This window comes from Crotalus tigris, unplaced genomic scaffold (genome assembly GCF_016545835.1).
Source record: "Crotalus tigris isolate CLP2741 ecotype Arizona unplaced genomic scaffold, ASM1654583v1 scf7180000020588.15403103151:6194809, whole genome shotgun sequence".
Taxonomy (NCBI): Eukaryota; Metazoa; Chordata; class Lepidosauria; order Squamata; family Viperidae; genus Crotalus; species Crotalus tigris.
The window spans coordinates 2,996,867-3,527,391 of NW_024098092.1; the positions used below are offsets into that span (position 1 = coordinate 2,996,867).

The window sequence follows — 530,525 nt, forward strand, 5'->3', positions numbered from 1 at the left end:
AGGAAAGCTCAGGTCTTTCAAATACCTTGCTGGTCCCCACACACCCCATTTAATCCATTTTCTTGCTGCAGAGAGAGATTCTGTTAAGCTCTAGCTGGAACTCCACGTCTCTTATTCTGTTGGTAGCCGCTTTGCTTGGGTTGGTCGTAGCCGAGGGATATTTAAAAACAGTGAGCAAAGTGCACAGGAGGCCCGCTTAGGCTCCCATCGGCTGTTTCCAGGGAGAGGGGAAGTTATTTATTGAGACTAAAGCGGTCAAGTCCTCTGGGAAGAATTGAGTCCTACAGGTAAAGAAGGAATACCAGCCACAAAAGGAAATAAACCGTTTTAATATGATTTTAAGATTATTATTATTTATCTATTGAATGCTATTAAGGGTCAAAAAACAGGGCCATCCTGTGGTTGAAGCAGGTAGAGGAGCCATTACAAAACTTTTCAATGGCATTTTAAGGCTATTCTTTATTATTAAAACCTTATTAATATTACTAGGGCATCATAGTCCTCCTTAACCAGGTTTAAGGCTTTTGAAGCAGATTTCTTCTTCCGTGCCTGCGTTGTAGCAAACGGGCCTCCCCTGGCCCTATTAATAAGGTATTAATACCCTTAATAAAGATAGAGAATACCGTAATCTTAAATTGCCATTAAAAAGTATTTATTTCTTTCGGCGGCAGCAATACCCGCTTTTGACCACAGGAGGGCACAGTTTTCCGTCCCATAGCATTAACGTTGAGGCCGTCGTAGGCCTTTTGCCCAGGATCGGGACACCGAGAAGCTAAGCTCCAAAGCGCAGAGCGTCCGCCAAAGCGTCGCCACTCTATGCTCCTCCGAAAGGGACGGGCCGCTTCCCTCGGCCTTCTGCGCATGTCCGCAGTACCGCGCATACAGCACCGTACGTACGGCATCATAGTCCTTTTTAATACCGTTAATAAAGATAGAGAATACCTTAATGTTAAAATGCCATTAAAAAGGCTATTATTTCTTTTGGTGGCCGCAATACCCGTTTTTGACCACAGGAGGGCAGGGTTTTCGGTCCCATAGCTTTAGCTTGGACTCCATGGTAGGCTTTTTTTAATGGCCTCCATCCTATAGCCAAGGGACGGAAAACTAAATAAATAAACTAAAATAAATAAACTAAAATAAATAAACCTCTTTAATGGCGTTTTAAGATTATTATTCTTTATTATTAAAACCTTATTAATATTAATAAGCCACGATAGGCCTTCACTCGGTTTAAGACTCGAATCAGGATTACCTCTGCGCCCGTGTCGCACCGACCGGGCCTCCCGTCCGCCGCGTTAATATTAATAATAAGGCATTAAGAATAAAAATAGAGAAGAATAACCTTAAAATGCCATGAAAAAGGTTTATTTCTTTTGGTGGCCGCAATACCCGCTTTTGACCACAGGAGGGCACAGTGTTTCGTCCCATTGCATTAACATTGAGGACGTCGTAGGCCTTTTGCCCAGGATCGGGACACAGAGAAGCTAAGCTCCAAAGCGCAGAGCGTCCGCCAAAGCGTCGCCACTCTATGCTCCTCCGAAAGGGACGGGCCGCTTCCCTCGGCCTTCTGCGCATGTCCACTGGCTGGTTCTTCGCCAGTAATGTCCGGCAGACCTTCCCGACATGGCGGACCTCCTGTCCCTCGATATCGGCCGTCCCCCAGGTCCTGTGGGGAAAAGGACCTTTCCATCATGGCCGACTTCCGGTCCGTCCTTAGTTATCCTCCAACTTCCTTTTGCGGCGACCTTCTAGGCACGGCGGACTTCACGTCCGAGCAATGAGTTAGGCCGTAAACTTAAAACCCCATTAAAAAGGCTTCTGTCTCTTGGCGGCCGCAATCCCCGTTTTTCACCACAGGAGGGCAGGGTTTTCCGTCCCATAGCATTACCATCGAGGCCGTAGAAAAGGCCTTTTCGACGGCCTCAATGCCGCTATCGCTGAGGGAGGGAAAACAGCGCCCTCGCGTGGCCCAGGCCGGGTATAGCATCCACCAAAAGAAATAAACCTTTAAAACGGCAAAAGGGCCTCGCGTCGCCCTATTAATATTAATAAGGGGTTAATAGTAAAGAGGGGGAAAAATAAATAACCTTAAAATCCCACTTAAAAGGTTTATTTGTTTCGGCCATTCCCAAATGGCTTGGGAGTCGGTCTTCCTATTTATGGCCGACTTCCTGTCCGTCCTTCTTAGTCTTCCCTGCCAACTTCCTTTCGCAGCGACCTCCTCGCCAAGGAGGACTTCCCGTCCGTCCGCTGCGGTCGTCCCCCGGTGCCTTCGGCTACGGCCGACTTCCTGTCCGGTGCTGGGGGTAGAAGGAGGTGGGCGAGCGGGCCGGGTTGTGTCCCCCTCTGCCTTTCTCAGGGGCTGGAACCGCCAGCAGGCCCAGGCAATGAGGGACTCGGTCCAGGAGGAGGGGGAAACGCAGGCTTGGGGGTTCAGGAGGGCTGCGCTTGTCTCGAGGCACCGACGCTTCTTCCCGCCTCTTTTTGGGGGGCGGAGGGGGGGGAGAATGCAGAGCACATCTGTCCCTCTGCAGAACGGGTCGCAGAAATAGCATCCCTTGGCGCAACCTGGAGTAAGTCAAACCGGTTTGAGGCCATCCTGTCAGGGTAGGCCAAGTCCTCAGAAACGTGTGCTTTGAAAAGCAACACAAGGACCTCGTCTCTCTCTGGCTTTTCCTTTGAGAGTCGGTCTCTGTTTATAGTTGGGACCTCCTCCCAATTGTTGTGTTTGTGAAGTTTTGCTTCCTCACTTGTTGCGACGCTGCTTGTCAGTTCTACCTTTTCTGCTTTCTTTCCAAGGTCCCAAAGCACAGAAGAAATTTCAGCGGCTCCCGTTACACCGAATAAAAGGGGATGAGCAGACGTCGAACGCAAAAGGAGATGGTAAGAAACTGCACTTCTGCTCGGGGCCGGCCTGGAAATGCTTATCAAGAAGTGATGAAGTCAGTGAAAGCGATTGACTGTGGGCTACCAAAATGCTGAAACTGAGAAATAAACGCCTCCGCAGGGTGATGCGCTGGAAGCACATATTGTAAGCTCTGGCAAGGGCCCCACTTGGAACGGGGGGACGGGGAGGAGGCGAGGTTGGGGTCCAGGAAGGCTGCACCTGGCTCAGGGACCAGCTGGTTCTTCCAGTTCTGTCCATCTGCAGAACAGGTCACAGAAATAGCATCACTAAGAAAAGGGACCAATTCTGGAAAGCAGTACGCTGCGGGCCCCCGATCCCAGCATCGTCTTCCAAAGATGTAGAACAGACAGAAAAGCGCCCGGTGCCATTTCTTCTTTTGGGGGTTGCAGGCAAACCTTGGACCTCCTGCGCCCAGGCTTCCTTCAAAAGAGCCTGGAGAAGCAGAGAAGTTCCCCTGTTGGGAACACGCTGAAGATGGAGCTTTGAATGCCAGTTGTTGTTCTATCAGTTGTTGTATTGTTTTCTATTGAATGGATTTGTATGACTATTTCACCATTGGTCTCGGTTGTCCTAAGAAGACAATCGACTTATAGCAGTTTTAAAGTAATCAAATGACCTAGAAAGGGCAGCCCTCTTTTACAGCAAGCTGGTTCTGAAATTGAAAGACTAAAAGGAAGTTGGGGGCAACTGAAGGGAACTTGGATGGCTTCGTGAACTGGTCTTTTACTATCGCCAAAAGTTTGCTTCTTTTCATGAGCTACTGAGCTTGCAGAGATCTATATCCTGCCTTTTCTAAAGGAAGGGCAGAATTCTCACCTTCCGTTTGAATAAAGGATGTTTCCGATCTGACCGATCTTGAATGTACTTTCTCATAGACAAATAAATCCATCTTCAGTTGTTTCCCCATTCTTACACCCTAAGCAGTTTATTTTTCTTGCAGATGATGAGGAATCGGTGAAAAAAACCAACAAATGTTCCCTGGTTTGGGAGGTGAGTAATATTTATGGTCTAACTGAGACATTTGGGGATTCCCAGTGTCACTAAGAAAGTCCTGGTTTTTATTATGCCCCCTTACTTCACCAGTAAACCACGGGCAAGGAAAGAGGAATTATCTGCATTACGCGAGCTTCCAATACATGCAGTGCAACCCTCCATACATAGGCTGGCTCAGAATCTCTCCTGCCTCTCTCTGTGTCCTTCTAGGGCCCGGCAAAGGAGCGAAGCTTTGGAGAGGTGACGTTCAAGCAGTGTCCTTCTGAAAACATGGCACGGGAGCATTTTAAGAAACACGGCACTGAGCATTATTGGGATCTGGCTCTGAGCGAGTCAGTCCTAGAACCCACAGACTGACGGCCTTTTCTGGAGCCCCTTCTCACATTTCTGGGCGTTTTGACATAAAGAGCAAGAACTGAGCAGAAATATTAGACTCTAAGCCCCGCCCCCCTCATTCCCACAAATTCCTCACAGTACAATGCATACAATTAAAGGAAATATTTTTCAGATCCAAATAACAGGTTTTGATTTTAATATTTGGCTTTGGACTAACAGGACACACGTGTGAGAGAGAGCTTCAACTTCCCCTCTGCCACAAGTACACCTTCACTCAGTCTTGGGGTTTTATTATTCCTGCCCTGCAGGAGTGCCAAGGAGAGGATATTAAAATGTCTGGCTCTAAAAAATGCTATTCTACTCTTAGGAAAGCTCAGGTCTTTCAGATACCTTGCTGGTCCCCACACACCCCATTTAATGCATTTTCTTGCTGCAGAGAGATATTCTGTTAAGTTCTAGCTGGAACTCCACGTCTCTTATTCTGTTGGTAACCGCTTTGCTTGGCTTGGTTGTAGCCTCGGGATATTTAAAAACAGTAAGCAAAGTGCACAGGAGGCCCGCTTAGGCTCCCATCGGCTGTTTCCAGGGAGAGGGGAAGTTATTTATTGAGACTAAAGCAGTCAAGTCCTCTGGGAAGAATTGAGTCCTACAGGTAAAGAAGGAATACCAGCCACAAAAGGAAATAAACCATTTTAATATGATTTTAAGATTATTATTATTTATCTATTGAATGCTATTAAGGGTCAAAAAACAGGACCATCCTGTGGTTGAAGCAGGTAGAGGAGCCATTACAAAACTTTTCAATGGCATTTTAAGGCTATTCTTTATTATTAAAACCTTATTAATATTACTAGGGCATCATAGTCCTCCTTAACCAGGTTTAAGGCTTTTGAAGCAGATTTCTTCTTCCGTGCCTGCGTTGTAGCAAACGGGCCTCCCCTGCCCCTAGTAATAAGGTATTAATACCCTTAATAAAGATAGAGAATACCGTAATCTTAAATTGCCATTAAAAAGTATTTATTTCTTTCGGCAGCAGCAATACCCGCTTTTGACCACAGGAGGGCACAGTTTTCCGTCCCATAGCATTAACGTTGAGGCCGTCGTAGGCCTTTTGCCCAGGATCGGGACACCGAGAAGCTAAGCTCCAAAGCGCAGAGCGTCCGCCAAAGCGTCGCCACTCTATGCTCCTCCGAAAGGGACGGGCCGCTTCCCTCGGCCTTCTGCGCATGTCCGCAGTACCGCGCATACAGCACCGTACGTACGGCATCATAGTCCTTTTTAATACCGTTAATAAAGATAGAGAATACCTTAATGTTAAAATGCCATTAAAAAGGCTATTATTTCTTTTGGTGGCCGCAATACCCGTTTTTGACCACAGGAGGGCAGGGTTTTCGGTCCCATAGCTTTAGCTTGGACTCCATGGTAGGCTTTTTTTAATGGCCTCCATCCTATAGCCAAGGGACGGAAAACTAAATAAATAAACTAAAATAAATAAACCTCTTTAATGGCGTTTTAAGATGATTATTCTTTATTATTAAAACCTTATTAATATTAATAAGCCACGATAGGCCTTCACTCGGTTTAAGACTCGAATCAGGATTACCTCTGCGCCCGTGTCGCACCGACCGGGCCTCCCGTCCGCCGCGTTAATATTAATAATAAGGCGTTAAGAATAAAAATAGAGAAGAATAACCTTAAAATGCCATGAAAAAGGTTTATTTCTTTTGGTGGCCGCAATACCCGCTTTTGACCACAGGAGGGCACAGTGTTTCGTCCCATTGCATTAACATTGAGGACGTCGTAGGCCTTTTGCCCAGGATCGGGACACAGAGAAGCTAAGCTCCAAAGCGCAGAGCGTCCGCCAAAGCGTCGCCACTCTATGCTCCTCCGAAAGGGACGGGCCGCTTCCCTCGGCCTTCTGCGCATGTCCACTGGCTGGTTCTTCGCCAGTAATGTCCGGAAGACCTTCCCGACATGGCGGACCTCCTGTCTCTCGATATCGGACGTCCCCCAGGTCCTGTGGGGAAAAGGACCTTTCCATCATGGCCGACTTCCGGTCCGTCCTTAGTTATCCTCCAACTTCCTTTTGCGGCGACCTTCTAGGCACGGCGGACTTCACGTCCGAGCAATGAGTTAGGCCGTAAACTTAAAACCCCATTAAAAAGGCTTCTGTCTCTTGGCGGCCGCAATCCCCGTTTATCACCACAGGAGGGCAGGGTTTTCCGTCCCATAGCATTACCATCGAGGCCGTAGAAAAGGCCTTTTCGACGGCCTCAATGCCGCTATCGCTGAGGGAGGGAAAACAGCGCCCTCGCGTGGCCCAGGCCGGGTATAGCATCCACCAAAAGAAATAAACCTTTAAAACGGCAAAAGGGCCTCGCGTCGCCCTCTTAATATTAATAAGGGGTTAATAGTAAAGAGGGGGAAAAATAAATAACCTTAAAATCCCACTTAAAAGGTTTATTTGTTTCGGCCATTCCCAAATGGCTTGGGAGTCGGTCTTCCTATTTATGGCCGACTTCCTGTCCGTCTTTCTTAGTCTTCCCTGCCAACTTCCTTTCGCAGCGACCTCCTCGCCAAGGAGGACTTCCTGTCCGTCCTTCTTAGTCTTCCCTGCCAACTTCCTTTCGCAGCGACCTCCTCGCCAAGGAGGACTTCCCGTCCGTCCGCTGCGGTCGTCCCCCGGTGCCTTCGGCTACGGCCGACTTCCTGTCCGGTGCTGGGGGTAGAAGGAGGTGGGCGAGCGGGCCGGGTTGTGTCCCCCTCTGCCTTTCTCAGGGGCTGGAACCGCCAGCAGGCCCAGGCAATGAGGGACTCGGTCCAGGAGGAGGGGGAAACGCAGGCTTGGGGGTTCAGGAGGGCTGCGCTTGTCTCGAGGCACCGACGCTTCTTCCCGCCTCTTTTTGGGGGGCGGAGGGGGGGGAGAATGCAGAGCACATCTGTCCCTCTGCAGAACGGGTCGCAGAAATAGCATCCCTTGGCGCAATCTGGAGTAAGTCAAACCGGTTTCAGGCCATCCTGTCAGGGTAGGCCAAGTCCTCAGAAACGTGCGCTTTGAAAAGCAGCACAAGGACCTCGTCTCTCTCTGGCTTTTCCTTTGAGAGTCGGTCTCTGTTTATAGTTGGGACCTCCTCCCACTTGCTGTGTTTGTGAAGTTGTGCTTCCTCACTTGTTGCGACGCTGCTTGTCAGTTCTACCTTTTCTGCTTTCTTTCCAAGGTCCCAAAGCACAGAAGAAATTTCAGCGGCTCCCGTTACACCGAATAAAATGGGATGAGCAGACGTCGAACGCAAAAGGAGATGGTAAGAAACTGCACTTCTGCTCGGGGCCGGCCTGGAAATGCTTATCAAGAAGTGATGAAGTCAGTGAAAGCGATTGACTGTGGGCTACCAAAATGCTGAAACTGAGAAATAAACGCCTCCGCAGGGTGATGCGCTGGAAGCACATATTGTAAGCTCTGGCAAGGGCCCCACTTGGAACGGGGGGAAGGGGAGGAGGCGAGGTTGGGGTCCAGGAAGGCTGCACCTGGCTCAGGGACCAGCTGGTTCTTCCAGTTCTGTCCATCTGCAGAACAGGTCACAGAAATAGCATCACTAAGAAAAGGGACCAATTCTGGAAAGCAGTACGCTGCGGGCCCCCGATCCCAGCATCGTCTTCCAAAGATGTAGAACAGACAGAAAAGCGCCCGGTGCCATTTCTTCTTTTGGGGGTTGCAGGCAAACCTTGGACCTCCTGCGCCCAGGCTTCCTTCAAAAGAGCCTGGAGAAGCAGAGAAGTTCCCCTGTTGGGAACACGCTGAAGATGGAGCTTTGAATGCCAGTTGTTGTTCTATCAGTTGTTGTATTGTTTTCTATTGAATGGATTTGTATGACTCTATTTCACCATTGGTCTCGGTTGTCCTAAGAAGACAATCGACTTATAGCAGTTTTAAAGTAATCAAATGACCTAGAAAGGGCAGCCCTCTTTTACAGCAAGCTGGTTCTGAAATTGAAAGACTAAAAGGAAGTTGGGGGCAACTGAAGGGAACTTGGATGGCTTCGTGAACTGGTCTTTTACTATCGCCAAAAGTTTGCTTCTTTTCATGAGCTACTGAGCTTGCAGAGATCTATATCCTGCCTTTTCTAAAGGAAGGGCAGAATTCTCACCTTCCGTTTGAATAAAGGATGTTTCCGATCTGACCGATCTTGAATGTACTTTCTCATAGACAAATAAATCCATCTTCAGTTGTTTCCCCATTCTTACACCCTAAGCAGTTTATTTTTCTTGCAGATGATGAGGAATCGGTGAAAAAAACCAACAAATGTTCCCTGGTTTGGGAGGTGAGTAATATTTATGGTCTAACTGAGACATTTGGGGATTCCCAGTGTCACTAAGAAAGTCCTGGTTTTTATTATGCCCCCTTACTTCACCAGTAAACCACGGGCAAGGAAAGAGGAATTATCTGCATTACGCGAGCTTCCAATACATGCAGTGCAACCCTCCATACATAGGCTGGCTCAGAATCTCTCCTGCCTCTCTCTGTGTCCTTCTAGGGCACGGCAAAGGAGCGAAGCTTTGGAGAGGTGAAGTTCAAGCAGTGTGCTCTGAAAACATGGCACGGGAGCATTTTAAGAAACACGGCACTGAGCATTATTGGGATCTAGGCTCTGAGCGAGTCAGTCCTAGAACCCACAGACTGACGGCCTTTTCTGGAGCCCCTTCTCACATTTCTGGGCGTTTGACATAAAGGGCAAGAACTGAGCAGAAACATTAGACTCTAAGCCCCGCCCCGCCCCCCTCATTCCCACAAATTCCTCACAGTACAATGCATACAATTAAAGGAAATATTTTTCAGATCCAAATAACAGGTTTTGATTTTAATATTTGGCTTTGGACTAACAGGACACACGTGTGAGAGAGAGCTTCAACTTCCCCTCTGCCACAAGTACACCTTCACTCAGTCTTGGGGTTTTATTATTCCTGCCCTGCAGGAGTGCCAAGGAGAGGATATTAAAATGTCTGGCTCTAAAAAATGCTATTCTACTCTTAGGAAAGCTCAGGTCTTTCAGATACCTTGCTGGTCCCCACACACCCCATTTAATGCATTTTCTTGCTGCAGAGAGATATTCTGTTAAGTTCTAGCTGGAACTCCACGTCTCTTATTCTGTTGGTAACCGCTTTGCTTGGCTTGGTTGTAGCCTCGGGATATTTAAAAACAGTAAGCAAAGTGCACAGGAGGCCCGCTTAGGCTCCCATCGGCTGTTTCCAGGGAGAGGGGAAGTTATTTATTGAGACTAAAGCAGTCAAGTCCTCTGGGAAGAATTGAGTCCTACAGGTAAAGAAGGAATACCAGCCACAAAAGGAAATAAACCATTTTAATATGATTTTAAGATTATTATTATTTATCTATTGAATGCTATTAAGGGTCAAAAAACAGGACCATCCTGTGGTTGAAGCAGGTAGAGGAGCCATTACAAAACTTTTCAATGGCATTTTAAGGCTATTCTTTATTATTAAAACCTTATTAATATTACTAGGGCATCATAGTCCTCCTTAACCAGGTTTAAGGCTTTTGAAGCAGATTTCTTCTTCCGTGCCTGCGTTGTAGCAAACGGGCCTCCCCTGCCCCTAGTAATAAGGTATTAATACCCTTAATAAAGATAGAGAATACCGTAATCTTAAATTGCCATTAAAAAGTATTTATTTCTTTCGGCAGCAGCAATACCCGCTTTTGACCACAGGAGGGCACAGTTTTCCGTCCCATAGCATTAACGTTGAGGCCGTCGTAGGCCTTTTGCCCAGGATCGGGACACCGAGAAGCTAAGCTCCAAAGCGCAGAGCGTCCGCCAAAGCGTCGCCACTCTATGCTCCTCCGAAAGGGACGGGCCGCTTCCCTCGGCCTTCTGCGCATGTCCGCAGTACCGCGCATACAGCACCGTACGTACGGCATCATAGTCCTTTTTAATACCGTTAATAAAGATAGAGAATACCTTAATGTTAAAATGCCATTAAAAAGGCTATTATTTCTTTTGGTGGCCGCAATACCCGTTTTTGACCACAGGAGGGCAGGGTTTTCGGTCCCATAGCTTTAGCTTGGACTCCATGGTAGGCTTTTTTTAATGGCCTCCATCCTATAGCCAAGGGACGGAAAACTAAATAAATAAACTAAAATAAATAAACCTCTTTAATGGCGTTTTAAGATGATTATTCTTTATTATTAAAACCTTATTAATATTAATAAGCCACGATAGGCCTTCACTCGGTTTAAGACTCGAATCAGGATTACCTCTGCGCCCGTGTCGCACCGACCGGGCCTCCCGTCCGCCGCGTTAATATTAATAATAAGGCGTTAAGAATAAAAATAGAGAAGAATAACCTTAAAATGCCATGAAAAAGGTTTATTTCTTTTGGTGGCCGCAATACCCGCTTTTGACCACAGGAGGGCACAGTGTTTCGTCCCATTGCATTAACATTGAGGACGTCGTAGGCCTTTTGCCCAGGATCGGGACACAGAGAAGCTAAGCTCCAAAGCGCAGAGCGTCCGCCAAAGCGTCGCCACTCTATGCTCCTCCGAAAGGGACGGGCCGCTTCCCTCGGCCTTCTGCGCATGTCCACTGGCTGGTTCTTCGCCAGTAATGTCCGGAAGACCTTCCCGACATGGCGGACCTCCTGTCTCTCGATATCGGACGTCCCCCAGGTCCTGTGGGGAAAAGGACCTTTCCATCATGGCCGACTTCCGGTCCGTCCTTAGTTATCCTCCAACTTCCTTTTGCGGCGACCTTCTAGGCACGGCGGACTTCACGTCCGAGCAATGAGTTAGGCCGTAAACTTAAAACCCCATTAAAAAGGCTTCTGTCTCTTGGCGGCCGCAATCCCCGTTTATCACCACAGGAGGGCAGGGTTTTCCGTCCCATAGCATTACCATCGAGGCCGTAGAAAAGGCCTTTTCGACGGCCTCAATGCCGCTATCGCTGAGGGAGGGAAAACAGCGCCCTCGCGTGGCCCAGGCCGGGTATAGCATCCACCAAAAGAAATAAACCTTTAAAACGGCAAAAGGGCCTCGCGTCGCCCTATTAATATTAATAAGGGGTTAATAGTAAAGAGGGGGAAAAATAAATAACCTTAAAATCCCACTTAAAAGGTTTATTTGTTTCGGCCATTCCCAAATGGCTTGGGAGTCGGTCTTCCTATTTATGGCCGACTTCCTGTCCGTCTTTCTTAGTCTTCCCTGCCAACTTCCTTTCGCAGCGACCTCCTCGCCAAGGAGGACTTCCTGTCCGTCCTTCTTAGTCTTCCCTGCCAACTTCCTTTCGCAGCGACCTCCTCGCCAAGGAGGACTTCCCGTCCGTCCGCTGCGGTCGTCCCCCGGTGCCTTCGGCTACGGCCGACTTCCTGTCCGGTGCTGGGGGTAGAAGGAGGTGGGCGAGCGGGCCGGGTTGTGTCCCCCTCTGCCTTTCTCAGGGGCTGGAACCGCCAGCAGGCCCAGGCAATGAGGGACTCGGTCCAGGAGGAGGGGGAAACGCAGGCTTGGGGGTTCAGGAGGGCTGCGCTTGTCTCGAGGCACCGACGCTTCTTCCCGCCTCTTTTTGGGGGGCGGAGGGGGGGGAGAATGCAGAGCACATCTGTCCCTCTGCAGAACGGGTCGCAGAAATAGCATCCCTTGGCGCAATCTGGAGTAAGTCAAACCGGTTTCAGGCCATCCTGTCAGGGTAGGCCAAGTCCTCAGAAACGTGCGCTTTGAAAAGCAGCACAAGGACCTCGTCTCTCTCTGGCTTTTCCTTTGAGAGTCGGTCTCTGTTTATAGTTGGGACCTCCTCCCACTTGTTGTGTTTGTGAAGTTGTGCTTCCTCACTTGTTGCGACGCTGCTTGTCAGTTCTACCTTTTCTGCTTTCTTTCCAAGGTCCCAAAGCACAGAAGAAATTTCAGCGGCTCCCGTTACACCGAATAAAATGGGATGAGCAGACGTCGAACGCAAAAGGAGATGGTAAGAAACTGCACTTCTGCTCGGGGCCGGCCTGGAAATGCTTATCAAGAAGTGATGAAGTCAGTGAAAGCGATTGACTGTGGGCTACCAAAATGCTGAAACTGAGAAATAAACGCCTCCGCAGGGTGATGCGCTGGAAGCACATATTGTAAGCTCTGGCAAGGGCCCCACTTGGAACGGGGGGACGGGGAGGAGGCGAGGTTGGGGTCCAGGAAGGCTGCACCTGGCTCAGGGACCAGCTGGTTCTTCCAGTTCTGTCCATCTGCAGAACAGGTCACAGAAATAGCATCACTAAGAAAAGGGACCAATTCTGGAAAGCAGTACGCTGCGGGCCCCCGATCCCAGCATCGTCTTCCAAAGATGTAGAACAGACAGAAAAGCGCCCGGTGCCATTTCTTCTTTTGGGGGTTGCAGGCAAACCTTGGACCTCCTGCGCCCAGGCTTCCTTCAAAAGAGCCTGGAGAAGCAGAGAAGTTCCCCTGTTGGGAACACGCTGAAGATGGAGCTTTGAATGCCAGTTGTTGTTCTATCAGTTGTTGTATTGTTTTCTATTGAATGGATTTGTATGACTATTTCACCATTGGTCTCGGTTGTCCTAAGAAGACAATCGACTTATAGCAGTTTTAAAGTAATCAAATGACCTAGAAAGGGCAGCCCTCTTTTACAGCAAGCTGGTTCTGAAATTGAAAGACTAAAAGGAAGTTGGGGGCAACTGAAGGGAACTTGGATGGCTTCGTGAACTGGTCTTTTACTATCGCCAAAAGTTTGCTTCTTTTCATGAGCTACTGAGCTTGCAGAGATCTATATCCTGCCTTTTCTAAAGGAAGGGCAGAATTCTCACCTTCCGTTTGAATAAAGGATGTTTCCGATCTGACCGATCTTGAATGTACTTTCTCATAGACAAATAAATCCATCTTCAGTTGTTTCCCCATTCTTACACCCTAAGCAGTTTATTTTTCTTGCAGATGATGAGGAATCGGTGAAAAAAACCAACAAATGTTCCCTGGTTTGGGAGGTGAGTAATATTTATGGTCTAACTGAGACATTTGGGGATTCCCAGTGTCACTAAGAAAGTCCTGGTTTTTATTATGCCCCCTTACTTCACCAGTAAACCACGGGCAAGGAAAGAGGAATTATCTGCATTACGCGAGCTTCCAATACATGCAGTGCAACCCTCCATACATAGGCTGGCTCAGAATCTCTCCTGCCTCTCTCTGTGTCCTTCTAGGGCACGGCAAAGGAGCGAAGCTTTGGAGAGGTGACGTTCAAGCAGTGTCCTTCTGAAAACATGGCACGGGAGCATTTTAAGAAACACGGCACTGAGCATTATTGGGATCTGGCTCTGAGCGAGTCAGTCCTAGAACCCACAGACTGACGGCCTTTTCTGGAGCCCCTTCTCACATTTCTGGGCGTTTTGACATAAAGAGCAAGAACTGAGCAGAAATATTAGACTCTAAGCCCCGCCCCCCTAATTCCCACAAATTCCTCACAGTACAATGCATACAATTAAAGGAAATATTTTTCAGATCCAAATAACAGGTTCTGATTTTAATATTTGGCTTTGGACTAACAGGACACACGTGTGAGAGAGAGCTTCAACTTCCCCTCTGCCACAAGTACACCTTCACTCAGTCTTGGGGTTTTATTATTCCTGCCCTGCAGGAGTGCCAAGGAGAGGATATTAAAATGTCTGGCTCTAAAAAATGCTATTCTACTCTTAGGAAAGCTCAGGTCTTTCAGATACCTTGCTGGTCCCCACACACCCCATTTAATGCATTTTCTTGCTGCAGAGAGATATTCTGTTAAGTTCTAGCTGGAACTCCACGTCTCTTATTCTGTTGGTAACCGCTTTGCTTGGCTTGGTTGTAGCCTCGGGATATTTAAAAACAGTGAGGAAAGTCCACAGGACTTCCTGTTTCCTTCCTTGCCTGTTTCCTGGGAGAGGGGAAGTTATTTATTGAAACTAAAGCGGTCAAGCCCTCTGGGAAGAATTGAGTCCTACGGTTAAAGAAGGAATAGCAGCCACAAAAGCAAATAAACCCTTTTGATATGATTTTAAGATTATTATTATTTATCTATTGAATGCTATTAAGGGTCAAAAAACAGGGCCATCCTGTGGTTGAAGCAGGTAGCCATTAAAAAACTTTTCAGTAGCATTTTAAGGTTATTCTTTATTATTAAAACCTTATTAATATTAATAGGGCATCATAGTCCTCCTTAACCAGGTTTAAGGCTTTTGAAGCAGATTTCTTCTTCCGCGGCTGCGTTGCTTCAAACGGGCCTCCCCTGGCCCTAGTAATAAGGTGTTAATACCCTTAATAAAGGTAGAGAATACCGTAATCTTAAATTGCCATTAAAAAGGTTTATTTCTTTTGGTGGCCGCAATACCTGCTTTTGACCACAGGAGGGCACAGTTTTCCGTCCCATAGCATTAAACGTTGAGGCCGTCGTAGGCCTTTTGCCCAGGATCGGGACACCGAGAAGCTAATCCCCAAAGCGCAGAGCGTCAACCAAGGCGTCGCCACTCTATGCTCCTCCGAAAGGGACGGGCTGCTTCTCGGCCTTCTGCGCATGTCCGCCGGCTGGTTCTTCACCAGTAATCGAGAGGCCTCGGCATAGCGTACTTCCTGTCCCTCGATGTCGCCGTCCCCCATATCCTGGGGAAAAGGACCAAGGCCGACTTCCGGTCCGTTCGTTCTTAGTCACCCTCCAACTTCCTTTTGCGGCGACCTTCTAGGCCGTAAACTGAAACCCCCATTAAAAAGGCTTCTGTCTCTCGGCGGCCATGTCGAGAAGGTCGCTCTGTTCTTCCTGCCTGAGGCTGCGTTCGGCTGCCTTTGCCCCTAAAGTAACAATCCTGGTCTTTCATCTCTTGGGAAAGCCTGACTTTTTTGCCCTCTCTGGGGCGAGGAGAGGGGAGGGCCTGAGGTCTGAACCATTTTGCAGTAAGAAAAGCGTTAGGTCGACGTAATGGCGCCTTCTGATGACTTTCTCCCCAAAATGACCAACACAGTTTGTGACTTTTTTGCCCTCTTTGGGGTAAGTATTATTTCCCTGGGTGGCTGCTATTCCAAAATAACTACTGGAGGGCTCTCTCTGCATGCCCTGTGTTATATATGGTCTTTGTAGTCCCCTTCAGACTATCACGCCCAAAATAACCACAGGAGGGCTCTCTTTGCATGCCCTGTGTTATGTATGGTCTTTGTAGTCCCTGTCAGGCCGCTATGCCCCAAAAAACCACAGGAGGGCACTTTTTTATGCCCTGTAGATGGTCTTACAAGCCCCCTTCAGGCTGCTATGTCCAAAATAACCACAGGAAGGCTCTCTTTGCATGCCCTGTGTTATATATGGTCTTTGTAGTCCCTTTCAGGCTGCTATGCCCAAAATAACCACAGGAGGGCTCTCTTTGCATGCCCTGTGCTAGATAGATGGTCTTAGAACCCGCTTTCGGGCCGCTGTAGTCCCTGTAGTCTAAGCCTGAATCCCTGAAATTTATGTGCCAACATATGAACTGTATCTCTATGTTCCCAATTTGGCCTCTTGTTTTTCTCCCTCTGAAGTGGAAAGGGCACAAAGAGACGCAGTCTCTCGTACCGGCATCCAGCCGCCTCCTTCGGGACAGGAAGTCGGCCATGCCGAGAAGGTCGTTCTGAACGGAAGTGGAAGGACAGCCACAGAAACGGACAGGAAGTTGGCCAGGTCGCTGTGGAGGACTACTGCGCATGTGTGACAGGAAGTGGCCAGGTAAGGGTGATTTCCTTGTGTGGCTGCTATTCCTGCCTAAGGCTGCGTTCTGCTGCCTTTGCCCCTAAACTAACAATCCTAGTCTTTCATCTCTTGGGAAAGCCTGACTTTTTTGCCCTCTCTGGGGCGAGGAGAGAGGAGGGCCTGAGGTCTGACCCATTTTGCAGTAAGAAAAGAGTTAGGTTGACTTATGGCACATTCTGATGACTTTATCCCCAAAATGACCAACACAGTTTGTGATAGGTTAGGAAAGCCTGACTTTTTTGCCCTCTTTGGGGTAAGTATTATTTCCTTGGGTGGCTGCTATTCCAAATAACCACAGGAGGGCTCTCTTTGCATGCCCTGTGTTATATATGGTCTTTGTAGTCCCCTTCAGGCTGCCATGCCCAAAATAACCACAGGAGGGCACAATTTGCATTCCCTGTGCTATAGATGGTCTTTGTAGTCCCCTTCAGGCTGCTATTCCCAAAATAACCACAGGAGGGCTCTCTTTGCATGCCCTGTGTTATATATGGTCTTTGTAGTCCCCTTCAGGCTGCCATGCCCAAAATAACCACAGGAGGGCACAATTTGCATTCCCTGTGCTATAGATGGTCTTTGTAGTCCCCTTCAGGCTGCTATTCCCAAAATAACCACAGGAGGGCACTCTTTTCATGCCCTGTGTTATATATAGTCTATGCAGTTCGCTTCAGTTTATCACGTCTAAAATAACCACAGGAGGGCTCTCTTTCAATGCGCTGTGTAATATATGGTCTTTGTAGTCCCTGTCAGACTGCTATGGCCAAAATAACCACAGGTGGGCACTCTTTACATGCCCTGTGCCATAGATGGTCTTTGTAGTCCCCTTCAGGCTGCCATGCCCAAAATAACCAGGCTTAAAACGCTACTCTTCTCTTAGGAAAGCTCAGGTCTTTGAGATACCTTGCTGGTCCCCACACACCCCATTCAATCCATTTTCTTGCTTCAGAGAGAGATTCTGTTAAGTTCTAGCTGGAAGTCCACGTCTCTTATTCTGTTGGTAACCGCTTTGCTTGGGTTGGCTGTAGCCGAGGGATATTTAAAAACAGTGAGGAAAGTCCACAGGAGGCCCGCTTAGGCTCCCATCGCCTGTTTCCTGGGAGAGGTGAAGTTATTTATTGAGACTAAAGCGGTCAAGCCCTCTGGGAAGAATTGAAGCCTACGGTTAAAGAAGGAATAGCAGCCACAGAAGCAAATAAACCCTTTTAATATGATTTTAAGATTATTATTATTTATCTATTGAAGCTATTGAATGCTATTAAGGGTCAAAAAACAGGGCCATCCTGTGGTTGAAGCAGTAGGTGTGGCACTGTACGTGCGGCACCGTACACACAGCACCGCACGTATAGTACAGTGCCGTACGTACAGTACAGTGCCGTACGTACGGTGCTGTACTGCTGTACGTGTGGTACTGTACGTGCTGTACTGTACTATACTGCATTAAGCAAAATATTATTTTGCAGACATGTTTCTTTGCCATAGTGTTATTTTGGCTAAGAAACCATGAATGAAACCGTGATTTGCTATAAGGGTGGACTATCTGAAGCTACATATGGCTTACTTTTTTCTTCTTCCTCCTCCAAAATCTGGATCTTCCTCCCACCTTTTTGGAAAGGTTTTCTGATGTATTGAAGAAAGACACAAATACCAACGGTTTAAAGGAGTTGCTACTAAAGAGAAGCTCTCACATGGGGATCTAATATGCAACAATGCACCATTTGTCAACCCCCCCTGCTCAAGGAGGAGACCCGACGCTCTATTTAGTGACCTGAGTTTTTATTCCATCCACTGATAAACCACAAGTACACCTTCACTCAGTCTTGGGGTTTTATCATTCCTGCCCTGCAGGAGTGCCAAGGAGAGGATATTAAGTCTGGCTCTCAAAAATACTATTCTACTCTTAGGAAAGCTCAGGTCTTTCAGATACCTTGCTGGTCCCCACACACCCCATTTAATGCATTTTCTTGCTGCAGAGAGATATTCTGTTAAGTTCTAGCTGGAAGTCCACCTTTTATTCTGTTGGTAACCGCTTTACTTGGCTTGGTTGTAGCCTCGGGATATTTTAAAACAGTGAAGAAAGTCCCATTTATGCTCCCATCGCCTGTTTCCTGGGAGAGGGAAAGTTATTTATTGAGACTAAAGCGGTCAAGCCCTCTGGGAAGAATTGAGTCCTACAGCTAAAGAAAGAATAGCAGCCACAAAAGGAAATAAATCCTTTTAATATGATTTTAAGACTATTATTATTTATCTATTGAATGCTATCAAGGGTCAAAAAACAGGGCCATCCTGTGGTTGAAGCAGGTAGCCATTAAAAAACTTTTCAATGGCATTTTAAGGTTATTCTGTATTATTAAAACATTAATATTAATAGGGCATCATAGTCCTCCTTAACTAGGTTTAAGGCTTTTGAAGCAGATTTCTTCTTCCGTGCCTGCGTTGTAGCAAACGGGCCTCCCCTGCCCCTATTAATAAGGTGTTAATACTGTTAATAAAGCTAGAGAATACCGTAATCTTAAATTGCCATTAAAAAGGTTTATTTCTTTTGGTGGCCGCAATACCTGCTTTTGACCACAGGAGGGCACAGTTTTCCGTTCCATTGCATTAACGTTGAGGCCGTCGTAGGCCTTTTGCCCAGGATCGGGACACCGAGAAGCTAAGCTCCAAAGCGCAGAGCGTCCGCCAAAGCGTCGCCACTCTATGCTCCTCCGAAAGGGACAGGCCCCTTCCCTCGGTCTTCTGCGCATGTCCGTAGTACCGCACATACAGCACCGTATCTACGGCATCATAGTCCTTTTTAACTAGGTTCAAGGCTTTAGAAGCAGATTTCTTCTTCCGCGGCTGCGTTGCAGCAAACGGGCCTCCCCTGGCCCTAGTAATAAGGTGTTAATACCCTTAATAAAGATAGAGAATACCTTAATGTTAAAATGCCATTAAAAAGGCCATTATTTCCTTTGGTGGCCGCAATACCCGTTTTTGACCACAGGGGGGCAGGGTTTTCGGTCCCATAGCATTAACATTGAGGCCGTCGTAGGCCTTTTGCCCAGGATCGGGACACCGAGAAGCTAAGCCCCAAAGCGCAGAGCGTCCCCCAAAGGGTCGCCACTCTATGCTCCTCCGAAAGGAACGGGCCGCTTCTCGGCCTTCTGCGCATGTCCGCCGGCTGGTTCTTCACCAGTAATCGAGAGGACGGCATAGCATACTTCCTGTCCCTCGATATCGCCGTCCCCCATGGACCACTTCCGGTCCGTTCCTTATTCACCCTCCAACTTCCTTTTGCGGCGACCTTCTAGGCCGTAAACTGAAACCCCCATTAAAGAGGCTTCTGTCTCGGCGGCCATGCCGAGAAGGTCGCTCTGTTCCTCCTGCCTGAGGCTGCGCTCTGCTCCCTTTGCCCCTAAAGTAACAATCCTGGTCTTTCATCTCTTGAGAAAGGCTGACTTTTTTGCCCTCTTTGGGGCGAGGCGAGAGGAGGGCCTGAGGTCTGACCCATTTTGCAGTAAGAAAAGAGTTAGGTCGACGTAATGGCGCCTTCTGATGACTTTGTCCCCAAAATGACCGACACAGTTTGTGACTTTTTTGCCCTCTTTGAGGTAAGTATTATTTCCTTGGGTGGCTGCTATTCCAAATAACCACAGGAGGGCTCCCTTTGCATGCCCTGTGTTATATATGGTCTTTGTAGTCCCCTTCAGGCTATCACGCCCAAAATAACCACAGGAGGGCTCTCTTTCCATGCCCTGTGCTATAGATGGTCGTTGTAGTCCCTGTCAGGCTGCTATGCCCAAAATAATGACAGGAGGGTACTCTTTTCATGCCCTGTGCTATAGATGGTTTTTGTAGTCCCTTTCTGGCCACTATGCCTAAAATAACCACAGGAGGGCTCTCTTTGCATGCCCTGTGTTATATATGGTCTTTGTAGTCCCCTTCAGGCTGCCATGCCCAAAATAAGCACAGGAGGGCACAATTTGCATTTCCTGTGCTATAGATGGTCTTTGTAGCCCCTTTCTGGCCGCTATGCCCAAAATAACCACAGGGGGGCACTCTTTGCATGCCCTGTGTTATATTGTCTTTGTAGTCCCTGTCAGGCTGCTATACCCAAAATAACCACAGTTGGGCACTCTTTGCATGCCCTGTGCTAGATAGATGGTCTCTGTAGTCCCCTTCAAGCTATCACACCTAAAATAACCACAGGAGAGCTCTCTTTGCATGCCCTGTGCTATAGATGGTCTTTGTAGTCCCCTTCAGGCTGCTATGCCCAAAATAATGACAGGAGGGCACCCTTTTCATGCCCTGTGCTATAGATGGTTTTTGTAGTCCTGTCAGACTATGCCATGCCCAAAATAGCCCCAGTAGGGCACTCTTTTCATGCCCTGTACTATATAAATCGTCTTTGTAGTCCCTTTCTGGCCGCTATGTCTAAAATAACCACAGGGGGGCACTCTTTGCATGCCCTGTGTTATATATGGTCTATGTAGTCCCCTTCAGGCTATCACGCCTAAAATAACCACAGGAGGGCTCTCTTTGCATGCCCTGTGCTATAGATGGTCTTTGTAGTCCCCTTCAGGCTGCTATACCCAAAATAACCACAGTTGGGCACTCTTTGCATGCCCTGTGCTAGATAGATGGTCTCTGTAGTCCCCTTCAAGTTATCACACCTAAAATAACCACAGGAGGGCTCTCTTTGCACACACTATGCTAGAGATGGTCTTTGTAGTCCCCTTCAGGCTGCTATGACCAAAATAACCACAGGAGGGCTCTCTTTTCATGCCCTGTGCTATAGATGGTCTTTGTAGTCCCCTTCAGGCTGTTATACCCCCAATAACCACAGGAGGGCAAAAGCTGCAGCAAAGCAAAAGAGCTCTTGCGAAACTCAGCCAATCGGCTTCGGCCATGAGACCAGGCACCAAAAAAAAAAAAAAAAAAAACCACTTCCGGCTTCTCCTCCCGGAGCCTCGTGGCTGCAAAGGCCCGTTTTTGGTGGCGGTTTTGCTCGTCTAGCAGTGAGTCCCTTTTCTGAATTCGTAGGTTTTTATGAACCCTGGACAAACAGTGATTACGTGTGTATAGCTATTCGTGTTAAAATTAAGAATTAGGTCCCAACTTGAATAGCTGCCCCCTGCTTTGAATTAAGCAGCCAGTTGCATGTCCGCTTCCTTTAAACATGGCGACACGGTTAAAGCGCCTCTGATAGACTCGCGGGCTCCCTTTTTCTTCCAGGCACCCAGTGGAAAGGCTTTTTTTAAAATAAAATTAAAATAAAATAGACTCCTAGGGTTTTATTTTGCATTTGTTCTGATTTACTGTGCGCTTGAATAAGCGCACCTGCTTTTAATTAAACAGCCAGTTGCATTTAAACATGGCGACATTGTTAAAGAGCCAATGATGGACTCTGGGGCTCCCTTTTTTTCCAGGCACTCAGTGGAAAGGTTTTTTAAAATAAAATTAAATTAAATAAACTCCTAGGGTTTTCTTTGCATTTGTTCCAATTTACTGTGCGCTTGAATTACTGCACCTGCTTTTAATTAAACAGCCAGTTGCATTTAAACATGGACGCCGTCTTGAAGAGCCACTGATGGACTCTCTGGCTCCCTTTTATTTTCAGGCACCCGGTAGAAAGGTTTTTTTAAATAAAATAAAATAAAATCCTAGGGTTTTACTTTGCATTTGTTCCAATTTACTGTGCATTTGAATAACTGCCTCCTGCTTTTAATTAAACAGCCAGTTGCATGTCCGCTGCATGTAAACATGGAGAGATTATTGAAAAGCCACTGATGGACTCCGGGGCTCCCTTTTTTTCCAGGCATCCAGTTCAACTTCCGCTTCAGCTCCCACACCCTCATCATGGCCAACATCCCCAATGGGGCCAGCATCATGGACGACGACTTGACCGCTCCCCGAAGGTGAGAGCTGACCCTCACAGTGGTACTTTGATCTTAACCAGCAGAAGGAGCCCTGTGACACCACTCTCAGGGTTGCTAGACTACAATTCCCAGCAGCCTTAGCTAGACAATATTGTGGGACGCTGGGAGGCATTCCCCCAAGTTGGCTTTCCTCAGTTTAAACCAAGGGTCTTCAAACTTGGCCCTTTTATGACTTGCGGACTTGAACACCACCAGTCATAAAAGAGCCATGTTTGAAGACCCCTGGTCTGGAGCAACGTTCTTCAGTCTGGGCAATTTTAAGACATAAGGGCCAATTCCCAGAATTCCCCAGCTAGCTTGAATTTGAAGTGCAGACATCTTAACGTTGCCAAGGTTGGAAAGTTGCTCCAGAGGGTTTTGAACTGCTGGGAACCAGTCTGGTTGAAAAGCGCCCTGCTTAATTTCTTTTCCCTTTTCTCCCCTTGCTTCTCTCTGAACAGACACAGAGGCATTATCTACGCCTACGAATTCTCCACAGACAAGCTGGTGGCAGAGAGCGTCCTTCCTATCTGCTGCTCCTCTTACAACGATGTGGCCGGCTACAGCTACAACATTCCCCTTCCCCTATGACAACATCTAAGCAGGGTGGGAAGAAGGGAAATCCAGCTGAGCTGGACCCTGGAGAAGGAGAACCCCAAGGCTGGCGTTCCTGCAGACCTCTTTGGAGGGCTCGGAAGCCACGGGTTGGCCAAGCAGGCAGCAGAAAAAGAGTGGGTGAGCACATGGGGGTCTCCCCAAAGCTTTAATAACAGCGCTGTGGGAGCGAAGAAGAGATGGTGGGTAACAGGAACCATGATAGATAGGCTAGAATCGGGAGATGATAATAAAGGCTTTAGCCCAAGAATCAGGAGGTAGTAAGACAGGCTGTAGCCCACGTGTGCAGAGACCATTCTGGGGGACGGGAGGGCTTCCATTCCTTGCACCTAGCTGAAATAGTTCAGTGCTGCCTTTCCGAAACAGCCGCCGATGCTACCTGCAACATCTGGAGATCTTAAGAAGAAGAAGAGACTTTGCGAGTGTTTTTCTTGTAAATAAAATACCTTTATTAAGTGTTGGTCTCGGGATGAGGGGGTTGGTGTGCTTGAAAATGGCTGTTTCATTGTCAGGGGTGCTGGTTTTCGAAATCCCACATTAGGAGAAGATCAGAGGCCATCCCAGTTGGAGAAAATCCTGCCACAGGTAAGTCAAGCACGTGTGTAAGTATCCTTTCTTCTCCAGCTCCACTGGCACTTTGCCTGATTGCACCAGGACTGCTGAAGCAGCACCCCTCCTTAACCGTGCTGCCTGGGGCTGCTGGGAGTTGTAGTACATCTCTAACTTGGTGCAGCATGGGGATCTTTGCCTGATCCGTTCTCCATGCCAGTTTTTGCTGGCTTGGTCACAAGTCATCTTGTGGGGCCTCCCTGCTGGGTGGGCTAGGGCAGCTGCCAAGCCAGCAGGGAGAACACCACAGTTATTCCTCTCCTCGGCCGTTGCAGCATGGACTGAGGATGATGGGACTCGGACGGGCAAGGCCTCAGCACCCGAGACTTTGCAGCCCTTGTGCAATCAGGAGAAAAGTGACTGGTATATATGGGCAAAAGGGTACCTTCTGGGCAATTTTAAACGTCCTTGTTTTCCTCATGCCGATTGGGCTAATCCAGCAGTTTCCCCAAAGGAATCTTTCCAGAACAGGAAGATGGTTTTGGTATTCTGGAGGTATCCTGATGCCCCCATCAAGACACTTCCTTTTCTAGGAACTTCCTTCTGGAAAACTGTTGCCGTAGAGGCAAATTGTGACACGAAGGAGGGTCCCTGGATTGCCCATATATATATCTATCAGTGGAACTGCAGAAGAAAGATGCACACATGCAACTGGATGTATATTGTGTATAAACCAGGGCAGTGTTTTGCAAACTTGTCAGATATGGGGGACTTCAACTCCCAAGTAATTCTGGGAGTTGAAAGCCATCCATCTTAAAAGTGGCCAAGTTTGAAAAAGACTGCTCTAAGGTTACCAGATCTGGGCTGCAAAAACATGCTAGGCCACTAGATGATGCCAAATGTACTTTGCTGCCCTCTAGTGGCTTTTTTTTTCTTTTGCTGCCTAGAGCTGGTAACCTTAGTATGGTATACACCTTAATACAGTGTTTCTCAACCTTGACAATTTTAAGGCATGTGGACTTCAACTCCCAGAATTCCACAGCCAGCATGCCTTAAAATTGTCAAGGTTGAGAAACACTGCTTTAATATATGGTAATATGTAGATTATAAACATACCATATATTAGGGAATATGCCTATTACTGTATATGCCTGTGTACGTTAACACAGTTGCATACAGTCATCTAGGCTTAAGATCTATTGGGATTTTCCTAATAGATCTTAGCCTATATTGTTCTATGTGTCTGTGTATCTTAACACAGAAACAGAACAATAGATGACTATGCAACTATGTTAAAGTACTGTATGTGCCTGTGTACATTAACACAGTTGCATACAGTCATCTGGGCTTAAGATCTATTGGGTTATTCCTAATAGATCTTAGCCTATATTGTTCTATGTGTCTGTGTATCTTAGCACAGAAACAGAACAATAGATGACTATGCAACTATGTTAAAGTACTGTATGTGCCTGTGTACATTAACACAGTTGCATACAGTCATCTGGGCTTAAGATCTATTGGGGTTTTCCTAATAGATCTTACCTATATTGTTCTATGTGTCTGTGCATCTTAACACAGAACAATATAGGCTAAGATCTATTGGGACTTTTTTCCTAATAAATCTTAGCCTATATTGTTCTATGTGTCTCTGTTGAGATACACAGACACATAGAACAATATAGGCTAAGATCTATTAGGAAAACCCCAATAGATCTTAAGCCCAGATGACTGTATGCAACTGTGTCAAAGTACACAGGCGGGGGGGGGGGGGAGGAGGAGAGAGAGAACGAATGGACCGGACACTCTGTGACTTGACTTTATACGTGGATCAGTGTGTGGTGGGCGGTGCTTGTGTTTTGTTGGTTTTTTTTTTTTTTTTTTTTGAGCCGCCTCGCTTCTCATCCAAGAAGCTTCTTCAGTTCTGGCTGAATGGTGGGGGTGTGTGGAACGATTTATATTCTTTGCAGTCATCTGGTCGTTAGTACTCCAAGAGCCCTTGAAGCCACCTGGGGGTTCACCTGTACCCTCAGAGTCACCTGGACCAGTGTGGAGATGGGCCTGGGACCTTCTTGGAACTGCTGAAAAGACTGTTGGAGACAGGAGGTGTCGTATCCCTCCCCCTTTTGTTGAGAGAGGCCTGTTAACACAGATGGCCTCTTTGACCCCTCTTTCAAGCCAGGAGTCCTCTCCATCCAGAACGTGGACTTTGCTGTCTTCCAGAGTGGCCTTCGTCTCTCAAATGCAGATGGACCGCTGTTCCAAATGTGCTTTCCCAAGAGGCAACTGGACTTCGTTTTTCCTTGAAGATGTTTCACTTCTCATCCCTCAAGCTTCTTGGATGAGAAGTGAAAGTCTTCAAGAAAAAACAAAGTCTAGTGGCCTCTTGGGAAAGGACCTTTGGAGCAAACCATGATCTGGCTGGCTAACAATCTCCTCAGACACATGAAGTGCTGAATCTTGTCCTGATGGGTTTGTTCTATGTTGTGCCATGCATTTGTGAACAAAACTACTACTTCACAAGCGCATGGCACAACATAGGAGAACAAACCCATCAGGACAAGAGTCATACTTCAACAGTGAAGTATACAGAAAACCCATTGTTTACCTTCACTGGAGGAAAAACACGGAAGTCATCACAATCCTACACTACTGGGCTGAAGGTTTACCTACCATCAGAGGGAAAAGGACTAAAACACATCAAAGAAGCCCTCAGAACCTATGGCTATCCCAAGTGGGCCTTCATCAAATACAAAGTTCCAGTAGGATCCTTTGTCCCCCCCCCTTACCCCCAATAAGGAGAAAAAAAACAACAAAAGAACCAACATCAATCCATAAAATGCAGGAATTATCTGAAAAGCTCAGGATTTTCAACTAACTCAATGTACGTGCACACTACCAACCCCAAAATACACTAAAGCAATGTTTCTCAAAACCTTGACAACTTTTAAGATGTGTGGACTTCAGCTCCCAGAATTCCTCAGCCAGCATGCTCACTCAGGAATTCTGGGGGCTGAAGTTCACACATCTTAAAAAGTTGCCAAGATTGAGAAGGCAATGTTTCTCAAAACCTTGACAACTTTTCAGATGTGTGGACTTCGGCTCCCAGAATTCCTCAGCCAGAATGCTCACTCAGGAATTCTGGGAGCTGAAGTTTACACATCTCAAAAAGTTGCCAAGATTGAGAAGGCAATGTTTCTCAAAACCTTGACAACTTTTTAAGATGTGTGGACTTCGGCTCCCAGAATTCCTCAGCCAGAATGCTCACTCAGGAATTCTGGGAGCTGAAGTTCACACATCTTAAAAAGTTGCCAAGATTGAGAAACTCTGCACTAAGGCAGAAGCTTGTCCACCACAAGGATAAAACACTCACACACAAACTGAGCAATGCAATATGTGCAGTAGAATGTGGTGAGACATGTACAGATCTCTACATTGGAGAAACAAAACAAACCACAATTGCATAGCACAACCTAGGAGAACAAGCCCACCAGGATGAGGTTTAGCGGTCCATCTGCATTTGAAAGACAAAGGCCGCTCTTTCAACGACAGCAAAATCCACGTTCTGGATAGAGCACCGCTGGTTTGAAAGAGGGGTCAAAGAGGCCATCTGTGTTAAAACCAAAGGCCTCTCTCAACAAAGGGGGGAGGGATATGACACCACTTACCTTCTGTCTCCAACATGGTCCTTGCAGCAGTCCCAAGAAGGTCCCAGGCCCACCGCTACACGGGTCCAGGTGACCCCGAGGATACAGATAAACCCCCGAGAGGCCTCAATGACTCTCGGAGAGCTAACAACTTACCTTTGGGGTACTAAGGACCAGATGACTGCAAAGAATATAAATCCTTCCACTCCCCACCATTCAGCCAGAACTGAAGAAGCTTCTTGGATGAGAAGCGAAACGTTGGGGCATGTATATATACATATATGCACATGCAGAGACTTGTTGGCATAATTGGTTTATTCTGGGAATAGACGAATTATGTCTCTCTGTGTTCATATATATACATACACATATATGTGCATATTAGCATATTTTTAGTAAATACAACTATCTGTACGAAATGCTAATATGTACATAGAAGAATGCCTATATATATTACTACCTAAAAGCTGGTATAGGTAGTCCTTGAGTTAAAACAGTTCATTTAGTGACTATTTGAAGGTACAACAGCACTGAAGGAAGTAACTTACAATGTCAACATCCTCGTGGCATGTGATTAAGTTCAGAAGCTTTACAACTGACTCATACTTATGACGGCTAGTGTTCTGGGCTCAGGTGATCGCATTTTGTGACCTGACAAGCGAAGTCAATGGGGAAGCGACATTCGCTTAAGAACCATGTTGCTAACTCAACATTTGCAGTTAACAAATGTAGCAAGGAAAGTCATTAAATTGGGCAAAACCCACTTAACAAAATGCCTTGCTTAGCAACAGAAGCTCTGGACTCAAATGTGGCCGTTAAGTCAAGGACTACCTGTAATATATATACCATTCGCCCCGAAAGCTAGCTTACCATGGGCACCCCCTTACAATGGCACCCCCCTATAACATGGGGGGGTTCCTTTTGGTGTTTGGGGGTTTGTAACAGCCCAGGAAGCTAGAAATAAAACACACAACAACTGCACAAATATATCAAACACTACAACACTGCATCAAAGCGGAGGTCCTTTTACTGGACACTGGAAGGTTGGTCTTCAACTCAAGACAGGAATCCGTGTGGCTGGTCCAGATGAGTCTGAACTTCGTGGATCCGTGGCAGTTGCTCCAAGAGACACGTGGCCCTCCCACCCACCCAAACAAGCTCAGCCATCTCACACCGCCGCCATCAGGAAGCAGATGGGCATCATGGTCTGTCGATTCCTTCCTATATCTGGGGTCGGAAGGAAAGAAAAAAACAGAATTAGAGGAGAAGACAATTTCTGATCTTGCAAATCTTCAGTCGTACTTCAGAAAGGAGCAAATGTTACATTCCAGAATGCTGACTCACAGTTGACTTGGCCTTAGGTTTTTCCCAAAGAATAGCTGGTGGGAGATTCACCCCAAAGGGGATGCATGGACCTTTGCTTGGTCCTGCGTGAGGGGGCTTCCTCTTGTGAACCTTTTGCCCACCTCCCTTAAGGAGGACTCTTTTCTGCTTTCCTTGGGCCAGTTAACCTAACCCTACCACCCTTGTAAAGTTCATGACACCTTTCTCCAATTTCAAGCTGAGCTGAAACAGACCCCTAAGCAAACAGGCACCAGGGTTGTCTACCCCTACAGAGCTGAAAATAGTTGGGATTCCCATCCTCCCTTCTGGCTCCTGTGCTTGAGAAGCCACAAGGGCAGTCCTGGGAAGACAAACACATGGCTGCAACTCTTCTGTGGTTTGCACAATTAATGAATATAGATTAGGTATGAATGTCTGCAATGAATCATCACTTCCGTTTATGGATATAGACGTTCTGTAAGTATATATCCTGCATGTATTCATTTCTTTTTTTAGCTTGTCCCTTTAGAATTTGGTGCTTTCTTTCTTTGTATTTATTAATTAGAAAAAGGGAAAAAGAGGCTGTATTTTTTTCCCTTTACATAAGACTCTAGAGGGCACTTGAAAGGTGGGAAAAAAGTCACAAAAAAGTCAAAGCCTGCCTGTTTTTTACATGGGTTGCATGAAGGATTGTGTTGTTAACTTTTATTAATAAAGTTGCTAATATTTCTGCAAAAGTCTTTTTTATGCCATTTGTCCTGTACATTTATAGTCAGCGTGACACAACATAAGGAAAAAGAGGCAAGGATGGAGAAGGAAAACTTAACACACTGGATAATCTACTAGTCTCTTAAATTATTCAACCAGTGAGATATCACACAACCAGTATTTTTACTAGAGTTGGTATATCATTTTAGCAGCAGTTATGTTACAAAAAGTGTTTTTTTTTCTATTTATGATACGTATAGTACCCCCACCTCTCTCCGTGGATTACAAGAAAAAAAAGATATATTGCAGGGAGGGAGAGAGAGAGAGGAAACAGAGAAGAGATATAGAGAGATGGATAGACAAATGGATAAGATAATGAAATACAGATGAGCTAAAGAAATATAAACTGACAATGACAATATAGACAAGAGAGATACAGAGATGAAAGAGAGAAAAGGTGGATAAAGATATAGATGAAATAAGAGATGGATGGATGGATAGATGATAGAACGAATACAAAGAACAAAACAGTAGCAGGTTCAGCATGTTGCTGGTTCGCCTCGCCTGGTCGAACTGAGGAGAAAACCCTAGGAGTTTATTTTATTTTATTTTTAAAACTTTCCACCGGGTGCCTGAAAAAAAAAGGGAGCCACAGACTCCTTCAGTGGCTCTTCAAGACGGTCTCCCTGTTTGAATGCAACTGGCTGCTTAATTAAAAGCAGGTGCACTTATTCAAGGGCACAGTAAATCGGAACAAATGCAAAGTAAAACCCTAGGAGTTGATTTTATTTTATTTTATTAAAAACCTTTCTACTGGGTGCCTGAAAATAAAAAGGAGCTACAGTGTAGTCCTTCAGCGGCTCTTCAAGACGGCCTCCATATTTAAATGCAACTGGCTGTTTAATTAAAAGCAGGTGCAGTAATTCAAGTGCACAGTACATTGGAACAAATGCAAAGTAAAACCCTAGGAGTTCATTTTGTTTTATTTTATTTTATTAAAAACCTTTCTACTGGGTGTCTGAAAATAAAAAGGAGCCACGGAGGCCTTCGGCGGCTCTTCAAGACGGTCTCCATATTTAAATGCAACTGGCTGCTTAATTAAAAGCAGGTGCGCTTATTCAAGTGCACAGTAAATCGGAACAAATGCAAAGTAAAACCCTAGGAGTTTATTTTTGTTTTATTTTATTTTATTAAAAACCTTTCCACTGGGTGCCTGGAAGAAAAAGGGAGCCCGCGAGTCTATCAGCGGCGTTTTAACCGTGTCGCCATGTTTCAAGGCGGCGGACATGCAACTGGCTGCTTAATTCAAAGCAGGTGCAGTTATTCAACTGGGAATTAATTCTTAATTTTAACACGAATAGCTATAAACAGGTAATCACTCCCTCCCCAGGTACGAGCGTTTGTTTAGCCAGTGTTCCCAAAAACCAACTTAATTCAGAAAAGGGACTTACGGTTAGACGAGCAAAACCGCCACCAAAAACGGGTCTCTGCAGCCACGAGGCTCGGAGAGAAGCCGGAAGTGGTTTTTTTTTTTTTGCTCGGAGAGAAGCCGGAAGTGGCTTTTTTGCCTGGTCACGTGGTCGAAGCCGATTGGCTGAGTTTTGCAAGCTCTGCTTTGCTTTTGCTTTGCGGAAGACCTGCTGCTTGCTGGGTTTGAGGACTAGAAACCTGGAATGACTTCTGTAAGTATTTTAAATTATTATTATTATTATTTTGTTACTGCATGGTACTGTACTTCCGTCGTCTGCAATCCCTTCGGGAACTGCTCTGCTTCCTCTTGGGCTGGTTAAAGGCAGCACTTCGCAAGATGGTTTGTTTGCATCAGCCTGACATTGGTAGCTTGTGGCTGCCGCCGCCTCCTCCTCTCCCTGGCACAGACCCAGCAGAGATTCTGCTGACCCCAGAGATTGTGCAGGGGTCTTCCAGCCTGGCCCTTGGATGACTGGTGGACTTCAACTCCCAGAATTCCTCATCCAGGCATGCTGGCTGAGGAATTCTGGGAGTTGGAAGTCCACCAGTCATCCGAGGGCCACGTTGGAAGATCCCCGCCTTACTGGAAGGAAATCCCCCACCCCATTTTGGATTTTGCCTGGAGAGGCTTCTGCTGATCAGGGGCAGTGGGTTGTTTTTTTTAAAAAAAGGTTTTACATTTAAATTGCCTCCAGAAGTTGTGGGTGTTCCCTCCCTGGAGACTTTTAAGAAGAGACTGGATAGGCATTTATCAGACCTACAGTACAGAACTCACTCTCTTGAGAGTAGTGGGTTAGACTAGATGACCTCAAGGTCCCTTCCATCTCAGTTACTGTTGCAAGCTGGCAATTCTGTAAACTCTACCCCATCTCCCTCTGCATGCCTTAATGGAGACTCTTAAGATAGTGGCCAGCAAGTGTTGTTTTCTTTAAAAAAAAAAAAAGGTTTTAAATTTAAATTGCCTCCAGAAGTTGTGGGTGTTGAGAGGGACAATGAGAGGGAGGGAGGGAAGGAAGGAAGGATCAAGAAAAAGAACAGAGGGAAGGTAGGTAGGAAGGAAGGAAGAAAGGAAGAAAGGGACAATGGGAGGGAGAAAGGGAGGGAAGGCACCCACCCCAGTTCCTGCCCCCTCCACCAAAGACCCACAATCCCCCCATCCCTGCCTGCATCTCCCACAGACCCCCCCCCCACAATCTGAGTGACGAGCTGGTCACGCCCCCCCATTGTCAAAAAGTTGCAAAAGGTGATCACGTGACCCTGGGACAGTGACCGTCGTAAGTATGAATCAGTTGCCAAGCATCCGAATGTAAATCACAGGGCCCTGGGGATGCTACAACAGTTGTAAGTGTGAAACATGGTCGTAAGTCACTCTTTCCAGTGCCGTTGTAACTTCGAACAGTCCCTAAGCAAATCGTCGTAAGTCGAGGACTGCTTGTACTTTATCGTTTTTTCCCCTTTTTTTATTTTTGGCCATCAAGTTTTTGACACCTGGCTAGGCCACCAGTGGGAGTCGGATATTGCCTTACCCTCAAAGTGGTACAATGGGTGAAAAGGTTGACAGGCCCTGCCCTGTGCTATAGATGGTCTTTGTAGTCCCCTTCAGGGTGCTCTGCCCAAAATAACCACAGGAGGGCACTCTTTTCATGCCCTGTGCTCTAGAATTCTGTTTCTCAACTTCGATAATTTTAAGGCATGTGGACTTCAACTCCCAGAATTCCACAGCCAGCATTGCTGGCTGTGGAATTCTGGGAGTTGAAGTCCACATGCCTTAAAATCGTCAAGGTTGAGAAACACTGCAAGTATAGATGGTCTTTGTAGTCACTTTAAGGCCACTATGCCCAAAATAACCACAGGAGGGCGCGCTTTGCATGCCCTGTGCCGTACAGATGGTCTTAGAAGCCCCTTTCGGGCTGCTGTGCTCAAAAGAACCACAGGAGGGCACTCTTTTCATGCCCTGTGCTATGGAGGGTCTTTGCAGTCCCTTTGGGGGGCTAAGCCCATCCTGCCCAGGGCTTCTCCTTTTTGACACATTTGGTTTTGTGAACGGAAGCTGGAGGGTACGCTGCCCCTGACGCAGGAGGCTCCCTTCATGCTCCAACAAACAGCCACGGCCCTACTGGAGGCCTTGCCTCAATCGGTTCCCAAAGGAGCGCCATCTGACTCCTATCAACGGCTCCCAGGAACGTTTGCTTCACTCTTATCCGTGCTTCCCCGGCCAATTTTTCATCTTTTCGTGGTAATTATGCCTTGGGCTCTCAGCTCCTTTCCACTCGGTGTCCACTGAACCTTGTGGGGGACTTTGTTCCGGGATGGCCTTCCCTCCTTCCTGCAGGGGATCAGCCTGGTCTCCAAAGTAGGGAGGGAAACGAACCAAGGAGAGAAGCAGCCTAGAACTGAGGAGGAATTTCCTGACCGGGAGGACGAGTCACTGGAGGTTTTAAAGAAGAGATTGGGCAGCCATTTGTCTGAAACAACGTAGAAAAGTTTCCTGCTCGAGCAGGGGGTTGGACTAGATGACCTCCAAGGTCCCTTCCAACCCGGCTACTACTGTTAACTAGCTCCCTCACTGAGAGCCCCTCGTTGTGAGACTCAAGTAATTGCGTGTTAAGGAAGAAATGCTACCAGCCCGTAGAGGAAGGCTTGTGCAGACGTGTTGTATTTTTTTGGCCAGCAAACATTCACGACTTCACGTTGAAGGACACACCCGTTCTCTCACACACACACACACACACACAAACACACATGCGCACACCCATCCCTCTCTCCATCAGGGCTTCTTCGGCCCTGAAAGATCCCTTTTCCATTTGCCTTCCTGACACCCAGTCTGGTGCTGCTGCACAACTCTCCTGTGGGCTGAGCGCCCCCCCCCATGGCAGGAGGGCGGAGCCAGACCCAGACCCCGCCTTTTAAAGTGCAAGAATATTGCTTTCCCGTGGGACGGAAGGAAACATGCTCTTTTGGGAAGATTGCTCCTCTTTTTGACACTTGGAGAAAGCTAGGAAGGAAAAGCTGTTATTCCGCATCTCCCAGCCCAAGTCTCTGTAGTCTGGATCGTCTTCTCTCCGGCCCGCTACACACTCTCCCAACCGAAGCGGAATTCGAACCCAAAGGAGGGAAGGGCAGGATAGCGGGGTTTTGGGGGGGGGGGCAAAGCCAGAGCCGGCCCTCAAACGAAAATCGGGATCCTCTCACGGATGGCCTGTCGGCAGATGGGACAGACGTTCAGGGATACGCCGCACTCTTGGCAGGAGCCGTGTCCGCACTGGTAGATCACTTTGATCTGGCTGTCGATGCAAATGGGGCAGGTGATCCGTTCCTCCATCTGCCGATAGCGGCTCTGCAAATCCTCCATGAGCTTCTGTTGGTTGGTGACCTCGGGGCCCGACCCACCGTCCACTTCAGAGTTGTCTGTGGCGGGGGGGGGGGGAAGGGTAGGGGTGAGATGGGGAAGGCGGTGTGAGAAAGGAGACACGGACACACACACACACACACACACACCCTTTCTAAGCATCTTTTCGTTCCATGTGCATTTCCCAGCTGGCGGGAAAATCCTGCTAAAATGTGAAATGTGTGGCTTGTGGCTAAGGGCAAAAGTGCAGAAAATCATCTGGGGGGGGGAGAGAGACAAGCATCTAATCCCCCCTGATTTATTTTATTTATACATCCTGACTTTGGGGGGGAGCTTTTTTGGCCTTAACTGTGGTTTATCTCTCGTTTGTTTCTGGACTGTCTATTCTGGGAAACAAATGTCTGGTCTGAAGCAACACTTAGACCAGTGGTTCTCAACCTTTTTAATGCCGCGACCCCCCAACCGGTCGTAAGTCGAGGACTACTCAACTGGGGCAGCACCGTTTGCAGAATGGGACTTTTGGTGGGCTCAGCAGGGCAGAGACAGCCTGGACAATTCCTATGGGCTTTTGAAAGCCAATCGAATTAGACTCTATTCAAGAGCGTCTATTCTATTGGCTTTCAAAAGCCAATAGAATAAAAGGGAGTAGCACAGCTAAGGAAAAGGGGGAAAAAAATGGCAGACTGCGTTGTTTGGCGACCCCCCGTGAAATGGTCGTTCGACCCCAAATGGGGTCCTGACCCACAGGTTAAGAACCACTGACTTAGACTCACATGCCAGTCCAAGCAACAGCTGGCTTGTTTGCCTGACATCGTTTGCAAACTGCATGTACAACCTGACTAACGCGAACCTAAACGAAATGCAAGGGTAGCATTTGTGCGACAAAAAAAAAAAAAACGGGTTCGGGAAACATGCAAACAAGCAATTGTGGCTTTTGTAAAAAAAGAAAAGCTAGCTGTGCCCTGACGCTTCCAACTGACAACAAAGGCAACCCACAAGGAAAACCAGTGGAGGAGGGGGGGCAGAGGAAAAGGAAGGGGGCTGAATGCTGATTGTGACCATGGGATGTTCCCAACGCAGCCTCTACTCCACGCGGGTTGGCTGAAAGCAAAGGGGAGACACGCCTGCCCAGCTACTCAAGCCATCATGCTCACCTTGTTTTAATTTTTTGGTAATCGTGACTTGGCATTTGATGCACTTCTTCATCCTTCTGGAGCATTCTATTTACAGGGAGAAATTGGGAGAGGGAAAAGGTGGGAAGAGAGAGATTAGCTTGATGCAAGCTCCCCACAAACTCTCATTCCTTGCTTTAGAGGAAAAACACAAAACCAACCACCAGGAGAAGTCAGAGACAGATGCTTCAGCTACGGGATACGGAAGACGGGGCCAAGGGCAGAAGTACCTTCGCACACGATGCTGTGTTGACAGGGGAAGAAAAGGACCAGCAGCGCCAGTTCCGAGCAAACCAGGCACTCCGAGGGGGCCGCCACTTTTGGCACGCTGAGGTTCGTCATGGTGTTGGGGGTGGTGTGGACTCTCCTCAGGCTGCTGGTCGTGGTGGAGCTGTCCGACGAGGACTCCTGCTCCTCTCTGCAGAAAGAGTCGGCCGCGTAAGGTGAGAGGGCAGCGTGGCCTCCTCGGGGCTGGCTGCCCACCAGCAGAATCAAACCCCTTTGGGCAGCTCAGCCCCACTTCCTTCAGGAGAAGGGTGCAACGACCACTCGGGGCGCCCAATTTTGAAACGGAGCCTTGCCGAGGGATCCGGAAGTGGTGCAACCGCGGAGACTGCACCAATTATCTCAAATCTTTGCAGGAAATTGTCAAAGCTGATTCGGATTCTACCCCTGCCTGCAAATGTCCTTGCAGCTTGACCGCAGAAACAGAAGGGGGCGGGAGTGAAATCCTTGTGGGGGGGAAGAGCTGAGAGGGGCCGAGGAATCAAGGGAGCTGGCTGGGCCCCGTGAAAGTTCCTTCCCTTTGGAACCGTGCTATGGGAACTCTTCGAGCAGCACAAACTGTTTTCCAAAAGGCAAAGGAAGTCTTGGATTGGTGGACAATGGGCAGCGGCTGGCCTAAAGAGGAAATTTACCTAGGCCAGGGGTAGGCAACCTTGCTTCTTTTATGACTCATGGACTTCAACTCCCAGAATTCCTCAGCCAGCTTCCATTTTGTTTGTTAGATTTAAGACAGGGGTCTTCAAACTTGGCTCTTTTATGACTCATGGACTTCAGCTCCCAGAATTCCTGAGCCAGCCATGCTGAGGGGAAAGGGAGAGGTTTCCAAGCTGAGCCATGCCGGCTCAGGAATTCTGGGAGTTGAAGTCCACGAGTCATGAGGGGGCCATAGTTTCCCCCTGCTGGCTCAGGAATTCTGGGAGTTGAAGTCCACAAGTCATGAAGGAGCCATAGTTCCCCCATGTGGCTGAGGAATTCTGGGAGTTGAAGTCCACAAGTCATGAAGGGGCCATGGTTCCCCCCTGCTGGCTCAGGAATTCTGGGAGTTGAAGTCCACGAGTCATAAAAGAGCCAAGGCTGCTTACCCCTGACCTACAGGAACATATGAAAGCATAATTAATGTTAATTAATGTAGACTTTATTAGTTTAGAGCAGGGGTAGGCATAATCTAGACTTTATTAGTTTATAGGCAACCTTGGCTCTTTTATGACTGGTGGACTTCAACTCCCAGAATTCCTGAGCCAGCCACGCTGAGGGGAAAGGGAGAGGTTTCCAAGCTGAGCCAGGCTGGCTCAGGAATTCTGGGAGTTGAAGTCCACCAGTCATAAAAGAGCCAAGGTTGCCTACCCCTGGCCTAGGCTGCTGTCTGCGGGAACCTTTAAAATGGGCTTCGCTTCGTCTGCACCTGTATGGATCTGTCAGTAAAATTATGCGCTCTCGGTAAACTTACACGCCAGGTGTGTCTTTTTCTGCCTATGCTCCGCAAATATTACAGCCGGACCATTTCTGGGCTCGGAATGGACACCTTATTTCCAGCCACAAAGAACATTCCAAGCCAGGGGAGGGGGGGGGTCTTCCTGGCAGTTGCAAGGAGGACGGGGTCAAGAGCAGGAGACGCTGGGACTGACCCCCACCTGTATTTCTGGGAGAAGGTCTGGATGAGGTGCGCGATGCTCCCGTCCGAGACGAGGTCAAGCGGAGACTTGCCCCGGTGATTGGCATAGTGGACGTCGGCCCCTTGCTGGGCCAGGTAGCAGGCCAGGGCGGTTCCCACGTTCAGTTGGGTGTTGCCGAGAAAGCCGGAGGCCTGGAGCTGCGGGAAGAGGGAGACCAGAAGAAGAAGGGGGGAATAAGAGAATTTGGGGCGGGAGAGCCATGAAGGGGAAAGGAGCTGCTAAAAGGGAGACTCGGAGAAATGAGTAAAGCCTAGAGGCAGAAGGAATAAATTCAGAATAACCCTGCCTCAGTTTCACTTCCTGAGCCAGCCTACCTGATAGGGCTGTGTGTTATGGAGAAGCGGATATTTGGCTAAAACTTTGATTTGTTGTTGTTAATTGTGAAGTCGTGTCCGACCCATCGCGACCTCATGGACAACGTTCCTCCAGGTGTTCCTGTCCTCTACCATCTTCTGGAGTCCATTTAAGTTCACACCTCCTGCTTCAGGGACTCCATCCAGCCACCTCGTTCTCTGTCGTCCCCTTCTTCTCTTGCCCTCCATCTTTCCCAGCATTAGGCCCTTCTCCAGTGAGTCCTTCCTTCTCATTAGGTGGCCAAAGTATTTGAGTTTCAACTTTAGGATCTGGCCTTCTAAAGAGCAGTCGGGGTTGATCTCTTCTAGGACTGACCGGTTTGAACGCCTTGCAGTCCAGGGGACTCACAGGAATCTTCTCCAGCACCAGAGTTCAAAGGCCTCCATTCTTTGGTGCTCAGCCTTTCTTATGGTCCAACTTTCACACCCATACATTGCAACTGGGAAAACCGTGGCCTGGACTATACGCACTTTTGTTGGCAGGGTGATGTCTCTGCTTTTTAGTATGCTATCTAGATTTGCCATATCTTTCCTCCCCAGGAGCAAGCGTCTTTTAATTTCTTGGCTGCAGTCCCCATCTGAGGTGATCTTGGAGCCCAGGAAGATAAAATCTGTCACTACCTCCATTTCTTCCCCATCTATTTGCCAGGAAAGTGGCACTAAAAGCTTTACACAGGCCCTCCCTCACCTTGGAGAAGAGGCTGTCCTCCCGGCCCGGCTGCTCGTCGACCAGGACGGACACCAGGTGCTCCCTCTCCAGGATGATGTGCATGGCGGTGTCGCCGTCCTCGTCTTCGGAGTTGACGTCGGCGCCTTCGCTCACCAGCAGCTGCACCATCTCCAGGTGGCCCTGGGTGACGGCCAGGTGCAGGGGCGCCTGGTTGCGGTTGTTCCTGAGGTTGACGTCGCAGCGGCCCTGGGGGAGGACGGGAGGATCGGCCACCTTCAGCTCCACAAAGCGGCACCTTGAATCTGGGCAGATTATTTTCCCTGAAAGGGTGGCAGGCAGCTGACCCTCTTCTACGGTGGGACGGGCTAGAATGGGCTTTTAGGATGGGCTTTTAGGACGGGCACTCCTCGACTCATCTGAAATTACTGTGGTGTCGAAGAGACTGACGACCGCTGCCCACAGTTACAGCCCCACCCCATCCCTGCGATCGTGGGGTCAAAGTTCACGCACTTGGCACTCTGTCCAAGCTTACAACTGATCGCTTATCCACCACCACCACTTACGAACAAAATTCCGGGCTCGATTGTGGTCATAGGTCAAGGACTTCCTATTTTCTTGGTTTTTTTTTTTTTTCCCCCAGGAAGATGGGAGAACTTTCCTCCACTGATAAAAAGATTAGCTGAGCCGAAAAGCATCGATCTCGCCTCGCTGGCAATTTTGCCTCAAGAGGGAGTTGGGGGGTGTACGTTTCAGAAAGCTCCTCACCCTTCCTTTCGAACCTAAGCAGAGCAGGCCTGGTTGGGAGGCCACTAGGAGATCCCAGGCTTCTGAACAGCCCTTATAAATAGCATCCTCAGCCGGCTGGGCAGACGTCTTCCCCAAACACAGACAGTCCTCTCCAGGGCCCCCATCACCCCAACAAGTTCTCCCCCCATTTTACCTCTTTGATTAAAATCTCGGCCACCTCCTTGTGATTGTTGAGGGCAGCCAGATGCAGAGCCGTGAACCCGTCGTCCTTTTTGGCGTCCACCAGCTGCCGAGCCCTTGCGAGGATCTTCTTGATCGCTCTGGCCGGGGTGGGGGTGAGGAAGAGGACAGCAAAGGAAAAAAAAGAAAGAAAGAGAAGAAAAGAAGAAAATGTGCATTTAGGGTACAGATTACAGATATACATTTTGGGGGTCCCTCCTGGCATTTAAAAAGGTGTATCTGGGGGTAGGAAACCCACCTAAACCTACAATGTAGGTTTTTTTTGGGGGGGGGGGGTTTAAAAATCAGCTCAGACATCCCTGGAAGTGATTTTGGCATCTGCTTCAGCAATTCTGTAGGATCGGCCCCGCCCTGTCTCTCCCCAAAATCATTAAATGATGCTGCCAGATGTGAAAAGATTACAGGATCCAATCGGAGTCGATCACCGAGGACCGGAGGGGTAATCTTCCGAGCTTTCGGATTCGTGCTGGTGCCCACCATCCTCAGGGAACTTCTGTCTCTCTCTCTCTCCACGTTCTGGTGAGAGGCAAGTTCCCTGAGGATGATGGGGCTCCGGCAGGAATCCAAAAGCTCGCAAGACGACCCCTCCGGTCCCTCTAACCGACTCAGACCGGATCCCGCAACATTATCCTGGGACACACAGGTACATTCGCCTCCATTAGGGCCAAAAGATCGCTTGCCTCCCCTTTAAAAGACGCATGGAACTTTATTCGGACGGTGACCTCTGGAAGAAGCAGCACATTCCCCAAGCCAAACCCCCCCCCCCTTTGGCCCTTCTATGCTCTTTGCATAATTCTCTTGGCAGGCCAAGTGACCTCTTCTCTGCCCTTTCAGGGGTTTGATGTGTTCGCCGGCATTTGTGTGTCAGACAAGTTTTCCCGGGGACCTCAAAGCCTGCCTGCGCTAAGGTCCTGGAAGTCAGCTCCGATTAGATCAGCCTTTGCTTACAGCTTGTTTCCTTTTAGGGCTGCGTGGTGCAACAGGTTGAACCCTTGTTGATTCTGGATGGTAAAATCGATGCCAGGGACCTCAGTGAGGGCTTCGATGATGCATTTGAAGTCGGCATTGATGGCGTAGTGAAGGGGGGTCTCTCCCGAAGAACCCTGAAGGGACAGCGAAGGTGTTGACACAGCCAAACAGTGACTGCTCAATGTAGATTAAAAAAAAAAGGCAAGCTTCCACTCAAACTGAACCCAAAAGCTAAAAAATAAAAAAAAATTGGGGGAGGGATGGGAGACCACTCAGAGAGGCTCCAGGGCTTCGGAGCTGCGATCCCCAAAGAGAGAGAGAGAGAGAGAGAGAGAGAGAGAGAGAGAGAGAGAGAGACAGACTCACCGGCAAATTCACATCACAGTTGTTTTCGCACAAGGCTTTCACGACCTCGGTGAAGCCGTTGTTGACCGCGACGTACAAGGCCGTGCACCTGGCGGTGTTCAGAAGATTCGGGTTGGCGCCTTTGCTGACCAGGAGCCGGGCGACGTCCGCTTGATTCCTGGGTTGCAGACAAGCGTTAAGCAGCAACAAACTAGGAATAAAATCCTTCTCCTGCTACGCTCATTTCTTTGGGTTTTTTTAAAGGCTAGAAATGGGGAAGAATGGCTAAAGCCGTCTTCATCATCTTCCTCCCGCTTCGCCACCGCCCCAACTCCGTTGAGTGAGAAATAGGGGGCCCCGAAGGGCAGCCACTTTGGACCCCCCCCCTTCAGCTGTTATCTAGCAGGCAACCGTCCCATCATGTTCCTGGAGGAGTCTCCATCCTAACTGGCTAAGGTCAGAAGTATAACCCTGGCTTTTTTTGGACATCGGCTTTTTTTTCTCCTCATCCCTCCCCATCCCTTCTTCCTTGTATGACGTGCCTTCTGAATCGAAACCAAGGGGAGCATTTATTCGTTTGTATGTTTTATTTGGGAGCCTGGCTTTTAAAGAGCAGCTATTTCTTTTGGAAGGAAGTCTTTCCCATACCCCTTCTCACAGTCATGCCCCCTGCAAGGGAAGCCCTACCCCATAGCGCTCAGCAAGGACCACTTACCCGTAGGCTGCATAATGAAGGGCCGTGTCGCCTTCTTCATCCCACAGGTCGACATTTGCGTGCGCTTGCAGCAGGAGCTTCGCCACTTCCATCTGCCCCACGTACGACGCCACCTGCAAGGCGGTCCTGCCCTGGTTCTGCACATCCACCTGGGGAAGAAATTTAGCATCCGTTACAGGATTGGCCAGCTGACACACTCAAGGCCAACTCCGGCTTGTTTTGACAGGACAGCTGCCATTGGCTCCCCTCCATCCAGCTAATTCTGGATTCAATGCGTTATTATTCAATCTCAAATGTATTTATTATTCCTGGCTCGGGACGTTTTGGATCTGGGCTGCGTCAGAGCCACACCGAACCAGGACAATTTGTGGCAGAGACTAAAAAAAAGGCATGCAATCTATTTTTCTTTATTTATATTTATCCCACTTTTGTTATTTTTATAAATGAATCAAGCAGCAAGCATAACTAATACTCCTTCTCCTATTTTCCACCTTTGAGGTGGGGGTTGGGGCTGAGAGGAAGTGACTGGCCCAAATTCACCCTGTCATCTTTCATGCCAATGGGGGGCACTAGAACTCACAGATACCTGGTGATTGGCCAGTCAGCTTCCATGCGTAAAGCAGGACTAGAACTCAACCGTCTCGTGGTTTCTATCCTGGTACTTTAACCAGTGGATCAAGAACGCGAAAGAGGTGATTAATTTAGTGGTTCTTAAATGTTTGACCCCCTTTTCCTGGGTTCAAATAATGCCCTTATCCCAGCAAAAAAAGAAAACTTGGTGCTTTTACGTAAGATCTTAGCAACGGGAGTCCCAGTCTGGATTCACAAAAAAGCAGTATCTGTGCTTTCCCTCCTCATCTCCAGTTTAAGAACCACTGGTTTAAAAGTATTTCCACATGGTTCCTCTTACATGGATTTCTCTCTCCAGAGAGACTAGTCTGCCTCCTGCACAGAGATCATTTTTAAATAAGCTTCGACAACATTTTGGCTTGCTCTTGGGGTAGGCCAGCGCAGGCGAGGGGGTGTCGTTTTCCCAATTCATCTGGACCTGACCCAGAGAACAAGGCTACTTGCCTTGTCGGGATATTTCTGAATCAAGTCCCGAACTTTGCCGACGTTTCCGTGAGCTGCCTCAACCACCAGACGGCCCGGGCTGTCGGCCTCCATTTTTTGGGAGAGTAAGCGTCCCACCACGGAAACCAAGGAACCTATGAAAAGGGACCAAAAAAAAAAATAATACAAATATCACCAGCCAGTTGAGAAGGCCAGCCTAACCTCTTCATCATTTCCTGGGCAATTTTGATCGAAAAGCTTTTGAAAATGTTCGGGGCTGCCCCTCAGCTAATTTCCGATGTACCAAATATTACAGAATATTTTTTTTGCAAAGCATCGGGGTCAAAGTTCTCCCTCACTTTTCGACTCCCTGGTGTCCTGAGTGGTCATAAGGTTTGCGTCTTCCTCTCTTTGATAAGCTGTCAGGCAGGCTGGGTTGAAGGTCCAGGACTGGCCGGCAAAGGACACGCGCAAATCTCCATCCCCAAAGATTTTGATCACCTTACCGATGTGGCCCAGAATCTGTAAACCAGAAGAAGAAAGAAGTTGGCGTGGTCTCTTTCTTGCACTCGGCCAAAGCGAACAGGCAGTGAACCAAATGCCCTGAACCAGAATCATTTGTATCCTGGCCTCTCCTGTCAGCCCCTTCATTCGGTTGAAAAAGTGTTGAGGACATGGTTGAGGTGGTTTTAAATGTGTTGTTGTTGTTGTGTTGTTGTTAATTGCGAAGTCGTGTCCGACCCATTGCAACCCCATGGACAACGTTCCTCCAGGTCTTCCTGTCCTCTACCATCTTCTGGAGTCCATTTAAGTTCACACCTACTGCTTCAGGGACTCCATCCAGCCATCTCATTCTCTGTCGTCCCGTTCTTCTATTGCCCTCCATCTTTCCCAACATTAGGCTCTTCTCCAGTGAATCCTTCCTTCTCATTAGATGGCCAAAGTACTTGAGTTTCAACTTCAGGATCTGGCCTTTTCAAGAGCAGTCGGGGTCGATCTCCTCTAGGACTGACCGGTTGGATCGTCTTGCAGTCCAGGGGACTCGCAGGAGACTTCTCCAGCACCAGAGTTCAAAGGCCTCCATTCTTTGGCGCTCAGCCTTTCTTAGGGTCCAACTTTCACAGCCATACATTGCAACTGGGAAAACCATGGCCTGGACTATACGCACTTTTGTTGGCAGGGTGATGTCTCTGCTTTTGAGTATGCTGTCTAGATTTGCCATAGCCTTCCTCCCCAGGAGCAAGCTGGTTTTAAATGTAGATCGATGCAAAGAAAGGAAAAAATAAATAAAAAGGGTGTTACGGGAAGGGAGCTTACCGCTGTCATCTCCTCCGTCCATTCTCCGTGACCGGCTTGCAGCTGTTTCACTGTCTCCATGTCGTCGATCACCCTCACGACATCGTCAACCCAGAAGGTGTTAAGCTACAAGGGAGAAGAGAACGGCAATTTTTCTGCGTTTTCTGGCTTGGGACTCGGATCACGTCAGAGGAAATCGAGAGATGATGATGATGATTTTCTTTAACAGATGAATTCTCCAACAGGGGGCATTCTCCAGGGAGATTTCCTGGTGGCCTTCCTTCCCAGTGCTAAACACCCCGTCCTGGCTTAGTATTTTGAGATCGACAAAGAAAAGGTTAGGAATTACTTCCTGGCTGGGTTTTATTTTGCTAGCTGTGATACTGAAGAACTCCTTCAGATGTTCCACCCAAAGAGCTATTTTAAACAGAGCTGAGTACAGATAGTTGCCCCCGACTTACGGCCACAACGGGGCCCTGAAATTTCTGTTCTGCCCCATTTTACGACCCTTCTTGCAGTTAAGTTAATCACATAGTTCTTAAGTGAGTCTGCCTTCCCCATTGACTGGTCAGAACGTTGCAAAAAGGGGTCACCTGACCCCTGGACACTGTAGTGGTCACAACTATAAGTCAGTTGTATTTAAATCTTGATCACGTGACCCTGGGGATTCTGCAACGGTCCTAAGTGTGAAAACCAGTTGTAAGTCCCTTTTTTCCCAGTGCTGTTGTAACTTTATATGGTCACTAAATGAGACCTACCTGTAATAGCTATTCGGCTCTGCGTAAAGACCAGTGGGTTCTTTAACTTGAGTCATGGTTATAGTGGGAAGGACTGGATACTCTTTTGTAGGGATATCCAATATAATTCATCCCTCTGGGAATCCTTTTCTCCTGCGTCAGCCCACATTCCGAGTTCTAGAATAATTTGCCCAGGGAATGAACTTGACCCACCTTGGTCAGCGCTCCAGGATGAAATGTCCAACGAGTGTCGTTGTTGAACTGGACCCTCACATCTCCTCGATCTGTGATCCTGTGTACTGTTCCTGTCTGGCCAATGAACTTTGGGAAGGAAGCAAAGAGAGGAAAGAAGCATGTGGCAGGGAAGAGAACAACTGAAGAAGCAACGAACAAACAAACAAACAAAAAAACTACCCCATCATCTTTGCTCCTCAAGAACGGGCTGGTCATTTGGCATTGTCCTCTAAAAGTGACCGACCACACATCTGTAGGAGATCCTGCCCCCTTGCAACCAAAGGGTGGACATTTGCACAAGCTTACCTCGGCCATTTTGGGGTTCCAGCCTCCGTGGCCCTCCTGCATCTCTCTCAAAATGTCAATGTCAAGCAGGCATTTCACCTTGTCCCCATGTTGGAACGGGTGCCCCTCCGTGCTCTCCTTTTTCTGCAGCTCGGCTGGCTTGCCTGGAGATAGGACCAGGGAGGGGAAGATTTTTTAAAAAAAAAGACAAAAATGTCAGACCTAATTCGAAGGTATTTAAGGCAGGGCTGTCCAATCTGGGCAACTTTTAAGACTTGTGTTAGGTATAAATTACAGTCTGCCCGTGACAGCCGCCTCTTCACTTGGGAAGGGACTGGATAACAACCCCCAGGATTCCCAGCAAGGCCCAGCTGATGATTATGGAAGCTGTAGTCCACTAGAGGGGGGGCAGAGTTCTCAACAAGGTCCAGCTGTTTATGAGGAGGGGGCAGAGATTAAGGATAGCTGATGCTTCCTATATTTTTTTCTTTTTTAATGGTGCACACGTACCTAATTTAGGAAGATGTTCCTTGTAATAAAACCCCCCAGATGCTTCCGTGATGCATTTTAGATCCACTTTCCCTTTGTGACCGACTCGGTAGACGTTGGTAGTACCATCAGCCCAGGTGACACTGGCCACGCTCCGCCCCGTCTCCACATCCCAACCCCGGATATCCACCACGCGGCCAATTTTGCCATCACCACCTGTAGACAAGAGAATGGCTCAGTATTCCAGCTGCAGAAACGTTATTCTACCTTCACTTAAGGAACCGGCATTTTAGCACCCAAGTTTTATATTTCAGCGTGCATTCACCCAAAAGCCAGAAGAACGTGGGCTGAAAAATACATTCCTTTCCAGAATTTCCTAGATGAAACGGGTAACTAGGCCTCAATATTCAGGCTGTCGATATGTTAAGAGGGGTTTCTGGCACCCCTGGAACTGATCTATTCAGAAAGTCAGCTGATAGGTCCTTACCATCCTGATTCCCCCATTCCCAGTCAGGTCCCCGGACGACTTTTGCATCTTGGAATATCCCCTTTAAAGCAACGCGTGGCAAATTCTGTCGCGGGCTTACAGTGACTCTGGAAGGCAAAGCATAAACTTCCATTTTTTCATCTGACGCATGGATAAGGAGATGCTTACCTCTGAAGCTAAAACAATTCAGGGTCCTTAAATAAGGCGACGTATTCCACCTCTAGCCAGCTCGATCAACCCTAGGATTGTGTCAGAAGGACCGCCTTTTTCCTCTTGATGGGGCTTTTAAAAGCGAGATTGGAGCACAAAAAAAATGTCATGTAAAAATGGTGCGGTTACGAGGTAGAGACAAAATGATTGCTCACCGAGCTGTTTTCTTATTGCAACAATTCATTTGGGGAAAGTTTATCACCTGAACAGTAAGGGAGGGAAGGAGGAGAAAAATTTGCATATAGTTTTTACCTGCTAATATACAGACATCAATGCAAATTTAGTGAAAAATTGAGGAGCAGAATTTAAAGACCAAGCAAGACACACACACGTAATTTTAATAAATATCAACTATAATAAAAATAGTATATTATGCACACTCACAAATATAGAGGCGGATATGTGTGCAATAAAACGAGGAGCTCTTAATAAAAAGGGGGATTAAAGGCCTCTTTTAATCAGCGGCAGCCGTGATGGATCTTGTGGCCTTGCTGGGCTTGGAAAGGAAGGATCTGGAATTGGATTAAAAATTGGCAGGCTTTTAGCTCAAGCTGCCAATCTCGGCCTTTGTGGGCTGATGGGGAGAAGGGTTCAAATCCAGGTGGAAAAGGAACGATGTTTGCTTCTAGGTCAGGGTTTTTCCACCTTGGCAGCTTTAAGATGAGCAGACTCCAAACTCACGAAGCATGGCTGGCTGGGGAATTTCTGCAGTTGGAAGACCACACATCTTACAGTTGCCCAGGTTGAGAAACACTGTTCTAGTGTGTTAAAACAAAACTACAAAGTTATCCGAAGGCTGCACGTGCCTGGTTTGGTGGACGAAACAGATGGCACCGTTTAATGAAAACTAAAAATAGCTAACAAAAGGGTCCTCTTCATTGGCTATTTAATGCTTTTCCCCCCCCCCTTTCTGTCACTTCATAATTTGCTAGTCTTTTAGAGGGTTATAGAGGCCACTCTTACTATGGGATGGGGGCAGGGGAGTCAGATGCCGCAGGAATAAATGGACAGTATATTCAAATTTGGTTATCAACTAGAAGAAGAGGAGAAAAAAAAAAAACAGAGCTCAAAGGAAAACTTCCAGGCATGTCCAGCTCTAACCACCAGGAAGAAATCTAATCTGACAGAGCAACGGAGACCTCTTGTAACCGGGGCCCCCATGAGGACTAGCAACTTACCAATGAAAAGTTTGAAATGCTAAGGAATTCCAAGGTCAGTGCAGGTTCCTCCCTAAGAAATTACTGGGTCACCTTGTACATGTTTTACATTTATCACCAACGCTCTTAAAAGGGGGAGGGAGAGAGGGAGGGGCTGTCTCTCCAGAGAGGCCACTCAGGGAGAGGGTGGGCGACCGAGCGGACTTACGGCTGCGAGTGGGCGGTTTCGTAGCGCTCGAAGGCATGGGAGAGGTCGTGCTTGTTGCTCATGTAGCAGTGCAGGCACAAGTCGTAATCGAAGCAGACTTTGCACTTCCATCGCATTCCGCGAATGCCGTGTTTCTTGCAACAATCGCAGATGATGTTAGGGTGGCGGACCCCTAGGGGGGAGAGTCCAGACATACTTTGGGTTACAACGATGTCCCAGAGCAGAAAGATGCCTGGGTGGGGAAGGTTTAAAAAAAAAAAGGGGGGGGGATAATTTGCAATCGTTCAGACCACGCTTGCAAAAATAGGATTGTTTGGACTACAGTCCCCATAAGCCCCCAAGAGCAAGAATGGCTGGGACTTGCAGTCTGCCCACAGGTGACGCTTTGCAAACGAACCCCGGAAGAAGAGAGGGAACGGAATCTTAGTTTTCTTCCCGCACGGAGCTCGTCGTTCAGTGCCCAGGATTTACAGAAAGAGCCAAGAAACCTCCCCATGTAATTTGGGCTTGAAGCAGGTGGGAGGGGCGAAAAAGTACCTATCTGTGCATTATCATACAGCAGAAGATCATACGCTCCCTGGAAGCCGGTCCGGTAATTAGTGCGAGTCCCGTGATCCCACTGGACCACCACGGTTTTATCGGGGGTTGCTGGGCTGCCTTGCCGGCCAATCTCCACCACGGTCCCCACGTTGCCCTCGCCGTTGTCCTGGCTTCCCCACCTCCAGTCGGCCCCACGGACCACTCGCATGCCAATCTGCATGCTGGCATAGGGGTCCAAGTCCATCGGTGTGCCGGGGACCCTCAGCTTGGCCACTGGCAGGCGGCGGCACTTTGTAGAGAAGACAACATGGACGACACCTAGATCATTTTAAAAAAAATAAAAATAAAATTATCGTCTCTTCTTTGCTGCAGAGAGGCAAAGCATCCTTTATTTTAGCCTCACAATAACCCTGCAGAGTAGATCAGGCTGAGAGGCTGATTAAATCTGACTGAAGCCGAAGCTGAATCCAGATCTCTCCCGCCCACTTAGAACGACAATGCCATTCTGGTTCTCGGAACGACATTTCACTTAAACCAAGGATTGTTCAATAAGGTTAAAAATGAAGATTGGCGATAAATAAAATTGGAAGGGGCTACTAAGGTCATCTAGTCCTCTCCACTCTGTTCAGGGCAGTGGTTCTCAACCTGTGGGTTGGGACCCCATTTGGGGTCGAATGACCATTTCACGGGGGTCGCCAAACAACGCAGTCCGCCAGTTTTCCCCCCTTTTCCTTAGCTGTGCTACTCCCTTTTATTCTATTGGCTTTTGAAAGCCAATAGAATAGACTCTCTTGAATAGAGTCTAATTCTATTGGCTTTCCAAAGCCAATAGGAATTGTCCAGGCTGTCTCTGCCCTGCTGAGCCCGCCGAAAGTCCCATTCTGCAAACGGTGGTGCACCAGTTGAGTAGTCCTCGACTTACGACCAGTTGAGTAGTCCTCGACTTACAACTGGTTGGGGGGTCGCGGCATTACAAAGGTTGAGAACCACTGGTTCAGGGCAACGAGCTAAATTAAGGTGTCAGCCAGTGAACATATTGGTCAACGCTACTCCAATCCAGGAATCACAGCGTCAAGCTTGGCTTGATGGTGGCTTGCATTCTGATTTGGGTAAAACATTTGCAAACAAAGAATGAATTCTGGTTTCACATAACCGGTAACGTTTGGGCTTTGCCAGAAAAAGATTCCCATCCTAACAAGAAGCTTCACAGCCTTGCATGCCTGCCTATCCACTGTGATGCTTCAAAGGGGAAGTTATTTTAGCTTCAATTTCCCCCATTTTTTTCCCCCATTTATTTTTAATCTGGCCTAAAATTAGACTGGGTCCTAAAATTATCCCAACCAGGAGGGCACCTTGCCTCTTCCGCATTACACCAAGTGTAAAAATAACTCAGGATAAGTAGCTGCTCCACACCCCCGCTCGGTCACATTTCAGAAGTCACAGGTAGGCTGGGCTGAATGCCTTCAGCAGGTTTTCTTTTGACATGCAACAGCTGGAGTCATAAATTTAAAACAACAGAGTGGCTACCCTATAAGTCCTTCGCTTTGAGGACCTGGTTTTGGTAAAAATAGAGGAGAGAAGGTCACACCGTTTGATTTCAAAAGGAAACAAAAAAAAGAAAGGAAAAAACCCTCTTATTGTCTTACAATTTTCCTTGAAGCAGGATCCACCTTCTGGCTTTGGCAGGCGGTCTGAAATCAAGAGTCAAAGAGGTTGTTCTACCGCAGCGTGTAAAAAGAGCATTTGAAAAACAAAATATCTGGGATTTATTAGGCAAACTAAGAGCCCTGTAGCCAAGCAGAATTGATTTCCTGGAAATCGTTGGGTTAAGGTGAATCCCCAATCAGCGGTAATGAGATATACTATCTGCCGCTGCCTGTCAGTTTTACGTGGTTGACACTGCCTGTCAGTGACACCCCGACAGCGAAGTAAAACTGCAGAGAGGAGCAGCAAGGAGATTTTTATTTATTTATGAGACTTATATACCGCTTTAAGTGCGAGCACTCTCTAAGCGGTGTACACCAGTAAGCAATGTCTATATATATATTTATATTGCCCCCAACAATCTGGGTCCTCATTTTACCTACCCCGGAAGGATGGAAGGCTGAGTCAACCTTGAGCCGGTGAGATTTGAACCGCTGACCTGCTGAACACAGTCAGCTAAAGGGAGCGAACGTCTCAGGCTACAGGTGGCGCTCAATTTAGGACCACCACTAAATTCTGTTACTAAGTGAGACATTTATAGGATTTGGTCCCATTTTACGACCTTTCCGGCCAGTTGTTAACTGGATCACTGCAGAGGTTAAGTTAGTCACACCGTTATTAAGTGAATCTGGCTTTTCCCCCCGTTGACTTTGGTTGTTAGAAGGTCACAAAAGAGGACCCCGACACAAATACACACCAGTTGCCAAGGGTCCAAATTTTGATCCTATGACCGTATGGTCGTGATTGGGAAAAACAGACCTAAGTCCTTTTGTTTCATCAAGACTGGCTCTCGTGCTTCAGCAATTTTATTTAGTTTTCTCTATTGAAGGGTTTGTACGGATTAAATAACTGAGCGGCTCACCACATGGTGGATTCTACACTCAGCAAGGGGTTGGACTGGATAACCTCTAGGATCCTTTCCAATTGTGGGACTCCAGCTGGCCTGTTAGGATTTCCACAGAGGAAAGGAAATGACAGCTCAACCATTTCTCCGGCTGTACTGAATGCTGCCCCTTCCTTTCACACTTGTTCCTTGCCTGTGCAGTTGCAACAGGCAATTAGGCATTCTCTCCAACTGGCTTTAATCAAGGTTTGAGACAAACTGAGAAAGCCACCCCCTGAGGGTTTTAAGCCAACTGTGGGAAACATAAACTTCCTTTCTTTCCAGAAAGGGAAGGAGGGAGGGAATGGAAAATTCTTAGAAAGCCGTGTTTTTTACAGAAGATATCTTTGTGTGTGTCATATTCGTACTGCTATATTCATGTACTGGCGGAAAACAAAACGAGTGTGCAGATCTGCTTTGCAGATTACCTTCTGCTTTAAAAGATCGAGGGGGAGGGTTTTTTAACACCAGGAAGATTTTTAAATGAGAAAACCATGAAAACCCAAGCCTTAAGAGAGATTACAACTGGCAGGAGTTAACATTAACATTAAAACCCGCCAGAGATTAATCCAGTTCCTCCTTATCCTACAAAGTAAGACATAAAGCAGCTGGGGTAGAACAAATTTTGTAAAGGAAGGGGCAGAGTGATGTGGGGAAATGTTGGTTTGTGATGCAGGAAGGAAAGTATTTTTTAAAAAAAATAATAATCATCAAATTTTCAGATGTATAATATTAGCACAGAACCGAAACAAAGCAAGCTGAAAGTTCCCACACATTTATTATCTGTTCCGGAAGTGAAATGTCGGTGAAGAAGGAAAGGGACAAAAAAGTAACCAATTTGGCCTACCGCTGTGTTAGAAACTGGTTGGCATTTCCAGGAAGAAAATTCTCTGGGTTTTCCCCTTTACTATTCTGTATAGCTTCATGGTACAGTACATTTTCTCAAAAACATGAAATGCTATTTGTGCGTGTGTGTGTGTGTGTGTTTGTGTGTGTGGATACCATAGTGTTTTCCATAAATACTGGAAAATGTATTCAGTCATTCTTTACATTTTCAACATAAGCTTCTAAGCATATCCTCACAACAACAAGGACTAGAAACATGATTCTCTAAAATGTTGAAAGAAAAAAAAAAACATCTGGTTTTCTTCCTGCCACCCACGGGTTTTTAACACAATGAAGACATCGCTACCCAGAAACAAACTTATCAGAAATTACCTCTTAAGACAGAGCTTGCAATCTTTTGCTGACGACGGCCTGTTGCAGGTTTTCGGTCAAATCTTCAGTTCGCATCCCCCTAAAAGATGAGAAAAGAGACGTTCAACGGGACAATCTTGTGCTTGAAGCAACATTTTTGAAAGGTCCCGCATTTCAAAACAAGAGGAAAACGCTACTTCTTTAGCAATAATAATAATAGTAATAATAATTCTGCAGTTTCAAAGTCAGACACCATAAAAGCAAATCAAAACCTGATGCCATTTGGATTTTACCGGGCCGATGCCCGTAAAGAGGGGAATGAGGTGAGGGTTCAAAATCCAGAGGTGCAATCCTTTTTTTTCAACTGCAGAATTCTGGGATCCAGGGGGATTTGACAGCCTTCCAGGGAATTTGCAAAGGTTTTGTAAGGCAGAGAGAGAGAATTCAATTCAAGAATACGAGGAGGCCTCTTTCACCCACATTGCTCTCAGCAGTTTCTCTGTAGGCCCCTACACTTGTCAAACAGGCCTGTTTGGATGGAGCAATTCTGCCAGCAGAAAAAGGTTAACATGGGGAAGGGGGGGGTCTATCAGGCAGCAATGGGGTGGAAGTCTTCCTCCATCCTGGCAACGGATCACAGCCGGGACAGGTTTCCTTGAAAGAGGCAGAACCAAACTAGCAGCGGGGCCTTGCGTTTCGAAGCCAGATTGAAGTCCAGCTTTTCAACTCCAGAGACTCATCCAGAGATGCGCCTTCCCAGTCTCGGAATACAGACAGCCCTCGACAACTGCTGAGCCCAACATTTTCCGTTGCTAAGCAAGACCGTTGAGTTTGGCCCCATTTGACGGCCTTTCTCGCCACCGTTGTTAAGGGGATCGTCGCAACTGTGCAGTTACAGACACGGCCGTTAAGTGAATCCGGATTCCCGCGTTGACTTTGCTTGTCAGAAAGTGGCAAAAGGGAATCCCCTGCCCCCTCCCCCGGGACGCTGCGACCGTCGGTTGCCAAGCATTCCAATTTTGATCACGTGACCACAGGGATGCTACAACGGTCGTTAAGTGCGAAAAACCGCCATCGGTCACTTTTTTTTAGTGCCATCGTAACTTCGTACGGTCGCTAAACAAAATGCTGTTAGTCGAGGACCACCGCTACTCTTTTGAACCACCAGCGCGCTTCTTTTTTAAAAAAAAATCAATCCATGCAGCAGGGAACTCCACCCCTCCTCCTTTAGCTCCTCCCTTTTGCCTTTGTCCCACCCCATCTTCGTCTAGCTCCTCCCCTCCTACTTCAGCTCGTCCAAGCTACAGCCATGTCTTCAAAGGAAGCCCCAGAAACTATAGTATCCATGCGGCAGGGGCGTTTTCTGCACCACGTAACAATTCTGGCTTTTTTTGAACCGTTTTTCTTTGGACTGGAGCAGTGGTTCTCAACCTTTTTAATGCCACGACCCCCCAACAGGTCGTAAGTCGAGGACTACTCAACCGGTCGTAAGTCGAGGACTACTCAACTGGTGCAGCACCGTTTGCAGAACGGGACTTTTGGCGGGCTCAGCAGGGCAGAGACAGCCTGGACAATTCCTATTGGCTTTGGAAAGCCAATAGAATTAGACTCTATTCAAGAGAGTCCATTCTATTGGCTTTCAAAAGCCAATAGAATAAAAGGGAGTAGCACAGCTAAGGAAAAGGGGGGGAAAATGGCGGACTGCGTTGTTTGGCGACCCCCGTGAAATGGTCGTTCGACCCCAAATGGGGTCTCGACCCACAGTTGAGAACCACTGGACTGGAGAAACTGACCCACTGATGGAGTTATTTGGGAGCAACACATGGAAAGTAGCAGTTTTTATGGCAGGTCACACCGAGTTGGGTTTTTCGCCCGTTGTTGTATTTTGCTTTCTCTGTTGCCAGTAGCGTGTATTTTTATTTATGGCTGAATGTATCTGTTCAGCAACTTACCTCCTCATCCGTTTTGAACCTGAACTCTCCCTGTTTTTTCCAGTTGTTGTTGTCTGATCATGTTAACGTTTTCATGAAATGTTGTCTGTTCGCTCATGCCGGTGTGTAAAGCATTTCAAAAGGAGCCAAGCCCCACAATGCAAGAATGGCGAGTTGGTAGCAGTTCCTACAAAGCAGTGGCAATCTTAACAGGTTGACCAATTTGGCAAAAAATAAGAGATTTTTGCAGGGGGTCTTCCTGCATGTTTTGGTGCTTCTAATTGTGTCAGGCCTCTGCAGGGGACCAGCCTTGGTTGGGAAACTCAGCAGGGTTGGGCATGACTAGTTTTTGGAGAGGAGACCACAAGGAAATCCACAGATTGGAGGCTAGGCCGTGGAGTCCAGCTCTGCCCGAAGGGGATTTTTTATGCTGTCCCCCATCAGAGGACGAAGCATTCCGTTGGGAAGATAAGTCATCTTTAGCGTCAACAATTTGTTTCAAGCAAAAGAGATGGCAGAGACGGAACTTGCTCACACATCAGTTACTGAGGCTGCAATTTGAACTGACAACGTTGCAAGCAATCAAATCAAATCTCTTGTGGTTTTACTTTTAGGTGGAATAACAACTCTGCTCCTCTCTGTCATACATTTTTTATCTTTCTTTCTCTCTCTCTCTACCCGCAGCGTTCACGAGAGGCAATTTAAAAACCCAGAAAGCACAATCTCTGTCCTGCTCACATGTTGAGGTTGAGCCCTTGAGGATATGCCAATATCTGTAAGTTTTCCCTATAGTGATGCAATGTCAAGCTCATTGATACAATGATAAGACTACTATAGAGCAACTCAGCTTATATTGTAGTAAACAATAAGCATTTTGGTCCAAAATCTGCTCCTTGCAGCTTAAAAACAAGGAATTATACACACACATAACACGTGTTTTCATGCAGCTGTGAAGAATGGCAATCACGATTATGATACTAGCAATGCCCAAAAATGCAAAGCACCACATCAAACAAATATTATGGTGGCCCCAAAGCTGCCCTTATGTGGCGCAGATAAGGTGGTATCTCAGTCATGGGAATCTCAGTCTGAGAATCAGAAGAAGCAAGCTCCTTTGTGTCTTGGCTCTAGAGGTCGTCCAATCGTCCAAAAGTTTGGGCCTACAGATCTTAGGAAATTCAGAATTAACAAGAGTTGGAAGAGACCATGAAGGTCTTCTAGTCCAGCCCCCTGCTCAAGCAGGAAAACCTATGCCATTTCAGGCAAATGGTTATCCAGTCTTTTCTTAAAAACCTCCAGTGTTGGAGCACCAGCAATTTCAGAAGGCAAGTCGGTCCATTGGTTGTTGTCATTGTCTGGAAGTCTCTCCTTAGTTCCAGGTTGCTTCTCTCCTGGATTAGTTTCCATCTGTTGTTTCTTGTCCTGCCTTCAGGCGCTTTGGAGAATAGCTTGACTCCCTCTGCTTTGGGGCAGCCCCTCAAATATTGGAACATAAATTCAGGAAAAGTCTTAGGAGTTGGAATCAAGTCAAGGCATCAGGAGCGTGAAGAAGCAAGGGAAGTTCACAATTAGTTGCAGAAAAACATTGTCCATCATCCTGTGCGTATCAAGAAGCGGGGATGGGCAGCTTGTGAGATGTCATCCTCATCTCCTGATGGCTTTGCGGATATTTCGGATGCTTTCTTGGTCTCCTGCAGAAGTGGTTTGCCAGCTTTTCCCCAATAGTTTTGACTCTACAGCTTGACCGATTCTCTGGTGTGACCCCATTTACTTTGCTGAAGTTGGCTGAGGTCAATTCTACGCTGGCATCTGGGATAGGCGAACTCAACCCTGTCATTACGCCATGAGGGAATTATCCAGATCTTGTATATCGCACTATTTATTGATTTGATTTTTTTTTTATTATCCTGCCTCAATCTCAGAGAGTTACGTCATGGTAAAATCATGCACAGAATTAAGGCAACATATGACCCAAACTGCAGACAGAATCAAAGTTGGGGAGAAAAATGACAATAAGAGGGCAGCAGATGTGACTGAAAGCCTTCATTATTGAATTTAGTTTTAATTCACTTAAGTTGCTGTGTTCCGTTTTAATCAAGAGTGGTGGCAGCTCAGAGTCCCCTCCGACTGTATTAGACAGCCTGCAAAATAAATCAATTTGGCAGGCGGAACACCCTGCCACAAGAGTGGTGTGATGCTTCCTAGGCTCCGATGCAGAATTGCCCCTTTGCAAGGCTTTTCAGACTGCCACAAAAGCCACATCAGTGTGTTCATCTCAAGCTGAACCTGACTTGAAGGAGATCTTAGTCTTATCTTTGGTATGTGCTTATTAGATTTTATACACCAGAATCATAAGACGTTACAGGACTGAAAAGTCAAAGCTGGAAGGAGGAAAGGCAGTTTTAAAGGTCCACTCTTCAACTAATGGATTTTTTTTTTTTAAAGTAGCAAAGCCAAGGAATTTTGCAAGAGAATCCACAGAGCAATACACTCAATAAAGATGCTGATCAACTGAGCGCTCACCGATGGAATAGTCTAAGAAATCTATAATTCTTCAGCCCTTCAATTTGAGTTTCGGCACTAAGGTAACCACCTCTATGGGAAAAGAGTGGAAAAACAAGACTGGCCCTGCACTTGTTCCAAAAAAGCAAATACGTGATTCATGCAGGATCAACAGGTCTCCTGGCTATTTTTCAGCGTTATCCCTGAAACAATCTGCAAAGACGGGGGGGGGGGGAGAGATTCCAGCAGGATCTCAGCAAAAGCATCTTCAACAGTGACCCAGAGGACCAGTTTTCAAACCCTGAAACTTTGTGGAAAAGAAGGGGCGGGGGAGAGGGAATGACCTGCAGCCTTCCAACCCAAAAGAGGATGCCGGGCCTCGGGGAAAGAGACCAGACCGGCCCATCCTTGCCTCTTTCCCCATGGACCAAACCAGCCTCATCCAAGTGAGGACCAGGAACCAGATAAAGGAGGATAGATAAGGCAAGGCAAGGAGGGTCGGTTGGGCTCGGAAGCAACTTCAACCCGGAGCAATTGGGGAGGGGAAGGGGTGATCTGCCCATCCAAGAAAGCGGGGGATCCCCTCCTTTCTCCTCCTCCAACCACCACCGCTACCATCATCATCATCACCACCACAGCAAACACTCCAGATTGTTGGGGGCAATGTGTGTGTGTATGTATGTATGTATGTATGTGTATATATATATATATATATATATATATATGTTTTCTGAGGTTTTCGCGGGTATTTGTATGTAGGTCTTTGGTTGTTCGGGTTTTCTCCCACGTAAAATTGGAAGTGTCTTGGCGACGTTTCGACGAAGTCCCATTCGTCATCTTCAGGCTGGTGCTTTCAGCTTCGTGCTTTGAGCAGCAAAGCACCACCACCACCATCATCATCATCATCACAGCAAACACCCTAACGAGAAGCAAGTGATGATCTGTCCATCCAAGCAGGGGATCCCCTCCTTTCTCCTCCTCCAATCACCACCACTACCATCATCATCATCATCACAGCAAACACCCTAACGAGAAGCAAGTGATCCCCTCCTTTCTCCTCCAATCACCACCACTACCATCATCATCGTCATCATCACAGCAAACACCCTAACGAAAACCAAGCGATGATCGGTCCATCTAAGAAAGCGGGGATGCCCTCCTTCCTCCTCCTCCAATCACCACCACTACCACCACCACCACCATCATCATCATCACAACAAACACCCTAAACGAGAAGCAAGCGAAGGGACGCGGGGGACCATCCGCCCGGCCGACGGAGGCCTCCCTGCCCCATCCAAGAGAGGTTGCCAACTTTCCCAGCGGCCCTGCAGCTACGATAAGCCCCCTGGGGGCGCGAGGGAGAGAGAGAGGGTGCCCCGAGCCAGCCCCGGACTGCGCCGCTGGGCTCCGTTGGCCCCCTTGCCTCCAAGGCCCCGCTTCCAACCCAGCCGTCGTCCGCAAAGGCAAACTTACGGCAAAAGTTTGCGTCTCGCCTTCTCCGACGCCTTGGCTTGGCGCGCCCGCTTCCCTTCCGTCGGCTGCTGCTCTGGGCGGGCCTTCGGGCTTCCCCCCTTCCCTCCCCGGCGGGAACGAGCCGTCCTTAAAGAACCCCCTCGTTCCGGGTCTATGGCGCGCCCGCTTCTTCGCCCCTTTGCTTTTCCAATGACCAGCCTGCAAAGAGCAAGGCTTCCTGGGAAGGGTAGTTCCGCCCGGCTGCTCACCCGGAGAGCTGCCAGGCTGCCCACGGCGAAGACTCCATTTCCCAGCACGCTCCGCGGCCAGGGCTTTTTTTTTTTTTTTTTTTTCTCCCTCGGCCCGGGGAAGTTTCCCACGGCGGTGACTCTGCTTTTGTCTCCGACGCTGGGAGGTTTGGGGGGGGGGGAGTCAAAGCGAGGGCGCCCTCTGGCGGGGAGTCTTCGTTTTAGCACAAGTGTTTCTCAAGCTGGACCGTTTTAAGGCGTGTGGACTTCAACTCCCAGAATTCCACAGCTGTGGAATTCTGGGAGTTGAAGTCCACATGCCTTAAAGTGGTCAAGCTTGAGAAGGAGCTGCCCGGGAGTTTCGTTTTTCACCGTAAAACGAGAAAAGGGCGCGAAAGGGGGAAGGAAGTCAAAGGAGAGGGAAGGGACAAAGGCAGGACGGAGAAAAGAAAGAAGGGGGGAGGGGGAAAAAGCAGAGGAAGAAGAGAGAGAACAGGAAAGAAAAAGACGGAAGGGGGGAAAAGGAAGGAAGGAAGAATGGAAATATTTTTTTTTTTTAATGCCAGACCCAAAATCTGCAACTAATTCACAAAGTTTCAAGTAAGAAAAAAAGTAGGTCGTTTGTTAAATCCATATTTTGCAGAGGCCTCCCCTAAACTCAGTCTAATAAATAAATACATAAATAAACTTTATTGTATGTGTATACACAGTGCACACATACAACGAAATGGGAAATCAAATTTGGGGCTGCAGATTGAGCCAAGACCGTGTGTGAGCCTCCAGGCAGAAAAAGTTGCAGAGGACCAAGAAGAAAAAAAACAACAACAACATGAAAACATTCAGCAAGAAGCAACTTCTGCGCAAAACAACAACAACATGAAAACATTCAGCAAGAAGCAACTTCTGCGCAAGGAGAAGCCCTTTTTCTAAAATATGCTGCCGTTCTGCTCCTGTGATCCAAGGGCCCGAAATTACAGATCAGCCTGGATGAACACTGACAATCTAAACCAGTGGTTCTCAACCTTTTTAATGCCACGACCCCCAACCGGTCGTAAGTCGAGGACTACTCAACTGGTCGTAAGTCGAGGACTACTCAACGGGTGCAGCACCGTTTGCAGACTGGGACTTTTGGCGGGCTCAGCAGGGCAGAGACAGCCTGGACAATTCCTATTGGCTTTTGCAAGCCAATAGAATTAGACTCTATTAGGCTTTCAAAAGCCAATAGAATAAAAGGGAGTAGCACAGCTAAGGAAAAGGGGAAAAAAAACTGGCGGACTGCGTTGTTTGGCGACCCCCGTGAAATGGTCGTCCGACCCCAAATGGGGTCCCGACCCACAGGTTGAGAACCACTGATCTAAACTAAGAGGGGACCACAAACTCTGTGCGAGTGAGGAATTCCGGGACTTGGAAAGTCCACAAGTCTTAAAGTTGCCAAGTTTGAAGGCCACTGCAATAAATGCAATAAGGTCTGGCAAATGGTTACCACTGGAGTTAAAGCAGGAGGTGGTTAAGTGTGAATTTGCAGAAGGGGACTTTTGGCAGGCTCAGCAGGGCAGAGACAGCCTGGACAATTCCTATTGGCTTTTGAAAGCCAATAGAATTAGACTCTATTCAAGAGAATCTATTCTATTGGCTTTCAAAAGCCAATAGAATAAAAGGGAGTAGCACAGCTAAGGAAAAGGGGAAAAAAAAATTGGCGGACTGCGTTGTTTGGCGACCCGCGTGAAATGGTTGTTCGACCTCAAATGGGGTCCCGAACCACAGGTTGAGAACCACTGATCTAAACTAAGAGGGGACCACAAACTCTGTGCGATGCCGGCCACTGAAATGACGATACATTCCTTTTAATCATTTTTCCTCCAGTGAGGAATTCCGGGACTTGGAAGGTCCACAAGTCTTAAAGTTGCCAAGTTTGAAGGCCACTGCAATAAATGCAATAAGGTCTGGCAAATGGTTACCACTGGAGTTAAAGCCGGAGGTGGTTAAGTGTGAAGGCAGCATGATACAAGAAATTGGAACCCAGTTCCACGGAGAATTCGAAGCATTGACCCCTACACTGTGAAAACCATAATGTCAGTCTATATTAAGTCTTGTCTTTGGAACCTAAGGTTTTTTTTTTTTCCTCTCCGCCACCTGCTTTTCTTCTTAGGTTGCGTCTTTTCAAATCATGAGGTGCCTAATGTATGCCATTCAACAATACAGTCTCAACCTTTGCAAGGTCCAGGGTCATACACAACAGAAAGCTTGCAGGGAAACAGCATCTCAAGGATAAAAGCTTATCTAGAAGCCCTAGTTTTCCATGTGAAAATTGAGTTGAGGGCTACCGTCCCGATGCCATTTGGCGAGGATTCCCCTGCACATGCAATCAAACTTCCAACGGCTTTTCTGACGAACCGGTAAAAATTGACTTTGTCTCCTCCAGGGGGTTGCTATGTAATTGGGCCTTTCAGCCAAGATTAAAAAAACGCCCAGAATTTTAAAACAATTAAATGAGAACAAAGACGAGAGCGCCACTGAGAAATTAGAGGAGACCATTTTGGACCAGTTTATGAGCCTGATGTACGGTAGGGAGGTGATATCATACAATGTGGCTTAGTAGGAAAACAAGTTATTTTGTCCTTGCCATCTGCCTTTCAAACTACCACGTTCCAATGGCTCCATAAACCCGTATTACAATTTGGCCTCTTTTTTTTCAATCGCCTCCCCTTTTTTGAAGCATCCAGCTTCTCTGCATTTGGAGACCAAAATATTAGCTTCGCTGTTGCTTGCCCGCAATGGCCCAGGCGATTTGACTTTGTCTGGGCTCAAATGAGCGCGCGTCGCCTTTGCAGCTCAAGGCATTTGCAATTACCTTCTCCAGCGCTTCTAAAGAATCCGCAAAGGAGAAGGGGGGGGGGAAAGCCCTCTCTTTTGTCCTGCAAGCTTTTGGAGATGCTTTGGGCTTTTGTTGCAAATGGAGTGGACCCATCCTTCCCTATACTTAGAACAGCAGAAATGCCAAGTTAGCTTTTCCTCGGCCATTAAGCAGAATTGCTGTTTGGCTCCCAGCAAGCATGGCTGGAATTACCATGGAGCCCTTCATCTGCTTCTCTCAATGGGCCTTGCCAACAGCTGGCTATAAATATGACAAAATAAACCCATCTCACTGTCATTCTGAAATATTGATTCACTCTACAAGCTGGAGCTGGCTTGGACTTTGCTTGCCTGGGGCTTGATTTTTGTAGCTTAGTCACTTGGGCTTCAGTTGCCACTGGAAAGGCATTCTTGAGAAAGAAAGAAAGAAAGAAAGAAAGAAAGAAAGAAAGAAAGAAAGAAAGGAAGGAAGGAAGGAAGGAAGGAAGGAAGGAAGGAAGGAAGGAAGGAAGGAAAGAGTCCCAATTATTGTCAGTCTATGGAATATGTAAAGGGCTTCCTTTAAAAAAACATTATTTATGATGTAAAATAGGGCATCTTGTGGCCTACAATGGAAAAGCTGTAGTTCAAAGGATTTCCAAGATGGCAGATATTAGCAAGAGTTTGCCTGAGAATGTACGAAGTGTCAAGCCGTATATTTTAGATTCATGTCACCCAGTTTTCACATAGGAGCAAGTTTGCATCATGACATCAAGCTATGATTTATCTAAGCAGGGTTGATTAAATAAACCAGTTAGCTGAATTTACACATCAAAATATAAAGGGTAATTTACCAACCATTGTGATATCCACCACAAACAGTAAGACAAAGCAAACCGTGTTATGAGAAGGGCTCATCTCTACAGAGACTCAAGCCATGTTCTCGTACACACTAAAATCAACAACATTCCAACATTTTTGCAGTAACAGAACAGCTGCCCTAACGAAATATACGTGGATGTGTTTTGTTTTACTTTCCAGTTGTTCAGCAGACTTTAAAAACAAAAACAAAATTTCATCCTTTTTACAGCCTGAGCGATACATTATTTAATATCCAGCATGAGGAAGCGATCCAGGGAACTTAAAAAAAAAGTGTGTTGCTAGTTTTGTGAGTGTCCTAAAATCAATAAACGGCCTGAAGTGGCATTTTCCCCAAACAGCCAAACGCCATTTCCATGAAACTTCTTTTAGCATTTCAAAAACTGCTCCTCTTGGGAGGGAAGAGACAGAAAGCTGAAAGACATCGGGCATTAAGCAAAGCCATTATTTGGTCAACCATGGTTTGGTGCATAAGTAAGTCAGTTTTGGCTAGAGAGTCCCACAAACCCAAACGCCAGCGTCTGCACTTCCAACGGGCTGGGATCGGGCAACTTGCTCAGCCAACCCTTACCAGCAATTGCCGGACGCCAGGGTGAATCTGTGCCTCCGAAGCACCCCGTGGCCAAGAGAGGCTAGTAGTCCGAAGCTCGGGAGCAGTCTGTCCGCCAAACCTCCCTCTCTTTCTCTGCTTGGGAAAACCCTGAGATTTCAGTCCTTGTCTTCTCCCGGTGGGAACTTTGAAGGAAGCCTTCTCCGGGATACCTAAGGCATCCCGGGGGCCGGCTTCTTTCGCCCCTTGCATCCTCCCCTCCCTTTAGCCCTTCAACGTCCGGCCCCTTTTTCTCCCACCGCCTCCCCTTTCCTTCCTAGTTCAGCTCCGCCCAGCTCCGCATCCTTTGCTCCCTTCTCCAAACTGCCAAACTGTTTTTCCTTCTCTTTTGCCTGCCTTCCACGCTTTCGCTGCCCCCCTCCGCCCAAGTTGCCCTCGCTGGGGGCTCCAGCCATCTAAGGAAGGAACGCAGCAGCCTGGGAGAGGATCCCGGTGGGTTTCCTATTTTTCCCCTTCAGCCCCTCTTCTTCTTCTTCTCCTTCTCCTTCTCCTGTGGCAAACTGAACTGAGACTGGCCGAGGGGGTGGGAAGAGTAAGCAGCCTCCCCAAAAAACCCCTTTAGAAACGGAATTTCTTTCTTCTGCTTCCCGTGTCTCCCACCAGAAAGAATTGCTTATGGATCCCAGCAGCCAAGAAACTTTTATCTTCCCTGGTTGCTAGCTTCTGTTCGGACTGGCACTTTCTAATTTTTTTTTTTATTTTTTTTAAACAAACAAACAAAGCAACCAACTCCTCTTCTGCAGCCCCAAAGTTCCTGGAGCTTTATTTGCACACCTGGATCTGGGTGCCTGGGTGAGGGAGGGGGAGAGAGAGAACATTCCAGCTAAGGAGCCAATATTTTAGAAGAGAGAGAGAAAAAAAGAAGCTCCTTCCATTTTTCTGTTCTGTTTTTTGTTTTTTTTTCCTCCTTCCTCAACTCCAAAGCTTGGCCAGAGATACTTTTTTGACTGAAGCCAACCAATGCCTTTTTCCTTTTCCTCCGGGCACAGGGGGTGAGAATTGCCCGGCCTGCCACCCGGGAGAAAGAAGACTGGACAAGTTCTATTTTCAAACCCCTTTAAAGGAAAAGAGCATTTCTCTCCTCGCCGGCCCCGGAGTTCAAGCCAGATGGCAGACTGGTGAGAAAGAAGACCAACGGAAGGGGAAAGAAAGAAAAAAAAAAAAAGGAAAGAGAGAAGGGGGGAAAGTCTCCACCGGTTTCCAAGATGGGCACTGCCCTTTGTGGCAGAAGGCAGAAAGGTCTTTTGCAGACGGGGTTTTGCCTCTTGGCGCTGGCCTGCCTGGGCTCCGGCGTGCTCCTCTACAGCCACCTCCAGCAGAAGGTCAAGGCCGCCGAAGGCTCAGCCTCCAAATTCAGACAGCAACAGGAAGCCCTTTCGGCCCAGCTGCAAGGTGAGGGGGGGGGGAAGCTGGGGTTCAGGGTGTGTGCGGGGTTGCTGTTGTGTTTTTTCCCCCTCCCCCCTAAGTATCCATCTGCCGGGAAGTTGCCTCCCTCCCTCCCCACATGGGCTGCCTTCCTTAGTCTTGCCACAGTGGGATGAAGTCAGAGCTCCAGCCCCGGAGCTCCCTTTCCAAGTGAGACAGTCAGAGGGGCCTGAGGCTACTAATTGAGTAGGAATCTCCCAGGATGTCAGCTTGACATCCTCTCCCCCACCCCAGCATTTCCAGGTAGGAGGATCAGGTGGGGAAGGTAACCTTGGATAAGACCCTCAAGGAAGGAAGGAAGGAAGGAAGGAAGGAAGGAAGGAAGGAAGGAAGGAAGGAAGGAGAAAGATTTGCATAGTTTTTACTTTAGGAAAGAAAGGGAGAGAGGGAGGAAGGGAGGAGAGAACAAGGAGGAAGGAAGGAAGGAAGGAGAAAGAAAGATTTGCATAGTTTTTACTTTAGGGAAGGGAGGAAGGGAGGAGAGAACAAGGAAGGAAGAAAGGAGAAAGATTTGCATAGTTTTCACTTTAGGAAAGAAAGGGGGAGAGGGAGGAAGGGAGGAGAGAACAAGGAAGGAAGGAAGGAGAAAGAAAGAAAGATTTGCATAGTTTTTACTTTAGGAAAGAAAGGGAGAGAGGGAGGAAGGGAGGAGAGAACAAGGAGGAAGGAAGGAAGGAAGGAGAAAGAAAGATTTGCATAGTTTTTACTTTAGGGAAGAAAGGGAACGAGAGAAGAAGGGAGGAGAGAACAAGGAAGGAAGGAAGGAAGGAAGAAAGGAGAAAGAAAGATTTGCATAGTTTTTATTTTAGGAAAGAAAGGGAGAGAGGGAGGAAGGGAGGAGAGACCAAGGAGGAAGGAAGGAAGGAAGGAAGATTTGCATAGTTTTTACTTTAGGAAAGGGAGGAAGGGAGGAGAGAACAAGGAAAGGAAGAAAGGAGAAAGAAAGATTTGCATAATTTTTACTTTAGGAAAGAGAGGGAGGAAGGAAGGAAGGAAGGAAGGAAGGAAGGAAGGAAGGAAGGAAGGAAGGAAGGAAGATTTGCATAGTTTTTACTTTAGGAAAGAGGGAGGAAGGGAGGAGAAAGATGGGGAACGAAGGGAGGGAGGGGGCTGTCTTTTTGGGGAACTGCCTCCCAGTCCCCCCCCCTTTCAGCCTTAAATGACTCTAAAAGGAAAGTGAAAGCAGGGCTGGAGGATAAAGGCGCTATGAGAGGAATCTTTCGGGGAGGGTCTGCCCGTGGGCACCATCTCGCCTATCCTGGCATTCGAAAAGTAAGAATGGGCCCAAAGGTTCATCCAGGCCAGCCTTTGGCCACCACGAGAACCCTGTGATTGCTCTGGGACATCATCTAAGCCAGTGTTTCTCAACCTTGACCATTTTAAGGCCTGTGGACTTCGACACCCAGAATTCCACAGCCAGCAATGCTGGCTGTGGAATTCTGGGAGTTGAAGTCCACATGCCTTAAAATGGTCAAGGTTGAGAAACACGGATTTCTAAGCAAAGAAAGTCAGGGTGATTGAGAAGGTGGAGAGAGGAGTGCTGGGGAAGGCTTTCTAACCTAGCCTTTGGATCCCAAATCCCCATAACGACAGTACAGGGAGTCCTCGACGTACGGCCGAAATTGAGCAAGACCCTTAGGTGAGTTTTGACCCATTTTACGACCTCCCCTGCCACAGCCATTAAGTGAATCACTGCAGTTGTGGAGTGAAACCTGGCTTCCTCACTGACTTGGCTGGTCAGAAGCTCACAAAAAAGGGGGGATCACATGACCCCGGGATGCTGCAACCATCGCGGCGGTCGCCAAGCACCCCACTTTTGATCACGTGACCGTGGGGTCATACTTGTGAAAAACGGTCTTTTTTTTCCCCCCCCAGCCGCACAACAGTACATAAATGGTTGTAAGCTCATGTCTTCCCACCTGATATGGCTTAATAGAAAACCAAAGTCCAATTGAGTTATCATTCTCAGCACCTGGTGGTGCCCTTTCCCAAAATGTCCGACTGAAAACAAGCGGGGCAGCCGTCTCCTTCGTGGACCCTAAATCGCGGCCAATTGCAATCACGACGGCTGGGTTTGTGCCATGTGCAGCTCACCAAAGACAGACGTAATGTGTTGGCCCGGTTCGTGCAGTGTGGAAAGGCGAAATGTGGATTGCGTTTCAATTTGGCTAAGTCAGGGTGTGATGCGCAGTAGTTACGCAAACGGCCTTTTTGGGAGCAAATTCCACAGTTGTCTGTCTGCTGATTGAAAGAGGATTTCCTTCTGTCTCCAAATCCTGCAGAACTCTCTTCCTGTCTGAAAGGTTAAGCTGTCTCCCCCCTAGGGCAGGGGGGGTCTTCAAACTTGGCCCCTTTAGGACTTGTGGAACTTCAACTCCCAGAATTCCTCAGCCAGCTTGCCCTGCCCTACGGTGTGGGTTTTGTAACATTATTATTAAATGGAAGACTTGTTGCTGCCCATTAGCCAAATTCTAATATTATGGGGTGGGAGTGTAAACAGAAGTTCTGCCATCTTCTCTCCCCTTCAAAGTGGCCCCCATTTTATTCGAAGCCTGTATTCCCAGCCACGAGGACTAGAAACATGACCTGAAAATCCTTGGGACCCATTGCTTACATCCGCGTGTTTATTTCAGCCTGCTAGTTTGTGCAGTGTTTTTATGTTTGCTTGCTTGGCACAGGACTTGGCTCTCCGTTCAGAAATTCTGGCCGAGTGCCAGTTCCGGTCATTCTGGTTGGAAAGCCTTGGCCTGCTTTTCCAGCTGTTTCCTAGAATAGATCCGCAGAGACCCTCAAAAGCCTATTTTTTTCAGATCCAGTTGAGCTTGAGCAAAAACCCTACCAAAAGGCTGTCCAGCTTTTCCAGGCTAATCCCTCGCAGCAAAACCGGCCACCAAGTTAATATTTTGCCTATAAACCGGATTCTTCAAACGCCACAACGCTTTTTTTTTGCGTGTCGTGCAAGGCAGAAGACCCGAGTTAACGAAACAGGTAACGTCCACATCACCGGACGGTGCCGAAAGAAAACAATCATGTTGGAGCTTTAAAGGAAGGCCTCATTCATCCACAGTGTCTTCACAAGGCTGGGCTTGTACAACACAACACACCGCCAATGAAACAACCCGGTTTTTTTTTTTACTTAGTCTATACTCTAGCTTGTTGTGAAAACCTCGCCTCGTTGTAAAGAAAACCTGCTGCTAATACTGAGGTTGGGGGAGCATGCAGGTGAAAATGCAATTCTAGCTGTAAAGTAAAAAGTGGGGGCTGGATTATCACAAAGCCCCCCCCCCATCCACAGAGAGAGCCTGTTTGGTATAATGATTAAGGCACCAGGCTAAAAAGAGGGAGACAGTGAGTTCAAGTCCTGCCTTAGCCTTAGCTGGGTGCCTTTGGGCCAATCACCAGGAGACTGTGAGTTCTAGTCCCGCCTTAGGCATGAAAACAAGCTGGGTGCCTTTGGGCCAATCACCAGGAGATTGGGAGTTTTAGTCCTGCCTTAGCATGAAAGCCAGCTGGGTGACTTTGGGCCAATCACCAGGAGACTGGAAGTTCTAGTCCTGCCTTAGGCATGAAAACCAGCTGGGTGCCTTTGGGCCAATCACCAGGAGATTGGGAGTTCTAGTTCCATCTTAATATGAAAGCCAGCTGAGTGACTTTGAGCCAATCACCAGGGGACTCTGAGTTCTAGTCCCGCCTTAGGCATGAAAACCAGCTGGGTGCCTTTGGGCCAATCACCAGGAGATTGGGAGTTCTAGTCCCGCCTTAGCACGAAAGCCAGCTGGGTGACGCTGGGCCAAGCACTCTCTCTCAGCCCAACTCACCTCAAAGGGTTGTTGTGTGGAAAACAAGAGGAGGAAGGTGTGTTGGATATGTTTGCTGTCTTGAGTGAGTTGTAAAAATAATAAAGGCGGGATGCAAATTCATTCATTACAAAATCCTAGGAAAGCCTCTCTCGCCTCCTGAATTTTGAAGAGCGTGTGGGCTTTTTCTCAGGAGGATCTCCTGCTGCTTCTCATCAAAAGAGAACCATGCAATGTGCAGGTTGGATGGAGGCTGTAGAAATGGGAATACTCTGAGCATGTTTTGAGTGCTCAAAAAAAGATGCGTGCCTGGCATGAAATGTGGAAAAACTTACCAGCAGTAGCCTGGTCTGCCACATTCCCCCCTCTTGCCTCACAAAGCTTTCATTTTGGCATGTTTCTAGTCCTTAGGGTGCTGCTGCCAAATGTTCTCTGAAACTTCAGATCTGATTCAACTGTTCTGTTTCCCTGCCAGGCTATCAAAATTTGATCAGGTTTTTTTTTTTTTAAACAAACAAACAAACCAAACTTTGCAAAAGGCCCAACTCCCTTTTCGAGCTTACAAAACACCATTGTTAAATATCCAGGTTTTGAAAGAGGTCTCGGTCTTGTTTTGGCTTAGCGGATGGAAAAAAAGAAGAACGGCAAGGAAGCCGTCTCCATTTTTTTTTTAAAACTCAGAGGTAAAAGCAACAACCTCTAGTGCCACGTGCAAACTGTAGCTGGCTGAGGACAGAAGCTTTTTGTGTTAGGTCACCATCTAATTTCAGGCTGCATTGGGAGTGCTTGCCAAAGTCAACTTCCCATTTCGTTTTATGTGCCATCAAGTCATTATCCACTCTTAGCAACCACCTAGATAAGACCATCTGTCCCTAATCTGGTTTTTCAGGTCTTCCAAAGGTGCAGCTATCCTAAGCAATAATAATAATGATGATAAAGTTGAAAGGGACCTTGGAGGTCATCTAGTCCAACCCCCTGTTCAGGCAGGAAACCCTATACCATTTCGGACAAATGGCTGTCCAGTTTCTTCTTGAAAACTTCCAGTGTTGGTGCATTCACCGCTTCTGGAGGCAGGTTGTTCCACTGGTTAATTGTTCTCACTGCAGGAAGTTTCTCCTTAGTTCTAGGTTGCTTCTCTCCTTGATGAGTTTCCCTCCGTTGCTTCTTGTCCTGCCTTCAGGTGCTTTGGAGAATAGCTTGATTCCCTCTTCTTTGGGGCAGACCCTGATATACTGGAACACTGCTATCGTGTCCCCCCTCGTCCTTCTCTTCGTTAAATTAGACATACCCAATTCCAGCAACCGTTCCTTATATGTTTTAGCCTCCAGTCCCCTGATCATCTTTGTTGCTCTTCTCTGTACTCTTTCTAGAGTCTCAACATCTTTTTTACATCGTGGTGACCAAAATTGGATGCAGTATTTCAAGTGTGGCCTTACCAAGGCCTTGTAAAGTGGTATTAATACTTCACGTGATCTTGATTCTATCCCCCTGTTAATGCAACATCTCTTAAAAATCCCCAAACTTTTGGCTGTAATTTTGGTGGCAAAAATTCCGGGGTTTAAATGAAACATAAAGGCTAAAAGACTAAGACAGTAAACTAAAAATACAGTGCAGGTTTGATTAACTATTAAAGCAACCCTGGATGTGGTTTCTTAATCCAGTGGGTCAAACTTTATATTTTTTCTTATATATAATTCCTTTGCTTTGAATGAGCTGAATAGGGGAGCAGTTCTGGTGCAGTTATCTTTATCCTCCTCATCGTTAGATTAGCATTTTGCTTTTTTATTTTCCAGCAAAATTCTGATCCTTAATCGCTATGGGGCAGGCAGGAATAATAATTCTTCATTATTCATTAAGTAACTGTATTTGCTGAATTTGATGGATGGAGATTTCAGGTAATTCATTTTCTGAAGCAAACTGGACTCGTATTTTTTTTAAAAAAAAGAAATAGAACTGTATTTGTTTGTTATTCCGTGCACTTCTCTTTTCAACTCGGTTGCAGTCGTTTACGAACACAGATCCCGTCTGGAACGTTCCTTGCAGAAAGAACGCAGCGAGCACAAGAAAACAAAAGAAGGTGGGTTTTTCATCTCAGATCATGATCAGTTCCAGTATGATTGAATTCTTGACATTTAAGCAGACAGAGGCAGGTTCCATGGGTCACAAGGCAGAAATGAATAGCGAAATCTTGCAGGACAGAATTGTCCAGGTCACAAAATATCTTCTGTGCCTCTTTAGCAGAATGATGGCTAAGTTTGTCTGGCCGTGAAGAATTCATACGATAATCTAGGGCGGGGGTGTCCAACCTTGGCAACTTTGAGTCTTGTGGACTTCAACTCCCAGAATTCCCCAGCCAGTTGAAATCCAAATATTGCCAAAGTTGGACACTCCTGGATTTAGGGCCAGGGTTATCTAAAAAGCTGATGGCAGAAGGGCTAGGTACAAATCCTAGAATTCCAGATGAGTCACCAATTATGGGGTACAACAAAGCTCTCCAACAGCTCGATGGGGTTGCATTGTCAAAACTCAGAAAAGTAGGTCTCAGTCCTGGAAATTGTTGCAGCATTGAATTGCTTTTTCATGGAAATTGTTGCAGCATTGAATTGCTTTTTCGTGCTACAAAATCCAGGCCCTCACCTGAGCACATCTGATATTGGTCGATTCTGTTTCCAGAAGTTGAACTACAAAGGAGCACAAGCAGATGCTGGAGAATAGAGTGTAAAGGTGTTTAAACAACTGGAAGAAAGCATTTCTCTTGGGCTGCCAGGATAATTAGATAATATCCAGGTGGTTACCAGGAACTGTGTATGTCTTGAGGGAGCCTTACCTTAAAAATAGAAGACGAAGAAAAAAAGAAATCAAGCAGACATTATGCGGTCCAGATTACTAGCCCTTTCACTGGAAGGGCACTTGTGATTGTAAAATAATCGTACAGATAAAGAAAAAGCAAGCAGCTCATTTTTAGACCATGGAAGAACTGACTTAAGAACTTTAGTAACGGTCATGATTTAGAAATTATAAAATCCTTTCCTGTTAGTTGCAAGATCCCAAAGAACCTAGTCAGTTATTAAAACGATGAATCCTCCAGGACAAAATGCAAGGGCAAAATTACTTGTGTCTCAAAGAAAGTTGCTTTGGAGGATGCACGCTTCCTATAAACGGCTGTTGGGTTTTTAATGCTGCAGTGGTACTGAACCAACGATGCTACCCTAAAAAGGCATATATGGGTATCTAGTGGATGTAAATACTGGTCTTTAAGTCGTCATAATATGAAATGTATGGAAATGTATACATGCTAAATCTTCCATTAAGATTCATCCACTGGGTTCTCCAGTTCCTTACTTGATAACTCCCAGGAATGCAGTGCATTCCAGTAACCGCTCATAAATGGGTATTATTAGACTAAAATTTTACTTGCTTGTCCAGGAATTATTCTGTTTAAATAGTAGGGACATTCCATCCTATTAACTTCATCAACTTCTCGGCAAGGTAAACCAAATTTCAGTAAAGCTGCATCTCACTGATTTCTCCATTCTTTCCTTACTTTTATGTTCTTTTTTTGTTCTGCTTTGCCTTGTAGATTTTTTAGTATACAAACTGGAGGCTCAGGAAGCACTCAATAAAGAAAAGGTAGGTAAAACTGGATCCCTTTGGAGGGCATATGTGTGTTTAAGAAAGGGAAGGAGAAAGTTTTAGAGGACTGGTCTAGATCCGAGGCATGCTGGATTCCAAAGAATATTTTCTCTTCTTTTGCTAACCCATCCTTACTTGAGTTGTCGGAAAGGGAAACTGGGAAATTCAGTGTGCAAAACCAAGTTATCCAGCCACTGTCATCTTTGCATCTTTGTGGCAGGATTTAAAGTTGTCCTTAATAAAGAGAGAGTGTTCACACAATACGTAGACCAAGAAGTTGTATTTTTAATGGGTTAAGTTTGATTTTCTTGAACCTGCAAGGGAATCTTGGTAAGTTAGAAGATTCTAGTCTTATCTGCTCAGAGGGTGATTCGATGCACTGTGTGAGTTTGGGAGGGGGTTAATTCAAGACTAGGTGCAACATTCAGTTGAAGGCCATTAAGCGATGCAAACCCAGCTGGAGAGTTGAGGAGGGGGGTTCATGCAATGTTTAAGAGACAGTAGTGAATTATTTGCACCATTAGTTGCAATCCTTGTGATTGTGATTTTCTCACTGCAGCAAGATTCTATGAACAGATATGGTGCCTTAAGTTCACAGCACAAGATACTGAAGGTAAGGCTTCTTCGTCTTGTACTTATAAATTAGGCTAGTCTGGGTAGACTCTGGCTATCTAGACATGCACTGGAGAGCACCATTCAGGGCAATGTAATCCAGCATCTTGTTTTTCAACAGCATTCAGGTACCCACAATTCAAACCTGAGATAAGCTAGGTTTCTTCAAACTCTTTATTAATCAGAGGTTTGCTGCCCTGCCTGGGATAAGAACAGGAGTCTGTCGAACGGAGCCTCCTGTTTCCAACACTGGACAGCTCAACCACTTTGGGAACAAAGGGATTTTAAAACCACAGGATCTGACTAATGTTGGCAACTCTAATTATCCTTTGCTAATTGCCACAGACCACAGGGGGGTTGCAGAAACAATGAGGAACACTGCAATCAAGCAGAGCCAGAATGGCAAATATTCCTACCTCATTCAATTTAGCACACACACACACACACACACACACACACACACACACGCAATCCCTGCGCACCAACCAACACGCTGGAGGATCCATGGATAGAAACGGGCCAGGCCAGTAAGACCCCATAAATCTCCCCCTCCTGCTGTTCAAGTAAAAGCAGCAATTATTTTGCTTGTAAACTTGGCCATGTTAAGTAGCACTGCGCCATTGCGTCATGCCATCGGGGTATCGATTATATGTCAGCATTGCTTGATGGAGCAGTGGCTGCAGCCCTGCGTGCCTTTCCCCAAGACTCACTCAGGGAGGAGAGACTTCAACGAATCTCCTGGATCAGCGTGTTCGGCTTAAATTAGAAACCGGCCCCAGAACCAGTTGCAAAATGGGCTCAGTTGGATAAGTACACATTAAGATGTAAGAAAGACAAAACGTGCCCGGTTCCGTGAGAATCTGAACCCAGCAAGTTCTTTTACAGGAAGAATTGCAATCCTACTTTTTTTTTTCTCTCCCCAACTGGATTTTATTCCTTTAGGGTGGAAATCCTCTCTGGCTGCTACTGTACTTAAATACAGGTGGTCCTCAACTTGCAACCACAATTGAGCTCACCGTTGCTAAGTGAGACATTTGTTAAGTGGGGTTTCGCCCCATTTTATGCCCTTCCGCAGTAGTTAAGGGAGTGGCTGCAGTTGTTAAGTTAATAACATAACCTTCCCCATTGACTTTGCTGGTCAGATTGTCGCAAAAGAGGATCACATGACTCTGGGACATTGCAACAGTCATAAATACAAGTCAGTTGCCAAGCGTCCGAACTTTAACCACGTGACAATGGGGATGCTGCAACGGTCATAAGTGTGAAAAACAGTCATAGCTCACTTTTTTCACTGCCGTTGTAACTTTGAATGGTCACCAAACAAACGATTGTTAAGTCGAGGACTGCCTGTAGCTTGGACTCTGCTTTTCATCTGAACCCGCCCAGTTGGGCTTAGGAAGAACAGATAAAAGTACGCAGTATAAATTGTGAAATGTTGGAAAGGCAGAAATGAGACACTGCCTTCTGTCTAGGGCAGTGGTTCTCAACCTGTAGGTCGGGACCCCATTTGGGATCGAATGACCATTTCACAGGGGTCGCCAAACAACGCAGTCCGCCATTTTTTCCCCCTTTTCCTTAGCTGTGCTGCTCCCTTTTATTCTATTGGCTTTTGAAAGCCAATAGAATAGACTCTCTTGAATAGAGTCTAATTCTATTGGCTTTCAAAAGCCAGTAGGAATGGTCCAGGCTGTCTCTGCCCTGCTGAGCCCGCCAAAAGTCCCCTTCTGCAAACGGTGCTGCACCAGTTGAGTAGTCCTCGACTTACGACCGGTTGAGTAGTCCTCGACTTACGACCGGCTGGGGATCACGGCATTAAAAAGGTTGAGAACCACTGCTATAGGGTTTGCTCCCCTGTTTTGGTCTGCTTCTCCCCAGAACCAACACGAAGAAGTCAAGAAGCAGTTTTTGGACCTGCAGCTCCAACACAACGGGCTGAAACTGGAGCATCGCAAGGCGGTGGAGACTCACAGCCAGAAGTATTCCCAGTTGCAGAGGGAGAAGGCGAATGAGGTGGTGGGATTACAAGGTGGGGAGGCCAGAGAGGGCTCTCCCGGCTCTGAACTGAGCCCAGGGTTGCAAGGGGGTGCCCCTCTTAAAGATGGTATCTGAACCCCTCTAGCAGGAAGAGGGGGGGCGTGAAAGAAGGGAGAATGCCTTTTAACCGAATTGAATTGAACTTCTAGATACTATTTTTAAACTAAGGGAGGAAAGCAAACTACTTCGCAAAGCTCACCAGGATGTTCACTCGCAGCTCCTCAATGCTCAGGTAACTCCATGCTCGGTCCTCCGTGAAAGCCCTTGGCCCTGTCTGGAGGTGCTGAACCTCAGCTCCCATGGTCCACCGCTAGCATAGCCAAAGCTAGCAAGAAGGGTCTCCCTTAACATAAGATAACTCTCCCCGAGATAGCAGATGGGCAACGGGGGACACTCCAAAGGAAAGGCCGCTTTCCTTAACCTGGGGGACTCACTGCCACTGGATAGGAAGACCATTCTGGTAGATGGCTTCTGAAAGTGGTTAGAGAAATTTGGGGAGGAAAGGCAGATCAAGGACAACTTGGGGGCCTGGATAACTGCTGTGGGGGAACGGTACGAAGAAAAAACGATCAGTCTCAGCAGCTTTATTCCCTAGAGCAGGGGTAGGCAACCTTGGCTCTTTTATGACTCGTGGACTTCAACTCCCAGAATTCCTGAGCCGGCCATGCTGAGGGGAAAGGGAGAGGTTTCCAAGCTGAGCCAGGCTGGCTCAGAAATTCTGGGAGTTGAAGCCCACCAGTCATGAAGGGAGCCATTGTTCCCCCATGCTGGCTCAGGAATTCTGGGAGTTGAAGTCCACAAGTCATGAAGGGGCCATAGTTCCCCCATACTGGCTTAGGAATTCTGGGAGTTGAAGTCCACGAGTCATAAAAGAGCCAAGGTTGCCTACCCCTGCCCTAGAGGGACTCAGGGAATCCATGGCGTGATCTAATAGGTCTCTTCTGAAGCAAGATCTAAAACTTTGGGAATTTTGTGGACAGCCTCTTCTTCGCTCTCCCTCCAGGTCCAGATGGAAGAGTTCCGGAAACTCAAGGAAACCTTTCAGAAGATGCCAAGTTTTAAGGATGCAGGAACAGCCAAAGAGCAGCAGATGCCACAGCGTTATGGTCGGCCTCCGGGATCGAGCGTGTTGCAGTTTGCTAGACCCATGGTACAATATTCCCATTTTAAGTTCCCTTCCAAAGGTTTGACCACTTGCTTTGAAATGTCAGGCTGGTCCCAGCTTCCTTTTTTTTCTAGAACCAGCCACGATTTTGTGAATAAGCAAAGAATTAGGCTAAAACAACACCTACTTCTGTTTCTCCACTGCTCACCCACCAAACTGCTTGGGAGGCAGTTTGTTTGTAGCAAAGTGCTGCTGACCCAGCTTGGAAAACAAATCCATCATGTAAGAAAGCAATTCAGATTCAAAGAGGTTGAAATTCCACGCTGGCCCCTGGCTAATTTGGGGAACAGCAGTCTCAATAAAGCTGGGGCCAGTATCCTCCGGATGTTTGCCGGAGTTGAAATCAGCCGAGGGCCAGAAATGCCTTCTCTCCAGTTTTGGCCTGCTTCATTGCAGAAGGTGAAGAAGGTTCAAGGCTGACCTTAGAGAAAGCAGTGACAAAGTCCATTTCTTCCAGATGTATTTTCTCTCCCCCAACACCATCCCCTTTCTTGGCACTCTGTAGGATACATTGTGGTGGCCTGTAATGTTCTCATTTCATTGCCATTTTTTTTTTCCACTATGTACATCTGGGGGAGGATTTGTAAGTTGCACGGGAAGACAGGAGACATGTCACTGTAATAAATAAACAGGAGATGATGGGCAGGTTATTTAACAAACCTGAGCTGCTCATAAATTTGGCAGAGATGTCACGGTGAGTTACGAGGCTTAGACTTGTGCTAGACAAGAGACAAATCCTTAAGGGCTAATCTGGTGTGGTTCCAACATCTCGTCCCCGTTAGTAGCCCAGTCCATCAATGCCAGCCCGTATTTTAGAAGACATCTTTCTCCAAATCTGAATTGTTTATGGAGCCAAAACATGATCAGCAGGACTGGGGAAACCCCAAGGTTTAGAGCAGGAGCAACGATGAAAAGAGGAGACCGAAAGTCAGCAGAAGAGCTCAAAAAGAATTGGATTTGATTCACGGGCCCTGGAAAAGGAGAACAGAATGGAGTTTTATGGAGGAGGAGTTTGCCAGTCTTTGCGGGAACCTTCAGCCGAGACACTCTATCACGCCAACACTTGTTTTTTTTCCTGGACAGTCTTTCTCAAGTCTACTTTATGCTCCCCTTTCTAGGCTTCCAAGGGCGATGGCATTAAAGCACCTTTGGGACCTCAGGACCAAGCTGTGGTTCCAGGTGGGAACTCTTTTGCCATTCCACCCCCTGGGATCAAACGTCAAGAAGAGAACCTGGTGCACGAAAACCGTATTTCACATAACAATGGAGCCAGACCCCAAGGGGACAAGCTGTTTGGTCAACTGGCCCCACCTAAGGAAGTTAATTTGCCTTTTGCAGCTCAGCCACCAGCCCAGCATAAAGATGCACCCATGGTTCGTTACACCCGGATGATGAATAGTGTGCAGAACCAGGTGAGAATATTCACATGCTTTTGGTCCAAGCATAAACTAAGTTAAATAAACTTGGACAGACAGAATCACAGAAGCCAAGTTGAGTGGACTAACGAAGTCAAGTCCATCAGCACCATGGACAGCTTCCATTAGGTGCTGCTAAGATAGCACCCTTCTACACCACACTTCCCTGCAAGCCATGGAGACTTAGAAATTGAGGACATGACGTTGTTGGGATAGGATTTATGCCTCCATCAAGCTTTTCATATGAATGTTGGCCTCCTTGCTACCATTCCAAGGTGTCTGGTTGAATAAAAACATAGTTATTGATTTCTTAAGCGAAGATAACATCTCTTTTGAGTTGAGCTCAGTGGGTTGACTCTTTGGGGCCGCATATGGAAGTGGTTTGATGAGGTCTCCTTTGATAGAGCCACCAACTCTAGAGTTTCCTCAGGGTCTCCTATCCAGATCTGGCACTCTGTAGCTTTGAAATGCATTTAAATGAGTTTGGTTAAATCAAAGTAATAGGTTCAATAGTCATGGCTGTGCATGTCATACAAATAATGCAGAAAAATCTGTTCTGTTCAATTTTCCTTCTTCCCTTCAAGGGAGGTGAGGCTGAGAGGCAATCACTGATCTAGAATCTTCCCGACGATTGAGAATTAGGTCTAAACACCACACAGTTCTTGTTTTATACTCTTTTTCATTTCAGGATCCAGAAGCAGGGCAGAACACGCGGGGGCAACATCCAGCCACTTTGGAGGAAAGTCGGGTTTCAGAAGAAAAACTCTCCAACAAGCAGAAGCAACAGGTGCAGAGGTATTTGCTCTTTCTGAATGGAAAGGCCCGGTCTGGCTATGAAACAACAGGGTGTGGTTTGCTGTGAAACAAACAGCAGTGTCCCAGGGTGATGTGATCACCTTTGGTGACCTTCTGACAACCAAAGTCAATAGAGAAGACAGATGCACTTAGCAGCCAGGCTACTAACTTAACATCTGCCTTCATTCACTTAACAGCTGTGGCATGAAAGGTCATAAAATGGGGCAAAGCTCACTTAACAAATGTCTTTCTTAGCAACAGAAATTGTGGTTGTAAATCAAGGACTACCTATACACTAAGTTACAAGCAAGCAATCTGCATTAGGGCTTAGTATACTATGTGACCTCAATGTTAACGCTGGGCAAGGGCAGACAAACAGTTTGACTCAAGCATCAAATATTTGAAGCGTTGCTATGTAAAAACTATGGCCATCGTTATTTTCCCAGATTACTCCCCTTCTTCAGATCAGCTGCAAGCTTGTTATCGCTCCAGCTCTGCCTTCTTTTCACTTAAGAGAGTTCTTCCCCTGAGCCACTGCCAAGATGCAATGCAATGTTCATGAAAGCTTGAACTGTACGTAATATTAAAAATAGACCAGCCTAAAAGACAGAGGCGCTGAGAGTGAAATGAGTTTTGTTTTTTTACAAAAATTAAAATGACGTCTGCGTTTTGATCTGGGATTTGGGCTCACGGAGGGTTTGGACCCTCTTCTTTTAACAAAATTTGTTTCCTCCTTTCCCAACAAATCTTTTATTTCCCCCCCCCCCCGGGGATGTTTTAGGGTATTTGGGATGAATGTCTTCTTGCTCCGTTAGGCACTAAGTGCAGACATTCAAGAATATCCTTGTTGAGAAAAGCATAGTGGAAGGAGAGGCAGGGAAAAATATTATGGGGTTGGCAGACAACCACTAGGCTTTGCAGGAATGCCGGTGTGCGCCTCTTGACTCCAGTTGAGAAAAGCAGCAATGCACCGCACACTGCTGGCCTTATGTCACTTGACCCCAAGATTAGTTCAAATGTCCCTCATTAAGCGGCATTAAGCAGCACTTCCAAATTGCCATGTCCTTCTGCTGGCCTCTAATTAAACAGCCACCCATCAGGCCTCGTGGAAGAAATGCAAGGAGCGATGGGACCCCCACTTCCATCCGTTATTCTGAGATTGTGATCCTCGGAAAGCAAATACAGGAAAAAAAGCTAACAAGGCTAATAACGCGCATTTCAAACATTCCTGGCCTAAATGCAGGTGACGGAAATAAAAATGTGGGCTTCAAGGTTGTGAGGATCTCCTAGCCAGGGCCACGTTTTTGCCTTCTATCCATTCGGCTGTTTCTAGCTCTTGTGGTATGTCCAAGAAGGAAACACAAAATTGTTTGATATTGATGCACAACAACAACAAAAAAATCTGAAAACTGGAGATTCTCTCCTGCAGTCCTGTGCTCAGTTCTCCCTGGCTGCATTCACATAACTCCTTTAACCAAGTCATAGAGGGGGGGGGGAAAAAACCCTGGCAATTGGTATATGCACAGTTATGCTAAATTTGGTGTTTATCTTGGTTTGCTTGGGAAGCGTTTGAATCGGCCCTTTCAGTCAGTTGATGTTTACAAGGAATCAGAAACTCTGAGTGAGTCCAGAAAATGGGCTAATTCAAAACCCAGCCCTTGTGTGAAAACAGTGAGTGTTTCTGTGCTCAGAGTTGACAAAGTCTTTTGTCTGTACCCCAAGAGAGCGCTAAGGGACCACTTTTGATATAAGAAACACGGCATTGTCCAAAAGGTATGGGAAAACAGTGCTTGTAACGGTCGCTTGCCTCCACAGCTTGCAAGAGAGAGTCAGCAAAGGCAACTTGCAGATGAACGATGGGAGAGTTTTTCCTTACCCACAAAGCTATCGACTGGATGCCACCGTATCTGAGCAAGGCAGGACAGATGGCAGTCAAGCACAGACAAGGGGGCCTCGGCACACCATCTGGGGAACTGAAAAAGGAGGAGCAGATGACAGAGATCTGCACGCCGGTAAGACTGAAGAGGATGGATTGAAAATGTGGCGAGGTTGGTCCCATTGTCAGAGACGAAGGAGAGGAAAATTGTGTAGAGTTTCTTCAAGATACAACGGGGTCTGAGTTATGAGGATAAGGTTGGGGTCCTGTTATGTATTGTCTTAGATCAGTGTTTCTCAAGCTTGACCATTTTAAGGCATGTGGACTTCAACTCCCAGAATTCCACAGCCAGCAATGCTGGTGTGGAATTCTGGGAGTTGAAGTCCACATGCCTTAAAATGGTCAAGGTTGAGAAACACTGTCTTAGATGGACAGGTAGTGAGTGGGACAGCCCAAGTAGATCTTATCCAGCTTCTAAAGGTCCTTCTCCACCTTTTCAAGGTGAGCCAAGGTGGACTTGAACAAGTTTCCAAAGATACCAGAAGTTGGGCTGACTTTAAGGCTTCTTTTGTTATATTTATATCTCACTTTTCCTCAAAGTGCGTGCTTGGTTCCATCTTCAGCTGAGTCTTCACTTCATAGCGAGGGTCAACCCATAGGCAGCCAGGACAGGGGACTTGACCTTATTTAGATATCCTCATTCTTATTCCAACAATTTAGCCTTGATGATCTCCAGAAGCATGGTCTTTAACTCCCAGAATTCTCAGCCTTGGCCATCCTGGTTGGAGAATTCTGGGAGCAGAAGTCCTTGTATATGGTAACTTCTCAGCTTGGGGAAAAAAAACTGCTGTGAGGACATAGCACACTATCTTTTACAATACATCCTCCACTTTACAATCTAAAATAATTTGGGATTTCAAGCTGTTGTCTTTCCGCGGTCCGAAACGAACTCTTCAACTGTGGCTCCATTCTTCTGTGTGGAAGCCATAGCAGCCTTCCAGGCAGAGGCACAAGGGACAGATGCCCTGCTGGCCCAGAAAATGGAAAAAGCCAAGAGAGAGTTATAAAAGCTGCTCAACACCTACAGAGAACATCGACCTGGCAGAAAATGGAACAGTGAGAAAGCAAATCTCCTCTGGAATGTGACCGGCCCCAGGCAGGTGGCTCTAGTTTTGCAATGTAAGCTGTCTGCAAGGAGTATAAATCCTTCCATTCTCCCACCATCCAGTCAGAGTTGAAGAAGCTTCTTGGATGAGAAGCGAAACGTCTTCAAAAGAAAAAGAAAGTCCAGTTGCCTCTTGGAAAAAGCACCTTTGGGACAATCATGATCAGTAGCTCCAGCAACTAAATTCCAGGCACGCCTGTGCTTTTCTGGGTAAGCGGCGGTCACTACAGAGCCAGCCACCGCAATGTCAACACTAGAAAGAATATCAACACACCCTCAGATACATCAGTTGGAAATTGGATGGTAGGAACAATAGAAAAAAGACATTAAGAAACTGGTAGGGTGGCTTGGGCCAAGAAATCTGGAAGTAGGCAAAGTCTTATTAAGTTTTTTTTCCACTCTTTTAATTCCCCCCCCCCAATGTTTATTGACTTTGCTTTGTTCAGACGCTGGCCTGATGAAGAAAGAAAACCACACATACCTACAGAAGGAAGCAATTATCCAGAAACAGATGGTAAGCAAGGATGCTTTTCTCCTCCCCATGTGTAAAGAAGCAACTTGGGATTTAAAGCAAGGTCTGAAAGGTTATTTTTTTCTGAAATGCTCAGGAGTTATTTAGATGGGAGCAAACTCAGGCTTCAAATGAATTAAGAACTGCCAAGTCCAGCTGGCAGTCGCATTGGGCTACAGTTGAGAGGGGGGGGGGAGAAACAGGATTTAAGGCCCTCTGGAACAGCTAATAGCTTTCTTTCTCAATTTCTTTAGCCTCTGTTCAAAATCATCCATGCTAGTAACAACCGTCACATTTTCCAGTAGAGAGTTCCAAAATGTAATTAAATGGAGGGGGATTTAGTGTTTGCCCAATTCAGTTTGCTAAAGAAAGCACTGTGTGCTGAACATTATGCAAACACCGTTGTATTTTGCTAAGGGAGAGGGGGTAAGGCGTGGTGGGAACCAACCATGGTTTGACTGGTTCAGTCTGTCTCTTCAGATAGACCGATGTTAGCGTGATTTAAAAAAAAGGGGTAGGGAAATTCATTTCTACCCCACCACACACACCAACACAACGGTGTACATTTTATAAACTACTGACAAATTCTTTTCCCTTCACAACTGAAATTAATCCGCGTTACGGACATAGTTGTATATGGCCTTGCGTTGGTAACACAAACATTCCTTCGGCACAGAAATATTTTTAACTAAAACCAATACCATATATTAAAACAGTCTCCCCGGCTTCTCTAGGGCAACAGTTCTCAAACATTTGGGGTCCCTTTACATTCTTCAAAATGACTTGAGGAGCTTTGGCTGATGTAGGCTATGTCTGGAAATTTTAAAATGTTTGATTTTGCAGACCCCCCTCTGAAATGGTCTTAGGACCTAACCCCCCCAGAACTGCTACTCTAGGCACCAGGATGTGCGAGGCTAAAATTTGTGAGGTGAGGATGCGATGGCTCAGCAGTTAAACAGGTGGAATTGTCAGCTGGAAAGCGGGCAGCCCCGGTTTGAGACCTAATTGCTGCACAATGGGTTGAGCTCCTGTTGCTTGCTCCAGCTCTGTGTTCCCTGGCATATCGTCACGCTGGCCACATGGCCACGGAAAGGGTCTTCGGACAATGCTGGCTCCCTCGACTAAGAAGCAGAGATGAACACACACACACATCCCCTAGAGTCAAATACAATTAGACAGGGGAAACCTTTACCGTTACCATTTATATCTAAACTATCCAAAAAAAAAAACCAACAACCACAAATAGATTCCCTTGCTGTCTTTAAATTTCGTTATACTGCATTTGTCTCAAGAGTTCAGGATCCCCCTCCGATAATTTACCTTTTAAAATGAGAGGGTTGTATTTGATGGGCTGACAATGAAGCACAGGGGTGGAAGTTTTCCTTCCATGATCTTCCCTTTTCTGGGTGAGTAGAGTCACTTTTAATTCTGATTTGTTTTCTTTTGAGTAAATGTGGGAGAGGCAACTGGAGCAACAGGGAAGGGTGGTGTGGAAATAGAGAAAGCGGAGTCGTATGAGATGGTTTAAAAATGCCCATACCAGAAGTTCTTAAATTACAGATACCCGTTCTGTACAAAAGTGAGCTTCGACGTCATTAGGCATCAGGTGACGCCTATAAAGACAAGCAGAGATAACCTCGACAAAGATATTCTGGAACTGCCGACAAAAAGAAATGACACCTCGGTCCTTGAATAGGAAAGGTGTGACCAAGACACTCGAATAACTCCACTTTGATTTTATTTGGTCTAAATGGGGGCAAAACCTCTGGCAGGCTTTCGAGATTCTGTTATTTCAACACTAAAGTAGTGTTACTGGAATCCGTGGCGAACAGTCCCTTTCCTGACCTGGCTTTACCTCGAAGGGCTGACCCCTTTTATAAATGACCCTCCTCTTCTCTCAGGGACCTAAAGATGTTGCTGATCCAGCTCAGGATCCCAACAATCAAGGAGAAGATGAGTTTGAGGAGGCAGAACTGGAACGGCCCGGCTTCGAAGAAAAAACGGATCCGGCTGAACAAACCCGCCAGACAAATCGGCCGGCGAACGCTGTGAGCAAGGAAAAGCTTCCGGTTCGTTTTATCCCTCTAGACTTAGAAGGTGGGTGGAGGGACACAGACACCAACATGAAAAGGGAAGATGTTCGTAGTCCAACCGACCGCAGAATCCCCCGCAGGGTGGGCACTGGGATCCAGAGCGCTGGGATCCTTGGTGATCCCTCCGGAGAAAGGAGCTTCTGGTGTTTTCCGATTTAAAACAAAAGTGTCACAGTTTGAACGTGGCCTACTTGGGTTCCTTCAGTTGTAAATAGTTTTGAAGGGGATGTCTTGGCCTCAAAGAGGTTTAGTTTGGCTGGGCTGAATTTTCAGTCACGTCAAAACATATGGGGATCCTGAGGCCGTTGGCCTTTAGCCATCGCAATCCCGGCATTTTAAAGACCTCTTTATTTCTTAGCATTTCATGTGACTAACTGTATTTTGGTGTGTGCTTTGTTTCCCAGGGAGCTGATCGGCCAAATAAAGCCACCGACAGTTTAATGGATGATTATCAAGAGGATCAAGAACAAGATCCTGTATGAAGCTTGGGCGGGTTTTTTTTCCCCTGTTTTTTTTTTTCTCATAGGCCATCTTTCTGTGAGCATGCTGGTTTATGGGTAGAGGTTTCCTAAGTGCGGATCTGCTTTCAAGCGAGACTGGTTGCTTAGGGCAAGTAAGGGCCCTTTCCAGGTGACCACGCTTGCAAATTTGGAATAGAACGTGGTTCTTTCCTTCTCTTGGTTGTCGCAGATTTCTCGACGACAACATTCCCTTTAGGTAGCTTAATGTTACAAATCTTCTCAACGATCACCCACAAAGATAGGAGGGTCAGGCAACCGTGCAGCTTCCATCGCGTGTCCATTCATCATCGTTCAGATTGTTCTTTCTTCTCGTGCTGGCTGGGTTGTGGAATCATCATTCCCAAAGCTTCTGGAGGGCACCAAGCATGGAAAGGCTATGAAAGCGAAGCAGCTGGGATCAGTCCGTCCTTGAGCAAGGCGAGGGGACAAGGAGTTGTGAGTTGGGCGACTCTTTGGCACTTGGGGAAATAAGCCAAGGTCTGTCTGCCTCACCTTGACACCCAGGCAGGATATTTGGGAAGAAAGCAAAGGAAGTGTCTGCTAGGGCTGTCCATTTGATTCTCTCTGGGATTGATTGGAAGAGTAACAGAATAGAATAAAAGAGAATAAAAAAATTGGAAGGGACCTTGGAGGTCTTCTAGTCCAATGCAGAAAGCCCTAGACAAATGGTTGCCTAATCTCTTCTTTAAAACTTCCAGTGTTGGAGCACCCACAATTTCTGGAGGCAGGTTGTTCCACTGGTTAATTGTTCTAACTGTGAGGAAGTTTCTCCTTAGTTCCAGGTTGCTTCTCTCCTTGATGAATTTCCATCCGTTGCTTCTTGTCCTGCCTTCAAGTGCTGTGCTCTTCTTTTTGGCAGCCCCTCAGATATTGAAACACTATCATGTCATCCCCCAGTCCTCCCTTTTCTTTAAACTAGACATCCCCAATTCCTGTAACTGTTCTTTAGGTTTAGCCTCCAGTCCCCTAATCATCTTGGTTGCTCTTCTCTGCGCTCTTTCTACTTCCGGTTTTCTTTGCAGGAGGACCATGGAGGCGAGGTCGGTGACCCTGAAGATTTGGAACAGTTCCATCAACCCAAAGGCCATGTTGGAGATGTTGACCGAAAAGAGGACTACTTTTGACCATGGGCTGGGAGGCAGCACCAAGCCACCAAGTCTGATCCAAACCAAAGACTGACTGTTGCAATAAACTTGGGCTACTTTAGTTGAAACTGCCCAGAGAGGTGGAAAGTTAATTCCCATCTGTCTTCAGAAAGTCACTGGCTGCGTTGACCAATGGAGATACGATATTTCCCCACCTCCTGTTAGTGAGGGCAGGACTGACACGCAGTGCCAACCTGCCCGAATGCTACCGTGAATACAAACATCAGAATGTTTCTTCAGGGGGGTAAGGAGCTCAAAATATCAAAAAATCAAGGATTGTTTTTTTTTTCCCTTTGGAAGACTCCTATCCTCTTACTCTCACTTGGACCATAGGCAAAGCCTTGATGTAACGCAGAAGTACTGTTACAGTTTGGGCTACTTGCGTTTCCTTCGGCCCCGTTTCAGATTTACCTGACTTCCGTTCCGAGCAACCTCATCACCTTTCTATGTATGTACATATATAAAAAGAGGGTCTATTTGGTAACAAGGTGTCCATTATTTGTCCAGTTTTGTTATGGATCAGTAGCGAGGGGGGGAACTGTCATTGTTTCGATATAACGGGAACAGAAAGAGAGCTCAACCGGAGTCTGCTGCTGATTGACAAATGCGTAACAAATGCAAAGGCAGGCATGTTTATTCAAAATGGAGTCATCCTTCTGCAACTGACCATGTGGGAACTTGTGCCAGCAAGCCATTTCCGATTCTTTAAAGGGTTGAGAAATATTTGCATTTTTTTTTTAAAAAAAAAATCACATTGGGAAAACATTGGCATCTCTTAACACCTTTGTGGGAGAGTAATTTTCAAAGGCCGAGGTTTGTATAATGATTAGGTTGGGCAGCTGGGTGTGAGCTGTTCGGAAATGGAGCGCCCACTAAATTGCAAAATTAGACAAGGCTGGCCAGTTTATCAAAGAGGAAAAAAAAAAAAGAATAACAAATGTGTCATGGTTCCGACTAATGAAACACTTCAAAGAACTTCCAGGCATGTTTATCCTAAAGCCTTTATTACCAGTGTTACAAATTGACGGCACATCATGGAGGTTTATGCCAGAATCTGAATTCCTCTTGCTGGCATCTTAACTTTTCTTGCTAAACCCCTCCCTTATCTTGCAGTCACAAGTTTGTTATTTCCTCTCCCTTTTCTCTGTCATCTGAATTAACTCTAAAAATACCAGACAGTTCTGCATATTTTGTCAAAGCAGGAATATTCAATATTAGCAGCGTTGACAAAATACCTTTTCTCCCGTTTCCGACTTTCAATCAAAGGGAGGGGAGGGGCAAAACTGGTTCACGTATTTATACCATTAAATGTTGTAACACTGCTGGAATGGAACTGGAAATTAGGACGCTGTTGATGGCTCATGGTCTCTATGGCAATTCCCCATGTTGGCTGGGGAATTCTGGGAGTTGAAGTCCATGAATCTTATAGTTACCAAGGTTGAGAAGCATGGCACTATAGGTTGGGGGATACACTGTGCTCTGTGTGGAAGATCAAAATAATGGCACATTGGAGGGGAAAAAAAAATTGAGATTGGAACCCAGAACAAACAAGTATGACTATAATGGGCATGTAGAACTAGAAGACTAACCATTGCAAATTACCTACGTGGTTGAATCGCTATGGAAGGCCAACATAGAACATAGAATTATAGGGCCGGATGGGACCTCAGAGGTCTTCTAGTCCAGCCCCCCTGTTCAAGGCAGGAGACCTTATACCAGTGTTTCTCAACCTTGACAATTTTAAGGCATGTGGACTTCAACTCCCCGAATTCCACAGCCAGCAATGCTGGCTGTGGAATTCTGGGAGTTGAAGTCCACATGCCTTAAAATTGTCAAGGTTGAGAAACACTGCCTTATACCATCCCGGTCAAATGCTTGTCCAAATGCTTGTCCAAGACAAACCAGAAGTTAAATCAATATTTGTATTTCTCCGCAAGCGAATGTATATTCTCCTCTTTGAGTGTCTGCCAAGAGACCTTGTGGAAATGACCCTTTTTGTTGCTTTTGAGAGAAAGGCAATGAGACTGTACAGAAGAGGCAGACTAGACTGGGCTGTCTGGAGGGCTCCAAGTTGGACATCAAAGGAAAAGTGTTTCAAACAGAACGACTTGGGACAGCATCAAAGGTCACCTCTGCAGCCCCTCGGAGACCACCAAAGGATAACAGGAGCTGGAGTCTCTTAACAAGAGAAGAAGTCGGATTATGGAAATGCTGCTAGGCTTCCATAAACGTGTTAACCAGAGAGACGAGGCCTCTTCCAAATTTTGATTTAATGCATCCCAGTCCCTGGCTGCCTGCTATAAATAGCGCTTTCCAAACAGATTAATCCGAAGCTAAGTCATCTGCCTGGCCACGTAGCAGGCAAGCCACGTTTCCAATTCACTCGGGGGTTGCAAAGATGTGAGGCCTTTCACCAGCTGCCTGATCAAAGCTGACGTAGGCTGGATGGATTCAGGGTGGTTGGCTTCCACCCAAAACGCCCGCTGAGAAATTAAGAGCAAAGGCCGATTTCCCACTTGGACACTCCTCCTTCCCTCCCTGCTGTCCATCCCTTTTAGAGGGCATTTGTGGTGGGACCAACAGGCGGAGTCACCGTTCGGAGGGAATCTCAGATTTGTTCCGAATTGCTGCCAGCAGCAGAAATAAATACCACAGGTGGAGCTGGTAGCCACCTTCTCCAGTCCTATGTTCTCTGGAGGCATTAGCTGACATCTCTGGCCCTCCCAGCTGGGGAGAATGGGAGATGTAGTCCAAAGGCCTCAGATCCTGTTCCAAGATCCTGTGCCTTTGGAAACCGTGATTGAGAGGATCGTTGCCGAGCTGAACAGTAACGCACAGTGGAAGAAACTTCCTGGCACCATTGAAGGAAACTCTGAAGGCAAACGGCTGAGGTCCTGAATGAAGTTTACAGTTGGAATATTGTAGAAAGGTTGCAGGGAAGCAATCCCATGCCCTGCAGATGTTTTACACTATAACTATGTCCCCGACTGGGGCCGGGGTTAATGGGAGTTGATACCCATGTTTGCCAACCCTGTTTAGGCAGAGCTGCCTTTGCAAGTCACAAACTTCAACGGGTAGAAAATCTGCTGCCGGAAACGCGGGCGCCAACTGGCAGAATTAATGAGCGGGTTGTTTCGGAATAAAATTTCAAGGTTGTTTTTTTTGCTTTAAATTGGAAGTGCACATTCCCTAGGGGGAAAACGGTAAAACTTTTGGGATTGGGGGCTAGAGCGAGCACAGAATATATGAATTTTTAAAGTATGTGTTGAGTGACCCCTGGTGGGCATGTCACAAATCACACTTTTTATCAAAAAGGAAGCTGGGACCCACCAAACTGCTAAAAAACTTTCTACCTTTCCCACAAAACTTTTTCCCCCTGCCGTTTTTTTTTAATTGCCAAGGGATGCTCGGTGAATTTTGGAAGCTTATTCAAGACACCAGTTAGCTAAACCAAGGATGTTGTGATGTGAATTCAGCCTTTAAGCTCATAATTGAATCCGGAGTAATGGCTTCCTTTTTAGAGCTGAAAGGGAAAGAAATGGCCCGGCTCTGAAAACTATTATTTTAATCTCACAAGTCTGCTGAGTCTCTTTAGGCCGAGCAGATTCTAAATTTGGCTTCATTTATAGTCAGGACAGCTCGGTGTCCCTGACAAGGTTTTATTAATGTCTGTTTGCAGAGAGCTGGCTGTTCCTAGAGCAGGCACTTTCTGCAGAAGGAGCCAAATTCTGCCTGGCCAAATTCATGCAACGGCGGCGGGCATTTTTCCAAAGGCCCCCAAAGTTAAACATTGCTCTGGATGACAGCGAGAGAGAGGATCTCCTACAAGTGGAAATAGAATCTAAGTAAGGCACTTCCAAGCAGTTTTCTTCCCAAATATTTGGGCCCTTCCCAGTCTAACCAAAGGTCTTCCTAGCTTAAGCTTCTGGAATGAGAAGCGAAACGTCTGGGAAGAAACAAACCAGGAAGTCCAGCTGCCTTTTGGAAAAAAGCATCTTTGGGACCACCAGGATCTGAATGACGGAGCATCTCCACCGACATGCAACCCGCTTGATTTTCACGCGCTTCCGAACGTCAGAGGCTAGCTTTGGGCACCACCGCAGAGGGTGCGAGCGGCTGAGTTCACACGCAACCAAGCTTTGGAGAGCTGGAGCAGCCCGGGCGGGTTCTTCGGGGGCCGGAGAGCCCCCCCGCCCTGCAGCGTCCGGCAAGCGGCCAAGCTGGCCGAGAAGTAGCGCCGAGAACATTTCCAGCCACTTCTCCCCAGCTCCGCGCCCCCCCCCTCCACCCCCGCCCCCGGGAGGCAGGGAGGCGGGGTTGGCCCGCCCCTCCCCGGGCGGAGCTGCCAGGAGGTGTCGCGCCGTCTCCAAGCGGCCACTTTGAAAATGTCTCCGCCGCTTTGCCGGGAGAGGCGAGCGGGGTCGGCGGTCGGCCCGGCCTGCCGAGCCGGCTTTGCGGGGGCGCCGCGCTAGAGACCTCGATCCAGCCCTGCCCATGCCCCGGCCCGGCCAGCATGTGGCCTTTCCGCCTCCTGCTGGCCCTGCTGCTTGGCCCGGGACGCGCGCCGGGCGCTTGGGGAGCAGAGCGCAGAGCCGGGGAAGAGGCGGCGGGAGGCGGCGGGGAGCCGTGGTGCCCTTACAAGGTGCTGAGCGAGGAGGGCAGCCCGGGCCGGCTGTGCTTCCGCAGCCCGGCGCGGGGCTTCCAGTGCGCTCCGGAGCGTTGCACGGCTCACCGCTCGCCCGGCCGCGCCCTGCTGGCCAACGTGCTCCGCAACGGCAGCGTCCTGCTGCAGTGGGCCTCGCCGCCGGCCGAGCGGCTGCCGGCGCTGCGCGGCTTCGCGCTCTCCTGCTCGTGGGAAGGCGCCTACACGCGTTTCCAGTGCGACAGCGTGCGCCTGGGCACCGCCTGCCGGGATTACTTGCTGGCCGACGCGCACGGCAGCGTCCGCTACCGCCTCTGCCTCCGGCCGCTCTTCGCCCCGGCCAACCGCAGCGGGGCCGAGGCACCGCCGCCGCCGCCCGCCGCCGAGTGCGTGGAGTTCACCGTGGAGCCGGCCGGCATGCGGGACATCGTGATCGCCATGACGGCTGTCGGGGGCTCCATCTGCGTCATGCTGGTGCTCATCTGCCTCCTGGTGGCTTACCTGACCGAGAACCTCACGCCCGCCTCGGCCAAGCGGGGCAACTGAGCCGGCCGGCCGGCCTCGGCGGCGGAGTCCCTCCCCGGGGCGGCTCAGGGCTTCTTCCGCCGCTTTGGATTTCGCCTCTGGCCCAGATCCACCCACTCCCGGTTAAGTGTACGTTGGATTGCAGTACTGACCGTCCGTTGAGTAGCCACGGCTACCTACCTATTCATGTGCACGTAGGAATGTAAGAGACTGCGAAACGGGTGGAAACTCATCCAGGAGAGAAGCAACCTAGAACCAAGGAGAAACTTCCTGACCGTGAGGACAATGAACCGGTGGAACCGCCTGCCTCCAGAAGAGGTGAATGCTCCAACACTGGAAGTTTTTAAGAAGAGACTGGACAGCCCTTTGTCCGAAATGGTGTAGGGTTTCCTGCCTGAGCAGGGGGTTGGACTAGATGACCTCCAAGGGCCCTTCCAGCTCTATTCCTGCTCTGCTCTGCTCTGCTCTGCTCCGCTCCTCTATTCCATTCTATTCTATTCTATTCTATTCTATTCTATTCTACTTTCCATATTCTATTCTATTCTATTCTATTCTATTCTATTCTATTCTATTCTATTCTACTTTCCATATTCTATTCTATTCTATTCTATTCTACTTTCCATATTCTATTCTATTCTATTCTATTCTATTCTATTCTATTCTATTCTATTCTATTCTAACCAAGGAGAGAAGCAACCTAGAACTATGGAGAAGCGTCCTGACCGTGAGAACAATTAACCAGTGGAACCACCTGCCTCCAGAAGCAGTAAATGCTCCAACACTGGAAGTTTTTAAGAAGAGAACTGGACAGCCATTTGTCCGAAATGGTGTAGGGTTTCCTGCCTGAGCAAGGGGTTGGACTAGATGACCTCCAAGGTCCCTTCTAACTTTATTATTATTATTATTATTATTATTATTATTATTATTATTATTATTATTATTACTATAAACAACATGGAACATAAATGCTGACCAAAGTAGGCTGATCGCCTAAAAGGGGCAATGGCAAGGCCATTTCAGCCACAACAAACGAGCGAACGCGTTGATTAACTTCTATCCCAGTTTTTCCCATCCCATCAAGGACCCCAGACGTCTTAACAGTAAAAAAAAAAAATACAAGCAAGGAAAAACCTGTGATTAACACGCCTCTTGGGTTTTAATCTGAGCAGTTGTAATATTCCCCCCCCCCCGATCTATAATCGGACTCATATCCCAGTGCGTGATGCAAATCCGAACGGCTGTGGTTTATTTTAATACTTTATGGTTAAGGGATGACTTAAGCGGTTTTGGGAATCCAGAACTCTAGCCGTAACTTCAATGTTCAGCTGGGGGAAGAATAGCTTTGAGGACATTTTTTTTCTTACAAAATTGCACATCAGCTAATTAACCTTGCAAATATGTATATATAACATGAGAAGCCGTTACCGTGAAAGAAGAAAATTAACTTTGCAAGGAATGACAAAGTGGGTTTCTGGCTGAAGGTGTCAACATCTCACTACTTGCAGGCGCTTGCTTGCTTCGGCTTCCATTCTTGGCATCTTTGGGGTTGACATCCAAGTTCGAAGCTGAAAAGAAAATTAAAGTCAGGACCAACTCAGATGTTCTACTGCCTGAAGCAAAGGGCAAAAGGCTAGAATAGTAGGGGTGATACTTGTTTTGTATGTGTGTGTGTGTTTTTTTTTAAAAGCATTGATTCATCTATATAGCCTTTTTATTCTGTCTCCAGGTAAAAGGGTGACAGAATGATTAATATAAAAAGGCAGCTTCTATCAGCTTGTTTACAATCTAAAAGAACCTGAAAGGAAAACAAAACGGGCAGCAAATGAAAAGCCCAAATGCCAAGTTAAATGTTACAAGCGCCTGATAGAACTTAGTCTTTCAGCTGGCTGCTACGCAGGATGTTTAAGGGCTCTGAAAACTGAGATTATATCACAACATTCACGTCAGATTGTCATTCTCTGCTCTACCCCACTGCTTCGGTGATGGCGCCAATGTAGCCAGGCTATGTTAATCATCATTCTGTGCCTTCAGGCTGAATGTTGTCCTTGCTTTTCCCGGTTTTTGTTCTACCGCATAACCAAACTTCTCCACTACTTGTAGTCTCTTTCGCTAGGGGAGTTTGTGCACTTTTAGATTTGATGTCCACTCGTTCTTTTCCCTTGTGATCCCAGTGGAAATTAAGGGAGCCCAACAAATGTGTTGAGTGCCTGGCTGCATCTTTGTTTTGTTATGGTTACTGCTAGGTTTGGTTTTTTTAAAAAAAAAATAAAATAAAATAAATGCTTTGAGGAGCAAGATTTTTCTTTATTACCATGCAACATGAAGCAATGGGTTGAGAGCCACGTAAAGAAGGGAAGCCTATTGGCTCTCAGGCTTCTCCTTCAAGAACAAATAAAAGTGGATTAAAAAGAGAGAATGGGTCAACTTTTTTTTTTGTTTGCTTTTGCATGTACCTTGGTACAATTGAACCACAATCCCAAGTTTACAAAAGATGGGCCTCAGATGCATCAGTAGGGATGTGGTTGCTCAAGTAACATTTGTAACAACAAGAACTTGAGGCTGTGTCCTGTGTCAGCTTGTGTTGGATGCCATCGTCTCACGTTGTAGTCTTAACTTCCGGAAGGATATGGATCTACTTCCTGTCTGCAGATGGGTATTTGAGCTTTCATCTTCTCATTTTTCTTGAACTCGGCTCCTCTAGTTTAGGGGTGTCAAACTCAATTTCATGGAGGGTTGTGGTTGCCCTCGATGCACCCAGGGGGTGGGGCTGACGCAGCAGGGGCTGGTTCCTCACTGTTTCCAGATGGCCTTGTGGAGCTAAGACTGAATGCGTTTCAGCACAGAGGGCCACCACAAAATTGTACATTGGCTCCTGGCTGGCCTGGGACAGCGGGGGCTGTTTCCCTCACTGTTTCCAAGATGGCTTCGTGGGCCACATGAAACCGCTTCGCGGGCCGCATCCGGCCCCCGGGCCTTGTGTTTGACATGTCTGCTCTAGTTTAACCTGGCCTCATCTCTAGCTCAACTTTGGGGCTCTGTTCCTCCCACCTTCAAAAGAGCAAGCAGTTTGTTCGTGCTCCTATTATTGTTTTCAGACTGTACAGCACATTGCTCTGACGGGAGCAGAGATAGGACACCTGATGATGTTTCCATGTGTACCCCGCCACATGTTGAAAGCCAGCCCCTCAAGGAAAAAGGGCTGATCATCCCAACTTGGCCTTCAACTTGATAGAGACGAATTTCCCTTTGTTTTTGAAGCCAATCTTTTATGCTGCCCAATAAGTAAAGGATGGCGCTTGGAGGAAGCCAGCAAGGAGGAGAAATCAGAATGTGGTGTTTGCATAGTCCTGGGGATGGAGTCTTGTTTATGTTTTTCTGTTTGGTAGGCAGAAGGTGCTGGGGAGAGGAATAAAGGCAGTAATTTACCAGGGAAGCAAATCAGAAATTGGTGGCTATTGGACAGCGATAGCTCCCTGCTCAATAGATCAGCTTCCAAATGCATGCTGTCCCTCAAAATATATAGCACCCACTGCAGGGTTGACACAGATTTAAGCAAGGATCTTAGTATCTTTAAAAACAACTATCACTGGCAAGGAATTTTAAGTACAAAAAAAACCATCATATTCCTTATTCACTCTTGTCGTTTTCTCTCTCTCCTGGTCTACCTAGTGCCTGAAAATAACTTTTTTCTCTCTCTCATCTTTCCTTCCTCCTTCCCCTTCTCTCTAAATAAAGGTTTTTTTCCCCCTTAAAAAGGGGGTGAGATAGCCAGGATGGGGGAAGAGAAAGAAAGCACCTTCCTCACCATTATAGACAAATAGAAAACCGGATGGGAATGGATGTCTATTTTTAAATCGGATGATGAGCACGTGTGAGGCAGGAATAAAAATGCAACTGCACCAGACAGCTTCCTCAAAGAGCTGTAAATAAAGGCACACACACACACACACACTGCTTTTCCTCAGTCCTAATTGCCAATTCAGGCAGAGGAAAGGAATGGAAAAAAACACAAAAGAGAGAAGTGGGATTTAGGGGAAAGGCAATACACCTGAAAACAGGGAAAGATCGAATTGAATTGTTGGCAGAGGAGAGAACGGCTCTGGAGTGGTGTAAAATTTTAGACTCTGGTCAGAATGATTTAAATGCCACTCTTTTAAAAATGATATATATCTTATTATTTCCTTGATTTCAAAGTAGGCTAAGCCAGCTTTGTTCTCTTTGGGGGGGCTTTGTTAATAGTGCTGAATGGTTGTGTGTGTGTATGTGTGTGTGTGAATTTTTCTGAAACATTCCTCAGTTTAGATTTGGGACTTCCTTGTTAGCTGCATAGTTGTGTAAAAAAAAACAACACCCCAAATATTATGCAAAATGCAGTGCTTGCTCACTCTGTTGCACTGCTCAGCCCTTCTGGTGAATTGATACACCTCTTCCTTCATTGTTACATACAGATGGAGGCAGTCTGGATAGGTTGCCTTTCCCTTCTTCACCAGATAATCTTGATTTATGCTTGTCATATTTTTTTTAAAGGTGTGGCGGCTTATTAAAACGAAAGTGGGCATTTGTGCATCACTGGAAGATATCCCCACCATCTCAAAAAAAAAAAAAAAAAAGCCCACTGAAAATCTTAATGTGAAGATGGAGACTAGTCTAAGACTTTTTAACTGTTTCTTTTCTGGGTAAAGGTCTCAGTTACCTAAAGTTGCCATCCTAGACAGAAACTTAAAAGTTCCACGAAAAGGCAAAGTCAAGCTAGGAAGGCTAAATGAAGCAAGGCAGAGATTGTGTTGCAAAGGCTTCGGTCCAAGAGAGAAATAAGCACCATGGATAGCTCCGGTGCCCAAGCTGCGCGGCAATCCTGCTAGGACAGTGGTTCTCAACCTTTTTAATGCCGCGACCCCCAACTGGTCAGAAGTCGAGGACTACTCAACCGGTCGTAAGTCGAGGACTACTCAACTGGTGCAGCACCGTTAGCAGAAGGGGACTTTTGGCGGGCTCAGCAGGGCAGAGACAGCCTGGACAATTCCTATGGGCTTTGGAAAGCCAATAGACTCTATTCAAGAGAGTCTATTCTATTGGCTTTCAAAAGCCAATAGAATAAAAGGGAGCAGCGCAGCTAAGGAAAAGGGGGGGAAAATGGCGGACTGCGTTGTTTGGCGACCCCTGTGAAATGGTCGTTCGACCCCAAATGGGGTCCCGACCCGCAGGTTGAGAACCACTGTCGTAAGGTAAAGGCTGTTTGTTCGTCATTGTGTGTGCCGCTGCTCCTGCCCTTTCCCTGCCAATCGCAGCTCTTTTGGGCAAATGGAACAGAGTCAAAAGTTTATTTATGTTCAGATGTTTTAACAACTGGTTCATATTTTATGGCATTTGCAATGCCCTGCATCTTTTGCGACCTTTTGACAAGCAACGTCAATGGGGATATCGGATTCACTTAACCACCATGTTACTAATTTAACCACTGCAGTGATTCACGTAACAAATGGGGCAAGAATAGTTGTAAAATGGGACAAAAGTTAACTTTCTCGCTTAGCGACATAAGTTCTGGGCTCAATCATGGATTACCTGTGGTACATCCATCACAATAAAAATCTGGTAGTTACTTCAACTAATCCCTCCATCAAACACTTATGCTTGGAGGGAGCATCTTTTAATCCTCAGCTACCTATATTTCCCAAAGCTAATAATTAAACCTTTAAGTAGATATGTATGGGGTAAACGCTGCAAGAAATCTTACAAAGCACAGAATGGGCCAGAATTCTTTTCATTCCAAAGGGACATGCTCAGCTTTGTCCTGTCCATAATTCCTGAAGAAATCAAGAAGAAATTTGTATTTTCTAACTAATGAACTTTTTTTTTTTTTTGAAGAAAGCTACTGGGATCAAAGTTGGGAATCTGTCAGTGAGCCTCAGTGTTATTAAAAGCTTTCTAGAGACTGATTTGTGCATTTTGCATCTCTTTTAACAATGTCTTTGCTGGCCGATTGACAACCTTAGCTGAATGGAAACCATCCATTGTATTTCTTTCATTCTTTTCCATTTTTTTTCCCCCTGCTCCGAGCTTGGCAACATCTGACTGCCATCTAGCGGAGTCAGGATCTCAAGATTTGTTTAACAGAGAAATCAGAGATGGGAAGTCTCAAAAGAGCACCAAACAGTTGGGATGGTGAACTAGGATTGGAGAAATTTAGGTTTGAATCTATTTTTGGCCATGGAATCTTATAGGTGACTGTTTACTTCTTCCTTTCTCATACTAAGATTTTGCACAGAGAGAAATTCTCCTTTCATAAAGGACTCATGAGAGTTCTTTGTCAGTGTTTGCTTAGGCTAACACTGATCTCGCTTAGAAGGTGAGGCATTTGTTCAGCCAACCACAAGCTGACAGAATTTATTAAAGGAGAGAAAAAAAAAATCTTTCTCTTCTTGGATCTGTTCATCTTTAGGATTTTCTATGACTTTTCTTTCAATAGTCGTTAAGTAAATCACTGCAATTGTTAGATTAGTAACACAGTTAAGTGAATCTGGCTTCCCCATTAACTTTGCTTGTCAAAAGATTATAAAAGCTGATCACATGGCAAAAATAGGTATGATCCAAAGCTTCAGGGGTCTGGAAACTTGTCTGTTTAAAGGAGTAAGCTGGGACAGAATCTGTCCATTTGTGATGTCAAATATCTAAGAATGTTTCATTAACTGTCATTCCGAAAAAAAGCCCAGATCCAAATCGTAGTATTTGGGGCTCTTTCAATGACAGAGCCATGTTGAATGTCAGAGTCTTACAAACACCAGCTGTAATCATTGATAATGGATCTGGATCTTGCAAAGCTGGGATTTCGGGTGAGCCTGAACCAAAATCCATTGTCCCATCTGTGGTTGGTCATTTCAAAGAGAGACCGGAGGAAATTTATATTGGAGGTGGAGCCCTCTCCAGGAAAGGGGCCTTGTTGAGCTATCCTGTTGAACGTGGGATTATTTCCTCTTGGGATGATATGGAGAAGCTGCTGAGATACATCTACAAGTATGAACTTAAAGTGAAACCCAGCACAAGGCCTGCCTTTCTTTCGGAGCCCCCCCGGAATCCACTGAAGAATCGGGAAAAAATCACCGAGCTCATGTTTGAAAGCTTTAAAGTTCCGGCTTTGTATCTTGCGATCCAAGCTACTCTAGCTTTGTATACCTCGGCTCGTACCACCGGTTTGGTGCTGGACAGCGGAGACGGAGTCACCCATGCCGTCCCAATTTACGACGGATACTGCTTACCTCATGGGGTATCCAGACTCCCGGTGGCAGGAAGGGACGTGACGGACTACCTTGCCAATCTCCTTCTGGAGAACAACCCTGCTTTAGTGAGCCGAGCCAAGAAAACTGTGCTGAGGCTCATCAAAGAGAATTTCTGCTATGTGGCTTTGGATCCCAAACAAGAAGCTCAGAAGAAGGTGGAAGAGATTGTGAAGCTCCCCGATGGAAATACCATCAAAGTCCATCTGGATCTCTGCCAAGCGCCAGAAATCCTTTTTACGCCCAAGACCATCGGTGTTGAGGCACCAGGCATCCATACCATGATCGTCAGAAGCATCCGGAAGTGTGACAAGGACATTTGGGCTCCTTTATACGGGAATGTGGTCCTCTCAGGGGGGTCTTCTCTTTTCTGGGGCTTGGACGAAAGAATCTTTAAAGAGATCGAGCATCACGTCCCAGACGGGGTTCCCATACGAATCATAACACCTCCGGAAAGGTCTTGCGCAGCTTGGGTGGGCGCATCTATTATTAGTAACTTGGTATCTTTTCAACCAATGTGGTTTACCCAGGAAGATTACAAAGAATTTGGGGTGGCTGGGATTCACCGGAAGTGTTTTTAGGAAGCCGGGAGGTTAAATTCTGCTGATGAAAATGTAGGAAAAGTGTTTATGGAACCCAAAGCAATTTTTTTTAAAAGCTGATTGGGGAGACTATAAAATGATTAAAAGTGCACAAAGAACAGTCAATTGAGCAACATGTCTCTTGGTTTTGGACAAGGTCTTCATATTTGGATTATTTACATGTGTTTAGCCTTGTTTGAGAAGAGGGGTAGTTTTTATTTATTACTTGAGAAAGGGGTCCAGAATAGGAGAATTTTTTTCAGGCTTCTCCCAGTTTTTCTATTTTTTTCCTACCGAGAGGAAAGTCAAACTTCGTAAGACAGAAAAGGAGAAGGGCAATTTAATGTTTTCTTAACCCTGATATTTTTAAAACTTTTTTGCAATTTTCCAAGTAGAGGATTATATATTTGAAGGATTGGTAAAGCTATATTACAGCTACTTCGGTTAAATCTCTCTGGTTTGTTTTCTAAGGATGCTTGGGCTTACATTTTAGCAAATCTTGGACTTATGTTCCTGGAAAAGTTTGGGAAAGAAACCTATTTTTCTAGGTGCACACCAACACACCAACCTATATTGTCCAGGTTTGCACACAAAACAAGCCAGCCCTGTTACAACCTAGCCGTTGTGTTGTCCTCATGGAATAAACCACGTTGCATTTCAAAACATAAGTTTGCTCAAGCCAGTCCCTAAACTAACCATGAAGGTCCACACCACACAACTAAGCTCAAGTGGGGCTTGGTTAGTTAGAGATGGTGTGTAGAAACAAGATATTCAATATTAACTCTTTAAAATGGCATTCACACAATAGGCTACTATTGGTTAAGATTGAATTTGAGTCTCTTTTTTTTTAAGGGTTTAACATGGTGTACCAATATAAATTTAGGTTAGCTGACAGGCCACTTAACTGTAGAAAAGTTAGAGAAGGGGGTTCATTTCACGATGAGGATAAGCGTCTTGTGTGAATGCAACCTGTCCTGAGAACTCAGCTTCAGAGTTGACCTGTCCTCCAAAAGAGGAGAGACCATAACTCTGGGAATACCTAGCCAAGCATGGAAGGTGTAGTCCCAGTCCTCTGGAAGGCACTGCTGGAAACGAAAGTCTGTCAGGAATCTTCTACCCCGCTCTTCCGGACTCCATTTCCAGCGTTTCTCTAAGGTAACCGCAAGTGGTCACGGGAAATGTATTCCTCCGGGCGGCGAAAAGGCCGCTTCGCGCCGAACGCTCGACGCTTCGCCTACAAATCCCAGGATGCCTTGAGCGAAGCGACGGCGGTTAAACGGATAACCATGGTGCGGTGTACAAGAGGTGCTCCACGGCCGCCAGGGCGGCGCTGTTTTCCCCCGCCTTCAGGCCCTCCCCTTCTATGGAGCGCCGGAAACGGCTTCCATAATACTCTAGAAACGCGAGTTATGGGAGTTGTCCCCCATAATCCCGTTTCTCTTCACCGACCAGGCTGAGAGGACAAAAAACAAAACGCTGATCTTACGGAACTGCAATAAAACAAGAGGGGGAGGTTGGACGGCCGTTCTTGCCCTTCCCCTCTATGATTTGGCAGGCCGGACGGCGGAAGTGAAGGGACGGCGGAAGGGCCCGACACGTCGCCGAGCCCCGCCTTTTCCGCTCTGCGCGGCCGCCATTTTGTTTGTGTGGGAGAGGGAGAAGGAGGAAGCCGCCGCCGGGAGGAGCAGCAGCGTCGTCCCCGCCGCCGTCGGAAGCGTCGCCGCGGGCCCTTCGCCGGCCCCCACCCCTCCCCAGCCCCTCTTTTCTCTCTGTCTTGCCGGGGGGAGCGCCCCGCCAGCCAGCCATGCCCTCGTCGCCGCTCCGGGTGGCTGTGGTTTGCTCCAGTAACCAAAACCGCAGCATGGAGGCCCACAATATCCTCAGGTAACGCCACGAGGCCCCGCTCGCCTGCCAGCCTCCGACCACCACACGGCCCTCCTTCCCTCAAGGCAAAGGGATCCGGGGTTGAAGCAGGGGGGGGGAGAGAGATTCGGGCAGGGAGAGGCCCTGATCGTCGTCACCGGTTCCTCCACAAAACATGACGCCATTTAAACCGTGGGCCAGGGATTCCTCTCCCTTCGAGCGGCAGGAAGAGGACTTTCTCTGCTGGGTTTATATAGATATATATAGAAAGCAGCCAGCAATGGGGGTGTTGAGTCCTAACCCCAAGTATCTGCAGCCTTCCCCCGGCCTGGTACCCTGCGTGGTTTTGATTATTTATTAGAATTATGTATTTATTAGAATTCTGATTATATTTATTAAAGCAATGGGAGTAGAATTCCAGTAAACTATATTATATTTATTAAAGCAATAGGAGTAGAGTTCTAATAAATTATATTTATTAAAGCAATAGTAGAGTTCTAATAAATTATATTTATTAAAGCAATAGGAGTAGAGGTCTAATAAATTATATTAAAGCAATAGGAGTAGAGGTCTAATAAATTATATTTATTAAAGCAATAGGAGTAGAGGTCTAATAAATTACATTTATTAAAGCAATAGTAGTAGAGGTCTAATAAATTATATTAAAGCAATAGGAGTAGAGGTCTAATAAATTATATTTATTAAAGCAATAGGAGTAGAGGTCTAATAAATTATATTAAAGCAATAGGAGTAGAGGTCTAATAAATTATATTTATTAAAGCAATAGGAGTAGAGTTCTAATAAATTATTAGAATTCTACTCCTATTGCTTTAGGAGCAAATGGTGGTCTACATAGATGAGCCCTCCTCCTATTTGCCCCACAACAACCCTGTCAGGTAGCCAGGCTAGAAGAGAATCCTCGCCTTGAAATGATCCTTTAGGTATGTATTGAGGCTGCGTTTCGTACCAAGTTTAGTCAGCTGCCTCTGGATAGATTAAGATTCTTTTTTTAATGCACTCACTCCACAACTTTTTGCCCCTTGGTACATCTTAGATGCTTTTGATTAAAATCTCCATTCTCTCCATTTCCTGTTTGGCATTTGGATTAGGGAAATGGCCTAATTCCAACACCAAACAGGAAGTGGGGATAACACCAAGGCAAGCTCAACTCCTGGGGCCTGTTAGGTCCTGCTTATACTGCTTTATGGCAACAGTACAGAGACAGCTTGCTGTTATTTCTTTCTGTGGTATGTTTAATTCCCTAAGTCAAGACTTTGAATTAATAATCCGTTCGGGGGCTGACCCCACTTGGCTATTTGTGAAGTTAGTTTAAATGCTGCTGCCTGGATTGGACAAAAGGTAAGACTCCCTGGATTTGAATTTAGGTTGTGGTGGTTATACAGGCACATCATCCATGTGTAGAAATTATTTTTTTTTCCCCAAGATGTTTTTTATTTCCTACCTTACATTTCCTGGTGGCCTCCGCTCCAAATAATAACCTGATCTGACTGTGCTTTGGTTTCTGGGATCACCCACAAATGTCTGGGGGTTACCACAACTTCTTTTACCCCTGTCATTCTTGAATTCCACACTTCTAGATCTGTTGCTACATCTTGCCAGGTTTCTTTCAGTCTTCCACCCCCACCTCAGCTCCACCGTGTAAATACTGACTTAAAGGAAAAGGCACACTGTTGTAATTTTAATACCACTTCCTTCATAGAATTTGTAGTTTTTTTCTTCTTTAGATTCATATCTAGGTCAGCGTGTTCTCTGTTCTCAGCCTGCCTTCTGACACAGTTGCTCAACGTTTCACATGTTTTGTTTGCTTTAGTGTTATTCAGAGCTTCCTGTGCACTATTCCCTTTACAAGAGAGCTTCAAATATATGCTAACCACAATTTAAACTGAGTCACTGAGAAGTAAGAGGTGGGGGTGGCAAGTACTTCAGACTCAGAAACTCCAAAGCATTCAGTTTTATTTTGGGGGGGGATGCTTAGGGGTGGCATTTCCCTAACTCAACAAAGACTGCAGAGTCCTGGATGCTGGTTATTTGCTTGGATATTTGAATGTTACCTACCCGATTACCTAACATCATGAAATATTTGCAAGCAAACAGCCAAGCTCAGCACCAGGGGCTCAACCCCAAGTTACAAAAATTCTCTTCTGTTGACATCAGCAAGGATTGGGCATGTGAATGCAATGTTGGCTTTAGTTGGAAGAGGAAAAATGAAGGGTGGGAGAAATGGAATGGAGTACAAATATTCCTCAACTTAACAACAGTTTGTTTAGTGACGGTTTGAATTTACAAGGGCACTGGAAAAAAGCGACTCATGACCATTTTTCACACTTACGACCGTTGAAGCATCCCCATGGTCCTGTGATCAAAATTCAGGCACTTGGCAACTGACTTGTACTTATGACAGTTGCCCTGCCCCGGGATCAAGCACTTGCCTTTTTCAACCTTCTGACAAGCAAAATCAATGGGGAAGCCACATTCGCTTAACAACTGTGTCACTCACTTAACAACTGCAGTGATTCAGTTAACAACTGTGTGGCAAGAAAGGCTCTAAAATGGGGCAAGACTCACTTAACAGATATCTCACTTAGTAACGGACGTTTTGAGTTCAATTACAGTCATAAGTTGAGAACTACCAGTAGTACTTACTAGCTTACTAGAAAGCTAAACACACTTGCTTCAGCAAAGGCAATCACTTGTTTCCCAAACTTCTCATGGTATACTTTTAAATTAGGACAGTGGGAAGAAGACCAACAGGTGATCATTTTCAGACCACTCAGCTTTTCCTGTTTTAGGAGAGGTAGTATTGTGCCTGAGCTTCTCAAAGCCAGATTTTATACCGAACAGATTGTTTTTGCAGTTTCATGAGCTCTGGGCGTAAAGCTTGGTGTCTCTCGTACGTGAATCACTCAAACAACCATGCGAATTGATCAACGTTAACATAATTTTGCAACTGGTTCGTTGAGTATTTGGGTGCCACCCTAGGAGAGCCCTTGAACCCAAGATCTAACCTGATTCTTGCTCTTTTGTTTAATCTCCCTTTTTCTCCTCTGCAAGTGCAGTATTAACAGTCAGCAAAATCGGCTCCCAAATGGCACGTTCTGCCAGAACTTCTGGGTATACGCATAAGTAAAGGCGCCTGGGGGCCGAGTTGTCACTGCAAATTTACCGTGAGGCTGCCAGTAAAATAGCTGTAGATGGTACGAGGTGCAATTATATTTTTGAAGAAATGCCAGCAGAAACAAATCACGTGGAATGTATGTGTGTCGGACTTCCCAGCCAACACTAATAAGGGAGGTGGCAGGGAGTAAGTAGCTCTCAGCAAGGAGTGGCTGAGATTTTTGTTTCTGGAAACCATCGGAGGCCTGTTCCTTTGCTATTACTCCCATTTGGGATTCTTTTTTATATTTGCTTCATTAAGTTGCTTTGATATGTGATCATAACTGAGTGGCACACAGTGGATTGTAGGTTAGGAAATCTACGATTCAGACACCAAGTCTACCTGCTATGTGACTTTGAAGACCTGTTGTAGGGGAAAACTTGGTGTGTATTTTTGAATGTACATATTGGCTGAGCCAAAACTAATGGTTTGCTGCTTAATACGGAAACGTACAATGAAAGAACAAATCAGCATTAGCCCCTTTCAAACATTTCCCTTTCCAGATGTGCTGGACTACAGCAGGGGTGTCAAACTGCCGGCCCACAGGCCGGATGCGTCATGCCATGATTTTGATCACGCATCATCATTTTAGTCTCCCACAAGTCCTTTTGGAATGGCAGACCAAGAGGAATTAGAGACAGAAGGTAAAAGAGATTTCCCTCAGATGCTTGTATCAAAGTCCAAGGGGTGGAATTAGATTCCAGGTGTTTATTCTCTATAATAGTGTTTCCCAAACTTGAGAACTTTGAGACCGTTGGACTTCAACTCCCAGAATTCCCCAGACATGTATCTCTGGCTGAGAAATTCTGGGAGTTGAAGTCCAACGGTCTCAAAGTTCTCAAGTTTGGGAAACACTGCTCTATAAGAAGCCACTATCCCAGGGGTGGGGAACCTTGGCTCTTTTGTGACTTGTGGACTTCAACTCCCAGAATTCCTGAGCCAGCCATGCACTATCCTTTCTCGAGAAAAATGATTTATTTGAGGCATCCCTTGTTTCATCCTGGAATATTTCCTCTCTGGATTGCTCCTTCCTTAGCCGCAGGGCTGATGATTGGTTGCCTTTAGTGGTTCCCACCATTCAATGCAGTCATTAACTCTGTTTCTGGGTGGGGCCTTAAATTGAAACTGGTGCCAGTGGCTGTTTGGCTCAAGAAAAGGCAGATTGTCCCTGCCTGCTTGTTAATCATTATTAGCTAACAACTGTTTGCCCAGTGATATTTGCCTAGCAAATTCCCTTGCCGGGAAGTTGGGCTCTTGGCATTACTCACAAGCGGCTGAATCCAGTTTTGTGCCTAGAGAGTCTCCGTTGGTCCTTCCAAACGTTTAACAATATTGCTGACACAGACCTCAGTTCAACAGCTCATACAAAAAAACCCCCCATCTGCCTCATTTCTGGCGTAGTGGACAGAACGGAAGATAAATTAGTCCTCGGCTTAACGACCACAGTTAAGGCCAAAATTTCTAATTGAGACATTTGTTAAGCGAGTTTTACTCCCATTTTATGATCGGTGTTACTAACTTAATAGTTGTGAAAAGAAAGGCTGTAAAATGGGGCAAAACTCACTTAACAAATGTCCCAGCGCTAGAAATGTTGTGCTCAGTTGTGGTTGTAAGTCAAGGACAATCTGTAAGACACATGTTTATGAATAGATTACACTTGTGTAACTCAACGGGTTTTGCAGGCATGTTGAACTTGTTAATTGTTAATCCGGTTTCTGGCATGAGTCTGATAAAAACACATGAAACACTTGAAATGCATTTCTAAAGAGATTCTGGAAGCTGCAGAGGCTGGATTTCAAATGATCAGACTCTGAAATTTGGAAATTGAACATGCCTACTCACCAGATTGTATTTTCACAGAAAAAATAAGAGTCTTCATAGGTTATTCTGATGATTCGTACATCACGGGTTTTAGGGAAGGTACACTATTTCCTAGCTGCAACCTACAGAGAAGGACATCACGTTCCTACAACGTTTTCAATAAAAGGAGGCTTGAAATTTGCACGTGTGTGTTTTTTGTTCCTAGCTAAATTTACTACGGATTGTTGCTTTATTGCAAGGATCAGGACCCGAGGTATGGCAGATGTCCTCAAACTCTTTACTAGGGAGTATAGCTTAATGGTGAGGAATTTGTAGTCCAGTAGCATCTGATCTGCAGGTTACTTCCTTCTACTTTACTGACTGAACAAGCAGCATTCCAAGCGTATTAATGAGTAATATGGCCATTTGGGGGAAGAAGGAGAATGCTGACTTATAAATAGCTCAAGCCAATCTAGTCCACGTATTGATTGCAGTTTCCTGTTTTCCATCTGATGCCTGGGTTGGAATAGAGCAGTGGTTCTCAACCTGCGGGTCGGGATGCCATTTGGGGTCGAACGACCATTTCACGGGGGTCGCCAAACAACGCAGTCCGCCATTTTTTCCCCTCTTTTCCTTAGCTGTGCTACTCCCTTTTATTCTATTGGCTTTTGAAAGCCAGTAGAATAGACTCTCTTGAACAGAGTCTCATTCTATTGGCTTTCAAAAGCCAATAGGAATTGTCCAGGCTGTCTCTGCCCTGCTGAGCCCGCCAAAAGTCCCATTTTGCAAACGGTGGTGCACCAGTTGAGCAGTCCTCGACTTACGACCGGTTGAGTAGTCCTTGACTTACAACTGGTTGGGGGTTGCTGCATTAAAAAGGTTGAGAACCACTGGAATAGAGGAAGGTGGGGATTCTGTGTTTTGCTCCAACGCAGAATTCGTTTGGGGGGGGGTATAAATTTGCATGATCCCACTGTTGTGGTCTAGCCAGAGCTTGCTTATGATCCCTTGTGTTTATTATCCTTGAGTCCTGCTTTTTCTGCTCCCTTTTTTCCCCCTTCAAAATATTATCCATGAAGTTGGCTGGGTTGAGAAAGCGATTTCACATATCCCGGGAAGCCAAAATACAGCTTGTCGGTTTCAAGGGAGTTACAGGGTTGTGGGTGATACGTTTGACCTCTTCCAGCCAGTGTAGATTTGTGAAACTTGCCGTGACTCATTAAGTCAAACCACATGACTTTATTTGTCAAGCAATTATTAAGCAATTCACATTTAAGCAGGCCAGTGATACAGTGTCCACACCTTTATTGGGAAGCTTCATGTCTATAAGGGGGGATATTAGCATGGATTGTCTCTGTCTTTGACTTCCAGCTGTTAAATTCAAGTGATTGTCCACAGGTAGTCCTCGACTTAACGACCACGATTGAGGCCAAAATGGAGCAAGGCCATAGTTAAATGAGTTTTCTTGCCACCGTTGATGAATTGACTCATTGCAGTTGTTAAATTAGTCACATGGGTTGTTAAGGGAATCCAGCTTCCCCATTGACTTTGCTTGTCAGGTCACAAAAGGGGGTCACATGACCCCAGGGACACTGCAGCCGTCATAAATACAAACCGGTTGCCAGGCGCCTGGGTTTTGATCACGTGACCCTGGGGATGCTCCCAACAGGCGTGCGAAGAAAGGGCCTAAGTCACTTTGAAACTTGGAAGGACCACTAAATGAAAAGTGGTAAGTCGAGGACTGCCTATATTGTGAATTGCCGTTCTCTGCTTTAGACGTCCCAGCAGTTTTATTCTCCAAACATACCCCAAATAGAAGAGATTTTGAATTCTATAGGCCTGTACCTTCTTCTCCATCATTGGCAGCGATCCCTTTATTTCTTGCCTGTTGAGTTAGGATAGAGTTTGCAATTCCTTGTTCCAATCAGTGTGATTTTTTGGGGCTGTGTTTCTCCCCACCCCCGCCACCTTATCAACATGCCAGGAAACAGCAGCAGTCTCCCCCTGCTGAATATATAGAACTTGAAAACACAGTTCTCTCTTACTAGAAGGCTAGTAAGAATATTTAAGGGGTTTGCTCAGTCCAAAGGCTTAATGCTGTTTCTCAAGGATGCCAGTCTGATACGTCCCATGCTGAGCCCAGAACGCCGTCTTATAATACTCACTTGGCTACCAGCACTGCAGGGTCAACGTTGGCAAATCCATGGTTCGCTTTCCCTATCCAGGTAGCGGACCCTGCATAATCGAGGGAAAGGTTTAGATGGCCAGGATAGTGGGATAGTGATCGTATTTCGGGTTTTACATTGTTGGCGCTTTCACAAAATGGCCCATCTACCAGAAGGCAAACTGGCAGCATTCCACGACCCACCCAGAGCAGAGAATCTAGTGGGAAATTGTTCCAAGCTCACAATCTGGAAATCGCTAACGTTCTCCTTGGCTTCATTTCAGTATCAGCTGCCTCCAGTCTGCCAGCCCACCAGTTCTTCCGGCTGTACAGAAAACCCCAAAGGAGAGCTATCTGCTTGATTAACCTTTTCATGAGTTCAGCACTCAGCTTCATGAACTGATTCTGCCCACCTTACTATGCAGGGACTTTGGCAATAAGCGTCAAAAACCCAGCCTGTTGTTTTCCACTAGCAGCAAAAGTTTCCATGCGTGTTAGGTTGTACTTTAGCTTTCTTAACCAAGGTCGGTGCGGTAGCTAAGGTGTGGCAAGTAGACTCCTGTCTCAAGCCAGCTTTCTCCAACCGGGAGCTCCTTGAGGTGGGTCAGGGGCTACAGTGCTCAGACTTCAGCGTTGATTTGACATTGTCCAATATAGGGTGTGTGTCTTGCATGATGACCTTGAAATGACTCGGTTGAGTAGACGGTCTGCAGATCATTTTGTCTGTGACTTCCAAAAGCAGTGGCCCATTTGTCCGTTTCGTGGGGAAAGCTTTTGCGGCTTCACACCAACACCCTTTGTTGTGTCAAAGCTGTGAACCCCAGATCTCTGGTATCCAAAGAGGAAAGGCCGCCACCCTCTTCTGTCACTCGTGAAGGCTTATAACCGTGAAGGCTTATAACCGCCAGAGACGAAGCACAATTGAACAAGCTTAAAGTGCCGAGTGTTTCAGTTGTCAAAGCAGCTGTCCATCTGGAGCCTGACTCACTTCCTAAAATTAGCCCTGTCATTTGCATTCGGAATGAGACAAAATGTTCTCGCTGGAATTCTCAGTTGATGGAGCAAGCATTGTGTTAGTTTGGGGTGCGTGGAAGACAAACGGTGGCGTTTCTGAGAGTTGGTTTCTGTTGCTGGTCCTTGCTTTGAGCAAAAAGAAAACAGGTTCCTTCACAGGAGAAAAAAAACCCCATTTTAACAGAAAAGGCTTAGTTTCCTGCATGCTTTCAAACAAGGGGGAAAATGAAGGGTGAAAACGGCTAAAAACACTATTTGGCACTCGGGCATAGAAAAGTGTTTCCTTCTCGGCGGTTTGTTAAGATTTCAATTTATTCTCCTGAGAGGGGATAGCCAAAAGGAATGGGCTCTGCTCTGAATGTTTTCTTTTTTTTTTTTTAAATAACTGGGAACAACAAGCTGCTGTCCGAGGTCTCAGGACAGCAAGATGGGCATCAAGTAAATAAATTAATTTTATATGGCTGCCCACTCACTCTCAATGTCTCTGGATGGCTTACAAATTTAATAAATAAATTCTTCGGACTCAATCTTGGGCGTATAGGAAGAATCCCAACGGCCCGAAGAACCAAGGAACCCACTGCCTACTTACTGCCCCCCTAAGCCTGGCTTGGCTGAACCCAGCCAGGATTCTGAAACTCTAGTTTATGCTTTCATTTTGATGTATGCCAACTGGTGTACATTCAAAGTGACAATAAAGTTGTTGTGTGACCCCAAGCAAGTTATGTTTTATTCTCCAGCACAGGAGATGGAGAATCCACCAATGGGTTAGCTCTGTCTTCCTGCTCATTAGACCAAGTCAGCCAAACTTGCCACGCCCGTCCTGGGCTAGGACACACCCAGTTTTGACTTGGTCCCCAGCTCTAACAGACGGGGCAGTCTTGGCTCCCAGCAAGCAGGTTGTATTGAGCGTCAGTCCGCGCCCCCCCCCCCCTTTCCACTCTGCTACGAGGCAAGAAGGCCTCTTTGGTTTCATTTTGAGATTTGCTTCACCGGATTGCTGCGGTGGGGTTAAATAGTGGCTTTGTGTAATGCACAAACCAGGCACAGAGGTGTTAGTATCATTTAACACCCATACGTACCGTGCTGTCCTCCTTCAGGATTTGAAAATGCCATCTTAAGGAGAAGTATCTGGGCAGTGCCACAAATGTGGTCTTGAATTAAATTCTTCTTGTGAATGGAGTATTAAGTTAGATGCTCCCTTGTATTGGCTACAGTGCTGTGTAACTTCACTCGGAGCTGACTTAGGGAATCCACTTCTAAATGATAGGAGCATCTCTCTTTGGGGCTGATTATCTCCACTTTGCAGTAAATGAAAATGGGGCCTCTTTTCTCTCTGGGCAACTTCCAGCAGAAAAAAAGAAGAAAAAAAAAAAGAAAAAATTATTTGAGGAAACAGTGCAGTTGATCTGATGCCTCTTCTCAGAACTTTTGATTGACCTGAAAAAGACAAACAGCAATATGGTCTTTGAAGGGAATCTGGAGATTATGATAGAAATCAGAAACTTTGAATTAGTCCTTATCCGCTCATTGGGGGTGGGGGCTTGCCACTGGGCAATATACTTTATATATCAAAATTCAGCTTTGGGGAGAAATACCTCTTAAGCCATTTCAGCCATTTAAAATTGTTCAGCCCTGTTCATAACGTAGACCCGAGCCCTGTCCTCGAGGTGAGGAGGTAAATGGGAAACCAGGCAGACAACAGGTGCGCGGTGATGAAAACAGGGGGGGAATTGATTTAATGCCCAAGGAAATGGGGGCGGTATAAATAAATATTTACATCCCGATTGAGCGAGGTTAATTTCTGTGGTGCTGAGGTCACTTGCCCCTTCCCCAGTCTGGATGCCTTGTGGCTCAAAATTTCCAGCTGACGTAGCCAAAGGAGTCGCTGAAGTCGTGCTGTTTGGCTGAAATGTATATATGATCCTTCCATTGAATGAGTGTTTTTTTCAAGCTTCTGTTCAGGCAGTCTTCTCTGTCATTGAGATCTTGCTTGGGTGCCCAGGGCAGCATCAGTGTGTCCCTGCACAAGGTATGCTGTTGTCCCACAGGGCTTCCTTCCCTGTTCCTTTTCCCCTTTTCCTTCCAACCTAAGCTAATGAAAGAAGCAGCGTGCAAGAGCTATTCGTTTTCCAAATTACTGGGGCGGGCAAGGGCATCCAGAAAACCTTTTCAGGCAGGGCTGAGCAGGACAGAAATGGTTCTTAGTGCTTTGCCCAGAAAGCCAATGCCCAGGCTTCTGAAGTTGGCACGATCTTCTCTGTTTTAAGTTCTGAAGCTCAGCCTTGTTCCTTCGCCTTCCTCTTTGGTGAGACGGGGAGCTATATAAATTTTATTAATAAATTCTAAAAAAAAAAAAAAGCGTTCTGTAAGACTGATTGCACTTCTGTGCTTGAGAACATTTCCATCCAACTTAGAGATTACAAAAGTTTCCCTGATGTGCAGCTTGTCAAGAGGGGATATTGCTTGGGCAGTGGGTTGGGGCCCGTGCTGCAGTCTTTGTAGCATGTTACAACTTGGGGGTTCTGGCGTCTCCCATGAAAAGAGGCCGCAGCTGTGTCCGCAGTGCCACGTACGTGATTTTCTCAAATGTTCGTTGTCCTATATTGCAAGAATATGGGTTGTGGGTGGGTGAAATGGTACCAAAACCAGTAACGCACCTCTTTTTTATAGTATTTTTTTATACCGCCCCAAACTAACCAACGCTGATTGTCCACAGCAGCAGCTCAGATCCTGATACAGTCTGGGTAGACCCATTGAGATTAATGAAACTAATCTCCATTTTGCATTACTTTATTCACCTTTGTTTTGCTGCTTGTGTTGTGTAGGATGGAAATCTGAGTATGGCTCAAAGCAGGCTTCAAAGAAGAGACTAGTCCACTTTATTTTTATTTTTTAATAAAAATGAGCTATGGGAGTTGTATTCATTTATAGTTTGTACTTGTTTTGTTGTGAAATGTAAAAAATCTTAGCAAGCAGGTCACAGAGCTCTATTTATAGCATGTGCTTGCAATTTGCGTGCTAAATTTATCCAGAGTTCCTTGAAATGATCACAGATGTAGAAATGGAACTATGATCATAAACTGCCGGTAGCTAGTTAGTTTCTTCTTTGCTGTATTATATGAGTGCAGATGGTTGGGTTAACTGGATTACTAAACTCTGGGTGTGAGGCCCTTGTGGATGAGAAGGCAATTCTGGAGCCAAGTTGGCTTTGAAGGGTTGATACCTTGGCACTTCTTAGGTGAGTATGTTACTCAGTTCAGACACCTTCAAACAGCCTTTTGTTAAGTGGGTAATTAAAGGATGTTTATACTTGGCCTGCAAAACTCAAGACAGTCACCAGGTGACAGCAAAGAGCTACACAAACCTAACTCTTTTCCACCATCTAGCGCTTGTTTTAAGCAATGCAGTCCAAATAAGGCTAGCAGGCCCCCAGTTAGGAAAAAAGTTTATTCCTGCCTTGAGCAGAGCTAGACTTGCTTGACTAAAATGTTCCATTCTGTTGCTGAAAGCCCGGCTGTTGATGGTTAATTAGGCTTAAAAATTGTCCAACTTTTTAAGTGAAGGGACAATGAATACATTTGACTGGAGGCAGCTATTAGTCAACATATTAACATGGACAGAGATTTGCTGCTTGGGTGAACAGGAACGTGTAGGCTTTATTTAAATTAGAGGTTCTTTTACAGAGCGAAGAGAAAAAAATACTTCTCTTGTACAATTCACATTTCTTGGGTCTTTTTTCAGGAGTCATAACAGCCGAGGAGCTCCTGAGCATATCAAAACTAGGAAGTAGCTTTATAAATTTAATTAGAGAACGCAAGGACCAAGCAGAACACCCATCAAAACTTAACCGTGGCCAGTGGGCAATCTTAAGTAGGCTAGCCCTCTTCTGCAATGTTACGCATGCTTAGACACACCACTGCATATACACATGCAGCCATGATTTTTTTTAAAACTGTCGTTTGTTAAAGGAGCCATGATGTCAGGCTGGCCTGCAGTTTAACGATTGCACCAAGCCCAAAGCAAGCTACATTATGGCTTCAGCTAATCAGCATCTGTACAGCAAAGCAGGATTATCCTTACAGTTGCAGCTCAGGTGTCTTATTTGAAGCTAGTAGCTGACACTGAGAGTGGAGGAGGGGGGGACATGGAGGGATGGAAGGGCAAATTTGAAAGCTTTTGGGGGGGGCAATCTCTTTGACGCCAGGAACAGTAGGCACTTGTAAGAAATGTGCACTTTACAGGCAGAACTGCTGGGAGTGACAATGTTGGAAACTTATTCCCAGCCTAGGTGAAGGACACTCGGTTGGGGAACGACGTCTTGGGGTTTTTTTGGGGGGGGGGGGAATCAGCATTTAGATCAGCCAGGCTACAATCCGAGCCAATTGTTCTAAAAGTGGCCTCAAAAGACACAGCCGCCCAGATCTGAAGAAGAGTTGAAAATTGCTTTCCTGTGTACAACCAGCCCTGGTTAGCGTTTACGCAACTGATGCTTTTTGGGTCCCGCTGAGATTCATTAATGCAGTTCCAAAGAGCCCACTTCCTGCTCCTGGGGAGCCGGGGAGCGCCTTAGGAAATGACAGAGCCAGCCACAAACAAAGAACGCGCTCTCAGACTTACGCTCTCCTGCCCAATGACTCCGCCGATTTGCCGGCCGATGCTCCAGTTCCTTTCAATTCCATCCCTTGCTTTTCCCGTAGTTCTGAATAGAGGCAAGTAAGGGAATGAAATGAACAACAACAAAAAGCTGTTCAGATGCCGAACGAAAATAGAGAATAAATCTGCCGCTGGACCGGTGGGGCTGTGGATTTGCAACGCTCTTAGAACAAGCCTAGAAGGAAACCCTGTGAATGAACCCAGGGAATGGGGAAAATGTTTGCCTCTGGCCAGGTTGCTTCATCTCGTCCGTGCTGGGTCAAGCAGCAACAGCTAACCGTAGATAATCTGTGTGTGAGAACCAGAGGATATGGTTTTATTTCTTTTTTTAAGAATTACATGCCTAAAGTTCGCAGCGAACAGCAGGGGAGGTGGGCAAATGCTCCTGTTTTGAGAACTAACCAAGATCTGGACTTCCAGTATTTTATCTTGTTGTCACCTTAAGTGGTATCCGATAGCTGTTGTCAGAGTTCCCCCTTAATGTAAGTTAAAGCACAAGTAGATACCGTTGGGATTATAAAGCAACACAATCCGCGAGTTGTGGAATTCGGGTCGTGAATCGTCCAATGTGGTGTCCATCAGCCCAATTCCTCTGTCCAAACTAATGGCGATCTCCCCCCTCCCCTTTCTGTTTTCCAGCAAACGTGGTTTCAGCGTCCGATCCTTTGGCACCGGGACTCACGTGAAGCTGCCAGGACCCGCCCCAGACAAGCCCAACGTTTACGATTTCAAAACGACATACGATCAGATGTACAGTGACCTCCTTAGGAAAGACAAAGAACTGTATCCCTGCGGAAGGGCTTTTCACAGTCGTGCTCTCGGCTCCTTTTCCGAGGCGTCTCTGTGCTCCTTTGCATAAGGAACACGTGGCTACTTGACTCTGGCCAAGTCTGGTGTTTCCAGGTCTCAGCAGCAGGTGCTTCACACAGTAGAAAGGTCTCCTAGCGCCACCACCCCTTAACCGCCACTGAGTAGAGCAGTTGTGCAACAGGTTGGTTAGAGCAAAGGGGGACACCGGTGTCTCTCTTGGGGTGCGATTGCCTTGCTGTGCCGATGACACTAGGAGCCCCTCGGTCTTTGGAAAGGAAGGGCCTATCAGTCATAGTGGTAATAAATTGGGAGACACGGCCTTGAACACGAGCCTTGTGGTTGAGAACAACCTTACTTTCACCGTCCTTTTCTTCTGCCTTGGGAATGCTTCTCTCCGTCAAGTCCCCGAGGCTGTAGGCTTTATGGCTTCCCCACATAGAATCCCAGGCTCATATTTTGGTTCCTTCATAGAGGGCTGGGCTAGATTTTTGTCTAATTCCCCGGGGGGGGGGGGGGCTGTTTAGCGCAGGCAGACTGAGCTGAGGCACCCCATGGTTCGTGTGTGAGATGACTTTCTGATCATCTGAGCTGCCTCTTCTCTGAGCCTACTCGGACTCAACATTCTCTTCATCCTCGCTTCTCAGATCCTCGTCACTTTTTTCATGCCATCTTCCTCCAGGACCAGCTAGTGAATTGCTTTGCTGTATAGTCTAGTCAGGATAGCTGCCCTCCAGTTTCTTTCTCTCCCTTCCCCCTCCCCCTCGTGTCCTTCAAAAGAACCTGGAGAGAGGTAGACTCCCCCATTTGATCTGGGGTGCTGGGGAAGGCCCCTTCCCTGATCCAGGAGATGGATCGGGACAGTGGCTCCCCTAAGAAGGACGAGCCTTGCTGGATTCAGGGCTGTCTGAGATTTACATTGGAGCTTGACTTGGGGGCAAAGCGTGGGCTTTGCTGCAGGTTCCTCTAGGACGCCCAAGTCTTTCAGTCAAGGAAGCAGGTAAGAGTTAAGCTGTCTCATGATCTGGAAGAAAGATCCTGGCTCCATCCTTCCGGGACAGCCGGACAGTGGTTGCCTCTCTTCAGCTCTTGTCCTTCAGTGCAGACATCTTGCGGTCTAGTATCCCGCTCGGCCTTCTATCAAGCACCTTTCAGGGCTGAAGACCCAGTTGGGGGAACCAATAACAGGAGTTTGCTAGGCAGGCAGCATTTTTTTCCCCAGAATCTCAGCCGACAAAACTTTCCCCCAAAGCTCCTGGTCTTCTGAGGCAGGGAATTTGGTACCCTTTAGATGGCATGCTTGCTTGGAGAAGGGCTTCTTTGTCTCAGCCCCTTCTGCTCAATCATGTTGTGTAATTTCAAAACCAAGAAGAGCTTTCATATTCTTTGGAAATAGGCCCCGGGTTGAGAGCTCAACGTCCTAGAACTTCCATCTAGGTCTGTTCTATAGCTCAGATCCTTAAAAACTTTTTAAATACCATTGGCCAAGGACAGAAAAAGGCTTACGTAGGAAAAAGGCTGCCTTACATATCTCTAGATCAGTGGCTCTGTGGGTCGGGACTCCATTTGGGGTCGAACGACCATTTCACGGGGGTCGCCAAACAACGCAGTCCGCCATTTTTTCCCCCTTTTCCTTAGCTGTGCTACTCCCTTCTATTGGCTTTGGAAAGCCAATAGAATAGACTCTCTTGAATAGAGTCTAATTCTCTTGGCTTTCCAAAGCCAATAGGAATTGTCCAGGCTGTCTCTGCCCTGCTGAGCCTGCCAAAAGTCCCCTTCTGCAAACGGTGCTGCGCCAGTTGAGTAGTCCTCGACTTATGACCGGTTGGGGGTCGCGGCATTAAAAAGGTTGAGAACCACTGCTCTAGGGGCTAGCCTGCAACTCCTCTAGAATTTGGAGCTTTCCTTGGGTGTGAGTGGCGGGGAATGCTCCAGCAGAAAGCTTTCACCTCCCATCCTCACCTTTATGTGGTTCTCCAGGCCCCACCTGGCCATAGAGCTTGGGCCGGTAGGGCAGACCCCAAAACAGGTGCTTTTTGGGGGGGGGGGGCTGGCTTCAGTTGAGCTTTGCTCTGTGCTTGACTTCATGAGACCTTTGAAGGGAGGCGTCTGATCCTTGGACACTGTACCAAGCTTGTCTGCTAGGCCGCATTAGTTCTCACTGAATTGATAAGCCTGCCATTTCAGACCATGAGTGGGGTTGGAGGCTCGTGTGATGGATTCCCAGACGAATCTTTTTGACCAAAGACTGCAAGGCCCTCGGAAACAGAAATTGCTATCCTGGGGGGGCCCAATGCCTGCAGGGGACACAGCGTGCACGCTGGCTGAGGAATTCTGGGAGTTGAAGTCCACAAGTCATACAAGGGCCAAGTTTGAAGACCCCTGTTTTAGACCTTTTTGGAGCCATTGGAACCAATGGCCTTCACTATGGCTGGATTCCACCATACTGTGATAACCACTCCAATACATATCTCTCTATATATGTATATGTGTATATGTATATACATACACATATATATGTGTGTGTGTGTGCATATACATATACACACACACATACACATATACATAAACATATATACATATACGGCAGGCTGACCTTGAGCAATGTGCTTGGCTTCCTAATTAAAAGAAAATTAAATTAAAAAGACATTTGGAAAAAAAATCAGATGGGACATGGAGCCTGGAAAGCGCCACACGGGGCAATAAGAATTTAGCACGTTGTGTGAATGCAGCCGTTCTGGTTTGTGGATATAAATTCATCTAAGGAGGTTGAAGTAAGCCATAGCTTAGCAATGTGTGACCCAGCCTTAACTAAAAATGGCCATTTCCAAACAATCACACACAAATTTTGGAGGAAATGCTAAACCTTGTCTCCTCCGGTCTTTACAAGCTTCCAATTTCTCTGGACAGCCAGATGTTTCAAGCAAACTTTGGATCATGGGTAACCATGATCAAAATTCCTACAGTAGGGCGGTTATCTACACATCGTCTCTCCTGTCTGTCTCCCCCACTGAATGAGTCACAGATAACCTAGCAAAACTGGGAATCTTTTGCTTTGATGTCCATATTTTCCACATTAAGTGTGCTTTGGGCAAGAAGCTTTTTGTCATACAAATTTCCACCAGTAGCCTTGTGTAAGACCCCCTTGTTGCCTCCAAACTGCAGACTTAACATCTCAGTGAGAACTAGCACACAAAAGCTTTAGAGAAGAAAGCGGGGGGGGTCCCTTACATCCTGGATACAATCGGGCTATCCTCCCCCCAAGGTTGCAGCCTCGATAGGATGAGATCCACCATTTCCTCCCGTGCCCCTTTAAAATAATGTTAGATATATTCTAAGGATCTGCTGACTGGCTGGCTTCACTCGTGAAATGATTTGTTTGTACCGAGCACTCAAACGCCATTAAAAAAAAAATGCCTTTGGCCCCCCCTGTCCATTCTCTTGGGGTTGCTTTTTATTGGTTTTGGTAGTTCTGCTCTAGAAGGGGCTGTCTGAGCACCAAGCAAAAGAGGGGGGGCATACGGACCAGTTCTGAGGTGTTGCAGAAGACACCTGGAGGGCAGCAACTGCAAAGTCCTGCACTGATGGTCAAATGCTATGGGAGAGACCCTCCTTAAGCTCAGGGTTTGGGGAGGGAGAGCTTGGCTGAATCTGAACAGCCACAAAAATCTCCGAAAGGGGGATGGAGACTGCATCTTGAGTCAATCTGCTTTTAAGATGGAGGACGTTGCTGGAGTAGAAGGCCGCCAACGGAAGCTGTTGGGCATTCTTGGGGCCTGCTACCCTTCTCTGCTTGCTTTCAGACCGACAGTGGGTCCTCCTGAAGGCTGAAGCAGCAGACTCTTGATCCATGGGGAGGAAGAGTCCCCCCCCTTCCCCCATGCGTAAAGGAGTGTTGGCCCCTGCTTTGATTCGAGGGGATCTTCCAGGCGGTGGAGGATAATTTATGGTGAGGGTTTGGCTTCTTTCCCTGCTTCCCCTTCCAGTCCGCGTGGTCAACCAAGAAATCGTCCAGGCTACCCAGACAGGAAGCACCACAGCCAGGACCACCCGAGAGAGTAAGGTAAAAAAGCTGCTTAGAATGGCAAAATGTGTATTCCCCCCACCCGCCCACCAACCCCTGGAAACCAGCACCAAGCAACCCTTCCATTTCCCCTCTCTAGGAAGGCTCTCTGGGTTGACAGAAGTCCTGCACTACAGCTGCAAGGGAGGATTTTAGAGAAGGCTGCCCTGATCATTGCTAGTCCTCAGGAATCAACTTGTCTTAAGACAGTGGTTCTCAACCTTTCTAATGCCGTGACCCCATTTATTTATTTATTTATGAGACTTATATACTGCTTTAAGTGCAAGCACTCTCTAAGCAGTGTACACCAGTAAGCAATGTATATATATATTTACATTACCCCCAACAATCTGGGTCCTCATTTTACCTACCTCGGAAGGATGGAAGGCTGAGTCAACCTTGAGCCGGTGAGATTTGAACCGCTGACCTGCTGAACACAGTCAGCTAAAGTGGCCTGCAGTACTGCACTCTAACTGCTGCGCCACCTCGGCTCATAATACAGTTCCCCATGTTGTGATCCCCCAAGTGGGTGTGGCCACCAATAAGAGGGAGTAGGACAGCTAGGGAAAAGGGAACAAAATGGTGGACAGCATAGTTTGGCGACCCTCATGAAATGGTCGTTCGACCCCAAATGGGGTCCCGACCCACAGGTTGAGAACCACTGTCTTAAGAGAATCCTGGGAGGCAAGGTTAGAACAGAACCCTTCTTTTAAGTTTGAAGGAGAAGTAGACCCTTTTGTGAGTTGACTGGGGGAGTCTGATTCCCAAACAGATTCTAAAACATGGCACTTTCTTTAAAAGAAAAGAGCAGTGGGGTAAAAATCCAAGCATGAAGTATCGAGAGAGGCAAGAAATTAGGAGCTCAGAAAACGTGTAGGAGAGGACCAGGCTGAGCCCGAGGGAGGGGTCAAACATGTCATCAGTCATGAGTTAAGTCCAGCCCAACTTGAATTCCTTCTTAACTCCCACTAATTTTGTTTGAACATTAGTGGTTCAGACTCTTGTAGAACTGCCCGAATCTCCTGATTTCCCCTGGCGCTTGACACCGCTATTCCTTTGACCACCTTTTGCACAAACCTGTGTCTATGACAGGCTAGCAGTCAATAGGGAAGAAAGTTGCAAGGAAGATCATGAGGTAGAGTGAGCCGTTGAGGGTCTGAGCCCAGATTTGACCTCTCCTGATTGGTAATTGCAATATATTTTTTTTTAAAAATGGACCTCTGCTCCCTCTTCATATCACACAAGTTTTAAATTTGTACATAACAAGAGCAGCATAAATGGCTTTATTTTGTTTCATTTTTTTGAGATCTCAAAGGAGGCAGAGATTGCTCCCTTCATTAAGACGTGCGAGATGTCATTTTCCCATTTGGGATCCCCAACCCAGGACCAAAATTGACCAAATAGCCCATTGGGTTCAAGACTTCCTCTTCGAAGCTGTTCCACCTAAATGAGTGAGAACCACTTATTTATGGGTTTAAATTCTGATTAAGAGATTCCCTGATATTTTCACCTAGATCTGCAACTTCAGCAGTTCTGATTTTAGCCTATCAGAAGATTGAAATTATTCATCTGCCTTGAGAAAATGGGAAATCTTTCTGCGATTGTTTGCTCATTTCTGGATTTTCTCAAATTACACAACCACAAAAGAGTGTCCTGTGGTAGAATTAAATCAAGGCCTTGGTGTTTATATTCACTGCTATGTGAAACATTAGCTGGCTTTAAAAACTGCCAGGAAGTAAGGAGACACTTCCTAAATTTGGATTTCAACCCAGAAGTGTATCCTGCACCATTGGGCTGGAAAGACGCCTGCGGAGGTGACGTGTTTGAGCAAAAATTAGAGAGAGAAATGCAAAAAAAAGAAAGCTTTAATAATCAAAGCTTTTAAAATGATTTTATCTAGGTCAGGAGACTATAGTTTTCTTTTTACAGGGAATTCACAGATCCCTTTAATTGGGCACAGGCCTGGCATGGCTCTGTAATTCTTGGATGACAACTCCCATCGTCCCTTAGAGATGGGCTGGACCTCATGCAGGTTCAAAATGTGAAAGCCACACATCACCTCTTCCTGCGTGGTAGAGAGTTGACCTTGCCACTGACCTCATCAACAATAGTGGTGGAGGACACTGTTGTACTTTCCTACACAGGTGTGGGAAGAATATTTTCATACTGGTTTTCCAGAAACACCTCAGTTCATCCTTTTATTAATCATCCCACAGCCGTAATTACACATGCAGGAGACCTCACTTAATCCTGGATTTGTGTAGTAGACAGACAGGCACTGCATCTCATTTTCCCCGGCGGTCTTCCCACGCCAAGCGTGGACAGTATTTGGGTTGAGTTTCTAGAATGGTGGATTCTGAAGTTGGGGTACGCTCCTGGCCTAAGCCTACAGTCTGGCCTGGGAGAAGACCCAAGTTCTGGTTCTGTGGACCCCAAGACAAAGGACTTTGCTATGCATGCTGAAGATGTCAGATGTCCCAGACCAGGTTCAGCCTGATGGAGAAAGATCTCTGCGCAGACTTTTTGAAGCTAGTGATAACCCTGAGCCAGATGAAATGTGCTTTTAAGTAGTGAGGTATTTGATACTTGGAAGATCTTGGAATAATCGTTCCACCTTGACTCTTAGTTTCTCCCATCCGTTGCAGTGACATAACTGGTTTTCCTCCACCAGCTTTCCTCAATTTGCTGCCTTGCAGAGATGTGCTAGTTAGGAATGGAAATTGAAGCCTAGCTCATGCAAAGTCTAGTTTGCGCCGTTGCCCCCCAAAAAAGTACATTTTCAGTAACTGGGTTTAGTCATCCCCCTCAATTGCAGACTAACCATGAGGCTCTAATGTAGCTTGTTGTGCAGATCCAGCTCTTATATTTACAGGAAGGCCTTGAGTTACAGCCACAGTTGGGACTTAACTTCCGCTGCTAAGTGATGCGGTGGTTCAGTCAGTCCTCACATGACCACACCCAACTTTACCTTTTCTGCGACAGCCGTTAAGCAAGACCGCCTTCTCCGGGTGATTTTCCTTGTTAGAAACCAGATGGCATCCGTGGGATGCCGCGACTGTCACCAACATATGCCAGTTGCCCAAATCACGATAACGTGAGGGTGGGGACACTGCAACAGTTGGCTGAGGCTCAATCATAAATCACTTTTTTTCAAAACGGTAGCTAAATGAATAATGGTCGTAAATTGAGGACTGTCTGTTAAGTTAGTGAATCAGGCAAAACATGAGTTAGAAATAGCCGAGCCAGCCTTGGGCAAAGACAACTACTAAGAACAATTAAGGCTAAAACCAGTCTTGCTTATAAGAGATGAAAAGTTAGATTTAAAAAGCCTGGGAAAATAAACAGGAGAATATCTGCAGCTTGGGTGGAGAATGAGGGTGGAGGTTAAAAGTTTATTTTGAGGGTGAAGATTCCTTCTCCGAGCTTGTGGGTTGGTTTCCGAACGTTTCGTTACCAGGCTAAGTAATGTCTTCAGCGGAGTTTAAGGGATGTCAGTGTCCATGTTCTTCTGTTTATAAGGGCTTCGGGTATGGGTGTGTCAAGTGAGGGTCACACCTGAAGCCCTTATGAGCAGAGGAACACGGACACGGACATCCCTTAAACTCCGCTGAAGATGTTACCTAGCTTGGAACAAAATGTTCGGAAACCAACCCACACGCTCGGAGAAGGAACCTTCACCCTTAAAATAGACTTTTAATTCTTGCTACCTTGATAATCGGGAAGACATCTGGTGAGCCTTTTCGGTGTCACGTAATCTCTAGATGTTCTACTGCCCTTTGCCTTTGGTCCTTTCCCTCAAGACACTTCAATAAAAAGCTGCAATCCAGAAGAGAGGACTCCTATTGGATTCTCCAGGATTGCGGTTGGTTAATTGCTTTGAAATTAGGACTCTGGGCCTTTGGAAGAACCGTTTAAACCTTTTATTCTCTTGTACTTTGATTTCCTCCTTATTAACCAGAAGCAGAGGCAAGAGTCAGTCAGGGAATTGCTTCAAGTGCACATTTTGGAGCTCCTAATTGGAGCCAGGTACAGTACAAATGCAGGCCACTTTTTCTAGATGTAGAGGAAAAACACAACTGAGAGTTAGCCTTTGGGGCAAATTCTCTGGCTTTTACCCAAAAGTCAGTAGCAGATTTGTAACGCACTTCTCCGGGGGAACCATGTTCAGTTTTTTTTTTTTTTTTTTTAAAGTAAGATATCCAGAAGAAAAGCTTGGGCCTTTTGTCTTCGCCTATTTAAGAACCACATGGTTTGAACTACCGTGTTCAAAGAAAAGAAAAACAATTGAGAAAATTGTGAGACGCAAACCCCTTTTTCTGTTTTTTCCCTCCTTCTCTCTCCCTGACTTAAATGGCTTTTCCCATTATAGATTCCGGGCAAGCAAAACTAAGCAATGACATCTTGATCTGATTTTTTTTTTTTTTTTTTTTTTTTTGGGCGTCTTGCTGCCTTTGTTTCCCATGCCATCGACACCTCCGCCAGTCAAAAACGCTAATGTCTCCCCTCTCGTTTCTTCTGGCAGACTTTTTTCTTTCTGGTTTGTTGGACTTCAAATCCCATCAGGCTCAGCCAACGCAAAGTTCACCTCCGGAGGGCCCCGGGCTGGGGAAGAGCTGTTCTAGATTGTCTCCCAATTCACATGAAAGGACTGGGGAAAGAGGTCTCGTTTTGGGGAAGACAATGCATCATCTCATGGTCTTTTCCCAAGCCTGGGAAATCCACAGGTTTTCCTTGGGAAAAATCCTATCACGTTTTTCAGAGGGGAGAAACTTGATGGGTATCACCCCTGCCGGCAAAGAGGTATTGAAATGTAGGACAGCCTTCGCAAGAGTGAAACCCCCCCCCCCAAAAAGCAGTGACCGGCTAGGGCAGCTTGCATTTTCCATCTGGCCGGTTGAGAAAGAGCCAACCCGAATGAACGCCAGTCCATAAGGAGTTGATGAGGACAAGCAAAATAAGACGGTAGGAAGAAGGCTTAACATTAAAGCAGATTTCCGCAGGCTCAGCTTCGATTTTTGGCAAGCGACCCCTCACGTGGTCCTTGCTGAAATGTTGATAAGTTCTTCTGAATGTTTTGTCTCATTCCTCCTCCTCCCAGCTTGACCTTGTTCCTCTGGCCCCTTCAAGAGAGAACACATTCTCCCCCCCCCCCTCCATCGTTTGAGATAGTCCTTGGGATCTCTGGAGGCGATTCTCATAACCATCCGTTTCTTCCTGAGACTTGGCAACCTGCCACACTAACCCTATTGAAAAAGCACAGTTGAGGTTGTCCTCAGGATATGTTGCTGCTCCCAGGTGCTTTGCCATTGGTTAGGATGGCTGGAGCCAAGGTCCAAAACATCTGATTGCTTGTCTCTTCAATAGTTACCACGGAGTGTCATTTTTAAACAAAAGAAGGGCCAAAGCCAAAGCATCTCAGAAGGATCTCCATATTTTAGATTAGATGTTAGGTTTGCTCTAATCTTTCAACTGCTGAAATATCCATGTAGCATTCATTCTGGATTTTCCCCTCAAGATCCTGATTTTCCCCTTTTTTTTTGGGAAAAAAAAATGCCTTTCTCCTGATCAAAACCAAGCTCCTTTGCTTTGGTATCGTCTGACCTTGGAGGGCGCTTCCCTTTCTAACTTGGAGCCTTGCGCTGGAATAACAGCTTTCGTGTTCTCCTATCTTACATTGCGATATCAGTGTCTATTGAGATTCTCCCACGCAAGTCAGTTGGCACTTATCTCCCGAGTAGGCCTTAGGCCTCTCCTAGGAGTAGCAGACTTTCTTTGCCTCCTTTCTCTTTTTTTTTGCATACAGGGGTAACGCTGGCCTGCTTGCCCTCTGTCCCTCTTCACTGCGTCTCCCTTGTTTGCTGTGGAATTCTCCTCCTGCAAACCATTATTGGATCCAAGACATCAGCTAGGTGATGTTCATCATCCACAGGGAAAATTGGCAGTTGGGATGGGTGGAGAGGATTTACAGCAATACCCCTCCCGTTCCTACTTTGCTTGGAGACTGTTGAGAGACAGCAGTCTAGCAGATGTTGGAATTCAGTTGCAAGCTTCCATCTTCCTTCGCTTGTGGAAATGCTGGTAGCTGCAAGGACCCCTTTTTATAAGTGAAATTTTAGGGGCTCCCATGGGATGTTTCCACCGCCCCCGTAGGTTCTGCACATGGCAGGATCCCCACCTTAGATTCTCTGGCAGCTTTGAGGATAGGGATGGGTGAGACTAGTTTGTGAGATAATTATTGGAAATGTGTTTTATTGTCTCTTCATTTCCTTCGAATTTTATAGCATTCTTCAACCTTGTTTGCCACCCGAGGTTGCTTGGCTACATAAATTTAATAAATATAATCTGCTAAGAACTGGAGGTTCTGGGCCAAATCTGTCTTTGGTGTGAGGGGGGCACTTATTCACCATTTTAGGCAGGTTGATTGGATCAACTCGACCCTGTTTACTGCATTTCTGGTTGAGAAATGAATGTTTAATCATTTGAGAAGTGACCCAATTTTCATCCTCTCCACCCCTGGAACTGAAGAGAAACGACTTGAGTGTTGCTTGCTGTCAAGTTGTTTTGATCTGTAGCTGAGAGCAGAAGATCGACCAAGGTAAGCTTGGAGACCACCTCAAAGGTGGGACAGACCAAAGCGTCGCTCCTCTTTGGGGACAGAAGAAGGCAAGCACGGCAGAAGAAAGCTAGATGGGAGGCTGAAAGTAAAAAAGAGGATCTTCCTAGTTGTGGAAGAAGGGCGTTTTGGTTTCACCGCCATCTCCTGACTGCCTGACTTGTCAAGTTCCTCCTTTCAGCTGCCAACAATGAAGGCAGAAGTTCTCTGTTGCTTTAGTTCCCCTCCAGAGATGGGCCTACACCAGTTGAAAGCACAAACAGGGTAGATTGTAGCCTTGGATTTCAATGTGTGCTGTAGATGCAAGGAAGCTGAACGTGAGAGAAAGCCACTTTTAAACACGCGCAAGACGCTGGTTTGATCCTCAATGCCAGATGCTGGTTTTTGTTTTTTTTTGTTTTTTTTTTTTGTATTTGGCTTAATATGTTTCGTAAACCCAGCTAGCGTGAGGCTAAACCAAGCTTTGTGGCTTAACGTGTCTTGTGAAGCTAGCCATTTGGGGTTCATTCAGCAAATTGGGCCTTCAAGTCACTCTCTCTTGACGCCTTCCTCCTCTGAACTTGACCTCTGGGACATTGCATGTATAAAACACTCATTAAGATTTTGTTGTCAGAACAGCAATGTCTGCAGTTCCTTAGGGAATAAGGAAGTCAGATTAATTTTTAAAAAACATTTCCTCTAGCTACTGGGAATTTATGCTTTTGGCACAATGAGAGCCTGGGGGTGCCCTTCTTGTCTCCTCAGACACGTCTCACGTAGCAACAAACGATGCACAAATTCCCATGAGGAGTCCAGCAATCCATGGGGTTTGATGGTTGTAGGGATCCAATCTGATACAGGACTTAATAGTTGGCCCAGTTCTTGTCTAAAGGTCTATCCTGTTTTTCAGCAACCCAGAGGTCTACTGTTTTTGGTTTTAGAGGCACTATCTAACCATCTTGACTAGCAACTGTTGATAATCTTTCATCCTCTGTGCTGTCTGAGATGGCTACCATCGCACATCTTACTACAAGGTCTTTCATACAGAAACATGCTCTGCAAGCAAGCTACGGGACCTTTCCTCTCCTTCGTTCCATTGGACAACCAATCTTCCAAGTATTTTGAGAGAAACAATTCCCTTTGTTTTGTCTCCACTGTCCATTCCTCCAATTCTTGTCCCTCGCTAGGCCAAGTTCTTCAACTCTTTCTTTTGTTCCAGCACCACATTCCCCAGTTCTTTAGTTACTTGATTGAAGTCCCGTACCCAAAACGTAGCCCACCTTTTCCAACTGAATGTCACTCAGTCGTCGTTGCCATCTCTTGATTCCCCCGTAGGGATATTATGAGGATGAAAGGAAAAGGTTTACTGTTTCTGCTTTGTGTGCAAGCGATACCGTAGCATGCTAGCAGATAATCAAAAAAAGACAATGCTTTGGAAGTGGTTGTGGTTATAGTACAATTGGGACATTTATTTATTTAATAATCACAGTCCTTCAGACCACAAGATGTGGACCTTCTACCGTGAGGTAGGTAGACATCAAATCGTACCTTAGTTTCTTGACCAAGCAGGTCCTGGGATAAATAATCCACCTTATTTCCCATCTCTGCATGGAATTTGCTCCTTTCCACTCCTTAGAAATTGGTCAGATTATTTCAGCACACTTCACCTCTCAAAATGGCCTAGTGAGACACCAGCCTTTCAAATACCAAGCCAAACTGGGGCTGCTCTTGTGTTGGTGGAAGTCATTTGTCTCTGCTCTCAGATCTTATCTGGTCCATCTGGGTTTTGTTTATAGAATGTCCCCAGTCTGCATGGTTTGTGGACCTTGCTCAGTGGACCTAGTGTGTTGGCAAAGCTTGAGACTGACTCAGTAAACTATAATTGAGCAGAGTAGGTATGCTTAAACAAACACTAGAACACCAAGAACCGCACATTGCTTCATTGGGTTGCTAAAGCCTTTCTCCCTCAACAAATGTGGGTTCTGCTCAACACAAGTAAGAAAGGCATCATAGAATAGTACTCAAGGAATGCGGACTGGTTTCCAGCTTCAATCAAATGTCTGTTTTCTTATCAGATGGTTGGTAGATCTGGGCTGGCATTGTCAATAGCTGTGGGAAGAAGTTGGACTCGTGTTGAGTCTTCAAATTGTCTCCGTGTCTACAATTCATAACTATCTGTAATTGTGGCCTTCGCCTGATCAGTCCCTGGATTGCAGCAGAGATGTGGTTTTGCTATTTGGGATTGTAGATGTTCCTCAACCTCCCCACATAGGTCATTCTGGGATCTTTGAATTTGTTCCATTGCATCCTTAGTCATGCTGGAATTGATCCGAAGCTTTGTGAAACCAAAAAAGCTAGAATTGAGATGCTGTCATCCAAGAATTTTTTTTTTTCATTTAAACATTGCCTTCCTTGGACCATGAAGGAATAAGCAATAACAATAATGTGTTTTAGAATAAGAAGATAGATAGATAGATAGATAGATAGATAGATAGATAGATAGATAGATAGATAGATAGATAGATAGATAGATGGATGGATGGATGGATGGATGGATGGATGGATGGATGGATGGACGGATTGATTGATTGATTGATTGATTGATTGATAAGAGTGAGTGAGCAAGGACATCTGTTACCCCTAGCCAGGCTTATTCACCAATAGAAAGGTTTCTGCCTTGAGACAAAAATGCCAACTGACTAAATATTAATATTAAAGCTTTTTAACATAGATAATTGCAAATCATCCCAGTTTAACAACATGGTGATCTAATCAATGAAACCCCATGGGGAATTGTTATTTTCCTAATTGTTATTTATTTATTTATTTGATTTATAGCCTGAGTTTTCCATCCAACCAGATAGTTGCCAGATTTCTCATTGCTGAGAAGGTTAAAAGTGTGTCCTGTATTTCTAAAAGGATAATGGGGCTTGGGAAGGTTTTTTTCAGGGGCAACAGGCTTCCTGTTTGTGAAGTCAATTTAAAGTTTATTTCCCCCCCCCTTTCTGGATTACTGATCCCCAGCCCAGTCCTGTTTGCAATAACAAAAATCAGTGCCGTTCCACTTTTTGAGTTCCTTAACCCTGATCCCTTCAGCTATACACAGAACGGGATTTTGCACATGTTAGACAGAAACAAACGGATCAAGCCACGTCCGGAAAGATTCCAGAATTGCAAAGACGTCTTTGATTTGATCTTAACGTGCGAAGAAAGAGTTTACGATCAAGTGATAGAAGGTAAAGGCCTGGCCTTGGGGAGGGTCAAGAATGGGTGGGTTGGATTTGCACAGAAAGTCAAGCTTTGGGCTTTATAATGCTATGTGCAAATGACCTTGGGAGACAGGGAAGAGCCGTAGCTAAGGAACAGATAAGAGGCCACTGTGCCCACAGGAAAAAAAAAATGGGATGTGGCAAACATCTCAGATTCTTCGACTATAAAGGGGGCGGGGGGGGCGTGCTCTCAGATTTGCAAGACTCTGTTAATGTAATCTTACGATAAAGTAAATTTAGTTCTACTAATTAAGTGGAACAGTATATGGAAGGAAGTTTGGGGACTGGAACTTACATCTTTCAAGTTTGGAAGGCAGGTTTCTAGCTCTCATGATGTTCTACACACACACACACACACACACACACACACACACACACACACACACACATTAAGTGAATCCCTCAGAAACCAAAAGGGATTCTTTGCCTTTTGCTTTGATATATCAGCCCCTCTTTGTCCAACTTGCTTAAATGATGCAAACCAGACCTGTATAAAATGTGCAGACTTGGGGTTTTTCATTAATTGGGTTTGGAATTCAAATCCTGGGGCCGAGCACACACACACACACACACACACACACACACCCAAACATGCACAGTCTCCATTTGGCTTTCCTTCTTTGCCTATAGTAAAACAGAAAAGAGGTGGGTTTTTTTCCCCCCATTTTCATAACCTTTTTTCCCCCCTTTCTGTCACTTTAGATTTAAATTCTAGAGAACAGGAAACCTGTCAGCCTGTGCACGTAATAAATGTGGACATTCAAGATAATCACGAAGAGGCAACCCTGGGCGCTTTCCTTATCTGCGAGCTGTGCCAGTGTGTAAGTCAAACCATCTCTCCTTGAAATCCTTCTGATGGGTCTGATCCCACCCCCTGCTAGCCTAGCCTTCTCCCAATGTATATGTTGGTCTACACGTCCCATCCGCTTCATCCAGCTTGGCGAAGTGCCTTCCACCGAAGGTTATTCTCCAGCAGCAGTGTCCTCTTCATACAACATGTGCTCACAGCACCAGCTGTGTCTTAAGTGGGACAAAGACACAGACATGGAACGAAGCTTTGAGTCCCAAAACACCATTCATACTTTAAAAAAAAAACAACACAAAAAAGTCCTCCCCCTCCCCAGTAACATTTGAATGAATTATCTAGAAGAAAGAAAGAAAGAAAGAAAGGCATAGAGCAAAAGGAGAACAGTTTCAATCATTTTGGGAAAAGGAGTATATTTTTTTGCTTATTGTTATTTGGCTGAGATTTACTTTTTTCGTTTGTTTTTTTTCCTTTTTTAAGCAACTTGCTAGTCCTCATGGAGAGACGTTAAAAACAGAGGATTCAGATAGCTTTGAGGGCCAAAAAAAAAGAAAAAATTCTAGGCTCACATGTGGAGGGGCGGGATCTTCTGGACACCATCCAGTTATGATCAAGAATGATAAAGAATAGTAACTATTTCTCTGAGGGTGGGGGGGGAATTTGGAAAAAGCATACGGCAGGGTTGTGTCCTGCTGGCATTTTATGATTTGTTGTTGAATTAGAACCTTTATCTTAATAAAAGGGGAAGTTACTCTCTGTGTATATTTTGGAGGGGGGGAAGTTGAAGAAAACGTTTATTCTCTAGTTTAAAGCAAATTAAATATCTTTACTTTGTATGTTCCCCCCCCCCACTCCTTTCTGCAGATACAGCACACGGAAGACATGGAAAATGAGATAGATGAGCTATTACAAGAATTTGAAGAGAAAAGTGGTAGGACTTTTCTGCACACAGTCTGCTTTTATTGAAACCAGTTCAGACAGACCGACCCATCTCCTCCAGGCCTTACTGCAGACAAACGAGGCATGTTTAGTTTTGATCCAACGGGACATTTTTTTTCTCTCCTTTTGGAGAGCGAACATCCAACCCAATTCACTTCCTTGTTGCTTTTTTTTTTTAAATTTCCTTTGGCCCACTGTATTTTTTTTTTTAATTTTATTTTATTAATATTATTATTATTTGCAGTTCAAGGGAGTTGGTTTCTATACAGGGATTCAAATGAACTCTGCCGAGAAAAATGGAAAAAAAGAACTTCTCTTCCTTTGAGGCTGCTTTATTTAAGAGACTAAAACACCAAGATTTGTTTTAATCCCCCTCTCCTCTGCCCCTTTCCCCTCCCGCTCTGGCTACCTTACTTGAATGGTTATAAGTAGGGTTTTAATTATAAACTGAATGCTTCTCTAAAGATATCATTTATATGTGCCAGTATAAAATCTTACATTATTTCGGTTGGTCGTTTTATTGCCGGGGGGGGGGGGAACGGACAAACAGAACAGCTGGAATATAGAAAGATTTGACTGGAGCAGCGCATATCTGTATAATAGTAGCAATGAAATTGGAACCCTGTAATAAATACAAATCACCTCTACTGTCGTTTCTCCGGCCGCCTGCGTGGGAGAATCTCGCCTTCGCACAAGGGTTAGGCCCCACGGCAGGTATGGCCACCGTCGAGCCCAATTTCCTGTGGCTAAGCAAGACGTTAAGTGAGCTCATGACGTTATTGTGTCACGGTTGTTAAGCGAGTTGCTTCAGTTATTAAGTGAAGTGTGCGGTCCTTAAGCCTCCCCCATTGATTTCGCTTGTCGGAAGCCATCCAGGAAGATTACAAATGACGATCACAAGACCCCGCCACAACAAGTGCGGCCGTCGCAAACACATGCCAGTTGCCAAATGCACACGTTTTGATCACGGGGAGGGTGAAAAGGTTGTAAGTGTGCGAACCGGTCTGGGTTTTTTTTTTTTTTTTCCCAGTGCTGTTGTTAAGTCCACTAAACAAATGGTTGTAAGTGAAGAACGACTTGTGACGATTTCGGGATTACATCTATGTGCTTCTCTCGGCTTCAGTGCATACATGGTTTCCATTGTTTTCTTTCATGGTGTTTGTAAAAATTACTCTTACTACGAATCTATCTATGCAAGATGAAGGTTTCTTAATTGAAGATTATGGGCTGTTACCTCTCATGGCTTGGCAGATAATATTTTCTGACTATTTAGTCTGGGGCTAAGAGAGAGAACGATGGGCCCAGCATCGCCCAACTCTCTTCCATGCCATGGATGGATGGATGGATGGATGGATGGATGGATGGATGGATGGATGGATGGATGGATGGATGGATGGATAAATAGATAGATAGATAGATAGATAGATAGATAGATAGATAGATAGATAGATAGATAGATAGATAGATAGATAGATAGATAGATAGAATGAGAGAGAGAGCTGTATCTTATTTGACCTGGTAGTCTCTTATTCCAGTATATACCAACTCTGCTTGGTTTTGGAGATCAGTTTGGGTTAATTAAATGTTGGATTGATTATGTATGACCAGCTCCAAAAATACATCAGGAGAATCAGCAGAGCAGACAATTGTAGGTAGGTAATTGGTTCAAATCTTAAGCGCTCATGGAATGAGAAGACCTGGCCTGTGGAAGCCTACGTGATCCTCAGAGAAATGTGTGTTAAATTTAAATTTACCGACAGAGAATTAAAGGGAGACTAGTATAGCTATTTCTCCCTTTAACTTTTAAAGCCTTTTTCCACCCTGGGGGTCCTTGGTGCTCCCTGAACTTGGTGGTTTTCTTGCAGACGTTTCATTACCCAACTAGGAAATATCATCAGTGCTAGTGCTAGTGGTCTTGTTCCACCATTGGACAATGGGTAGACTTGGAGAGCGTGGATAAAATATCCACATCTGATGGCTACTTCTCAGAAGTTCTACTCTTGTTTTCAAGGAAAACGGCATCTCCTTGTCTCTTCTCTCTCACAAAAAAAATAAATAAATAAAAATTAAAAAAATCCTTGTACATTCCAAGGAAGACCCAAGGTAAAATTAACATGCTTCCCAAATGAGTTCTCCTTGATTTTTGAGAAACCTCTGGCTTATTTAAACCCAGTTCGCAAGCCACCAAGGGCACCTGTTCAAACAGACTTAAAGTGCTGAGTCTGAAACGGGGTTAGCATTTAGGAGCAGGGACGCTTGGTATATGTGTATGGCGCTTGGTATATGTGTATGGCGACCTGTTGCATTCTCTTCAGTGCCTGGATGAAGGAGGGAAAAGACTCCTCCATGTCAGCTCGGAATTAGCCGTGCTGCAGCCCAAGACTGATCAAGCTAAGCCGAATCACTTTGAAGACTGACCAGGACAAGGGCCGAAGCACGCATGAGTTCTGCTAGGCTCAACCCAAAGCTTTGGAGTGGCTGGAGCCAAGCGACATGATGGTGCCCTGGAGAAGGCAGGCATTTTTTTTTATTTTTATTTTTTTTGCAACTTGATGCTTCCGAACTCTTAACTTAGGACTGGAGGTCTCCTCCTGGGAAACTGCTGGAGGCGGAGACCAAAGAGGTGCACCCCTCCAATTCTGACCCCCCCACATTTCCTTTTATATTGTATTTGTGTGTTTCTGTGTTATTTCCCCCCCCCCTTAAAATTAACCTCACTTTTGAGGGGGTAGAGTAAATTGCACACAAATGCAATTTATTCTGAGAAGTGTTACCTAAAAGGTGGATTTTTCTTCTTGGGGGGGGGGGGGCAAAGAGAAGGGACTTCCAAAGCAAGGTGGGAGGCAACGGATTTTGGTACTAAGATCAGCCGCTGGGAAGAGGAGCAGAAAGAGAGCGAGAGATTCCCCTTCTCTCCCCCTCTCCCCCCCCATTTTGATCAAACACCATTTTGATTAAAGGAGATAGGAAAAGGGGGTGTGTGCAGCTTTTTTTGGGGGGGGGAAGAGGGGCAGAGAGTAAGGAAAGGAGTCCAGATTGTAAACACAGAAAAGATACGCAGCGGCGTCGCGCCCCCCACTTCCCTGCAAGGACCTTTTTAAGATGGAGCATCAACGCCACTACAAATAGGTAAAAAAAAAAACACTTGGTTTCTTGGATGGGGGTGGGTGGGTGAAGGAATGGGAGGGGGTGAAAAGGAGCCCGTTTGTCAAAGCTCCCTTAAAGCTCTTTTATTTATTTATTTTTTCGATGGGGGTGGTTCACGGATGTCCCATTATTTAAAAAATGCTGGACTGGGTGGGGCTGAAGTGTGTGTGTGTGTTTGGGGGGGGGAGAGATACAATATGTAGGGAGGATGATGAAGGTGGGGAGGGAGGAAACAACCCGGTTCTGAAAGGGGGGGGGGTGTTAAGAAAAGCTTCGGTACTGACCCTTAAAGATGCTTGCCTCTCTGTATGGTGTATGGCTTGATTTGAGGGGGGGGGAGAAAGCTATCCATTCCTTTTTATATTCTCCTCCTTATCATTATTATTATTAACATCCTCACACACACGCACAGAGAGAGAGAAACGCTCGCTCGCACTCCTCTTTGCCTGCATAATGCCCAAGGTGGATGGCCAAGATTTCATAACCTCCCCCTGGAAATGGAGGGGTGGCACCCCCTCCAAATCCATCTCCAGATTAGGTTTTGGGGATTGCTTCTTCTATCAACCCCCCCCCCCCACACACACATACATACACACACGTCCTTCTGGAAGACCCCCCCCACCATTTAAGAAGCCAGGAAAACAGCAAAGGCTGCTCCCCTACGTGGGTGTTTTTTTTTGGGGGGGAGTGTTCCCCGCTCTCCCCCCCTCCCCAAACTCCGGGCTTTTGCAATCTCTTTTGAGGAAAGGAAAGGAAGGGGCTTCGCCTAAGAGTGGCTTATGATGTCAGCCCGTCCCTTCTGCATTTTCTCAGGCTGATGCTCTCATTTTTGCCTCCCCCCCCCCGAAAAGGAGGGGAGGAAGGAGAGAGAGAGAGAGAGAGAGAGAGAGAGAGAGAGAGAGAGACGAAAGGGGAGGGGAAGTATTTATTCTCTCTCAGCCCCCCCCCCCACCTCCAGGACACACCACCTGCTTTGCACCAATCGCTTCCCCTGTTTGGAAAGAGAAGAATTTCATTTTGGGGGACCGGGTGAAGCGGGAAGCGATGCCGTGGGGGCCGCTTCCCTACCTGCTCGGGCTTGGGTGGCTTGTTGGGAAGCTGGCCTGGCTCGGCTCCTCGCCCTGACGCGGCGGCGGCGGCGGCGCTGCTCTCCCCCGGACGATGCAGCAGCCAGGAGAGATGCTCAACCTGCCGTCCGCGTTCGGCTCGGCGCATCACCTGGCTACCCCCGGGCACCTGCCTAAGCCGGCCAACATGCTCCCTCTGGCCGGGCCAAAGGGAGAGAGGTTGCCCTAAGCCCGAGGAAGCAAGTTCAGTGGAGGAGGAAGGAAAAAAAGCAAGACCCAGCTGGGGTGGTAGGGAAGGGAAGGGAAGGGAAAGGGGGGGGGGGGTGCAGAAGCAGCCTGCGTTTTGTTATGCTTTGCAGGAGGGAGGGGGGGCGAGGAGGTTCCCCCCCCTGCCAGAATTGCAGTTCAGGTTGAAGAGCTTCTATGCAGCCATCTCTGACCTCTGCGCGCAAAGCTGGCCCCCCTTTCTCTCCTTTTTCCTGTGGGGAAACCGGCTGGGGGGGGGCGGCCTGCAGGAAAGTGACAGAGGGGCTGTCAGCTTCCCCGCCAGGTCCATGAATACGAACACCATGATATTTCTGATCCTGGGGGCTTCGCTTGTGATGGTAAGGATGCTTTTCCTTTTTTTTTTTTTCCTTTCCCCTCCAGTTTTTTTTTTCCTGGGGGGGGAGGTGTTCGATTCCCCCCTCTTCCTCTCTGATCTTGCCTTCCCCCCCCCCACTTCCCTTCCCCAAGTCCCTGGTGGAGAATGGTCAATGCACGCATGACGGGTTGTGTTCCCCGTTTCAGGGATGCTCGTAACCTCTACAGGTATCGTTAAGAGGTGACCAATTGAAAGAGACACTGATGCTTGTATTAGCTGGGGGGGGGGTGGGGGGGGAGAGAGAAAAGGCATCACTTTCAGGGTAGTTTCTCCTTCCGGCGTTCCTCTAAAGGTGGGTCAGTGTGGGGTGTCTTTTTAAAAAAAAAAAAAAAAAAAAATTCCCAAGACCTGATCACATGTTTTTGGCCTCTTTCAGGCAATAGCATGTTTAATGGACATGAATGCTCTTCTTGACCGATTTCATAACTATATCTTACCGCATCTAAGAGGAGAAGATAGGGTCTGTCATTGCAACTGTGGAAGGTAAGCCCTACATTTAGCCCGTTTGTGTCTTGCGAGTGGGGGTGGGACAAGGGGCAACTTCGGGGAGGGGAGAGGAGGGGAGGGCATGCCACTTTTAGCCCTCTCTCCGATGTGAAGTACAAGCGGTTGAGTTTGAATGTGAAGGTTCTTTGCTGGTGCATTTGTTGGGCTTTCGATTGTACGACGGGCCTGCAAGGAAGGTCAGAGTTATAAAGGAAGGAAGGAAGGAAGGAAGGAAGGAAGGAAGGAAGGAAGGAAGGAAGGAAGGAAGGAAGGAAGGAAGGAAGGAAGGGATTTTGGCTGATTGCATGGATGTTTTTAGTGGCAAACGTCAGCCAATGGTGTCGAATGTTTGCATACCACAACAGCACTTTGGATGGCGTTCAAAAGAGCTCTGAGCAAAAGCAAGGCGTAGGGAAGACTAGGCTGTTGACGTTTGAGAGCCTACATCTGTAAGGGCAGTCTACCTTGTAGCAGGGAATCCGGAAGCGGGCAGGAAGGACTGTTGTCCTTGTCGCCCTGGCTTGAAAGTTTTCTCCCCGAGAGCCCCAGTAGAAAAGGGAGGATAGAGAAAAATCTACCTGACCCAGCAGAACACTTCCTCCGTCTCGGCTACCGGCTTCTAGTCCACTTGGAAACCCCAACAGAGGCTAGGAAACAAGTTTTATTTCTAAAGGTAGGTTGGCAACTGACCTGGTCAGTAGATCACTTTGTGAGGATACTGGGAAAGCGGGACGTTTTGCTCAGCTAGCATTCAGCTGCTCCCTGAATGGCTTTGTGGGCCACAGGTCAGCTGGGGCCTTGTGTTTCTTGGTGAGACAAAACAGTGGCCAGTTTATCCCACAACTGCAGAAACAAACCAAGCAGGCAGGCTAAGGGGCTTTCTAACCCAGATGGTGATGTTTGTATGAGGAAACCACTTTGCGTTTGTTTCCAAGCAAACAATTTCTGCTTAAGCAGGGGGACCAAACCATGCCAGTTTGCTCAGAGGCTGCTACCTGCGGCAAGGTAGACTGTCCTTGCAGATGTAGGCTCTCAAACATCAACAAGGGTGGCTGGGGAATTCGGAGAGTTGAAGTCCATTCATCTTAACGCTGCCAAGATTGGGAAAACGTGACCTAAAAGGACCCTTTAGTATTTGGATGCATTGATGGCTAGCAGTTCCAGCAACTATTGTTTTTTTAATCCTTTTTTCCACAGTCAAGGCTAAAATCACTTATTTACTTCCTAATTCCCTAAAGGACAGATCAAATGAACGGCTCGTGGTAACAAAAACGCCGATTCCAAGTTTGGTCTTGGTCTGTCCCTTGGCTGTCCAAGGGTTGTTGTGAGCTGAAAAGGTGTTGTTGTTGTTAATTGCGAAGTCGTGTCCGACCCATCGCGACCCCATGGACAACGTTCCTCCAGGTCTTCCTGTCCTCTACCATCTTCTGGAGTCCATTTAAATTCACACCTACTGCTTCAGTGACTCCATCCAGCCATCTCATTCTCTGTCGTCCCTGGAAATTGAAATACTCCAGTGTTGGGGTGAGCAGTCTTTTCCCCAGGGACACATACATTCTGTCGACTGAAATCTTGTAGGTCCTGTTCTAGTAGCAAATAGGATGCCTGTCAAAAGAGAGTAAAGCTCTTTTCTAAAGGAACATTGGCCTGTCGTGAGGTGTGCATCAGTTCTTGATTTTTTTTCTATATTTATATATAGGTCCCTTTGCTAGAATAACAGAGCTAAGAGGATTCGTTGCCATTTGCAAATGAATGAACGTTAAGACGGTTTGAATCCTGCAGACCGCCCTGAAATTGCTAAGATTAGCAGGATGTGTTTCACGCTGTCCTAAAATACTGTCATTTGCTGAAAATTGGGAAAGGGAGGATCCGATGGTGACAGGTGACTGAAGTACGTACCACAGTGGCAAGAAAGGGCAGCTTTATTTGACCAAGTCTGAATAGTTAGAGACTAAATTTAAGGCCATTCTTCTTTTCTCTCTCTTGGATTGTCAGTTTGTGTTACTTTGATTGTGAGGGGGCAATCCATCTGTTTTTGTTTTCTTGCCTTTTTTAAACTCCGGTCTTCCTGGCTGAAAACATAAATTCAGTTTGTCCTTTCCAGAGAAACTGGGAATTGAAGGTGGGCTGGTCTGCCAGTGAAATATCAATGCAAACTTTTTTTTTTTAAATGCAACTTTGCATCTTCTAAATTTACAAGCTCGACTTGCTTCAATTCCCAAGTCGCAAGCTGCATGGGAATTTTGGAACTGTAATTCCAAAATTTGCAAAGGAGAGAAACAGGATGGACCATAGGATGTTCTGCATTGCCAAGCACGCCCCTTGAACACCAATGGCTAAGTAGTCATCAGATCAAAGAATCTTATGATTCTTCTGGAATAATGTATTAATTGGTATGAACTTACTTGAGACGATCACCTGAACCAAAGGTTTAGCCCATAGCTATGTCAAGGTCAAAGCAGGATTTTCTCCTGATTAAGGAGAACCTCAACCAAGTGGATGCCTCCAATGGTGGTGTCCATCCTCAGTTTGCTGTAGTTCCATATTGGTTTCCAGTTAGGGGAATACTGGAAGCCATGCTCCAACACTGGAAGTTTTAAAGAAAAGATTGGACAACCATTTGTCTGAAATGGTATAGGGCAGTGTTTCCCAATCTTGATCTCTTGAAGATGTGTGGACTTCAACTCCCACAAATTCCCCAGCTGTGCTGGCTGGCTGGGGAATTCTGGGAATTGAAGTCCACACATCTTCACATGGCCAAAATTGGGAAACACTGGTATAGGGTTTTCTGCCTAAGCAGGGGGTTGGACTAGAAGACCTCCAAGGTGCCTTCCAGCTTCTATTCTATTCTATTCTATTCTATTCTATTCTATTCTATTCTATTCTATTCTATTCTATTCTATTCTATTCTATTCTATTCTGTTCTTTATTACCCAGAAATATATTTGCCAAAGACGGCAAACCAAATGCTTCTCTTGATCATATAACCATGATGCTCTCTTCTTCCCTCATATCCACTTGTCTCTTCTTAATTCTACCACCCAGGCATCACATTCATTATGTCATCCCGTACGATGGAGACCAGTCGGTGGTTGATTCTTCCGAGAACTACTTTGTGACTGACAACGTCACCAAGCAAGAAATTGATCTGATGCTGGGACTCTTGTTGGGATTCTGTATAAGCTGGTTTCTTGTGTGGATGGACGGATTGCTCCATTATGCCGTACGAGCATGGCGGACAAGCCGACGGTATGGTAAGTGGAAATCCAGTCAACGTGCAAAGATTTTCAAATGATTGCTGGCTTTGTGTGAGGGAAATTGCAAGCATGGAGAATGTTTGAACCTGAGGTCAACAACTAGAGATCCAGAAGTTTAATCTACTTGGGGAAAAAATTCCCAGGAGAGTTTTTAATCCTATGGACCTAATAAAATATACAGATAGTAAATTCTAGACTGAGCAAACAATGGAATTTTTTCCTGCAATCTGCTTCTCCAAGATGAATGGAATTAATTTATGGAATTTACCGGGCTCTTTTCTCTAGAAAATAGTTTCTTGTTTTAGAAGACAGCTGTATATGTTTTTGGAACAATGGGTCATAATGTGGGAGGCAAAAGAGCCAGATTTATTTTATTTAGGGAATGTACATGCCACCTCTTTCCTTAAAAAGTCTGGGTGGGCTATACAGATAAAATAACAAGGTATATAAAAGCAACATTTATCAGCATAACTGATACAAATAGAAACTAAAACTCAACCAATAAAAGATTGGCCTGGAAAAACCCTGCTAAAGTTAGACACTAGTTTAGCTAACCAACAATCCTTTAAATTTATTGACATTTGGTTTATTTTGTCTTGAATACAAACTGCATTGGATAGTTTTTGAAGAATCCTATTTTGGGAGTAGAACAGCCAAACAGTTGGCTAGCTGGACTTTCACATCCAGCAGCTAAATGAACTTTCCATTATTATTATTTTTTATACTGTTGGAGAGTTTTTCTTACCCCAATATTCAAACAGGGAACTGAGGCAGTCACCCCCCTCCTGTTGTGCTGCATTAAAAACAGACAACAACTTTGCAGCCCAAAATTGCCTATATGTAGATGCCTCATTTGAAAGAGGAAAACTCGCTATACTGTTAATATGTGTTTTAGAGGGTTTTTTTTTTCCCAATTGCTTCTGGCCTAGAAGTATTCCTAATTCCACTGCCGTTCTTGTTTGGTTGACTGAAGCTACCTTTGTGTCTAGTTCACATGTAGGAGGTTTAAGTGTGCCAACGTTATAAAACTGGAACATTTTGTATGGAAGGAAACAATTGTGGGAATAATTGTCAATGCCCAGATATTTTGGAAGACAGAAAGCCATTGCAGGTAGTCCTTCAACTACAGTCATTCATTTAAGAACCATTCAGAGTTACAACAGCACTGAAAAAAGAGGGCCTACAAGCAGTCCTTCTATTTACAATCGTGGCAGCATCCTTTGAATCACCTGATCAAAATTTGGGCGCATGGCAACCAATGTTTATTTACAACAGTTGCAGCACCCCAGATTCACGAGATCTCGCTATTTGCAACCTTCCCGACGACTTTTGAGAAGTCGGGTCAGTGGGGCAAGCCAGATTCAGTTAACAACTGCATGATTCACTTAACAACACACTGATATGCTTAATAACCGGGGCCAAAAAGGTCGTAAAATGGGGCACGACTTACTTAATCAACCCCTTTGCTTAGCAAAGGGAAATTCTGGTTCCCATTGCAATCGTAAGTTGAGGACAAACTGTACGGAAATTTAGAAGTACTGTACTTTTAGATTTAAAGGATGGGGTACTATAAGCTAGGAGTAAGGAACCCTGGCTTCTCGTGGCATTCAGCCAGGGATATTTCGAATCATAGTTCAATAACATGTAAAGGACACTAACTTAGCCTAGTGGGGACACTGTCTATGGTGTTGTCTCATCAGTCGGAAGATTGTAAAATGAGATTAGGTAAATTCATAAAAAAAAAATAGAATGTTTCTTTGTTAATGATAGATAATTCTTCTAAAAACTGGATGCTTTGCGACACCAGCTATTAGGAAATCCCAACCGGAAACTTTCTTTTGATGTTTTGTGGCTTCTTCAACATCATTTGGAGCGGCCAGACTTTTCTCAAAAGAGAACCGTGGCCCCAAATCATCAAATGGGTTTGCCCACCTCTGTTGGAAGTCCTGTTGGGTGAAAGGGGGAATCTCTTGTTCCCATCATGCTGAATCACATTTTTGTCTCTCTCTCCTTTCCCAGACAATTCATGGTCTTGGTTTCCCAAATTTTGTAACTTCAAGGAGTTCCGGAAACGCCATCACAGCCAATATGACGAAGCCGCGGGAAACATGGTGCACATCAAACAGAAATTGTATCATAATGGGCACCCCAGCCCAAGACACCTTTAAGGAAACTCGGGACTGATCAGTGGTCTATTGAACATGCCTTTTGCTGTCTACCAAGGGGAGATGTCCAGCTGCTTACTCCCTGGTGGACGCCACGTAAAGACACCCTCTTAGTTCCACCAACAGTGTGTCTGCAGAATTCTCTGCGCCCAGAGAATGCACAATTTCCCCCCTGTCCTGGATCCAAGGCTTATGAGACATTGCACTGTGGTTACCATTTGACTGGTGGACCTGTACATATGACGAAACGAGACAAACAACCCAGCACAGAAAGAGCGCGCGAGAAAAATTTGCATTTCACTTTTAAGCCCTCGCTTCTTTTGGTGTTGATAGCAACGGCAGTATCTTTTTCTCCCCGTTGGTTTTCCTTGTTGATTTGGAAGTTTTGTTTGTCGTCGTCCAAGGTCTTTGTAGATGAATTTGGCCAGATGTTGCCCTGTCTAGCCTTCAAGTACTTCTGAATCTGTTTCCAATTGTATCTGACCCTCCCATCCCTATTTAGGTTCTTTGCTGTGCTCCAAGATCTCATTTCTAATCTAGATTTGGTTTGGATTTTAGATGACCCGGTAGGTACAATGCGTCATCCTTTAAGGACCCACTTCTGTTATTTATGAGTTGAGAAATAGTTTGGCTTTCTCCAGCCTCCACCTCTGCTTTGCTTTCTTTCCGAATCAGAACCTAGGGAGATCTTTCCTCCAACTTGCCCAAAGAAACATTCTGACATGCAAAATCTGCAACCACCAGGCTAAATGTTGTCATCTGTGGGCTGGAGTGAACTGTCTTCCAGGAAACACCAACCCAAAAGGTCTACCCTGAGAAATTTGGTTGAGCAGGTCATATGAGTGAAAATATGCATATTTAAGGTCCCTTTGGTCTATCAATTGATCCTGTGAATGTTTCATCCAGGTGTCTCTTGGCAAGACAGAAACTTAAGACTGTTTAGTTTGGTGCTGTGTTGATGATGCTTGATATAATTGTTTCAGTTGTAGAGAGGTCACCCTTTTAAAGAAATTGGAGAAGGCCAAGTTGGTTTTAGCAGGCAAAGCATACTTCTTCCCAGGTATGGTCCCTTCCTTGCATTCCATGTTCATAGGTTCTTCTGTGCAATGGGCATCGTGAGATCTTCAAGATCGCCTCACGTTCCATATCCCATCAGCCTTGGTAAGCATTGCCCGTGATGAGGCAGGAGGGAGGTTATGATCCCAAAGTATCTGGAGAGCTCTCAATTGGTCTATCCTACACCTGGATCCATCTGAATAATGGCAATTGCCTTCTTGGCGCCTCAACCCTGTTGCATTTACAAGACCATCTACCTCAGAAACTGAACTGGGCAGCGGCTTCAGTGAAGGGAGTCGCGCAGGGAAGGCCAGGGATACTTAAGAGTCAAAAGGGCATTTGAACTGGGAATCAACCCAGTTCCAGGGTTCCACCAAGTGGATCCACATGCTGCGCTTCAGCAGGAGGCTAGGATGTTGAGCGGGTCGAGCTGCTGGGGTTTGTCAGCCATGCAGGTCAGCACAAATGCAACCCTCAATTGTGGTTTATTCAATACATCACGGCTACGCCAACTAGAGCTTAGTATGATCCAGAACGATAATCTTCACATTGTCATCCCCAAGACGAACAATCTCTTCTGTCCCACTGTGCATCAAAGCCCACACTGGCTGAAATCATTATTGTAACGATGGTTAAAATGCACATTTCTTATGATCCAGACGCAGAACATGCTGGCTTTTTAAGAGGCAGATTTCTGTTAAGATGTTCCTCCATGTAGGAAAGGAGGACACCTGGGAAGAGTTAAGAGGCAGGTAGAAACCATGCCCACCATGTCTGTTAAACCTGTCTGTTCTGCAACTCAAAGCACCTTTTTAACCCCCTCCCCACCTTTTTAAGCTGATGTTGGAGAACCCTTTCTTTTTATTTCCTTGTTACAAAGCCAGATGTTGCCCAACATTTGTCTACAAGTCTACCCTGCCCATCTGAACATCAACGTTAGGTGGCTTATAACTCTTCTTCCTATTACTACTAATACAGTGGATTTGCATGCATGAATTAGGGCGTACAGAAACCTGTGCTAAACGTAGTTGTATCAGGTATGATGTCATCGTGCTAATTGGGGGGATTTGTGGGGAACAGTTCTGAAAGAGAGCCCAGCATGGTGGGGTTCAAGAAGACCGAGCTGAGTTTGTCCTAGCAATCAGGCCTGGGGGGGACAGGAGGATGAAGCAGATCCTAGTTGGGGGAGGGGGAAGCAAGTTTTAGTTTAGGACTTCCATGCTGCATTGTTCTTGGAGACTAGTATTCTGTACATGAGGAATTCAGGAGGGGGAAGATACACAATCTGGAGTCCTCCGTGACTTGGTTCAATCACCAGATAGCATGCTCAATGGTTACGTATCAGGGCAGATCAGAAGATCAAACAGGGCACCAGGTTGCCAACTTTTCTGACTATGATCTGCAAGATCTTTTCTAAAGAAACGGAAGCCCTGCCTTGTTAAGTCATGTTGAGTTAACCTGTGGTTCTGGTTGGCTGGATGACTGTGTGGTACAAACCCAGCCAGTTACGGTTTAATCAATAAAACTTTATTCCACTCACCATGGCTTAGGGCTTCGCATGAACCCAGCTTGTGGTCAAAGCCTATTGAATTCAGTGGCCTAAATCTAGACACATTTTCTTTGGAACAGAGAGGCGACTGACCAACACTAGTGCATGTCAAATTAGTTTTTATTACTTTTTTTTTTTCATTAGCAGATTTTAGGTTTGAAAAAGAGCATTCCCAATTTGTTTTACCCAGAGAATTAAAAAAAAAAATTGGGATAGACCCCTCCGTAGGAAAATACTGAAAATGTCTGTGATTATTCTATTGTTTGATTGCAATGTCCGTGTGATTAAAAGGAAAAATAACAACTTCACCAAGAACCCAAAATGAAAGATGAGAAATTTACTGGTAACCTCGCTAATTGTATGTTTAATTTGCTAATATTTGTCAACAATTGTGTGTGTGTGAGAGAGGGGGGGCATGTTTAAACACACATTTTTGGAAATGCTTGAATGTTCCACAATTGTGCTTTGTATACTTTTGTCATTCAAATGTTTCCCATGAGATATTTAAACCATGAAGTTCATTAATTAGATTTTTTTGAGGTGGGGTGTAAGGGTAGGTTGGCAACAATGCTCATATACTGTATCAGAAAATGTTAAAAAGAAAATTCTTGGTTCTTAGCTTTTTAAAATAATTCTCCATCCATCCCATTTGATTTAGGCAAACTAGAGAAAGATAACGTCTTCTAAGAAGCCTTTAAAAAATGGCCGATACTCTGCTTTTAATTTTAGTCTAAAAGACATGTCACAAAATGAAAAAAGTAGGGAGGGAGAAAGGGAGGAAAAGCCAGCTGGTGTAGAACGAATGTTTTAAACCAAGAGAAGCTTGAGACAATATCCATCTTTCTTTTATCTGCTCTTCTACTTGGTATAGATATTATTTGAACTGGTTGGTTAAAGAGTGGAGTAAAGATGACAAGCCGTAGAACTAATTAAATCGGTTAAGTTTAAATTGCTAGTTAGGGAACCAATGGAAGAGATAACTTTGCAACTGCAGGTTTTATGGAAATAAGCCTTCTTATTAGAGGACTGGAAAAGAAACCAGCATTGTGTTCTTTCAGCCACGATATCAGCTGAGTATGATCAAGATATACCATTTTTTTTTTACATGGGAAAGGGTGGAGAGCTGGGACAGACAGGCCTCAATGTGATTTTTGTAAAGATAAGTCCTGCTCTGCTCTTTTTATTCTTGGAATCAGTCACTGCACCATTTGCCAATCTGAGGCCCTCTGGGCATGTAAGACTATACCTCCTATCAGCCACAGCCAGTGTGGCCAAGTCTCAATGTATGGCCCATTAGGATGCCATGCTATGCAGCAAGCATACATTCATTCCAGATTTATAACGTTTGTCACTGTGACAGTAAAAAAAAAAAGTTGCTGCAGACAAAAGGCAAACCTCCTAGAAAGGTAGCAGGGTGGAATGGTGGAGGGCGCAGGAGGGAGGCAGATTCGTTCGACTTACAATCATTAACTGAGCCCAGCGTTTCTGTTGCTAAGTGAGACATTTGTTAAGAAGGTGTTAAAATGCCCCGTTTTACCTTCGCTGCAATTGTTCAGTTAGTAACACGGTTGTTAAGTGAATCCGGCTTCCCCCCCCCATTGACTTCCCTTGTCAGGTGACACAAGAGAGATCATATGATCCCCGGGACACGGCAACCGTCGTAAGTATGAGTCAGTTGACAAGGGTCTGGATTTTGGATCACGTGACCCTGGGGATGCTGCAACGGTTGTGTGAAAAACGGCGACAAGCCCCCTTTTTCAGTGCAGTCTTCGAACAGTCACTAAATGGACTGTTGTGTAAGTCGAGGACTGCGTGTTCTTCTATTTATTTGAACTTATTGGCTGCCCAATTCCAGGGGACTCCATTTCTGCTCCTTTCCTACTCTGGAAAGTGACTTGGGCTGGGGGGGTCAGGAAGTTCAGGAACGAGACCTGTCTTTTTTTCCCCATGGCTTTTGCTTTTGTTGAATTTTTGGGGTGTGGAACCATTGTTGTGTTACTCACGTTTTGTGTCTCTCTCTGTGGTGCGGAGACAGCAGTCAACCCTCATCTTTTTTCTTCTTCTTGCTTTCTATGGTTCTCAGTCTCTCTACTTTGACTAGTTTGGGCTTTTCTGGGGTTTTTTTTTGCCTCAGGACGTCATGTTTTTGGATGGTAAGGGTTGAACGTGAGGGAAATTTCTTTCCAGAGCTGTTTGTTTTGCCGCCATCTTGGCAAAAGTCACTACTTGCTTCTCATTGGCCTGGCAGGCAGACGTAGGCGTGGCTAGGCCCCGGTGCAGCCAATCGGTGTTTGGGAGAGATGCTTGGCACTCTAAGGCATCGAGTTGTAGAACAGAGGCTTTTTTCTGCCTCTCTGGATCCCCAACTCTTTTTCTTGGAGGACCGGATGGGTCAAATGAATTAACTGGAGAAAATTGAACTCTGTTTAATTAAGTCCTTGGGGTTTGCTTGGTTGATAGCAGTAGTGGCATTTTAATGAGCATGGAGGACAGGATGCTATTCCTCCCCCCCTTTTCATATATTTATTTGATTTGTTCTTTTCTTTGTCCAAGTGGGTTAGAAACAAAATGGTCCCCAGCGGTGTTTGGAGACGGTTCCTTTTGCTTTTAAAAAATCTAGCTCTTCTTTCCTAAAGTAGAGGTTGGCTGCCGTTAGCCGATGCCCTAGTTTTGAGAACTGCAAGAGATCAGACTGCTGAGCAAAGCAAGTTCTCCCTCCGTTGCAGATTGGGCCCACAAGAAAATGGAAGATGAGAACAGTGGCTATCACACAGCCCCAGGGAGGCTGGGGGGGGGGGTTGTTTCCAAATGGAGGGAATGCCCATCTGTTAACAGCTGATTTTTTTTGTTCTGCACATAAAATTAAGAGCCAAATAGGTTGCATTAAACCTGCTTTCTTTTCTTTTTTCTTTTTACTAGAAATAGCAATAGCACTTAGACTTTATATGCCACTTAACAGTGCTTTACAGCCCTCTCTAAGCGTTTTAAGAGTCAGCCTATGGCCCCCAACCATCTGGGTCCTCATTTACCGACCTTGGAAGGATGGAAGGCTGAGTTAACCTGGAGCCGGTGAGATTCAAACTGCCGAACTGCTGATAGCCGGCAACCAGCAGAAGTAGCCTGCTGGTTGTCACCACCATGGCTCTTGAAACTCTTGAAAACCCAGCAAAAGGAAAATCCTTTTGCTTTTAAGGCATCTCTCCCAACTTAACCTTTCCTAGAACCCTCTGGCAGGTGGCAATATGTTTCATTTATTTAGGAAATTAATACGCTGCCCATACCACTGCCAAGTGAGTCTTGGGCAGCTTAAAAGACGTAACTGGCACGAGCACGTAACAATTTCGACAAGATGCTAACCAATGGCTTACCTACCCATTATTTCACTTGGCTTTTAATTTTTTAATTGCTGGGTCTGCCTTTTTTTTTTTTTTTAAAGCACCTAGATCTCATGGTAGCAGATATATCTACCCTGGGTAATTCTGATTTCACACAGTGCCAGGGAAGAGGCCTTCACTGCTGGGGCCTCTATTGAATGAAGATTTTCTAAAACTAGGACATAACCAGCATCTCCAAACCAATGAAACCCGGATGCAAAATGTGAAGGCTGTTAACCTTTGGCAAAGGAATTCTCTTTTAATATATTGTTTTGTGTGATACAGACCCATTTGCTCATAATTATTCCAGGAGTCCGCTTTTCAAAAAAAAAAAAAATCAAGGAAATGGTTCCTGAACTCAGAACCCCGGCCTCCTTCAAGAAGCGGGGCTTTCGATTCTCTCCTCGGCATGATTCCAGCGGCACAAGGCCTTCCCCTCATCAATGAATCCCACCCAAAAGTCTGGGATCTCTCTCAGCCCCCTTTTGGAGGCTCTTCATGCATCCTTCCCCAGCGTAAGTGGCAGCGGTTGGTTCTTGCCTGCCTCCATGCCTTCGGCTTTTAGCCACTCCATCTTCTGTCTGTGCTGCTGAACCGCGTCTGCTACTCGGGTATCAATCATGGCTTCTGTCAGGACACCATCCTCTGAGGCATAGGCTGCAGCCTGGGGAAGTGAAGAGAGATGATGAATCCTAGTTTGAAGTTACAGGTAATCTTCAATTTGCAACAGTTCATCTAGTGACTGATCGAAGTTGCAACGGCACTGAAAAAGAAGTCACTTATGGCTATTTTTTACACTTACGACCGTTGCAGCATCCCCAGGGTCACGTGATTTACATTTGGATGCCTGGCAACTGGCTGCCAGAATGATAAAGGTTCTGGAGACTGGAATCTAAACAACCCTCTGCAAACATTTTCCACGGTCAAGGAAAAGAAACATCTTGCTGGATCTTAGCGAGACTGCAAAGATGTTGTGGTTCCTTTCCGTCCCACAAAACTCTCATCGCTAGGCTCAGGATGATGGGATAGGTCATCCAAACAGGGTCTTCTGAGCCTTACCTGCCAAGCCACCGCGAGCTGCGAGATCTCCCGCCCAGACATGCCTTCCGTCAGCTTGGCAATTTCCGAGCATTTTTCCCCGTAATCAAACTGGGCCAGTTTTAAGCGCCTGGGTGCAAAATAAAATAATAATTAAAAACAAAAACAAAAAACAGATGAATCAGCTACAGTATGAAAACATTTGTCCCCTCTCCCCTTGTTCGTTTTATTTTTAATTTTCCACTCAGTGGGAAATCAGAGCACGCTGGCCGCAGGGGGAAGGAGACAAGACTGTCTTGCCTCTTCAGTTTCTCTTTCACAAGCCCTAGTTCGGGGTTGTGGTCTCCCCGCTTCCTGTTTTCCCTGGTGCTTCTTCATTTGAGGTGAAAAATAACTTTGCGCAGGCCACCCAGTGTCAGAGGCAAAGAATCAGGATTTGTTAGGTTGCATTATAGGTGATTATTCGAGCCTGTTTGGTTAACATTACAGTGGCGCCAGATAAGAATCAATGGACTGTAGGAGGGGCTGGGCTTGGAGGCTTCTGGGAACGCAGGGACCCTAAGCTGGTGACACGCTTCACTCCGCCCGCCAGCTCTGCCTGCTCTTCTTCTACAGAAAGTCCTCCATTTACAGTTCATTTAATGACTGAAGTTACGACGTCACTGAAAAAAGTGACTTTATGACTTTCCCCCCACACTTACAACCGCTGCAGCATAGCCCCATCCATGGTCACACGATCAAAATTTGGACGCTTGGCTATCGGTTCATATTTATGACGGTTGCAGCGTCCCGGCACACTTTTGCGACCTTCTGCAACTGCAGCAATTCACTTAACAACTCTAGCCAAGAAGGTCGTAAAATGGGGGCAAAACTCACTTAACAAGCGTCTCACTTAGCGAAAGAAATTTTGGTCTCAGCTGTGGTCGTTAAGTGGAGGACTACCTGTATTAGAATCAGCAGTGAACTTGAAAACGCCCGACCCAACCTGCAGTCTCCTTTTGTGGCTCCCGGCCCCTATTATGTCTCTTACGATTAGCAACCAGGAAGAATATGGGGATCTGTACTAACTGTCTGCCCTCGGTGGCCGGCTGGAGAATGTGCTTGTCGAAGTACATTCGGACCAATCTCTCCCGCTCTTCTAAACGTGGCAGCTGGAAGTGGACCATCTCATCAATCCGGTCGTTGATGGCCCAATCAAATTGCTCCGGCTGGTTGCTCGCTAAAACCAGCATGAACCTGAAAGATAAGAGAAGACTTAAGAGAGGCAGGGAGGAAGTGCAAAATTGGACATAGTACTCCAAGCGTGGTCTCATCAGAAAGCAGTGCTATCACCTGCAGTGTTTCTCAACCTTGACCATTTTAAGGCATGTGGAATTGCTGGCTGTGGAATTCTGGGAGTTGAAGTCCACATGCCTTAAAATGGTCAAGGTTGAGAAACACTGCCTTACAAGAATCTTGAAACTATCCCTCTGGGGATGCAAGGTAGGCGGGCATCCTAGTTCCCTTAATGGCAGGAAGCTGAGGCACATCCCGTCTTTTGATTTTATGGCCGTTCTCTCGTGTCTCAATTCCCCGGGTCCTGTTTGACAATGGCGCCGTTGTTCTGTTCTGTTGTTTTTTTTTTTAAGGCTGCTGCTGACAATGCTTTTGGCTTAATGGCGCATTATGAATCGAAATGAGTTTTCGGATGGCAAAGATTGCAGCAGCAGCAGCAGCAGGCAGTACTATCATCTGTGATGATTCAGCACTTTTGGGGATAATTGCAATTTAACATTCAATTCCTAGGGGCTCCTTTTAGAGACCTCCCCCTAGGATAAAGGTTATGGCTCCCGCTGGCCTTTCCCAGACAGTTAAGGGGGATAATTTAACCCGTTATGGACATATGGTTTTCCCAACTACTGATCAAGATTCTCCTTTGCGCCGTCATTTTCCTCTTAAGAACTCTCCGAGGTTGGCAACGGGCATCCTGGAGAGAGGGTGTGTACCAAACTTATCCTGCTTGTTTTAAATGAAAATCCAAACTCTTAAGAGGAGTTGTATGATTAATAATAATAATAAAAAAGCAGGCTGCGTGAACACGTAGGGACAAAGCTGGAGTTTTAAAGAATTATAATAGTCTTTAAGTATTCTTTTCTGCAATGTCTTGTAGGAGATCTGTTGCAAACTTTGGATCATTTAACAGAAAATAGTTTAATGTAATTAAATTTATATGCTGCCCATCTTTCTATCTAGTGACTCTGGGGTTTAGATGTACATACAGAGCTGTAAGTCAAGAGTCTAATTTGGGATCAGCACTCCTCGGAATCTTCTCCGGGAATAACTAAGCTGTCCCTAGCAAGAGCTGTCCATCTGCGCTGGAGTCCCAAGCTCCATGATTCCCAGCCAGTGGGACTGATTGAAATCCTGCAAGCCTTTGGTACTAAAGAAGCAAAGGCAGGGTAGCCATTATAGAAGCTGTAGTGGATCCCAGTGAGTGGACAAGATGACCTTTAAGGTCACTTCACCCTCTAGGATTCTGGGATACATTTGTGGGTCGTCTACATCTGGTTTAAGGCAGATCTTTCTCTAATTCTCTGCATCCTCTTGGAGAGAAGATCAACCCAACAAACCAGACTTAATTCTGGTTATACAGTAAGTGAACTGATCTTCTAGGCTAGTAAGGCTAGCGGGGGAATTCTGGGAGTTGAAGTCCAGACATCTTCAAGCTGTCAAGATTGAGAAGCACCGCTGAGAAGCACCCTCCATTACTTGATTGCGTTGGGAACTCTCTTACTTGCTGCTGTGCTGTCCTGTCCTATGAAGGAAAGCATTGAGCGTCGCTCGTAGGTCCTCGCTGATTTTTTCCTGCCAGGATAAGCAAACTCAGGGGTCAAAGTTGAGAAACACCGATCGATCCAAATTAAATCCAATCCCTGCTCTCCTTTCCTACAAGTATATCTCCCCACTCCTCGTTTTTGCTTTCTATAGTTTCAAGCCTGCGAGGATTTCAGATGATTTAAAAAAACCAAAAACCCGCTGATGCTACCTAGTTGAGTAATGAAACATCTGCAAAAAAGCCCAGACAGCAGCAAGGATTCCTCATTTCAACCCTCAGCTACAAATATTATTTTTTTAAAAAATAAAAAAAAATACTGCTTTCTAGAACCTTATTCGCACCCTTAAATATATTTGAAGGTTTCAATTGTGTCCACCACCCCCCCCCAACTTTCCCTTCTAGGGTTTAAATATTCAATTCTCCCAATCTCTCCTGATATGAAGTCCTGGCTCTCTTCTCGTGATCTCCCCATTTACTCCTGGACTAGAAAAACCAACTTGAGCCATTTGGAGTCCCTTAATGACGCTAGGCGGAAGGAGTGGAGGCACTTTTGCAAACTGCAATGTATTATTAACTACCGGACTCGCTAATCAAATTAAAATGAGAAGGCTTTTGACCAACCAAGCCATATCCATGAATGAGCATACGGATGGGAGAAACACTTACCGTTGCTCTTTTCCGCAGGAATGCATCAGCTTCATCCACAAACAGCAAGAGGCTGGAAAGGGAAAGTGTTATACGCTAAAAATAACAAAACCCACAGTAAGGAGCTGAAAGGTTTGTCTGGAAAGCTTCCTGGGTATAGATAAATTTGGGTGCCTAGTTTCAGCTGGGAAACGAGGAATTTAGCCATCAGCAGACCCATAGAAACAAACATTTACACACCATTAAAAGAGGCAATAAAACAGCTAAGAAGGAAACAAGACCACAGCATTCCAACCACCAACACCCAGATAAACTGGTATTAATACCAGACAATCAAGCAGAAAACAATCCCCTAATTGAGAAACCATCGAGAAAAACCACGCCCCCACGAACACTGGCAAAGCAAGCTATTGTATATAATCAGGAAGCAGACCCTACACTCACTCATACAAGTGATGTTACCTAGTTGGGTAATAAGACGTCTGCAAGCATCTAAACTCAGAGCACTAGGAACTCCACAATTACAACTCCACAGTTACATATATTCTCTTCTCCTCAGACCCTAATTAGCTGGAGAGCTGATCGCTCGCTACTATGTCACGCAGAGAAGCAATTTTTCCATTTCTCATCCTGGCATTTTTTTTAAATCTGGGAATTATACACGCTCACAGGCCTGAAGCTATATCCTTCAGCTTGCCTCGAAATATGAGATTGTTAAACAAGATCACACCTGCTTTAGGATTACTTTAGAAAGCAATGGGTTTTTCTCAAGGGAGGGAAAAGATCATGAGCACAAAAGCTCCCGATATCCATCCCGAAGCCAACCTACCCTCTCCGGCTTGTGTTGGCCCAGTCGAAGACCTTGTGCATGGCAGTCACGCCTTCACGCCCCATAGGGGCGACATCGCCACCCGTCATGATGGCATAATCCATGCCAGAATGCATGGCTAATTTCTAGAAAGGAAAAGAGAGTTTAAGAACAAAGGTTGACTTGGTGAAGGTCATAAGTATTTCGGAGCATCTAGTACAGTGGTTCTCAACCTTTCTAATGCCGTGACCCCATAATACAGTTCCCCATGTTGTGGTGACCCCCAAGTGGGTGTGGCCACCAATAAGAGGGAGTAGGACAGCTAGGGAAAAGGGAAAAAAATGGCGGACAGCGTGGTTTGGCGACCCCCGTGAAATGGTCGTTCGACCCCAAATGGGGTCCCGACCCACAGGTGGAGAGCCACTGATCTAGTATGAAAACCCACTGTGGACTTTGGGTGACCCCCTCCCCCCCAAAAAAAGGAACTTAATGATTTGTGGGTTTAAGGACTACAGAAGATAAATTCTGGGAAGATCATGTGATGTAACTTTAAACCGTAATTGTAGTTATTACTGCTGTGAAGAAGTTCAGAAGCTAGAAAATCGATCCCACATGGGTTGAGGGGGAGAAAAGGACGGCACAAGATTTGTCTGAAATAGTAGATCCCCAAAGCTGGAAACATTGGGGATCTCTGGACTAACAGACCTCCACGGTTCCTTCCAGTTCTCTTTCTCTTATATTAGCACAACCAGATCAATAACCTTCTTTGGACAGAACAATGACAAAACTGGGATGGCTACCTTGGCAAAAAGGGTCTTTCCCGTCCCTGGGGGTCCATACATCAGTATATTGCGATACAAACTTCTGTTATTCCTTGTGTTCCGGGTCGCAATGGCTATGTCTCGCACCCGCTCCTCCAGCTTTGGCTGCAAAGAAAGGGACACAACACCCGGCAAACAACAGTAAGGTTCAGCAGGTGAAACGTTCAATCCTGGGTATTTCCTGATCCTGCACCGTGTTTTCAAAATGGCCAATCTTTTTTTTTTTTTTTAAACCAGTGGTTCTCAACCTTTTTAATGCCACGACCCCCAACCGGTCGTAAGTCGAGGACTACTCAACCGGTCGTAAGTCAAGGACTACTCAACTACTCAACCGGTCATTAAGTCGAGGACTACTCAACGGGTGCAGCACCGTTTGCCGAATGGGACTTTTGGAGGGCTCAGCAGGGCAGAGACAGCCTGGACAATTCCTACTGGCTTTTGAAAGCTAATAGAATTAGACTCTATTCAAGAGACTCTATTCTATTGGCTTTCAAAAGCCAATAGAATAAAAGGGAGGAGCACAGCTAAGGAAAAGGGGGAAAAAAATGGCGGACTGCGTTGTTTGACGACCCCCGTGAAATGGTCGTTCGACCCCAAATGGGGTCCCGACCCACAGGTGGAGAACCACTGTTTTAAACCCTCATTAAAGCAGCCGTTATTCACAGATCTTTTGGTCACAGGCATGTATACAGAGCTACATTGGGCTAGCGATTAAGGTACCAGGCTAAAAAGCAAGACCCCGTGAGTTCACGTCCTGCCTTAGCCATGAAAGCCAGCTGGATGACTTTGGGCCAGCCACTCTCTTTCTCAACAGGGTTGTTGTTTGAAATAGGAGGAAGAAAGTGTGCTGGATAGGTTAGCCCCACCTTGAGTTAGTTGCAAAAAATAATAAAGGCAGGATACAAACAAATAACTAAAGAGGATGGAGTTTTGATCATGTGGTTGCTAGTTTTGACCCGCAATTAATGAATACGCCCAATGCCAGTGGCTCCATTCTGGTATAGCCATCAAGGGGAATGGTTAACACTCACATTGAGGACGACCCCTTCTAAAGCGTCTTGGGCCTTGCTGGTCAGTCGCCTCCCAACCTAGAAAACGAAGCAGACAGGACAAGTTATCCTAGTCTAGTGAGAAGGCGGGGATAATCTGAACACAGACATGTCTGAGCTGTTAAGAGGCAACAAATGACAACTGATAAAGGGGAAAATATGAGAAAGAGACTCCCAGGAATCCCACCTTAATTCTGCCTGATGGGCTGAGAGAAATTCTAGCAAGCCATCAGCCCTTCAAAGGAGGTCAAACTTGGAAACCGAAGACACATAAGCGAACGCTCTTTTTATTGTAAGTTTATAGTAGCCAAATGTTGCAAGTCTGAATGGGCTTAGAACAGAGATGGCGAACCTTTTAGAGACCAAGTGTCCAAACTGCAACCCAAAACCCACTTATGTATCACTGGGTGCCGGGTGGGCGTAGCCCATTGAGTGGGCGTGGCTTCAGTGGTAATGTCAGACTGGGTGAGACTAAAAAGTTCAATCAATCAATTTCAACTTTGCGAGATCTTTTTTTTTCCGTGAGAAGTTGAAATTGATTGAACCTTTTTTTTTTTTTTTTGCACATGGTGGCAGAGGCCTAAAGCAAAAAGGTTTTATAAAACCCCGCTGAAGGCCTAGGACTGGGGCGATGGCACGCATGCCCACAGAGAGGGCTCTGAGTGCCGCCTCTGGCACCCGTGCCATAGGTTCGCCACCATGGGCTTAGAAGGTTATTCCTTCTACCCATTACTACGGGCTTTTAACATTCCATTCTCATACCCAATAAAGTGGCCTGTCTAGAATGCGGTGTGTTTCCTCACCCGGCCTACCTCAACGGCAAAAAGTTTTACCTGGATGGGGTGCTTGAACGCTTCAAGGAGGGTGATACGGGAGGTTTCCCGCACCAACGAGGGCTTGCCCAGACGAGCTTCGATATACCGCCCAGCCACGGCGGTGGCGTTTTTGGCACTGTAGATGCCGACGGCCAGCAGACTCAGCCCTGCCACCTGCCGCAAATCAAAAAAGTGTTGTTTTCAGATCTTTTTTTTTTCCAACCACGCGTATAATTCGAACCATGCGAGGATTTTTTTAAGGAACACTCTAAATTTGATACGGGGCTTACCGTGGCTGTTACTTTATCCCAGTCAGTAACAAAGGCACGGAAACCTTCTCCCAAAAGAGTCCCAGCTGTCCTAAAGAGAAAAAAACAGCAAACCTTTTTAAAAGTGGCATATCCTGACATCAATCTGCAAACCGGTAACCTGATAATGTTGCTGTGTTTATTTGCTAAGGGTTACGACTTCCAAGAAACTGATTTTTGTTTCCTTTTGCTCCCTCTCCACGTTCTCTTTTCCTCTTGAGTAATGCTTTTATATAGCAAGATTGAAAGTTGAGACTGCTCAGTTCAGAGCGACCCCCCCCCCAAAAAAACCCCCACAAAATTATATTTATCTATATTAGATTATTTTAACAAGGGAAAAAATTGAAACCTCCGCGTTAAGCGCCCAAATGTCCACTATTTGGGTGTACCACCAATAGAAAAGTGAAGAAAAATCTATTAAAAATATTAGTTTTTTTTAACTTTCCCTTGGTTGCATCCCAACTAAAGTCCAATATTAATAGGCATTTAAAATTTGCTGAAGTGCCTCTGATTTCAATTCTTTAGAAAAACCGTATCCTAAATGTTTATATTGTTGCAAATACGAACTGTTCATTTTGCCTAGTCTTCCACAAACCTGCCCGTTTTCACGCTTCTAAGCAAACATACTTGAGGGAATCCAACACAGTCTGGCGGTGCTCGGCGGCTTTTAGCCGGATTTGTTCCCGGATGAGATCCGCGTTCTCTCGCTCCGCCCTGGCGCGAGCCTGGGCTTCCGCCTCGATCCGCAGCATCTCGTTCTTATGTCGCAGTTCCATCTCGCGCTCCACCGTCGCTACGAAGGAAACCGAGAACTTAAACCAACGGAAAAATGGTCCTTTGGGATCGCAACGGCCTTCGGAATTTCACCGGCCGATACAGCTACTGGCGAAGGATTGTGAGACTCTGGGGGAGATGGGCATTGTAGTTCAACCTCCTTTCCCAAAGACCACTTAGGTAGAGCGTGGTTCTTTCGTGCTGGGGGCGGAGCAGGGGATTTGCTCCTCCAACCCAGAAATGAGAAGCTACAGAAAGCTGCCTCTGCATGCTGGCTGGGGAATTCTGGGAATTGAAGTCCACACCTCCTAAAGATGCCGAGGCTGATGTAGCAGATAACAGGGCGGGGAAACACCCATTTTTACCTCCGAATTTCCCTTTCTTAAAAATCTACCCACCATCCCCGTACTTCCCGGTTACTTTCTTCCAATTTATACTGTTCCTTGGGGAATTCTTCCCCCGTCCCTTTAATATTTTCTCCAGTCTCCCTTCTCCCTTTTGCACCTCAACTCTAAAGGTCTTTTGGGAGACCCGAAGCCCCCAAATCTGTCCCTTTGCCACCGTCCCCTACCTCTCCTCATGGCTTCCTGCTTTTGAACCGATTCTTCTTGCTTTCTTAAATTCTCTTCGTTAAGGAGTTGCTGAGGGAGAAGAACAGAATTCAGTCTGCGGACAACTGGGCTTAAAAGAACTTTTTCCTTGGTTTCTATTCCCCTGACAAACAGCAGCAGTATATTTTCTAATGTCCAACTACTGGATATATGTCCCCCCCCCACCTTGTTTACACTGCAGGCCATCACCTCCCTTTCCTTCCCTCCGAAACGTTTCTTAACTAACCCAGACTCAGGATCCGTGCAAGCAGCATTCCTATTTATTAAGTAATTTTTAACCCGCTGCCCCACCCCATGGATGTGCCGAGCAGTAGATGGTTCCCCCTCTGTGATCTCAAACTTCCCTCCCCACATTTAAGAAAGAAAGAGGACCCACCTGCTGTCGTAACTGGTCCTCGTAACGTTGCCGAGCTAATTTGTCCTGGTACTGGGCTCTCTTTAAGATAAAAACAGACAGAGGAGAAACTGAGTGACATTTAAGAGGAAAGCGAGACAAAGGTCTTGAGAGTTAAAATTCTTAGACAGGGAAGACTGCAACCCCACTCGAGCTGAATTTAACACTGAAACGATCTATTTCCCTGATTTATGTTATGGAGGATTGAACCTGGGATGGCTTCCCTGCAAAGCAGCAGCTATGCGGCTCGGTTGTGGGGAGACGACCATGGTTAATAGTAATGGATGTTAGGTCAATTCTTCCTTCCCCCAGTTGGACTTGCTAATAAAATTTAAGGTCACTGGGGGAAGCCGACCTGCTTGGGTAAACCTCTGCAGATGTAGAGGAGTGGCAGAAGCCGGGGCTGGAGTTAAAAGAGGGATCAGTCTAGAATCTTTTGGTAGCCACAAGCAAAAGCAGTCCAACCCCCCTTGAATTCCATTGATCCCTATCTAACTCTAACCAAGCGCTGACCATTGAGAATGTTCCTGTGCACAGGCATGAGTAGCGACAAATCAGTATAATTGGACCTTCACGTATGGACCTGATCTTTCATGCCTGGCAGGTTTCAAGCATTTGATGGGAAAAAAGGAGAGCTCGCGTCCAAGCATTGGGTTTTAGCCCGAAGCGTTTTAAAATTCAACTGGGGATTCCAAGGATGCTCTGACAAGTGACCGGACAAGTGAGGCGGTCCCTGTTAAGTCATTTTGCTCTACATAGACAGTAAGAGAGCTGCCAAGGGTTCAGGAATGGGGATCCTACTCATATGAGCCGAGGTGGCGCAGCAGTTAGAGTGCAGTACTGCAGGCCACTTTAGCTGACTGTGTTCAGCAGGTCAGCGGTTCAAATCTCACCGGCTCAAGGTTGACTCAGCCTTCCATCCTTCCGGGGTAGGTAAAATGAGGACCCAGATTGTTGGGGGCAGTGTAAATATATATATATTTACAGCTTTGGGTAGAGCACTTTATTCATCTGGTCATCTTAACTTTACGTGGTTCAGTAAATAGTAAAATAGCAAGTTACCGCTTGTTGTTGCCTTGTCTCTTCATTAAGGGTTTTTCTCCTCTCTTCTGCTTGTATCCGGACTTGTTCGTTCTTCAACTGTTCTACGGCAGCTTCGTATTCCTAGGGATAAGGAGAAAAATTAGTCAAGAAGAACCTGCGAGAAGATACGTTCATCTCCAGCTTTTTCATGCAAGAAATTCTGTTAAGTTCCCCAACTGAAAAGGAAAAAAAAAAAAAAAGCTGCCTCTCTAATCTAAAGGCACGGACTTGAATCATGGTGATCTTAAAAGTGCCTTAGGGAAAATTTGATCTAATAATAGCAACTTGCAACATCAAGATGAGAATTTTTACAAATAACGGAGTAAGAGAATGGGAAGGGACCTTGGAGGTCTTCTAGTCCAACCTTCTGATTGAGCAAGAAATCCTGTACCATTTCAGACAAATGTTTGTCCAATCTCTTCTTAAAAGCCTCCATGGAGCACCCACAACTTCTGGAGGCAAGCTGTTCCTCTGGTTAATTGTTCTCAATGTTAGGAAGTTTCCCCTTAGTTCCAGCTGCTTCTCTCCTTTATTAGTTTCCATCCATTCTTCTTCTCCTGTCTTCGGATGCTTTGGAGAACAGGTGGACCCCCACTTCTCTGTGGCAGCCCCTGAAATATTGGAACACTGCTATGATGTCTCCCCTAGTCCACCTTTTGACTAGACTAGCCATACCCAATTCTTGCAATCGTTCTTCATACGTTTTCGCTTCCAGGCTCCTAATCATCATTGCTGCTCTTCTCTGCACTCTTTGTAGAGTCTCATCATCAAATATGGGGAACGATCAAGCAAAACGGAGGGGGGAGAAGGGGAATCAACTGATTAATAGCACAGCCTGAACTGTGATGTTTTGCTCACCTTTAATTTAGACTGCTGCTCCAGCTGTAGTGTCTGCTCCTGTAGCTGAGCTAAGCCTAGGGCTTCTTTGGCGTGTCCTGAAAAGAAAATATTGCCCATCAGTTGTTTTCCATCATTCAAAAAAATAATTCTTACAAACCACTCCACCTAACAGTAATTTTGCCCATGATAATTTGTTGCAATTCTGGTTTCCCAATGGTTAAACTGGATGCAGGTAAGCTCTGCTGAAAATTAGACAACGTTGTCCGAACCAGAGATTCTGGCTTGCGCATTGTAGAAGAAAGAGAAATAATAAAACTGTTGTTTAAAAAAAAAAAAAACAACAACTCAAAAGGATGCTCTTTTCTGGTTTAAATTTCGGCTGCTCCTAAAAATACATTGAGTTTAAAAACTCTTTTGGCCAGCCCTTCCTGGCTTTGCTTCCAGGGGCAAAAGCCACACTAGAAGCTGCTGAAGAAAATCACATGGGAGCTAGGTCAAAGGTCACTGGTGCCTGGGTGGCTCAAAGCAAGGAGACAAGGAGTGTCTTGTGTGCAGATTCCGCAATGTGGTAAATAAGCTGATTCTCGTCCAAGCATTGAGATGGCTTCAACGCCACCAATGTCACTTCCCAAGAGGAGATCCTGGCAAGGGCTTCAGTTCAAATAGTCTTCCACTTACAGCAGTTCATTTAGTAACCGAAACAAAGGACTTAGGATGAGTTTTCACACGCACCGTGGTCACGTGATCAAAGTTCGGGCGCTAGGCTCATGTTTATGATGGTTGCTGTGTCCCAGGGTCACGCGATTTCCCTTTTGTGACCTTCTGACAAGCAAAGTCAATGGGGGAAGCCGGGTTCGCTTAACGACCGTCCTGCTAATTTAACCATTGCAGCGATTCGCTGAACAAACGTGGCAAGAAAAGTTGCAAAACGGGGCAAGGCTCGCTTAGCAAACGCCTCGCGCAGCAACCCAAATTTTGGCCTCTAATGTGATCGTAATCGAGGACTACCTTGTAGTCGCCGTTCAAAATTCAGAATCAGAGTAGAGCTGGAAGGGACCTTGGAGGTCTTCTAGTCCAGCCCCCGGCTCAACCAGCCACGAAGATCCACTGAGCTTTTCCTCGGGGCTAGACCCACCGAAAGCTTTCCTCGGGACTAGATCCAGGAGGGGGTGCCTAGCCAAGGGATCCCTGTTAATCTAGTCACGGGATCCAGAGGATCTCCTCCCAGCAGGGGATCCAGGCAAGAGATCCCGCCCTCCCCTCCGACTCACGGGAAGCGTCGAGCTCTCGGGCGGCCTTGGCAGCGCGCTCCAGGCCGGTGGGATCGAAGTTGCTCCATTTGTCCTTGGGGCGGCTCCCCTCGCCCGTCCCCTCTTTCGATCCCCCGCCGGGCGGAGGCGGCAGCGGAGGTAGCCCGGCTCCGGAGCCCGCGTCCCCGCCGCCGCCGCCGCGGTTCAGCCCGAAGAGCCACGACATGTTCCCTCACAGGCGCAGCCCAACCGGCAAGCTGCGAATCCCCCTCAACACACACGTGGACCCCGTGCCGCCGCTTGTGCGCAGGCGCCGCCCCGCCTCTTCCGTTCTCCGCCGCTGCTCATTGGCGGACAGCTCAGCGGAAGCCATAGAGTCGCGCTGTCAGAGAGGGCAGAGCGCGCAAATAACCTCCTTCTTCCCGGCCCCACCTCAGTCACGTGCGTGAAGAGGTTAGCGATTGCGAAACAAAAAAAAAAGAGGCGGGAACTCCGGGTCGATGGGGATAGAAAAAAAAAAAGAAAGAAAGAAAAAAAAAAAGCACGGCGAGGGACGGCGTGCGAAAAGGGCCAATCTTAGTCAAGCGCAGTCGTCCAGGAGGCGGCCCTTTCACCCTAGCAACGGGGATGTTGAGGCCGTCGCTAAGGGAGCCTGAGGCGATGCCTCAGGTAGGCCGCGCATGGCGGAGGCGGCCGCTTTGCGAGTGCGAGGCCGCGGAGCCTCCCTCAGGTAATTGGACTTTTGAAGGAAATGAGGGAGAGGACCACCGTGGAGGTTTCTGAGGGGATTCCCTGCTTGGGGGTTGTTGGCTGGGGACGATGGGAATTGCAGTCCCTCCGGTCCGGAAGGCCTTGAAGGCGGGGGAGTATGGACCCCTGACAGAGAGAGAGGTTGGATTCCCAGCCCCATTCCCTCCAGCCACCCACCCACCCACCTATCTCCGTGCCCATGCTGGCTGGGAATGATGGAGGTTGCAGTCCTAGCCCTAGAAAGAGAGGGTGTTATTTGAAAGCAATTGTTTTATTTTACTTATACATTTCTCAGCCACTTCCGTATAAATACTTGGGTCGTTCACAAAGTTGTTGTATACTGAGGAACTGGGCGCCTCAGATTTTCTTTATTTCTTTATTAAACCATTTTATAGGGCCGCCCTAACTCATTGACACGTGAGCATTTTTTTTGCACTCGGGGCCTTTCTCAGCCTTGTGAGAGGGAAAAAAAAGCTGTTCTCGGTCCTACTTTGGTTGCTACAAGCATAAAAATGCTTATTTTTTAAAAAAAGAGAAAAGAAAGGGCCCCAGCTATGTCTTTGGGGTGAGCTAAGATAAGGAAAAAAAAAAACATATCAGAATAGGATAATTCATAAAAATATATGGAGACGGTTGTTGTTTCTGGATTAAGTTTAACAGCCAACGTTAAAGTGATGTCATTTTGTTCTTTCTTTTTCTAGAGAGGCCTCAAAGGAGCTCCTTGGCAACAGCCAAAAAACCAACACAACCCACAACATTGACTTTCTAAACCTAGGGAGGCGCCCGGCTCTTCCTGGGGATGAGCAGAGAAAATCGTTGTTGTTTGAGGAAGAAAATGGTAAGAGTGCTGAGTGGACCCAGGTTCGAAGCCTCGTAGTTCCGGGGAGCATGCAGAGTGTCTCTCAGCCTCACGAAGACCACGGGGTCTGTAAGGTGGGGGAGTGTTTCAAAACAAGCAAGATGGTGTCCACCATTTTGCTTGTTTTGATCTTCTTTGGACTATACAGGTAGTCCTCAGCCTATGACCACAATTGAGCCCAAAATTTCTATTGCTAAGTGAAACATTTGTAAGTGAATTTTGCCCCATTTACGACCTTTCTTGCCACAGTTGTTAAGTGAATCACTGCAGCTGTTAAGTTACTAACACGCTTGTTTCTCCCACTGACTTTGCCGTAGGGATGCTGCAACGGTGGTGTGAAAAGTGGTCATATGTCCCTTTTTTCAGTGCCATTGTAACTTCGACCGGTCACTAACTGAATGGCTACAAGTCAAGGACTACCAGTATTCCTGAAAATCTTGAAGTCCTCAAAAAAAAACTGTTTCTCTCTCCCTCCTAACAGTCAGTGGTGACATTTTGGCTGCCTCCAGATCCACATTTATTTCTCAGTATTGGAAAAGAAGAGGGAATGATATAAACGCATAAGAAATCAGCACAGTGTCTCCTTAAAAGCGAGGCAACAAAGAATAATAATTGGCTGTCATTTTGATTGAAATTTGGTAGTCTTCATTGTGGGCCAGTTCATATTTTCGGTCTTCTAACTGCATGGATTTTTTTTCCCCTCTCTTCTCTCATCCCACTCTGTGACAGGGATCTCCACCATTGAAGACTTGGAAGAAAGCTTACGAAAACTGAAGGTTCAGGTGGACAGCTTAGCCTCCAGTCTCACTGTCCATCCAGATCGAGATGACACTTCTGCTCTTGAACATGTGGCTGACCCAGGTCCCTTAAGTTCCAAGTGGCGTCCATCAGGGCCACCCACTGAGACTGAATGCTTACTGAAACCAAAGCATCTTGCGAGACCATTAGGGAATCACTTGAATTTGATGGGTTGGGCTATTCCAACCTTAAATTCATCCCTACCGAATGAAAATTTAGGATTATTTGGCACTGCGACTGTGAGTCAGAACTCTCTCCTCTTGGGAGACCTTGCTGTCCCTTTGAAACTTGGGGCCCCTCACGTGATTGGTGTCAAGTCTTTGCTGCCCCCCACGATTCCAGTCCGAGCTTGCTTGCCAGAAAGATCCTCTTTCACGTTCCGCAGAGGCCGTTCACTTAGTCATTCTGAGGTTACCCGCTCCTGCTCCTTCTCTCCGGATGCCAAACGCCCGCGCTGGCTCCGATCACACTCTCAGTCTCCGAGGCCTGTCTGGAGACCCACCTCGGCTAAGGCTAATGCCTGTGCTCAGCCTCCGCCTCAGCTGGGGAAGGCCAGGGGAGTCAGGAAGAAAAGCATATCAAGCAGACCATCACGGTTGAGGTTCTTCAGGCCAGGAACATTAGCATCGAAATCCTGGACTTCCACTAAGGCAGTTGGACAGAGGACACCGAGGGAGTCTTGGAGTCCTTACAGTTTGGCTTCTCCGGTCATCTCCTCACCCACGGCAGAGGAGATCAACAAACGGTAAGAAGTGGCCTCTAGGCCTCAGAATTGAGAACTAGTGAGGAACATCTGGCTTCATAGTATATGGTGGCTTCGTTACCATACCCTGAAGGAGCAGTTTCCTGGGATGGAGTGATAATAAAAGTTGAGCCTCAGCTGAGCTCAAGAGATTATCTGAGAAAGCAACCAACTTTGAGGAGCTCAAGAGAGGGAATAAGCCTGGGATGAATGTTTCTTACTATTTAACGCCCCCAATTTTGTTTTGTGGGTTTTGGATTAGAGTTTGTTTGTTTGTTTAATTTACTGACCTCCCATTTTACCACAAGATAACTCTGGGTAGATTACAATATTTTAGCATTTTAGTGCCAGCTGCCTGTGGTTGTAAGAGCCGAGGTGGCGCAGCAGTTAGAGTGCAGTACTGCAGGCCACTTTAGCTGACTGTGTTCAGCAGGTCAGCGGTTCAAATCTCACCGGCTCAAGGTTGACTCAGCCTTCCATCCTTCCGGGGTAGATAAAATGAGGACCCAGATTGTTGGGGGCAATGTAAATATATATATATATATATATATTCATTGCTTACTGGTGTACACCGCTTAGAGAGTGCTTGCGCTTAAAGCGGTATATAAGTCTCATAAATAAATAAATAAATTGATTTAATGTTTCTCGCTGTTTTTATGTTTCCTTTTAGCTTTGTATACCATCCAGAGTCTGCTGGAATTGGGCGGCTAATACTTTTTAAATAAGTAATAACACGTGAGCGCAGTAGTGTGTTGAAACCTCAGTTCCCAGACTGTTTTAACAACAAAGACTGGAATTGCTTGTCCTAGGAAATACTTAATTAGGCCAGAAAATCTTTTACTAGATTGTCTCCTGCCTGACGGTAGTTTCTCATGCGATAGTCCTTCGCAGCCCACCAGCAACAAAATAAAGTTGTGCGTAGAGCAGCGTTTCGTAGAGAGCAGTTGACCTGGAGAAACTGCGAGACATTTAGCTCTGCTTTTTTTATTCGGGGTTCAGATTCCTGCAGACGCTTTCTGAAAGCACGATGGGGAGAGACCTGATTGAAATGTCTCCGTACCAGAAAGAGCTGGCTCGTCTCCGACTCCAGCGCCTGCGTGTGGAAGAGGCCTGGCTGTTGGAAGTAAAGAGACAGCAGGAATTGGAACGAACCCGTGGCCCCAGACCCAAGTGGTGAGGACACGCTCTCCAAGGCTTGGGCTGGAGCTGTTGATTCTTTGGATTGGGGGCTGAGAGCAAATTCGGCAGGGCCATGTGGAAATCTAGTGAGATTTGCTGGATTCATGAGAGATATTTTGGACATATGGATTCTGTGGGCAATATTCATTTGTAAGCAGAGTGTCAGCAAGACCCCACTGTGGCCTGAATTAAGCCTCTTTCTCCTTCCTTCCTTGTGGTTTTAGGTACGAAATAAGGGACTCTCAATTCCACTACGAAGCCCACAAGAACAACGAACTTCTGAGAAGCAGCCCAGAGATACAGTCTGTCTGTGGTTACAGGGAGGCCCTGTCAAGAGCATCGAATGAGTTCCAGCAGCAACAGAAGCCCACTTCCACCTCCCTCAAGGCCTACTGGTAAAGCGCCAAAGGGCATCAAAGGAGATAGAAGAAAGGCAGGTCAGGATAAACAGGGCCTTGTTCTGTTCCCAGTGAATGATAGTGGCTTGTTTGGAGGGATGGCGGTGTGATTCCAAGTGTCCAGCCCAGCCATTTTTGTGCCTTGTTCTTGATCACTCAGAGGTGATTTAAACCTTGAGAAGTGCCACAGGACAGGGTCACTTTAGTGGAATGAAATACAATGAGCAAAGATTCTTTGCTAGAGAAAAAGGTGACCAGATGCCCTGGTTTACTGGGGAGAACTACATAAAACATCTGACATCTCTGTGTCAAAGGCATTGTGGGCTATTTTCTGGCTTGGTGTGTGCAGATTTGATGTGTGTGTGCGTGCCTTTTCCAAGACATGATTTGATTATTATTGCCTGCAGTCTCAAACTAGTTCAGCAAAGAACATTCACTTTGGATTTTCTCTCATTTGTTTTAACTTTTTGATTAGGAAGGTACTCTGAATAAAAAAAAAACTTGATTACCGATACTTCTTTGGCTCAAAAAAAAAAAAAGATAAATATTACACTAGAAGAAAAAAGCATGTACATTTTCCATCTTTTATAGAATGCTTTTATGCCTGGGTGCTTTCCTATTTCAATGTAGTGGTAGTTTTTAACATTTTTTGAGGTTTATTTAATTCTTAGATTTGCAAAGAGAAGATATTTAACCTGTTACTGACATGCCAGAGGGGTTCTAGATGTATGTATTTCTTTATTTATTTTTATGGCTGGCCCACAAGCATTTTCGTATCGTCCTTGGTGAGTAACTGCAGAAACCTTTTGACATAGAATGAATCTAGCCGGGCAACCAAAGCCATCTCTTTACTAGCAAAAATTATTCTGTGACAAATTATCTTCATTGATTAATCAATGCCCATCCCCTGAATTTGTGAGTGAAACGGCAGATCTGAAAAAACAAAGGCAGCCTGCATTAACAGCGAAGATTCCTTTAAAATAGCTATTCAGACCAGCTTTCCCAAACTTCTTTGCACATTTATGGAATCTTTTATCCCATCAATCCTTTATACCTTAATAGGATAGCAGTCTTGAGTACATACGTTCCAAAACATTTGCATTTTATCCAGTTTCATACTTAACAATTTGCCGGTTGACAAGAAAATTCACACTGGCCAAGGATGGATATCTTTCTCTGCCAATCAATTTTGTTGGTAGACGCTCTCCTATTTGTCTGATTTTGCTAGCTCACTCAGTGGAATGATACTTCTTTTTATTATTTTCAAACTTGGAGATTTTTAACTGGTCTTCTGCGTTCACTGTACAGACGTCATTACACTGGCAATTTCCTAGCAAGCTAATTAAAACTACAGACTTGATCAGCCAATTAACAAATCTCTTCCCTTCCTTTTTAAACTTCTGCTTCTCTGCCCCCCCCCCCACTCCCACTGCATGGCTGTTTATATACTTCTGCTGGCTTGATCTTTCCTGGCATGACACAGGATCTGAGTGCCCTCAAGTACCCTGTAGGAAATTAAATCTCTCTTTCTTTCCCCAGTTTCTGCTCTCCAAAAATCCCCGTGTCGACAGATCACAAGGTTCCCGAGTCTCATACCTTGAAAAATGAACCGTGAATGCCACGGCATTGCCTTTGGTGGGACCGCATCCAAAAGAAAAAAAAAAATATTCCAAATTACTTGGCTCTTTGTTTTCTCTTTTAATTCAGCTTATTTCAAAGGATACATAACAATGTTTCTGAAGTAAGCTGGGGAGACAATGGCTACTGTATTAGTAAAACCGTACATGAAAGAATTACAGAGAATATGAAATGGTTTCTGACTCGCAAGACGATTATGACCATCGCACACATTCTGAAGCAGGAATGAAGCCACCGTAAGCTTTTGAGTTTAAAACAAATAGCAACGAGCCACAGTGTTACTTGCATTATTACAATTGTGTCTTTTTTTAAAAAACAAACAAACAAAACAAAACAAAACACTGCTTTTCTGTTACCTACTTCGGGCCGAGAAACTTCAGTTAACTGGGCTAATTCAGTTCTCATGCAGGTGGAGGCTCACATGATGAAACCGTAAAACAAAACATGCATGGAAAAACAAGCTTTTCGGGATTCTAGCTGGACTTCATCTTGAGGGGCTAGTTGTCTAAGATGCAGGGATTAGTGGCAGAGACTTTTGCTTGCGTATCTTAGGTCCACCATCTCCAGTTGGGTGGTCCCCAAATCTATTGGGGTCCGCCTCCCAGGATGGTCATGATAATACTGTTATTTTTCAAACAAGTTTGTTTGCTGTGTAACGAGAAGCCCCAAGCTCCAATTGGCTGGCAGTGCCGTATAAGCTGGTGAGATGATCTCAAAGTCCAATTGTCAACTTGCAAACTACTTTTTTCCCAAAGGGCCAACACAGCTTGGGAACAACGTCTCCGGTGCCCAACACTTTTTGTGAAAAAGTGCTTCAGGTTGTGTCTTCGGAACAGAACATCTGATTTTGCTGGATGATCTCAGGTTGGAGGCAGCCCAGCCATTTCTCTCACATTTCCATAAAAGTACAGTACGTCTTCTGCATCGGTCACAGTTCAGTTCAGGCAGTCCCAGATGGATCCAGCCACGTGTAATGATCACTGCATTTGCACAATACACGCTACCTTGTTCCCAAAGTGACCCCTCTGAGCGTCTTAGCTATCCTTTGATATCTATCTTTATCTCTGTTTACGAGGTAACTGTCTCTGCTACTCCCTAGTATCTATGGCGGGGTGCTCCATTTTATTTCCTTAAATTATTGCATGCCCCCCAAACAAATGTAATTTCTGATGCCACCCAAAGTAGAACCGGGATTAAGCACGTTCATTGGCCAGCTAGCTTACGGTTCAGTAACCGTATCTCTCAATTTTATTCGGTCATGTATAACTATATCCTGCCATTGCCAAATCCGTTATTCTGATCCACCTATTGGATCCTGGCCCACTATTCAAAAGGGTTAATGTGACACTCAGCCCGAAGAAGAATTTTGCATCCTTTAACTGTTTCCTTCCAAGAACAGAGCAAAGGTGCATAAATAAAACGGGAAATACCGGTGGCCAGGGGTTTTGCTCTCAGTCTCAAGGAAGTCTTTGGAATTCTATTATACGTGATTAATTCAGATGGCAACAGTGTTCAACAACTAAGATTTTGGGCCACTACCAAGGAATCATTTGGGATCTGCTTTGTGCTTCTAATTACTTCCCCCCCCCCCCATCAAATGCAATAGCTTTTGAAGCAGAAGGACGTTCTTAGAATTCAGAATGCGGATTAGAAGGTGAAAGTTCTCACTTGCATGTGAGAAAGGAACCAAGGTTCTTCCTCCCTCCCATTTAATACAAAACACAAATAAATAAGAATGCAAAGGAAGCGGGAGAGGGTTCCCAGTCTTTAGCTGGAATTCCAAGGAAAGGAAACAAAACCCGGTGAGCAAGGACTCCTTTTTCTAGCAAGATCCAATATCCCCGTGAAGCTGTTTTGTTCCTAACTGAGCCAGATTGGGGCGTTCGTAGGCCAGTCAGTTGCAAAAGAGAACGGGGGTTAGCCGGAGGTTGAAAAGCCTTGGGACCGTGATCTTCCTCATCCTGGTGTCTTGATACCTTTGTCCCAGGCCATCCTCGCCTTCTGACCCACAAAAAGTTCGTTCGCAAACTCTCACGCTCTCTGCCGGTGCCTGTAGCGACCTGCGGCTGAAGCTGCAAAACGGAAAGAACCAAAGAATCAATCTTCGTCAGATGGACGAATCAGGTTGCCTTGCAAGTCTCTTATTTGCAGAATACGCTGAAGCAGGAGAAAAGTTTTAAAAGATGACAAGTAGCTACATAAAGTGAGAAGAAACTCAGGAAATAGCTTCTGCAGAATTCCCTATGCTGTGTACCCGTTCGGATTAAACTTCTATTTCACAGGGAAGTTTTCAGGGACGGCCACCAGGGGGAGCGCGTCCCTTACAAATCCCTTATCTGAATTCCTTATCTGCTCCATCAGTGACACTGGGCTACACTGAATTTCCTGTGGGATTTTTTTTTTTTTAAAAAAAAAAACTTGTGCCATGTTCTTCCTGATTAAAACTGGAAATGCTTGGCTACCTGCCACGCACAACTGGAGACTTGGAAAGAGAAGTCATAAATGTCTTAGGGGAAAAAAACCCCCTAAATTTCTCAGGTGACCTCGTTCGGGCACCTTGCACCTTGCAAAAATATTGTCCTGCCCTCCAAACCGTTGTCTTTTCTTCCTCTCCACTGTATTCGGTTAGAATATCTCTTAAGAAATTTTCATTCAGTGAGGATTCAAATTGTACAAGCAGCTGTGCATTTAAAAAAAAAAAAACAGCGAGGACCCTTCCACTCTCATGTTTTAGCCTACTTTGTTTACCCTCCCTTCATCCTAGAGATACCTACTGAGATAGCAAGACCAATCAGTAGGCAACAGAAAGCCCTAAATTATTTCCTTTCCTGCTCGCCTCTTACCAGGCTGCCGATGGATCACTCGACACAGTTTTTTCCCAGGCTGGGTTTTGTACACAGGCTTCACACACACTTTGTTGGTGCTGCCGGGGATCAGATCTGACAGCAAAACGCTGTGGATCTGTGGTGAGACGCTGAGGAGGGTCGAAGGGCCGGCTTGCCGCCGACACAGAACGCGGTAGCCCAACACGTCTCCTTCTGCTGGATCCCAGGAGGCCTTTACGGAGCTGGGGCTCAGATCTTTAAAGTGGAGGTGCTTTATTTTGGAGTATTCTGTCCATTGGAGGAAAGAAGAAAGAAGGATGAGGATGACTGCGTGGGCTTTCTCCAGCGATGGAGGCAGAAACGGGGGGGGGGGGAGGGAGGGAATCAGAATTTGTGCTGGGATCAGCCAAGTAGGCAACCCAGGAGACCATCGGGCGAGGGATGTTGGCATCCTAGCCAAAGGGTGACAATCCATCAGCCTTATTCTGCAGCTGTTCTTCCCTCCCTTCCTCCGTCCTTCCTTTCTCCTTTCCTACTCACCTTCCCGTGTGCAGGCTTTAGCGGAGAGAGCCTTCTCCTTGCCAGATTTGTAAATGGCAGACACTGTCACTAGGTAGCTGGTGTTGGCCAGAAGGTTTTCCAGGACGGTGCTATTGAGCCTGCCGTCCACCTCTTGCAGCTGGACTAAATTGTCATTCAAGGGACCATACATGACTTGATAGGCAGCCACGCTCTCTAGGATGGGAGACCAGCTGACCCGGATGCTGTGGGGTTTGGACTCTGAGATAAGAATCTGGGCTGGGCTGACTACCTCTGCGGAGAGAAGCAACGCAATAAGGAAGAGAGCCTGACCGGATCGAAGTTTCCCGTATTTTTTTTTTTATACACAATTTTTACTGCAGAAATGTTTAAGGAGAGAAAAGCAGCACAAATGTGAGGAAAGAAACAAAGGAAAGAAGACCGAAGAATGAAGAACTAAGAGAGAAAAATGAGGACATGGCCTTCTGATCTTTTTGACAGCAGTTATAAATGTGCAAGTAGCCTTTGACATACGACCGCAGTTGACCCCAAAATTTCTCTTGCTAAGCGAGACGCTTGTTAAGTGACATTTGTCCCATTTTATGACCTTTCATGCCACAGCTGTTAAGTGAATCGCTGCACTTGTTAAGTTATTGGCACGCTTGTTAAGTGAACCCGTCTTCCCCATTGACCTTGCTTGTCAGATGTATATTCTTAAAAATTAACCCCCAATGGGGTCCTTTTTACCTTCCAGCGTGGTGACCCTGGTGGTTTGTGGTGGGATGTATTTCTCGTTGGATTCTGGGATGAGAGCAACCTCATAGGTGGTTTCTGAGTCTAGCTGTGTCACCACAATGCTGGTGTGGTCACCAGGGAGTTGTCTGGTCACCTTCCGCCGGGGTTGGCCACTCGGGGCATACTCCAAAATGTAGTAGCCGGTGTCCCGTGTCAGGAGCTGGGGCCACGTGAGGCGGAAGCTGCTTGAGGAGATATCTGTGGCTCTCAGGCACTTGGCTTGGATGGCAACTGGAAGGGAAGAGAAGAAAGATTTGGTTGTCTACCTGCCACAGGGTTAGCTTAGATTAGGGGGGTCCCCAACCTTGGCAACTTTAAGACTGGTGGACTTCAACTGCCAGAATTCCCCAGTCAGCGTGGGACATTCTGGGAGTTGAAGTCCACCAGTCTTAAAATGGCCAAGGTTGGGAGATCCCGAAGCTTAGATGGATGTCGCTTTAGTTCCTCTCTTATTAGAAGTTACTAAATCTAGACAGCATACTAAAAAGCAGAGACATCACCCTGCCCACAAAAGTGCGTATAGTCCAGGCCATGGTTTTCCCAGTTGCAATGCACGGCTGTGAAAGTTGGACCATAAGAAAGGCTGAGCGCCAAAGAATGGAGGCCTTTGAACTTTGGGGCTGGAGAAGACTCCTGCGAGTCCCTTGGACTGCAAGGCGTTCAGACCGGTCAGTCCTAGAAGAGATCAACCCCGACTGCTCTTTAGAAGGCCAGATTCTGAAGTGGAAACTCAAGTACTTTGGCCACCTAATGAGAAGGAAGGACTCACTGGAGAAGGGCCTAATGCTGGGAAAGATTGAGGGCAAGAGAAGAATGGGACGACAGAGAATGAGGTGGCTGGATGGAGTCCCTGAAGCAGTAGGTGTGAACTTCAATGGACTCCAGAAGATGGTAGAGGACAGGAAGACCTGGAGGAACGTTGTCCATGAGGTCGCGATGGGTCAGACATGACTTCGCAATTAACAACAACAACAACAACAAAACTTAGTTTTAACGCGAGTTCTTTTTTTAATCTGGGGCTTAGTTATATGAAGTCAGGCCCTTTGGTGGAGAGGTGATTGAAGGTGCAAACCCATAATTATATAATGTTTTTTGGTAGACCAAATCTAAGAGTTTATAATGCTTATGCTAGATCACATATAATAAGTTTTCATACACGCTAGCCTGAATTAGATCTACCGTGCCTTGTGTACAAGTCTGTGGTGTAGAAGATAATGCAAAAAAGTGGGTAGGATTATGTTACCTGTATGATTTTATATTCAGGTCTAGTGGGTAATGTTGGTTCCCCCCCTGCAATATTTTTTAACCTCCCTTTCTGCTGCTTATCCACTCTTGGGTGTCTACTCGTGCTTCCTTCTGTTTGGCGCTTCTGAGATCTGAGGGAGCTGTACCTTCTAGAGAGAGCCTGTCTCTTGTGTGCAAACCAACGGAGCTAACTCCAGTTTCCACCCTTTGGGAACTTGGTGTAAAAAAAAGGAACAAATGGGGAAGGGCTGGAGTGTAATTTGCATTATATGAAATGTGGAAAGATGCTTTTAGAAAGCAGGTGTGTATCTCCGATCTCGCCAGCAGATGGCAGCAAAGACAGCAAACTGCAAGGATGGGAGATTTTTCTAAGTTCGCCCTGAGCCCAAAAAATATAAGCATTAAACAAAATGCTAGAGAGTCTTACCATCATCTACTGGATTGAAATGTCTCTAAGTCTCAAATTAGATCTCCAAGGAGACACTTACACTGCGTTAAATGTGTAAGTCCCATATTACATATGTAGATTTATATAATGCAGGAAGGAAGGAAGGAAGGAAGGAAGGAAGGAAGGAAGGAAGGAAGGAAGGAAGGAAGGATAAACAAAAGTATCTTGTGGAACTTGAAAGAGCTTATTATTGGTTTACTATCACATGTGCCTTTCTGGATTGCTATGCAGTGATCCTCTGGACTGACAGAAACACCACAAAATTAATGGTTTTTCATCCACAGAAGGAAAGAAAAACGCTCTCTTGCCAATGAACTGTTGCTTTTGGTTATCTTTGGCAGCTAACTCCAGCAAGTTAGTGCCAATGAGCTGTGGCCACTGAAGTCCAAACCACAAAGCCAGTTTGGTGAGCTGGGAGGCCTGTGCCTTGAATACAAAATTACAGCCTCGGGTTTCATGAATGTGAGTAACCTGTATTTGCTTTGGATGAAGCTTCGCCTAGCCCAGAATATTCTAACCGCATCCCGCAGGCCCTGGATTTGTAGGTTTCCCACCCAAACAAGCCGCCTGGGCTCATGTCTATTCAGGTCTGGCTGCTGAATGCAGGTCTGCACAGTTTAAAGTTTCAAAATGCCAGGTGTGGCTCCCATTTCCGAGAAACAGACTGCAGTGGGTCACAGCTCAGTAGGTGTAGCCTAATTCGGTGTGCGGGATGAACTCCGGTGGGAGATGCTACGAAAGACCAGGAGTGACTTTTAGAGATGCCAAACCTATCAACAGCATTGCCACTAAGCTTTAGCCTAAATGTGCAAAGCATCTCTTTGGAGACAAGCTGCATGTGGCTCATAGAAGAATAAGCCCCACCCCGCCCCACCCCTCTTCCTCTGGAGAGCTGGTTATGGTCCCTCCGCACTAGTGCTACTAGCCTACCCAATGAGAGGCTGCATTCCAAGGGGGATGGGCAGGCAGCTATGTCTCTTCAGTTCCTCAAAAAGCTGCCCGCACGCCATTGGCAGATCTGAGGAATTCAAGAGAAAGACAGGCCCCTCTGAGAAACAATGCCCTTCTGTGCTCCCACAAAGGGAGCCTTTGATAAGATCTCATATGATGTGATACTACAGTGCCATTTCTGGGCCTCTTCCCAAGCTGCCAAGTCTTCCAGCCCTGGAGCCCGCATTCCAGTCTTCCATCGCTTTGTGTCCTTCAAAATGTACACACGGGAACTAGCCGGAGTTGGGAAAACCACAGCCCGGGGACAGAAAAGGAGAGTGCTTGGCTGTGTCAGATCCAAGTTGGCTGAGGGTTGGGCAGGAACCTCCCTGAGGGCTTCTTCCCCGATGCGATGAGAACTATAGTTGTGGGTTGTTGTTTTTAAAGATGGCTGTATCAACTACACAGAGAAAGGGTCTGTTCATGCCTCTTCACTGGGCTGATTGCAGTCCACCTGAATACGAGACACTGACCAAAGGGATATTGGATGGCCCTGAGGTGGACAGAAGCTTTTGACGCGTGGAACAGCCAAGTGAAAGTCTAGCTTAATGAAAAGAAAGACTAGAGATGGCATAATAGTGGCGTTCCAACATCTAAGGGGCTGCTACAAAGAAGGAGGGGTCAACCTAGTCTCCAAAGCACCAGAAGAAGGCAGGACAAGAAGCAATGGATGGAAACTAACCCAGGAGAGAAACGAGCTAGAACGGAGGAGAAATTTCCTGACGGTGAAAACAATAAACTAATGGAACGGCTTGCCTTCAGAACAGTGGTTCTCAACCTTTTTAATGCCGTGACCCCCCAACCAGTTGTAAGTCGAGGACTACTTCACCGGTTGTAAGTCGAGGACTACTCAACTGGTGCAGCAACGTTTGCAGAAGGGGACTTTTGGCGGGCTCAGCAGGGCAGAGACAGCCTGGACAATTCCTATTGGCTTTTGAAAGCCAGTAGAATTAGACTCTATTCAAGAGAGTCTATTCTATTGGCTTTCAAAAGCCAATAGAATAAAAGGGAGTAGCACAGCCAAGGAAAAGGGGGGGGGAAATGGCGGACTGCGTTGTTTGGTGACCCCCGTGAAATGGTCGTTCGACCCCAAATGGGGTCCTGACCCGCAGGTTGAGAACCACTGCTTCAGAAATTGTGGGTGCTCCATCACGGGAGGTTTTCAAGAAGAGCCTGGACAGCCATTGGTCCAGAATGATACCCCCAAGGCCCCTTCTAAGTCTGTCCTTCTATAAACCATCGGTTTTAATGATGGCCGATGCAACCAGTAATAATAACATTCCGCACTCCCGTTTAAACTTCCCTCGGTCAGCAGGAGACGACATTCCCTCCCAATACCTGCAATGGAGTCCTGCAGCTCCTTGGTGATGAGGGCTAAGTCATCCACGTCGACAAAGTGGAGATGCTTCTCCGGGGGAGGGCTGGCAGCAGCCGAGAGCTCCACGTAGTTCCCCCTGCCCGTGCTGACAATGAAGACGGCGACCCCCAGGTCTTTCAGAAGCTGCATCGGCTGGGCCACGTCGTCCTTGGAGAAGCCATCGGTCACCCACACCAGCACTTTGGGGACGTCAGGACGGGCCCCCGCTTCCGCGGTGAAGAGCTTCTCCTTGGCAAAGGTGATGCTTTTGCCGGTATTGGTGTCCCCCATCACCTGCTGGATGTTGCGGATAGCCTGCTGGATGGCCTGGGTGGAGAAATGCCGGTCAAAGGGGAACTCCAGGATGGGCGTGGTGCTGATGTGGACAATGCCAGTCTGGACATTGTCAGGGCCAAAGGTAAACGGGAGAAGCAGTTCAGCAAGGAACTCTTTGATCCTGGAGAATTCGTAGTAGGAGACGCTGCCGGAGCTGTCCAACAGGAAAAGCAGGTCCCCCTCTAGGTCAGGAAGGGTGGGTTGAAGACCTGGAAAACACACTGGAAAAGGATCCGGGAGTGTCAGGAGGGAAGAGGCCTTCGTAAGTTCAAGACATAAGTCAGAATCAGCTGGGGACCCTAAAATCGCTCATTTCTACAGGGTAAACCCCCTCTAAGATAACCCAAAACCGGGCGTTTTACCACCGGTAAACGCTTTACTTCCCGGTGTCTTCCTAGTGACTTTTGCCAGGCTCTGAGATTTTAATTCCATTTTTTTGTTTCGTTTCACTTTCCAGTCTGGCCTACAACCTGAGTTGTTCCTTTGGAGCAGTGATTCTCAACCTTTTTAATGCCGCGACCCCCCCAACCGGTCGTAAGTCGAGGACTACTCCACCGGTCGTAAGTCGAGGACTACTCAACCGGTGCAGCCCCGTTTGCAGAATGGGACTTTTAGTGGGCTCAGCAGGGCAGAGACAGCCTGGACCATTCCTACTGGCTTTGGAAAGCCAATAGAATTAGACTCTATTCAAGAGAGTCTCTTCTATTGGCTTTCCAAAGCCAATAGAAGAAAAGGGAGTAGCACAGCTAAGGAAAAGGGGGGGAGAAATGGCGGACTGCGTTGTTTGGTGACCCCCGTGAAATGGTCGTTCGACCCCAAATGGGGTCCCGACCCACAGGTTGAGAACCGCTGCTTTGGAGTCTTCCCATCCATGTACTGCATTCTCTGCTTTTCCTTTCCCCCCTTGGTCCCCTTTCCCTTCTCTGCCAGGTCTTTTTTTTTGTTTGTTCTAAAACTTGCCACTGGCAGAGTCTTCTTGTGGCAGTTAGTGCGTCAGCTACTCTGGGGGCGCTCGGGATGCTGAAACAAACAAGCCAGTTAATCCGTTTGCTTCCGTCGATGCAGACCCGGATCTCTGGCAGCCCCAAATGGCAAAATTCATCCCAGATGGGATGGGATCTCCCTTTTGGCCAGCTGGGAGTTGGCCCTCTTACACTCTGGGCTCCCAAAAGGCTAGTCTGGGTTTTGGAGAGCAGAGAAACCCCGCTTGGTTTGGACTCCGAATGCTTCAGATCCATGCGGGGTTTACAAATGGCCACCACAAGCAGAATGGAAACCTTCCCAGTCGCACATGATGGAAATCAGATGTTCCACTGCTCCAGCAGCCTTTTCCCTCCTCCTCTCAGCTAGGCTGCCCAGGCCAAATTTTGCCAGTTATATTCACCTTTCCCCCCTGACGGCACAGCCTTGGCCCTCCGGTAAGAAATTCAGGATGGCTCTGCCACCCTTGAGGGCAATCCTTAAATCTCCCCAGAGAGATTTTCTTCTTCCTATTCCACATTAAAAAACAGTTTCCTCCAGAGTGGATTTCTAACAAAGGGAGAGATTTGGGCTGCTATTGAACAAAAGGAGAGGGTGCTGAATGTGCTTTCCCCAGAAGCTGGCCGAATTGACAAGGCGATGCCCTTTTATTTTGTCTGAAAGCTCCTTCACGCATGGATTTACACTCCTCGGCGACAAAAAGGGCCACCCCCATAAACAAAGTCTATTTTTCCCGACGGAACCAGGACAAAGAGCTTGACGGATTCCTCACAGAGACTTAAGTCAGGGTCCCTAAATAAATCCTATCATCTCAGCATCCAAACTGGACTAGCTCCCCTCGGCTGTAGTTGAACACTCAAGTCAGTGTACCATCGGCCGGTCAAAACAGAGAAAAAGACGTTCCTCCTGTGCCTTTATTTGGGACCGATTGGCTGCTCCCATCTGTATCTCCCACAGAAACACCGCAGTGGTTCTTTAAAAGCAACCTCTCTCAAGGGTCACGTAAGCCCAGGGGGCCTCCAGATGACTGCAGTGCTCATCGTCCCTGGCAAACGCTTGTAGCTGGGGCTGATGGGAGGTGGAATCCAGACCCGTCAAAGCCCACCACCGCCGGTCCTTGCACCAGAGTCAAGTTTGCCAACAAACTTTCCGGTATGTTTTCACACCCTGCCGGAGGCAAGAATTGTGCTAGGTGGGGCTGAGAACATCATCCATCAGGAAGTGCTAGCCTGATGTGGTTTTTGGATCCCTTCTTGAATTGGAGGCAAGGCAGGTAGAAGAGAGGGGAGGGAGATAGAGAGAGAGAAAGAGAGAGAGAGAGAGAGAGAGAGAGAGAGAGAGAGAGAGAGAAATCCCTCACTCCCCCCCAATATATCTGTTAGGATTGCTTCCTAGACTTCAGGAGTTTTCCCAGCATCTTAGTCCTCTGGAAATTCACAGATGGACTTGTTTGCGGAAAAAAGGGAACATTCCTAATCCCCCAACAACAACAAGAAGCGGGTTGAGATGCCAGCAGAGTTATTCTTGATATACTTACATAGCAACAGACTCAGATGAAACGCCTCCCCCCCACCTCAAAGAATGCACAGACAGGAGGAGAAGACTTGTGCTGCGTAAACAGAAGGTTGGCCTAATGTTAGCCATAAAGAAAACCTTTCCACCTCAGTGGGACTGGAGCTTAAGTCTTGTTTTGCAACTGCAAAGGGGGAAGGATAAATAAAAAGCACACCTTGCCAGGGAGACCGCGGAAACATTTTACAAGTGAAAAGCAAAACGAAACAACAACAAAAAAAGGGATGCTCTGTTCCATCATCCCCGTTTACTAAATTACCCTTCATTTAGAGCCAGCTACATTGATTACTTTTGAGCTGATGCACCTCATTGGTCTTTCAGCGATAAAGCTGTGGTGTTTTGTTTTTTTTTCCACCCAGTTAGCTTCAAAGCTGCTGCAATCGTTGCCGCGGAATTACATTTCTTAATGTGGCAGAGAGGGAGAAAAATCAACCTGATGGCTGTTTTTTTTTTCATCGCATCATTGGGATTGTTTGTTTGGATGGAAGGAAGTTTAACCCCTAGGCAAGCTGTTTGGAGAATTTCCCTGCTAACGACTCAAGGAGAGATGTGTAAACCTGCCTCTCCCTGTTGTATCTCCACAGCAACCAACCCTGTGAAGGTGGATCTGAATTTTAATCACCTGACCACCAGGATGCTGCAGCGGTCATAAGTGCGAAAAACTATCATTTTTTCAGTGCTGTTGCATCATTACCCAAACGGTTGTAAGTCATGGTAAATCTGTGACTGTTTTTTTTGGGAGGGGGGGTATCCAAAGTGTCCTACATCTTAAAAAAAACCCCTGATCTGCATTTTCCCTGGAATTTGCACCAAAGATGCCACCAGAAATAAACAGAACCTGCTTCTTCTCCGGAGCATTGCATCAAAGGAAAGCACTAAACTATATTGTTTAATAATTAATGGTGCTTCTGGCCATGTGCTTAATCATGGACGACGGAGGAAGAAATAGACCAGCAACGGGAGCGGTCTGCGGAATGCAAAATAAACCTTATTATATTACGTCTGTCAATGATTCCCAGCCTCCGTTGTGATTCCAACAGGGTTTTTAACTGAGGGGGCTCAGCCTAAAAGTCTGTGCAACTGTTGGTTTCCATTCCCTCCCTCGGTCTGATTGCCCTATTATTTTCCTTCACAAAGGAGACCGTTTAGCAGTATTCTTTGGCTTCCTCAGTGTAGGTCCTAATAAGGAATAGCTCTGGAATTTTTTTTCCCCTCTGGCAGAGGCATTTTCTTATCCCTCGAATCCTTCCTGCAGAAAATGGGAAGGGCTAAGCTCGGCCCTCATTACTTCCCAAGCAAGGGTGGGTGACTGCCTCATCTCTCCTCCCGTGTTGGCCTTTTTCACAAAGTCAACCGACCAGCTAATTCTGTCATCACGCCTGCCTGCCTTGATTCCTCAACAAGTAAAGGGTGCCAGGGCGAGGCTGGGGTCCTTCCCGTGGAGGAGCTGCTGCAGGCATGCTCTGCCTCTTGATTTCTACCAACTTCGACGTTCTGGTCAGAAGGTGGCAGCCAGTCGGTCCTCTTCACTGCACAGACTTCTCTAGACCTTCCCTCCCCTGGCGGATCCCATGGTTTTGGGGAAAACAGAAGAGCTAAGACTTAACTGAAAGTTCAGATAACACTATGGAGCCTCCGTGTCCAGGGGGAGTATACCACGAAACAGTATAGCCCAGGGGACCAATCGGAAGACCTTCACATCCTGTTCATATGTTTTCCTGGGGATTTCCAGCAAGCTCTTATTAAAACAGGATGCTAGATGGGGTGATGTCACCTGGCTAAGGACATTTTAACAATTTCCAGGAAATCTTTCTTTCTTTCTTTCTTTCTTTCTTTCTTTCTTTCTTTCTTTCTTTCTTTCTTTCTTTCTTTCTTTCTTTCTTTATTTCTTTCTCTCTCTTTCTTTCTCTCTCTCTCTCCCTCCCTCCCTCTTCCTTCCTCCCTCTCCCTCTCTTTCTCTCCTTCCTTCCTTCCTTCCTTCCTTCCTTCCTTCCTTCCTTCCTTCCTTTCCTTTCCTTTCCTTTCCTTTCCTTTCCTCCCTCCCTCCCTGCCTAAATTTAAGTCCAGGAGACGAGGGATGCTTCCTCTCCATCGAGGTTGGCTACATCTGGCGGCGTGCAGGCCGCGTTAATTGTGCTTTCGTTCAGAGCAGGAGATTCTAGTCTACAGTGGAGACGTGGCTTGCGTAGGCAAGGACTTGAATCCCTTACCTGGATCAATTTCCTGCCCCAATTGGAAGAGGTCTGTCCAGAAGTCGTTAAACATTGGCCAAATCTGGAGATGTTTGTGGGAAAGGGGGAATGAAAAACACATTCGTTAAACTTTGGAGCTTATGGTTTTCCGGCCTCTTTGAGTTATACAATGGCAGGATCAGCAATTAAGCCGTCACATTCCTGGTAACCTAGAGAGGATGCGAAGCGAGTTTTCTTTCCCCCAAAGGGCATCTGAAGCCAGTTGGCTTTCATTTTTGGAGCGCAGAGGACACTGCAAACCCACTGCTAGGCTTCATTGGCAGTTCTGCTCAGGTTTCCAGAAACTCCCATCCCCATTCCCCCCGTTTCTTTTTTTCCAGATGTGGATCACTCTGGATTGTGTTGCAGAGTCTAGCTGCGTGGGACGCTAATTCCCAGAGCCCTTAGCCTGCGAGACAGAGAGATTAAACAAATTCACCAAAGGACAGAATGGCTTTTGGTTCGGAGGTTGCGTGGGAAATACAGGTAGTGAGAGAGACCTTTCTTAAGTGAGTTTTGCCCCATTTTACGACCTTTCTAGCCACAGTGGTTAAGGGAATCGCAGCAGTTGTTAAGTTAGTAACACTGTTGTTAAGTGAATCCAGCTTCCCCATTGACTTGGCTTGTCGGAAGACGGCCAAAGGGGATGGCGTGACTCCAGGACACTGTGACCGGATGGCGTGACTCCAGGACACTGTGACCGTCATAAATATGAATCAGTCGCCAGGCTATATTTAGATACAGTCTATCATTCAACAGTGGAACAGAAAAATAATTGGGCGCCTCCGACTGATGGTCCTCCCCTTTTAGATACTGATGGGTGTGACTTTAGCTGCAAAACATTACGTCTTCCTACCCCCCCATGTGACCTTTCGGAACTGTTCTCTTTCCCCCCACTCCCCCCCAGCAAAACAGAACCGAAGGCAAACATCCTGCTAGGTCAGCAAGACTTTTGCATTTCCATCAGGCTGGCCTTACAAGTGGGTGGCCAAAGGCAAGCGGTGACGCAGTGCGTGTAGGCACTTAGAAAGTGGGAGAAACCCTGTCTGGGTGCCAGAACTGGGGCGCCAAGTCACTCTTAACCTGCTGGGATTCAGAAAAACTTATTTATACATCAGTTGCTGCAGTTTCTCAAAAGTGCCAATTCCCCGGGGGGGGGGGACCAAAAATAAATCTGGGACTGGCGTCACAGAGCTCAGAGAAAGAGTGCCCCCCCCCCAGTTCTCAGAACATTCTTGTACACATAGTTACAAAGTATGGACTAACTCCCTTTCAATCTTTGGTCTTCCGAGATTTCGGATTCACGCTGGAGTCCATCATCCAGTCCATCAGGGAACTTTTCCCCTCACCAGAATGTGTGCTTTGGGCTATTTTGTGTGTTGTATTTATGTGGTGCCTCTTTGCATGTGGCTTTTTCGTCGTTGATTGGGGCGTGGGCCGCATTTCCTTTTTTGGGCGAGCCATCGAGTCGATAACAACGGTTGCGTTCACACAAGGCGCTTAAACCTGGTTGCTGAATGAGCCGGTTTTCTGGATTCACACAATACAGTGAGCTCTGAACCAACCCAAAAAGTTGATCTGGGGGCTAACTTAGATACAAGATGCAAGGTAACCCTCAACTTTGTTTAGTGACTGTTTGAAGTTGGCACTGAAAAATGTGACTTGTAACTGTTTTTCACATCTTATGACGTCCTCGTGGTCACGTGATCAAAATTCAGACGCTTGGCAACTGACTCGTATTTATGACGGTCGCAGTGTCCCCAGGTCACGCGATCCCCTTTTGTGACCTTTTGACAAGCAGAGTCAATGGGGGACGCCGGGTTCACTTAAGAACTGCAACGATCTGTGGCAAGAAAAGGTCATAAAATGGGTGAAACTCACTTCATAACTGCCTCACTTAGCAACAGAAATTTGGGGGGCCGAGTTGTGGCCCTGAGTCAAGGACTACTTATAAAACCTGGTGCAAATGCAGAGGTTAGATTTGGGGGGGGGATTCGTTGAGACCGATTGGGCCAATGCCGCTAATCCGTAGCATGTTGCAGACCATCTTATATAGGACAAAATGCTTTAAAAACTAGGGCTGCAGTTCTGAAGCCATGCTGGGTTGGTTAGTTCAGCGTGGATACGTGCTAGATTGCATCAGAAATCTGTTCCGAATGGATTTCATGAACTTGGACCCGCCTTTTGCATTATTTCGTCTTCTGTTCCCATCTCTCTTGCCGTTTTCATCGTGTCTTTGAGCTCTTAAGCCTGTAGGGATATCCATTCTTTTCCTTTGATTTTACACCAAACACTTCTGGAGCTTTTCCAAGTTTAGTCTCTGATTCAATGAAACAAGAATTTCTTCCTGTCCCAGGTACTGCCCAGTTATGTCCAGGGTGACTATGCTTGTTTCTTCAGAAAGAAGGCTGAGTCACATACCTTGGAAAGAGGTGTGGCAGAACGTTTCGAGTATCAGCAGAAAAAGTGATGAGGTAATTGTATAAAACTCCTGTTGCTTAAACTGGGAATCAGCTTTCCTGCATATAACCAGGTTAATTTTAAGCATCCTTCTCATAGGATACTGAACAAACCGGCAGACGTCTTCTGGATATAAATATTTCTCTCTCTCTTCCCTTCCACTCTCCATCCTCAAGGAAAAATGTAATATAGAAGACATTGGAAGAAGGAACAGAGAAAGAATTTCAACACTTTTTCCCCTTGCCCAGATGTGACAGTTGGAGGAGACTGTAAAATTTAGGCACTGTATTCTCTTGCTGCTCCAGTGAAGGAAAATCCACCCCATTCCTAACAGACACACCTACTGCGAAATCGCTCTTTATCTCACAAAGTTCTTCCCCAGCTATAGTCAAGGTTCCCTGTCTTGTTGGCTTAGGACCTTCCCTGTCTGGGTAAACAAGAAAAGGAACATTTTGACCCCCTCCATCAACCAACCAAGACATCTGTCTTCCCCAGCCAACACTGATGATCACCCTGTGAGAAGTGAGGTGTAAGAAATGCACTATGGGTGCAACACCTGAAGCAAAGATGGATAGAGGAAAGGAAAGGAAAGGAAAGGGAGAAAGAAAGAGGAAGGAAGGAAGGAAGGAAGGAAGGAAGGAAGGAAGGAAGGAAGGAAGGAAGGAAGGAAGGAAGGAAGGGTTCATTTTGCACAAAAGCTATTTGGAAAATTGGAATAAGCCTTGACATATAGATTAAGAGGCAGATTTGGCCAAAGTTGATCTCTGCTGCATGAGGACTAACACCTTTTGGCTTTGCGTCAGAGAATTCTCCAGAAAGTACCACCTTCAGAGTGACCACCTATTCAACCTTGATTTTGGGAAGCCGACAGAGCAGGATATTGTCCAATTTTCCAGCACAGCCTCTGCCTTGCCTGCAGGAAGCTCTAAATTCAACGGCCAGCAGCTCCCTTATCAAAGAACGAAGAAGGCCAAGAGGCCTTGGAAGGAGATTTTAGCCAGAGCAGACAATACTGGCTTAGATGGATGCAGCAGTCTCATTAAGTCCCTGATGTGGCTCAGTGACAGGGCAACTGCTAGGCACACTGAAGTTTTTCCCAGCCGCTTCCAAACAAATAGGATCTCCTTTCACTCTGGGAAGGTTCCATCTCTGCTTGAAATCTCCAAGAGCCGTCAACAACAGTGGCCCCAAACTAGCTTGGACAGACGGACGAATGGATCCACATCTGCATTTAAGCAGTCGCAGTCAGTCTCCGTGCTGTTCAGTTTCCCCTGTCAGATGCTATTTAGCCGCCTTGGATTGTAGCCTCCCATCATCCCCAGACAGCCGGGCCTCGGGAAAAATGGCTCCGCCACCTCTCTGCATAATTCTGGGGAAGAGGTGCCCTTTCCTAGCCAAACTAAAGCTCTCCCTGGTCTTCTCCAAACCGAGTTCTCCCTTGCTTCCCTTAACCTCTCGCCAGCCCCCTTCAGACAAAATCCATCCAAAGGAGAAAGTATAGAATAAAGAGCCCTACCGCCTCTTCCCAGCCCTTCGTGGGGATTTCAACCTCGGGGCAGAGACCTCGCCCGGCTGAACTGCCCGTACATGGATTAAAAAAAAAAAATCTCCAGTTTTGCGGCTTGCATTTGTTCCTCCCCTGAATCCGGGCACCGCTAAGAAGGAGCAAAGTGATTTTCAAAGGGAGGGCAAAACCTCCACCTTCCTTTCCTAAAGCTTTAGTCAGGGCAACCCTCGACCCAGCTAGCTTCTTAAAGTCCCACTGCCTTCCCAGCCACCCAGACTGGCCAGCTCTGGCATCCGCAAGACCTCCTCTTTAAAATCCAAACTCCAAGCCCCATCTTCCCAGGATTGTAGCCTCCCATCATCCCCCCAGGCAGCTGGACCTTCAGAAAAGTTACTCCGTGACCTGTCTGCCTAATTGTGGGGAGAGGTGCTCTTTCCCAGCCGTACTCAAATTGCAGTCCTCCCTCTCGGCAAGATCCGAAATCCAAAACCCAATCTCCAACATCCGAATCCGAAACCCTGTATCCTCTGGAGCTGCTCACCTCTTGAAGGACTTTGGGCCAGGACGCCACCGAGCAGGCAGAGAATCCGAAGCAATGCAACTGGGGGACTCATAGCAAGTCGGTCTCCGGATCGGATGGGCAGCGGCTACCTGAAACCCAACGCCTTGACATTGGCGAGGAGGCCAAGCCTGCGTCTGGACTCCGGCATATTCTGATGTCTTGCAGCTGGAGAGCTAGCCGGTGCTTTTATCCTAGCCTGGCCTTGACTGGGACAGCCACCCTCCCCAGCTTTGAAACATATACATATTTCTCCCCTCCCCTCCGGGTTGCGAAATCTCTGCAAGTTAATTTCTGTCCCTCTCTTTTCCTTTCCTTTCCTTTTTTTTTTTTTTAAATCTCTCTCTCTCTCTCTCTCTCTCTCTCCCCCCCCCCCCAGAGTCATAAATCCTTTCTGACAGGAGTGGCTGGAGTTTTCCCCTCCCCTTACCGCTGCTGCTCTCCGCTGACTTTCCAGCTTTCCCCAAACTTCTTCCTTGTCTGTCCTCTGAAGAAGTTGGCAGCTGGTGCCGTGTCAGTTGGTGGGCAAAATTTAGCAGAAGAGGGCGACCTCCAGAGGGGGGGGGGGCGAGAAATCTGTCTGCTGGATGGAAATTGGCCACCCCCAAAGTTGACAGATAGTGATTTAGAAGGGAGCTTGTTTAGATTTCTCAGCCTGTTAAATTAGGCAGGGAGGGAGCCGTTTGTTTGTTTTTTTAAAAGTGAAATCCATTTTACTTGAAACTTTGTGTTTCTCTCACACACAAACCTGTATTTATTTTTCTTCTCGGAGGTGGAATCCCTCTGATCCCAGTTAGGCTTTTTAAGAGCTTCCAATCAACTGTTGAAAGTTGAAGGCTTGGAGGCCGCCGAGGTTTTTAGAAAATTCACAAGCCACTGGTAGTTCAGCAAAGCAGAGTTTTACCTGGCCTGGATCCTTGGAAAGGGTCCAGGTGGATTAATTCCTCGTGATGCAGCTGTTGGGATGCAGGGGAGTCTGTTGAGGGGACCCCGGGACACTGCGACCGTCATAAGTACGAGTTGGTGGCCGAGCGTCTGAATTTTAATCACCTGACCCTGGGGATGCTGCAACAGTCGTTAAGTGTGAAAAATGTTCACAAAGTTGTAACTTTGAACGGCCACTAAAGGAACTGTTGTATGTCGAGGACTACCTGTATTTCACTTTATAGGCGAGGTGCTTTTTTGCCTCTGCGGTGTGTTATTCTTGTAGCGGGTGTTAATGAATCGGAAAAATCCAGTGCAGACCAATTTTAGTTGCAGCCTCCCGTAGTTTCTTCCAGCCATCTAAAACGATGGCGCTCTTCACACCGCCTCCCTTCATAAAATGCACCAGTGCTTTAGCACTTGACTGTATTTTTACTACTGTCCCAGCCAAGGGTGGGAAGGAAAGAATAATTTTTTCCACACACAGTAAAAAAAACTGCCTCCATTTTTTATTTTGTTTTTTTGCACAAGGGCCCAGTACAGTTTTACATTCCGCTTTTCGGAATGTAACTTTGAAGGTTTTATTTTATTTCCCCCCCCCCCCATCCTCAGAGGCCACCTCAGTTCCCTCAAAGAAATTACACCTTACACACACACACACACACACACACACACACACACACACAAAACAGAACGACGATGAGTTTGTACAGACGCAACTGTCGGCTTCCAAACTTCCATCATCTTTTGGTCATGCTTAGTGACGAATTTCCCAGTGCGGAAAAATGAAAAAACAGAACTGAGAATTTGCTTCCAGTCTGAACAGCATCTCTCCTGCTGCGTTTTGCAGAGGATGTAGGAAGCTCTTGTTCTTCCCAGTCCCCTCTTTCAAGGGCCAAGCCACGCACACAATGTGCCTAGGGTGGAGAAAATCACATCTGGCTGGAGATATTTGGCTTTTTTTGTTACAGACCACTGCGGTGCAAGCTTTGTCACGTGTAACTCAAAACCAGTGGCTTTTCATACAAAAGCAGGGCTTGGTTTGCACCCAGGGCAGATAAATCGGCGTGCTGGGGGTGCCATCGCTAACGTAGCCCGTAGCCCAGTCTCGTTTGGTTGCCAACACTTGATCCACTCTGCCAATTTGAAGGCTGTTGCAAAGCACAGCTGCAGAGACCTGGGGAAAGTTGGCAACTTAAGCAGAGACAGACGTCAAGGGGCTTAAAATCTTTCCAGCACGCTTAGATTACAGATCAAATTACCCCATTGGGTAACAGATCAAATTCCTGTACCCTCCTTACCTTTCCGCCGTGTGGTTATTATGATATCAGTTGAGTTGCAAGGGGTAAATGTTTATCCAAGAAATTATATCTGGCTGCTGCTGCTGAATTTTGAATAACCCTATCCGGATGATTCAGCCTCCCATTCAGAAGACCCAAAGTAATTTTGCAAACCTAACAAAACCCAGGGCCCGTAGCGTGTTGTGACTGGTGAGGCGTGAAGGCAGAAGAGAGAATGTGGGTTCTGTGGTTTTGTTTGGGAAAAAAAAAAAAAAGCATACCATTGCTAAGCAGGCTGGTAATACGACAGAGGGAAATCAACAGAAGACAACTTGGAGAAAAGTAGATCCCCCCCTATCCTGCAGTAAAGAAGTCTGATGCTTATCCACTCTCACCTTGACATGTTCTCCCATGGATCTTGTAATCTGAGTCTCCCCACTTGATCCCTACCCTTTGTTTTGATCAGAACACCAGGTTGAAAAGTGACACCTCAGATGGTTCATTATTGACCTCCCGTGACTTGTTGGTCTACTATTTATACTACATGACTACTGTTTATACTACGGGGAGGAGCTATGGACCCAAAACATGTCCTCATTCAACCTTGCCAGTCCGAACCAGCAATACTGAGCTGGTGGGACCAGCGGTCTGATCACGGAGAGCAGTTTCCTTTGAGGGTGAGACAGTTACTTTAGTGGCAGAGTATAAATCAGCAGTTGAGCACCCAGGATGCATGTAGAACAGTCCGCCAGGATTCCTTGTAATAGAATTGGGCAGCTTATAAATATAATAAAATAAAGAAAAAGCTGGTTCTTTGAAGGGGAGCTTTGGATGCCCCTTCCGAAGCTCTGAAGCATCAAGCGATCGTGCGACCAACGAAGACCTGTTCCTAATCCATCAAAAGACAGTAAAAAGGTGTACAGCCGGGCTGAGCTTTGCCAGAACAATAAAAATCCATCCAATATATCTGTAGAAATAAAAGCCTCCTTCATAGAACTGTTTTGGAATATTCTGCCTCATATTTTCCAAAGCCCCTGAAGGCAGGATAAGAAGCAACGGATGGAAACTAATCAAGGAGAGAAGCAACCTGGAACTAAGGAGGAATTTCCTGACAGTGAGGACAATTAATCAGTGGAACAACCTGCCTCTGGAAGTTGTGGATGCTCCATCACCAGAGAGATTAGATAGCCATTTGATCAGGATGGTCTAGGATCTCCTGACTGAGGAGGACGTTGGACTAGAAGACCTCTAACATCCCTTCCCACTCTGTTATTCTGTTTTATATATATATATATATTGTCTTGGCATCATGGCATCCAGCCCTCTCAAGTCCTGGCAAATAGATGGGGAAGAAATGGAGGTAGTGACAGATTTTATTTTTCTGGGCTCCAAGATCACCTCAGGTGGGGACTGCAGCCAAGAAATTAAAAGACGCTTGCTCCTGGGAAGGAAAGCTATGGCAAATCTAGACAGCATACTAAAAAGCAGAGACATCAGCCTGCCAACAAAAGTGCGTATAGTCCAGGCCATGGTTTTCCCAGTTGCAATGTATGGCTGTGAAAGTTGTACCATAAGAAAGGCTGAGCGCAAAAGAATTGAGGCCTTTGAACTATGGTGCTGGAGAAGACTCCTGCGAGTCCCTTGGACTGCGAGGCGTTCAAACCGGTCAGTCCTAGAAGAGATCAACCCCGACTGCTCTTTAGAAGGCCAGATCCTGAAGTTGAAACTCAAATACTTTGGCCACCTAATGAGAAGGAAGGACTCACTGGAGAAGGGCCTATGCTGGGAAAGATTGAGGGCAATAGAAGAAGGGGACGACAGAGAATGAGATGGCTGGATGGAGTCACTGAAGCAGTAGGTGTGAACTTAAATGGACTCCAGAAGATGGTAGAGGACAGGAAGACCTGGAGGAACATTGTCCATGGGGTCGCGATGGGTCAGACACGACTTCACAATTAACAACAACAACAACATATTGTCTTGATGTTCATTTTGATAATGACTGCTTAAAATGGCCTGCAGGATTTCTTTCTCATTTGCTCAATTTGTGGCTGGTGCTGTACCTCTAAGCAGAAAGGATAGCATGTGTTTCTGGTTTCATTAGACCGGAGACCCTGGAGTGTGTCCTAAACACAGGGGAACCAGTGGGCCACAAAATGCTTGTTTGTGTGTGTGTCTGTGTGTATAAAAGTCTGGTACTCACGTGCAGGCTCTGATCTAGCGAACGTCCGTGAACTTCGCTTCCTCCATCAGAACGCGAGACCCGTTAACAATGCCGCCCACAAAGGAGAGTTATTTTAGATTAACGAGGCTGGATGCGCCGCGAGGGATTTTGCAGAGGACGGAGCAGTCCTGATCTGTTAGTGGTTCGCCATGAAGTCGCTCTGCATCAGCCTGCCTGTCATTTGAGGCCGCCTGGGGAATGGCAGCCTGTCGTGCTGCGCCAGTCATTCATGGCTAATAGCGGAATTCAAAGTGATTTGTTTGGCTGGCCTGGTTGGCCCCACCACGTGCAGGGGGAAGGTGGTCTTTTGGGGAGAGAGGAGCACCAACAGGTAATCGGTGGTTTCCTAAAAGAGACTTGGGTGTTCTTGACTCGTAAGTCCTTGACTTAACAACCACTTCTTTAGCGACCGTTCCAAGTTGCAACGGGACTGGGAAAAAGTAACTTACGACCGTTTACACACCATCGTTGCCGCATCCCCCCCGTGGGCAGGTGATCAAAATTCAAGACGCTTGGCAAGAGATTCACATTTATGACGGTCGCGCTGTCCTCGGATCACGCGATTCCCTTTTGTGACCTTCTGACAGGGAAGTTGACTTAACAACTCCAGGGATTCTCTTAGCGGTGGCAAGAAACGTGGTAAAATGGGGCAAAAAAACTCACTTAGCGGTCTTTCTGAGCAATGGAAATGTCGGGCTCATTTGTGGCCATAAGTCAAGGACTGCCTGTATGGCCATTCCTGAGTAGATGGAGAAGCTGAAAAGGCCGGGGCAAAGCATTGTGGAAATTGTTGGGCTCACTCAGGGAAGGTGTTTGCCAACAGGACATTGATGAGCGGGGGCTATAAGCAGACAAACCACCTGCTGTTGATCCGAACTAATGGAATAATCTTTATTTTATTCCCTGCCTTTTTTTTGTCATTTTCAGCTCTCCCTCTGTCTCTTTTTTTTTGCTCTCCAATATCCCATTTTTCTCTCCCCACCTCTGCCTTTCACAGGAAAGGGATGTGTTGTTTTTGCCAGATCCTTTTCAGGGTTCATTTACTGGCCAACACTTTTTCTCTCTCTCTCTCCTTCTGCCCCCCTCAGTCCATATCCTGCTTTTGCCGGTCAGCTCCCACTAGGGAGATAGCAGAAGATGCCTTTTCGTTTGTGGCTTCTGGAATGCCGCACACTTGGACGAGAACCCCATCAGCCTCTGGAAAAAAGAACGGGGGGAGGGGGTATTCGGGTGTTGCTGGAACAGATTGATAACAACTGAAAGGAAAAGTGAGGGAAGCAACGTCCTGCAAGAAAAAATAAAATTACAGGAGCAAGAGCAGACGCCATTTTAAAGACCTGGGGCTCGTCGGAGGTGATCTCAAAGAGAATCTAAGTATTGGGCACCATCCAAAAATGCCGAGTCAAGTTGGCAGAGGGCAAGGAGGAAGCAAGGCAGAGAGATTTTAAAGACCCCCTGAGGGAGGCCTAACAGCATCCTTGTTGTGGTGCTCCTGGATTGTGCATTAGTGGAATTGGAAACCGATGGAAACTAAGCAAGGAGAGAACCAACTTAGAACTATGGAGAAACTTCCTGATACCCCTGGAAAAGATAAATAATTGAGGATGGTCTTCTCTAAGTCTCTCGGCTGAGTGAACCAAACCATTGTTGCTTTCTGAGATTCGCAGAAATCATGTTTTGGGATGCTTCAAGAGAAGAAGCTTATATTGAAGGGGGGCAGGAAATATTCCTGACAGCATCCGAAGGGACAGAAAAAGTACCCTAAACTTTGAAAAAGGAAACGTTGGCAGTGACGGTGCGTCAGTTTCAAATGCGCAATTAAGAGACCATTCAGAAATATCCCAGTACTGTAGATGTGATGATTTTATTATATTACATCATCATCATCATCACCATCTTATTCTTTGATGCTCTTGTAGTTTATTCCAAGCACTATCAGCGGACGGTTGTAGCAAAATTGAAGTTATTATCATTAGTACCTTTGAAAAGGAGTTGATTTAGAGAACTCTTCAGAAGCAAGCCCCAAGAAACGAAATTCATGTTTCCTATCCTTATTCTCGGCAAGTCCACTTAGACATCAGTCTTAGACTAGACTAGACTAGACTAGAATAGAATAGAATAGACTAGAATAGAATAGAATAGACTAGAATAGAATAGAATAGAATAGAATAGAATAGAATGATTGTAGAATAGAATAGAACAGAACAGAATAGAGTAGAATAGAATAGAATAGAATAGAACAGAATAGAATAGAATGATTATAGAATAGAATAGAACAGAATAGAATAGAATAGAATAGAATAGAATAGAATAGAACAGAATAAATAGAATGATTGTAGAACAGAATAGAATAGAATAGAATAGAATTCTTTATTGGCCAAATGATTGGACGCACAAGGAATTTGTCTCCGGAGCAGAAGCTCACAGTGTACATACAAAGAGCAAGTGATAAATCATGATCATAATCATAAAATACAATCATTGTAAATGATACACTCAGTGACAGTCATAAGATACTAAATAAGAAATCAACATCAGTCATAACAGAATATTATATAAAAGCAATCAGCATAAATCGTATGATACAAAAAAAACAGAGTTATAGTCATAAGATGCTAAGGAAATAGGTAATAGGAAAGATGGGAAGAATAACAGTAATACAGTCCTACTACTAGGTGATTTGACATCCCAGGGCATAAGACAGGGTTGTGGGAATTAATTGTTTAGCAGAGTGATGGTATGGGGGGGGGGAACACTTACTCCTTTACCCTCATCCCCAGCCTGGATTTATAGGTTTGCATTCTTCTATCAGCCCTTACATTTTGCAAAGCAGCCCCCAAACCTGCAATCAAACACCACTATGCAACATTTTGCTTTTAAAAAAAAAAAAAATCTTAAAATCCTCCCTTGCTTTGCCTTCTTAGTTTGGAGTCTGTGGAAGGAGCCCTTGCTTCATTAAAAGCTTGCAACATGTGTGGGTGGACACGCCATGCTGGTAGCACCCAAACTTTGGGAAGCTAGCCATGACCTCCCCCCCCCTTCCCAACCTAAACACACACACACACACACACACACACACACTTCAGTAGCTAGGAGTCTGGAGGGCCTCCAGAGTGCTGGAAAGGGGGATTGTGAAACGGGCAAGCAGCCTGGCGGATTCCTTCAGAGGAATTCCTCCACCTCAGCTCCAAATAAATGATTCTCCGGGATTGTCTCCAGATAAAGACTGCAGCCAGGTCATCTTGCCTGGACGTTTGTCGAAGTAAACTTCGGTGGAAGAGGAGGAGAGAAGGAAGGCGGTCTTGAAAGAGGGTGTCAGGAAGGAAGAATCTGGTAGCAGTCAGAAGGACCTTTTCTGATGTGGGTTCATTTTGAAGCAGCTCAGCATCTCCTTTACTGGAGATGCTGCAGCAGAGAGCAGATAAGCTGATCTCTGCACTCAGTTCCAGAGGGATCAGCTAGCCAGGTGATTCCTTCCAGGTATACGGAATGCCAGGATGCTAGATATAAGCTAGATATAAGCCAGATTGCTACAGCAATGAAAAAGGAGGAAAGCAGGTTGTGAGCAAATGCAGCCCAGCTGGCTTATGCAAACAGACTCAAGATGCAGACTCAAGACTTCGGCAGGTGAATTTGGGGACAGCTTCGCCATGGTGCTCTTGGTTTCCTTCCCAGATTCCAGGCAATCAAAGTCTGCTGCCTTCCGGAAATTGTGGCCCTGCCCAGCTGGTGCTTCGGCATTGTTTATTCCTTGGGGGGTGCTCCAGTGACATCCCCTCCATTCTCCATTCTGTCATTAAACAAAGGAGATTTCCTGCTCCAAGGGATCCTCTGCTTCAAAGGGAAGGGGCTTTGGCAAAAACCCCCCCCAATCTGGGAGGGAGGCAAAAAGGAGATGAAGCCACCAAAAGGGAAGCTGGAGAAATGGGGAATTTTTTTACGGCCAGTTTTGACGGACACTGATTTGATTGACGGCTTCTAAGCATAACAGTTCCCTGGTGCCATGAGGGAAGAGAAGCGAAATGCGTCCTGTTAGGGTGCGTGAGCCAAATATGGCAGGGGTGTCCCGTTCTCTACAAATCTCTCTGGCTCCATTGCATGGACAAACGAGGGCCGTGAATGTCTCAAGATCAGGAAGAGAGAGACTTCGTAGGAAGAAGCCGGATCAAAGAATGAATTTAGCTAAGTCAGGAGACTCGCCCCTTCCGACAGGCTCGTGTTCTTTACATTTTCTAAAGCCGAGCCAGATTCAATATTTACCCAAGACCATCTGCAGCTGGTCTCCTCCATTCTTTGGTGAGTGACATGTGCAGGTCACAGCCCTGCAGTTCTCTTTCACCATTGTTGATGCTTTTTTGGCAATGATCCTCAAGACTATTAAAGGAGCAAACAGGAAGCCCAACGGGAGGTCTCGGAGACAAATTCAGGATGTCCTGGAAGAATTACGAAAGAGCCAAGAAAGATCCTTTGTTCTTGTAAATGGAAGACAAAGCTCAAAGATTGTTCTTCGGGGACCCCTTAAGGAAGAGAACGGTGCTTGGTCAAACAAGACCCACGGCTATCTTGGAGATACCTCTTTTTCAGTAAAGGAATTCTTCAGTAGAGTGCAAGATACAAAAAGTTGAAGGACGAGAAAGCAAATATAAGAGGGAGGGAGGGAAGGAAGGAAGGAAGGAAGGAAGGAAGGAAGGAAGGAAGGAAGGAAGGAAGGAAGGAAGGAAGGAAGGAGAATTTGGGAAATGTCATAGATTTTAACTGATTCTCCTCCTCCTTCTCCTCCTTCCCTTTCTCTCTCTCCATCCCCTTCTTCTCCTCCTTCTTCCCCTTTTCTCTTCCCTTGGCCTGGTGATAGGTATGATGGTACTTCCTCGGCATGCAAAGCGACCACTTGCCAACCATAACACAGCTGCAGACAATAGCTTTTACCAAGAAACCGACTCAGGCTCCAACACAATGAAAAGAGGCAAGAGTGAAAGCAGAAGCATTTGAAGAACCCAGACCAAGACCCTCATTTCAAAGACAACCTCAGTCACTGGAATTCTTGCGTTAGGAACTTCGTCTTTAGTTCGTATTCTTAACCAGTCTGACTCATGGTTGGATTAGTTGCTACCCTCCTGTTTCCAGCCTTGGGATCCTTTACCCTAGGTTGGCTGGGGCGTCTCTTTTAAAATTTAACTCGTCACATGAACAATGTTTCCTGCTAAAATTAGGCCAAGCCGGGCTGGATTTTCTCCCAAACCGTTTTGCTTATTTATTTATTTTTTCCACTGCACGGGGAAACTTGCTTTCCTTTTTTTACCAAAGTTGCTCTTAATCTTCAGTCCTCTCTCTGGTAGATGCTTCTCTTCAAGAACTGAAAAATCAAAATTTTCACCCAGTCAGCCTTTGCAGCTCTTTTGAGAAAGGCAAGCTTGAGCATTGGAGAGGATTGATCAGTTCCTCCGCTAGTCAAAAGGTTCCTGATGCTGAGGATTTGAGCTTCCATCCAATTTGTCAGGGAAACTGGGAGCACTATAAGATGCCTCTGGGGGAAAGAGTCCCCAGGGGTGGGATTTGACCACTGATACTCCTCTATGGCACCTCACAGGAAGAGGAAAGACAACTGGACTGAATTAACCCTCTTTCATTCCTTTCCCCAAATTAAAAGATCCCGCCAACTCAAGGCAGGATTTGGGGATGTCTGGAGCTTGCCATCTTGAGGCCAAGGCATCCAATTTCTGTGCCTCTTTCTTTAAAACCTCCCATTTGCACATCACATCCTCCGCGTGACTGGCTGGCAGCATGAAAAGAGAGCAACAGTGGTACAAATTATAGACACGGAAAAAACAAGACAATTACAGAAACACGAATCGGAGCATCTGCTGCATCAAATAAACTATCTCTCTTCTGTCAGTATTCTGTCTCCACCAGCCTGCCAACTGCAGGATCTTTATTGGATGTCTGCAAACACAGGCTTGTTAACTAATTAAAAAGATAAAGGGCATTGTTCTGCCCCTAGTTTGGTAATAACGGGCATTCAGAAGTACAATGCCACCGAAGGGGAAGGTTCCAGTTTTCCCCTTCTTCTTGTCCCATCTCCTTTTCAGTTAATTCTGTACATTTTTTTCCCTCTTCTTCTTCTTTTCAGTGAAAAAGGAATTTGCTGGATTGCAACCTAACCTTGTGGCTTTCAATCCTTTCTAGGAGAATTTTTAACCAGCAGTAAGAAACAAACGGTCAGAATTTTTCCTTTTCTTTTGGCCAAGGCTGAAGGTTATTAGCAGAAAAGGAAGGAATCCAATAGAAGAGTTAAAAATAGATAACCTTTGGGCAGGAAAGTGTGATTTTTCGCCTCCTTCCCTTATACGGGGTTTTTCCTGTGTCTCTAGCGATTCAAGGAAATCCAAATTCGGGGGAAACAAATTGGCTGTTTAAAATTAGACATGACCCCAGAAAACTGAAGTCTCTCCTGCTTTCTTTTTAAAGTGAACCCATTGTCCAAGGGGATCTTGGAAGGCTATGCGTAGAAGGATCCAACTTATAAAATACAATCCTGGTTGGCTTCTTGCCCTGGTTTGGTTGCTTCTGCCGTTAGCTGTTTGTCATGGGGGAACGACAAGAAAAAAAGGCAACCAGCATTTAATTAAACACAATCAACTCTTTCAACTGCATCGGATGTTGACAACCTAAAGGCCACTTTGGATGAATAGCACCCACAGGTTGGTGAGGAGATGAGATTTAAATTTAATTTGCTTCAGTCTCCTGGAAAAATGGAGGAGCGGGAGTGAAATGCCGGATTTTCACCACCCCAAAATGCAGCTCCATTTCCAAGTATTTATCTCTCCCCGTATATTTTTCCTATACTTAAATTCCAGGGCTGACTTTTCAGTTGGAGGAAAAACAGTGCGGGATTAATGCTTCTTCGGAAGAAACTAAATAAAATCCGGAGACAATTCGACCATCTTTATCTCACAATCCTTGGCTACCGAAAGAACACCCTGGCATTCTGCCTTGAAGCCGTTCATTCATAAAACAGTCCCCATTAAACCATCCCCACAACTTGGGGGGGGGTTCCACCAGATATTCTTTCTGTTGCCTTTTGCATTGCTAATTTCCCAAAGACCTTTCCCTTTATTTGTGATGGGTATGGAAAATGTTTGCCATTCTGTTAGCCCAAAAGGGGGACCATTTTCTTTGGATCTCTCCGTGGAAAAGCTGAACCATTTTGCTTTTTACAGAGAAGGGAAAAAAAAAGCATCTGTTCTAGAGTTTATTTGGGTCATGTTTTGGCCTTGAAAGGACCGGGCAAGATACTATAATACTGTCCGCCTCCACTGGATGACGCGATTAGAGGCGAAGACTTTTTCACCGGAAAACAGAAGCACTTTCTCCTCTGCCTGGCATATAAAAAGGGGCCTCTGTTTACTTCATCCTACATGAAGCAGGATCCTGGATAAATGCACCCAGTTTGGCAAGGAAAGGGAATTTCACCTACTCATGGGCTGTGCGTTATTCTCTAAATATTTACTGGACCAAACATTTATCCCACGTTGCCTGGAAACCTTTCCAAAAATGGGGAAAAAAGGGAAAGGAAAATACGACGTGTTTCTGGGAGATGTGAATGACAGTTGTAACAGAATAACAGCGTTAGCAGGGACTTGCCGCTGTGGCAAGTAAAAGGGGGCACAACTCACTTATCCACTGTCTTGCTTAGCAACAGAAAGTTGTGCCCGTAATATCTTGTAATGTCTCCCTGATATTAAGGAAGAGCTGTGGCACTTCCTCCTGTCCCCCAAGGTTATTCCCGCAGCCCATTCCAGAGATTTTTGAAGACCGGGGAAGATACAGAGCTGACACGAGACATCCCTTCTGAAGATGCACCATCCAGGCAAATCGATACCATACAGGCATCCCATCAGATGAACCCGTGTCCTAATTTATTGATTTTTCTTTGGAGAGCCAGTAGAAGATGACCTTCTATTGGAAGCATTCTTGGAAAGGACCATATAAAGATGATGGAGAACAGCACAAGCTGCAGACTCTCCCCGTCTTTCCATTTTACTGATAGCCATTTTTTTTTGCATTTGCTTCTGTGCACATGAATGAGCGCTAGCAAAACTGGATCCAGGATGATGCGGGTCCTCTTTGGCAGCTCTATAAAAGACCACCTGGCTCCCCAACAGGTTAACAATACTATTGTGCTAACCTTGGCATGGGCTGAGAAGAACCACAAAGAATTGGATCTGCTTCATGCTGGCTGGAGGGGCTCCAGGAGACGTCCGAATAAAAGCAATGGCAAACCACTTCGAAAAAGCTCTTTCCAGGAAGAAATTGACAGGAGAGGAACTATTCCTCCATAACAGAACAAGTGCAATCACATTAAAGCATGTATGGCTGGCTGCCTGTGAGTTGAAGGAAACCCAGGTCGTTTGGAAGGTATCCACATGGCTAAAAGTTACTTCTAAACATTTTGGAAGGGTTCTGAGTCCGGAGGCCAGCTGATGTGAACCCCCGAAGTTTTGTCCTGAAACAGAAAGCAGAAATGAAGACATACAGTTAAGACATTTGGGGCATTTTATTGTTAAAATTGGAATTTGAAGAAAACTCCAAGAAGGAACGACATAACCGCCCCTGTAATATTGGAGAAGCTAATTGCAGAGAGTGAGAGAGAAAGAGAGAAAAGGGGGGGGGGAGCCTAACACTGTCTACTTAATTACATGGTCTCCAAGTTTCTAATTGTTCTGTCAGTGATGGGTCCTTTCGGCAAGGGGGGGAAGCATCAAAATCTGTAGAACTTTAATTGTTAAGGTTACTGGCTGTTTTTAAGGCTTCGTGAGATCTATTTTGGGTCTTCTGTTGTTAACTCTTGAGGCGGTCCCCGCTTCAGAACGAAGCCTGCTAGGAGAAACTAACATTTGTGAATTCATGCATTTGTTGTCCTGAGTTCAACTCTGGGGAGAAAGTATTTGGAACCCCAGCAAGCTTTTGGGCATGGTGCTTTTGTTTTACAAACTTCCCGGTGCTGTTTCTAGCGAAGTACCAGACCAAATGCAAACAAGGATTCTAACATATTATTGAAAGGTGGGAAATCCTAAGGCTGGACTTATTTTGTATGTTATGCAGAAATGCCAAGTCAGAAGACTCCTCTTGGATCCCAAGGCGGGAAGTCAAGATGTTACAAGCAGCTTTCCCAAATCTGGTGTGCTCCAGATGTGCTGGGATCACAACTCGCCAGATGCTCAGCCAGCAGTCCAGCAAAAGGCTCAAAACAAAGACAGAATCCAGATGGATGTAGGCAATGCGTCGAGAGCTGACAGCCAGCATTTTTTTTTTTTTTTTTTGCAGTTCTCCATCTTGGCCAAAAGCCTGGCTGTGCCAGAATCTCAGAGAGCAGCTTTTCGTGGATGGAGTTGGAGAAAAGGCCTTTCTTTGTGCATAATTTTATGAAGGAAGAGGGGTGGGTTAGAAGTGACAAGGAAAAAAAGTTGGAAGCAGTCGCCTCTGGGATTAATAATGCCATTTAAATGCTAAATAAAGGCCGGCTCAGCTGAGCCAGACTGTAAACTGTGGAGAGAAAGCATTAAAAACAATGAAATAACATCCAAGCTATTCATAACCCTTTAAAAAATGCACCTGTCTTGGGAAGATTAGAGACATTCATAAAATCTGGAAGTCTCGTTTACATTCTCCCCGGCCTCGAATTGCCAGGCAGGGATGTGAATTTTGAGAAAAGAAGTAGAGACATTCCAGGAAGGTATGTGAGTAGCAAATTGTTAATTTAGGGCATTCCGGTTTAAGACTCTAGATGCATAAACGGGCATCTTTACTGGATCTGTCAGCCTTATAAGGTAGACCAGACAGAGAAAAGGCTACTGCGGGGGCCTAAAGCTACTTTTATTAGAACAGCTGTCATAACTGAATCTTGCAAAATATGCAGACTTCTCCTTCCTCTTTAATCTTCTTGTTTAGAAGGGGGGAGGGCTGTCTGTGACGATCCCGTAAATCTTTTTCTTGGTATGGGCTCAATCCATGTGGTTGCCATAGTGAAGGATCTTCCTTCTGTCCATCACGGTTATACTCCAGTCCCCTTCAGATGTTTGTCCTCTCCAACATGCTCCAAAGTCTGACCACTGGTGCCCTTGGTCCTCATTAAATAGTTTGGTTTGCTGCTTCCGACGACCTTTTTTGAGGGATGGCGATGATTCTTCTGAGCTCATGGATTCAAAAACAGGCGATGCCTCCCTTAGCGCCCAATCAGTGGAGGAAAGTTTCGTGTTGCTGTCATCTGTAGCAAGGGTAATTTATTTATGCTATTCCTTTTTTCCCCAGCCAAGTGCTTAGAAGAGCTTCAGATAGATAATGATAGACGATTGAAGAGCTAAGCATCTTCAGATAAAATCTGCCTGGGTTACATCTGGCAAGCGCTGCATCTTAATGCTTTCTCAACTTGCAAACAAAGGGAAGAAACATCTTTGGTGATCTTGGACAGGCTCGCAAATGTGACAGTCGCAGGAACACAAGAGCACTTGGCAAATCCTGGCACACGCTCCGTCTTCTCCTTGCCAGATACTGTGTCCTTGAAGCCACCAGAGAGATAATAGATGAAGAGGGACAACACAGGAAACTGAGAGATTTGAAGGACTCAGAAACAAAAGCCGCACAAGCCTACAAGAAGAAAAAACAGATTTCCAAGCTTGGGCAGCTGTGGAATTGGAACATAGCTTGCAAAGATGAATTTAGAAGGTGTCAAGAGAACTAAGCAGGGATCCTCACAGTTTACAGGGGCTGATTTTTAGTTTCAGAAGGAGTTGATTTTGCCAAATCTGAGCTGGACTGGTTAACAAGCTCTCTCCAAGTTCTCGACACCCCTCCCAAGAATTCTCCATGGCATATCAAACTTTAATGTCAGCTATCTGGCTAAAACCCACCCTCTTAGAGAAAATAAACTCCGGAATCCCAATTCTGCCACCGTATAGTTTGAATCTGATTATGGTTTTGAAATAGTAAAATATTAAAGCCATTGAAGAAAAAAAAAAACTTCCATAATCCAGGAGCTCAATCTTCCATTCCTCTGAACAGCAGCTAGTGGTTTTTGGGTAGTCCAGAAAAAAAAAAAAACATTCTCAAAGGATGAAAGCTAATTTCTAGAAAATCACTGCCAAGAAAATCCTTACTAGCACTGATCATGTTCCCTAGTTTGGTCATGAAACGTCTGCAAGAAGACAGTCAGTCTAAAAGAGCACCAAAGACTTCTCATTTCAAGCCTGTGCAACAAATATTCTCATTTATTGAATTACAGAATAACAAAGTTGGAAGGGACCTTGGAGATCTTCTAGTCCAACCCCCTGCTCAAGCAGGAGACCTTATACCATCCTGGACAGATGTTTGTCCAATCTCTTCTTAAAACCCTCCAGTGATGGAGAACCCATAATGCCTTGAGGTAAGCTGTTTCACTGATTAATTTGTTCTCATTTTCAGGACATTTTCTCCTTAATTCTCTCTCTGGTAAGTTTCCATCCATTCTCAAAGTTCTGAAAGTAAGTTCTCCCCAGCCACAAAACTCTCCCCCCTCAATTCACGAAGAGCTGTGGAACACGATGGAGTTTTCAAGTGGAAAGCTGAACCCGTCAATCAACGAGGAAGCTAACAACCAATCGCCCTGCGTTTGTAGGAGGGAGCAGGGTGCAAGACGTCACCATGTGGGAGCTAGGAAGAAAACAAACACTGAGAGCTTTGGAATGTCAGAATCCGTCCTGTTCTTTCCAGTCTGATGCAGCTTTATTTTTCTACGCCCTTGACTTTTTGTGGTTGCAATGATACAACAACCACATTAGCAATAAATCATAAAAATTGTTGGAAATTGGGATGCCGTCTGTAGCTTTCTGTTTTCTCAGATGGAAAGGTCATGGAAAAAGTTAAAATCTCAGAAAGCTCCCCAAAGATCTCTTTGAGAAATCCCAACTCCTGACCTGTAAATTCAGCTTGAAGCTGAAGGCTTGAAATGCAGCCCCAGAGCTGATTTATCCCTCTCTTTGGGTTACCGTCTGTTAGCGTTACAGCTTCTATCATGTTGTCATTCCCCAGCTAATGAGATAATTTGGAGGCATTGGAAGCCAGTTTATTTATTCAGCCCGGCTGATCTGTTTGTTTGCTTTGTATGAGATAATAGCCCAGTATCCAAGATAAGTTATCTGCGAACCGTTCAGCAAAGCAGCAGCCAAAACAAAACAAAAATGCAAACAGCCCTAGAGGGAAAAAACCTTTGCCTAATAAAACGTTTTGCCAGGTCTCTCTTAAAATCCAACAGTGAAAAGAACGAAAGAGAGGATTGAGAATCCAACTTAATGCCCAGGTTGAACACAAACACGGTACAAATTCTTTCCTGAGCTACAAGCCTATTAAGCGACCGGTGCTTCTGATTCATCAATTAGACATCACCCAGGAGATGAATAAGCCACCATTTACAATCCACCTGGCAACTAGTTGGAACTTGCAAACTTGATGTTGGGGAGAAGATAAGGCAGTCAAAGTGGCCAGTAGGCAAACTTGGGTTTGAGTCAGAATCCAGAGCCGGGGAGTCATTGCCCACCTGTCACCAACCAGAATAACATAGTTCTTACTCAACATTTGCTTGCTGGAACAGAAGACTAGCTCGATTAGGAAGGAGCCAGTTTGTTTATTTAGCGTATGACATATCATACATGGACCAGCAATATATTCATCTAGATCAGTAGAACACAATAAAATGTAAATGTTAAAAAGATCTATGTTCAAACATCGAAGTCTGGACCAATGTCTAGTGATTTGGGATTTAAAAAAAAAACCCCAAAACCATTGAAAGGAAGCAAAAAAAAAACCCATTGAGAGAACCAGTGATTTGGGATTAGTCTAAACTTCACGCGACCACCACAGCAAATACATTGTTGGATGTCACCAGATTACAATCACTTCCCAAATATAGCTGTGTGAGTGTACAGAGGGGAACAGGGACGCACACCCCATATCCATGTCTGTCTAGATCAGTGGTTCTCAACCTGTTGGGTCAGAACCCCATTTGGGGTCGAACGACCATTTCACGGGGGTCGCCAAACAAGGCTATCCGCCATTTTTTCCCCCTTTTCTTTGGCCACGCCCCTGGCACCTGGTGATGTATAAGTGGTTGGGGGTCACCACAACAGGTGGAACTGTATTATGGGGTCGCAGCATTAGAAAGGTTGAGAACCACTGGCCTAGATAGTACCTTTCCTGTTGTTGTTGTTGTTAATTGCGAAGTCGTGTCCGACCCATTGCGACCCCATGGACAATGTTCCTCCAGGTCTTCCTGTCCTCTACCATCTTCTGGAGTCCATTTAAGTTCACACCTACTGCTTCAGGGATTCCATCCAGCCATCTCATTCTCTGTCGTCCCTTTCTTCTCTTGCCCTTCATCTTTCCCAGCATTAGGCCCTTTTCCAGTGAGTCCTTCCTTCTCATTAGGTGGCCAACCTTTCCTAAGATCAACCAAAATGACACCAAAGGTTGATCTTTTTTTTTTTCAGTTTGTTGGACTTTTTTTATTGGACTAAAAGAATGAGAATTGGAAGGGACCTTGGAGGTCATCTAGTCCAACCCTCTGCTCAGCAGGAAGCCCTATATACCATCAGACAAATGATTGTCCCATCTCTTCTTGAAAACCTCCAATGTTGGAGCCCCCACAACTTCTGGAGGTAAACTGTTCCACTGGTTAATTGTTCTCACTGTCAGGAAATTTCTCTTTCGTTCCAGGTTGCTTCTCTCCTTCATAAGTTTCCACCCGTTGCTTCTTGTCCTGCCTTCAGCTGGTTTTTGACTACATGGGACAAGCAGTGCAATTTGGAGTGAGCCCCTAAAAGAAATAGAAAGAGCCCCAATTCCAGGTCAGAGAAGAATGACTGCATAGGACATCCTGAAGATGCCCACGCCAGGAAACGAATGAAAAATCTCAACTTTAGAAGAAATGGCGACGAGACATTTGTGAGATATCCTGTCTCCAGAAAGGAATGTCCCATCCACACCCAGATTTCCTCTCGGGCTGAAACTCAAGTTCTGGGTAAAACAGCTCTTTTCAGTGTATTTTTATCTTTCCTTTCCCTGGCCCAGTTGGAGAGCCCTGCCTTGCTTTGCTCAATTCATCGGCTGGTGAATTTCCCTTTGACAACCGGGCAATCACAGCGGGAACAGGGAACAGCCCGTTGGGCTAGCCAGAGGCCACAGGATACACATTAAAAAAACACCAACAAATTACAAACGTGACCGAATGTGTCTAATTAGCACCAAACAGTGCTTTTTATTATGGATCCATTCCTTTGGAACGTGGTCCCAGATAGCTTCAGCTTATTTGTGCATTCCTCATTTGTCTAACCCAGCACATGCTCACGTTCTTCCACAAAGGTGAGGGGAACGTACTTGTGATCCTTCACCCTTTGGAACACCGATGGAACAGGAGAGGGATGCGTTGAGGATGTTGGCTGGCTTTCGAATGGCAATGCTGGAATGGTTGAGCGAGCTGCCCTGGGGAAATATTTGCTTTGAAGGGCATAAGTTGCAAAATTAATCAACCAGCTCATTCGGAGTCCCTGTCTCTGGCCAGTAATGGAGAGCCGTGGGAGAAGAGGATTCGAAAGAGAGAGATAAGCGAGAAAAGGGAAAAACAAGACTGAAGCAAACAGGCTCAGCTGGTGGGAAGGAAGACTTGGCTTCTGCACGCAGCCATGGGGTCTCCTTCGGCAGCCATGCACACTTTCCTCCCTCCTGTGCTGAGCATCTTCTGTAGGTGATAACGTCGCTGTGAGGCCCTAACCACTCTTCAGCTTTCACCAGGGGCGATTGATCCATGGCCAAAGAGAGTTGTTCCTCACTGCCTTTGCATATTTTTTCCAATCTTCAAGAACACAGTGTGGCGGCAGGTGTGGAGAGAGAAAGAGAGAGAAGGAAACATACCCATTTATATTCCAGTGGTTGCTTGGTGTCTGTGCTAGCATTGGACTCATTTTTCACGGTTCCGTGGTTACCCCCCAAGAGATAGCCTTCAAGGGGGTGCTAACACAGCAGTACTCTAGTCTCCCTGAACATGGAAAGTTAGGCATGGCTCTTTGGAATACTGATGGAAGCTCAGGAGCTGAGCACCAGCTGATGAATCCAAGAGATTTTTCCAGGCAGTAATTTAGGGCATCTTCTGCAGTCATTCAAGGTTGTTGTGCCAACTAACCGTCATGAGACAGACTTTATCACTATCAAAGTGAGTGAGTGGCTTGTGTGATTACTGGGGATGTAGCTATGGATGAGCGTAATCCAACGACGACTTAATTTCACTTCTTCTCCAAGAGCTGGAGTAGCTTTTTGCCCACTAATACCTTTATTCCGCCACGGGTCAGCATGTTCTCCAGATGTTATCACTTGCATCATGTCCTAAACATTTTGTGCTGGCCTGACAGCAGTAAACAAGACGTCCTTCCAACTCTTGCAGTGAAAAGGGGGGTTTGAAGGAAGCCGCCTTCGTTATGGTCCAGATCTTGCGAGCAGCTGCTCGTAAGAGCGGATGCAGAGTGGGACTTCGATTCCTCTGGAGACCTCTCTATGTTTCCTCCTGCACACAGACAATGCCGCGCTTCCCATAAGCCTGTCTAAGCCATGAGGTCATTTCTGGAAATTGGTCCTCCAGCCAACATCAGGCACGGTCAGTCTGGGGGCAGGAGGATGAAAACAAAATTCTTGTCAGCTTCAAGCAATTCCTCCTCCCACGCTTCTTTCACAGACTGAAGGAGGCACCTGCTTTGATTCTAGTTAGCCATAAAGCCAGTTTCAGCCCGTAATTATTAGCGGGAAGGGCACTTTGCTGACTGGATTAATTTCCTCTCTGTTGTTCTGAAGGATAGTTGTTGCTGTTCAACTGCTAAGTGGTGCCTGACTCTTCGCAGCCCCGTGGACCACAGCACACCAGCCCCCCCTGTCCTCTAATATCTCCCTACCCGTGCCCACCCTCTAACCATCCCCTCCTCTGCCGTCCCCTTCGCCTTTTGCCTTCCATCTTTCCCAACATCAGGACCTTTCCCAGTGAGCCCTCTCTTCTCATTTGGTGGCCCAAGTATTTGTTTCTTCAGCTTCAGTATTTGTCCTTCCAAGGGTTGATTTCTTTTAAGACTGACTGATTTGATCTCCTTGCGATCCAAGGGACTCTTTGAGAGTCTTTCCTAACACCACAGTTGGAAAGCATCCATTCTTCGGCGCGCAGCCTTCCTTATGGTCCAGTTCCTCACAGCCATACATTACGAAGGGGGAAACTGTAGCCATGATTATATGGACCTTTGTTGGCAACCTGTTGCTTCTGCTTTTTAATCTGCTGCTTCTGAAGGATGGTGCTTGCGTCAAATCAAGGGTGCCATCCCCGCCCATCCCTTGAACGTCTATTCTTGGGAAAAGGAGGACTGGGGGTGATGTGAGAACAGTGTTCCAATATTTGAGGGGCTGCCACAAAGAAGAGGGGGTCAAGCTATTCTCCAAAGCCCCTGAAGGCAGGGCAAGAAGCAACGGATGGAAACTAATCAAGGAAAGAAGCAACCTGGAACTAAGGAAGAATTTCCCGACAGTGAGAAAAATAAACCAGTGGAATGGCTTGTCTCCAGAAAGGGTGAATACTCCAACACTGGAAGTTTTTAAGAAGAGATTGGGCAGCCACTTGTCTGAAAGGGTATAGGGTCTCTTGCTTGAGCAGGGGGTTGGACTAGAAGACCTCCAAGGTCCCTTCCAGCTCTGTTATTCTCTTGTTCAAACTAGATGACCTTTAGAGCAATGTTTCTCAACCTCTGCAATTTGAAGATGTTTGGACATCAACTCCCAGAATTCGATGCTGCCTGGGGAATTCTGGGAGTTGCAGTCCACGCATCTTCAAGCTGCCGAGGTTGAAACACACCGATTTGAAGGCTTGAAAAGATTTCCTTGGAAAGATGACGACCTGGTTCCTAGGGACAGAACCATATTGCCATCTGGAGGCAGGTGTGGGATGAACATGAAAAGACGGGGTGATTCCAGAAAAAGAGAACAAAGATAAAGCATCCCAGTATTGCTCAATCATTATACCACCCTTTCTTCTCAGCGTCTGCAGAATCCCTTGTGGCCGGGAGCAGAAAACTCCAGATTAGGATCTCTCTCCATTTTTAGAGCATGTCATTCTGCAACTAAGGTGGGTCCTTTTAGGGAGCCACTGTGTAAGTGAGATGGACAGTATTTAAACTTGATCAATAAATAAAATAAACGCACCGCTTCAGCTGCAACTGGGCAATACGGAGATGAATACTATTATACAAAGATGGGAAACTTTATAAAAGAAGAGTTCTCCCTCGCCACATAAAAGGCAGAAGAGAATATTTTTCCCTCTGATAATCAAAACTCAGAATATTACATCTAGTAATGTTTAACCAGTGAGACATCTTAATTTTTTTTTTTTAAAAAAAAAACCTCTTTATAGTAATGCAGGGCAAAGATCTGAGTGATTGTGTTGAATCTTTTAAGCATTTGTGGAGCAAACTAAGGGGGGGGGGGAAGAAGAAGCTGTTTTCAAATTCAAACATATTGCTTTGTCTGTTAAACCCTAATCCCTAAAAATGGATTGGGCATTTTTGTTTGTTCGTTTGTTTTGGAAGACATGTTCTACCTCGGGCTTCTGATGAGAATCAATCTCTTCTTTTTTAACATATCCGTCTTCTTATCCATCCCTCTGGAAAATTTAGCTTTTCGGGGTATGGCATGGGGGGGTGCTAATTCATCTCGACATGAGATTCAGCTACGGTGCTGAAGGAACGACCTTTTCGGAAAGCTTGTCTGTAAATCTGATTTATGAGGTCTCTTTTTGGGTTGCCTGCCTTAAGTCTCGCTTTCAAAAGCCTGAGATATGTGGTGTTGTCTTTAGCTTACCTGTTAGCGGCCAGTAAATTCTGACTCCTCATCTTTCATCAGTCTTTGCATGAGCTGAATACTAATCGTGCATCAACCTCAACCAGCTTTGACAAAAGAATCAGAGGGACGGACCGAGCCACAATCATCATCATTAAAGTTGGAAGGGATCTGAAAGATCATCTAGTCCAGTGGTTCTCAACCTTTCTAATGCCGCGACCCCATAATACAGTTCCCTATGTTGTGATGACCCCCAACCACTTATACATCACCGGGTGCCAGGGGCGTGGCCAAAGAAAAGGGGGGAAAAATAGCGGACAGCCTTGTTTGGCGACCCCCCGTGAAATGGTCGTTTGATCCCAAATGGGGTCCCGACCCACAGGTTGAGAACCACTGATCTAGTCCAAGCTCCTGCTGGAGCAGGAGATCTTACGCCATTTCAGTTAGATGGTTGTCTAGTTTCTTCTTTAAAACCTCCCGTGATGGAGCACCCACAACTTCTGGAGGCAAGTTGTTTCACTGGTTAAATTGTTCTAACTGTCAGGAAATTTCTCCTCATTTGTAAGTTGCTTCTCTTCTTGGTTAGTTTCCACCCGTTGCTTCATCTTCTTCTTCTGCCTTCAGGTACTTTGGAGAATACGTTGACCCCCTCTTCTTTGTCGTAGCCCCTCAAATTTCGAAACGCTGCTATCGTATCATCTCTAGTATCATCTCTGGGATGCAACCCTAGTTGCGTCCCAGAGCAAACCTCTACTTAACAACTTAAGAGCTGTAGTTGTACAAGGAGCAGCCCTTGATTGCTTTCCTAGCCTCAGTGGCTTTCTTTTTGGCTTCGTATGCTACGCCAACTCAGCTTATTGTATTATTCTGTCTTGCGTGCTGCAATCCACGTGTGGAATCCTTAGGACTGTAGGAGCTCTTAGGTTAAAAAATAAATCTCTGTGAAATCTCTCCCTTTCCCATTTTCTGAGATCGTTTTTGAGGGGTTTTTTTTTGTTTGTTTTGCATTGGTTTGAGGTTGATTTCATTTTTATTGCATTGTGCTACTCTTCTGCCTCAAGTCTTTTGAAGTGGAGTGGTCTGTGAATGGCTCTATAGCTACAGGGAATCAATCCAGTTGAATTCTGTTTTTCCGAGGTCCCTTAGGACAAGCGTTCAGGCAGACTCTCGAGAGGGACACGGCTTTACAAGGCCTTGGTAAGGCCACACTTGGATTGCTGCACCCAGTTTTGGTCGCCGCGATGTAAAAAAGATGTTGAGACTCTAGAAAGAGTACAGAGAAGAGCAACAAAGATGATTAGGGGACTGGAGGCTAAAACATATAAGGAACGGTTGGAGGAATTCAGTATGTCTAGCCTAATGAAAAGAAGGACGAGGGGGTGCCATGACAGCAGTGTTCCAATTTCTAAGGGGCTGCCACAAAGAAGAGGGGGGGGGTATCAACTTATTTTCCAAAGCACCAAAAGGCAAGACACGAAACAATGGATGGAAACTAATCAAGGGGAGGGTCTTGGGACACAGCAACAGTCATAAATATGAACCAATGGCCAAGCATCGGAATTTTGATCACGTGACCGTGGGGATGCTGCAAAGGCTGTAACTGAAAAACGGTCGTAAGTCCCTTTTTTCATAACTTTGAATGAAGCGTCGTAAGTCGAGGACTACCTATATTCTGTTTTTCTGTTAGGCTCCAGGCTAAATAGAGCTAGTACTTGTGATCCCATTATTCTTTTCAGTGCATGTAAAAGGGCTGAGGTTTGATCCCGCAATCACAGCTACCAGCCTCTTAGCTTTCTGATCCTTCTCCCACGCTGTTCTTCCCAAACTGGGGCATAATTCTGTCTGCATTGTCCCCACTCTTAAGGAGATGCATTCTGCTTCTGTTTCAAAGCGCGGGCCTAATTTCCAGCGCTTTCCCAAAGGCCCCTTCCTTGTCAGATGCCACTTTGATACTCTTTTGCCCGCTTTCCTGTCCTCTTTTTTTTAGGAGTAGAGGAGCGTTAATGCTCCCCAGAGTTTCATGCTGAAGCCTTCCCAGCCATTCCTGTAGACGCCAAGGAAGGAAGCGGGTGCTTTTCCCCACGCGAAGCATGTTTTGCTGTTGCTGTAATATAATTTTTTTACCCCTCTAGGCTGGTCTCTTTCTTTCCATCTGCAAGAAATTAATTTTGTTCTTGTTCGTTAATTCCCCACTGCTTCTGTGGCCTGGAGCAAAATAAGAAAAGACGGGTTTTCTGGGGGAAAAAAAAAATATGCAGTAAAGTTCCTGGAAGTTGATTAATTCATATATAAGGGTGCATTTTGAAACAGAGACAGAGGGAGAGGGGGAGAGAAGAAAAACTCAACAACTCGGTGACAAATACAAGTAGGGTCAAAGACAGAAAAGCCGTTTGAATGGGATTCTGTTGGGCATCTCCCAGCAAAAAGGAGGCTGAACTTTCAAAATAGGATCCCTTTGGAAGGTGATCACAAAAAGAAAAATAGAGCAAAAACTGCCGCAGGACTTTTGGTTTTTCCTAAGCCTCTTCAAAACCCGAGCTGGGGAGCTGGGGATAGTGAGGGAGATCACAGGGGTTTTCTCCAGGTTTTGAACACTGCAATGAAACAAAAGGATTTATTTCAGGCTCGCCTTTTCTATTTTTGTTCTGGCTGGCACCTTCTTGTAGCTTACAATGGAAACTAATTGCTGGACGAGGTGAGCTTTCATTGTGATGCAGCATGAAGTTCTTTAACTGGAATAACATTAAGTCAAGGACTACTTGTAGGGTGAAACCCCTTAGTACGCCTTCCCTACTTTAGATTCTGGCTGCATCCATTTCGGTGATCCGGCCCACCCTCCGCCGATTTGCAACCCCAGCCCAAACACCCCCATTTAAGTCTGTAATGCTTTGTTTTTCCTATTGATCATTTTCTAATTCGCCGTCAGCTAGCGTTGATTCATCCAACTTTCGCGTCAGATGCGCAGATCCCGGCCAGCCAAACAGCATCCTTAAAGATGATCGATAAGCAATGAAATATGCAGACGCTCGAACAGAAGCGCTGGCAAAATAGCATTTCATGCTCCCGTGGCTGTCAGCCCTTCTCATAAACAATGCAGAAATAACCATTTGCCTATTAACCTGTCTGACTCGGCACATATTCTCCAGCTTTCTAATGGAGTCACTATTTCTCCAGCAGCAAATGGAAGAGTGTGGATGCGTGTGTGTCAGCCAGCAACATCGGGAGGGTTTTAATCTATTTTCCCTCGGAGGCTGATGGAGAGAGCAACTGGCTTGGAATAAATACAGGTGTTCAGGACTCTTGATTTTTTTCCCCCCCTTCCTCTCCGCGGTACCTTTCCACTTTCAAATATATTGCTAAAAACCACTGCCGTATCACATCTCATTAACCGCTGCAGAGATGAAGCACAGATGGATGGCTTTAACCCTGGCAGCAAATGAGGTCGGGTTATCATTTTTATCACCGTAGCATCCAAAATCAATGTGAAAAGTACGGAGTGGGAGACCTAATCGTGCCTCAAAGTGCTTCTTTTCCAAGTACAATTCTCCAAGTATCTTCTTTAATAAGATTTATTAAGACGAAAGGAATGGGTTACAAGAATACCTGCAGCTGAACCCCTCCCCAGGTATATTTCCAATGAATGCATCTCCCGGTTCCCTGGGGGAGAGACAGATTTTCTAACAGCCTTTCAGTAAACTCTGAATTCTGGGAGTTGAAGTCCAGACATCTTCAAACCGTTGCCAAGGTTGAGAAACAGTGGAGTGAAGTGAACTTCAGAATGGAAATCCTGGTTCATTGAATCCGATCCAAAAGGTTTCTTACCCCCATTTTGATTCCCTTGGGTCCAGAGAGATGCTACGTTCTCGTGCTACCCGGAGCCGATGTTTGAAAGTAGATTGCTTTCAGCTGTGGAGGATCTATTCCAATTATTACAGCAATTAAGAACTGAAGACCATCTCCAGGGCGCAAAAAAAACCCAAAACCAACCCTCTCTGGGCCAGGATGGTCGTTCTTCAGAGCCAGTGAGACATCTTACAAGCAGGACATGTGTCAACCAGTGCACACTTGCCAAGTATTGCCCAGAAGGGGTATTCAGAGTTGAGGTGGGATAACTCTTGATAACCAGAACTGATAGTCTTGAGCCAATATCTCAATCTTCACACCCATGATCTGTCTGGTGGGCTGTTAAAGAAGGATCTGGTCCTCAAAGGAAATTTCAAAAGCCAATAGAATAAAAGGGAGTAGCACAGCTAAGGAAAAGGGGGGGGGGGAAATGGCGGACTGCGTTGTTTGGCAACCCCCGTGAAATGGTCGTTCGACCCCAAATGGGGTTCCGACCCACAGGTTGAGAACCACTGTGCTAAACGGAGCCACCCTTTTTTGTTTCCAGAGCACCTCTTGACTTTTTCAACTTGGTGTAAATCAGCAGAGCCCCGTGTGCTATTTTTCACTTGCTCCATCTCCGGACATAAATAATTTCCAGGCCTATCGTCCACGGCAGGCTTGGCTTCCTGAGCTATTTCTCATAAATGTTTCATAGCACAGAAGGCAGCAGACAACCCGAGGCCACGCCGGGCTGTCATGAAATATTTTATAAGGCTGCTGGAAGGGTGGTTTTATAGGTAACCTTTATAAGCCTAGTGATTCCCACCTCTTTCTTTATTTTTTAATTAAAAAAAATCTAGACATAATTCTGAAGCTAAGGAATTTATGTGGGTGACATCAGGAGATTTCCTACAGCTCTCCCACTTTTTCCAGAGGTGATCCCAAGCAAGTTGTTTAGAACACCAGCCAGATTCCGCTATTTTTTTTTAACGATCGGTTAGATTAAATCTCGTTTACTCGGGTTATTCTCCTGACAAATTGCCCCCTGGTGAATATTTGGGGGACATTTAAAAAAAAAGAAAAGGTAGTGTGCCTTATAGCAAAACAGCTCTACTTCTTTTAAGCTTCCTTATCTGCTATATTTCTAACACAAGGGTGAATAATCTGTGACTAATTTGTGCTCTGGGAGATCTTTCGAAGCTGCCATTGCTTTCCTGGCACTGTGAAGTTTGGAGAGAAAAAAGGATACCCAAAAAAATGGGGGGGGGAGAGAGAATTGGAGACTCTTCTGTTTAGACCCCCAATTGAGAACGAGAAGAGAATATTTGTGCTCTCTGAACTTGATAGTTTTCTTGTAGACGTTTCATGATCAAACTAAGTAATGTTATCAGTGCTAGAAGAAAATGGGGTGTGTGGAGTGGAAGAGAAGGAGAAGGGAAGGAGGAGGAGGAGGAGGAGGAGGAGGAGGAGGAGGAGTACGACGACTGTGGGGTCCTTGGTGCTCTTTGAGTTTGGTGATTTTCTTGCAGACCTTTCATGACCAAACTAGGTAACATCATCATTTATATCAGGCTCTGCTCCAAAGACCAATCTGTGAATGCATCGTAGTTTATTGCTTCTCACTCAGTAGTAGTATGTGTGAATGCATCATAGTTTATTGCTTCTCACTCAGTAAAAAAAAACAGACATCCAGGTTGCTACTGTTTTTTTTTTTTCATATCAAAGAAATTGTAACAACAACAACAAAAGAAAACCTTTTCACTTCTCTCCTCTTGATTTTAACTTTGTTGTGGTTACTTTGTTCTTAAACAAGTTTCTGTAACACTTTGGGAACCTTTTTTTTTTTTTTTTTTTTTAAATCTGCCTTGAAGTTGATCAATGTGTTACGTATTTTCTTTTCCCCAAAAATTGCAGGCATTTCGGGGATCCGGAACAAATGCAATTTTTTTGCTTTCGCCGCAGATGGCATCAGAAAAATCTCCCAATTACGGTTTTGTGTGGATAGCTGTGTCCCAAGGATGGTAAGTCTGCATTAAAAAATATATAATTCTGCAGTGCGTATAAGAGGCTTGGTTTAAGATGAAATGACTGAAGATCAGCTATTTTTTTTTAGAGCTGATGGACTTCATGGACCTTTATTTTGTCAGAGAAGGTATTTTCCAAAAGGATTTGAAATGCTCACTGCCAGTTTGGAGAGCCCAAGTAAGCTGGAAATTCAATTTCAAGTGATGACAATCCCTGCTTTTTGCTCTAAATGGGCCTATGTTCTTACCGCTTCACATAGCCCTCAGCGTGGCCCTTTTTGCATTTAAATACTCGGTGCCTGATTCACACACCTCATCATTTTAACGTCGCCCATTTCAATTCCGCAGGAAACCACAAAATCCAGGTCACTAGATTCAAATCTGGCACTTTCGGGTATTAGCAACATCGGTGAGTTTAGCACTGTTTATTTATAAACACTTGCGAAGTGGAGTGGGAGAATATAAATTAATGCAGCAGTGGCATATATTTTAAAAAAAAAAATTTGGGAAAGGACTGGGTTTCAGCAGAGAAGTGATGCAGGGTCCGTATTCAGAAAGGGAAGCGATTCTGCATTGGGCACCGCAATGTTTTTCCGTGCCAGAAGAAGTGTCTTGCATAAGTGTGTTGGGGGGGGGATGTACGCGAGCACACACTGTGGAGAACAGACACAAGTGTTTTTCTTGCTTTGAATTAGATCAGGTTCTACAACTGAGGTAGGTCAGCAAAGCAAAGGGTTTTTTTACGCTTGTTTGCGATGAACAAGGGAGTCCACAAACAATCAAAACTGCTTAGAAGCTTTCAATTTTGGCCCTTTCTCTTGGGGGGAGAGACAAATCTATTTAAATTAAATTAAAAAACCCCTCCCTCCTTGCTTGCTAAGCCTTTTGTATTTTGCCTCTTTCTGTCTTTCTCCTTGTTCTTCTCCAGTGTCAAGATAAACGGCTGCCTCACTCTTGTCATAAAATCCAGCCGGTCGAGCATCTGTTTGTGCAGTTCCATAAAACGCTGGTTAGGAAAAAAATACAGGCAGCGGCAGCGGTGGAAAAAAAACTGCCCAGTTTCTTTGAAGGACACTGGGCAGTGACGTGGCAGACAGACTCTGTCGAAATGTGGATTAAAGCTGCACCGCTATGAAAGATGGCGCCCTGCTCTTTCCACCCCACTTGGCCAGCTTTGAGTCTTAGAATCTTTAAATGGTAGAATGGGAAGGCTCCTCAGAGGACATCTGTCCCAGCCCCCTGCTTTGTGAACAAAATTAATATAAACCAGAAACGGACCTCCTTTGGGTCCAGCTGAGAATACAGTGGGTGCCTCTTCCAAAGGGAATGGGAAGTACCAGACTTTATTGTCACATTCTTCCATTCACCCCCAAAGCCAGGTGAGGCTCCCTGAACCCATTAACACCTTTGGGTTGTCTGCACAACATACTAACTTCCCGCTTAAGCAAGCTAGAGCAAATTGTCGCCTTCTGAATTTGTACTCGATTCACAAATGGACCGGAAATTGCTGCCGCCTAATCGTCAACGGAGCCGAGGCTCCGTTGCTAACCTTGTTTTGTCCAGTTGTGCTTGCTATATGGAGTACTTCCTGTTACAGAATGGTACGGAGAGGATACCGTTACCATGGAAATATAATTTCCCCCCTTAACCCAACTCAGGGGAGAAAGTTGATTTGCTGTATGCCTGGAGACTTCTCCCAAAGAGGCAGAATTCTGCCCAGGTTATTTCCACCCCCCCCCCTTTGGATTTGAAGAAGCCATCATCGTTCTCTCTGTCTTTAGGGCCTTTATAGTCAATACACGCAGTCCTCAGTTTAACAACAGTTCAGCTAGTGGCCGGGCAAAGTTACAACAGCACTGAAAAAAGTGACCTATGACTTATTTTCACACTTCACCTTCGTGGCGGCGTCCCCATGGTCACGCGATCAGAATTCACATGTTCGGCGTGTTATTTATGACGGTCGCAGTGTCTCCATGGGATCCCCTTTTGCGACCATCTGATGAGCAAAGTCAATGGGGAAGCCAGATTCACTTAACAACCGTGTGATGAACACGGATTCACTTCCTAACCCTGGCAAGAAACAGGGCAAAACCCACTTAATAACTGTCTCGCTTAGCAATCTTGAGCGTGCTCATGGTTGTAAGCCGAGGACTACCTGTTAACTACACAGATCGTGCTAAACTTACCATGAAGCTTCTTTCTAGGTCAGTGGTTCTCAACCTTTTTAATGCCGCGACCCCCAACCGGTCGTAAGTCGAGGACTAAACCGGTCGTAAGTCGAGGACTAAACCGGTCGTAAGTCGAGGACTACCCAACTGGTCATAAGTCAAGGACTTTCCCTGCCCGGGAGCGCTGTGCACGCGTGGTACTGCCCACTGCGCTGGCCGAGGTGTAGCTGGCGAGCGGCAGAGACGGAGCAGGCTGACCATCGGCTAGGTCACCAGCTGGCCCAGCCCAAGGGAGGTAAGGCACCCGCCGGAAAAGGGGAAAAAAATGGCGGACAGCCTTGCTTGGCGACCCCGGTGAAATGGTCGATCGACCCCAAATGGGGTCGCGACCCATAGGTTGAGAACCGCTGTTCTAGGTCAAACACCATTTCCCATGAATCTTTCCGCGGTGGTTTATCTAACAAACCGTGTTTCAACTTTGCTGCCCTAGTTCTCAGGACTGGCATCTTTCCCAGCCCTAATTTAAAAAATGAGATCTTTAACTTATTGCGGTATTTTTAATTGCCATACCTACCATAAGCCTCTTCGACACCCTGGCACAGAATCAATTAATGAATTGATCAACCTGGGCAGTAAACGAACAGACAATCCGGGAATTTAGGATTTTGCCGAAGGCGACTTGTTGCAGGGGTCGATATCAGAGAGCGCTAGCAGCTTCGGGCAGCTGAAGGGGTTAAAAAAAACAACACAACACAAGTCATCTATGAAAAGCCCGATCATGAACAAGACATTTAGGCCGCTCCTATCCGATCAAGAAAATAAATGAAAGCGGTTTTAATTTCACCCCTGAAAGAGCTGGCTCCAAGACTGAAGGTTAATAGCGGTTGTTCGGCACATCCATTTTTCCCAATCAACGGTATTAACACTTCTCTCCAGGAAATAAAACAAGCAAATTAAACCTCCACTGATGTGCCTTAACCAGGATCGTTGTTCTTCTGCATTTTTATTAGAAAAAGCAGCGCTGAGACCTGGGGGGGAAAGAGGGACTTTCGTTCCCTCTTTCACATGAGCAGAATTTGGAGGCTCAGATGGAAACAGGTGCCCAGGTGGTCCTCGACTTACGACCACGATTGAGCCCAAAGTTTCTGTTGCTAAGTGAGACATTTGTTAAGTGAGCTTTTGTCTCATTTTACAGATTTTCTGGCCACGGCTGTTAAGTCAGTCACTGCAGTTGTTAAGTGAAGCCGGCTTCCCCCGTTGACTTTGCTTGTCACAAGGCCCCCAAAGGGGGAATCACGCAACCCCGGGGGACACTGCGACCGTCATAAATGTGGGTCAGTTACCTAGTCACTGAATTTTGATCACATGATCATGGTCGTAAGTGTGAAAAATGATCATAAAGTCGCTTTTTTTCAGCGCTGTTGTGAGTTCGAATGGTCACGAAACGAACCGTTGTAAGCCGAGGACTGCGTGTATTTCCAATTTTCCCCAAATTCAGTAGATGAATAGCAGAACAATTATAACCAGGACAGAGAGAAAGAAGGCACTTAAGGAGGTAGACGGTGAAAAATGTAGTTAAATGCTGTTAAGTCAATGAAATGCTGAATGTTGGAGGCAGTGATAAAGATTGCGTTGACAGTGGCCATTCACAAAACATTTGCAAGGTGTGGCACATTCCCTCCAGGAACGTTAAGCAGTTCAGAAAGCACAATTACTGCAAGGCAGAAGAAGGACCAAGACGGTGGACATGAATATTTTAAAAGAACCTTTAATGTCTAGCTAGAGAGTGGAAGAGCATCGGGCATCGTCTGTAGTGTCTCCAAAACATTGATGCACAACAGCAGCTGGAAGAGTTACACAGGACGGGAAGAAGCGTAGCCAGAAACACCACTCCGAGGAGCTCACAGTCAGTGCATTAACAGGATGTATCCAGTGGTGGGATTCAAATACCTGAACAACCGGTTCTCGTATTGGATGCAGGCCTGGGCCTCTGAGGCCTAGAACGGACTCCCGGAAGTGGCATCCATGCACTTCCGGTGGGCCGTTCTAGGCCTGGGAGGCCTCCACTGGATTTCCAGAAGCAGTGTGCATTCAGCCGGTTCTCTGAAGTCAGCAAAAGTTTAGCTACCGGTTCTGCCGAACTGGTGCAAACTGGCTGAATCCCACCATTGGATGTATCTCTTTCTCCCAACAATTACCTCTTTCGGAAATACTATCAATTGCACCCCGTTCCCATTTTAAGAATAGCCACGAGACATCGGTTGGGACACAGCTGGATGGTTGGGCAAAAATACAGCTGGCTCGGTGATTCAAGAAACATTTCGCCTCGTTTCAACCAGACCTCGTGGAAACCCTTTGAAACGCAACTGCGGAGCCTGAATCGCGATGCGCTTACAAGCTCTGGGAGCGCAGAGGTGGCCTTTCCTGCACCCGCTGCGCCAGTCTTTTTGCTGCATTCAGGGGCTGCACATCAAATCCGCTGGAAGCCACGAAAACAAGTTTGCTTTGGAGCCAGCTGTGGCCTCAGCACACTACACAGCGAAGCACGGAAGCTGTTGCAGCTGCCGGAGGGCGCGAAGGCGAGGCAAATCTTGCTCATCGGAATAAAAACTCGAAAGCTCGCTTTGGATCAAAGCCTACATCGAAAAAAAGGGGGCCTGACTCTCTTTCCCCCCTCCTCCCACATGCTGTTCTTAGGGGCAGAGGTTTTTTTTTGTGCCTTAACCAGAACCATAGGTGGAGCCCAGAATGATGCAATCTCCCCTTTCTGATATCATGGCCTTCTTCTTCTTCTTTTTTTTTTTTTTCAAATCAGAAGGGCATTGCTTTCGCAGAAAATAAAATGAGCCAGAGAATCTTTTGTTCCTGAACTGGGGTACTCACCTACAGTTAAAGCAGACAAAGGGCCAAGTTCCCAGATATTTTTCAACGAACGAAGGAACTGAGCCTCCTTGGGTTATTTTCCATTTGAGGGAGCCTTTAGAGCAGTGGTTCTCAACCTTTCTAATGCCGTGACCCCATAATACAGTTCCCCATGTTGTGGTGCCCCCCAACCACTTATACATCACTGGCTGCCAGGGGCATGGCCAAAGAAAAGGGGAAAAAAATGGTGGACAGCCTTGTTTGGTGACCCCCGTGAAATGGTCGTTCGACCCCAAATGGGGTCCCGACCCACAGGTTGAGAACCGCTGGGTTAGAGACCTCAACGTGTCTCCTGACTGCTGCTTGACGTTCTACATTTTAAGAGGTAACTAACTACCTCTCAGTTTCAAAAACACATGGAAAGGAAGGACCGATCATCAACCTGCAAACGAGGGCGTGAGACTGAAGATTGTTGCAACCAGGGGACCTCCTACCTCATCCCGAATTAATCCCATTCCCTGGGTTTACGGCACATATTGACCCATAAACCCACCAGAAATTGTGAATCACGAAAGGAGGTGAAGTTGCAGGAAAAACCAAACCAGAGACTTGAGGTCGTAACACGAACCAGTTAAGTGAATTAGGTGGGAAAGGAGTGCCACCCACTCGGGGGCTCTAGTCCCACCCACCCCTGCTTCGACCCCGCTCCTTGTGCAGCCCACAACAACAAATACAGGCACACCCCGATGGGATTATCTGTAAATTGCCTTGAAATCCAGGGAGGCCTTTAGCTCCTTAGCACGAGGAGCCTGCGGGGGGGGGGGGAACAGTGGTGGTGGGTTACTGTCACAGCTCTTCCTTGGTGCCCCCACTGAAAACAACCGAACTGCACGGAGGCTAGGAGGCCCAGCTCAGACCCACGCCTTGACGTGGTGGTTCCACTCCTTCACACACCCGCACAGCCCCCCTTCTTCGTACCACCGCCACTTCACGCCTTTGTACACGGCCCGGGCGCACGGCTGGAAGCAGAGGAAGAGGTGCAGGCGGCGGGCCAGGCTGCAGTAGAGGGCCATGGAGACCACGATGAGGGGAGACATGATGACGAAGCCGAGGATGATCAAGGCCGAAGAGCTGTTGTCGTCCAGGATGGTTTGGCAGTAGTAGGCGGTCGAGTGGAGCACCTGCAGAGGGCAGAGGAAGCGAGTTGGGTGGTGGGTGGGTGGGTGGGTGGGATTCCTGGAGGCGGTCATTCCCCCAAGGATCTTGGGAGAGGGATCTGTCCTTTCCGTACCGAAAGACAGGGAGGTATGGATTACTCTGGATTGCACAGGGCGATGCTTCGGAGCTGCCCCGTGACTCTCATGGACTCAGAAGACCCACAGTTGTCCCTGGAGGTGGCAGGATTGATCCCGCAGCCTTCTTCTCCCTCTAATGCAGTGGTTCTCAACCCTTGGGTCGGGACCCCATTTGGGGTCGAACGACCATTTCACGGGGATCGCCAAAAAAACGCAGTCTGCCATTTCCCCCCCCCCCTTTTCCTTAGCTGTGCTACTCCCTTTTATTCTATTGGCTTTTGAAAGCCAATAGAATAGACTCTCTTGAATAGAGTCTATTGGCTTTCCAAAGCCCATAGGAATTGTCCAGGCTGTCTCTGCCCTGCTGAGCCCGCCAAAAGTCCCGTTCTGCAAACGGTGCTGCCCCGGTTGAGTAGTCTGCGACTTACGACCGGTTGAGTAGTCCTCGACTTACGACCGGTTGGGGGTCGCGGCATTAAAAAGGTTGAGAACCACTGCTCTAAGGAGAAGCTCAGCCCTCCGGCTGAATTCCTATCCAGGATTTGTACTCTCTGAGGCCAAGGATGCCTTGAGTTCATTTTGATGCCAAAGTGCTTTGCTGTTACCTTTCTCCCCAAAACACATCTAGAGCTGTGGCTTGCCCTGCTAGTTTCCCAATCAAATACCAGCAACTAACATTTTGATCCTGCTTAGCATTTTGAGATGATGATGAGGAGGAGGGGGAGGAGGATTATTTTTGGCAATGGCCATGTTGGCATTCTGGGGAGGTGAAATCCACACGTCCTGGTTGAGAACTCAGAACACGCGGCAAGTCAAATCTTTAATTAAAAGCTTCTGCCGATAAAATGAAATTAATTTAAACGAATGGCTTGCTAGTCCGGGAAACAGCTAGAGCTTATGGAGATGAACTACGGAGGCCTCTTCCAAAATGGCGGAGCCTTCGTCAAAAAGATTCTCTGTCTCTAAGGCTCGCCCGGGGGATTGGGGTGGCTGTCAGCATCACGCCAGCGCACCCTAAGTGAGCCAGAAATAATTCAAAATAAAACACAGATAGTCCTCGGCTTACGACCTATTTTCCCACCCTGTGGATCCCAAAGCAGTCTGGCTGGAGATGAGGAGCTTCAGAGCCAATGGTGATCCACCCCCACCCCAAAATTTTAGCTTTTCTGATCCTACATCCGGAGGGAATGTATATTTATCTTGACGCGCACATCGAATCGATCTATAGAAAAACCGGTCCAGATTGATTTTCTTCCACCGTTCGAGGCTGGAATCGTGTTTTCTAAGATGAAAGCCTATGCCGAGGCCTCGGGGAGCCCTAGTAAAAGCAATCTTGATTCAATTTTATTTACATTTATGGATAGTTCCAGTCCAATCCAATCCACTCTCTGTCATGTTAAGATGCCCATTTGATGGCAATTGATTTTTGCGTTGCCGAAAGAAAAACAGGAGAGCGAAAAGAGGTGTGTGTGTGTGTGTGGGGGGGAAATCAGAATGAAACACTGGGGGGGGGGCGTTGCTGCAAAGTGGGAGGCTTCAGATTCTGTCGGAGCGTTGAACCACATTGAAACAGTGCACTGCACAGCCCCTGGCACTGCACTGTGATGGTATCTTTGCCCCAACGTTTCTCTTTCAGCCTGCTTGCTTACTGATCCATGTTAGTTGGCTTAGTAAAATAACCTGTCCATTGTGTGAGGTGCTTTGGCTTAATTCAAGGTGTTGGCAGCCACCTGTAAAGTCCTACCTGGTTTGAGCCATTGTTCGTTTTGAGCGATACGAACCTTTTGATTACACGTAATATATTTTCTACCTTTTGAGGGTAAGCCCCTGATTTTTCAGCTTTCTATAGATACCTAGATGCTAGATCAGGGATAAATAATAATCCATGTGCCCAAGCCATCAGGGTATAAACGCGGCGAGCCATTTCACCTTTTCAATATTCCCTGTTATGTCAAGGTGCAATTTATTTCTCTCACCTCCAGCGAGAGGCGTTCTTTCTGTTTCTACCTCTGTACCTAAGACGTGTGCCTTCGATTCAAATTTTTATCATCTTTTGGGGAAGGGATAGTATGAAAGGGCAAAAGAAATGTGAAACCCTTGAGTTAATGGAAAAAAGCAGGGCATTAAATTTCATTTCCCCCCCCCCTTGATGCTTTTCAGGAGGGATATTGGACACAGAAGAAGTACGGCTTGCGAAGAATAAAATCTCCAGCAGCCAGAGAGAGAGGTGTTCCAGGCCAAAGGAGATCCATCTTGCAGGAAAGAAGGTCAGCGGTGCGTATTGACACGAGACGAATTTAGTAGCTGTAGTTATCAGGCCCAGATGGCAAAGCAGATATTTTGATATCTGTCAGCAGTCAAAAAGTCTGGATTTGTGTTAAGGAGACTTATAGTTTGACTTTGATAGGATGGCTATTGCTTTGCTAAGGACACAAATAATGTGAAATGCATACAGCAAGCTTGCTTTCCCTGTGGAGAACCCACCCTGCAGACCCACACTCTGCCCTTCATCTTCCCGGTGGCAATGAGTTTACATGTGATTCAACAGTGGAACTCACTGCCACAGGATGTCATGGCTGCCACTTTAGGTAGCTGGAAAGGGGAAGAGCAGGAGGGAAGAAATACCTTTGGCGTAAGATTTCAACTGTGCCAACGGTATTTAGCAATATTTAGCAATGTTTGTTGCTTCTATTGCTTTGCTTCTGCAATTATCTTCTCACAGCAGTTTTTAGAACTGTGATAAAATGGTGGGAATTTCCTGCAGTCTTATGGCAGGTAATTAGGGCCTATAAAGCGCAGGAGAGTTCGGTTGTTCTTTAACATGGGGTAATAAATAGTCATAAACAACTCCAGGGAGATGTGCTGAACGCCTGCCCACACGAAGGAAGTGTCTGCACTAATTTCTGCAGGGATGCGAGGTGGTGGAAAGAGAGAGAACCGGGCAAATTAAATCATCAGCTGCTTCCGAAGTTTCCCAATGCCTTTTTCCTTAAGGACTGGGGGCAGCCTGTTGCTCTTAAGAAACAGGAGCCTCTGAAGATTTACACCCTTGGGATTCTTCAATCCATTCTTGTCCATGAGCAAACCGAGGCAAGGGGTTTTGGTGACAGCTGGAAAATCAATTGAATCTATTTGCTCAGAGGTGAGCCGATAAGGAACAGCACAGATATATTATTTGGCCGTTTGAGGAAGAAAAGGGACTTCAAACTGAGTTGGCTGTGGCTGCTTTGTAGCAGAACCTGGCTACTCATTCCTTGGGACTGGATTGGATTGACCACACTTGGAATACTGTGTCCAGTTCTGGTCACCAAGATAGAAAAACGATATTGAGACTCTAGAAAGAGTGCAGAGAAGAGAAACAAAGATGATTAGGGGACTGGAGGCTAAACCTTACGATGAACAGTTGCAGGAATGGAGTTTGCCAAGTCTAGTGATAAGAAGGAGTAGGGATGACGTGATGGCAGTGTTCCAATATTTGAGGGGCCGCCACAAAGAAGAGGGGGGGGGGATCAATGTTTTCTCCAAAGCACCTGAAGGCAGGACAGGAAGCAACAGATGGAAACGAATCCAGGAGAAAAGCAACTTAGAACTAAGGAGAAATTTCCTGGCAGAAGAATTAACCAGTGGAACAACTTGCCCCCGGAAATTGTGGGTGTCCCATCACTGGACTTTTAAGAAGGGATTGGACAGGAATTGTCCAGAATGGCATAAGGTCTTCTGTTTGAGCAGCGGGCTAGACTAGAAGACCTCCGAGGTCTCTTCCAGCTCTGTTATTCTGTAAAAACATCTGTATAGGGCTGACGTAGGAATGGCCCTTGGGAAGAGGGATGATGCTGGGAGTTGTAGTTCCACAGCACCAGGAGGAACATCCCCATCCTGGAAGGGTCTCTTTCACCTTCCAACTGTCTGCTAAAAGTAACTGGGAGTTCTAGCATATGTGGGCAAACACAGTTGGCCAAGGAACCGTAAGCTGAGTAAGGGGGAAGTGAGCGTGCCTGGGCTTTGCATTCCCCTGTGTCCCATCTGCCAGGGACGGCTGAATGACTTCCCAGAGAATGTCCTGCTTGCATAACATGACCAATATTCAGTGCCTGGTTCCATCCCGTCCCTGCTGCTGTGCGGGAACGGCTGGCAAAAGCTGACAGATTCTGGGGAGCCATTAGCTAACAATCCCCTTGAATACCCAAAGGTGTCATTTACTTCTTTGATGATCTGCTTGCAACTACAGAAAGGAAAATAACCATATGGCATCTCCTGGGGGTTGGGGTTGGGTAGATAGGATAGGCTCCATTTGCTAATCATCTCAAATCAGGGTTGCCATTGATTCCAGAGAGGTCATTTAGAGAACAAAGCCACTACCCAGGATTGATTCAGTATTTTAATAGCCCCCTTTAATTAAGCTGGTTTGCACTTCCACCGGGGCTCCTGCTCTTCAATCAATCAATCTGGACTACTGCAACGCGCTCTACACGGGGCTACCTTTGAAAAGTATTCGGAGACTACAGTTGGTCCAGAATGCAGCCGCGCGAGTGATAGTGGGTGCTCCTCGATACACCCACGTTACACCTATCCTCCGTGAGCTGCACTGGTTGCCTATTGGTCTCCGGGTCCAATTCAAGGTGTTGGTTATTACCTTTAAAGCCCTATATGGCTCAGGGCCATATCCTCCTCAGTGTGATTCAGCCTCAGAGATCCAAAGCACATTTTCCCATCTCTCCTAGGTTTTTTTCCGGTGCCCTTCCTGATCGTCCCCACGGCACTTTTCCAAATTCCTGATTCAGGAAAAGCCTTTTTTTTGGGGGGGGGGGGGAATGGCGAAATCTCTGCAAGCAGGATGGATAAAGCTCAAACGTCCTAGGCATCCAAAGGAGAGAGGCCAGATGAAATGCGTTTTGAGTACATTTGTCCCTAATGGCATGCGCACTGCAGAATACTTAATAAGAACAAAATGAGTTTGTCAATCGGAATGAATTGGAGGTTGCTCGGGACTGTCTTGAGCCCAAATCTCCACGCTGAAGTCATGGATAATATTGATTCAGAAATTTTTATTCCTCTTGGGTTTTTTTTTTGGGACTTTTTTCTATCTTTAATTTAGCACACAAATCCTGGAGACTGACTGCGGCAGGCGGGCGGGGGGGGGCACCCTTAATTAAAAAGACATTAAATGGAATTCAGTCTGTGCCGGCAAATACAAATACAGGAGGGGAGGATGGAAGAAAAAAGAGGAGCATGCCACGAAAAGAAATACTGTTAACAATTAAATGAAAATTCTGAGGAGCCAAGGCTGGAGATAAAGTTGCTCTCACTGAAGATCTGGAATTTATTTCGATTGTGCCAGAGGTTTCGTAATTACTGAAAAGGAAATTTAGATCTGTGTGTATTTTTTTAGAGAGATGCATAGTGCAATAATTTGAATTCCTCTCTGCTCTTCCTGCTCTGTTTTCCTTCCCCAAAACTGATAACATAAACCTGTTTTTTCTTAGCAATACAGGCAGACTGTTCTTACAGTCCAGTTTAGCCAGAACTGACTCACGTAATACATTAGTGGAAGCTTTTTGAGTGACAAGAGGCCTTGAGGGGACACAAAATGATTTGTGTATAAGTTCAACTTTTCTCCTGGATCCTTGTGCTTCTTGTTCTTTGGTGGATTCTCATTCCATCGTCCTTGTTTTCATTCCTTCTCATTTGCAGATAGGGGTATTAAGCTGGAGGTTAGCCCAAAGCAGGCAATGTTTATTTATTCATTTACAGAGTATACATATTTCTTAAGATTCCAGGAGGTTAACACCAGAGTGAAAGAACAGAGATGGCAAAGAAGCAGATGTCAACTAATTCTTGGGAGAAAAATATCCAGACACTTAGAATTCTTGAGCAGATGACACCCGTCTCTGAAACCTTATTTGCTAGAGGACTTTAAAGAAAGTCACTTGAACGGGAGACCCCACAGCTGTTGGCTAGACTGGGAAGCATCCCAGAGAAGAGGAATGAGGTAAACCAAGAAGCCGAGAAGAAAAAAAGGAAAGGGGGAAAAAAAAAATCCTGCACAGATTTATCCCTAAAATTGCCAGAAGTCATGTTTCTACTCTAAATAGACTTAGAGTGTAATTATAGCTTCAGGTGAGGAAAACAGTTTTACATCTTGCTTTGCAATGTCTGCGTTGAACAAGATGGGCGGGCAAAATGACTCTTCGAAGCTCCTAAATGGTCTTCAGGCTACACGATATTTTTGCCCTCTTTTCTTCGGGACTGAATTTTTGCCCCTGACAATCTCAAAGTTGCTGGGCTGATCACATTTTCCTGGATAGCTAAACCAAACCGGCCGACCACCTCCGAACCAAACCCTGGCACTTCCTAGTGTTTATCCACTTTTCACAATAATTGGACATGAGCCCGAAGTTTCTGGAATCCTTCCCACGCTGCAGCTTTTACAGTTGCTAACTTCACATAGTCTCCAGTGTCCGTGCAAAGGAAGCCCGTGTGATTGGAGGTGAGAGGCCAGGTCAGAAGAGAAGAAACTAAAGCCTATTTTCTCATCATGTGCTGAATTACAAGTTACCCCTACCTTTGCTTAGATGACTACGTTGTGAGTACCCAGCTACTTAGCAGATTGAAACCGATCCCACTGCATGTGCCGAAAACATTTGGAAAGTCAATGAACAGAAAAAGCCATGGACTCTTTTCAAGATTAATGTACACTGCCCTGTTTCTCATCCTCTTAACTGGGATAGGATGCTGCCAAGATATGGTGACGGCTATGCTTGCTAAAAATGCTAGATACCTCATAGTTGGAAAATTGGGAAACAGATGCTGTAAGCTCCATCCGTCCCTCTCTGGGGGTATTAATATCTGGTAGCTACGAGCTTTCCAACAGATGCATTTCCCTTCCGTGCAGGCTGAAGGAGAGCAACCTGGATTTTTACAGAGAGTACTTTTGTATCCATAGAGCATAGAATAACAGGATTGGAAGGGACCTTGGAAGTCTTCTAGTCCAACCCCCTGCCCAAACAGGAGACCCTCTACCATTCCAGACAATTTGCTGTACAATCCCTTCTTAAAAATCTCCAGTGATGGGGCACCCACAACTGCTGATGGCCAGCTGTTCCGTTGGTTAATTGTTCTTACTGTCAGGAAGTTTCTCCTCTGTTCTAGGTTGGTTCTCCCTTTAATAATCTTCAACCTGTTACTTTTTGTAACGGGTTATTCAGAGAAGGAACAAGCAGTTGAGAACAGGAGGAGACTTTGCTCACTGGGTTAATACTTTGAGGTCCAGATAACCTCCAAAGACTAAATCTAAGGATCTTAGTCTAAGGATCTTAGTCTTAGGATCTTAGTCTAAGGATCTTAAGACTAAGATCCTTGCTCAAATCTGACTTCTATTTAAGAAGAGTATTTGCACATTCATATATGATTGTCCAAATACACACATTAGCACTCATATATTAAGTATCCTCTCAGAAGAGAAGTCTCACAAAGATTAAAGGAGTAAAGATTATAGCAAGGAATAATAGTTGCACATGACAATTATCGTTCTCTGTAATAGCGTCATGCCCCATCAACGGTATGTCAACCATCATTATTCTTTCTCTTCACAATGAAATGAATCTTAACAAAGGGACTCTTCATACTCAAGGGAGCATGTTGGCTGGCCTCTACCCCGCTTTCCTTAACAAGGGTCAACTTGGGTATACATGGAAGTAAGACTACAGGTGACAGTGCCATTTGGATAGGACTTTATGGGTCAAGTCCCATTTAGCAGAATGAGCATGACACATCGGTTCTATTGAAGCTACCTTATGATGCTTGTCATCCAATGAATGAACACATATCCTAGGAGAGCAGAATAATTAAGGGGTTGGGCAAGGACTGAGTAACTTCAGTTCTGCCCCTTAGCTATGAAGCTTCCTAGCTGACTTTAGACTATCACTCTCTCAGCTCAACCTACCTCATCATTCCTTGTGTTGAAAAATAGGAGAAGGAAGTACTGTGCACATCTCCTTGAGGTCATGGATGAAAGGCAGAAGATAAACCTAATAATAAATGCATCAGCGTTCAATGGGATGAAGCACAGGACCATCCAATCTAGCACATATGATGATTTAACTGAAGACAGACAATGCCTCTGAGAATGGACAGAGGACAAGCCTCTCCTATCCACTAGACAAGTCTTACACCCTCCTCTGTTTGGGAGCTTCCTGAACAGAAAGTTCAATTGGCTGTATAATACTTACCCGGGAGTGACACTGGAATCCAAAATAGACCACGACTATGGCGGGCAAAAGGACCACCAGAAAGATGGCAGCCATCAGAAGGAAGTTCAGGAGAAAAGCAAAAAAGTTCATTGCCCCCACCAGGCAAGTCCACACCCAACAGCCACAGGTGCTGCGACGCTCCATGGGCAGGAGCTGGTCCTCCATGTTGTAAGGTGGGAGAGTTTGGATGGTGTGCGAAGTGTCAGAGAAGTTGTCCCCTTCATAGTCATCAATCTCCTGATCAGACATCTTCAGGAAGATCAGACCAGGTGTCCCCTTTTCCCCTTCCCTTCGTCCAGTTCCCCTTTGCCTTAATTCCTCTTCCTTTTCCTGTCCTCCGAAATGGAGACCCCTGCTCAGTCTTCCCAGTTAGGTGAGGAGATAGTGGCGGAGGTGGGATTTCCCAAAGTGGTCGCCACTTCCGGGAAACAGGAGACTGGATGGAGGTGGGCTTGGAAGCAGTCTGAGAAGGATGTTCTTACATGTCCTTCAGGGATCCTCACATGGAATGGGATGAGATGGAGAAGACCTTCCAAAAGGCGGATGAACTTTTCCAGCAGGCAGACAGTTCTCCAGGTTTGCCTACTGGAGTTCTTGGTCCAAAAAGAGCTGGCCGGTGTGAAATTTGTAAGGAAAGGAGACGGGCACGTGTGCCATCCTCCGATTCCACCTGGTGGGCTGGATGCTAAATGCCCAATTTTCCTGAAGTTCCACACCACACCAGTCCTCCTTCAGCACTCTTCAAGTCTCCAGGGCAGATTGCACTGGGTCCATGTATAGAATAGAATAGAATAGAATAGAATAGAATAGAATAGAATAGAATAGAATAGAATAGAATAGAATAGAATAGGAATAATAGAATTACAGAGTAGAATAGAAAAGAAAAAAATAGAATTACAGAATGGAATAGAATAGAATAGAATAGAATAGAATAGAATAGAATAGAATAGAATAGAATAGAATAGGAATAATAGAGTTACAGAGTAGAATAGAAAAGAAAAAAATAGAATTACAGAATAGAATAGAATAGAAATACAGAATAGAATAGAATAGAATAGAATTACAGAGTAGAATAGAAAAGAAAAGAATAGAATTACAGAATAGAATAGAACAGAACAGAACAGAACAGAATAGAATAGAATAGAATAAAATAGAGCTGGAAGGGACCTTGGAGGTCTTCTAGCCCAGCCCCCTGCTCAAGCAGGAGAACCTACACCGTCTCAGACAGGTGGCTGTCCAGTCTCTTCTTAAAAACCTCCAGTGATGGATCGCCCACGATTTCTGATGGCAAGCTGTTCCACTTTGATTGTCCTCCCTGTCAGCTGATTGTCTTTTGGCAAAGTTCAATCCTTGAACTTGTCATTTCCCCCTCCTTCTGTTTTGTGATGTTTTGTGCTGTCCAGACGCGGGAAGGCTGCCTGCCAGAGTGGATGGTTCCTTCCCCTGTTCTGAGCCGGCTCTGACCGCGGTGCAGCGTGTGGCCGTTTAAAGGCAGCTACACTGAATTCTCCTGCAGGCATCCAATCCTTTGCTGCTGCTGCTGCTGCTGCTTCTTCTTCTTCTCCCCACCCCTTCGAGTTGCTGGCTACACACAGTTCCCATCCAGCCAGGCCCACTGCTGATCTCTTCCTTGGCGTTCCTGCTCTGTGTCTCCTCTTGACGGGGGAACGAGACCGGCGGGCTGAGGAAGAGGAGGCTGGTGGCCAGCAGGGGACAGCGAGGGAAGAGAAAAAAAGGCAGTTAATAAGAAGGGATGAGGAAGGGGGTGGAGGCTGTGCCCGGTCTACACAAGACACCCAACTCTACCTCTGCCTCTGACTTGCAATTTCTTTGCATTTGAGATTTATTTCTGGCGCAAGCAACCCCATCGCAGTAGCTCTGGGAGATGTGCGAAAACTTAGTAATAAGAGCGCGGCTGCCGTTAGTCCATGTTGATGCTAGCTGAGGTGGGTTGAGGGGCTGGACCCATCGCATGGGCTTTTCAGAAGTGTCCGTGGAAGTACAAGGGTAGTCCTCAACTTACAACATTTCATGTAGTGGCCATTCAAAGTTACAACAGCATTCAAAGAAAAAGGACTGTGTTGCAGCCGCCCCTTGGTCACGTGATCAACATTCGGACCCTTGGCCACTGACTCATTTTTAGGATGGTTGCAGTGTCCCGGAGGTTACGTGATCCCCTTTTTCTGACCTTCTAAAAAGCAAAGGCAATGGGGAAGCCAAATTCCGTTGATGGCCGTGTCACTAACTTAACAGTTGTGGAAAGAAAAGCTGTAAAATGGTGCAAAACTCACTTAACAAATATCTCACTCAGCAATAGAAATGGAATGGAATAGAATAGAAATAGAATAGAATATAGAATAGAATAGAATAGAATATAGAATAGAATAGAATAGAATAGAATAGAATAGAATAGAATAGAATAGAAATAGAATAGAAATAGAATAGAAAATGGAATGGAATGGAATAGAATAGGATAGGATAGAATATAGACTATAGAATAGAATAGAATAGAATAGAATAGAATAGAAATAAAATAGAAATAGAAATAGAATAGAATAGAAATAGAAATAGAATAGAAAATGGAATGGAATAGAATAGATAGGATAGAATATAGAATAGAATAGAAATAGAATAGAATAGAATAGAATAGAATAGAATAGAATAGAATAGAATAGAATAGAATAGAATAGAATAGAAAATGGAATGGAATGGAATAGAATAGGATAGAATATAGAATAGAATAGAATAGAAATAAAATAGAAATAGAATAGAATAGAATAGAAATAGAATAGAAAATGGAATGGAAAAGAATAGGATAGGATAGAATATAGAATAGAATAGAAATAGAATAGAATAGAATAGAATAGAATAGAAATAAAATAGAAATAGAATAGAATAGAAATAAAATAGAAATAGAATAGAATAGAATAGAAATAGAATAGAAAATGGAATGGAATAGAATAGATAGGATAGAATATAGAATAGAATAGAAATAGAATAGAATAGAATAGAATAGAATAGAATAGAATAGAATAGAATAGAATAGAAATAGAATAGAAAATGGAATGGAATGGAATAGAATAGGATAGAATATAGAATAGAATAGAATAGAATAGAATAGAATAGAATAGAATAGAATAGAATAGAATAGAATAGAAATAAAATAGAAATAGAATGGAATAGAATAGAAATAGAATAGAAAATGGAATGGAAAAGAATAGGATAGGATAGAATATAGAATAGAATAGAAATAGAATACAATAGAATAGAAATAAAATAGAATAAAATAGAAATAAAATAGAAATAGAATAGAATAGAATAGAAATAGAATAGAATAGAATATAGAATAGAACAGAACAGAATAGAATAGAAAAATGAAGAATGGAGTGGAAGGTAATGGAATAGAATAGTCTCCCTCCTCTTCCTCCTCCATCTCACATCTCAAAAGTTGTTTATCCTCCACCTCGGCCTATGCTGCGAAGTCGATAATTGGCGAGGGGAGAAGATAGGGAGAGGCAGCATGTAAAAATAAAAGCAAGTGCCAAGAGGCATCTTAAAAATAAACACTTCAGCTGGCAGCATCGAGCATTTTCCCCACCCACCCCACCCCCCAGAGTTGCGCGAGGAGAACGACAAAATACATAGTCCTCTGGCAGAAAATTAGAGACGCTGTAATGATTCCCTGGCCACTTCAGAGGAAGGAAGTGGTGCGAGCACTCGCACAGGTACATTTTGGCGAGTGTGAATATGCCTCTCCTTGTCCGGAGGAAGCATGCGCAAGGACCAAGTTCAAAGTCTATTGTTCAATCTACTCAAAAGACCGTAACTTCCCCTATCAGAGGGAGGGGGGGGTGAACGGGTTTAGGGATACCCAGTAGCTTGCAAAATGGGTAAGCCAACTTGGTTTGATTTCTGCTTATAGCACCTAGAACCAGTCAAGCACAGGGTACTGGCCCTGAAATAAATAGGTAAGGTCTGTTTTGGGGAGCACCTAGAGCAGTGGTTCTCAACCTGTGGGTCGGGACCCCATTTGGGATCGAAGGACCATTTCACGGGGGTGGCCAAACAACGCAGTCCGCCATTTTCCCCCCCTTTTCCTTAGCTGTGCTCCTCCCTTTTATTCTATTGGCTTTGGAAAGCCGATAGAATAGACTCTCTTGAATAGAGTCTAATTCTATTGGCTTTCCAAAGCCAATAGGAATTGTCCAGGCTGTCTCTGTCCTGCTGAGCCCGCCAAAAGTCCCATTCTGCATACGGTGCTGCACCAGTTGAGTAGTCCTCGACTTACGACTGGTTGAGTAGTCCTCGACTTACGACTGGTTGGGGGGTCGCGGCATTAAAAGGGTTGAGAACCACTGACCTAGAGGTCTCCTGCAGCAGGACTATAGAATCAGGTCAATTGGGTCTGGGCTGTTGTCGCTCTCCATGGTGCTGAATCTGGGCTCCTGTTGATTTCTCCAAGAGCTTGTCAACACTGTCAGAATAGAGCTGGAAGGGACCTCGGAGGTCTTCTAGTCCAGCCCCCTGCTCAAGCAGGAGACCCTCGACCATTTCAGACAAGTGGCTGCCCAGTCTCTTCTTAAAAACCTCCAGAGGTGAAGTACCCACAACGTCTGCAGGAAAGCGGTTCTCGCTGTCAGAGTGTTTCTCCTTAATTCCAGCTTGCTTGTCTCCGTGATTAGTTTCCATCCATTGTTTCTTGTCCTGCCCTCTGGTGCTTTGGAAAATAAGTCAACCCCCCCCCCCCTCTTCTTTGCGGCAGCCCCTCAGATGCTGGAAGGCTGCTATCATGTCTCCCCTATTCCTTCTTTTCTGCATACCGAAATTCTGTAACCGTTCTTTGCATGTTTTGGTCTCCGGGTCTTTGATCATCTCACTGGCTCTCCTCTGCGCTTTTTCTAAAGTCTCAACATCTTCTTTGTAATGTGGTGACCAAAACTGGATGCCTCCTTTCTGGGTGTGGTCTTACTACACTTACCGTATACTGATGTAGCCCAGCTCTCTTTCCATCAGCTGTCCTATTTTGACTTCTTTTGAACCATGGAAAGCCTGTGGAGGAGAGATTCCAAGGAAATGGGAACTGGACAGGTTTTTGAAGTTTCGCGTGCCGAAATCCACTTGCTTCTTGTTGAAATGGCTTCCTGGATTTTACTTTAATTAGTAAAGAAATTGGGCATAAGGATCAACACAGTTGGGTGCCGAGAATCTCACCTGGAAAACAGGTGTAGCATTTTTGGAGAGCCTGCACCGTTTCAACAGCTTCGTCTTTTAGTTATGGGTCTAATTAGCTTGTACTATGGAAGATGAACCTCTGGGGGAAAATACGCACACTCGCAACCGCACCATCATGCTGCAAATTTTTATCATTAGGTGGACAGCCCACAGCTTGCCTCCTGCTTTGGTTAGTATCTTAATCTGCCTTTTAACCACGGAGGTTAGAATAATGGCTATGCCATTCCTGGTACAATGGGAGTTAGGTAATTGGGCAAGGAGAGAGGCTCTCAATCCAACACAAACAGAGGTGATCTGAGGCAGGATAGAGAAACATGGTCTGTTTGAACTAGTTTTAAACCACGGGAGGCAGGTTATCTGAAGCAGGGGTCCCCAACAGTCTGTGGACTGTTACCAGACCGCAGCATGCCAGCAAATGGTCCGCCCAAACAAGCAAAGCCCTGTCTGTGGGATGCAAGCAGCACACAAAACCACGCACCCTCCGGTCCGCAGAAAAACCTCTCCCCATGAAACTGGTCAAAAGATTGGGGGCCTCTGATCCGAAGGACCGTCTCTCCCCAGTGTCATCCACGGGACCCACCAGAGCAGGGAGGCAGAGAATGTGGTGAGTCCTCTCTCCTAAGGACTCAGAAGGGCCTTCTCTGTGGTGGCTCCTTCCCTTTAGAGCATCATCCCAGGGAGCTTAGACTGGCCCCCACTTTGACACTCTTCCCCAAGGCCACGAAGACCTGGTTGGCCAGCTCTTGATGGGATGGAACCCATCAAGAGGCTTGTTTGACCGATTGCCGTTTGCCAGAGCGTTGGAAGAGCTATTGTTATTAATTTTGGGTTTTGATTCTTTGTAATCTGCTCATCACCCAGACCGAGTGGGTAGCTCTCTCTATTTTCTAAATACATCATTAACCGGAAGGGGGTGGTCCCCTCTGGAATGTTGAATAACCAGCCTTATTTTAGCTTTTATGTGACCTCACAGCAAATCAAACGGTTGCTGGTGGGAACTTGACCACCCCCTCAAAAAGAAATCTGCTCGTTAGTCAATCCACCAACACACACACACACACACTGGCTTTTTTCTTTATTTACAGATATATATATTTTCCAGGATCTAGACTGTTGCTTTCACACCTCCTACTGGAAAAGCTCCGAAAAAGGGTGTAAGTGGGTGGACCTAGTTTCAAGCAGGCAGAAATTAAAAACAGTTCGGAAGTCAGGTGGGCAGGCCGAAGGAGGAAGGAAGAAAAGGGAGGTAGAGGTGATTTTTTTTGAGGGGGGGGGAGGCTGTGCTCTGGATTCGAGAGTGAAGACATCTGTAACGTGTCTGCAGATACAGGAGAAGAGTGGCACTTGAACAATGAAGGAAAGGCTGGATACTAACCCAAAGGCTTTTGACTTGCCATTGCTAGTTGCCAAGTCAACAAGCGCCTGCTTCCTCGTTCCCTGCATTTTTTTGCACCCACACAGGCAAATCCAGGATTCGCCCACTACACCGAGACTGTCACGTATCCACCTCATTTCCCTTTCTTTACGCCTCAGCACCTCTCTAATAACCAAGGCCCATGTGAAGAGTTAGGATATATTCTCATTTGCCCCGGGTCAGCTTTTTATTACACTTCTCTCTTCAGCGCTGGAGCTTTGAAATATTGGGGGTTGTAAAAAAATACTACTAATAATAAATCCCGAGCCTCCCAAAATGGGGAGAAAAACAGGTGAAAATGTCGACCTTGCCTGCTCCGATGGCATGACCTGCCCTCTGCTTGCAGCTCTCCTAAGCCAAAATGGATCTTAAAAAATTCAAATTGAAGATGGTTTCCCGTGTGGAAAAACCAGAGCTGTGTGCCCTTTGTGTGATCGTTCCCTGAATGGTTGATGGTTACTGGGTGTAGAAAGTTGTTGCACGGATGCCTCTTCCTTGCTTTGAAGGAAGCGAAGGAAACAGCGATCTGGTCTACTGTGTAGCTAAAGAAAGTCAGTCCCAGTCAAAGGAAGGAAAGGAAGGAAGGAAGGAGGGAGGGAGGAAGGGAGGGAGGGAGGAAGGAAGGAAAGGAGGGAGGAAGGAAGGAAGGAGGGAGGGAGGAAGGAAGAAAGGAAAGGAGGGAGGGAGGAAGGAAGGAGGGAGGGAGGAAGGAAGAAAGGAAAGGAGGGAGGGAGGAAGGAAGGAGGAAGGAAGAAAGGAAGGAAGGAAAGGAAGAAGGAAGGAAGAAAAGGAAGGAGGAAGGAAGGAAAGGAAGGAAGGAGGAAGGAAGGAAGGAAGGAAGGAAGGAAGGAAGGAAGGAAGGAAGGAAGGAAGGAAGGAAGGAAGGAAGGAAGGAAGGATCTCTTACTCTTTCGGAATATTCCTTTTTAGGCATTCCAAAATAGCTGCTTGGACTTTGTGCCATACGGAGCACTTTCTCTTTACCCCCAATTTTATCCTAGTACATTCCAGTTCATCTAATAGGCTATATAATTCTCAACAGCAGTCTTTTTTTTTTCTTCAACCGTCTTTTAGCCTTGTAAATTATTTAATTAACAGTCCCCCTCCCACAGCGTCTTTTTCATTCACACTATATGTCTTCTGCTGCCTCTTCTGGCGGTTTTGAACTATTGATGTAGTTTTGAAGTCCGTTGTGTGAAGCTTCCTGGCTGTTCCTGAAAGACCACTTTCTAACCCTTGTCCTGACCTCGTCCCTTCCTTATTTTGGGCAGCTAAGATTTTATTGATTCGTCTGGGCGGTTGAAGCTTGGAGCACGCGGGCATTGGGAAGGCCAAGGATTGTAGAATTGAGATGGACTCTGGAGGTCATCATTGCTGATGGGTTTGTTCCCACCCATCCCTTAGCATTTCCAGTGAAGTCTGAAGAGCAGCAAAGAAGACCTTTGAGTCTAATGTCTGAGGAACTAATCGTGACCAGAAACAAGGTCCTCCAAAATAAATTACGGAGAGCCCTGTTTTGGAACGATTTGCTCCCCTTCTCATTAGCATTCCTAAGACGAGGCTCTGTGGAAGGACAGTGTTGACCTTCTCTTTTAAAGGCCCTTAATCGTAGAGAAATGCTATCATCCCCCTCCTTTTAAAAAAAATAAAATAAAAGATTTAGTTTAGGACACATTTCCAGTGAGTGCAGAACAGCGGTGGGACTAGAATCCGTGCAATTAAGACCTTCAGCATCTTTTGTCATCCCTTAATGCGTCTGTTACCTTTGTTTCGTTCACAAAGCAGGAGCTTGACTCAGTGGCCTCTTCCAACACAACGGAAGCCATGGAAACCAGCGGGGTAGGGAGAGCGGTGTCATCGTTTCCCTATCTCTGCAAGGATTTCATTTTTGGAGTTGGACCTAAAGCTCTTTTTCTCCTGGGAACAGTTAGCCGGAGACGTCCCTCAACCTGCCTTCCAAGGAGTCCCTCTGGAAGGCTAGCCTGAACTAGGTGTCCACCCCAGCTCCCCAAAGAGAAGCCCCAAAAGCTGCAACTTGTTGAACAGTGGTTGTAGAAGTGACTGCCTAAAGCAGTGGTTCTCAACCTTTTTAATGCCGCGACCCCCAACTGGTCGTAAGCCGAGGACTACTCAACCAGTCGTAAGTCGAGGACTACTCAACTGGTGCAGCACCGTTTGCAGAAGGGGACTTTTGGCGGGCTCAGCAGGGCAGAGACAGCTTGGACAATTCCTAATGGCTTTTGAAAGCCAATAGAATTAGACTCTATTCAAGAGAGTCTATTCTATTGGCTTTCAAAAGCCAATAGAATAAAAGGGAGTAGCACAGCTAAGGAAAAGGGGGTGAAAAATGGCGGACTGCGTTGTTTGGCGACCCCTGTGAAATGGTCGTTCGACCCCAAATGGGGTCCCGACCCACAGGTGGAGAACCAGTGACCTAAAGAGTAAGGAGTGGACTCTGAAACTCCCAAGAACTAGTATTTTGTCAGGTCCCATTTCACCTTAACACAGTGTTTCTCAACCTTGACCATTTTAAGGCATGTGGACTTGAACTCCCAGAATCCCACAGCCAGCAATGCTGGCTGTGGAATTCTGGGAGTTGAAGTCCACATGCCTTCAAATTGTCAAGGTTGAGAAACACTGCCTTAACAGGACCATTACAGAAAGGGATCAGTCTTTGGAGAAACCATTTCTGATTCCAGAAGGTAGATCCAGGGGAGCTGGAGACCAGTAGCCTCCTGAGATGGCTTCCCCAGTAAATGTTCCTATTGAGAAGATTACGATTTTGGAATTGGAAGAACCGAAAGCCCAAGGGCCTCTTCCTCTGAACTTCTACCTCCCACTTCCAGACTGAATTTGAATCCCCACCGGGTAGCATTGTAGAGATCCCTGGGATCTACTCTGGCGAAGCAGACATGTTCTGAAGGCGGACTAACCACAAGCTACTCCATAAAGCTCCTTTCTCTGTGAGAACTCGCCTTCAATGGAGCTCCATCCCGGACAAAGAGCTAAGCAGAGCTTTGCCTCGGCAGCTCTTTGTAAGGTATGGAATGGATGGAAAGAGAAGGATTTATTTGCCCTTAAGAAGAAGTCCCTCCTTTTGGTCCCAAAGCTACTCTTTTCTGGCCTCCCCTGATTTGGGGGTCCAGCAAAAAGTAGGACAGAGATTTCTAGCAGATCGAAGTGGTTAGCAAGTGCTAATTAAGTTAGCACGATGGCCTTAGTGCGGTGAACCACTGCTTAATTGGCACAGATAGCGCTCTTCTTTGGCATTTTATCTCTCTTGGGATTCAACAATCCTCCCCACCTCTTCCCCCCCCCCCGGTCCCCGGAAGCCACATATAAATTTTCAAAGGGAGGACCATCGTGAGGGTGGATTGTAACGCACTTCCCTTGACACACATATCCTTCTGGAGATGCCAGACCTCTTTCTGTGACTGCAAACGGCTAGGGTACTGCCTTTCTTTTGTTCTTGCTCACAGCACCATCTTGTGTTCACCCAATGATGAGGAAAATCTCCTCCTTGTAGCACAGACGTGTCAAACACAAGGCACAGGGGGCTGGATGCGGCCCCCGAAGTGGTTTCATGTGGCCCGCGTACAACATGGCAGCTTTCGGCCCATCGATTTAATCGTATCCCTCGGCTTTGTGTAAAACTGGCGGATTAAGAAAGATTGGACTGCTAATGCGAGCAGTGACGTGTGGCTCTTGAGCACCAGGCCTTCAAGAACGTAGTGGTTTCTTGCAAGCTGCAAAGCTGAAACGAAATGAGTGGAATGTGGCGGAGCAGGTCTGCACGTCATTTATCCACATTGAGAAGCTACCTGATTCTAGGCAGGCGTTAGCCCTGCGAGGTAGTCTGGACAAGAAGCACAGCGATGAATGCTAGCTCTGTCTTTATTGTCAGGCTACATTCAAAGTATCTTGCAAGCCTGACGACATTTCTCCCCTCTATTTAATCTCGGGAAAAGAGGAAGGGGACCTTCCCATCGGCAGAGATACTTTTTGCACGCCTGTTGCCCCATCTACCACTCCCTCTTCTGTCCCCCCCCCCAGGTCATTCCTGCAGACCATTGCAGTGACTTCCAAATGATTTGTTTGGATCCCTAAGCATTTCTGTTGCCCGTGATTAATTCCTGGGCCATTATGCAACCTTTACCTCTCAGACCGTAAAGATCTGGGGTTCAGGCTTGTCGCGCTTTTTAAAAATTCATTCTTTAATTTGCAAGCTGTGGATAATGTTTCAGAATGCCAGAGGGCCAGCTGGTGAGGCCACCCGCAGAGAAGCCCGGTTAATGATCAGTTCTTCTGCTCTAAATCAATTTCTCGAGCCAGCTCTGGGTCCAAGTCTAATCCCTGTGCGATGGCTATCCTCCTATTTATTTACGTTAAAAAAATTATAAGTATTCGGCATGGGGCTCTTTTCTTTGGATGGTGTTATTTTAACAAGTAACATTCATTCATTCATTTTTTTTTTTTTTTTTTAAAAGGAATTCGAGGCTTGAGTAACAAAACAAAACAGGGCATTAAATAACAGAAGTAGCCTCAGAAAGGGGACATGTTGGAGCATGCCAGATTGTCTGTAAGAAAATCGCCCACTTGACTTTGTTTCCTTTTGCGCTGCTTCCAAGGTTAAGCATCTCTTTGCCACCAAGCTGCCCGTTAAGGGTTTTTTTTTTTTTTCCTTCCAGAAGCTGCAAGTGCAATTGCATCAAACTCAGGAAGGGGCTTTCATCCTTCCCCTTCCCCTTAACCTGGTGAAGGATGAGTGAGGATTTGGTTCAACTGATATTTTAATGTATTATTATTATTATTATTTAAGAATCCAGCAGTGCAGACCTTTCGGTCTGGATTTGCTGAGGATTTGCAACCGCTGGATCTGATTTTTCAAAACACACTTTGCTGTGTCCTGATGGAGAACTTCATGCCCTCCTGCAAATCCTAAACAGTAGGATTTCTTCTGGGAGGCACCCCCATCTCTTCTTCCTCTTCCTCTTCCTCTTCCTCTTCTCCTTCCCTTTCTCCTCTTCCTCCTCATCCTTACAAAGTTCTCCTTGCTCTTCTGGCAGCCTCAACTATTGTTAATTGACGTTGTTGTAATACAGTGGTTCTCAACCTGTGGGTCGGGACCCCATTTGGGGTCGAATGACCATTTCACAGGGGTTGCCAAACAACGCAGTCCGCCATTCCCCCCCCCCCTTTTCCTTAGCTGTGCTCCTCCCTTTTATTCTATTGGCTTTCGAAAGCCAATAGAATAGACTCTCTTGAATAGAGTCTAATTCTATTGGCTTTCAAAAGCCAATAGGAATTGTCCAGGCTGTCTCTGCCCTGCTGAGCCCGCCAAAAGTCCCATTCTGCAAATGGTGCTGCACCAGTTGAGTAGCCCTCGACTTACGACCGGTTGAGTAGTCCTCGACTTACGACCAGTTGGGGGTCGCGGCATTAAAAAGGTTGAGAACCACTGTTGTAATATATCTTTGATATTGTCTCTCCAGCTTCTTCTGGGTCTGCCTCATATTCTTTGATCTTCCCCCCAATCACTGCTGCATTATTTTCCTAGCTGCCTTGCCAAACCTGAAGTCCATGCCTGTGTTGGACTACAGCCCCCATGTTCCTCAAAATCAGGCTGCTTCAGATCTATCCAAGCTTCCATCTGGGTGTCTACCGTCTTTGTGTACACACAAAAGGGAGACGAACTAGCTAGGTGACATCCAATCAGCGATGCGTAGACACGTCTCCTTCCCTCCTTAGGTCTACTACTTAGTTATTAAATAAACAGCTCTTTGCACACTCAGGCACAGATTGCAAGGAACAATCCGCTGGACTCAGCTGACTGGCTCCATTCCTGGAATTGACTGGATATTTATGGAGCAAATATTGTCAGCATACAATAGGCCTGATTCTTGTCTTTCTCTGTTCCCTTTCTTTACAGAAATTTTGGAAATTTTGCTTCGTTGTATACCACCAGTAGCTACTGCACCAAAACTCTGGAGAAAAGATTGCCAAGCTTTGCAGCAGCCCCTGAAAAAAAAAAAAAAAAAAAACAACTCAAGGGTGTGAACACGCCCTCATCCTTGGAAAAAACAACACCGGTGTGGTAACCAAAAGTCAGCAGCAGAGGAGAAAAAAATGACTGGTAAGAAATAAAAAAGTCTCACCTGCTTTTTATGCTTTTAGAACGAAGTTAAAAATCTCAGTTTGGATTGGATCAGGATGTCCTACCTTGGACTTCAACTCCCAGAAGTCCCCAGCCAGCCCTGCTTTTTACTGTCATGCTAGCTGGGGAATTCTGAGAGTTGGAAGTCCACAGGTCTTAAAAGTAGCCAAGGTTGGACGCCCCGGGATTAGATTGACTTTGTGCAAAATCCAACATAGTTGGCCTTCTCTGAGAGTGGATAATTTCTCCTTTAGCTCAGTGGTTCTCAACCTTTTTAATGCCGCGACCCCCAACCGGTCGTAAGTCGAAGACTACTCAACCGGTCGTAAGTCGAGGACTACTCAACTGGTGCAGCCCCGTTTGCAGACTGGGACTTTTGGCGGGCTCAGCAGGGCAGAGACAGCCTGGACAATTCCTATGGGCTTTTGAAAGCCAATAGACTTAGACTCTATTCAAGAGAGTCTATTCTACTGGCTTTCAAAAGCCAATAGAATAAAAGGGAGGAGCACAGCTAAGAAAAAGAGGGGGGGAATGGCGGACTGCGTTGTTTGGCGACCCCCGTGAAATGGTCGTTCGACCCCAAATGGGGTCCCGATCCACAGGTTGAGAACCACTGCTTTAGCTCAAAGTTACTGATAAACGATCAGCTCTTTATCAAAGTTTGAAGCGGAGATGAATTTTGAAGGAAATTTTTATTCAAGGGTCATGTTTTTCTCAGAGTGGACTTACTGAAAAGGGAGGAAGGGGGGGGGTGAAGTTCAGGTGGATGGGGCTTAGGCAAGGAGTAGGCGGGGCTTCTCAAAGTGGGCGGGGTCTCCCCCTCTTTCCTTTTTGGTACCTTCCTATCTTCCCATTGTTTCTCTCTGCATCTCATTTTTTTTTCCCTTTTGGCCAATGCGCAGACTCTAAAACGTTGATCCGGTTTTTTTCCCCATTCTTCCTTCAACAGCGGCAAAAACCCAGGCCGAGTTGGTGAGGAAGTGGATGGTGCTGGCAGAAACCATTCCCGGGGGAATCGGAAAAGAGGAAGGCTTGGAGCCTGCCGCCAGCAGTACTGAAAATAGTTTGCTCCCGACAGCCAAGGCACCAGGATGGAGGGAGCTCCATCAGGCAGCCAGGAATGGGGACCTGCGGCTGGTAAAGCAGCTATTGAAGCGAGGGGCATCTACAAACAGCAGGTGTGGTCTGGGGGCACTGCTTTGGCCAGGGGTCTGTTTTAAAAAACATTAATTGCATTTATAGCCTTCTTTTTCTCTTGAAAATACCAGCCAGCCTACATGGAAGTGTGGGCTGCTTGGTGTTCTCTGAGCTTCGTTGTTTTCTTGCAGACGTTTCATTACCAAACTAGGTAACGTCATCAGTGTGCTAAAAGGGAGTGGGGGGGTTGCTCTCTCCCCATGTAGTAGTGAGGATGTTACCTAGTTTGGGTAACGCAACGTCTGCAAGAAAACCACCAAGCTCAGAGAGCACCAAGGACCCCACAGCTACAAATATTCTCTTCTATAATAACCTGGAAATATCTCCTTTGTTTTATCTCCAGCACAACAATCCTGCAGTGTAGACTGATCAAAAGAGTGGCCCATGTTCCCCTCAAGCCAGCTCCATGACTGAGGAGAGACCAGACTCCTAGTAGCTAAATTGGGTTGATTAAAGCTTCAACTACTTACTGGTTAAGCCCCACTGCCAGGGTTGGTAGAGGTTGTTTAGCTGGAATTAACCAGATAAGTTGGATTCACACGGTTCAGTAAACCACAGTGACAAATATATATATATATATATATATATATATATATCCCTCACCAAAGTTATACAGAATAACAAGGGAAATGCTATAGACCAGTGGTTCTCAATCTGTGGATCGGGACCCCATTTGGGGTCGAACGACCATTTCACGGGAGTTGCCAAACAACGTAGTCTGCCATTCCCCCCCCCTTTTCCTTAGCTGTGCTCCTCCCTTTTATTCTATTGGCTTTTGAAAGCCAATAGAATAGACTCTCTTGAATAGAGTCTAATTCTATTGGCTTTCAAAAGCCGATAGGAATTGTCCAGGCTCTCTCTGCCCTGCTGAGCCCGCCAAAAGTCCCCGTCTGCAAACGGTGCTGCACCCGTTGAGTAGTCCTCGACTTACGACCGGTTGAGTAGTCCTCGACTTACGACCGGTTGGGGGTCGCGGCATTAAAAAGGTTGAGAACCACTGCTATAGACCATTATTCTGGACAAATAACTGTCTGGTCACTCCTTAAAAACCCGCCAATATTGGGAGGTTAAACACTCATCACAATTAGCATGTAGCTGCCAGTTTGCAAATGGCATCAAATCATCAACCCTTTGGTTTCTGGCTTTCCCAAAGGCACACACAGGAACTGAAAGCAGCAAAGGGGTGGGCGGGAGGAGCAGGGACCTTTCTGGATACGAAAGAGGAAGAAATACGAGAGGAATGCTCAAGCTCCTTAAAAACCAGTTAGAAAAGCCAAAACCTCTTTGGCTGGGGGGAAAAAACGTCGGGAGAAATTGCCACCTGCCTTTTGGCCCAGCGTGTATTGAAAGCCACACATTCTGGGCTTCGAACCTAAAGAGAATTGGCCGATACCAATTGTGTGCCTCTGTCTCTAGAACTACACTTCCCAGCATCCCTTGCCTTCCATCCCAAGGCCTTCTCAGCTCTCTCTTTTTTTAAAAAAAAAGAAATTAACTCTTTTTAGAGACGAAAACGGCTGGACTCTGCTGCACGTCGCTTCCTTGCATAGCTACCTCCCCTTGGTGAAGTTTCTCATCCAGCGTGGAGCCGTGATCCGTACCGACACCAAGGCCGGCTACACACCTCTGCATCATGCTGCCTGGAGCGGCCATACCCAAGTGGCGGATCTCCTGTTGGCCCGGGGAACGCCAGCGATGGACTCAACCAAAGAGGGCCTTATCCCGTTTCATTGTGCGGCTGCCAACGGCCACACCTTGATGATGCAACTGCTTCTACGGCACGGGACAGATCCCAACGCTTGCGACTGTAACCAGTGGACCGCCCTGCACTGGGCCACAGTTGGCCACCAACTTCACATAATGAATTGGCTGATTTCCCAAGGGGTGAACCCCAATCTCCAAGGCAAGGGAGGTGTCACACCTTTACACATCGCTGCCGAGATTGGGAGACCTGAAACGACACGTCTCTTGCTTGTCCACGGGGCCGACGTGAATCTCCAAGACGACTGCGGAAGGACGGCGCTCTCTGTCGCTGCTAAAAACAGCCATCATGAGGTGGTCTTAAATTTTTCGATCAGTGTTATAATTCATCGTAATAATTAATACTGTTATAGTGAAGCTGGGGGGGGGGTGATTGTTGCTCATGAATCAGGGGGGGCTGTTTTTATTATTGTTTATCACAAGCAGAGAAATATTTGGGGAATGCTTTAATAGAATAACAGAAGGGACTTTGGAGGTCTTCTAGTCCAAACCCTGCTCAGGCAGGAAACCCTAATAACATTTCAGACAAATGGCTGTCCAATCTCTTCTTAAAAACCTCCAGCCTTTCCTGCGGGCGCAAACTTCATCCATCTCGCTTTCCAATGGATCGAAAGCCCAGATCTGGACAATCAAATCCTTTCAGAGACTCAGTTTTTTAGCCCAAAACCTGTGGGATTCTTGGATTCTCCCACTGGAGCAGGACTTTTGTTGCTCTCTCAAGCTTTTCCTGTCTTCCCCCTTCAGATTGTGAAGCTGCTGCTCCAGAACCAAGCGGATCGAAGCTTGGCAGACCTCCGCGGTTGCACCCCGCTCCACAAGGCCGCAGGTGCCGGGTGCCTGCGCTCCGTCTGCCTTTTGCTCAGAGGAAGCTCCCCTGCAAGCCTTCATCGAAGAGATGGCCTCCTGCTCACGCCGCTCCATCGCGCAGTCCTCGGCGGTCACGCCGACATCGCCGGTTGCCTCTTAGAGCACGGAACGGACGTTAACACGGCTGGGTGGTTGGGGAAAACCGCTTTGCATTCTTTCCCCTGGTGGAACTTTTGATAGCAAAGGGCGCAGACCTGAGCCGGAAGACTTGGTGGAAGGAGAGCGCACAAGAGGCCAGAACACGGAGCTTTCTCTAGCTGTGCTCGCCCTGCCTGTCACCAAGGGCCTACTGTAGGTGAGTGTTTCCCAAACTTGACAATTTTAAGGCATGTGGACTTCAACTCCCAGAATTCCACAGCCAGCATTGCTGGCTGTGGAATTCTGGGAATTGAAGTCCTCATGCCTTAAAATTGTCAAGTTTGGGAAACACTGCTGTAGGTAGTGCTTGACTTACGACCAAGAGTTGAATTTCTGTTGCCAAGTGAAAGAGTTGTTAAATGAATTTCTGCCCCGTTCTGCGGCCATTTTACGAACTTTCCAGCCACCGTTGTTGAGAGAGTCCCTGCAACTGTTAAGCTATTAACACGGTCGTTAAGTGAATCTGGCTTCCCTGTTGATTTTGCTTGTGAGAAGGTCGCAAAAGGGGGAAATCACGTGACCCTGGGATGCTGCGACTGTCGTAAATACGAACCGGCTGCCAAGCATCCAGATTTTGGTTAGGTGACCACCGGGACGCGGCAAGGGTCTTACGTGTCAGAAATGGTTGTAAATCCCTTTTTTTCATCGCCAATGTAACTTTGAACGGTCACTAAATGAACTGCTGTTAAGTTGAGGACTGCTTGTAAAGAGCTCCCGGCTTTTGGGATCGTTGTAGGGTGCTCAGAATTGACACCTGCATAAGACGGTCAGAGCCGAGCAGAAGAAAGAGTCGGGAATGGGATAGGACAGATGTCCTTTGGGCTCTTTTTGCCACTCTGTCAGGTCATTACACAATGACACCTTGCGGGTATGCGTCACACGACAATGCCCTTTGTGCAGTCCAGCTTTCTAGACACAAATGTGCGTGAAAAATGCTGTTTGTGTTCGCACAGTGGGCTGGCCCATGCATACAACGAGCAGGTGCCTTTGTGCACACGTGTGGCTTTGTGTAAATTCAGGGAGTTGATTATTCCATGTTTGATGCACATAGGGCAGTGGTTCTCAACCTTTTTAATGCTGCGACCCCCAACCGGTCGTAAGTCGAGGGTTACTCAACCAGTCGTAAGTCGAGGACTACTCAACTGGTGCAGCACCGTTTGTAGAATGGGACTTTTGGCGGGCTCAGCAGGGCAGAGCCAGCCTGGACAATTCCTATTGGCTTTTGAAAGCCAATAGAATAAAAGGGAGTAGCACAGCTAAGTAAAAGGGAGGGGGAAATGGCGGACTGCATTGTTTGGCGACCCCCGTGAAATGGTCGTTTGACCCCAAATGGGGTCCCGACCCACAGGTTGAGAACCACTGACATAGGGGGAACAACCTACTCCCAGAGGCAGGTGGTTGTGCAAATGCAGGCTTTGAGGTGCGCAGGTCAAACCAAAAGGCTTGCAAGTGCTCTAAAAAAAGCCCGTCTCAGCCCCACCCGGTTGATTTCCACACCCATCGGCCACAGCCTGTCCCAACCAGCATCCCGCATTCCCCTCTCTATCTACCCCTGCAGCTTTTTCCCAACAGAACCAGAGTTGGTTGCCTTCTTGCAGGAAGTTTTATCTTCCTCCCGAGCCAAGCCCCCTCGACGCCGGGCTTTCCTTGTGGTCTCCCCTCCTAACGAGGTCCGATCCGGTACAGCCTTTCCAAATTAGCCAAAGGGTTTTTAAAAAAACGCGTCGATCGGAACCGCAGCTGCGTTTCGCTCCTTGTTCGGGCTTTCCTCTTTCCTCCTTGAGGGGCGATTCCCACGGAAATCAATGGGAAAGGGGCGGGAGGAAGATCGCACGGCGGGTTTTCCGGGCGAAGAAGCAACAACTACCCCTTTGTTCTCCCCCCACCATACAATCCCGATCTGAACGCTTCGGCGTAGCGCTGGCCTTCCTCTTCCTTCCCCCCTCTCCACTCAAATGGCGAGTTCCCCACCAGCGCCGGAAGTGCGGGGCTTGCGGACGGCGCGTTCTTCCCCTTTGCTCTCCCGGTCGGTTTTTGCAGCAATTGCTGCGAAGTCTCGCCCGGCGGCCGGAGGGGGACGGAAGGCGTTGCACCGCGTGGCTCGGTCACCTCCAGCCGGGCGACCCCTCCGCCGCTTCCTTTGCAAAGCTCAGGCTCGCTGGCATGGTTTTCCTCACTGTCCCGCTTTGGCTCCGCAGCCGGGTGACCGATCGCTTCTGGCGCAAGCAGCTGATTCTCAAGCATGCCCTGGTAAGGCGGGGAGGGGTCGCCTTGCACCCCCACCAGTCGGCCTTCTCGCCCCCTTCCCTCTTTTTAGCCCCGAGATGGTTTAGCAGCTTGATGTTTTGGCAGCCAGGCGGCGTCCGGCCTGGCAGCCAGGGATGGGAGACCACTAGGAAAGGGCAATGCGAGAGGGAGGTTAAAGAAACCCGGAAGAAGGCGAGGGCACCCCACTTCCGGGTTGTTGCCTAGAACGCAACAGGAACATCGGGCGTTGAGTTCCTCTGAAGGGCATATTTACTTAAGAACTGCTGGAAATGTACTCCTAGTAGTACAGCTGTACTGTTTAGTGTTGCTCCTAGTAATAATAGGATGTACTGCATTTGACTTACTCTGTTACTGCTATGGTTATTATTGTTCTTGCAAACTTAAGTCATGGTAAACCCGGATTGCTGATTCCACGGAGTTGGGTGGCCTTACCTCCAATAAGTTCCCCCACCAGATGTTTAGAACTACAGCTCCCAGAATTCCCTGTTCTCAGCAGCCTGATCTGTTGAATGGGACTTCTTGCTGCAGATGCCCGCCTTGCCAGTGCTCAATGGGTGGGCTGAAGGGACAGGGTAACAATTCCAGGTTCTGCACAGGGATGCCAAGCTTCAGTTGTGCCACATATTATTCAACACATCAAGCACCTTGGATTTTGTGAGTTGGGGGGGGGTTTTCTTGTTAACAAGGACTGGAAATCTTTTGCTTTTGCTATCTTTGTGTCCTTCCTTCCCTCCTCTCCAGCATTTTCGTGGACGGAAGAACCGTTGTTATAGCTTGGCATACCGAGCTGTTCGGAGGGCCTTTGTGTACGCCACCAAGGCCAGATTGCTCAAAAAGAGAGATATGAGGACGGTAAGGAAGAGCCAAAACATTTGAGATACTTATAAAATATTGTGCCTTAAGGGCAAATCTGCTGGGTTTCTATCTTCTATTATTGCTGGGTGCTCATTTAAGAAAATGTGCTTTATTTATTTACTAGAACAGAGCACGGTTGAATAACCAAAAGAGAGAAGCAAGCAACAATGCAATTACAGCAATGTAAATTGTGCCCTTAAGGGCTTCTCATACAGATATATAGGACAGTTTATGTAATAGTTTCAGTTAAGGCTGACCGTATTTCAAAGTCATTGTCCATGCATAAGTTACCTCTGTCAGTAACACAATATCTAATGTCAAGTCTTCAACTCACTAAGTAACGGGAGCCATAAATTTATATTCAATTTCTTCAACATTCAGTTTTGCAACTACTAAGATTATTGGCAGAGCAAGTACAAAAATAGCCAGAGAAATTATTGAAGCCCAGGAAACAGGCCCCCTGTACAATCAATAGGACAGGATTGTATGCCAGGGATGGTCCACAGCTATGCAAACATCTTAATTCCTATGTTCTTTACCAAAATCTTACGAATATTGCATTTTCCCTTTCAGCTTTGGAAAACCAGGATCGAAGCAGCAACGTTGGAACATGGTATTAAGTACCATAATTTCATAAGTGGCCTTTATAAGGTAATTGGCTTTAATTTTTTTTTTTCTATTTTAGATTTCCAGGTGTTTTTCAACATTGCATTCTTCCAGACAGCCTGGAGGTGATGAAATGACACCACCATTTGATCATTACTGTTGTTAGTGTTGCTTTATTTTATCCTTTTAAAATGTTTTACTATACTTTAAGGTGATTTTTTTTTTGTTTTGGGCTTGTTGATGGCCATATCGCCGTGGTTCCTTACTGTGAGCACGAATGACTTTAAATATAATAACTTTAAAAAATGGGGAAGGATTGCAGCAGGCCCTAAAAAAGCTTACAACTGACTTTTTTTGGGTACAAAGTTCAAATCTGCTTTTTCTTCATTGAGCTTTTCATGCTTGGATAGGATAAAAACGCAGGAAATGTAAATCTAGACTCAGCCCACGTCGGCTCTCTTTTTTTCTTTCATTTTCCGGCATCCCAGTGTCAGGTGGAACTGAACCGGAAATCGCTGGCTGAGCTGGCCATTTATGAACCAAAGACATTCAAATCTTTAGCTGCTTTGGCGAAAAGAAGAGGGGAAGAAGGACTGCTTGCAGCCCAGGGCGAAGCAAAGGAGCCCGAAGGAATATTTTCCCGCCTACTGAAATATCCATGAAGGGAACGCGCTCCCAAGGAGCTTTGCTCAAATTTTAAAAAAGGACATTTTAGAAATAAAAATATTGATTTTTTTTTCTCTCTCTCTCTCCCTGCTTGAGCTGAAGCAATGATTTCTGAAAGTCATCCAGTTTGGTCCGTGGCTTGTGGCTATTCAACTTGAGGCAGTAAGTTGCTGGGTAAAATCTAGCTCAGAGATTTTATTCAGTAAAACAATGAAAGCAAAACAAAGAAAAGGGAAAAGAAATACTATACGTAAGATGGACTTTAGAGCAAAGGGTGACATGAAAATAAAGTTTGAATAGGTTTTTTTTTTTTTAAAAAAAAGCAAATTGAAAGGATAAAAAAAAATACAGCTGAATTACTCTACTAACCACCCTCTCTCCCAGCCAATTTCTGTTTTAATGTGGGAAACATTTTTTTAGGCCTCTCCATTCTCTTGCCTCTTATCCTTCCCCATCTTAAATATTCTGGACTCTCTGCTCAGCCGTGTTTTCCCTTGCCAAAGAGCTTTTGCTGGTTGGAATTTGGCAAACAAGGTCAAGCAGCTCTGCAAATGCTCCCTTGCGTTATTTTAAATACAAGAGAGGAGATAAAATGCCCTTTGCAGTTGGGAAGCAATATATATATATATATCTGTGAATAGGGGCCTCCCCTTAGAAAGTTCAGTTTGACGTTAGCTTCTGGCATAATCTATTTCAATTCAAAGCTAGGCTGTGAACTGCAAATGGTGGCTGCAGCGGTGCAGGTAATAGTGAGGAAAATATCACCCACAATCCAGCTTTTTTGTTTGGGGCTGTAGATTAACATTTCTCTGAAGCCAAGTTCTTAACACAAACAAAAATTCAGAGTAACTATACAAAGACAAATTATACTTTGTTCAGATTGCTTGGAGGTGGGAGATACTTCCAATTTAATTTACCGGATCCCCTGCATGGACTGCCCCAGACAGGGAGGAAGTTAACCACCAGATTGCAAGAATACAAGTGAGTGGTCTGACAAGGAGACCTGAACTCATTGGTAGCCTCGTACTGCAATGAAGAAGGACACTACTAAGATTGTTGGACGAGCAGGCACAAAAACAGCCAGGGAAGCAATTGAAGCCTGGGAAATGGGTTTCAAACAAGTCAACAGGAGGGCTGATTTATCACCGGCTTATCAAAGTACTTAGAAGGTGAAGGCTGGGCAGCACAAGCAAAGGACAGCCAACGACTTAAAAGCCAGCCATCAACACACCCCAATCAACATCTAAAAGGCCACGTGCAACAGGCACCGTACAAATACCACGCACAGACAGCACGCACTCGGTTAGAGGGGTGCTGTGACGATGGGCTCTAGTACAAATCCCAAAAGCTCGGAAGACGAAACCTCTTGTCCCAGTGACCAGCCCAGATTGGATCCTGCAACATTATCCTGACATGTATATTCACCTTCATTTGTAACAAGGTGGTTTTTTTTACCAGGTTGGGCAGAGCAGCCCCGCATGGTGAGTTTACACCTTGGGGTGTGTGTGTGCAAAACACCCCCCCCCTTGAGTGAACTCATTAACCAGGCCCAGTGCCCTCACAACCCAGTGCCAAGCCAAATAAGGAAATTCACCTCTGATTATGTGCCCAGCACTTTGCAAAGCTTTATAATGTCATTAATAATAGCAAATGCTGCGGTGGATGGGACCCCTGGTGTGTTTTCGTTCCTGGGGAAGGGAGGACTACACTCCCTATTGCTCTCAGCTGGCAGGGGAATTATTATCAGGGTTTTTGTTTTAAATAAAAACCAGATTTTTGGGGAGGAAGTCTGCCATTCTGGGCATCCAATCTAACGGGCGGATTGGCTGCCCATTCAGGACTTTGCCTTCAATCTGGGTTGTACCATTAGAACGCATGGGGGAGCTGATTTAGAACTTCCGCTCTGGAAAGGTGAAAACGGTAGGAAAGATTACCAAAAGTCTTCCCTTGCCGCGGTATTTCTCCGTCCAGCTATCTGGCAGAAATGAAAGCAGCCCATTCCCTGAACCGGCTACGGATGCATCTCCTCCCCCCTCCCCGCATTTTGAAGTGGTAGAACCCAACGCTTCCTGAGAAAGGCGGCGAAGTGGCAGCGGCGCGCGCGTTGCACCCCGGGAAGCTTGATTGTTCCGCTCAGCCTCTCCAACGACGCCCAACCCGCCTGGCCCCTCCCTCTTTTCTCTCGCAACTTCCCGGAGAAGGAAAATCGAACTTTCCACCGTTGCGTCACAAGGACGTTCTTTCGGCGCGGGCCAATCGGAAAGCCGACGCCTCGTCAAGGCGGGCCAATCGGAGACGTCGCGGCCTCGGGGCGGGGACAGAAGCCCGGCGCGGGCCGGAAGCCGGGCGAGAGGAGGCCGGAAGAGGAGGTGAATCAGTCCGAGATTGAGCGGAGGTGGCGACGTCGTCCGGACAAGATGGCGGCGATGTTGGCGCCCGCGGCGGCCACGGCGGCCCCGGCGGGCTTCGGACTCGTCTCGGCGAGGATGGCCGCCGCTTCGGCCGGCGGCTCGTCCTCTTCCTCCTCGTCGTCGTCCTCTAGCGGCGGCCCGGGGCCTCTCCCGCCGCCTCCCGCGCCGCCTCCGCCCGGGGCGCTCCGCATCGGCGACCGGCTCTACTCGGGGGTGCTGCTCACCCTGGAGAACTGCCTCCTGCCGGAGGAGACGCTTCGCTTCACGCCTTCCATGAGCAACGGCCTCGACGCCGAGACCGAGGCGCAGCTCCGGATCACGGGCTGTGAGCTCGTCCAGTCGGCCGGGATCCTGCTCCGGATTCCTCAGGTGCGGAGGCCTCGGGCCTCAGTTCGAATGCGGGCCGTTGGAAGCCTCCCCGGCGGCGGTTACAGGCGGGGGAGGGGGGCTTCGAAGGGGTGGGGGGGGCGAGGGAAAGAGCAGGGAACGTTAGTGCGGAGAGTACATTGGACTACAATACCCATCTTCGCCTGGGGAAGTTGGGAGTCGTAGTCGGCCGAGATCTGAATGGATAAGAAATGGAATAAATCTGTATTTGTGAATTTGGACCCCTTGGAGAATGGCTGGGGAATTCTCCCAGGGGCCCAGGTTGAAAAAACTACTGGAATATGTGCTACATTGGAGTTAATAGTTATACTATTTCAGATAATAGTTATACTATTTCAGATAATCAGACAGCTTGTTGTGTTTAGAATTTCAAAACTCGGTTCTTTTATTACTGTCCAGAATTTCCTCATCTTTTCAGTGGGGGAGAGTCCCTGAGACTTGTTTTCTTCCTTAACCATTGTAAGGGAGCTTGTAACAATAGTCCATTAGCATTATAAAAGAAGGACTTAAGCCTGCCTAAAACCTTTATGCAGATTCCTTAAAGGAAAAGAAAAAAACAATGCCTCTTGGGCACATGATCTACCTCCACTGTGGGTGGAGATGGAAGGCACTGTTAGCAATCCAAGCATTGCATTGTAGCCTAATCTCAAAGATGCAAAATCTGCCTTTCTCAGAAATAGAGGAAAGCTTAGATCCTCTAAGCCAGGGATCCCCAAACTCCTGGATTCGCCGAAGGATTTTGTAGCCCCTGGTACTATTAGGAGCTAATTCCAGAATTTGACATTTGGGGATATTCTGTTCAGATTTGCCAGTTTGGATCTGTACAAATCAAGATCAGTACTGAACAATAGGATGGAGATATTGAAACTTCAGAATGAAACTCAAAATTCCAGACAATACTAGATTATGACACATGTGGTACTATTATGACATCAGTGGTACTGACCTATATGGTACTAATCTAATATATGATATATATATATATAGAGAGAGAATCTTGTCATCTTTTACTGTGGGCAGAATGGCACACATTAAAAATGAAATGTAGTTGCTTGCTCTCAAAGTGTACACATACATAACACACATTTAAACATACTATACGCAACACATGTATAGACCTACACCCTTACATGTAGTAATTCAAAGCTCTTTTGCTTCACTCCGATAAATGAAATATAATAGTGATGATAACCTTACCTGTGTTCCTCAGGGTTTGTTTCATTCTTCCGTCTGAATGGTTCATCTTTCCAAACTACGTTGGATGTGTGTCACTCAGTGATACCAATCATAGGATGTCTGTGAGCCTTTTATGTACAAATGTGTGGAATTCTTGTTTGTATTTGCTGATAGCTTTTTTTATATAAAGTCTCCATATGAAATGGTTTCCTGTTTCAGCAGGGGTGTTTGGACTAGAAGACCTCCAAGGTCCCTTCCAACTTCGTTATTAATATATATGTCATTAGGATTGTGATGACAGTCTATCCACTTGAAGCCAAATAAGGAAAGAAAATTTATAAACCCCCAAAATTATATTTAAACTGGAAGATAAAACAACATGGAATCTTCTTCTCAGGAGAAAAAAAAAACCCTAGTTTAAAACTAGTATTCAAAAGGTCTTGTAAAGAATCTGTGTAGCATGCAGTGTTCTAAATCTAGGACTATTTAGGAACTCCGTACAAATTGGCTGCCTCTGAGTCAGTCAATTCTGCTTTTGTTTCCCAGGCTAGGGGCTTTTTTATTTTTTAAAGCAGTTAAACCCAGGCTTGTAAAAAATAAAAACCTCTTAAGGGGGAATCATGATAAGGAAGCCATGGGGAAAGGCAGAGAGAGCAAAATTGCTTTACTGGAAGTTTTCTGGCACAGCCCAGGCAAGTCGGCATTCTGTTCCAGGAAGTGTGTGACGCAACAGCCCTTTGGCCTGAAATGACAGTGATTCCCTCCCTTGCAAGTCCTTTATTGTTTGCCAAGGAAACTAGCTGATTACTGCTCTTTTGGAGGCAGACTGGATTACAGTATTTTGAAGCTACAGCTCTGACTTGCCCTCTGGCTGATTTCATCCCCAAATACCCTTCCCATTGTTGAGAAATATTTTCTTGGTTTTCTCCTCCAGAGCTGTCTTTTACATGGAAGAGTGGGTTTTTAATTGCCCCTTGGTTTTTTCCTAATTGCGCCTTTTGAGCAGTAAAGAGCCGCTGGTCCCTTTCATTTTTCTGTGTTCAGAGAAAGTGGGCCGGAAGGCCATTGAGTGTCTTCCACCTTAGAAGCCTTTTAAGTTGTCTGTCGACACCAAACAAACAATGCCGTTTTCTCACTTGCCTGCTGTTAGATAACCAGGAGTGATGACTACACAGGACCATCCTTTCAAATACATTAAATAGTATCTCCCGCTCATTTCCTTGGGCACTAGGAAGTTTAGCCTGTACAGTGTCCGTGATTGCCAATAAAAACATTTTTGAGTTCCTTCCCTTAAATAAGGAAAGTGTTTTTCCCAAGCTGGTTTAGGTATAACGCACACATCTAGGAGGAGACATAAATGATGGGGGGAAAAAATATAACTGCAGATTCTTTATAGATTCAGAACTCACGCTCCATTTATGTTTTCTATTGGAAGAGTATTAATATATATTCTGGCTTTGCTTTTCGTTTTCCAGGTGGCCATGGCTACAGGGCAGGTGCTGTTCCAGCGTTTCTTTTATACAAAATCGTTTGTGAAGCATTCCATGCAGGTACGTAGTTTAATTTTAGGAACTGCAAACTCAGTTGCCGTTTTTGGAACATCAGACTATCAAACTTTTTCTGCTTGATGTCCCAAGCTGACATTACTTGCCGACAGGTCCCGTTGATCTCAGATATAAATGTTTTCAGGCCTTCAGTTTAGTGTTAACCTGAATCTATGTGCCTTTTTCTTCTTGGGCGATATCCGTAATATATTAAATTGATGCTAAATTTGGGGTTGATTGAAAGGTGTGCTGCTTTTCTTTCATTGCTGACCTTTGAGCAACTCTTAAAAGATGAAGAAACTCTACTTCCTGTGTCAGAAAAAAAAAGATAACTCGCCCAAAACATTAGGGAGAGACTTTTTTTTTTGTCTTTCTTTCAAAAATTATATGGAGGCACCCTTGAGGTCATTTGGAAAGACCTTTATTGGAGTTGCATTGAGAGGATCTTATTGAATAAGTCCCTTCCTGAATCTCAAGAGGTTGTGTGTGTTGGGGGGGAAGAGTTAACACTCTCGGTCCCGTAATGTCAGAGTCCTTTTAAAAAATACAGCCAGGTCCTTGACTTACAACCACAGTTGACTCCAAATTTCCCTAGCTAATCAAGAGAGTTGTTAAGTGAAGTTTGCCCCATTTTATGACCTTGCCACAGTGGCTAAGAAGTCCCTCTTCGCTGACGTCATAACTTCAGTCACTGAATGGGTTGTAAGTTAAGGACTACCTGTAAAAAAAAAAAAAAAAGATTGGATTGATCTCAGAAACAAACGGGGCAGCTCAATGAGATTGGATGTGCTGTGAGAAGAGTGTCTCAAAAGCCAGTTGTGCAAGTTGTTCTCTCGCTGCTCGAGAGTGAGATTTCTCTTGTCTTGTCTTCCTTTCTCCAGCATGTGTCAATGGCCTGTCTTCATTTGGCTTCCAAAATTGAAGAAGCCCCCCGGCGCATAAGAGACGTGATTAATGTATTCCACCGACTTCGGTTACTGAGAGAGAAAAAGTAAGTCTGAAATGCAACGGGCTTTGGGTCAGTTCTTGCAGCTTGCAGTAATTCTTGTAAGCCTTGGGAATGACCCCCTACATCCACTAGCTTTGCCTCTCACACTCTGGCCATTTCCCCTGCATCCACACACAATGTAGGGGTGTTTTAAGGATCCTATCTTTCTTGGGTTGCCGATCCCATCCAATCCAGAAAGGAGGTTGGCAGTGATTCCTCCCCTCTCTCCATGAAGAAGACCATCCCTGAGGTTCTTATCTGCAGGTTTTTCGCCCCTGATCTTGGCAAGAGGGAGACCCTTGTGTGGTGGGAATGAGCCCCTGTTTGCTAGAAACAATATAATTGCTGGGAGTTGCCTCCGTAAGGCTACACTAGGAGTGAAGCTTTGCGTGGGAGAAAAACTCATTCTGGGGCTGAAGGATGGGTTAAAGAGGGTGAATTTGGGCTTGAATCGGGTGCCTTGGCCTTCATCAAAAGGATCGTGGGGGTTCCAGATGGAGAATTTAAACCTTTCTCGATCTGGTTCCCTTTAACTGTATGGGATTGCACCAGGGGACGAGGGTTGTGGTTTTTCCATTCAGATTGTACAAAAGCTGGCAATGAAACTCCTGCTGTGGCGTTACGCTGTTGAGGTTTCAGCCAAGACCTCCCTCCTTCCTTCCTTCCTTCCTCCACGCAGAAAACCTGTCCCTCTAATACTGGATCAAGAATACGTTAACTTGAAGAACCAAATCATCAAGGCAGAGAGGAGAGTTTTGAAGGAACTTGGATTTTGCGTGCACGTGAAGCATCCTCACAAGGTGTGTATTTGGGCTTCCTGCACAGCTGTTGACTGGGCAGACCAAATGGATGACTGGAATTGATGGCTTCACATTTTAAGCGTTGGTTATCTTTCTGTATTATGGATTGCTCGCGTCAAGCTTTTAGCGTAACGGGAGTGTTTTGTATGTCCAGGTAACTCTGTAATTTTTCAGTATCAAAACCAATCCTGGTTGCGACTCAGATCTTCCCCTATGCTCACATCCTTGTGCAAGGGAGCATGTTCTCTTTCTTCCTCTCTGCTTTGCTGTGTGGCTTCCCTTTTTGGGGGGGGAGGCACTTGGCAACATTTAAGATAGGGGCACTGTCCCTTTAAGAGTGCAACCCGGGAGAGTAGGAAAACTGTCTTTCCTGTTACTCTTAATCCTGACCCTCTTGTGTGGTGGCCTCTAGGGCAAGAGCGGTATAGAAGTCTAAGTGCTATTGTTTTTTTTCTCGAAATATAAGCTCCAGCTTCTGAATCAGTTTAAGTGCCCTAAGCCTTCTCCTTTTCCCCCTGGCCAAGTCTTACTCATTTCTAGCATGCTTTGGAGCCCAAAATAAGATAGATTAATTCTTTTTTATATATATCTCTTCAGCAAGTAGTACAGTTTTTGAGGTGGACCCTGAAGGAGAGAGCTCTCTCCAGTTTTAACGTTCTTTGGAACGGGAAGGCAACCTGTGCAGGTTGAAGAGAGAGAGAGAGCCAGGGCTGGAAGCAATAAATGCTTAAAAGGAAGCTTTGGGCTGTGTGCCTGTACTTGAGCCTCCCTTCCCTGCTTCTGGAGGGCCTCTATCTAGAATTAGCTGTGGCTCAGCTTGACCGGAGGAAATTAGTTCAGCTGGCCTCTCTCTCTGAATGAAAACCTCTCTTCGCCACTTGATCACCTGTATAACTCCGTCACCCGTATCTTCCAGATAATCGTTATGTACCTTCAGGTATTAGAATGTGAACGTAACCAGCACCTGGTCCAGACCTCATGGTAAGTTGACGTTTCTTGTTTCTCTTGAGGCCCGCGGGGCAGTGGCAGGAAAGGTGTCATAGTTGGGGGCTGTGCGCCTGTGCGCCGCTGCCAGGTTCTCGTGGCCTTCCGTTCTTTTTTTTTTTTTAAACCCGGAACGCCACCTCCTGCCCCTCCGAGTGGACGGGCCTCTTTGCTAAAAGAGTCAGACCCACTGTCTTAAGTGGTAAGAGAGCGGATCTCCCCTTTCTCTCCTGCTGGGGGGGGGGGGTGAGGGACATTTCCCGGTGCTTGGTGGGGACACCCCGCCCTCCCCCCTCCCAAAGAAAGAAAGAAAGAAAGAAAGAAATCCACTTTCCAGCAGGGCCCAGAAGAAAGTAAGCTTGGAAGGGGCCGACAGCAGCGGTCCTCCTACGCCCAGTGTTTGTCGTTCAGAAACACAGTGCCCTGGGTGGGTCTTAGGATAGGTGTGGGATGGCAGTTGTTTAACACGAGGGTCCCTAACCCCTGGGCTGTGGCCCATTTGGAATTGGGTTAGACTGGCACGCACGCAGCCCGTGTGTGAGTGGCGGGCCAGCGCGTGCACACAGCTCAACTTGTATGGGCTGTGGACACTTATGCGGCCCAGTTCTCTTCCCCCGGACCGGCCGCCAAGCCACGACGGTTGGGTATCGCTGTTTTAACCACATAGCTTTGGGGTGGCTAGCGGACCCCTGTCACCTTGCAACGCCCCCCCCTTCCCCCCATTTCCAGCTTCTGCAGGTTTTAGACTCTTAAATATCTCTGTTCTATTCCGTGTTTGTGTTTCCCGAATCTCAGTCCTAGCCAGTCTCTCTCCCCCCTCCCCTATTCTAAGAAAGGTAGCAGCTAACCTGTGTGAACCTACTACCAGGGTGTAAACGTAGAACTCAAAGCGATTGTGATGAACTATCTGGCGTGGCTGGGAAGGAGAACCTGTTTTGACTTTTTTCCTTTTTTTCTGTACTCTTTTGATCGAAGGGTAGCTCTTGAGGGTAAGTGACTAAGACCTCTCCTCTGCTGCCCACGAACAATGGTGCAGGGATTACTGGCGTCTTCAGTCAAACCCGAGCAGGCTCCACAGAGAGAAGGCTGACTCTCTAGACAGGTGGTATGCGTCCGCTAGTAGAGTTAAAACCTGGCCGAACTGCTGCTTGTGATTTTTATTTCATTTTTTAAAAATTATTATTATTATTTTCTCCCTTTGTTTCCAATCTCTTCTCCCCCCCCCCGTTTTGTTTGCACACTTTTCCCCTCTTTCCCCCCCCCCCCCAGACGGGCCTGTGTTACCTTGTCCAGATGCTCTGATGCTTACTTATCATGTTTGATATCTTAGTTCAATGCAAATGTTTTGATTCGACTCGGCTTTTCTTTTAAAAAAAAAAATAATAAAAATTAATAAAAAAAAATGTGGCTGAGGTTTGGGCTGGGAAGGAGGGATGGGACTCTGAACGCTGGGTCATTGCACCTGTGAAATCTATTACGCTTTTGTATTGTATTTCAATTTTTATTTTTTTTAAAAAAAAGAAAGAAAAAAAAAGATGTCACCTTTTTTCCGGACTCTTTAACGCACGTCGTATGGCCTAGATCTTCTGTTTGGACTTTTCAAAAGTCGGATCTTCACCGTTGCCTTCCGGAACACATCCCTTCCATTGTGGTTGAATTAGAATGTTTTTGATTCTCTGCTGGAATTATTGCTGTCTGAAGGGGGTGAGGGTGGGGGTGGGAAGGTCCAAGGTCTTAATGTTGCATAACCACACTTTTCAAGTTGTTTCCAGGTGCTGCCCTAGATCATTGTAACTCTGGGAAGCCACCACACTTAGTTCATTTTGGTGTGTCTTCTAAACTGAAGTAGCTCCATTCAAAGGTTAGTCGTTGTGGATCTAGACTGCCATAGTCCAGAAATGGTTTATTATTAAGCCCTTCTTTACGTCCCCTGGACTGGTTTTTTTTTCCCCACGTCCCAACACAGTCGATCTGGTCAAAGATGCCATCCGGAAAATTCCGGTTGGCATAAATACAGGTAGTCCTCGACTTACAACCATTCATTTTGGGATCGTTCGAAGTTACACTGGGGGAAAAATAATGACCTATGATAGTTTTTCATACTTACCGACCGTTGCGGCCTCCCCACGGTCACGTGATCAAAATTCAGATGCTGGCAGCTGACTCGTATTTATGACGGTTGCAGACTCCCCCTGGGGGTCACCTGATCCTCTTTTGCGATCTTCTGACAACGGGGAAGCCAAATTCACTTAACAACCGTGTTACTAACTGAACTGCAGCGATTCATTTAACCCAGGGGCCTTCAAACTTGGCCCTTTGATGACTGGTGGACTTCAACTCCCAGAATTCCTCAGCCAGCCTGGCTGAGGAATTCTGGGAGTTGAGGTCCACCAGTCATCAAAGGGCCAAGTTTGAAGACCCCCGATTTAACCTGTAGCAAGAAAGGTCACGAAAAGGGACCAAGTTCACTTAACAAATGTCTCACTTAACAACAAAAATTTTGGATTCAGTTACGGTCGTAAGTCAAGACTTCCCTGTATTTTGGACGAGAAAAGGCATCCCTGTTAAATAATTGTTGGTTTGCCTTTTTTTTAAAAAAAAAAAGTTTTTTTGCTGTGTTGTTCCATTTTTGCCTCTATTTAGACCCAAGCACGGGTTTTAACGGCTAGAACGCAGCTCGGAAATTAAAATGACGCCCCTGTGCAAATCTTCACAAGAAATAAGTTTCCTGTAGTGTAATGCTCTAGGCGCATCAGCCCAATCCAGCGGACGACGACTTTGAAAAAAATAAATACTTGAAAAAATATTTAGGTGCTGGAAATGTACTGTGTTGTTTACATTGCCCTTCGTGTTCCGGTGTGCAAAATGGACTTGGTCAGAGGTCTCGTGCTGTATTATTTTTTTTTTTTTTTACTTCATTCTGTAAACATTTGTTTTGAGAAACCTTGTTACAGCCGGGCGGGCTAGAGAGGCCCAAGGACAGCTCAAAGGCACCGTGCGCCGGCTGGCAAACGATGGACGTTTTTGTGGCTGGTTCCCGCAAACGGATTTGGGCCCAGTGGTTTCATCAAGCGGAAGCGACTTGCGACGGAAGAGGCCGCCCATTGGAAAAGCTCTGGATTTCTGCCCCCCCCCCCTTCAGAACCGTGGCACCTGTTCCTGCGGACTGTTCGTTTTTTTGCATTGGATGCGCTGTGGTGGGACCGTCTTCGGACGGCTACTGTAACTGTAACCTTGTAGCCGAGAGGAAAGTTAAAACGGGTTCTCGTTCCTAAAAACACCCAGATCCAGTTGATAACATTCCAGATTGATGCTCTTCTGCCAGATGAAGCAGCTCGTTCCCTTTGCATCCTGTCGGGGTTCACAGGGTTACCTAGCGGTAAAAAGTTAGCTCCATTAGATTGAAAAAGGAGGCTTAGTCCTGTATAGGAAGGAATTTGGGGCACGTTAGCCACACCGCCTGTTTCTTTCTTGTTCCCAATTCTCTCAGGAATTACATGAACGACAGCCTGCGGACTGATGTCTTTCTGAGATATCAACCGGAGACTATTGCGTGCGCCTGTATCTACCTTGCAGCTCGGACTCTTCAGGTGAGTGTATAAAATTAGGTCACGTTGTTTGGAGGACCTGTGTGTTTCCTAGCAGGATTGTTCTTTTGCTGAATATTTTCACCACAAAGAAGAAGGGGGGGGGGGTTTTCAGCCTGTTCTCCAAAGCACCTGAAGGCTGGCAAGGAACAACGGAAACCAGGATGGAAGCAACCTAGAACTAAGGAGAAATTTCCAGACAGTGAGAGCAACTAATCAGTGGGAAAGCTTGCTTCCAGAAGTTAACGGGTCCTTTTAGAGTCATGACCTTGATGTTAGGTCAACCCTAACCCCCGAGGAAGCCATCTTGGGAGTTTGAAAGCTGGCTGTGGTTACTATAACGTGTCACAAACGCTGCAAAGTGTCACCCATGGGGGGGGGGAAACCTTGTCAAAGGGAGGCACGTGGCTGCTCCTGGTTGAGGAACCGTTGGTGCCTTTTCTTTGCAGATTCCGCTCCCAAATCGTCCTCACTGGTTCCTTCTCTTTGGGGCTACGGAGGAGGAAATTCAAGAGATCTGCCTGAAAATTTTAAAACTCTACACAGTGAAGAAGGTACGTGGCTGCCTCTGGGGCGAGATTTCCGAAATGTGGTTGATCAGCCCACTCTTCTCCCTTTGATCAGCTTGCGTGGGAAACGGTCGTGTGCCTTGTTTCAGTCCTGTATTATTTATTTATTTATGAGACTTATATACCGCTTTAAGTGCAAGCACTTTCTAAGCGGTGTACACCAGTAAGCAATGTATATCTATATTTACATTGCCCCCAACAATCTGGGTCCTCATTTTACCTACCCTGGAAGGATGGAAGGCTGAGTCAACCTTGAGCCGGTGAGATTTGAACCGCTGACCTGCTGAACACAGTCAGCTAAAGTGGCCTGCAGTACTGCACTCTAACTGCTGCGCCACCTCGGCTCATGTTGAGCGGTCACCAAACAAACTGTTGTAAGTCGAGGACTGCCTGTAGTTGACATTCTTTTGATCCCTTTCTTCCCCACCCACCTCTCGTCGTCGCCCTGCCCTTCCTTTCTGCGCAGCCTTTTCGGGTAAGCAAAGCTTCTCCTAAAGCCGTGCCTCTCTCTTTGCCTCGTCAGATTGACCTGGCCGTTCTGGAGAGCCGTGTTGAGCAGCGGAGGCTGGCCATGGAAGAGGAGAAAGCCCAGGCCAAAGGCCTCATGCCGGATGGAACTCCCCATCTGGCGGTGTCAGGTTTTTCTCCCGTCCCCAAACCAGGTGGGTTGTTTCCGGTCCTGAACTTGGGGGGGGGGGAGAGAGGCTTTTTCGAGAAAGTAGCCCATCAAAGGAGAAGCCGCTTGCCTTGGCCAGCATCTTAGCCGCTGAGCAGAACGGTCTGGTTGAAACCAGCCCGTCAGTCTTGTGGATTGGTGGGTCAGTTTCCTCAACTGCTAGTTTGAACTGCCCCTTCTTTGACCTAGCCCGGAGGTCCCTCACCTTTTGGGCACCAGGGACCGGTTCCACGGAGAGCGGTTTTTGCGCGGACCGGAGGGTGCGTGGTTTTGGGTGCTGCCTGCATCTCACGAACAGGGCTTTGCTTGTTTGTGCGGCCCGGTTGATGGCATGTCATAGAACGGGGGGGGTGGTTGGGGGGTTGGGGACCCCTGCCCTAGTCCTTCCTCTCTGACATCCTGAATTTGTAAATCATCCCTTTATAGACCCGGCAGGTATTGGAGGTTTTATTGAACAGAATCCTGGCTGGACTTGCAGCGTCAAGTTTGGGTCCCAGGACATTTCCTGTTTTTGGTTTCTTGAGAGTTTTTTTTTTCCCTATTCTGTAGCTTTGCCTAAATTTCTAATGTTCCTGGATTGGCTGGATTTCTTGAACTTTGTCACTTCTCCCTCAAATAGAGTCTCCGAAAGATACCAAAGGCTCCATTAAGCCTTCCCCATTGCTCGTGCAGGTGGTCAAAAACGCAAAGCGGAAGACCGAAGGGATGAAGCGATTAAGGTCCAAAAGTCCAATTAATGGGTAAGTTTTGGGGGCTGGAGGCTCCCCTCTGCTTAACGGGAGTCGGGTCGAGGAGCGTTGTTGTTTTTTCCCCCCAGTTTGGATCCATTTTTCTCTCTCCTGCAGGGTTTCCCAACCTGGGAAGCTAAGAGGCGTGGACCTCAACTCCAAGAATTCGTGGGAATTCCGGGAGTTGAAGTCCACGCACCTTGAAGGAGCCCAGGTTGGGGAACCCTGCTGTAGATTATCCTCTGCCCTGAAAGTTCATTGACTGGCTGTGAGAATAAAACGCCACTTCTCTTATTCTTTGAATTTGCAGCGTTCAGAAAGCGGGCCGCGAGAGCAGGAGTCGCAGTAGAAGCCGAGAGCAGAGCTATTCTCGATCCACTTCGCACTCGCCTTCTCCGAAAAAGAGGTGGGTTACCGAACGGCTGGGGGCCTGGAACCACGCGGTTGCTTGTCCCGGCAGTTGCTTTTAAGAGACAAGAACCAGCGAAGGGGTCTTGGTAATAAAAGTAATTAAGCTGGCACCTGGGGAACGCCAAGCCGGAGGAAAAAAGGTTTTCTTGAGACCAAAGCCTGCAGATAGTGCATTTGGCAGCCCGGCCTAGCTCATTGTCCAGCCAGGCAGAGAGATAGATGGGGCTTTTGCTTGCAGTAATGCAGGGGTCTTCAAACTTGGCAACTTTAAGACCTGTGGACTTCAACTCCCAGAATCCCTCAGCCAGCCCTGAATTCTGGGAATTGAAGTCCACAAGTCATCAAAGGGCCAAGTTGGAAGGCCCCTGCTTTAACCAGTTGTAACTGCAGGATGAAACAAACGATTCTCCAGGCAAACTCTTCTAATTTTCAAATGTTTTTAAAATCTGCCCCGGCGGGGCCTTTTTGCTTGGCAGCGAGAGGTAGCCGTCTTCCTCTTCTCCCTCCCCCCCCCCTTCCAGGAAAAGTGAAAGCTATTCCACCTCCAGCTGCTCCAAGTCGCACAGCCGTTCGAGGAGCCGCAGCGATTCGCCTCCCCACCAGTTCGGCCACACGGCCTCCAGTTACCAAAGTTCCAAGATGCGAAGCTACAAGAAGGACAAGGGGTACAAGTACGCCTCTCCCAAAGCCCGGCAGTCCCACAGCCGCAGCTCCTCCAGGTCCCGCAGCCGTTCGCAGGAACGGGAGCGTCCTGAGCACACGGGCAAGTATCGGAAGAAGAGCCACTACTGCAGGGATCAGAGGCCCGAGCGGCACCACCCCTACGACAGGCCGAGCCATCGCTACGAGAGAGATCCCCCCGGCCACAGCCGACACCGGAGATGAAGTCAGACACAGCACAGCCAAAGCTCTCTCCCCATTTTCCCTGGCTTCAGCCAAGCCTTTCTTTTGCCTAAAGCTGGACTCTGGAGCCTGACAAACACCTTGACTATTTAAGGGCCCGGATGGCACGGACCGTACACGGGGCCAACGATGAGATTTGAGGGGCACTCTTTGGCTGTTTCCCCCTTGTCTTGATAGAGGGCTGTTTGCTTGTCTGCTGGATTTTGTGTCTGCTTCATGCTGGTGTGATGATGCCCCTTTGAGCTGTCAAAGCAGGAGTGTGGCCTGCCTCAAGATTCTATGAAGGAAAACCTCGGAACACTATTCAGAGGGTTGAGATTCTCTCCCCCCCCCTTTCTCAATTTATTAAATATTTCTTCCTCTCTCTCAGAGGATCTTGGAAGATCCACCCCAACAACATTGCTAGGTGCTAACAGCATTTTTTTCTTTCGTTTATGTTTTTTTTTTTTTGTCATACGGTCAACTTGTCTGCATTGTTATTTTACAGAAAGCGATTCTCGGATTCTTAAAACTTAAGTGCCTATATTAGGCACGTTTGGAGGGGGAAAGGATCTGACGCTGAAATGGGAAGGGCAGAGGAAAGCTTTAACCCTTTCAGAGTGCAAAATGTGTTTCAAGTAATTTTGGAACTAGGAACCCGCATCCTGAGAATGCAGATTTTACGTTCCTTAACTGGAGGGGTTTTCCCCACAGGCCTACTCACTATTATTGTTATTATTGTTGTTATTTTTTTATCCCCAGCAGAAAGAACTATGGAATAGTATTTAAATTCCACGAGTTGAAAGTGGGTGTTTTTTTAAAAGAAAAAATCCTGGTGCTGGCCGCCAGTTCTAAGCTGGGGGTGATTTCATAGAGCTTAACCTTTTATGTGGTTTAGGTAATAAAAATTTACTCAGGATCTTTTCAAAAGTCTGGAGAACTGATTGTTTTTGTCTGCTCTTAGCTTGCTGAAGAAAAGGTGTTTCTATTAAGAGAGAAACGTATGCAGCACAAGAATATCCGTTTTAGTGGTATATCTGTGCTGTCTTCCTGTTCCTTAATTTCATTAAAGTATTTGATTTTGTATTTAAACAGTTGGACTCCGACTCTTCGACCTGCGTTGAACGGCGGTTTTAGTTTGTGATATGTGTGTTTCTTTCTCCCCAGTACCAGATTTTAGCCTAAGCTTCCAATTGTGTCGTTTGTCTTTTACACAGAGCAGAATGTTGAAGTTTAGTGTCACATTGGATCTAGGGGGCATAGTTTTGGTTTCTGAAAAGTTTTTTTTTTTTTATAACCGCACTTTGCCTTAATGTTTCATTATCCAAAAAATACTTTCACGCTCTGAGTGGTTTTCTGCAGAAAGCACATAACAACAGTTCATAACACACACCTGGCCTTGGCTGATGCCAAAAAATAAGCAAGTGGTTTGTTTTTTCTTTTCTTTTTTTTTTTACTTTTGGGGACGAGAGCTTGTATGGATGGAGCAGAGGCCAGGAAGAAGAGTTGGAATTGAATAAAAGGAGAGAAAAGCGAGAGTTTAGTGCGGTGTGTGAACTTGGTATGGCAGCTTCCAGATATATCTGTGGAAGAATCGCCCTATACTGGCCCTCACAAATGGGATCACAGACTTTGGGGAAATAATATGGTCCTTCCAAGCAAGAGGCCAAATTTCTTTGGCAGTGCACTTTGAGGATGTTCTGAATCTCAAGATTCTTGGCTGGAGCAGACAATGTGAAAATAATTTATTCTACTATTATTAAAGACTCTAGGGTTATTTTGTAGGTTATTTTTTAATCTCTTAATAAACTGCATTTGGTTTTAAAAAGGCATTTCAATGTGACTTCTACAAAATGATCCTTGAATCCCTATCTTCATGCACTTAATTGTTTCTCCTATTAATGAGTTGAATGACAATGATTTTATATGGTCATAAATAAAAACACTCCCCAGGCAGGAAGAGAAAGTATCAACAGATTTTCAACTTCAAAGTAATTAACATTATTAGGCCACAATGTAAGCAAATAGACTTTCTCCTGGCAGTATCTCTGAATCACAATGTGTATTTTGAGGGCTAAATATGGATCTAGGCATGTGTATTTTTCCAGTGAAACAGATCAAGACAGGAAGATCATTTTATTATAATTTATTTATTCAGAATGTTTGAATTAAAGTATTCCTTTCAAAGAGGGAACGCTGAAAATCAACTTACATTCCCTTTTATAGTTAAGAAAATTATAAAGAGAAAAGTTGGGCGGGACAAAAATAACTTCCCCTTTGCATAGGAAATCAGTTGCATGGAGTTAATAAGAATGTTAGACGTTATCAATCAATCCATACAGCAATAGAATAAAGAGCCTTCTACATTCCAGTCTGAAATGGTTTGTTAAACATCATTTAAAAGAGAAAAATCAAATTAAAATACAAAATAACTATGTTAGCAAGCACAACAATACTTGCTGTGTGGCTGTCAGTTTAGGGCAAATGGAACTAGTTTCTAACTCATCAGCATTCTCCCTATTGCTACCAGGCAAGGCACTAATATTGGAAGACTTTAAAGCAGTGTTTCTCAACCTTGACAATTTTAAGGCATGTGGACTTCAATTCCCAGAATTCCACAGCCAGCAATGCTGGCTGTGGAATTCTGGGAGTTGAAGTCCACATGCCTTAAAATTGTCAAGGTTGAGAAACACTGCTTTAAACTCTAAAGCTTAGTCTTAATTGTCAACTATTCAATAGCAATTATGTCCGCCCAAATTCCATTAGTTCACAACTGCCACGTAATAGAAGTATTACCTTAAGCTTCTGTTGGGGGAGGGGTGAGATATAAATAATACAATGATATGGGTATATTAGGAAGTGGCAATTATGCAACACGAAGTCCCTATTGCAGAAACCTCTTTTAGTCATATAAGTGTAGAGGGTTTTTTTTATTTTTTCGCTGTTCATCAACCTGCGCCATTTGATCCCTAGAGGGCAGCAGAGACAGTAGGGGAAAAGGAATACGGGAGCGGAACCTTCCCTTTACAGCGCGCGTTTCCGGGAGGGACTCTTAAGGCAGACGGTCCGAATCGCCTGACCGGAAGTGCGTCTCGTATTGTTTCCCCGACTTCCAGTTGATGGTGAGGTAAGGAGGTATGTACGAGGGGCTGTGAGGCCTTTCTCTGTGCGTATTTACGTGTTTTGTGTGTGGACGTGTGTGTGATTGTGAGTATACACAATCGTAGGGGAGCCTCCTGCCTTTTTTCAAAACGGCTCCCGGCCGTTCTGGGAGCCTCGAAGGCCTTGTTCTTGGGCCTCATTTGGCCCGAAAGGGCCTCAATTCGCCGGGGCCTGCCCGGCGTTGGGGCCTCCTCGTTCATCTGACGACCCTCCTCTTCCTTTCTCGTTTTTACTAGCCGGACTCGACATGCTGGTCTCTCGGCTGACGGCTCCCCTCGTGAGGGCATCGCGGTGTGCAGGTAAAGAGCGGCCTTGGCTGGGAGGGGGGGAGGCAGGGTTTGGGGCCAGAAAGGGCCTTTCCTATCACTTCGTGGCTCCTTGTGCTGGGGAGGACGAGGTCAGCCATCCTCTGAGTCGGGGGGGGGGGGTCTCCAAGCATGGCAACTGGCGGACTTCAACTCCCAGAATTCCTCAGCCAGCCAACTCCGGAGTGGGGAAGTAGATGAGTTGGTGGACTAATAACTGATCCCATCCCCACCCTAAATACTTTCTGGGCCCCCACTCCCCATCTTTTAATCAGAACCTGTGTTTTCATTGCATTTAAATGTACTGTATATGTAATATTATTATGTTTTTTATTGTTTTAATGCAAGCCACCCAGAGCCTCCTCATGGCAAGTGGGCAGCAAATAAATAAAATAAAATAAACAGGAGTGTCGCAGTGCAAGTGTTGCAATAGTACCCGGAAAAGGGTGGGGTGAGTGTTAGAAAGCAGCTTTTAGTCCACCCTCAGCCATGGAAGCTCACGACGACGGATGAGGAATTCTGGGAGTTGAAGTCCATGAGGCTTAAGGTGGTGAAGGTTGGAGACCCCTGCTCTAAATTGACTGGTGACTGTAAGGACACAACTAAGGAAATGGAGCCCAGCTTCTCCATCAACTTTGCTTGTCAGAAGGTCGTAAAAGGTGATCCCGCGGCCCTGGGAGTCAGCAACCATCATAAACATGAAGCCAAGCATTCGAATTTTGATCACGTGACCATGGAGGTACTCTAATGGTCATCACTGCGAAAAGCCGCCATTCCAACTTCGAACGGTCACTAAACGAACTATTGTAAGTTGAGGATTACCTGTATAAACATTCTCACAAATACCTGTTTATGAATTTCGTTCCCACTTGTCCTTAGGGTGCTTCCTGTTGAGACCATCTGTTGTCCTTCCACCTCCTAGAGCAGCCGTTCTAGCAAGTTACAGCACACATCCGTCGAGCAAAAATGGAACCCGGCCCCACCAGTGGTTTGCACTGGACCCTGAGCTAGAAGAAATGCTGGTCCCTCGCAAGATGTCCATCTCCCCTCTTGAAAGCTGGCTGACGGTTCAGTATTTCCTCCCTAAAACCGGAGGCATCATAAACGTTCACGAGAGGAACAGTCCCCGGCCACTCCAACAGTACGATCTTCCTGCTCCTTCCAGGGGCGCTAAGGCAGAGGAGGAAGAGGAGGCAGAACATGGAGGGGAGATGAACCGGCCCAGAATGGAATGCAGAAACATTTTGAAGATCCGGAGGAGAAAGATGAATAGACACAAGTACAAAAAGCTGATGAAACGTACGAAGTTTGCACGGAGAAAAGTCTTGGAAAAGCGGATGTGGCGGAAACAGGTGGGTTGGGCAGGTAATGAAGAGGCCCTTCGACCTCTAGGTGAAGAGCATTTGCGGCCAAATGTGATTAAGACACACAGGGAATTTATCTCCAGCACAGAAGCTCTCAGAATAGATCAGCGGTTCTCAACCTGTGGGTCGGACGACCATTTCACGGGGGTCGCCAAACAACGCAGTCCGCCATTCCCCCCCCCCTTTTCCTTAGCTGTGCTCCTCCCTTTTATTCTATTGGCTTTTGAAAGCCAATAGAATAGACTCTCTTGAATAGAGTCTAATTCTATTGGCTTTCAAAAGCCAGTAGGAATTGTCCAGGCTGTCTCTGCCCTGCTGAGCCCGCCAGAAGTCCCATTCTGCAAACCAGTGCTGTACCAGTTGAGTGGTCCTCGACTTACGACCGGTTGAGTAGTCCTCGACTTATGACTGGTTGGGGGTCGCGGCATTAAAAAGGTTGAGAACCACTGGAATAGATGCAAACCAACAGAGTAATAATAATCATAATAATGATACCAATAAGAGGGGCTAGTAGAGAAGACAAGGATAATACTACAGCCATACAACACGGGTAAATTTACTTAGACAGTACTGTGTTCAGCAGAGTGATAGCTTGAGGGAAAAAAACTATCTCTGTTTCCAGTTGTTTTTAGTTGTTATATCCAGGAACATGATGATACAAGATCATAACCTAAACTCAGACGATGTGCCGTGTATTCTGTGGTTTAGAGAGCATCGTTTCCAAGCTAGACTTTCATTTTCTGTTTTTCCTTTCTTTATAGAAAAAATTTGAAAATGAACTGAAAAGGATATGGAAAAAAGCCGGTTTGAAAAACCCCCCAGAGGGATGGGTAACTCCGAAGATTTATCTCAGAAATGTGAAATCTTGATGCCGCTTTGAGTAGAAATGTCTTTAATTCAAAACATTATTTAAAAGGCAAAGGTAATTTTCTCATCCCCCCCCCCATTGACAATTGTTATCACCTTTATACAAGAATTTTGAAATGGAGCCTTTTAACGGTCATCCTTACGGCTACCTTGTACTGTTGAATCTCTATTACAGATTGGTAAGAATAAATACATTTTGCTTGAGTGTCTTTTTAACAGTGGGTAAAGGGATTTTTTTTTTGTCTGCCCACCATGCTGATCATTTATTTCCCTTTATAAAAACTAATTACGTTGTAAGAAAATTCTGCTGCTGTGTTTTAAAAAAATAGAGGAAACACAGGAATGCCTCGCCTCGTCTACCACTACTTAATTCTTTATGCCATCAGGAGATACCAAATATCAAATTACTTTTCTCAAACATTTTGGGATTGAGAGAAAATAACTAGGGCTCCTATAATCTTAGTAGTGACACCATAATGCAAGAAAAAGTGTGGGTTTCAGTGCTGCATAAAACTAATCTGTTTCCTGCTTCCAGCAGGTCTTTTTCTTGAATTAAAGCCTAAAAAATCTTGACAGGTGGGCATCGCCCACCTCTGCCTCGACTTTGTGCCATGTGAATTCACCCTCTGTGGCTATAATCAGCCATTGATTATTTTATTTATGCCACTAATTGTAAGGTGCCATCCTCAACATGAAATGGAAAGTTCCAGCTGATCCATCAAGGCATCCATTGCTCTGTTCTTTTTCCTGTCCTAATTTTCAGTACAGTTGTTAGATTGTAAAGGTTGAGGTGACCTCAGCACCCCCCCAAAGGAGAAGGCTAGGTGCAGGAAAGCCCATTGGGGATGTGGGGGGGGGGAGGTTTTCTGGCCCAATCAAGCTAGCTTTGAAGCTCAGATGCAGGGATTTGGAGGGAGGGGGCATATTTTGGCCTACTTTTAAGAGCTTGTGCAGTTTTGGGGCAAGATACCCAACCGCCAGGAATCCTAAGTGCAAAATGCATCTCGGCCCAGCTCCCGTATTTCCTGCGCCACCCTCGGAACGGAACCCCCGACTTGCATCTGCAGGAAAGCAGAAACGGTCTGGCAAGCAGGAGGCATCTGACCGGCTTCGCTTTCTCTTGTGCGCGTGCGCAAGGCTCTGGCCGGGCGGCGCAGCGCCACCTACCGTTCCGACGCTGCATTTCCAAGCCGCCATCACTATACTGCTCCCTCGGTTGGCGCGCTTTGAGTGACTCCGCGCCGGCTCGCGCATGCGCAATCGCCGCCCGCCTGTGTCACGAGCGCGCGCTCTTGGCGGGCAATTCAGCGTTGGCGTTTTGAGGCGCGACTGAGGGAAATTGTTTTTTTAGCGTTTTCGAGTCTTTTGGCGGGTTGTTTTTAAGGCTATAAAATTGGGGAGAGGTGTGTGCGTGTCTGGCAACCCCGAGGTTGGGACGAATGAGTTTTCCGTGAGGGAAAAAGCAGTTGTGCCTCATGTTAAGCCACGGTTTGCTTAATTGTGGCTTATGGAGCAACCGTGGCGTCGGAGCCCTCATTGGCAGGCTTGCAAGGAGCGCTAGGCCTCAAATGCTGGTTGTTAAAACAACAACAAACAACACGGTGCTGAGCTGAGGTTGCCTGCAAAGCCAAATGTGTTTTCAGGGTTAAAAATGGATCACCTGGCCGAGTTTCAACCTGGGTTGCTTGAATATAAAATATTAGTAATGTTATTCCTTAATGCTCAGCTTGCAAGTGCCTCTTGCAAAAGGAGAACTGCAACCTGCCCCATTTTGCCCCAGGAAAATATTTTTTTATATTTTGTCACTACCCGTGACAACAACCATGTTGTCCCTGAGGTAACCTAGGGCTGCAAACCCACGTCAGGAAGTCAAGAGATGTGGAAAAGGTTTATTCTTTAGCCCTCTATGGGTTTCTGGATGTTTGCAGCATAGACCTGGTAGCCCTGGACAAGCCCCCATGGCAGCCATTTTGTGAGAGCACCCTCAGATCAGTTTCCACAAGCCTGAGTGGGAATAGAAAAGGTCAGCCTTCCAACTTAGACCAGAATACATTGGCACAAGACTGAGACTGGCTAAAGGCTGCTAAGGAAACTTGCCTGTTTGGTACATTAGCTAGTTTATTTATTTACTTAGTGGCTTTCTGCCTTTTCCTTTACTCCAGGAAGTGCTTTTGACAGTTATAAATGCTGGGTTACTAACACAAGGTTTACACTGACACAATGAGTCAGTCTTAATGGGGACTGCTTTGAGGCCTATTATCGTACTAAATCAGTTGACTAAGGGATATTAGCTGCTTAGCTGAGGGGATTCGCATGAGAAAGACAAAATTTGCAAGCAATGGCCACTGCAAAGTCTAATGGAGGAGCTGGCCATCACAAATTCTGAACTGTAAGCCATCCAGAATCAGATTGAGATGGATGGCTATAGAAACTGAATAAATAAACGTCACTGAATTGAGTTGAAAACACCAAGGGAATGACATTGTGTTGGGTTGGGTTGGATTTTTTAAAAAAATGTATGAAATAGCTAAATGGACATTTTAAAAACAATAGAAGGAAAAGTGAAGCATTTTGATAAGATTAGGAGAATATCATTCTCAGGCTTGAAAACTACATTGTATAAAGATGACCCCGTTTGGCTAAAGCATTCCTAATCATCAATAGGAGTATTTATCCCAGGCAGCAGTTGCCTGAGTCAACTGAGTCAACTGCAAATAAAAACTTTGGAGTACCAGTTAGGACTGTTTGGAGTTGATGCATCTAAACCAGGGGTGTCAAATTGGCCCGCGGGCTGGATGCGTCACATGCTGACCATACCCACTCCAGCTCTGCAAAGGCAAAAAAATGTGATACGTCACATGATGCGATTGAGTTTAATACCCGTGATCTAAACCATATTTGTACCTAAAGATGTCAGCTTCTGATCACGACTCCAAAGCTGGAGTCCACTACTTCTGAAGAGGCTACCACTGTATCCGTGGTCAGTGGATACAAACTCTGGACGGTGGGCTGACTGGCTGGAACCAAATACTGCTTGACAGATTCTCTCTTCAATCCAAGAGACCTTCAAAAGTAAGTCCATGTTAGCATATTGGAAAAATCAAGGCAGTATTTCATCAGGGTGGTGAGGATCCACAGCCAGGCCATAGGGATGATTTCATTAAATTCCTTTATTTTAGTATAGGTGCAGTTTCCCAAGATCAAAACATCTTTATTCCTTCTTTATTCATCTCTAATTTATATACTGACTTCTACAATAATTTTTCAATTCTATGTAGATAAAAGTGGCATTGTTTATGGGTGGTATGATAAAGTTGCATAGTCAAAAAAGAGCATAAATATTCTTTGGCTAACTTTTATAAGCATACTGTATACAATACAAAATTTCTTTGGCAAATATAGTTATTTTCATTTTCTTAATATTTTTACTTTATCAAATCTGTTCTTTTGTATCTTTGAATAAATGTTAAATACAGAAATACATGCACACACATTTAGATATGAAAAGTTCATGGATGTGTACAATATTTAATATTAGCCATGGTTTAACTGCTGGGAACAGTAGGGGGAGCCCCCACACAAGGAATTTGTAAACAAAAGGCCAGATACTCTAAGCAGGGCTGCAGAGGGCAGGTGATGCGGGTTCTTATTAAGATATAAGTTCCCTTGACTCCTGGTGAATACATGGACATCTACACAAAGTTTTATTCATGTTACTAGTTTAGCTCTGTTGCCTTCTGAGGTGTTGTCTTGTCTTGTCTGTAGCCTTGAGAATTCCTGTTGCTTTCCCACCCAAACACCACCCAGATCTGACCTTGTTGATTTTTTTAAGATTAGCCAAGGATGGCTGGCTTTTGCTATACAAGGATGATGAGAATAACCATTAATACACCTGATAGCTTCCAAGAAAATATCACGCAAGTCTTTCTGTCTGTTGCAATTATATATGGCCCAATTCTCGTAATAGTTTTTAAAAATGCTTAAATTTGGAACCATTCTTTGCATGGTGAACATACTTGGAACAATGTAGTAATGATTTTTCTTTCCTGCAAAGCTGGGAAATTTGGGCAACACATAGAAATTCTTGAATTCCCTCTTGTAATATATTTGGAGATTTGGAATGTAATTTTCTTGACTTTAATCCAGTGTTTCTCAATCTTGGCAACTTTAAGATGTGTGGACGTGAACTGCCAGAATTCCCCAGCCATCATGCATTGCTATAATCTTTTAAATTGGTTGCAGAACTGTTGTAGAGAAACTGAAATGTAGATATTCCTACATTTTACTGATCACTTTTTCTAATACTGTATCACCTCCCCCCCTTTTTTTTCTAAGTAGTGCCTGATGTACAAAACAGACTCAACAAAATAAACAGATGGGTTCAGTTTGCCAACTCCTGTCTAGAAATTTACAAACAGCCTAGGAGTCCCAATTGCTCAATAATCTGTTAATGAAAACAAAAGAGGCCTTTAGATTTGTGGCCCCTTTAAAAAACACTAATTATAGATATTACGATAGTTTTCTAAGAAGTATCTGCTCACTTTTCATAAAATTTCTTGAATATAATTAATGCAGTCTGCTAGGTGGGCAAACAACTCACATTTACTAGAATGTTGCAGTTTACCAAAAAACAATATTCCAAGTTAGAAAAACATTAGTGTAACAGTGATATCTAAGTAAACAACCCTCTTAGAATTGTTACAAATTATATATATGAGAAAATTGGACACTTTCTAGATAAAAACAATCCCACTTTAGTCATCTAAAAGCCTGACTAGAATGTTAAAAGACAATTTTCTACTGTTGCAATGCGTAGTAAACTGTATCAGTTTGGGTAATGTGTATGTTTTATAGTGGCCTGAGTCATCTAATTTGCTCTGCCTTTGTCTATTTAACTATTCCTATCATATTTCTTCAGTAAGATGAAGGGACCTCCCTGTCTTTTCTTTTAATCATTGATTCTTCTAAGCCTAGGTAAGGCTTGTCATCCTAAGGCATTATTTTTGTATTGACAACAGCCTTAAACACATGCTTGGAAAAGACATACTCCATATGTTAATAAAAACTGGACTCTCTATTTTCATAATGGGTTGTTTGATGGCTCATTTAGTGGGATCTAAGCACTGAAAGCTGCAAATTGATATTTCTTGAAATTTCTCCCAGTGGGGGCATATCAGCAGCACAACGGATCACTTGTGTCTTCTTAAAACCTAATCCTAATTTCGCTGGGCATCATTTCAGCGGGAACTGAATTTTGATGAGAACAGCAGCAAAAGGAATGTTCTTGCTGGAATGATTTTTCTATTTCTTGCATAAAAACACCAAGAAAGCCATCAGCTGTTCTAAACCTTCTGTCATCATTTATTTTGAATGCATAAGCTTAAAGTTTTACTGACTTACCCCAACCCTCAAATAGTTTATGAGACGCCCCTAGGGTACATGTACCACTGGTTGAGGTTGATTGCTTTAAAGCATATGATAGCTGGCAGCAAAGGATAAGAGAATTAACATGGTCATCACCAGCTCTGCCAAGATTTGACTCCTGTCAAGTATTTCTATTTATGACAATTGTCTTCCAGATAATGGTAACCATGTGCCTACATTTACATTTTTCATCCTCTCTCTTGAGACTTTTCCTCTGGGTCTTTTAGAGAGCAAGTTAAATTGTACTGACAATCTGCATTAATCTCTTTGGCCAAATGTGGGGTACAAACAAATGCTCTGTATAAATAAGAAGAGTGCAGTTGTATGAGATGCAAGATTTATCTAGTCTCCCTTGCAAATTGAGGCCTACCAGCCTTAGGGTAAGGAAGCTGTGAATTCAGTACTCTTTGGTTGTTGGGCTCCAATCCGTGATAATCAATTATCTCTTGCATATGAGGGATTCCCTATCAAAGGGCACTGATTGATCTCTTTTCCAATGGCTTAGTAAGCCTTTCATAATCTTTTTCTTCCCTCCCAGGCAGCAGGGCACTTCTTTGCTTCTCATTAAAAATGGCTTTTGTAGGAACTAACAATTCATCAAATTCCAGGAAACAAGGATATCACTGAGAAATCGAAAAGGATGATGGTGTGGAAACTTTGGCTCAAACTTTAAAGCGGTATGGCCTCTGTTAAAGGGAAGCTGAGCAAAGAGGAAGAGTCATCAGCAAAGTGTGTTCAGGGGATTGGAAGAACAGGGAGAAAGCCAAAAGCAATGTGGTTATGGACTTAGCCTTGATCTCCATGGCAGTTCATTACTTTAATATTCCTGAGTCAAGTCCATTTCCTTTCTCACCATCCTGGTGATTTCATCCTGGGTGGGTGTAAAAGATGATCTGCAAAAGATTCAGGGAAAGTTGTTGTACAGGACCAGCAGTTTGAAATCAAGTCATCTTGCCTGAGGCAAAAAAAGAGGTTTAATTGCTGGAAACAAGCCAGTTGGAATCAAGTTTGTCTTCCTGACTGTCCACACAACTGGTCAGGCTCCTTAGCTTTTCCTTCCAACACCATGTTGCCACTTAGCATATGCAGCCTGAGACCATTGCAGAAGGAATATGAGATCCAGATCTGAACAAACACTAGGTTATGGAATAATTTGTGAACCTATCCTTAAACCTTCCTCTTCAAAATCTAGAATGTCTGGGCTTAGATGATTAGAAACCACAAGATGTTTTTCCAACATTCCAGTCTAGTCTATGAGCCTGGAATTTCCTGATACTTTCCTTCCAATTATGAGCCAACACTGCTTAGTCTTCTAAGATCAGGTTGATTAAGTGCTGCCACCAGAGGCGGATAGGAATGAAAAGTGTGCCACCTGCAAATTTTTCTCAGGAATTCTTAAGTAAGTCATAAGGAAGAATATTCTAAAAATATTTCTAAAGGGCAGCTAAACTTTGGCTGGAAGTCCAAGAGATTTTCCAGCTTCAATTACATAGTTGGTTTGCTTACCAGTCCTCGGCTTATTGGCTTTGTCCAGCCATCTGCCTCTTTGATTCAACATCCTGAACTTGGAGTCATATAGCTAAGAAATATTTATTCTCAAGATGAAACTTGCTAATTTCAGAGTTAAAACGATATCCTGGTAGTGGTCCTCTCAGTTCCTCAGCAGCTTTGGGATTAAAAAAAAAAAAAATTGGCTATATTCCATCTCAAGAGCTCTACATTTGGCACTGGAATTCTACCAACTGAACCACGCATGGCCTTTATTTGCAGCCCAGAGATCTATTTCAATCTTATTTTTTATAAAAGACAGTGGTTTGGATAGCTCGGGCAACTGTTAAAAACAATATTTTTAGGAGAGGTGCAACTTCTAACACAGCAACCGAAAAATAGTTCTTTGATCTTGTGGGTGGTTTGGGAACTCCTTCATTTTTTCTGGCTCTCCAGTAGGCTGTGATAATAGGCAGGTTTACAAGGTGGAGAGTAATTTAAAAGGGAACAAATATGATCTTTCAAAGGGCAGAGATACCCCAATGTGGTTTCTTAATGGAGGAGGCAGAAATGCTGTGGTTTAAAGCATCGGCAAAGCCTCCCCAAATCTGCTGATCCAGAGTTTTCATAATTTCCAGCAAGTGGCTGGGAATTATGGGACTTGATACCCAGCACATCTGGAAACCACCAGCTTGAGTGAAACTGGACCACATGGGTTGTTCTCACAGAAAGCATCTTGGCAACTGAATTAATTCATTTTCTGGCTTTATACAGCAGATTGACTCATAAGGTAAACCAAAAGGTTGGATTGCACAACTCCCTAACCACAAAAACACTAACCATGTTTAAGTATGTTGTGTACATCAAATGCCACCACTGTCTTCAACTGGGGAAGTGTATGAACAAAGTCTTGGTGGGAATCTGGATTTTCAAAATTATTTCTGGTAAACAGAACATATTTCTTTAAAAATATTTGATGGTGTTACTTTTGAAACATTATCTCCAAAACTGCTGGATAGAGATGAGTAACAGAGCATGGAATTTTACTTTCTGACTGTTAGGGAGATTTTGGAAGCAAAGCCAGTGGGATGAGGCCTCAATGATGCTGATTTGATTGCAGTTATTTCCTCCCTGTTCTCTGTCTCTGGTTTATTCAGACAGGAGGAGATGTTTCCCCCCCACCCCCCAAAAAAAGAATTAGAAACAAAAAATTACCTTTTATTGAGTCAATCTGTCTTATTCTATCCTGATTAGCAATTGTTCTCCAGGGTTCCGTGAAGAGTTTTTTCCCTATCTTTCCAGGAAAGTGAACCCAAGATTTTCGGCATACAAAACAAATACTTGCTTTACGTAGAATCTGATTGCAAGAATGGTGGGAACCCATGTGGCCCTTTTCTACCTTGGGTCAAAGGAATTCCTTCAGCAATCAAACTTAGCCAGTTTCCTTAACTAGAAGAAATCAGCAAATATGTTAATGTCTGCTCATGAATTCTTGCCAGATTAGGCTGCTAGCTGCCCGTTGTAAGAAAGCAGAGCGATACATGCTCAAAGAATGCTTTTTGTATTGATTTGTAATCTTTAAAAAGCTATATACCCACAGCTGCAAAACAGAAAGTGGTTAAAGGAGGACAGAAGATAATCAACCTTTTTCTTTTTTCTTTTCCTTTTTCCCCCCTTTTCCCTTTCCTTAGGTAATACTTTTGTATTATTGTTTTGGAACATTAAAAAAAAAATCCTGGGTGAAGCTAATATTTTTGTAAATGGTTCTTATTACTTTAATTCCAGGAATTAAAACTATAACGCTTGCCAGAAGTGAAAAGCTGTGCTCCATCCCCTAGTATAGGAAAAGTATTTTCTGTGAGCATTGAAATAGCCATAATCTGCATAAAGCCTACTAGTAACTGATGGGCTAATAGGAAGAGATCACTGCTATTAAAGCATTGTAACTTCTCTGGCTAATTTCAAGCCTGCTTTACTGACTATGATACAAACTGAGAAACTCTGGGAATCTTGATATGCTAAATTGCCTAAGTCCCAATCCCTAGAAGTTTTTGGAGGGAGGCATCCACCATTATCAAATCTGTTATTGAGTCTATAGCAGGCATGCTGGGAGATAAAGTCTCCTTTGAGTCAAAACGGTGATGGGCATTATAAATAAGAGGGTATTGGAAAGGCACCCTAAAGGGAGATGCAAAAAATTTGGTTTCTGACCCAGAGTCAAGGCTAATTGAACAACATAATAAGGCTTTAGTCTCTTGACAGAGATGGAAAAGCCACAGGTAGTCATCCAGCAACAATATCAAGCTTTCTACATGACAGAACGCCTCCGACTGTGCACAGAATTCTCACCTTTGGAGAGCAGCAAGCAGTAATCACATGAAAGGCAGCACAGAAGCTGTCAGCTGAGTTTTCTTTTGGCTCAATGAGAATTTTCTGAGGAGACCTTAGATTTGCATTATTGCTTCTGTTCAGGTCCAGGTGGGCAGCCTTCCACAGGGGGTGGAGCCCCCAATTGTTCATTTGTAAGGGTGGGGGTAAACCAGGTGCTAGAGTAAGAAGCAACTAGAGCACGGAGAGACTTCTATAACACAATGTCCCCAATAGATTCCAGGGTGGGTGAAGTCATGGGAATAATAGCAGATTATGTCTGGCAGGCCTATAATTGTGGCTATATTTCAAGGGATGCCTTTATTGAGCAAGAAACCCGCCCTGCCAGCAGCAGATCTTTGTTAACCCTGCTGGTGGGATTCCTTATAGACGCCTGGCTGAAGGTTCGTGATACTAACAGGTGCTGATAGAATATTGTTATATCACAGTTGCCCCAACATTCTGCTACTTGGTGAAGAATTTCCTCTGTTTGTCTTTGCAGGAACCTTGATCCTTTCTGCAAAAAGGAGATAGGGTATGGGGGGAAAAACACACCTTTGAGTCCTGCAAACTTTGTGGATATGTCCATGCTGTCTTCAATATGTAAGTGCTTGGCTACTGTCCTTTTCCAAGAATTATTTTGACTTCTTGCCGGGTGTGCAGTCCTGTGATTATCTGATGCTCCCCCATTCAAGGATTAATCAGATCCAGCACTGCTTGGGGTTTTGAGATCAGCCAAAACGAGTGCCTCAGTTTAATGACCCCTGACCTGTAAAGTAAATCAGAGAACAACTTCTCTCAATCTAGGGAAGGAGATCAACTCCATTACTGTAATATAATTCTCCTGGGAATATTTTGCTTAACCTGGCAAGGCTTTAAAAAAGGATACCTGCCTGCCAACAAAATGGAATAGCATAAAAATGGTGCCTCTTGGATTTCAGTTCAGTCACACCTGATCTTTTCCAACTATGATCAGGATCTGCTTTGCTTCTAAAGTTTGCAGTCCCTTGCCCCTTACTTTACTGGAAGTGGCGATAGAAAGCAGAGGGCTCTTTAACACACTTTTGATTGTGTGTAAATAATAAGCAGGTCTTGGCAGGGCTGTTTGCCCCACTATGTATCTTAGTTACTTTGCCTGAATTTCAAGGAGCTTCTTAAACCTGTGTCCTGCAATTTAAACATCAGTGATGAACTCAGTTTAATAGTTTGTCCGAATATATTTTGGGGGGCAGAAGGAGATAGATGGATCTTAGATTAACACAGTTCTTGTGAATGGAAAGAGCTAATGCTTCAGTTTTGCAGCAGAATTGCTCAGATTTTTTTCAAGGGATCCAAGGGTATGTTTTTAGGGGAATATTTCTGCTATACAGCCACTGTCTATAATGTAGCTTTGATCACCCTGCTTCTGATATGTAGATAAATTGGAATCCCATTATCTTAATGTCTGTATGTCCCTCAGTGTTGGGGCCTACTTAATCTGTTACTGGATTATCGTAGCCAATAATGTGAATGATAGAGAAAGATGCCAACAAAATGCTGAAATCCAAGATAGTTTGTTTATTAAAATGGCACTCATTAGGACATGCATCACAACCTGCATGTTGGCAAAAGCTGCAGAAGAAAATCTGTTTCAGATTATAATGAGGTTCTGCATATGCTAGTTTACAAACTGACACAGAAATCTGAAAATATGAGTTTATGAGTGAAAACAGAGGGAACTAAGACACACTGAATATTTAATGGTCACCTGTCCCTGGAAGGTGTAAGGATTTTAAATCCAAATGTTTTATTCCTATAGAAATGTGATCTAATAGGGATGTGTCGGTAATATCAATTTGACCTTGTTTCATCCATGTTTTTTCAGAGTTGTTTTGAAACCGTCAGCAAAGCCACCTAGAGTTGAGATGGACAAATCAAAAGACTAAACTTTAAGAAAAAAAAGGGAAACAGGGATAATGAAAAGATATAGGACTCAAGACAACATCTGGCAGAAAGTCAGCCTAAGCAGGAAAAAAAGAAAACTGGATTCTGTAAATACCCAGAAAATTAATACCATATATCCCAAAAGGGAGGAGGGTGGGCGGAACTGTCTTTGAAACTTGGAGCTCTGAGGAGCGGAGCCTGCAAAAACGATACTAGATTTTTTTTTAAAAAAATCACGGTTACATCAAAAATCATTTAGGCTGTGTAAGGCTGCAGAAAGTTCAGAGAGTATGTATGTTATGTAGAAGTTGAGCCCTAGGATTGGACAGAGGTGGGAGGGCTGGCAAGCCAGAGAAAGAAAGAACGGAGACAGGAGGGAAGCATTGTGCTATGGAAAGAGGTTTGCTGTATATCCATGTTTTGGGGCTGTAAACGGATGAGATCATAAGTGTTTTCAAGCAAGCAGCAAGGGAAAGATTTGAAGAAAAGAAGGAAGAGAGACATGGAGCAAGTTAGCAAATTCCTTTTAGCTCTCTTGTTGGTTGTCCAGGGTAAGTTTGAAAAATCGGGATTAATTTTCTTTGTGTGTCCCTGCATGGCCCTCTTTCTTCCTCTTTTTGGCAAAAATTAGATTTTGCACATACTTTGGGAATGATATATATAAACATGGGGGAGTTGCATTATCCTAGTTGATTTGAGGACTGTCCCATCTATAGCAATTTCATTGGTTTCTCCATTGGAATGAGAATATGTTTTGTGAGTTTTGTACTGCTGAGAGGAAGATTAAAATATAGTTTTGCTTGGATAGAATTTTATTGATTGGTTGGCCATTTGGTTTTGGCTACGAAGACCCTTAGCCACAATCTGGCTAAAATTCAAGCTTGGCTTGAGTTTATTTTGGCCATTTTTGATTTATTAGATCCATTTTTTAATGACAGCATGAAGTATATATTTTTATTAGATGCTATCTTTCTGGTACAGCACATACGATAAGCAAAAAATTATGTGGTACATGTCTCTCAACCAGCATAAGTAGAGGAACAGAATCAGCAAGGAAAAGTTAACAATGTAATATTAGTGCAGTTCTTCCTGTTGTCATCCTGGGAGTTTGGTTGGAAAAATGTAGGACCTTACTTTTCTGTCAGTGATTTGGTGTGAATGTAATTCCTCTAGCTACAGTTGTATGCTTGCAAAATGGAGCTATTGACCAAGTAACTGTGCCTTGCAGAAAAAAGGTTTTGCCAAATAAATGTAAAATATTGATGAAAAAATCATAACAAAGGGGAGAGAGGAAGTATTAAAATAACTTTTAGTAAACGGGGTTCTTTAAATATTAAATAATAGCAGTGGTAGAGTAGTGAAAGTGAATTTGGCTAAGTAACTAGAGATGGCTAATTTTAATCAATTAGGTTGCTATTTAATAATTAAGATCCTGAGGTTATCTATGGTATATTGGCTGTACACACGATGAAATCTTACATTTTTTAAACAAAAATCTTGATGGTGAAGGAGCTACTTTAGAAAGATTTATTTATATGATGCCAATAGCTGTCCATCTCCATTATTCTGGGTAGCTTACAATTCCAAAATTAAAAGCAATAAAAACATCCAAAATATACACAGCAGCTGAGATAGGTAACCATTTAACACTAAGACAAGATCTGGGAAGACAATGCAAGCAGATGTATACTTTTGGATATACTGAATACTTCCTTAAGTAAACAAAGAATTGGTTGACAAAAAAACCCCTTCTCATAACTTCTGCCTTCTCTGCAACACAGATCCAGAAAAAAAAGACTTTGCAGTCCTTGTTTTTCCTCTCTTTATCAAAGAGAATTTGATTTAAGTAATCTCTAGCAAATGTAAAAGTTGTTCTTGTGATTAGGGATTTGGATCTATCATAAACCAACAAAAACCTTTTATATTCAGCTGTGGAAGTTATTTGTACTTTCTTCCTCCTTTCTGAGACAAAGTATTATGTTTGTTTTTTAAAAATGAGGTTTTGTGATCATATCTAAAATAAAAATATTTTATAAGAGCCATATAGAAAATATTGGGAAAAGGGTGAAACTGTTAACAGTTGTCCCTTCTCTCCCATTCTGGGCTGTTTGGTTTTTCACCTATGTATTAAAAAATAAGAGGAATATGCAAAGATTCAAACTGGAAATTCAACAGTAGTCTGATCATATCTCAGAATCAAATTTACTTTCCAAGCTGAATTGAAAAGTCAAGTCTGGTTATCAAATTCTATCAGATGCCTTCTCTAAATTGATTTAACCAATTGCTTCAAAAATTCAGATCAACCCAATTGGACAGTTCAGTCTGAATGTCTGAATTGAATCAGATCGATTTTCTAAATCAAATAGGATTACCTCAATTGTCTGAATCACATCAATGGTGCAAAGCTGGTTTTTACCTGCTTCATGCAAACCTAGCTGAGAACAATTTTTAAAAACTTTTAAATTTTTTCTTACAATGAGAAGGCTCTCCCAAGATAGCCTGCATTTAAAACAAAAACACAAGAACAATTAAGACTAAAGTTATTTTAATACTTTACATGTTTAATGTTTGCACAGAGAGGAAATTAGACTGCAATCTGACAGTTTGGAAATTATCTGGCTGGATCAGTGGTGTCATTCTGTTACTTGACAGGGCAAAACCTCTGAGCTGGAGGTCCTTGGAAAGCTCCAAAGATATAAATGTACATGCAGTCCTCAACATACAACCATTCGTTTAGTGACTGTTTCAAATCACAATGGCACTGAAAAAAAATGAATGTTTTTCACACTTTCAACTGTTGCAGCCTCCCCCCAACCACGTGATCAAAATTCAGACGCTTGGCAACTGACTAGGATGGTTGCAGTGTCCTGAGTCACGTGATCCTCTTTTGGGCTCAATTGTCACAAGTCAAGGACTACCTGTATTGTTCAGGTGTTTCCTATGGTCTTCCAGGTGTGGGACAAACAAAGTAAGGTGGAGTCTGCCTTGAATCTGTGGAATCCAATCTTTACTTTTCCATAGTGCTGTGCCTCAACCACATCAGTTATTGTTTTTTTGGCTAGATTGTCTAGCACGGCGTCCTGTTTCCAATAAGTGCGAAGTAGGGCGTGAAAAAGAGGTTTCTTCTTCTAAACTGTCTCTGCGTAGCAATGGAATTCTGAGGTAGACTGCCAAAAAAACTAGGGTTCTATTGCTCTAATGATCACAAAACTGCAGGCAAGAAGGTAGAAAGGTGGTAACCTGATGCTTTCCCAGTGGGAGTTGTGGGGGGAAAAAAGGTTGTCCACTTTGTTTTATAAACATTTGAATGCATTTTTTTAAAAAAAATATTACATTTACAGTCCTAGGCCAAACAAACACCGTTTGCTTTGATCTTCAACTAAGGTTAGCAATGCCAGCAGGTCTGGGGATTGTCTGATCCCTCTGCAGCTAAATTTGGCACAATGGGGTAAAAAGGGTTAAAAGGATCTGTGCAGTTCTGAGCAACAGCACATCTGGTGAGTTTCCTGCTTTCTTTGGAAGAACAACCCATCTCTTTTTATTTATTTATATTTTTTCAAATGAATTTGTCAGAAGTTGAATCATGGCAATCTGCAAGTGTATTCTTTACGTTAAACTAGGATGCACACAGGGTGAAAATTCCTCCCCAACCCACAAATAGAGGATAGCATGGAAAAGATTTGTTCAGGGCCACTGAGTTCCGTTAGATTAATCTTGCTAAACAGGAGTGAGAGCTTTTCAAACGGGGAAGGTCCTGGACATTCATAACAGCACCCATTTAGCAAACCTCTTAAGAAATCACAGGGGTATGTAGTCAATGAAAGCATGCAATTCAAGCTTTGACACTAGAACTCAGGCTGGTCACATCTTCTCTTTCAAAGAATCGGGAAAGGATTTGCCAAATGTTCCCTTGCCTCCAGTCTTTGAGATGGAGACTTCAAGGATCTGCAGGGTTCAGCTTTTTTTTTTTTTATAGCAACCAGTCCATTGTCTGTCTGGATTATTGCCTCCCCCCCCCCTTAGTTCTTGTCAAGACTATAGCTTAGTTAATGAGTAACAGTAGCAAGACAAGAAGGTAATTAGATTCTGTGCTGTTGCTGCCTGGCACCACCGCAGCAATGCCAAGGGTGCAATTTGGTCTCTGTGAAACATTCATGGAAGAGGGGAACTGTTATGTTTGCTGGTCCTGTCTTTTGAGCTCAGAGACCACCAATTATGAGAAAGGAGGAAGAGCTTATCCTGGCCTCTGACAGGCCTTTTTATTTTTTATTTTGCTTTGGAACAGCCACTGGGGGGAAGGGGGGGCGCTAGGTTGCAAATCTGCAGCAACTATAAGGAAGCCACTTTAGCTTAGTGCAATATTGCCCAGCCAATGGGAAGGCCCTCTTTGAGTGGTCTCCTGAGATGAAAGATCTGTAACCGAACCTTGCTGTATGAGATCCAGTTCTTCAGACCTGACAGATAACCACACACTTGCATCTGGGGTACTTCATCCCTTGGCTTTCTCTGAAATACACCTTCTGTCCTGTGTAAGACTTGGCACTGGTGGTGGTGGTGGTTGATATTGTTATTTTAAACTGGCCTCTGACACTAAAAACTTTCCTCTCTTTCCTCCATTTTAGAAGCTGCTGTTCATCCATATTCAGGTAAGTGAGAATAAGACTATAACTTTACACTCCTACATTTTTTAAATAAGAGGCACGCATTCCATACAACAACCCTGCTGTATACCGGTTGGATTATTGTCAAGTAGCAGAAGTACCGTAGTGGATTCATTTAAAGAGATGGTTGCTTACTGGAGGCTGCCAAGGGTTCCTCAGAATAATATTTTTTTTTAAAAAAAGCATGTAGATGATGTGAGTCTTTCTGAAATGACCAGGCTGCCTGTAACCCTTGCCCAAGAAGGGGTTTTCTCATAAGCTCCCTTTTATTTGCAGGTGTCAGGAACTGAGGCCGGATCTCTTGTGTGCCTTGTGCTATGGGCCCATGAAGCCTTTGCATGAACCTCTTGGCCTGTTGTCCTGCCCTTGCCTCCTTTGGCTAGAGGGAGCAGAGAGGCCATCTCCTCTTTGTTAGGTTTCAGATTCAATATATAAATGGCTGCTTCCATTTTCAGTTGCAGGCATCTATTATTATAATACAGCTCCTTTCCTTCCTGTTGCAGTCCCAGCAGACGCATCCAATCTCGAAGGGATGGTGGTGTCCATAGTAAACATCACCGCCAAGGAAGGTTCCCGCACGGTTCTCTCTTGCAAGAGCTACCGGATGGTCTGGACTCAGGACAGTCTGAATGATCGCCAGCGGGTGGTTCATTGGGATCTCTACAGAAGCCAGCAGGCTGCGGAGAGGCTGTGCGACATGTACTCTGCCGGGGATCAGCGGGTTTACCACACGTACAACCAGGGACGGATCTCCATGCCCGAAAACGCATTTATGGAAGGCAACTTTTCATTGATAGTCCAAGGTAGCTGCTGCCCTGCACACATCCATTAATCTGCCCTTTCCTAAAGGGAAGTGTGGATTTATTCGTCAACTGAGATTATTTCTCGTCCTGCTTTAAAAAAAAAAAAAAAAGACGCAGTTTCCAAAAGGGTTTGCCAAAGGAGTAGTTATTGTAACCATAAAATCCATAGACGTTTGTATAAGATAAAATAATGAGAAATAAAAATGCAGCAGGGTGAGTTGCTCTCAGATGCCAAATATTTTCATTTCCTCTTTTGGGGGTTTCCTTCCAAATGTACCCACTGAAAGGCCTTTTTTCCACCGAAGGAAAATATTGGCCCTCTTTATGGAACAATACATACCAATGGGTTCCTTATAAACACTGGGTTTATTAATATATTTATTTATTTATGAGACTTATATACCGCTTTAAGTGCAAGCACTCTCTAAGCGGTGTACACCAGTAAGCAATGTATGTATATATTTACATTGCCCCCAACAATCTGGGTCCTCATTTTACCTACCCCAGAAGGATGGAAGGCTGAGTCAACCTTGAGCCGGTGAGATTTGAACCGCTGACCTGCTGAACACAGTCAGCTAAAGTGGCCTGCAGTACTTGCACTCTAACTGCTGCGCCACCTCGGCTCATAATACTGAGATTAATTGTGGGTTTAAAAGTTAAAAACTTTCTCAGGTTGAGTTTGACTGTTAGTGACTACCTGGATTGTGGCAGGTAATTTCCTTAGCCACAGTACTAAGGTGGTTTGCGCTTGCTGTCAGCCACAATGTTTCTCGTTTCCTTCCCAATTTTGCCTACAGCTGTGATCCCCTTGGTGGTGCCCTATCCAAGGACCAACTAGATCCGACCTTGCTTATCTTTTTTCAAATTCTGCCAAGATCACTGCTCAATTCACCAGCCTTACAACCCAAAACACATTAGCTTTTCCCTGTTTGTTTGTTTCGCATTGCAGATAGTTCTCTCCCTTCAAGTGCTTATTCTCTAAAATGGCAGAAAAGGGGGCTTGTAACCAGGAGGAGAGATTTTCCTAACATTTCACTGTAGAAGACACTTTCTGGAGAGGTGGCAAATTCCCCTCCCTTACAGATGTTTAAAATCTGTAAGCAAACAAATAAGCATTTGTGTTTTGAATACTTATAGGATTCCTGCACTGTTGTGAGTTGAACTTCCAACAGTGATACCTATATCATTTGCCTTCTCCCTATCGTTCTAATATATTGTGGCCTAATTTATCTCCTTCTCTTCCTCTTTATTCCTCTAATCAAGATGTTGCTATGAGTGACCAAGGAATGTATTCCTGTAACCTCCACCACCATTATTGCCATCTGTATGAAACGGTGCAGCTGCAGCTTGAGGTCACTGAAGAAGGTCAGCAGTTTTGGGGGTGGGGTGGGGAACCTCCCGAGTGGGAATCAACAGGAGGAATGTGTGTGTGTGCACGTGGCTTGTTTCTGCAACTTTATTTTTTACTCCCCTTCGGTGTTTCTCAGTCATCAAATCATGTAGCCTTGTTTGAAGCAAATTTGGAAGGGGCCTTTCTGCTGTGCAGCATGGAGCAAATGAGAAGTCTAGGGAGTTGTAATTTAGATGTTTGTGGCCAACCAAGCATTTCCTGTCACAAGGCTGCAGAGAAAAGGCCTGGAGAACTAAGTAAGATATGCTTTTGTTAGTGAAGAAAATGGGATTTGCAGTTTTTTGGAAGAAAACCTTTCCTTTCAATCTTAGAGGACAAGTAATCTTGCTGTGATTGAGAAAACAGAAATATATCAAAGCCTGAGCTGACCCTATTATTATGCTCTTGGGGATCCTTGTTGGATTTTTTTTTCCTTTCCTTTTTTCCCTGCCTTGTGTGTCGACTCTGCATAATGCATCTTGGTGTAGATGTAGGATTTAGGCCAGGGCCAATGTGATCTCTTTTGCTTGATCCAGGAGAATTCTTACATTTTGTGTTCTTAATGAAATTTTCTCTATAAGATTCTTACCAAGCAATACCATTTATAGAGGGGAGGGCTGTTTTTTGTTTGTTTGTTTTTTTTTGATAATAATGTTATCCTCACCTACACACCCCACAAAAGTTTGCAGGACATTTTTTAAGAACTTTCCAAGAGCTTCAATACAGTATTTCTTCCACTTAAGGAAGCAAAGAAAATTTGGAATTTTCCTCTTTTGGAAAGGCCGGAAACAATTTGGCAGTTTTTATACCTTATATTGGAGTAGGATGCATCTCATCGAAACTCGAATGTTCTTTTTGTATTTGATGCATTGAAATTAGTCAGATTTTATTTATTAAAAATGTTTATTGGATATTTTTGCGGCAATTCATTCTTCTGTCAAAGTTACAGCACACCCTTTGTACAGTCCCTCTGTTCTTCTGTGCAAAGTGGAAAAAAACAAGGCAGTTGATCACCATCTGTGTTTTGTCTAGCGTAGCCAGTGATAGAGACCAAGATATGGCTTAATGAACAATTTGGCTGGGGTAGCTGATGTCTAAAGCCGCTTCAGAATGTACAGTATCTCGACTCCCACATGCTTCACACAAAGAATCAGTGGAGAGTGTTGGAAAACTGTGATGGATCTAGGTTGTGTAAAAACTGAGAGAATCTATTTCGTCTGACAACCGATCATTTTTTAACTGAAATTGTATGCCACCTATCTCTCTGGGCAACTTATTATTGCAGAAAACATATTCTGAGGACTATGAAGGGTTCTAATGCTGTCTCTAGGAGAATTGCCTTTTGGAGGGAACTGTATGAAATGGCATTGTAGGAGATGACCAAGTAAGCCCAAGGGAGGGGTCAAACACAGCATCAGTCATCATCATGGCCACAAGAGATCTAGGTCCAGCCTACCTTGAATTCCTTCGTGTCTTACCTACCAGTTTGCTTTGACTGTTTATAGTTCAGATTCTTGCAGAGAGCTTAAGCTTGCAATAAATCTTTATATTCACTTGAACTGCCTGGACTTTCTGATTTCCCTGGCATTTGACAAGCATCCCTGGAAGCATATTTATTCTTTTCCTCTCCTACAGCCGGGGAAGTCCAGAGATTCTGGGATGGAGAGAAAGTGGTGATTGTTGCCCTGAAAGGCAGCGCGGTGATACTTCCTTGCATCAACCGGAACCAGGTCTGGACCGGACGAGATGAGGAGGAGGACCAACAAGTCGTCCACTGGGACAGGCAGCCCCCAGGAGTGCCTCATGACCGGGCCGATCGGCTGATTGACCTGTATGCCTCTGGCGAAGGCCGTTTGTACGGGCCTTATTTCCTCCGGCAAAAGATGAACATCACCGAGAAGGCCTTTGCCTTGGGTGACTTCTCACTGAGGATCTCGTCTTTGGAGGCTGCGGATGAAGGGATCTATTCCTGCCACCTGCACCACCACTACTGCGGCCTCCACGAACGGAGGATCTTCCAGGTCTCGGTGGTAGAGCCAGAACCGGAGAAAAAAGTGGTGGTGAATCTCACGCGCCCCAATCCCCCAGCACCAGGTAAGCAGTTAACTTACTTAAGCCATTAACGTGAAGCAATTGATAACTGATGTCTTTAAAAAAAAAGAAAAAAAAGATGGGCTCTCTCATCTAAGAAGCACTTCTAAATTCCAGAATCTGTCCACATGTTGTTACATTGCAAGGGCTAATGTGAAAAAAAAAAAAAAATCTTTGGACTTGGCTAATTCCAAACGCTTTGGGGAGAAAAAAGTCTTTTAGGGCAGATTTTTAATTGAGGTAGTAGTAGCCGATTTTATTGCATTGCACGTTATGAACCAAGGCGCCAGCTTTTCCATCTTTCTAATATTAACTTTTTTTAATCGACAGAGGCAAACCCTGCAATTTTAATAAATATGATGCCCGACAAATACAAAGAGCAAACCTGTCAGGCGTAGTTCTTTGTTTATTAACAATCTAAAATATTTATTGCTTGTTTAATATTTATTCACGACTTAATAACATCCCTAGCAGCGCTGCAATGAATTTTTTAAACGGCCCAGTAGTACTGCTAGGTTTAGCTCTTCCAGGGCTTCAGAGAATTACACCATGAAGGGGATGCTGAGAAAATCTCAGGGACCATATGGCAGGTTTTTCCAACCCAGCTCCTTCTAACTCTGGTCTCAGCATGGTGGACAGGAACAATGGGACAGGTCCTACGTGGGAGAAAGCTAGCATGGCAGAGGTGGTCTTAAAGAGCGGGCTGAACTTCCCTTTCTGGGCTCTAGGTACATGGTTTGTTGAGGGTTGCAATCAGAAAAGTAACGGACTTGGCAAGGCAAACCCAGCATTTCCCTTTATTTCATTTACATGATATTTCATTTACATTTACATCAGTAGTTCTCAACCTGTGGGTCGGGACCCCATTTGGGGTCGAACGACCATTTCACGGGGGTCGCCAAACAACGCAGTCCGCCATTTTTTCCCCTTTTCCTTAGCTGTGCTACTCCCTTTTATTCTATTGGCTTTGGAAAGCCAACAGAATAGACTCTCTTGAATAGAGTCTAATTCTATTGGCTTTCCAAAGCCAATAGGAATTGTCCAGGCTGTCTCTGCCCTGCTGAGCCCGCCAAAAGTCCCATTCTGCAAACGGTGCTGTACCAGTTGAGTAGTCCTCGACTTACGACTGGTTGAGTAGTCCTCGACGTACGACCGGTTGGGGGTCGCAGCATTAAAAAGGTTGAGAACCACTGATTTACATTGTAAATATAGTTCATAGGATCACTCTTAAGGCATTGTTGGACCGAGTTTCTGAGCTGTTCCACTCGTCTCTCTTCTTGCAGCTGCAACCAGGAAATTGGTCCCAGATCCCCAAGAACCTTTTTCTATCTTGTGCAAAACATCTTCTTTTTTTTTACTAACTCAGACTTCCGTTGGAAAATCCGTTCAAGGAAAACTCGCTGAATCAACTTTTTTCCTTCCTCTCCCTCTCCTTCTCCCCTTCTGGACCCTAACATTTGCAAAGATCTTTGTTTAACAGCAGGAGAAGTTCAGTTGATCATGGAGATCAAACTCTGGGAGGAATATAGCTTTTTGTTTCAAAGGGGGAGCTAAAAGCTTCTCCTTGGATCTTTTAATGCCAGGCATAGTTCCAAGGTTTGGAACCCTTTCCTAACAGGAAATTTTATTCTGCTTACAAGATCAACATGGCCTATTTATTTTTACTCCGCCTTCCATCAAGATCTGCTGTTAACTCTTTGAGGCTCTGATTTTTTAAGTACAAGATCAATCAGGCTCCTATTCTTTCTCAGTCAGAATTTTGGTGTAGGTTGATGAATGGTACTATCATTTTCTAAATGTCATTCGGAGATAACGATTCTCTGCATGGACGCTCTGTCTATAACTGTTGTGACTAGCAGTCACTGAGAAAATCTTCCTCCATGTTAAATTGTGCCACAACTTAGCCCCTTTTCTGTGTCCTGAATACCGCAGAAAGCAGACCGTCAGTCCTTCCAGAATGATCCCCAGGACAGTTATTTTAAAAATAGATGGGGTTATATTACCGTGCAGGACACGTGCAGCTTAAGAGTCCGCCAACTCTGAAAGAATTCCGTGACATCAATATCAGCTGATGTAAACAGTGACGGAAAACTCAGTGAAATGAAAACATTCTCATTGCTCTTTCTGCTAAAAGTGAGGGTCACCCCTAGACTCTGCTGCTGCTCCCCACAGACTATATCGTCATAGCTCAGGGTTGATATGAGGGGTCCTTGGTGCTCTCTGAGCTTGGGTGTTTTCCTGCAGACGTTTCATTACCCAACTAGGTAACATCAGCGGTGCTAGTGTATAGGCACTCTCACTGCTAATGACTCACAGTTTGGGTAATGAAACATTTGCAAGAAAACACCCAAGCTCGGAAAGCAGCAAGGACCCCTCAATTGGATGATAAAGATGGCAGGAAGCTGGTCTTCACATGAAGTTCAATCAACTCGTACAAGTTTTTGCCATAAAGATATGACCACCATCCCTCCCACGGATGTTGTCTGTGTGCTAATAACTGAACTAACAGCTCCCCTTGGGCCAGGCTGCTCACCAGCATTGCCTGCTAAAAGCAAGCGTATGAAAAGCTTTTGCTTGAAAATCTTGATAGGAATGTCTAAATGTTGTTGGGGCAGCTGAAGGATAGAATTCTTCCTTTCCTACTGACCAAACCTGGGGATCCTTCCCATGATAAGAACAGTTCTTCTCTATCCCAAATCAAAATGATTGGCTGGTGGTCAGCGTGGAAACGATAGGCATCAGGCAGCTTTGATTATAATCAATTCCTTTTTGTGGAGAGGCCCATGGAACATTAAGGTGGTTTTTCTCTTCTAATATTGATTGGAAGGAGAACTGAGACAGACAAAAAAAAAAAAGAGTGTTTTAGAATGACACACTGTGGAATTGATAGCTGGCACGCCGTGCCACAAGAAGGCAATACCTGGAGCTCTCTTCTATCTACATCCTGCTCAAAGACAGTTGGTATATTAACGGAGAAGGAGAATCTGTCAGTCAAGGTTCATTAGTCATGATATTGAAATACAAGCTCCATATTCAGAAGTAGGGTATCTCTGAACACCACAATGTGAATGAGTTATTGCTTGTATGTTCTGTTTGTGGGATTGGGTTGGGTAGTAGGACTGATTTTAGGTGGATTTTCCTAATTATTTTTTAGCTTGAGAATCAGTCCGCTGATTTATTTTTTATTTTTTTAATCTTCTTCTACCATCCAGATCCTAACTCCGGCAGGAACCACAACATCATCAATGTCATCATACCCGAGAGCCGGGCTCATTTCTTCCACCAGCTGGGCTACGTTCTGGCCACTCTCTTCCTCTTCATCCTGCTCTTGATCCTTGCAGTTCTCGTGACTCGCCAGCACCGCAGGAGAGGTGAGTGCACACATCTTTTACTCCTTCACTACTCCGAGGGATAGCTTCCTCCTCATTTTAAAGGGCCCCATTTTCTCCTGAGAAGATAGACCTATGGTTATCACATAATATCTCCTTTACTTTTAAGCTGTGGAATGCTATTTCTCACTGCCAGGGCTTAAGTGAGCTTATGAATTCATCCAGATGCTACATGGAAAACACTGGATTTGAAGGAATTCTGGACAGGAGCACTTTTTACCATCCATGTGGTTATGGTACCTAAGAATTAAGTGGAGTTCACTCCATCCAATTTGCATGCGTTTTAAATCAAGCGTAAAAGAAATAGTTGCAGATGGCTATATTTTCAGAAATACGTTATCATCTTTCATTTGAAAGTGGAAGGGGATGAGTTTCTTTTTTAAAAAAAAAAAGACTCTTGGTGGTTGCCTCTATGCGGTTAACATTTTATTTCCCCAGAATCCTCAGAGGCAGCATTGTTCAGCAGTAGTTGATACAAAATAATACAGTGTTTGTCATTGAGGAGGGTACCCTTTTCTCCTGAAAGATCACAATGGCTGACAATGCTGGGAAGACAGAATGGTAGCTGCCAAGAGATAATTGCCAAAAAATGAGGCCAAGTGAGACAAAAGCATCTTCTGTTGCCACAGGCAATAGCCAAACAAAAAATTCAAATACCCATTTCACTAGGGTCTAATTTGGATATGAGTGTATATTCTTCAATGAAGCTCCATCCTTTTATCGTCTCAACTCCAAAACCATTTGTCTGGGATGGTACAGGGTTTCCTGCTTGAGCAGGGGGTTGGACTAGAAGATCTCCAAGGTTCCTTCCAGCTCTGTGATTCTGTTATAATGGTTATTTCCATAAAGAAATCCCCTGTGTGGCTTTACTTTACTATACTTATTTAACTATGTTGGCAAGCATCTCCCTGGATATGTGTTAATATATGTTCTTTATTTTCAGGTTTTCAATACAATGTGAAAAAATATGATGAGTAAGTAGACACATGTTCCTTATACCGAAAGATATGTGATCCTAGAAAACCTTTCTCAAAATAGCTATAATTAAATCTGAGAATCTTCTGCATTCTAGCAGCCATCCAATTCTGGGGTGCTGCTCAGACATCTTTAGCTATTAATTGCATAAATTCTCCGTATTCTGTGTTCTTTGTATCTAAAAATTGATAGAATCAGTACTTGGAAACATAGCTATTGATTGCTGCTTATGCCATGCTGATGGTAATACTGCAAAAATCAAAACAATGCAATTATAATTTAATATTTGTATTTTCAGAAAAGAACTGACTCTAAGGGAGGTTCCATTTGACGCAACCAATTTGTCAAACTACAAAAGTGAAGATTTTAAATTGGGTGAGTCATGGAGCATTTGAGGAGGGAGTGCTTTTCCATGTCTCATAGCCACTTACTGACCTTTATGCCATGCAGCAGTTTGTTTGGTTTGGCATTAGCACAATGTGTGAACAAACCGTTGGGATTGTGCAAATCCTACAAGGCATCACCAGTTGTGATTTCCTCAACAAATTGTGATTAAAAAAGCCAAAAGGTCCAGTCGATAGGTGAATTCACTCCAAGTGTGTCTTCACCCTGACGCTTTAAACCTACAGTGGCTTCTTCAGTCTCACACATATTCAGCAATCTGCACGACTGCCTAACTTTTACCTGAAGATTTAAGTCCTAAAAGGAAATCCCAGTTCCTCCTCCCACTGCATTCTGCTCCCTCCCTCCCCATCTGTTAACTGCATCTTCACTTAGATTGTAATTCTGTTTTTATGGTTTTTAGAAATAGTTATCTATAAGAAAGAAAGAAAGAAAGAAAGAAAGAAAGAAAGAAAGAAAGAAAGAAAGAAAGAAAGAAAGAAAGAAAGAAAGGCCCCCCTTTTCTAAATCGTGTTATTCCTTGACCAATTTCCCTCCTTGCAGATTACAAAAACAATATCCTGAAGGAAAAAGCTGAACAAAATAAGATTCTCCCTGCTAAGAATATCGACTTAGACAAAGGTGAGTGGCCAGCAAGAGTAGATGGTGATTCCCCACCCCACCCCATTTAAATGTCCCGTTGTCTCACTTCTGAGAAAACGTGTGTCACCCTCCCTGTTAGCAAAGAGAGGGATATTTGGAAACTGCTCGATGAAACTCAGCCTTGCAGAGTTGGTCCTTCCCCAAAGTCTTTCATTAGCTCACCACAGCTGACTGCCAAGGGGTTTATTACAAGTCCTTCACTGCGGGTGAGTCACTCTTTCCCTCCAGGAAAGGCCGATAGGATAGGATTCCAGTGTGCCAACATTTATCTTTGGGGGACCAGAGTGGTCGCTGTTTGCTCCAGGCCCAAGAGCTCTTTCTGCTGCTTTACAACCCCTTTTGCCATGCCAGATTTCACACCCTAATTTTCGAATGTGGATTGCATTCTAAGCCAATCCACACCTCGGCCTTTAAAAAAACGTGTTTCTGTTCCATGAAAACAGTACATCATCAGAGCAGGATTCCAATTCCTGAACGAGCCCGGGCAGTGATACAGAATGATGGCAGATGAAGTCCAGTACATTAATGGCCAGATTCTTCTTCTTAGACTGTAACTCACTGCATATTTCTCCACTACCTTTGATTTTTCTTATCCTTTCATTTGAGAATGCTTGAAAAGCCTCTCCCCCCCTTCCCCATCTGATGCGGTGGACTACAAACCCCATTGTCCAGCAGGTGATTTAATCCAGTGTTTTGGGGAAAGCCATTTTGAATGAATGCAGCAGGCCTCATAACCTGGAACCACATTCCTCTCTAAGCACTTAACATCTGACATCTTGACATTATCTGGCAGGCAAGCTCACTGTCCTTTCATGGTTTTTAATTTGGTCTTGTGAATCTCCATCCAACAGGGGTTTTAAATTAAAAATAACATAATATTAGATTCCACACAATGCTTTGCCTGTCCCTTCTCAAAAAGGAGTCAGAGAAAGTAGTGAATTAACAGCAGCTAAACATATGGAATTCTGGCTCAAAATTAGTTTAACCCACCACTAATTCTAGATTTCTTCTCTCTCTCTCTCTTTTTTTTCCAGAATTCAGGAAAGAAAATTATAAATGAAAACAGCAACTCAAAGCTACTGGCTGGACCAGAAGCTCCCTTAAGAATTTAAAAGTACAAGAGAACTTTGTTTTCCTTTTTTTAAAAAACATCATCCTTCAGTTACCAAGAAGCTTCTGTAGACTTGTTTCCAACCTTGGGCCTATGAAAGCGTACAAGACACGTAAGCTGTAAATCCTATGCACACTCATTTCATAAGGTAAACAAGTATAGGGCTGCCCTGTAAAACTTCCTCTTTATTATCTTATAATATATATGATTTTTTTTTTTAAAGGGAGGGTGCAGGTCAGCTTCTTTGTTCTTTTATCTTGTGCGATTGCTTATACTTGTCCCCCTGGGGATTTTATCCCTTTTCTTTAAATACTTTTGTTTCAGTTATATTGATGATTTGAGGTTTTGCTTAAAAAATAATAAGCTGAAAAATTAGATGCTTGGTTTGCTATTAAACACAGAGCAGAGAACATATTTTTTTTTCCTGGCACCAACATTTAAAATATGGAATTAGGAAAGCGAGAAAGAGGGGAGCTCTCTCCACTACTGAGTTAATGTTCTATTCATGTCTCCTTGAATCAGGAGAAAACAATATTTTCCTTCCTGGCTACCCCCGTTGCCAATTCTTCTCCAGTATCTCTTGCCTCTGTTCTTAGTTGCTGCCTTCCAAGATAATGAGTAACAAAACCTAACAGATTTTACACTCCGCGAGACTGCCATTTGATGATGCCAAAATAAGGAGGAAAGAACTACATTAAAAGTCTTATGATGAAGGACAGCTAAGCCTGTTGCTTGGGGCTGAGATGAAGGCAGCATTGAGGGAACAAGAGGGTAATTGCTGTTATCAAGGAATTATTATGCCATGATAAAATATAAGTGATAAAAGGCCAAAAAAGAAAGAGACTGACAATCACAACATGGACCAGGTTCTTAGTTTTGGGGACATGTTGACATTTGTATCCTGCAGAACTCTTCATCAGAAGCCTGCAGCAGTATATTTTTCATCAAAAGTTTTGAGTCAGGAGTCTGAACTAGTCCAAACCCATCCTGTCTTTTCTTGGTAGTAGAGTCTGCTTAAGAGATATATCTGGGCCAATCCCTGGAGTCTGAACCAGCCATAAAATGACTTAGATGACCTTGCCAGTCTGGGATGGCCTTCCTGCATTGTTGAATCAACAAGAATGGCCTCTATTGGACCTCTTCTTCCAAGTCTTCCCAACTCCCTTTGTTTGAATCCCGTCCTTCCCAGTATTTGGCTCAGGAGCAGCAGAGATTGGAAAAGGAACCAGAATCCTTGTATGGAAGTCTTCTTTTGGAAGCTCACTGCAACTCGGTGATGCTTCTGTGCCTCCCAATTTTCTCTCGTCTCGTGCGATTATGACAGATAATCATCCATCTCCAGCTGCATAAAGATGACAAAACATGGGTTCCGCGGTTGGTTGTAATCCTTGGACATAGCAAGACATGAAATGACAGTACAAGAACTGTAAGATCTCCCAGGATGGGGGAGGATGCCTTGTTTCTAGGTTCCCATCCCTTAGCTGGAGAATGGAACGACTGATCTCTGGTGTCCCTCCAACTCAAGATTCCTCAGTCTTCATATGTATATGTAGTGGTGAAACTGTATTATTCATCCCCCTATATTTAACCTCCGCTGAATTGAGGAACTTTTGAGAGAATGAGTTTGAGCTGCTCAGAGTAAACGGGGTGCAGAAAAGCCTATAAAACGGTATTAGCAAAAAAAAAAAAAAAAAAAAAAACCTGGGGAGGGGGACTGGCTCTGATCAATATGTGTGCCTGGAATATTTTTCCTAGGCCCCTAAAATTGTGATGATCTTTCACAGTTAGAAGGCATGGTGAGAAGAACTCTTTTAAAAGGTACTGCTAACAACGGCTACCTGATCTGGCTAATAAAATGCTAAGCAAACTCACTGATGTTTGGACAAGAGTTTTTTGTTTGCTTTTATGTAACCAGGAACTTAGCAGAGGAGACAGATTTTGTGTGTATCTTGCGCTCGTTATGGCTTGTTTCAAGCGTCTCCTGCCATCCAAATTTTGAAATAGGGTCACTTGGCCATCTGATCTCTCTGCCACGTTAATATTTTTCTTTCAACTCAGCCTGGCTTCAATACTACTTAAAGAAGAAAGGGGGGAGGGAGAGAAAAGGATTGCTGTTATTTCTGTATGACATTTGGACATTTCTTTTACAAAGTGGTAACTTTTGTACTGTTACATTTTGTATTCTTCTACTGATTTTCTGCCAAGTAAAATCACTTAGTAACCTTTTCTAGGTTACTGAAAAGGATCCTGGAGGATTCTGGACAGCATTTTCATACGCATCAGTGTATTTGAACATACTATCAATGTCAACTGAGAAATTTGAGAGCTACTGTTTTGTCATAAAATCTCCCACGAGTGTTTCAGTGCATAGCGCTGCTTAACTTCTTTGCCCAGATTCAATTAGGTAGTTTTCAGCAGGTTCCAGATCAACAAAATGAAGACAGTTGTACTAACCTATCCTACAGAATTGTTGTTTCAGTGATTTGACAGAATGTTAACAGCCAAGAAAGGTGGTTGTCTTTTTTTTGCATTGACAATCAGCTCATAAAATAGATTCTCTCAGTGCTGTGAGGAAAAGCTGTAAAAAAGTCCATAGTGAAATCAAGCAATTAGCTACTGAGATTAAAACTTGTTAGCCTTCAAAGCACCAGCTTTACAAGAGTGCCACTTCTCTAGCAAACCTATGGAATTCTTGTTTGCAATAATGTATTGGATGTCTATGTGATATGCTAACTCCAAGGCAAAATGACCAATTATGCTTATCTTGTCTGGGCTCTGCCTCCTTAGGTAGTTTGCCTAATTCTTCCCCCTTGGAATCCTGGGTTTAAAAACTTGAACTTTGAAGAAGGGGGAAAAAAAAAAAAGGCCACCAAATCAGCCTTTATAAATTTGGGAGACCTCAGTATACCGATTTTCCAAACAATCATTTATAAATTAGGAATCTGTTAGTCTCTGCCCATCATTGATATTTGTTTGTCTTTATACCTGGAGAAATTTTATTGCTACACCCTAGTAGTAATATGAAAGAAAACTTCCAAATGTTTGCATGCTTAAACCAAATTCAGGAAACAATGAACAAGTAAAATACTGCCTTTATCAAAATGGAATGCAATTTTTGAGGAAATGTGATATTCTACAACATGCATTCAGCTATTCAGAAAGAATAACTTTTAAAGCAGAGGAAAGGAAAGGAAAGGAAAGGAAGATCTTTGCACACAAAAGGACAGTTTTATTTGATTTCATCCTTCAGGAACTCTGAAATCTGTATTTCCTTGTGCATTTTCAGCCAAGAGAACATTCTCTTATGACACACATGCACACCCCAGCTGGCTGAGAGTTGCCGTGGGAACAAAACTTGAGCATTGCAGCCTGCTGCAGAGCAGATATCAACCCTTTGCCTTGATCGTCCAGTATTGAGGGGGCGAAATGCCAAGTTTGACTTCTGCATAGGCTACTTGGAAAAAGCACCCATGAAATGACATTGGAAAGTTCACGGGGGTGAATAGCTTCTTTATCCTGCTGTTCTGACTCACTTTGAGTCTGGGGAAGCCTTGTGATGTGAAAGGGGGACAGCATTAATAGCAACAATTGGCAAGGGAGACAGTTCTGCATGGGTTGGAAGTTTTACAGGTATATATGCACGTCCCTTGATTAGCCAACACGGTGAAACACCTAGTAAGAACTTGGCTTTCTTGGTGGTGGCATCTCTGTTCTGCCATGGTCTTCCCAGAGCTGCTGGTGGTGATGGTTATACTGCAAGCATCGTGAGGATGCTGTCTTCCTTTCAGACCTTCCACATTTTCAGCAAAGAACATTTCAACTGGCTGTATGTCAGCCTGTACTTAAGTCATTTAAAGCATTCTGTAATTGGAATTTTTTTTTTTTCCCAGCTAAGGGGAGGAGGGTATTGTACTGGTTTTTTAAAATTTGTTTTGATTACATTGTGATATTTTTGTTTCTGCATTATGAGACATTCAGAGAACTTGTCTTGATAGGTGGCAATTATACATATTTTTTTTTTAAAAAAATCACAGTATATGAGACTAGGACAGCTACAAATTGTAAAGCAATGAAAACGTCATTTAATAAGTAATCTTACTTCATTGCTAGCATTATTTGCTTTCTCATACCGCTGGTTTCACAGAGGTAGCGAAATCAAGCCTCTTTTGAATTGTTCCCAGCAATTTCACAGATACGTTTGTGTAATTTTCTTTTATGCTCTCTGTTGTACTGGAGAACTAGACTGGTTCTATGGGTTTGCTTCCCCCTAGTGGCCATTTCTCTTACTACAACCTTTCCGAACCGGATTAAAATTGAAGGCAGCTCCAAAGTTTCAAAGATCAGGGATTGAGGGGTTTAACTGTGGTTTATTAATTGGCCATGGATTGAGTTTGCTCAAGATCCTGAAAAGAGGCATTGTGGTTTCCACACCACAGCACTTGGCATCCATACCACACATTAAACCAGAGGCTTTTTGTGCCATGTATGAAGACAGCTGTGGTGAGGCCAAATGTCGGAGGGTTAAAAAAAAAAAAAGTATGGGAGGCAATAGTCTGATTGATAGGAAAACAAATAGATGTGGAGGCCTTGGTGCTCCGAGTGGTTTATTGGAGGGTTGTTGTTGTTTTTTTTTGCAGACGTTTCATGACCCTGCTAGTTAACATCATCAGTATTAGGAGGGAGTAGGGTGGAAACGCTCGGAATTAAATGAACTCCTGAAGGCCAAAGGTTCTCTCTGGCTTTACCTGGAAGGATTTTGGGGATTTTTATCTGGTTACCCACTGGGGGAAACAGACTGCAAACCTGTTTTCAGCCAGGGCCAACTGATTAAGCAATGGCCCCTTTGTGTCCAGGCAGCCCCTCTGGAAACAAACCGGAATCCAGGATGGAAATGAACCCTGGTTTCATTTCCTGATTAGGGTTATCTTCCTGGTGCTTGTTTTAAGATCTGGGAAGAGCCACGTATTAACAATCGGAGTTACTTCGCCTCCCAGCCCCTGGGGAGGGAGGGGGTTCCCCAATCCCGCCGACTGGGGACCAGGGGATTTGTAGTCCCCAGCATCCACAGTGGGCTCCTCTGCCCTGCTTGTCCTTGTAAGTCTCCCCCCCCCCCAAACAAAACAGGCGTTCTGTCTCCCCAGGAACTCCCATCCCACTAGGGAAGGGGGTGTGGGCAGCACGTGACCTCCTAGGAGCGATTCCATTGGGTAGCTCTGCGGAGGAGGAGGAAGAGAAGGGGGCTGCCCTCCCCGCTTCTTAAAGCGGCCCGCTTTTGGAGCGCGTGCACGTCTGAATCGGAAGGGGGGGGGGAGAGAGAGCGAGAGCCTCTCTCACCCCGCCTGTCCTTTGGATTAGAGCCTCCGCGCGTGCGTAATGACGCGGAGCCTTTTGCCCAGAGGAGACGGGTTGTTCTTTTTTTTTTTTTTTTTTTTGTATGTGTGCTTGCAAAAAGGAAAAAAAAAAAAAAACAACAACCAACCCCTAAATAAAATCGGTTCCCTTTAAACTGGGTGGGCGGAGAGGAGATTGTCAAGGAGAAAGGAGGGCTTTGGAAGGAGAGCCAGCCAGCCAAGCGCTGCTTTTGCTTGCCCAAAGCCACAACACCCCCCCCCCCCAAATCCAAACTGCCTTGCTCATTTTTGTTAGCCTCGCAATATTGCGGTCCCGCTTCTGCTTGCTTCGCTGTGAAGGCAGCAAAGGCAGCTCAAGCGAGGAAGAAGAGAAATAGCAGCTGCTTTCGCGACTGCTGGTATTTTTTAATTTTTTTTTTTGAAGTTCACCTTCTCTCTCTTGCGCTCTCCCCCCCCCCCCCGAGTCTTTTGGGTACAATTTTAATGCAGCCGCTGCCCCTCTAGAGAGGGGAGAATGCTTTGCAGGGAGGCCTGGCCGAGCCCCCTTTCTCCTCTTGAGCCGCTGGAGGGCGCTATGGGGCGCCTCAATCCTTCCGCGCAGGCATCGCTACGGTAGCAGGCAGGCATTTTCCCTTCCTGTTTGGAGACCAACCTTGCCTTGTTTAAAAAAAAAAAAAAAAACCCTAGAAGACTCCGAGGGACTGGCACCTTGAACTTGGCCTTGATTTATTTCCCCCCCCGCCCCTCCTTTTCTCTCCCTTTTCCATCCCCTTTCTCGATCCTTTCGCTCCGCTCCTCTCTTTACCAAACCTCTACCCTTCTTCTTTTCTCCTTCCCCTCTTCCCTCCCCCTCCCTTTTCCACCCTCCCTCCTTTCCTTCTTCCATGGCGGAGACAAAAATAATTTACCATATCGATGAAGAGGAGACCCCTTATTTGGTGAAATTGCCGGTTTCTCCGGAAAAAGTCACTTTGGCGGATTTTAAAAATGTCCTCAGCAACCGGCCGGTGCATAGCTACAAATTTTTCTTCAAGTCGATGGACCAGGATTTTGGGTAGGTTGGTCTTGCCTTGTTGTTTTTATTATAAGATTTTTTTTCAGGGGGTTGTTAAGCATTGTAACTGATCTGGTTTTGCTGGCGTTTGAGAATATCTGGCATCCCCTGCCTGGGTTTTAACAAGCCTCGGAGTGTATTTCTTGACATTTTAGGGGTGGGGGAAAATCTGCCTGGTTTTTATGGAGCTTCCTTGCCATGCACCTGTTTATACCCCACGGGGAAGACCAAATTATATGCTTGCTCTGAATCCGTGTGTAATTCTTTCCTGTCTTGGAAAAAAAAAAGTCTGTACATCAAATGTCATGTTTTACAGAAGACAGCCTTTTTTTGTGTGTGTGCTCCTGGTCAATAAACAAGTCCCAGCTAAAAATGGGATGTGTGAACCTCTGGGATCAGATTGAACGTCCTCTTACGTTCTACCTAAGTCGTCAAGAGTCATTTGATGGCAGCTGGATTGAAATTGTGATAAAACACGTGGAAAGAAAGCTACGTTGAGTCACACTGGCAAAGGTGGGCATGTTCAGATGGCAAGGGCAGAAATATGAAATTTAAAGAGGTGGAGCTTAGGTTTTCTGAAGTAGGAGGCCCTGGACAGAAGCTGGGCATATGTGACACTCTGATGGCCTAGAATTGTGAAAGTTTTGGGAGGCCAATTCTGTGAGTGGTTGGGGGGGGGGTCCCTTTACTCCACCTCTCGCCAAAGCAGTCTGAAGTTTAGTTTTCAAATGCCAGGCATGCAACACCGTGCAGAACCAACTTTTCTGCTGCCAGTTTCTGACTTTTCTGAGTTGCCAGTTAGGCCTATTGATTTATTTATTTGCTCTTGCTGTAAAGAAAGACTTGACACTAGGGAAATATTTAGGTGCCACTGATTATTTTTTTTCCTAGAGGAAGAGAGAGAGGGGGGGGGAAAGAGAGAGAATGACACTGATACCCATCATTCACTTAGCACAAGGTTTGGTGTTCCTTTTCTTTCTTGGAAAAGCAAAACAATTATGTTTCCACTGGAGGTCCTTTTCTTTCTTGGAAAAGCAAAACAATTATGTTTCTACTGGAGGTCCTTTTCTTTCTTGGAAAAGCAAAACAATTATGTTTCTACTGGAGGTCGGTTTTGTCTTTCCTTTCTGTCTGGGTGATGCTGTTTAAGCAGGGACAATACATAAACTTAGTTTGCTAAAGAGAATTGGAGTCTCTGGATCATACTGATTATCTTCTTCCAACGTGTGATGTTTTCGAGATTGGTGTTTCATATTAAGAAATAGCGGTGCTTGTTTTGGCTTTGGGGTCTTGGTTACCTCTTAATGGCATTAATAGTGTAGGAGTGTTGTGCTTAAAAGGTTGGATTTGTATTTGTCCTGGGGTAAAGATGACAATAGCTGAACATGTCAGAGCAGTTTTCTGGGGCTACAAAACATTCTTGTTTTGGCCATTGGTAGATGGCTGGGGCATTGGGATTTCTGTTGAATGATAATTATGTTTCAAAGACTGGGAGTGACTTTTATGTAAGAGAGAGAGTCAGCCAGGCTTGCAACATTATAAATTAAAAAAAAAAAAAGTTAAATGTAATAGTATAAAGGGAAGGGAAAACCCCAAGAAGGGTTGTGTCTTCTTAATAAAAGAAGCAAAGAGGGGAGAAAGGCTGTGCCTTAATGTCATTTTGACAATTAGCAGCACAGTGTCTGTAAATACCAGTTGCAGAGGAACAATAGTGAGCGAGGATAATGCCTCTGACACCCCTTTGTGAGCACCTCAAAAGTACCTGGTTGGATATAGTAAAAAACAGAACTGCTGGACTAAGTGGACTTCGGCTTGATCTAGCAGGGCTGATCCTGTGATGGTCTCCTGGGAAGGCTGGGAATAAAACTGAACACTTCAGTTCCAAAAGTTTACTTTGAGTGGCCAGTTCCAAGGCTTTTGTTAACTGTTTATTGTGCAGGAGAAGAGATGACTAAGAAGCTTAGAATGATCACCAAGCTGTATAGGCAGTGGCCCCCAATCTTTTGGGCACCAGGGACCGGGTCCCCAGAGAAAGGGCGTGGTTTCATGTGTTGCCTGCATCCCGCGGATGGGGCTTCCCTTGTTTAGTGGCCCCGAGGATGGGGGTTGGGGACCCCTGGTATACGGTATTGAGGAAAGGGCTTTACCAAGTTCAACCTTTGTTAATTGCACAGCAGCAAAGGAGGAGAATTTCCCTGATTACGTCTGTGGTTAGAGATAACATCAATTGTATATATACAGGTAGTCTTCGACTTACGACAATTTGTTGCTAAGCAAAGCAGCTGTTAAGTGAATTTTACCCCATTTTACAACCTTTCTTGCCACAAAAGTGCTTTTTTTTTTTCCCTGTAAAAGCTTCCCACGAGAGTCCCATCCTATAGCGGGAAAAGGTTGCCTTTCTTATTTATTTCTCTGACTGTAGCTTTATTTCTAGTCTCATAACTCACCTTGGTTACCTGGCTGATTATTCTTTGCGTTTGGATGAAGATTCTCAGTCACCCAGCTAAAGTTGTCTGAGGGTTGAGTCATGGCAACTGAACTTATTTTTCTTGTTAGTTGGAGACATTCTACTGCTCATCCAAGCATCAACATCAGTCAGAGCTCGTTAGTTAGGAAGAGTCGTTAGAATGTACCAACTCTTCCCACATCAACCTCAGGAATCTCCTCTCCAAAGTGAGTTGCAATATTGTGATGAAGATGCAGCGAAATATCTCAAACTAACAACAACAACAACAAAAAAATCCAGTTGTCACGATTCAACCTTCAGACTATTTCTGAAATACATTTTTTCCCCAACTGGACTTGATCTGAATTTGTACCTTGGCAAGCGCCCAAATATCATAGCTATATATCTGCCCCAGGTGGTTTACACTATAAATTTACACATGATAATCCTGGTCTGAATTTTCCCATTTTTTACATACAGTATTTTTCAGTGTTCTAAATTAGTGTTCAATCTAGCTTAAAGAACTTTCAACACCAATTATTTAATTGGTGTTTTTTTTTTAAAAAAAAATAATGGGTTGGACACAGTTATAAAGGAAATGTCTCTCAGTGATTATTGATGTTATTTGATGAAAGAGAGATTAGACATTGAAAATGATTCCAGATGTGGGGGATAAACAAAAGATAGCTGTTAGTTTATTTTTAGTTGTGACTTTTCCAGATCCCAGTAAAGTGCTTATTATATATGAATGACACGAACTATGAGTTGAAATATGAAGAGGCCTAATTTAAGTCCTTTAAGGTGGAGTCTTCCCTTCCCCCCCCCTCTTTTAAATGTTTTGATCTGTTGGCATTTAAATGATTTGTTTTAAAAGAATCGTAACACCCAGTTCTTTTATTACTGTCATGAATCAGCATTTGAAACGTAATAATTGCTTGGTAATAAAATCTGTTCCTTCTCTGTTGGATCTGTAGTACCTGGATCTATTTCTAGCCTGAGGAACTGGTGTTGTGTATCATTTGCAAAGGTCAGAACCAAGGAAGGAAGGAAGGATTGTGGAAAAGCACCAATGGATTATTTTTATTCCCTATGATTCGATAACATGAGGTAGAATTCGGCACTTTTGTATTATTTTTTTTGTCCTTGATTCCTCCTAGTTCTAGTCCTTCAGATTATATAAAGATGTATGCCCACAAAGAGGGAAGCAATGGAGCTTGATGACCAAATAGTATATTTTCCATATTTGTGGTTCTGTGTTTAATTCCTGGCACTTCCAGCTTTATAGGATGAAATAGGAAATAAGAAGGAAAAAAATCCTTGATATATTGGAATGTCATTGGCTGAGCCATAAGATGGAATATTTAGCTTTGGTTTATTATGGTGTGCATGTCCAAGCTTTGTGGTAATTAAGCCATGATAGATGGTTTAGCTTGGTGCACAGATCCGGCCAACTGTGCCTGGGTAGAATTAGTACATCAGGCAGATTTGACAGAGATGTGTCCCTTCGTTGTATGAAATTGTGGTTTGCTTATTGAACTAACGTTGTGCTAAACCACAAATAATGATTTATAAGCCTCAAATGGATGCATTCACAGAATACCCTAAACTGAAACCAAGTAAGTTACACTGAATGTTTTCTGAATTTACAGAATCCTTTCTTTGGGGCAGTATGCCATTTCAAAAATACTAAGATAGCAAAGTTTTTGTAGCGTTGGGCAAGCTTTCTCAATTTGGCAAATAAATCAGGTGGCATTTTACGATAATAAAAGTTTGACCCTTTTGCCGCGCTCATATAAAAAGAGCTGGGCATGCAGGTTTGTATCAGCCCCGCTTGCACTCTTATTGTGGTGCAGAACATTTTGTAAGCTGACTTGAGAACATATATGTTTTAGCCTCCAGTCCCCTGATCATCTTTGTCGCTCTTCTCTGGACTCTTTCTACATCTTATTTTATACTGTGGCAACCAAAACTGGATGCAGTATTCCAAGTGTGATCTTACCAGTGCATTATGAAGTGACGTTAACACTTTGCGTGGTGAACTTTGCTGACATGTGAGATGTGAGCTGGGGTCCACTATGCCTAGAGTGCCCCGATCCACTTTGGCTGTCTCCGGAAAAGAAATTCCAGTACTCAATCTTCCCTATCTACAGATCAAGGAAAAGCATCGTGGGCTTGCAGATGGATGTACAGTTAAGGACTTCAGAGACGAGGAAGTCATTGAACCCACTGGGGATAGAGTTTTGGGCAGGGTGGGAGAACATCAGATTGGGGTGGAATGGAAGGTGCTCAGAAAGGGCACTGGTAACTGGCTGGCATGCTGGTTAGCACTGGTGCACAGTTGTAGAATATAGATGGGAGGTGTTCTTGGAACCGTTTCTTGGGGCCGGCTGTTTGCAAGCCACTGCAGGCCAGCAGTTCTAAGTAAGCTGCTGGCCTGCAGGGAAGACTTTCTCGGACCAGCTGGGTGGGGCACGTTCTTTATTACACACACACACACACACACACACACACACACACACACACACACACTATGGAAACACGGCAAGGGATGCTGGAGACCATGACTGTTTCCTGCAGCATGGGTTTGGAGGAGAAAAACAAACAAACGGCAGGACTTCCTGCACTGCCCTTTCCAGGGAAGTAATTTTCCTTGGTTAGGGTTTTTGTTTTTTTTTTAAGATATATTTCTTTGCCAATATTGAAGGTTTTAAAGAGGGCCTCTGTCTCCAGAAGCTGGATACTAGTGAACATTGCCTGCTAAGGGAGATGCAGTGGAAATCCAGTTTGCTCCCTTTGTAAAAAATGCTTGTCCCAAACGGTTCTGGCAAGCCCTGTCCAAAACAGTAGGGTGGGCCAGGCGGAGTGGATACTTAATGGGCATTTTCCAACATGAGGAGGAAGAGGCTGGAGCTGAAAATAGCAGGGATCTGTGGCTGAAGCATAGCCTGCTGCATTCTGCAAACTGAGTAGATAAGACCATCTAGCACAGGAATCTTCAAACTTGGCCCTTTGATGACTTGTGGACTTCAACTCCCAGAAATTTCTCAGCCAGCGTGCAAGTCATCAAAGGGCCAGGTTTGAAGACCCCTGACCTAGCAGCTTTATTTGGAAGTGAATTTTTGCACTGAGCATGAGAAGGTGAATTTAAGGCTCAAAACATGTGCCTTTTTTTAAAGAATATGTGTGCACTGCTTCTCCTGTTGGAGAGGATCTGGGATTTGGAGAGCATCTCTCTAAATCTTCCTTTACTACTCACAGTTAATTGGGGGGGGGGGAGAGTTACAGGAGGTGTTCCTTCCTAACATCTTCTCTTGGGAGTGAACGGAAGCCTGGGAAAACTAATTTTTTTGGTATGGAACTGTTTGTTGCTTTAGGAAATGGAAAAAAAAAACATCCCTGGAAAATGGGGAGGAGGCTTTAAATCTGAGTGTCCAACTTTGGCAACTTTAAGATTAATGGACTTCAACTCCCAGAATTCCCCTGCCACCCAGTTCTGGGAGTAGAAGTCCACAGGTCTCAAAGGCCTGCTCTAGATAAAGCTCAAGCACAGAAAATAGATATTTGCATCCTGGGAAGACCTCATTAAGATGCAGCACCTAGCTACCTCTGGATGACCTGACAGTGCTAAGCAAGTTCATACCTAATTAGGAGTTAGACCAGAGAACATCAGGGAATCCCACAATTAGAAGCTGAACTGCAATGTTGGAAAGACAATGTTGGCAAAGTGTCTCCATGTTGTTGCCAAGCAAACCATATGAATGTATCTGTCAAGTTACCAAGACTTGGCTCAATGCTAAAAATAATAATAATAAAAAAAAAATCCTACTTTTGAATTACAACATCTAAACAACAGCCATCTCCTCTCCTCCTTGTAATCGATAAGGCTCTTGGACAGAGAGGGTTTTTTTTCCATCATCTACTTTGGGGATCTTTAAAACGAACAGGCTGAAGGTTGAGCCACTTCTGTGAACAAAGTCAGGGCTCCATTACAAAGTCCTGGTCCTCTGACTTGAGTCACCCTGTAGAATCAGCAAAGTCAAGAGCAGGAAATCAAGGCCCCAGGATTGAGGGTCTGATTAAGATTTCTTTTTTTTTTTCTTGTTTAGAACCCATTCCTTAAGATTTGGGGGAACAAAAGGACTTGGGTCTTCATTTACCTTGGTTTTGCGTCTTCATTTACTTTGGCTTTCCTAAGAGACGTTAAGTAAATCCGTTGGCCATAATAACTGTCCAGTGCTAACTTCTGACTCTGCTGTTTGAAATTCTAAGTTTTGTTTGAAATTCTGGATGAGATCTTTGCCCATCAGATGTTGTTAGGTATTCCTACCAGCAAATTATTCCACCGCTTGGAGTGCGTTATCCACTGAGTCACCACATTTCCTTGAACTGAATCCTTGGCTGCTGTTTTACCTTTGGCTTTGACCCATCTGCTTGAGAGGCCCAAGGGACATCCTAACAAAACCATGTGTCCATTTCAGGACCTCGGAGAGTTCGTGGGGAAGTAGATGTTTTCCTCCATCACAATATGACTGATCCGGGACTTGGATCCATTCCTCAGGGCGATTATCCGAGTAGTTGTGCTCAATCCGGAAGCAATGCAAGAATCACAATTTCCCCAGTTTTGTGCTACGATGTTAATTGGTGCTTGCAGATTAAGAAAATTGGCTGCATACTATGTGATAAGCCAAGATCAGGGAAGAATGGCAAAATCTTTAGTCTGACTCCATTCATTCTGAGCATCCCCTTCCTGCACAAGAGGTCCTGCCTCCAGCATCAGACTATCAGAGACTGATAATGCCAAATTATTAATTCAGTGGTGAGCAGATAGAGAAAACTTTGTGGGAGTTTGCTCAACCTGTGCCAAGCCCCTTCCCTCTTTGGGAAATGTTCCTTTTGATGAACAATCTGGACCCTAGACTTTCTTATAGAGCAGTGGTTCTCAACCTTTCTAATGCCGCGACCCCATAATACAGTTCCCCATGTTGTGGTGACCCCCAACCACTTATACATCACCGGGTGCCAGGGGCATGGCCAAAGAAAAGGGGGGAAAATGGCAGACAGCCTTGTTTGGCGACCCCTGTGAAATGGTTGTTCGACCCCAAATGGGGTCCTGACCCACAGGTTGAGAACCACTGTTATAGAGTAACATGTAACATCCACTGGCTGTATTTTTGTTATGGGTTAAAGAATCAATCCAAATGGGATCTTCCAAGTAAGTGTTCAGATCTGGAATTCTGTTTTGATTCGTTCTGAATTAGTCATAGCAGTCACAGATTGCATCAGGCCATGTTCCAATATCTAAGGGGCTGCCACAAAGAAGAGAGGATCAAGCTATTCTCCCAAAAACATCTGAAGGCAGAACAAGAAGCAATGGATAGAAATTAATCAAGAAGAGAACTAACCTAGAACCAAGGAGAAATTTCCTGACAATTAGAACAATTAATCAGTGGAAAGACTGGAGGTTTTCAAGAAGAGATTGGACTTGTCTGGAATGGAATAGGGTTTCCTGCCTGACCTCCAAGGTCCCTTCCAACTCTATTATTCTATTACAATTTAATTATAATGATTTGTTTATTGAGACACTGTTTTTTTGGTTTTGCACAGTACTTTGAGCACAAACCAATGTTTTACAAACCATAACAACTAGAGCCATACAGCATGCTAAACTAAAGTCAAATTTACACTATATTTTTTTTTGCTTTAGCACAGTATCCGAACCAGATTTATTTATATATTGGTTTTATACTCTCAGTTGCTGTTTAATGGAAATACATTGCATCAAATGAAGTGTTCGGGTTTTTCATCTGCCTTTTAAAAATAGCGGTAGATGTATCAATAGCTGCCTTGAAGGTTTTCAAGAATAACAGAAGTACTAAACTAAATATTAAATTCCATTAATTCCATCACTGTGTTGTAAAGGAATTTTATGTGCAGAGACGAGGCTTGTAAGTAAAGCAAATATCCTGCAATTATCATTATTTTTTCATGACTTAACTATCTGCGTGTGGCTTTCAAAAAATGGAGTAGGAGATCATCTTTCTTTCTAGCCAGCCACGTTTTGGATGAGCCTGCGAGCATTAGTTAACCTACGAGAAGAAATGTTGCCAATAATGCAGACTTTCCCATCTGCTAAATATCATCCTGGCATGACCATCATTCCATGGTTTCGGTGGAATAAACCATCCACTTTGGGTCAGTTTTTTTGGAACGAATAAAAGATGCCTCTTTCTCTGTATAATTTGGCGTCACAAATAATCATCTAGGCTCAACCAGCAATGGAGGTAAATGCTAACCAATTATTTCCGGTGTGGTTGGTTTGCCTTGATTAAAAGTGCTGAAAGAAGGAATCTCTTCTTGCCAATGCATTTTTATTGGCTTCCGAGTCCTTTCCTGTCTCTTGGGAACAGTTGCCTCCCCGCTGCCAGTTTCTCCCCCCTTCCATATTGTGAGGCTAGGGGAAATGCTGAAAAAAAGATGAATTCTCAAATGGGCAGGGAGGGGAAAAAAATGTAAAATTAAATTGACTCCAAAGGACTGCATGGGCAAAGCCATGACATAGCGTATAGAATGAGAGAGTTGGAAGGGAGCTTGGAGCTCATCTAGTAAAAAACCCGTGTTTGAGCAGGAGAATCTATATCAGTTTATTTTATTTATTTATGAGACTTATATACCGCTTTAAGTGCAAGCACTCTCTAAGCGGTGTACACCAGTAAGCAATGTATATATATATATATATATTTACATTGCCCCCAACAATCTGGGTCCTCATTTTACCTACCCCGGAAGGATGGAAGGCTGAGTCAACCTTGAGCCGGTGAGATTTGAACCGCTGACCTGCTGAACACAGTCAGCTAAAGTGGCCTGCGGTACTGCACCCTAATTGCTGCGCCACCTCGGCTCCAGTTCAGACCAATGGCTGTCCAGTGTCTTCTTGAAAGTCTCCAGTGATGGGACATCGAGTTGGAAGGGATCTTGGAGGTCTTTTGGTCCAACCCCTTGCTCAGGCAGGAAACCCTAAACCATTTCAGACAAATGACTGTCCACAATCTCTTCTTAAAAACCTCCAGTAATGGAGCACCCACAACTTCTGGAGGCAAGCTGTTTCACTGGTTAAATTGTTCTAACTGTCAGGAAATTTCTCCTTAGTTCTATTTTTCCTAGCAGCGGTGTCGGAGTCATTTCTTAATGCCTTCTTCTAGCAGCTTTCTGCATTTTCCAGCCTAGCCTTCCTGGTGGTGTCTTATCCAAGGTTTAATCAAGGTTTATGGTTCACGATCTGCCAGATCAGCAGAGTCCTGCCCCTTGATCTGAGTCAGTAAAGTTTAAAAACCTTGTTGGTCAGCAAATTAATGGAGAATTAAATGCTGTGTGATATCTCCATTGAAGAGAAGGGGAGAAAAAGACAGTGGTATGTCAGGATACCTCATAACATGTTGTGGGTCTCTTGAGTGGACCTAGACCTGCAAAATCCAACAACCCACCCCCCCCACAACATCGGCAAGACTGATTGTGTCAATGTTAAATATTTGAAAAATGTTAGGGATAGGAGTAAAAGGGGGCAAGGGGAAAGAAACTCCCCCTTTAAAGGGAATCGACTTTTACCCCCTTCTTGCTCTTTGTGTTTCTATCTCCTCCGGCTCTTTGTTTTCAAGAAGAAAATTTTAGGAACAAAACCAGGCCGAAAGCAATTGCAGGCAGAATGTGCAGAAGAAAATTTGTAATTGGAGGGAGGAAGGACGATTGGGTCTGCTGCTGCAGCAGCCTGCCTGAGACATAATAGCTTTTGCCAAGCTTGACAGGTTGACAATGAGCAGGTCCTGAACGTGGCTTTAATGCCTGATTGTTTTTGACAGCCTTGGGTCTGTCGTCAGGTTGATTTGGCCCGAGACAAAACTGTGCATTGCCTCTTAACGCTGTTCTCTTTAAGTCATGCAAAGATGGCTAGCCTGGATTCCTGGCCAGCGTTTGGATGCCATGGCAGCTATGCCTGGTCAGTGCCCCAGCCCCTTGGCCTCCTAATGCTTTCCTATCTCCATGTGATGCACAGCTGGAGGGCACCCCGCTGAGCACAGCCTGCAGAATTTACTCAGTTTTACAGGAAGTGGATGAAGGACCCATTGGAAGAAAAAAAAAAACCTTGGTAATCTAGATTCTGTCTGATTCTTTCACATTTGAGCCCATATCTTCTGCCTGCCACTCGCAGCACTGTTTTGTTGATGGGATGCTTCATCCTTTTCATGCCTGGTGCAAAAAGCCACCCTTCCTACCCAGCATGTGTATTTGGAGATGGAGTGCTCCTGACTGTGGAGGTTCCATTAGGCTTTTTGTAAGGCATCTTCACCGGTTGCGTGCTAAAGTACTAAATATTGCAGGGGAGGAGGGGAATGTGACCTCTTCCTAATGGCCTGATCCAAAAATTTTTGGCAAGACCTTTCCACGCATTTTTGAAGGGATGTTTTTTAAGGGGGAGTGTGGAGAATGAACTTGGGGCTGGAGGATCTTCCTGCCTTTTTGGTGAGAAATGGCCCACTCACACCCTCAGGAACTTAGGAAGGTGAGCAGTCTCTCCCCCCCATGCTTTTCAGTGTGTGAGTTATTGTAGGATGGTTGTAGCTACTGAAAAAAAAAAAAAAAGCATTTCAAGTCTAAAAGGAGCTAGTTAATCCAGTCAAACCTCTGGTCTCTCCAACCCAAGAGTTGTCACTGCCAGATGTGATAGATGTGATACGGGACATGGTGTGGTTTTTTTTTCTCTCTTTCTCTCTCCAGACTGAATTGCCATCAGGATGCATCATGACAGGATCTGCTCCTGTATAAATGGGAAATGTTGGTAAAACAGTCACAGATTTTTGATTTCCCCCCTTTTCATGTATGTGTGTGTGTGTGGGGGGGCTAATGGTGAGAATATTTTTATTAATTACGAGGGAGTCATGGGTGCAAGTGGAAAAAGAAATTGTCCATTAGCATCAGTTTTGGCCTTGGACCTTTTGGCCAATAGAAGTACAGTAGCTCAACTTTGGCACATGGATGGGATTTTTCAACAGAACTGAACCAGAATCTAAAGAACAGTGTTGCTTGTTGGGGGATAAAACTCCTTGCCAGAAACAGGCTAACGCAAATCCTCAATTGAAACAACCTTGGATTAGCACACGTGGACATTCTGCTTATTAATAAATATCGCTTCCTCTTATTACTCCGCTAAACAGGGTTTACCACAACCCCAGGCGTTTTGTAATTTTAGCTAGAGAATCAGAGATTCTTGTGCCAAACTTGACAATCTGTTGCGTAAAGTTTGCCACTTGTTCTTGTGTTGGGTTATGTCCCAATACTCTAATGAACTTTTGGGAGTTGCTGGTTCAGGAAAGGAACAGAACGAGTGTCCCATTGAGAGGATCAGGCAGTGTGTTTTGACTGCCCCCTCTCTTCTCTTTTCTGCCCCAACAACTCCATTTTATGCCAAAACCCATCTTTGCCACTCTACCAACCCTGTCTTACTGGGGCACAGTGGTTTTCAGTGGTGCCTCTGCTTTGTGAAATGTCCATTGATAAACTGGTCCTTTCCTTCCCACATTGCCAGAAACGGCTTTAGCTAATGTAAAATTCTAAAGGTATCGCCTGGCCTTGGGGCAAAACTACCTCTCTGCTGTTATCTGACAGATTTGAATAATAATAACTGCTTTTCTTGATTTTTTTTTTTTTTTTTGAGTTTGTTAATGGCATTACGTGCCTGAACAAGAAACCTGAAGGACAGCATTAAGAGAGCTTAGCCTATCCCAAAATGTCTTTCTCCCAGCTTTTCCACCGAGGAGAGAAAAAAAGCTGATTGAAAAAGGCAGCCCTTACCGATTGCCATGCATTTGTTTCATTTTTCAAAAAATACACCAATCAAAGTTCTCTGAGCAGTTAATAGTGAAATGCAGAACAGTCTGACTAAAAACATATATAATCAAATGAAATTAAATACAAAATAAAACACCCTATAAGCTAGGCAGGTATGGTGCTCAGTCAGGTGAGCTTTTGTATGTGTGTGTAATCTTGGCTGCTTTATTGGTTGTGAACAACCTTTAAGCAGTTGAGGTAAAAAGCAGTTGTGTCAGTTGTGGCATATTTGTACAAATGGAGATGGGGAAGCAGATTTGGACGGAAACCTCAGGAGAAAACTGCATAGTGATATGTATCTGGGGAATTCAGAAAAAAGGAAGAACATGGTAGCTATTTTTTCTTAGCAGAGGGTTGAAGCAGATGACCTTTGAGGTTCCTTATAACCAAATATTTTGTATAGGATGTTGAAACTGCTGTTGGGTGAGAAAATCAAGAGAGAGAAATTGACTTAGTGGTGGCTTTTCCACCTTCGGAAGGTTGTAACCTCAGCTTGGCTGGGAGAGCTTGTCAATTAACTCCTCTCCTCTCCCTGGAATCTCTCACAGCACTTTTTGGGGTGGAGGAAAAAAAGAAGAAGAAGCAGGCGCTATTTTAAGAATTGGATGTTCTCTTGGCTTGCCTGTAATTGCTACTAGAAGAATATGAAAGTGGAGCTGGCAACCACAGGGGAAGGGTTTGCCCTAAGCCCCTTGTTAAATGGCAGAAATGTAATTGATGGCTGCTTGGAGTTTTTAAGCCTCTGAGTGTTATCCTCTCCTTTCCATCAGCAGTGGTGAGGACTCATGGGCTCTGGAGTTCCACATGTGGATAAGGACCGCCAACCTCTTGCAGTTCACTCCCCCAAGTGGTTCATTTTGCAGTATAAAGCTAAAAAAGATTCATTTCAGGAGTTCTCTGCAGCACTCTAAATTCATTAACGAAACAAAGACGGGTAACCTCATTGGACATCGCCAATGTATTAAATATGACTGTTTAAGTTAGTGTTTAGCATTTGTCTTTAAAAATGGCAATCCACTGAGTTGAACTCGGCTTTCGGCTTTTCACTACCTTCTTCCAGAACCCTTTCCAAACATCCTCAGATTCTTCTGGTGTTCTCGCATCCTTGTACTTGGATGGAAGACCACCAGGAGACCCTGGACCACAGGCTAGCCTGAAAGCTTGATCTGGAAGGAATCGTTTGACTTGACCTTTGATGTCCTTTTGTTGGGAAGAGAGGCTGAGTCAGGAGTCAAAGCTTTGTCTTCATCGGACTGGGAGAGTTTTCAGGATGTTGTCTATGGTCCCTTTATAGCAGTGGTTCTCAACCTGTGGGTCGGGACCACATTTGGGGTCGAACGACCATTTCACGGGGGTCATCAAACTACGGTGTCCACCATTTTTTTCCCTTTTCCCCAGCTGTCCTACTCCCTCTTATTGGTGGCCACACCCACTTGGGGGTCACCACAACATGGGGAACTGTATTATGGGGTCACGGCATTAGAAAGGTTGAGAACCACTGCTTTATAGGAAGGCTGACATTTCTGATTTCACCACGTTGAGGCCAAACCTCCCTGGGTGGTGCCCAGACATGAGTGCGATGCCTGAAATTGTGAAAAGCTGCTGAGGGCCAGAGTTGCCTGCTTGATCAGGTTCAGCCTCTTATCACTAAATGCCAGCTTCGTTCCGCCTGGTTGCCTGGCCGGAATTCCTTTTTGCCCTAAGCGAGTGGCATTTTCTGTACAGGCCTGTGCAGATTTGCCACTTGCCCCAGACAGGGGAATAAAGTGGAAAGAGACGTAGGTGCCGTGCTCTCTTCTGCCGGCTTCCTTCCCATGCTGTCTTCAAGCGAATGATGTTTCCTTTTCTTTCCACAAGGGCTTAGAGAGGCTTCCAAAAGAGGGTGAGACGATGCAAGCCCCCCCCCTTTTTTTTGGCTCATTCGGGGGATTAAGTTGCTCCTGTGTCACAAAGCAAAGGGGGGACAACCTATTCTCCAAAGCACCTGAACGTAGGTCAAGAAGTAATTATTAAAGAGAGAACCCAACCTAGAAGTAAGGAGAAATTGCCTGATAGTTAGAGCGATTAAACAGCCTTCAGAAGCTGTGGGTGCTCCATCACTGGAGGTTTTTAAGAAAAGACTGACAGCCATTTGTCTGAAACGGTACAGGGTCTCTTGCCTGATCAGGGGGTTGTTGGACTGTAGAACACCTCCCAAGTCCCTTCCAACTCTGTTATTCTGTGTATTTGTGATGCAGTAAAATAAATGCAGCCCAGATGTCACCACTGACCCTGACACTCTAACATTTGAACATTTGTGGGCTTCTGTTTCACCTTTTACCTATGCTTTGTTAGGTTTATCATCCAATGGAAAGCCTTGATGTTTCTTTTTTCTTTCTTTCTTTCTTTCTTTTCTCCCAGGGTGGTAAAGGAAGAGATCTCGGATGACAACGCAAAGCTCCCGTGTTTCAACGGACGTGTCGTGTCCTGGGTACGTGGAGTCACTTCTGCCAGATCATTTATGCGGGCAAAAGATGCAGTTGGGGGGGGGGTCTCTACAAAATGGGACCCATCACTTGCCAGGTCTTGGGGTGCATCTGATATATCTCTAGAACAGAAAACCCACGAGACACAAGAGGATGCAAGGACAGGTGACCATTAGCTGTTCCCCCAGCCACAACTCTGAGGTGCAAGCCTCTCACCAGATGCTGAGTTCCTTTTGCTCCGATGACGAATTCTTCCCTTCGTGATCTGTGGCAAACGCCCACCTCGCCTCACTGCAGGGGTCTGTCCGCAGCCCGTTCTGAGTTCCTCGCTAATTGCCTTCAATGGTTTGCGATTTTGATCCCTGCTTTTGAAAGCCTCCTCCAATTTTCGGCTCGTGAATCCATGCGCAGCCACCCTGCTGAGGTTGACTTTGTTTGCCAAAAAGCCCGTTGTCTGTCTGGGGCGGCGTGCCGGCTGACACAGGTTGCGCACAGTGGGTTGGCCATTGTAGGCAATTTTCTGTTTCATCGGCTGCAATAATGGAATGTCATTTTTTTCACCCTTCTTGGGAAAACCCCAGCTGATTCGCCGCTTTGGCTTTCGCACTAGTTCCTGATTGGCCAAGGATGATGTCATGCTTTTTTTTTTCGCCAACAACCGCATCCCGCCATCCAGGGTGGTACTCCCGCCCCCCGCAAGACTCCGTGGTATGCTTCTCCTTTTCACGAGCAAGGTTCTTTCCCAGGTCTGCTACTGATTCCGATAAATGGATAAAATCTGTTCAGCTTTAGATTGTTCCGAAAAACAGCAAGGCAGAGGGATGGGTGAAAAACAGTTCACAAGCAATCCATCATGGAGTAACAATGGCTTTCTCTGAATGGAAGGAAACACATACTTTAGCATGGTGGCCTGTTCTATAGAGAATTGTCCCTTAGAGCTGATCTTGTCTTGTACAGCCCCAAACCTCGGTCTCTGATGTTTAAGTCTAAATCTACATCTACATTATGGTAGTCTTAGATGGTTATGCGTTGGCAAAATAAAAGCACACTGTGTTATTTATATGATTAAAATCCATGCAAGCTCTCACATTGTGTTTTATATGGGTTGGCTTTGCCCTTTGCACACGCCCAGAATCCCTGCAATGGGCAAAGCCTTAGCTTTAAATTCTCAGTTTGTCCAGCAAAGTATTAAGCCTTGGTTTTCTGTCCCTTTATAAATTAGAATTGGCAGGTCTTCAGATCTTCTAAAAGACATTACCTACCCACTTTACAGCATATTTTTAGAACAACAAAAACTAGATTATTATTTTTTAAGGGTGTGTGTGGATTTTGGCTCACTAACTTGACCGCTCCAATCTCTGTATTTTTCCCCTCCAGTCCTATCGTTTTTTTTCTCTGCGCTGATTTGTCTTGTTAGTCTTTAAATGAAGATGTCATTCACGCCCACCTCAAAAAAACCACCTACACTGAATTCTCACTCTCTCTTGGGGGAAGCATTTCGCTGTTAGGAACCTAATAGGGAAGAAGAAAAAACACATGTAACATTTGCATTTTTCTTTGATTCCCCCCCCTCCTCCTTTTAATTCACGCAAACCTTTTCATCAGCAAAAATGATGCCAGAGGGGCAGATGGTCCCCTGGTATTTTCCCCGCCATTCTGTCAATCCACCTCTTTGACATTTCTTCCCGATGAACATTTTCCCTGAAGATCAGCTTGGGGGAATATCAATTTTATGCCTTCTGTCACTGGTTGGTTTTTGCCTTTAGTATTCTTTTAACATTTCCCCAGGATTACTCTTTCGAAATTGGGGAGAAGCGGGCTTCGCTGGGATGAGAAACACACAGCTATTTTGTGCTGAACCTCATTCTTGTATGAGCGTGGAAAAAAGGCTGGCTTTGGGAAGTGAATCTGTTCGGGTGAGACATCTCTCAGGCTGGAAGATAAACAGACACAACTGAGACCCAGACTAGCTTTGAATACAGTCCTGCTTCTTGTGCCTGGAGCAGTGGTTCTCAACCTTTTTAATGCCGCGACCCCCAACCGGTCGTAAGTCGAGGACTACTCAACTGGTGCAGCACCGTTTGCAGAATGGGACTTTTGGCGGGCTCAGCAGGGCAGAGACAGCCTGGACAATTCCTATTGGCTTTTGAAAGCCAATAGAATTAGACTCTATTCAAGAGAGTCTATTCTATTGGCTTTCAAAGCCAATAGAATAAAAGGGAGTAGCACAGCTAAGGAAAAGGGGGAAAAAATGGCGGACTGCCTTGTTTGGCGACCCCCGTGAAATGGTCGTTCGACCCCAAATGGGGTCCCGACCCACAGGTTGAGAACCACTGGCCTGGAGGGATAAAGTAGCCAACTTGCTATTTGTTTGTTTGTGTGTTTGTATTTCACATTTCTGAACCGCCCATCTTCCTCAGAGAGAGATTCTGTCAGCTTCTGTTTGCATCACCTGCAGTTAGAAAGTTTGGATTTCCTGAGGTGCAATTGTTTAGTCTCTGGGTCAGACGGGCAATTCTCCTTTTTCGGTCTAGCAAGCCACTCAGGAAGACACAGAAGTCAGGATGATGGTTAACAAGGCACTCTTTTTCACAGCATTAAGTTGGTGTATCCTCGTCCTGACATCCTCATTTAATTCACCTCCTTGTCTTGCAGCTGGTCCTGGCCGAGAGCTCCCATTCAGATGGCGGATCGCAGTGCGCAGAAAGCCACACGGATCTTCCTCTTCCCCTTGAGCGAACCGGGGGCATCGGAGACTCTCGCCCGCCTTCCTTTCAGTATGGTTCGATTTAAACATCTCAACACGTGCTCATTCTGCTGCATGCAATATTAACCTGGGCGTATTTTCCAGAGCTTAAAAAAAATATGATGGGGAAATCTGTGGAAGGCATTGATCTCTCCACTTCCAGCAGCTGGAGTGACCGATGGTCAGGGAAGATGGGAACTGTAATCCAGCAAAAGCTGGAAACCCTCAAGGTGTCCACTCTTTGGGTCTTCTCCTTGAGATGCTGGATTGCTCCTTGCAAATACTCATTTTTCCATAGAGAAGACTGTTTCCTACCCTGGTGCTAGTTTGACTGCCTTGGTGAGAGAAGGCGGTCCATATCATCAGATAGGGAGCAGCAAGCAGGGATTGTGTTTAATCACAGGCATCACACAATGATCAGATACGGGTTTAGATGGTAATATCCAATGTTACGCAGGCTGGGTATCCCTGTTGTGAAACTCAGCTTTTGAAAAATGCTGGCAACTTTGACTGAGCGACAAAATATTTTCTCTCTATTCCCTCTATTTGTTAAAATTGTCAGGCAAAGCTAGTGAAAAGGTGCTTGTGCAAAACAGGGCTTAAGAAGTAATGTATTCATGGGATATTTCAGAAACATGTCTTTTAATACCTTTTTTTAAAAAAAAAAAAGTCATTGGACGTGGATTTGTGTTCACGCAGATACAGGTAGACCTCGGCTTATGATCGCAATAGAGCCCAAATTTTCTATTGCTAAGCAAGGCAGTTGTTAGGGAAGTTTTGCCCCATTTTATGACCTTTTTTTCCACAGTTATTAAGCAAATCATTGCAGTTGTTAAGTGAATCGTACAGTCGTTAAGTGAATCTGGCTTCCCTCATTGACTATACTTGTCAGAAGCTAACTGGGAAGCTTACAAATGGTGACCACATGCTCTCGAGACACCGCAACTGTCATAAATGCCAAGTGACTGAATTTTGATCCCATGACCATGGGGATGTTGCAACGGTCATAAGTGTGAAAAATCCATCATAGGTCACTTTTTTCAGTGCCGTTGTAACTTCAAATGGTCACTAAACAAATGGTTGTAAGTAAAGGACTACCTGTATTGCAGCAGGTCAACATTTGGAGGGTCACAGGTGTTTTATGCCTACTTCAAACGTTCTTATAAAGCAGTTTCTAAAAAGACAACAGTTTGGCCTGCACTCAGTTTAAAGAGTGGGACATCTTAACCAAGGGTTAACCAGCTGAGTTAAAAATAATGCTGATAATAAAACAAGGAATCTGATAAAATCAGGAGCTCTGAGTCCAGGACACTCTCTCCCCCCCCCGTTCCCCCCCCCGTCCTGGGAATGGGTCACACCCTGTGTAGCATTTCCGCCTAGAACAGTTAGAGAGAGAGAGATTGATTGCTTCAGCCAGCCTGCTTCCATTGCTTCAGCCAGCCTGCTTCCTGCTTTTGCAGTGATGTTTCTGCCCTCTCCTGGCTGTTCCCTTGCATGATCTGAGAAGATGGGGTTTTTTTTTTAGTTCCCCTAAGATACACATGAACAACTGAAGACTTGCTTTTTGAGTCTGTCTACCACATTCACCAGAAGGCGGTGAATGCGCTTGTGTGAACCCAGCCGAACAGTAGCAGTTAAAAAGACCCAGTCATTCCCAAGAAACAGTCACTAAATGAATGTTGTGAGTTGAGGACTATGTGTATTTGTCTTCATATATTCTTCTTGATATATATCTGGCCTTGAAGCACATCCGCAATTTATAATGGGTTTAGTAGTTGAAGATGTATTAATTGGAAGGAATCTGCTGGCACCTTTTCCAGTTAACACATTTTATTAAAAGCCGTAAGACTTTGGTTAGCTTATAATAATGGAGATTTATTAAAGGGTTCCATGTAAACGATACAGCCTGGCTTAGTGTGTGCATCGCATTGAATGCCATCTCTCCTTCTTCTTCCCCAGCCCAAATGCCTCAAGCAGCCGAGATGGGCTGGACAACGAAACAGGAACTGAGTCAGTCGTCAGCCACCGGCGGGATCGTCACCGGCGGAGGAACCGAGAAGGTCACGAAGATGGTAAGTTTAGCTCTTCTCCTTTGCCTCTGATGCCTTGGATTGGCCTGGCATTTCTGAGGTTAGCCGGGAGCCTAAAACACATCATTAAGAGGATTTGCAGAGAAAAATCAGGCCTGAAAAAGAAAAGTTTGCACAGGTCTGGAGCAGCTTCAGCAAACGCCCAGTCCCACAATAGCCTTAGAGGCATGTAATGACTGCAAACAAACATTCCTCATGTGTTCTCAATAAGCAGGCAAGTTCGTATGGGATGTCTAAATTGTTTTGTTTTTTTTTTTTTTAAAAAAAAAGCAGGATCTCCTTTTTGACTTTTCACTCCTGGTGCCTTCACGGACCGTTTGGTGGTGTTTTCCTGGCAAGAAGGGGGAAGTAGCTTGCTGCTGCTTTTGCCCGAGATATTTGTTTAACTTGCCAAGCCTCACGTCCTGCCTTCGATATTCTCGTCGTCTTCCACCTCTGATTTAATCAGGACTGACCCAATTATTTATACCACCACAATCAGGGGCAAAGGGCCTTTTGAGGAGCTAGAAGGCGAAATGACAAGCTGTTTAGGGGTTCCCACTTTTCTCTCTTTCCTGGGGGTGTGGGGGGTGCATTTTTTTTTTTTAGTATTTTAAACATTCCCACAAGATCTAGAGGGTGTTTTAAGTCAATTCCTCCAGCAGCCGGGTCCTCTGCAGCCTTACCCATGAATGCTAGGATCGAACCACTCTCAAATACCAAGTAATCTGGGATTGTTGGCTTGCCTGCACTGCTGTGTGTGTGTGTGTATGAGAGAGAGAGAGAGAGAGAGAGAGAGAGAGAGAGAGAGAGAGAGAGAGAGACTGTTTGCTTACTCTTTGTGAGAATGCTGGCCATTTCAGAACCCATTCGGGAAAACAGCCTTCTTCTGAACGATGACCTCTGTAGTTGTCTTCATGCCCTCTTTTTTTCTTCGGAGGGAGCTGTGCCATCTGCGAAGCAGCAGGCAACAGCTCTCTTCTGTAATGCCAGCGTTGGTCTTGGGCACACAGATCCTAAAACAAGCCTGCAGGAGGGGACAGGTCCTTCTCTGCTGAGGAATAATTGCACTGACAGGGGGCGGGGGGGGGTATGGAAACAAGCCAGAGATGGGCTGTATTTTCCTCCTGTGCCAAAATCTGTTTTTATCCCTGTTTGGGGCCTAATTAAGGGAGCTTCTGTCTGTGAGTTTGGTGGTGTTTTATTTTATTTTAATGGGAAGCAATATGCCTGCTGTCACAGCAGGACGGAGGGCCGAGTCCCTCACCCTGGTTTGAAACAATAAACGCCATGCAAGGTTGAGACAATTGACCAATTCTGATTAAAAGGGAAAAGCAGAATACTTAATTGGAAGTTTAGGAGGTCTGTTTGGGGTCCTCATTATGAACTGAGGCTTCTTTGTAGCTAACCAACCCCGCCTTTTCTGTTTCCTAAAGAGGCGCAGGGAAGGGAAAGCTCTGGTTAGAGAGGTAATTAAGAAATGGAGTTTTGTTCAGACGTGGGACATGGATGGGGGTCAAATGTCACCCTCATCATTTCACTGCTTGTTCTCTTCCTGGTCCATTTTTTCCGGGGAGGGCAAGCAGGTGGATTTGACTGTCTGAACCTGGCAATCCATGTTGGGCATCCCCCAAAGGCAGAGGGAATCAGCAGATGGCTGCTTGAAATGTCCGCAGCAAATAATGAGGCGCGACCGGGTGTGGTGTGTCTCTGTGTGTGTGTGTGTGAGATGTCAGTTTCATTCGTGTTGTATTCAAACCTCCTCGGCATCTCTCCGACTGGACTCCACGTTCAGTTTGATGGGAAAGAAAATTGTTTTCCAGATTTCTTTTTCCTAAAGATGAAGATGTGTTTTAATGGTATTTTCTCTGGCTGGGCATAGCAGCATGGCTTGCATTTATTTATCAATGAAGTGTGTGTGTGTGAGAGAGAGAGGGGGGGGGGAGGCACTATCTTCTCTCGAGCTGTCTGCAATCTCCTTGGCTTCCATTCAGTCTCTCTCCAAGAGGGCATTTTTGACACTTAGGCTGGCTGCTGAACGACACCAGGTGTATCAACCACAGCCCTGATAACTGTTAGCAGTTTCTACCACCTTCACAGAGGAAAGCCTCTTGCATCTTAAGAATGAGGCAGAAAAAGCCAGCTTAATTTCCCTTTGGCGAGGGGAATCCAAACACAGAGATCAGGACAGGAGAAGGACACAGATCTTTGGATAGCCACAGATAGTCTTCTTGCCAAAAGATGCAGACCTGCATCTCCCTGCTCCCTTCCAGATGATTCTTTCTTTTTTCCAGCTGAGCCTCTGTTCCCTGAGCTCCTCCTATTTCCTACCCCCCATCCATCAATAATCTTCCCGTTGGACTTCTTTATCTGGCTGTCCTCTGTGGTCCTCCTGGTTGCATTTTTCTGGCAGACCCCAATGCCTAAATGCCTTCAGGCAGATGATTTCAGGGTCCAGGAGCCCTAACCACCTCATTTCATAGCCAAAGACTGAAGGAGGGTGACTTGCCCATTTAATTTTTTTTTAAAACTCAATTTTCCTCAACGTCTTTCTAAGCCGCTTAATAAATGCTGAAGGCCAGGAGGAGGACAAGCGTGAGTCTCTTATCACAACCTCCCTCCGTCCTACTTCTGGAACTGCCACAGGGGACACAAATCCAGGCAGTAACACGTGGCTCAAATAGTGTGTATTTGTGCCATTCATGCTGTCAGACTCCAGATGTAGCCGAGCGGGGATTTCAGGGCTAGCTGGTGATTAGCACGGGATGTTACGAGTTGGGAATCAGCAAAGTTGGGAAGGACGAGTCTAGGTTATTCTGGCTTTGAAAGGGTCTTTGGTTGCCTAGGTATCACTTCTTTCCTTCCTTCCTTCCTTCCTTCCTTCCTTCCTTCCTTCCTTCCTTCCTTCCTTCCTTCCTTCTTTCTTTCTTTCTTTCTTTCTTTCTTTCTTTCTTTCTTTCTTTCTTTCTTTCTCTTTTTTTAAGTCTTGCTTCTGTTTCAGCTGTCTGGCTGGAAAGGAATGGTTGATTTCTAGCAGCCCCCAAAAAACGCTTATCTCCAGAGTGGGGCATGGCAAATGGGAAATCCTGTAATTGCCACCATATGGTGGAAATTGGACTGGGGACTAGTTCAGGGATTCCTTTTTAAGGTATCCAAGAGGATAACTCTCTGGGAAAGCAGGTAGGTTTTGGTCAAAAAGACAGAAAAGGGAGTTTAAGGTTTTTCATCCTTTGCACCTAGGCGCTTACAGTTTGCATTGGAAGCCTTTTGAATTGGCAACGGAGAAGCAATGAGACGTAGGGCCGTTGCGGAGGACTTACAAGTGAATTAGCAGCGTAGCCATTCTTTTTGTTCTCTGCAGCAGCAAAATCCTCAAAAACAAAAACATTTGGCTGTAGCTGTGCCTAATCAGGACGCAGCTTATGGGAGGGATCTGCGCTTAAATCCAAACCCTTTGATTTTCACTAGGGCTGGGGATTAAGTTGACTTTTTGCAGAAGTGTGGTGTTTTGTTTTGTTTTTTTTAACAGAGTGAACAAACAATTTGATTTCTTCCTTGGGGATCCAAAATGTAGCTCCCTTTTCTAAAGACGAGAAGTACCTGGATTGGTATACGATTAACTTGTGGGACTCCCTGCCACAATGTCGCCACTGTTCATTTTGGGGGCTTTATTAGTCCATAAAGAGTTTCCAGTTGCCAATAATTGTAGTGGTTGATTTTTCCCTAAGCTAATTTCGCCATCTCTACTAGTTTGTCATCTTCACCGACCGTTCCTGCAATGTGGGTATTTCAGGGTCTTTTTGTTTTTGAGCATGTAGCAATCACACAGCGGTGATCAAATAGAACAATAGAAAATCCAACCTATTTATTCTTCAGATTCTGGCTACAGATTCACCCCTTCCCCTTTTCTCTCTCTTTCCTTCTCCTAGAAATAGACCACGTAAGCAAGCAATGTGGGCCATTAATTCTCTACTAGGTGGGAACAGACCCAGATATTTTTTCTCTCTTTCTCTGGGGGAAATCAAAAGAATGAGGAATCAGGAGTGGGCTAAGCTGTCCATCCTTTTCCATCCTGCTCATGTCTAAGAGAGCTTTCCCTACCCTTGCAATCCATAAATTCAGTTTGGCAGAGCTTCCAGGAAATAAAAAGCATTTGGAGATGCCCGAACTTGCTTACCAGATCAAAGAATAGCCAAGAATGTTCTCTAGCCTGAATGCTAAATCCCTTTAGATTCGCACTGTCCTGAGTATACTTATGGTAAGGCTGCTGCTACCTACCAGCAGCAGTGGAGGTGTTTAAAGTGGTCTACCTCAGGAATGGGCAACCCCGGCAACTTTACAACCTGTGGACTTCAACTCCCACAAATATAGTAGTTTACCACTGTGTGCAGTAGTTTACTACACTCTAATTTGTGACTAGGCTCTGTGGTGTAGCTTCTGCTCTTTCCAAAGACCTCAGCTGGCCAAGCAGCAATGGGAATTCCAGCCACTAACTACTATCCCATGCTGTTTGCATCAGGGCAGTTGCCCCTGTTGCCCACTTGGTGTGAGCCCAGCCCAGCCCAGCCCGATGACTTTGCCCATTAACTTTTTTGGATTTCTGCAGTCTCTCGCATCAATGGGCATCCGAAACTTGACCGACTCTGGGAACCTCCACCCGGTTACGATAGTTCCTCCACTGTGATGAGCAGCGAACTCGAATCCAGCAGCTTTGTGGACTCAGACAATGAGGAAAACACCAGCAGGTAAGGAAGTCCTTCGCCGCTCCACGACACTTTTCAGGCGTGTTTCTCAGACCTGACCTGGGCAACGGTGGGCTCTATAAATACTCTGGAGCACAACGTCTACCGTTGCCATTGAGTTAGCTGGCTGGGGCTGATGGGAATTGAACTCCAATAAGCCTTTTGAAAGTGCCAGAGGTGATTTCTTTGTCCACATGGAGTCTGAGTTGGATCCAGATTGGTTCTCCCTGCAGCTCAATGTGGAAATCTATTTGTTGTTGTTGTTAATTGCAAAGTCGTGTCCGACCCATGGCAACCCCATGGACAACGTTCCTCCAGGTCTTCCTGTCCTCTACCATGGAAATCTATAGCAGTGGCTAAATAATCTCTGCGTCAGAACACGCCATGCCTTTCGGTCAGCACTAAGCAACTGGATGTCTGCTAGATATTTGGGGCTGCAAAAAAATAGGGAATCCCTCACTGTTTGCCACAGAAGCTAGAATTTGCAGAAGAGAGCTGCCTCTATTTATTTTATTTATTAATAAAATTTATATGCCGCCCAATCCCTAGGGACTCAGGGCGGCGTACAAAATTAAAACAACAAGTATAACAATAAAAATACATTCACACAGCATGTCCCAATCGAATCCCCCCCCCCCCGGGGACATCAACCCCAGGCCTGCCGGAACAGGAGAGTTTTAATAGCTTTCTTGAAGGCCGGCAAGGTGGGAGTAGTTCAAATCTCAGGGGGGAGTTGATTCCACCACGTCGGAGCCACCACAGAAAACTGCATCGTCCTTCTTTGCATCACACCTCTGGCTCATGTTTGGCTCTGGTCTGCTGCAACCTGGAGAGACTTTTCACATCTGTGGTTGTGAAGTCAAACCCCTCTCCCATTGTCTACGTGTGCATTGCCCACTCCTACGCTGGCCTTGCCTGGTTCTTCTAGGTTTGGTTGCAGCTCCCATCAGCTGGGCCGATGGCCTATTCCAGTGGTTCTCAACCTTTCTAATGCCGTGACCCCATAATACAGTTCCCCATGTTGTGGTGACCCCCAAGTGGGTGTGGCCACCAATAAGAGGGAGTAGGACAGCTAGGGAAAAGGGGAAAAAATGGCGGACAGCGTGGTTTGGCGACCCCCGTGAAATGGTCGTTCGACCCCAAATGGGGTCCCGACCCACAGCTTGAGAACCACTGGCCTATTCTAACCCTAATCCCATTCTAGGACTGTCCATTTAGATGGACATTATGCTGCGATGGCGTTCATCACTCCACTCGCCTTATACCGAAAAGGACTGAGTCCAAGACTGAATTTTATTTTAATTCTGTTTTTTATTCTTTTTAATGAGTGTAAGCCGCCTTGGAGTCGCCTCCAGGTGAGATGGACGGCATATGCGTTGAATGAATAAATAAATAAATAAATGAAAAATAAAATCAACAATAAAAACAACCCCCCCCTCCCTCTTTTACACCCAAACCCCCCAAACTCAGAAGCCGTGAGCAGGGCAGACTTTCCTTTCTGAGCTGGCCAGGCAGCCAGGCAGAGCAGGAGAATGGAATGTGTGCAGGTATGTTGTTCAATATTACAAAGATGATTTTCATAAAGCCGTGAGGCATTCTAGCAGGAGGGGGAGTGATAAGGAGGGCAGACAAGGACGCTTTTGTCCAGGGCTGCAAAAGGGACATTTTCAGTCAGTATTGGGTAGGCCTGTTGTGGCAGTTGGGGTGGGGTGGGGGTTCAAAGCTTGTTCTGTGAAAAAGAGAGCAATGTTTCGGTTCTGCTTGTAGGTGAGTATTTTGTCTTTCTTTTTTTCTTGAACTCTCTGTGTCTTCGTCCTTTTCATTCAGAGAAATGATCTTTCTATGGGCTTCGATGTATCGGCTTCAACTTCAGATAAGGGCTGCGAACTGTTTTTGTTTTTGTTTTTAACTCACCCGGGGCTTGGCCAGGGTGCTTCTAGGCATGTGAAGAGTTGTGAGTCATCTTAGCCAGACTTATTTCTTTTAGCCTGGTCTCCTTAAATCATGCAGAACTTTGGCACCAATTTAGTGGAACTTCTGAATCCATTTCCCGGATTGAGTTGGAAATTTGAAGGGAGTCAAATGGCCTCTTCACTGATTTGATTACGGGGGAAAGGCTTTTGTGTATTGAAAAACCTCGCTTACTGTCCAGATCAGTTTGAAAGATCAAATCGGCCCACTTCTGTATTTTGGCTTTAAGACTCCCTTCACTGGATTTATAACGCGAAGATCCACTACTGGATGAGGTAGTTCAACAGCAGCACAATAGTAGATCTAACCCAATTCATTTTTTTCTCTCTCTCTCACTCTCTCGCTCGCTCTACATAAGCGTCTTATAAAGCCTGATATCTCACTGACAATATCTTCCTCTCGCAATCCAGAAGCAGCAGCCATCCAAGAAGCAAAGTGGCTGAGCTGTGCTCCGCTTTCTCAAATCCGGTCCTCTTTTCTTCTCCCTCCAGGTTGAGTAGCTCCACGGAGCAGAGCACGTCATCCCGTCTGATTCGCAAGCACAAGCGCCGGCGAAGGAAACATAAAATGCGACAGATCGACCGGGTGAGAGGCTGGGATGGCAGTGCTTTGCAATCTAAGTTTAAAAGGTTCCAGCAGTTGCTGTTTCTGGATCGGGCGGACATTCCCAGCTTGGGTGGCGGTCTCTGACATAGATCAGAGATAGCTGCAGCGAGGGATGGCAAAGAAAAACGAATACAAGAACAGCTTTTGAGGGCCTTGCAGAAGGCACCATGGCGTCTGGCTCCTCCTCTTCCTCATTTGAAGCCGCCAATCTCTTGGCCTCCTGCGAAGGGGTCAAAACGTGACTCTGCGGCCTCATAACTATGGGGCTGGCCAGTCCCTTGGGAGCCCTGCCTCACCTGTAATAATCCAACACTAAATGGCCATCTTAGGTTCCCCCCCCCCCTTTTGATGTTGAACTGTCATCGTTCTATAATTTTGCAATTTTTAACCCTAATTTAATTTTTAATTTCTAACGTTAATTTTTATACGTCATTGTATTTATCAATTATATTGTACACTGCCCAGAGCCCATCTTTGATGGAGATAGGCTGTTTAGAAATAGGAAATATAAATAAATAAATTTGCGGCAAGCAGCAGGCGCTCCCCGACAACCTGGATGTTTTTGCAGCTGGCTCTGGCCGCCAGTATGTTGACACTATGCCATCTTACCACTCTCTCTCCTCTTCTGTCTTCTAGTCGTCCTCCTTCAGCAGCATCACCGATTCCACCATGTCCCTCAACATCATCACTGTCACGCTCAACATGGGTAAGCCCCACTGGCTACACGGGGCAAGATTCGTGGGCATTTAAATCTGCAGAGGGAGAGAACATTTGACAGTTGATGTCAAATCAGCATTAGAGTGTCTTGGGCAGCTGCTGTCTTTCGCTCTGGTTTGGAGGACATAACTCCACACACAGGGGACATCTGCTTTAACTTTCTTTGTGTAATCTATTGTTCTCTTTCTCGATGTCAGAAAAATACAATTTTCTGGGAATAAGTATCGTAGGACAGAGCAACGACCGGGGAGACGGCGGCATTTACATCGGCTCCATCATGAAGGGCGGGGCAGTGGCGGCAGATGGGCGGATTGAGCCAGGCGACATGCTTTTACAGGTTGGTTGGAGCAGAGGTGGCCTCAGCAGATGTCCCAAAGGGCTTCTTACTGTGATCTGGGCCTCAAACGGTTTTCTTGAACCTTCATGAGCAATGATGCCGCTTTCTCCCAACACGCTGCCCTGTTTAAAGGGCTTTCTTCCAAAGGGCTGTTTCTCAGATTTAAAGCCCCTAGCCAGGCATAGTGGGGTGGCCATGTCACGGGGGTGGCCAAACAATGCAGTCCGCCATTTTTTTCCCCTTTTCCTTAGCTGTGCTACTCCCTTTTATTCTATTGGCTTTTGAAAGCCAATAGAATAGACTCTCTTGAATAGAGTCTAATTCTATTGGCTTTCAAAAGCCAATAGGAATTGTCCAGGCTGTCTCTGCCCTGCTGAGCCCGCCAAAAGTCCCATTCTGCAAACGGTGCTGCACCAGTTGAGTAGTCCTCGACTTACGACCGGTTGGGGGTCGCGGCATTAAAAAGGTTGAGAACCACTGAGCTAACCTGATTTAAAAGCAATCAGATGCAAAGGACGGTAAAGTCTGCCCTGGGTGGACATACCTGGCCATTACAAAGTGATGAGAGTAAATATAGGCTGTCTCTGCCCTGCTGAGCCCGCCAAAAGTCCCATTCTGCAAAAGGTGCTGCACCAGTAGAGTAGTCCTCGACTTACGACCGGTTGGGGGTCGCGACATTAAAAAGTTGAGAACCACTGGCCTAGCTGATTATTTTTCAGATCAGTCATTTAAAGACCCTGTTGGAAGGACAGAAGCTGATTTCTCTTTTGCTGTTTTTTTTTCCTTTCGGTTTTCTTTTCCCAGACCCATCAGCCTAACAGTGGCCAAATGCTGGGATCCTACCCCCAGGAGTTACTTCACAATCCCCAGGGGTGAGTGATTGCTCCTTGCTACCGTTTTTGGCATTAAGGGATATCACATTTTTAGACAGCATCCTTTTATGTTTGGTAAAATTGCAAAGAGCATCGCTTCGTATTCATGTCATCTCTAAACGACTCGTATCACCTCTTAACTTGGTTCCCAACATTATTTTTTCCCCCTGAGGTTGAACGAAAATGGAAATAACGTTTGTCTGACCGCTTTCTTTTTCTTCTTCCCGCCTCCTCCCTCCTTCCTCTCGTGATCCAGCTGAGCCAGTGCGGCCGATCGACCCCGCAGCCTGGATTTCTCATACCACGGCTTTGACGGGAGCATACCCCCGTTACGGTATGAGTCCTTCCATGAGCATCATCACTTCTACCAGCTCCTCACTAACAAGCTCAATTCCCGATTCGGAAAGTAAGTCACCCTGCCGCCAGGACCAGGCAGGTTTCCTTCCTGCGCAGGGCTGGCAGAGTAGAAATAAAAAGAGACAGTGCCCCCCACCCCCAAGCCATCCCTCTTGGCCCTCAAACCTTAACCCTTCCTCCAAATAAATACACATTAAAATGATTCCTGGCCCTTTAAGAGAGCAGCCATAAAGGAGGGCCAATTCTTCCATGCCAAGAGTCTCTTTCCAACAATCACCTGTCCAGATGCTTAGTGCACTCTAGGGCCTATCTGAGGGTTCCCATCCAGAGCAATCACATGCGGTCTTTTGGTTTGAAGGGAGCTTAGAGGTCCTCTAGTCCAGCCCCGTGCAACTCTGACAGAGGAGTCTCCGGCCTTTGTTCCAAAATTTCTGGCTGCACTAAGCATTCCCCTCATGGCCAGTAGCGAGGGACGTGGGAAACGTATACCTTTAGAAGAGAATATTTGTAGCTAAGGATTGAAGTGTGGGGTCCTTGGTGCTCTGAGCTTGATTGTTTTTCTTGCAGCTGTTTCGTTACCCAGCTAGATAACATCACTCGTGCTAGAAGGGGAGAGAGAGCAAACCTCAGTCCAACTTAACGCTGATGATGTTACCTAGTTGGGTAATGAAAGGTGTGCAAGAAAACCACCAAACTCATAGAGCACCAAGGACACCGTAAGTCCTTTATTCTTTTTAATTAGGCTCTCACCAAAGAATTTGCTGGTGGATACAAGCTAGCAAAATCTGGTTATTATGGTCACACACACCCCAAAGCAGAAATTTCCACTCCATTCTCGCAACAGGCTGCCCCTGTGTGAAGTTGCTTTCTTTCCCTCTGCCTTGCTCTTCTTTGCCCCTCCTGACGGTCCTCCTTCCGCAGAATCAGCATCTCCAATCTTCCTTCCCCTTTCAGAGCTGGACGAGACCCCCTTGACGGTGAAAAGCGACATGGCCACCATTGTCAAAGTGATGCAGTTACCAGATTCAGGGCTGGAAATTCGGGACCGGATGTGGTTAAAAATCACCATCTCCAACGCAGTGATTGGTAAGTTCTTCCTACTCTGAATCAAATTTCTCACTAGATTTTCTTTTAAACTGTGGCAGTGAGGAACCTGGTATGAAAGTTTGGCCAAATTCAGCAGCTTCCTGTGTAAGAGTTGCTCAGGATTTTCTCCCTGATCAATCCAGAATGACCCTGGGCATTCACTAACTTTAACTTTATTGTAAGGTTCCATTAACAGAAGAGAGATAGATGAGATAGACAGATAGACAGACAGACAGACAGACAGGCACACAGACAGACACACAGAGATAGATAGATAGATAGATAGATAGATAGATAGATAGATAGATAGATAGATAGATAGATAGATAGATAGATAGATGACAGATACATACATAGATAGATAGATGATAGATAGATAGATAGACGCAGACAGACAGACACAGAGATAGATAGACAGACAGACAGACACAGACAGAGATAGATAGATAGATAGATGACAGATACATACATAGATAGATAGATGATAGATAGATAGATAGATAGATAGATAGATAGACACAGACAGACAGACACAGAGATAGATAGACAGACAGACAGACACAGACAGAGATAGATAGATAGATAGATAGATAGATAGATAGATAGATAGATAGATGACAGATACATACATACATAGATAGATGATAGATAGATAGATAGATAGACACAGACAGACAGACACAGAGATAGACAGACAGACAGACAGACACAGAGATAGATAGATAGATAGATAGATAGATAGATAGATAGATAGATAGATAGATAGATAGATAGATAGATAGATGGCAAATAACCATGTTTCCATGTCTTCTTGCTTGTTCTTCACAGGAGCAGATGTCGTTGATTGGCTTTACGCCCACGTGGAGGATTTTAAAGACCGTCGAGAAGCCCGGAAATACGCCAGCAGCATGCTGAAGCATGGCTACCTCAGACACACTGTGAATAAGATTACTTTCTCAGAACAGTGCTATTATGTGTTTGGAGATCTTTGTGGCAGTAAGTGACCTCTGTTGCATGTCTCCTTTGGATAGGCTGCCCATTTAGTCAGTTTACCTTTGCTTATTTAGGCTGGTGTGTTCTGCTTTTGGTCTGTATGTATTTAAGCGCGTGTGTGTCTGCATCCACAAGTAGAAAAGGGTACTTTTACTTGAAATTAAACCAAGCCCTTAAACTACCAACTTGCCACAAGGGTCTCTATTTGCAAAACTTAATAATTGCCTCTTTCCCATTCTTGCTCCAGTAGTTAACAGCTAGCTGACCTTGACTAATCATGAAAAAACTGGTTTGTTCTGGGATGAGAGGCCACCAGGAAATCCCAAGAGTGTAGATTGGGAATTTTTTTTAAAAAAAAAAGCCTTCCCAAAAAGAAAATAGCAAACTGCTTCCATAACACCTCAAACTTGCCAACTTACAGATATTAGCCTTTCTACTGAAAAGACTACTTCTTTCATTGAGCAAAGTTTGGTCTAGTGGTTAAGCACCTGGTAGAAGTCAGGAGACTGTGAGTTCTAGTCCCACTTTAGAGGCATCAAAGCCAACTGGGTGACTTTGGGCCAGTCCCTTTCTCTCAGCCCCACCCACCTCACAGGGTTGTTATTGGGGGGGGGGGGGAAACAGGAGAAGGAAAATTAGATACACTCGCTGCCTTGAGTTATTTATAAAAATAATAAAGGGCGGGATTAAAAATGTTTTTAAAAATTAAAATTAAATTTATCACCCTGAGTTTGGTGGATCAACTGAGATCAAAGATGCCACTTTGAAGACAGGGCAGGCAGGAGTGCACTTGATGGAGCCCTCTGCTTATCAATCTGTTCTTCTCCTTCTTTGTCTCTCCCTCCCTCCCTCCCTCTCTTCCAGATATGGCTGCAATGAACCTCAACAACGGTTCCAGCGGGGCTTCTGACCAAGACACCCTGGGCCCCCTCCCGCACCCCTCCCCACCTTGGCCACTGGGGCAAGGTTATCCTTACCAGTATCCCCTCGCCCCTCCGTGTTTCCCGCCAGCCTACCAGGACCCTGGCTTCAGCTATGGCAGCGGAAGTGCGGGAAGCCAGCACAGCGAAGGTAGGCCCTCAGACGCCAGCTTCTGCCTTCCTGCTCCCCTGGCTATTCTGCGTATTCCTTCCTCCCCTGCGCTCGCTTTGCCTGTCTCTTCTCACGGACCCTCGCGCCCATCCTGCACGCGGCCTGACTCCTAGCGACTGCCATCAGGTAGGGGGACAAGGTTCGGCTGAGCTGCCTGCATGGATTCACACAGGTTCCTTAACCTGGTCAGGGAAAGGTCTAGCAGCTGCAAAGTTTGCTTGATAACGTGGCTTGTTGATCTTCAGGGGGCGGCCTCCCAGGTCACCTGTTTGATGCATTGGCGATTCCCTCCATACTGTGCAAATGTAGAAAAGGGGTTCGGGTTCAGCCAGCAGGTTTCAAAGGATGAGTGTTGTTCCCAACAACAACACTTGTTCTGAGTTCAGAACAGTTCTGAACAATTCAGTGCTGGCTCTTGCAGAGCTCCCAGCTTGCCAGCAAAGTACAGGTAGTTCTCGACTTAACAGCAGTTCAATTAGTGACCGTTCCAAGTTACAATGGCAGCGAAAAAAGAGATGTACGACTTACAACCTTCGCGGCACCCCCCAGGGTCACCCGATCAAAATTCAGACGCCATATTTATGACGGCTGCAGTGTCCCCGGGGTCACGTGAGTCCACTTTTGTGACCTTCTAACAGGCAAAGTCAATGGGGAAGCCAGATTCACTTAACAACCGCGTTGCTAACTTAACAACTGCAACAATTCACTTCACCGCCATAGCAGGAAAGGTCATAAAATGGGACAAACACTCACTTAACAAATGCCTCGCTTAGCAACAGGCATTTTGGGCTCAGTCGTGGTCGAAGGTCGAGGACTACCTGTACGTGGCTGCCTTGTGAGTGTATTTGTGTCAAGAGGGCCCGAATTGTCTCCAGTGGCTCTTCTGGCTGACGTGTGTTGCTGTTTTAAGTGTTGCTGCTATGCCATTCCTCCCGGATGAGGAACTTTGCTTCCGGTAACTGCTCTTTCCTTGTTTTATCCTGAGCAAGCCTTAGATTGAAGGATTCGTAAAGGATTGGTAAGCATATTTTTCCTCCCTTCCAAAAGTCATTTCCAATCCATATAGATCAGTAGTTCTCAACCTGTGGGTCGGGACCCCATTTGGGGTCGAACGACCATTTCACTGGGGTCGTCAAACAATGCAGTCCGCCATTTTCCCCCCCTTTTCCTTAGCTGTGCTACTCCCTTTTATTCTATTGGCTTTTGAAAGCCCATAGAATAGACTCTCTTGAATAGAGTCTAATTCTATGGGCTTTCCAAAGCCAATAGGAATTGTCCAGGCTGTCTCTGCCCTGCTGAGCTCGCAAAAAGTCCCCTTCTGCAAACGGTGCTGCACCAGTTGAGTAGTCTTCGACTTACGACCGGTTGGGGGTCGCGGCATTAAAAAGGTTGAGAACCACTGCTCTAGATTCTCATGTCTTTTCTTTCTCCCCTCCTCTGGAATTTTGAACTTGTTCCTCCCCACTTCCATATCTCCTCATCTAAGTCCTTTATTTTTAAAAAACAAACAAACAAACAAACCACGAAACCCGCTTTGGGCACCTTGGGCCCTGGCCTTACTGCTTACAGAATTCCTGGAGAGGCAGGAACCGATCTTGGCTGCAGCTAGAGTTGTCCGAAGTCATTCATCAACAGTTTTAAATCACACCTCCACCTTTTGTGGACAACAACACTTCAGCACCGTGGAAAGTTCTGCGCCCAGAAAGAGGTGGTTTCTACAGAAGCCGCTCGGCAAAGCTAGCCTGTTGAGCAAACAAGGATTGCAAGCTAGCTCCTGGTTTGCTGCCGTTGAGCACCTTCCCAGCGGAAGTTGACAAAAGGAAGGAAAGAAAGCAGGTAGCTGGAGACGGGGGGGGGAAAAGCCCTCTAGCTCTTCCACATCCAGGAAAGTTGCTTTTCTGCTAGAAGATCAACAGTCTGTTTTCTGCTGGGAAGCAGCTTAGGAATCCTATCACAACACCCCCCAAAAGCTAGTCTCCCCCTCATTCTACATCCCTGAGTCTCTGAGCATGGCACCGGAGGATAGGAACTCAAGGAACTTTCCTTCATAACCCTAAGAGGTTATGCCGACCGGCCCGTAGCCAAAAAAGGCACTGACTTCCTTGAGACACGGCAAGCAAACAGAAGCACAGACCTGTGTTTCAAAAAACGAAGGGGACAAATCCTTCAGGAGAGACAACCTGGCCCACAAGCTTGTGAGGGCAGAGTGGCTATTGAAAAAGAACGGGATATTTTACTAGTGAGGGCCGAAAACAGCTGGAAGGCAGTCACAGCACAACATTTTGTTACCGGATCCCCACTGGAAATCTAAACTCCCCCAAACCTGGGATTTTGGAGCCCAGGGACTCCCTATTTGCACAGTCCTTTATCCCGACGTTCACTTTCCGGAGTGTCTCTTCTTTCCTGCTGACGCGGCCTGCTTTGCTTCATCCCCTCCAACGCAACGTCGCAATTATGCGCCCGCTTTGCTTTGAGCACCTCCGCATGTTTCCGCATCCATCTTCATCCATCTTCCGCATTCATCCCGCGGTCTCTGCTTCATCGCTCCCGGGACTTTTCCGTGGCTCCCAACCCCCCCCTTTTTTTTCTCCTGGGCCTAATCCAGCTTCGTCTCTTCCTCCTCCTCCTCCTCCTGTCGCCTCCCCCCCTTCCAGGAAGCAAAAGTAGCGGCTCTAACCGAAGCAACAGCGAGAACAGCCGGTGGCGAGAGAAGGACCGCAAGTCAGCTGGCGGCAGTAGCAGCGGGTCGGACCCAGCCACCTGGAGCGGGGGTGGGGGGAGCGTCCTGCGGCACGAGAGGCCCCCCAGCCAGCTTAGCCACCGCAGCCACGTCTCGGCCACCCTCAGCCAGAGAAGTCCTCGCAGCCACCACGCTTACGGCCCGCCGGGAGGGCTGCCTTCTCTGGGGAACTTCCCCAAGCTGGGAGGCAAAGTCTATGCCATCAGCGGGCCGCCCGGAGGGCCCCCCGCGCGGGAACTTGGCTCCATCCCTCCTGAACTGACTGGGAGCCGCCAGTCCTTCCAGAAAGCCATGGGCAACCCGTGCGAATTCTTCGTGGACATCATGTGAAAAGACGTGCCTTCCTAGAGAGTCCGCGCAGAGGGTTCCTGCTCTGTCGTCGGCAGACTGGCCAGGGACCTTTTTTTTTTCTTTCTTTCTTTCTTTCAAAGCAACGGGGAAAGAGAGCGAACCCCCCCCCTCCTACTCCCCCTGCCCCCCCCACCTTGACAATCTTTTGCATGTCACACCCTTCTGACTCTTGATTGTGTTTTGCCAGCAAACGTAGGGGGGGGGGAGAGCAATTCCAGGATATTCAATCTGCCAATCAGGCATATTTTGTCTCCCCCCCCCCTTTTCTCCTTTCCCTTGTTTTCCAAACGTGATTGATAGGTGTTCCCCCCCCCCCAGATATCTTAAATGAGCTTTGTTATGCGTGGCACCTTTTCTCAGTGCAATTTTACTGTGTTTTCCTTGACTTAACCAAGGGATCGTATTTTATATAATAGTTTTTTTTTTAAAAAAAGAAAGAAAAAAGCAACACGGCAATTCTCCAGTCCTGCATATTTTGCACCTTTAAAAAAATATTCTGGTTCCTTTCTTTCCAGTCTGGGGGGGGGGAAATAAAAACTTACAATGGAGGAGGATTTGCTTTGATAAAGACAACACAACTAACCAGGGGCAATAAAGTTGGCTTTCATTTGTTGAGCCCCATTGCAACAATGGGTGAATATCTCTCTGTGGGTCTGTTTCCTCCTTCGTTTGGGCTACTTTTCATCAAGGTTTTCTTTGCACCTGCTGAGCCTGGTTCCATATTGGCCTTTCCCTTAAGAAGGGAAAACCATTTTGTGAGAAACTCGATGGGTTAAATTTCTCCTCCAAAACAATGAACTTTTTGGTTGCCTATTTTACACCTTGAAAGAAAATTCTGGTGATTGTAGGGCTTCGGCAGGTATTCCAGCCAGTTATTGCCAATTGGTGTTCCATCCATCCCTCTCCTTGCTTCCAGACGGGGAGAATTGCTGCCTTTGTTGGCCATACACCCTAAATCTGGCATCGTGACTTGACACTCTCTCTCTTATTCTGTTATGTTTTGGCTGTTCTCCTAGCCAATGGTCAAGCTCTGCCTTGGAAAAACATCTCTCAGTGGTACTCTTGTTTCCAGAGAGGATTTGGCCCAAGTGAGGTCCTTTCCTTTGATACCTGTGTTATGTGTTGGAAACAGCTGAAGCATTAACACAAACACATTCACTACCCAGATTTCCAAGCTGAGTGGCGAGAAAGTGCATGGTTTTGTTGACATGAGGAAAATTCTGCCTAGGTTGTGGTGCATTCCCCCCAATTTTACACTTAGATGCTTTGGTTTATCATGGCTATGTTTGCATCTGGATATTGTTTGCAGTTTATGCTACTGATTGCCCCCCCCCCCAATTGCTCTGAATTAAGAACATTTTATTGGGCTGGAGTGCATGGATCCTGATTTCCTGAAAGGCCAATCCAAGTAGGAAGGAAAGAAGAAGGATGTGTAGGAAAGGGGAAATTACATAGAGGGACAAAGTTGTTCTCTATTTGTGTGACAGTATCACCTGTATATTTTTTTCTGTTCAGGAGAAAACAGTGAAAAGGCAGAGAGAAAAAAAGTTCCAGGATGATTTGAGGAAAATAGAATGAGTCTTGTTATAGAATTTCAGATGCCAGTCAGCCATCTGTGCCCTTCCCCCAAGGGGCTCCATTCCGTGCCTCCCTCCAACTTTGACCATTGGATATGGGAGTGTGATGCAAATGCAACATAAGGTAGCTTTTGTCCTGTATGAACGTTGCAGTACCTTCCTGCTGGTGTCCCTTTCCCTGGATGCAGATGATGGGAATTAATGGGCACCAACCTGGCGAAGGCAGATCTTCAATCACACCTATATATCAAGGGCTGGCACTTGGATCTCTGTGAATCTCCAAGCACTTGGAGAGACTATTTTTCCCCCCAGCTCTGATAATCAAATGAGATCTTTCAAAGTAGCAAGGGAATCTACTCCCAACTGCTGACTCAAGTTGCTTTTTCACACATACCCCACACACACAGTTTTTCTCTCTCTATGGTCCTCTATGGTAGTGGAGATGAAACAGGTTCCCTTGGCTGGAGGTCGTTATTATTTTTTTTTAAACAATTCTGGCTGATACTTGGACTTTCACAGCTAATGGCAAACTGTAGCAAGTGTTTCTCTTTGAAGAAATTGTATTGTGGTTCCACATGGCTGGTTTATCTTGCTGGCCAGCCTGATCCCATATAATCGTGCAGAGAAGCTAGTCCTCATGAATTCATTGAAACAAGCATGTTTCTGCTTACTGAGTCAGAGACTGTTTTGAAAAGATGCGTTTACCCCTTTTAAATCTCTGACATATTCTCCTTTTCTGCTTCAGAGGGATCCTCAACTCCCAAAGGTTTTACCTAGCTGTGTTGGGATAAGCCAGCCATGTTTTGTGGGTGTGACCTTCCATCAGCTTTCCCGTCCATCCTTCCTGTTGCCAACTAGCGAGCTTGTTTTGGGCCTGAAGAAAACATTGAAATTGGATATTTTGAGTTAGCTGCTTCTTCCCCTTTAAAGTTGCATTTTACTGGACAGTAAGGAATAATGTCAAAGGAACAGCTTAATTCTAATCAGGGATTAGAATGACACATACAGAATTTATGTACAGTAGAGGGAAAAAATAGTAAATGAAATTAAAGGCAGGAAATGAAATCTCTGCCCACCGACTCTCAAAATATCTTAGCATTGGGTCATACCCAAGATCGTGTTCTTGACGATGCGTGACTGGCCCACTCCCCTTATTTCCAACACCATCTTCCTTTTTCTGCATTTTGGGGAGGGCTTCTTGTAAATATTGTATGAAAAACTCCAGTTGTCTGTATAGTTAATATATAGCTGCTTATGTGTAAATGCTATTTTAAACTCTAAAAAAAGCTTTTACTTTTATGTGACAAATGCACTTTGTGATTTTTCTTCATTGGTGGTGGCAACCTTTTATTCCGAGATATTATATATATATATTTCTGTTGTCTCTGTCTTTTATTGGTTTGTTCCATGATCGGCATGCAATTTCTACCTGCTGTTTTCCCTGGTAAGACTGTCTTTATCTCTTCAAATCTCCACCCACTCTCAGGACATAGCAAATACTATGTGCACTTCAACTGTCTTAGTGTTTCAGAAATATTAGAATGGAATGGATTGGTACTCAAAGTGTCCATAATACACCAACATACAGATATATCACAGGGCTGTAGAGCTGGGGTGTTCAACTTTTTAAGATTTGTGGACTTGGTGGCTGAGGAATTGGCTGTCACTGAGAACAAAAGTTTGCTAATGCACTTCTGAGTTGATTTGCCTTCACTGAGTTTTTAACTGGACCTACAAATCCTGGATCTTTGCCTCTCATAACTGGCTTGTATTGGCTTTGTTCTTACCTCCCACAGTTGTGAAGCTCTGGCAGAGTCTGGCTGGACAGCTTGGTAGTGCCAATTCTGAATGGGAACAGCCCACCCAAGACGTAGTCTCCAGGCCTTCTAAACTGGGAAGACAAGCAGGGCTACGGCACCATTGAAAGCAAACCCGACCACTAACAAATATCATTTTCTTGTGCTGCATTGAAAAGCAGCTTTTGAGTGAGCAGCAATTTACAACTAGAAGCTAAACTAGAATGCTAAAACGCATTGTGAATTGCAAGGAGGGACCGTCCAAAGAGAATTTGTTTAGCAAAATGTCACACCCCCAAAGGCGGGGAGGAAGCTCTGACTGACCCACATGGTGATGCAGTGTTCTGCACTGAACTGCTTGGCAAACTATGTTGCAGATTTCGTGTTTGAATACAAAGCCTAGAGGTGATCCCCAAAGGCAAAGATACGGATTCTCCGCAGGTAAGACTGTGGGGCAAATATCAGGGTCCCCCAAAATTTGTGACTTGGTACAGCAATATATACTGTGATGTCAAGCATTCCTCATATGATGAAACTCAACTGTCTGAAATGCTTGAATTATTTCCAAACTCATATTTTGCACCGCTGGAACATTCTGTTCGCTTTGTCCAAGTCCCTCCATCTCCTCCAGCCCCACAATATGAGGCTTGTCCAGGCCTATGCTCAGGTGTACTGCTTGGAATGGGACGGGACGGTCTGCTCTGCTCATATTCTAAAAGGCTAGGAGGATCATGGGATGTGGGGTGAAGATGAAGGACCTTCCTGTCTCTAATTGGTTTTCCTGCCCCCTTCCAGCTGTCAGAACTTCAGAAAAAGAACGCCTCTGCTTCAAGCTGCAGTAGAGATGTTTATTTCAGACTGAACAATGCAAGCGGTAAGGACCAGAGTTGTTGCAGAATACATCCAGGCTCTGAGGGCACCCCAAACAAAGCACTTGTAATTTAAACAGACTGGAGGTAGAAAATACAAAAATATACCTTAAATACATCGATACCAAGAAAGAAAGAACAACAGAGAATCCTCCCAATGGACTGTGACAAAAAATATCCCACTTTGAAAACACACACATAAACAAACATAGTCGGATTGTCTTAATATCAGAGGTACAGCGACAGCCTTAATTACAGTGTTTTGTAATGTCTTGGTGTGAGAGAGGCAGGGTCCTCCCCCCCACTTCCCTTTGAAAAAAACAAATTGCAGGCAGAGATTCAAATCGTAATCTGGAGGGGAAGGGCTGCTCCAATTGTTAGGGGTGAGTCTTAAGCTCAGACTCACTTTTACAACAGAACGAAGCGGCAGCAGAGTCTTAAAGTCTAAAAGTGGTACGGTTGCAAATGAAGGAATGCTGGCTTTAAATACTGTCCCGGCTTTAAAAGGAGAGTGTGTGATTTCCTCCAAAGCAGAAGTGTAGCTTATCAGTTTGCACCCCAGCCTCCTCCTCGATTATGCTAGCTGTCTAAAGTTGCAAGTATTAACAGTAAGTTCTGAGTTTGGTTACCAGATCTATAAGGAAATGAAATTTTCAAGTCACCGGTGGTTTCCTGTTTTGTTTTCTTTTTGGCCCACGACACAAAGTCTGTCTTTTCGTCGCTCGGCGTAGCCGTGCGCTGCTTGAACAGCATCATTTTTTTGTTGTGCAGAACAGAGCACTTCCAATAGTTTAGCTGTCAAGGAAAGAGGTGAAGCCCTAGAGGAGTTGATTGTCTTGTCTGGTGGAAGCCTCTTTCAAGGCCAAGCCAATGGCCTTGCGTAGGAGGCTGTGAAAGTGCAGCCCTAAAGACTTAAGTGCACTGCCAAGGCAGAGGGAGAAAGGTTAGGGGAGAACCTTAGTTGTGAGAAGAAGTGTCAGGAGACAACCAGAAAGGAAAGATGATAATGAAAGCAGAAAAGGCATTTCTGATGCACACGGTGGGAATCGATGGATTGTCTTAATGGCTATTTTTTTTCTTCCTGTCCCAAAGATTGCACGCTTTCCAGCTGCTGAGCGAGGATGCAACTGTCAAGTAACCAGCACATGGGATAATCACCAGGATCCCTTTCCACACGGCCAAATCTATCCTAGACAAAGAGTCATAAACTGAAGGGAGAGGTTAGCTAAGCTTCCAGAGATTGTTCACAGGGCTTTGGGGCACCTCGTCCTCTGGGGGATTTGGCAGGAGGATCAGCAGTGAGATTCTGTGGGGCATTTCTCAAGCACGCTTCTGTTCTTAAAACCGCTTTCAGGATGGCCTTCCAGATGCCGAACTACAACTCCCCGCACCCTTTCCATCCCTGAGATGGGAGAAGGGTGCCAAGAGATAAGGCTCAGACTTTCTCTATTAGCTGGATACAAACCTTTATCAAAGGCACCGCCTTTCCTGGGGTGGAATGCTTGATTGTGGGCGGGAGGAACGCCTCAGCCAAGGTGAACTGTTCAGATCGCCTGTCTCCTTCCACCTAAGTAAATCCACCCTATGTTCACCTGCACTTAAAACCCTTTTCATGCGTAGTTGGGTTGGGATGAAGCGGCACTTTCATGAAGCAATCCCTGGCGTTGATCGATTGGTTGACAGAACAGAAAGGAAAACCTTGCCATGGCTCCAGGTTGTCCCTCATGCTGGAATTGGCTGTAATGGTGGGCTGCAGGAGGAGGCAAAGAAAAGGAAAGGAAAAAAAGAAAGAAAGAAAGAAAAGGAAGGAAGGAAGGAAGGAAGGAATGAAGGAAGATCAGGGACTGGATGCATTTCTGGATCAAAGCTTCTGGAAGGAGGAAAAGGGCCAGAAGGAGAGCTTTCTGATTGGGGAAACGGCATAAAGGCTTTTTTTATCTTCAGGGCCAGAAACCCAAACAGGGATGGCTTGAAGGCCTTGGAGCGTTCCAAGAAGAAACTTGGTTGAGCAGAGCAGGAGATTATTTCGAGGACGCCTGGGCTGCAGCCGCAGGAAGAGCTGCCGCTCTTGGGCCGTCCCCCGGCCCCTCAGGGCAGGTCGAGGAGCTTGTGCTCTGCGTAGAGGTTTTCCGTGATATCGTAGACCCTGCTGATGCTGGGCAGAGCCTCGCCCAGCATCTCAATTGCCTCCTCGGTGGTGCCCACCTTCATGTTCTCCAGGAAGGCGTCCCGGGTGGGCAAGGCGTAGAAGGCCATGGTGGCTGCCTTGCGGATGATCCAGGGGTGGTAGTTAGCCAGGGAGGCATTGTAGGAATCTGTGCACAGCGCTGACGTCTTGGAACGTGGGCTGCTAGTCCTCAGGCCCTCCAGAAACAGGTGCAGCCAGCGCAAGGCCCGGTGGAGGCGAAGGATAGTTCGGCAGCCTGAGGCAGGGTAAGCGCCGGGCTCCCTCAGGTCCACCAGCCCGTTGGCCAGCTCGTACTTCACCATGGCCTGGAGGGTGATGTAGTCCTCCTGTTGCTCGCTGCTGCGGAAGTTCTCCATGATCTGGATTTTGGTCACCGCGTCTTTGGAAATGAAGGAGAAGATCGGCCCCATCGTGTTTAGAAACCTCCACGGAGAGAAAAAAACAAAGATGTCGTCAGGATCAAGTAATGGGAATTGACGTCCCCTTCCAGATTTTGTCAACACCTACTGGACATAGCGGCGTAGTGGGTAGAATGCAGTATTGCAGGCTAACTCTGCCCACAGCCTGGAATTCGATCCCGACGGGGCTCAGTCTTCTATCCTTCCGAGGTTGGTAAAATGAGGACCCAGATACAGAACGATAGGTACAGATACAGAATAACAGAGTGGGAAATGACCTTCTGGTCCAACTGCCTGCTCAAGCAGAAGACGCTGTATACCACTTTGTTTGGGGGGGGGGGGCTATATGCAAATAATGCCTACATTGTAAACCGTCCAGAGAGTGCTGAAAAGCGCTATGGGGTGGTATGTAAGCCTAAAATGCTATTGCTATTGGCTGGGCTGGTGGGAATTGGGGGGACCAGGGTCTCCGAGCCCACCAAATCTTTCTTCTGCCTACACGGGAACGAGACATGCAATAAAATCTCAACACACTAACTAGGGTTGGAAAGGGTTTTTTCTGTTATTTACGTCTTTTATGTAATTGCATCAATTATCCAGGCAGCTTTGGAAACAAGTGAACATCTTGTTTAAGGGGAAACTTACTGACAATGAGGACAATCAACCAGTGGAACAGCTTGCCACCAGAAATCATGGGTGCTCCCATCACTGGGAGTTTTTAAAAAGAGACTGGACAATCACCTGTCTGAGATGGTGTAGGTTCCCCTGCTTGAGCAGGGGGCTGGACTAGAAGACCTCCAAGGTCCCTTCCAGCTCCATTCCCTATTCTATTCTATTCTATTCTATTCTATTCTATTCTATTCTATTCTATTCTATTCTATTCTATTCTACTCTATTCTATTCTACTCTATTCTATTCTATTCTATTCTATTTCCATATCTATTATTTTCTATTCTATTCCATTTCCATATCCTATCCTATCCTATCCTATCCTATCCTGTCCTGTCCTATCCTATCCTATTCTATTCTATTCTACTCTACTCTATTCTATTCTATTTCCATATCTATTATTTTCTATTCTATTCCATTTCCATATCCTATCCTATCCTATCCTATCCTATTCTATTCTATTCTATTCTATTCTATTCTACTCTATTCTATTCTACTCTACTCTATTCTATTTCCATATCTATTATTTTCTATTCTATTCCATTTCCATATCCTATCCTATCCTATTCTATTCTCTTCTATTCTTCTATATTCTATTCTATTCATCTCTCATGGGGTGAGGTCTGAACTAAAAAGTTGTCAGATAAGCTGACGGTTTGACAGTACAGAGCATGACAGAATGATGAGTCGCTAACTTTAATTTCCCATCTCCTTTTAAAACTGAAGATTACAGAATCCAAAGCTGAGGTTTGAACCCATTTTGAATTGGGTCAGCGGCGGTTTTGTTCACCTGACCTGCTTCTTTCTGGCTAATTCAGCTATGGTTTCCTCAAATGACATTCTTTCCAGGGTATATTTAGCCTCTAATACAGAAAACAGCCTCATTTTTCTCACCGGCTTCTCTAATGTATTCTGATCCCACAATTCTGTTTTTCTCCCCAGCTTGAGAACGGGCTGGGCCTTCTGAGCCCAGGTCAAAAGCATGGGACACAGCTCACCTGACGAGTCCTTTCCAGCCTCCTAAATACGGGTCCATGAGGATTTCTCCCTTGCTGTTCAGACACCTCTGGAAGGTGACCAGCACCCCTTTCAAGCCATGAACGTCCTCGCCGTCGGCCATGGTGAAGCGTGGCAAGCGGAGGAAACTCCAGGCAGATGGGAAAGCGCCTCGGAGGGGGAACCTCCAGGTGAGAAGATCTTTCTGCGATTGATCGTAATGGTCTAGAAAGAGAACTCCTGGCACTCGGTGAGAATGAAACAAGATTCTGAAGCGTCACCCCGAGTGACGGGCGTGGTGACGGGAGGGTGATCCAGGCTGTCAAATCAGCCTACTTTAGGGCAGAGTGACCCCCTTCCAGTTTAAAAGGATGTGTTTGTTTTTGGGGGGGAGTGGGTGGGGGGAGGGCAGGAGTGGAATTACCCATCAGTGTTTAGCAGGTTGAGCCGGTCTAGCTTGTTTCCCCCCCCCCACCCCCCACCCCGTTACAATGACTTCAGACTCCAAAGAATTGCTTGAAAAAGCAATCCTGCCTTGGTACAGGTAGTCCTTGACTGACATGCACAACTAAGCCCCAAATTGCCGTGGCTAAGCAAGGCAGCTGTTAAGCCAGTTGCCCGCCGTTTGGTGACGCGAATCCCTGCAGTTGTTCATTCAGTGGCACGGTTGTTAAGTGAATCTGGCTCCCCCCCTCCCCTTGGCTCTCCTCGTCAGAAAGGTCGCAAAAGGGGGTCGATCACGCGACCGCCGGCACACTTGAAACGGTCCATAAATAATGAGTTCGGTGGCCAGGCGTCCGGATTCTGATTATGTGACCGAGAGGCTGCGACGGTCGTAAGTGTGGGAAACGGTCCTAAGTGGCTTTTTCCAGCTTTGAACGGCCGCGAAACGAACGGTTGTAAGTCCAGAACCGGCTGTCGTACGAACCAGTGCTTTCTCCCCGAGACGGAGTCCTCATGCAGTTAACAGATATATTAGTTGGTTTTAGTCCTGGTCAGCTTGGAGGTCAGATCCAAGCGACTGGGTTAAACCTTAACCCCTCCCTCTGCCCCCCAGTTAGCCCATATTAAGACCCGTGGGGTCCCAAAGCCAACGGCCCCCTCGTCCAGCTGACCCATGAACTCCGCAGGACGAATCCAGCCAGACGGGATTTTCCACCCGCCTTCGGTCCATTTCCGATTAATGTTTAACAGGAAACTAGAATTCCCAGGTCAAATTGCACCCGGCATCCTGGCGCTGCTCTTGAATAACCAGCGGAGCATCGGAAGCCAGTTAACAAAACCCCTTTGGTGCTGGCTAAGCGGGGCCCAAAGTCCCAAAATGCCAAATTTATTCCTAGGAAAAGCGTGCCAAGAACTCAGCATCCCGGCTTGTTTTGAATCCAGAACTTTGTCTAGGGTTGAGGGATGGGACAGAATGATGCTTATGGTTATTGTTGTTATTATTAACCCTCTTGTGGTCACTAGACCTCCCCGGTGGGCGCATGCGTGGCTGCAGAAGCCCCCCCACTCTCTAGGTCTCCCCCACTCCCACGGTTTAGCCCCGCCCAGCCCTGCAAGGGGAGGGGCTTCTCCTCCTCCTCCTCCCTTCCCAGGGGGCTTCCCTCCCCTCCCCAGCCCGGCGCTTCACTCACCTTGGCAACCCTTTCGTCCTTCCCCGCTTCAGCCAGCCCCTTCCTCAGATCCGCCAATAGGAGCTCTCCTCGGGTGCGTGCGGCCCGCCTCCTGCTCCCGCTAAGCCAATCGGCTCCCCGCTGGCCGGCTTTTGTAGCTGCCGGCCAATGAGGGCTCAGAAGCTGCTGGGACGCTCGCGCTTCCGGGAACGCGGGTCTGCGGTACGCATGCGTAACGCTCAGCGGGCTCCCTCGGCTCCTTTTCTAGAAATAATAATGCAAAATTAGACTCGCCTCTCCTTGGAGTCGCCTGACTTCAGTTTTATGATTCCCGTTTTAGGGCAGAGTCGTCTGATTTAACTGGAGAGAGGCCGAGTGAGGCCATCTCTTTGCTGCAGAGGCGCTTTTTTTTTCTCTTCCGTACCCGGAAGAAAAGGATCTGTGCGGCAATCTACCCTTTTCCTGTATCTATACCAAGGAGGCGGTGTTGCGCACGCGCGCCACTCCGCGGGCGTTGCGTACGATGGGCTTGGGAGTCAGGCGAGTAGCGAAGGGTGGTTGGTTGCAGGCGGAGAAGCGACGGCTCGCCACCTTTCCAGGTTGGACTACAGTTCCCAGCCTCCCCAGGCCGCCTGGGGAGGTGTGTTAAACAATGGGGGTCCACCTCTGTCGGACTTGTGTCTGCGTGCATGGGCATGCAACACTGGGGGCGATGGGAACTGTAGTCCAGACCTGGCCCACGGGTACTGGCCTCTGGCCTTTGCAGTAACTTATTCCAAAGAATAAAGATTTTTCTCCTTGCTTGAATGGCTCAGCACCATCTTTTGCTTCTCTCTAGGAAACTTTGGTCGTGCTCGCTGGTAATGCCGAGACGGTGATCGCTGCAGAGCCTTGCGGAGCCGCTTTCCTTCCGGGATGCCTGAAATAAAAGTCACCCCCCTGGGTAATAATTTCCTTTTGGGGTCAGGAAAAATGGGAACTCTGCCCTAAGAGAGTCTCCTTCCAAAGTTTGGGAAAACCTGACATCACAAATCACTACACCCTACTTTGGGCAGGGTGGAGAATTGGCAACGCTTAAGTTAAGCACCGTGGAAAGGCTGGTTAGAGAAGGTTGCTTTGGATCAGTGGATTAAATAACACGGTGGCTTGTTTGAATCCCTGGCTCTGGATTGGCCCAAACACATTTCTGTCATGTATTTCAAGGTACTGAAGCTAGAACAGTGGTTCTCAATCTGTGGGTTGGGACCCCATTTGGGGTCGAACGACCATTTCATGGGGGTCGCCAAACAAGGCTGTCCGCCATTTTTTCCCCCTTTGGCCACGCCCCTGGCACCCGGTGATGTATAAGTGGTTGGGGGTCACCACAACATGGGGGACTGTATTATGGGGTCGCGGCATTAGAAAGGTTGAGAACCACTGGGCTAGAGCATCCTTTTTGGAAGCTTGATAGGCAGTACAGGTTGAATTTAAAAAAAAAAAAAAGTGAAGGGATCTATCAGTTTTTCTGCTTGCCTGTGGAATTCCTGGTTTGCCTAGGGTAACCAGCATTAAATGCAAATGTGACAGGCACCAGAGAGAGTATCAATCAAAGCTTGCATTTTTAATTAATTCACTTGTCTATTCTCTCCCTCCCCTTTGCTTTTTCAGGAGCTGGCCAAGATGTGGGTCGCAGCTGCATCCTTGTGTCCATTGCAGGGAAGAACGTCATGCTGGATTGCGGGATGCACATGGGATTCAATGATGATGTAAGAGGGATTGTGCATGGCGTGGTACACTAATTGAACTGGCTGGAGGTTACTCCAAAATCTCCATGGGAGATGCAGTTTGGAGCATAGAAAGGCTGGGCTTCATCTCCTGTGGACTTCAGCCATCTAAGTAAAAGGCTGTGGGATGGCTTTTGTAGTCCCTCTAGATCAGTGTTTCTCAACCTTGACCATTTTTAAGGCATGTGGACTTCAACTCCCAGAATTCCACAGCCAGCATTGCTGGCTGTGGAATTCTGGGAGTTGAAGTCCACATGCCTTAAAATGGTCAAGGTTGAGAAACACTGCTCTAGATCTATACTTTGAAGTTTCTCCCCCTAAAATTTGTGGGATGGCCAGAATTTCCTCCCAGGCTACTTTCTGAATGGCGGTTTCCCTGTCAAAATAATGGGATCCTCTTCCAAGTCCTCTTGGGTTTTGGGTGCTCAAGGCTAGCAGCCTCCCCGTGGCCTGCTGTGTGTGTTTCATCTTGTGGCTCTGAGTTCTCGTCCTCCTGCATCTCTGCCTCAAAATGGTCAAGGCACCCTGAGATCTGTGACTAGCTAGGTGGAAAGCAGAGAGCCAGAAGGGGGGGAAAAAACCCAGACATGCTATCATCCTTTGTGTCTTACAGAGGCGGTTTCCTGATTTTTCCTACATCACTCAGAACGGAAGGCTGACTGACTTCCTCGACTGTGTCATCATTAGGTGAGGGCATCCCTCTTTATGTTTTAGCAGAAAAAAAAACTAGCACCCTTTACTACCTGTGAGCTGGCTTGACCTGTGCTGCCTGAGATGTAGAACAAGTTTAACTGCAATTAACTAACTAATTTTCAATTAGGGAAACCGTCTCTGCTGAAGGTCTGTTAGTTTTAATGCTATTGTATTTTATTTAGAAAACCAATTCTAACGCTCGTTTCATTTGATAAAAACTAAAGTGGAGTTGAACTGAAATTGAAACCCCCTGACTGAGTCCTTTTTAAAGCCCATCTTGGATTTGTGTCCTTCCCAGCCACTTCCATTTGGATCACTGTGGGGCCCTCCCTTACTTCAGCGAGATGGTCGGCTACGATGGGCCCATTTACATGACCCACCCAACGAAAGCCATTTGCCCCATTCTCCTGGAAGATTTCCGGAAAATCACCGTGGACAAGAAAGGGGAGACCAATTTCTTCACGTCCCAGATGATCAAGGACTGCATGAAGAAAGTGGTGGCTGTCCACCTTCACCAGACTGTGCAGGTAGGGAGAGGGGAGCTCAGATTTCCAGAACATTCCTCAGTGGAGGGGTTTTTGCCCAAGTTGGGAAAGTATCTGGATACACCGCCCTCTCTGCATATTGAACAAAGATAAAAGTCATATTTGTAACTGCATTTACTCTGGGATCTGTACTCATCCAAGTTGGGATCTACTCTACCTTAGATCTGGTTAGACCAGCGTTTCTCAACGTTTGTGTGACGGCAACCCCCGTCACACAAACGTTATGCGCATGCGCGGCGCGGCGTGCATGCGCGGCGCCCCCGTGCACGCCGCACATGCACGGCGGTGCCCCCATGCGCAGTGTGCATGCGCGGCGGCGCCCCCATGCGCAGTGTGCATGCGCGGCGGCGCCCCCAGAGGGGACAAAATGGCGGATCGCCGCCTTTGGCGACCCCCGAAAAGTGGTCGATCGACCCCAAATGGGGTCGTGACCCATAGGTTGAGAACCGCTGGGTTAGACCAATGAACCCCCTGGGGTATTTGGTCAAGAAAGACACATCACACCCCATTCTTGGGAGAAGGACCCAAATGTAAGAATAAAAGAGCATTTATTGCATAAATGTATATTGTAAATCCTCATATTTCTAGTTCTGGAGGAACAGGAAGTGACACACTCTGGATCACCAGCATGGCACAAATGACACACTATACAATGTGCACAATTTGGACATGTTTGCGATGCCATGGCTTACCCTGGACACTTACTCAGACAGTGGTGGCAAACTGCCCAGATTTGCTATTGAAAAAACAGCTGGGATGACTCTGTTACCCGGCTCAGTAACTGGTTAGGTCTGGTCAGGTCAGGTCCTGACTGAATTCGGGAGATCCTCAATTGGAAAATCTTGAAAAATGCTGGTTTGTTGTTACTGGTTTTTCAATCTCTTTATAGTCACGTATCCTGTTTTTAGGTGGACAGCGAGTTGGAGATTAAGGCCTATTATGCTGGCCACGTCCTTGGGGCTGCGATGTTCCAGATTAAAGTCGGTTGCGAATCGGTGGTTTATACTGTAAGTGTCCTGGATGAAACTGCCACATCTCTCCACGGTCCCTTTCAACCCAAACTCTGCTTTCTGTGAGGTCCTTGTTGTAAGCTGGAGCTCTGCTTATCTGGGCATGATACCATCATCCCGTCATTCCTGAGTTGAAAGACCAATGAGATTTAATTGTTCAATTGTTCAAACCCTGAGTATTTTAGGAGCTCACTAAAGAACTGCCTCTCCCATTAGAAACATGACTAGAAATGAAGACATGACAAAGGAGTCCCAAGGCTGATCTCTAGCTAACCCAGTGGTTCTCAACCTGTGGGTCGGGACCCCATTTGGGGTCGAACGACCATTTCACGGGGGTGGCCAAACAACGCAGTCCGCCATTTTTTCCCCTTTTCCTTAGCTGTGCTACTCCCTTTTATTCTATTGGCTTTTGAAAGCCAATAGAATAGACTCTCTTGAATAGAGTCTAATTCTATTGGCTTTCAAAAGCCAATAGGAATTGTCCAGGCTGTCTCTGCCCTGCTGAGCCTGCCAAAAGTCCCTGCAAACGACGCTGCACCAGTTGAGTAGTCCTCGACTTACAACCGGTTGGGGGTCGTGGCATTAAAAAGGTTGAGAACCACTGAGCTAACCTGATTTAAAAGCAATCAGATGCAAAGGACGGTAAAGTCTGCCCCGGGTGGACATACCTGGCCATTACAAAGTGATGAGAGTAAATATTGCCCTCCTGCAGCTGTGTAAGGTATTGCAGAAGAAAAAATGGAGGTTACTATGGTGCTGGATTATAAACTTGAATTTTTGAGGAGGCCCCTTATGTTCAGGCACCTACCGAACATATTCTCTCGAGTTGTTTCCTGACTTCCTGCAGTGTTGCATTTGTCTATATTCTTTACAAGATCATTTCAAGCACGCCTCTTTAGTCCAGATTTTTAAATGTTAATCTTTTCTAAACATTTGTTTTAAGTTACTGATTTTTAATCTTTGGTAGTACTGCTGTTTCTGTCTTTGGTGGCTTTGCCGTTTCTACAATGTAAACTTTGATATGAAAAGAAGAGGATGTAAATGGAATTAAAAAAAAAAATACTTTCATTTCCTTCTCTTTATTAGGGTGACTATAACATGACACCAGACAGGCATTTGGGGTAAGCACTTTGGATTCAGTAGGAGGAGTTGATTTGGATAACTGATTTAATTCCACTTATTTTGAATCCAGCTGAAACCTCCAGTGCTTTGTTTTTCAGGGCTGCCTGGATTGACAAATGCCGTCCCAACCTGCTGATCTCTGAGTCCACGTACGCCACCACCATCAGGGACTCCAAACGCTGTAGAGAAAGGGATTTTTTGAAGAAGGTCCACGAGAGCATTGAGCGCGGAGGGAAGGTAGGTGACTTTGGACTGGATCGTTCTAACGACAGAACCATTTATGATGGAAAGGTTCCCCTGTGGGCAGAAGGTGGCATGCCGAGAGATGTTGGGGGGGGTGGTCAGTTTCCCACTTTCCTTGAATCACAGCAATTTGGAGAAAAAAGAGAAACGGAACAGAAAGAGCATCTGATGGGGGGACAAGTCACAAGTCCTTTTGCTGCCTCTCTGCAGTCTGAAGGGCTGGAAGGCTGAGATGTTGCACGCTGGCATAGAGCAGAGCAGACCTAAGCTCTCCCTCTTACCTTGTACCTCCACCACTCTCAGCAGGGATGATGGTGGGCTGCAGTTTCCCAAGCTTGCTCGCTTGCCTTCTCTGCAGGTCCTGATCCCAGTCTTTGCTCTGGGCCGGGCTCAAGAACTCTGCATTTTGCTGGAGACCTTCTGGTAGGCAGCAACCCTTGGTCCTTTGCCTTGAAACCATCGCTCTCTCCCTGCTGAAAGAAAGCCCATGCTGCTGTTTGTAGGAATCTTCACCCCCCCCCCCCAAGCATTGGGATTGGCTTACAGCAGCACTTCGGCAACTTGCAGGCTTGTGGACTTCAACTCCCAGAATTCCCCGTGCTTTAAACCCTCCCCTCCTTTATGCCATTTAAAGCTGAGTTAAGAGAGAAATCCCTTTGCTTGCAATTTCACCACCAGCCCAGAACATGGAATGGGAGTCGGGCCACATAAAGAGAGGAAACGGGGGGGCGGAGTTCTTTCCTTTGCCTCGCCTTGAAGGGCGAGAGTCCCACGCTTTGCCCCTCTTTTCCCACCCAAGGGAGCGCATGAACCTGAAGGCGCCCATCTACTTCTCAACGGGGCTGACGGAGAAGGCAAACCACTACTACAAGCTCTTCATCACGTGGACGAATCAGAAGATCCGGAAAACCTTTGTCCAGCGGAACATGTTTGAGTTCAAGCACATCAAAGCTTTTGAGAGGACCTATGTGGACAACCCTGGGCCCATGGTAGGAGCGCAGAGGGGAGGGGTGGCCCTTACAACCAGTTGGCCGTGGCGGGTTGGTTGCAGCGAGTTGTTCTAGACTCGGGCGGCGGGGCAAGGGAGGAACCATTATGAACCCCCAATTTAATCTTGGGTGGATTGATCTAAGCTCTTTCCTTCACCCACCCACCCCCTCCCCCAGGTTGTGTTTGCTACGCCAGGGATGCTGCATGCGGGCCAGTCACTCCATATCTTCAAGAAATGGGCTGGCAACGAGAAAAACATGGTAGGAGAAAGACGGCAAGTCCGCCATTAAGAAATAAATTGCCCAGAGGTTAACGTTGTCTGCTAAGAGTTGCTTGCATTTTTCATGCCTTCACATCAGAAAGACTAAAAGTGTTATTTGAGCAGCCTGGATGCTTGGGATATTTAAAACCAGGGTGCTTGTTAGATCAGTCCTAAAGACCCCTGAGACCAGCATACTGAAAAGAACACTTCCTTCAGCCTTAGCTGATTGGCAGTAGACTGCTACTGAATATGGGGGTTTCATTCTTCCAATCTAATAAAAGCAGCTAATGGCTACTGAGGGATCACTCTACAATGGTATCATTGTGTGGGGACAGTTGGCTGTTATTTATTTGTATGCTCAAAGTCATCACGGCCTGCTGTAATTTCTTTCTGGGTTTTGTCCACAGGTCATCATGCCCGGGTATTGTGTCCAAGGAACAGTGGGCCACAAAATTTTGGGTGGACAGCGGAAGCTAGAAATGGAAGGAAGACAAATTGTGAGTTGAACCCTCGGAGAAGGCAGGGGGCTGGGGTGCCCCAAACAATTGACTGCTGTTAAAGGATCTCTATTTTTAAAAAAACTGGGACAGTTGTTTATTTTTCAGAAGGAGATGGGTTGCAATCTGTACTTGCTTACTTTACTGTCAGTGAAATATTCGTGGAGTGAAGGAACATGGTAAGGTCCAAAAGTACAATCTAAAATGTAGCTATTTAGCAAGTGGTCTCAGCACAGTTCTGAACTCATACGCTACATGCAGGGGCATTTTTTAAAAAAAATAACAGAAATATTCTAAATTGCACCCCATAAATGAAGGTTGTCATGCCCAACCTCAGGCACTTGACAGAGCTGCCATGCTTTTAATTTTTTTGCCTCCTCTACTCCCCCCACAGCTGGAAGTCAAGATGCAGGTGGAGTACATGTCCTTCAGCGCACACGCCGACGCCAAGGGCATCATGCAGCTCATCCGGCAAGCCGAACCCCGCAACGTCCTCCTGGTCCATGGCGAGGCCAAGAAGATGGAGTTTCTGAAGCAGAAAATCGAGCAGGAATTCCGTACGTTTTGAGCAGGAACGCTGGGAAACTTTGCTGGGCAGCCTTTTGTCCCCTGGGGTTTGCGAGGGCTTCTCGGAACACAGAAAGCTGGAATGGATTTGACGCAGAAGAGGAAGTGGCTCAGAGGGAAGAAGAGGGAACCCAGCTCGGTGTCAGCCAGAGCACAGGCGGGCAGGAGCAAAGGGGCTGGCCGGGTTTGGTTTTGTCTGCTGACTTGGGGCTGGGGATGTCAGTGTTATGGTTCCAGCTAATGAAACATTTCAAAGAACTTCCAGGCATTTATTTTCCTAAAAGTCTTTTATTGTTACAAAATGTCGGCACAGGCACAACGGAGGGATGCTAGAATCTAAGTTCTCTTCCTCTGAGCAGTTCAATTATCGGCATGTTCCCTCCCTAAATTAGCCCTCATATCTCACACTATCCAATTAGTGTGAAGGTCAAAGGTTTCCTTCCTCTTTCTTTCCCGGGCTTTACCCCCAACCCCCCCCTTCTGCTCTTTATTAACCCCATATTTACCAGACAATTCTGCATATTGTCAAAAGCAAGAACATACAATATTTGCAGTGTTGACAGCCAGCTGCAGTGGCAGACTTTAGGATCTGCAGCAGTTGCTAGCCATAGAGACTGGCAGAGATTCACCAGGACTTTAGGATCTTCTAGTCCTCACTGGGATTAGACCAGAAGCCTCAACAGAGCTAACCAAGACCTCGCTTTTCGTTGCTTGCAGGGGTCCAGTGCCACATGCCTGCCAATGGGGAAACGGTGTCCATTTTCACCAATCCTAACATCCCGGTGGATATTTCTCTCGGGCTACTGAAGAGAGAGCTGGCCATTGGTAGGTTTCACAGGACAAAACCCTCATTAATACCCTATGGGGACGGAACCGGTCATTGGCTGCATTTACGCTGTTGCTCAGGCCAAAAGGCTCCATTTTTCTTTCTCTTTTTCTCTCTAGGACCCTCGCCGGCCTCCAAGAAGCCGAAGCTGTTGCACGGCACCCTGATCATCAAGGATAACGTGAGTGTGGGGGAAAGGGAATCCGGGCAGCTCCCTAAGGCGGGAAGCCATTTGCCTTTCAGGGGAAGGGAGGAAGGACAGCCCTGCCTCTGAGGACGTTAAGCCCGAGCAAGGAAGGCTTTAAAAGGACACGGCTTAAAGAGTTTATTTGGAGGCCCACAGTCTTCCTTTCGGGTCGATACCTTATCCCAGTGGTTCTCCACCTGTGGGTCGGGACCCCATTTGGGGTCGAACGACCATTTCACGGGGGTCGCCAAACAACGCAGTCTGCCATTTTTTCCCCCCCTTTTCCTTAGCTGTGCTACTCCCTTTTATTCTATTGGCTTTGGAAAGCCAATAGAATAGACTCTCTTGAATAGAGTCTAATTCTATTGGCTTTCAAAAGCCAATAGGAATTGTCCAGGCTGTCTCTGCCCTGCTGAGCCCGCCAAAAGTCCCCTTCTGCAAACGGTGCTGCGCCAGTTGAGTAGTCCTCGACTTACGACCGGTTGAGTAGTCCTCGACTTACGACCGGTTGGGGGTCGCGGCATTAAAAAGGTTGAGAATCACTGCATTATGCCAAAACTGGGGGGGGGACCAGCAGTGTCGGACTGGATCTCCTGCCCAGCGAGCTCAGAGCGAATCCTCACGCAGCGCAGATGGTTTCCTCCCTCTCCCGCGGGGTGCGAGATTTCCTGCCACGCCGCCTCTGCTGCTGCCGTGCAGGAATTGCAAAGGTTTCTCCTTTGCTCCTGGACAGAGTTTCCGCTTGGTTTCTTCCGAGCAAGCCCTGAAGGAATTGGGGCTGGGGGAGCACCAGCTGCGCTTCACCTGCCGGATCCACTTCCAAGACCCCCGCAAGGAACACGAGACCGGCCTGCGTGTTTACAACCACCTGAAAAGGTGAGCGCTCAGGGTAGAGCCTGCCCAGGGGCAGGATTGGCGGGAGCTGCTGGGGATTCCAGGCAATCTGCCCCACCTCGAGGACTAGAAATTTGCTTCGGTTGGACAGAGAAAACTCACATTGACAGGAATCCCCACTGAAACCTGCTTCAGTATCATGTCGCGTTAAATGTACTTAGAAATAGAAAAGAAACGGGGTTTAATTGGAGCAGTTATCTTGGGCATTGTCTGGGAAGAGAAGCTCCTCCCAGAACTGATTGCCACAGAAGTTTGTGAGAAGCACAGACGCTCTCTGGGGTCCTGTGAAAAGGCTGGGAGGGATCCAGCTTGGTGGTGTTTTCTCCCCCCCCCCACCCCCCGCCCCCTGCAGCGCCTTGAAGGATTATTCCGTCCAGCATCTCTCAGACGCCTCCATCATGGTGGAGTCCATCTTGATCCAGGTTACGGTCCAGTCTGAAGATCCCACCACCAAACTTCTGCTGGTCTCCTGGACGTACCAGGTGAGGCTTTAAATCTGATTTTATGAGAGGAGACACTAGTCGTAAAGTCGAGGACCACCTGTATTGAATCTGGGCTCCGCGTGCAGGATGAAGAAATGGGGAGCTACGTCACCTCTCTGCTGAAAAAGGCCCTGCCTCAGATCACAGGGTGAACCCCTGGGTGCCTCCAGCTGCTGCCGCCACAGACTTTTAGCTGCAGAGAGCGGCAGGTTTGCACAAGAGTGGGCAGAAGAGAAAAATCCATGTTTGTTTTAGTCATTTTGGAGGGTCTGGGATGAAGCCGATCAGGTGAGCTGAGTCCTCTCCTCCTTTTCTGTTCTGCGCGTCTCATCCATCCTCCCGGCACCTTTTCTTCCCTCAGCCATGAACAACATCCTTCTATGCAGTATAACCCCCCCCCCGCCCTCCAAAATCCCACCTCATCTTCCCTTCTGTCTGCCTCCTCACCTGTCAACACCCTTGGTCCCCCCCCCTCTTTTTTTTTTTTTGGGTCCCACCTGCTTCTGCCCAAACAAAACAGCCTCGTTTTGCGTGCAGGGCGATTCCTGCCCCAACCATGCGACGTACCCCTAAAAAGAGCAGTGTAAATACTTGTGTTCCATCTCTCTCTGTTTTAATAAAAATGTTTACTTTCGGTATGATTGGTTTTCTTGGTCACAGATGGCCTGCTTCCAGCTGCCAGGCGTCTTGTGTGAAAACGCCCTGGCCCAGGGTTAGAAAGACCCTGGCACAAAGCCGCACCAGGCATCGTGACCAAGGAATGAGGAGGCAGACACTTCCCTTCTCTTGAAATCTTCTGCAGTCTCAGTAGCAACTCTGTTTACAGGGCTACGGGCATCTCGATGTCTTAAAACCAAACAAACCCCAGTTGCTGTTCAGCTCAGGGAAGGTTGCAAGAGAAACGTATCTGCGTCCTTGTTTCTCTGACCCAGGCAAAAACCAACCAACCTCCCCCCCCCACACCCTCCCCCAGCTTCATTTAAACACTCTCTTTGCTTTCTGAAAATTGGACCGACAATTTTAAGCACAACTGCCGCAACACAAAGGAACAAGGGAACTGCCCCTCCCAGCCAAAGTCCATGCTCTTATTTCCACGGAGCTGGAAAGCCAAACAGGAGTCCCTCTCCAAAGCCTAAACTGACGCATGAAGTTAACCTTTTTGCCAAACAGCGCCCCCTGAAAGCCCAGCTAACTTTCTTGGAGGCATCATCAGCACCGCGTCACTGGCAGCCGGGCTGCCCCATCGCCCGCTCCTTAATGCCGCTCTCTGGTCGGCGCATCCTCTGCGGTCCTCGTTGACGGCGTAGACTTTGGAGGCTCGTTTTTGCCACCGGAGCTTCCAGGGGCACCGCTTGCCGGCCAAGGTGTGGTAATACAAGACAGGGTTCAGGCAGCAATTGAAGCTAACCAGGGCTAAGGTGATCCGGCGGAGCTGGTAGATGGAGGCGGCCAAGTGGCAGTTCTGGATGAGGCCGACTCGCATCAGGAGGTGGAGGAGGTGGGTGAGGTGGAAGGGAAGGAAGCAGCACACGCAGATGAAGAGGATGAGGTAGATGGTGTTCAGGGCCTTCCTTTTGAAAGCGCTCTCGGCAATGTGTGAAATCCGCCGGGCGATCAGAGGGTAGCTGATCAAGATCACCACAAAGGGGATCAGAAACCCGAAAACCAACACGCAGATGTTATACGGCAGCATGCGCCCCTTCCAGGAGGCTTCCCCAAAGCTCTCGAAGCAGACCTGGGCACTGCTGACGTTGGCGTCGAGGCGCCCTCCCAGGATCAGCGAGCCGGCGATGCTCAGCCCGGTCACCCAGAGGAGGACGGCGATCAGGGTGTAGTGGGCGCTCTTGATCCTGATGTACGCCAAGGGGTGCAGGACGGCCAGGTAGCGGTCGACGCAGATGGAGGTGAAGAAGGCCACGCTGAGGTAGATGTTGAGGAAGTACATGCAGCCCGTGATGCGGCAGGCCACGTCCCCGAAGACCCAGTTGTTGTGGTGAAGATGGTAGTGGATCTTGAACGGCAGGATGCAGACGACCAAGGTGTCCACCACGGCCAGGTTGAGCAGGTAGACGTAGGAGCGCGGGGGGTGCGAGACCCGACAGGTCAGCAGGTAGAGGGCGGCCCCGTTTTCCAGCAAGCCCAGCACGAAGACAGGAATGTAGATGGCAGAGAAGAGGACATACTGGAAGTCGGCCCGAAGGCTGCACTCCTCGCTGGCGTTGGCCACCGTCCGATTTTCCATCTTCTCTGGAGCAGGATCCCTTCCCTGGCCTGGCCTGCTGCAGGAAGCCTCTTAGTCCATCATCCTGGGAGCGAAGGCAGCCAGCGAGCTCGTCTCTGCAGCCGTCCACCTCAAATCAGCTTAGAGAAACAAGGATCCCATCCAAGGAAACCACAGGCACCGGTAAGGCTTGGAAAACTTGAAAAGAAATTTGAAAAGTGAAACCTGCAACTGGAATTAGCTACCCAGGTTTTGGTGGAGTGGGCCAACCAGGGCTTAGCCAAAGTGCTGGAAGGCTACCTGGCCTAACCCAAGGCCCCTCTGTATGTATTGGACTGGGGCACCCATCGTTCCCAGCCACGGTAGGCTGAAGAAAGCCGGAATCACACCAGTTTGCCACTTGCATAGAAGGGAGAAGTTCCTAGCAAGTTTGGGCAAAGTTTCCAGGACTGTGCATTTTCATCACCCTAAATATAACATGGAAAACTTACCCGTTTGCATCTGTCTTTAGCCGCTCTGTTAGTCTTTGAAGACAACTGAGCTTATTTTTATTTCCTTTTGACTTTTAGAATGTTTCCTCCCCTTGCTCCCCCCACGTCAGGGCCTCCTACACACCTTTTGTGCAGGAAGCAGGGGAGAGGGGCTCTGCTGCTGTGGTTTGCAAACTGCAACCGAGGCAGCAAGAAATATACAGCTCAGTGTTAGATGGTGGCATTTTCCCCCAAGATTTTAGAGCAGGGGAGCAAAGCTGATGGTCCAGAGTTTATAATCCTGATCGTGCAAACCCCCGCCTCCAGTAAGGGTGGAGGGAGGCATGAAAAGACAGCAGAGTAATAAGAGAATAAATGATCTTGTTTGTCAAGTGTTTTAACGTAAAAGCGGGATCAAATCTCTAATATTCTGCTAAGACAAACCATTTTGAAAGTGAATCTTAAAAAGTGTTTTGCAAACTCTTAACCCAACGGGTTTGTGGCACAGGCGAAAGCTGGCAAAGGGTTGCAGTTGGCTGGTGGTTGTGGGGAAAACGGCAGTAGTTCCTTAATTTATCACTAGGGACTGGAAACTTACAATTCAGTTGAGAATCTCAAGATGGCACTTGACCTGGTGAACTGACTAGATGAATTAACGGCAGAACCCTTAAAAGAGGCGGTGCACACGCAAACGGGCATGGAGAACACGGAGGTAGCCTAAGGACTGGAATATCCTGTCATTCTCCCAGATTGTAGAAAGCTAGTGCTAAAAACGCTCATTAACAACTGCCATGTGTCTCACACGATAGTAAGGCAATTACTCAAGAATCTGCAGTCCAGATGTTAAGATCAAATTGCTGATCCCTGATGGGTAACTGAAAAGGTGAAGGAGGATATAAAACGGATTTATTTTTTGCTTTACTGAGCACGCACACATTTTTGACTATGTGGACCACAACACAGCAGAAACAGCCCTTAAAAGCACGGAGGTTTCCAACAGGCCCCCTCGTCTGCTTATCAGAGAATGTCTTAAGAGGGGCCAGGAAGCAACTTAATCCAAACTCATTAGTCCATCTCTTTCTTAGCCACCCTGAGAAGGAATCATTTTATAATAATGATAAAGTTGGAAGGGACCTTGGAGGTCATCTAGTCCAACCCCCTGCTCAGGCAGGAAACCCTATACCATTTCGGACAAATGGCTGTCCAGTCTCTTCTTTAAAACTTCCAGTGTTGGCGCATTCACCGCTTCTGGAGGCAGGTTGTTCCACTGGTTAATTGTTCTAACTGTCAGGAAGTTTCTCCTTAGTTCTAGGTTGCTTCTCTCCTTGGTTAGTTTCCACCCGTTGCTCCTTGTCCTGCCTTCAGGCGCTTTGGAAAATAGTTTTCTTGGCAGAGGCAGTCGAACTTCAGATTAAGCAAGTTTATTAACAAAATGCCTGCAGAGCATGAGAAAATGAGAATTTTTCTCCCTCCAGCAATGTATATAAACCCTAGGCAGAAATTATAGTCCATTTCAATCTTCTGTCTCCAAATCTGCAAGATAATGAAAGGGGAAAGAAAACAAACTGAGAATTACAGAATATACAACAGCTGTAAGACTGAGCAGTGAATTGGTTTCAACCTCATCTCTGAGACAACTTGAGATAAATCGTGGATGTCAGCCTCAATTCTGCCTCCCGCTCCCCAATTGCAAAACGGAGGAGATAAACCAGGAGGGTCTCCCTGATAGAAAGAGTTGTTCTTGGGAGGACTGCAGTGCAATAAACTTGAGAACAGAAAAATATCAACTGTTAACTGTCAGTCCAGCTGTTTGAGCTGGTTCTTGTATTCATGAGGACTAGAAACCAGACACCAAAAGACATCCTGGATGACCTGTGCTCTGCTTCCATAGCCTTGGAACTGGAGGGAGACCCCCAAATTCAACCCGATGCCTCTGTTTGCTCACCACTTTTGTAGTACTCGACATGCTTGAGGAAGAGTCCGTCTGGGGGCGCCATGGTGTTGTGGGGATAAGCCATCAAGTCTCGGGCTGCTAGGAGTTCCTTGATGTGATGCGGTTGTAACCGGTTCTGACCCACGGCTACCAACGCCCCCACCATTCGCCGCACCTGGAGTGAGAAGGGTTGAAAACACCAAAGTTCCAGAATCCACAACAATTGGGGCAAAATCGAGGAACGGAATCATGGAATTGGAGGGTTGGGTGGGATCCTTCAGAAGCCATCTAGTCTGACCCCCCCCCCGAGAAAGAGCCATCTGTTTGAAAGAGAAGGAGTACCCGCCCGTTTTCTGGGTTATCTCAAATCCAAGGTGTTGTTTTTTTTAAATCTTCAGCCCAAATCTGAATTGGATGCCATTTCTGACAGATGGCAGTCCAGTCTCTTGTTGAAAGCTTCCAGTGATTAAACTCCAATAGGCCATGAGCTGTTTATAGATCATATAAGCCATGGTTTGCTTTTACTGGGGATGTGCAGTTAAAACACAAGTGTCTGGATTCCTCATTTTTTAAGTTTATTTTACAAAGCACCACCATGTGGCCCCAAGCAGATCACATTTTTATTTGGAGCCACTGAAGCGGTGGCTCAGTGGAAGAGACTTAAGCTTGTTTCAGCCGTCATCCAATCCCTCCATTTGGGCCCAGAGCCCCCAAGACGACCTCGGCCTTCCCCGCAGGAGGGTTGTGAAGAAAGAAGGCGCCGAGTGCCCAGTGATCTTTCTTCGACCCGACCGAGGTGGGCTCCGTGGTTTGGGAAAAGCAGCTCTTTCCTTTAGCAAAGGAGGCGAGGCTGCTGCCACCCACCCTCGTGCCGTTTCCACCAGCCACAGGTTGCAAGCGGCACGTGGCCGCCCGCCCGCCCGCCACTGAGGGAGGCAGCCCAGGTCCAGGAGTGTTTTAGCAGCTGCTTTCAGAGCTGTTTTCAAGCAAGCGACAAGACGGTGGGGGAAACGAAACCCCTCAAGGCTTTTTTACTTTTTATTTTTGCAAGCACCGGCTGAAAACAGCCAGCCACCGCCAGGGGAAAAAGCCACCTCCTGTCCTCGTGGCTAACCGACTGTAGGCAGGCTCTTCCGCGAGAGAGCCAGCCTCACCTTCTCCCTTGCCTCTGAGTCATCCTCAGCGTGATTCATTTATTCTATCTAACCAGATGCCGCTAGCTGTGCCAGGGGCCTGCTGAGAGGCATCCATCCGTATTTTCACGGTGGGCTGTTTGCCAGGTGGCCTCACGTGTGCAAAGCTCTCTTGGGCTGGCTGGCTGGCTTGGAAGGACAGGAGTCGAAGCCCAACCCTCCGGATGGCCGTGGAGACGGCTGGCGAGTTAAGAAGGCTCCTGTGGGTGCTCCAGGGACACCCCTGGCAATCTCATTTTAAAGCTGAGAGGCTGCCTCTCAAATCGTAAAAACGTTAATAACTAGGCTTGGGACGAGAGGAAAAACAGTGACAAAAAGCACGCAGGGGCTACCAAACGAGTCTGCCTCGACTAACGCCGCTATTCAAAATGCCTAGTTGGAAAAATGATCCGTACCTGTTTGTACAGGAAAGATCGGCTTACAAATTCCAGTTCCCAAAACTTCAGGTTGCTGGAGGGAAAGAAGAACGGGCAAAAAGGCAGCATTAAAATCCGTATAGGAAGGTGCTAATTATTATTTATTAAACTTCTATGCCCCCCCATCTCCTCTCTAAGACGACTCTTTTTCTGTCCTGCCCTGGAGCGGTCAAGAGGTCTGCTCAGGAACAGATCCGCTGCGGACAATCTGAAAGCAGCAGCACAGAATAATCTGCAATTTAACTCAAAGCCTCTGTAAAACTTGAAAGGGGAGGTTGGATTCAGAAGATCCCAAGTCTTTCTTTCTTTCTTCCATTCATCTGTCAATCTACGGATTGGGATTTATAAGTCAAAATCCGGCAACGGGTAACCGCTTTCCTCTCCAGACGAGACCAGTGAGGGTTTGTTGTTCTGCAGAGCAATGGATTTCCATTCTGTGCTGGGATCCAGTCTCACACCTGCTTCACGAGCGTTTTACTCTCCATGTGGCTGGAGAGTTTTCAGAAAGTAGCTTCTGAAATAATCTGAAGGTCTAGGAACTTGGTTTCTTTTTAAGGCCCACTCTTCCATTATTTCAGCCACAGGCCAAAATGCATATTTTGTAACACAATTCAGAAACGGGGGGGGGGGTCTTCATGTCTCCTGCCTCAGTTTAGCCCCTGGACCTCTTCCCTAGCCATGTTGATTAAAAAAACATGCTCAGAGGCTCCTTTTTCAGACCGACTGCAAGGCCTTCAGCTGCACTGACTGCTAAACCTCGGCTTCAGCCCCTGGGCTGCAACACCAGCAAAACGTTCCCACCCAAATTCACCCACAAGGCTGTTGGGGGTTGATCCGAAAGGGCTAAAAAGACAGGTACAGGGGCAGTCTATCTTGGACCGCCCCTGCTGGTGTTTGGGTTGCCTTACGGCGCAAAGCAGGCATCAGAAGAAATGTCAGTTCGATGATGAATTTTCCCTGCTGACCTTTCTGAGCAAAGGCCGGGCCAGCGTCCGTGGGTGGGGATGCCTCAGCGGATCAATTGTCAGCCTGGATCAGTGTAGGAAAAAAAAAACCCACTTGAAAATTCCGTGGGTTCAAACACGACGACTTTTTTTTCCCTCCCCCGGATCACATGGAAATGCCTCACTCAGCTAGCAGGAGGTCCTTCTCCCACCATCTGGCAGGCTGAAGCAGCCCTGAAGGGGAGCCACAGCCACGTCATAGGCTTCAGATGCGAATTCAAATCCTCCCTCCTCCTCCTCCTCCTCCTCCTCCTCCTGCAATTCAGGTGGCTTTCGGCTTTTGAAATCCAGCCTTTGGGATGGGCAAGATGGCCCCCCCCCTCTGCCAAGGAAGCCCTCTGTTTAAAGTAAGACCTGACTTGACCCTCGCACTCAAAAGTGAGTTACGATTGTGTTGTTTCTGGCTGCGGAAACGAGCTGTACCTTCTTCCTGCAGATAGAAAGCCAGCAAATCGGGAGGAGGCTTCCACTCGCGTTCTTCTTCTTGACAAACTAGCTTACTCTGTGCAGAGATCGAATCCGTTTTCGTTGGTCTCCTCCAAGGGGGAGCCCCAATCTACAGCTATGTCCTTAAAAAGCCACATGGCTTTTGTGGTGTGTGTGTGTGTGTGTGTGTGTGTGTATGTCTTGTGGCCCTGCCCACTCCTTACCTAACTCCTCCCACTACAAGCCCAGTCTGAAATAAAATCACAAGACACAGTTTTGGGCAACCACCCCAGTCTTTTGCCTTTTGGAAGCCCTCCTGACAGACAAGTTTCTAGTCCTTAGGTTTGCAATGAAGCTGGCAAACACTTGGGCAGGTTTGGAGGGTGAAATTTCCGAGTCTTGAGCTTCAGCAAAATAGGAGTTTGACTTTCAGGACCACGGAGAACTCTTGGACCTTCTCTGCCAGTAGAGCCTCTTTCCATTTCACACTAAAGTCAAATCCTTAAAAACTCAATTTCTGTGATGCAAATTGCTTAACACCAAACTCTCAAAGGAAAGGTTTCTTATCCACGGAGGCCTATTAATCCAAGTTCCTCCCTGTTTCATTTTCGCTCCATTTCTAGTGATAAAATATTCCTTCCCCCCCTTTCCCCCCCCCTTTTCCTTCCAGATGACCCTTGTCGATCTCGGCGTTTCAAAACCATCTCTTAAAATTAATATTTAAAATGAACATTTTCCCCACACCCACAAACCTCGGTGAAGAAAAGCAATTGCCGCATTCCCACAACGTGGAATATACCCAAGCAGAATACAGTGAGTCTTTGACTAGCAACCACCAGGAAAAAAAAACTATGGGGAAAAGAGAGACGGGAGCAAAATTACAACGGGAGGTCTGGGCAGCCTCACCTGTCCTGGCTGTGCTCGGAAAGGAAGCCCCGGGCAGGCCTCACCTCCACCCAGTTCAGGCTCTTGATGGGGCTTCTCACCGGCATCTCTGAGCTGGCCGAGCAGAAGGTGGAGAAGTCGTGGGTGCCCATCAGAAACGTGGCTGCTTCCTGCATGGCGGCCAGGTTCAGGTGGCTAAACCAGAGGAAGAAGACTGAGGACGTGCCATCAAGCCCCTATTTATTTATTTATCTATTTATTTATTTGTGAGACTTATATACCGCTTTAAGTGCAAGCACTCTCTAAGCGGTGTACACCAGTAAGCAATGTATATATCTATTTACATTGCCCCCAACAATCTGGGTCCTCATTTTACCTACCCCAGAAGGATGGAAGGCTGAGTCAACCTTGAGCCGGTGAGATTTGAACCGCTGACCTGCTGAACACAGTCAGCTAAAGTGGCCTGCAGTACTGCACCCTAACTGCTGCGCCCACCTCGGCTCCTTTTTTGACTCCTAGTGACCCCAACTAGGTCCTTTGAAGATTTCGGAGAAGGAAAATGCGCTGCAAAAAAACCTGCTTCCCTTGGTCTATCTCGGCATCTCTACATAGTCCTACAAATCAGACCTAGCGGTCCTCCCCCAAATATTAATTTTCTTTGGGGGAAACTTGCCAGACTCTTTGAAAGGGTCTAGAGGCTGCAAAGTGAACAGTGGAAAATAGCGAAAAAGCTAACGTTCGCAAGGACGGGAGGACACCATTTCTGTCTATTTTATAATAGCTGAAGGCCCCGGTATTTGAAAAAGCACTTCATAGAAAGGCATTCTGACTGAGGCCCATTTAGAAATTCAATCCATTTTTCACCTGTGTTGTTTTTCTCACGCCGATCGAAATAAGAGCACCTTAATTCTACAGCAGGATCCCCTCGTGCCTAGTAAAACCCTAACCCTTGAAAAAAACTATCCAGAGTAGGATTTTGTTAGGGAGACCTCTGAGAAAGGTGGCTGTACGGATAAAAGAAGAAATCTGGAAGAAAGCAACAGTGAGGTCGCTTCCAACTGTTACCAAGAAAATGGCAGCCACATCTACTAAGGCACCAAGAGAGCAGGTCTCATGGACCGTGGGACCCAATCCCTTGATTGGATTGAATTGACTGACACCGCCATCTTTTTCCCGTCAGCCTGGCTGAGGCTCGGAGAAAACGCGCTGAGCCACGGAGATCTGACGATCCCCAGTGAGACTCGGTGGCTCTTTCAAGTTACAGCTCCAACAACTCTTGGAGAGGAAGCAGATTGTGGAAGTGTGTTCACCCACGTCTTGGCACATCCAGTCGCTGCATAATTTATGGGTGACCTGGTGACGCTGCAGATGCCAAGGTCGTTTTCTGGGAGCCAGCTCAACCCAGATCAGTTAAGATCTTGCAGGCCCAGCTGGGGATCCGCCGTCCCGATCTTGTGTGTCTTCAACATCGGGAATGTTAAGGCTCAAAGTGGGTGTGCAAGCAGGAGAGGGAAGCAAGGGGCCATCTCTTTGTGAACTAGACATCCACAAACTCAGGAGTTTCACCAACTTACCCACGCCAGTTTGCCCAGCAGAGATCCCGTTCAAAGACCGGCAGGTCAGAATAGGCTGTGCAGCCTGTGGCCACCCGATACACGTAGGTCCTGGCTCGGGCCGAGAAGCGGGCGTGGAAGTTGCTGGAAACCCTGCAAGCGCTCAGAACGCTTTCGGAAAGAAAACGGGGGAAGAGGCAGGGATTTGTTTAATTTCTCCGCAGTCTTTCATTCAGTGTGGCTTTATGCAAAGAGAGCTCCCTTCGTTTTTATCCACTCAACCACAACCCTGTGAAGGAGGCCGGGGAGAAAGACGAGAGCGCCCGGCCCAAAGTTACCCAGCGAGTGTCCAGGACTGAAGGCGGACTCGAACTCAAGCCTTCTCAGTCCTGATTCAACAGGCAATCATTCCGAGGGATTCGGTTGCCCGTTTGAGCAGGTCCTCTGGATCTTGGTCCACCCCAAGATTGACAAAAGGGCTTTCTTTAATGCCTCGGAGCAGTGGGGTGGGTTATCAGCCTGGCTCCTCCCTGCTGTTAGGAGGTCCTAGGACAGTGGTTCTCAACCTGTGGGTCGGGACCCCATTTGGGGTCGAACGACCATTTCACGGGGGTCGCCAAACAACGCAGTCCGCCATTTTTCCCCCCCTTTTCCTTAGCTGTGCTCCTCCCTTTTATTCTATTGGCTTTGGAAAGCCAATAGAATAGACTCTCTTGAACAGAGTCTAATTCTATTGGCTTTCCAAAGCCAATGGGAATTGTCCAGGCTGTCTCTGCCCTGCTGAGCCCGCCAAAAGTCCCATTCTGCAAACGGTGCTGCACCAGTTGAGTAGTCCTCGACTTACGACCGGTTGGGGGTCGCGGCATTAAAAAGGTTGAGAACCACTGTCCTAGGATCTGTGTAGCCCAGCCAGTTCCTGACACACACCTCCCCAAAAGCTGGGGAAGGGGCAGATGTCACACCTTATCATTTCTCCTTTAGCAAAGGCTCACCGGCTCTCCAGAAGACAGGGCCTCTGGCTCCACCATTTGGGGAAACCAGAAGTGATGTATTTATTTAAGAAGAAAAGACTCCTGAATTTAAGGTAATTCCTCACGGCCACCCTAGGAAAGATTATATGGTTGGGGGGGGGGGGAATGGTCTTCTTCTATTAGGGTATTCTAAACCTTCCTAACTTACAGGGCAAGTATTAACCTCCAGAAGTTATGGGTGCTCCATCACTGGAGGTTTTTAAGAAGAGACTGGACAGCCATTTGTCTGGAATGGTCTAGGCCGGGGATAGGCAACATTGGCTCTTTTATGACTCGTGGACTTCAACTCCCAGAATTCCTGAGCCAGCATGGGGGAACTATGGCCCCCTTCATGACTTGTGGACTTCAACTCCCAGAATTCCTGAGCCAGCCACGCGGAGGGGAAAGGGAGAGGTTTCCAAGCTGAGCCAGGCTGGCTCAGGGATTCTGGGAGTTGAAGTCCACGAGTCCTAAAAGAGCCAAGGTTGCCTACCCCTGGTCTAGGCTCTCCTGCTTGAGCAGGGGGCTGGACTAGAAGACCTCCAAGGTCCCTTCCCGTTCCCTTATTTGTAGGGAAAAATAATGTAACCTTGGTTTCAGGCGAAGGCACAAAATGTTAGGCATTGCCAGAAAACAATTCTGCAGGCCGGGCTCGGGGGGGGGGGGGAGAAGGGAAGGGAATGCAGAAAAGAGCTCATTCAATGGAAAGCTGGAAAACATGCTGGGTTGGCCTCCAAGTCGGGCTGTCAAACAAAACACAGATTAGGGGACAAAGCAGCTGAGGAGGGAATGACATGAGCGAATGAAGGACCCAAACCTTTTTCATTCTCTTGGCACAGACGGGGGGCAAGGGGAGAGAGGCGAGAGGGGCTGATCCCATGAGGGGAGGGGAGTTTTTCAAACGTTCCAAAACAGGCCTTTTGTTTAAAAACCACACCAGGGAGAAAGAAGCAAGGTTGGCCGTGACCCTGGAGGCACAGGCTTTATTTCATGTCGGTTCAGAGTTCGGGACCCTTGGACGCCCCCCCCCCAACGACATGAATTTGGAGGCTGAAGAGGAAAGCAAGGAGAAGGAACGAGGAGTGTGCGAAGAGACGCCTGTTCTGCCCTTCTCTGGAGTGGAACCGGTTCTTCCCACTGGGGTGCAGCCACGGGGGCCAGAGGACCCAGCTTATGTAACATCCGAACGAGATGCACCTCCTTCCTTGTCCCCAAGTAACTCAGCCCACCGGGAGAGTAGGTGTGTGCGCGCTCTGAGAGAGTGCCACATGGCAAGGATGCCATGACAACGCATGGAGATCGCAGGGGAGAAAGATCTGGCAGCGTGATCCACTCTGATCTTACCCTCAGGGCCACGGAAAGAAAAGCCCGCATGGAGGGGGAATGGACTTGCCCCCAAAATGAGTACTAGAGCCACGGTTTTACAGAATGACACAGTTGGAGGGGACCTTGGAGGTCTTCTAGTCCAACCCACTGAGCTAATTCCATTTACGCCCACAGACGAGCACAGATTTGAGTCTCTGGCTCAATGCCCCACCACCCAAGAGATTAAACCCACATTTCTGGAAACGGAAGAGACTCACCGGATGGGCTCTGAAAGGAGATGCTTGTTGAGCACCTGGACGAGGACGTCTTCGGAGAAGGGGGGCTGCCCCTCCTTCCTCTGGACATCCAGGTGGGCAGTGTTGCAGAGGGCATGCACCCCAGCGTCTGTGCGGCTGGAGATGGCAAATTTGATGGGCTCGGATGCTCTGAGATTTTCTGCAGCCTTCTGGAAAGGGGGGGGGAAGAGAGAAACAGACCCTCAGCTATTGAGGATTTAGATGTCTTTCACTTATAACAGTAAAAGCTGGAGAAAACTCACAGCGGCATCGCAGACGAATTTTGCTTGATGGAGTCTGGTTGTCTGGAAGGTTTTTTTTCTTTTTTTTAACTAGATCAGAGGTCCCCAACCTTCCCAGGTTGGTGGCCCAGAGGGAAAAGGAAGAGCAAGCAAGTTTGCACGTGCGTGCACACGCATGTGCAAATGGGGCTGCCAGCACCCATGCAACGGCTAGCACAAGCAGGGAGTGTGCACACACCGGCCAGCCATTCCAGTGGCCAGCAGACCACGGACCAGTGGTTGGCTATAGCCCACAAGTTGGGGACCCCTGCCCTAGATGACCAAGTGTAAAGAGCTAGTTGCAAATCCTCTGTTAAGGAGGTGGCAAGTTGGAGGGTCACGGCAGAGAACAATTGGAAAAGCTCTCACGGACGGGAATGGGAGCAGGATCCAGTACAATCTTGTTGCAGATAATCATCCCAAGCCCAGCAGGATTTTCTTTGCCTCTCCTGCATTCCCCCCCCCCTCTTCCGGTCTCTCCAAGGCGCTGAGCCGTCCTGGGCATCCATCCTGCTGCTTTTGATTGCCTGGGAAGAAATTCTTGGCTCTGGCACAGACTTTTAGAGTCCAAGAAAAAGATTTCTTTTCCCCCTTAGGCAGAGATCTCTTCTGGATGGATTTCATTGCAAAAAAAAAAAGGGGGTGGGTGGGGGGGTGGGGGAGTACCAGAAAGCTGGGGAGGGGGGGAATGAAAGATTCTAGCCAGGAAAGTAGACAATCCCCTCCCCCTGCATCCCAGCCAGCACATTTAAAAGATGAAAAGCAAAGCACACAATTCGGCCACGCTGGTTTCCCTGGGAGAGCTCCAGATTTTTGAAATCATCCTTGGGAAGAAGCAGCAGGCCCAACTTTGCCATTTCCCCCTTTTACTTTTTTGGGGGGAATAAAACTGCTGAAGTGGCCGTTCCTTTCTCAACAGTGGATCAGCCCTGGGCAAAGGGGATTCCTTGGAAATGAAGCACACCGGCCCGGCTGATCTCTAAAAGATCGCAGCAGCAAGGCCGGATCCGGTGGTTCGCAGTTGGGAGGCAAGATCACCAGGAAGGTCATAAGCTCCGTGGGGCAGTCTAAGGGAGCCCAAACAATCCAGAAGGGGGCAGCGGTGAGCCGAACAAGCACAGAGGCAAGCCAGGCTGACTCCACTCAAGGTAGACGGGTGACTTTGGGTCCTTCTGGGTGTGGAAAAGCTGAGCCGCCCCCCTTTGGAAAGGAGGCCAGTGCAGCAAACAGGACCCCTTTCCCCGTCCCGGGTGAAGGATCCATCCTAAGCCAGTTCCTTACCTCCAGGTGATTTTCCACACCAACAGCCGACATGCCGGAGGGCAGAGCCTTCACACCGCTGCAGAGGGCGAAGACAGAAAAAAGTGAAATTATGCTTTCCCAATGGTGTCAATGCATGGACAAATCAGATGCTTTGAGAAGACAAGAGGTAACCCCAGTCTTGGGTGTTCATCACCCTTTTTCTTTCAAGACTTCCCTGTCCAGCTGTCTCTACTGGATTCCCAGCCATCAGTGGAGAAATTCTGTATATAGAATTCCTTTGATTCCCCCCCCCCCTGCACCTTTTTGGAAATCCCATTGGCTTGTTTGCCCCTGGCAAGTTCCTCAACTACATACCCAGGTCTCTTTGTGCTCAACGTTAGCACACCCAAAGGAACAGAGATGTGCCAAAACTAGCAATTTTTGAACCCAATACCACAGCACTGTACTCTTTCCTACCGGTCATTGTTGAGCAGGGACATCCCCACAAAATTAACTTGTTCAGCTGCCTTAGTACTTACGGCTGTTTCTGTTATTCCAACAGCAGCTTCTGTTCCCCTTTTTTAAAGCACAATACAGATAATTACAGTAAGAATTATTATTCCCAACTCATTATCTGCTTTTAGCCTCAAAGTTAAAGCAAGCAATAGCTCTGAAGGCAAGCACCAAAATATATCCACTCAGGGTAGGTTAAAAGAAGAGTTTTTGCTAAGAATGAGTGGCACAGGCTTTTGTGTGAAATAATTGCCTTTTTAATAATATGCCTAACAAGGTTAAAAAGCAAATGAAAATATTAAAGTGGCAGGTGCCGACACAAATCCATATATGAATAACAGCTGTCACTGACATGCTAAATTCCAATTATTTCAATTCTTCCTGCCATCACTCAACCTGGCAAATGTCTCATTGCCTAAGAGCGGGGGTTTTCAGACTGTATTCTGGGAGCCCTGAGGTTTTGTGAAAGACTTAAGAGCAAAAAAATAAAAATAAAATAAATAAATTTGAACCCAGCCGTTCTTAGCTCCTGAGAGCTTTGCCTCTCTATCGTGATTCTGAGAACCATTAAAAAAAAAATCTTAACAAGTTTCTTGGTCTAAGAAAAGTGGAAAACCTCTTGTCCAAGCTAACAAATTAAGACAAAAATGGGGTGTTACCCAGACTGTCAAAACTGGGGGTGGGATGTGATCATCCTTCCTTATTCTCCCAAACGGCTGAGTTAATCTATGCTGTGCCCCAACAAAGGATTTCAAAATCAATTCTGGAGCAGAGCTGCATGTTGCTGAAACTTGGCTGGGTTCCAACCGTATGGAAATGCAGTATATTCCCCCATCTCATTTGGTATGGCTACGTCAAGCCTTGCGGTTCTTGAAAGATGAGCCTCTTGATGGCTTTCCCCATTCCTGTGCTATTAAAAAGTTCAGACTGTGTTGTTTCTCTCCTTAGTGACCAGAACAACAGAGTTTGGAAGGGATCTTGGAGGTCTTCTAGTCCAACCCCCTGCTCAAGCAGGAACCTTACACCATTTTAGACAAGTGGCTGTCCGATCTGTTCTTAAAAGCCTCCAGGGATGGAGCACCCACAACAGATGGAGGCAAGTCTTTCTGTTGATTAATTATCCTCACTGTCAGGAAATTTCTCCTTAGTTCTAGGTTGGTTCTCTCCTTGATCGGTTTCCATCCATTATTTCTTCTCTTTATTATTATTATTATTATTTATGAGACTTATATACCGCTTTAAGTGCAAGCACTCTCTAAGCAGTGTACACCAGTAAGCAATGTATGTATGTGTGTGTCTATATATATATATATATATATATATATATATATATATATATATATATATATATATATATATATATTTACATTGCCCCCAACAATCTGGGTCCTCATTTTACCTACCCCGGAAGGATGGAAGGCTGAGTCAACCTTGAGCCGGTGAGATTTGAACCGCTGACCTGCTGAACACAGTCAGCTAAAGTGGCCTGCAGTACTGCACTCTAACTGCTGCGCCACCTCGGCTCTTGCCTTCAAGTGCTTTGGAAAATAGATTTGACGCCCTCTTCTTTGTGGCAGCCCCTGAGATATTGGAAGACTGTTATCACCCTGGGTCCTTTTCACTAGACTAGACCTATCCAATTCATGCAACCGCCATATGTTGTAGCCTCCAGCCCCCTAATCATCTTTGTTGCTCTTTGGTGGCCAAACGGGAGGCAGTATATTCCAAGTGGGGTCTTACGGGACAATGCATTTCTTAGTAGGCAAAAGTTTACGTCCCCTCATGGCAGACCGTGTAATATTGACGGTATATTTGTCTTGTAGCTACATTTCTAAGCCGGAGCACAAGACTGCTGTTGTAAAAACATATCCAGCCCTGCAGCAAATCCAAAGGAGCGTAAAGCTTTAAAAGAAATGTTTAAATGCCATGCTTTCCAGCCATTTTGTCTTCCACAGTGGGATGAATCAGAATGTCCGATAGATTACAGGGTTGTTAACTTTTGCTCAGAATCCAAAAGCAAAGAAAAAAAAAACCAATAGTGGCATGCATTTACACACGACTCCTTCAATTAAGCAATTTATTCTCTTCTCTTCAATACAAAATAGCCGAGTAGAAGTCTAGAAGTCCATGCTCGGCACATGGGCCAGGGGTTAAGGGCATTAGTAATAGTAATAGTAGTAAAGTTGGAAGGGACCTTGGAGGTCATCTAATCCAACCCCTTGCTCAGGCAGGAAACCCTACACCATTTCGGACAAATGGCTGTCCAGTCTCTTCTTAAAAACTTCCAGTGTTGGAGCATTTACTGCTGGATTTATTCCTAGGGATTGCAATGAAAAACTTAAATTTCTTGCATCTATCCTTCTGCATTTAATCCTTAGATGACTCCCAAGGACGTCCATCATTGTTTTCTCCCTTGTGGTTTTTATTTATTTATTTATTTTTGCCTCTGAAGTCTTTTATTCCCCTACCGCCACTTTTAAGATTGCATTTGTCTATACGCTGTTCCTCTTACCTATATTTGGCCCCGAAGTATTGAAAGAAGATTAAGTAGCGAGTTTTGGTAGAGTTCATTTCGGCTTGCCCCCCCCCCCCAAAAAAAAATAAAGTTGCAATTTCGACCAGAACAGGCGCGCCTGGAAAAAAAACGCGTGCCCAATGGTGGCAGAAGTGACTCTCTCAAGCAAAATAATTTTTTTTGCAAAGCAGAACAATTGCTCGCCTCTAAAAATGTCTTTTTTTTTTTTAATTTGGCTTTAAAAATGCTTCTTTAATGAAACAAGACAAGCCACCCGGCTGCTGCCTTCCTCCTGATCCAGGACTTTTTCCACGCTCTAGGCGCCTGGGGATAAAGGCCCCTTCCAGGTGTCTATCCGGCTGCCTGCCCCGCTCGAACACATTACCTCGACCGCTTTCAGACATGCTACACGCGAGATATTTCTCTTGCTTGATTTATTTCCCTTCTCCCTCTTCCCCGGGGTCGGTAATGGATATTTCCCAGTCCCAACTGGTTACCTCTTTGCCAGGCAGTCAGCCGGTCACCTAAGCTCGGTCCTACTGAAAAGATAGGGCGATTGCAAGGGGACCTAAAGGGGGCGGCGTCGCGCCTTGATTGCAACCTTCGCCTGTAAATGGCACGGCGGCCAGGAGTGGGAGGGGCTTATTCAGCCGGAGCTTTTCCGAAGGGAGCTGGGGAAAATTCCCAGCCTCGCAGAAAAACGCCCAATTTCTTTTGTGCAAAAAAAAAAAAGTCCCAATATCCAAGCAAAGTTGGAAAGCTAGGTACGTTTTTTTTTTTTTTTTTTTGTGGTTCTGGGCATCCTACGGGCAACACCTCTGACCATGTGCAGAATTCTTTCTCTCGGTGAGAAATATTCCAAAGCACAGAAACATCCTTGTTGTCTGTGGGTGGATTGTGGAGACAAACAACTCTTAATTATTTACCCTCTTGTCAGTTATTGAGGTAGACTCTTTTTAGTAATGGAGGTTTCACTAAAGAATCATGGTGAACCTCTGACCTTTATAAGCCCCTCTCAAAGTGATGGATATGAGGTTGAATCTGCAACAAATGCCCATTTTCTCTATTACATATGGAGAAAAAACACTTTCTGAGTGACGCCAGAGAGAATGTATGGGTGGATACTGACTATATCATGTTAGCCATGGTTAGTTTGGGGCTTGTTGTTGTTGTTTTTCTCCCAACTCTCCATTTTGTGAACAGTCCAAGAATAAATTCCTAGTTGGGCCCGCAATTCTTTTTGGCAACTAGTGAGAGCTCTGCTCCCAGACAGAAAAATGAAACAGAAATGAAACAAATAAACAGCAGCCTCAAGGCTTGGCAACCGTCAGGCATGAGTGCTTCTAAAAAGACCACCCATTATGATACCCACCACAGACGTCTGCCTCTATAAAAACTCCAGCTTTTGGCTTAAAAATAAACAAGCTTCTATCCCTTTTGATTGCAAAGATACCTTCTGTGTTAGAAGGATGTTTTGTTATATTCTCTGGGCTGATGTGATTGAATTCGGCTGTTCTAGAGAGGATCAAGATGGAGAGTCCCATTCAGGCATGAAAGCTGCTCTTTTGAGTTTATCCTGCCTCTCTGGGTTGTCGTACAGCTAAAACAGCTGGCTGGCATCTGGAAGAAAGTTTGAAAGCTTCAAATTAAGACCCGGAAGAGAACTAGCAGGAAGTTGCAGTTAAAATTATACTTAAATTCTTCTACGTAAGGAAACACTGATATATACACTCATTCATTCTTGGCGAGGGAAAGCCTGATTTTTATAAGGCCAGCAATAACTTAAATCTACTACAATTGACCCCCCCACCCCCCCCCAACAAAGGCTGGGCTATAGTGACAAAAAGATTGCCAAATGTAACAATCAATTTTGTGTGTCACTTGGAGTTCAGAGAAAAAGGTTCCCACGGCTTTGTGTGACGCAGGGTGAGGATTAAACAGCACGCCCTCTGCTGCTGATTGCTGTTGAGGCCTTACCCGTGCTAGATTACTCTGATCTGGGCCCAAACAGTCTTTGAGAATGCAGAATTGGAAGGCGATGTCCTCAGGGTCTTATTCTAAATCCCCCTCCCCCAATCTGGAGGGCTTCAAAGGAGCAGGGGGTGAAGCATTTGACCCATGTTCTATGGCCCAAAAGGCTCGTAAAATTACAGTCTTTAAAAGAGTCCCTACTTAGGAGCTTGGGAAGACAGCGGTGGGTCATCCAAGTAAATTTTGGGAAGAATTGACAGGGCAAATTCCTGGTATGTTTTCAAACATCCTTGCAATCCTGAGGGCTAGAAACTTGGCTTGTTTATAAACACGCCACCCAGCCCGAAGGAAGTCCCTTGACTGTTTCAACATGAGACATTGTCCTGTTTTACACACACAGAGACAGACACACATTGATGAAGCAAAGGACAGAGTAATGAGCTGGATTCAGGTTCTTATTTAAGAGCAGATTTCTGAAAATTCAGTCGGGACTGACTGCCTAATACTTAAAGGCAGTGTCCATTCTTGCCTTTGTGTGTATGTGTGTGTGTGTGTTTGCGAACAGCACATGATAAAATCAGCAGCTCTTTCACTGCAAGGCTGTTTCCAGCTGCAAATGACCAATCGGCAAACGGTGGAAAGAGCCACCATCTCTGTGGGAAACGCCTTGTTTCAAAAAAGGCCGCTCAGGCCATTGTGGAGGAATTTGGAGCACAAACTGCAGTTGGATTCTCTCTCTTTTGCCCCAAAAACTTTGGATAGGAGCTACTCTTTGACTAGGCTGAATCTGGGGGCCTTGCTGGGGTTTAGGTCAACATAACCCATGGGAAACTTTCTGAATCTGCAAAGCGCGTATCAATGTCAAACTAACGGAGCCTCCTTGATGTTTTTTTTTTTAGCTCCCCGGATGAGCTCTGGAGAGGAGATGCGGATGAATTTTAGCTGTTGGGGGCTCTGAATTCAACTGTCTATACCGATTTATTTCTGTGCTTCTCCAAAGAGAGGTTCCCTTCTGGACCATTTGTCCCACAAGGATCCCGCGAGGTAAACTAGCTGTTGGCCCTGAGGTTCATCTCCAGGTAGCCCTTGACTTACAACAATTGGGCCCCCCAAAATTCGGTTGCTAAGCGAGACTTTTCTTAAATGAGTTTTGCCCCGTTTGACCCCCTTTCTCGCCCCGACTGTTAAGCGAACCCCTGTTCAGTCAGTTCACACGGTCGTTAAGTGGATCTGGCTTCCCTATTGACTAGTCCAGCGATTCTCAACCTATGGGTCGCGACCCCATTTGGGGTCGAACGACCATTTTACGGGGGTCGCCAAACAACGCAATCCGCCGTTTTTCCCCCTCGGGGCGGCGCCGCGCATGCGCGGCGTGTGACAGGGGTCACCGTCGCACAAAGGTTGAGAACCGCTGGACTAGTCAGAAGGTTGGAAAAAGGGATCACCTGACCCAGCGACTGTGTAACCGTCATAAACAGGAGTCGGTTCCCGAGCGGTTGAATTTTGATGCTGCAAGTGTGCAAAACAGTCCCGTCCGCTTTTTCGGTGCCATTGCCGCTTCAAGCGGTCATTAAATGAACTGCGCTGTAAGCCGAGGACCACCTGGACTCAATTGGAGTCTAAAACCATCACCTAACCCACAGGCCTGTTTCACCTGTCGGGCTAAGCCCTGGCTTGCTTGCTTGTGGTTTATTGGAAAGCTGACCTCTAAACCCGCGTCTAGAGGCTGGCTTAGCCAGAGCGGCTGAGATAGGCCAAAGGGGGGGGGGTGCCCGAATCCCGGTCCGTTCCCCCATTCCTTTGGGCCGATCCCCCCCCCCGGCCCAGTTGAGGGCGGGGCCAGCGCGCTCCCGGCTGCCACCTAGGGGCGGTGGGAAGGTTTGCAATCCGGATCAGCTGGCTCGGCGAGGCTCGGAGCGGCAGCGCCGGAGCCAGTCAAACGGGGCCGGGGCTGCAAAGGCGTCGCCCCCTCGCCGCCTCCGGGGAGCTGGGCGAGGCGGCGGCGGCTGGGCGTCGCTGGTCCCGGAGTTGGCCGACGCTCCCTGGGCTGCTGACAGCTCGGCTCCGCAGCCTGCCTCCTCTCTCTCTCTCTCTCACACACACACACACACCCCGCCTTTCTTCCAGGCGGCCAGCCGTGCGCCAAGGCGAGGGCGTGCGCGTTGCGCAGGGCGTCCCCGGACCGGCTCGCTCGCTCGCTCGCTCGCTGCAGCTTCTGGGCGCGCGGTTGGAGATGCGCCTCCCCGGCTTGTGAGCGGCCTCTCGCCCTGCCTCCCCCCCCCTCTCCCCACCCCCGGCGGCCAAGATGACGGTGGAATTCGAGGAGTGCATTAAGGATTCGCCCCGATTCCGGTAAGGGAGGCGTCCCTTTCCCCCCCCCCGCCCCAACGACCCCTTTGCAAAGCGGAGCCGTTTTCGGGATTGCGCCCGCCTTGCCAGGCGTTTTTCTCGCCTGCCTCGCCGGCTTGGATCGGTGGGGTTCAAGGTGGAGGGGTTTTGGGGGGAGGGGGCGTTGCAATGGTTTCTCGTGGGGGGGGGAGACACGAGCGGCGAGGGCTGCTGCGGGTTACTCGCGCAACACACACACACACACACACACACACACACACACACACACACACACACACACTCTCACTCACTCACTCACTCCTCACCCGCGCACCGCGCTCGCCTATTGTTAAGAGTCAGCCTCGCTTCGGACGACGTCCCCGCCGCCGTGTTAGCCGCGCGAGGAGGCAAACGGGGGGTGGTTTTTCTCCCGTTTGCCTACAGCTGCTTGCACGGGGTGGGGTGGAGGGGTGGGGGAATAGGGAAGGTATCCTTTAGGGCTTTCCTTTCTCCCCCCCCCCCTCCCCCGTTCCCCGCCTTCTCTACCTCATCGGTAGATTTCCCTGGGGAGAACAGCTCGGCTGCTTGGTGTGCCTCATGAGATCTAGTCACCTGGCTGGCGTTTTGCAAGGGGCCCGGCCTGGTGGCCACACGAAGCTTGGTTCCATTGACTTTGCTGGGGGGGGGGGGAAGAGTGGCATGCGCATGGCTGGGCGGTTGCAGGAGCCCCACGCCAGACGGACGGCGGTGGTGGAGGACCAGAGGCCTCCGTGCATCTGCAACCGGCCATCGCCAGCTTTCTTGTCTGGTGTGAGAACAAATAAAGGAGCCTGGGGGAAAAATGGATGGCGCAGAAGCATCCCTCGAAAGCCAACTTGGACCCTGTCCTGTGTGTGTGTGTGTAAAAGCAGAATGGGGAGAGCAGCTTGGGAATGGGTTTTGACCCTCTGCCCCAGACCCACGGTGGTGACTTGGAAGGCGGGAAGGGACTGCTGCAATCTCCCCCTCCCCTCCCTTGGTCACATCAAGGTCGTCCGTGGCCACGCGCCTGTGTGCTAGAAGGGTGGAGGCTGGGAGGGGGAGACAGGCAGGGCTGGCTGCCATCGTGATGCACACGGGCTAAATGGACAGGCCGGGATGCGCTGGCTAAAAATACGTTGGAAGGGCAGGATGGCTCAGCGAAGGGGGAAGCCAGCCCTGTTCCTAAAGCTGGAAGAGAGCAGTGTGTCAAATGTGTGTCAAATGCTTGCTGGCGGACGTGGGAGCGTGCTAATGCGTGTGTCTGTGAGGATCAGTACTGTATTGCTATCTCTTATTTATTAGGTATTGATTGAAGCATGACGTCTGCTCCACTTTTCAGCCCGAAAGGTTCCCAGAAAAGAATTAAAGGCCTTTAGGCTTACACTCGGAAAAGACACAGCATAAGAGGATAAAAGGAGGGGGAGGGAAATCCCTGAGCCAGCCTTGCTGAGAAGAGAAGGAAAAGCCAGGGGTCACAAGAGAACCCGTAATTTACTGTCATTCCCCCCCCCCCACACACACCTGTTAATTTCCTCTGGGAAGCTGAAAAGCAGGGAAAGGGTGGCATGTAGTCTCTGAGCATGCGCTGAAAGGTACCAGATAGATGGCTCTTTGATGGCAGAGGAAAGCTAGTTTCCTCTTTCTTTTGCTCGGCCTTTCGGGATCGCGTTTTTTGCAGCACTGTTCTGGTGCAAGGTGATAAAAACGGAGGGTTTTTTTGCTTCAGGCCCTACCATCTGGATCAAATTTTCTTTCCTCTTGGCAGTGGCTTCCCTTGCGATCCTCCAGGATTAAGATTAAATATTAAGCACTCGAAGCAACATTTGCTTGTTCACAGTTTAGGAGCTTCTCTGTTCCCTTTAGGGATTAGGTAAAATTTGAATGCTCCAGTTCTTCTGTCCATTGCCTCCGTTCCTTCATTCATATATGTATGTATGTATGTAGGTAGGTAGGTCTTTGGTTATTCGGGTTTTCTCCCGCGTAAAATTGGAAGTGTCTTGGCGACGTTTCGACCAAGTCCCCTTCGTCATCTTCAGGCGGGTGTTTTCGGCTTCGTGCTTTGCTCCTCGAAGCACAAAGCCGAAAATACCAGCCTGAAGATGACGAAGGGGACTTCATCGAAACGTCACCAAGACACTTCCAATTTTACGCGGGAGAACACCCGAATAACCAAAGACCTACATACAAACACCCGCGAAAACCTCAGAAAACATACATATACATATACATATATATATATATATATATATTCTCATCCATCCTCTGCTTGCATGACAAGACCAAAGTATATGAGTTCCTAGAATAGGACTGGGCAATTACGGTCCCTTTACGACCTGTGGACTTCAACTCCCAGAATCCCAAGCCAGCCGTTCCTGATGAGACACTCAGGAATTCTGGAAGTTGAAGTCCACAGTGTGAAGGGGCCATAATTGCCCACCCCTGTTCTAGATCATTATTTAAGGACAACTTGGTCTAGGCCTGACTGCCGCTGTCCGTGGTACTCAGGGTACTTTAGATCCCCAGAATTTGCAGGTGTCCCCCTTCTTTCTCTTCAGGTGTGGCCGGCTTTCCCAGCCACACCTTTGCCATGTGAGAATGCAGAAGAGGATGTTTGATTCTTGTGGGGTTTACTGATGGGATCCAATCCTACTTTTTCAATAAGGCCATACGGATTTATTTTGCGTACTACCACATGTCCTGAGCTGTTCCATTCTCTGTGGAATCTCTCTTCAGATGCTAGGCAGAGCTTCTCAATGGGGGCAGGCAGAATTCTTTCCTAGCCTTACCTGGAGATATATCCAAACCTCCAGGGACTTTTCGCAAAATGAAATTGTTGAAGCTCGCATTTGTAGTCTGACCCGGGTTCTTGTGGGTATGCAAATATGTGTTTCCTCCACGAGAGAATTGTGGTTTGCCAGCTCTCTCGGTGCTTCTGAGACAGAGGTATATTGGAGTGACTTTCTCGCTCTGTTGGCTGGGAACAGCAAGCCAAAATGATGGGAGAGCTTGCCTAGAAAAACTGCATTACGCTTTTGAGGGATTGGGGATTTCGGAACAAGAAGAATGGCCTTATTGACAGAAGGCAACCTATTTGCTAGACGGCGCTGAAACTAGCTTGACACAGCCTGCTGAGTGCAGTGTGGTTTTCCTTTCAGGTTATTAGACACAGCATTGTTACTTGTTCTTTCCCCCTTAATGTTCAGTTGTTTGAGTACTGCTTTGAGAAGTGTACTTTACAAGCATCCAATTAAAAAAAAAAAATTGGTCTGGATTGGGAAAACTGCATTCCGTCCGGATTATAGAGGCATGTTGGTGCTCTGATGTAAGTTGCAGACGTTGCTGGCCCTGATGGGATCTTGAGCTTGCAGAAGACGGAGTCCTCCTTCAGCTTGTTGAGTGAGCAGGGCCGGGGAGTTAAAGCTCGTGGATCTTGCTTTAAGCCCCCTGCGTTCTCTGCTTGGGAAAGGAAGTGCTGTGGCTGGGGTTTTTTTTGGCAGCCGACTTACCCAGAAACTAAAGATGCTGTTCTACCTTGACCTTTCCACGTTTCCAACTTGGCTGTGTGATTTGCAACTACAGGCAAAGCAAAAAGGCTCAGATGTTAGAGAAACGGGCGTGCACTGTGCAAAATGAAAGGCGAGGGCCTGTGAAATAAGAGGAGTGCAAGACTAAGAGAGCATGTGAAGAGAGGTCCCTGCATACTGCTGCTTTTGCACCCGGGCTTCATTCGAAATGGAACTTTGGAGATGAGATCTGCACAAGGCTGGTGAAACGGGGCCAAATTTGGGCGGAGTTTTTCCACTTGAGTTGATCTTTTTTTCCCCCCCTTCTGGCAATCTAACCTGGCAGATCAGTGGCTGTGTTTCAGTTCTGTTGCACAGAGGAGAGAGGTGGGTGGGCTGGAAATGCATCCTTGGCCATGGGCCAGATCAGTGACCTCACTGATCAGATAGCCTCCCCCTGTGGCTGTGACCCTTTGTGATGGGACTCGGGAGGTGGAGCGTACGGGCTTTGGTGTGTGTTTATTTAACGCATTGCTGTGGGGCTCGCCATCTTTCTTGGGATGTGCTCTTTCGAAAATCCCAAGCTGTCTGGTGTCGTGGCAGCTACCTATAGTTTGTGCTGAGCTCTTCACCATCACCGCGGAGTTTACCACATTTGGCTGGGTTAGGGGCAGGGGGGGCTGCTTAGAAATTGGGTGGAAGATCAACAGGAAAGCTCAGGGCAGCTAGACTGGCCAGGAAGTGGAGAAAGCATCCTAGAAAAAGGCAGCAGGAAATTGCGTAACACAACACGGACAAGAAAAATAGAGGGATGGGTGTCTATAAAGCCACCAAGAGTTAAACTCAGTCCAAAAGAGACTGAATATTTATTAATGTAATTGTTGCCCAAGTGGGCAGTCCAGACGGATTCAAAATGGATATCAAGGGTTGGGGGGGGTTTTCGGTACAGGATCTGGGCATCTTTCAACACTGGGTTTCAGCTTTTGGATCAGATCAGGGCAAAATGTTACATCGTTGTTTCTTAAACTTTTCCAACAACGGAAGAATGGACGGTTATTTTCTTTTTAAAAAATGTAGAATGCCTGTGGTTGCTGCTTTTTTTTTTTTTTTTTTAAAGAAAACTGGGGGAGTAACCGGAATACTAAAAGAAAGCATATTTTAATGATACTCTGCTTCTTCCTAGCTTTTAACGCACTGATGATAACTCTCAATAGAATGAATGAGTTTGTGTGTGATGGATCATTTCTTCTCGCAGGGCTTGTGAGGATTGTTGCAGTTTATGGGTCATCTGTCCTGTTGGAAGGTTGATTTAAATGTATTGTGTTTGAAAAGCTTTGCAAACTTAAAAACCGGCTGTTTTGTTAGCAGCCCTGTGGAAACATAGCTTGGGAAGGTACAGCAGTGTATCCCTTTTGACGCAGAAATAATGTGATCGTGATAGTCCTCAGCCACAACTCAGCCCAACATTTTGGTTGCTAAGCGAGACGCATGTCAAGCCAATGTTCTCCCCATTTTATGACTTTCCTTGCCACAGTGGTTGTTAAGTGAATCTGCCTCCCCCATTGACTTTGCTGGTCAGAAGGTTGCAAAGGGGGGGGGATCACGTGACCCTGGGAAACAGTGCAACTGTCATAAAGACGAGTCGGTTGCCAAGCGTCTGAATTTTGATCACGTGACCACGCGGATGTCACAACAGATATAAGTGTGACAAATGGTCTCAAATCCCTTTTTTCAGTGCCGTTGTAAGTTTGAACGGTCAGCAAACGCACGGTTGTAAGTCGAGGACTGCCTATAATGGTTTGTTTCCTGGGCGCCAGGTGTCAGAAAAGGTTTTGGAGCTGAGTGGAGTGTGGAAATGCCAGCAGCTGGTAAATACCCAGCCTCCTTTTTGAATTAAAATATAGCCTTTCCGATGTTGCGTATTCGCTTTCTGGTTTCTCTGCATATTGTTTGCACTTCTTCATGCAGATCTGTGCTTTGGAAAAAGCCGTATTCACCGTGGTTGTGTCTTATTTGGAAATTTATTTGCAGATTTTTTGGGGGGGGGAGTGTCCCCCAAAAGATGATGACCTGAGATAGTATCACAGTGGGTCCCCAACCTGACGCCCTCGGTGGGAAGACAGTTCTTGGTTCTCCCAGTTCCCATTTCATTGACACCGATTGGGATTTGTGGAGGCTCAGCTCTATAAAATATCCAGCTGGGGGAGGCCAGTGGGTCAGTCTGAAAATAAACAAATCAAAGTCCCATAATGGCATATTTGCAATTCAGAGCTTGCCTGCAGCATTCAGGTCTCATTTCTCTCTCCTAATCCTTTTGTCAGTTGGTTTTCAAAATGTGAATTAAAATGTGAACAACAACGGATTTGGTGAGCAAAGGCAAGGAGGCCCAGATCCTGTAAGGACTGGGAATATAAGAAATACACAACGAGTGTAAAGTTAGGGGAATCTTTGTGGGGTTGGTTTGTTGGTTAAAACGTCGGTTGTGCAGTTACCTTGAGCATAGATTTCGGTAACCACAGATATTCAGAGAAAACAGAAGAGTGAATGCGTAGTTGAGGGCGATGGGGGTTGTAGTCCAGCCCATCTGGGAGAACTAGGCTGCGAAAAGCGGATCTGAAATGATGTTTTGGGGGAGGCATATAAAAGTGAATTTAATTCTGTTTAATTATTTAAAAAAAAAAAGATGGAGAAGAACTGCCTTAAATCTGTGCTGATCCTATCCAGGTTCTCAGCCTGGTTGGTGCAATGTGGACCTTGTAGAGGCAAGCCTAATTTCAAGAAAACAAACCTAATTACCTGGAAAGACCTGTTTGGAGTGCATTTTTTCCCCTTTGGTTCTGCTCGGCGCACTCACCCAATCGGCACTCACAGCGTCGCCCGAATGAGGAGTCACGGCCCTGACGTCAGCCGCCACCGAGTGGCTTGGCTGACTCAGTGTCACCTGGGACGGGGGATGCCGCTCAGATCTACGTTAGGAAAGCTGGAGGTTATTTTGTCCTTTGGGATCCCCCATCACACCAAACCACAGCTTGCTTCATTGTGGGCTGGTCCTGAAACCTATTTTTAAAAGAGGCATCCAGCATTTTAATGTCTTTCAGTGGGGATGTGTTGGGAGTAACTTAGCCATTTCGGTTTTGGAAGCGTGGGATCCCAGGGTGGCGCCTTCAAAACGAGGGATGAAAAAGTTATCACTCCAAATAAAATTAAACCCCTTGCTCTCCTCTTATAGGATTAGCTTGAGGATATCCTGGGGTCCCGAGTTGTATTTTGCAGGGGTGCCCAACGAGATCTTGTCCCCGTTGTCAAGGCTGCACATCCCCGATCTATTTAGATCGCCAACTGCCACCTTGGGAATACAGTTCTCGCTTTATAGGTGAAATGTTTCCTTAAAAACCAACATAGAGACCCCTGCCTTTGTTCGCCTTGCCTCAAACTTTTAAGTTAGTGTCCACCGCTGCAAACCTTTATTCTGGAATTGAGCCAGGCTCAAAAGCTAAGCCCTTTCTGTCAAAACTGATTGGGTGGATTTAATCCTCGGGAAAATAAACACAAAAGGTGGGTGTCTGTGTGAGACGGCTGGATTTGGTGGTTCGCGTTGAAAAGTTCTCAAAAGTTCTGGGGTTGCCGTTTGCTTTGATCCAAGCCAGTGTTTCTTCCTGCTTTGGAAGCTGCACCCAAAGAGAGATGCGAAAGGATCTTCCTTAAATACGTGGTTGATCCCTGGGGTGTCACCCAGGGCTCTTTCGTGGAAGTGGCTCTAGCCAGAGCAGACACAGCACCTGCTTTGTTCTCCCTGGGAATCTCTTGGGCCGGCAGGAAGTGGGGGGCTGGCTCCTCCGCCGTGGCCGTATCCTGAGGGGGCATGAAACGGCCTTTTGTAAGAGGCTGGCCAGAACGGAGAGGCCAGCTCCTCATCCTGGAGCCGGTTCCGACGGGGCTGGCGGAATACTAAAACTGCCTCAAGGTCCTGGTGGATATACAGGTCGTTCTCCAATTATGACCGCAGTTGAGTTTCTGTCGCTGAGCGAGACAGTTGTTAAGTGAATCACGGCAATTGCTGAACGAGTCACACGGTTCTTAAGTGAATCCAGCTTCCCCCCTTGACTTGGCTTGTCAGAAGGTCGCAAAGGGGGATCCCGGGACGCTGCGACCGTCATAAATAACAGTCCGTTGCCAAGGGTCTGAATTTGGATCACGTGACCCTGGGGGGGTGCTGTCACAGTTGCACGATCGTTCCCAAATCTGTATGAATCCCGGTTTACCGCTTGGGATTTCTGAAACGGGAGGGTGCGTTTACAGCCATCCGTCCCTTCAGTTCTACGGATCCCGTGTCTCTGGAGAAAGGCAGATACATCCCTTTGCGATATAATAATAATAATAATAATAATAATAATAATAATAATAATAATAATAATAGTAATAGTAATAATAATAAAGTTGGAAGGGACCTTGGAGGTCATCTAGTCCAACCCCCTGCTCAGGCAGGAAACCCTACACCATTTTGGACAAATGGCTGTCCAGTCTCTTCTTAAAAACTTCCAGTGTTGGAGCATTCACCGCTTCTGGAGGCAGGTGGTTCCACTGGTTAATTGTTCTCACTGTCAGGAAGTTTCTCCTTAGTTCTAGGTTGCTTCTCTCCTTGCTTAGTTTCCATCCGTTGCTTCTTGTCCTGCCTTCAGGGGCTTTGGGGAATAGCTTGACTCCCTCTTCTTTGGGGCAGCCCCTGAGATATTGGAATGCTGCTATCATGTCCCCCCTTGTCCTTCTCTTCGTTAAACTAGACATCCCCAATTCCCGCAATGTTTTAGCCTCCAGTCCCCTAATCATCTTTGTTGCTCTTCTCTGTACTCTTTCTAGAGTCTCATATTCAGTCCTGCTCCACTTGGAGACGGTCCCAAAGAGGGCTGCCAGCAAATGGCAATGCTGGAGAGTGAGGGGAGGGCATTTAGCAGAGAGCAGACTAAAATCCAGAGCCCGGCCAGGCGGTTGTGCTTTGTTGTGACGACCCCTCCAGTTTCCCCCCCCCCACATACCACAGCGTCCTCAAAGGCTCCCCTTGTTTCCAACGACCCCCGAGAAGCCCCGGGGCTGATGTGCCTGGCAGAGGTTCCCCCATTCCCTTCTCCTCCCTTGACACTCACATGGGTGAATCTTGTTTTAATTTCTTCACGATATTTGGCTTCTCATCCCCCTCCTGCCCCATCACCAGCCGCAAATTCTTCTTCTTTTTTTTTTTGGCTTGCTGATCAGCCCAGGATCATCTGGATCATCTGGCTGGGGTGGAGAACTTGTATGGTTGCCGAGTCTCCCGGGATGCCCTTTCCCCTGAGCTGAACGCCCGGTGACGAGAACGGGACACTTCGAAAGGCAGGAAAAGAGAGTGGCTGTTCCAGAGAGCCCCCCTGAAGCCATCATTCCCACCCCATCTTTGACAGCCCCCTAGTTCTCATGTGACCATCCATGGAACCGCCAATTCTTTCTGTTTCGCCTGCCTGCCTCCTTCCCTTCCTTCTCCGTGTGTGTGTGTGTGTGTGTGTGTGTGTGTGTGTGTTTTCCATCTTGAACTATAATTTCAAAGTGACTTGCAGGAAGGGATACCCTCCCTCCTGACTTTAAAAAACACACTAGCCTTCCTGATGATATGGCTTATCAAGCAATGCATTATTCCTTTGGCTAGAGGGTATGTTGCCCATTCAAGTTTCTAGTCCCTATGTTTGGGGTTGTTTGAAATGTAATCCCGTTTAAGAAGGACTTTTTCAAGTTTGCCCCTCCTACTTCAAATATATTGGCTTTGTAGTGGTGGTTTTACTTGATGACTGATGGCATTTTCTGTTGGGGTTTTTTTGGGGGGGCGGTTTTGCAGAAGGGGACTTTTGGCGGGCTCAGCAGGGCAGAGACAGCCTGGACAATTCCTATTGGCTTCTGAAAGCCAATAGAATTAGACTCTATTCAAGAGAGTCTATTCTATTGGCTTTCAAAAGCCAGTAGAATAAAAGGGAGCAGCACAGCCAAGGAAAAGGGGGGGAAAAATGGCGAGCTGCGTTGTTTGGCGACCCCCGTGAAATGATAATTCGACCCCAAATGGGGTCCCGACCCACAGGTTGAGAACCACTGGTTTAGTGACTGCTGGAAGTTACAGCGGCGTTGAAAAAAAGTGACCTACGATTTATTTTCACACTTAGGACCGTTGTGGCATCTGCCTGGTCCTGTGATCAAAATCCAGGACACTAGGCAACCGATCCATATTTATGACGGTCGCAGCCTGTCCCGGGGTCAAGCGACCCCCTTTTGTGACCTTCTGACAGCCGAGGTCAATGGGGAAGCCGGATTCACTTAACAACATCTGCAGCGATTCACTTTAACAACGGCGGCGAGAAAAGTCGTAAAGTGGGTCATAAAACCACTTAACAACTGTCTCACTGAAGAACAGAAATTTGGGGCTCGCTCAAGGGGGAGGGGTTCATAAGTTGAGGACTCCTCGTATAGTGAGCGAGGCGCAAGATCTCCGAAAGGTAGTTTCCGCCTCATTCTTTTCCCGCGAGGCGATGGTTTGCAAACGGGACGAACTTTGAAAAACCTTGTTATCCCTTTCCTACAGCAAGGAAAGTCTGTAAATCGCCCTTGCCGTTGGGAGATGGGGGAGACGAAATCTCTAGGAAGGTTCCCCCAGCTTTTGCCCCTGGCTCTTGGGTTGGATCCGACCTCGACGCAGCCTCCTGCGGAAACCGGTGGCTTGAGAATGTCTGAAAAAGACCCTCCGTGGCTAGAGACGAGGGAAGAAAACGGCTTCAGCAGGAAAGTCCTCCAGTCCTTCCTGTGAACTGAGTTGAAAGTCCAGGCAGGCCATTTTGCGTTCTGCCGGCGCCGTCCTTGGATTCGGGTGTGTGTGTGTGTGTGTGTGAGGCTCCTGCTGTTTGGCCTGATGGTTCAAGCCCAACATACATTTTCTCAGCCTTGACTTGAGCTTGGCACGGCTTAAAAGGTCTCAAGGCTGGTTCTGAAATTTGCCTCCAGGCTTTGTATCCGAAGCCATGAAACCGGCATAATGACGGCTTTGAATGGTGAGGATAATGGCCAAGGGTGCGGGTGGTTTTTCCCTCCCCCCCCATCCTTTGGTTAGAAGTTTTAAAATAAATATCTAGGAGTGGGAAGATGTGGCTCCACGATGATATACACGAGCAGAGAAAGAGTGACGGTTTTTCCTGTTTCATCACCTGCCCTCAAAAGAGAGAAAGAGAGAGAGAGAGAAAGAGAGAGAGAGAGAGAGAGAGCAGAGTGGCTTGACCCACATACAGACTGAGTCACTCCCCTGGCCTTTCTTTGCCCTTCTCTTTAATTCACAAGGAAATCCCACCCCTTCTCCTCTTTTCGACCGACCTTTCCTTCAATTTCCCAGGGAATAAACCTGAATGAAATTACAGGAGGTGGAAAAGGGGTGGTTGAGGTGGGGAAGGTCTGCCTGCCCAGTCTGCTCTGGCTGCTGCGAAACCTGGAGCTGTAAAACCTTGGATGGGGTGCCACGGGCAAGGAAATTCCGTACAGAAAGGAGAATTGTTGGGAGGACACAGCTGCGAGTGTTAAAACACGGACAATTCAGTTCCTGTAGCAGAAGCTGGGGAGAAAGAGGCAGAATATTGTCTGGCAAACAAAATAAAAAAATAAAAATTTAAAAACGAGAGGAAAATACCCTCCAGTGTTCCTGAGACAGAAAGCGGGGAGCCATTTGGGTCCCACAAGCTTGGGAAAAAAAATGAAAAATAGACAAAAGGGCGAGAGAAGGAGGATGAGGAACTGTCCCTTGCCAAACGCTCGCTCTGTTGAGGACGGACGATGGAGTGATGTGTAAGTCAATTGTTGCCCGCTTGATGAAGTCAGGCCGGGGGGGGGGGGACAATCTCTGGAGTGTTGAGTGCGTCTATGCACCTGTGATTTCTGAGCGTGGCGCTGGTCCCTACCCAAAGACGGAACACCTGCAAACTCTGGCTGTGAGCGGCTGAGTGAAGGCGCTTCCGCCTCGGCCTCGCTGGCTTTCGAACCGGTGCCAGCTGCCGGCATGGTTTATGAAGGAGGCTGGGCGCCACGCCTGCCAAGGACCCCGGGAGAAGGAAGTTGGCATGAAAGCATCTCCGTGCAGCTGTCGAAATCAATGGCAGGGGCTCCTTCTCTCCCCCCCCAGCTCACTGGGAAAAGAGGGATGGGGATCCCTGGCCAAGAGTCCCGGCCGCTGGAGCAAACGCCAGCTGCAAACGGCCCCGGAGGAGAAAGGAAAAAAAAAAAAAGAGGGTCTCCCCCCCCCTTAGTTTGAGGAAGAATCTCCACTTGTATTACAGGTACTCCCCGACTTACGGCCACGGTTGAGTCCAAGATGTCTGTCGCTCAGCAAGACCGTTAAGTGCTCCCTTTTACAACCTTTCTTGCTGCAGTTAAGTGGATCGCTGCAGTTCTTAAATTAGTAACACGGTTTGTTAAGTGAATCTGGCTCCCCCAAGGAAGGTCGCAAAAGAGGATCGCGGGACCCTGGGGGAATGCCACCATCGTAAATACGAGTCGGTTGCCAAGGGCCTGAATTTGGATCACCTGGCCAGGGTTGTAAGTGTGAAAAGCGGCCATAGGGCCGCTTTTTCGGTGCCGTCGTAAGTTTGAATACCCGTTAGACGAATGGCTGTAAGAGAAGGACCATACGTATACGTCTGCAGTCTTTTTTAAATATATACTGGCTCCTATATTCTTTTTTATGTTAGAAGACGGAATAACACAGTTGGAAGGATGGTGGGCTCCTCCCGGTACGTTGGACTGCCGGGTAGCCATCGAATGTTGCCGTGTGTGTGTGTGTGTGTGTGTGTGTGTGTGTGTGTGTGAGAGAGAGAGAGAGAGAGAGAGAGAGAGAGAGAGAGAGAGAGATGGATGAATCTAGTCCATAGCCCTGCATTATTTGGCTGGCTGAAGCCCAGGCTGAGTATTTGCTATTTTTTTATTTGGCAAAGGGAGTACAATTTTGGAAGCGAGGAGAGGATATTTAATAATAATAATAATAATAGTAAAGTTGGAAGGGACCTTGGAGGTCATCTAGTCCAACCCCCTGCTCGGGCAGGAAACCCTACACCATTTCGGACAAATGGCTGTCCAGTCTCTTCTTAAAAACTTCCAGTGTTGGAGCATTTACTGCTTCTGGAGGCAGGCTGTTCCACTGATTAATTGTTCTCACTGTCAGGAAGTTTCTCCTTAGTTCTAGGTTGCTTCTCTCCTTGATTAGTTTCCACCCATTGCTTCTTGTCCTGCCTTCAGGGGCTTTGGAGAATAGCTTAATTCCCTCTTCTTTATGGCAGCCCCTGAGATATTGGAACACTGCTATCATGTCCCCCCTTTGTCCTTCTCTTCGTTAAACTAGATTTGTTGCTCACAGTTATGTTGTGGGACTCTTGGTGCTCTCTGAGCTCAGTTGGATTTTTTTGCAGACGTTTCATGACCCTACTTGGTAATAATATCAGTTATGGGAGTCCTCGTGAGGTTTTGTGAAACTGGGGTGTGTGTGAATGGATGTATCATCCCAGCCAATCAGGGTTGCTACCTGATCCCAACCAATAAGGAGTCGTGGGGCAGCACCCCCCAAATACAGGGAGAGCTGGGCAGACTGGATCAGATGTATGAGCAGGAGCCCCCCCCCTCTCTCTAAGGCTGTCTAATGTAGTTACAGGGGTGTCCAAACTTGGTAATTTCTGGGACTTCAACTCCCAGAATTCCCATCCACAAGTCTTAAAGTTGACCGAGCTGGACATCCCTGGTGTGGGGTCTCAAAGAACGTTGCTGGTTCGGAGGCTCTTTTACGGATGAAGCTGTTTAGGATGAGGCAGAAACACTAAATGGAAGTTCACTCCTCCAAAGTTCCCCATTTCTTTATAATTTCACTAAGGGGGGGATTCTGGAAAGGAAAGAAGATTTCCGGAGCACAGCTGACTTTGTGTAAACAACTGCCCTGTTTCAGGGGAGGGTTTTTTTGTTTTGTTTTTTTGAAGGAGGGGGATATTTTAAGAATTGCTTTGGCTGGGATTTAGTGGTGGCTTTTTCTGGGCCATGATGGGAATTTAAAGCATTGCTATTTGAAGGGCATCCCCGCAAGGCAGTTGGTTTTTTTTTTAAATAAAATTAAAAAGAGACAATTCTTTCCTTCTGACCTTTGGGTTTCAAACTCCTGCCTCGCTCAGATTTTAGAAAGTTAAAAAGCCGCAATTTTTTTTTTTATTTTATTTTTAAAAAGGCAGACGGGCCTGGAACACCCACAGGGCATTCCATTGCGAGTTCTAATGGACTGCAAGATCATCAAGGCAGAGAGGAAGTTAGGAAGCATTAATCTTGGTTTGCTGGTTTGTCTCTTTGTGTAGGGTGCAAATCGGCCCGGTTTTGGTGTATTTGCCGTTCAGTTTGGGCTTGCCCACAAAAAGAGGCAAGACAAGCAACAACGGATGGCAACTAATCAAGGAGAGAAGGAATCTGGAATGAAGGAGAAACTTCCTAACACTGAGGACAATTAACCCGTGGTTAATTGTTGCCTTCAGAATCGGGATTTTCTGAAAAAGAGGGCAATGCTCTGGAAATCTAGTTTAAATATTTGTCTTAGCTTGGAATGTGTCAATCCCTGGATATTTCTTCTTTTTCTTCTTCTTCTTAAGCTAAAAATATTGGGGAGGTGGGTGGGTGGGTGGGAGGGATCGAGTTCCCCGTTTTAACTTTCTCATGTGCCAAATGGGGTCTAAACTCAGGGAAGTTGTGCTTACACACGTGGAGGGAGAGAGGGTGGTGGATTTGTGTATCTTGGCTGGAGGAAGAGAGCCACGATTAATTCTTGGTTGATCTGTTTTGTCTGCTTCATCCTGCTTTATGTTCCCACCAGCCTGCAGGAAATGAAGTAATTCTGTTCCGCTCAGGGGTGGCTGATGGGAAATAATCCTGGGTACATAATAAGCAGGGAACACATAATTATCCTGTAATTGGGGGAACAACTAGCTATTTGGAGATATGGATCTTTGGCCAACAACTTATTGGTGCTATTGAGCACAGAGCAGTAATTCTCAATCTTGGCAACTTTAAGATGTGCGGACTTCAATTCCCACGAAGGAAGGAAGGAAGGAAGGAAGGAAGGAAGGAAGGAAGGAAGGAAGGAAGGAAGGAAGGAAGGAAGGAAGGAAGGAAGGAAGGAAGGAGTGAGCCTCCAGGATGGAGGTGCAAGGGAGGAAGTATTGTGATGTGTGCCAAATGTTGCAGGTTTAAGTGACTTTTTAAAACCTAAAGCCTTGCCCTCCTCCTTCTGTGCAGTACAGTACAGTGAAACATATTCCAAGTGCACTAAATGAAATTTATTTTCCATTCATTCTTAATATTACATTGCCTTTTGTGTGTTGCCCTTATACTCCCCAAAGTTTTTATTTCCAAGTCAGGGTAATAGATGGCATAGAAAAAAGATGCATCATAAATACAAAATTCCGGTTTCGACCGCCAGGGAGAAATCTATTGGTTGTGCTTCTCCCTCTCTCTCTCTCTCTCCCTCCCTCTCTCTCACACACACACACACATACACACACCCCGATGACATGCAATTTTGACAGCCAGGTTTTTTTACTAAAAATATACCCCAATGCGAAGGGCCGGGTGCCACATTTGACAGGCCCCGCGAAATCTAGAGCCCCTTTGAGGGATTGGAGCAGATGCCAGCCGCGGTGGCCATCCCTGGATCCCCTGAGCATGGAGACGGTTGCCATGGTGAAGGGTTGCCATGGTGCCGTCTTCTCACATGGGGAGAAAGAGAGCGAAGGTGGGAGGTGTGTGGAAGAAGCCTGGTTTGGGGGGGGGGGGAAATCCTTGAATTTGTGTTGGCCTTCTCCGGTATCTGGCTGCGTTGACTCGTCTCTTAAGGATTCTCGTGGACTGCAACCGTTCCCTCGGCAGATTTGTCCCAAATGCCCGGCTTCTGGTCTCCAAGAGATGCTTGAAAAGCACCAATACGCTAACACGAGGGTCGATCCATGTTCCTCGTGCTCATTTGTCAAAAGCACTTACAATTTTAACTTTCTCACCACCAGTGGTGGGCTGTCGAGCCATGCGAAGCCGGAATTAGCTAAAGATCAAAGCAGAATAAATCCTGGAGAGTTAAAGTTTGTTTTTAACTCGAGCAAAAGTGGGGAGTAGAATCCGTTGCATTTGGTGGCGAGTTGGCTAAGGAGCCACCAGGGTTTTATGCAAAAGAGAAATTGGATGGTTTTGCCTTATGGGTGGTCCTCGATTTACAACAGTTCGTTTCGCGACCGTTCAGTGTTAACAGCAGCACTCAAAAAAAGTGACTTATAACCATTTTTTCACACTTAACGACCGTGGGCTTGTAGTCGGGAGCTTGAGGTCATAGCATCACAATGCTAATAAGGTAGCATCGTTTCCTCATTCAGCATCTTGCCAGCAGCAGGAAAATACAGGTAATCCTCCCCCTTACGACGGTTCATTCAGTGACCGTTTGAAATTACAGCGGCGTTGAAAAGAAGGATGTAGGACTCTTTTCACACTTGGGACCACTGAGGGCCCCCCCTCCCAGGGTCACCTGATCAAAATTCGGACGCTTGGCAACCGACTCACATTTATGACGGTCGCAAACTCGCTTCACAAAGTTCTCGCTTAGCAACAGAAAATGTGGGCTCAGTCGTGGTCGTAACTTGAGGACTACCTGTAATAGGGTGGCGGGTCCCTATTATAGTGTGTGGGGGGTATCAGGCTCTGGGCCCCAAGGGGGAGAAAAAGCCACATTTCTAACTGTGAAGCTTGATAACTGGTTGCATGCAGAGGGCGCTGGCTGGCTGTGCCTTTCATGTGTCTGAACTATTTTACATGCCTGATTATGCCGTAAGGCTTTCAAGCCTCCATAAATGGGAAGGCATCCGATTCATTCTCGCTTGATTTAACGCTTATGAGATGTTCATTCAGGCTAAGTTTAGTTTTGTACCTTGTACCCACTGACTTCCCTGCTCTGACTCTGCCTACCTTTCAAGACTGCATCCTGCAGCTTATCAATTTCAGGCCAAGGGTACCGGTCAGCCTGGGGGGGGGGGAAATGTGTCCTTCTAATGGTATAGGATAGGTTCTCCTGCTAGAGCAAGGGGCTGGACTAGAAGACCTCCAAGGTCCCTTCCAGCTTCTGTTCTGTTCTATTCTATTCTATTCTATTCTATTCTATTCTATTCTATTCTATTCTATTCTATTCTGCATTCTATTCTATTCTATTCTGCATTCTATTCTATTCTGCATTCTGTTCTGTTCTTTTCTGCATTCTGTTCTATTCTGCATTCTATTCTATTCTGCATTCTGTTCTATTCTGCATTCTATTCTATTCTGCATTCTATTCTATTCTATTCGAATGAAGGCAGAGATAATATTCTTCGATCCTTTGTGAGCTGGTATGTGTGTGTGTGTGTGCATGTGTATGCGTGCATTTGAAGCCACAAAGCTCTGCGCTTTCATCCTTCAACACAACGGGCTGTGAAACATTCTGCAACGCTCGCAGAATAAATTATGCAAAAAGAAAGTTGCAAGACGTGCAGTTAGAAAATTGTAGGGGTGACGGCTTTTGTGTCGGGCTCAGTGTTTACAATCCAATCCTGGCTACAGAGATGTCATTTTTCCACACACCCCCTCGGGTGCCTGGCGGTTCTTCCTTGCTGGCCAGGTGCGAGGGGAGGAGAGGGAGCCACAAACACCCCCCCTGATCCAACCAAACCCTGCGTTAGACATGGCTACAAACTCATTACCGGTCTGTTGGCAAAATGCCACCGTGGCAGAGCTCATAAAGCAATTTACCCAGGGTTAATGTGCTTGGCGCGTGCCATCCCGTGGGTGAGATGGGGGGGGGGGAAACAATGTGACCCTTGGCAGCCCAAGAGGAAATTCACAGCCTCGCCCTCCTGCTTTTCCAGCCACAGACCGACTGGCTCTTGGAATCGGTGGGATTTTTCTTTTGATGGGGGTTTTCATCTGGCTGTGGTTTGCTGCTGTGTTTCTGTTCTGCGACATCGCTGAAATCCGGGGGAGAGCTTTAGACCTGGATCCAAAGAACTTGGCTGAAGCCAACGCAGGGAAGAAATTGGGTGGTGGTGGTGGTGGGGTATTCCAAATCAGTCCTTCAAATTCCCAATGAAATGCTTCCAAACAGAGATTTCTCTTGAGTGACTTGAAATATGTTAACATTGGCAGGTAAAGTAAGGGCAGGAACATCGTGCGATGATGCCATTGTTAGTTTTCCAGCATTGTCTTTCTTGTCCTCTTCCTCCTTCTCCTCTAAAAAGTCCTTCCTTCCTTCCTTCCTTCCTTCCTTCCTTCCTTCCTTCCTTCCTTCCTTCCTTCCTTCCTTCCTTCCTCTCTCCCTCCCTCCTTCCCCTTGGCATTTGTGCTTCTCTCTTCAGCACTTCACGGAAGCATCCCAGCCAAACAGACAGGGAAAAGATTTCCATGCAGAGCTCACGTGACTTCCAGGCCAGGAGAATAAAAATAGCGAGAAGGAATCAGCCCAGGAGAAACACGTTCATGATTGTAGTTCAGAAAAAGGCCAGGCCTTGCCAACAATATGGGGGGGGGAGGCTAAAAAAGAAGCAGGCAGATGCAGAATATATCTCTGTGGAGCCAGCTTCAAGAAGGATGGATCAAATGTGGTCCAGATTGTGGCTCTTCACTGCCAGCGGACAGGGAATAACTGCCTCGTCGGAATTTTGATCCGGTGACCCTGGGGATGGTGCAAGGGTCGTACGTGTGAAAAACAGCCCTACGTCCCTTTTCTCCTCGCTGTTGTAACTTTGAATGGTCCCTAAATGAACCGTTGCAATTCGAGGACTACTTATACGTAGTGTGAAATCTTCCGAGAGCAAAAAATGTCCGGCAGATGGAAATCTTCATTTATTCTCCTTGTGAAATGAGCAGGTATTTCTGACGGTCTTGTGGGAAACAAGAGCTAAAGGCCAGCTGTCCTCCCTGGACCGCAGGGCTCCTTCCTCTGTTTTGCTTCTTCCAGTTCCCTGTTGTTGAACGAAACCAGATCCCTCCTGTCTTATGTAATCCAGATCGGTGATTAATGGCTCGAAGCGTTTTCTCCCCCGTTTCTTATAGTTTTTGTGGATGCTTATTTTTCTTGAAGTGGCGCTTACAGTGTCTGGATGCCAAGTTGTCTGGGTGTGAGTGTCTTTTTTTTTTTTTGCTCAGAGGGGTGTTCTGACACCCTGTCATGACTCCCGGGGCCGCTGCCAAGTGGGCCGCAGGAATCTAGCGGTGCTGCCTTGCGCCGTCAGGGAGAGACAGACTGTCTGACGTAGGAATTGCAGGCATCCGGCTTGGAAGTGCAACAGGGTGCCAAAGTCAATCTGGGTTTGAAAAGAACTCCGGCTGGTCTCGGAGAGGCAAACTGGATCTACTCTGTTAGAAGGTCCCGGCCTTCAGAAGCCTAAAATGGTACTGAGTTGCATGTCAGATCCCTTGGGAAGGGACCAGAAGTCTTTAACAGAATTCAACATAAAGAGAATGTCTCACTTCGGGTTGATGGGGTGCAAAGCGTTTAGAACAGTGGTTCTCCACCTGTGGGTCGGGACCTCATTTGGGGCCGAACGACCATTTCACGGGGGTCGCCAAACAACGCAGTCCGCCATTTTTTCCCCCTTTTCCTTAGCTGTGCTACTCCCTTTTATTCTATTGCCGTTTGAAAGCCAATAGAATAGACTCTCTTGAATAGAGTCTAATTCTATTGGCTTTCAAAAGCCAATAGGAATTGTCCAGGCTCTCTCTGCCCTGCTGAGCCCGCCAAAAGTCCCCTTCTGCAAACGGTGCTGCACCCGTTGAGTAGTCCTCGACTTACGACCAGTTGAGTAGTCCTCGACTTATGACCGGTTGGGGGTCGCGGCATTAAAAAGGTTGAGAACCACTGGTTTAGAAGCTTCTTCCAGCCGCCAATTTCCAGCTCTCTCAGGTGGCATGGCTGTTTTGACCTCCGTCGCTACCTCTAAATCTGCCAAGACAGCAATTTCTCTCCACAGTAAGGGATCTTCCCGGTTCTGGGATTCCGGAAGGCCCTATTCCATGTGCTCTTTTTGACTGATAATACGGTCAGGCCATGTTCTCCAAAGGGGTGGCACCTGGTTCCTTCGAAACGTCTTCCTTTGGGCACTTGCTCACTTTCTCTGGTGTTCCTGTTCACTTAATCTTTCTTGGAAGTCTCCTCCAACCTCACCAAAGGCATCTTTCCAGCATGCCAAAGCTTGTGAGAGTTGGAGAAGAGGTCACACAAACTCACGTGTCTCTCCCCTTCCTGCGGATGCCGCGATCATGAGGTGCGTGCCATTACTCTCTCTGACTCACCTTCACGAGAGCTTCCAGACAGGAGTTCTCCTGCCCCTGGGCCACTGTCAGGTCTATAGATTATAGTTCTGTGTACCAATCACCACTGGATTCCTTTCCGGAAGGCCAGGCTCTTTCTGTCTGCTTCTGCCCATTTCTCCCTGGTTGTAGGAAGCCAGGCAGATCTTTGAGTGCCTGGCTCACTTGGAGAGCCAAAAAGGATCCAAAGCTGGAAAGGTGTTAGCTGAATCAGATGGGAAATGCCTTCTTCCGCATGAGGTAGAACGCATCTTTTGGGACTAATTGGGAGCAAAGTGTGTTTGAGAAGTCTTTCTGTTCTTTGTGTGTGTGTGTGTGTGTGTGTGTGTGTGTGTGTGTGTGTGTGACATATGAGAGAGAGAAAGAGAAGTGGTGGCTTCTTCTAAACCTGAACTCAGGTGGAGAATACCAACAGAGATGACAGACGTAGAGCAGAGAGACACAGAATGTTCTATGGAACAACTGCCTAATCCGGAGATTTTGCTTACGTTCCTCTCTCTGCTGGGTTGAGAAAACAGCCAGATCGATACCTACACAGTTTCACCTTCCAAGCATGAGAACACCAAAAAGCTGGGCGTCCCTAGATCCTAGTTTACTCCTGTCCAATTATTTTCTGCGGGATGGGATGAAAGTTCTGGATCCACCACACAAATGAGCCGGGAACGGGCTCAACAAAGGTGGCCATAGACCAGCGGTGGGCAACTAGGGCCCTTTTGTGACGTAGGGACTTTAACTCAGGAATGACGCTGGCTCGGGAATTCTGGGAGGTCGTAAAGGGGCCATAATTGCCCACCCCTGTCATAGCTCTCCCCTACCACAGAAGGTCTTCTTCTGCTCTGATGCATCCTCTGAACCACACAGCCCAAGAGATCCTTTCGCTCTCCTCTGAAGTTTCCAGATAGAATTGGGGAAAGTGGACGGGTGATTTGGCTTGGTGTAAAGCATCTACCTTGGAAAATGGACGGGTGATTTGGCTTGGTGTAAAGCATCTTCCTATGTCCCTGAATTCCAGACCCTAAGCAAGCAAGCGCTTGGGCTTGAAGGGAGCCGTCCACGGTGAGGGCCCACCTACTCAATAGTCCTCCCCGTTCTACTACTACCCAACAGATAGTATTTCTATTTAAATTCCGGTGGGAGTAAATGAATCAAGAAAAATGGCTTGGATAGAAACCAGGGTCTTCTTTACTTGGTTAGCCGAGATACGTTTCCGTTTAAGGAAGGCAAGGATCTGCCCCCTTCAGCAGAGGGACAATGCACTCTGAAGGAAAATGGAGCTTGCCGAGACGAATGGATGCTGAGAAGAGGAAGTGATCGGAGAGTGGAAACAAGGGGCGTGTGTGCTGTCAGGATACTGGAAGAGAGCAAGCCAAGGCATTTCACAAGCTCTCCCTCCCCCCTCCTCCCCCCTTCTCTTCTGCATCACAAACCACACAATTAGGAGCTGCAAACCCCTGGGATTTGGCCAGGCTGGTAGGTGGGTGGGTGGACGGACAAGTTGGCCCCGTGGTTTATTGCACTTCCAGGAGACAGTTTAAAGGAACCATTGTCTGGTTCTACCACCAAAATGAGCTCCAGAAGAAACATTTATTTTCTCTCTCTCTCTCTCTCTCTCTCTCCCTCTCTCTCTCTCTCTCTCTCTCTCTCTCTCTCTCTCTCTCTCTCTCTGGCTCACCCGTACTTCCAGATTGACTAAATTCTAAGTCCCAGATCTTGGCTTATTAATATTGTTTCCTCTGGAGTGCCTCGGTGTATGCGCATAGCTATGGGGCTGGGGAGGGGAGGGTAGCCTGCTAATGTGTGCTGGAGATTATTCTGGACTATATTTCTTTAAAACAGAGGAAAAACAGGCCTTGACAACATGCTATAGAATTCTTCCTCTGAGCCATGGCAAAAGCTGAAGTTCAGCTCTGCTGTTAGACCATGTGAAATTTGTGCAGTGCGATGTGAAACGAAATTCAGATACAAAGTGGGAGGGAACATTGAAAAGGAATTGTTCTCCTTCCTTCCTTCCTTCCTTCCTTCCTTCCTTCCTTCCTTCCTTCCTTCCTTCCTTCCTTCCTTCCCTCTCTCTCTTCCTTCCCCTCCCTCCAAAACATCTCTCCATGAGCCTAGCTTACAAAATGAGCCCCAAAACTGACGGAGAAGTGGTTCAGAAGTTGAACGGACGAAAGCAAGGAGATGAAGCTGATTGAACCGTGGTTGCCAAGCGACTCTCCGAGCCGTCGTGCGGCCTAGACCTCGGCCCAAAGAGGGTTCCCCTTCCTCTGCTCCCATCCTGTCTTTCTGCTGTCGCAGTAGTGTCGCTTTCTCCTAGCTTCGTAACTGATGCTTCTGTGTGGGGTGGCAAGCTGGCGTTTTAATTTCCATTTTTTCTTTTTTGCAGGGCGACCATAGATGAGGTAGAAACAGACGTGGTGGAGATAGAAGTCAAGCTTGATAAGGTAAGAAGGAAAAAAGATCTCAGCAGGAAGAACCAGGGGTTGGGATCACCCTAAATGCAGAAGGCGGAAGGTTGAGGCTGGGCTGCGTGCAATATAATAATAATAATAATAATAATCAAAAAAGTCTGGATAGTGGAGGTGGCAGTGCCTGGAGACAGCAGAATAGACGAGAAAGAACTGGAGAAGATCACAAAATACAAAGACCTACAAATAGAAATAGAAAGACTGTGGCAAAGGCAAGCAAGGGTAGTACCAATAGTAATAGGCACCTTGGGTGCAATCCCAAAACAACTGGAGCACCACTTGAACACCATCATTGGCATTGATAAGTTCGCCATTAGTCAATTGCAAAAGGCGGCCTTACTAGGAACTGCTTCCATCCTGCGACGAGATCTGTAATACCATCAAACATCCACATCTGCCTATCCCAGGTCCTGGGTAAGGACTTGGTGGGTAGACAAAATGCCAAATCCAGTCTGAACATCTGGCTGACTGTGCCATGATCCATAGTAGTAGTAGTAGTAGTAGTAATAATAATAATAATAATAATAATAATAATAATAGATGGGTGTGGCCAATCAGGAAACACTTATTTGCTTAAGTGCAAATTGTGTGTGTGGCAGCTGGCACACGCGGTTCTCCCCCAAACAGCGCACCTCTGCCAAACCTCTGTTTTTGATTGTGGGAGATGGATGTGCTGCAATTAGTGTGAGCGTGTTAATTGCATTTCGGGGCTTCCCCCCCCCCAGAAGAGCTCCTGTTGCAAATAACGTACAGCTTTGCTTAGCTTTTTGGTCAAAACAAAACCGCACTGCAGAAATTGCCACGTTGCAAGAACGAGCTTGCCTTGCTCATCCAGAGGCTGACTCGGGAGCCTCCCTACTGCCCATCTGGCCGCCAGATGTGACCGGGAGCTGCATCTGTTTGCGTTTGTTCCCTGGAATCAGATGCAACAGTGCAAAGAAGGCTTGCCAGATGCTGGGAGCAGAGCGAGCAAAGGGTCTGGACTCAGATTTTATTTCTTGTCTGGCCCTCGCAAGCCTTTTTGTCTAAAATCAAACTTTATGGAAGATTCCAGAGTGGAACTGCCAGTCTGCCTTTCCCCCAAACCTAGGACACAACTGAACATAATTTCTGGTATAAGTTATCCCTTGTGCTCCAGGGGCAGTCACTAGAGGTTTAGAATGCAATTTCCTTTTAACAAGGGATTCTGGGAATTGTAGTTCAAACATCTGGAGTGCCCACGGCACATAAGCATTGGCCGGGCAATAAATCCCAGCTCCCATTCAGCTGCAGGCTCTCCAAATTTACTCCTGCTGAATTGATGTGGGAGCCAGATGGCCTGGCTCCCACACTTAAAAAAAAAAAAAAGGCATGTCATCACCAGGTGGTCTTCTTTCCTTCTTTCCTTTCTCAGCTGGTAAAGCTATGCAGCAACATGGTCGACGCCGGGAAAGCGTACATCATCACCAACAAACAGTTTGTCGGTGGCGTGCGAGACCTGTCCCAGCAGTGCAAGAAGGACGAAATGATCTCGGTAAGAAAGGAGAGCTTGGAAATTGTGAGGGTGTACAAAAGGCTCAGTCAGCTCAGCATGATTGAGTTCAGACTTGCCGTTGCGGACTTGATGATAGGTTGCCTTTCTCACAGACTGGGTGTACAGACTATGACTCTACGTCAGCAGAGAGCAAACGGAACGCTGTCTGAGGAATTCTGGGGGTTGAAGTCCACACAACTCAAAAGGTGTTAAGTTTGGAAAACACAGCTTTGCCGTTTTTTCCCTCCCGATCTCACTGGGTTGTTGTTGTTTTTTAAATCTCATTCAGAGGCAACTTTTGAATTTGGCAATACTGTGTTTGGAAGTGACCGAGCATCTGATTTTTTTTAACCACACAGAGACATTATTATATTGTGGGGGGTTGGGTTGGGTTTTTGTTTGTTTGTGTGTGTGCGCGCCTTTTTAAAGAAACTTTGGCCAAAAGTGTTCACAAAAACGCGCAGATCCTGTGAGGTTATGGTTTCATTCTTCTCATGTGGAATCACAGGGGTTAAGGGCCCCGAGAGATCCTAGGATTTGCTGATCTTGCAAGATTTGGAATTCAGTTCTATTATTTTGTCTTTACTGGGGGATACGGTGATGGAAAAAGAGGCACAAGATGACAGATGGAAGATGGATGTTTAGATAGCCATAGATATTTTCCCGCTATTGTTTTGACTTGTCTGAAAGAAGATGGGATAATGTTATTATCTTTTACTCCAGAGCAGGTTGAAATTACAATAGACAGACAGACAGACAGACAGACAGATAGATGATAGATAGATAGACAGATAGATAGATAATAGATAGATGATAGACAGAGAGACAGACAGACAGACAGAGATAGACAGATAGATAGACAGACAGACAGACAGACAGATAGATGATAGATAGACAGATAGATAATAGATAGATGATAGACAGAGAGACAGATAGACAGACAGACAGAGATAGACAGATAGACAGACAGACAGACAGATAGATAAATGATAGATAGATAGACAGACAGAGATAGACAGAGAGATAGACAGACAGACAGACAGACAGATGATAGATAGATAGATAGATAGATAGATAGATAGATAGATAATAGATAGATGATAGACAGAGAGACAGACAGATAGACAGACAGAGACAAACAGATAGACAGACAGATAGACAGACATGATAGATAGATAGATAGATAGATAGATAGATAGATAGATAGATAGATAGATAGATAGATGATAGACAGATAGATAGATAGATTTTGATTAAATATTTGGAACAAGGTCCTCAGGCTTTCAGCTCTTTAATAGCAGGAAAGGTGTCTTAGAAGCAGAGGTAATAGATTTACTGCAGGAGGGTTCAACTTTTGAGTTCCATAGTATAGCTGTACCCACTTAATGAATTTACCCATTTCTTCTGTTGGCACAACGCGGGGAAGCAAACAGATGGATGTTCACAGTGTGCTAAGCTACTAAAGATTTTACTCTGGTTAGCACAACCAAGGTTAGGGTGGTGGGTGAAAGCACCTACTGGGTTAAATGTGTCATCTGAAAACAACATATGATTTTATATCTGAGGAACAGATTTGATGTTTGGATCGTATTTGGAATTGTTTGAACACACCCCCACTGGCCAGAAATGAAAATATTATTCATGTTCTTAGTAGGCCAGCAGTGACTTAATAAGCATATTGAAGCTTACGCTTGCGATGAATGTTAAAATGTTCTAAATAAAAGCACCAAGTCAGACCTGAAAATTGCAAGCAAACGACAACCACCACGACAAAAAAAAAAAAAAGGTGAGGAAAAAATCCCACACAAACATTCCTAGCTCCCTGCATTTTGGGTGCAAAAGAATAAACAGAAATGAAACGCTTGGCTTTTGTAACTCACAATTAAGCCACACACACACACATCCACAGATTCCGTATGTAGCTAAAAATATCTGAGGCTTTGGATGCCTTAAGAAATTGTGTTGTTTTCTAAAAAGGCAGAATGCGAAGCTGCTGGCAGCTCTTGAACTAGGTCATTGAGCATCCATTATTTGGGAGAGGGGAAACAGGCACGGGAAGGAGATGAGTTTTGGAGGGGGGGCTTTAGGACACTCCTCCAGGGGTGCCTCATTTACATTTGGGGGCTGCAGCTTCATCTCAAATAACACTCTCTGCATGGAACAAGCCTTCGAGCAGAATAAGTTCTACCACCTGATAGAGGAGCCTCAGTTACAACCCATCAGTTCTATAAGAGAGGCGGGATGCTCCAATGCAGATAATGGTCCTTTCTGTAGCTATCTGATGCATGGAACTAAGCCCCCCCTGTATTTATTTATTTTTTTTGCCTTCTGCAGGAATGCTTGGATAAATTTGGAGACAGTTTGCAGGAAATGGTCAACTATCACATGGTGAGTGGCATCTTTTCCCAAGCTGCTTTCTGTGCAGAGATGTTCAACGGATGTTCTTGAAGTCATCTGAATGAGGAGTTCCAGAACATAATAGTGGGTCGATGTAGACCCGTATCTCTCTAGCCAACAGCCAGATAATTGGGGAAGGGGTATGTAATAAGAGATCCCTTTGATCTTCATGTCCCCACCTGAGATGGCCAACACTGTCCCTAGCTGAATTTTTCGTATCTTATGGAAAACGGGATGTTCCTACAGTCTAAAAACCACTTGAATTTCATCAGCTTGTGAGGGCAGTAGGTTGAGCGTTTTAAATATACATTTTTATACCGCTGTTTTAAAAGGACCCATTCTACCCCCATAAAATTGATAACGGTCAGAAAATAGGCTGATCTTTTTTTTTTTTTTTTTTTGCTGTGGATCCTTTTCAGATCCATTGAAACCAGTAAACCCACATTCTAGGTATGGTGAGAAAAAGGCGAGGGAAAGAGAGTGATCTAATATTTTGGGTGGAGAAATGGAAAGAAATCCTCTCCCCAAATAATGGTAACAAACATTCTGCTGTTTTTCTATGTACCCCAGTCAGTACTCTATATACCAAGGGTCTCCAACCTTGACAATTTTAAGACCTGTGGACTTCAACTCCCAGAATCCCCTGCTGGCTGGGGAATTCTGGGAGTTGAAGTCCCCAGGCCTTAAGGTTGCCGAGCTTGAAGATCCCTGCTGTAAACTATATAACCAGCACTCTTTTTTTCTGCCTCTTTTCATGCCCAGATAAAAAGGAAAATGAAAGGTGAAACATTTAGGATATTTTTCCCTTCCCACTAGGTTTTAATTAGTAGATTAATTAAAAAGGAGAGACTCACACAGGCCACTGAAATGTCCCCATATTATGTACCCACATTATAGTCCCGCCTTTAAAAGTTTGCCCATAAATTTCCAAGCCCTTTTAATACTATTCCATATCCTTCTCTGATTGAATTATTATGTGTCTTGAAGTCAGACGAGGACTCTTAATGACCAAATAGTTGGGTTTTTTTCCCCTCCCCAGGACAGTCTCTCCTCTTCCTCTCCCCTTCTCTAGAAATGTGATATTCTTATTTATAAGTTAGCATTTCTTTGATATCAGGAGGCCCCTCCCTCTTGAGGTAATGGGACATCACCCTCTGATTAAGAGATACGTCGCTTTTTAACATCTTAAGAAAGGAAGGAGGGGGGAATCAGGTCTACTTTGGAACCCCCCCCCCGACCAAATGACATAACGTGTGTTGCATTTTGAATCTCAAAGTACATTTGTGTAACTCACCCATTAGTTCATCGGGGCAGGGCTTGGTGAGGGTTCCATAGAAGCTGCTGACTTAGCCTCGAGCTGGCCAAAAGTCTACGTTTGCAGCCGAACTCCAGACAGAGGGAGTGGACGACTCTGGAAGGATTACGATGCTCTCGGGAGGGAAAAAGGAGAAGATGTTGCTCCCGGGGGTTAGTAGGTCTGCGCAGGGTGGAGCCTTGGTTTCCCCCCCCCCACCTCCCCTTATGTCGATGGATTGAAATCGGTCTCTGGAGGCTGTCTGGGGGCAGCGAAGGGACGGTGTAAAATCTGTCACCGAGAGAGAAAGGTGCAAAAAAGGGGCTTCTTTTCCTCGACTGGATTCCGAAAGGGAAGGAAATGCAAAGCAATCCGGGCTTTCCTTTCTGCAGGCCTGCTCTGCGGTTGCCTTCTTTCAAGTTGAAAATTCTGAACAGTCTGTCATGGCAACTGGAGATTCAGGAGCAGACTGCAGCGAGGGGGGTGGGGAATCGGCACCCGCAGGGCACTTGAGGGTGCCTGGGTGAGTGCAAGGGAAGCTAGGATTTCTCTCTCTTTGCTGGGGGGGGGGGACGCCTCTGTCTCCTCCTGCCCCGGGTCGAAGGCCAGCCATGCAAAAGAATTGAGTTCCAGGGTCCCTCTTTGAAGATCACGGGTTCCACGGCTTCTCTAGCAAGGCCCCTTGTAACTATCCCCACGGAAGGTGGACTTTGCCCCCTGTGGGTTGTGAGTGTCAAATCCCCTTTTCCCCCTTTCTCGCTCTACAGCCTCGGAAACCGTTGCAGGAGAAATCTGCCCGCTTGCTATGAAATCAGAGCAGGGCACAATTCTTTCGGCTCCCCGTGGCTCGCTCACTCAGAGCAGACTAATTCCACAAGGGGGTGATGCTCTTAAGAGGTCTGTAGGCTGACTCGGCTTCCAAGCACTTAATTTGATTAGCTTGGTGCGGCTTCTGCTCTTCTGGTGCTTGCTGGGAGTGCACTGATGGAGGCAAGCAGTTCCACTGATCAATTGTTCTAGCTGTCAGGGAATTCCTCCTTAGTTCCAGGTTGCTTCTCTCCATGGTTAGCTTCCATCCGTTGCTTCTCGTCCTGCCTTCAGGCGCTTTGGGGAATAGCTTGACTCCCTCTTCTTTGGGGCAGCCCCTGAGATACTGGAAGACTGCTATCATATCCCCCCTCGTCCTTCTCTTTGTTAAACTAGACGTACCCAATTCCAGCAACCGTTCTTCCTATGTTTTAGCCTCCAGCCCCTTAATCATCTTTATTGTGTTCTCTGCACTCTTTCCAAGAGCAACAAAGAAGCTGGTTTAGTCTAGACCAGGGGTGTCCATCCTTGGCAACTTTAAGACTTGTGGGCTTCGACTCCCAGAATTCCCCAGCCAATGTGAAATGGTTGGCTAGGGAATTCTGGGAATTGGAAGTCCACAAATCTTCAAGTTGCAAAGGATGGACACCCCCTGGTCTAGACAGTAAAAAGTAGGACCTGTGATCAGTTTAACTCTGGCTTAAGCAGAAGGACACCAGAAACACCTCTTCTAAATCTTCTAATGAATACAGATCGATTATTTTTAGCTTTAGGGACTGTTGCAACTTAGGCAATGAAGCAATGCTATGTGAGACATCAGCTCGGAAGCTAATTTATGCTTCTTCTGAAGCTGAAATCACTAACACTGGGGACACGCACTCCCAAAAGAATGTAAAAAACATGGAAGATTAACCATTACTTGTACAAAATAAAGAGGGTTGTTTTTTTTTTAATAAAACGACAAGCTTTCTAGTTAATTGGTTCCACTTTAACCCTCACTGCCCTCACTGGAAAAATATTGTGTGATGCCATCTTGAAATTTTGGCACCCCAAGACTGGCTTAGGTTGACTTTACGATTGGGCCGGTCTTGGAGCCGGGACTTAATCTGAGAAGAAGATCTCCATCTAAAGTGACCAGTGCTGAGTGAGTCACATCCTAAAATCTTGGTGATTACTTTGGAGCTGGGTGGGCAAAAGAGACAGACTTTCTGGAAACTTCTATTTTATACAATCAGCTCCAAGCCTAGTTGGGAAGCCAAAAAAACAACTTGAGAAGTTTAAAAAGCATCGGGGTTGTTGTTTTTTTTAAAGGTGAAGCCAAGTTCTTTTTAAATATAAATATTTAATTCTTTTGGGGGGGGGAATTAATATTCACCTCTCTGCAAATTATCTCTAGGTGATCTTATCAAAGTTTGAAAGCTGATCTTTCAAATAGCTGTTTCTGTGACTTTTATCTTGTGTGATGGATGGGAAGTAGGATTTTTAAAAAATCCCATAATTTTTCGCAAATCACTTTTGTGAACTCTTGTGCTGTTCCAGAACTGAGTTGAACATCTTTACCCTGCTTGCTAGTTTAAATCATCTAACCTGGACACCATCGTTTAACTGTGGGATGGAGAGTTCCACAGGTTAATTAAGAAGTCTCGGTTAACTGTGGCATTCTAATATTAAGTAGGAAAATGTTGTCAGTTTTTCCTAGTTGTTCCACTTGTGAACTTTTTCCAAGTCATTGTTTTCTTGAATTGTTGTCATTTGTTGTGAGAAGATTTGGGCAATTCAAATGGGTATAAATATTTATTGCACGCTTAAGCTCTCTACAAGAATCTACTGAATTACTAACAGTTAAGGGAAATTGAGTGGGAATTAAGAATAGGAAGGGATTCAAGGTGGGCTGGGGTTAGTTGCCTTGTGGGCGTGCAGGAACTCATGACTGATGATGCATTTGACCCCTCCCTCAGGCTCAGCCTGGTCATCCTACATCTGTGTTTCAATTAAATTAAATCAGATCATTAAACCCCTCAAAAATGGTGTGCCCGTGATTTAGTGGACTTCGGGAGAAGAAGCCAATTCTGAGTAAGAAGAAAAGATTGGAAATTAGTGTGTGGAAGCAATGGAGACTTTTGCCCGGTGCCAACCCTCCCATTTGGCTGAGTGAAGCTGATGGATTTGTTGAAATCGGGACCCGTAAACAACAACATTCTGCTCTTTCGCAACGTCTTCAGTCTACTGCCATCTCCTGTTTGTCATCTTCAGCAGCCAAAATGGGAGCGATGGGTCTAGATGTGGCTATAGGTGGATCGGACAGAAATGCAGGCCTGCAGATTCTCAGTTTGCTTAATCTCAGTCTGAATCTCAGAATGGAGAATCCTCAGCAAACATACCTTGGCCAGAATTTTTCGTTTCCCTGGAGGTGAAAATGAACGTTCCCCTTTAGGGTTGCTACGCACTACCTTGCAATTGTGTTACGCATCCCTGTGCAGTTGGAATCTTTGGGCATGTCCTTTGTGTCTGATTTTCACCCGCATCACCAGGGCAAAAATGGCAAAAGGCAAGCGAAGGCGAGCTGGGTGGTCTTTCAGACTTCCTAAATGCTTGCATCTGTTTGCGTTTAAAACCCACTCAGGACCATTTTTCAAGCTCCTACACCAGCTTGCCTCTTGGGCTATATTCCCCTTGGCCAAAGACTTCAAGGGCGGGTAATTGCTTGCGTACCCCTTTGCCAGCAGGACGATGGGTGCTTCGGGCCTCTGCTCGCAAAAAGGCTGCCTTTTGAAGGATTTCCCAAATCATCTCGCAGGAAAACCATACTTGAATAAACAAAACATTTTGTGTTATTTCAAGTGTGGAGGATGTGAATGCCAGAGCTTTGGGGCACAGAGGAGGAAAGTGTGTGCATGTACCCAGGGGATACTGGAGTTTTCAAACCTCAAAAGAATTTGTGGGAGGAGAAAGAGGACATTTTTCCTTCTTTTCTGAAGAAAACCCACAGACCCAGCTTGGTCTGGGTACTAGCTCTGTGGCCAAGTTAGCCTCGAAAAAGTAGGACCATGTTCAGTTTTTGGAGGAAAAGCCAATATGAACTCCCCAAGAAAGAGCTTGGAACAAGGCAAGGGGATACTGCTTCTATCCCGTTGCCAGAAAAATGACAGGAGCCAGAAACCTAACGTGGGGGCTGGAGGCTGGCTGGAATTTGAAACTGGAGAATTATTCCCACCTTCTTATAAAAGTAAGGCTTTAAAAAGAAAAAAAGAAAGCAGCATTATATTAATATAAAAAGCCAGAGAAGACAGGACGGGTTAAATTGAAGTTGCCGAGAAACATTTAAGATGTTGAGAAAAGGTTTGATGGTTGAATAAGGAAAAGAAATGAAAAGGTATTAATACATAGTCATCGCAGATTTGGACAAATTAGAAACAGCTGCTTAGTCCTAAATTGTCATACTGGGGCCAGCAAAGATATTAGCCTCTGGAGTGAGGGTGCCCCCTATAGGAAAAGGTGGGGAATGCATCTGGTTTTGTTTATCCCCTTCAATTTCTTGATTGATTTTTGTTTTTAAAGCTGTTTTTTTAAAAAATGGTATTTTAACTGCTGGTTGTTGGTTTATTAGCTGGTTTGGCTGCCTTCCAGACAGAACAGCAGCGTATCCTTTTTATAAGTAGACATATAAATAAAAAATTGTAGTTCAGTAGGGCAGGGTGTCGTATATTTTGCAGTGGACAAAAGGCACCCCTTCTTTGGACGATTAATCTATGGGCATTCTCTTGTGGAAAATAGAATGAGGACAATTAGATCTGGAATTTCCAGGCTTAGAAGTAGTCTTTGTTGTTGTTGTTGTTGTTGTTAATTGTGAAGTCGTGTCTGACCCATCGCGACCCCATGGACAACGTTCCTCCAGGTCTTCCTGTCCTCTACCATCTTCTGGAGTCCATTTAAGTTCACGCCTACTGCTTCAGGGACTCCATCCAGCCACCTCATTCTCTGTTGTCCCCTTCCTCTATTGCCCTCCATCTTTCCCAGCATTAGGCCCTTCTCCAGTGAGTCCTTCCTTCTCATTAGGTGGCCAAAGTAGTAGTAGTAGTCTATCTCTAAGTAATGCTGTGGGGGGGAAAAAAACAATGGGCCACTGCTATTGATTGTCCTACTTGGGGCTCCTCCGATGGCTTATGTTAACAGTCCTCCATTTAAAAACCAGTGGATTGCTGGAACAATCCAGAATAAAATGCTTTTTGATGGCCTTACTTGCTTTTTTCCCCCTTCTCTGCTTGCTCTTTCCTCTCTCTCTTTAGATCCTTTTCGACCAAGCTCAGAGGTCTGTCCGGCAACAGTTGAACAACTTTGTGAAGGAGTGAGTATCTGGTCCTGGCCATTTTTGATGTTGAGTGGGCTGCTGAAGTCGAGAAAGCTTAATGGCCACCACCTTGCTTTGCTTTGCAGGGATGTCCGCAAGTTCAAGGAGACCAAAAAACAGTTCGATAAAGTTCGAGAAGACATGGAGATCGCCTTGGTCAAGAATGCCCAAGCCCCACGGCACAAGCCCCACGAAGTAGAAGAGGCCACGGGCACGTTGACAATCACCAGGAAATGCTTCCGGCACTTGGCCCTGGATTACGTCTTGCAGGTGAGTTTTAAAGGTGGCTTCGTGGAATTAGGCAGAAACGTTCCTTTAAAGACGGACTGTTTTGTTCTCCCCTTGAGTTTTCATTCTTTGGACCCACTTTTGGCCTGCTTTGGCATTAGCTTGAGCGTTGCTTTTTGAAAAACATGGTGTTTTGAAAAGAGGCCCATCTTTTTGTGGGGGGGGGGAAGTCCCAGGTTGGAAAACTCCACTCCGTTGAGCAAGAGACAGGAAATAGGAAACAGTTCCTGACCCACATTTTTTGCTATAAATTGGGCTGAATCGGGCTTAATATGATCGTTTTACTTCCTTACCCAGCTTCCTCTTATGTGGATCTGGATATGTTGTCATATTTGAAACGGTTTCTGGACTGTCTTTTCCTGACTTCCTACTTCACCCCACCCCAGATTCCAGGCTAATATTGATCCAAGCTGCTTCGCTGCCCTCCCTTTTCCGCTCTCCCCCTTGTAAAATGGAGCCATCTGCCAACCCCTTCTGTCTCATCCTGGGACAGCATATGGAGTCATATCCTGTGGATTTGTAGGAATGAGTAGCAACTGGTTTTGGGGAAAACACTGGGAAGCAAAGAAACCAGGAACCTGGAACCCTTCTCTGCCTCAGATAACCTGCTGCTGACCAAAACGGGACAGCTGTTTTAGCTCCTGGAAACATTTTTTTTTAAAAGCCTGGTTGAACAGTCCATTTTAGCTTAGTAGCCTGCCAGAAAAGGTTCCACTACTACAATTACCATCATTCCAGATATTGGCCATGCTGGCAGTGGCTGAGGGGAGTTGTATTCTAACAGCCTGGGTTCCCTTTCCCATTTTTAAAGGCAGCCAGAGTAGAATCAAACCATTAAAATTATGCCCTGCTCTTCTTTAATGCTTGTTACTTAGCTGTCAACTGCCTTTTTAACCAGGAGACTGTACTGCCTGTGCTCCTGTTTAATAGATGTTGATAGATCTGCCCATCTATTATGAATTGCTTACTTCAAGGGTCCCAGGTAGATGACCTCCCACATCTTCTGGTTTACTTCTTCCGCCAAATCAGCTTCCGTGGTCAACCTGGATGGATTTTCCAAATGGAATCAGTCACTTGAATTCAAGGGGATCTAACAAGAAAGTAACACTTTGGGACTTGTGGTGAAAATTTGTTCAGGACTGTGCTCTGAACATTGTTACTGGACTGTTTTTAGCCCCCCACATACCTTCTTCACATTTCTGCAAAGCCAAACAGGGCAACAAAATGTTTGTGTAGATTCTGCCGTCTTTGGCTCATCCAGTTCCGTCTATCAAGAGCATCCAAGACCGTACAGCAAAAATGTTGAGCTGATACTTATTTTTTTTACAGATTGGTATTAAAAATTTTAATTTATAGTGATCCCTCTGGTTTATTTCAGATTTGTTGGCCCTTCGCGAAATTTAGTCTCACCCATTTTTGTTTCATTATAGATCAACGTTCTCCAGGCCAAGAAGAAATTTGAAATTCTGGATGCCGTAAGAATGTTATTAAGTTCATCCTGCTTGCTCCCCCGCCCCGCAACTAACCTACAAATGATGATGAAGAGTTTATCAGGGGGGATGCTGTAAACCAGATTAAGCCTCTCCCACACATGGAGGAGAGAATGGTTTGGGTTGTCTTCTCCGAGAAGAGGACCTCCTCCGTGTCCTGGAGGGAAAACTTCTCCCAGCCTCATTTTAAGAGCGAGATCTCCCTTTCCCCCCTCGGGCAGAGAAGGGAGTGCCTCTCTGGATCCATCTTGGAAGAGGCATTTACGTTTCTTCCCTTTTCGGAGAAGGCCTCAGATACACAGAAGTGCCCCAAAGGGCCACGGGCCCCCTAGGAGTGGGTCGTAAACGGACTTCCTGTCTTCCTTGCAGATGCTTTCCTTTATGCACGCCCAATACACCTTTTTCCAGCAAGGTTACAGCCTCCTGCACGAATTGGATCCTTACATGAAGAAACTAGCCACTGAGGTGGGGAAGCAGTTGAGTCTTTCGTGTGTGTGTATGTGTGTGTGTGTGTGTGAGAGAGAGAGAGAGAGAGAGAGATTGATTGTAGAAAACCAAAGCCAGGGAAACGAGATGGGGAGGAATAAAAGTGTGTGTCAAAGCTGGGAGAAGGGAACAAAGGCCAAAAGAGAGTTGTGGAAGGAAAGAACTTTAGGAGACTCGTAAAATTTCAAGGCTTCGCCCTTTGTCCACTGGCTGTTGAGCTTGAGGCCTTCAGCTCTGGACCTTCCTCATGAGACCGACTCATGTTCCTCACCTGAGTTCAAGAGAAGACGCCAAGAAAGTAAGGCTGGCCTGGTCTTCAGCTGGTAGTTTTTCTGTGGCAGCTGCCCATACCATTGCTGGATTGCTGTTGGGGTCTTTGGGGGGTCATCCAAAGGGCAGCTAAGCTAGTTGGCGTGCACTTAACTTGCCTCCTGACATCCCGTAGTTTAATTAAATGGAAGCATCTTTTAGTAGGCTTAGGGGAAAAAAAAATCCAGTCAGTGTTAAGTTGGTTGGTTTTTCTTCAAATCATCTCTTTGCTCTGAACTATGAGGACTAGAATCTCTTCTAAACTTTCTGACAGATGGATGGTTTGGGATGCAGCTGTGCCTAAAATAAAGTGGGCAACTTGTGGCCCTTGGCCTATTTTCCAGATATTGGTTTGAAATCCTCTTTTCTCTCTCCCTTCCTTCCTTCCTTCCTTCCTTCCTTCCTTCCTTCCTTCCTTCCTTCCTTCCTTCCTTCCTTCCTTTCTTTTTCTTTCTTTCTTTCCTTCCTTTCCCTCGTTCTTTTCTTTCTTTCTCTCTTTCTTTCTTTTCTTTCTCTCGTTCTTCTTTCTTCCTTTCTTTCCTTTTTTCTTTTCTTTCTCTCGTTCTTTTCTTTCTTTTTATTTTTTTCTTTCCTTTCTCTCGTTCTTCTTTCTTCCTTTCTTTCTTCCTTTCTTTCCTTTTTTCTTTTCTTTCTCTCGTTCTTTACTCTTTCTTTCTTTCTTTCTTTCTTTCTTTCTTTCTTTCTTTCTTTCTTTCTTTCTTTCTTTCTTTCTTCTTTCCCTACACTCTACTGCATGGGGGGGGAGAGAAGAGAGGGTATGCTTTGGGCTACCCCTACCTATGTGACTTTTAGTCCTGCCCACCATGGGGTCTCATTGGTCACTGGGGAAAAGATAGTTCTGCTTGGCCCAAGAGAGAGAAATCGAGAGAGCAGAAAATAAGTCTGTCTCCTCTGCCTTACGTTTCTTCCCACTCACCCTTGAAGCTGGACCAGTTGGTGATCGACTCGGCTGTGGAGAAGAGGGAAATGGAGCATAAACACGCCCTTATTCAGCAACGGGTGAGTCCGAATCCAGAAGTCACACAAGCGGAGATGCAGCATCCTGCTTTCAGAAATAATCAGCCTGGTGCCTCAAAGAAATGCAGCCAAGCATGCTGTGAAAATGTTGCTCCTCTCTTCTCAGATCCAGGCATCTGGTTAGATAAATTGGATCAGGCTTGTGTATGAGAAGGTGTTTGCTTTCCTGGACTAGAAGTTCTCTCTGGATTAGAATCCTCTTTCAGACACTGCACCAGGGAAAAATGAATTTTCTTTGTCATCACAATGTATAAGAATGGGTCAGGTTAAGTCAGAATCTATATTCTCCATTGATCTACCTGTCCATAAAAGATTAAAAAATGTAGGCAGGGTTGGGCAACAACGGCGACTTTACATCCTGTGGACTTCAAATCCCAGAATTACTGAGCCAGTAATTATGATATAATTAAGCAGAAGGGTTAAATTCTAAAGCTCTTCTTAAAAAAAAAAATGAAATTTGAAGTTTTCATGCAAGATCCACCGCCCTGACAAAAATATCTCTGCTGTATACTTGCAGTACAGAACTATCTGAGGACTTGAGAATAAATCCCACTGGATTTGGGAATTATATATGAAGGCTCTGTACCACTCCTTTAGCTTGGAAGGAAAATGAGTGTGTTGCCAACAGATTCCCACCAACGATGAAGAAACAAAAGTTTTCTCTTACCTTCTCCTCACACATCTGTCCAGTGGGGCTTCTTCCTCTCTTCTCCTGGCCCAGCCTGCTTTGTCAGCCAGCAGATAATCAAGAACTGGAGTCTTGGCCCACCGCGTTGGGTCTTGCCGTAGGGCCACGTCAGACGGTGGCACTAAATTGTTTCCTGGACCCAAGATCAGAGAGAGGAGGAGAGGAAGAATCAGCTTGTCTGTCTCCAGTATTAATGTTATCATATCAGGGAAGGTGGTGCGTGCAGAGATGAGGGGGAAAAAAAGTAGACCATGGCTAATCTGTGGTTTCAGAACTGAAATCTCACCATGCAAAATGGCACTGGTGAAGAAAGACATTTGGCCAAACAATGGCTTGTTGTGCATTTTATACTTATATGGAGAGAGATGCTGCATTACTGCCCATTACTTCTGACTTTCCTAATTTGTGGGGTCTTGTCGTAGTCTAAATCGGGGGTGTCCAATCTTGGCAACTTTTAAGACTTGTGGACTTCAACTGCCCAGCCAGCCGTGCTGACTGAGGAATTCTGGGAGTTGAAGTCTACGAGCCTTACAGTTGCCAAGGTTGGCTACCTCAATATTCACCTTTGCATCCTTGAGGTTTCCACAGATGTGCAGATTCTAATAACACTGTTTATTTCCTTTTTTTTTCCCCTCGCTCCTCTTCAATGTCCATCCAGACTCTTTTACAGGTGAGTACCAGGTTAAGTGTTCTCTGTTTGTTTGGTTTGTAGGACCTATTTCAGATGATCGAAATGCCTGATATTAGCTCTGTTCCGTCTTCAGTCAGATGCTGGTTTAGTTTATTGTTTCTGGATGAACAGCAGTGCCCACCTTAGTGGTGGAAGTTCATTAAACGAAAGAAAATGCAGTGGCATTTGCATCGCGGAGTTACCGCAGTAGTAGTGGTTGGTATTGGTTAGCATTGTGTGGTCTTGTTTATGGTTTTAGCGTGTTTTGTAAGCTCAGAACGTGGATAAATTTAGTCAGCAGGCTGGGTGATTGGGTGGAGGACACCTCCACCTAGCCAATCTCACAGGCTTGTGATGGGGATAAATTGCTAGGTAACCTGCCTTGACCTGAGGGAGGGCAGGATGTGACACATAAATAAATGATTATCAAGTTAAAGTCATAACTTCTGGTATGGTAACAATTAGGAAGAAAGGCGGGAGTATGACAATTGGAAGGATTTGTGATGCCTTATGTCTGTCTACCAGGTAGCGCCTGGTGTAGACTGCCTCTGAATGTTGAGGCTGTATTGAGCTGTTGGAGCTCACACTACCCATTTATTGATCCGGCAGAGCTCTTGATATAGCTGCATGAATAAGGTGCAACGTGGTCAGCCATTACCAAATCCCAACACTGAGTAGCAGGAGATCCTGTGCATTTCCCCCCCCTCCTCCCCCATTCCCAAACAGTGGCAAATTGCTTAAGGAGAGGTGCACTTGGATGCGAGCAGAATCACACACACACATACACACAAATTCAGGGGAGTTGGAGACCTGCCTGGCATGTGAAAGCACAAGAGAGAGAAAAGGAAAGAAAAGGAAAGTGAGGATACCAAGACTGGGCCTGCCCCATGGATTTAAAAGAGGAGGCCTGGGGGGGGGGGGAGAGAGAGAATCAATAAAACCAGCCGGCCATGTGGCCCTGCGACTGGGCAGGAGTAAATTTGGACGGACCCATGGCTGCGGGAGGGACTGTGCAGAGGAGCTGAGTAGAGGCTGGGGTCTTAGTGAGGAACCTCGGTAGGAAGTGGACAATCTTAGGAGTTCATCCACATCTCTAGCAGGGTCAAAGTTCTTTGGGGGTGGTGGTGGAGGTGAGAGTTATATATATATATGTTTTCTGAGGTTTTCGCGGGTGTTTGTATGTAGGTCTTTGGTTGTTCGGGTTTTCTCCCGCGTAAAATTGGAAGTGTCTTGGCGACGTTTCGACGAAGTCCCATTCGTCATCTTCAGGCTGGTGTTTTCAGCTTCGTGCTTTGCTGCTCGAAGCACGAAGCTGAAAACACCAGCCTGAAGATGACGAATGGGACTTCGTCGAAACGTCGCCAAGACACTTCCAATTTTACGCGGGAAAAAACCCGAACAACCAAAGACATATATATATATATATATATATATATATATATATATATATATATATATATATATATATATTAATGGTTTAGGCACTGCCTGCCCTCTCTCTGCCTTTGCTGCTTTGCCCACTTCCATCCAGAGGCGACAGCTGTATGGAAATGAGCTCATGCACTAAGCTGATTGATTCTGAAAGGGAAGCCGTGGGCCCTGGGGGTGGGGGGAGAGGACCAAGGGAAGGACGGGCAGGTGGTCCTCAAGCCAGCTCTGCACTTGGGTTCACTCTCCCACGTCTCCTGCGCCGACAGGACCCAGCGGGCCAGTCTCTGAGCGAGGGGGGGGGGAATAATAAAAACAACGTAGGAAAGATTTTCAGCGCGCAGCATGTGTGTTGAGGGTGGGTGGACAGGAGGCAGCAGGAGAAAAACACCCTCCTCAGTTAGGAATGCCATGTAGAATTACCCGTTGGGAGCGTGGCTGCTTGTACGTTTGGAAGAGCTCAGCCACGCAGCACAACAGGGGCATCATGAAGATTTTTGGAAGACTGGAGTACTTTCTGGTAAGGGAAGAGAGAGTGTGTGTGTAGGGAGGGGGCTTTTTCCCATCAGAATGGGAGGAGGGGGGGAAGCAGCATCTCTTGGAGCTTGGAGGAGGCTGGGAAAGGACTGGCCCCCTCCAGCTGGAGGTGCCAAAACAGCAGACTGGGTTTGGAAACGATAGAAGGGGCATTAATGCGATGGAGTTGGTTAGGTCCACCCCCCCTTCTCTTTATAAATTGATGGCACGGTTTGGGGGCTTGGAAAGCACACCTTGAGCACGTGAGAAAGCAGATGTGGGTCCTTGCTGAGGTCCCTCTGGTTGAGGGAGCGAGAGCAGAAAGGACTCCCTTTCTCAACCGTTGATGCTGTAACACTTGGGCTGAGCTGGCCCAGCAACGGAGACCTAGTCCCACCAAACCACGGTTTCTTCTGAAAGCCAGCTTTGCTCGCTGGGGCCCTGAGCCTCTCCAGTTCTTCTCATTTCCCCATGTTGGATGGTAGCTGGTCTGCCTCTGATCCCAGCAGGGGAAGTCAGGAGGAGAGAAACAAAAGGATGGCGTATTATGTCCTTGTTGCTGCCTCTAAGATCGGGTGGCTGAACAGCTACGATGTGGGGGAGTGAGTGAGTGAGTGAGGGGGAGCTTTGGCTCATATTATCCCAAAAGTGCTTTTTTCCAAAAGGCAACTGGACTTTCTTGTTTGTTTGTTTTTCTTTGGAAATGTTTCACTTCTCATCCAAGAAATTTCTTCAGTTCTAAGTGACTGGCGGGGAATTTTTCAAGAAAAAAAGGCAACAGAAAAAAGCAGAAAGCCCAACTGCCTTTTGCAAAAAAGCAACTTTGGGACAACCGTGATCTGTACGATTGAGAATCTCCTTAGACGTTTGGCTTATATTGTCTTGATCACCTCACGGGTGCCAGAGATGACTTTATTTCAAGAATAAAAACGAATGCTAATTCCTCTTTTTCCAGGATACGGCTGGTGGGGAAGCCCACTGAGTCCTGTGCTGTCTCCAAATCCCTTCTTTGCAATCCTAACGCAGAAAACGAACGAATCAGACAATAATTTCTCCATTGCCAGAAATCTATGCTTTTGTTTGGTTTTATTCTCTCCTTTATCTTTGACCAATATAGATCCTCTCCTTGAGAGTGAAATTGGAATAAAGGGCTGAAACTCTAGCAGGGTGGAGGGAGGAACCAGAGGGGGAAAAAATTGTAGGAAAAAAAATCATGTGTTTCCATGCAATTGCTTGAGGGGAAAACAGTTCTCTGATTTTCCTCCTGTTCCTCTCTCCTTAAATTTTGCATCATCTCCATCCTCTGATCGCTCTCTTAGAATTTGCTATCTCTTTGTGGTGGCATCTGATGTTTCCATAGAAACAATTGTCCAATATTGTTGGGGGGGGGAAATCCTTCTCTATGCAAGACTGTTATATAAATTCAAATCAAACAGGAAAGGAAAGGCACTGGAAATGGCTGAGTCCGGGGAATGGGATACATAGTGCCTGTGACCTAATGACATAGTAGGAAAAAAGGACTCACAAAAGAAGCTCTTAACATAATTCTCGAGGGTGCAGTTTTATGGCCAGAGTACTCTGCACCTGTTGTGGTTGATCTTGCCTTTCCATTTTTGCAGTGGACAGTCCCTGTCTTCCTGACAGATCAAGCTTGGTTTTTTTCTTTTCATCTCCTCAAAATAGTTTTACATTCCTTGCTTGCCTGAGTAATAAAACAGTTTGTGGGTGTGTGGGAAAAACACAGACTTTTCTTACAAGGAGGGGTAAGCCACAACTTTAGCCCTTGTTAGGTCTCTTGGTCGCCAGTGGGTCAAGTTGAGGCAGAGATTTTCTGCCCAGACCATGTGGCTACTTTCTCCATCCTATTCAGTGGTGCGGCTGATAATTAATTTATTACTTGTAGGTTGCATTTGTGGGATGGGGGGGGGCAGGATTGGAAGCCCCCTCTGGTGCTCTAGAAAATTGCTTTGATGTATATGTTTGCCAGTCAAGTGGGGAAACGAAGGAAGTAGCCTATGTGTCAGTTCCAGTGATTTAAAAAAACAAAACAAAACAAGGTTGAATCAAAGAGAGCCCTTTAAATCAATTTGGACACTTTGTAAAGATGGGCCGGTGTGTTTTTAACCTCTGAATCAAACTGGGTTTGATTTGCAATTTGGTTCAAATTAGAGTTAGAAAAGGGATTTTGTCCGGGGTCTAAAATTCACAAAAGCAGCCGATGGCTTTTTAAGTAAAAGGATAAATTTTCAGAAAAAGCTCGGTTACGCTGTATCGCTCTACCTGCAAGTTGTGTGCATGGCAGCAGCCACCGATGGGCTCAGGCTGTCACTGTGCGTGAGGCTCTCGCAGGCTGTGCAAAATCTGGGACCGACGGGGCTCTCTCGCTGTCACTCTGCATCAGCGTCATCAAGGCTGAACGACGTGGGGCATATCTCAGTGCCTGCAGCATTTCTTTCCTTATTTTTCTCGGTGCCTTTATGGAAGCCAGAGAAAAAAAGAAGAATGGCATAATGGAGCGAGCAATTAACGTTTCTACTGTATGAAAACACTCACATAAAATATTAAATCAGGAATTATAAATAGGCCCTATATAATGTAAGATTTCAAAGGGGAAGAGGGAGGGAGGAAGGAAGGAAGGAAGGAAAGAAGGAAGGAGGGAGGGAAGGAAGGAAGGAAGGAAGGAAGGAAGGAAGGAAGGAAGGAAGGAAGGAAGGAAGGAAGGAAGGAAGGAAAATTGGACCAAGACTACTCTTAGCAGTACACTGTTGCAAATGAAATACGGATTTGTCCTTCAAATATTAATTTTACCTATAAGTCGTCTTCTCCCACCAAACCTGTATTTGTTGATACCTTGATAAATTCCAAATATTGGAGATAACTGCAAAGAAGAATATAAGTGTCATTGACAAGCTGTGATCATTCAAGTTAACAATCCTTAGAACAGAATAGGACTGGAAAGGACCTGGGAAGACTCACAGTCCCAATCTCCTTGTTTGAACAGGAGATCCTTTAGTACCATTTCAGACAAAGGGCTATCCAGTCTCTTTTTAACAGCCTTCAGTGATGGAAACAGCCTCCACCCCTTCTGAAGGCAAGCTATTCCACTGGGTGATTGGCCTCACCGTCAGGAAATGTCTCCTTAGTCCTAGATTGCTTCTCTCCTTGGTTAGTTTCCATCCGTTGTTTCTTGTCTCGCCTTTTGGTGCTTTGGAAAAGGAACTCAAAGGCTGAGTTTACTTATTTATTTATCTGTTTGTTTGTTTGCCGAACATTCAAATCAGAAACGCTAAACTTGGATCGGCTGCTGAGAAATGAAAACTCAGTTTTAAATGTTTTGGGTTTTGTTTTGTTTTGTTTTGTCTTCTAAATGGCTGCAGCCAGGGCAAAGCAGTCATTTTCCATGCGCATGGGGAGACCGATTCCAGAGAAGTCAGGGCTTGGCCAAAATGTCCCTCGCCAGCATTATAGGGGCACTGGTCATATTGCTTTTATTCTCTTTAATGTGACGTGAGCCGGAGCGAGCCAGCTTTATGGTTTGCGGGGGTGTGCGTGCATATGTGTGTGTGTGTGTGCGTGTGTGATGCACTCATCCTAAGAAGAGAGGATGGTTTGTTGCCTAGCAACTGTGCGTGCCGGAGGCCGTGCTGCTCCCAGTGAGCAAAAAGCTTTCAAGCTAATGGTTCTCGCCTTGCCTCGCAACTTTCTATCGCTTTGGCCTCCGTTTTTATTCTCTTTTTGTTATGAAACGGGTGGCAAATAAATTCAATAAACAAACAAACAAACATCTCGAAGGAAGAGAAGGAAACCTGCAACAGAAAGGAGGCAAGAACGGATGGCAACCAGGAGCGAAGTCCTCGACGTATGACAGTTCATTTAGTGACCCTTTGAAGTGTTACAGTGGCACTGAAAAAAGCGACTTGTAACCGTTTTACACGCTGGCAACCACTGCAGCGTCCTGCGTGGTCACGTGATCAAAATTCAGATGCTTGGCACCTGGTTCACAGTTAACGATGGTCGCAGTGGGGATCCCGTTTTGCGGCCTCCCGACGTGCAAACGGCGAAGCCAGATTCACTTAACAGCCGTGTGACTAACTTAACTGTGGGAAGAGAGGTCGTAAAATGGAGCAAAGCTTACTTAACAACTGTCTCGCTTAGCCGCAGAAAGTGGTGGTTGTAAGTTGAGGACTTCCTGGTAAAGGAAGATTTAATTTGGAGGACTAAGGCTTTGAGATGCAGGCTTGCAAACATGCCAGACTGGGGTTCCCAGAATGAGAGGGGGGCGGAATCGTACACCCAAGAAAGAGATCTGTGTTTTCAACAGCATACAACTGAGCAGGGTTTCCATATTGCCATTATTGTTTCTCAAATAAATCACATTTGGTTGGCTACCCACACGAGGCAAGGCCATACGTTGCGGTTTTCAAATCTGGGGTGGCTGGATTCACTCAACACGTCGACCCTAAACATACATAGATATTTGCTTGTTCTCGATTTATTTATAGATGGTTTGCTTTTTCAGGCACTGTTTTGAGGGGGGGGAAAGTAGGACAGACATCTTGCATGTCAAATAAAAATAAACCAAGCCAGACAAGCCACAGTGTGGCTTAGAAGGAACCGAGAAGCCCTCCGCTGGCTTTCCAATTTGCACATCTGGACGGCTCGTGGCTTCGCTAGGATTTATTGAAACAAACCCACATGTAATTAGATCAACATTTTATTTTATTTTTTAAGGGAAGGGGCATCCGAGCCGTTTTGTAAAAATGCATCGTGATAGAGAGTCACGCTGAATACTTTTTGCAAAACGAGTGAGGCTGCGATTTTCCTGGTGTTTTTTTTTTCCTCCGCCGCCATTGTTCAATTGTGTTAGACTTATTGTAGGACCATGGCTACCATTTTTGCATTTTTTTTCCCCCATCTGGCCCTTGGTTCTCAGCAGTTGTGGTTGGGTTTCCAGTTTCCTCACTAATCCAAAACCAAACAAACCCAGGAATGGCTTAGCATAATGGATGAACACGGCCAAAGGATTGCAGCCTGCTTCCTTCATGGGCTGGGTGAACGTTCCTCCAGATTGTGGCTACGATCCTACTTACTTGCTCAAATCAAGACGACCTTCTTAGCATAAAGACATTTAGGATCGCTTTGTTGTTATCAGTCAAGCAAAGCAATCCCAACCTTGCCTCTTGTGTTTTCCCCTCCTCCTTGTGGCTTTTTTGGCCTTCAGGATTTCTCTTACGATGAATCCAAGGTGGAATTCAACGTGGATGCTCCCAACGGAGTAGTGATGGAAGGATACCTCTTCAAGAGAGCAAGCAATGCCTTCAAGACCTGGAATCGGTGAGCCATTGGGAAGAGGCCGTGAAACGGGTGCATTGTGGGCGGTTGGGATGTTTAGAACCAGGGACGGGAAGAACCAAGTTCAAATCACCCCCCTTGTTATGAACGAGTCCATTTCACTTCTCTGCCCACCCATACTGAAGGTCACTCTTCTCCACCCTACTTCCCCTCAGATGGCCGCTGGGAGTTTTAGAAATTGCCACCTCATCACTTGTACAGGTGTCAACCTTATGAGATAGTCCAGATAGGAAGCAAAACCAGAAGTACTAGCTCTAACGTTATTGTAAGGGTATATTAACAGAACTTTGCAAATCTGAAAGTATATCTTTCCCCCCATCACCTTTACAGTTAAAGAAACTAGGTCTCTTCTGAGATATTTACCATACCCCGTTCTTTCTGCTGGCTCATCTGATTATTGTCTAGTCTGTGGTTCTTCTGTCCTCCACCTACCGTTACATCAGGACACTAGGTTGTGGAAGGCCGTGTTAAATTGATGTGACAACTGTTTGTCGAAGCCAATACTCTACTGCAGCTGCCTCTGAAAGCTTTTTAGTTGTCCTTTTCAGAATCTATTCCAAGTCTATATTTATTCTGAAAGGCGGGACGATGCTCACCGTCCTCTTCCAAGCTGTTTTTGTTCTTCATTCATTTCTCCTCCTCCTCGCTACTTGTTTCTCTTTGCAGGAGATGGTTCTCCATACAAAATAGCCAGCTGGTCTATCAGAAGAAGCTAAAGGTTAGTCCCTTACTTTAAGTGACCTGTTTGGTGCACAAGACTTAAAAACTCTATTGTATCTAGGAGGGGAATAGATGGGGAGCATGCGTGCATCCCACGTTTTGACTCCAACAGAAGCCATCACAAAAATAGACACCATTTCAGTGTCTACTACTGTCTTTACCAATAGGAAATCCAGTTGCAGGGAGTCTGACGCGGATGTTTTGTCCTTCCCTTTCCAGGATGTACTCACGGTCGTTGTGGAAGACCTCCGGCTTTGCACAGTCAAGCCTTGCGAGGACATAGAACGGAGGTTTTGTTTTGAAGTGGTCTCCCCCACCAAGTAAGTAATGTGTTCCTGAGAAGAGAAAATATATATATATATCCATGTCTCATTTGGGTCATCACGTCAACCGCAGTCTTGAAAAGAGGCGAAAGACGGGGAAGGGAAGGGGAGATGGAGATTAAGCAGGGAAGTTATAGGCAGCAGGTTTTGTGAGACACGTGGTCAGAATTTTGGGGGGAGAATGAATTACTTGGCCCAGCTCTAGATTGGATGAAAGGTCAAGTAGCCAAGTCAGACATCTGGGGCTACGAGAGAGAAGAAGAATGTCTGCTTTCTTGTCCGTCCATCCATCCATGCATCCATGCATCCATCCATCCATGCATCCATCCATCCATGATACATACATCTGCTTTTTCTGCTTCACAACATCTAAACAAGAAACCCTTGTCTCTGACTTATAAAAAGCCCTGAGGTTCCTCTACCTATGTTAATTCCATCAGGACTCAACATGACTGGCAATTGGTTAGAAGGATGCCTTTAAAATCCAGTGACTTCTCCCGTATTCTATCTGGCTTGGCTTGTTACAAGAGGTCATGATTTGTTCAGCCACGACTTGTTGACCGAGCCATAATAGGATAACTTCACACACTGCTCCAAATCCCAGTTTTGGAGGGGCAGGACGTGGGCATTAACCATCATCAAGAACTGCTGGGTTAACTAAAGTGACCGAGTTCGCCTCCAAATTTGCTGCTGCTGGGCCAAGCGGAAGTAATCAATAAATAACAAGCAAATGAATATCTTCTCATGTAAAAAGGGATTCTGTTCCTCCTGGTAAGCAGCTGTTCTGTTTTCCCGCTGCAGGAGCTGCATGTTACAAGCCGATTCAGAGAAGCTGCGCCAAGCGTGGATCCAGGCGGTCCAAGCGAGCATAGCCTCCGCCTATCGAGAAAGCCCTGATAGCTGCTTCGTTGAAGTGAGTAGAACCGGCAACCAGAAAAGGCTGTAGGACAGGTGCAGGATTCGCACTCACAAATTTGTCATAAGACATACTCGTAAGATCTTCACGGAAATTAGAAAACAGATACGAGGCGTCCTTTCAGAATGACGGGAGGCGTTTTTTATCCAATCAGCTTCCAAGATTATCCTTGAAAATGTTACCAAAATATATTAAGAGAAATCAAAAAAGCAGACGGGACGCTTGATATTGTCGCTTGCTGTTTCAATCTTTGGCTTTTCTTTTAACTCCAGAAATTGGACCGAACAGCTTCCCCTTCAACCAGCAGTATAGACTCCGCCTCCGATTCCCGGGACCGAAGTGGGAAAGGGGAAACTATCCTGCAGAGGGTGCAGAGTATCTCTGGCAACGACCAGTGTTGTGACTGCGGGCAAGCCGATCCCCGGTGGGCGAGCATCAACTTGGGCATCTTACTATGCATTGAATGTTCAGGGATACACAGGTATCTTCCACAGAAGGGAATAACTGGTAGCTCCGGGTTCAGCCGTGGGGTCCTTGGTGCTCTCTGAGCTTGGTGGTTTTCTTGCAGACGTTTCATTACCCAACTGGGTTACATCATCAGTGCTAGAAGGGAGGGGGTGTGGGAGGGGGAGGAGGAGAAAGAGGAAGAGGAGGATCACCATGGGGTCCTTGGTGTTCTCTGAGCTTGGTGGTTTTCTTGAAGACGTTTCATTACCCAACTAGGTAACATCCGTGTTAGAAGGGAGTGGGGTTTGCAGGGTGGTGGAGGAGGAGGATTATGGGGTCCTTGATGCTCTCTGAGCTTGGTGGTTTTGTTGCAGAGGTTTCATTACCCAACTGGGTTACATCATCAGTGCTAGAAGGGAGGGGGTGTGGGAGAAGGAGGAGGAGGAGGAAGATGAAGAGGAGGAGGAGGATCACCATGGGGTCCTTGGTGCTCTCTGAGCTTGGTGGTTTTGTTGCAGGCGTTTCATTACCCAACTGGGTTACATCATCAGTGCTAGAAGGGAGGGGGTGTGGGAGAGGGAGGAGGAGAAAGAGGAAGAGGAGGATCACCATGGGGTCCTTGGTGCTCTCTGAGCTTGGTGGTTTTCTTGCAGACGTTTCATTACCCAACTAGCTTACATCATCAGTGCTAGAAGGGAGGGGGTGTGGGAGGAGGAGGAGGAAGATGAAGAGGAGGATCACCATGGGGTCCTTGGTGCTCTCTGAGCTTGATGGCTCTCTTGCAGACGTTTCATTACCCAACTAGCTTACATCATCAGTGCTAGAAAGGAGTGGGGTTTGAGGAGTGTTGTTGTTGCTGCTGCTGGTGATGTTGATGGAGGAGAAGGACAACTGTGGGGTCCTTGGTGTTCCCTGAGCTTGGTGGTTTTCTTGCAGACATTTCATTACCCAGTTAGGCAACATCATCAGTGTAAGGGAGTGTAGGGTTCACACTAGTTGGGTAATGAAAACGTCTGCAAGAAAGCCACCAAGCTCAGAGGGCACCAAGGACGGCAACAGCAGCAGGTACTTTCGTGCATGCCTCCTTGAGTGCTAAGAAGATCAAAGCATCCCCAGCTTCTCCTGTCTACAACCAGAGAGTTATTTCAGAACAAATGCAGCAGTCGAACTGCCAGCTGCAGTCTGACTTGGCTTAGCAGCAGGGGAAGCTGACCCTTTCTCTTCGCCTTGCCCTACAGGAGCTTGGGAGTTCACTGCTCCAAAGTGCGGTCACTCACGCTGGACTCTTGGGAGCCAGAACTATTGAAGGTAAAGGCCACCCCCCCCCCAACTAGCTAAAAAGGTATGTAAGTCAAAAGAGGAAGAAAGAGGATCCAAATCACATCTTGAGTAAAACAACAATGGACAGAGGAAGAACAAAAATGCTAAAACTTGAGCAGGCAAAGGTTTACGTTTCTGACATTCCATTTTTGCATTCCCTTCAAAAAGAAAAAAAAAGTAAAAGTAAATCAGTGTTTTTCAATCTTGGCGCCTTGAAGAGGCTGGAGAATTCTGGGAGCTGAAGTCCCCCAGGGTTGAAAAACACGGCTCTAAATCTTGCTGTTTTTGAGAAGATTGTCGCTTGAAGACTAGTTCTCGCATTTAAGCGTGTTGAATTTGAACTGGGCAGAGCCAGGACAAGTCCAAATCCTGGAACTAACATAGGCTTCTCTGGAGGGAGGGGGGGAACCATTCCAGAATGAGGGCATCCTCGCTGAGAAGACCCAGGATAGGATTTCAAACAGGGCGTTGTATGTGAATGGAGAAGCCACAAGAGCAACTTTGCTTCACACGTCGTTCTGTTTTTTTCACCTGCTGTTCCAAAGCTGATGTGTGAGCTGGGCAATGCAACCATGAACCAGATCTACGAGGCTCAGTGCGAGGAGATGGGGCTGAAAAAGCCAACAGCTGGCAGCTCAAGGTACAGCTTTTTCAGGGTCCCTTTGCCTCTGATGCTTTCCTTCCTCCATGTCTGCTTCCCCATGAATTAGCAAGGGGACGCCCTGTGCTCTTGCGGTGTTCAGACAACACACGTAAGCTGGTTAAGGGAGTCGCTGTTCCCCTGGGTATATGGAATCATAAACCACTATGATGCAAAAAGAGATGAAAAACCCTAACGATGGTCATTATTAAATAAGTTAGGCCCGTGGGTGGGCAAACTCAGCGCAAGAAATGGTTTCCTATCAGGCAGGACAAAGAAGCATGGATCAAAGTCAAATACGTGGAGAAGAAGTTTCTGAAGAAGCTCCCTTCGCGAGAACCCCTGGCCGACCACGAGCAGAAGCCCCGCCGCTGGAGTGTGAAAAAGTGCCAGAGGTGCAACAGCACCACCAAAGCGCCCACTACTCGCAGGAAGTACCGGCACGAGGCGGGAAACGCGTCTCCGGCTGCCCACTCTTCAGGTAGGCGATCCGCGTCAGGAGGCCCAAACCGGCAGCCATTTTGTGTGGTGGAAAGCTGGCGGGAGGGTTGGTCGAGACCGCGAGGCTTGCTTTCCTGATATCCCCAGAGAGGGTGGGAAAATGTGAATTAAAAACATTTATTTCATCCTGAAATATGTGGAGCTCAAAACGCAGGCAGCCGTTAAGTGTGAAAACAGGTTATAAGTCTCTTTTTTTCCCCACTGCTGTTGTAACTTGGAACGGTGGCTAAACGCGTTTGTCTGTTTCTAAATACTGGAGCTTGTTCGTCCCCCGTTTCAGGATTTGCCTTCAGTTCTTTCAAACATATTGTCACACAGTGAAGATTGGAAATTTGTCCTTACATTGTATTGGCAAGTAATGATCCTTTGACAACTCTGGGGGGCTATATATGAACACAGTTACACGGTGTTCTTGGCAATGGTATGGAAACAAGCAGTTTGCTTTTGTTTTCTTGAACGGGGTTATTTTTTAAAAAAATTTCCTAGCCTCGCCTCCAGCCTTTTGATTGCCTAGAACAGTGGTTCTCCACCTGTGGGTCGGGACCCCATTTGGGGTCGAACGACCATTTCACGGGGGTCGCCAAACAAGGCTGTCCGCCATTTTTCCCCCTTTTCTTTGGCCACGCCCCTGGCACCCGGTGATGTATAAGTGGTTGGGGGGTCATCACAACATGGGGAACTGTATTATGGGGTCACGGCATTGGAAAGGTTGAGAACCACTGGCCTAGAACAAGGGTAGAGAACCTTGGCTCTATTATGACTTGTGGACTAACTCCCAGAATTCCTGAGTCAGCATGGCTGGTTCAAGAATTCCGGGTATTGAAATCCACAAGTCTTAAAGGAGCCAAGGTTCCCTACCCCTGGCCTAGAACAATCATCCAAGAATAAACCAGGGTTGTTATTAGCCAAAGTCACTCCCCTGCAGCCTCCTGAAGTGGTTCACGTATCATGCTGTGATCTAAGCTGGTTTGGATTGGGCTTGTTGAGCCAATGTCCATTATCAGGGAGCTAGCCTAGCATTTATTTATTTATTTATGAGACTTATATACCGCTTTAAGTGCAAGCACTCTCTAAGCGGTGTACACCAGTAAGCAATGTATATATATATTTTACATTGCCCCCAACAATCTGGGTCCTCATTTTACCTACCCCGGAAGGATGGAAGGCTGAGTCAACCTTGAGCCGGTGAGCTTTGAACCGCTGACCTGCTGAACACAGTCAGCTAAAGTGGCCTGCCGTACTGCACTCTAACTGCTGCGCCACCTCGGCTCTTCTTGTGATTTGTCCAATAAACCACAGCTAGAAAATCTCAGCTTTGCCATTTTTTTATAAACAGAGCTATTTGTACGTGTTGGGGGTCTCTGCATTAGAAAAATGGCAATAACGTTCTTTTCCAAACAGCTGCCACTTTGGAAAGGAAGTTCCGCCGAGATTCCCTCTTCTGTCCCGACGAGCTGGATTCCCTCTTCTCGTACTTTGACACAGGAGCAGGCCCCCGCAGTAAGTGGGGGCAGATGGGTGTGTAATCCCTCACACAGCTGTAGCTCAGTGCTCAGCTACCAGAGAGAGTCAGTAAAGGGAGAAACGTTGACTTTTCTGGACTTTCTCCAATTCTGCGGCTAGGTTTTCCCTCCCTTTCTCTCTTGCTTTGTGCCAAAATTTAAGCTCTGGCTGCCCATTGTCATGTTTTTAATCTCCGCCGCCCCAGGTGGGAACCAGGCGTCAACTCAACAGCCTGTGGGAGCCAGCCCATGGAGTGAGACCTGCAATGGCCCTGGAGGCAGCGGTTCGCCCTTTCTGCTGGATGGAGGTAAGGCTGTATCCTGGCTTGGTCACCAGGGATATCTACTATCTTCCTGTATATCTGGCAACGTCAAAGTAAAAGACTCTGAAGCCCTAGGTCCCATCTTCTCAGAAAGACTGACTTTGAACAGCTTCAGGAGAATCCAGCGTTGGCCGAGAGCCAAGCCTGGTCTTTGAGATGTGCTTCCACACCCAAAATGGGCGGGTACGGCCTAGCCTAGAGAAGGGAGGGGGATCAGAAACCCAGTTTGATTAAAGTTAAGTGGGGCTGTAGTCATTAGAAGCCGGTTGAAAGTCGGGATGTTCCTCTCCTAATTGTTCACTCTTCCTGACTTTTTAGCTTTACTGATCTGCCTTCTACCCAGAGCTGAGACGTCCCAGTGGGACAAAACTTTCTGCGGCAGATTTCTCTCTTTGCTCATGGGTCCCCATCCCTATTACTAAGTCCCATGAGGGGAGGGGATTTCAGGACATAACACTGGCCCATCACTCATTCACGGATTTTAAAAGGGCAACCCAAGCACCGCTCTGTCCTGTGTGCTTATAGTTGTATCTCTCTGCTTTCTGGGTTTCCCCAGTTCCTTCTCTCTTCTAAGGACCATTGTTTAGGGATGGTCATCTGCCTGGTTCCTTTTAGTAAAGCTCCCGGACGCCCACCTTTTAAGAGCCGAGGTGGCGCAGCAGTTAGAGTGCAGTACTGCAGGCCACTTTAGCTGACTGTGTTCAGCAGGTCAGCGGTTCAAATCTCACCGGCTCAAGGTGGACTCAGCCTTCCATCCTTCCGGGGTAGGTAAAATGAGGACCCAGATGGTTGGGGGCAATGTAAATATAGATATACATTGCTTACTGGTGTACACCGCTTAGAGAGTGCTTGCACTTAAAGCGGTATATAAGTCTCATAAATAAATAAATAAAACACAATCTGGAAATCCTTCCACGAACAAAATCACGCTAGTGGCAAGGGATTTCAAGGGAAATGTGGGCCTGGGGGAATTGGGGGGGGGGAAGAGGAAAATACTTCAGGAAAGGAGTAGAGATCCTTTAGGGCAGATGTGGTGGAATTCCATCCTAGATGAGTAACCAGAAGAGAAGGAATCTTGACCAACCAACACAGGAAAAGACCAGCAGTTTATGGTGCCCATATATTCAAGTTTACTTGGTTCCTCCTTTGATCCCTTAGGTCTAAGCAGCGACAGTGGACTGGGTGGGAGCACTGATGGCAGCACAGACGTCTTGGTGTTTGGCTCGGTGGTTGATAGCGTCACAGAAGAAGGTGAGATCTTCCCCAACAGAGGCAGGTGGGCCTCAGGAATCTCTACCTTTGCCCAGAGCACAGCCGTAGAATTCCACTACAGCATCCCACAGGAGTGGCCACCATCTTGAGATCAGAGAAGAGGGATGAGATCAATTGCTGTTAGTCCCAGTGGCTACCTAAATACCTCACGTGGCAAAGTCCTTTTTATCTTGCTGGGAGACGCAAGCTTCGGTATCGACGCCTCCAGAGGTCTTTGGATTCCGGCATTTCATTCCCTTCTCTTCCTCCCTTCCTGCAGAGGGGGAAGCATCAGAAGAATCCAGCGGGGACGTCGAAATTGAGCAGGAGGCCTCCGATTTGGAAGACCTGCGGGCGCTCCATCCTGGTTTACTTGTTTACAAGGCGTCAAGGGCCAGGAACCTGCCCGTGATGGCGGAGGCCCTGGCCCACGGTGCCAGCGTCAACTGGGTGAACGAAGAAGACGAGAGCAAAACCCCGCTGATCCAAGCTGTCATGGGGGTGAGCAAGATCCACGTGTCGCCGTGCCAGTTTTGAGGTGGCTCCATCAGGGTTAAAAGCCGGTTCTGTGTGCCCTGGGTGGGCTTCATCAGCACCACCTCGATTTCACCGCTTCCTGCTAAGTGTAGGCCAGAAAATCTACTCGGAGGGAGAAGAACCCCTGCTGTTTCACTCTGAACGGTCACTAAACGTCGCAAGGCGAGGACTACCTTAAGAGAAGTCCAAGACTCCAAAGCTAACTTTTCTTTCTCTGCTTCTTTCAGGGCTCACTAATAGCCTGTGAATTTTTGCTCCAGAACGGGGCAGACGTTAACCAAAGAGATATCCGAGGGCGGGCACCTTTGCATCATGCCACATATTTGGGCCACACCGGGTAAGTCACTTGCTGTGAAGGTGGTAGTTCAAAATTCTGGGGGAGTCAACTGCTGTTTGCAGCTGTGACTTTGCCCCGGAGACACCACTGCTCTGTGCTCCCGCGGACAAAGAGATGGCGTATCCCAGCTAGCTGGTTTTAAAGGCAATGGAGAGAGACCCAGGCACGTGCCACCCATAGGACTTGGGTAAATGGGATTGAGACCAAAGCTAGTGACCTGGGTTAGTTAGAAGCAACTCCTGATGGATCTGAGACAGATGGTGGTCATTTTCCAAGTGGAAAGTCTAAACAGAGAAAATGGTCCAGTGTAAAGTAGCTTCTTATGAAAGTCTAGTGTGATACATTAATGCTTCTTAACGTTGTGTCGTCCGCCTCTTCAAACTGTCCTTCTCCATCACAGCATATTCTTGGCTAACCTCGTTCTCTCTCTCTCTCTGGTTTCTCTCTCTCCTCTTTCAACATTTGGCAGCCAGGTCTGCTTATTCCTAAAGAGAGGAGCCAACCAGCACGCAGCTGACGAGGATGGGCAGGACCCCCTCAGCATCGCTGTCCAGGCCGCTAATGCGGACATCGTGACCTTGTAAGTGGGTCCTTACTGTGTCAGAGATGACCTCCATGTCGGGGCTGGAAGTGGCTGACTTGGAAACTCGAACACCCAGGCATAGAGTTGGCCAGTTATTGGCCCAAAAAAAAAACAAGAATCGAGGCTTAGCCCTGACAGACCACCGTCTTCAGCAACTCTGCTGCTTCCTTAGTGCCGAAGGGTTTAACTCCCAACTGCCTGTACGATCCCTGTTTGATCCAAGTGCCGTTTTCTCCCTTGGCCAGCTAACATGTCTCCCCGGTTCTCGTCCTGCAGGCTGCGTCTGGCTCGGATGAATGAAGAGATGCGTGAAGCCGAGGGCCCTTTCGGACACCCAGGTCAATATACCAACAATAGCCCTACAGAGCTTCAGTACCGAAAATGTATACAGGAGTTCATCAGCCTTAACATAGATGAGTGTTAGTGAGAACTTCGGCAACCTCCGTGTTTTGGGTCAAAATTTAAGGAAGCTGAACTGAGCCCAAGGAAAAACAAACAAACAAACAAAAAGGAAACAAACAAACTCTAGACGTGTGTTTTGGGGTAGGGGAATTTGCTGACCGAAAGTTTCCATTCAGAACACGAAAGAGTGGATGGGCTGAAAGCTGCACAGCGAGAGGAGGAGAGCGAGAGAGGACCCTTAAAAACCAACCGAGATCAGATTTATTTATTTATTTATTGCTGCATTTTGGTTCAGGAGGAGTGGGTGCATCTGAGCTTAAATCTGCCCTTCGGTTCCCCCACCACCACCACCAAAAAAAGCAACTGACTGTCTGAATGGTCTCTCCAGGCCTAAAAGCAGGGTTTGGAGGCGAAATGTTTTAAGGAAAGTGATCCCAAACGTGCAGCTGATGGCGGCTTCTTCTTAATCTCTCTCTCTCTCTCTCTCCCTGTATCTGTCTCTCTTCTTTGTCTTGTGCACACCCTCGGCCATGCCGATGGCATTGCGGCAGGAAATCCAAATCGACGGGAGGGAGAACCAGAACACACGAGACACACGACAAGCATGCACACATACACAGGAACACGTGGCCAGGAACGAGATAGCCCCGTTTTGAGCGTGGAACAGGCAGGGGTGAAGTTCAGCCGGGCTGCCAGTTTGGTGTCTTCTGGGCACATGCTGCAATTCACGGATCAAGAGGCACTGGGGTTGGGGGGGTGGAGAACCTCCCTCCCTCCCAGGCTGTCAGGTTCCTGCAAGCCAAACGCTTCCTCTGGCGATGACTGATTTATCGTGGGAAATTAACCAGGAGGTTAGCTTGGCTGGTTAAAGCCATAACTCAGCCACTTCCAAGATGAGGACGCAATCCCTGCAGGGTGAAGACAGATGTTTTAATTCAGGCTAGGTGGGCTGGGGCGTGCGGGACAGGCTTGCCTTTGCACCCAGAACAACAGAGTTCTGCATCCGTGCAGGAATGGTTGGCCAGTTGGCTAGCAGCAGGGAAGCCATCGCCCCAGATGTTCCTCCTCCTCCTCCTGGAAAATTCAGAATGGGAGTTTTGAGGTGAGGCAACTTCTGAGACACTTGATCTGGGCTTTTAGGAGGTGCCTCTTGGCCCAGTCCTCAGAGCAATCCTCCTGAAGAACTTCACTGATGAAAGACAGAGAGAGGAATAAACCAGTCAGGCAACTGAAGGGTCACCTGATTTCGTACTACTTCTGCTAGAGGCAATCGACTTGTTTCCAGTGACTATCTCATCATAAAACACACCTCCGTGCTAAAAGATCAAAATCTCTGCACGTAGAGAATTAGCACGTCTGGGACATCTTTCTCTTCCTCATATGCTGGTTTTCTCCGTCCTCGGATTGCTGGACTGGAAGGTCCCTTCCAGCTCTATTCTGATTGAAATGTCCTTCCTGTATTGGAGGAAAAATGCGGTGGTCATCATTCGTGGATATGGAGGAGGGAATGCAGACCTCTGCCTCAGCACTTGTCTTTTGTAAACTGTATTTTATCCTACACACTTAAGCGCCTCCAGCCAGGGAACTAATATGGCCGCCTATCCTTGAAAGAATACCTCTGTCTTCGTCCTTCAACTCTTGCACCTGTCTTCACCCTCAACTTCCCAAAGTGGTGAGGCTTGGAAGAATGAACTCATCGCTGGCGATGGGTTTCCTCCCCCCCCTTTTTTTTTCTTTCCTCCCCCCTTTTTTAAAAAAAAGAAAACACAGCCACAGCCAGGGAGCAGCTTAACCTCTCTCTCTTCTCACTTCTTGAAGCAACGTTTAGCTAGATAGCTAGAACAAACCTGGGTAGGGGCGGGTGGTTGATATCCCTAAGTAACCAAATTCCCTGATCAAATCTTTTGGGTACTGGGGATAGAAATAGTTGGGGTTCTTCTTCTCCTTCTCCTTCTCCTTCTCCTTCTCCTTCTCCTTCTTCTTCTCCTTCTTCTTCTTCTTCTTCTTCTTCTTCTTCTTCTTCTTCTGCTGCTGCTGCTGCTTCTTCTTCTTCTTCTTCTTCTTCTTCTTCTTCTTCTTCTTCTTCTTCTTCTTCTTCTTCTTCTTCTTCTTCTTCTTCTTCTTCTTCTTCTTCTTCTTCTTCTTCTTCTTCTTCTTCTTCTTCTTCTTCTTCTTTGCATGTGCACTCTTATTAAGGCTGTGATTCCCCTTCTCACCAATGCATGATTGCAGAGGGCTCACAGAATTCCAGAATTCAGGTTATTGGGGGGTGGGGGTGGGCACTATTTATTTTATTATGTTTTTTTTTGTTTTTTTGTAGAACAGGAAACAGTTATTCTCGAAACCCACTCTGGGTTTTTAGGTGGTCTTGTTCAGAAGACGGATTTTACTTTAGAGTTAGAAAGTAGGCAGTTTCTCTTGAGGGTGTGTGTAAACTCCAAAGCAGACACTGGTTCGGTGATATTTTGGAGGGGAGGAAGAAGAAGGATGGAAAAAGATGTTTCTCAGAGTAGGGGAAACCTCTGCAGTGCCTCCTTGGGACAGCTTGGGGTGTCTAAGGCCATTCTCTTCTTCACCTCATTCTGCAGCATCAAATCATGGCCTTCTCCTTTTCAATCTTGTGCTGAGCCATAGAGGGAGGCTGATTTGATTTGGGAAGTTTGGGAAGTTAGGTGGGCATGCCTTGAGAACCACGGTCTAAGACTCAAGAGTCTTACAGCAACTGTGGCTTTTGCAGCCAACAGGTGAAGTCTGTCATGGCTTTGAAGAAGGGTTAAGTCCAGGCGCTTTCTCAGAATTCTTCCTTCAGATTTCCAGCTGAGTCTGGTGGTGGTGATGGTGGTGACAGAACCAGGGAGGTAGGAAAAGGCTGGCACATTGGGGGGGGGGAGTGGGATATATATTTTTTTCCTGGGCAGCTTTTAGGGCACGGAAGGTCTCTGTTCTTGCTCCTCACCCCTAGGAGCAATGGGGTCTGGAAGAAAAGTAGAATAGGAGCAGTTAGAAAGCCGTATGAAAGTGAGACTTTTGTTTCACAGTTGGCAAATTGGGATGTTCCAGAATGTTGAGTCGATTCAAACGGGAGACTAAGGCTTGGGGATTAGATCCCTTGAAGAACAGAGAATCTACTGGACACAAGTTTTGTTTGGCTGGAATCCAACTTCTTGAATCGGCTTGCCTTCATGTTGCTTGTCAACGCATGCTGGCTCCAAGCTACATTTTTCTCTCTCGATTGTTTCCTTCCATCTGCAGCCATCATCCCTTGGCCAACTCAAGGGCACTTGAGCATCCAGGTCTCCTAAGTCTCCTTGCAACGTCATATTTGTGTAAAGGCCATGGCCTCCTTCACATGACTTTATCTGATCATGAACAACCTGGATTATGTAAGTCATCAGCCTAGCTCTCTCTCTCTCTCTCTCTCTCCACGATGAGGTCATCTTGTGTGGTTGACACAACGGGTCCAAAGAGATAGGTGTTCTTTTTCCCATCTGTCCTCTCAACTCCATTACCTCTGCAGTAATGGGCTTCCAATTCACATTTACACCCCTTCTCCAGATAACTAGTGTCAAATGTAGAGCGGCTGGCATGTTGGAATAGCCATACATGCATGGTGTCCAGCCCCTATGCCTTCTCCTTAATGTACAACTTACCCTGGGTATATTTTTGCAAAAGTAGGAAGCCAGATGTCATTTGCATTTCATTTTTCTGCTCAGGAGGTGTTAGGAGATGGCCTTTCTTTTCTTTCTTTCTTTCTTTCTTTCTTTCTTTCTTTCTTTCTTTCTTTCTTTCTTTCTTTCTTTTTTTCAACATCATCATAACCATCCTGTGAGGTCTGGTTAGGCTAAGCTTGTGAATGGTCGGCCTGGAGTATGCAGGAAGGTTCATTGCTTCTAAGGACTGTGCTTTTTCCAGTGGTTTTATTTTTTGAGTGGATTATGCTTTTGACCATCATCAAGATTTTATCAATCCTGTGATAAAATAGAAACATTCTTTACAAATACGTGTTAATTCAGTCTTCCATCCAGGTTTCTTCAAGCTTTCTGTTGATTTGGATGCTTTGCTCATGAATTCTTGATTTCTCCCATCGCCTGCTATTGATTTCCTCCCTCGATTCTTGTTATTCCCTGATTCCATCTGAGATCTCCTCCTCCTCTGGTTAGATTCTGCTCCATTCCAGCTGAAGACACAGAACCGAGAGGAAGTATTCAGATGCATTCTTTACTCCACCCAGTTATCCCTTAAATGTAATTTTTTTAAAGGGATGTGCTTCTCATCTGCTGGATTAGGCTGTCTCAGTGCCTTTGGAGATCCCCCTCCAAAAAAAGTCTCGTGGGACATTAGACCCACTTTTAGAAACAAAAATGATGAAATTGACAACTTGCATTTTGGGCATGGTGAGATGCTGTGCGGAACACACAGTTCGAGCAAAATCGGAAACCATTACATCCTGAAAGTGTTGTGAGCAAGAAACAGAAGTGGACATTGTTGCAAATTATGATGGCCAGACCAGCAAGCCCATCTTACTTAATCCTGATAATGCCTTCTTTTCAAGTAGAAGGAGAATTTTACTGTTTCTCAACTACTGTTGTGTCCTCTGCTCAGGAAATTTGGAGGAAGACAAGGGATTTTTTTTAACCAGAGGTACCATTCTGGGTGAAAAAAAAGCAGCCGTTTCCCCTATGCTTCCAAACAAATGTGATAATGCCTCAGGATTAACAGCTATTGCATGGTATTATTAAAGGAAAGGACCACAAATGAGAGATGACCAATCATGAGAGATGTCCTTGGCATTTTAGGCCAGCCAGCCAACCAACCAAGAGGGAACGATTGCCCATCAGTTACCAGGACATCTGTTTCTACTAATGCTGTTTTTACTTTTCTCCATCATTTCATTTTCTCCCTGTCCAAAACCAATTCTTCCAATCTTGCGGTCATCCCTGTTTGAAACTTCTACATCCCCAGATGTTCCTTCTCGCCCAATCTCACCCAATGGCAATTCCCAAGGTTCTTGAAGAAGGCAGGTCCTTGTGATCTTTCACTGAGTCCAATTCTGGTCTAACTCAGTTCCTCTGGCAAACTCTCGTTAGGAGTGATTGTGCCCATGTACAGGAAATGGTTGAAACCAGTTTGAGATTCTCCAGAAGCGCCCTTTTTGGGGAAACGTCTACAGTGTATGAAACTGTGCTGTGATTGGGCCTGTTGTCTTTCTCTCTGAACTCGGCTGGAACACGTTTCTTCAGTTTGAGGTGGGCAGACAGGGCCTTTTTTGAGGAAAGGCAACCGAGGACCGAAACGGCGTGAGCAAAAGGGAGAGACCCATTATGAATGGCCTCTTCCGGGCTCTCCATTCCATCCTAAGTGAGGAATTGCTCTCCGCTCTTCTGACACGGTGATTTATGTATTTAAGATGTACTTTCTCTAGATGCAATGTATAAAATTGACTTTGTGCACTTTTTTTCCTATTTAACAGTATTGGGTTCTCTCTCTTTCTCTCTCTCTCTTTTTTTTTTTAAAAAAAAGATTTTTAACGTTCTTTTTATTATGAGTTATGTGCTGTCTTTTTAAAATGGGTGACGTTAAATATTTAATTTATTACTAAAGATGCCCGGGGGGACCATTGCAAGTATTTTTTATTTATTTTCCTTCCACCCACCCCACATTCAGTATCCTTTTTGGTGTATTTAATGTCATTTTTTTTCCTCTCTTTTGTACAGTTGCTAGGGAGTGTATCTTTTACCAAAAGAGATAATAATCGACCAATTCATTTCATTCCTTCTCTCCTCTACATACATATGTATGTAGGTACATACGTACATATGTATGTATGTATGTATGCATGTAGAGGAGAGTAGGAAATATATATATATATTCTTGAAACTTTTATTTGGCTTTGGTATAAAGCCTTAGAATATCAGGGATGAAATGCATCACTACAGTTTCCAAAATCGGCTGGGTTGCCTCCCAACTAACTTAGTTCATCCTTTGAAACTAAGTAGGATTGGAGCCATGTCTAAATGTGTGTGCACAGCTTAAGTGGCTAGTGGTTGTGCATGTCCACTGCGACAGGTGGGTGGGATGTAAGTTGGAGACAAAATTAGAGCCATGCGGGGAAAGCAGTAAGAAAATAACACTAAGTTTTAAAAAAAAGTTGTGAATATGTTGAGTGCTGTTTCCATAGGAATGTGAGGTACCCAGGAGTGCTTTGCCCATAAAACTCTATTCGCACATGCCGCGATCCTAGGTCTGCAGGCAGCAGATGGCATCAGTTCCATTTAGAACAGTGGTTCTCAACCTTTTTAATGCTGCGACCCCCATCTGGTCGTAAGTCGTGGGCTACTCAACCAGTTGTAAATCGAGGACTACTCAACCGGTGCAGCACCGTTTGCAGACTGGGACTTTTGGCGGGCTCAGCAGGGCAGAGACAGCCTGGACAATTCCTACTGGCTTTGGAAAGCCAATAGAATTAGGCTCTATTCAAGAGAGTCTATTCTATTGGCTTTCCAAAGCCAATAGAATAAAAGGGAGGAGCACAGCTAAGGAAAAGGGGGAAAAAATGGCGGACTGCGTTGTTTGGCGACCCCCGTGAAATGGTCGTTCGACCCCAAATGGGGTCCCAACCCACAGGTTGAGAACCACTGGTTTAGAAAGTTGACCCGAGTCAGATATTGGAACGGATTCGAAAGGACAAAATGTCCAAAGGGTAGCGGCTGTTCTGTTCAGCTGGGTGAGTTGATTGACTGAATCTCCTAATCCCAGTCTGGGTAGAATTTCCCCCCAGTCTTCTTCTTAGAACGGCATCGCCTCAATTACTCAATGGGACTTTCCCTGCCTGCAGTACACAACTGTAGCACAAGGGGGCAGGAGTTGATAGTAACTCCTAGCGGGAATAAAATAAAAGGCGAACCAACCCAGCGTTGTCTCCAGGTTTGGTTTGTACTCCTGGCTCCCAGCTTCCGTAATGATGCAAGCCGGGAAAAGTTACTTCCTTCCGGGAAATGGGAAGTGCTGTAATCCAATTTCCCATCCCAAAGCAGAGGGGGGATGTCAGGTTGACGTAGCATCTTTTCACGTTGCACGTCTTAAGGCTGTGGCCCGAATGCTCACGTCTCATAGGGATCTCGTCACTCGATTTAGATCCTGCCTGTCTGTCCTCAAGGAGCACAAGGCAGCAGATCCAATACGCCTGCTCCCAGCTTCTCCCTTTAACTCCCCTTGGGCAGTGGGCTGGACTGAGAGAGAGTGCGTGTGACAGGCCCCAAAGTAACCCAAGGTGCTTCCATAGGCGAGGCTGAATGTGAACCAGGGTCTTCCTATAGCCATTGTCCTGTGCCTTAGCACGGTGTTTCTCACCCCTGGCAACTTTAAGACAGAGGGCTGGCTGAGGAATTCTGTCTGCCTGCCTTAAAATGGCTGAAATTGAGAAACGCTGCCTTAACCAGTACAGTACAGCAGTGTTTCCCAAACTTGACCATTTTAAGGCATGAGGACTTCAACTCCCAGAATTCCACAGCCAGCAACGCTGGCTGTGGAATTCTGGGAGTTGAAGTCCACATGCCTTAAAATGGTCAAGTTTGGGAAACACTGCAGTACAGTAAACCCCGTGGGGCGGCATCGGATTAACTCTGACCGGAGGACCCCCCCGCGCGGTTGTGCTCATTCTTTCTTTAGGAACTAAACCGACTCATGGAAAACGACACGTGGATGTTTGCTGCAGTGCTGGGCATCCTCACCTCAAGGAAAACGTTATTTATTTTTATATTAGAAAAGGAAGACATTTTTGTATTATAAAGTTAGGAGTGCCGTCCTGAATTCCGGCCCTTTCCAATCCAGGGTCCTACACTTCCTATTTCAACAGCACTGAATTAAATAAAGGGGAAGGGCGGTGGATGGTCGAGTGGCAGTTGCTGCTTTTTTTTTTTTCTTTTTTCTTTTTTTTTCTTCCTGAGCTAGGAGTTATGTATTTGGCCAAATCACTCGGTGACCCTTGCTGTCTTCAATACTAGAGGAGATGGTGGGAACAGACCTCATCGCTCAGGAGAAAAACACTAGTTTAGTGGAATAACCCAGGGGAGAGGGATGGAAAGGGACTTTTATGGCCAACCTTCCATCCTTGACTCCCAAACGTAGCCACCTGTTTCAGCTGGATGCACAGAAACCTCTGAGAGCCACCAAATGTACTGCTCTAGTTTTCAAGTTCCAGAAATGGTGGGTTGAGAAACTGTAAATACATTCCTGCATCTTGATCCCTCTTCTATTCTCTTTAGAATTGCTTTGAGGACAGTCTTTGTAATACTGGTTCCTTTTTTGTTTTTGTTTTTTTATTTTCCTCCTCTTTCTTGGGGAAAAAAAAAAACCTCCCCCCCACCTCTTATAACTTCCTATCTTCCGCACCTTTTCGCCCTACTTGGTCTGTCTGCTGAGTGCTGCTTTTGAACCTGACTTCTCTGTATGTTGTTTACCTTTGTATGATTTTTAACAACAAGGAAAGAAAAAAGTTTGGCACCTACAGAGAAAAGCCAAGGGGGGGGGAGGGCGGGGGCAGGGGGGGAGAGAAAAATCTGATGCTCTGATGTCTTACTTCCTTCCTCTTCTTCCTTCCATTGTCTCTTGGAAACACTGTTAATAAAAATCTAGAGTAAACGCTTTTATCTCCTTCTTCTTCTTGCACCTTGGTGTTTATTTTGTCATCTCCCACTTCTTCCCCTCCTCCCTCTGCCTTGCACCTGCATATTAACGCTCAAGCTTTGGGACAAAAAAAGAGAAAAGATTGGCCTTAGCCACAATGTATATGGTCATTGTGATTTGGGGAGATTTGGGTCTTAATGGAGTTATTAAAGCACCCCGCTAGAATTAATTAAGCATTTTCTGCCACGTTTTCTCCAGCAATGATTATTATTTGCTGTATTTCAGTGAAGACGTGCACCTAATTTGTAGCTGGAGACAGGCTTAACTGGCCGTGAGCCTTGGCAAAGCTATTTCTGAATATTGCACAGCATCATTTAATGTCACCGGATGCTTTTGGGACGCTCCCAAGCAGCGATGTTAAGGCTCCTGTTTCCCAGAGTGACTTCCATAAAGATGGATGGTCTTGACTCTTCTTGAAGTTGTCCCGTCCATTTTAAGGTCATCTAAGCAAAATATCCAGAGTCCATCTTGGCTGGACTTGAAAACTAAGCAGGATTAGAAGCCAGTGGTGCTTGAGTGGTGGTGGTGGTGGCCTGGGATACAGGCTAGATTGGGCGGTCAAGAAAACATCCCAGGAACTCCAATGACAAAACTATTCGATGCTACTAAGGAAACTGCATCGAGCGAAACTCGGGGGGGGGGGGGGTTCCGTCATGTGAATTATTTGAGCCTGGCATTGGCTACAATTACATTCCAAAACTGAGCAGGCATTCAGATGACAATCTTGGAAAGTGTTCTGAAGCCTTCCGGAACCGTTATCTTCCAAAATCAAGCATGGACTTGCAGGACTGCTGCGTGACCCACAGTGCATCTCACCTGGCCAAGTTCCACCACAGGTAGTTTATGGCTGCTTTCAAAAAAGGACACCAGGTCAAAAGGTTGGGCTGTTGGCTTAAACGTGCAAACTTAAAACGTAGGTATTCGTTTTATCCTCCAGGGAATCAGCTGGGGACACGATGGGGGCTTACACTTCAAAGTGTGGAGAGAGAGAAAAAAAATGGGGGGGGAAGGGGAAAACAGCAATTTACCTCTCCTGCCCTTTCATCATGCCAGCTTCCCCAGAGGTAATACAGATAACAATTCAGGCAAAAACTCCCGTTTACAAGCAAGCTTGCAGATAGCAACTGGAATGAGACAAAGCCAGTCTTGAATTGAAAGCTAAAAGCTAGGGTGATTTGCAAAGAGAGCTAGCAGGAATCTGGCCATCAGAAGCCACTTATAACAGGACCTACAAATGGCTCCCGAGGAAATGTCTTTTGAACAAGAACAAGCAGCCAAAAAAGAGCGATCCCCTGCTCCATTTGCACCCTGGATAAAGATCCCACTTTAATGCACGTCTCTTAATATTGTTACGATTAAGAAAACGGACTTGACCTGTCTCCTTTTGCTCAGCCTAGTTACCCAGATGGAAGAACACCTGGTTGATATGTGCCAAGACACCGCATAACCCCTTCAACTTAGGCGTAAACTGAAGCTCCTACTATGGTTAACTTGAAAATAACAAGGTTCTCCTCAGTCTGGGGGTGTAAAGATTTAAGTTGAAACGATTGGTGGCGATTCCTAGAGCCAGGATTAAGGACGATGATTGCCACAAGGATGCTGATTTTCAATTATCCCAAGCTTCCTACTGATCACTGGGTGGAGATCAACGAAAAGAGATAAATTTAGCCTTCTCTGCACCCTGCCTAACATTTAATATAAGGATCTCTCCTCTTAATTATCTATTTCTGCCAATTTAATCTTCTTGCTGCATAAACGCATCACTGTGCTATTTCCTTCAGGGTTCTGCTTGCTCTTAAAAACTGTCAAAAGCGTCAGTCCATTAGATTTGCTTCTCTTTCGCTCTTATTCTGTAATGGGCCTGCTCAAATCTGTCAATTTTCAACAATATGCTTCTGCTCCCAACCATACGCCGAGAACAGGTTATGATGTGTAAACTATTGTCCTTTTACAACGTTCATTGAAAGTGATGTGGATATCAAGAAAGATGAAAAATTCACACCTTTTTGGGGGGCAGAATCCAGCTAAGTTCACTCTGCAGCCAGAGATGCTGGCGGTTGAAATGTTTGATGCTTTCCAGTTTTCCACAAATTCTTCTGAGACGTGGGCGTTCCAAATCATTTGATCTTGTTTCCAGCTGGAAAGCCGTTTCTTAAAACTCCTACTTGGTTTCCATTTCCAAGTTTTATACAAAATTAGGGCTGTAATCATCTGGACAATTGTAACAAGCTGTTTGTGTGTGAAACATTTTGCTGATATGTTAAAAGAGTAACACAGCAGTAACAGATGGCCCAAAAAGAGCTTGCACACACAAATGTAGCTGTATCAAAAGTTTATTTTCCCTTTTGCAGTGTTTGAACATTGTGGACATATGCATCGTTGATAAAAATCTGAACTGGGAGATTTCAAAAGGAGAAAAAAAAACCTGCTACGGGAAATACACGCAACCCTCAGTTTGGGATTTAATGCTTGAAATATCCTTTTGATCAAAATTCAGGAGGAAACGGGAGCTAAGAAGCAATGTTAAGATTCCTGGAGAATTTTCCTGGCCTTCAAGATAATTTGCATGTGCATGTTACTATCCAGCTGAGCAAAACATGCTTTTCTGCTGCCCGTAATTTCTGCCTTTTCCACCCAGAATGTCTGGGCTCTGTTGACACCCTGAAACAGCAACTACTGTGTCGTGCAAGAGTTTTTATTTTGTCTTACACCTATGTAACCGGTGCGATTTGTGTGATGGGCCAATCAAGAAAATTAATATTACTGATTACACTAGTCCTAGATACCATACCCCCAGCCAGAGAGATTTACAAGCCACTGTTGACCACTTAGCATGTGGCACAAACCCAGTCAGTTGTGGTTTCCGTACTAAATCGTGGCTTAATGGGATGTGTGAACATGGCCAGCATTCTCGGGCATCTAGCCTTCTTCTCCCAAGAAACTACGCTTAACCGAGATGTTGTGTTTGCTAGCAGGAAAACCAACGTGCATGAAATCCCACCTTCTCCTTCAACTGGTGTGATCGATGCAAGTGTTGTGTTTTTCTTTCTCCCACAGGAGATGCCACTTACCTTGACATCTTCCGGGACTTTTCCCACATGGCATCCAACAATCCCGAAAAACTCAACCGCCGTAGCCTTCATTTCCACCCTTCTTACCGATAGCTTTCACCTCTGGCGTTTACTTCTGATAACCTCAAAGCAGTAACCAAGACGAGAGGTCCTATGTGACAAAAAAAAACAACAAGGAGCTTGTGAAGAGCGGAGTCTATCTGAGATGTGATGTCTCTACCCGTCATCCAAAACATGTACCAGTTTTGACAAACCTCCCCCAAGGAATTTCCCCCCCCCCACCCCCCCCCGTTCCCAAGACTTTCTGAACAATATGGCACGGCCTTGTAAATACATCTGCCAGAATTATTAGCCACAGAAATGGATGAACAAAAAGAGAGTTTTTGCTACAACTTTCTTCCTTGCTAGCCGGGGAGTCTTCTTCACTAGCTGCTGGCAGCTGGTTGCGAGTATATGACAAGAAAGGTCATGATGATTGCGTGCCAGTATTAGATAGGGAAGGATTATTCTCATCTATTATTAGTCTTGGCTCAATGGGGTCCTAAAGACTATGATTTAACTGCAGCTTATTAAAGAAAATACAGTTTGATGGGACACATCCCAAGGGCAGCTGCGTTCTGGGTTAGCATGAAGTCCAATTCAGACAATCTCAAGTCCTTCTCTCTTCTTTCTGGACTTGAAAAAACTGTTCCATAAAGCAGAAAATGGCTTTGTTGTGGTATTTCCCCCCCTGTAATAGTACTTAGGATGTTTTCACTGATCAGAAAGTTCCTAACGGCACATTTTGTTCCCAGGGAGTTGATTTGGATGGCATCACTGTTGCTAGAACTTGAACCTTGAACCCAGGACTGCCATTGAACCCAGGACTGCCATTGACTGGGGGTACTTTCAAACAGGTGTGCTGCTTTTTCTCCTGCCTTTAATTATTTTTCCTTCTTAATCTCGGGCTCGACCTATTTTTCCTGCTTCCATTAACGCCCCTAACCTGGTGTCAGTGTGAAGCATTGTGGGAAACTAAAATGGGGGTTTACCTCTACGGAGATTCTCAGTCATGCAGTTCATGGTTGTCCCAAAGGTGCTTTCTGAAGCGTCAACTGGACTTCCTTTGTTTTTCCTGGAAGACGTTTCACTTCTCCTCCAAGAAGCTTTTTCAGTTCTGACTGATCCATTCTCCACCATTCAGTCAGAAGCAAAACTTCTTCTTATAGGAAAAACAAAGGCAGCCCCATTGCCTCTTCAAAAAGTACCTTTGGGATAAAATGATGGTCAGGCTTCCTTCCAAATGCTGCTCTGAAATAGGAATCCAGGACCAACCTCCCTGAAATTTTGCACCTGTCATTGCCAAGCTGCCACGACTTCCCGAAATGAATGGGCTGGCCAGCACTGTCCATTTGGGGGATATGATTGGTTCCAGCTTTTCTTCCACTTTTATCGGGAGTTTTATTTTTAGGGATAAATGTAGGAACTTGCTGGGGGGGGGGGAGAGGGATGGAGGGGCTGTGGTTGAAAGAAAATGTTGGTGGATGTGGAATTCCAAAGCTGACTTCCTTGCTGGTGGTTGGTGGGTGAGAACCAACAGTCGCACAGATATGCCTGCAGATTAAAGTCATTATTAGGTTTCCTTCTTTTTTTAAAAAAATGGAGAGAGAAACAGAAGGCAATGTCTTCCAGGAACTAACTAATTTCCTTGGCAAAATGGAACCTCTTTGGTGAAAGCTGAAGTCTGATTATGGGGGTTTGAATTTCAATTGTGTTCCAGAATACTTGACGTGGCCTTCTGGGGTATTGTGGGAAACTGAGGCGGCTGGCCGGCTCGTTGATAGCCATAATCCACCATCGCCCTCCGTTGCTTGCTAAAATATTTTGATCATAGTTTTTCTTCCTTCTCTTTTTTTAAACAGCAAGAATTAATGGAAAGTATTATTTTTATATATATATAAAAAAGCTCATATTGTTTCATAGTTTTGTTGTTGGTTTTTTTGAACAAGGTTATAGGGAAGAGTTTGTACTGGTACAGACGTCTTCTTGCAAGTGCTTAATTTTTTTAGTGTGTATAGACATCCTTGTTTATGTGCTAAAAATGTAATATATCTCCAAGCAAAATATAAGTATTTGTAAAATCTTGGGGAGCTGGGGGGGGGAAGAGTGGGAGAGATGGACAGCAATGCCTTATTTACAAGAATATAAATAAACTTAGGAGAGATTTTTCTTCCAATAAACCAACTATACTTTCCTTGTAATTTTTTCCGGTTTGGATTTCTTTTAAGTTGGTGAGAAATTATGTCATGCTATATTTTATAGGATAAATTTTATTGGGAACAGTTTTATGGCCTGGAAAGCCAGGTGACTTTTATTCTTTTTTTCTTTTTTTTTTTTGAGGTAAGCTAGAACAAGTACTTTGTGTCCTAAGATTAAGAAGCCAAAATGTTTTCCTTTGAAATGTTTATACTTCTGCTTTCTTAGTAATGCTATTAAATTATATGTTAGGGAGGGATTAACTGCAGACTTCTAAGAACAAAAACATTTTGGATGCTTTAAAAATGCCCATGCCTAGAAATACACACTGCAGATGTATGTATGTACAAGTAGTTGTCAACTTACGAACACAACTGAAACCGGAATTTCTGTTGTTAAGAAAGGTGGTTGTGCCTCGTTTTATGACCTCTTTTTCCCCACAGTTGTTAAGTGAATCGTGTCATTAAGGCTGCTTGTCGGAAGCCAGCTGGGAAGGTTGCAAATGGCCATCCCGTCACCCATGGATGCAACAACTAGTGTAAATACACACCAGTTGCCAAGCACCCAAATGTTGATCACCAGTTATAAATGTGAGGACTGGTTGTTGGTCACTTTTTTCAGTGCCGTTGTAACTTTGAACAGTCACTGAATGAATGGTTGTAAGTTGAGGACTGCCAGTTCAGCCTCTTTTTCTTACCTCCGTCTCTTCACCATTTCTCAACCTGCGAACAGAGGGTTCTAGCTCCGCGTGCCACAGAGGAGCTAGAACCCTCTGTTTGCAGGTTGAGAAATGGTGAAGAGAGTGTGACGTGACGTGGGTTGCACATTTGTTTATGCGTGTGTTGTTGGGTTGTATTTCACATGTGACAACGTGGGGTTTTGGCAGACCCCATCCTGGACTGTTAGTTTGCTTTTTTTGAATCCTTTCACTTAGGAGGAAACAGAAGCAGTGAATGTGAGTGCCAACACACAGACAGTTTTCGTTTGGCTCCGTTTCACACTTGTTCAGCCCCATGTCGGCTTCCGTCTGTTTTTTCACCAGTGCCAAATCAACACAATCTGCCCCAAAATGTCTTTTTTTTTTTTAAACTCCCAGCTTGAACAGATGCATGTTTTCTAGCATGGATGTGATTTTTTTTTTCCCACCCCCTGTGGAAAATGCACCAGGTGCTTTCCAGGCAAACGGCGCTGAAGAACAAGAGGGTAGGTTGATGACGTATTTATTTTGCCCTAGGTTAATGCATATATCATTGGCTTTTCTTATTTCTTATAAAGACAGCTTTGCTCTCCTCCCCGTGCGGTTCCATTTTGCAGAGAAATGACTGAAAAAAGCAGACAGAACTTCGATGGGGACAGCGGCTGCTTCGAAAGGAGCTTCAACAAAACGGCCGCTGGGCCCTGCAGCTGGCCACTGGAAGGTTTCTGAATTGAGGGCTGTAGCTGAAAAGATGTTTCTGGAAGCAACTGGCAGCTTTCTGGTCACACTCACACACCATTTTCTCACAGCGATCCCTTGACTTGACTGCGGAGAGGGGAGACCATGGCGAAGTGCACATATGAGGATAAACTGAAGGTAGCCCACTGTGACTTTGTCAAATTAAAATACAGTTGCTGGCATGGTTCATCTCAGGAGTGTCCAACCTTGGAACTTTAAGACTTGTCGGCTTCAACTGCCAGCTAGGAGGAATTCTGGGAGTTGAAATCCACAAGTCTTAAAGTTGCCAGCGTTGGACACCCCTGGTTTATCTGGTTTTTTTTTTCCTTTTTCCTTAAAGAAAAGGGTGTATGAAATCTGGGATTACATCTCCCCATGCAGCCCACAAAGGCCACTTCTATTTTACAAATTCTAACCCAAGTGACAAGTAGCTACAAATAGGCCAGCTTCTGGACTAAATTGTGTTTTAACCAGCTACCACAGTCTGGATAACTGCAGCTTGCAAACATTAACGGCTGACTTCCCACATTGCACAAAGCTAAATCCGAGCAGTCCAGCGGGCCTGCTTAGCTGGACCTTTCCCCTTCCTGTTTGACCTTCATGCAGACGGCTATTTTGATCCAATTCTCCGGTTCGGCATTTCGTTAACTTACCGCACTTGATTTTATCTCCCTGGGCATAGAACCTGTAGGTAAGGACTTTGGGGTTGCAGCCGTACATCTCCACCTTGTTGTAACAACAGTCATGGCTGTGGCAACATCTTTGGGTAGAAAAAGAAAACGCATGTGTCAGATCTTACCCGTTTGGTTCAGAAGCGATAAATGAAAACGCATCCGAAAGCTCATTCTGGAATGGCGTGGCCACCAAACGCCTTCAAGTGTTGTTGTTGTTGTTAATTGCGAAGTCGTGTCCGACCCATCGCGACCCCATGGACAATGTTCCTCCAGGTCTTCCTGTCCTCTACCATCTTCTGGAGTCCATTTAAGTTCACACCTACTGCTTCCGTGACTCCATCCAGCCATCTCATTCTCCGTCGTCCCCTTCTTCTCTTGCCCTCCATCTTTCCCAGCATTAGGCCCTTCTCCAGTGAGTCCTTCCTTCTCATTAGGTGGCCAAAGTATTTGAGTTTCCACTTCAGGATCTGGCCTTCTAAAGAGCAGTTGGGGTTGATCTCTTCTAGGACTGACCGGTTTGAACGCCTTGCAGTCCAAGGGACTCGCAGGAGTCTTCTCCAGCCCCGGAGTTCAAAGGCCTCCATTCTTTGGCGCTCAGCCTTTCTTATGGTCCGACTTTCACAGCCATACATTGCAACTGGGAAAACCATGGCCTGGACTACACGCGACGCCTTCAAGTAGAATTATGTAATGTCTCCAGTTTTGTTTTCTTAATATGCAACCCTGAGACTCTGTGTCCTCAACCATTCTGGCTAAGGACCCTGGAATAAATATAATATTTATTCCTCCTCCTATCACAGAACGAACTTCTTGCGATGCTCTGAGAGTCCCGGTACGATTTAGGGCACGGGTTTCCAAACCTGGCAACTTTTGAGAATTGTGGACTTCAGCTCCCAGAATTCCTCAGCCCGTCATGCTGGCTGAGGAATTCTGGGAGTTGAAGTCCACAAGTCTTAAGGTTGCCAAGTTTGGAGAACCCCTGGTTTAAGGACGGTGAAGCTCTTATAGGTTAAATAAAAAAATTAAAAATAGCAGTAAAATAAAACATGCCACATCCTTCCCACCCAGCCAGCCAGCATCTTGTAGCAGAAAAATTTCCAAGAAATGAGATGAGGTTAAAGCAGTGGAGATACTTTTGCTTTAAAATCAACTCCTGTATCTCAAGGCAGCTGAAGGAAATTAGGAACGGCATACAGGTGAGGCAGCTGGCCGGCAGAGTTCTTCGCTGCTTTGCATTGAATGGAGACTTCCCTGTGTCTGCCAAGCAATGATTGACTGTTTTCTGCAAGACAAGTAGTTCAATTTGGCAAGTGAGCTGCCTGCAAGACTGTGCCTGTTTTATGTGGATGTCACAGCAGAAAAGAAATATCTGAAATCAGCAGATCATTCCTACTTTGGATCTGGATGTATAATTCAGCCAGAGGCTTCTTTGTTGGTTCTGGAAGTTTCCGGTGAAGCAAATGAAATATACTCATTTTAAGAACAGGTAAATTCAAAAATTGCAAGGGTGGGGTGGGTGGGAGGAATCGTTTGTTGGCATAACATGTATTCTGTCCGGCAAAGAAATTAGCAATGCATGCATAAAAAATGAGAAGGTCTTTTTAGTTTTAATCTCGGTAGCTTTCTGTGCATCTTGTGTGAACATCGTTAGTTATTTTGTCAGTTCGTTTATTATGTTTCTATGCCGCTGCAATTTGAAAAGGCTAAGCAGCCTACATGATATGAACACGTTAACGCAGGGGTCTTCAAACTTGGCCCTTTGATGACTTGTGGACTTCAACTCCCAGAATTCCTCAGCCAGGCATGCTGGCTGAGGAATTCTGAGAGTTGGAAGTCCATAAGTCATCAAAGGGCCAAGTTTGAAGACCCCTGCATTAACTGAAAAAAAAATCCATGGCGCATCTAATAAAAACATTAAATGTCTAGGTGCTAAAATCACAACAAACCGTATTAAGAATAGCAAACAAAAGGATAGGCAAAAAAAGAGTCAAACCCATAAGAAATGGTACAAATCATGAACTTAACTGAATTAACTCCTTGATAAAATTAAGTTTTTTTAACACCCTTCTGAAACTCATCAGGGAAAGAACCAATTTGATTGCCCAAAGCACTGGCAATGCCCCTGAAAAGCAGCACTTCGGTACAAAGTTAGAAAATGAGCTAATTTGTAGTCAGGTTAAATGTATATGTGAATGTAGTTTCTAAAAACAGTGCCCCCAAAAAGTCCACTCTAGCTCTGATTACACCCATTTTCTAATTTCTCCCACGCCTGTGGAATCCACCCGTACTAGGCCTGGGCCATCCAACCCTTTTTCCACGTATCTTTTCAGCATGAAATCCCAATGCCCCCTGGATAGTCGGCAAAGGTTGATACATTCAGCCATGGGAGGGAAAACGAAGGTACCTCTCACCTGTCGATGGCGTCTACAGGAAGGCCTTGAGTCCCAGCTCCGCAGTGGCACCCATAGTTGGTGAAGTTAGCCAGGCCGTAGGTGATGGTACTGAGCTGGATCAGCTCATTGAACTGAGCAGGTGAGCAGGTCACCAGAGCCAATCCTGAAAAAGGAATTGTTCGTTTTAGGGAAGCAGAAAGGGCTTTGGAAGGAATCGCGAGGCCCCTAGAGTCTCTTCTCTGCCTTAGTTGACGTGTTTCTGTTTTCCTTTCCCAGCAAGATCCAGGGTGATGCTTGAAGCAATGCCCTCACTCCAATTTGGCTTAACGGTGGAGCCATCTCGGAATGAGGGTCACTGTCTCTCCATTCTCTGGGAAGCAATTTGCACCGTCCAAAAAAGGATGTAATTGCAACCACCAAATGAAGCACAAATTGGGAAAAAATCCCTCCACGTCTCCCGAAACCGCTTTTTTAAAATAAAAGACATTGTAAAGAGCACATACAATTCCACTCTCAGAGGAATTGACTTACCACAAGCCAAAAGCAGTACGGAGAGGACAATAGGCTTCATTTCGGTGGTGGAGCAATGTAAAACGAATCTGGTTCAGTTGCTGGAGGGCTGGTTTTCTGCAATGTTTCTGGAACCACCTATCGCCTTTTATAAGCAGACCTCAATCAAATCCTTGGATGAAATAACCTATCCCTCCGGCCACTGTTCATAATAATTATACCCAAAGACCAAAACAAAACAAAGCTACGGACCATAATTATCAAGCAGGTCTAAAAACACTGGGATAATTTTGTTGGATAGAACCCAAGCATATATATTTCTTTGGGCCACTGACCACTGCTTTTTATTTACTTAAAACCTCAAGGAAAACAACAACTTGAGACAAGGTGTATCTTGGTTTAGTGAGAGGCAAATCAATATATGTTCTGGTCAATATCATGCTTGTTTAAGCGTATGCAGAGGTCCATTTGAGATTAACGTGCATTTTTTTCTTTTTTCTTTAACCTTTGTAAATGATCTGCCTGAAGAAGTGCATGTATGTTCTAATTTTAAGTCTTTTTTTCCCTTCAAAATCTCTCAATTCTAAATCTGTTGTTATTATAAAACGCATATTTTCTATATGACTTTTAATGCTGAAAAGGGCAGGACCATTTCCATCAAGACATTATTTCAAGAATTACAGTTTTGGCTGATGGGTATCGAACCGGCAAATGTGTGAATTAACCAGGAGAGTATTAGTTATTCCTTTAAGAATGGCAGTAGCTCATCTTTCTTTTTAGTCTATATTTTGCTAGGCCCAGTGAGGTGCTCTTGGTTTTAAACCATATAAATAGATTTGATCTGTGGAAGAGGATAGATGAAAAGATTGTGGTCATCCCCAGGGTACTGATGTTTCCATGACAGATTGACAGGCGATGCCCTGTCCTCATTTCAAAAACAGGGAAATGTTTTGATCTGATAGCCACATTGCCTTTGGTCAAGCACAGTGATGGTTTTGTATAGCCACAAGCCATTTTGTTTAGCTGACGCACATCCTCCATTTATACATCCACGGAGAACCAATGAGACAGTCTTTCCCTCTCTGTAGTTGTGATCTGCTTTACTAGGCCTTTTGTGACAAATACCACCTGCCATCTGTCACCTAGAAAGAGTTCAGATAATGAATGATTGGAAAAAGACAAGGGTGGCCTGGAAAGACCACTGTGGGCCACATCTGAATTTTTTGCATACACTGAGCTATGATTTGTCTCTATCTACTACTAATATTTTTCTTATCTCTGTTGAGTTCTTGTTCCTCCTACAACTGATTTCTGGCCATTCCATAATATTGAAGGATATTATATATAATATAATAATTATATTATTATATTATATATAATATAATATAATATAATAATTATATTATTCCCTCCCTTCAATAATGGAGGGAACAACTTGTTTCCAGAGGTTGTGGGTGCTCCAATACTGAGGCTTCTAAGAAGAGATTGGACAACCATTTGTCTGAAATGGTATAGGGCTTCCTGCCTTGGGCAGAGGTTGGACTGGAAGACTTCCAAGGTTCCTTCCGACTGTTTACGCTACTCTACTCTATTCTACTCTACTCTACTCTTTCATCTTGTGGGGAATTACTCCATATTAATTGAATGAGCTTCTTGTGTGGAATTAGATCAGGGGGCCATCCAGTCCAAGATTCTCTCTCTCTCTCTCTCTCTCTCTCTCTCTCTCTCTCTCTCTCTCTCTCTATCTCCCTCCCTCCTTCCCTCTCACTCTCTCTCTCCCTCCCTCTCTCTCTCTCTCTCTCTCTCTCTTACACACACACACACAAACGCACACACACAGAGACAGACAATATTTGACATCAACTGTTAAGTGGCTCTTTTAAGACCTTAAGACTGAACGTGGTTTCCTCCAGCAAAGATCTACAAGCTAATTCCAGAATTCCAAAGAAAAGAGACCACGGCATAGAAAGAACAAAAATAAAGTACAGAATATTATTATCTAAAATAAATGGATGGTTCTTTCATTCATCTCTACTTGATTACATGTTCATTACATCGGAAGGAACAGGGAGGTTGATCCTAACATTGCTTTGTTTTCTTGTCCGCTGATTATCACTGGCTCAAGCAATAAACACCGATGGAGAATGAGGTGATCTTAGGGTATTTATCAGCTGAGGTCATGGGCCATTTCTAGTCTTGAGGAACAGAAAACCACCCGCTAAGGCGGCAATTTGGCAACCAGAAGGAAGAGTTTAGTCAGAGGGGAGAAACAGTGGATCACGTTGTGGAAGAAACCCGGAGGTGAAACAGACATTTAACATTTTGTCAGGCTAGTTAAGGCAAAATAGCATGAGAAAGAGTCAGCCTTCTGACGTGGGCTGATATCCTGGAGATGAGGAAATAGTTCTCAAAATATTCTGTTAGATAATTTGGTTCGATCAACAGTGGGGGTAGCACAGTAAAGTGTTCATGGGTTTTTTTTTGGAGTCTTCTATAATCGAAAGCTGTTGGGTTTGATGACCTCTTCCGTTTGAAGAGAGAATCCAGATCGTCTTTTGCATCCTATACTGCAGCTCCTTAACCTCCAAGGTGGTGTCTGAAATTATTCATTGTTTTGGACAATTCCAGCTGGCGTTTTATTAGCCCGGCAAGTAGGTCATGATCAAGTAGCTCCATTAGAAAACCAGGAAAGAAAATAATATAGCTTGACCCCAGGTCAAATGCTCAAGGAGGTTGAGCCTTTCAGAGCAGCCAATGGAGTGACTCACAGTGTGGAGCGTTGTTGCCCCATTTTTCTTTCGCACATGCGCACGTGGAAAATTAAGAAGGAAAAAGTATATGTAAAAATACACACCCAGATTTTTCAATGACCTTATGAGATGACCCTTCCTTCCTTCCATGCAAGTTAATGATTTGTTTCAGAAGAAACAACGCCCTTTGGAATAAGATGTCCTGGATCAGGAATGCAAGATGTGGGACCAGTAATACAGTATCTTTCCTCCTGCTAAGAGTTTCAGCCAGATAGCCTTCTCTGGGACACGACGTTCCCACTCATCTTCCCTTTTCATTTTTCTGCTTCTTTTTCTATAGGGCATCCATTCCATTCCATTGCTGGGATGATGTTTCTCAACCCTAATTTACTCAGAACTTAATTTCTCTTCCAGGCATGCCTGCGTGTGTTTTAAGTCATCCGCAATGGAACAATGAAAAGGCTTGAAACCAAACCAGTTCTTATTTCTGTTCTCTCTTTGGGGAATTCACAGAAGACAGAGTAAAGGGCAGAAACTATGATGTTCAGATATGACCTCCTCACCCCACCCAAATTTCGTGAGATTTCGGCAAGCTCTCAAGTGTGATTGCCAAAATGTGTTGAGTAATTTCTCATCGAGACAAGGATGAACATGACAATGGAGAAACAATCATATTCCAGAAACGGGTAGCCATATTTGATAGCTGGCAATTCTTGAAGGAGTGAGAACTGTGGTGTACAATTTAAACCTGGCTATCTCTTAATCGCTTCGCACTGTTTTATAGTGACGACATCTCAAAACCACAGACTTAGATCTCCTTTAATCTCCTGGTCTCGTGGTGACTGCTGGTAATAGATGCTTGCTTACATCCTTTGCATTACATTTCTTCCATGTCATGTATGTCATGTATGTGTTTCACTTTGAGAGTGGGCAACTAAATTTCATTTTTGATGTGTGCCATTGTGCCCACAGTATAAAAATGACAATAAAGGTTATCTTATCTTATCATCTTATCTTATCTTATCTTATCTTAATCTTATCTTAAGTTAGGCAGGAATAATAGAAGAGAATATACACTATGTGGTTCAGGGTTGAATTGTATAAACCTGGGTGCTCTCTTTGCTTGCAGATGTTTCACTACCCTACCAGGTGGTAGCATCAATGCTCAGGAATATTCCAGCTGTTAACTGAGCTAGGCAGGTAAGCAGCAGTCAGCAGGCAAGAATTACTATTTATTTCGTATGGCCTAACAGAATGTAGCATTAGCGCATCCAGTCCACAAAAACAGCCCATAAAATGTGTATCAAAATATGAAAAGCCAGTGCACTGAATTATTTTAAAAGCACATAATACAAATGATAAATACAATTATGAACAAAATTAAATTATATGTGAGTACTTAGGTAGAGTGGCTAAACGTATGGCTGGATGTCTAGATTGTTTAGCCATCGGAACAGCGGTGCCCTCGAAATGATGTAGTTTCTGCAGGGATCCAGGAAATCTTCTGAGTTTGCAGGACATTCCCAAAGTCACAGAGGTGCTTTTTCAAAAGGCATCTGGACATTCTGTGTTTTTTCTCTTGAAGACCATGGAGGAGAAGCAAAACATCTTCAAGAGAAAAAAAAAACACAGAACATTCAGGGGCCTTTTGAAAAAAGCACCTTTGTGACAACCATGACCATTGAGAATCTCCATAGTCAGTGAGATAGCAGGCAGGAATATTCTGGTTGTTAATACTCCAGTTGCATGAGATTAACAACATCTGGTACTCTTAATTTCCCCCAATTTTTCCTTCCGTCCTTTTGCCTGCTTTACAAGGCAGGTTAGAGCAGCGGTTCTCAACCTGTGGGTCGGGACCCCATTTGGGGTCGAACGACCATTTCACGGGGATCGCCAAACAACGCAGTCCGCCATTTTTTCCCCCTTTTCCTTAGCTGTGCTACTCCCTTTTATTCTATTGGCTTTTGAAAGCCAATAGAACAGACTCTCTTGAATAGAGTCTAATTCTATTGGCTTTCCAAAGCCAATAGGAATTGTCCAGGCTGTCTCTGCCCTGCTGAGCCCGCCAAAAGTCCCATTCTGCAAACGGTGCTGCACCAGTTGAGTAGTCCTCGACTTACGACCGGTTGAGTAGCCCTCGACTTACGACTGGTTGGGGGTCGCGGCATTAAAAAGGTTGAGAACCACTGGGTTAGAGTGAAAGCGAGCGTTATGGGATCAGATGGGGTTCTAGGGCCAGGATGGTGATTGATGGCTATAGGGGAATTTAAATTACTCCTTCTGAAGTTACAGCCATCCCTGGAAGCTCAAATAGTTAAGGAACAGGTGAAGCCAAGAGCAGATATGTAACCGTAAACATTTCTCATTTCTTCATCTTTTCCTTGTCTTGGCCAAGTCGTCGTTTTGCCCAAGTCGTCTCCTTTTTCAACCCTGTTGACCTGCAACTCCCCTCACAAATCCAGTTTCAGTTCTGTAACCCCGTCCCAAATTCTGAGAATGCAGTCCGCCTATGCCATACATGCCCTTCTGCCGAAACGGAGAAGTTCTGTAACACTGGAAACCTTTGTATCGCTTTGCTGACTTGGATTGAAACTGACTTGTCTCTCTGGCCCGTTTTAGTTCTGGAACAGGGAGCAGTAAATTACAGCCTTGGGTAATAAATGGCTATGCACGACTTTCATAAACATATGCAGACCAAAACCAAACAAAAGTATGTATTATGTATATATATATATAAAAAATAAGATTAAGACCTCACCGAAGATGCTTGCAAAGACAAATCTCTTGATTCTTGCATGGGAGGGACCTTCAAATTATTCTTCCAAAGCTCAGATATAGTCTTGGCTTGCTTCCAGATAAAGCTGGCTGAATTTTGATACTGTTGGAATCAATGAAATAAATTGGTCACCAAGAGGTTAATTGAATTAAGTGCAACTGAGTTTACTGGGGGATCTAACTGAATGGATGGATGCTCCGGAAACACGCAATTCTAAATCCAGATTAATTCTTGGTTGAACAGGTGATGCTCAAACAAATGAAGGATATTACGGGTTATTGTCATGGTTCATACAATACAGTACCTGGATTGAAACTACCCCACCCAAACATGTTAGGAAAACTCAACCTTTATGTTTCTAGCAAACATATGGTGGTTTTAAGGGGCTGAGCTGGGCAGATCTTGTTTCAGTCATGGAATGTGCCCCCTTTTACGACTTTTCTGGCCTCAGTTGTTAAGTTAAGAGGCTAATAGCGCTCTTTTTTTTTAACGCAGCTCTTGCGAATCTGCATGATTCTGTATTCCCAACTATAAGCATGTTTGTCCAACCTTTTCTTACAAAAAGGGCAATGAGTGCCGTTTTATTTTAATACTGTGCTGCAATAATATCCCCTTTGGTATATCGGGCCGTTTTGAGGACAACGAAATCCATGGTGGATTTTTTTTTTTTTTTTTTACTTCCTTGGGTGTGAATCATCATTGCAATGCTACTCCTCCCTCTGCCAAGTATCTCCGTTCACGGATTGGTTCATGACCTGCATTTCTACCCATCCTTTCCTTTCCATGCCAGTTTATCTTTCTCTTTTTGTCTTCAGAGTCAGACCAATCTTTCTGGTAGGGTTGAATGAGCTGTCAGTCAAGTGTCAGGATTGGTGCCGCTGTTTGGAACTAAAGTGTTACCCACTGCAACAACCAACCAACAGCTCAGCCAAGATTAAGAGGCTTAGCCTCAGTCTGCCGTGCTCGTTTGGAAAGCTGGTAGCAGACGTGTTGGCTTGCCACTGTAAAGGAGTAGTTGTAGGTTGCCCAAGAAACGAAGTGCGTAACGCCCAAGCTAGCTTGGCTAACCTTGTGCTCCGTGTGACAATGAAGTCAGCAAGCTGAGAGAGATGTGTGAGTTAGCCCTTCTTCAGGACAGAAAGGCATACCTGGTTTTATTTATTATATTCATAGGCTACCCATTTCACAGAAATGGGATTCTAGGCAGCATTTAATGAAACCATTTTAAAAACCAGTAATTACAAAAGCATTTTAGGATTAAAACATGAAATCCATTTATCCTGTCTGTCTGTCTGTCTATCTATCTATCTATCTATCTATCTATCTATCTATCTATCTATCTATCTATCTATCTATCTATCTATCTACCTAAAAGGCGAGGGAAAGCATAACATGTGACACACAATGTAGGCAATTCATTTAAAACCCCGTGTCCTTGAGATAACCTCCCCCCCCCCAGTTTATTGACATAAACAGATTTTAAGGAACTTCTGGAAGGGCATCAAGGCTGGGACCACGTGCATGTTGGATGTGTGTGATGCTCCATAGGGTGGGACCCACGCCAGAAAAGGTCTGTCTAGACGTAATTCCTTAGCAGACGGGATTTGAAGCATACCTCTTCTGCTGGACTTGATGGGATGGGTAATTGGGAAGAGGCAGTCTCTCAAATAAACTGGCCCCATACCATAAATGGCGTTCAAGGTCAAAACTCTGGATCAAGTGATTAGGAAAATGGATCTACACTTATGTTTATATGTATGTGAGTAGATGGATGGATGGATGTATGATCTGATGATATTGAAAGACAACAAAACAATCCAAACAAATTCCTGTCTAACATTTCAACTTTCCAAAATCAAAAGAATGGACAAACAACACACAAGTAAAATAAGCTATTAAATGACACCAGGTAAGCCAAAAAGTTTCAGTTTTTTTTTAATCTTCCCACTCATACAAACACACATCCCAAATAATTTACAGTCAGATATTCATGTTTACAATTACATCCAGATCTCAGTAGCAGCACAACAGTTAGAGAAATAAAATCAAAATGAAAGGGGAGAGAAAAGGAACGCTGACTATCACAGGTTTCTTATGACACAATTTCATCTAGGCTGATTCAGAGAAGTCTGTCCATCCCCTGCAAAGAGAGCTTTCATACCTGAGGTTAACACACCTCTGCCTGCCAGAGATCTGGGGAAAGGGGGGGGGGTTGTTTGAAAATATTGACTTTCCAGAACTACTGGGCTGGTTGCAGTTGGAAGAGGCGATTGGCTTGCTGTAGTACAAGGTGTCTTATGTTCCTTGATATCTTTCTAGAAGGTGTGTTTGGTTTTGGTTTCAACTGCCATTAGTCTCTGCAAATGAGACCAAGGCGGAGTGTTTCTGCTCAGCTATGCTACATTGCAAACTGTCTCACTGCATTCTTCTTCTACTCAGTTTCCTGTCTCCCTTTTCCCACCAATAGTCATTCTTTGTTCTTTGGCTCCCTGAGGAGTATCCCCTCCTCAACTGTTTTTTTTTTTTTTTTTTTTGAACTCTTATTCTTGGAGATTCCCTCTTGTCCATGAATGGTGCCATTTTGGCTTTGTTCAGAATCAGAAGTTAGAGAACATGAATTTCACAGAATGTATGTATCAGTTGGGAATTTGACATGGGTAGCTGAGTTAAGGTATTAACTTGTTTTGTCTAGCAACATGTGAACGGGAGTGATAAAACGGATCCTCTCAATATAATTTGCATTTTGGCCTCCAGCAGCGGAGTTGATTCTTAAAAGAATTTAATAGCATATCCCCAATTCTCTGATTTCTGTCTAAGGAAAAAGCTTCCTTCGCTCCAGATCCGAAACTGCCATGCCAAAGCTACCTCTGCTGAGAATCGGCAAACATTCTACCACTCACATTTTGCTTGCAGAAATTCTTATTTCCTTCTAGTCTGATCTAAAAATAAACTTGCTGATGTTAGCCATAATTGGCAAAAGTGACCACTGAAATGTATTCCCGGCAGGAGATCATATTCAACCAGTCTGAAGGTTGGTTATTGCCAGCGAACCACCGAAATGTAGCTGCATGCAGCTATTTTCCTTTCCTGCCTGAGGGCTTGACTATACTCAGTTTCAGAAAAAGACTAATTTTTGATTTGCATTGTCTTGCATTGCGATAACTATTGCTCTGTGCCTTTGCCTGTTTAACTTAGGGAACATCGAACTTCACATTGTAAAAGAGGAACAAAACATCAAAAGCACCTAACGTAGATTTTACAGGTCAACCCAAGCACAAAAAGTCCTTTCGCTCAAACGAAGAGCACAGATGACTGTTACCACATCCTTCCAAGATCCTGGACCTGCTGATAACGCAGACAATACAGAGCGTTTCCTTGTAAATGTCCACTGAGAGGCATTTTTTAAAAAAAAAATATGGGAGTGGTTTAACATTTAACCTGAGCAAATCTGTGAAATGTCGAGGATCCCAATTTTTTTGTAGTCAAGGGTGCCCAGCTGAATCTGGTTTTCTCAGAATGGCTTCAAGTCAAAACTAAGACAGATTTTTTTTATATAGGGAACTGATCAACCGCCAGGTAGTCTCCCACTGCCCCAGCTCACAAAAAGTAGACCTCAAAACAACATGGCGCATTACTTTCAAAAGAGGCTGCGGAACAGCTCAAAATAAAACTGATTATCCATAGGACAAATATTGCAACAGAAGTAACGAAATGAAGAAACATTTTCAAGTCGATCCAGGAATTCGTCTGCATGCAGTGTCAACTGCCTCGACCGTGGGAGAAGAGGAGGGCACACCTCCATGACCTAGCCCATGGAGGAAGTCCTGTCTTTCACTTACAGGCATGGTCGCTGATCTGCCCCAGCACCATCTGAAAAACCTGGAAGAGGAAAGTCACAAATTCCACCACCTGTTGAATGCCCAATCCCATGGGTCCTATCCTTTTGGCTTTGAGATTTCCAAGTGTGGGGAATTGGCCACTTCCTTCGCAGGCTCCATTTCCTCCGTCCTTTGTGAATCTCTTCCAATGCCGTTAACTCTTGGGATCCTGGCACGTCCCTTGGTCTTCTTGGTGCTTAAATCTGTGAAGAACCACGGGTGGATATAGTTCTGGCATCTGATGTTTGTTATATTTGGAATACGGGGGGAGCCCCTCGTCGTGGACGAAGGACGGATTCTCGTGGGTGGCCTGAGATTTCTCTGCATCTTGGTCTGGGGCCAAGCCTTCTTCAATGGAGCGGTATTTCTCCAAAGTCAAACTCACATTTGGCACCTTAGGGGGACTTGACACCTTGTGTCTTCTCTTAGCCGTAAGCCGCCGATAGAAGAAAATGAGAGATAAGATGGTGACATCCACAAGGAATTCAAACATCTCGACCACCGAGAGTACAGACGATCCAAACCAAAGGCTCCATTGGCTTCCCATGTTGGACATCACCAGGGTCACCTAAACCCAAATAAAATATTAACCGTACAGTTAGTCGTTTCAAACATTGTTCTCTTCCTGGCATAAAGCGTACCCATGAAAGAGGAATCTCTCCTCCCAACTTACATTATATTCTGGAGATTCATCCCAAGAGTAGTAATCTAATTGCTCATAGAAAATATTCACCTTGGCAATATCCTTGCTGAAATGGAGGAAAGAAAACGTGAGCAATCCAAATTTCTCTAGCATAAAGTTTCTCCTTGAATCTGTATTTCATAAAAAAAACAACAACACCCTGATAAAAACAGAAAAAATTTCATTAGTACCTGAAGAAAACTGTCGTTCTTCCTATCAGGAAAGCAAACAAGCCATGCGCCATCTGCAAAAGAAGTGTAGGATTCCTCCAACCAAAGAACAAGACTATCCGGTAACTCACCTGTTTGTGGTGGTGATGTTGTACCTGTTGTCTGCCTGCAGTGCTCTGTGAATCCATTTCTGAAATGGAATCGCAGGGACTAAAATTAAAATGTGAAAGGGGCTGTAAGAAGACGAAAGCTGCACGCCAGATGGGGAGAACTGGTAGCAATAGGGAGTCCAGCAAAGGATTCTGACTAATCTCTGTAAGGATGAGGTGGGAAAAATTGGAGATTTTTTTTTTTTTTTTGAAAATCATACTCAAAGGAAGAGCATGGGATACCTGCTCCCGTTTGAAAGTTTGATGTAGAGCAGTGGTTCTCAACCTGTGGGTCGGGACCTCATTTGGGGTCGAATGACCATTTCACGGGGGTCGCCAAACGACGCAGTCCGCCATTTTTTCCCCCCTTTTCCTTAGCTGTGCTACTCCCTTTTATTCTATTGGCTTTTGAAAGCCAATAGAATAGACTCTCTTGAATAGAGTCTAATTCTATTGGCTTTCCAAAGCCAATAGGAATTGTCCAGGCTGCCTCTGCCCTGCTGAGCCCGCCAAAAGTCCCCTTCTGCAAACGGTGCTGCACCCGTTGAGTAGTCCTCGACTTACGACCGGTGGAGTAGTCCTCGACTTAAGACCGGTTGGGGGGTCGCGGCATTAAAAAGGTTGAGAACCACTGATGTAGAGTGACTGGCCCAAAGTCAGCCAAGGAGTTTTGGTGGGCTTGCAAAAACATCTTCCTCCTTGGGCAAAAGGATAGATTTCTTTTTCTGGCTCAACTTCCAGAACTTCCATGTTGCAGTTGGCAAGGCTGCAGCTCCCCACGGGCTGGGATGGTTTGCTGGAATTCTTATCTCTTCTCTCTGAATTCAGAGTTTGTAGTGTCTGAAGTCCGCCTTATCTCACCTCTTTTTGCTATTTGCTCTCAGTTTCATAACCACAGTTTTGAGTTTTGTTTTTTTTTTAAAAAAAACTATTTGCTTGACCTTCTATGCTTGCATATGGATGTATATATGTATACATACATGTGTCTCTGTGTGTGAATTGTTATTCCTGAAAGGTGCCTCATAAATGATGATCCTTATCCTATTTATAACTCAGGGTGTGCTCTGTCTGTTCTCAGCCATCCTAGATCAGGAGGAGGATGGACAGCTTCCAAATTCTTTCAAGAAATGTGGGATGGAAGCAATGCTACGGGAGTATCTTTAATTGTTATGTTGTCCATTGTAAGTCATTACTACTTTTTCCCCTGTTCCCATTCTGTGCAAAAGGAAAAACAAAAACCCAACATCTTTGCTTTACCTCAGATTTAGTTGATGGCCAGTTAGCGTATCCCGCGGAGAGTTTGTACCAAGTTTCTCTGCCAATGACATAGAGTTTGCTGTTAATTCCACACCAATCCAGCAAGTTTGCATTCATATTTACCTCAAATAAATTACAGTGGGGTCATTGTAATTCTATAAGATGATAAAAAATGAACTGGGCATACAAATCTTTGTCAAACATCTGTATGTGTGAGGGTTTTTTCCCCTCCTGCAAGATTATCTTCTTTTTAAATCACATCTGTGGCAACCAATACATTTATTTCTGAACGTCTTGTTTAGTTGCTCATTTTTCTTGCCCTCCCACTACATCAAAGAGGCTTTCCACCTTCTTTCATGGGAGTTTTTCCCTCAAGCATCTTGCAAAATGCCACTCCTCGTTCGTGGGATCAGTGCCCCGCACAGCTGCTTTCTGCTGGAAGCTAGCAGAACATGTTCCTGTGGCGGGAAAGGTGGCCCAGTTGACTTGAAAAGGTGGCCCAACTGACTTGAAAATTCAAGTCTGCAGCAGCTTATACGCCTACATGCACCCTTGGAGGATCTGAAGCATGGAAGGAGATGAGATTTCCATGGGACAGACCGTGAACAGCAGAAAACAAGGGGAGGCAAACCTGCTATTAGTCAGTCACACATGAACATTCCTCTGCTACTCACTTGCACAGCTTAGGGCACTCGTTGAAGCAGATTAAATGGTGGTCGGTCAGCTCTTTGTACAGCAGATAGAAGCAATGACCTGGGGAAGAGAGGAATGGGGTCAATAGAAGGCAACTGCCACAGGTAAATTGCAGCTGAAAATTCACCCAGGTTGGAAGATCTCAAAGGGGCTGTTTCCAGATAAATACAGCTGGACTGTCACTTCCTATTTACAGCTGAGCAATGTCTGGTTTTTCCCTTCCCGTTTCCAACTGAATAACATTGGATCAGGCTGCTCTCCAAATGCTAAACATGAGTGGGCGTTCAGGCTGCCTTCTCCTCAGTGAGACTTTGAAAAGACAGATTACGGAATAGACAGGCAAAGCAAAGATTACCCCCCCCTCCTTTTTTCTCAAGAAGCCCACATCAATTTCTCAGTAAATGCACCAGCCCTTTGAGAAAGTCCAGAAGAGGAACCAAAAACTACAAGTACAAACACTGCCTTTATTGTAATGTTACAATAATACAATCTTGCAGATAAGATTGCAAGATTGCCTTTATGTTTCCGAGAATTAGGGAGAGTTGCTTCTGAGATGTTTCCCCCACCCAGTTCCTCCTGTGGGCTGAGAGATCTCTTTTCAGACCGCTTCCTTCTATCTCCCAAGGTTGTTCTCACAGTCCATTACAGAATGGGACCATCATGGCAAAATAAACAGGACTCGAATTGCAAAAAAAAAAAAAAAAGATAAAAGAAAATGTCCTCCCTTGTCAAACTGTACTGCACCTTTGTGAAACAAAAGATGGTATTGAAGCTCGTAAAATCTATAACATGAGGACTCATTTTGGCATCAGGTGGCACAAAGAAAAGGCAGCTCTTTGAGTTTCAAAACGGTAGCAGGGGCAACAGGTACTGTAGGTTGCCCATCTCCCCACCCCGATAGAGATTGCCTCTGTCTAACATACAGTGAAGCAAGACCCTCAGCCAGCTTAGAGAGAAAGATGTGAAGGAGGCCAGCCAGACCAATGGTCCTTGTCAATCGTGATTCCTTACCCCAGGCAGGATGTTTATTGTAGTTGCAATACTCGGCTCCCGAAGGTAGCGGGTAAAAATAATATCCGCAGCCACACTTCTCAACCATATGATGCTGGAAGCAAGAATGCAAGCAGGCCTGCAAAACGGCGAAACGGCAATGTTGGTGGGAGAGCAGATCAAGAGAAAAGGGACTTTCCTCACGGGCTGAACGTGGGACATTCGCTAGATGGCACGAGGAGCGTGGGTTAAGAGGAGCAGTGAGGGCTATAGCCAACTGAGGAACACGAAAATTAGACTGCTCTGGGAGTGAGCGGGGAAAAAGATCTCTTGACAAGACGATAAGATGCTGAATTTCATACCGGGATTGCAATTAAATTCATAGCCCAGGCAGTGGGAAAATTGGAGCTGGATATTGTTTGAAGGGGACCCGCGTTAAATATATACATATGTTTATACAGTGTAGTGATGGCTGCCAACTGGGAAGACATGAAAAAGAGGGACTAGACAATGGACAAGTTCAATAGCTCATAATGACTGTTATCTGGACTCCGGTATCAAGATCACTTCCTAAGGAGTTCAGTGACTAAAAGGGTGCAGCAATCTTTGGATTTTCCAAGAGAAATTCTCGGAATTCTGGACTTCTTTTCTTGGTCATCACTTTGGGCCAGGGTCAACTGAGATGGCCAGGATTCCAAGACGAGACATGAACAGATAAATGAGGACCATGGCCTCTTCATACCTGCAGCGTATATGTGCTGTTGTAGAGTAACTTGATGTTGACATCTTCCCCATTATTGGTACATAGGCCGTAACTCCCACCCAAGCGGGACACCTCGTCCTATGCCATTGGAAGAGAAAAACAGTATTTTATTGCAATATTCGAATGTCTCCAAACCCAGCTGCTAATGCTTAGTATTGTCTGGACTAGGTTGAAATATTCTGCCTCCATGTCTGTTTGGGAATATGCTCAATTCACTTGCCCTGGCTGGTTGTTTGGGAGGGTATATACGCCTAGAGGATAGTCTAAAATCTATATGGTTAATGGGGTTCCTCAGAGTCAACCCTGAACTGTACAGGTAGTCCTCGACTTACAGCCATTCATTTAGTGACCACTTGAAGTTACAACAGCACTGAATAAAGCAACTTATGATTGCTTTTCACACTTACAACGGTTGAAGAATCCCCATGGTCACGTGATCAAAATTCAGACACTTGGCAACTGGCACGTACTTACGACGGTGGCAGTGTCCTGGGGTCGGGTGAGCCCAAAGAGCCGAGGTGGCGCAGCAGTTAGAGTGCCAGTACTGCAGGCCACTTTAGCTGACTGTGTTCAGCAGGTCAGCGGTTCAAATCTCACCGGCTCGAGGTTGACTCAGCCTTCCATCCTTCCGGGGTAGGTAAAATGAGGACCCAGATTATTGGGGGCAATGTAAATATATATATATATATATATATATATATATATATATATATATATATATATATATATACACGTTGCTTACTGGTGTACACCGCTTAGAGAGTGCTTGCACTTAAAGCGGTATATAAGTCTCATAAATAAATAAATAAATCTCCTTTTATGACCTCCTGACAAGCAAAATCAACGGGGAAGCCGGATTCCCCTTAACCACCCACGTTACTAACTTAACAACTGGAGTGATTCACTTAACAACTATGGCTAGAAAGGTCACAGAATGGGGCCAAACTCACTTAACAACCGTTTTGCTTAGCACGAGAAGCTTAGGGCTCCATTGTAGTCCAAAGGAGAGGACTACCTGTAAATCCCCAGCCAGGCCTGCTAGAGACATAAGACTCTCCCTGACAGCGTTTCCAGTTCTTGAAAGTCGCCTTTGAGAGACCAGCAGGCCCACCTGTTTGATCCCAATGGTGCTTTCGATCCCCGGCCGTATAGCGAAACCTTCATGCTCTAAAAAGGGGGTTTGGTTGTGCCTGTGAATCATGACTTTCACGCCGGCCGTGGTGGACAGCAGAGGGATGTGGTCTTTTTGGTCCACTTTGAGAATAAGAGAGAGGCCTGCATTGGGAAGCAGAAAGGAGGGAGGGAGGGAAGGAGAAACAGGCATTTTAAAATCAGGATTCAGCAAAAGAGGGCAGGGCTCGTTCCCATCCTGCTCAGATTGCACACTTCAGGTGAGGAGGCTGATAGAAACCGAACCTTCCCTGCACATGGCTTGCCTCTGGTGGTGTGATTGGCAAGCATGGGAGAACACTGGCTGTGTGGGTTGTGTTTCGCTTGTGAATTATTCACGGTGACTCTGCAGCCTCCCATGTGAATAGAGAAGGGAGTATCTGCCTCAAGGAAGATGTACTGGCAGAGCTGCATGTGCTTCTATGTTTCCCGTACGGATCGAGGAAGTTCAGATTTCAAACAGATTAGGGATGTGGGGAAATGTTTGTTGACATTTAGTGTAATTTGTACCATCCACACATTTACATGGGCTGAAATGTTATAAATCTTCCACACGCTTTTCTGGCCACTTCTATATTAAAATGGCAGATCTCTAACCGGATGTTTTGGCCTCCCTGAATTCTGAGTTTTTATTGTGGGCCACGCGTGGAACTCTTTGGTGGCGACATTAGATTGTGCAAGTGAACCCCGTTTCTCCTTTGGCTTTTAATGTTTCCATTTTGGTTTCCCTGAGCTGCCCCTCTTTATTAATAGTGCTGGTGTTGTACATAACAAGTACATCTTTTATCATTTTATGCTCCTTCAGGATTGTGTGCTCTACCATATGGTTTTACTGCCTTTTTAAAAACTATATTCTCACGAATTCTACTGTGCATCTCCGGTCAATCTGCAAAAACAATACAGCGATGTTTTTCTAGGACTTTTAAAAACAACAAAAGCTCTGAAAAGCTCAGGGAGATTTAATGCCCGATTTACATCGAAATGGAAAATCTCTGTGACTCAACTATCTTCTTTCTTCAGATCTCTCTAGAGTAACACATTAGTTCTAAAAACAGCGTTAGCATCTCATAAACTTGCTGTCTGCCTGTTTAAACACATCCTGTATCTTATGGCTGCTATGCTCAGAGCAACCTGTATTTAGCACTGGGATCCCCAAATAGCTGCCCAGTTCTGTAGCACTGTTTTCATTCTATCCGCCCTGCCCTCCAGATTGTTTCTCATTGTCTCCACTTTCTTTGTTTTTTATCATTAAGGTGACATGAGGTCATGGGATCCTGCTTCTCCACACTTATTAAAACCAGTCAATTTTTTATATGTATATATCTAGGGGAAACCTACGGGTAGGTGCACGTATCTTTTTCTTCCGAACAGCAGCAGCTTCAGGAATGGTTTTAATCAGCTAGAAAGAATATGCTTGAGCATTATGCCTGGATTTAAAAGAAAAGACCACCTTCCCCAACAATTCAGTTCTAAACTGAGTTTATTACTAACCCTGGCTAACCCAAGTACATACCATAAACAATTCCTGGCTTGAAAGCTTTCCAGAACTTGTCCGTTCCGTTCTTGTTAAGGGTGAAGCAGCTTCCGTAGACAGGATGGTGAAAATGTTCGTGATCGCTGTTGGGAAAAGACAACACAGAAGAAAAATGAAAATAGTGCCAGAATAAATTTGAACTAAGCCCTTTCTGGGTCTGGTGATTGTTAGCAGTGAACCAGTTTTCTCCAAATTTGGAAGGGTTTTATGTTTCATTTGTCCTGGAAGTGATAAACCATGTAAACCAGAGCTTTCCAACCTTTGCAGCTTTGCAGACTGGTGTGGGGGGGAGGGGATGGTTCCAGGTGAGTGGTGGGCAAGTGCACATACGCGCAGCTGCATTTGCACGAGCAGCGGACGTGAGTGCCTGCCACTCGTGCAAATGGAGCTCGCACACTCGCCGCTTCCATGGCCCAGTTCTGAACAGGCTGTGGTCAGGTACTGGGTCAAGACCTGGGGCTTTGGGACCCCTGCTATAAACAATCTTTTTTCATAGAAGATTGTCTCGCCTCATATATGGCCTGCAGCAATATATAGATAGGCTGGGCTAGGAAAGCAATGGGCCTCAAGTCACCCAAGGAGCTCCATAATCAAATCAGCTAAATTGTCCCAGTCCAACACTTTAACTAATACACTACAGTGGTTTCTCCAGGATGGGTTCTGAGAGATTTTAAAAACATGTATCTTTCTAACAGTAAGATTAGATGTACGGTAATCTAAATCTTGTGGAGACCTTGTGCAATCTGTTATATTTACACCTGCTCTGTGGATCGAGTAAAGTTCACATCTGGCAAATTCCTTAGAATATCCAAGCGTTTGTGAATTTCTTAAGTTTTGTCTGGATAAGTCTAAAACAAACGTTTGCTTAGCTAATATGCTGATAGCGTGATGGTTTTGTTTCTTGAGTTCTGAGGAACATGAGGGGGTTGCCTACATTGCAAGAAGGAACAGGTGGAGCAGGAGAAAGATAAACCTGGATTGCATCAATGCCTATTCTGAGCTACAAGGGACACGCTGTTCACCTGATTACGCTCCTAGCGTGCAGTTGAGCATTTCCCCTGTCTGATCAGTTAAACATTAAATTTTCAGTATCTCTAAATATCTCAAATAAATAAGAGAAGACCGAGAAGAAAGAGGCAAGGGGAAAAAGAAAGCCCAAACCAATCAATTTGTCCATCCCGGCGTGTGTTGTTCCAGTGATACAAAGTGAAACCTATCACTTATTTGTGCAATCCGACTAGCTTTGGGCTGGGCGGCTTCGCCATAGGGCAAAAGGGTTAGCAAAGGTAGAAAACCCACCTTTTGACCTCCTGTCCTGTCCAGCTGAGTTTCAAAGCCCTTGCAATGTCCCCAGGATAATGCTCTGGGCGAGTGTCAGGAGAAGTTATTTAACCAGGTGTGGGCAGGTTTACACTGGTTTTATCAGATCGTCCTCAACGCACCACCGCTACTATATGGAAGGCTGATGTGAGCAGGAGAGTGTTGGGCGGCGCCCGGAATAGCTTCAGCCTCCCCTTTACCTCAAGAGACATAGGAACAGGTGGAGTTTGGAGCAATGCCTGGGTTGTCTCCCCTTCAGTGCCCTGGATATATATATATATATATATATATATATATATATATATATATATATATTTAACCCAAAGGAGAAAGCTCTCAACGCCCTGTTACGGAACTTCAGAAACTACTTGATGCCTGTGAAATTGGTGATTTAAAAATAAGGGAGGTGCGCTTGACAGGTGGGGTTAGAAGGGAAGACACTAATGGATCCTGCCGTTGTTTAGAGAATAATCCATTTAATGATCTGTGTTCATTTCCAAAGGGGAATCAGCATGTTAAGAAACTTGCATGGTTTAATAATCATAATCATCATCATCACAATAACAACAACAACAACAACAACAACAACAACAACAATAATAATAATAATAATAATAATAATAATAATAATAATAATAATAAAGTTGGAAGGACCTTGGAGATCACCTAGTCCAACCCCCTGCTCAGGCAGGAAACCCTGTACCATTTCAGACAAATGGCTGTCCAGTCTCTTCTTAAAGACTTCCAGTGTTGGAGCATTCACCGCTTCTGGAGGCAGGTTGTTCCACTGGTTAATTGTTCTCACTGTCAGGAAGTTTCTCCTTAGTTCTAGGTTGCTTCTTTCCTTGGTTAGTTTTCACCCATTGCTTCTTGTCCTGCCTTCAGGCGCTTTGGAGAATAGCTTGACTCCCTCTTCTTTGGGGCAGCCCCTGAGATATTGGAACACTGCTATCCTGTCCCCCCTCGTCCTTCTCTTCATTAAACTAGACATACCCAATTCCAGCAACTGTTCCTTACATGTTTTAGCCTCCAGTTCCATGATCATCTTTGTTGCTCTTCTCTGTACTCTTTCTAGAGTCTCAGCATCTTTTTTACATCGTGGCGACCAAAACTGGATGCAGTATTCCAAGTGTGGCTTTACCAAGGCCTTGTAAAGTGGTATTAACACTTCACGTGATCTTGATTCTATCCCTCTGTTAATGCAGCCTAACACTGTATTGGCCTTTTTGGCAGCTGCAGCACATGGCTGGCTCATATTTAGGTGATTGTCCACTAGGACTCCGAGGTCCCTCTCACAGTTACTACTATTGAACAAAGTACCCCCTGTACTATACCTGTACATTTGGTTTTTCTTCCTGGCTTTGCTTTCACTTCCCAACTTCATCTCCTCGATACACCCCCCTCCCCCCCCTAGCAGATGCAGACTTTGATTACCTTGTTCGGCACGGCTGCCCATCGTATTGGCAAGAATAGATCAGGTTTTTGATGTGACCATCATGTTGAGACATTTTGATAATGGACGGAATCTGCGACATGATATTCATGTAGTGGAAGCTGTACCACTCTTGGATAGCGTCCACTCCGGAAATGTAGACCTTGTTGTAGCAATTTTCGCCTGTTCTGTTGCACTTAGGAACAAAAAGAAAAAAAAAGGAGGGTACAGATGTTCGGATTCTAAGAAGCTATAATATAGACAGTCCTTGACTTATGGCTACAACGGAGCCCAAAATTTTTCTGTGGCTAAACGAGAGAGTTGTTAAGCAGGTTTCGCCTCGTTTTACGAGCTTCCTTGACACAGTTGTGAAGTGAAACTCTGCCTTTGTTAAGTTAGTAACACGGTTGTTGATCGAATCTGGCTTGTTCGAAGGTCGGAAAAGGGGATTCCAAATGTCATAAATGTGAGTCAGTTTGCCAAGGGTTTGAATTTTGCTGGTGTGACCCTGGGGATGCTGCAACGGTCGTGAGTATGAGGAAATGGCCGTAAGTCACTTTTTTCAGTGCCACTGTAAATTCTAACGGTCACGGAATGAACTGTCGTAAGTTGAGGACTACCTGGGCAAGGTTTTGATGTTTGTTACTTCTAGAAAGCTGCCTTCTTGGGCACTGCTTCCTACAATTAAAAACCCACAAATAGAAGACAAGGGACATGTGTCACGTGAGTAGTGGATTCGCTGTCCCTCTGAACCTTGATTATTCTGCTCTAGCTTTTCTCACGTTTAGTTGACATTATTCCCTACGTCTGAGAGAGAAGGAAGGGACCAGAGTAAGAATCAACCTTTTAAAGTAGTTAGAAAACCTCTCTGTTCCCCCCCTCCCCCTTAAATCATTTCTGCTGGGAGGTATTTCTAAATATCTCTCAGCTCTTTGTGCCAGATCAAGGAAAAAAGGTTAACACTGCTGCTGCTAATACGACGTTGAAATTAGATTCATACGTGTACATGGACCACACAACCACACATAGATCTAGAATCCGTGGGTCAAGATACCATGGGATCTTCTCACTCAGCCAGTATCTCATGAGCTGTCCCATGGAAGCGCTGAGCAATACTCCTTGTGTTCCCTAAGCTGTTCTTAATTGCTAGGTTGGCTGCTGGGGTTTAACAATAACACATGCCTTAAGCCCATGATTATTATTTATTTTACAGGTACAAAAGAAGCGAGGCTATTGTGGGAGAGGCAAGAACTGAGCCTTGCACTGGACTGAGTCACGATTAAAAAAAAAAAAAATATCTCCCTCTTTCATCATTATCATTCTACACTAGTAGAAGCTTGCCTCACGTCCTGCAGATCTGATGCCCTGGCTTTCCTAGAGCTCCCAACCAACCGATTGATAATAGAGAAACTCTCTCATCGTGGGGTTATCTCCTTGTGATTAAGAGTTATCTAATCAGCGAATTAAGAAACTCAAGGAAGGTAGCAAGGTTATCGGGCAAAAAGTTATTTCTCTTTTCCAGATCATTACACCGTGAATACAGGTAGTCCTCGACTTACAACCGTTCGCTTAGTGACCGTTTCAAAGTTACAACGCGTCAAAAAAGGCAACGGATGACCATTTTTTTACCCTTACAACCTTTGCAGCATCCCCATGATCAGGTGATCAAAATTGAGAGGCTTGGCCACTGGCCGTTGCTGCGTCCCAAGGTCATGTGATCACCTTTTGCGACCCTTTTGAACAAGCAAAATCAATGGGGAAGCCAAATTCACTTACCAACCAACCGGGTTACTAACTTACCAACTGCAGTGATTCAGTTGTGGCAAGAACAGTCATAAAATGGGGCAACACTCACTTAACAATTGTCTCACTTAAGAGAAATTGTGGGCTCAGTTGTGGTCGTTAAGTCGAGGACTACCTGTACTAAATGTTAAGTTCTCATTGATCTCTTGTTCAGAGGATGACACTCTCTGTCTACGTTGAGAATCCTAAATTTGATGCAAGTTGTCAATAAAGGAAGGGATTGCAAAGGGGGGGGGAGGGAGGAGTTCCACTTACCAGCCGAAAACCCACTTTCCCACCCATCTTCACTAGGGCGATATTACGATCCAGATGAAACGTGGAGCGGTTGGCCTTGCCAGGATTTTCTTCGGAAAAGTTGATACTGACGTCTTCTAGAGTGCTCTTAGGAATGTGGAAGCCGTATAAATTGTACAAGGTCTCTCTCGCTAGGTTATCCAGTTTAGCTATATCTTGATTGACTGGGCTGATCCTGGGAAGAGGGTAGACATGACAAAGGATGATAAAAGCCTCCAAGATCTTGTTTGGGAGGAAGTACTAGCCTATTCCCTAAACACTCTAGTATGCTGGGTTATGCTAACCATCCCATTAATTAAGCTTGATTAATCTCCAGGAACCTTTGCACTCACCGTCAACAATCCTCCAGGACCTCAGCAAGAGCTAAAATCGGTTCAGATGTCTAGAGCCATAACACTGGCCTCATTACTCTCTGATCCCTGATTGGCTACGACAGCCATATAAATTTATTTATTCAATCTGCAAGCTGCTTCTGTTCTCCAAGTGACGATAAGAGAGGAACGCTACATAAAGACTAGAACCCGGTGAAAACAGTAAAAACCACAACACTATAGATTATAAATCAGAGGAGGAAGCACCGAGTACTAAAGAATAATATCCTTGGAACAACTACAACAATGAATATAGTAGGGAAACTACTTTGGTTCAATTTCCCCAAATTCAGAAGGGGTGGAGGAGTGTGTGTGTGTGTGTGTGTGTGTGTGTGTGTGTGTGTGTGTGTGTGGAACTTACCTATAAGGATTCAAAGTGCAAAGGGTGACGGCAGGGAACATCTTGGGTTCTGAATGAACAGACATTGACATGACGACGGGATAGGCCCAGTACTGGTTGAAGATCAGCGCAAACTGCCAGTAGAGCATAGCAAAGCTGGTTAAGAAGAGCAGAGTCCAAAACGCTGTCTTCATCTTATTGCTGTTCGAGCAGACCAGGCGGATGGTGCCATGGATCGTGGTGTTTAGACAAAAGAACTCAAACAGGTCCCTGAAAGAGCTGTAAAACTCAATCAGGGCTGCGTCGTCCTCTTTTGCTTCTGCCTCTGCTTCTTTCGGCAAATCTTCCCCCATTCTCTAAACTTGGAACAGAAGTTTGGAATTCTCAATTAGGGCAACCCGGAGGCAAATGTCAGAGTCAGGCTCTCTTTATAATCCATCAGTCCTCTTTCTCTATTTCCCACCCACCCCCCTTCTTCAAGTTTGAGAATTCCCAAGCCGTGTGATTAATCCAGCGCCTGGAATCTATCTCGATGTCTGTAACAAGTCCTCGTTCTTACAAACCTCAAATTGCTCCCCAGGTCCAATAATTGTCCCGAAGAAGGAGTGAGGAATTTAAATCACAGGATACAGCTTTTGGGAGTATCGTTCTATTTCCCAGATTTCAACACTGACTGGTTACATGTGTCAGTACTAGTTGTGAATTGCAGTGTTCCATGGATGGGCTGATAGATTGTTTTGGATTTTGAAAGACTTGTCAAATGTACAAAGGGAATACAGCAGCAGTCTTAAGATACAGCTGTTTCTTCACTCTTGGAACCTATGCTAAAATCTGATTAGGCAACATTTTTTTTAATTTATCATTTTAATATATATATATATATATATATATATATATATATATATATATATATATATATATATATATATATATATATATATATATACACCTATTTCCAAGAAGTCCTAACAACAATAACTAAAAAAAACCCAGAGCAAAATCTTTATAAGATACTGCTCTCTGCTGGTTGCAACTGAAGACAGCCAAATGCTTACTGGATATAACACTGGACAGAATAAGTAAAAATATTCATACACATATTTTCAAGGCTTTCCACAAAAAAATGTTCCACCTCAGGCAAATTTGGAAGTTTCAGACTTATATGATATAAGCTTTTTAGTTGATTGTTTTAGGAATTTCATGGCTACAGAAGCTTGAAGAAATAAAAAAGGAGAGAAGCTACAGGGAAATGAAAGGAACAATCATTTCCCTTTACAAATGTGTCTGTAGGGACTGCATTTTTGGAAGGGTTTGGAAGAAGCATCTATATCTGGATGGCAGTTACTAAATTCATCTAATTTCCATCTGCAGTTATCATGCTGATAGCCAGCAAAACTGAAAAAAAACAACCCTTTTTTCTCGGTTCTGTGAGTGAGCAGAATTACAATGAATTCCTTGCAGAGAAGATCACTGTAATAAAATAATCAGTCGATATACTTGTCTTGCGGGGGGGGGGGGCTGAGCAATATAGCCAAGAATTGAGTATGTGTCTTTTATAAAGTCCTTCTGCCTGGAACATATTTTCTACAGCACTTACTTGGATCTGCAAAAATTAGCATCCTAATTCCACATTTGGATTTCACTATGCTTCTGCTTTCAAAATGTTTCAGGCTTCGGCTTTATTCACATGGTCTAAGAACTGTCCACCTTTTCAGTATTCAGAGATTAGTTATATAAAATTCAAAATTCTGCGGCCTTTAACATATATACAAAATGCCAGCTGCTGCCTTAAACACGGAAACACGGTTTGATTTCTACTTCTTTCCTATCCATTGATTATCTACATTTCTGTTTTTCCTCAGTAGGAAAGTTAAGCAGGATTCCAGGCAGAAAAGGAGTTACATAATAAGTTATATGATGCAAGCAATTGAGTTATACCAATGTCATCATCAGGTTAAAAAAAAAAAAACCCCAAACACTTATTATTAACTGTACTGATGATAACATAATGGCCAGGACAAGCAGTTACTGAATCATCTTTGCATTTCAGACACCGTGTTGCACAAAATACAGTGATTCAAAGCCAGATTCTGCACTCGTTATCCAACACTGTGATTTCTGATGTAGTGAAATACTGTTTGAGGATTCTGATCCACCCACCAAAATTCACTAGTTAACGGGAAAAGCCCTTGACGCCATTTGGGGAGGTCACAAAAGCCCAGCCTACTCGGTGAAGTGAAATCAAAACATCACTGACACATGATTTGATGTACAAGTAGCCCTTGACTTACAAAAGTTCATTTAGTGACAATTTGTATGTACAACCGCAATAAAATAAAAGTGACTTATGGCTGATTTTCAGACTTACGACCGTTGCAATGTCTCCATGGTCGCATGATCAAAACTTGGTTTGGCAACTGGTTCGTATTTACGACGGCAGCCGTGTCCCAAGGTCATGTGATCCCCATTTGCAACCTTCTGACAAGCAGTCAATGGAGAAGCCAGATTCACGTAACGATGGTGTGACTAACTTAACTACGGCAGTTGTTCACTTAACAAATGCGGTAAGAAAGGTCACTTAACAACTCTCTCACTTAGCAACAGAAAAATTCGGCTCAGTTGTGCTTGTAAGTCGAGAACTACTTGTGTATGTCTAAATGACACATGCTAACATTCTAGTATTCAAGTAACTTTGGGTCAATCTTTTTCTCTCTGATCGCAGCGCAACCCCAATGCTGTTGTTTTTGGAGAAAGAGGAACAAGAAAGAGGCACTTAAAACTGGGGAGAAAGGTCTGCAGTTCTATGGCCCAATCCTTGCCTTCTGGGCATGAGATCCTGGGTTCAAGTTCTGGCTCCACCGTTTGAAGACAGATAAGAGAGCATGTTGTGGGAAAGGGGCTGTCCCTGCTGCCCCTTAACCTACATAAATAGGATCTAGAGCAGCAATTGGTGACACTGAAACCCTGGTGTACGGTTTTGTCTGTTCATCCTCACTGCCCGTGTTTCAGGAAAATGGGTGTGTTTTATGAGGAGTTTTATGTGAGCTTTGAGCAAATAGGTTCACCTAGAGAAGTACAATTTTTTTCCCTGTGGAGATTGCGTTCTTCTGTCACCTGTGAATCATCTGCTTTTTTGCTGTGTTTTGGGATACTCACGATGCATTAAAACCCATAAAATACTTTATATGTTCAGTGTATAAGAGTAAAAAAAGTATTGTTGTTTAGACCAAGGATGTCCAACTTTGGGAACTTTAAGGGTTGTGGATTTCAACTCCCAGAATTCCCCAGCCAGCCAAGCTGCCTGAGGGATTCTGGGAATTGAAGCCCACAAGCCTTAAAGTTGCCAAGGTTGGAAACCCCTGCTTTAGACTGTCATTCCAAAAACTGTGGTCAGACAAAGCAAAGTTGATGCAGGGGGGAACTGTGTTAATACGATGGGGAAAATGCAAGTAACTTGTACATGGCAGAATCCACTCATTCCAAGCCCCTTGATTAACCGCTGGGTCTATCCTTAATTGTAGTTAGCAGTGCAGAAAAATATATCACCTGTATCCTGAAGCCACGCACTCTACACTACAATTAAGACATGTTTCACTCCAGTATGATGGCAATTATAAACTTGTTCCAGGCACCAACGGCAGAGCCAGACAATAAATGCACAGGAAAGAGAGGAGAAAAAAAAAATACCTCTGTTTTGTGCACGCTTCTTCTTTGCTGTCTCTGGGATTTTGCTGAGTAGAGTTTGGCAGAGCAGCTCCGGGTTTGGCCTGAAGCAGCTGGGAAAGTATCAGAACGGGATCCCAAAAGCGTTCCTTTATAACCACAGATAAGACTTAGGAGCTGTCCAGCCTCACTATGCAAATTGGGACCGTTGAGTCATCTTCCCAAGGGCCTGGAGTTTCTCAGCCTCCAGTCCATCAGCTGAGCTTCCTTCAAAGGAGTCAGAAGAGATTGGACCAGAAAAGCCAGTTGGGGGGGGGGGAGAAAATAACAAATTTCACTTCACTGGAATGCTGGTTGTTTTGCTTTGTTTGGGATGGGAAGGACTCTTGGGAGGGTTTGTCCGATGTGGGTTTGGGCCGCGTTGTGCTCCTTTTCAGAACCGCTTGCTCCTGGCTTCCTGATTCAAAGACGCTTTTTAAGAGTCCAATTTCCCATCTCTTCTCGCCGCTTTGAATGATTTGGATGTTTCTTCTGGTTTCTTAGAAGCTTTAGGGCTTTAGGGGGCTGTCAAGTCACTTCCTGGACCCTCTGCAGTCCAAAGGCGGTCTTCTCCTGGACGTGGAAGAGCTGCTCTGGTATCGGAGAGAATATAATCAGAAATAAGGAGCATTTGCACTGTTAACAAAACCTGAATGTCTTACACGTCTCCAATTTAAGCAACTTTTAATCCTTTATTTTGTTTTCTCCATCACCACCACCCCGGTGGCATATACCAATGCCTAAGCGGGTAATAAAAGCACACGGAAAAAAATCCATACCCATATTCTATCAATTACATTTTTTTTCTGAGAATTCAATCAACACACAGGAATATTTCTATTTATTAGATTTTCGTCTCGCCTTTATTGCTTTTATAAATCATTCAAGGGGCAAATATACCTAACATGCCTCCCTTCCTCCTATTTTCCCCGTAACAACCACTCTGTGAGGAGGGTTGGGCTAAGAGACAGTGGCTGGCCCAAAGCCACCGGTCCAGCTTTCATGCCTAAGGTGGGACTGGAATTCACTGTCTCTTGGTTTCTAGTCTTAATCACTGTACCAAACTGGCTCTCATACATACAGACAGACGTAAATACACAATGTAAATACTGTATTGGGGGATTCTTGTGCACAATTATGCATACTTTATTTCCTTAAGATAAGGAGAGCCAGAAACGTATTTGTTCACAGGTGGAATGTCTCAGACTCTGGATGTGAACATTGCTGATCAGGGAACAGATCTGAATCCAAAGATGTAATCTTCAATATTTTACAGCACCTATCTTACAGGTAACCACTACCGCTGAAGTACCGTTGTTCCCCTGGGCTAGCGGCCCAACCTCTTCTGGCTTTTTGTTAGAAACTGCTTTTGCAGATAAGAAAACATCATTGTTTTCTTTCTACTTTAGTGAATTGTCAGGTAAGGATTGGGAAAGCCAGACAGAGTGGCACTTCAGCAATGCTGTTTGCATAAACAACAGAACACACCAGATTTACTAAACAGTCCAACTGAACGGTTTCCTGAAAAAAATATTAAAAATATAGGGGTCAGGAGTCCAGCTTTGTTACTGTTGAGGAAATTGTTGTAAAATTCTCTTGAACCTGTTGCAAGGCCTGGAATCTATTTCAAACTCAGTTCCACTCGGAGGGCATAATCTTAACCTGAGATGTGACTAAAGCAATCCTAAGCCATTCCTCGTCAAACAAAGTTACAGCAAGTTTTGGAATGTGTGAGAAATGTCTTCCTTGTAAAATCTTATACCCATTGATCTGATTTAATGGGCATAAGGAAATACCGGTAGTAGGTCAAGAAAAATGGTGCAGCTGGCACATTTCGAAACAGAGTGAGACAGACTGCACCCTGCTGAATTAATGTATAATGCAAGCCTTTATAAGATATAAATATGGCAAGACATGCACATGATGCATCCAAACCTATGACCTTGAGGGTGAGGCTAGGGAACTAGTCCAAAAGTAACAAATACTAAAAAAAATGTCAATGAGATGTACTGAGAAACTAGTGAAATTTAGAGATAGAGATGTTGCTGGCAGGCAATTAAATTGTTCGTACAAGAGAGCAACTGCACTTTTTAATGTAAACCAAGTATCTGTGATGAAAGGGGATGCACAAACTCTTCAAACTGCTTGGAGACTTCCTCCCACCGCCCCACCCCAAAAAACGTTTTGGTGCTTTTGCTTTCGCTACATTGGGGATACACTTCCCTCTTGTGTGCAGTAGTTGTTTTGGCTAGAAAAGGAACAGCACACACTGCCTGACCATTGGAAATACAATAGAAAGAATGAGGCTCTTAAGCTACCATTTTCTCCTAAATCTTGTGACTTTGACAACATTGTGTGTACCGCAATACTACTTAGTCCATGGTACCCTGGGATTTTTTCAGGCACGGGAAGTGGCCTTGTAACATGAATTCTGTGTGCTCACTGCCTCTCACCTTTGTGTCATAGGAAAGATCCAGCTTGTATGTCATCTTATGTTTCAGAGCTGGTTGTACTAAGAGGGCAAGGGTGAGCCAAACAGGTTATCTCCCACTTCTACACTGACTAATTTTTCCTTTGATGTAACAAGTGCCGTTTGCCCCTTGAGCAACACTAATTTTCCCCTTTGTATACTGTAATCTATTTTTGCTACTTATCCCTTGTGCAAGGCTAAGACTAATTCTACTTTTTGGGGGGGGAGGGGAACAAAAACAACCTTTTCTAACCTGTTGGTATCTCTCTGTTCCAATCTTTTGCATACCAAACAAAATCTTCCAGCCTAAAATATAATTACAGAAAACTTAGCAAAGAAATTGGGGAAGTTACTCTGAATTCACACATGCTACCTCTAGAGGAAAGAAAACTCTCAGTGTAATGTTTTCGTGCCAAGATTTTTTCTTTGCAGAGACTAAAAGGCAAGGAGAATCACCCATATATTTTTTTGTGTGAATTTAAAGATGAATTGATTTGGACATTTCTGAATCAAATCCTGTTGAATCTTTAGCTATCCATTAGTTTTTTTCAACTCAATTCCGAATCCCAAAGCATTCAAGATTATTTTAAAGAAATGCACTTAGTCGAGTCCATAGTTCAAAAATGCTCGTTTGGACAGGTCCTTCAATGCAAACTTTTACCTGGATATTGAAAAGCTAAACTCACAGGTTTATGCTTATCCTCAGCCAGGTGATTTTTCTTATGAAAAGACCCACTTCCTTAACAGTTCATAGGAAGTTTTCACATTTATTTCCCCCTTTATACATCTATAAAGTATAATATTTGTGCCTCAGGATTGAAATGAGGGGCCCTTGGTGGTCTCTGAGCTTGCAGATATTTATTACCTGAACTAGGTCACATCAGTACCAGCAGAGAGTGGGGTTTGCTCTCAATTTATATTCTGGTGGTTTACTCCACTAGTGTTGGTGGAAGTGATCTTGGTGGTTCTTTGGTTGGGCTCTTAGCTTGTTTGGCAATTCCTTGATTGGGGTATTGTTTTCTTCTTGATTGTTGGTCTGATGTTAATCTTAGTGTAAATCTCTGCTCATCTTGGTGTTCATTGTTGGCGGAGAGATACTTTGGTCTTTTTGTTCCCTTTTTGACTTGTCTTGTTGTTTCTTTTGCACAATATGTAGATGTTGTTTATGTCTATGTGTCTATAGTCAAAGTGCCAGGCTTCTTCCACTAGCATTTTTTGGAATCGGCTTTGTCTCGGTCACGGTTTCCCAGTTGAAACTATGATTAATACTGTCCACGTGTTGTGAAATTAGCGCATTTTCTTCAGGTCTTCTGCCTGCTGGCTGGAATTTATGGGTGTGTTCTGCCAGTCTTCTGCTTGTTTGTTCTATGTAGTGGCTGTTGCAGTCTTTATACTTTATGTTGTAGACGACTCCTGTTTTTTTTTTTCTTCTAATAGTATACTTCTATTTAAATTCATTCCAAATGTGAAATAGTTCCATTACTGAAATTCTTGTTTTCATCCCTTCCTTGCTAAAGAGAATCTTAAAGAATTGTTCTTGGAAAAGGATCCTTTTTGGGTCTTATACAAAAGATCAGCCCTTTCCTTTGGCCTATAACAAACACCATTCATGATTTTAGCACCCACAAACTTACAGACAGGAAATTGACCTTTCTCTTGGGAATCATTCAACTTTTGCTTTTGATACTGAAAATTATTTCCTAGGGTATTCATTCAATTCCTTGATTAATCTGGATTTAGGATCCCCTGCCTTGTTCCAGGTAGAAGTTTCTCCTGAGGGCATTGCATCCTTGTGTACTCAGCTTTCTTCTAAAACTTGCAATGGTTCTCTTTTCCAGACAAGGCAAATTTTTGCACATTCAATGAGACTTCTAAAGATCCAGTCACAATCCTGTCACGCAGGGCTCGTGTTGGTGGTGTCTAATTTTGGCATCACATTGTCAGCAGTAAAGACAGTTCTTGAATCAGTCCTGTGTTTAGGTTCACACAGTCCTCTAAAGAAGAAAATTTACCAGATGACCTCACAAGACACAAAGCCCCAAAGTCCAGCAGTCAATTTCAAGCAAGATATTTTTTTTAAAGAAACTCACATTCAGGTAGGTTTTATATATGTATTTAAAACACCTCTCTGGCATTTTTCATTTTTAATGAAAGCAGAATAAGTCCCTGACTGTTTCCTTGCTTTACATGGAGTGAGACAAAGAGATTGGCAATTTTTAATTAAAAAAAAAAATCACAGGTGTTGCAAAATTATGATTCAAGATACTTTAATTCATTTTATATTTCTATGATGTTGCCCTAAGAATCATTCATTATAGCATGACTAATGAATTAAATTCATGTACTTCGTGTACTTTTTTTTTTAAACTTTACATATTTTATTTAGTTCAACAAATAACAAATAGCTGGAACAATTAATCAGTGGAACGACCTACCTCCAGAAGTTGTGGGTGCTCCAACACTCGTGTTTTTTTAAAGAAGAGATTGGAGAATCATTTGTCTGAAATGGTATAGGGTTTCCTGCCTGAGCAGGGGGCTGGACTAGAAGACCTCCAAGGTCCCTTCCAGCTTCTGTTCTTCTATTATTCTGAATACATGGCTAAGATGAAAATGAGGTTCAAATTCTACAGCTTCAGAAAAAGGTCCAAATGGAACTTCCACGTGTAGTCTGCTTCTAAAATATCAGTTGCTGGCTCTCTGATGCAGCTATTGGTAATCCGGCACAGACACTCGCGGTAGTAAAATGAAGAAAGCATTCTTTCTTTTCTTTTTTTCTTTTAAATCCTTTTAAGATGTCTTGTGCTTAGAGGGCAATGCCTTTGTTGAGAGGACACTCCTTTCCTGTGGGCAAAGAAGTATTTCAGATGGCTCGGGAAAGCGGACACGTGTGCTTGTCTGCGGATTCATTAAGCGGTTCACAAAACAAATGCCCCCTAAAATGTGATCACAATCCATTCCTATTTGCTACCTGTCAAAAGGATGTTGTTTTCTTTATTGGCCAAGAGACAATCTCCTGTACTTAAGAAGAGAAAAGGGGCTAAAGCTTTGAGCGAAAGAGGAAAAAATCAGAAATGATTCATAAGTTCTGGTCTTTTGGATGCTAGCTTTGGCCTTAGATGCATAGACTGGTGCTCTGAGAAGGGTGGAGCATTTACTTTCAACCGCCAATCCCAAACTTCCAAGCCTGACCATAATATATCGATAAGTGCAAATGTCAAATATTGGAGTAAGGGGGTGACATTCCTTTACTGAAAGCTGCTTGCAAGAATGACTATCGATAAAAGAGAATATTCGTAGCGCAGAGTTGGACTGGAGAGTTCTTGGTGCTCTCTGAGCTTGGGGGTTTTCTTGCAGACATTTCATTACCAAACCAGGTAACATCATCAGTGCTAGTTGTATGTAAAACAAGAGCAAATCCATTTCCCTATCTAGCACCAAGAAGCCCTGAAGAATGAATATGCTCAGAAAAGATGACTGAAAAAAATTGGCTGAAGAAAAGTACGCATTTTCACATGCTTCCAAAAAACAAACAAACAAACCCTCTTGCAGATTGATTTGTAAAATGAGAGAAGAAATGAAACTGAAATTGGCAATTTCTCCCCGGGTGTGTATGTGTGTATGTGTGGAGGGCATCTTTCAGCAACAGTGAGCTCCTTGTGGCTTGGATGAAACAATCATTCTCAAACAAACAAGCAACACGAGACTGGAAGTGACACATCACACCTGCATCTCAGGTGGCAGGAAAATGCAAGCAACTGACCATGTAAATTATTCTCCGACCAGGCATTTAGAGTGCCATCGCAGACACACTTATGTATCATGGTCAGGTTCACGATACCCCCACAAAGAGCTCGTCTGGAGGAATGAAAGCATCTTAGGAATGAGGCAAAAAAAAAATATAAGCTTCCTTAGCCGGGGAAGCAGGTTAGGTTTTAGTACAGAGACAGCTCCAAGTCAGCTGGCGATTTGCTTCTGCAAATTCCGTAAATGAGACTCAAGTGCCTCTAGGGAAGATGATTTTCGCTCAACCCAACTCTATCATGTTGCAGCACAGATCCTTTGCTTCAAGCTGCTGATGACAGGTGACTATTGCAGGTCAAAGATGTACAGTGTGTATAACTCTATGAATATACAGTATGTATAACTGTATACCTTCCAGTTGAAGGGATTCTAGCCCACTCCCTGTGTTGACCCATTGACTGGTTCAGAGCTTCAGTACATGGAACAAGGTTATGGGGTTTTCTGCTGGCACTGTGTTTCAGCCTTTACTTTCTTTCCCTGCTTTCATGCAGAAATCCAGAAAGAATATTAGTTTTTAAAATATATAATTCCCTTTGTTTCCAGGCTGCGTCCAAGAGAGCCTTCAGTACTGAATTATAAATTACACCTCAGTCAAGTGCAGGTGAGGGAGAGGCTGCAAAGCATGATTCCTTGTGTCTTTCAGAAGAATCGCCTAAGGACTGGAGAGAGTGTTAATCCCATGTTCCACAAAGATGATTTAAACCAGGAAAGAGAGCCAGGTTTAGCCAGGTGTATGTTGCAGGTTCTGGCACCAGTATATGTTTTTCATTGCTTCTTCCATCAAGGAGTTTCACATGTCATACATACAACTGGGCAAGCAGAGCAGAATGTTTTACATGGTCCAAGAAATAATAATAATAATAATAATAATAATAATAATAATAATAATAATAATAATAATAATAATAATAGTAATAGGCTCCTTGGGTGCAATCCCAAAACAACTGGAGCACCACTTGAACACCATTGGCATTGACAAATTCACTATTAGTCAATTGCAAAAGGCGGCCTTACTAGGAACTGCGTCCATCCTGCAACGATATCTGTAATACCATCAAACATCCACATCTGCCTATCCCAGGTCCTGGGTAAGGACTCGATAGGTAGACAAAATGCCAAATCCAGTCTGAACATCTGGCTGACTGTGCGATAATCCATAATAATAATAGTAATGATGATGATGATGATGATGATGATGATGTTGGAAGGGATCTTGGAGGTCATCGAGTCCAGCCCCAACACATTCAACTGAATGTGAATGTTTTTTTATAACTCATTAAAATGCTTACAGCAGCCTTCTTCAAACCACTGCCTTCCATACTGGTGGACAATAATTCCTACTGGTGAGAATTTAATCATAGGGGAGACTGTCATATAGGAAGGATTGTTATTCATGATGAGAAGCATCCACAGGAATTAATCTTAGAACGAATAGCAATGGCTCTCAAATGAAATAATTACGGTCATAGACTAGCTAGCATAAGCAATGGCTCTATTTTGTCAAAGGTCAATTTTGCATCTTCTCTTTTTAAACCTTGGGAAATTGCACCCTGAGCAATATGTTATTTGTTTTATTTCATTTCATTTGTGTATCACAGGGCCCCAACCGATAAATCAGCCAACAGTAATTAGGAATAGAAATTGCTGTTTCCAGCTTTCTTTGATCAGAAACCTAGGTACATCGGAGCAAAGGCAACAGTTTATTATGAAAAGCAAATGGAAAAGACTGGAGATGTTAATAAATAGTCTTTCAGAATAGGTAGGATTATCTTCCAAGCAGGGGCAAATGTCCTGGACAAAAGTAAGGATTCCAAACTTTCCCTGAACAGCGTTTCAGTAAGAAACTCAAAAAGATTGTTGTATCTTTTAATCCTATCTGTTGACCACTTGAAAGCATCTGGCTGGCATCTGACTGGCCTTAAGAAACAGTGCCAGACAAAATGACCTTTGCTGTGATGCCATCTGACACTTTCTTTAAACCCAGGTTCTCTTGCGTATTCTTAGAGCTATTTCTTCCTTAGTTCTGCTGACTCACAGCTGATAACTAGACAAATATGAAGGGGCTCTTATACTTTTGCAAATCTGATTCCTGATTCAGCAAAGCTGGAAAGCTCTCGATGACTCCAGCCGTTCTTCAGAATTATGAAATGTTTTGATGAATTGCGAAACACCATTCTGATTAACTCATTTACATTTGGACTTTTGCCTTATTTAAATATCCTGAAGTTTGGGTTCACTATCACTTTTCTCTCCTGGCCTTGTTCCTCTCTGTATTATGTAAGCTTGGTGCACAAAACAAAACGAAACAAAACAAAACTAGGCGAAGGTTCTCCCACCAAATGTAATTCTCAGTCCCAGCGAATTCAAAACAGTGTCTGTACATCAATCACTGCCACTGCCTCCCCATTTCTTTCAATGGAGCAAAAGCTAATGACCACTCAGGGCACTTGTTTGGACTGGAAAAGACTGGAAATATCTGTGAGGGTGTCACTCAGTGAATAAACATTTAGATTTAATTTATTTAAATGTTTTGATTAAACATTTATTTCCATCAAAATCTGAGAAGCTGTTTTGCTGCGAGCTGATTCTTTTCAGTACGAAGAACCAGCAGACCAACGTGTAGATAGTCACAATTATAATCCATGAATTCCTCAGGAGCTGAGCTCAAACTGAAGGAGAATTCAACCTCAGTTTAATTATAACGATGTTTTGCTTACCTTCAACTTCGACTCCATGTCAGTCGACTCTCCACCTGGAATGGATCCCTGAAGAAGGAAAAGACGAAATCCCAAATTGTTCTCTGCCTTGGCAAAGTATATCCATCCCCAAAATGGCCAGGCTGATCTGAAGAGAAGAAGGAAGCGGAGTGAAGCCTGATCCTGTAGTTTGATTAATCTGCATGCAGGAGAAAACAAGACATGTTGAAATCTTTTTTTCAAATGAGCCCGAGTGCCCTGGCGATGCACATGGGATCACCTAATGGCAGTATTAAAATACCAGAGAAATGACTGTAACCTGTCAAGCAGCATTAGCTATCCCAAGGAGTGAGCTGGATAGTGGTGAGAAATAAGCCGTGTTCATTAAGCTACTCTGATGCCTTTTCATCCTGACACATGATTGTCATACTAGGCCAATGCAACGAAATTGTAGTAGAAAGGAAGGTAGGTAAGTAGGTAGGTACGTTTTCAGATTAGTGGGAAGCGAGGGAAGGGCTGACTGCCTAAATTGTTACCCACAGAGTTGCAGATTGGAGTATTTACTTACCTTCATGATCTGTACAGAAATTTAGAACTAACCTTGGTGAAAGAGAAGGTATGAGTGAACCAATAAGAGGAGAAGGAAGGAGGGAGGGAGAGAAATTGTCAGACGAAATCATAATGTCGTTCCTTCCTCCTTTCCAAAAATAATAAAAAAAACCTCTTTAATAATCAGTTTTCAACATTCCTTTTCAATTTAAGGTGACCAACTATCCTCCTTTTGGGAGGACAGTCCTCCTTTTTTAAGTTTTGTCCTCCCTCAAAAAGTGTCCTCCTAGATGTCCTCCTTTTCCATATTTGAAGACTAGATGTCCTCCTTTTTCATATTTGAAGACTAATCTGCAGGGCTTTTTTTTACTCATAGAACACTCAGAAGGCGTTTCGGGACCCTTTTTTGATGGTTTTTTTCAACTTTTGCATGAGCTGTGCTACTCCCCCTATTGGCTTTCAAAAGCCAATAGGAATTGCTGCTGAGCGCGCCAAAACATCCGGTCAGCAAACTTTGCAGGAACTTTGCACCCCTCACTGCTACCCAACTACACCATCTCCTACTTAGTTCCGAAGATAGCTGGAGGAGACTGGAGCGGTAAGTTTCTCTTGATCTTCCCTGTTCGGTTCTACACAGGGATACACAGGGTAGGCGGTGGTGCTGGAGGGGGGAGCTGGGGGGGGTTGCAGGGCCGGAGCTGGCGCGACCGCGGGGCTGGCTCTACGGGGATGCGCAGGGTGGGGGCGGTGGTGCTGGGGTCGGTGGTGCTGGAGGCGGCTGGGGGGGTGGCTGCAGGGCCGGAGCCGGCGCGGCTAGTGCTTTGCAAGCCGCGGGGTTGGCTCTCCACGGCAGGGCAGCGGTGCTGGCGGGGCGGCTGTGAGCGGGAGCGCGGCGGGCAGTTGACCTTCCATGGACCACGCCAGCTGGTGGTCTACGCAGTGCTGACCTGCGCTGCCACCACCTCACCCTACATGCCTACGTGGCCGTTCTGGAGCGCCTGGCCCACAACACCTGCCTCTGCCACCCACCCCGTGCAGTACTCATTTAAATAATAATTAATAGGCATGTAAGCATAATTACAATATAAAATTTTATTGTTACAAATGTTTTTTATTATGCATTTATCATATTATAGCGTATTCTGTATTACTGTTGCAATAAATACAATGTTTCTTTTATTTAGGTTATTTTTTTCTTCAATTTATTTGTGTCCTCCTTTTCATTGCAAAAAAGTTGGTCACCTTATTTTCATGCCCAAAATATTCCTATTAATTTGCTGTTTAGAATATTTTCTCTTTTTCTTACAGAAACCTAGAAAGCTGTTTTGTTTTTGTTTTTTGGCCCTGAAGCCAAACTACAGCCCATTGTGTTCTTTCTCTATAGAAGCCTTTGAAAATTGCAGCTTTTAAGATGCATTGGGTAAAAGTCTACATCTATCACCAGCACACAATAATATGCATATTATTTTAATACTGGTAGATTTACATTCTCCTCCAATCACAATTGTCTCTGGGCATGTTCCAATCCCCCCCCATACATACTTTATAAGCCCCCGTCTTAACTATAACAGACCCTCTCAAGGTAATACTCCCGATATGTTTCTATTTTTTTTTCTTATTTCTATGCAAAATGGAGTTACATTTTAGCTACTATCCAATTATATATATATAAAAGTTTGAAAAAGATGGTCTGAAGGAGCACAAGCACCTTTAAGTAAAAGTGTTTGTCACTTTGTATATTTTCCGCGTGTGGGCGTCGAAAAGATTCATTGCTACAAATAGTAGGTAATTAAATATAGTGTTTATTCTCGACTTTTTAAGGTTAGACTCCTCTCTGTTCATCCTGGGCGCATCCCCGTGCGGTTGCCACGGCAACGGACCAAAAGCGCGGGAAAAGGACCAAAAGCGTCCCCGAGCGGCCCGCGCAAGCGCAGTCTAGTCTTCCAACGACGAAAGAGGCGGGCAGATTGCTCCGCCCCTTCATCCATCCGCCTTGGAAAAAAAAACACTCGAGCGGCTCATTCATTCCAACTACGACAACAAGGCGTCACGGCTTTGGGCGTCGCTCTAGCCCGCCCTCTGCGGAGCTCTATGGCAACTGGCCTAGCCTTTCGGTTTTTCCATCCTGGCCGTTGGTCAGGCCTTCCGGAAGTGCCCTTCCCCTCCCGCCGGAAGCGGAAGTGGCGAGAAGCAGGGAAGCCGGCCTCTACTTGGGCCTGCCCTGGGCAGCCATCTTGGACGGTCGCGGTGGCCGGAGTCGGGGAGCCGCGTCGGAAGGAGACAAGGCGCCGCCGCCGCCGCCGCCGGGTTGAGACGCTGACTCCGGCGCCAGCTGCCCTCCTTCCCCTTCCCCCGCCCCGGAGGAGCCGGAGGAGCCGAGCCTAGCAAAGAGAGGTAAGCCGGGAGACCTTTTGTTATTGAGTGGGGGACTACTGGCCCCATGGTGCTTGGTCCCGTCGGGGTCAGCCTGAGCTGCCTTAGCAAGGCCGGGGTGGGGATCTTTCCCTCTTACTCGGCGGGTTTGGGGCTGGTAGTTCGGGGGTGGTGGGGGTGGCCGAGATGAATGAATCCCGGAACCGGGTTTGGGCAGGTTGTGTGAATGCAGCCGGGCGGGGCTCCTGATAGGGGAAGCCGAACACGTGGAGTCGAAACGGCTCCTGGGTAGGTGACGAGGACATTCCCCCCCCCCCGCCGCTTTCGCCCTTGGGGAACCGCAGCTTCGGTTTTGCTAGCTGGGCTTTTGACTTGCCCACCGAGAGGCAGATGCTGAAACTCCCCTCCCCATAATTCCCGGCTAACAGCTGGGGCTGTTGTGGTTGTGGTCTCCTCCGGCTGTCATAAAAGCTATTTTATATCACTAGACAAGCATCTGGGGTGGCAGGGAGGGCGGGGGGGGTGCAGGCACTGGGCAAAAGCAGACAGCAAGGTGAATTGGTCTTGGCTTGACATATTGTGCTAAACTAAGCTGGAGCTTTTGGTTGAGTGGCTCAGCTAAGCTGTTGTGGCTTATTCACTGAGCTATCCCTAATTGATTTATTTGGACTTACACGCCTCCCAACTCACACAGTAACTTTTGGCGGCTCACGGTTGCGTAGAAACACGAAAACCAAAGAATGCAAAACAAAACCCAGCAAGCATCTGGAACCAAAGAACGGGAAAATAGAGGAACAAAAATAAAGGGAAACCCCGTAACGGAGGCCACCTATTGTGCAGTCCATTCAAAAGCCTTTCCTTCTGGATAGGTTCCCTTTATCCAGGTGATCGGGGAAGAACGGCGCTTTTAGGCTCCTGCAGGAAGTGACTCTGTTTCAGAGAAGGGGACCCAAAGCCAGAGCTCACAGGATGAGTTGGGAGACAGGCAGTAACCTGGCTTTGTGCCATGAAGGGCTTTACTGAATATTAAATTTTAAACTTGCCAATTGCTAGGGAGCCTGTGGAACTCGGAGTGCACAAGTGTTACGTGTGTACCAAGATGCAGCTATAATTAGTTGCACTGCTGCATTCTGGAACAGTTGCAGCTCCTGGGTGGCTTTCGAGGGCCTTCCCATATTCAGATCACAAGGAACGGTTGCTGGAATTGGGTATGTCTAGTTTAACGAAGAGAAGGACGAGGAGAGACATGATAAGCAGTCTTCCAATGTCTCAGGGGCTGCCCCAAAGAAGAGGGAGTCAAGCTATTCTCCAAAGCGCCTGAAGGCAGGACAAGAAGCAACGGATGGAAACTCATCATGGAGAGAAGCAACCTAGAACTAAGGAGAAACTTCCTGACAGTGAGAACAATTAATCAGTGGAACACCCTGCCTCCAGAAGTGGTGAATGCTCCAACACTGGAAGTTTTTAAGAAGAGACTGGACAGCCATTTGTCCGAAATGGTATAGGGTTTCCTGCCTGAGCAGGGGGTTGGACTCGATGACCTCCAAGGTCCCTTCCAACTACTACTACTACTACTATTACTACTACTACTACTATTACTACTACTACTACTACTACTTCTTCTTCTTCTTCTTCTTCTTCTTATTATTATTATTATTATTATTATCAATCATCGCACAGTCAGCCAGATGTTCAGACTGGATTTGGCATTTTGTCTACCTATCGAGTCCTTACCCAGGACCTGGGATAGGCAGAAGTAGATGTTTGATGGTATTATTATTATTATTATTATTATTATTATTATTATTATTTAACACGCGTGATAACGGCCCTCTAGCCTCAACTGCCCTGTGGTTCTCCAGCAGAAGCCCAATATTGAAGATCCCTAAACTGCATCTCTGTTCGGATTGTGGGAGTTCTGCCCCATCCAGAAGTACCGTAAGAGAATCCCCAAAACACAGCACACTCAAAACCTGCGGCTGTTTGGGCTAAGCCACAGCTTATTTCTCACTGACCAGATCCCCACAGCCTTCAGTCACTAGGAAGGAATCTTAAGTTTGCCTCAGGTGGAGTTGTATACTGATTTTCATTGACTTGGTAATAGACATGCAATACAGTCTAAAGCAGTTTCTGAAAGGTGTAGGTTGTCCCAGTTAATAGCCGCAAATACATTTTGTCTGATGTAACCTTGTTTAACCTTTGATAAACAAAGGAAATGCTTTTCTCCTTCATCTGGGTCACCATTCCAGCCTGGCTGTCACATTGGGCCTGGTGCCATCTCCTCTTGTTTGTCCCCAGCCTTTGCTCACTGGGAGAGACCAGTTCTCTTTCTGGAAAAGCTATCAAAACTTAGAATTAAGGAGAAATCTCCTGATAGTTAGAACAATTAATCAGTGGAATGAGTTGCCTCCAGAAGTTGTAGAATGATGCTCCAACACAGAGGTTTTTTTAAAGAAGAGATTGGACAACCATTTATCTGAATGCTTGAGCAGGGGGCTGGACTAGAAGACCTTCAATGTCCCTTCCAACTTTGTTATTTTAAGTGGAAGTAGGTCATGACCTCCTTGTTAGATTAGACCAGTAGCAGAGAACTGCAGAAATGAGTTGTGGGGAGGAAGTGCAGAAATAAGAAGTAGGGAGGAAGTGCGCCAGATTAGCTCGACCTGCCAACATGGTGGAGTAATCCCAAATTATTTTCTTGCAAAATGCAATAGGCCCTCTCTAAGGAATTCTCCCTTTCTCACAAGGAAAATGATTTTGTGGAATTAAGCCAAGCCTCTATTTAACAAGGCAGCCTTTTTCTTTTGCGGAAAACTTCCCCACCGCTAATAGTCCAAGACTCTTGTTATTGGAAATTAAACTGGCAGGCTTTTTGTGCCAGGGAAAAGAATTAATACATATTATTTTTTTATTATTATTTAGGGTGTGTTTGTATCTAAGCACAGCAGAGAGTTTCTTTTTTTCCTCCTAACAGTCCCGTGAGACTGATTTGTGCCTCTGCTTCCTAGAGTCGACCTCAGCTCCCTTGTGACCTCCAGGTTTATTATTTGTATGTATGATTCAGCTGTACCTAAGCAAGGAACTGGTGAGATGAACTGGATTTTGCCTTCCGTCATCCTTAGTCAACAAGGTCATGGTGGAATGTCCTGGCTTGGTAATTCTGGAAGGTACCTGGATGAGATAGGAATTGATCAAGGCAAAAGTGGGAAGCAAACAGATTTGGGGCAAGTTTCATGCAAAGTTGACATGGTATTTGGATCCAGTTTGCAAGCGTAGAGCAGTGATGGAGAGGAGGATCGTGTAACAGGGATGAAGGAGAGCTCAATGTGTTTAAACTGGAAGGGGTTTGGGGGTTTTATCCAAATGAGGCTCTTAGATTGCCTTTAGGTGGCTCCTGGATGAGGGGGGCAAATTATTTTTACGACTATTACCCTGGTTGGAGGGAAATTGTTTTTATGACCATCATCTGGTTAGAAGGATCAAGCAATCAAATTGATTGGTTGATTAGAAGGAAATCACTCGTATGACTTGTCCTGATTAGGTTAGCACTGTCAACTCGGACACGAGGCTGTTTTTAGAGTTTCCAGGCTTGCTTGCAACTGTTATTCCAACAGAAAGTTTAAAAGGTGAATTACCCTCTCTTCTTTTGCGTTTTTTTTTTTTTTTAAATCCTAAGATTGCTTTGGTCAGTCTTTGGATCCGTAGTTGTACGATCTTTCACCGAAACATGTGAAGCCTGTTCCTCATCCCTCTGCAAATGTTAAAAAGAACTGGGCTTGGTTTGGCTTAGAAATGAGTGCACTGCAGTTCTGGGTTGCTTCTGGTGTCTACCAAACATTTGCCTTCTTCCCCAAGCTGGGACAGTACCCCAAGATGCTATTGGGACTGCAGCCTCCCCCCCCCCCCAATCTTTCTGGTCAGGTTCAAAAGAGGATTTTTTGAGTGGGTGATGCTGGAGTTCTTATTGATGCTTGAATGTCTCCTGGTCTTTGTGGTGACACTGATCCAGTTTTTCTTCACGCTTTGAAAGGAGTTCTAGCACAGAGGGGTCCTTACAGTTATCCACAATCCAAGCAAATGTCTCTAGTAGGTTGTGTGAAGGTGGGCAGAGCCCCGTGTAACTCTGAAAACTCAGCCTAAGCAAAAATTGGAAGGGTGGCAGTGGAGCGGGAATGACAGCAATTAAAACTTTATTTCTCCTAACCACTCTGAGGCGGTTGGTTGTCAGCTTCTCTTGAGCTTGTGGAGCCTAAAATTCTTTGCATTGGTTGTTGTTCAATTATGCACCCCCCCCCCCTTTCTGCCTCCAGATGAGCAACTCCAGCAACAAGCGCGCCTCTACCACGGCCACCCAGCGACTCAAGCAGGACTATCTGCGCATCAAAAAAGATCCAGTGCCTTATATTTGTGCTGAGCCTTTGCCATCCAATATCCTTGAGTGGTAAGAATTGGGGGGGGGGGTGAACCTGAAAGGCATCAGAGATGGAACCTCCTTAAAAAAGTGGTAGGGACGTTCTCTAGCAGGGCTCCCCCCCCCCGGGCTGTAGCCCACTAACAGCCTGTGGCCTGTTCAGAATTGGGCTGCATGAGTGGCTAGCCGGAGCGCAGGTATGCATGCACGCACGCAGCTCAACCTGTGCGAGCAATGAGCTGGCAGACACTTGCACACGTGCGTGCCAGCCCACCGTTCGTGCAAGGGCTGCACGCACACGGGACCCAGGTCCCCTCTCCCCTCCCCCAACCAAGCCACAGAGGTCGAGGAGCGCTGCTCTAGAGGCTAAGATTCCTGATCTGGCTCACTTTCCCCAACGTCTCATCAGCCACTTAGTCTATTTCGCACTGTTGGAAGTTGGGAGTGTTACTTAACAGTGCCTTTTAAAAACATCTCTCCCACGTCCACTATCGGTGAAATTTGCAGATCAATCTGCAGACCTTACCAAGAAGAAACCGGGAAGCAGACATGATATATAACGGCAGTCAGAAATAACGGCGGGATTTAGAAGTAAGGCTGTGCTATAGCAAGGTCTTCTTCGTGGGCGTCGGGTGCAACAGAGCAGATTTCCATCTGGGGATCTTCTGAAGGGACACGACACCCTCATTCCTCACGTCTAAATTCGAAACATGACTTGTGTAATATATTTGTGTGTGTGTGTTTGTTTTTGTAGGCACTATGTTGTACGAGGACCTGAAAAGACACCGTATGAAGGTAAATCGTAGTTTAGCAGCATGAATGGAGAAGCTTTTTGTTGGGAACAAAACATCACCCACCTGTGTTATTTAGTCTTGCTTGGAAACAATTCTGGGGCTTTTTTTTTTCCTGTTCTCCTTGTTTGCTATTTTTATATGCACATGTGTTGGGTATATATCACCGAATCCTATGTAGTTTGGTCAAGAAGCATCAACTTCCAAAATTTATTTCCAGGAATGTTTGTAGATGCCAGATGAGATTCAGATGCTTATTGAGAGAATAAAAAGGGCGATGGGCTGGACTCTAGAACTGCTAGCATCGTAGGAGGATAAAGGAGATGGCCAAAATAACTCCTCAGGCAGGACTGGTTTTATCTACATATTTCAGAGAGCTTTCTCCTTTTCTTCAAGTTGCTTGTAACAAAAAGGGCCCCACAGTTCTCTGTTCACCAGTCCCTGGTAGCTACCTCTCCCTGGTGTTTGCTGACTCTCATGCTTCTCGTTGGGAGAGGGAGCTGACAAAGAAACTCCACTTGCTAGGTTTCACGGGGGATGCTCTGGGACAATGGTTCTCAACCTTTTTAATGCCGCGACCCCCAACCGGTCGTAAGTCGAGGACTATTCAACTGATCGTAAGTCGAGGACTACTCAACGGGTGCAGCACCGTTTGCAGAATGGGACTTTTGGCGGGCTCAGCAGGGCAGAGACAGCCTGGACCATTCCTATTGGCTTTTGAAAGCCAACAGAATTAGACTCTATTCAAGAGAGCCTATTCTATTGGCTTTCAAAAGCCAATAGAATAAAAGGGAGTAGCACAGCTAAGGAAAAGGGGGGGAAAAATGGCGGACTGCGTTGTTTGGCGACCCCCGTGAAATGGTCGTTCGACCCCAAATGGGATCCCGACCCACAGGTTGAGAACCACTGTTCTGGGAGATTATGGTCTCAAGGGCGCCCAGTTGTAGGGTAGTCCAACAGCTTGTGGACATAGATTTGCAATACTTAAGATCCAGAGCCAACAAAACCTGCTCCCCTTTGAGCTTCAGCCACTCTAATAATTATGGATTGAGGATGGCTTCATATTTCTATACTCTAACCATCCCCAAGTATAGAAGAGTCTTTTCCCTAGCCCATTTCAATGTCTTGCCCACAGCACTACTCGACGGGCGATTCAAGAGGCTCCTGTTTATGAGCAACTATGCCTCTGTGATAGGGCTGAAGTTGTGGAGCATGTCTTATCATACTGCCCTATGTATAACACAGCCAGAATTAAATTACTGTCTCTCCTTGGAATTGATCCTTCTGGTTCTAATCTTACTAATTTGGTCTTATATTGTCCAGGGGATGGCTCCTATATTACTTCTCAGGTTTCTAAATTTCTTTTAAGAGCTGTAACTATTAGAGGAGAACGTTGTAATTCCCCCTTAGCCAAGGCTTCTGGTGTTAATTGTTTGTGATTATATTTTGCTTGTGTTTTCTTTTGTTGCACTTGCATTTTGATCTGTGACCGCAAAATAAAATATATATATATGGAAGGGCCCCAGAGGTTCTCTCCTCAAACTGTTCACTAACTCCTTTGGACAAGATGATTTGCTGTGAAATTTAAAAAAAGGTTCTCTTTTCCCGCTATTCCTGTTTTAGGTGGCTACTACCATGGGAAGTTAATTTTCCCCAGAGAATTTCCTTTTAAACCTCCTAGTATTTATATGATCACACCAAATGGAAGATTTAAATGCAATACAAGGTAAGAGCTTTGCTTAATATTTCCTGGTCTTTTCTCGGCCAGTGATTTGATTCTCCTCTCGCTTGTTAAGGATACGAGAAATATTTCAACTAGCGACGTCTTGAGCTTGTGGTACCATGTGTCAGAATCCAATTATATTTCATCTCTAGTTATCGACCATGGGAAACCCCATTTCTGCCCTCTCTGGATTCTGTCATACTATGAAGGGGAAAGGGGATGAGCAAAGGGGTTTTATGGCCCTCACTTCCTTTGTTACAACTTCAAAGGGATTGAATGGATATCACCAAAAAGATTATAACAATAGGGCCCATCAGTAAGGGTGAAAAACTGTGTCACTTTTTTCAGGACCATGGTGGCTTCAAACAATCTGGGAAGGGTAATTCAGACACGTCTGGAAACACTCTTAAATTTCACTAAAGCTTTTCCCCAGACCTGTAGTGACAGTTCCGTGAAGGAACCTCCGATTTTGTTTAATTTGGTTAAGAACAATGGAAGTGTTCATTGCACCCAAAGAAATCTTGTCCTGGTAAACACACTCTGTCTCTCTGCTGTGACTAAGCTTCGGGGTTTTCTGCTTTTGTTTTGTAGGTTGTGTCTTTCCATTACTGATTTCCACCCCGACACATGGAACCCAGCTTGGTCAGTCTCCACAATCTTGACAGGCCTTCTTAGTTTTATGGTTGAAAAAGGGCCCACACTGGGCAGTATAGAAACGACAGAATTTACGGTGAGTCTCTATTGCTGGCTGCCATTTCTTCACTGCCGATTAAAAATCGGCCACAAAGGAATCCGCAGGGAGAGATACAGGACTCTTGGTTTCATTTCCATTCAAATGGTAACACCAGCCTGACTTTTCTCTTCTCTTTTTGCTCCGTCAGAAGAGGCAATTGGCTTCGCAGAGTTTAGAATTTAACGTAAAAGACAAGGTCTTTTGTGAATTGTTTCCTGACATGGTGGAGGTAAGTGACAGGCTAGTCTTTTCCTTGAGCGATATCTCCAATTATTGGGGGTGTGTGTGTGTTTTTAGTTACACTGGGTCATTTTTTTGATTTGGAGATGTCCACCACTCCAGGGCAACATTTGCTTCACCTAGAAATTCATCCATTCTTGTGCAAAGGCTCTTGTTGTATCACAACCTGAGCCCATTTCCAGCTTCCTCTTAGTGTCTGTGGCTTGCTTGTGAGCAATAATCCCATTAGAGAATGAGCATGGACATCTCAAAACCAGACCAGAAAGTTTCTGTTCTGCAGGCTTAACCATAAGCATTATTCTGATAATCAGGCTGAGTTTTCAGACTGTAGCGGAAGTCTCTTTGGTTTGGGAACCTTCCACCGGCATAAAAAAGAGCTTGCCATAGGGGAAAATCTAAGATCTTGGGTTTTGCCAGAAAAAAACTAGGAACCTCCCATCCGAAAGCTGAAAAGGTTTAGTTCAAACCCAGAATGGTGAAACTAGTTCTATCTTGAATAGACTTCGGTTTGCTTCATTGAAAGAATTTCACCGTGGCACAGCCTCCATTTGATCACTTCCTGCTGTCTCTCCTGCCCTTCTTGGCTTCTCCAGGAAATCAAGCAGAAACAGAAGGCACGAGAAGATCTCCACAGCCGGCCAACGACTCTCCCGCTTCCGGATGTCATCCCTGACGGGGAAGCTCATCACGGCCAGAACGGCCTGCCGATTCTAAACGGGCACCCGCCTTTGGCTGCAGCTAACAACCCCCTTGGCCTCCAGCAAGCTAACCGCCATCATGGACTCCTGGGTGGAGCTTTGGCGAACTTGTTTGTTATAGTGGGCTTTGCGGCTTTTGCGTATACAGTGAAGTATGTCTTGAGGAGCATTGCGCAGGAGTGAGATGCTCTGAAGTTCTCCTTTTCCTTCCAAGTCTGGGTTCTGAGACCAAAATAACAGTAGTGGCAGGAAGGAAACAAAACATTTGGGACTCTGTGGGTCTCGTACTCCCAACTGTGGGGCTAACTGCTGTGATGTGTACAGGGGTTTTGTTTTGTTTTTTAAATTACTGGTTTGGCTCATGGAATTAGTTTTGTTGGAAGGGAGGGGAAAACCCTGTTTGGGATTGAAAAGGATGGGATGGGATGGAGGAAGGAAGAGGACAAACACACTGTCTCCCAAGAAAGAAGAAGAAGAAGAAGAAAAAAAAAATCCCTTTCTGAAACAGGTAAATTGTAGGATCTAAATTTACCGGCCTGCAAAATCCCTGTGTTTCGTTTTTCTTTTTTTTCCAGCGCGCTCCGAATCGGTTCTAACATCTTGGGAGTTTTTGAGAACTTGGGCAGAAGCATCCATTTTAAGGCAACATGGGATTTTTGGCGATAGGAAGATGGGGTGGCAGAGCATGGGCAGTCCATGCCTGTTTTAATACGGATGGGTAGATCTCTCAGCTGAGGAGAAGGAGGAGGGTGGGGGAATAAGGAGCACTCTTGTTTTGTTAAGAGGCCCTCCCTTAGATCACGTCGCTTGACGTGCTGGTGTTTGCTGCTGAACGGGTTCCCAAACTGAGCAGATGTTTGTATGAATGCTAGATGCTCAAGGCAGCATTTTGCATACTAAGCTTGCCCGACGCCAGAGAGTGAATTTACAGTTCTTTTAAAATAAAGTTTGGAGTGAGGGTGAGCATAAAGCTTTTGAGCCACCCCCACAAAGAGGAGTTTTGGTGCTAACAGAAACAGCCTGGGTTTACGCAAAAGAGAAAACTTTTCCACTCTCCTACGCAACCACAAGGGTGCAGTGGCCCTGAGTAACTGTGTGTGTTTTTAAGCAGGCACATTCTTTGCCCAACGCATCACAATGTGCAATTTTTCTTCTTATAATTCTGGCCCAATTAAAAACGTGCCCAATTGCTCTTTAAAGAGAGAGACAGAACAATGGCCAAATCTTACCAGCTTTTGTTGGCCTTTTGATCAGCATTTTTTTAAAAAAAAAAAGTGTAAAAGTTTGATGTTCTGTCTTCTTTTCTTTCAAAAGGACCCCGTTTGAGGACTTGAGGTTGCAATCATGTTATGTTTTATAATTCATCTCCAGGTTTTTGCTGCTAAGGAGAAGGGAAGTGAAAGAGTCAACCTCAGAGAGGATGGCCTGGGAAGGATTTTTTTTCAATAAATTCCTTCTGTGTTTCATACCCGTCCTCTTCCCCCCCCCCTCCCCATTAGTGCTATGCTTTGTCTTGCAGTTAATTAGCTCCAGTTGAAGGTATTTTTTCTAAAGCAGGGATCACTCAAAAGCTAGGACCTCAAGGAGGTTGATTTAACTTAAGTTAAACAGATAAATGTTCTGGGGCGAAAAACCTACTTATTCTCAACCGGAACAGCTGGACCTTTACATTCCCCATTTTGGGGCAGGGAAAGAGACACCTCCTCCCCCCCAGTTGTGCTTCTGGGATTAGTGTGATGTTTTGCCCATCCAGCTTATCTGGCTAAAATAAATATCTTCCCGTAGCCAAAAACAAAGAAAAAGAGGGAAAACAACCTAAGCCCAACCCATTTAGCGTGGTTTTCCTGTTATTAGACCCCCTCCATTGGTATTGCCAAGGTTGAAAGAACCCTGTATTGTTAAGTATGTCTTTTTAAGCTTCTCTTTCGTTCAAAGGTATTTTAAAGATGAGATTTCTGCTTTTTGTTAAAGTTTTGAGTTACTGGTTTTATTCCTTTTTTTTTTTTGGTATAGTTTTTTTTTCTGGAACCCATGCACAAAACAGATTGGAAATGTTGACTTTATGAAATGATATAGAGTATTGACTGGGGGAAAGTATTGACCAGAAAAAGATTAATTAAATCCATAAGCTGTTTAACTTCATCTAAGAGTTTAACTTCATCTAAGAGTGAATATCTGCTTTTGACCAATTTCCCCACCAGTAGGTGTTGGTTTAGTTGTGACTCTCCCAATAGCTCTATCAGTGAACAAACGTTTATTAAAATCTCATTGTCGGCATGTGAATGGGAGAGAGGGCTACAGTAGAAAATCATTTTAAGAAAGCCTTCTCAGTATGTCCACACTATCGTGGACTACATCTCCCCATCATCCTGGGCAACAGGGATCTAGGACAAATTGGGGAAGGGTATTTGGGGAGACTGATTTAAAATACGTATTTCCATTTTTTAGAAATACTTCAGGGATTGTGTGATAGTCTCCCCCCCTCTCTGTCTTTTGATGAAATTTTGTTTGTGGTTTTTTTTTTTTTTCTCCTTCAGCTTGGTCCATGTTTTGCACCCGCGGGTTGTCACGAGATCTTAATGTACATATTCATGCAAAGGCATTTCTTTCTACTTGAAAAAAAAGAAGCGTAGGTCACATTCTTTATAGTACCTTAAAGGGGTGGGTGGGAAAGAGGCTGGTTCAATGGACGTGACTTGGTTCACTGATGGGGCTAAGCGTGGGTTTGTTTAACCATAGTTTGTTGAATAAATCACTGTCTGAGTTCACTTGTGCTCAATTGGGTGTGGTGGCTTCTAAGCTGCACTGATGGAGTTCACACACATGTTTGACTTTCACATGACAGAGTAGCTTAAATCGGCTTAATGAATTAATTGGCCGGCTGGCCAAAGTGGAGTTTAGATGTATGTTAAGTGCATGTTTGTGGATGAGAAAATGATGACAGGTGAGAAACCTTGTGTTTTTTTTTTAATCCAAGAATATTCGGTTGGTCAATTGCAGAAGAATATTCTAATGCACGGGAGTCCAACTTTTAAGACCTGTAGACTTCAACTCCCAGAATTCCCCATGCTGGTTGAGGATTTCTGGCAGTTGAAGTCTGCAGGTCTTAAAATTGGACACCTCTGCAGTATTATCTAGAATCAGTCTATACCAGTGGTGGCGAACCTTTTAGAGACCGAGTGCCCAAACTGCAACCAAAACCCACTTATGCATCGTCGGGTGCTGGGTGGGTGTGGCCCATTGGCTGGGTGTGGCCAATTGGAGGGGTGTGGCCCATTGGGTAGGCATGGCTGCCGTGGTAACAGCAGACTGGGTGGGACTAAAAAGTTCAATCCATCAATTCCAACTTTGCAAGATCTTTTTTTTCCCCGCGAGAAGTTGAAATTGATTGACTGATTGAACCTTTTTTTTTTTTGCACATGGCAGTGGAGGCCTAAAATGAAAAGATTTTATAAAACCCAGCTGAAGGCCTAGGAATGGGGTGACGGCACCCGTGCCATAGGTTCGCCACCACTGGTCTAGACCCAGCAGTCAGAGAACAGTTTGGGCTGTTTGGAGGTGGGATAAATATTTAGGCAAGAGTTGCAGAGATAGAGGGAGAATTGGGACCAAACAGAACTCTATTATTTGCAAGAGGTTGCAAGCAAAATAAAGGAGTTTATTTTTTAGGTGGAATGGGTATTATTTTAGCAGAGTCACGATAGGTATAGATGGAAACTTTTATGTCCAGAAGTTTCCAAGTATGGGATCCTGGGGACAAGTAAGAACTGAGATCCTCTGTTCAAATATCTGCTGACCTTCTGAAGCAAAGTATGCTTGAAGCAGCTCAATGCTTGGAGGAAGAATCTTTGTAGACTCCTAGAATTATAGTGGACCAGACTGAGAAATTGAAACAGATGCCAGATGGCAGCAAGGGTTTCTCTTGCTGCCAAGAAGTTGCATTAGTTGAAGTACCTTTTTCATGAAGGACCTCTAGCTGAGAAGGAATAGGGCTGCTTTGGATCATGTACACATTGATGCAGCAAGAGGCTTCTGCTTTAGATTTGTTTTTTTGGATAGGCTTAGATTCTTAGGCCTGGTGGCAACTTGATCGAGATAAGAGAGAAAAGATGAACAAATGATCCTGAGACATAGAGAAGCCAGTGGCTTTCCCTGTTTGTGCAGGCTTTACCTGGTTTAATATATATTGATATATTTGGTTTAATATACATTGATATATTTCAACTGTAATATAATAGTATATCCAGCAGGTGTCGCTATGATACCAACATTTAGACAAATGGCAGGTAAGTCATGGTCTCATGTAAGTAATTTTAATGGATAGGAACTGAGTTGAATCTTGGTCACATCCTCTCTTGTAAGGGAGGTCCACCTTGAGAAACCCTAATCGGGCAGGCCTAGAAATACGAGGAACGTGCGGGGAAAATCAATGTTTGCCATCACATTTTCAGGAAAAGTAAAACCTCTGGTTAAACCTGGCTCCGTTGGTGACTGTGTTGGCTGCAACCTGGGGATTGCCTTGGTGGTTCCTTATCCAATTACTAACCAGACCTCGCTCCATTTCTGGCCCCTCCCTACGGAGACTAAGAGAGGCCAATTCTGAGAGAAGACAGGCCAAGACAGACGTCTCCACTGATCCAAATGGCTAGGCTAAAAACAAGCCATCGTTTTAAAACCATGCTGATTGCATGGGCCCAAAGCCCCGTAACCACTTAAGGAAACCTAGAACTATGTAATAGTTAATAGCCCATCTCTCTTCACGCTGTATCTTTTTTCCTTCTTCCCCCCCCCCCACCATAAAAACTATCTTGCATTCCTTGCAAACTGCTGGCAACCATCCTTTGTTAATAATATTTAACTTGCTTTGGCGTCGCCTACCGCTTAAAGCTCTGCTCGGGTTAGCTGCAGACAGGCTGCGAATCTGTCAGGGGCACTCGATGACATGTTAATAGGACAATCTGTCATATGGCAGCTCAGCAGCCCAGACAGTTCTGCAGACCGTGGCAAAGGCAAGTTTTTCTTGTGGTTGCGTTTCGCTCCTTCCTGGCTTCTTTACTTATTCCCCCCCCCCTTCACATCGCAGAGGCTTGCGTGCGTGTCTGGAGTGGAGCCTTTTGATTGCATGGCATCGCAACACGGAATATGGTGCCAAACAGAGCCTCGTCTTCAATTGGGGGGGGGAATTTTTTTATATATATAAAGCTGTCATTGTATTTTGGCCTCCCCCCCCCCCAGCTTCAGATAAGCTCTTTGCACAGTGCAGTTGTTGGTTCAAAATGGCCTTGACAGAATGGAAGACTAGGCTGAAACTCTTGAAATGAAATCTTCTGAATCTGGGTACTCCCTCCCACTTGATTTTGGAGAGACGCTTCGCGGTTTACGGGGATCTGGGCATATAACTGGGAAGGAAGTAATGGGCATGTTCTACTTGTAATGGACCTTTCAACAGTGGTGTAGCAAGCAATCGATTCGAAGGCAACGAAATAACATCGAAGACAAACCTTTACAACGATTAAAAAAAAAGTGCAACTTGCTAATTAAAACCAGCCCATTTGCAGCAAAACACGCAATCCCGGGCCTTAAAAAAATCTTGTTGATAAAAGCAGCCAATTTAACCAAAGACTTGATAAGCAATTAAAATGTAAAAGTCTCTGTTTGCAGCCGTCATCTAGGTAACCCATTGCCAGATGATTGACAGCAGACAAGCAAAAGGTTGGGTTTTTTTTTCCTGTGTGTTTTCACAATAATATTCTCTTTCCCCTGCACCTTTAACAATTAAAAGTCTACAAATCCTCTGAGGATCTCATACGATTCGGCCTGGCTTTCTAAATCAGAGCAGCACAACAAGCTTTAAAAACTCATAAATACGTGCCGGTTTCCAAGTGCCCGGGTTTCGATTACGTGACCACGAGCACGCTGCAACGGTCGTAAGTGTGGAAAGTGGTCCTAAGTCCCTTTCTCCAGTGCCACTGTAACTTTGAACGGTCACTAAACGAACGGCTGTAAATTGAGGATTACTTGTGCATCTTTCTAGGAATGCTCTTATGCTTGCTTACTCTCTACCCGCATTGGTGCTTCATAAACTGACGGGACGCTTTCCCTGTGTGGATGGACTCTTTGCAAGCTTTAATAGATCATTGACTAGTTGTTGGCTCTTCACCTGGGAGCCTTATTATTATCTACTTGCTTTAAGCTGAACGCCAATCCTCTCTCTCGCTCTGGATTGCCAGTGTGACAACAGTGCTTAGGGCAATAGGCTAAGATTGCAGACATCCAGGGCCAAGGGCTTCCTGGGTTGGTAAACCCACTGCGAGGGCTTTTTGCCAGCCTAGACTACCTTACTGGTGCAGGCCTTCCGAGGATAAAACTGGAGGTGCCTTGCCTTTTCCGATCCTTGCGAAGGTGACCTGTAAATGCAACAAGTACCACCGGTGAAAGCGGGAAGCCATTGTCCCAACAGGCACATAATGCTGCTGCACATAAAGAGGCCAATGTTGCGAGATGGAAAAGAAGGTCTGCAAAGGGCTAAACAAGACACAGGCGGGGGTGGTGGTGGTGGTGGTGAAAGAAGCGAGTTCTGATTTAAATCTCTTTGGCACAGGGGGGGTCAGAGTCGGCTTCCCCTGACAGCCTCCCCTTAATAGGAATGCAAAAAGACCAGCCCCGACAGCTCTTTAGAATGTGGCCCCTCCCTCCCCATACAAATTACCCTCCCTTTTCCCTCTCTCCCCCCCCCACCTCTCCTCTTTTTCACTCCCCTTCCTTTTCAAGTTGATGCAAAACTCTCCCACAAAAATTGTATTTATTCACTGCCGTACAACTCCAGGGAGGTTTCTGCCAGCTCTCAGCTGCCAGGCAAGGAGCTAGCAATTTCCTATCAAGCCCAGAGAGAGGGGGGGGGGCATTGGGACATTCCTCTTGGGAAAGGTGCTCTAGAGAGAAGATTCAGCAGCAAAGTTGGTTAGGAGGGGAAAGCGATGATGGTCAGATTGTTTCTTAGGTGGCAGAAAAAATCAGGCACCCGGAAAGCTGGGATTTGAGAGTTTTTTCTTGCTTTTTTTTTTTTTTTTTTTTTTAAATAAGGGGGAAATTGTGGACTTTTACGATTTGGGACATGGCACATCCAGAAATGTGAAGTAAGCAACCTCTGCCAAATTCCCGATGTATAGATAGATTTGAGCAGACAGCTTTGGAAATCAGCACGTGTGACATCGGACAGACTAGCAGGAGCCCACTTTGGCCCCTGGCCTCTGAGTCTCCAGTCCTTCTCCTTTGGCTCTGCCACTATTCCGAAGGGGCCTCCACGTGTTCTGCAACGTTTGACCCTCCAGCCATTTTTTTTCCCAAAGGAGAAGAAGATGAAACGGGAGAGGCCAGTGGACCTTCTGCTCTGAGCTGGCAGCTGAGAGCTCAAGTTTTTGTTTTGAGAACCTGCTGTCAGAGGGGAGCGATTCCTCAACGTGGGTCCCTTTGGCGTGGTTGATTTTTAGCAGGCCGTCCAAAAGACGAAAGAGCAATGGTTACACGTTGCTTGCAAGTGGGATTAGCTTGGGATGACTAGAAGTAAAGTGGCTTTACCTAGAAAAGACAAAGCCAGCACCCCAAGTCTGATTTCCATTTTGAGAAGGTTGCTTCTCTCTTGCTTCCCCCGTCTTGAAGATGCTGTCCCCAAAAGACAGAAGACGACACTGGATTTGGTTTGTCCTGGCAATGCTGATCTGCCAAGAGTTCCCAAATTTCTCGCTGGTGGTGGCCAAGAAAGAGCGGAAGAAACTGAAGGAGCCTAACCAATACATGGAAGCTCTCAACGCAACAACTCTTTCCAACAGTGAAGAATTGAACGGACACTCCAAGGTAAGTGAGGGACGGCAGCAAAATTGGGTGGGCTTGCTTTTCCCATTTGATTGGCGTCTCCCAGGTGAGACAAGGGAAGAACAACTGGTTGACATTCCCAAGACTCTTCTCACCCTCCCAAAAGATAGCCCCTGGTCCACCAAACGGAGCCATGGTTTCCGCAAAGGCCTTTTCAGCAGAACTTGGGTTCGGGATGACATTCTGATGTCTGGTTTGATGCCATCTACTCTGGCAATAGTGTTTCAGCGGGTGTTGAAGGACAGGTGAGACCAGGAAAGTGAGCTTCTGTTATCAAAGACAAGTGTATCGGACATTGGCAAGACCTCCATCCTACCCTGCTTGTAGGATTTCCCCGTGATAACCTGTCGGGTTGGACATGGTGACAAGGGAAATTGGTCTGATCAATCCAAGCAATAACTTTTGGAGAGATCTCCGCGTAGCCCAGAAACTTGAGCAGAAGGATGGGGGGGGGGGGGAAATTATCATTTCCGTAACTGTCTCCATTTGCCAGGTTGCTGGTGACGATGGCATGTCCACGGAGGCAGATCTCTGGGTAACGGGGAATTCCACCACCGCTAGCCCCCAACACAGCTCGGCCATAGGCCAGGCTGCAATCCCAGTTGGCTGGACTACAAACTCCATGCTTCTGGGGTTGGATGGAGAGGGAATCCAAAACCTCTGACAAGGCAGCTTGAGAATGGAGGGGGTTGAAGGTTTAGAAGAAGTGGGATTAACTCAAGGTGGGAGAGGTGAAGGGGGAGGTTTATAAAGTTACAAGCCCTCAAGGTTTGTGAAAGTGCTGCAGAAATAACTTCACCATCTCATTCTGGCAACCCCTGCCAAAAACCAGGCTGGCAAAAAAATAAAATAAAATCAGGATAGACAGAAGTGTTTATTCGCATCCAATGTCTTTAGGGGCTTAAGTTCGTGCCAACTACGTTTCCTTTATCCCATTTGTTTGCACCAGGCTTACCTAAGCTAGACAGTGGGTTCCCCCAAATTCTCTGGGGGCTTGCAGTGAAAGGAAGCTAAAACAAACTAGCAGCAGTCAGCAGAGAGAAACAAATAGCCAACATGTCAGGTGCTAAGCTTGACTGGGAAGAGGGTCCTCCAATTGACTCACCCACGAGGGAAATTATCCCCTCAACTGCAGAAAAGAAACCACCTAAGACCAGCATGAAGGAAAATGTGGTGGGCTGAGGGGGATGGAAGCAGGAGAAGAAAATACAGACCTTGCAGGATTCAACTGTGCCTCTAAAAGTTCCAATTCTTCCTAAAAAGGAAGCAGCTGGAGGCCCTCAAAGGAAGATGCCTATTATTATTTTATTTCCATTCCTATATTCCAACTTTCCAAGGCGACTTAATGTGTTTAAATAAGAACAAAATTTACATTAAACTTAGACCAAAAAAAACCCTAACAGTTTAAACAGAGTTTTAAGAGTTGGATCTGTCTGGTGATGGATTGCTTAAAGCTACGTGCATCCATGGTGAGGTGCATTCTATCTCCAAAGGGCAAGCAATGAGGACAAACTGTCACATTTGTGAGCAGGAGGTTAAGATTTGAAAAGATCCCCCCCCCTCCCCTTATCAAATAGTTTCCTATTCCTGAAGTTGGTAGCAGTGAGGAGCATTTTATAAAAGCATTTTTATAAAAGAGGATCTAACAACAGGAGAAAGTCTTCCCCACCCCATTCGGGATCTCTTAGACGTCTGTTGCCACTGTGAGTGATGAACTGGCCTTGAATTGCAAACATTAATCCTGCAGTTAAGACCAAAAAAGGCAAATGGAGGATTTCTGGAGGATTTGCACAAATCACCAAGGGTTTTTTGATTTATCATCCCACGCACGGGCTACATTTATCCTGTTGAAGCGCTGGAAGAGCCCGTCCACGTTCCAAGATGCATGGAAGAGGTCTTGTTTTGTTGATCGGCCTCTTCTTCTGACCCTGTCAGCAGAAAGAGGAGAGGTAGTGCCAAGACTGGAGGTTCTTGCTCTCCCCAAAACTGGTACAACAGAGCAGTGGGAGGACCTCAAGGGAACCAGTAGCCTTCTAAATGTTAAGTTGCCTTTTTCCAACAACTAGCGTAGCTAAAGCTTCTAGACAACGTAGAATCCAAGCTGGAAGGGGGACTTCGGAGACCTTCTAGTCTAGCCCTCTATTCAAGGCAGGAGCCCTTTTTAGATCCTTGTCTATTTTTGAAAATCTCCAGTGATGGAGCACCCACGTAGTTCTGGGCAGTGTTGACTGAAACCTTCAGCATTGGCAAAGATATTGGATTAGATCAGGGTGAAGATGGAGAAGTCTGAAGTCCTTTGAGTTGTCTCAAAACGCAATTGCCAGCTGGCTATGGCAGTGGTGGTGGGTGTGGGTGGGACAGTTCAGCAACATCTTTAGAAGCTGGCATTGTCCCTTGACAAGAAGAGCAAGCTTGCATTCCTGGAGATCTCAGATCTGAGATCTAAGAAACAGGAATATTTCCTGGACACCTTCCTCAAGCAGCAATCTTTCACGAGATAACTGCAAAAGAGTTCTTTTCCACTCCTTATTTCGTAACTAGTGAAGCTGGCTTCCTTACCAGGATATCTCCCTATAAAAGAGATGCGTCCCAAGTCTGCTTCTGGCTACTAGCACAGCCTCTTTGGGGTCATAAAAAGGATGGGTATATAGGTAGTCCTCAGCTTACGACGTCAACGAAGCCCAAAATTTCCATTGCTAAGCAAGGCAGTTGAGTGAATTTTTTGCCCCAGTTTATGACTTTTCTTACCCCAGTTGTGAAATGAATCACTGCAGTGGTTAGTAACACGGATGTTAAGTGAATCTGGCTAACTTTGCATGTTAGAAGGCTGCAGTGGCGTTCACACAACCCTGGGATCCTGCAAACCGTCATTAGCCAGTCCGTCCAAATTTTGGCCGCATGGCCATGGGGATGCTGCGACGGTCGTAAGTGTGAAGTCACTTTTGCCAAGGCTGCTGTACTTTTGAATGGTCGCTAAACGAATGATTGTAGGTTCAAGGACTACCTGTAGGATGGGACCCTTGTGATTTGCAACTTGTGATCTTATCTATCCTGGTTATGACACCAGGGGGAGGGAGCAAACAACAGTCTCAGATTCCCAGCCCACAAAAGATCCCTCTGTTTGCTCTTTTTTTGGGGGGGGGGTGCAATCTGAACCTCTTAAACTGGAGATGTGGGGAAGAGGGTCTGCCAACCAGGTGCTCCGTCAGAGAACCAGAATTCTTTCATAAGGAAGGTGGTTTTTTTTTCGTCCTCCGTTTGAACTGGCGCCACCGTTTTGTGGAACGCTAGCCCGACTTTTGCAAAGTGGCCACGGATGTTTTGCAGATGCTGTGTCTCTTGGCCAGCGTGGGACTGAAACAGATAATCCCCAGCTCCGAGGTTCAAAATCTCTAATAGGTCCTTTGTTCTGACAAGAGGTTCAAAATACTTTAAAATGCCATATACTGCTGAGCTGTGGTTGTCTGTGCAGAACTAGGTAATTATCCCTGGTGGTTAATTAACTAACAGGGGTAGTTTTGGGAAGTAATTAACCTCCAGAGGGGAAGGCGGGACAAATTCCCATTCTAGACAGCCCTGAAAGGCAGTTCTTATCTACTGTACTTGGGCAATTAGAGTTGTGGGTCAATTGACTGGGAAGAGTGTAGTTTTATGACAACAACATGCTTTTTCTAGATCAGAGACTGAATTTTACCTAAGAGGTAGTTTCAGGAAGGAGGTTATACGTGCAGTAAAAAGGCCCTGTGATCCAATGCTTGGAGAGAAAAGCTTAGCAATAAAAAAAAAGGGGGTGGGAGGCGATTATATTTATTTGCACTTAGGCTATTATCGGTTGCAAGGCAAGCAAGGTTTTGGCTAAATCAGAAAAAAACAGCTTGTGGCCCTCCACATGAGGGTGAATTCCAGCTCCCATAAGCTTTAGTCAGCATGTCAACATCAGAGGACGATGGGATTGGAATCCAGGAACTACAGTTCTTGGACGACTAAGTAGAGACGAGTTTTGGGGAGGCACAGAGATTAAAAATAAAAGTAGAATGTTTTCTTCCCCACCCCAAAGAAGAAAAACACACTGACCAGACTGTAACTATTGGCTAAAAGAGCATGTGTGTGTGTCCATCTTGGGCTTATCTGAATTGACTAGAAGTAGATTTTTTTTCCCCCCCTTCTCTCTCTCTCTCTGCTGAAACCAACGGTTGCCAAGATAAAGAGAGTCTGGCACACTTATTCAATGGATTGCTCATGCTGGGCCAAGAGGATTAAATAATACTACCACAAGGGCAGAGTGATCATTTTAACCATCAGTCCTCTATTTGATTGATAGCTGGTGGGGCGGTTGGGCAGCAGGCTGGCTGCAAGCGAAGGAAGCAAGCAAGCCAGGGACAGCAAGACGGGCAGGCAGTCACCAGCCGTCCAGAGTTCCCCAAGGCCCTTGGCATGCAGTCCCTTTTGGCGTGGCTCGGGAGCCCAGCTTTCCTTGGGCAGGACAGCAGCTGTTTTACTCATTTTGGCTTCTTTTCCCATGCTGTAACCCCCTCCTCGTTTTAAGCAAGATGACCTTTGCGTTCTTCCCACAATTTTATGAGTGAAAAAAAAAGTTGAAACCCCACGTCACTTCTTCTTCCTCCTTCCAAATCTCCTTTTTTTTTGGCCAGCCTTTCTGAATTCTGGGTCAAGCAGGCAAACTCTGAAAGGGGTCCCGCCGCCTGTCCACGGTTCACACATTAGAAAAAAAAAAAAAAAAAAGCCGCAGGGCTGTTGTGGGTGCGTACACTGTCCAGGTAGCTCTCACAGCCATTCGTTTAGTGTCCGTTTGAAGTGTCGCTTAAGAAAAGCCATAAAATGGGCCCAAACTCGTTTAACAATTATCTCACTTAGCAACAGAAAAGCCATAAAACGGGCCCAAGCTAATTTAACAAATATCTCACTTAGCAACAGAACCTTTGGGCCCAATGATAGTCGTACGTCGGGGCCTACCCGTATAGGCAGATGAACTTTGTTGGCCCCCAGATCCAAAACTGAAATGCATTAGGAAGTTTTAGAAAGCCCAGCTCTCTCTTGGAAATGCAAAGCCAAGGGAATCTTTCAGCTCTCCGACTGCTTTCTTATCACTTGATGTGAAGAAAGTGTTTTCTTATCACTGGACACACTTGGAGCAGGGCTTTCGATTGAAATCCTCCATCAAGTTCTCCAGATCAAAGAGAATCCATCAAAGCCAAAGGCCAGCCCCACCAATTCAGTATGTTTACCTCCTTCCGCGGGAAGCAGATTAACCCACCACCCCATCTTACTTTAGTTGTCAATTCTACATCGTGGTGGAGAAATGGAGCCCAAATTGATCAGGGTGGTTCCCGGAAGCTTTGCCGAAGAAAATGGCAAAAGAGAGCAAAGATTGGGATTAACTAGGCGGGTGGAAATTGGCTGCCACCCCCAAAATTCAACTTCATGTTTTTAACTTTCAATGCCCTCTTGAAATTTAAGCTGGCCGATGTTCCGCTCTCTCAAAGCTTCTGCAACACAACTTATAAGCTTCCACTTAAGGGAGGAGAAAAAACTGGAGGACGTTTTAAGGGAATCCTGGAGTTATTTGCATATAGTGAGTGAACCAGAAAAGGATGCTTGAGAATTGGTCCTTTTTCCTTTTGCCAAGAAGCTCGTTTCACTGATAGCAATTTGGGGTCCCCGGGGGGGAAACAGTAGAGTCTTGATCCCACGCCAGCAAAATCTACTTGGCTGGAGGGTGTGCCTGACGGATCCAACATTGACACTAATTATTCAATTACCGTGGAATGCGCTTAACGCTCCGCTAGAAGTGACTCGGATTCCCTCTTGGCTCACCGTGCAGACAGCTGTGGTTCCGCAAACATCTGCCTGGGGCAACAGAGGCTGAGGAACCGGGGATCTTTTACAATTGCCCCCCCCCCCCAGTGGCCCTTTCGTTTATAAAAGAGGGGAAAGGGTGTTTAAAGAGGCTATCAGGATCCTGGAATTACCCTATGAAGGAAGACTTTATCCTTGTTGTTGTTAATTGCGAAGTCGTGTCCGACCCATCGCGACCCCATGGACAACGTTCCTCCAGGTCTTCCTGTCCTCTACCATCTTCTGGAGTCCATTGAAGTTCACACCTCCTGCTTCAGGGACTCCATCCAGCCATCTCATTCTCTGTCGTCCACTTTATCCTTAGCAATGTCCCAAGTGAGAAAGATGGCAGGAACTATACAGAAAATGTGAAGAAGAAGCAGGGTTTTGTTTTTGTTTTTCTATCTCCCAATGGACACCGAACGGCCTGGCTAATCAAACGTAAGTTTTAGGAGAGCATTTGTTTTACCCAACATATTTTTTTTTTAAAGAAGAATAAAACCTCATTTTAAGTTTCCGAGGCCATTGAATGATTCTCTCGTTGGGGAGTGTCTGCCTTGTGGTGTCAATCCGTTCGTCTCCACCCTCACTCGAGAGCAGAATAATGACAGAATAACCGAGTTGGAAGGGATCTTGGAGGTCTTCTAGTCCAACCCCCTGCTCAGGCAGGAAGCCCTACACCATTTCAGACAAATGGCTGTCCAGTCTCTTCTTAAAAGCTTCCAGTGTTGGAGCAATTCACTGCTTCTGGAGGCAGGTTGTTCCACTGGTTACTTGTCCTCACTGTCAGGAAATTTCTTCTTAGTTCTAGGTTGCTTCTCTCCTTGATGAGTTTCCATCTGTTGCTTCTTATCCTGCCTTCAGGCGCTTTGGAGAATAGCTTGACTCCCTCTTTGGGGCAGCCCCTCAAATATTGGAAGACTGCTATCATGTCACCCCTAGACATACCCAATCTGCTCCATTGTTTCCCCCAGAGAAATCCTACAAGGGGCAACGTGCATTCAAACTTGCATTCTTTGGTTATTTCCTGGAATCTGGGGTTGCTGCTTCATGGAATGTCGGCTGACCAATCCGGTCACAGACATCTGGCGGGGGAAGCTGTGATTGGGTAGAGCCTCCAGGCTTGTCTGTGGGCACGTCCACCTGGCTGAAATGGATGGGCTTGCTTTGAAGCCTTCTTTGAAGCAGATCCTGGCCTAGCCTGGGGCTAGCTTGGTAAATGAAGCAACAATAAACCAATTGCTGGGCTGCAGTGGCACAGTGCTTCATGAGATGAATTATCCTTCCCTTCTCTTAGATAGGAAGTCAGTAGACTAGTCTGGATAATGATCTTTAAAGTGGATGGGTAGCAGTTTTCTGGATCTTTGGGAATGCTGTTTAGCAGGGCCAAGGAATGAACCAGGGACCTTAGCAAATGCAACAGACAGTATGTGCATTTGCAGAGTTCCAGCAAACTGATTGGAAGCCAAATATAGCAGACATTGAGAAAATATTTGGAGGTGGCTGGCTAATATATTTAGCTGCGTAAATAGCATCCTTTTCATCTATGTTTCATCTATGTGGTTGGATCTTATCTTTTCATTGGCTGGATTCTTCAATGCATTGTATCTTTTGACGGCTTAATCAGAATCGCATTATGTCCTAATCAAGCACATATAGCTTGCTCATTTCTTTTCCTGGTCTGAGGGGGGCCAGTTGTCTCTAGTTCCTGGTGTTCCCCAGCTGTATTTTATTTTTAAGAGCACTGGTACAAATTACTGTTTTAGTAAATTGAAACAACCCCTTCTATATGTCATTGCTGGCTTTTAACCTCCCCTCTTCTTTCTGTGGAATGATTGTCATCTCAGTTTTCCTCTTTCCTCTTGGATCCTTTTTAATCCCCACAGAGATGAAAATCTAGAAGAAGGATGGGGGGGGCAGGGAACCGAAAGGCTATCAATTTCATATCCCCTCTCTCCTCTATGGAAATTTTGCTTCTTGGATTTCAGATCCAGAATTAAGAACTGGAAGGTTCATAGGCAATGAAGGGAATGGAAGATTTCTCCACCTGCCTGCCTGCCTGCCATCCCTGGCTTACAGAATCTCAGTGTCACTGTTTACTCTTCCTTTCTTTAGATGCTAGAGTCCCCAGACCCGCCCATCACCGATCCACGCCGGACATGGATTTCATTTGTACAGCGTCCGGGTGAAGGCAGCAACTCCAAAAACAAATGCAAAGGGAAAGATAAAAAAGTAGGTTATTTCCGGAAGCTTTTGCTAGCTGGTAATGTTAATGATGACCATGACGATGACCGCAATGCATTCAAATGCTGCAGGGTGGGATGGTCTGGCCCTTTGGACGTTCTAACTAGCCAGATGACCAACGGTTAGCTAATAACCATTGTCAGGCTGATGATGTGGGATCTGCAGAAAATTAAGTGATCGGCCTTAATGGGACCCTCCATTGCACCCACTAATTTCCCTTGCTGGTTTATTTTCTTCCCAGTGCCATATATACAATTGGAGAGGGGATGCAGTGTTGCTTCATGTGCCATGTTGACAAAGAGTTTTCTCCCCAAATGTGGGTGATTCTCTAAAAGGTGTGTCATTCTCACCGTTACTTACGTAACACTGACTGGCATCAGCAAAACAGCATGGATGCAATCACCAAGTATTAATTTTGATTTTACTCAGATCAAGGGAAACTACGTTTGGGATGAAAGCTTTTGTGTGGGAAAAAAAGCTTGGTTTTTGTGTGCACCTTTATTTCTCTTCTGAACATCTAGCAAAGCTGGCCAACGCTACACTTTTCTCTCTTTTTTTCCTACACTGATCTTACTTTCCCGGGATACTTTTTTTTTTTTTTTTGCTGTTGCCCTAGTGACATTCCATGATGCTATCCATTCTAGTTGAGTCATTGGCCATCTCTGTGCCCAAACAATCCCTGGCATTTTGTCATCTCCCCCATGATGGCACCCTTCTCCCACTTGGATATCCTGTATGCCCCATGGAAGGATTGCAGGGAGGAAGCGAGATTGAACAATTCCCTGGAGATGTGTCATGTCCACATGTTTACAGCTCTTTCAGAAGCAGTGACGATGGTCTTCAAAGACTTTGACCCAGCTTAGCAATGCCCCTTGGTTTCTCAGAACAGGTCCAAATCAAACCATGAATTTGGGACTTGGCTAATGAAATGGCAGTTTATACTTCTGCATAAGACGGTTTCTGAACGTCTTCTGTTTCCCTATTACTATTTTTCTAGCGTGGTCTTGCTGGACCCCCGGGGCCCCCAGGTCCTCCAGGGCCCCGTGGTCTTCCTGGGGCTGAAGTCACCCATGAGGTCTTAATGCAAGAATTTAAAGAAATGTTGAAAGGTAAACCAGCTCTTCTCCAGCTCTTCTTTTTTGACTTTACTGGAGACAAAGATCGGCTCAGGGTAATCCCCGCTGCAACCCTTTTTTCTTCCAGAAGCTACCGAACGGCGAGCATCTCCAGTTCTCCCAGCCCATCCCAGTGAGATGCCTGTGATGTTACTGCCTCTGGAGGAGATTTCTCTCTACCGGCGAGTGGAGGAAGCCTTCCATTGCAAGCTCAAGGGGCAAATCATTGTGGACAAGAAAACTTTGATGGAACTCCAGAACTTTCAGATGGTGAGTCAAAGGACGAGCTCTTATTAGGGGTTTGGAAAACGCAACAACAACACAGGGCCTGATTACAACGCAAATAGATTTGGAGTGGGCTAGTAGGGTGAAAGCCACTGGAACTGGGCTTGATCCGAGTGAGGCTTCTTAGTTATGGTAGCATAACATCTGGCAGTGCTTAGGCACCTTGGCTCTCTCTGGGAAAAAAAAAGGTTCCTATCAGGTAGTATCCGAATTTGGGATTCAGCAGAATTTGGAAGACCAGCAGAAAATCCCAAAGCTGTAGACTAGACTGGGTGGTCAGAAGTAAAAGATGTCAGAAAAGTCCATTTATATACTGTTGCCAACAACCCCTGCATGTAGTCATCAGCAGTCGAGATTGCCCAGAGAAGTCTTGCAGTAGGATTAAGTAGGAAAACTATGGAACTATATTGAAATGTGTTGGCTGATTCCAACGTTTGTTTTCTTTGTGCTGGAGTTGCTTTTTTCCTTTGTATGAGTTCTCCTTATGAAAGACAGAGCCTCCGTTGCTGTGTTTGTAGCAGCTAAGCCTTTTTTTTTTTTTTTTTTAAAGAAGAGGTTGGCAACACGGGGGAGTGGAGATTAGAAAAACTGTCTCTTTGAGTCCAGGCAGGGTCAAAGTTCTCCCCAGGGATAACGTTGGTGCCACTCTAATTGGTGTGGAGAAGACATCTTAATAGCCATCAGTGCACAGGCCAAGGTTGAATTGAGCTGGGCTGTGCTTTTCTAATTAGGCTTGGCAGATTCTCAGACGCCTGCCTTGCCAGCCAGCACATTTGTGCCATCTTCAGCGGGCCTCAGCCAGATTGGGTTAGAGCATTCCTACAACGATGTATCCGAGGCACGGCTGCCTGTGGGCCCAGCCAGCCCGATGACAGAGTCCTGGCTGGTCGTGATGAAAAGAAAACGAGGCTATTGTCATGAAGGTTTCAACACTTTCATTGGTGGTTGCGTTCACAGCCATCTCCACACAGGTCTCTTAATGAGCGTTTGATCCTCCATCAGCGTACTTCGGTTGCTCTGCGTTTGCAAAGTGCAATTATAGGGCTGGCTTTAAAAAACATGTTTTCTTTTTCTAAGCCATTTGGAGAACATCTCTGAAGGAGAGCACATCTATCTTAGAGAGGGATGACCATCTTAATTTAGGGATGTTGATCTTTAGGTCACCCAACAGAAGTCATCTGAAGCACGCAGAGAAGAATATTGGGAACTCAGCAGGCACCCCAATGTTGGTTGAAAGAGTGTTTCAAAACAAAATTAAGGGGAAGGGATTCTATATCTGATGCAGACCAGCAGAAAATCCCAGAGCTGTAGACTAGACTGGGTGGTCAGAAGTAAAAGATCGCGGAAAACTCCATTTATATACTGTTGCCCAAAACCCCTGCATGCTCTGCATGTAGTCATCAGCAGTCAAGCATTCTGGGACAGTAGAATCAGTTAGAAATGTAGGATGGCTCCAGGCTGAGATCTGATTTGTGTCTCACATTTTCTTCCTAAGCGCTCGAGACTATTTAAAAAAAAAAAAAAAGAAATATCAGTAAAGAGGTGGAAATAAAATAATTTTGTTTTGTCCATTGCCCAGAATTAAACAAAGGAGGGTGACTGCATGTTGTAGTGTTTGAATCCAAAAGGATTCAGCATTCCATTTTCTCCTGAAGGTGTATTCATGTCATTTGGGAGAAACAAAAGACCCACTTTTTTGGGGGGGGGGGTTTACAGGGTGGCTCATGGCTCTATTATCCCCCTTCCCCAGCTATAATTAAACCAATTTTGGAATCTTGGAGGCTTAAGGGCTGTGTCAGGGAAACTGGCAGATTGTTCTAACTGGCGAGCAGTTTAACCTATTAGCGTATCACGATTAATTCCATTCCTTCCTAGAGCACCACATTAATTCTTTCTCTTTGTGAGTGTGTTGAGAGAGTGGGAGCAAGACGTGAAGAAACAGGAATGTTTTTTCAAGCGGTAATTTACTGGTGCCGGAAAACTGCTTTCTATTTTCAAGTCAGCGGTTTTTAGGGGAATTAAGTCACTGCCTCTTGATTTTTGTTTAATTGGTTTTAACGAAACAGGCAAGAAATTGGAGCTGTCAGAAAGCACTGCCATCTCCAGAAAAGAGGGAGTAAACCTCAGAAGGGGATCAAAGAACTGTGAAGAAAGTCAAGACTGAGAACCCTGAGTCAAATTACTTCATCGTCCACTATCTAAACCAGGTTTTTGTTTTGTTTTTTCAAACTTGGCAAACTTTGAGATATGTGGACTTCAACCCCCAGAATTTTCCAGTCAAGCATACTGGTTGGGAAAATCTGGGAGATGTAGTCCACTCAATCCCAAAGTTGCCAAGTTTGAAAATCAGTGATCATTCAACACAGGAGCCTTTCACGGCAATAGCGCACATCAGTTGGCAGACATTACAGATTGATTGTTTCATATATGTTTAAGGCTTGCAACCCTCCTTTTTCTCCCCAACAAAACAGTTCATTGCATGAGCCCATTTCAATTTAGGACCACGATGCAAGAGAAAGAAATGGGTGAGCCTCAAACTTTTTAATACCCGGCCCTATTTTTCTGCTCCCACTAGAGCGGTTTGATCCCAAATGTGTCATAATCTGTAATCTTTCCCCAGCCTGATTGCCCGCCACTTTATATAATGACCAAGCAGTAGATAGTAAATAGGATTTAAAAGGAAAAAGTGAGGGTTTCCTATATTCTTAGGAACACTAGCTTGAATGGTTAATCCTGCCAACGTCTTAATCTTCCTTCTTTTTTTAAAAAAAAAAATTATTTGGATAGCATCTTCAATTCACGTTGCCAATTTAGTTTCCCCAATTCTGACATGGCAATAATAAGATGCCAAATTAATAGATTCCCCCCCCCAAAAAAATAAAAGTTCAGTAAAGTTCATTTTCTCTTTCCCCCCCCTGAATTTGAGCCAAACCCGCACCGCAGGAGCCAAAACTAACAATAAACATGCCACACTGGGTTTATTTTAACTTAAGTCCGATAATCTTCCTTGCAAGCAGCCTGTCTAGAGCAAATTCGCTTGTCGGGAAGCTGCTAAACCAGCGGCTTTAGGCCTGCTCAGTTGCCCGACACTCTTTATAAAGTAACAAGGAAAATAAAGTCCCGGAGCTTTGCCTCTGCAGAAGAAAGCAATTAGGTTGCTTAAGGGAGGTGTGAAATTTGCCTTGAAACACTTTGGGCTAGTCATCTTTAAAAAAAAAAAAAAAAAGACTTTTTTGGCTCCTTTTGAAATCCCACAAATGTTTTGCTGACTTAAAAACAACAGCAGGTCTAAGGATTTGTCCATTCGACTCTGCTGTTTTTCTTTGAAAGGTTTTGGGGATTTTTCCCCCCCTTCCCCATTGCCTCTCCTTTTATCCCTCTTAAATTTGAAAGGCTGGGAATTGAACCTGCAGACCTCTGAACATAAAGATGTTCAAACCACTGAGCTAAAATTCCTCTCTGCCTTAGCCGAGAGAGCCCAAAGGCCAGGCTAATGGTATTGACCCTTTCGTAACTCCCAGCGCAAAATCTTTCCAAACTTCTGCAAGTAATAATAATAATAATAAAAATCATCTAGGATTGTGCAAAATCTTGTTTTCTCTGACATATGTTGCCCCGGGTTGCTTGACTGCAAGGATTTGGCAGCTTCCAAAACAATTTTTAGGAAACTCAGCAGATATGTTGCCTTCAATGCCAAGGCAAGAGTCAGACATAGACTGTGGATAGGAGACCACCAAGAAATCACCAAGGAACAAAACAATAGTAAATTACTTCAATATTGTTGCCAAGAAATAGCTCAACACTATCACCAGTGGTTGAGTTTTAGGTTCTTACCTGTTCATGCAAAAGTAATTCTTTCCCAAATAAGGCAACAGAAACAGCACATAGTGTATATAAACCTAGCTCATTACACCTCTTACACATTATGGAATGGAAATAAAGAATGGTTGAACTGGTGGGAACAATATTTCAATTCTATTTTTCCTCCCTTTCTCACACAGCCTTTAGCCAAAGGAGCTTTTCTCCGAGGATCTGGATTAAACTTAACAACTGGCAGATTTACAGCTTCAGTATCTGGAATTTATCAATTTTCAGCCAACGTCCATGTAGGTGAGTGATAACATTTATTTATGTATGGGTTCGAAAACTAATTTTTCTTTCCACGGGCAATTCTCTGGTTTAAGAGAATGAATATTGCCCCCCCCCCAAAAAAAAAATCTGTGCTGCCAAAGATCATGGCCAGGGGAGAAAAGCACGAGATGTATTTTGCTCTAAAAATGGAGCAGGATAAAATCAGTGGAAGAGTTTTGTATACATTTTTTTGCTCAAAGACATATTTAAAACTCTTCTGGTTGATTTTATCCTGCACCATTATTTTCGAACACTTAATACTTATTGGTTGCTGCTGCTCATAATCATGTGCATAAGAAGCCCCAATAGTTACAGATCCTAATACATTTAAAGCTTAGATTTTTACTATCAGTGACTTTCATGTTTACCATGTTGCATAAAAAAACATTTCGTGGACAAGAAAAGGAACAGTGGCTAAATTTGTCCACTGCTTGCCTCTCAAGAGAACAGTGAGGGAGTGTATGAGGTTCACAGTGTGTGCTATTTGTGTGAGGAAGTCAAAGCAATGCCACCTAATCGATGACGGAGATGACCAAGGATAGGATCCATGCAATAGCTTAGTTACACAATGGTGTTCTTCTGAATCTCAGGACCTTGGACAGCTCCAAGCATCCAAATTGTTTTAACCAAGCTTGTTTTATCCTCCCTGGGCTGTTTATCTTTCTCAGTTTCCGCTTCCCTGTCATCTATATACTATAACAAAATAGTTAACAGGAAAAACGATAACAATAATAAACATATTATATAAAAATATAAAAGTAATAAGGATTATTATTATTAATAATAAAAGAAAGGCAAAATTGAAATTCCAAAAATCCCTTTTTAGCAAACTGTTGTTGTAATCAACTCAAAAAACATTTACCACGGCTTCAATCCCAAATCATCCCAAATATTAACCCTAATGGGTCCCGGATCAAATATCCATGTTTGTTTCTTAATACCATCTCTTATCAATTGCTGGTTCATTGAATACAATAAGTCCAATCTCCAAAGCCAATTTATCTTACACTCCCCAAAAAAACCAGATAAGCTCGTTCCCCAATTAAATGTAATAAGTTCATCTTCCACTCTCCTTCATGCCCCTTTAAAAAAGACCCATTTGCCATTTATCCATCAGAGGCTTCTCTGCTATTTTATAACAGATTCCTTTCTTTCCCAAATGATAAGCCTTGCTTTGTGTTTTCCATGTGGCTGACTCTGGGAAGTGAAAAGAAGATTTGGGTTAGAATAAGGGGATAGGTCTTAATTTAAGAAAGGGCCTGCTCCTCATTGTGCTTATGGGCTCGGAACTTAGTTTCACTTCTTTTGTTAAATTGCTCCATAGGACGAATCCAGTTATTTCTTCTCCTTCGGTGTCTTGGTTTCTGCTCCCAACCATATTTATAATTTCTGAAGGGGGAGAGGAACGGTAAATTGTCATTTGCTTCAACCAGGCCCAGGATTCATGGTCAGCAAGTATGGAAATGAGAAATGGGAAATAAGAAATCTCACACCAACCGGAAGGCCGTTACTTTTTTGGATTGAACGCTAAAAGAGAAAGGCTTTCTTTTCAACACTGTTTTTCTTTCTCTCTCTCTCCAAGACCACAGTGAGCTGAAAAGTAAACTGCAGCTTCGAGCAAGAGACAACGTTCGGGTCTTGATCTGCATTGAATCCCTCTGCCATCGATACACGTGAGTATATTTGAATTGCCCGAATTGTGGGACTGTTTTATCCAGGAACACTGGACACCTACCACAAATTACCTTTGGCATTTTAATCCGGTTCCTCCTACCTCTTCTTTCTGCAGGAACGGTGCATAGTAAACTTCTGGTCAGTTTGGAAGAGGCTTCCTTTTTTATTTTTCAAACTAGGCTTGTAGACACCTACACCAGAATTGGCTAAAGAAGTCATGTTGTGAAGGGGAGGGGAGAATAAGGGTTTCCATAAGTGCCACCGTTTACCAGACATGTCACTGTTTTAATCTGTGAAATACAGCCAGGCTTGTCAATCTGAGACCCTCCTTCCTATCTGATGCCATCCCAGCCAGTAAATGCCTTGTCTCCTTCTTTTGCACCTGTCTAGATCTTTGGAGGTTATTGCTGGGCTGGAAAGCAACAGTAAAGTTTTTACTGTTTATGTTCATGGATTGCTCCAACTCCAGGTAAGGATTGTGCAACAGAGAGTCCAGATTAATTCTGAGTTCCAGGAACTTTGCCCATTATCTCTTTTCTGAGTTCAAATGCCGCCGGCCAGACACTCTCCAAGTGTGTCCAGTTGTCCTGCCCGGTGAGTCCAGTTCCAACCAGGTCATTCTAGGAATTTGCACTAACTAAAGGCTGGGTATCAGAGGACACCAGGTAGATGGTTATGTCAGAGATCTTTTGTGACCAACTGAATGGGATGTCATCAGGATTCAATGAGTTGTTTTGAGAATCCATTAGAGACCCCTTGGATAGCCCAGCTCTGCTCACTGGACACATAATTTCATATCACTAGCATCTCCCCCAAGATTTTATTCATGTTGGTGCCCATGGATGATCTGTCTTCTTCTACGGGTGTCATCCCTGCCTACTGCTTTGTCATCTCCAAGTCCTAGCTCAGTGGTTCTCAACCTGTGGGTCGGGACCCCATTTGGGGTCGAACGACCATTTCACAGGGGTTGCCAAACAACGCAGTCCGCCATTTTGTTTCCCCCTTTCCTTAGCTGTGCTACTCCCTTTTATTCTATTGGCTTTTGAAAGCCCATAGAATAGACTCTCTTGAATAGAGTCTGATTCTATTGGCTTTCAAAAGCCAATAGGAATTGTCCAGGCTGTCTCTGCCCTGCTGAGCCCTCCAAAAGTCCCATTCTGCAAACGGTGCTGCACCAGTTGAGTACTCCTCAACTTACGACCGGTTGAGTAGTCCTCGACTTACGACCGGGTGGGGGTCGCGGCATTAAAAAGGTTGAGAACCACTGTCCTAGCTCCAGAGAAAGTTTGATTGGACTAGACAACCATTTGTCTGAAACAGTACAGGTAGCCCTCAGCTTGCAAGCACAGTTGAGTCCAAAATTCCTGTTGCTAAGCGAGACAGTTTTTAAGTGAATTCGGCCCCATTTTGCGACTTTTCTTGCCGCAGTTGTTAAGTGAATCGCTGCAGTTGTGAAGTTAACCATGGCATCTCCGTTAACTGTGCTGGTCAGAAGGTCGCTAAAATTGATCGCGTGGCCCGGGGCCTTGCAACGGTCATAAACAGGAACCAGTTGTCAAGCATGCGATCATGGGGATGCTGCAACAAATCTAAGTGTGAAAAATGATCCTAAGTCACTTTGTTCAGTGATGTTGTTAACTTCAAACATTCCGTAATGAACTGTTGCAAGCCGAGGGCAGCCTTCATAGGGTCTCCTGCTTGAGCAGGTCCCTTCCAATTCTGTTATTCTGATTTGTTGATTAAGCCAACGGAGTTTCCGCATCCATGGATGTCGTGTTTATTTTTCTCCTTCCTTTCTCCCATGTTCCTTTATGGCACAGGCTGGACAATACACCTCCATCTTTGTGGACAACAGCGCTGGCGCCCCCGTTACCATTCAGAATGGATCTGACTTTATGGGCATGTTTGTGGGTGTTTAATGCCCAGACTATCTGCAACGGAGAAAGGAGGGGAAGAAAACACATCAGGCTTGAACTCTGAACCCTGCCTGCCCAAAGGACCCCCTTCCATTTGCCATTGGTGTTCTGCAGCTGAATGAAGCAAATGTCTCTTTTTTTCCCCCGCAGGAGGCATAGTAACAATCCAAGAGAAAGAAAGAGGATAGTTCATAACACAGAACCCAAAACCCAGATGTAGCGTCCTTCCATTGGCTGAATCAGATTTTCCATCTCAGAGATCCCAGGAAATCTCTCCTCTGATTCAAATAGGAGGCTGGGCATCAGAGCTTATCTGTAGAACCCGTGTTTCCCATATATTGCATGCTCAGGTATCTCCTAGATAGGTGGGATCAGAAAAAAAAAAAGTCTGTCTAGTCCTTGGAAAGCTGCTGCCAGTCCTGTAGGCAGGTTGATGGAGTAACATAAACCTACGGTTTCTTATGTCCTCCATCTTGTGTTCTGAACTAGCCCACATGATGGTTGTGGGCAACGCATCCGTACGTTCTCTCTTTTCTGAGCCCAAGGAAATGAGTATGGTGTAATATGCTGAGAATGGTCCCAGAATTCTTCTCTGTTCCAATTCATTTTTTTTTTTGATCCTCATTAGTTTGAAGATTTGGGGCCCTTTCAGATTTACCTTAATATTTCAAAAGTGCTTCGCAGCTTAGAGCCAGTTTATACCTGGGCGAAAAATTCTTCCGGTAAGTCATTTTATTAGGAGTGGCTAATTTGACCTGGAGTGATTTCTAAAGGGGTAACGCTTCAGGGCCTTCCATAAATGTCTTTGGTTGCAGAAGGACCCCATTTTAATTCTCAGATCTCCAGCCAGGGCTAACAGAGCTTCTTACCTGAAATTCTGGAGAGCAATTGAAGTGGCTTAGGAAAAGGCAGGATCCTATATTTCTCCCCAAAGGAAGCCTGGGATAGGATGATTGAAATAATTATACTGACCAAATCTAATCCGACCATTTGGATTTTGCGTTAGGGCTAGGAGACGAGACCGTGTCAGTTGAAAACGACATATCCATGTTGGCATAGTTTAAGTAATAGATCCCCTCTTCTCTCTTCTTGCACGTCATTCGTGTTACGCTCGTGATGTCTGCTTCCAAGCTCAATTTGAAGAAATGGTGCCAGCGGTTTTTAGAGTTTTCTACCAGGCCTTGGGACTTGCGTGTGTGCTTTTAAACATGCCCTTAATAACCATTATAATGGAAAGAACTGTATATTATTTAAACTCTTCGTGCTTGACCTTAAGATCCCAGCCTTAATGTCGGAAGGTCGTGCAAAACCAGATCAAGGCGCAGCTTCCATACGAATGAACTGATTTCGTCTGAGACAGCTGGCTTTGTTGCGATCGTTGCCAAGTGAAAGGGGAGGATAAACATGATTCTCTGCCTCACACATACACAAAGAGGTGGACGTATAGGTACACAAGAAACTGCAGAGGTGAATAACCAAGTCCCGTCTTTGGAGATGCTGAAATCAAGGATACAACCTTGGGATTGTTGGAAACGGTCAACGATCTGACTCAGGACAGTGCTGAAGATGGAAGCAATCCCATTCAGACTTTTGTGGGGTTTCAAAGGGCAAAACAAAATGCCACGTGACATAAGGGGTTGTCCCCTTCCCTGTCTGTGACACCTTAATTTATCCGTTTGCAGCAGGTGACTTTTGCTTTTTGTCCTCCTCTGACCCCAACAGCAGGTCAAGGATGAAATGGTGGGATACTCTTTAACTTCTGCTCACCCTAAAGAGGCTGAGGGTTGAAAGTAGTTAGAACAGGAAGTGAATTCGCACTGGCAGCCATCTGCGTCCGATAGACAGCAGCTCTATTGCCAAGTAGAAACCAAAAAAGTTGTGGCGGGCCTAGTTTCTCTCTTCTACAATTTCAGAATGGTCCAGATGCAGAGGAATGCCTCTATATAGGTGTGAATAACTGCCCAGTTTGGAACCAATTTGATAGTATGATTACTTTCTGGGAGAAATTATAAAGTAACTATGGGAAGTCCTTCAAGGATGTTAATTTCCCAAGCTTCCGGTCTGATTTAGGGAGCTCGGTATGCATTCCTTTTCCTTTTTGGAGGGCTGGACATTTTGAGAAATACACAATGATGTCAGGATACAGACGAAATTGTAGAAAGAATTGCCGTAAGGATAAATGTGACAGAAGACGGCCATTAGGGACAGCAGTCCCAATTCTTTTCCTATGTTTAGTCCTGCCTAGATGACCAAAATATTGAGGCTGGGTGATACTTTTTATTTTATTTTGAGGTTGAGGAAGATTTCAAAAAAATTGGAGGTGAAAAAAAATTCAAAGCAAGTGCAACCATTATAGCAAAATGTCTTGGCTTTTCTTTGCTGTCTTATGTTTTAATAAGATACATAAATAAATCTGTATATTTAGCCGCATTGTATGCACTGTAGTTCCCCCCCCCTTCCTTTCCCCTCTGGGTGAGCCTAGAAAGTTGTAAACAGATCACAGCACACCAGATTGGTTGCCAAGTGGTCTGGCATGATACAAGCTGGTTATAATAATAATAATAAAGTTGGAACATGTTGACTTTTACATAGGGATCAAAGAGTGCAAGGAATAGCATTCTGCTGCTGCTCTAAGGGAAGCCTGACGCTCTCCTTAGGAGACAGGATCCTGGCTAGCTTTCCATGCCACTTCTGAAACCTGGAGATCACTCTGACATTCAAACTGTCCACCATATGCTGCCTCTTGCACGTGGCTCTTTCATCATTTGAACTTGATGGGGTAGCAGTATTCCAATATCTGAGGGGCTGCTGCAAATAAAAGGCCTTGCCCCAAAGTTGCCCACTGCCCTTTCCATCTCTTGCCTGCCTCTCCCCTTCGTTGTTGCTAATGCCACCAACCCATTTGGTACTCCAACAGCTCCGTGCTCGGGGAGCTTTGGAATGTTTTTGCTGGCAAGAGTTTTGACAGGTTACGTCGTTTTTAAAGCCCTCTTCAGATTCCAGGTTTTGATAAGGGATTTTGATGCCACCTTCCAGACTGACTCCGTGGGTATTTATGCTGGATTAGTGGTGGCTTTCTGCCTTCCCTCACCAAAGGAAAAAAGAGATGAAAAGCAGCGGGTTTATAAACTTCTTCTGAGTGGCAGAGAATTTAACTCTTCCTATAAAATCCGTTCAATGTCTTATTAATATTTTGCAGGGAGCAAGTTAGACATAAGGATCCAAGATAAAACCATGTATCCCTTTGCAGAACTGGGGATCCCCTAATGTAAGGGCACACAACTCACACATCTGTGTGCTTGGTGTTGCAGCAACTGGCGTTGTGACCTTCACAGCCAACACTCCAGATTTCTAGGATCCTTCTATGACTTTTTGTGATAGTGTTAAAACATGGTCTCCGTCACTGCAAGTACAGTATTTGCCTGGCAAGGCAGAATGGTTTTCGGAAGGCTGAACTGAGATGAACCAGCCCTCCGGCACCAGTGGGAAAAATTGAGCAACTGCCCAGCTGGCATATCATTTTTCAACACAATCTTATAACTGCATCTTTGTTTTCTTTCCACATCCGGTGACTTCCTTTGCAGAGAGTCCTCCTGCAATACGATGCCGCAAGGCCTCAAGCCCAATGCTGATTTGCATTTGTATGTTTGTTACGCGCAAAGACCACATAAAGCAGAGAGGGCACAAGTATGGTTACACGGCTGCTATGATCTGGATCCAATTTGTCTTCCTCTGTTCTTTGAGGCATGGAAAGACAAACTATATATCCCATGCTTCTCGGCCTTTTCCAATCCTCTTGCAATGCAGCGGAGATGAATTCTCTTCTAGCTCCAGCTTCCCTACAGCGAGATTCAGCTTTTGCATCTCTAGCCACAGTTTAGTTTAGTTTTGTAAGACTTTGCTCGTGAGAAAAGATAACTGGAAGAGGTGGCCCCCAGCACACTGGTTCCCAGCACCGGCATTGCTCGTTTTCTGTTACACAATCATTCTGGGAAGCCCCATTGGTTTTTTTTTTGTCACTGTGGAGTCCAGAACTTTCTGAGAAATTTCAACAGGTAAAACCAAGATCCCCGCCATCTCCAGAAAATTTCAGTTTGAAATACAGCAGGAAAGAACTGAAAGAAGTACAATTGATGGCCCAGCCAATAATCATATTACCCCGGAAATCTGTCAGACCTTTTCTCTAGTCCTGCATTCCACCATCAACCTGGACTTGAAACCCACACAAGCCCTCGGTTCCACTTGGTTGTGGTTTCCCACTCTAGGCAGTCCTTGACTTATCACAGTTCATTTAGTGGCCGTTCAAAGTTACGATGGCACTGAAAAATGTGACACGACCTTTTTTCACATTTACGACCTTGGCAGCATCCTCGTGGTCCCATGATCAAAATTCAGATGCTTGGCAGCTGACTCATATTTGCAGGGGTTGGACTAGAAGACCTCCAAAGTCCCTTCCAACATGATGATGATGATGATGGACAGTTGCAGTGTCCAGGGGTCAGGGGATTCCCGTTTGCGATCTTCTGACAAGCAAAATCAATGGGGAATCCAGATTCGCTTAACTAACTTCACTTAATAAATGGGGCAAAACTCACTTAACTGTCTCGCTTAGCAACAGAAGTTTTGGGCTCAGTTGTGGCCGTAAAGCGAGGACTACCTGTATTTAAGTGAACAGAGGCCAACCTAAGGCTCAATTTTCCATTTGGGACTCGGGTGTCTTTATTTTCTGTCCTTTTTTTTTTAACGTTTCAAACAGAATTTTTAATCTGCCTGGAAGGAGAACCAGGTGAAGGAGGAGGGGAGGAAAGATAGAAAAATATTGGGGTGGGGGGGGGGAAGGAATAGGCCTTGAGTGAATTACTTGCCTTCTAAATTAGCAACACTGCTGACATGTTGCTAAAAGGATCTGTCTTTGCCTCCCAACATAACATTTACGACATTCTATAGCTTGGGGGCATTTGGTGTGTTCTTGCTTACACTCTACTTACACACACATACACGGGGTTATTTCTTGTTCCTCCCAAAACTGTTTTTTTTTTAAAAGGCATTCCTTCCTTCCAGTGACATGTCAGAACACATGGTCCCTAAGAATGACTCAATTATAAGCGGAAAGCTACATCCTCACAAGCAAAACAAGGTGCTTGGAATTTAGCTGCAGTAGATTCCTCCAGGAAACTTTTTTGCAACCGGATAACTTGGTTGCCACTGATATCATAAAGCGGGAAATTAAGACCCAAATCCAGCCCTCAAGCATATTAAGAGGCCAGGTTAAACAAACTTTGAAGCCAGTAAATGACCACTCAGTGCTAATTGAGGAGGGAAGCCTTAGATTTCAAGCTAGAAGGTGGATATTTTGAAACCCTGAGAATCCTTCCATGGAAGACCTGCTTGGCGCCATCTTGCTCTTCATCCTCATCCAACTCAGGTCCGTTCAATCCAGCTTCATCCCAACTTAGCAGAAGCTAACAAACAACGAAGTCAACCAAAAGAAAGTCAGATCGGAGGGGGGGGGGGCTGAAAGGGTGAGCAGGGGTGAAAGAAGAGAAGCGTGCAATGTGAAAGCAGAGAAAAGACTACACTTGTTGGAAAAAGTAATCCACTTGGCCTATAATGTCAAACCAGCGTTCGCTAACCAGATGCAGCTTAGCCAATGTGTCCAGTGCTGGCCGAAAATTTGGAAGATATAATCTGGTCATATCTGGAAGTCACCAAATTAGGGGAAGCCTTAGGAGTTCGAAGCTGATTGTCCCGTACCAAAAATCTTACTACCATTTGTCTTTTTTTTTTTGCAGTTCTCTATTTAGCCACAAAAGGAATCAAATATTGTACTTAAAGATTCCTCAAAGTACAAGTAGAGCTATCTCTTCAAGGCAAGTCAACAGAGGCAAAATCTAAGATCAGTTCAGAACCCTGGTTAGCTCCCCACTGGCCTTTATTGACTGAGTTTGGGAGAGATGTTGGCTTGGGTTTAGCTGCTACACCAGACCATCGCGTGGTTTGCTTGGATTCTACATTCTGTGTTGTGCGAATCCAGCCATGGTGGTTTGTAAATCACGTTGAGGGCTCAGCACAATATCTGTGGCTTACTTAACAAATCATAGTTAAAACATGGCTTTGCATGGTGTCTGAGCTCAGCTGAAGACCTGAAGTTCTTATGGAGCAATGTAGTCATGGATGAACAACCAGTGATTTTTTTGATGTGCATATTATCTTAAATTTCAGAGCCCTTTGCAATTGGCCAGTTTGAAGACACCTGATCTAGCAGGTATTAACTCCTGATCATTTTTTCCTTTCTTCAGATTGGTGCAAAGGAAAGCTCTCCCACTTGTAACACACCAAGGTCACATGCTTACACATTTCAGGTACCTTTTATATTTTTTTGTTTTGTTTTTCTGCCAGACTTTGCCAACAATTAACATCCCAGTTTGTGATCTTTGGATTTGTGTCTATTTGGCCTTTATCTAACTGTTGTTGTAGTACTGTGTGCCATTGGGATCCTCTTTCAGATTTTTAATATATGGTATACAAATAACAAAAATAGCCTGGTGCCAAAGAGTTATTTACTAGGCTGGATTTAATTATCCTAAAAAAATCATTACTTCTGAAAGAAAAACAAAACAAATTATTTGGGGGGGAGAATCCAATTTTGAGGGAGGTTTGTGCTTTTTAAAGAGAGAAAAATCAGAAAGTGAGGAGGAAGGAGAGGAAAAAAACAATCTAAATTCATACTGTAGGCTCCAAATCTGGAGCAGGAAGGTGAAAAATCCACTAAGGCCAGCATAATTGGGTCCAAGCCCTTGGCTGGCCATCCAGAAGCTGGATGGATTTATGCCTTTGTGGGTGAAATTAATGAGCTCTTGATAGCCCAACTCCTTAGTGTGTTCTCTAACCAATTTAATTTGGTCAGAGCCACACAAAGGAGGCCAAAGTCTTAGATTTCATAAGGCTCCCTTCTGTCCTCCCGGCTTGGCTTTCGTTCGAGGCTAAAAGCTCCATTCCTTAGGAGGGCATTGTCTGACTTCACCGCCATTTCTACTGCCCTGTGTTGCCTCAGCTGAGCGTGATGCCCGAAGACAGCCTCCAAGCTACGGGACAGCCAAAACACCTGGCAACGTGGTGGGACTGTCTCTAGAATGCAGTTGAATTGGGGTCAAAGTCGAGTAAGACCCATTCTAATGTGGATGGCTGTGGACTTAACGGTTGAGCGGCTATCAGCGGCTGGCGGCAGAGATCTTTCCAGAATGAATTTTGCCCGGGAAAAGCGCCCAATGAATTTCTAAAGCAGAGATAAATGGTTTGGACCGGATGAATTTCTTCAGCTTTCGTAACAACAACAACAACAACAACAACAAAAAACCCACTGAGATTTAGAGTCATTCATGGGCAATGTTTTGGTGGAATTTTTCTAGAATTCTGTACTCTAAAGCAGCTTTGGTCCATAATTCATTGCTTTGACTTTTTAGGAGACTTCCATTAGAAAGCATATTTCACGGGGGTTAGGAACAGAGTTTATCTTCCTGCTGTTGGGCCTCTGCTCTTCTGCAGAGCCATTGTTGTATGCTTAGATCTTCCTGTTCCAGCTTCTGCTCCATAATGACAGAACGTGTGCTCACACACAGGCTTGGCCATATGCTGCATGGGCACACACCTGTGCTTGCAGGTGTATCTACAGCAAACTGGGATGGATTGATACATCCCTGCTCCAGATGCAGGCAAACACTCGGCTGAAGACTCGGCTCAAGTTAAGAATCGCAGTTGGATGCCATCCTTTGCCACTTCTGGAATGAAATTGTCAGCCTTGCAAGGTAGGCCAGAGCAGGAGCACCCCACTGTAAGGTTACATTGATGGAATCTGAAAGTGCCTCTCTCTTCCCTGTTCCTTCTCT

The 530,525-nt window shown here is 45.6% G+C and overlaps 27 protein-coding genes and 2 long non-coding RNA genes across 96 annotated transcripts; 19 read left to right on the forward strand and 10 right to left on the reverse strand.

The window, feature by feature from the left end:
- The first annotated feature begins 741 nt into the window (after positions 1 to 741).
- Positions 742 to 22,935, forward strand: LOC120319015 (U4/U6 small nuclear ribonucleoprotein Prp3-like). Of its 31 annotated transcripts, none has more exons than XR_005559651.1 (10): positions 2,175 to 2,316; positions 2,800 to 2,883; positions 3,849 to 3,898; positions 7,456 to 7,687; positions 8,507 to 8,556; positions 12,118 to 12,201; positions 13,167 to 13,216; positions 15,762 to 15,945; positions 21,679 to 21,860; positions 22,322 to 22,935. XR_005559651.1 is itself a non-coding variant. In XM_039367284.1 (6 exons), the coding sequence occupies exons 3-6, from the start codon at positions 8,538 to 8,540 to the stop codon at positions 13,574 to 13,576; spliced, it is 300 nt and encodes a 99-aa protein (XP_039223218.1). In that variant the 5' UTR covers positions 5,344 to 5,491; positions 7,456 to 7,539; positions 8,507 to 8,537; the 3' UTR covers positions 13,577 to 13,980. The 31 variants fall into 31 exon arrangements, 11 of the variants coding, with proteins under 11 accessions (XP_039223215.1, XP_039223222.1, XP_039223218.1 ...); XR_005559655.1 differs by having other exon boundaries at positions 2,205 to 2,573; positions 7,456 to 7,539; XR_005559650.1 differs by having other exon boundaries at positions 2,206 to 2,573.
- Positions 22,936 to 27,679: 4,744 nt separating this feature from the next.
- LOC120319020 lies at positions 27,680 to 30,212 on the reverse strand. Its single transcript, XR_005559671.1, has 2 exons — positions 30,151 to 30,212; positions 27,680 to 27,895 (listed from the first exon to the last, which is right to left on the reverse strand). It is a non-coding gene; the product is annotated as an uncharacterized LOC120319020 (long non-coding RNA).
- Positions 29,547 to 39,753, forward strand: LOC120319019. Its single transcript, XR_005559670.1, has 3 exons — positions 29,547 to 30,381; positions 34,832 to 35,023; positions 39,624 to 39,753. It is a non-coding gene; the product is annotated as an uncharacterized LOC120319019 (long non-coding RNA).
- Positions 32,808 to 61,821, reverse strand: MIB2 (MIB E3 ubiquitin protein ligase 2). Of its 2 annotated transcripts, none has more exons than XM_039367227.1 (21): positions 61,583 to 61,821; positions 51,189 to 51,267; positions 49,030 to 49,074; positions 47,381 to 47,701; positions 46,844 to 47,015; positions 45,269 to 45,375; positions 44,803 to 44,997; positions 44,314 to 44,456; positions 43,987 to 44,094; positions 43,058 to 43,162; positions 42,100 to 42,262; positions 41,762 to 41,895; positions 40,688 to 40,836; positions 39,994 to 40,150; positions 39,607 to 39,761; positions 38,612 to 38,738; positions 37,690 to 37,917; positions 36,607 to 36,785; positions 34,921 to 35,108; positions 34,673 to 34,738; positions 32,808 to 33,577 (listed from the first exon to the last, which is right to left on the reverse strand). In XM_039367227.1, the coding sequence occupies exons 4-21, from the start codon at positions 47,625 to 47,627 to the stop codon at positions 33,336 to 33,338; spliced, it is 2,865 nt and encodes a 954-aa protein (XP_039223161.1). In that variant the 5' UTR covers positions 47,628 to 47,701; positions 49,030 to 49,074; positions 51,189 to 51,267; positions 61,583 to 61,821; the 3' UTR covers positions 32,808 to 33,335. The 2 variants fall into 2 exon arrangements, with proteins under 2 accessions (XP_039223161.1, XP_039223160.1); XM_039367226.1 differs by lacking the exon at positions 61,583 to 61,821 and adding an exon at positions 57,074 to 57,377.
- Positions 61,822 to 61,897: 76 nt separating this feature from the next.
- Positions 61,898 to 84,292, forward strand: LOC120318989 (Golgi integral membrane protein 4-like). Of its 5 annotated transcripts, none has more exons than XM_039367238.1 (15): positions 61,901 to 62,053; positions 62,611 to 63,013; positions 68,846 to 68,920; positions 70,424 to 70,473; positions 71,036 to 71,089; positions 72,964 to 73,114; positions 73,272 to 73,354; positions 74,126 to 74,272; positions 75,406 to 75,699; positions 76,391 to 76,497; positions 78,313 to 78,509; positions 79,985 to 80,052; positions 81,951 to 82,118; positions 82,547 to 82,618; positions 83,686 to 84,292. In XM_039367238.1, exons 2-15 carry the CDS (start codon positions 62,827 to 62,829, stop codon positions 83,785 to 83,787), a joined length of 1,755 nt encoding a protein of 584 aa, XP_039223172.1. In that variant the 5' UTR covers positions 61,901 to 62,053; positions 62,611 to 62,826; the 3' UTR covers positions 83,788 to 84,292. The 5 variants fall into 5 exon arrangements, with proteins under 5 accessions (XP_039223171.1, XP_039223172.1, XP_039223174.1 ...); XM_039367240.1 differs by lacking the exons at positions 61,901 to 62,053; positions 62,611 to 63,013 and adding an exon at positions 64,513 to 66,034 and having other exon boundaries at positions 75,406 to 75,466; positions 75,626 to 75,699; XM_039367237.1 differs by having other exon boundaries at positions 61,898 to 63,013.
- Positions 84,293 to 88,161: 3,869 nt separating this feature from the next.
- FNDC10 (fibronectin type III domain containing 10) lies at positions 88,162 to 89,223 on the forward strand. Its single transcript, XM_039367271.1, has one exon. It carries the CDS (start codon positions 88,322 to 88,324, stop codon positions 88,994 to 88,996), a length of 675 nt encoding a protein of 224 aa, XP_039223205.1. The 5' UTR covers positions 88,162 to 88,321; the 3' UTR covers positions 88,997 to 89,223.
- Positions 89,224 to 94,110: 4,887 nt separating this feature from the next.
- Positions 94,111 to 96,953, forward strand: LOC120318996 (actin-related protein T2-like). Its single transcript, XM_039367257.1, has one exon. It carries the CDS (start codon positions 95,727 to 95,729, stop codon positions 96,825 to 96,827), a length of 1,101 nt encoding a protein of 366 aa, XP_039223191.1. The 5' UTR covers positions 94,111 to 95,726; the 3' UTR covers positions 96,828 to 96,953.
- A 1,502-nt stretch (positions 96,954 to 98,455) lies between these two features.
- SSU72 (SSU72 homolog, RNA polymerase II CTD phosphatase) lies at positions 98,456 to 128,618 on the forward strand. Its single transcript, XM_039367275.1, has 5 exons — positions 98,456 to 98,711; positions 112,136 to 112,279; positions 126,055 to 126,194; positions 126,930 to 127,048; positions 127,897 to 128,618. Exons 1-5 carry the CDS (start codon positions 98,632 to 98,634, stop codon positions 127,996 to 127,998), a joined length of 585 nt encoding a protein of 194 aa, XP_039223209.1. The 5' UTR covers positions 98,456 to 98,631; the 3' UTR covers positions 127,999 to 128,618.
- A 3,661-nt stretch (positions 128,619 to 132,279) lies between these two features.
- TMEM240 (transmembrane protein 240) lies at positions 132,280 to 141,853 on the forward strand. The gene is made up of 5 exons (XM_039367390.1): positions 132,280 to 132,404; positions 132,499 to 132,790; positions 133,205 to 133,311; positions 136,360 to 136,568; positions 138,591 to 141,853. Exons 1-5 carry the CDS (start codon positions 132,280 to 132,282, stop codon positions 138,737 to 138,739), a joined length of 882 nt encoding a protein of 293 aa, XP_039223324.1. The 3' UTR covers positions 138,740 to 141,853.
- A 3,086-nt stretch (positions 141,854 to 144,939) lies between these two features.
- LOC120318991 (ATPase family AAA domain-containing protein 3-like) lies at positions 144,940 to 158,278 on the reverse strand. The gene is made up of 16 exons (XM_039367246.1): positions 157,988 to 158,278; positions 156,735 to 156,811; positions 155,856 to 155,957; positions 154,776 to 154,835; positions 154,360 to 154,429; positions 153,642 to 153,807; positions 152,997 to 153,066; positions 152,725 to 152,880; positions 151,874 to 151,930; positions 150,822 to 150,947; positions 150,043 to 150,167; positions 149,235 to 149,286; positions 148,527 to 148,597; positions 146,822 to 146,989; positions 145,775 to 145,883; positions 144,940 to 145,379 (listed from the first exon to the last, which is right to left on the reverse strand). Exons 1-16 carry the CDS (start codon positions 158,190 to 158,192, stop codon positions 145,212 to 145,214), a joined length of 1,782 nt encoding a protein of 593 aa, XP_039223180.1. The 5' UTR covers positions 158,193 to 158,278; the 3' UTR covers positions 144,940 to 145,211.
- Positions 158,279 to 158,445: 167 nt separating this feature from the next.
- Positions 158,446 to 164,369, forward strand: LOC120318993. Of its 3 annotated transcripts, none has more exons than XM_039367250.1 (6): positions 158,451 to 158,696; positions 159,418 to 159,554; positions 160,305 to 161,118; positions 162,115 to 162,288; positions 162,519 to 162,689; positions 164,232 to 164,369. In XM_039367250.1, the coding sequence occupies exons 1-6, from the start codon at positions 158,647 to 158,649 to the stop codon at positions 164,305 to 164,307; spliced, it is 1,422 nt and encodes a 473-aa protein (XP_039223184.1). In that variant the 5' UTR covers positions 158,451 to 158,646; the 3' UTR covers positions 164,308 to 164,369. The 3 variants fall into 3 exon arrangements, with proteins under 3 accessions (XP_039223186.1, XP_039223184.1, XP_039223185.1); XM_039367251.1 differs by having other exon boundaries at positions 158,452 to 158,696; positions 162,519 to 162,731; XM_039367252.1 differs by lacking the exon at positions 162,115 to 162,288 and having other exon boundaries at positions 158,446 to 158,696.
- A 1-nt stretch (position 164,370) lies between these two features.
- Positions 164,371 to 182,468, reverse strand: VWA1 (von Willebrand factor A domain containing 1). Of its 2 annotated transcripts, none has more exons than XM_039367247.1 (6): positions 182,138 to 182,468; positions 172,491 to 173,066; positions 168,422 to 168,700; positions 167,696 to 167,968; positions 167,174 to 167,443; positions 164,371 to 166,402 (listed from the first exon to the last, which is right to left on the reverse strand). In XM_039367247.1, the coding sequence occupies exons 1-6, from the start codon at positions 182,208 to 182,210 to the stop codon at positions 166,362 to 166,364; spliced, it is 1,512 nt and encodes a 503-aa protein (XP_039223181.1). In that variant the 5' UTR covers positions 182,211 to 182,468; the 3' UTR covers positions 164,371 to 166,361. The 2 variants fall into 2 exon arrangements, with proteins under 2 accessions (XP_039223181.1, XP_039223183.1); XM_039367249.1 differs by lacking the exon at positions 182,138 to 182,468 and adding an exon at positions 175,364 to 177,288.
- A 28,018-nt stretch (positions 182,469 to 210,486) lies between these two features.
- On the forward strand, positions 210,487 to 241,847 carry ANKRD65 (ankyrin repeat domain 65). The gene is given in 7 exon segments (XM_039367256.1): positions 210,487 to 210,727; positions 218,804 to 218,917; positions 237,468 to 237,671; positions 238,642 to 238,870; positions 240,395 to 240,944; positions 241,395 to 241,668; positions 241,671 to 241,847. Coding segments are annotated over 5 exon segments (1,164 nt in total). The 5' UTR covers positions 210,487 to 210,727; positions 218,804 to 218,917; positions 237,468 to 237,664; the 3' UTR covers positions 241,775 to 241,847.
- On the reverse strand, positions 214,540 to 225,747 carry TMEM88B (transmembrane protein 88B). The gene is made up of 2 exons (XM_039367276.1): positions 224,872 to 225,747; positions 214,540 to 216,529 (listed from the first exon to the last, which is right to left on the reverse strand). Exons 1-2 carry the CDS (start codon positions 225,139 to 225,141, stop codon positions 216,260 to 216,262), a joined length of 540 nt encoding a protein of 179 aa, XP_039223210.1. The 5' UTR covers positions 225,142 to 225,747; the 3' UTR covers positions 214,540 to 216,259.
- A 1,715-nt stretch (positions 241,848 to 243,562) lies between the features above and the next one.
- Positions 243,563 to 246,124, forward strand: MRPL20 (mitochondrial ribosomal protein L20). Its single transcript, XM_039367277.1, has 4 exons — positions 243,563 to 243,905; positions 244,665 to 244,775; positions 245,352 to 245,429; positions 245,873 to 246,124. The coding sequence occupies exons 1-4, from the start codon at positions 243,819 to 243,821 to the stop codon at positions 246,044 to 246,046; spliced, it is 450 nt and encodes a 149-aa protein (XP_039223211.1). The 5' UTR covers positions 243,563 to 243,818; the 3' UTR covers positions 246,047 to 246,124.
- A 2,257-nt stretch (positions 246,125 to 248,381) lies between these two features.
- On the forward strand, positions 248,382 to 255,860 carry LOC120319005 (cyclin-L1-like). 2 transcript variants are annotated; one of them, XM_039367270.1, is made up of 6 exons: positions 248,382 to 248,830; positions 251,500 to 251,574; positions 252,450 to 252,559; positions 253,236 to 253,356; positions 254,273 to 254,337; positions 255,321 to 255,723. In XM_039367270.1, exons 1-6 carry the CDS (start codon positions 248,468 to 248,470, stop codon positions 255,325 to 255,327), a joined length of 741 nt encoding a protein of 246 aa, XP_039223204.1. In that variant the 5' UTR covers positions 248,382 to 248,467; the 3' UTR covers positions 255,328 to 255,723. The 2 variants fall into 2 exon arrangements, with proteins under 2 accessions (XP_039223204.1, XP_039223203.1); XM_039367269.1 differs by having other exon boundaries at positions 248,385 to 248,830; positions 255,316 to 255,860.
- On the forward strand, positions 255,323 to 262,285 carry LOC120319001 (cyclin-L1-like). The gene is made up of 7 exons (XM_039367262.1): positions 255,323 to 255,445; positions 257,831 to 257,930; positions 258,377 to 258,481; positions 259,020 to 259,158; positions 259,792 to 259,912; positions 260,211 to 260,306; positions 260,833 to 262,285. The coding sequence occupies exons 2-7, from the start codon at positions 257,838 to 257,840 to the stop codon at positions 261,194 to 261,196; spliced, it is 918 nt and encodes a 305-aa protein (XP_039223196.1). The 5' UTR covers positions 255,323 to 255,445; positions 257,831 to 257,837; the 3' UTR covers positions 261,197 to 262,285.
- A 1,951-nt stretch (positions 262,286 to 264,236) lies between these two features.
- On the forward strand, positions 264,237 to 267,107 carry AURKAIP1 (aurora kinase A interacting protein 1). Of its 2 annotated transcripts, none has more exons than XM_039367274.1 (4): positions 264,237 to 264,320; positions 264,592 to 264,654; positions 265,540 to 266,012; positions 266,786 to 267,107. In XM_039367274.1, exons 2-4 carry the CDS (start codon positions 264,603 to 264,605, stop codon positions 266,891 to 266,893), a joined length of 633 nt encoding a protein of 210 aa, XP_039223208.1. In that variant the 5' UTR covers positions 264,237 to 264,320; positions 264,592 to 264,602; the 3' UTR covers positions 266,894 to 267,107. The 2 variants fall into 2 exon arrangements, with proteins under 2 accessions (XP_039223208.1, XP_039223207.1); XM_039367273.1 differs by having other exon boundaries at positions 264,239 to 264,328; positions 266,786 to 267,085.
- A 9,453-nt stretch (positions 267,108 to 276,560) lies between these two features.
- On the forward strand, positions 276,561 to 295,428 carry MXRA8 (matrix remodeling associated 8). 5 transcript variants are annotated; one of them, XR_005559645.1, is made up of 11 exons: positions 277,916 to 278,644; positions 282,716 to 282,739; positions 283,258 to 283,557; positions 284,821 to 284,922; positions 286,583 to 287,041; positions 290,251 to 290,409; positions 291,371 to 291,401; positions 291,701 to 291,777; positions 292,348 to 292,425; positions 293,481 to 293,705; positions 294,562 to 295,428. XR_005559645.1 is itself a non-coding variant. In XM_039367254.1 (10 exons), the coding sequence occupies exons 3-10, from the start codon at positions 283,287 to 283,289 to the stop codon at positions 293,504 to 293,506; spliced, it is 1,203 nt and encodes a 400-aa protein (XP_039223188.1). In that variant the 5' UTR covers positions 276,561 to 276,773; positions 282,716 to 282,739; positions 283,258 to 283,286; the 3' UTR covers positions 293,507 to 295,428. The 5 variants fall into 5 exon arrangements, 3 of the variants coding, with proteins under 3 accessions (XP_039223188.1, XP_039223187.1, XP_039223189.1); XR_005559646.1 differs by having other exon boundaries at positions 293,481 to 293,669; XM_039367254.1 differs by lacking the exon at positions 277,916 to 278,644 and adding an exon at positions 276,561 to 276,773 and having other exon boundaries at positions 293,481 to 295,428.
- A 3,932-nt stretch (positions 295,429 to 299,360) lies between these two features.
- On the forward strand, positions 299,361 to 338,389 carry DVL1 (dishevelled segment polarity protein 1). The gene is made up of 14 exons (XM_039367291.1): positions 299,361 to 299,962; positions 314,688 to 314,757; positions 317,408 to 317,529; positions 319,458 to 319,570; positions 324,174 to 324,312; positions 326,772 to 326,865; positions 327,523 to 327,592; positions 327,801 to 327,944; positions 328,675 to 328,812; positions 329,069 to 329,218; positions 330,124 to 330,255; positions 331,084 to 331,251; positions 332,113 to 332,319; positions 334,995 to 338,389. Exons 1-14 carry the CDS (start codon positions 299,793 to 299,795, stop codon positions 335,408 to 335,410), a joined length of 2,133 nt encoding a protein of 710 aa, XP_039223225.1. The 5' UTR covers positions 299,361 to 299,792; the 3' UTR covers positions 335,411 to 338,389.
- Positions 338,390 to 339,631: 1,242 nt separating this feature from the next.
- LOC120319008 (ceramide-1-phosphate transfer protein) lies at positions 339,632 to 344,078 on the reverse strand. Its single transcript, XM_039367272.1, has 2 exons — positions 343,927 to 344,078; positions 339,632 to 342,284 (listed from the first exon to the last, which is right to left on the reverse strand). The coding sequence occupies exons 1-2, from the start codon at positions 344,046 to 344,048 to the stop codon at positions 341,762 to 341,764; spliced, it is 645 nt and encodes a 214-aa protein (XP_039223206.1). The 5' UTR covers positions 344,049 to 344,078; the 3' UTR covers positions 339,632 to 341,761.
- Positions 343,979 to 371,465, forward strand: INTS11 (integrator complex subunit 11). Of its 6 annotated transcripts, XR_005559644.1 has the most exons (23): positions 346,036 to 346,136; positions 346,376 to 346,480; positions 347,185 to 347,282; positions 347,914 to 347,987; positions 348,292 to 348,520; positions 349,447 to 349,545; positions 350,635 to 350,669; positions 350,769 to 350,907; positions 351,272 to 351,336; positions 351,713 to 351,902; positions 352,080 to 352,163; positions 352,573 to 352,662; positions 353,057 to 353,219; positions 353,947 to 354,054; positions 354,175 to 354,236; positions 354,976 to 355,118; positions 355,489 to 355,618; positions 355,705 to 355,906; positions 366,701 to 366,803; positions 368,230 to 368,404; positions 369,531 to 369,759; positions 369,899 to 370,040; positions 371,315 to 371,465. XR_005559644.1 is itself a non-coding variant. In XM_039367243.1 (18 exons), the coding sequence occupies exons 2-18, from the start codon at positions 346,453 to 346,455 to the stop codon at positions 355,768 to 355,770; spliced, it is 1,803 nt and encodes a 600-aa protein (XP_039223177.1). In that variant the 5' UTR covers positions 343,979 to 344,115; positions 346,376 to 346,452; the 3' UTR covers positions 355,771 to 356,254. The 6 variants fall into 6 exon arrangements, 5 of the variants coding, with proteins under 5 accessions (XP_039223177.1, XP_039223179.1, XP_039223176.1 ...); XM_039367243.1 differs by lacking the exons at positions 346,036 to 346,136; positions 366,701 to 366,803; positions 368,230 to 368,404; ... (1 more) ...; positions 369,899 to 370,040; positions 371,315 to 371,465 and adding an exon at positions 343,979 to 344,115 and having other exon boundaries at positions 355,705 to 356,254; XM_039367245.1 differs by lacking the exons at positions 346,036 to 346,136; positions 366,701 to 366,803; positions 368,230 to 368,404; ... (1 more) ...; positions 369,899 to 370,040; positions 371,315 to 371,465 and adding an exon at positions 344,152 to 344,174 and having other exon boundaries at positions 355,705 to 356,254.
- Positions 356,094 to 359,538, reverse strand: LOC120318997 (lysophosphatidic acid receptor 6-like). Its single transcript, XM_039367258.1, has 2 exons — positions 358,331 to 359,538; positions 356,094 to 358,037 (listed from the first exon to the last, which is right to left on the reverse strand). The coding sequence occupies exon 2, from the start codon at positions 357,858 to 357,860 to the stop codon at positions 356,769 to 356,771; it is 1,092 nt and encodes a 363-aa protein (XP_039223192.1). The 5' UTR covers positions 357,861 to 358,037; positions 358,331 to 359,538; the 3' UTR covers positions 356,094 to 356,768.
- Positions 359,715 to 374,476, reverse strand: PUSL1 (pseudouridine synthase like 1). Of its 6 annotated transcripts, XM_039367264.1 has the most exons (9): positions 372,879 to 373,459; positions 369,893 to 369,950; positions 368,313 to 368,500; positions 365,741 to 365,890; positions 364,188 to 364,361; positions 362,817 to 362,880; positions 361,831 to 361,885; positions 360,255 to 360,417; positions 359,715 to 359,842 (listed from the first exon to the last, which is right to left on the reverse strand). In XM_039367264.1, coding segments are annotated over exons 1-9 (912 nt in total). In that variant the 5' UTR covers positions 372,938 to 373,459; the 3' UTR covers positions 359,715 to 359,841. The 6 variants fall into 6 exon arrangements, 5 of the variants coding, with proteins under 5 accessions (XP_039223198.1, XP_039223201.1, XP_039223197.1 ...); XM_039367267.1 differs by lacking the exon at positions 372,879 to 373,459 and adding an exon at positions 374,335 to 374,476 and having other exon boundaries at positions 359,715 to 360,417; XM_039367263.1 differs by having other exon boundaries at positions 359,715 to 360,417; positions 372,879 to 373,469.
- A 1,279-nt stretch (positions 374,477 to 375,755) lies between these two features.
- ACAP3 (ArfGAP with coiled-coil, ankyrin repeat and PH domains 3) lies at positions 375,756 to 454,670 on the forward strand. Of its 11 annotated transcripts, XR_005559642.1 has the most exons (28): positions 376,732 to 377,204; positions 399,477 to 399,534; positions 400,952 to 401,071; positions 403,406 to 403,459; positions 409,856 to 409,914; positions 410,004 to 410,187; positions 411,636 to 411,680; positions 412,065 to 412,160; positions 413,436 to 413,510; positions 414,875 to 414,886; positions 422,052 to 422,164; positions 422,849 to 422,900; positions 423,122 to 423,222; positions 424,027 to 424,138; positions 424,414 to 424,622; positions 425,827 to 425,896; positions 426,454 to 426,548; positions 426,815 to 427,029; positions 428,451 to 428,549; positions 428,758 to 428,859; positions 430,033 to 430,125; positions 430,406 to 430,626; positions 430,890 to 430,999; positions 431,469 to 431,579; positions 431,859 to 431,920; positions 435,237 to 435,367; positions 444,535 to 444,636; positions 447,290 to 447,384. XR_005559642.1 is itself a non-coding variant. In XM_039367232.1 (26 exons), the coding sequence occupies exons 3-26, from the start codon at positions 400,973 to 400,975 to the stop codon at positions 443,831 to 443,833; spliced, it is 2,496 nt and encodes an 831-aa protein (XP_039223166.1). In that variant the 5' UTR covers positions 375,756 to 375,896; positions 399,477 to 399,534; positions 400,952 to 400,972; the 3' UTR covers positions 443,834 to 446,621. The 11 variants fall into 11 exon arrangements, 4 of the variants coding, with proteins under 4 accessions (XP_039223166.1, XP_039223162.1, XP_039223165.1 ...); XR_005559635.1 differs by lacking the exons at positions 435,237 to 435,367; positions 447,290 to 447,384 and adding an exon at positions 454,152 to 454,670 and having other exon boundaries at positions 443,727 to 444,636; XR_005559637.1 differs by lacking the exon at positions 435,237 to 435,367 and having other exon boundaries at positions 443,727 to 444,636; positions 447,290 to 447,385.
- Positions 447,294 to 452,330, reverse strand: LOC120319014 (phospholipase A2 homolog otoconin-22-like). Of its 2 annotated transcripts, XM_039367279.1 has the most exons (4): positions 451,009 to 452,330; positions 450,496 to 450,640; positions 448,064 to 448,170; positions 447,294 to 447,497 (listed from the first exon to the last, which is right to left on the reverse strand). In XM_039367279.1, the coding sequence occupies exons 1-4, from the start codon at positions 451,046 to 451,048 to the stop codon at positions 447,352 to 447,354; spliced, it is 438 nt and encodes a 145-aa protein (XP_039223213.1). In that variant the 5' UTR covers positions 451,049 to 452,330; the 3' UTR covers positions 447,294 to 447,351. The 2 variants fall into 2 exon arrangements, with proteins under 2 accessions (XP_039223213.1, XP_039223212.1); XM_039367278.1 differs by lacking the exon at positions 447,294 to 447,497 and having other exon boundaries at positions 447,527 to 448,170; positions 451,009 to 451,132.
- Positions 454,671 to 455,229: 559 nt separating the features above from the next.
- Positions 455,230 to 473,770, reverse strand: SCNN1D (sodium channel epithelial 1 subunit delta). 3 transcript variants are annotated; one of them, XR_005559643.1, is made up of 12 exons: positions 473,381 to 473,770; positions 472,610 to 472,823; positions 470,554 to 470,747; positions 467,779 to 467,882; positions 466,207 to 466,370; positions 465,075 to 465,173; positions 464,354 to 464,471; positions 463,324 to 463,402; positions 462,650 to 462,707; positions 461,375 to 461,433; positions 456,496 to 456,615; positions 455,230 to 455,345 (listed from the first exon to the last, which is right to left on the reverse strand). XR_005559643.1 is itself a non-coding variant. In XM_039367233.1 (12 exons), exons 1-12 carry the CDS (start codon positions 473,710 to 473,712, stop codon positions 460,546 to 460,548), a joined length of 1,911 nt encoding a protein of 636 aa, XP_039223167.1. In that variant the 5' UTR covers positions 473,713 to 473,770; the 3' UTR covers positions 459,023 to 460,545. The 3 variants fall into 3 exon arrangements, 2 of the variants coding, with proteins under 2 accessions (XP_039223167.1, XP_039223168.1); XM_039367233.1 differs by lacking the exons at positions 455,230 to 455,345; positions 456,496 to 456,615 and adding exons at positions 459,023 to 460,959; positions 461,065 to 461,140; XM_039367234.1 differs by lacking the exons at positions 455,230 to 455,345; positions 456,496 to 456,615 and adding an exon at positions 461,022 to 461,233.
- Positions 473,771 to 488,765: 14,995 nt separating this feature from the next.
- Positions 488,766 to 500,314, forward strand: UBE2J2 (ubiquitin conjugating enzyme E2 J2). The gene is made up of 7 exons (XM_039367268.1): positions 488,766 to 488,971; positions 493,261 to 493,391; positions 494,116 to 494,156; positions 495,776 to 495,878; positions 496,467 to 496,605; positions 496,757 to 496,837; positions 497,442 to 500,314. Exons 2-7 carry the CDS (start codon positions 493,261 to 493,263, stop codon positions 497,727 to 497,729), a joined length of 783 nt encoding a protein of 260 aa, XP_039223202.1. The 5' UTR covers positions 488,766 to 488,971; the 3' UTR covers positions 497,730 to 500,314.
- Positions 500,315 to 504,375: 4,061 nt separating this feature from the next.
- On the forward strand, positions 504,376 to 525,069 carry C1QTNF12 (C1q and TNF related 12). The gene is made up of 8 exons (XM_039367261.1): positions 504,376 to 505,400; positions 513,390 to 513,506; positions 514,516 to 514,627; positions 514,722 to 514,903; positions 518,920 to 519,028; positions 520,632 to 520,722; positions 521,114 to 521,192; positions 522,544 to 525,069. Exons 1-8 carry the CDS (start codon positions 505,206 to 505,208, stop codon positions 522,640 to 522,642), a joined length of 984 nt encoding a protein of 327 aa, XP_039223195.1. The 5' UTR covers positions 504,376 to 505,205; the 3' UTR covers positions 522,643 to 525,069.
- The last annotated feature ends 5,456 nt before the right edge of the window (positions 525,070 to 530,525 follow it).

Excerpts from the sequence above, each read along its gene's own strand:
- UBE2J2 (XM_039367268.1), top strand. The coding sequence starts at position 493,261 with ATGAGCAACTCCAGCAACAAGCGCGCCTCTACCACGGCCACCCAGCGA. Across the intron at positions 493,392-494,115 it reads CCATCCAATATCCTTGAGTG|GCACTATGTTGTACGAGGAC; the intron begins GTAAGAATTGGG and ends TTGTTTTTGTAG. Across the intron at positions 496,606-496,756 it reads TAGAAACGACAGAATTTACG|AAGAGGCAATTGGCTTCGCA; the intron begins GTGAGTCTCTAT and ends TTGCTCCGTCAG.
- TMEM240 (XM_039367390.1), top strand. The coding sequence starts at position 132,280 with ATGCAGCAGCCAGGAGAGATGCTCAACCTGCCGTCCGCGTTCGGCTCG. Across the intron at positions 132,405-132,498 it reads GCCGGGCCAAAGGGAGAGAG|GGGGGGGGGGGTGCAGAAGC; the intron begins GTTGCCCTAAGC and ends GGGAAGGGAAAG. Across the intron at positions 133,312-136,359 it reads TGTCATTGCAACTGTGGAAG|GCATCACATTCATTATGTCA; the intron begins GTAAGCCCTACA and ends TCTACCACCCAG.
- LOC120318989 (XM_039367235.1), top strand. The coding sequence starts at position 65,704 with ATGTTTGCTTGCTTGGCACAGGACTTGGCTCTCCGTTCAGAAATTCTG. Across the intron at positions 76,498-78,312 it reads CAGAAGCAACAGGTGCAGAG|CTTGCAAGAGAGAGTCAGCA; the intron begins GTATTTGCTCTT and ends TTGCCTCCACAG. Across the intron at positions 78,510-79,984 it reads TGACAGAGATCTGCACGCCG|ACGCTGGCCTGATGAAGAAA; the intron begins GTAAGACTGAAG and ends TGCTTTGTTCAG.
- LOC120319014 (XM_039367278.1), bottom strand. The coding sequence starts at position 451,048 with ATGAAGCCTATTGTCCTCTCCGTACTGCTTTTGGCTTGTG. Across the intron at positions 450,641-451,008 it reads CGTACTGCTTTTGGCTTGTG|GATTGGCTCTGGTGACCTGC; the intron begins GTAAGTCAATTC and ends TTCCTTTTTCAG. Across the intron at positions 448,171-450,495 it reads CCTGTAGACGCCATCGACAG|ATGTTGCCACAGCCATGACT; the intron begins GTGAGAGGTACC and ends TTCTACCCAAAG.
- C1QTNF12 (XM_039367261.1), top strand. The coding sequence starts at position 505,206 with ATGCTGTCCCCAAAAGACAGAAGACGACACTGGATTTGGTTTGTCCTG. Across the intron at positions 514,904-518,919 it reads AACTCCAGAACTTTCAGATG|CCTTTAGCCAAAGGAGCTTT; the intron begins GTGAGTCAAAGG and ends TTTCTCACACAG. Across the intron at positions 519,029-520,631 it reads TTCAGCCAACGTCCATGTAG|ACCACAGTGAGCTGAAAAGT; the intron begins GTGAGTGATAAC and ends TCTCTCTCCAAG.
- SSU72 (XM_039367275.1), top strand. The coding sequence starts at position 98,632 with ATGCCCTCGTCGCCGCTCCGGGTGGCTGTGGTTTGCTCCAGTAACCAA. Across the intron at positions 98,712-112,135 it reads GAGGCCCACAATATCCTCAG|CAAACGTGGTTTCAGCGTCC; the intron begins GTAACGCCACGA and ends TCTGTTTTCCAG. Across the intron at positions 127,049-127,896 it reads TCTGCGAGCTGTGCCAGTGT|ATACAGCACACGGAAGACAT; the intron begins GTAAGTCAAACC and ends TCCTTTCTGCAG.
- LOC120318991 (XM_039367246.1), bottom strand. The coding sequence starts at position 158,192 with ATGTCGTGGCTCTTCGGGCTGAACCGCGGCGGCGGCGGCGGGGACGCG. Across the intron at positions 155,958-156,734 it reads AGCAGCAGTCTAAATTAAAG|GAATACGAAGCTGCCGTAGA; the intron begins GTGAGCAAAACA and ends CCTTATCCCTAG. Across the intron at positions 152,881-152,996 it reads GGGATAAAGTAACAGCCACG|GTGGCAGGGCTGAGTCTGCT; the intron begins GTAAGCCCCGTA and ends GATTTGCGGCAG.
- PUSL1 (XM_039367263.1), bottom strand. The coding sequence starts at position 372,937 with ATGAACTCTACCAAAACTCGCTACTTAATCTTCTTTCAATACTTCGGG. Across the intron at positions 365,891-368,312 it reads CTCCTTTCAGAGCCCATCCG|CGTTCTGAGCGCTTGCAGGG; the intron begins GTGAGTCTCTTC and ends TCTTTCCGAAAG. Across the intron at positions 362,881-364,187 it reads TCCGAGCACAGCCAGGACAG|GCTGACAATTGATCCGCTGA; the intron begins GTGAGGCTGCCC and ends ACACTGATCCAG.
- DVL1 (XM_039367291.1), top strand. The coding sequence starts at position 299,793 with ATGGCGGAGACAAAAATAATTTACCATATCGATGAAGAGGAGACCCCT. Across the intron at positions 299,963-314,687 it reads TCGATGGACCAGGATTTTGG|GGTGGTAAAGGAAGAGATCT; the intron begins GTAGGTTGGTCT and ends CTTTTCTCCCAG. Across the intron at positions 327,945-328,674 it reads CGACATGCTTTTACAGGTTG|ACCCTGTTGGAAGGACAGAA; the intron begins GTTGGAGCAGAG and ends AGTCATTTAAAG.
- ACAP3 (XM_039367228.1), top strand. The coding sequence starts at position 377,158 with ATGACGGTGGAATTCGAGGAGTGCATTAAGGATTCGCCCCGATTCCG. Across the intron at positions 424,623-425,826 it reads GAATGTTCAGGGATACACAG|GAGCTTGGGAGTTCACTGCT; the intron begins GTATCTTCCACA and ends CTTGCCCTACAG. Across the intron at positions 428,550-428,757 it reads CACAGGAGCAGGCCCCCGCA|GTGGGAACCAGGCGTCAACT; the intron begins GTAAGTGGGGGC and ends CCGCCGCCCCAG.
- LOC120318996 (XM_039367257.1), top strand. The coding sequence starts at position 95,727 with ATGTTGAATGTCAGAGTCTTACAAACACCAGCTGTAATCATTGATAAT.
- LOC120318993 (XM_039367250.1), top strand. The coding sequence starts at position 158,647 with ATGGCGGAGGCGGCCGCTTTGCGAGTGCGAGGCCGCGGAGCCTCCCTC. Across the intron at positions 159,555-160,304 it reads GTTGTTTGAGGAAGAAAATG|GGATCTCCACCATTGAAGAC; the intron begins GTAAGAGTGCTG and ends ACTCTGTGACAG. Across the intron at positions 162,289-162,518 it reads CGTGGCCCCAGACCCAAGTG|GTACGAAATAAGGGACTCTC; the intron begins GTGAGGACACGC and ends TTGTGGTTTTAG.
- INTS11 (XM_039367243.1), top strand. The coding sequence starts at position 346,453 with ATGCCTGAAATAAAAGTCACCCCCCTGG. Across the intron at positions 352,663-353,056 it reads AAATGGAAGGAAGACAAATT|CTGGAAGTCAAGATGCAGGT; the intron begins GTGAGTTGAACC and ends CTCCCCCCACAG. Across the intron at positions 353,220-353,946 it reads GAAAATCGAGCAGGAATTCC|GGGTCCAGTGCCACATGCCT; the intron begins GTACGTTTTGAG and ends CGTTGCTTGCAG.
- LOC120319008 (XM_039367272.1), bottom strand. The coding sequence starts at position 344,048 with ATGGCCGACGGCGAGGACGTTCATGGCTTGAAAGGGGTGCTGGTCACC. Across the intron at positions 342,285-343,926 it reads GGCTGGAAAGGACTCGTCAG|GTTTCTAAACACGATGGGGC; the intron begins GTGAGCTGTGTC and ends CTCTCCGTGGAG.
- MRPL20 (XM_039367277.1), top strand. The coding sequence starts at position 243,819 with ATGGTTTTCCTCACTGTCCCGCTTTGGCTCCGCAGCCGGGTGACCGAT. Across the intron at positions 244,776-245,351 it reads AAAAGAGAGATATGAGGACG|CTTTGGAAAACCAGGATCGA; the intron begins GTAAGGAAGAGC and ends TTTCCCTTTCAG. Across the intron at positions 245,430-245,872 it reads TCATAAGTGGCCTTTATAAG|TGTCAGGTGGAACTGAACCG; the intron begins GTAATTGGCTTT and ends CCGGCATCCCAG.
- SCNN1D (XM_039367233.1), bottom strand. The coding sequence starts at position 473,712 with ATGGGGGAAGATTTGCCGAAAGAAGCAGAGGCAGAAGCAAAAGAGGAC. Across the intron at positions 467,883-470,553 it reads GGGCAGCCGTGCCGAACAAG|CGATCACGAACATTTTCACC; the intron begins GTAATCAAAGTC and ends TTTTCCCAACAG. Across the intron at positions 460,960-461,064 it reads ATGAATCTCCAGAATATAAT|GTGACCCTGGTGATGTCCAA; the intron begins GTAAGTTGGGAG and ends ATTTGGGTTTAG.
- TMEM88B (XM_039367276.1), bottom strand. The coding sequence starts at position 225,141 with ATGTCTGATCAGGAGATTGATGACTATGAAGGGGACAACTTCTCTGAC. Across the intron at positions 216,530-224,871 it reads GATTCCAGTGTCACTCCCGG|GTGCTCCACTCGACCGCCTA; the intron begins GTAAGTATTATA and ends TGCCCTCTGCAG.
- LOC120319005 (XM_039367269.1), top strand. The coding sequence starts at position 248,468 with ATGGCGGCGATGTTGGCGCCCGCGGCGGCCACGGCGGCCCCGGCGGGC. Across the intron at positions 251,575-252,449 it reads TTGTGAAGCATTCCATGCAG|CATGTGTCAATGGCCTGTCT; the intron begins GTACGTAGTTTA and ends TCCTTTCTCCAG. Across the intron at positions 253,357-254,272 it reads ACGTGAAGCATCCTCACAAG|ATAATCGTTATGTACCTTCA; the intron begins GTGTGTATTTGG and ends CGTATCTTCCAG.
- VWA1 (XM_039367247.1), bottom strand. The coding sequence starts at position 182,210 with ATGAGTCCCCCAGTTGCATTGCTTCGGATTCTCTGCCTGCTCGGTGGC. Across the intron at positions 167,969-168,421 it reads CAGGGTCACCACGCTGGAAG|AGGTAGTCAGCCCAGCCCAG; the intron begins GTAAAAAGGACC and ends TTCTCTCCGCAG. Across the intron at positions 167,444-167,695 it reads TAAAGCCTGCACACGGGAAG|AATACTCCAAAATAAAGCAC; the intron begins GTGAGTAGGAAA and ends TCCAATGGACAG.
- LOC120319015 (XM_039367281.1), top strand. The coding sequence starts at position 817 with ATGCTCCTCCGAAAGGGACGGGCCGCTTCCCTCGGCCTTCTGCGCATG. Across the intron at positions 890-2,799 it reads AGTACCGCGCATACAGCACC|GTCCCAAAGCACAGAAGAAA; the intron begins GTACGTACGGCA and ends TTTCTTTCCAAG. Across the intron at positions 3,899-13,429 it reads AATGTTCCCTGGTTTGGGAG|GGCACGGCAAAGGAGCGAAG; the intron begins GTGAGTAATATT and ends GTGTCCTTCTAG.
- FNDC10 (XM_039367271.1), top strand. The coding sequence starts at position 88,322 with ATGTGGCCTTTCCGCCTCCTGCTGGCCCTGCTGCTTGGCCCGGGACGC.
- AURKAIP1 (XM_039367274.1), top strand. The coding sequence starts at position 264,603 with ATGCTGGTCTCTCGGCTGACGGCTCCCCTCGTGAGGGCATCGCGGTGT. Across the intron at positions 264,655-265,539 it reads GAGGGCATCGCGGTGTGCAG|GGTGCTTCCTGTTGAGACCA; the intron begins GTAAAGAGCGGC and ends ACTTGTCCTTAG. Across the intron at positions 266,013-266,785 it reads AGCGGATGTGGCGGAAACAG|AAAAAATTTGAAAATGAACT; the intron begins GTGGGTTGGGCA and ends CTTTCTTTATAG.
- LOC120319001 (XM_039367262.1), top strand. The coding sequence starts at position 257,838 with ATGAACGACAGCCTGCGGACTGATGTCTTTCTGAGATATCAACCGGAG. Across the intron at positions 257,931-258,376 it reads TTGCAGCTCGGACTCTTCAG|ATTCCGCTCCCAAATCGTCC; the intron begins GTGAGTGTATAA and ends TTTTCTTTGCAG. Across the intron at positions 259,913-260,210 it reads TCCAAAAGTCCAATTAATGG|CGTTCAGAAAGCGGGCCGCG; the intron begins GTAAGTTTTGGG and ends TTGAATTTGCAG.
- LOC120318997 (XM_039367258.1), bottom strand. The coding sequence starts at position 357,860 with ATGGAAAATCGGACGGTGGCCAACGCCAGCGAGGAGTGCAGCCTTCGG.
- MIB2 (XM_039367227.1), bottom strand. The coding sequence starts at position 47,627 with ATGGACTTGGACCCCTATGCCAGCATGCAGATTGGCATGCGAGTGGTC. Across the intron at positions 44,095-44,313 it reads GGAACCCCAAAATGGCCGAG|TTCATTGGCCAGACAGGAAC; the intron begins GTAAGCTTGTGC and ends TCCTTCCCAAAG. Across the intron at positions 41,896-42,099 it reads GGACACCAGGGAGTCGAAAA|GTTCCTTGGTTTCCGTGGTG; the intron begins GTGAGGGAGAAC and ends CCCTTTTCATAG.
- MXRA8 (XM_039367253.1), top strand. The coding sequence starts at position 278,596 with ATGGAGCAAGTTAGCAAATTCCTTTTAGCTCTCTTGTTGGTTGTCCAG. Across the intron at positions 291,402-291,700 it reads AATGTGAAAAAATATGATGA|AAAAGAACTGACTCTAAGGG; the intron begins GTAAGTAGACAC and ends TTGTATTTTCAG. Across the intron at positions 292,426-293,480 it reads GAATATCGACTTAGACAAAG|AATTCAGGAAAGAAAATTAT; the intron begins GTGAGTGGCCAG and ends TTTTTTTTCCAG.